The 547,389-nt window shown below is 39.5% G+C and overlaps 3 protein-coding genes across 6 annotated transcripts; 2 read left to right on the top strand and 1 right to left on the bottom strand.

The window, feature by feature from the left end:
* The first annotated feature begins 90,868 nt into the window (after nt 1–90,868).
* STK3 (serine/threonine kinase 3) lies at nt 90,869–323,676 on the top strand. Of its 2 annotated transcripts, XR_012064120.1 has the most exons (12): nt 90,869–91,085; nt 115,821–115,901; nt 124,667–124,795; nt 136,309–136,423; nt 158,114–158,278; nt 158,799–158,966; nt 223,075–223,212; nt 229,081–229,206; nt 255,039–255,231; nt 266,192–266,367; nt 322,118–322,425; nt 323,554–323,676. XR_012064120.1 is itself a non-coding variant. In XM_072949503.1 (11 exons), the coding sequence occupies exons 1-11, from the start codon at nt 91,060–91,062 to the stop codon at nt 322,274–322,276; spliced, it is 1,476 nt and encodes a 491-aa protein (XP_072805604.1). In that variant the 5' UTR covers nt 90,869–91,059; the 3' UTR covers nt 322,277–323,494. The 2 variants fall into 2 exon arrangements, 1 of the variants encoding a protein (XP_072805604.1); XM_072949503.1 differs by lacking the exon at nt 323,554–323,676 and having other exon boundaries at nt 322,118–323,494.
* A 17,913-nt stretch (nt 323,677–341,589) lies between these two features.
* KCNS2 (potassium voltage-gated channel modifier subfamily S member 2) lies at nt 341,590–344,360 on the bottom strand. Its single transcript, XM_031691191.2, has 2 exons — nt 344,070–344,360; nt 341,590–343,427 (listed from the first exon to the last, which is right to left on the bottom strand). The coding sequence occupies exon 2, from the start codon at nt 343,382–343,384 to the stop codon at nt 341,951–341,953; it is 1,434 nt and encodes a 477-aa protein (XP_031547051.1). The 5' UTR covers nt 343,385–343,427; nt 344,070–344,360; the 3' UTR covers nt 341,590–341,950.
* Nucleotides 344,361–452,447: 108,087 nt separating this feature from the next.
* On the top strand, nt 452,448–529,156 carry NIPAL2 (NIPA like domain containing 2). 3 transcript variants are annotated; one of them, XM_072949505.1, is made up of 11 exons: nt 452,448–452,867; nt 474,434–474,502; nt 475,532–475,703; nt 490,150–490,209; nt 502,268–502,389; nt 509,669–509,765; nt 514,730–514,841; nt 520,468–520,556; nt 524,952–525,015; nt 526,116–526,210; nt 527,507–529,156. In XM_072949505.1, the coding sequence occupies exons 1-11, from the start codon at nt 452,742–452,744 to the stop codon at nt 527,617–527,619; spliced, it is 1,119 nt and encodes a 372-aa protein (XP_072805606.1). In that variant the 5' UTR covers nt 452,448–452,741; the 3' UTR covers nt 527,620–529,156. The 3 variants fall into 3 exon arrangements, with proteins under 3 accessions (XP_072805606.1, XP_072805607.1, XP_072805605.1); XM_072949504.1 differs by lacking the exon at nt 514,730–514,841 and adding an exon at nt 518,389–518,524 and having other exon boundaries at nt 452,498–452,867; XM_072949506.1 differs by lacking the exons at nt 474,434–474,502; nt 475,532–475,703; nt 514,730–514,841 and adding an exon at nt 518,389–518,524 and having other exon boundaries at nt 452,489–452,867.
* Nucleotides 529,157–547,389: the final 18,233 nt, after the last annotated feature.

Here is a 547,389-nt window from a genome sequence, read left to right as displayed (position 1 = left end):
CCCTCTTTCCGCAAACCTCCTGAGCCCGGGTTTTTCCGTAAACCTATTTATCTCGCCCACCCCAGCTTCTGAACTTCCACAATGGAGTCTGGGCCACGCCGGCCCGAGCGCGGCAGCCGTTTGAAAGGTAGGGAAGGGTCGGCGAGCTCCCGGTTTGGGGGGAAGCCTCGTGGCGGGGCAATGCCTCGCCAGCCTCCAGGCCGCGCCACCGCAACCGGCAGGTGCGCGCCCCACGCGGAGAGCGAGCTGGAGGCTGAACGCGGCGCCGCACGACTCGCAGGACTCTCTCGGGCCACCTCCGCGACGGGATCCTTGAGTTTCTCCACGCTCTGCCCCGGCAAGCCCCCCTGCCCCCGCCGGCGTCTAGAGCGCACGCTCTGTGAGGGCCCACCCAGGAGCAGCCTCCTCGGCCCGACTCTCGGGTGACAACGCCCGGCAAGGAGCATAGGCCACTGAGCCCGCGGGGAGTTGTGGGGTCCTGGTGTGCGGAGCTGGAAGTCCCAGAGCCTACAGCCGCCCAGCTGCGCTCCAGGAGCTGAGTCTCTACGCAGCCCTCCCACTCCCCCTGCGCCCAGCAGGAGCTGCGCTGCGGGTTCACTCCGACGTTTCTGCCGACTGGTCATCTGCTGTCCTCCCGGCTCTGGGCTTTCGACGCTAAGGAAGCTTCCAGGGAAAGAGCTAGCAGACTGACGGAGGGAGCGCGACCAGTTGCTGCCCAAACCCAAACTGCCCCTAGAGGACTGGACGCAGGCGGGGAAAGGACAGCGGAGTGGGAGGAGGAAGGGGCCCGCAGAGTAGATCCCTCCCCACCCCCACCGGCCCACCCAGGTGGCTCGGCCAGTTAAACGGCGAACAGGTGTCAGACACACGCTTCCCTGGGGTTGACTCCGAGCCTCTCCCACTCTGACCCACACGCTGAGGACATCGTAAAAACTTTCGCCCTTTAGAATACACATTATGGAAACCCCATCTTTTTTCAGGAATCTCAGCTGCCATTACCTCTGAGGACTGAGGACTCGCCTCCCTTCTCCCCAGACTTCCCGTGCCTCTTCAGGGCGGGGACCTTTTGCATTTGAACTTCCCGCACTGTTTGCCGCTTCTCGCTGGAGCCCGGAGGTAGTTCTTCTCTTCTCCAGTCCCGGAGTAGTGAGGAGGCCCGCGGAAACCTAGAGAAGGATCTCGGGCACTGGGCTTAGAACTGAGGGTGCGGAGCCAGAGTCCAAAACACTAAGAATTTTACCTTTAAAAAAGTAGGTTCGAGACGGAGCTCTACAAAAGGATGGGGTGGGAAAGCGCAGCCGCAGGCGGGACCTCGGCCGCTCGCGGGAAGAGCCTCAGCGCCCCCTGGAGGCACGGGCCGAGCACTACGTGGCGCGGGCGCCAGGGGAGGTCACTCAGACTCCTGGGTGTGAATGCCTGGCTGCCAGCGACCCTGCCGGCCGCTGGTTCCCTTTCACCTCGACCCGGGCCCCTTGGCTGCAGTGGTAGAGTCAAGTGCGCGGCAGGGGTGCTGAGGAGAGGACCTGGCTTGTCACTGCCAGTAAGCCGCTCTATCCCCACCGCTGGGGCCTTTGTGAGAGTCCCGCTCGGTGACCTCCTCGCGACTCCTTTCCTGGGAGGTTTTTCTAAGACAGATTTTCGGACTCACGCCGCCGCCGAGGGTGGCCCTGACTTCCTCAGGGCTGGGGAAAGACACTAGTTATGACCCCAGCCCAGGGAGTTCGCGGCGATCCGGAGCTGATCAGCTCAGATTCTGGCAGATTCTAAAGCCTCTTGAATGGTCTCTGCGGGAGAGGCAAGAGGTTTCTCAGGAGACTGCATTTGGAAAGGCTCTCCCACTCCCCACACTTGCCCCTCATCTCACCCAGCATTTGAAGCCCTATCGAGACTGGATCCCTGGACGGGTTGCGCCGTCCTTGAGCCTGAGCCGGAAGACGCGCGTCTCGAGGCGCGCGAATTGCGCGGGAGCCTCTCCTGGCCTGGGAGTCAGAGGACCACCCGCCGCCTCCAGCCGTCCAATCCCCGGGCCTCCACCTCCAGAACTGGGCCGGGCGGGAAGCCCCCGAGGCCGGCCTAGCCCCTTTGGCTCTTCCCCCGGGGCGGCGGCAGGGGGAGAGGGGCGTGTTGGGCCCAATGGCGCCCTCCTGGTGCGTGCGCCCCCGCTCCGTTTCATTCCGCCAGAGGCCTCGGCGGGCGCCCTTTCAGCCACCAGCTTGCAGGGCACCGAGTCGCCGGGAAAGGGGAGCTACCTGTGGAGGCTGAAGAGCGGGTCGGAGGGTTAGCTGTGTGGCCAAAGCCAGGGTGGTCACGCCTGGGGGCAGACCCTCGGGTGAGCCGGGTCCCGTCGGAGTTTGGCTTTCCCGGGGGAAGTCGCCTGCAGCGCAGCCGCAGCAAGGCCAGCTCGAGGCCGCCCAGCGATCCGTCAGCCCCCTCGAGAGCCCAAGAGCGGCCCCGCGCCTTCACGCCGCCAAGAGTCCCGAGAAGTCTCGGGGAGGGAGCGGGCAGCAGCGACCGTCTGGCTTCGGCACGTGCTGGTCGCGAACGCGGGCTCCCAGAGTGCGCGGGGCCACGACGCTCTTGCACTTTCAGTGCCGCTAGGGAAGCGGATCTACTGCGGTTTGCCCCGCCAGAGAGCGAGCCAGGTCAATCCCTACGTTCCCGCGTCGAAGGACAGCTTCCATATCAAAGTGATTTTCTAACGGGGCCCATTGGTATCCATGACCAGGAAGACCGGTTTACAGAAGATAACCGCAGCCAGGGACAAGGCCCAAGCGCCTCCCAGGAGGGAGAGCCCTGTGGATGGTGTCCCTTTGCGTGGGACTGCCTAGCCCTTGCGCTCCGAAAGACTGTCCTCGGAAAAGACTGGGACAGAGCCTGCAAACCTAATTTTATTAGGTTTTCACTTAAAAAGAATTTACTTGCGAACGCTTACCCATTGGGAAAATTCTAACGAAAATCTTGATTTCCAATGAGCTCCCTTTCCTACGCGGCAGTGAGCTGGCCGGAGCTGAGCTGCTCTGCTCCCTGTTCTCTGAGGTCTGTTTTTTAAATGCTGGGCCTTGGATTGCCCTGGAGTTTCCATTTCTAGCTGCAGGGGTCGTTTCTCTAAGACTCTAAGATCAGTCCAGAGTTACTGTCATAAGGTGTGGTCCAGTAGCATCAGTAGCGTCTGGAACTTGTTAGAAATGCAGCTTCTCTGGCCTCACCTACTAAGTCAGATTCTCTAGTATTGGGACCCGGCGATCTGTGTTTGAACAAGCTCTCCAGGTGATTCTGATGCACGCTAAAGAAAGCGAACTACTGACCTAGATTCAAGTGACTTTTGGGGGCAATCGCCGGTGTGCGCTGTTTGTCTTCCTGTCTCTCTTCCTTCCTCATTTCTTCCCTTTTCTCCCTCCTCCCTTTTTTCCCCCTTCTCAAGGGAGAATATCCCGGTAAAAGTCTAGCCTAGGGCAGCTAATTCATTCATTCGCTCATTCATTCATTCCCTCACTCTCATTTATCTGACTTTTCCAAGGCACCTCCCAAGTCCTTGCAGACGTGCTGAGGACCCCCAGGTGAATTAGGCGCGACCCTCTTTTCAAGGAGTCGGGTAGGAATGTATGCAGAAGAACAAGGGAGAGAAAGCAGTACGGATGCCTGCCCCTTTCATGGTCAATTGGGGGGGTATTATTATAATCTAATTCTAAATTTGACCTGACTTCAATAAATGTCCCTGCTAAGGACCGAACAGGAGCAACGCACCCCATTTGAAAGTTCCTGACCTTTGGGGACCCTCCACTCCTTCCTCACCAAGATTGATGTTATTCTTTTCCTAGTTTCATCACATCCTGGAAATCCTGTGTATCTGCTCCATATACTTCCACACACACCTTGACATACACTGCCCACACCTTACCTGCCTTCCCTGTACTGGGTTAGCGTGCGTGGCGCCTGGGGTGTGAGAGTGTTACAGTCGGCGGTCAGGAACGTGTTTGGACCCGTGCTCCAAGCCTCTGTGCCCTTGGAGTTCCCTCAGCTGCATAGGAGGACCTTAGGACAGCTGAAACTGACACGCACGCTTGCTCACCCACTCTGTGCGCGCTGGCTCGCACTTTGGGTCCTTCCACCCCGAACTGACCAGCTTCCCGAGGTCGTATGTACCGGTCGTTAACGTCCTATCCTCAACATGCGGATTTGTCACCTTAAGATTGGGTCAAATCCCCTTAACCTTTCGCTTAGTAGTACAAAATCTGTTTCCCTCTCACAGAGTATCTAAAATTCCGAATGAAACTCGCACTTTCTAGTTTTCTTACACCAAATCAATCTCCCTTAAGCTTTCACTTTGCAATTTCTCTCTAAAACCTTGACTGAACTTCTGTCCTCAGCCAGGCAAGGAGCCGCCCTCCACTGGACCTTTTGCTTCCCACGGAGATTTTCTGGTTGTAGAACAGCGAGAACGCGGAAGGCACTTTGCCCCGCAGTCAGTGTCGAGCCCTCAAAAATCGGGGAAGCCTCGAGCTAGAAGCCTCTCGTCGTCTATTTTAAGAGTCAGAAAAAAAGTTTTCATTTTAGTGAGCCAGTGCAGGGAAGCCATTGAAAACACACACACAAACATGAATTTTCATATTGCCCTAGTCATAAATTGTACCAAAAGTACTCAGCTCCATTTTGACAAAGTTGCTATTTTAATATGACCTTTTCTTATGGGGATTTTCAAAATATAAAATGTATAATGGTCAGGAACATGATAATCTCTTTACAACCTGTGATCATATTTCCTAACAGGATTTTGCTTTCCAGTGCAGATGGTTTGACATAGGAACATTCAAAGCGGCCAGCGCTTACTTAGGAAATGCCAAGGCCAGTATTTGAGTGCAGACACAAGGTTTAACAGAGGAAAATGCATATCCCTGTAGCTGTTTGCTTGTGAATATTTCCCAGAAGATTAATACACTATTCTTGAATCTAATTCAAGTCAGCAAACACTCTAAAAAGTCTGAGAGGTGCCAACTCATAAGGCACTTGGAATTCCTTGTCACCAAATATTTTTGAGTGTCTACTATGTACCAGGTACTAGACAATTGTGTTATTGTTTGAGACCCTGAACTTTCATCCTGACTTGGGGTGGGGGCAAGGGCAAGGAAGGTGGGATTTTAAGGTTGGTTTCCTCTGATTTTGTTAAATTGTTAAAGTATTCGTACTTAATAGCAATCTTTAAAACATTTATTGAACTCTCTCTTACATTTTTAGGTCATTTTTACAAGTCAAGGAGAGAAAGTCAGTGTTTGAGCCAGCTCATTTATTGGAAAATGAATGCCAGCACAGCCTTAACTTTTAGCTTTCCAACTGGAAGAACTTAATATCATGACAACATTTTACAATAATGTTATTTCCATCATGCCAGGTGATAATTTAGCTGTAGATTCCTTATGATTGGTGACCATAGCTCACTCAAGCCTGTTTTCACCTCCTGACTCTGTAAGGAGTCACAGAAAGAAAAACACCCTTCTTCCTCTGGCACCCTTGCTGGAAGGAGGGGTAAAAGAAGTGGCAGACAGCTAGAGTGGCCCCATCATTATTCCCTGGGAGAACTTGGAACAGTACCAGCTCAGGTCCAGTTTGCTTCAGAGTATCCAGGTCTTACCAGAAGTGATGAGCTCTTTTATCTCTGCCTCTAAGTGTAAAACACAGCAAGTTTCCATGGCTCTGGAGACAAACCAGCATAAGAAGCTGAGAGGTCCCATTCTACTCTTACCCCATGCATTGTGTCACCATGGCTGCTCACACTGCATGTCTTAGCCACATACTCCATTTTACAGTGCTTAACCCCTCTTCCCACATCATCTCCCTCGACACCCTCCCCAGCCCATGACTGGCAAGTGGGCCTGCCTCCAGGAATCAGAGTGGGTGGATGCTATGATGTCAAGACACCAGGCAGCAGTGTTTTTAACATGTTAAACCATGGTTGCCTTTTCCTTTCCCTGGAAAAGTACACAAAGTGCAAGTTGTCTCCCAGGCTGTGAGGCACACGTCCAAATGCCCTACGTGGTGGGCCCGCCCAGGCCCAGGAGAGCGTGGAGGAGAACACGAGTGTGTCATATGGGTGTGTTCACCAGTCCTGCTCCCCTCTGTCTCATCCTTGACCACATTCTCCTGACAGGCCATATGGCCTGGGAGTGATCTGAAATAGATTAAGAACATTGGCTTGTAGAACCCTTGCAGAGTAAGGGAGCAATGTCAAAGTGGGATTTTAGACCTGTTAATTCACTTAACATGTATTTATTGAGGATGTTTAGTATAGTCGGCCCTACAGTAGATGCTGGGGATACAACAATGTATAAGGTGAGACAGACAAGTAAATAGGCAGTTATGATATAATATGAATCAGAAAGCCTGGATCCAAGGTCCCTAGTTAATAGTTTATTATCCTGGACAAGTCATGCCACTGGTTGGAACCTCAGTTTCTGAATCTGCAAATTAAGAATATTCTGAGGGATAAATGACATGAGTGCACATCAGTGCTGTAAGTAGTTATGATTCTTTCTTACCCGTTAACATAAACTGACATTGTCAGCACAAAATCATTCCTCTCACTCCTCCAAGGAGTTGGAAAGAAAACCAAGGGGAAGAAATTTGACCCAGTGTCTAGTATCTGGTGGTCAAGAGTGTAAAAATTAAGTCACTGCAACAAGTATTTCTAGAGAAAAAGTCGTCTAATTTGACAGTAAGGCTTTTATCAAGACTTTTATTTTTACCATTGATACTACAAAATAGGAATACTGTACTGTGCGTTACACTTTTGGGTACTCTGTGGTTTTATTTTATTGCAGTTAGAGAAAACATGGAGTAGATCTATGATGATTAGATTTTTTAGGCTTCAAAGTTGTTATTTTGGATGTTACTCTTTAATGAAACAACAATGCAATTAATTTTGGGGTGTCATTGCCATCCCATAAGGTCTTCAGTGGAAGGAAATTGTTTCAGAATACAATTGAGCTGTGAGTATCAGAAAACCCAAAATAACATGGGTTGAAACCACAGAGAAGTTATTTTAACTCTTACATAAACATAGGCAAACCAGAATCAATATGGTGGCTGTCTCCTTGATTATTAGGTCCCTGGGCTCCCCCTATCTTGTTGTTCTACCAACTTCCACCTTACAGTCCAAGATGGCTGCATTCCAGCTAGCGCCGAGGAAGGCATGCCCCCTTTCTTTAAGGAGGCTCCACAGAAACCAGAACCTAGTCACCTAGCCAGAACCAGCTGCAAGGGAGGCTGGGAAATGTAGTCTTTACTCTGAGTGGCTACATGCCCAGCTAAAATTCAGGCTTCTGTTGCTAAAGAAGAAAGGGAGAATGGGTACTGGGGGCTGACCAGGAGTCTCTACCACAGGATGTCTAGATCTAGTGCTTGGTTCTTTATGTAAGTTATCTTATATGTGTTGGCACCATAATCACTGTCTTTGGTTCTGAATAGTAGTCACTGTCTCCTTTGTCGCTTTTATGGTTTTGAGCACCATATGCAATGGCAGGATTCTGTTTTGGAATGCCTCAGCATATTGCCACTACTTACTTCCTCTTAGTTGTGGCTGCTGGTATATGATTTTCTGCTTAGAGTGGGGAGGTGGGAACAAAGAAGGTGGGTGAGGGTGGGAGACAAGAGGTGTGAGAAGCTTGCCCAGGGAAGGTCTTGTTGCAGAGTGTGGGGAATACCACTGATCCCACAGGGCAGCATTCCCTTTGTGGAATGGGCCTTGGGTGTCAGGCGGGCATTCTACAGGAGTACTTCATTTTTCCCTTGGAACATGGGATGAGAAATGAGACAGAACATACTAGAGGAAGTGGAAGCCCTGGATTCTTCCTGGCCCTGTCACTGTGTAAAGCAGGCGTGGGGGGCAACTGTAGAAGCCAGGATCTGCCTTTTTACGGCCTTGGCAGCCTGCGGCTACAGCAAAAATGTGCAGCTCAGGTTGCCCTAAGGGGCAGAATCAAAACTGCAAGCAGACCCCCCACATAGCCAAGAAGGCCCTACTTAGCTAGAGTCCAAGGACAATCTCCAGAGATAAGTGTGGAGAGACTTAATTACCATTTAAAGTTGTCCTAGCCTGACCTCTCTGCCTGGCTAACTTTGCTTCTGGGTCTTCCTTATGCTCTGCTAATACTTACAGGCTCTCATCTCCCCTCCAAGCCTAGGAGGATACTTAGCAACAAACATGACCTTCTAGGTGTAGAGAGAGACAAGTGGGAAGGGCCTGTGGATCCCCAGCCTCACCCAGGGTCCCCCTTCAGGATGCTGCTTGGCTTGGGGCAAGTCTGATCATGGAGGTTGCATGCACAGTGTCAAAGGGGGAAGGATTCTTTCCCTGCAGAAACATCTGGAGTGACACTGAGGACATACTTATACACATTTACATGAGCCCCAGGGGATTCCCATGCCTGAGAGAACTGGCTAGATAGTTCCTATTACACATTTATTTCCTTGAAGGAGGTATTTTATATTCTACCCTGTAATTCAATTCCTTTGGCTCCCCATCCTGCTAAAAAGGAAAAGAACATACAGTCCAAACAATTTTTAAAACCAAGGTTTTTTTTCCCCCCTCCAAATACTAAATGTGCACGATTCGTGCAGCTTTTATACACATCTGTAAGCTATGACTTGTTTATGCCAGCCCTTACAATATTTTAAAAATAAAGTATAATGTTTTTCAGTCTGTATACAATAGCATTTTCTTTTATCAACCCCCCACATACAATTGTATTTCCCCCCCTTAGGGTGTAACTACATGTCTAAATAGTAATGTATACAATTGATGTATAGGAAGGACATGCATGTTTTACAGCACACACACCAAAAGGATGTATGATACTCATGTTGATTCTTTAAAATACAGTGACTAATAACCTGCAGAGTTAGAAAAGGCCACCTAAGTTGGTTTGACCCTATTCTATGCTCTGGGGTTAAAGGATTTGGGATCATGGAATGAGAAAGTATTCTAGAGACAACATAATTCAGTCCTGTCATTTTACCTGTGTGGTCACAGAGGCTCAGGAGGAAAGTAATTTTCTCAAGCGCTGACTTTTCCACAGCCCCGAGCTGAGCTGGGATTCCTGACTTCAGAAGGGGCTCTTTCTGTTATACCCCACAATCTCATTTAGGTTGAAGCTGGAATTTTCCTCCAGGAAAAGAAGTCGATTTGATTTCAGCAGCCTGTGGGTGCTGCTGAGAGCCTTTGAGTACCCCAACTCCAGCGGCAGCTGGCCTCCAGGACTTAGCTTTTCAAAGTGTGGTTGGAGGACCAGCAGCTTTGGCCTCATCTGGGGACTGGTTAGAAGTACAGCCAGACCTACCGAATAAGAATCTGCATTTTAACAAGATCCCCAGGTACTTTGCCTGCAGATTAAATTTGGGAAGAACTGCTCCAGGCCAGCGCCTCTACCGCCAGATCGTTTCCTTAAAGACCAATTTAATCATTTTCCTCTAATGCATTAAGAACCCTGCTCATATACTAGACTTTCTTTATAGGTGGGCCTGGGAATCGAGATATTTAAAGCTGTCCCTGGTGACTAACCTTCATGGGTCCTTAAATTGGCTGTTTGAGAACAACTGATCTAAAATGTTGCTTTGGAATAATTTAGAATAGGTAAACCATGGAAACCAGCAAGCATTTCTCCCTGCTATCTTGTTTTTCTCAGAAAAACACAAAAGCTGTTTTTCTACTGACTACATTTTCTCTCTTCTTTCTTTCCCTTTTATTGGCTTCTCACTTGCTCCCAATTTGAGAAGATAAATTCTGCTGGAGTCTCAAATTTCCTCTTCCTCTTCCCTCTGTTAATCAGGAGCTAACTATCCTGGACGCCTGTTCAAACCATTCTGAGAGCCAGTCATCAGGGTTCACCTGGCTGCCTTATCTGATAACCCAGCGATCAGCAGGATTGATTTGGCTAATCTGGTTTGCTACCTGCAGGTCTCCACCAATCTCATCATTCCACTAAAATCGCTCCTGAAGTTGTGCTTTGGTCCAAGGGAACAACATTCCCAGAGCAGTCAAGGCTAAGTCAATTAATGAACTCCATTTTCTAGAGCAAAAGAAAGCACTTAATTATGATTCCCAGCTCTGAATTTGTACCGATTCCAGGAAAGGGGATTGTTGTGTGTACTAGAATGTCATCTAGTTCACGGTTATTGTTTTGTTCTGGAGGGCTCCCCCTTACAGAGGCAATGATTTAGGGTGGGGCCAGTCAACAGAGTTTTTTGTACTCATAAAAGGCTGTTTACCAAAACCCAGTGCGTCTCCTGGCCGTTCACTGTTACCTCATTACTAGTGATGTTATCTGCTGAGCATCAGGGCTTACCGCTGACCACAGGAGAGCCCTGGGCATTATTTGTCCACATAATTTACTTCTTCTTCTCCTCCTCCTCCTCTTTTTTTTTAAAGTTAAATATGTGCAAGATAGATCAGGCTTGGGCAGGGTGGCGTGGGGATGATTATTCCACCGGGTGCAATGTGTGCTTCTTCAGCATCGTACTTCTTCCATAAAGTAGACTTTATAAGCTGTATGCCAGCATTTTTGTTTTCTGACTTACTGTTCTCTATCCTACAATTGTTCTATTAATTTGATAGTATATGGTTTCAGCCAAACATTTGTTCCAAATTCTGCCAGATTAAAGGGAAGTTTCCAGACCAAGCCCTTCCCGGGAACCTTCCTAAGTAAGCAGACCTTCATCAACCCACCTGCCCCTGCTGGCCACTGCACTGTCTCCTCAGGGGCCTTCTGAAGCTGAATGGGGGCCGCTCATTGGACCCCAGTTTGGCTCATTTCAAGACACCTGGTCTCTCTGTGACTAGATCAGCAGCAGAAACGTGGGTCAGACAGAAGCAGTGGATTAGATACCAGATCTGAGTGCTGAGAAATGAGTACAAAACCTGTGGGGTCAACTCCTTCCCTCTTGGGCTGAGCAGGCCGATTCACCCCGAAGTGGCATTCCCAGTCCCCTCAACTAGTCGGCTTTTGCAATGCCCTGGGGATTTGCATGACTACAGAGGTCACTGTCTCTGACAATTAAGCTTTAAAGTTAATTCCCAAGATAAATAGAGCAAATTGACACCACTTTGGTTGCAATTTTTCTTGTTTCAAACTCTAAAAGACAACAGCGAACCAGCTGCCAGACTCAGTTCCCGGAAACTCTAGAAACACAGGCATTTTATTTTCTACCTTTCTAAATGAGGCAATTTAGGGCCGTCAGAAACAACAAAATCCATGTTAAAGTCTTAATTTTACCATTTTGCTGGCATTTCTGAGAGGACAGAGAATCTTTGTTTTATTTTTTTTAAACTCTATAAGTGGTGGTTTCTTTTTAAACGGGGATGATACAGGGTTGTAATCTTTTTAATTCAGACCTTGCAGCAGGAAAGCTGGGCTTCCTTGTGAGCTGTATGACTCAGTAACACACTCTGCATGGAACCGGGAAAGTAAATAACTGAACACATACTTTATAATTACACATGGAGGGAATTCAAAGCTGCAGGGTGGGGAGTGGAGTTTGGGGGCCGGGGGCGGCAGCTGTAGTTTCTGGCTTCTCCCTCACACACTGAAGGCATGGGAGGGACCTAGAAGTCCCAGCAGAAGCCCCAGTGGTGAGGGGAGTTGAGGTGTACTGAGAGAAAATGAAAGATCTGTCACTTGGGGTCTCAGCTAGCAGGAAAATAATTAGGAGTTATAGAATAAAACGTGAACCTATGCAGGGACTCAACCATTTCCTAGATGGTGTTCAGGACACCTCAAGATTTTTTAATAACTTTGCTGAGGAAAAAATTCCATTGTCAAATAAGTTTGAGAAAGATACATACCATATTCCCTACTGGACAACCAAAAGTGAAGTTAGCACAGGCTCTGAGAAGTCCTGCAGCAGAGACCTCTGTTGAATCACGTCTTCCCATCCCTGTTTGATTCCTAAAGTTCCTTTCGGCTACAAAACTCTATACGTTCTTGCCGACCGAGCACTTTCAGCTTTTGAACTAGTTCATTTGCTGACTGAGCAAACTGTGATAATTAATTCAGATTTTAAAGATTGGATTATATCACACTCAAAAAGTATAAGGATTTCTCATTGTCAGTATAAACTGAGAGGCTGGCATAATTTAACTGTAGTAACCTGATCTTTTCATTACCTCACTGTTACTCACCAGCTATGTGACCTGCCCATTCAGTTAACCTCGGTTTCTCTAGTTTTGACCTTTGAATTAAAATTTTTTTCCAGCTCAAAAACTTGTCCATGTGTGGGAGTATTGATTAGAGACTTTCTTCCAATAGTTCACCCAGCTGTTAGACCCTTCCCTACTCATTCCACCACAGAATCTGTTCATTAGAAAAGTAATAGCAGATATTGAAGTCATTGGAAAAAAAGATTAATGAGCACTTACTACGTGCCAGACACTGTTTTACTTGCGTGAGCCCCCAGGCCAAATCACACGGAGGCCCACTTCTCTGTAAGCCCAGGAACCCGGAAAGGTGGAACTAGTCAAAAGTGGAACCAGTATAAAAGCTACTAGCTTCTCCTGAGGGGCCAGGAATACCAACCAGCCAACCCCTCAACCCCCCAGCCTTTTAGAAGGGGGCATGGAGGTGTCTTTCAAATCACAAGGATTGCAATTACCTTGCTTTTTATAGTTTCACAGGTGTGGCTCTTTTGTGTTCAACTAGCTTTTCTACAGGTTATTTGCAGTGTGCTATAAACCCAGGCATTGATAAGGCAGACCAAACATTTTCTCCTCGTGAGGTGGTGGTCGATAGCCCCGTATTGCTGTAACTTTAGCGTCTCTCCGGGGGCCAGTGGACTGTTATCCACGGAGGGATAGTCGGTGTGTTTACAGACCATCACTGAAGCAGGGCACGCTGGTGAGGTGAGGACAGCCAGAGCCATGGAATGCCACAGCAATTGTCCGAATGTCATAGGGTGCCAACCTGTTTTTAACATCCTGACTCATCTCGGCAGCTCTCAGCTTCCCCAGTCCTCCCAGTGCATACAGGAGAACACCACAGACAAGCCTGCATTAGTCAGGACTCTTATTGACAAATGACAAAAAACCAACTCTAACTGGCTTAAACTAGTTAAGCTAGCTTAAACGGTAAAGGGTGTTCCTGGTCCATGTAACTGAAAAGTCCATGGGTTGAAGAGCTTCTGGCACAAAAGATCCAGGAGCTCAAGCCGTAGCATGAGGGCCTGTCTTCGACCTCTCTCTCTTTCTCTTTTTCTCTCTCCTATTTGTAATAGAAGGCCCCATTCTCTTCTGCTGAGGCCTGGGAAGATGGTCATTCCTATCTCCAGTCGACAGAATCCTTAGAGTTGGGAGGAGTAGAAAGTTCCAGATTCACTATGGAGGCATCAGCAGACAACCCGTTCTGTAGCTGGCTGATAAATTACATTTCCATGTCAGTGAGTAGGTATTTATTTTACAATTAATGATTCCCCAAATACAAGAACTTCTAAAGAGCAGATAAAAGCAGCTGCAAATGTGATGTTGGAATAAATATCGGGAAAGGAAACACAAGAAGCCCGTGGAGTTCCAGCTGCTCTCCCGCAAGTGCTTATCAGCACTCTTATGGTCAGGCACAGTTTGAAGTTGGAAGGCACATTTCCAACAGCTCTTACCCTTATGCATGATTCTTAAAATATTACAGACATTCTGGTTCCTATCAAAATAGTAGTCACTGTCACCAAAATTATTCATTTCCTTCTCATCCTCTGTTCTCCCTCTGGCCCCTCTTTGGCATCTGCATCCTCCATCCTGATGCTCAAGATGACAAATCCTAATTATGGGGCATCTGTGACACTACATACTTTAATACGAGCTGAGTGGAGCCAAGGTTAGCCTGTGATTTATGTGATCATTCTATTCACTGGGGCAAGCAAGGCTTTCTTAATCCCTTACCTTTAATCCTCGCCTCCCCCAGACTAGTCACATTTTCATCTTATTGTTGCAGCTGCAGTGAGTTCCTTGAAAAGAAACGAAACTGCAGTTTTCCAGGGATGGTAATTCCATCTTCCTGAGCTGATTCAAAGATTAAACAGAGTGCTTGAGAGACTGCATTCTCAGCAAGCAGCAAGGGCAATCAAAAAGTGGTGTTTGGGCCAACAAAAATACAAGTTTCAGATGGAAAGGGGGACTGAAAAAAATCCTTAAAATTAGAGGCATTTGAATGAGTTTAGATTTTTGACATTGAAGGCTCTGGGGGCTGCCTTCTATAGCATAAAATGCTAAGGATTTTATATAACTATTTTCTCAAAACCTGGATCCCTCAGGTAAATGAATGAGTGAAGCATACAGTACAGAAAACAGTTTTCTCTCCAGTTCTGCTATCAATCTGCTCAATGATCTTGTGAGAGCCAATGAGTGTTGGTTTTTTTTCCCAGAATATTCATGTATCTCTCCTTAAATTTTCAGTGTCTATTCATGCCTTGTACAAGTTTGGATGCTTTATTTTGTAGTTTTTAACTGAAAGACGAATAACTACTTATGGCTAAACCTGCTAGAAAAATCAGGATTATTGGGCCAAAAGATGGATAAAAACTTTGTCCTTGGGATTGCCAGGAGAGCTTTGTCAGCCTAGTGGGCAGAGGGAGGTGGCAATCAGAATTGCTTCTTGGCGAGCACCTACTCTGTCCAGCCAATCTGATCTTCTTGTGCCTACCTTGGAGAAGGTTTGGACTTTGTTAATACCGTTCTCATTGCAGGACAACCCACCACAGGGGAATCTGGCTTTGAAAACCTGGTAGGGGTAGTTTCTGTCCTGGTCTCCTCCCTTGTCCCCCTCCACTGGATGAAAACCAGAGGATTTTTGTCCTCTTCTTTCTGATTGGCATCACACTGTGTCACCCACCAGCAGTAATCCTGAGGCATTTTTTGGCCACAGGGCCCATCCTCTGGGGGAACTGAGCCCAGACTCCACTCCCCCATGGGAGAAGAAAGCTGGGTTCATCCCCATTCCCCTGAACTCTCATATCCTCCCATTGCACCTACTGCTTTCTACAGACCTGACTTCTCATCCTGACTTCCCCTCTTTTTAGTCATTTAAATTAAATTAAGACTCTTTGTTCCTCAGTTCTGGCCTTTACAAAGACAGTTGCCTACGTGGTATGATTTATTTCCATTATATGGTATCATTCCCAAATATAAACCTTACCTCCATGCCCAAAATTAAGTTTATAGTGATTCATTCCTTTGTCTATGGCTTTTCTCATGGTCTTTCTGTTTGTTTGTTTGTTTAAGAATCCTGGGAAAAAATCCATTATTGGTTCCTGAATAGGTTGATGAAAGATGAAAATAGTGGCTTCATGAGCCATCTGGGCTTTTGGAAGGGGGAAAAGTATGCATAAAAGAAGCAAGGATTCCCATGAAATAAACTGTACTGACTTCTCAACTCTACCCAAGGCTGCCTGCTTACACAACCTTGTCATTTCTTTTTCCTGTATACATAAAGCCTTTATATAACCAGGTAGGGTAAGCAGAAATTCAATTTAGCAGAGAAACAGAAGCAGATAATGTTTATTGACAAGGGAAGCAATCAGTCTTTGTTCACAAACTTCTTAGACAAGGGTTCTCCCTGCTGTCCAAACTGCAGTCTGAAGAAGCAAGAGGTGGGAGACCTGCCAAGGGAGGGAAACACTGTCCTCGAAGTTTTCAGGGGCAACAAAAGCATCCTTGTCTTCATGATTCCCTGCTTTCTTGACATGAGCTCTCTGTGCTCTCCAACCTCCATGAGCCCCTTAAGAAGGCCTGACAAATCTTTCAGGGTGCCATGGATGGTTCTAGTGTTAGGGTTTTTCTTTTTTCTTGTATTATAAATCTAAAAAACTTTCAGCAGGGAAAAAAAAGAAAAGGAACTGGCTGGCTCAACATAAAACTGTTGACATGCCTCCAAATTCTCTCCCATCACTGTCAACATATGTAGACTTGTGTTTTTGCAAAGTTGTAATCCGTGCATACACACAGCTTCATGTTCTGCTTTTTTCACTTAACTTTATTCCACATACGCATTTCCACGACTTGGCTACTATTCCATACTTAAAATTTTTGACGGCTGTAGAGTATTCCATCTTGTTCATAGACCTAGGACTGCATGACCATCCATCCTCCTACCATGGGACCCTAGGTAGTTTCAGCCCACAGAGAATCAATCTCTCTTTGAGGTAATGTTCCTGGGAATTCTTGGGCCATTTTTGCAAGTAGTGCTAGGTTTTAGGCTTGTTTATTTGTTTTTATGATTTCTTCTGTTATAGTTCTCATTTTATGTTTGCATGAGGATATTATTTCTGGATGTAGTTGCTTTAAAAAACATATTAGTCTTCACCGGCTATCAGTCCATTTGTCCTGAAGTGCAATTAAGGCCCACTCTAAAAAGCAAACAAGTACAAGCATTGCCACCTGTTGATGGAAAACTTTTTACACTTGTTTCCCTTGGGCCCTGCTGAAAATCAGCATGAATGGAAAAGAGAAATTTTATTATAATTCCCACAAACTTAGTCCTCAGATTCATTAACATAATATTTGCATTTTTCCCCTGTTCTTTTTGTTATTTTAGACCTTCTTCTAACATGGGTCATTGACTGTGAGCTAGTATAAATTTTGCTTCATTACAATTTGCGTTGGATATATTTAAAGCTTTTCCATTTGATCAAGGCTCCACATTTCTTTTTAATTTAAAAGTTCCAAACATCAAACATTTTGAAAAGCCATGGATAGTACGTACCCTAGTGCTCTAAATGATGTCAGCAAACAGCCAGTTTGTCAATCCTCAGCGGAACCAATTTTGGCTAATTTCAAAGAAGAAAAATAGTTTCCATATTTCATAGAAAGAGTTGCATTAATAAACATAATAGAGGAACAGTTACTTTTGTTCAAGATTGAAGAATTAATGAGTATGTGTGCACTAAGAAAATAGGTGAACAGCGTGCATGCTGATAAACTATAATTTATATAAATCAAAGAGCAAGAACCAAGAATCATAATAGTTTGTAATCAATACTTCATAAATACCATACGTCTAAAATATTCAACTAAATAATAAATTATAACCACAGCCCTCACTCAGCAACCAGCAATGCCTTGTGTGTAGTAGAAGCTGAATACATGAATTCCTGAATCACTTCTTGTTCGTTTCCTGATTTGCTGGTTCGCTCATTCATTCAATAATTATTGAGCTCTGTGTACCAGATTCTGAACTACGTGCTTGGGAATAGCAAGATGAATAAAACGCAAGCTCTGTCCTAACTAAGGTGGAAATTAAGAAGAATACAAGTTATGAAGTATGTAGATACTTCTGAATGTAGGTAATAGAAAACAGACTAATTGTGGTGCAAACATTACAAATGTTGATATCATCTCACTTAACAAGAAGGCTAGCTACCTCCAGCCTCATCTCTGGTTCCAGGGATGATTTGGTGACGATGCAGGCAAAGGACCTGGGTTATTGTCCAGTTTCTGCTCTACAATCCTTAGAAGGTGCATTTTCCTCCCCAGGCTTGTCACTATTGGTTGCAAGATGACTGTCACAGTGTCTGGCTTTCAGTCTATGTTCAGAGGAAAAAGAAGGGAGACAGAGCAACACTAGCAGGTTCTCCTCTTTTGTCTGACTTTTTTTTTTAATCAGGAAGCAAATTCTGTCCCAGAAGTACCCCAGCTGTCTCCCTTTTATGCCTTATTGGCCAGACCCTTAGCTGCAAGGGAGACTTTCCAACCTCTATCGTGGGAGGGAGAAAGGGAGAAGGCGGTGAGGAATGAGTCCTGGATGCCCAGCTAACATCTCTAACACCTGCCACCACAGGAACCCAGTGTAGCAGGAAATGCCCCAGGCCCTCCATGGCTGCGGTGACTTGAAGAATCACAGTTCAACACACTCCCTCATTCAGTAAAGATTCATTTGATGGTTTTCTCTGGGCTGGATCCTGAGGATAGAGCTGTGAACAAGCCGACACAACTCCTTGAAGAACTTAAAGTCTGGAAGGAAAAATGGACAGTAAACAAACAAGTGCAATAAATATGATGAGTTTATCATCATCAGATACTAATGACCCTATTAGGATTTAACCCCAAATCTAACCTCACCAAGCCCCACCGATCCAGGGAGGACCTTACTAACTTGACATAGGTGGGACTCTTAATTTGCAACATCCACCCATCCACTCCAGCCACTGACCCCATTTCAAGGGTGTATTTCAAACACATGAGTACTACAATTACGCTTTTTTTTTTTTTCGCAATTCCACTAGTATCCTTTTTGGATTCAACGGGCACCTCCCAGCTGTTTGCATTGTGTTAGGAACCCAGGCACTGATGAGGCAGATCAGTCGGTGGAGCGAAGTTGTAGCCCTTTGCTGTTCTGACTTCAGCCCCTTGCCCCTTCTCTCCAGTGACCCGGGGATGCGGGCTGGCAGTGAGCGTGGCTGTGCGCCAGCACAGGAGTCCGGGGGGCTCACTCAGTGTACACTGGTGACATTTGGACAAACTGGAGCTGCTGGAAAAATCAGAGAGCAGAGCCTCGGCCCTGGGAAAAACCGTCAATGGACTTCGCCAGGCCCAAACAACGGCTGGGCCACTTGTGGCAACATAAAAGGCCGACATCCCGGCCATGAGTAATGTGCTCTTGGCAGCTGTTAAAAGGGTCCTAAAACCCCACTGGCTCCCAGACCCAGCCGGACGGACCAGGTGCAGGCTGACAGGAGAGCTGTGTTGATTCTAAAGGCCAGAGATGTTATTTTGAGGTTTGACTGTTTATGTCTCATTACTGCTAATTTCCATGAGTTTGCAGGCCTCGGTCTGTCAGCCCATCTCTGGTGGAGAAAGCTGTGGACACAGGAAAGCTAGTCATTGACCTATCCTCGCCCCCCAGTTTTTTGTTTAATAATAATAATTTCTGGGAATACGATCTTCGCGTGGAGTTTTCTCAAGCAGTTTGGGTGTGTGGGCCCCTCTCCCCTGAAGTCTCTTACTGGGTCGGAGCAGGGCTGGCCTAGGACATGGTTACACATTGACCTCCCCTCCCCTTGGAGTGCTTGCGACTATGAAGACAGTGGCCTGTGCAAATGCATAAAAGGTATTAGCTTTCTCTCCTAAAGTTAAAAAATTCGATGGAAAGGGATCAGACTAATAAGACAAAAAATATGCATCACGTAGGATTAAATTTGACAGGACATGTGGAGGAGACAAAGGGCCACCCTTCCCCTGGGCACTTCCGGTCCGTTCTCCATGCTGCCCATTAACCAGGTGAACCCTCATCCCACGTAGCCCCTTCCTGGCCCTCAGTTGTAACTCTTCTGACAAAGACATGTTTCAGTTTTTATTACAGAAAATCCTAAACATACACAAAGGAAATCAAATAGCATAATGAACGCCCCTGTACCCATTAGGTGCTGCCCTATCTATATCGTGTGTACCTCTGCTCTCCCCGCTCCGTTCTGATTTTTCTCAGAGCTTTTTAAGGTAAACTTTGTATACTTTGAAATGCACAGCTCATAGCTGTACAAGTCTGACAGATGGATACGCCACCACATAACTTATACCCCATCACAATATAGAATTTCCACATCCCCAGAAAGTTCCTTCATGAACTTTCCCAGTCAAACCCCTAGGCAACCATTATTCTGATTTTTGCCCCTTAAACCTCTTTTTTTTTTTTTTTTGGTCTGCTTTAGAACTGACAAAGATTTTTCTGATCTGTGTCCCATCTCTGAACTCTACTCTCAGTTTCCTAAGACAGGAGCCAGGTTATCTGCTGAAACAATATGGCCTCATTGACTGGTAGGGGCTAATGGGTGGATGTGTCTCAAGTCAAATATTGTCATTTCCCAGAGGTCTTTTGGGATATAGATATTAGAGCCAAAGGGTCCTTGTTCCAAGGTGAGGTCTCGTGGCCAGCTGGGGCAGAGGAGACATCTGAAGGGCCTGTTGGATGTGGTGCTAGCCAGGGGAGAGTATAGGATTTTGCACTGATACACAGCACAGCTTGCTTGAGAGACTTTTGCTTACGAACACTCTCTACTTCCTTCCATCATTACCAGGGCGTGCTCTCACTGTTTTGGGCCCATCTGCCTGAGCCAGGCTCCCCTGACCCCTTCCTCTGCTTGGCTGTCACGCTGCTATTCCCGCTCACTCTGAGGCGGGCCCTGACGTGCTGGGCAGGCCCCAGGCCCTCTCCTCATGTTCCAAGTGTAACCCCTCTGCTGAGGCCTGGGTTTGAACCTTGGGGAATGCCACCCAAAATAAAGATTTAGATTTTTTTTCAACAGCTGATGTTAAGTTGTTTTCTCTGAGGTAAGCTAGCTACCTTTTAGTGTAGTTCCTGGTCTGATAGTGAAAATGTGCCTCAGCAGAGAGGAAGGAATATTTGCTGAGTATCTTGTTATGTGCCAGGCTCTCAATCAGCTCCTAGGATAAGTTAGCAGCAAAAGGTACCTCAAACAGCTGGCTTCCATAAGTCACTCACAGGGCTTTGGCCCTCCAGGTGAACTAGGGCTTGCTTCGCTGGGGACAATTGATAACACTGCTGTCATTAGAGCTAGGAAAGCACCCACTACGTGCCAGGTGCTTTACATACTCTATCTCTACTAGTGCCTTTTTTTCTTTCTTTTGACATTTAGTTTAGTATTTCTTTTTCTTTTTCGGCTTATTATTTCTTTTTTTATTTTTAATTGAAGTTGATTTACAGTGTTTCAGGTATAAGGCAAAGCGATTCAGTTACACATGTATGTATTCTTTTTCAGATTATTTTCTGCTGTAAGTTATTACAAGGTATCAAATATAGTTCCCTGCGCTATACACTAGGCCTTGTGGTTTATCTAGTTTATATATGGTCCTGTGTATCTGTTAACCCCCAATTCCTAATTTATCCCTCCCCTGACCCCCACTAGTGCCTTTGAAGGCAACAATTTCAGTCTTTGGAGGAAAAAAAGGAAACACTATTTATCATATTTCAATGTTACACCTGGCATCTCGCCTATGAACTAAGTACTGATAGTATCTTCTCTTTACAGTTGGTGAAACAGAAGATTAAATGAATTAATACAGTAAGGTCCTTAGAACAGTGTCTGGCCCCTAGAAAACACCACATAAGAGTTTCTTATATTATCCTTAGGTAACTAACTCACTCAAGGTTGCATAGCTAGCAAGAAGCAAAGGAGGGGCCTTGAGCAGGTGGTCCTTCCCCTACCACAGTCCTCCAGGGATGGTTTCTGAGTCCTTAGACCTAGAAGACAGGGTCCCAGACTTGAGCTCCGTTCCTGGTATTGCGCAGGGGGTTGTTGGGATCTGGGATCTAAACGGGACACGGGAGGTTTCTGCCAAGATGAATGAGAAGCCCACTTCTGGATTCTGCTCCTTGGAAAGCAGTCTGCATTGCTGTCCTCTTTAAAAGCGCTTTGCTGGTACATCTGCCAGTTGCTCTGTCTGAATCCTGGTCATTTCTATGGCTGTTAAATCACAGATATATCCAAGGCATTAGCTGTAGGAAATCCAATTAATATAAATATTTATTAAGTGCCTTTTATGCATTGAGGCAATTAAGCAGGTTCTCAGAAATGTGCGCATTTTGGCAGGCCTCTGAAATAATCCCTACCATGACCTCAATGCCCTGGCATCCATCTGTTTCCTGACTCATCGTCGGTCCCTCTCCGGTTTGCTCACCATGTCCCAGCTACACTGGCCACCTTCCTACCCACTGACACATTGAGCTCACGTCCATCACAGGACCTGCGCAGACATGCTCCTCTGAGCCTGGGGTGCTCCTCTCCCAGACCTCCCTTCCAGTCACTCAGGTCTCAGCTCCAAAATCCCCACCCTCAGAGAAGCCTAACTATCCTAGAACCACTCCCATTTCTCCTCTGCTTTTTTTAAAAATTACATTGCCCTGTTTATCTCTCCCTAGTACTAATCCCAAACTGAAATTACTTTACAATTACTTAGGAAGCTGGCCGAGGGGCAGATTTAATGCACCCAAGCCTCCTTCCTTTCCAGCCTGACCCTGCTCAGCAAGGGCCTGAGAAAAACCCTTTAAATCATTATACAGTTAAGCAGTTACAAACACCATTACAGATATCAGATGGTCACCAATGACAACAGGGTCTTGCTTGGTTACATTTTCCCTTTTAAATTTTTTGCATCCCTCCCTGCATGTCCAGCTCTAGACTGGAAACTGGAGTTTTAACATTTCTTTTATTTGGAGGAAGCTTGCCCTCTGGAGCTTGTGCAGGCTTGTATCACAGCAGGAGACAAAACGTACATTTGAAACGGTGAATGAAGACTCTGCAGAGCTGATGAATCTGCTGCTCCTTTGTGGGTCTTAGAAACAGGAAGAATTTTCTTCTACCTTTAATGGTTTCTGAAAAAGCTATCCCAAAATAGACTCTTTAATCCTTGGTTTCTGTCCTTGGAAAAGGCAGTATGAGATACCATGTTGGCATTGGAAGTGGGTTGGGGGGACTGCTCCTTGGAGGAGAACTGAGTGTTGTTTTGGGGTGGGGGGGTCGGGGGGTGTGTTCTCTCTCATAGGGGTGGGTGCCTTGTATGACAGAATGATAAATATCTTCTCCCTGGGGGCATTTTTTTTACAAGACCCAGTTTGAAAAATCACACATACTCAGTGATGATTATTATTTGCATTTTGAAAGAATTCCTCCAATGATGAAATAATTAGTTTAATATCCAGATAACTTTGCATATATTTGATACTATGTTGGGCACTTTCATATACAGTCTCTTATTCAACCCTCACAACCACTCTTTGGGGTGAGTGTTTTATCTACACTATTCAGAAGGGAAACTGAAACTCAGAGAGAGGGTTTAAGGACCTGGCCGAAAGTTACACAGAAAGCGGCAGAAATAAATTGGGACGTAAATCCAATGTTCTTTTAAAAACATGGTCCTAAATAGGGAATTGCCCTACAACACACAAAACGTAATTCCATTGACTCCATTTAATGAAAGATGCATTCGCCTTCAGTTTTTCAGGACTTTTTCTTTCAGTCAACCACTATTTATTTGCTTGCGTCATGCAGCCATCTTTCAGGCACATAGTCGGCGTGGCGTATCAGTATGCTCAGCTCTTACATGCCCCCGAGCCTGCGGTGCTGGCTCAGACATCTTGTTTTGAGGACCCATGTTTAGAAAACTATTCCACTTAAATAGAGATGAGGACAGTTTGAAGGAACTAAAAACAACTTGCTACCATTAACATGTCAATAGCAGTAACAGGAAGTACAAGGTTGAGTAATGTGGGCCTGTGTGAACAAATGATTGAAATAATTCCAGCTCCTTGCTTTGTGAGTGGGGTGTACAAACATTTTTTTGAATTGGCACTCATGGAGCAATCACCAAAATAATTTTCACCTTACTTGACTGGAGTTCCATAAGAATATTTGGAGAGAAAGAAACTGAAGAATCATAGAATCTCAACACAGTTCCAGCCTGATGAATCCAGCCTCAGTATTTTTGAGCTCAGGTCCTAGGGGCTGAAAGAGACTCCAGGTCTCTCAAGGAAGAGAGGCCCCCGCTGCCAGCCTGTGGCTGCCACCGCCATTACCGTGGAGGACCCTTGTTCTCATTCCTGGACTTCTGTTTGCTCCTAAGCAGAGATTTTCATTTGTGGTTGATGGGGAAGATTCTTTTCCTCCTGGGCAGTCGCACTGTGGTGTGGAAAGGGATTGAGTTTAATGTCCGAGTGGGCAAACGAGGGGCAGGCTGCTCGCACGCTGACATACCTGTGTGAAAACCTTCCCCAGCATCTCCTTGGTGGCACTCAGATGTGTGTGGACACCTCGTCCCAAGGAGTCTGGATCAAGGCCAGAAGTCTTGCACAGCAAGTGTGTGTGTTGAATCAACATACCTGGTTATGACTCTCTAGGGACTCTTCTCTGAAGATTATGCAACTCCAGCTAAAAGGAGGGGCTTTCCTTACGAGCTTTACACACTGGATTAACTTTTTAAAAACAAACTACAGTTTCTCCACTCTCTTTGCAAGACGGTTTTCTGTCTTTGTTTCTGGCTAAGTTATGTTTAGGAAAGGGAGAGGGAATTCTGTGAGGCATGACAGTGTTTCTCTAATTTTAGATTTCATGGGCAGGACACAATTTGTGGAATATGAAAGAAGCATAAATCAAGTAAACATATTGTTGCATATTTTAAAAAGAAAGCTCTTACTGTTTTGTAAGTTACAAGAGCTGCTTCCATTCAATGACTTCTTCGCATCGACTTGACACCAAAAGTTTTATTAATTTAGTTTAATAGTCAAAATTATTTCTTAGGATCACGTAGCCTGAGTTATCTGGATGAAGTTTTTACGATCATTATGTTGCTGGTGGGTTGGGATTTTTCTTTTCTCCTGGTCTCATAGTTCCATGCTGGAGGCTGTCCTTAAAGTAGCATTCCCGGTCTCTCTCTGGATGGTTGCCTTCTGCCTCTGGATGGTTTGGGCATAAGAACTGGGCGTGCATGGCTCAGCTCTTTGGGACTTCACTTTTCGCTTGGCCCAGACGCCTGCAGAGAGCTTGTCGTCCACGTAGCATTGTTAGAAGGGCCCAGTCCATCCTGGTCAGGAAAACCCTTGTTTTTCCAGCTCCTCCTGTGAGCAGGCAGATGAGTTTAATTTGGGGGCAATGTGTGAATGAGTCCACTGTGGTTACAGATCTAAAGCCACATTCCCTAAACCAGCCTAATAGTGATCAAGACAAAAAGTTTTGATCTTCAACTAACTCTTGTGTCTATTTCTCAGTTGATTTTAAACTCAGGAAGAGAAAAAGGGGGCTTAGTTCTCTAAAACCTCAACAGATACGATGTTGTATAAGCAAATTCTTAACTAATGTTTTTCTACAACCCATCTTTTTGGACTAGGAGTGATTTTTTGGTCACTATTTCAAGGTTAGAGAGCACAACTATAAACTATAAGCAATATGAGTCATTTAGGATTAAACTTTGTTTTCATGTTTTATTTGATTAGTTTTCATTTCAAAATACATGCCCTAGAAAAAAAATACACGCCCTTTAAACGTAATTTGAAAAATCAAAAAAAAGTAGGATAAATACTCTTGTAAGACCAACACTCATAATATACTGAAACCATTGCTTCAGTGTATTTTCTTTAAGAATATTTTCTATAAGTAACATACCATTGTAGCTGCCTTAGTCATTTTGTAAGGGAGGCTGCTGAGGTATTATTCATCTCTCCAAGGCAGAATCTTGACTTGATTTGTTGTGGTCCACCTAATTTGCCTATACCTAGAGAGCATCTTTAACTTAGAATTTCATCATGGCAACAAAGTAATTTGTTGAGAACGACCAAACCCACTTTTTGTAAAGAGCTGGAGTTTACTTAAAAGATTATATGCAACAGACTACAAAAAATGCCCCCAAAACAACCCCAAAACAGTGTCATCTAACTCCAGTCCATAGTTCTTCCTCACAAAGAACGAGTAGTAACTTTATCTAGTGTGTGCTCCCTCCAGCAATCCACAAAATTGCTTACTATTTGCTGCCTTGCTGTGTGCGTGCATCACCAGGTGATGCTTCAGCTCTGTTTCCCCGGCTGAGCACACTGGCTGCCACTAAGCTCTCTCCAGCGAGCTATGCACGCATGCTCTCCTGGCTGCAATCTCTCTGTCCAGTTAGTTTTCTCTTGGGCACTGTAACCATGGGAAGGACATCTTAAAGATGTGGAAAGACTCATTCTTGCTGGAGTCTGAGTTGAAGAAGGATACCCACACCGGCAGAACGTAGACTTAAGGAACATATTCCTGTGTAATATCATTTAATATTGCTATCTCCCACCACCCAGCAGCAACCGAGAGGCACTAATGATTAATCATCCAATAATGCTCACTGCATGGGTTAGGGCATCATTTAAAAACACGGTTGTAAATTATGTGCTACATATAGCCAATAAAAGGCAAGATTTCCTGAAAAGTATTCCTCAGAAAAGAGAGAGTCATTATATGTTCAAGTCCTAACAGTCTATCATATTATAGGATTTCAATAATTTTGTTTTGAATAACAATGTATTATTCAGGAAGACATTTTAGCTTAAAAAAAACTTTAGTCAGTGCTAGTTTTCCCTTTTTTCCATGTTTATTGAGGTCACCTGCTCGAATCTTTCAAAGTTAGTAAAAAACTTAATATGAAGTCAATAATTCATTCTTGAGTGTGATGGTTAATTTTATGTTAACTTGACTGGCCATGGGGGTGCTGGGACTAAGCATTGTTTCTGGGTGTGTCTGTGAGGGTGTTCCAATGAGATTAACATTGGAATCAGTGGACTCAGAAAAGTAGATGGCCCTCCCCAATGTGATGGGCCTGAATAGAACAAAAGGTGGAGGAAGGAGGAATTTGTGCCATCCCGTCTCCCACCCCCGACCTCCCCAACCCTCTGCTGAGCTGGGACATCTCCTCTCATTTCCTCCTACCCTCAGATTGGGGTTGAGCTCCCCTGGTGCTCAGACCTTCAAATCCTTAAATTGATTAATTATCAGCTTTCCTGGGTCTCCAGCTTTTAGACTGTGGGATTTTTCAGCCTCCATAGTCACGTGAGCCAATTCTTTATAATAAACCTCCTCTTACATCCTACTGGTTCCGTTTCTCTAGAGAACCCTTGACTAACACACTGAGGTCAGAACCACACGATTGTGAGTGCTGGTTATATTTATAAGTAAGGCTTTTAGAGATTACTTTTTAAAAACATAAGTGGTTATATTAATGGGTATTGCAAATGTGTATCTATTGGCAAATTTTAAAAGTCAACTATCAGGGAGGGTAATAATTTAGTGGTAGAGCGCATGCTTAGCGTGCATGAGGTCCTGGGTTCAATCCCCAGTACCTCCATTAGAAAAAATCAGCTATCCTACAACTTAATAAACAATAACCCAATTAAAAATTGGCAAAAGAGCTGAATAGACATTTTTCTAAGGCAGATATACAAGTGGCCAATAAGCACTTAAAAAAACGCTCACCATGATCAGTTACCAGGGGAAATGCAAATCAAAGCCATAGTGAGATACCACTTCCCCCTCTCTAGGATGGTTAAAATAAAAAAATCAGATAACAACAAATGTTGGTGAGTACATGGAGAAGTTGGAAGCCTCATACACTGCTAACAGAGTGTGAAACTGTGCGGCTGCTTTGTGAAACAGTCCAGCAGTTCCTCAAATGGTTAAACACAGAGTTTCCATAGGATCCAGCAATTCTACAGTTGGGCATATACCCAAGTGAAATGAAAACATACATCCACACAGAAAGTTGTATGTGAATGTCTATATAGACATAATTCATAATAGCCAAAAGGTGGAAATAAACCAAATGTCCATCAATTGATGAATGGGTAAATGAGATGTTGTACAACCACCCTGGCAGTATATTATTCAACCAGAGAGAGAAACGAAGTACCAATATATGCTATAGCATGGATGAGCTTTGAAATTCTTAGGCTAAGGGAACGATGCCAATCACAAAGGACCATATATTATATGGTTCCATTCGTATGAAAGTCCAGAACACAAAAAACTATAGAACAGAAAGTAGATAAATGGTTGCTTAGAGTTGGGGAAAGGCATGGGGCCATAGTGAGTAACAGCTAAATGTTATGGGGTTTCTTTTTGACGTGATGAAAATGTTCTAAAATTGTGAATATACTAAAAACCATTGGATTGCACACCTTAAATTAATGAATTGCATGGTACAAAAAAATCTGTTTAAAAAAGAAGCAAATAAACAAAAGAAAGTCAACATCATCTACCAATAAATAAAATACACTTATCTACTGAAAAAAAAGTCCACTGTCCTAATATTTTACAACTGGTTTTATCTTGGAATAAAATTTCCAGGGCCAGAAGCCTATGTGGAATAAAAAATACTAGTATGTCGCAAATAGGACAAACATAACTAAGAGGCACATACATACAAACCTTGTGGGTCACTGGTAATGGATGCTAGGAAACCAGTTCATTATTCTGAAAACGAACAAATAAAGAGTAAGAATCAAGCATTTATCCTGCTTTTCCTGCATATTGCAACTTAGGGTTATCAAAAGTTGATGAGAGAGTTTCTTCCTATAGAAGTATGCCAGCTAGTAAATGAGGAAGGAATGACAGACTATCACATTTTGCACCCCTAATGCAACAGTGGATCCAGGCAACGGCTCTGTTATCACAAAAAGACAGACAGCACAGCGTCATGCCTCCCAGTGAAAATATTCAGTGCCACTTATGAATTATTCTTGCCACTGAACAAATAGAATGTGAATGTGATAAAGTCTCTCAAGCTAACTGTGAGTTCCCGGAAATAAAGGAAACTAGAGCAACATGTCATGTGATAGCACAGGGATGGAATGAGCAGAATTCCAGATGTAGGAAACTCTAAAGGACCAGCTGACGAATGCATTGTATGGAAAGGAAAAAAGAGCAAGAGGAAGGAATTAACAGTTCCTAGATTCTTTAGATTAACAGAGAATTAAAAACACCTATTGACCAAATGAAATATCTGCATCTAGTCTGGAGCCTGTATTTAAACAACTTTACGAGACAACTGGGGAAATTCGAATACTTATTAAGTATTCGATGATGTGAAGGAATAAGTGACTTTTTAATGTGCTATAATGGTGCTGCAGTTATATTTTTAAAAGGATCTTTATTATAGGGACACATATTGATATATTTTTGCATAAAATGATGTGATGTCTGGGATTTGCTTAGAAATAATCCATGAAGGAGGGCATGGGGGAGTATAAAGAAAACGTTGGCCATGAGTTGATAATTGTTGAGATTTCTACACACTTATGTTTATGTTTGAAAATTTCTGTAATGAAAATTTTTTTTAAAAAGTAGAAAGTACTATGTTGCAAACAATTTAGACAGAAGTGAAGAGGAGGTGGCCTGGAAAGTTGGTAGATCTCTTTAGAGATGATGAAGACACTGATGTCAAACATGACCCTGAAGAGTTTGAATAAAATTTTTTTGTGAAATGTGAGTGTGGAAAAAAATTTTTAACAGTGTATTTTCTATACATGTGGTTTTGGATGTGTATTTTAAACTAAATCAATAAATCATATATTGTAAGAAGATAATTGAATAGTTCATCTTCACTGCTAAAGCTTTACATACTCTAGTTTCCTGCCCCTGAAAACTCAACTGTTTAAATTTTTCAATAGGATATTTTGGGATTGTGTAATATTCAAAATTGCCTCATATCCATTCATGTATAATATAAAAGCAATTATGCATTTTCATTCAGTGCCTTCAGTGTCACAGCCTTGCCATTTCCCCATGCTATTATGAAGTTGTAGTAAAAATAATTTTAGTGGCTGTGACTAATGCAGTGGATATACTAAAGTTTATTGTTTGACATTTGATCTACCTTGTTTTTCACCATTATGAATAATGATGAAATAAAGTATTTTTATATATAAGCAATTTCTGTATTAATATTATTTTATTCCAGTAGAGTTCCTGCAGTAGAATTATAAGATAAAGAATATAAATATTTTAAGGTTCTTTATAATTTGATACTTGTCCAGTTGTTTTTTGGTAAGATTTTCCTTTTTTTTTTCCAAACCAATTAACACTTTCACCAACAAAACATTAAAGGACCAGTTTCACCATCAGCATTAAGAAGTTCTATATATTTATTTTTTCATGTTGGCTATGAAATAGATGAAAAAGTGTATCTCACTTCTGTTTCAGTTTAGCTGATTACTCAATAAGGTAGACCATCCCCCTGTTTATTTATTTGATTTCAATTTTGTTAATTGTTGGTATAATTTACTATTTATCTACAGGGGAATGTGAATTTTCTTTTATTGATGTGCATGAATTCTTTATCCTATAAAGATAAATAAATTTATTTACTTAACTAATGTTAATTAAGCATCTTCTACTATGCTAAGCTCAGGGGATATAGTGATAGAAAAAAATGGTCTTGGTTTCTACTTACATGGAACTTATATTTATGGAAGAAGTAAGCATTAAACAATTTTATATATACACAAATAATTAATTTTGGTAAATTATATGAAGAAAAAAGACAGGATGCAATAAGAAACTGCAACATAAAATAATTTAGATAAGGAATTAGGTAAAGTTCTCTCGGTAAGAAAGTGACAATAAAGCTGAGTCCTGAAGGATGAGAAGGAGTTAGTCTATATATAGGGAAAAGTGTTACAGATGGGGTAAACATATGTGCAAAGGCCCTGAGGCAGAAAAGAGTTTAGGGTCCTAGAGTCACTGAAAGAAGAATCGTTATGACTGGAACACAAGGAATAACGAAGGTGAAGGAGATGATAGAGATAAAGTGGATAGAGTCCTGGTCCCACGGGGCCTGTTAGGTGTGTTAGAGTTTGGATTAAGTGAAAGGAAGGATAGCAATGAAAGAGCCTGGATTTGGGGGTCAGACTGAGTTCAAATCCTAATTCTACCTCATTCTAGTTCCTTTAATTTGAGCAAATTAATCTCTGCAAGCCTCAGTTTCCTTATTTGTAAAACAGGATGGTAATTACAGGGCTGTGAGGATTACTGAGATAACATGTGTAGGGTTCTTTGCACAATGCCCAATACATTGACTATTATTAAGTGCGACGGGAAGCCACTGAAGTGTTTTGTGTAGGATGGTGACACGATCCCGTTTATCATGTTTTTAAATGATCGCGGGCTGGCTCATGGAGGGCTCAGGGGATTAGCTGGCTGGTGATCAGAACAGAAGGAGTGGACCAGGGTGGTGATAGTGGGAGGATGCAAGAAATACTGAGGAACTAAGAGGGTTTGTGATAAATTGGATGAGGGTGGTGAGGGAAGAGGCAGGAGTCAGGGATGACTCCTAGGTCTCAAGTAAGTACGAACTACTGGGCAGATGGGAGTGACGGAGATTTACTGAGACAAGAATGCTGGGTGAAGGGACAATCTGAGGGAGTTATGTTTTGGACTTGTTCAGTCATAGAAGATTTCTGAGACATCCTAGTATATATATTATGTCCAGGGTATCGCTGGATATATAGGTGTAGCACTCAGACGAGAGATCGGAACTGGAGAAAGAAATGTAGGAGTCACCAGGATGTAGATGACACTTCATATCACTAAAATGAATGATTTTCCTTCTTCCTAGGGGAAGAAGGAAAGTGCACAAAGCGAGCAGGACTTAGAGCCATACCCTAAGGAACTGTGACATTCAGAGGTCAGGCAGAGGAGAAACTGCTGACAAAGGAGGGTGAGATGGAGAAGGAGGAGGAAGCCCACGAGAGGCTGACGTCAGGGAAGCCAAGAGAATAGAATTTCAAGAACCAGGGAGGGCTGGGCTGGGTGGAATGCTACAGGAGTTTTCCTGGCATGGCCCCAGGGGCTCCCTCGGAGGAGCCAAGGAGCCGAAATCTTCCGAGCTGGAGGGTGACTGGAATAAGGAAGTGGCGCGCACAAGTGAAGTCAATCCTTTTGAGAAGGCCCAAGGTTGACCCTTTGTCCTCTTTATTGCCCATTCTTTCCCAGCTTGCCTATTAATGATTTATTTGGCTCACAGCAGTTTCACATTTCTCTGCAGAGATCAGCCCTCCTTTGAAAAAGCTGAGGATTTCAGACAACTGAGAAGCTCTCTGAGAACACGTAAAGCTGCCCTGCTCGCCCAGCTGCCTCCATCCCCGGCCGCGGCGGCCTCTGCATCCCGAGGGAGCCGACGTGGAATGAGGCTGCCGTGAGGCAGCAGGTGGGCACAGCCCACACGGGCCGCGGTGGCCAGATCTGCCCTGTGAGCTACCTGGGAATGGAATTTCAGCCTGGGAACCCCTGCTGCTCCCGCTGCGCCGGCCGGATAGGCGGAGGCAGGAGGCAGGCGGGACGTGCCCGCAGGCAGCGCCGGGCAGGGCTTCCCAGCGACCGCCTCGCTCCTCTCGCCTTTTCTCTCCCCTTTCTCCTCTCCCTTTCTCGAACCCGTGTAATCGCAAAGCATATTTCTGTAAAGCCATTGATTAACTGAAAATGTGAAGTAATGCTGTCGGGATGGAGAAGGAGAAGAAGCTTAGAGTTATACATGCAATAAACGCTAAGAGTGAATAATAAAAGCATAGGGGTTTTATATATATATATAATATATATATATATATATATAATCTCCCTTAATCCTCGCAATAATACTATGATGTAGGAATCGTTATCCCCATTTTACAGGTAAATAAACAGAGGTTTAGAGAGTTAAGAAACTGCCCTAACGTTACATGGTGATAAAATGGTGGGGCTGACGATTCAATTCTAGGTTTCTAGAACTTTTCATCCATTCATCATTCACGGAGTCCAAACTTTTCATCACCACCCTACTCAACCTCACGACGGTGAGGTCAAGAGAGAAATGTTTCGTCTATTTGTGAATAGCATACATTGTGTGTAGCATAGTATTCCTATTACTCATGACATATTTGTAGTACTTACGACAAAATGAAAAAAGCAGACTATAAAACTCTTAACAATGTAAAAGCAACACATGGGGAAGGAGCAGAATGGAATATACAAGAAGCTGTGAATATGTAATGGGATTTGGGATGATTTTCTATTCTCTTTATGTGTTTTGCACTTTGGGGAATGTAAATTTGACATTTTTTTTTTAAATACAAAAAAAAAAAGGAAAAGAATTCCCCACTGGAAATCAAGGATAAGCAATTCTTGGCCAGCAGGTCTCCTTGTGACTTAGATCCTCCCTGGACTCCAGTTTTTCATGTGTAAACATGTTACCAGTCAACAGTTATTGAACAATGACTATATTCCAGGCACATTTGCAAACAGAACAAAATCGAAGTCTCACTACAATTGTCTAAGGGAGCTCATTCTACTGATGAGGAGTGTCAGAGAAGATAAATAGGACGGTGGTAGAGAGACTTGGATCCAGCTTTGCATCTCCGCCTCCCTCTTATGAGCTGGCTGGCTGCGGGACAGCTATTCTCTCAGAGCCTCAGCAATTTCTGTCCTCCAGGGTTCTTGTGGGGAGTAAACAAGATTATGCATATCATGTCCTCGGCACAGAATAAAGCACTTGATGGACACTTATTAATATAAAGCTCCTTGCTAAAGGTCTAGCAAATAGGTAAAAGGTAAAATCAGCATTCAATCCTAGGGCTGCCTGAGAGCAATGTCCAGGCTCCTTCCCCCAGGACGTGCTCCCTAGATGATCCTACAGCATCCTCTAGCCTACCATCCAGGCCTAACAGTTTATGATCTTAACATTTTGAGCTCAGCTTTTCCCCCCTCCCAGGCTTTAAAACTTTTAATTTGCATGTTTAAAAAAATTGTGCATTCCAATAAGTAAAAGCATTTGAACAAAAAAAAGGCACTCTGATTAAACTCCATTTTATAGCCTTTTTAAAAAAATAATAAGTTGAGAAACAAAGTCACAGGTTTGTGTGTTTTTTTTTCTTATTTATACAAATGTGTCCATTGACAAAGGCCTTGGGCTCGCAGGCCAGCCCCCCATCTCTCTGTGAGTGCGATGCCTGAGTAAGCGCACCCCAGCCCCTTGTGGAAACACTCGTGTGTGTCTGGGGGGACTCCAGGACAAGGGGCTGGGGGAGTCCACAGGCAGGAGGTTTTGTCACTGGCTGTGGCTGAGCATGTACCAGACAGCTGTGTTTGAATTAGCTCCACATTAGAAGTTTATAAAACACTTTTATCCTCGGTGTCCTCTTAAAAAAAAACCTTAAAAAAATGCTGAAGGAAGTACACTTAGTATATACGAAATATGTATGTATGTATACATAAAGTATACATAATAATACTGTATTATGTTTGAGGCCTTTGGGTCCCAGAAAGTCTTTAAGGGAGTTAGTTTTTTGCAATTGTGTGGTTTCTGTCTTTCTTAGGTCTACTCCCTGTGTCTTTTTCTACTGGGCAGAAAGATTAAGTTACTGCTACATGAATATAGAATGTAATCTTTCACTTGTAACGTATATTTCTTAATGCTTTTGTGAAGATTAGGAGTATTTAGTTAAGTAAAACAAAACATTTTAGATAAGGAGAGAGAAGTGTTTATGAAGCACTAGGTTTGTGCCTTTCCTGCAGCCCACTCTTCTGAAAAGATTGGCCCAAACCAGTTTTTCCCACATAAAGTTGCTAGAGTGGTCCCTGAGCGAAACCATCCCTGACACGCTGGCCCCAGCTGACTAGACCAGGAGTGGGTATCCAAGCCAAAGACTAGCATCTTTGAGCTGGATGTGCAGGAGGCTAACCACTTTTGAGAGTTTTCTGTGAAACTCTGCCTGACCGGCAGAGTCTGCTGGATAGGGGTAAACTGATGCTGAGTTCACACGAAGAAAGGGATCAGTCACGCTCTGTGTCAGGAACCGTTATTCTAGCTCTCCATGTGGCCTGGCATTTGCTGTGACTTGGACGTCAGGGGACGAGGAATACAGCCAGGGACGTGGAGGATGCCCTATGTCCTCCCAACGGACCCCACTCCCACAAGGCAAACTGGTAACCTGTGCACTGCTTCTCCCGGCAAACTCAAAGAGCACTCCTGGTATCAACCCTCAGAAATAATTTAATCAAGTCCCTTCTTAGAGATGAGGAACACTGAGGCCCAGAAGACAAAGTAGCCACACAGTTCGCTAGTGGTGCTGGTGGGTGAGGAGCTCAGGTCTCTCAATTCCAGCTGTGGTCCTGCCTCACACTGGGATTCTCTGCAGTGATCACATAAGCACACTTTGGAAGAGACAAATTAATATTACCTGCACATTCATTCATCCAGTATATTTATTTAGTACCTGCTAAGCGGCCAGAACTGAGCTAGAAATTGAGGAGAAAGAAAGAGAAAATATAGGCCTCATCCTCTAATCATTTATAATCTAAGGAAACAGGCAGATCAAACAATTTTATAATTAAGTGATAATGTGAGTTTACAAAACAACAGAATGAGAGCTCTATTTACTACAAGGGATTTAAAAAAGATTTAAACTTTTTTTTTTGCTTTTTTTGGGTTGATAGTGGTTGACTATGTGATGCATAGAAAACCCATTATGAGCTCAAAGGCAAAGACTCAAAGACTCAAAGGAAATTATGTCTGATGGATGGGGATTGATTGGTAATGCCTGCTCTGGGGGTGCTGGGAGCGTAGTATCCTGTTGTCAGATTTCTCGTGAAGGGGATCAGTTTTACATAGAGGTGGACACACAACATTCCTGATGCAAGAAACAGTGTGAGCAAAGACTTGAGAATAAATATGTGTGTGTGTGTGTGAAGGGTGTGGGAAGACTGACCTAAGGGAATCAAGAATGGGGGCAGAAAATAGAAGCAGGTAATCCGATGACAAGTGGCAGTGTTTGATTCTGTGACACAGTGTGAAATGAAGGCATCGCAACTCAGGCGCGGAATGTGTTGGGAGGATGAAGTGGGGGTGGGGAGAAGACCGGGGGAGGGCCAGTGAGATGCTGCCTGCCTCTCCCCCTTCTCTACTTCCACAACACACCACTGGTTTATCTATTTTATACACTGGGACTTTGTGAAAAAAAAAAATCTTGTCTTTGAAGATACTGTTTCTCGCTTCCATAAAACAAGCTTAAAAATCACTGCTATGAGCAAGAAGTGTCTCTGAAGGTTTTTGCTCTGTGAATTGGATGCTTTGGGAAGATTAATGGGGTACTAGTTCAGAGACTGGATGTGAGAAGGGTATTAGGGCACTGTTGCAGTTATCAAGGGTGAAGGGGCAGAGCTCTGATTTAGGATTAGGGCAGTTGTACCAGGGTAACAGGTGATTGATATGAACCATTTCAGAGGCAGAGCCAGGGAGGGAGAAATAGTCTCCATCCCAGAAAATAAATAATAAATGAAATGAAATTTTGTTTATCTCACTAATTTGGACTCAATCAAATTAATTTACCTTACAGACTATAAACTTTATGAGGGTAGGAATAATTTCTGTCTAGTTTCCTTAGGATGGTGCCTGGGACATAGTAGGTGTTCAATAAACAATTATTCCCTAAAAAAAAATTGTATGTAACCATTAGGATGATTTCTGCTGCAAATAAGAGGTCTTGACCTCAAATTGGCTTAAACAACAAGGATATTTATTAGATCAGCCCAGAGGCAGATTAACTTCCAGGCTCAGCACAATCAGAAGCCAAGTGTTGTCATTAAGGACCCAGGTTCTCTCCCTCTCTTCACTCAGCACCCCTGGCATTGGCTTCATCTTATGGTGAAGCTGCTCGGGTTAAAGGATGGCCACCTGTAGTGACCAAGCCACATGCTTCTTTGTTGAAGGATAGTAGAAGGGAAAGAGGAACTTTTCCCCTAAGCACAGTTTAAAAATTCTTAGTTCTCAGCTGCATTCGTATCCAGTAATTAGCCAGAAGAACACCTTACACCGATTGGCTTTGAGCTCCATCCCAGTCTAACCTTGGGGCTGCAGTCACATCCTTCGAGTACTGGGGACAGGAGGGTTAGATTCATGAACAAAACTGGAGTTTACTAAGGGACAATAAAGAGAGCATGGGTGCTGAGTTGAGTACACTTGTAACTCAGTGCACAGTTTGGGGACCAGCAGATGCAGCATCCCCTGGGAACTTGTTAGAAATATACAACCCTAGGGCTCACTTCAGGTCCCCCAAACCACTGTCTGTATGATAACAAGATTCCCCAGATGGTTCATGTAGAAGTAATATTTGAGAAGTATTGCCCCACACTGTCTACTTTAATGCTTTCTAGGGCCTTTGTCTGGCATATAAAGCAGATGAACATCTACATTATCTTCAAGACCCAGGGGTGAAGAATTAATGCCCATGCTGTCACTCCTGAGCTTTCATGGTATCTTGTTCCTACCTCTGTCATATATCCTTATCCTATTGTATTATAGTTTTCTAAATTGTCTTAGAATCCCCGAGCATCTAGGTTAGTACTTGGTACTAAAAGCTACTCAATGAGTTCCTGTCCATTCATTCATTTATTCAACAGACTTGTATTGAATACAATCCCTGGCACTATTCTAGATTCTGGGGGGCACAGTGATGAACAAAACAAAGTCCCCTACTTCAATGGGGCTCAAGTTCCAGCTAGAGGACTAGTTAAAATATATTCTTTGTTATATCTATTTGTGGAGTGAGTTAATTAATTCAACAACTATTTATTGAGCACTGCTCTGTGTTAGGAGGTGCTGTCGGCACTAGTATGACACCAGTGAATAAAAACAGATACAAATCCCTGTCTTCAGTGGTACCTACATTCTAGTGGGGTTGGCGGAGAGACTGATACATAGTAAGCAGATAAGTAAACTAGGATGTAAGACAGCAATAAATGCTATGAAACAAATGAAGCAAATGAGAGGGGAAACGGAGACGGCTGGCGCCGTGGCATTGCAGTTTTAAATGGAGTAGTGGAGGTGGGCCTCATTGAGCAGGTGGCAGTTTATGTTCTGGTGGGAGGAGTGGAGTATTCTGACATGTGGCTGAGAGAATGATGGTACCACTGGCAAAAGTAAGGACATTGCAACTGTGGGTCAGTTTTGTGGGGAGGAGGCAAGATTACGAGTTAGCTTGGACTTGCTGAATTGGAGTTCTTGGTGAGCTAGTCAAAGGAAAACGTCCGACAGACAATGAAAAATGTGGGCCTGGAGTCCGCTTGTAATATCAGGATGGATGTTTTAGATTTAGGCCTCGTTAGAATGGTGCCTAAGTCTAAAAGTGAGAGCCATCATATAGAACTGGTTCACCAAGGAAAGAATCCAGATGGGAAAAAAAATCAGGAGCTCATAGCTGAGCCTTGGTGAATGCCCCAATCATGGGGTGGAAGGAAGGATTTTTCCCCTTGCCCAGAAACATCATTGAGTCATTGATTGAGGTCAGTAGTGAAATAAATAACCAAACTATATTCCATATTATCCTGCCTCTCTACTGATCGTAGATGAAAGAGCATACTTGGGGAGGGAAATACATGAAGTATGGGCTGGTGAAATTTTTAAAATGTTTTTAAAAAACGTTTATTATTTTTTTTTAATGTTTGCTGAGCCCTGCTCTATTTTTATTTTTAATTTTTTTGGAGATGGGAGGTAATTAGGTTTATTTATTTAATTCTTTTTTAAATGGAGGTGCTGGGAATTGAACCCAGGATCTCACACATGCTAAGCATGTGCTCTACCACTTGAGCTTATACCCTCTTGCCATGGGCTGGTGAAATTTTTGTACTTCTCTGAAAGGCTATGACATGCAAAAAGTCATAGCTGTCTATGTCTGGACAAGTTTGGGCAAACTGGCCAGGATGAAACAGTCTGTCTGTCCAGTCAGCTCTGCCCTGTCCTTGCAGCTTCTCCATAGTATAGGCCTGACACTAGGACACAGCCATCAGGCCAGACCTCAGTGCAGCCACTGGGCCAAGCGCAGGTACCGAGACCCTCCACCTGTGCAGTGGAACTGACCTTTCATGGGTGGTGGCCTCAGGGGTGCGATCGGGGATGAAACTCAAGTTTTGGTTGCTATTTTCTTTACATCCATGAAGGGCCATTCTAACCCCTCCGACAGCCGCTGTTCTTCCCTTCCTTCACAGGGCCTTCCTGAGCTGGCTGATCGACGCCGTTAGACTTCACCCCGATTCGCCAGAGCCAATTCTGCCTTCGTTTCGTTAACCCTCTCATGCATATTCTCAGACAGCTGTAGTGTGAATTCCCAACATTAGTAAGTTTATAGAACATAAGACCTTTATTAGAACTCATTTGTTTATCTAGTCAACAAATATTTATTAACTGCTACGTGACAAGCATCGTGCTAGGCCCTGGAAATACAGTAGTGAATAGGTGACAGTTCTGTGTTCATGACATACATAGCCTTTTGGGAAACAATTAGACAGCCAAATGGGTAAAGCTTACATAGTAAGAAAGTGCTAAAGTTGGGATCATTTTAGGCGTTATGCAGTCTTTGAGGGGAAGGGTAGAAAGTGGGAGGGGGTTTTCTAAGCAAAGGGGATGATGTGTTCGGAGCGCTGGGAGCAAGACTGAGGAACCAAATAAAGGGGAATGTGCTGATAGGAGGCAGCGACGAGATGGGCTGAGCAGTCAGCAGTGGCTGGACCACGAGGGACATGTGAACCCTGTTAAGGAACCTGGACTTCATCCCTTCATCCTGCGGGGATGAGGAACCAACTAATGGTTTTAAGCTGGGGATTGTCATAATCAGATTTGCATCTTAGAAAGATCACATTAGTTGCGGTGTGGAGCACAGACTGAAGGCACAGAGGTAAGTCAGGGGGATCTGCCGTTGCCCTGGCGAGAGCTGGCAGGGGCCTGAACCATGGTACTGTCAGAGGGAATGAAGATAAAGGGGCAGAGTCAAGAGTCCTGCAGGAGGAACTTGTGATGGATTAGATGGGGTCAGAGAAGGAGAGAGAGGAGTCAAGGATGATTCCTAAGTTTCTGACTGGGATGGAAATACTCCTTGAGGGCAGAATTGCAGGCATCCGTGACCCGGGTCTGCAGCACAGCTATTTTTCTGGGTGGGGTGCATGCTTGTCACACTTAAAATCACATTATGCAAACAGCTGCCTATCCCAAATATTTACCTTTAAGGATGGCGCTGGCACTCATTTTTACTTACTGGCATAGGGAGGTCTTTTGTCGGGCTAGGACGGGACAGTCTGTGGCCTGAGTGCTTTCAAAGTGTAGTGAAGGACCACGGGGAGTATTTCCTAGAATTATTCAGATTATTGGCAATTTTCGCCTAAGCGATGACTTGAGTCCAACCACTACCCTGTCTCTCACATTATGAAGTTTCATCTTTATGCAATCTCCTTCCCCTCTGGATCCCATTTTTCCCATCTCCTGTTTATAGTGGAAGCAGTTGACAGCTGGAAGTCTTTTAACAGCATGACATATTGAATTGAATCAGCTTTCTTTTACTACTGTTTATATCTGAGCAGGGTGTACACACACACACACGGTTTTATTTTTTTTAAATATGCGGGGCTCACAAAGCCTTTAACATCATTCCAGGCAACCTAAATAGCAACTCACGCTGTATGTCTGTCTCAGGCACTGTGACACAGACATTTAGATATTAGATGTTTAGAGGAATCTACCTAGAAGTCATTATCATTAAATAGGTTTTAAAAGTTCTTATTATAATCTATAATGCAACAAAGGGTGGTTAATGCTGTCTATAAAGAGTATTAAAACCATAAATGAGAAGATCTGACAGAGCGATGAGATTTAAAAAGAAAATAAGTGCACCTGGTCTCCCTTAAATGCTTTTTAAAAGACTCTTTCAGGAAAGTTCCTGTAAGTGAATTAAGTCTCTGTTTCTCCTGGGGCTGCCGGGGCTTTTTTGGCCAATGCAGCAGCTGCACCACGCGGAGCCGCGCCGCGAAGGCTCAGCGCGCAGCCGCGGTTGCGGCCCCAGCCCTGGCCGACCGGGCTGCAGCGGCCCCTTCCAAGCCGGCACCTTGAAGAACTGTTACGAAGTCAGTTTTCACTTGTGCAACAGTGTGTAAGCTTTCAGCAGCCCCTCTGTTGGCAGAATAAAAGGCACTTGCCGGTTGGCCAGCATGGCCATCTTTCAAACTATGCCTCTGAGTTTCTGGCACTGATAACCATGCTCAAGGCTAAGACCATAAAATGTGATCATTTTTCAATTCAAGGACAAACACAAAGCCCAGAGGAGTGGTATTCAGAAGATGTATCTTTACCAAAATAATGGTTTATCTGTATATCTGTGTTTTTAGGTAATGGATTGTTGTGAACCCTGGCCTAGACTCCTAGAGGGTTTCATGTCAATGGAATTATAAAGACTAGTTTTATAGGTGATGTTGTTTTTTTTTTTCCAAGGAACATTTGTTGCTGAATTATGTGTTGTACCAAGGCCTGTGGAGGAAGAGGGCAGATTTGTGTGTTAGAAAGTTCTAGAAGAAATTTCTATTTATGTGACCCCTGGTGGCTGGTGGGAATGATTGGTGCACAGAAACAATTTTTCTTAAAGGCTAATTTCTTCAGGATAACAGAGTAGCTGATTGATGCACAAGGTCTGGTTGCTTGTTCTGGAAGATTCTATCATTACTTGCTGTCACATAGACAAAGTAGATAGAAAAGTAAATTTATTAATTCATCTCCCAAATATTGTAACTAAAGGCTGCTGTGACAAATTGGCTGCCCTGTCTTAGGCTACAGAGGAGCTAAATGAAAAAGGAAGGGAGGAAAGGAGTTCCTGGGTTGCGGATTTGAGCAGAGGAATTTTACCTCTCCCAGCGCAGAGACAACGATGAGGTAGGAGCCAAGGGAAAAAATCGGTGTGAGTCAGAGTCAGGTTGGCTTCCCTGTTCTGTGCCAGTTCCTCTTGTCCCATTTTACTCCAGTGCTGGCAAGAGCAGTGGAGTGGGAGCCACGACATCTGGGTTTTTGGTCCCAGCACAACCACGGGCTCACCGGGAGACTGCACAAATTGATTCTTTCCAAGCCGTAATTTCCTCACTGGGAAAATGAAAGTGTTGGACCAGTTTCTGGAACCTCCTGAACTAGTTGCTTTGCCTTTTACCTTTCCTGACGCTGCAATGAAAGGCTAAAGTCTTCATTTCCACAGACACTGCTAGTGCAAAGCCCATAGAAATCAGTAGCCGTGTGCCTACTTTTTGCATAGATTTGGAACAGGCCATGGAGATCATCTAAGTCAGTGGCTCTTAAGATGTAATCTGGGACCAACAATATTGGCAGCACCTGGGAACCTGTTAGAACTGGCCATTCTTTTTTTTTTTTAATTGAAGTATAGTCAGTTTACAATGTTGTGTCAATTTCTGGTATACAGCATAGTGTTTCAGTCATACATATACATATATTTGTTTTCATATTCTTTTTCATTGTAGGTTACTGCAAGATATTGAATATAGTTCCCTATGCTATACAGAAGAAACTTGTTCTTTATCTGTTTTATATGTAGTAGCTAGTATCAGCAAATCTTGAACTCCCAATTTATCCCTTCTCCTTTCCCCCATCCCTGGTAACCATAAGTTTCTTTCCTTTGTCTGAGAGTCTTGTTTCTGGTTTGTAAATAAGTGCAGAAATGGCCATTCTTGTGACCCTCTCCAGACCTGCTGAATCAGGGATTGTGGGGGTGGGGTCCAGCAACCTGTAGCTTAACAAGCCCTTCAGGTGATTCTGATACATGCTAATGTTGGAATAAAGTGTAATGTTACATTAAGTGTAACAAGCATTGAACTGTTGTTCTGTTATGCTTTGCTGGCCATGGCATAGTGTAAGAGTTTGGTATTTTTATCTTTAAAAACATGCCCAAGGGCACCAGCGATAAGATGTGATTTGAAAAGATCTGAGTCAACTCTGTATGTCAAAGCATTGTCACATTTAAACATTTCTACTTTTGGGGGGGAGGGGAGGTAATTAGGTTTATTTACTTTTTTTGCTGGTGGTATGAATCCAGGACCTCGTGCATGCTAGGCACAGACTCTACCACTGAGCTCCCCCCAAATATTTCTACTTATTTTAACTTTTTCCCTCTTTTTAGACAGTTACAGAGTGGTTCAAAATGTAACCCCATGCCTGAGCAAAGAGAATTTTGGGAAATGTAGTTTATTTATTTATTACCAGATTGCTTTGTAAAGAGGGAGGAGGGCAGTTTGGGAACTGGCTCCCTGGAGAGGTATGAAGTTTTCCAGGGCACCCCAGACTTGGTGAAAGAGGCCATTTCTGCTGTCACTGGCAGCAGCCCTCGGGTAAAAGCCCACTGCATTTTATCTTTGCGTGTTTGTTTGTTCTGCTTGTTAAACACTGGCTTTCATACCATCTTGTTCTGTAATTCAAAACTGACTTTATAATTAGGTCTGAAAAGGAATGGTTCCCAGGCAATTCTTTTGTGAAACTGGTAAAGACAGTTGCGTTCACTTTGGCTTGTTTTGGTGTAATTTGTCTGAGGGGCTGCAGGGCCGCTCTGTTTGAAGTTATATTGGGTTGGCCTCTCCGTGTATTTGCAGTGGGTGCGGGGAGGGGAGGGTAAGGACTGAGTCCTGCTCTTGGGAACCTTATGTGGATGAGCCCAGGATGCTGGCCGACTTTTCTCTTTCATCTTTGGACAGTAAACTCTGAATTGGTTCATGCGTTTAAGCCCACCTGGCTCAAGTTTAGCTGTTTGGCCCCGAGGGAAAGGATCAACCAGCTAAATTACAGGGGCTGTTGGGGGCTGCCTAGAGAGCAGGCTGAAAATGATTATTGGTGTGCTAATTCAAAGTTTTTCTTTTTGAATTTCATCCAACAGAGACCCAGACATTCTAGTTAATTTGCATACTTAGAAACTGGGGTTCAAATCTAACTTCCCAATAGAGAAAATTATGCATTTGTGAATCCTCTTTGCTTCAACATCTGGCTGTAGGACCATCAAGAGACCTGGAAAGGGGAAAGCGGGTCCAACCTGGTGGGACTGTGGATCCCCACCACTGGTTTCCACCAGAGTAAATCCGCTTTATTTTGATTATTTATACTGCCGCTTAAGATTTCCTTTGGAGAAAATGTTTCACTGCTTTAAAAAGCTTGAAAACTACTGGTTTAGACTACAAGTGTCCAGCCCAACCCTTGCCCTGTAAATCAAAGTAGTCCACCTGCTAGCCCACAGAGCAAGCCTCAAACACTGGAGGCACCGGGGAGCACCCTTCGTCAGCCCCCTGCTCTCTGCTTGCCCAGCAGCTCAGACTTCAGACCTACCTCTACTTCCAGATTCAGCCATAGCTCTGATCCACTCCCAGGAGGTAGGTCCTCAATTTTCTTGCCCTGGTAGGGGCTACTCCTGCCCGCCTCCTACTGGCTGACATCTAGTCAGGAAGGCCTCTTGAGCCATAAATTCTCCGTAACTGCTTGGCATTGTAGTTTGTCCAGACCTACATAATACAGTGTTCCTCTTAGTGCCCTTGTCCTGAAGGGAGTCACCCCTGCTGCCGGCACCTTGCCCTGGATTCATCTCCACTACTACTACATTTTTAAAGAAGCCAATTCCAGCCTTCTACCAGAATCGAGTCCTTGGGTCCTTAGAATGCTGTCTTCCCATTGGTTCTGTGGTTGTCCCGTTTAAAATAATGAAATGGCATCCACTTGGGGTCCTGCTTTTGTTTGTTATTGCCCACCATGCCTAGGGGAAAACAGTACAGCGGGGAGCACTGCTTCAGTGTGCAGAGGCTTATTTGTCACCTTTGTCCTGGATGCCATTAAGGATGGTTTCTCAGTGCTGCTGATGGATTGCCTAAGAAACTGGAAGTCTGAGAAGGGTCTGGGTTTACCATTCACAGCAAAAAAGTTAGGCTTTGAAATCAGGAGGACTAGAGTTTGAGTTCTCATCCTGTCTCCTTCACCTCCTAGCTGGTGACACAGAACACTCCCCCGGAGCCTCTGACTACGCCTCTGTAACCTGGACGTGCTAATACCTATTTCATGGGAAGTCACTGTAAAAATTAAACGGGAATGTGTGTGTAAATGTGTGCACGTATGTATCCTGGTATCACAGCCTATGAGAGCATTAAAGAAATTTTTCTTCTCTCTTCCTTGAGCCCCTTCCACAGCACATAGTAGGTGCTCAAAAGTGTTATAACCACTGTTGCAGAGGCCTTCAGTTCGATCTGAAGAATCGTGTCCTGTGGTTCCCACTCTGTCTATTTGCCAGTTTGATTTGGTTTCCCACTATGGTGATCAGTGGGCTTACTGGAGCTTTGTTTTTCTTACCCGTCTTCAGTGTTCATAACATTTTCCTATTCATAGTATATAGCCTCAGTTCTGCAGAATAGCTAATAATTATTCTTTTCTCCTTTTTCAGTTTTATTAGGTAGAATTATTACAGTTCGACTGCACATACACATTATAATAATTGTTTTTTTTACTTCAAGTACAGTTGTCAGTTACAATGACCACTTGCTTAAAACTTGCTTAAATCCACTTGCTTTATTGGCATCTTATTGCTTTTCCATTAAAGTCCAAAATTTAACATGGCCTGCTGTACCTGCATGGTCTGGCCCTGCCTCCCCTCAGCTTCATCTTGCTCTCTGTCTTCTGTCATGTTCCTCAACTGTGCAGTGTCTCCCCTAGCCATTGGGCCTCTGACATGTCACCCCTCTGCCTAGAATGTTAGCCCCTGCCTGCCTCTCCCTCTTTATCCCCCACTGCCTTTACCCCAGTTATTTGCTCAGATCTATTTCCCACCTCTCTTCTACTCTCTGTAGTAGGGGGCTAATGCATGCAAACCCCATTTTCTTATTTTCTAGCTCTATTTGGCCAATGGAAAGCACTGGCAAGAAATTAGAGGACAGAACGAAAATGGAAACTCAGGTAACTGCCCCTTCCCCACTTCCACAGCATCTCTTAGCAGTGCCTGTATCACCTCTATGGTGCCAGCCATCTACAGATAGCCCCTTCCTCGGGGTTCCCAGCTCTCACCATTAGCTGGCAGTTCCTGGGCTCTGTACTGTGGCACCCCAAGCCCTGAGGTGGCTGCAGCTTCCTGCGGTTGATAATCTCTGAGCTACCTCACTTTCCCCTTTGTTCTTCATATCCTAGTAACTCATAACTCGTCTCCTAAATTAAATCCCTTCTAGTGAACGCCTGGTGTGAGCTGTGTTTTCTTATCTGAACCCTGATTGACAAAGACCCATTCATCCTTTGAATCTCAGCTCAACTTTCACTTTCTTGTGGAAGCTTCCCTGACCTCCCCATTCACTTCCACAACTAACGGCAACTAGATCAAACCTCTACCTCTCCTGTGTGGAAATTACCCTAGTTATAATTTCACATTTATCTGTGATTATTTGATTAATTTGTCTCTGCCATTAGAATATAATCTCCATGAGGGCAGTAACCATGTCCTTTTTTGGAGGGTTACCGTTACTTTCCAAGTTCCTAAAATAGTATCTAATGCCTATTATGTGCTCAATGAATGAATGAATCCTTTTGAAAAGTTTTGTAATGCTGGGGACAATTGTTAAAAAAAAATTGCCTAAAACTGCAGAGAATACTGCAATACCATCTACCAAGTTCCCTGTGTGGTTCGGCATGGGTTTGTGAATGAGATTAAATCAATCTCAAACAATTGAACTGCCCTATTAACAATGGGAAATGTGTGAGACCAATCACTCATAACTCAGTTGTAACTGACCACATCATTATGGAGAATGGCCTTAGGGACTTTCACAAACTGCTCATAATATACCAGAGCCTGATCTTGCCAAGGGTGTAAAATCACTGGCTAATTAACTGAACCAATACCAGATCCACCTCCTTGCCCCAGCACAGATGTGCTCTGATTTCAGGAGGACCCAGCTCATGTTTAATGGTGAGTATAAAGGGGTTTCAGAACAAGAACTTACTGGTGACAAGTGACAGTGAAACCAGACTTTCCCCTCTTTTACAAGAGTAAAGATGATGTCTTCTTCAGCATTTGGGATACTTCTTTGAATTTTGTTTCAGTTTCTTTCATTTATTAGAAAAGCAATGCATTTGTTTGTAATAGCCCCAAGTTGGAGACAATTTAAATGTCCTTTAGTTGGGTGAAGTGTCAGACAAACTGTTGACATCTATACCATGGAATACAACTCAGCAATAAAAAGGAACAAACTGTCAACATGGCTGGATCTCAAAGGAATTCTATCAAAAGGTTACATACTGTATGCTTCCATCTATATAACATTCTCAAAATGATAAAATTATAGAGATGGAGAACAGATTAGTGATTTCCAGGGATTGGGAGTGAGAAGAGGGTGGTTGGCATGATTATAAAGTGGTAGCATGAAGGCTTTGTGGTGATAGGACAGTTCTGTATCTTGACTATGGTGGTAGTTACAGGAATCTATACATGTGATAAAATTGCACAGAACTATACGCACATACGTGCTTGTGACTGCATAGAAAACTGGTGAAATCTGAATAAAGTTTGTGGATGGTACCAACATGAATTTCCTGATTTTGATACTGCAGTATAGTCAAGTAAGATTTTACCTTTAGGGGAAGCTGGGTGAAGTGTATTTGAAACCTCTACTGTTTTTACAACTTCTTGTGTGTCTATAATTACTTCAAAATAAAAAAGGTTTTCTTTTTTTTTTATGAGGGTTTTCTAATAAAACAACATACATTCAAGATACATGTTTGCCTTCACTTCTGAAATCTCACAAAATGGTTAGTAAAGGAATAAAAAAGCGAAATCTAAAAGTACACACATGTATACATATACATGTAATAGTATAAGAGACCTTAAAGCAAGAAATAACTATAACAGTTTGGAAACTGGAAAACAGATGAACAAGAGAGAACCTAGGTGGCTGCAAGGAAGAAAGCCAATAAGGAGCAAGCAGATCCATTCCACTGAACCTCTGAAAATGTCAGCAATAGAGATGCCAGGAATCTGAAGGCAAGAGGCAAGGAGAACCTGAAAAACAGTGGGGTTGAAAATCTATAGAAGAGGCATTAGACCTGCAGGTGGTCTCCCTCACCCACAAAAGCCAGAGCTCAGCCTCTTCCTCCCACCTTCCAGCAGAAGGTAGGAGGTTCACCTGATGGAGGGGCTGATTCACAGAGGCATTAGTCCCAGGGATGTCAAGCCCAGAGGAGGTGGGATGGAGCGCATGCTGAAAACTAGAGTCCAAAGTGGTAACTACATATTAGGCAGTAAGCTAGCTCTCCGAACACCTGCTGCTGAATTTACACATCCCAGATGGGAGATTGGAGAGTTTTTCTCTCTGGGGAAATTCAGTAGCTCAATAGAAAAGTCCTAGAGCAACTGACATTTGAGGGTCCCTTAACACAAAAGGCTAGGTTTTCACCAACTCACCATACAGTGAGCATGCCCTGCCCATGCATAATCCGCTTTTGAGAGTCTCATTCCTAAGTAGAAAAGACAGATAGTCAAGGGTCACCAGATATTTAAGGAAAGCTTCTAACAAGAAAGACTAACACTAAAGCAAATAAACAGAAAAAACAAAACAAAACAAAAACAAAAACAAAAACAAAAACAAAAACAGAGGAAGTAGGGATACTGCAGAAGGGCATAAAAATAGTTAAACAAAAAGATGAATAATACTTTTGGAGAGATAAGATAGTGTATCATGAAAAAAAGAACATTTTGCTACAATGAATAAATATTAATAAAACGTGAAATTTAAATTTATTTATCAAAAAATATTCAATAGAAAGTTTGGAAGATGAGGAAATCTAGCAAGTGGAATAAAAGATACAAAGAACTATATTTAGTAATACTGTGTTGTCTATTTGAAAGTTGCTAAGAGAGTTGATCTTAAAAGTTTTCATCACACACAAAAAATTGTAACAATGTAGGGTGATGGATGTTAACCAGACTTACTGTGGTGATCATTTTCCTACATAATGTATACAAACATGGAATCACTATATAGTACACCTGAAACGACTATAGTTGTATGTTCATTATATCTAAATAAAAATGAGAAATAATTAATTTATAGAAAAAAGAGACACAGGGATAGAAATTGGAGAGAGAGAAGAAAACTGGAGGGTCGCAGTTTCTTTAGCTGATAAATGATATAGACAGAAAGGGGTGAGTGGTGGAGGAAATGTTCTAAGTTAAGAGACCTAATAACCAAATGCAATGTGGGCCTTGATGTAATCCTGCCTTGAATTAGAAGCTAGTTGTGGAAAGACATTTCAAAAAATAACCAGAGAAATATGAATGTGGACTGCATATTACATTATATTAAGAAATTAGGGTAGTATTGTTAATATGATGGTGGTGGTTATGTTTTAGAAGCTCCTATATATCTGAGATGTACACTGAAGTATTTCCGGGTGAAAAGTGATATAATATCTGGGATTGTTTTGAAATATATTTTTTAAAGAAGGTAAATGTTAATCGTTCTAACTGGATGATGGACATATGGGGTTTTGCTTTACTGTTCTCTCTACTATTTTTTTTTAACAGTTTTATAATTTCTATCACAAGAATTTTAAAGAGAAAGGAAAATTACAGGATCAGATGAAAGCCAAGCATCTGACTAGTAGGAATTTAAGAAGTGAGAGCAGAAAAAATAGAAGAAAAAAAATGATCAAATAAATAATTCAAGACAACTTGTCAGAACTGAAGAACATATACTTACAAATACTTTCTTGATTCGGAGTTGAGAGAAGGAACATGTTGAGACAGAGAGCAAGGAGGCCCCTACAAAAGATTGGGACGTGTCAAAGGAACTTGAAGGGAACCCCAGTGATCATCAGAATAAATAATGATAGAAATGGATTATAACCCATAGAATAAAATGAGAATTCAAGATTCTATACTGATATAACTAAATAATTGAATAAGTAAATAGGGAGAAGAGAAAGCTCTTCTATAGCAGGATCAAAATTATTAGTAATAATTATAGAAGAAAAGATAAAAATGGAAAATCATTTCTCTTTTTTTTTTTAACTGATGAATCATTTATTTGGACAAGACGAAAACATCTCCACATTGTTTTCTTCTATAGAGAAAATGGAACATTTCCTATGTGTTGGTTTTATTCTTTTCAACAGAAGTCATTTCAGTCTGGTCCCAGGAACCGCTTCTCATTTTAGGATTCACATTTTAGTAACACATGTTCACCCAGTGCAGCCAAAAGATCATACTTGAATTTTTTGGATGGTCATTTATTATTATGGTGATGATACCAACATATGATTAACACCCTTTCCATCTTCCCACCGTATCTTTTTGAGCCAGCTCTGGCCTTCTTTGTAGAAACTTCTATCATTGACTTCGTTATTGTCTCCTGTAGTCAGAAATTTGATGTCTTCATTATCTTTTTCATGAACTTTGATCACTCTGTGAACTATTGGAATGTCTAGTCCCAGCTCTAAAAACAACTGTCACCAGCTCTAACAGAAGCTTCCTGAAACTTGTTAGAAACGCGTCTTCTCTACTGACTCGTCCTCATTAGGCTTGTTTCACTTCACAAACTCAGGAAGCAGACTCTTTAGTTTGCCTGTTGTAGGTTCAAAATGACTTAATTCCTTAATTATATTATGTAGACCCTATGGCAATGAACCCATCCACAGTAAGAGAAGGGGGGTGCTTGCACAAATATACTCATTTATAACACCCATCTTTTTAAAAGAATTATCCATCAAAGGCGTTTTTGCAGCAAGTTTGGCTGTGATTTAGTAACACCATTTGGGACAGGTCAGTTCCCCCAGACCTCTGAGCCCAGTATCCTCATTGGTAAAATTAGAGAATCAACTGTTCTCTTAGGTCCCCTCAAATTCTATAATTCTTTTGTTTTATTATTGTGCCTTAGAAGTGTGTTGAAAACATTTAAAAAATAGTACATAGTCATCATTCCAATATCTTTTCAAGTTATTTTTCCATAAAATGTGGAATGGCTGGATTTATTAATGTAGCATTATTGCTAGATTTTTTTAAAATGTGAGCCTAAGGATGAAAAGTCTATAGAACAGCTGAAAGCTTTGTTCTCACATCTTCAGCTCCAGAATTTGAAAAGTAGGCGGTAGAGTCTCTTGAGCTAGAACAGAGACAGGATAGGGGATCTCAGACCCACCATTGATAGAATTATAATTGCACTGTAAGTGCTGACCTAACCCTGCTTTGTTATCAAAATGCCCTTTTGTATTTAACTATGGGCAGCATGGTCATTACATAGCCTAGATAAACTTTAAAAGGACTCATTACTTTGAACCTCTAGTTATAATATATGATAATACATGTTGTTTCAAAAACCTTTTGGAATAAATGTCACAATCCTAAATCACAGTTATCTATCTAATCAGAGTCATCCTAGCTAACAACGTTTACAAAAAATGTGTAACAAATTCTTAGATAACACTGCAAGGCTATGTTAGAGTTTTCACGGAATAGCCAGGATCTTTCTGTTCCGGGCAGAATAAAAGTTCCTTTCTCTTTTCTGTGAGGAGTTGACAGTTTACTCCAGGGCATTTCTAACTTTTCAAAATGCAAATTTTCAAGCCCATAGCCTACATTTTAAAATGCACGTGTTTTTCTCTATTGATCTGCACAACAGTTCTCTGCAAAGGACACGGTTGCTGACGTTAGTCCCATTTAGAGAAGAAGTTGAAACAGAGAGACTGACGGTGCCTTTCAGTCACACATCTTCTTAGAGACAATCGAGCGATGAAATTGACTGAGCCCTACTGGGAGGCAGTCATTGTCCCAGGCCTGGAAGCTGTACATCCTGGCCCCAAGGGACTTTCCTCTAGGCCCAGGAGACCACAATTTTAAGGAGCCCAGCATGGTGAGAGTGTTCCTGCAGTCCTGCCCGATGTAAATGTCTCTCTGTTTCTCTTGCCTGTCTCTTGGGTCTATTGTTGACCTTCCTGGGCGCTATTTGCCTTGTCAGCTTTGCTAAGGCAGCCAGCTATCAGTGATTTCTGATTCCTGTGCAGACTCCAAAGTCTGGATTTTAGGGGCATGTCTCCATAATATGAGATATGGTTGCTTGATTCATCAAGATTAATTTCTGTTTCTTGCAATAAGGAAACAAAACAAAACCAAAAAATGAGAGGAATTTCTCTCTCTGGGTCCTTGACCCACTCCTCCAAGCAGCCTGAGTGATGGTCCTGCCTTTGTTCGTGGGAGATTAAAAGCCTTTTCCTCACCCAAACCCCCAAACCTTAGGCTCTTAGGGGTATTGGAGCTGAGCTGTCTAAGAGACGGAGGGGCCCCAAGTGCTGAAGGGGGCCACGTGGACCAGCTGCTCCCAAGTTGTGCTCCAGAAGAGACAGGACTTTGGTTGGGGATGGGGAGCAGCAGTGCTAGGGACCAGAGTGAACACTAAAAGCTGTTGCCTTTGGTGCCACAAGGGAAGTTTCCTATGGCTCTGCTTGGCGCTGAGGGTAATGGAGTGAATAGGGCCACTTGCCTTTGAACAGATCTTGCAGGTTTGGTCCATAAGTATCCATCACTGTGGGGCCTGAGGAATAGATGCTCTTCCACCATTTTCTGGGTACCACTTACCCTATCTCATCCCTATTCTTGAGTGGAAGGGAAGAAAATTCTTCTCCAAAGGAGGAGGGGAAATTCATGTCCATCAAGGTGATAGCTGCTATTCATTGCACATTTACTATACGCCTGGCACACTGCTTACTTAGCAGAGCAACTTATGAAAAACTTCATGTGACAAATAATCTGATTACAAAATTAACTGTATCTGTGTTCAAGGCTGTGGGCTGATCAGCAAAGAATGAGAGGAATTTTTCCATATCTCGTCCAATGAAGGAAACCAGGTGTTGTGTTCTGAGGCCTGTATTTCTTTATCCTCTGGGAAGAGCCAGATGACCTTTATTTATAAAGGTCTAAGCCACAAGTGGGAGTCTAGAGGTCAGAATTTCTGTTTTATTTGGCCTAAAAATGTTTCAGGAAAATACGAATTAGAAGCCCACCTTTAAAAATAGGAGATTTTGTATAAAAATTCTGAATTTCCAGTATCTCTTGGAAAATCAGAAGATGTAGGGACATTCAACATGACTTCCTTTATTTTATTTTTTTGCTTTATTTTATTTTATTTTTTAATATATTTTTATTGAAGTACAGTTTACAATGTGTCAGTTTCTGGTGTACAGCACAATACTTCAGTCGTTTAGGAACATACATATATTTGTTTTCATATTCTTTTTCACCGTAGGTTACTACAAGATATGGAATACAGTTCCCTGTGCTATACAGTATAAACTTGTTATTCATCTGTTTTATGTACATTAGTTAGTATCTACAAATCTAAAACTCCCAATTTGTCCCTTCCTATCCCCTTCCCTCTCTGGTAACTGTAAGTTTGTTTTCTATGTCTGTGAGTCTGTTTCTGTTTTGTAAATAAGTTCGTTGGTCTTTTTTTTTTTAATTCCACATATAAGTGATATCATATGGTATTTTTCTTTCTCTTTCTGGCTTACTCACTTAGAATGACAATCTCCAGGTCCATCCATGTTGCTGCAAATGGCTTTATTTTATTCTTTTTTATGGCTGAATAGTATTCCATTGTATAAAAGTACCACAACTTTGTTATCCAGTCATCTGTTGACGAACATTTAGGTTGTTTCCATGTCTTGGCTGACTTCCTTTATGACAAGCAGTTGGGCCTGAGTTGAAGCTCCAATGTGAGACAAAGATGCCCTTCTCATCTTGCCCAGTCCCCAAAATGCCTGAATATCTTCTGTGGGGCCCACTTCATTGAAGAATGTTCCTGCCTCTCTCCTATGAATGTTTGATCTCTGGTCTGGGCCTCTTGAGGGGAGAAGAACTAGGTATTTCCAGATCATGGAGGGAGATTGCCCCAATCCCAGAAGTGATTTCCTCAAATATAGACAAGAGAATGGGACCTGGAGCCTATGCACAAGTGCATGGATGGGTATAAAGCTAAAGCTTTCAAAGTCTTTTTTAATTTTTTTCCCAAACAATATGTCTATGTAGACCAAACACTCATTGAGCAATGGGTAGTTGTCATGCAATGCTTAAAAATAAAATCTAGATCATATTACTTTAAACTAGTATTTAAAATTTATTGAATATATAAAAAAATTATAAACATTTTTATGGATGGTACAGATATACTTGTGGGTTACATGGGAAACAATTGATGTGTTAGTTTCCTGTGGCTGCTGTACTAAGTTACTACCAATTTGGTGGCTTAGAACAACAGAATTTTATTCTTTAATAGTTCTGAAGGCCAGAAGTCCAAAATCAAGGTATTGGCAGGGCTGCACTCCTTCTAAGTCTCCAGGGGACAATCCTCCCTTGCCTCTTCCAGCTGCTGGTGGCCGCAGGCGTTCCTTAGCTGTGGCTGCACAACTCCCATCTCTACATCTACTTTCACGTGACCTCTGTGTGTCTCAAATCTCCCACCACCATTCTCTTGTAAGGACACCTGTCATTGGATTTAAGGCCCACCCAGATAATTCAGGATGATCTCATCTTAACTTCAATACATCTGCCAAGACCCTATTTCCACATAAAGTCCCATTTACAGCTTCCAGGTGGACCTATCATTTGGTGGGTGGGCAAGCGGCACCGTTTAACCTACTACACTTGGATAAATACTTTTCTCCCTAAAAATGATTTTTTAAAAAGAGTGATTGATTTAAGTTTCTGGGTCCTTTTTAATTTGGCTACATGGTGGGCAGAACTGAGCTGAGGGCAGGACTCACTTGGAGTCACTGAGTGGCTTCAGGGGGTATGTGGTAATACAACTATGGCCACACACCTAAGAAACACCCACTGAAGGTTTAGCTCCCTATTCTTTGCTATCAGGAGAAAGTAGGGGTAATACTGCAGCAGTGAAGTTAAGGGTCTCTCTCCCCAGGGCATGGATTACAAAACTCAAGCGAGGTTTCTTTGCAAGTTGAACAGCCTCTGCTCATGCACTGCCTAAGATTTCTAAAAAGCTGACTTCAATAAAAGGTATTTTGTCTGGAAGCAAGAAAGAACTATTTTAACAGTTCTCCTTTATTTACGCTGCCTCCAGAATTATGCATTGAAGGGTTAGGTGTGCTTGGCATTTTTTTCCCTTTCTGGTTTCTGAAGTTAGCCTGACCATTGAAAAACTGGATTTTAAAATATCCAGGTCCATGGAATAATCTAGAGCTTTCATTAGTGATGAGGCTGTGAGTGTGGTGCCTGGAGAGAGTTTATCATTCTTTGGATATGGTAGTAAGATTCAGCAGAACCCTAAAGAAAACATTTCCTGCACTATCAGAGAAGTTCCCATCAATGAGAACGTTATAACAGTTTACCAGGTGCTTAGTACAGGCCTGGTGCAGCATTGGGCTCTTGGCATGTACTACATTTACTCTTTCATTTAAACTTTACCATGTACCCTCAATGTTCTTAGTATCAGTATTGACAATAGCCAAGAAATGGAAACAACCTAAATGCCCATAGACAGATAACTGGATAAAGATGCTGTGGTGTATATATGCAATGGAATACTACTCAGACATACAAAAGAATGAAATAATGCCATTTACAGCAATATGGATGGACCAAGAGGTAATCATTCTAAGTGAAGTAATCCAGAAAGAGAAAGAAAAATACAGTATGATATCACTTATGTGTGGAACCTGAAAAAAAGACACAAATGAACTTATTTACAAAACAGAAACAGATTCACAGACAGAAAAAAAAAACTTATGGTTACCAGAGGGAAAGGGAGTAGGAAGGGATAAACTGAGAGTTCAAGATTTTCAGACACTAACTACTATATATAAAACAGATAAACAACAAGTCTCTACTGTATAGAATAGGGAAATATATTCATATCTTATAGAAACCTATAGTGAAAAAGAATATGAAAAAGAATATATGTTCGTACATGTATGACTGAAACAGTATGCTGTACACTAGAAATTTATACAACACTGTAAACTGACTATACTTTCATAAAAAAAACTTTGTAATAACTCTTGAGGCATGTATTGTTATTATCTCCATTTTACACATGGGGAAACTGAGGCACAGAGAAGTTAAGTACTTGCCCAAGATCGGTAAGGAGCACGGATGAGATGCAAAGCCATCCAGAAGAGCTCCAGAGCCTATGCCCTTAATTTGCATCTCCTAATCGTTTCTGAGAAATTTGTGAAGCGGGTGGGGTTGCCTCCAACGTTCCTTCACCCCCTCTCTCCTTTTCCCTTTGCTTCCTTTCTGAGGCTGGGTGGTGTGGTAGAAAGCACACGGGTTTTTCAGTCAGCCTGACCTGGAATCAGATCCCAGCTATGTGCACCTGGACAGGTTAGACAACCTCTCTGAGCCTCAGTTTCCTCATTTTAAAGTGCTCATTATAATAACTAGTTCAAAGAATTGTCATGTGAATTAAATAATACAATGTAGTGGATGCTGTGAAGTGCGGACCAGATCACTCTTTCGGGACCAAGGTATTGGTCACCTCCCTCCCTTGCTGCCCGGACAATCCCTGTTGACTGTTCTGCCCTGAGCCTCTTCCAGAAATTGCCATTAGCTGAAGGGAGTCAATCACCCCAAATTCCGTCCCATCCTCAGGGTCAGTCAGCATCCAATAACTTATCAACGGAACGTAGGGGGAGGGCATGAAGCCCCGCCCCTTTACCTCAATTTAGGACAACTCTGAAGGACCATCCCAGCTGCAGAAGCTTCCCATAGGAGGACTGGTTGATGTCTCGATTGCAACTGCATCATTGCTCCACTTCTGCCTCTGCCCAATCCTGCTGCCTTCATCCCTCTCAGGTGTTGGTGCTGACAGCACTTCCCAACGAAACTCCATTCCTGAGTCTGTTTCCTGGGGAACTGATCTACAGTAGTTCATGCTTGCATGATACCTCACACACAGTGCACATTCAGTACATTCACCTCATGTACATCCTGCAGCAATGCCGCACCACTTGGGAGCATGTTGTGCCTCTGACTTCCTCTGTTTCACCAGAATTTGGCAACCCTATGTCTTCCTGCCACAGAGGAGCACCTTGTCAAAGGCTGGCTAGTCATGGTCAGTGTGTCTTTTCACTTGGGCAGGGGGCATGAAACCTCTTGATTGCATTAAGTGGTCACAGGGTGAGCATGATTCTAGAGAAGACCCAATTACACCATGTCGGTAGCTGCCCACGGCCCCGGACATAAAAGGCTTTCAGTGAATGTTTGCTGTTGATGATACAGGGCTTCTACTGACCCTGAAGAATGGACACTCAGTTTTCAGAATTCAAAATAGATGGAATTCAAAAACTAGACACAGACACTCTTTCAACAGTAAGCGCTTTGAGAACTTGACAACATTTGGAATTTCTGCACCATCAGCAACATGCCTGAGAAATCTGTGCAGCGTGGCTAAAAGCTTCAGGGTATAGATGGAGCGGGAAGCAGCAGCAACACACAGCCAGTTGGCACACGGTTTTGCACCCTACGAACATTGCTTGCAGAGCCTCCCATCACCCTAGGCTGGGGAATTGTGTGGCCGGGAGGGAGAAACAGTCTGGGGCAACTCTGTGGCTTGCTCTACGGGGAGACTGTGGGTCTTGCAGAAAAGCTAGTGAACTGCTTTACATGACGGGCATTGCAGGGCAGTAACAGGGCCACATGGGCCTTGATATTCCATTGCATTGCAAAGTAATATGAAATTGAACTTTGATGTATAGGAAGATACTCTCTAGCCAATGCTACTGGCCTGCTGCTATTTTAAAGGCTTATGGGTATACCTTTATTGGGGAATATCCCTAAGCAATGGTCTATGCTTTAAAAATAGCTAATAAAAATAGACCTAATATGACCTAGAAAGTCCACTCAGAACTGCTCATGTTGGGAGGCTGAGAGGTATGAGGTATGGCGAAAAGAAACACAAGCTCTGGTGCAAGACTGACCTGGTTTCAAACTGGGTCTACTTAATAAATTTAACCTTAAACTTTATAAGTTATTAACCTCAAACTATAAGTTACTAACCTCGTGGACCTGTTCCTTCATCTGTGAAATGAGCATAATTTTTCCTCCCAGTGTTTGTTGGAAGAATTCAATGAGAACATTTGTTTCAAAGCTCTTTGACATGAAATTGCTAACCAAATAAAAGATTTTCATATATTGCATAGAAATAGTGATATTTAAGCATCCACTAGTCAATAAATTTTTAGGTTCTCAGGAAATCTTCCTTAGGCATTGCAGTGGGATTCTGTTAAGTTTGTCTGATCTTTGGGTAACAGAACCCCTCTTCCCTGTGGGAAATTAATTTCATGTGATTTGCTGGCAAATGAACTTATTTCCTCTAGCCACAAAGGGTGAGAACATGATTATTCTTCTCCCTGACCACATCCATTGGTACACAGATAAATATACAACCCTACTTGGGTTGATCAGAGTCTTTTCCAGACTTTTGTGCCAGAGATAATGGGAAAGACTATGGGTTTTTGCTCGAGTGCCAGATTTGTAGGATGTAAAGCTGGAGCTGCTGGAGACCATCTTGCACATGGAGTAGGCTTATCTGAGAGGTGGTGAGAGCCAGTCTCAAAAGAACATGAGACCCTGGATCCAGCCATGCTAGAAACTAGCTCCCCCTCTACATTTCCCAGATGTGGGAACCAAATACATTCCCCGTTCTCTTAAGCTGGTTTGAGTTGAGTGGTTGTCACTTGCAACCAACAGAGCCCTGAACAATACAAGACAATAATAATTTAGGGACTGGCATCGATAATATCAATTTCCAGGGTGTCTACTATGTGTTAGAGTCTCCATTTCCTCACCTGTAAAATGAAGGGCAGGATATTTACTTCTCAAAGCTGTCATGAAGATTCAGTGAGATAACATATGTCAAACTCCTTCTTTGGAGTTCATGAAATGTTAGCTCCCCTGCACTGGGCATCATGACTACTGGATTTCTATGGCTGCTTGATTTCATATAGATGTTTCCCACTTTGGGGAAAAATATCTACTGTTATCTTGAGTTGGTTACCCTCTGAAGCAAATCCTCAGGACTGCTACATAAATTAGTCTCAGCCTTGTTAAATACCAGACCAACCTCATCCCTAGGTGAGGCAGCAACACTTAAATATTTCTTTAATTGCCATTCCGCCAATCCTTCTACTGGCTGATGCTTGGAATTTTACCATTAGAGCTTCATAATTAAAAAAAAAGATTGAAATACAATGTACATGCAGAAGTATACACGTCATGGGTATGGGCTTCAGTGAATTTCCACAAACCATAGTCATCATCCAAAGTAAGAAACAGAAATTACTAGCATCCCAGAAGCCTCTTCCATGTCTCCTGCCCTCAATCATTATCCTTCCAAAAGTAACCACTGTCCTGATTTCTAACAGCATAGATTATTTTGCCTGTTTTTTTTGCTCTTTATATAAATGGAATTGTTAGAGTGTTTGTCTTTTTTTGCTCAACATTATATTTGCGAGATTCATCCCTGTTTTTGAGTTATAGTTTGTCCATTTCCACTACTGCTTAGAATTCCATCCCATGGTTTATTTACCCATTCAGCTGTTAATGGGCATTTAGGTCGTTTTCATTTGGAGGCTATTAAGCATAAGTGTTGCTATAAACATGACTTTTAGCTGAACGTATTTATGCATTTCTGTTGAATATATGCCTAAGAGAGGGACTGAGTTGTGAAGTATGCTTTTATTCAGCTCTAATACATATCACTTAACGTTTTCCAAGATGCTCCACATCTTTTACCCTAAGATTTTCTTATTGTTGGAACTGATTATGAGAGGAGTCAGGAAGAAAATGCAAGCTGCACATAATGACACTATGCTTTCAAAATTGTGAGGGAAAATTATTTTCAACCCATGTTTTAACACCAGAAAAACTCTCATTCAAATGTGAATATAGAATCTGTACATTTCCAGACATGTAAAGAACCTTGTACTTCCTACCCAAAATGTTTAGATTGTCTGTGAAGAGTGGGAATAATGGGTGGTTTTCATTTTTAAAAAGTTTTGTGTGCTAATTGTCTTGTAGTAAGCATGTTTTATTGTTTTAATCACCCACAGAGGAACAGAATAATAGCTAACTTTATTGATGACTTTTTACTAATTGATTATATTTAGAGCTAGGCCTGCTCTAAACAGTCTGTATTTTATGAATTCCTCAGAGCAAATCTTTGAGGTAGGTGCTACTGTTTTCTCCATTGTATATGTGGGGAAACTGAGGCACAGGGTGGTTAGGTGACTTGCCCAGTGTCACCTATTTAGGAAGTGGTAGAGCCAGGGTTCAAATCCAGGGAATCTAGCTGAGAGTCTGCCCTTCACCTCAATGTGGTACAGCCCCTCCTAAAAGGAAATTCAACAAAAAGAATAAAAAGAGAAGGCAAATGCTGCTACCACTGGTACCATTTCCTTAATTTTGCAAAGACAAGAGCTCCAACTCCAGCATCCTTGGCATCATCTTGACATGCCCTGTGCGGGGTGAGAGCCTTCACTGGGGACCTTCTGAGCACAGCACCAGAAGGAACACGCCCTCCTGGAATCAACTGTGTCCCCACCCAGCGGGCAGTGGGCCTGGGCTCTGCTTACTTTTAAACGCATTTGACACCCTCAGCAGCTTGGGCCATCATCAATACCACTTAACATAGTTCCAAGGAGTCTGGTATGTGTGGGAGTGCCTCCTTGCCTCAAACTAAATTGGCCAATCCACAAGGTGTGTACCTGAATCTGTGCTAGGCTGGTCTGAACCTGTTTCTTGTACACAAGAATGAAAAATATTAGACATCTGTCACTTCATCCAATTAAGTCCTACTTTTAGTTTAATAATAGAACTAAGAGCCTGACATAGGTCACCTGATTCGTTCTTTAGTAGATGCCATTTCAGTGAATTTTGCAGTCCCTCTGATACCAGTATCCTTATTTCAGCCTTCTTGTTTCTTTAAATAATTGCATTAAGTAAAATCTCGTGAGTTGAAATTGCACTGACTGTATGGGTGATACCTGAGCGTTCCAACGCCTCCAAAAAGCCCTGTTCAGTCTGGCATTGAGCCATATCCAAATGGAAACCCATCAAAAAACCCATTTTCCGGGCAAGAAACAATTGATGTGAACCTAGACTGATGTGGTATTAAAGAGGCCTAGGAATTTGCACAGTTAACGTGCATTTGCTAGAGTCCCGTGTCAGGCAGTATAAATGTTTTCCCCCTGTGGATGTGCTGTGGACTGATTTGAGGTTAACCCAGTTTAAATTCTGGCAAGTGGAGTTAGTGGTTCTTATGTTTGGATTTTGGTATCAAAATCCTGGCAATAAATGATTTTAGCTCTATTATATTTTAACACCCTTGAAACCAATGTCTGTGCTTGCTTCCTGCTTTCAGAAGGGAGAAAATCTTTACTCCAGGAATTCCACAGTTTTTCTACTCTGAATCCTTTTCGGCATAAAGTTAAATTTCATTTTTCACATATCTTCTCTCATTTGCCTAGTAAGAAGTTCTAGATTCTCCTAGTGACCCCCCCCCCTTTGATCCCCTCTTTCTCCTCAGGGTCTATGGACTCCCTGTGTCCCACCTAGACTGGGTGCCCCCAGAACCCCCAGCCACACCCCTGAATTTGGGCCACAGTGGATTAGACCATTAAACATCTGAGTCCCACAGACACTTTCACTAAACTTATCCAATTAAATCTCTTAGGCTGGCATTCTTTTGGATAAGGCAACTGAGACTCTAAATAATTAAGTAATTTTCCTCAGGCCCCACAGGGAAGCCAGTCCACAGACTTTGAACCTGGGTTCACATGGCCCTCTCTGCTGTCTCCCTCAAACTAGCAATTTGTTTTGATCCAAGAGAGGCAAGTGCCTCATTACTGTCTCCTCCCTCATTATAAAGGTGGCAGAGCTGTAATCATCTACACAAATTCATCCACGGTGCTGCCACGCCTTCTCCAACCTCTTGAAGGGGTGCTTCAACTTCTTGAAGATTAAGTGCCCGAATAAACGAAGGAGTAATAATGCCCTGCAAGATAATGAACTATAAAGTGTCTTTGCATTTTAATTGGACAAAAGCTTAAGTGAATTGTAACTCTGAGACCTCAGAGTCCTGAGAGGTTTCTGGTGGAAGCGAGGGTGGCTTGATTGATGTTTTGGGGAGTCACTCAAATCTTCCTGGGTAAGAAGCTTAGCCTTCCAGCCCTGGACAGAACCTCCACTGCCCATCCGTGCTGCTTCTCCCCCTGCAGTGTAGCCTGACCGTAGCCCAAGCTCTGGACTTGGGTGTTTTTATCTCCTTGTCCCTCTTCCTCAGCTCTGTGTTACTGGCTCTTCCTGAAAATATAATTCATAACCTGTCATCTTGAATTCCTGTTTCACATTTAAAATCAAATGAGCATCTCTCACCTATCTGTGCACGCCTCACATTACCATGTAATTGCCTGCGTATTCTCTTTCTTCCACTGGGCTTAAGGGATCCTCAGAGGAAAGACCCAGGTCTCCCCCCAGTCTTGTCTGTCGAACTTCTCCAGGCTCACTGAGATCTAGCTGGTCTTTTTCCTGTTGCTCAAACACACCAAGCTCCTGCTGACCTCTGGGCCTTTGCACTTGCTGTTCCCTCTGCCTAGAAAGCTGTTCCTGTACATTTTCACGTGGTAGACTCCTTCTCAACAGATCTCACGTCGCATGTCAGATGCGACTTCTCTGGGAGACTCCTTTTTACATCCATATAAAGAAGCCACCAACCTCCAGCCACACCACCACATTCATTATTTTTTTTCTTAGGGGGGAGGTAATTAAGTTTATTTATTAATTGATAATTTTTTAAAAATGTAAGTACTGGGGATTGAAGCCAGGACCTTGTGCATGCTAAGCACATACTCTACCACTGAGCTATACCCCACCTCTCTCGTTTATTTTGTTTTCTTCATAGCACTTATCTATCTGATGTTATCAGGTTTATTTTAATCCTTTAAAAACAAAAAAATCCATCTTAACTCTGTGAGAACAGGGACCTTGTCTTGTTCACTGCTGTGTCTCTAGCACATAGAATGGAAGTAAACAGGAAACAAATATTGATGTAATACTTGAATGAAGAGTAGTACTCCGTAAACGTTAGTCGAATGAATGAATAAGTGAATGTGTTTGGTTTCTCCTCCTGAACACCTACTTCCATACTTTTCATATAGGATAATTACTGTCTCCTTCATATTGCAATTGTCTTATGCCTCTGGGTAGACTTGGAGCTCAAACAGGCAGGGACCCTGTCGAGTTTATCTGGGTGTCTTCCCCAGCACCAAGGAGAGTGCTTTTCACATTGTAGTTTCTCCGCGAATGTCTGAGTCATTTCTTGCACTTTTTGATGTTGGAGTCCAAGAAATGCCATTTGGGTTCTTACTTATGTAGCAAACAACCTGACATTCTGCCTTTTTTTCCCTTTTAATTGAAGTGTAGTTGACTTACAGTGTCAGTTCCAGTGTACAGCAAAGTGATTCCGTTATACATATACATATGTATATATATATTTTCTTTTTGTATTCTTTTCCTTTATATGTTATTATACGAAATTGAATATAGTTCCCTGTGCTCTACAGTAGGTCCTTACATTCTGTCTTTGTGGGTAAGCATGCATGTTCATGCCATGTGATAGCCATTGCACAGGGTTCTAGAAAAGCACGTCCTGCATGGCCAGTCCCTTCTATTCATTCTTCTGGGTCTCAGAACCAAATGTGCTGAGAACAGTCATGACAGCAGTTTGCTCATGGGTAGAATAATCAACAATGTCAATTGTCTTGTTTCCAATAACCTTGTATTGAACTTTTGAACCTCAACAGCACATCAGGATATCTTTGAAGAACAACCTCAGTGATGCCTAGTTCCCTGTGCCCCCTGAACAGTCAAATCCATCTATAACTACAGCTTGGGTTCTTTTCCCACTGATGTGTTGTTTAACTTATACTTAGGCCAAAATTCATCTGTCATTTTTACTTTGCATAGTTTATTCCTGTCATTTTGGCATATCACTCTCCATAAAAATTGAGTCTCATTTTCAAATTTAGAGATTTTTACTGTGCACTCATTTTTCCAAAACATAATAAACCATTAAATTAGATTGGCCTAGGATTGATTCCTTGGGAAATGCCACAATTTACATTTTTCCATTTAGTAATATTTCTAACCTATTACCTTGATATTAAGTCTTTATTCACAATAAAACCCTCTGCCTAGTCCTAAGGTAACACAATTGAAAAACAGCCATTGGTGTGAAAAATTTCAAAGATTTTTCCAAGAACGAAATACATTCGTGATTTCTCCTTTCCCCACATGTTTATTTTATTTTTCCTGAAAGAACTTTATAGATTAGTCAAGCATGATTTCTCCTTACAGAAACCAAGCTGGCTTCTCTCTAATTGACGAACATTCGGTAATCCTATTTTTCATTCTCGTTTCCACTAATGTGTAGATATTTTCCTTTTATAGTCTTCATTCCCTCCCATTATTACTTCAGACTGTGCAAATAATGAGTAAGTCTAGAACTTCAGTTTTCAGGCTTTCTTTGCCAACAGAGGAATCAGGCTCAAGAAAGCACTTCTAAAAAATCACTCGGTCTATCCACCTTCTCGTCCTTCTCCTTCTTCTTCTTTTTCTTGTTTTTAATGGTAGCAGACTCTTTTTTGTTGTTGCTGTTTTGGGGATTAGGCAAATAGATTGATTTATTTATTAAAAAAAATTTTTTAATGGTGATGCTGGGGATTGAACCCAGGACCTTGTGCATGCTAAGTGTGCACTCTGCCACTGAACTGTATCCTAGCCCCACCTTACTATTTTTTAAAATTATTTTATTATACAATAAAAAATTGTAGTCCATGTGCACATTCAGCCATTGGTAAACATGTGAGAAAGTTAGTAAAAATGATCTGACCAAGGGGAGGATATAGCTTAGGTGGTAGAGTGTGTGCTTAGCATGCACAAGGTCCTGGGTTCAATCCCAAGTACCTCCATCAAATGAATAAATAGACGTAATTACCGCCCCCCCAAAAGTAAAACAAATTTTAAAAAATAATCTGACCAAAAGAATCATATTTCCTAGCACCCATCTAAATATTTCACACCTTTTTCTGTTCCTTTTCTCTTCTCTCTAACTTTGCCTCCTACTTCATTCTATCACCCACCCATCTAGATATTGTCACATGTTGTCCTTTCTCAGGCTTTATTTTTTTCCTTTTAGCTCTAACTCTTTAACTCTGTATTTTAGTTTCATTGCTTATAGCCAGTAGTTGGTCTAGTGATGAATTTTAACTTGAAATAGTCATTCAGCCTCTACTTTATGGTTATTGATGTCACTCTTACAAGTTTTAAATGGACTTTAAGGCATTATTCCTTTCTGAAGGACTTGAAATGCTAGTAACTCTTAAAGAAGTTTAAAACCATCTATTATTCTCTAGCATACTTCTCTAAACAATCTGAGCAAATAAAACATTTAATCTTTTTTCTTTATTCTGCTCTCTTTGATAGAAACTCAGTACTCTTAGAAGTTCTAAGCTCCCAAGTAATAATTTTTGAGAATGGTCCTTTAACCTTCATTAATTGCAAAATAAACAGATACACGAAGCTAAACCTGCAGGAATCTGTACTAAATGTTTAAAGCTTTTTAATGTTTTAAAAAGTCATCAAATACAACCCTTGAGTGGATTTGGTTATTTGTTTGTTTTTCTTTAACAGCTTTATTGAGATATAATTTACACACCATGCAATTCACCCTTTAAAGCATGCAATTCTGTGGTTTTTAGTTCACAGATATGTGCAGCCATCACCATAATTTTAGAACATTTTCATCTCCTCAGGAAGAAACCACCTGTTCTTTAGCTATCACCTCCCTCACTCTCCATTCCCACCCCACTTCCTGTCCTACCCCCACCTCACAACTTAAGCAACCACTACTCTACTTTTTGTTTCTACAGATTTCTCTATTCTGGACTTTCATATAAAGTCACATAGTATGTGGTCTTTTGTGATTGATTTTTCATTTAGCATAATGTTTTCAAGGTTCAGCTATGTTACAGCAGAGTATCAGGACTTTGTTACTATTTATGGCCAAAAAATACTCCATAGCATGGATATACCACATTTTATTTATCTACTTATCAGTTTATGAACATTTGGGTTATTTCCACCTTTTGCCTATTATGAATAATGCTGCTACAAACATTTGTGGATGAGTTTCTGTTCTGACATATGTTTTCATTTATCTTGGCCATATACTTAGGAGTGGAGTTATTGTTGGGTCATTTTATCATTTGAAGAACTGCCAGGATGTTTTCCAATGTGGCTGTACCATTTTATATTCCCACTAGCAGTGTATAAGTGTTCTCACTTTCCCATGTCCTCGCCAAAACTTTTTGTTATCTGACTTTTTGATTCTAGACATTCTAGTGGGTGTGAAGTGGTATCTCACTGTGGCTTTGATTTGTATTTCCTTGATAACTAATGCTGTTGAGTTCATGTGCTTATTGGCACTTGTATCTCATCTTTGTATAAGTATATATTCAGATCCTTTGCCCAATTTTAACTGAGTTATTTTTTAAATTATTTAGTTGTAAGAGTTCTTTATATATTCTAGATAAGTCCTTTAGCACAAAATTTTAATTTTGATAATGTACAACTTATCAATTTTTTTCTTTTGTTGCTCTTGCTTTTGGTGTCATATCTAAGAATTCATGGCCAAATTTAAGGTCATAAAGATATGCCCATATGTTTGTTTTAGGAAGTTATAGTTTTTGCTCTTACATTTATGCCTTTGATCTATATTGAGTTAATTTTTGTACGTGGTGTGAAAGGTCCAGCTTCATTCTTTTGCATGTGGCTATCCAGGTGTCCCAGCACCATTTGCTGAAAAGACTATTCTTTCCCCTTTGAATGGTCTTGGCACCCTCGTCAAAAATCGTTGACCATAGAGGGGAGAGTATAGCTCAATGGTAGAATGCATGCTTAGTATGCATGAGGTCTTGGGTTCAATCCCCAATACCACCATTAAAATAAATAACAATAAAAAATACACCTAATTACTTCCTCCCAAACAAACAAAAAATCAGTTGACCACAGATGTATGTATTTATTTCTAGACTCTCAACTTTATTACGTTGATATGTACATTTATCCTTGTGCCCATACCATGTGGCATTGTAATGTGGATTACTGTTGCTTTGTAGTAAGCTTGGATATAGAGAATGTGATCTCTTCTACTTTATCTTTCCTTTTCAGAATTATTTTGGCAATTCTGGGTCCCTTGCAATTCTGTGTGAATTTTAGAATCAGCTTGTCAATTTGTGTAAAACAGCCACCTGGAATTCTGATAAGAATTGTATCAAATCTATAGAACAGTTTAGGGATTATTGACATTTTAACAATGTTAACTTTTCCGATCCGTGAATGTGAGAATGTTCTTCCATTTATTTAGATCTTCTTTAATTTCTTTCAGGAGTACTTTTAATTTTCAGAGTGTTAGTTTTGTTAAATTTATTCCTAAGAATTTTTTTATGCTATCATAACTGGATTGTTTCTTAATTTCATTTTTGAATTGATCATTGCAAGTACAGAAATACAACTGATTTTTATATATTGCTCTTGTATCTGGATTTTTATTTCTTTTTATTACTTAGTTCCAACCGTATTCATAAGAGATATTGTTCTGTAGTTTTCTTGTAATGTGTTGTCTGCTTTTGGTATCAGGGTAAAACTGTCCTCATGGAATAATTTGGGAAGTGTTCTCTCCTCTTCTGTTTTTTGGAAGAGTTTGTGAAGAAGTGATCTTTCATCTTCATTGAATGCTTAGTAGAATTCTTTGCTGTTTCTCTAAGCATTGGCAGCAGATGTGATGAATCTGCACCAGGACTGTGGACCACAAATGAGTGTGGCTGGCTGCAAGACTTGGAAGAAATAAAAATCAGTCAAGGGTCAGCAACCTGTGAATCAATAGAAGCCAGAATGTGCATTAGCTAGGAAGTCAGAACCAGCCATGAAAAAGAGCTAGTAGGAGGCCAGATCCCAGAGGGAGGATAAGAACCAAGAAGTATGCACATCTGGGGAGGGAGAACAGCAAGAGAAGAAAAGATGGACTCAGGCAAAGGCAGAAAGATCAGAGACCAGCAGTGAGAGAGAGCCTAATGTGTGGTTCTGAATTAACCTGTGCTTCAATGCAGAAGATTTCCTGTACTGTGGTAAAGGCAGAAATCACTCCCTAAGCTTGGTGCCTTGGGATTCAAAGATGCAAGACATCTGATCACACTGGGGAAGGAGAGAAGAGAACTAAAATAGTAGGAGAATCCTAAAAGTTTCCATATAACCTGCTCAAGACGTCCCCTAAAACCCAATCCCTTAAGTACGACAGAGATTTCCCAAAGAGAACAATTAATTTAATTAAACATTAGTATGTACAATTTAAAATCCATTCTTGAACGACATATGACTATTCCAAACCATGAACAATTAGACTGACATTTTATAAGTCCCAGAAACAAGAAATTATTTTCTTATATTTTGGAATATAAAAGCTGAGCCTTTATTCTAAATTAATTCTCTTTGAAAAAGCATGGGTAACATGAGTCCATTAAACAAATAAAAGAAGTAAAATGGAAAATATTTTTGATCACATATTTGATTAAAATATTTAGTATTATGTATCTGGAAAAAGATTCTCCCTTGAGGAATACAAGTTCCAAGTAAGATGGGGTTTATTTTAAAGGGAGAAAGCCACAGCTATGTTAATAATCCCTTTTAAGATTCTGTGGATAACATGAGACCCACAGTAGTATCTAACATAAACATGTAAAGAGATTGGAGAGAAACACAACAAAAATAAACTGTGAGAATCACCCCTACAAAGTTTTTTCCACCCTCTGGCTCTTTTGAAATCTGAAGGGAAGGACGAGAACTCCTAGAAGAGCAGGAAAAGGTAGAGAAAAGAAACACACAAGTGAACTTGTGAAAGAGGTATAGAGATGGAGATTTGTTGTTAACTGAGTCAGGACTCTTTCAGTTGAAAGTCCAAAACATCGACGTAAGTGAGCTTATTTAGTTCCAAAGGTAACTTGTGGACTCACAGAATTGCAAAGTCTGAGGGATGAGCTATTGCTGGATGCCCGTTACGCTCTTGCTCTATCTCTTGGCTCTGCCTTTTTCTTCTTGCTTATTTTCCTCCTCCTCATCCTCTTCTTGTTTCTCCCCATGTGGCTGGGGAAGATAGCCTCTGACTGAAGGAAAAAAAAAAAACAACTTTTCATTCATACTCTTTAGCTAATTCTTTGTTGATTAAATTAAAGAACTGAGGAACACACTTGAGGCCAGTAGAGCTTAGAAAATGGAAGGTAAGATAAACGCCCCAGAGAAAGGTCATCCCTGGAGGTCTCTTGGACTGTGACTTCTGTCCTTTCAACCAAGACCTCAGCATAAGGTCCACTGGCTCAGGCCTAAGGGGCTTCTACACATTGCCTGAGGATGAGAATGGCTTTCATTCATCCAATGTTTATCTACTCAACACACGCTCAAGTTTCTACTACGTGCAGGGTACAGAGGTCGATAAGACAGATGAGGCCCTTGTCCTCGCAGAAGTTACATTTGAGTAGGTATGTGTGCTAGAGGTGTTGCATCCTTGGATAAGGTGGCCAGTGAGAGCTTCTTAACACCTGAGCCTCTACCTTAACGATGAGGAGGATTTAGCCACATGAAGATCACTACCCAGGTGGGCTGAGAAAAATCTCTGAGTAGGTACCAGCTGAGTTTCTGCCTCAGCCACAAGAAGGAGATGGGTATATGAAGGTCATACACCTGCCACGTGCTCATAACTGAGACTTGCCATCTTTCACTATTGTGACTGCAGGAACCTCTCGAACTGTCTTATATTCTGAAGGGTCTGCTCCACATTACCGTTAGAACTGCCTTTCTAAAATGCAGCTCTGCTCATGACGCTTTCCTGCTATACCCTTCTCTCAGGATAAAATCCAGGCACACAGCTGCAGTATTATTGATGACCTGGACCCTATGTAACTCATCAGCCTTGCTCTTGTCCCTCACCCCTTGCACTGCACGTACCAGTCACATTGAACTAATCAGTGTTCCTCTCTCATGTCATGCCTTTTACACCTTCATGCCTTTTGCACATAATGTGCCTTGACTGGAAATTGCCTTCCTTTTTTGGTCCCCTCTCCCTGTCCAGTGAGCACCCATTCTCATTTTATTTTTTCTTTTTATTACGTAATTAGTTATTAAAATTTAATTATAGTTGATTTACAATATTGCGTTAGTTTCAGGTGTACGCTTTTGGGTTTTTCCATTGTGGGCTATTACAAGATATTGAATATAGTTCCCTGCACTATACAGTAAATCTTTGCTGTTTATTTTATATATAGTGGTGTGTATCTGTTAATCCTACTCTCCTAACTTATCTCTTCCCCTCCCCTTTCCCCTTTCTATGTCTGTGAGTCTGTTTCTGCTTTGTAAATAAGTTCATTTGTATCATTTTTTAAGACTCCACACATAAGTGATATCTTCTGGTATTTGTCTTTCTCTCTCTGTCTTACTTCACTTAGTATGATAATCTCTAGGTCCATCCATGTTGCTGCAAGTGGAATATTTCATTCTGTTTATGGCTGAGTAATACTCTATTATACCACACCTTCTTTAGCCATTCATCTGTCGATGGACATTTAGGCTGCTTCCACGTCTTAGCTATTGTGAGTAGTGCTGCTATGAATATTGGAGTGGATGTATCTTCTTGAATCAAAGTTTTCATCTTTTCTGGATATATGCCCAGGAGTTGGATTGCTGGATCATATGGTAAGTCTGTTTTAAGTTTTTTAAGGAAGCCCCACACGGTTTTCCATAGTGGCTGCACCAATTTACATTGCCACTAACAGTGTAGAAGGGTTCTCTTTTCTCCACATCCTCTCCACATCTTTGCTATTTGTAGACTTTTTGATGATGGCCATTCTGACTGGTGTGAGGTGATACCTCATTATAGTTTTGATTTGTGTTTCGCCAGTAATTAGCACTGTGGAGCATCTTTTGATGTGCCTGTCAGCCATCTGTGTGTCTCCTTTGGAGAAATGTCTATTTAAGTTTTCTGTTCATTTTTGGATTTGGTTGTTTGTTTTTGATACTGAGTTGTATGAGCTGTCTGTATGTTTTTGTTTTCTTTTGTTTGGGGGTGTGTAATTAGGTTTGTTTGTTTGTTTGTTTGTTTAATGGTGGTGCTGAGGATTGTGCATGCTAAGAACACACTCTACCACCGAGCTGTATCTCGCCCCCTGCCGTGTATTTTATAAATTACGCCCTTGTCGGTCTCATTATTTGCAAATATTTTCTCCCAATCCTTAGGTTGTCTTTTCATTTTGTTTATGGTTTCCTTTGCAGTGAGCATTTATTCCTTAAAGATACTATCTCCTTTAGGAAACCTCTGAATTCTCCTGGGCTGGAGAATTCTCTTTTGGAATTTCGAATCATGAACTTCCAGGGGTATTTTGCTGTCATGTGGAGCAAGCCCACCTGAGAATTAAGCCAAAGTAGAAAAAGGATTGCTGAAAAGCGGAGAGATGGCACCCAATTTACAGTTCTGAACCACTGGATCCAGCTGTATCTGAAGTCAGAGCTCACAATCAAACCCCCAATTAGATGAGACCTAACTTTTTGTTCACTTGCGATCTTAAGATAAACATTGGTAACTGGAAGTGGAATATAGCAAGTGTCAGTCCCTAAAATATAGAATTGTCTGAATTGAAGTGTGGTAAGTGGTAATGAGAATTCTTCTGTTCCCACCTGAGAACTGAGCATCCAGGTTATAGGGTAGATACAAATTAGACTGTCACCTGTTGTATTTTGGAAAGCTGTCCAAATGTACCCTGAGGCTAGTGCTTTAGGGGCTTGTAGAAAATGTCAAGTCATTGGAGTTAATGACTTTTTGATGTTTTTAAAATAATATCAAAAAATAGTCTTCATCAAACAGTTAAACATAGTTAGCACATGCACCAGCAATTCCATTCCCAGATACTCTAAAGGAAATGAAAACACATGTTCACATAAAAACCTGTGCAAGGATGTTTAGAGCAACATTATTCATAATAGCCAAGAGGTGGAAACATCCCAAAAGTCCATGAACTGATGAATAGATAAACAAAATGTGGTATATGCATATAGTGGAATATTGTTCAGCAATAAAATGAAATTAAATACTAATACATGCTGCAATGTGAATGAACCTTCAAAATTTTATGCTCAGTGAAAGAAGGCAATCACAAAGGACAACAGAATGTATGATTCCATTTATATGAAATGTCCTATAGAGGGAAATCTGTAGAGGCAGGAAGTAGGCTAGTTGTTTCCGTGAACTTGGAGGGAGGGGAGGCCTGGGAGGTGAGGGAGTGGGGATTCTTTTTAGAGTAATGAAAATGTTCTGAAATTGATTATGGTGATGGATGTACAGCTAAGTGAATATACCAAAAGCTATTAATTTATACAGCTTAAGTGGGTGAATTGTATGGTATGGAAATTATATCTCAATAAAGCTCTTAAAAATGTAGACTCTAGTCTAAACAGCAAGCAGAAAGGGAATAGCATATAACTTTGCCGAGAGGCCCTTTCTGCCTGAAACCAGCAATCCAAGATACCCAAGAGTCAGCTAATCATGTGTATTTGGAGAAGTCTAGGAATGGTGTTCTGTACTTGAACCTGAAGCTAAAGTTAGTGAGAGTGAAGACAGGGAGGTGGGAAATACAGTGCAAGGTAAGACTGGCAAGGGTGGAAGGGGAACCCTGGGCCTCACCCAGGTACCTCCTGCTGTAACTTCTCTGCCCAGCAAAGGTAAGAGTAATTCCACTACTGAGAGATAGCCACTGGATGTAGCCCAGAAAAAGATTATGGGTCTTGGGGTGTTGGATCACATTTAGGGACAGAAGCTGGGGAAAATATATCCAAACCTAGTACTAGGTGGATGTGTGCACCATTAGAGTCTGTGGCAAGGAGAAAAAGCCACTGGGCTGGGAATCATGATCCTGCCAGATCTCCGGCTTTGGTTACTAATCCATGGAGTTGACAATGCAAAAGGATTCTTCTGCCAGGGCAGAATAGGAACCAGGGTGGGTCCAGCGATCCAGAAGGAACTAATTGACCATCTCAAGTCATTGCTGCGAGGACACCCTCTTATAACCACTAATGGCTTTTGTCAGGTGAAAGCAAAGTGCTTCTGGTTTACTCTGCTGGTTAGAGTGTAGAAAGGAGCATCCAGGTAGCAGGGCCCGGGCGGCAGTGCTTTGCCCCTTATGTAGACTGAAAAGCACTTGCAACTAGAATCACCACAGGATTATGATAGCTGTAATCCATTGTCATTCTTCAAGAATGCATTGAGAAAATTGACATAACATTGCAAACTAACTGTAACTCAAAAAAAAAAAAAAAGAATGTGTTGAGATGCTTTCAGCCCCCTAGCAGGCTTTCCCTCACATATCATTGGTCAGAATGGCATCATATTTCCATTCTTAAACCAATTAATGCAAAGAGAATGGAATTATTTCGATTTGGGCTTAGTCTAATTAGGATTCAGCCTCAGATACTTGGGAGGGGTTCAATCTCCTTGAGGCACACGGTTGCTTATGATTTTAAGATGAAAAGGGTGCAGTGCTGAGCAAGTAAAAACAGCTGTTGAGTAGGCCACGAACAGTGGCCTTAATATCTGAAATTCCTCCCAGGGATATAGCATTGCTTTTGATTTACTATTTTAATAGGGAGAGGGAACTCTAGTGTCTTCCATTTGGTTCTTCCAACCATGAGAGTCAGGGGGGAAAATCTGGGACTTTTTACCAGCTGTTAAGAGTATTCTATTCAACACAGGAACTGGAAAAAAATATTTACACAGAATGAATGGGTTTAGAGTTTGACCAGGTCAAAGTTCATTCATCTTACTTGATCCAGGCAAGTCCTTCCTCTGAGGCAGGTTTCAGTGGAATTCTGTGTGCCAGAAATTGCTATTATCTCAAAGCAAGTATCTAAAAGGTCCTTTAAAGTCTTAATTATTTCTCTCATCCTAGACACAGTTATCCTATTAAATGGCCATTAGAAATATCTAGAAGTAACAGTTAAAGAATGAACTTTGTAACCTGGCACCTAGTCTCCCCTTTAAAGCAAGATGCTGTGAATCTGTGGATTCAGTTCTGGAAATTGGGTGAGGAGTCATGCCTCTATTTTATTGGCTCAGGTCAGACAATCATTCAACACACCTAGGGTATTTCAGTTATACAAATCAAGTAAGACTTCAGTGGGAATCTTTGCTCCAACAGACATAGATATTCCTGAGAGTGAGATCCGTCTGATTGCCAAGCTGATGTTCCTGCCTATTGTAATCACGCACAATTGGCCTCTGACTGTTGAGGTGAGGCGGGAAGCCCCATAAAAAGACTGGCAGGACCCCTACGCAGGGCCCTGCTCTCCTCCCACTGGCGTCCGGTTCCCTGGCCCAGAGGCTTTATCTCACTTTTTGCCTCTAACGGGGCTAACTCACACCTGGAATTCTATTGGTTCCCTGAGCTCACTTCTGATTGGTTATTTCCTTCACTCCTGATTGGTTATTACTCTCACTTCTGATTGGTCCACTTCCCTAACTTCTGATTGGTCCATTTGTAGTACTTCATTTGCATGGAGCTCACTCCTGATTGGTCTATTTCTACAAAGCTTGTTCCTAGTTGGTCAACTTCTGTTGTACTTTATTTGCATATGATGTTGCAAAGTGTAAAACTGGCAGCCTATAAAAGGCCTGTGTAAACGTACATACAAGATCCAGAGCTTAAAGTGTTAACTTTTCTGGGCCGGGTAGTGTAATAAACCTGAGTTCTGCAACTGTCAGAGTGCTGCTTGGTCTCTTGACCGGGTCCAGGTTGCTGTCACAACTGAGCTGTAATACTGAGCTGTAACACTTTTTTCCACCAGAGAGAGAGGCTAGCTCACCTGTACAATCCCAAGATTCTCCTTTCCTGGTTGAAATTAGGGAACACATTTCAATTGCAACATTTTCCACCAGTAATTTCCAACACGCAGAAAATCATGAATTTTTTTTTTTAAGATGCTGGAATTTCCCTCAACAGTGCAGGCCTCAAGGCCTTGAGGAAGGGAATAGTCATTCCACTCCTTCTTGGGGCAACAGTTGTGGGTATGTAAGTAGGACACTCACAATGGATCTGTGCCAGCATTCCTATCTCAAGGAGCCTTTAATTTCCTTCCTGTATATATGCCAGTGGATTTTTGGCATCTTCACTTTCTTTAATGAGGGCCAGTGTTGGAGCCTGATTTGCCTTATCCAACCCAGTTAGACACCCAACTGCTTGAACCAGCACTTTGCATGTGGCACTTTGGGTAAGTGCTTCCACATTGACCAATTCAACCCATTCTAAAATTATGTTTCACTCTTCTTGGTTGAATGCTTTCAAAATATATTCCCACAGAAATTTTACTTGTAGTTTCTTTATTTAAAGTAGTAAATCCTCGTAACCCTTGGCAGAAGGAGAGTCCTGGGCAAATCTTTGAGGCAGATGTTATTGCTTGTTTGTGTCTGTTACGTGCTTGCTGCAACACAGAGGATTGGAGGACTCATTGTCTTTAAAGTGCTCGGAATGACATGGACAAAATCGGGTAAGAGAATTTCCCCCAAACTCCTTTTCCAGTGGTTCTCAAAAGCACTGTGAATAGGAATTATCAAAAATCACTTGAGGATCCTTGGCAAAATGGACAGATGTCTTTCTACCTCCAGGGACAAATCAGAATGGTGGTGGAGGTTAGGAATGGTGGTTGTTAGGTTAGGTGGAGGTTAGGTTAGGAGGTTGTGTACATCAGAAAAGCTCTTTAGATTTCTCTGTAGGCACCCTCCCATGCTCACAACTGATTACCTACAGAACCACTACCACACACCCGTCTTAGTGGTGAATGTAGGAAAGGGAAGGATAAATTGGCTGTTTACAATTAATTTTAGAGAGGTGACTCTTCTCACATTGTGATAGATTGTGTTAATGTTTCCAGCTAATTTCTTCTCTGCTAGAGAAGAGATGAAGTGTACTTTCCCACCCTATTTTTTGAGTTAGCCTTGTGACTTGGATCAATGGAAGATGAGAGGAAGTGATAATGTGTTAGTGCTAAACAGAAGCTCTTAAAAGGCAATGTGTTTCTGCCAACTTGATTGTTTTTCCCTCTCCCATGAGAATGGCATGTTCCTAACAGGGGCTGCTGCTTCAGCCCGGTTCCCACAATGAGAAGATCCAGAGATCAAACTTGCAGCCACTGACTGATACCATTGTTTTGGGAAGTTATAGAGATTTTGAGCTGTTTATTACTGCAGCTAATCTGACGAATGTACGTGAAATGACTTTGTTGGAAGGGTGAGTACCTAGGTAGGCTTGGTTAAATATTTAAAGTGACCCCAAAGCTTGAGTTTAGGGGTATGAACCAAAATGAGCTAAATTTCTTTGTATAAGAGAGAAGGAAAACTTTGTTTGATCTGGTAGAGGGGGGTTGCCCATGGAAATAAAATGGGGAAAGCAGAGATCTAAGCAATGAAGCAAGAGAATGGAGATCCAAAAATTGTAGAAGGACTTTTACACCAGGTATATCTAACTTGGAATTTGGTATTTTTTCCATTTTAGTTACATACACTACGTATACATGCCGTGTGGGAGTGTGCTTTTGGTGAAAATCTAAGAAAAGAGTCGAGTTCCACATTTGAGTTAACTGCTCAGAACAAAAGTAGCAAGAAATGGCATGCTGAGTCCATCCTTCAGCTGATCCAATTGAGTAAAAGCAGGAACTTGAAGTTTAAGGCAATAATACTTCCTGGGAATTTGTAGAAATTATGAGGGTTTTACTCCCACAAACCATGTATTTGGTGTTTGAAACAACATTTTCTAGATTTTTAAAGCCTAGATTTCAAAATTCTAAATTAATGTTAGAAGATCAATTCTAAGTACACAGTAAAATAATAATCCACATTGACCAAGTGGTGTTTGTCTCCGGAATCTAAGAGTGTTTCAGTATTAGGAAAGTTATTAGGATATTTTAAGAATAATAAGAAAGAAAATCACTTAATGATCACTTAGTGATAGTTGTATGATATCTGATAAATACCAATTTCTTTAAGAAAAAAAAACCCTTTAAAAAGTGTAGAAGAAGGACACTTCTTTACTGTGATTAAAAAAAATTTAACTGTCATCATCATAGTTTCTCATAAGAAAAATCCCCCAAAACTTTCTTCTGGAAATTTTATCCAATATAAAAAGGCAGAAAACAGAATTAAGAATTGTAACTGTGAGAAAGTGACATTATTAATGTTGCAGATAAAATGATTGAATAGCTAGGAGATCCAAAAGGATTGTGAATAACATTAACAAGTTAGGTCTCCTTGAATAAAGCTGATCTTGATGGATACACCATATTCCTTTTCAGGAAAACTAACCAGCACTTAAAAGATGTCAGCACTTCCTAAATTAACATATAGGTTTATTTGCAGTTTATTGTCTTATTTGCTGTTAGTTTCTTTTCTTTTTTTTTAATTGAAATGTAATTGGCATACATTATATTAGTTCAGATATGCAACATACTGATTCAGTATTTGTATCTATTGTGAAATGATCACCACAATAAGTCTAGTTAACATCCATCATCGCATATAGTTACAAAGTTTTTATTTCTTGTGATAAGAATTTTTAAGACTCATTTTCTTAGCAACTTTCAAATATACAGTATGCTGTTATCTACTATAGTCATCATGCTTTACATTATGTCCCCATGACTTATTTATTTTATAATTGGAAGTTTGTGCCTTTTGATACTCTTTACTCATTTTGCCCACCCTCTCCTGCCTGCCTCTGGCAACCACCAATCTGTTCTCTGTGTGTATGAGGGATTTTTTTTTTTTTTAGATATTGCATATAAGTGAGATCATATGGTATTTGTTTTACTCGGTCTAACTTATTTTCACTTAGCATAATGCCCTCGAGGTTCATCCATTTGTCACAAATGGCAATTTCCTTCTTTTTTTTCATGGCTAAATAATATTTCATCATATATATATGTACATATATATCTTTTTTATCCATTTACTCATTGATGAACACTTAGGTTGCTTCCATGTTTTGCAATTGTAAATAATGCTGCAATGAACATGGGGGTGCCTGTATCTTTTCGAGTTAGTGCTTTCATTTGCTCCCAGTTAAATGTCCAGAAGTGGGATTGCTGGATCATATGGTAATTCTATATTAATTTTTTGAGGGCCCTCCATGCTGTTTTCCAATTGGCTGCACCAATTCCCACCAACAGTGCACAAGGTTTCCCTTGTCACATCCTTGTCATTCCTTGGAGTTTTGATGATAGCCATTCTGACAAGGCTGAGGTGATATCTCATTGTGGTTTTGATCTGCATTTCTCTGAAGATTAGTGATGTTGAGCACCTTTGCACATACTTGTTGGCCATCTGCATGTCTTCCTTGAGAAAAATGTCTATTTGGATCTTCTAGCCATTTTTAAATTGAGTTTATTTTCTTATTTGTTTGATTTCTGGGATTTGACAAAATGATTATAAAGTTAATTTGGAATAATAAACACACTATAACAGCAAAGAAAAAAGATGAAAAAGTCAAGTAATGAGGGATAATTTATCCTATCAGAGTTAAAACAGAATGAAAGTACAAAAATCACAATGGTGAGAGGAAGAGAACATGGTCTTTGGATCTGGTAAACTTAGGTTTGAAGTCCTGGCTCTATTTTTTTTTTTTTTTATTGAAATGTAGTTAGTTACAAAGTGTCAATTTCTGGTATACAGCATAATGTTTCAGTCATTCATATGCATACATATATTTGCAATTAACTTACTATCTTTAAGTAAAATGTGTATTACAGACCCTAATTGTCTTACTCTCACACCCCACCTCTACATTCACAATCCTTGCCAAGGCTGCATCATGGACAGAGTGTACTTCCCTGCCTCTTGGCTTTGAGCTTGTCCTTGTGACTTAGTTTAGTCAGTGGCATGTAGGCAGAAGTAACAGTGTTTCAGTTCCAATCCTAGGACTTAAGATGCTTCCACAGCTCTGCTTAAGAGATTCCCTTGACCTGCTGCCCCTACATCCTGGACCCCAGGGTGACTGAATGCAGAGCACAGCTGCCCCAGCTGCTCCACAGATGCATGAGAATGAATCATTGTTGTTTTAAGCTACTGAAAATGAGATAATTAAATATCAGTTATTTCTCAAGGAAGATCTCAGGAGGTGCCACAAACACTTCATTTCATACTTTATTGGCCAGAATTTTGCCATATGGCCAATTCTAACTGCAAGGGAGGCTGGGAAATGTGCCCAGCTCAATTTGGCATTTTATTACTTTGGAAGAAAGAGAGAATGTGAACTAGCTTTCTCAGCTACAGATGTGTAATCCCTATTGATTTTTTTTTAGTATGGTAAAATACCCGTAACATAAAATTTACCATCTTAATGATTTTTAAACGTACAGTTCATTGATATGAAGTACATTCATAATGTTTTGCAACCATCAATCCCTATTGATTTTTGAATGTGTCTTCAAACATATAGTTACTTATTTTTAATAAATGAAGTCATTTTATTTGATTGTTCATCTATTGACTTTTGCTCCACCCAATTCTCTAAGAGCTCTTTCCATGTCAAAAATGTAGAGGCAATTAATTGTTCTCAACAGCTTTATATTTCTTATAATATGGCCATAACACAGTTTATCTGACCATTTCCCTTTAGGTTATTTCCAGTTTTCTTCCTAATTCAAACAGTTTTAAAACAAAATCCTTGTATGTCCATATTTGAATATGTATGTAACTATTTTTGTCGGAAAGATCCCTAAAAGTGAGATTGCTGGTTTGAAGCATATATGCATTTTTATTTCAAAAGATACTATAAAATTGCCCTCCAAAAAGTCTTTAATGATTTATACTTCCAAATGAGTATATCCAATGCTGTATATTTCCAATACCTTTTGGGAAGCAAATTTTAATGGTAATATGTTGAAAGCCTTAAACTGCTCATGCTCCTTATCCCATTGATTTTGTTTATGAACATTATCCCGGAAAATAATTCTAAAACACAGATTCTATACAGCCTACATTTCAAAAATTGAGCAAGTAAATTGTTATACAGCCTTGTGCACAATTACAATGACGATTATAGAGATTGTTTAATACTATGGAAAATGCTTATGATATAATGTTACTTGAACATCACAAGATTTAATTAAAAGTTTAATCAAAGTATCCAAATCAGTTGTGCTTTGGATGTACACTTGCTGATACTACTTTCTTTTACTAACTTTCCTACTTTCTATATTTCCCAGGTTTTCTTGTTTGAAGAGTATATTTTTCTAATTAAAAAATTTAATCACAGTGCTTAGAAAAGTGTTCTGTACTTGTCAGGTATTCAATTGCTTCTCTGCTGACCATCCTGGAGGCACTTTATTAAAAGGAGCCAGTTAAGAACACAATATAACAAACATCTTAGGTTGTCAGTGGCGTTATGCATGCATATAGTTCTCATTTTAAGCCAAATTGTGAAGAAAGGAAAATGCGTTCTTGATTTTCACCTTTCATGCCACCTTCCCTTCAGTTCTCAGGCTTTGTATTCTGTGTTCTATTCCCGAAGGAGCTTGCTTTAAGATCGCTGCTTCTGTGTAAACTGGTAATAAGTAGCATTCAGAGTTGCTTGAATTTCTAAAAGACCTCACACTTAAAAATAAGAAATTAATGTAAAGCTCTTAGCACAGAGTAAATGTTCAGTAAGTGCTGCTGCTGATGGTGGTGATGATAAGGATGATGGTAATGACCATGGGGAAGAAGTCTTCAGAGTAAAATGCCCCTTTGTGGGAAAAAGTGATTATTCTCCATTATGACACTTTAAAACTATTTAGGGTATGCCTGGAATTTCCTTTTCCTTAAAGAAAAAAAGCTTATAATGGATCCATAGCCTGTGATAATTCTAGAGATATCCTTAATGATAACAATATCCTTCTCAAATCTGTAGTTTCAACCTATATGGTTGCATGGATTAGTGAATTCCTATTATAAGTTCTGTTATAAAACATTAGCACTTTCTTTTAGTAATATTGCTTCTTGAAGCTTGAAGAGGCACCTTTTCCTGCTAATATTCTTACATTCATGGAATAAGTTTAATTAACCCTGTCCATATTTGATACTTGCCATGACTTTATAAGTTAAAACATATGAGGCTATTTATTTTCTCCTAGGCACCATGCCTGGAATTTGGTGCCCTCAGGTAAGTGGTTGAGCTTAGACACGGCAGCATGCCAAAAGCTGGGCTTCCTCTAGCTGTGGACCGCTAAGGCTTACAGCCTAAACTTTTCCACAACTATATTTTTTTTCTATAAAAAATAACCACTCACCAAACTTCGAGTAAATAATAACTAGCTATTTGTCACCAGCACTTAATTTTTTAAGGAAAGATGAGATTTAACACAAGTTTTTTAAAAAAAATGCCTAGCCTTAAGGCCGTTTAGTGTCTTCCTGAATATACTTTGACGGTATGGCAGTCAAATCTAATTCTGTTTCTATTTTTTGCTTCACTAAACCTCTTCCTGGAGTCCAAAGACATTTGAAACTTACATACATTTCCAATTCCGATTCCAGCTCTTTGTTTATATGTTACCTCGTTTTAGAGCAAGCCTTTGGGTGCCATCTTCCCAACCCAAAGGAGTGTATCAAGATGCTTTCCTAAACAAAGGGAGCAGTTGTTTTCATTCTACTTCAGTAAGTTTTATGTTAAGCCTTTCGGCACAGTTTACAGCTTGTCTGTTGTAGGCTTCTTGACGTCTTAAGCAGTTATGTAGTTTTTAATCTTACACTTTTAAAATTGATGAACACAAGTTGCTCTGAATACTAACCATGTGCTCTCCCTACTGCTGTCTTTCCACCCCCCCTTCCTTTCCCAATGACTTAAAAACGTTGGTGGTGCTTCATTTGCATTTTCCTGATTGTTGGTGATGTTGGGTGTCTTTCCATGTTTACTAATTGATTTCTTCTGTGATTTTATCACTTTAGGTGCTTTGCTCATTTGTCTGCTTAGACTCTCTTTTCCTAGCTAATTTCTTTCTTTCTCTTTGTATTCTAGATATGAATTCTTCATCTAATATATATGTTGCAAATGCCTTTATTTCATTGTTGGGTATCTATTAACTTTGGTTATTGTCTTTCTTCGCATGATAGTTTTCAGTTCTTATGTAGTTAAATCTGTTCAGCTTTTCCTTTCTGCTTTCTCAGTTTTGCTTTTTGCTTGTCAGATCTTCTGTCTCATGATTATAAAAATATTCCCTTATATTCTTTTCCAAGACTTACATCTTGGAGGCCTTTAATGTGTTTAAAACTTTTTTAAAACAAACTTTAAATTTTAGAATAGTTTTATTTTTAGTTTTTATTTTTTAAAATAGTTTTTTGGTGAGAGGAGGTAATTAGGTTTATTTATTATTTATTTATTCTTAGAGGAGGCACTGGAGATTGAACCCAGGACCTCATGCATGCTAAGCATGTGCTCTACCTTTGTAGAGCTATACCCTTCCCCCTAGAATAGTTTTAGATTTACAAAAAAGTAGTGAAGGTGGTATAGAGAATTCCCATATACCCCCAAACCCAATCTCCTCTATTATTAACATCTTATGTTTGCATGGTATGTGTGCACAATTAACGAGCCAAAAATGATATTATTAACTGAAGGTTGTACTTTATTCATATTTCCTTAAGTTTTTACCTAATGTCCCTTTCCTGTTCCAGGACTTACAATATATTTGGGATACCTCATTACACTTAACCCTTTTGTCTCCTTTGCCTTGTCTGGTTAGTAATATTTTCTCAGATTTTTTCTTGCTTTTGATGATTATCTTGACAGTTTTGAGAAACAATGTTCAGATATTTTGTAGAATGTCCCTCAGTTGGGAATCGTCTGATGTTTTTCTCATAATAAGACTGGGGTTTTTTGTTTTGGGAGGACGACCAAAGAGGTGAAATGCCCTTCTTATTACATCATATCAAGGGTACATACAACCAATATAACTGATCTCTGTTGTTGACGTTGGTCACCTGGCTGAGGTGTTTCTCTACTAAAAAGTTACTCTTTTTTTCCTCTTTTCGTACTGTACTCTTTGGAAGGAAGCCACTATGTGTAGCCCACACTTACGGTGTGAGGAGTTCTGCTCTACTTCTTTGAGGGTAGAGCATTCCATAGGTCTGTTTTTAACCAGTTGGATCTTTAATGCATTTGGAATTTATTCTGATATATGATCATAGTGGACCTTGAGCCTTTTCTTTCTCCCTTCTTTTATGTAATAGGCATTTCTTTTGTTTAGGGTGCTCATAGTGGAAATTGACACCATCCATAGCTCTAAAAGGGGGCCCTGATATTTTAGACCAAATAGGGAATTTCCATCCATCTTCCCACACTGATTTATTCAGATCAGCCAATCACTAGTTCAGGCATAAATCAAATCATTGCATGTTGGGAAACGGTGACACAGACAGCTTGAGCCAATAAGATAAGGAGAGGGGTTGAAAAAGCACTCTGGCGGAGGAGGTTTCTCCTTTTTAGGGAGCTACCAAAAAACAGTGCTTTTTCTCCTTTTGGGCAGTTTGGTATACAGATTTGAAGCTTGAAACTGTGGCAGCCATTTAGCCTTAGAATGAAGCTGACATTGCTGAAGTCAAAATCCAGAGATGAAAAAAGAAAATGAAAAACAAATAAATAAACAAAACCTCCCAGTGTCTTTCATGTCAGTATTGAGCCACTAAATCAAAGCAACCCTGCAGTCTGCTCTATCTCTGGGTCTTCCAGTTAAATGAACCTTTTGTTGTATAAGGCAGTTTGAGCTGGGTCTTCAGTTGCTTGCAATATAAAGAAGGCTGATTCAGGGCTATTTATTTATTTTTCCAAATAGTCAGTTGTGCCCACACAACTTATTGAGTGGTTTATTCTTTCCTCTGTGATGTGAAATGGGCACTTTATGATAAACATTGTCCCATGAAAAATGGTTCTGTTCTGGGCTCGGTGTTCATCACATATATTAATCTGTTTCTGAATTAATACCACACTATTTTAATTGCTATAATTTTATCCTGTTTTGCCATCTGGTAGGGCAAGTCTCTCTTCTTGTTGTACCTTTTATTTTTTTCCCCCTAAATTTATAAGCTCTTTTCATGTATTTTCTCTTCTATTGGAACTTGAGATTTAGTTTGTTCAATTCCATAAAAAATCCTCTTACTGAGGTCCTGGGTTCAATTCCCAGTACCTCCATTAACAACAACAACAACAAATCCTTTTAAGATTAGAAAAAATTGGAATTACTCTAAATTTACAGATTAGATCTGGCGGTGACTGTGGCCCTGGCCAACACCTTAACTACAGCCTTTTGAGGGACCCTGGGCTGGAGGGCTTTGCTAAGCAGCACCTGGATTCCTGACTTCAGAAACTATGAAATAATAATGGGGTAATTTGTAATGAAGCAATAGATAACCAACAGGGACAGAAATTAGTAAGTTATGTTTATGTTTTCAATGCACTTACTCTTAAATTACATTTTAAAACTTAATTTCAGTTTACCAAGTTTGGAAGCTTCTCTCTTACTCTTCGTCACTTCATTTGTGGCTAAATAGGAAGAGATAATCGACCTTTGTCAATGGTGATTTATTAGCAAGGTGCCTTGAAGACAACTTCTTCTAATGCCTTTGATTATTTGTTTCAAAAAAGATTATAAAAACCATGGTCATCTTAACCTCTTTCTCAGTGAACACTGAAATTGAAATCATAGTTTAAATGTTTGAGGGAAATTAGCCATGTAAAAGTATTCCATGGGTCATTTTTGTAAAATAATCACATCATTAAGCAAATCATTCTGTTTGGATTTACATTCAAAAGAAGGAGCAAGGGAGAACTTTTAATGGAAGCCCCTGTCGTTTCAGGGTAGGGGCCACAACTCGTTGTCTGCGCCTGGCAACTTAATAAGTAAATGTTGATGGAAAGAATGTTTGATAGAGACAAAACTATTAAAGTTTGGCTATTTACAGTCTTTCTCCCTCCTGCTCCCCCAGCCCCCTTAAGGAAGAGTCCTTCATTTCTTGTCTCCCAGAACTATTTTGTGTTGACGAAGGCTTGTAGAGCTAGAAGAGCTATAGAATTGAAGAGAAGGAGATCAAATTATTCTCTGCAGGGAAAGGGCTTGAAATAACAGCAAAAGGAGGGAGACTGCAGCAGGGAGGGAGAAGAAGTCTGAGTGGTTATGACAAAAGAGAAGCTTGTAAGAGTTTGGTGAACAAGGGAGAAGCGATCTGAATGGCTCTCGTGAAAAATTGAGGGAGAAAGATGGGTAAATATTTTTAGGAAATTGCGTGGAGTTAACATGCCATATGAGTCTTTCCTCAGAATGTCCATGAAACTGTTACTGAAAATCTGAATCTTTCCAAGCTTTGTGAGGTTGGATTTGAGCTTGATTTGAAGCTATCACTACTAAGACTGGCTTAAGGGTGACTCAGTTTTACCCCAACTTCTCTCTGTTAAATGTCTATCTCCCTGCCTTTTTTTTTCCTGTTGCTGTAAGTATGATTGTTCAGTTTTCGAACAGTGTTAACTGCTGTCACCACTGCGTATCTGTCCGGGAGTAGTCTTTTTTCCCTAGCTTTCCTGGCCTAAGAGTAAGTAAACAAGTTTTCTTTCTGCTTAATTTAGTCAAGACACATTAGAAATTATTCAGAGATCACAGGTAAGAATAAAAAGAAATTTAAAAAACCAAAAATATAAAAAGAGAAATCATGAAAGCATAGCATCGATTAGTTTATTAAGAATAAGTTCCCTATATTATTGTAACTGACGGTCGGCCATGGAAAGGCTTTAAATGGTGGAGTTTACCAGGTTTTTAGTATTGGTTTCTTTCTCTTCCTTGGCTCTTTTCCCACATTCAGTGTCTTAATCAATCATTTCTGTGTTTTGAGAGATCTTTACTTTGTTCTGCAACTTATATTTGTATATAACAAAAACTGGCTTTCTCCTTATAAAATATATAAAGAGGGTGGGTTTTGTAAAATGGAAGGTGATTTTGTTTTGCCTAGTGCCAGCCCATATTAATTTGAACTCTAACACTTCTCTGAATGATGGAACTTACCGATAGTCTGTTACATATAGGCTTGAGTCATTATTTCACTCTATATGAATATATATTCTATATTTTCAACCAAACCATATTCTTGAGCAAGAGCCATACCCTCTACATCTTTCCCTCCATGTGTCCTAGGTGTTGTGTTCACATAAAGTTTGTGTAGATTGGTGGTTCTCAAAGTGTGAGCTGCGTACCTCTGGGGGTACCTGAGAGTCTTTCAGAGGGTTGACAAAGTTGAACTATTTAAAAAATAATACTAAAGTATTATTTGCCTTTTTCACTCACATCCTCTCTTGAGTGTGTTATTGTGGAATTTTTGAGCTGTTACATGACATGTGAAGATGTCATTGCTTTGATGGTTAATGAAATGTGTACTTATGTACTCTTCTGTTTTAAAACTTTCTCAGTTTTAATTTCTTAATATCAATAGATGTAAGCCAAATAAACAAAAGCTCTTTAAGCTTCTCCATAACTTTTAAGAGTGTAAAATGGACCCAAGACCAAACAATTTGAGAACTGCTGGTGTAGATGATTATGTATTGAACTGAAAATCAGTCTGATCTTATCAATCTTTTTTCTGAGCTTACAGTGGGGGCTGAGTTTCTTTGCTATTATTCTCTATACTTAGCCAAGGTCCAATCTGATACAGAAACCACAAGAGACAGAGACCGCACAGTTATTTGAATAGAGAGAGCTTAATATAAAGAACTATTACCCATAACCGGGGATTGGAGTAACAAGGGATTGGCCAGTAAGAAGCAAAGAGAACTCTAAAGAATGTAGGAATAGCAGTAATTGGGAGCCATACTCTCCTGGGGCTGAGACAGAGCGTCCAAACAAGAAGCCCCTCAGGGCTGAGATGTTGGTTGTTGGAGAGAACACAGCTATGTCCTGCTGAATGGCAGAGAAGTCGCTGTGGTGACATGCTAGCAGAACTTGCTGGAAATGTGCCCTCTGGAACTTTCTGGAAATTTTGGTTTGCTGGGAAAAGCTGTTACTGGTAAGGCATCTCACTGGGGGCATTCTGCAGCAAAAAATGCCCAAGGGAGGGAGAAGTTATGGTGGGGAGGGAAACCGTTGGCCACTGAGTGCTGGAGGTGCTGCATGTGTTGCAGGATTCAGAGAAGCAGCTCCTGGTCCTACAGCCAAGGGAACACACAGCAACCAGGAAGGAAAGCTCTATTCTTTTGTAGTGTCTCTCCAGGGTCCTTCAGAGACAACATTTAACACCTTACCACCTGATAAAGAAAAATATTTAATGGACCTAGCAGCTCCATTTTAACAGAGCAGACAACAGAGGATGAATTTGAAACTGAGAGGAAATAAAAAGGACAAATGGCACATTCACTTTCACTTAATATGTTGTTTATATATGATTTATGTATCTTAAAATTCTTAATGTTTTCTTTGTATGGAAATCCATTCATTCACTCAACAAACATTTATTTAGTGATCGTATTGCTCTAGGTGTTTAATATTTACTAGAACTCATGGGCTGTTGCCTAATAACAATTCCTCCATTCTCTGTTAATAATAGCCCAATTTTGTTTTTCTCTCATGCTTCTCCTTCCCATAAGCTTCAGGGAAGGTGACTCCCAGTCTCAGCTCCAAGCCCAGCCTCATGGGGTGAATTGCAGTTGGTCTACACAGGTTTTTGTGGCACCATTTTCTTTCTCACAGGTAGGTCTGTGACATACTTCTGGCCAATAGGACATGAAGGGAAGTCCGCAGAAGGGCTTTTGGAATAGGCTTTCCCACCATCTTAAAAAGTGGTAATCAGAAAGAAATAATCTTCCTCTGTTGCTGTACATTGTCACGTCTCCATGTGACGCCTGGATTGTGGCGGCTACCATTTGACGGGAGGGAGACAGCCTAAGGACACCCTGCAGCGCACAGTAGGGCAGGAAACAGAAGTAAATCAAAGAATTGATCAAACCTAGAAATACCACATCTAAGCTTCTTGTTTTAAAAGTCATTTTGAATTGTTGCTTGTGGTTAACTGACATGCTAGACTTTTGATACAACAACTATGAATAAAATACTGTCCTTATTTGGGAATAAGTGAAACTAACAAATGAAATTTAAGTCTAAAATTGCTGTGATAAAATGCGATAGTGGTTGAAAACAAATGCAACATGCTAGTTCCAGGCTAACTATAAAATTAAGTTAGAAAAGAGAAAACAGATCAAGAGAAAATGCTTTGTAAAGCCACCTCTTGAGAGGAAACAGTTCTGAATTCCCCTGCACATAAAAAAATTATGTAATGTAATACATTTGACCAGAGCTTTCTCTTTGTCCTAAACTCTTTCTAGTAGAAAAGATAAACAGCTGTTAATATTTTTCAAATAAATATAAAGTTGAGAAAAAGGGTAACACAAATTTGAGTTTCAATAAACAGCACAACTAGTGTAACAAGGAAAAATTTTTTTTTTTAATTTTAATATTTTTCTACCTGTAAAACATGGTGGTGTATGTATTCAGGGACAATGAATGCACTTTTGTTATTCCAAGGAACTGGGTCCCAAATTGCAGGTTTCTCTCCCATTTCTCTTAGAGAACTCAGTTGAGAATTCTGGTGAGCTGTTTGCTAGTATAATTAAGGTGCATACTTAATTTCCACTCCAGTTGGAAGGTTGTAAGCAGAAACAGATTACGATGCTTTCACAGTTAAGTGAAGCTGAGTGACCCTTATCTGAATCTAATTTTCCAACAGCTTTCAATTGTTCATGAATGTTGCTGCCTCTTATTGGCAGATTGAATGCTGATTTCTGTGCTTTCCTTCTTGGAATCCTCAGGCTGGCTTTCTACAGACCAATTAAAACAGAGATTTGAGATCCCCCCCCCCCAGTAATTCAGAAGAAAACCCATTCCTTTTATTCTGTAACACAGAGCGCTCCAGGCACAATGGCCTCAGGCCTTAGCACTTACTGTTTCTTTGGGCTCACATGAGGGCAGGAAGTTTCATCTATTTGTCTGTTTTCTTTACTAATGAATTCCCAGTAACTAGAATAATGCCTGCATATATAAATGCTCTATAAATATTTACTGACTGGCTTGCTGTGGGATAAAGCATGGCTTTGGAGTTATAAAGGCATGGGTTAGAATGCAGATTTTCTGTTTGGTCTGGGGTAACTCCCTCCACCCATTTGAACCTTAGTTTCTTCACCTATAAGGCAGAAATAGCTACCTAATAAGGCAGGTTTAAGGGTGTAATGAGATAATATAGGCCAAGTGTCTGAATCCATTGGGATCATACAAAATTGTTAGCCTCCTTCCTTTCAAATTGAGGGGAGACATCAGAGATTTATTTTCTGATATTATTTCTCCTCCTTCCACAAACCTTCTGTATGGGTGTCTCAGTCATGGTTCCAATGGGAAACCCTTTTGAAGGTACATGCAAATTAGGGCAGTTTGAGGAGGGCTCAGCTTTGGGGGAATGTAGGGTCTAGAGGAGGAATCCAAGGAATTGCAAAGTGGTCCCCTTAGGTCCAAAGGGACTAGGAGAGTTGGGCCATAGGAGACCTCACAGGAAAGGAACCAGAGGAATAAATAGTCTGACCTTACATTCCTTTCTCTGCCAGATGATCTCCTGCTGGCTCTCCCTGTCATTAGATCCAAACAGAAGTCAGAGGGCTCGGGGCCCAATGACACTAGCCATACAGATCAGTCCCCAGGGCAGAGATCAGGTGGAGAAGGATGGAGGGAGAATCTAAGGGAGCAAAAGGGAGCCATCCAACCCAAAATCCGTAAAGCACTTGTTATGCAAGAGAGAGAATAAAGACACAGTACAATGCTCACCAGACTCACAGCTGGGTTGGGATGACAGTCAAATAAACAGAACTTCAATACAGTGTGATAAGCATCAGACACAAGTTAGCCTAGTGTGTTCTGGGCACGTGGAAGAGAGACATCTTTCACAGCTGAAATGTTGGAGGTAGTTGGCTGGTGGTGTGGATGGTTTTACTGGGAAAGGCTTCCTGGAGATTACTAACATAAGTCAGAGTCCATTTTAAAGTGTAATTTGAACCCATTAATAAATCTGAAAAATTTTTAAAAAGATGAAATGAGCTTCTCTGAAAGAGATTTTCCTGGTAAAATATAAAGAGATGGGAACAGGACATGGAAGTAGGGAACAGTGAGGGAGAGAATGAAGCACTTTCAAAGGTTCTTTCTAGCTTTGATGTCTTAATGGTTGTCTTGTTACTTCTGAATGATAGACTGTGGATCCTTAATAAGTGTAAATGAGTATAAATTCTGTCATTATCTCTCTTGTTCACAGAATTTGAGTTTAGGTTTCAACAACAAATGGTCTTATCTTTAAAATACCTAAATTTAGAGGGGGATATAATTGTTTGAAAGTAAATAATGTAAGTTCATTACATAGTGAAACGTAAAAGAAAAAGAAGAATATCTGTTAATAGGTAAGTTGAATTTGGATTAATGTTCACAAAGTTCCTTTATTCAGCATTCTCTTCATATTCTTTGTTCTAATCTTCAGAAAACTCTGACACTACATTTGACAATTTCTCACAAAAACATATTTACATAGCAGTGGTATGTGAAAGATAAGAAAGATATCTATAGATGAAATTTAAGGTTAAACAGTGTACACACTATGGTTGCCTGAAGGGACCAAATTACAATGGGGTAAGGGCCTTGGGGGTAAGTTGCGGGAGGGGGTGGCAAGTGGAAAGGAAACAATTTTCTTGAGTACTTTTCTATGCATCATGCTTTGTGATAGGTGCCAGGTTATCCAGTCGAAAAGCCATCAAGACCACAGTGCAGTGAATCTGGTGCAAGACAGATCTCATAGCAGTAATTATTGCCTTTGTAATTAGACGTAATTATTGGAGGAGCTTGTCTACAATCAAAATCAAACAAGAATTTCCAGAAGTATCCCTAGTATTGGGGGGATGGCTGGGGGAAAACATAACCAGTAATTATGAAAAGAACTAGAGACAGAAGCGTGGGCAGTTAGCAATACTTCAAACGGCTGCTCAAGATGTTTGGGAAGTATCTTTGGGAAATCCAGAGAAATGAGTCAAATCAGACTGGGGCAAAAGCAATGAAGGCAAGTGAGGAGCGGGAGCTTCGGGCCGCCTCAAAGGAACGTGCCCCAGGCCAGCAAAGAGAAGCCCCGGGTCCTCAGGCCTCACCCTCTCGCCCTTGCGGTCCCGGCTCCTTTTCTCGCCTCAAGGACCATGGCCTGCCCCTCCCTCCGCCCCGACTCCGCCCACCACCCGCCCTCCCCAGGGCCTGGACCCGCCCCCACGCCTGGGCCGCGGCCGGCTCCTCCCACCCCCCCGTGGAACGCTGCCGGCTCCGCCCACCCTCCGCGGACCGCGGCCGGCGGCCGAGGGGCGGGGCGGGGCGGGCCGGGAGGAGCGGCGCTCGCGAGCGGGAGGGGGATCCGCCGCGGAGTTACGGGAAAGTTGGTCCGAGTTCCTGGAGTTTCCCTCTGTGGTTCCCGGGGCTCGGCCGGCCGGTGCCCCGGCTCCTTGCCCGCCTCTGGCCTTCGCCGCCCGCCTGGTCCCTCCTTCTGTCCCCGGCCGCCATGGAGCAGCCGCCGGCGCCCAAGAGGTAACGAACGCGCGGATCCGGGAGAAGGAGGGAGGCGGCGCCGGCGGGGGCGGCTAGGCCGGGCGGGACCGCGACCTCCTCCCAGACTGCAGGGCCCGGAGCCGGGCGCGCCGGGGGTCGCGAGGCAGGTCCGGGGGCCGGGCCGCGTCTGTCCGTGGGGCGAGGGGCCCCGAGCGGACGCCGAGCCTCGCTTCCCCCGCAGCTGGCCCGGCCTGGTGCGCGAGGAAAGTCGGTGGGCAGCGCCGGGCGCCCCGCGGCCGGACTCCTGGGAGGGGCGGAGTTTTCCCTCGTGGCAAGTTCACGAAGCCTGGGAGACGTAAAACTAGGAAATTACTGGGCTTCTTACAACCATGTAGGCTTTCTTGTCAAGTGTTCTTAATAGTGTCCTTATTATAATTATTTTTTTGAGAAGGCAGGTTGTTTATTTACAGTTTAAGGAATTAATTATTAATAGCTACACAGTCTGTAAAACTTACTGTGGATATGCTGCATTGACAGGTGTTCCTCCCCCCTTCCTCTTCAAGTTCAAAAGTATTTATGGATGCAAGACAGTAGGAATCTTTAATTAGAACCCCTCCTCCGTATAGTTTTTTTTTGTTTCTGTTTTTCTTGTGGCATGTGAAAATAGTGATGCTTTGGTATTTACTTTTAGTTTATATTTATTCTTTGATAAATTGGGAGTGTAAGAGTACACAGTAGATACGTTTGAACTGATTTTTGAAATGATTTTGGAAAGCTAAATCAGGGCTGTCCATTGATATAAGTTCATAATGTGGATCTCCCCCCTCCCCCAGAATGAATCAATCAACCGACGTTGGATAAAACATTTAACTTCAGTCTTTCATTTTTAATTTATAAAATAAGGGTGCTAATCTCTCTCCCATACCGTGCTGTTGTGAAGATTAAAGAGTGTTTTGATACCTAGAGATCTTTAGATGAAAGGTGGTGTATTAAAGAACATGGAATAATTAAAAAGATAGGAACTTTGTGAGCTGTTGTGAATTGTGTGACTAGATATGTGAGCCTTGAGGCCTGGAAACCATCTGTTCAGGTGAAAAAGGGGGGGTTGTGGAGGGGTTTCCAAAAGAGACCTGCTGTCAGACAGAGCCCTTCATAGATTCTTTTCTAGCATTTTGTAAAATATCCTAATTCTAACATTGAGAGGGCACACAGTTTTAATACTATAGAAGAAATGGAAAAAAATTGTTTTGGAAGGACTGTAAGGGGCACCTCTGGGATAAGACCATACAGCGGAGTTGAACAACTCTGAATTGAAGTAGAAGCTCTTTTCATTGATCAGCTCTTATCAAAGTTATCAGAATTTCATTACCGTATAAGAGAACCCCTGCCCTTGCAGGGAGAGAACCTGGAGGGGTTGAGGGGAGGTGTGCGTGGTATGTATCACCGTTCCATGGTGACTTACACTTTTCAAAGTGGTGGTTGCACATTTAAGAGACTTATTTTTAGCCCTCTTTAGAGAGACTTATGTTGATCCAGGAAGGCATTTCTAAAGAGCAAAAGATACATGACAATCCCATGTATTTGAATGTCTCTTAAAATTTTTTTCACAGCATTTTCTTTTTCATAGTATCATTTAATCCTTATACCAGCTCTGCTGAGTAGGTTGGATTACAGACATTATTCCTATTTTATAGATGAGGACACTAAGAGAGTTTGCCACATGGAAGGCTGTGACAGGGATAACTGACCGTGAGTTTTTAAGTTGCCCCTATTAATCATTACATTCTGATAATGAAATATGGCTACATTTTTTTGAGGTCTTGCTGTTTGCCAGGAATTTTATATATACATTCCATTACTTTATTGTCCTAAGAAAAAGGGATCCTGGCTCTGCAACTTACTATGCTAGTTCTAAATTTAATTTCTTCATCTGTAAAATGTGTTGTGAGGAGTAAGTGAGGTCGTGTGTAAAGCACTTAGCACAGGGCTCTATAATATGTTCAATAATGTTAGTTGTTAGGTTGTACTTTTCTTATTAAATGAGGCTTGGAGAGGTTAGATAACTTGGTCAGGTGGAGCTGGTGCCAGAATCCTGGGTCTGATTGGCTACAAGGGCTGTACTCCCTCTCATTTGTGTACAGTGATGCCTCTTTGAAACTCTCGCTTGCTCTCTTAGTGTTCCATGATGTGCTGGTCATCTCTTTCTCCTAGTCCTGTTGCTTGTTCTTTTCTTAGTCCCCGTAAGAAGGCTACTTTGCTTTTTTGCCTTAAGTAGCACTTCCTTAGGGCTCAGACATTTTTACATGGTCACGTATATGGTGCTGTTGATCAAGTCTGTATGACCAATAGCTGTTGCACTGTTAGTATTTTTGATTTTTGTGTGTAGATCCACCCTTTCATTATCCTATTTGGTTTGTCACTGGAACCTGTCACATTTTCCATCAATAAGTCTGTGGATTCATTCCTCCCCTCCCCTTTTCATTCCCAGTACTACTACCCCATTCCAGGGTTTTAGGACCTTCACAGGTGATTTATAGTAGTGCCTTCCATTCGGGCACTGTAGTCCACTGGTTATCAAAAAATTTTAACAGCAGAAGGGATCTCTTTGGAGTAGGGGCAGGGCACCAGAACTTGGTTCCTCGCGCCTTACCTTCTTTTGGCGTCCTACAGAACCTCCTAATGACCCAAAGAACACTGTTTGCTTTAGTACATGCTGCATGTGGCTTTTGTTTGTTTTGCTAGATCACTTCAGTCATGCTACTCTGTTTGTGTTGTTGTTTTGTTTTGTTTTGGATTGGGGCACGCTACTTGACGTAGTACCCCAGGCCCCTGTCACTTGGTCTCAACATTAACCCCTAGCCTTTTGTTACTTCTCTGAGCTGAATCTGTCCTTCTAAAGTTTCCCTATTGTTTTTTTATTTAGATTTGAGGCTATGGGTACTCCAAACTTTGCCTTTGTTTGTGTTCTTCCTTTAGAAAGGTTTGTTATTTTTTGCTAGTAATCTATGTGTTTTTTTTTCCCTCAAGGCCTGTTTCATAAAATATTGCATTTGAGTACTTTCTAGCCTAAGATACTTCTCTGTATTCCTACTATGCTATCCATTTGAGTATCCATCTTCAAACTGTTCTTTTTTTTAATTACAGAATTTTAGACACCCAAAAGATAATGGGTACTAATTTAATAAATACTTACATATCACTACCCAGCTTTAGAAATAAAATATTACTAATACAGTTGAAGCCCCCTAAGTATATCTCTTCTCACTTGGATTTCCTGTCCATCCCCAAAAGGGTTGTTACTGTCCTGAACTGGGTATTTGTCCTCCCCATACATGTCTTTATACTTTTAGTGTGTTGTTCATGAGTATCTGACATATCATTAGGCCTGGGTGTTAGGCCTAGCTTTGTCACTGGCTTTGAAATTTACTTCTTTGGGTGTCGTTCTTCTCCTCTGGGAGTTGGAGATTCCAACGGGCAGCCAGATCTGAGAGTCTAGTGTCTAGACAGTCTGTAAGGCCCCTCTTACCCTCACATTATTGATTTGGTCTCCCCAACGAGGTTTGTGTTAAACATAGGCAATAGTTGTGGTCACCCATGTCAGTGACTTGAAGATCAAAATAGCTTTTAGATTCCTCAGATTTCCTTAACAGGCCTGTCACAGAGGTTCTCAGAAATTCTTATTAAAATGATGTCCCTTTGGTAAGGGAAATCCATTAAATGGCTATTAATTACTAGCATTTTGGTAGGTTGAGTTTATCAGATTTCTTTGTAGGGGAACCACTAGATGACAGAAAAATGACAGAATAGGTAAGTTTTGATAGTAGAAAGGAAGATCACCAAACATACACACTTCTACAAGTAGAACATTTGTAGAAGGGAGGTGGGTCTCTATGACAGACCGAGGGGCAGCATGAGGACTCTGGTTGCTGGAGGGTGGATAGTCATATACAGCACTCGTCAGAGATAGAACGGAGTATCACTGCTGCAGAGGGATGCTTTACCAGACAGGCCTTTTTCCTGTTACGTTATAGGATAAATAGTTATTTAAAGTTTAAAATTCATTGATTAAGTTATACTTAGAGGAAAAATTGGTGTGGAACAGTGAGAACACTGGAAGGACATTAAGAAAGTAAGCGACTCAAGCTTATTTACTCTCAAGATGGAGAGTGTTCTTTGATTTAAGCTATAGTTGGATCCTGTGGCAAATTGTTTTTTTTAATTAATTAATTTTTTAATAGTGTGAAAGGGTAGTTAGTTTGGAGGAAGTAAAAGTTGAAGACTGAAGTCAAAATGTTAGGGTTACAAAGTGCATCCATACAAGTGAAAAGGGAATGTAAAAAAACCCAGTCATTTCATAAAAGTAAGTGTTACTATGAGTGAATGGAGTACCAGCCAGAATATAGATTATTATGGAATGAGAACGCAAAGGTGAAAGGACAGGGATACGGGAGGGTAAAGTAGATGGTTCTCATAAGTTCCTCAGCATGAAGAGTCCAGGGGAATCCAGAGTGGTATCATCGTAACAACCTATACATAAAATAGAGGTATTCTTTAAGAGTTTAAAAGGGAAGAGGTGAAGGGCAGAGAGGAAACAATTATTTAAAAGCTGCTGTTTTTTGAACACTTTACATATGTCCCAGTTAAAGTATGAGAAGATGGAAAATGATTATCCATGATGTCTGATAGAGTTTACAAGGAAAAATGTAATACATGAAGGTTGCTTTGAGGCACAGGCTGCTTTGCCTTCTGGTGTAGAATGACCCCGTGCACTGGAAATATCCCACTATAATTATGATGACCTCGACTTCTGACTCTTTACCAGCTCCACCCTCCCCATCTACCAAAGGTCTTTAGATTTTTCTTCTAAAGAGAAAATTTATACTATCTGATAGAAATTTTCTTTGTCAGCCTTGAGTTCATTAATTTGCTCATTTATTTGTATATTCAGTAATTATTAATCGACTATCTTTCAAATGACAGATGCTGGGTACATTGTTGAACGAAACAGATGAGATAGAACATACACTATCATAGAAATCCGCTCTAGTTGGAGCTTGAGCTAGGAAGAATAGAACTAGTATGTATTGATGGAGAAAAATGGTGGAACCTGCTTTAATAGGGCAGTTGAAGGAGGCTTTCTTGAGAAGGTAGTACTTCAGCTGTGAAGGTAAGGTTGAGAAGTATTCCTTGTGAGTAACTGGAAAAGAGTATTCCAGACAAAGGGAAAAGCTATGAGAAGGCCTGGAGGTGGGAAAGAGTCAGTGTGTGGGAGGAATTGAAATGAGGTCACTGTGGCTGTGTTGTAGAATGGGAGAAAGTGGTTGGAGATGAAGTCAGAGGGATGGGCAGGGATTCAGTGATGCAAGCCGTGGAAAGGAATTTGGTATTCAATCAGTGGAGTGGGCTGTATTAAAGGATTTATGCAGTATTTTAAGCAGTTTATATTTTTAAAAGATCATTCTGGTTGCTTTGGGTGGAATAAATTGTAGGGGGTTAAGATTAAAAGCAGGGACCAAGTTAGGAGGCTGTTGCAGTAGTTCTTGGTGAGAGATGGTGGAGTCAGTGGAGATGGAGAGAAGTGGGCAGATTTTAGTTAGTTTTGCAGTTAGAAATGAAAGATTACTGATAAACGAGATGTGGGGAATGAGGAAGACGGAATCAGTTCTGGCTCCTGGGTTTTGGGTTTGAGCAACTTGGGAGATGGAGAAAGATTGGGTGAGGAACAGGTTGGGTTAGGAGAGGAACAGATTATCTATAGTCTTTTTCTTAGAATTCCAGATTCCCAGGAATGTGAATCTGTTTGGCCCAAAATATGATATTAGGTGGTTCCCTTAGAAGAGGAAGTGGGTAGGGAGGAAATGATGGGAACTGATTTCTTTTTTTAACCTCTTTTTTCCACCACTTTAGACTAGAGAATGGGAAACATAGCAAGCCTTTGTTCAGGTGACCTGCTATTAAAAAAAAAACCTTTTTATTAAAAAATGAAACATAGGTAAAAAAAACCAGTTGTATGGTTTGATGAATTAGTGTAATGCATACATCTTTATAATCACCAGTCGGTTAAGAAATAGAACTTTGCCACCCTCTTTGGAAGCACCTACCGAATGCTCCATCCCAATCACAGCCACCTTTCCCCATATGTAACCATAATTCTTACTTTTACAGTAATACCTTAAAGGTGCATTGCTAGACATCATAGGTTAGTCTTGCCGATTAAAAAATAGTTTTTATGTGAGTTGTGATTTTTAATCTTTAGGTTGCTCTCCATCTCTTTTCTTTTCCTTTTCCTGTTGCAAATGCAGACTGTTGGAATTGTAGTTTTCCACAGGCTGGATTTTCTTATTGCTTGCTCAAGGCGCAGTTCAGCATGTTCCTTTGTCCTCCTTATTTCCTGCAAAAGGGCAGCTGGATCCAGAGACTGGATCAGACTCAAGTTCAGTCCCTTAGGCATTATTATAGGTGGTGTTTGGCAAGACTATCTGAGTCACTTGGTTCTTTCCCTTTATTTACCTGTTTTCAAGATAATGAATCAGTTCCCTGTTTTCCTCTGAAGGTGATTAATTCTTTTTCTTTTTTTTTAAATGCTATTATAAGCTGATAGATATAAACATATTTGATAGATTTTAATCCATTGAAGTTACTTTTGCTGAAGCTTAAAGTGTCCCATCTTTGGTCAGTAGGAATCTCTTCAGGAGACAACATGACCTTAGTGGTCTTGTACAGCTTTTTTGCTGTTTGCTGTGATAAGATATTCAGGGTTCATCTTGCCCATTTCCTTTCCCAGATCTGGAATCAACCTTCTCCAGTAAGCCCTACTTTTATTGAGTGTTGATATTTTAAGACCCTAACCTGAACACTAATATAGAGGGTTTTTTTTTTTTAAATAGTATTTTATTTATAGGTAGGAGAACTGACTTAATCTTTCAGACCATAGGTTATTCTATCAAAAAATGATGGCATTGGCAATTTTGAACTTCTTTCCTTGGATAATATCTCTATGTTTATGTTTTTAAGTTTGAGCCAGAAATTGGACATCTATAGACAGTTCCGTGGTAGAGACTATTTAGAATGGACTTTTATCTTCATGTTCTCCCTGTCATACTCTGGTTACCCTTTGACCTACTGTTATTCTAAAATCCAGCCTCACTTCTTTCTCACCTCTAAATGTTTCAGGTGACCTAGTTTCTCCTTTTTTTTAAATGAAAAAGATAGGTAAAATGAACGAATCCAAGACAGATAGCACCACTAGTGATACGATCAGATTTCAAGCTTTATTTTTTAGGTTAGAACTTTTAGCCTGCATTGTTTTGCAAAAGTGAAAGTGTATCTGTGTACAAATAAACAAAATTCAAGGGCATCTTGAAGCTGCTTTATAAATCCAACCTTAACTGACTATAGTCTGATGAGTTGTAAAATGGAGCACATCCAGATAGTAAATGCCATTGTTACTCCCTTTCAGTTTTGATATTAGCCCCTCTTATTAAGTTTTATTGTGCTTTTGAATAAATGAGATGAGATATTTGTCCCAGTGACATAGTTGGTAAATTACATTTGTCACATAACTTTAGAAATAATTAGTTTTGGTGTAATAATTACTATATTAAAAGGCATCACATTGCACTTATAAGTTGATATGTGAATTAGTCTGTCATCTTGCTATCAAATAGCAGCCAGTAGCCATTTCCCAATGATGATATCTATTCAAATATTTTTAATAATTAGTGAGATTTCAATCATAGAAAGAGGTTGGAGAGAAATGATTGCTCTGAATAAAATTTATAGTTCATGTAATTCCTAAGAATTTAAAAAAAAAGACAAGGATGAAATTAAGCGATGGAATCCATAAAATTACAGTGGAAATTAAAAATGTATGTACTAATTAACTCTTGAGAAGAAAGTATTTTGATAATTTTCTTTTCCTGGTACATTGAGTTTTCCTTCATTGCACTTGATTCTCACTGTATACTTCCAAGGTGTTTTTTTCTTTTTTTCCCTAATAGAAGAGAATTCAAGTACTAGGCCAATGGTAAGAAAATGGGGTCTCCCCCTTATATACAGACTCTCAACAGTTGTTTAGTCACCTGTAATTAAAATTCATTAAAAAGTCATGTGATGTGAAACAGTCTCCCCAAATAGTGATATGGTGATAACTTTACAGACATTCAGCATTATTGGGAAGTATGGTGTACCACATAATGGATTTCCCAAATAAATGAAGTAAACCATTTCAAGCGTTATACTTCTAAAATATTTTAAGAAACACTTTTAAAATAACCAATTTTGATGGAAATTCATTCCACAGTGAGGACGCTTGACCCAGTCTTCTGAGACTGATCATTTGCTTTCTTGATTACTTAATTTAAAAAAATAAATAAATTTTAGATCATAGAAGCCATAAGAAAGTTCATGGAACTATTCATAGTTTTAATTTATAGAGACAGTCAAGTGTGTTCTTTTGGTGCATGAGAAGCTTTGTTGCTGTGTATAGGTGGGTTTTCCCCTGTAAGTCTGTCTAGCCTTGTGTTTTACTGTCCTCTGTTATCTCTCATTGCTGCGCTCTTGTCTAACCTGCGCTTATCTTAGGAATAGTGGTCTGACCTAACAGTAGCTCTGCCTTTCCCAAAGTAAAGCATGTGCTCTTTGTGTCAGTTTTTGCGTACCAGAGGCCTTTTTCTCTTCTGGGTTCATAGTACATCCTGAAATCATCTTTTGACTAAAAACATTATTGTACAGTGAGGAAGGAGAGAAAAAATTATTTAAACTTTCCTAAATTTCTAAAATTTAATATGAAAATAACAATTTTTTGCCCCAAAAAAAGAAGAGTATTTTACCTTAAAAAGCCCACACAATTCCCAAGTTAAAAAAATTTTGTCATTTTGGAGCATCAGTTAGATTTTGAAGACTCATGGTATTACCAAAGTGAATTGGAGTTTCAGAGGCTATTTATAGCTTTACAGATACAGTAATGTTACATTTATAGTAGATTATTTTTAATTTCTATGAGTGACATATTTAGGCTAGTTATCTTTCTTATAATAATTTTCCTATTAGATACAGCTGGAATTTTAAAATTTTGTTTTTATTTCTATTAAAAAACCAAACAGGTAAAAATATTCTAGATTAAAAAAAAGCAAAAATTATTTTCACAAAGCACCAAAATCATGAGCTATTTCTCAGTCTCCTTCCCTTAATTTATTTAGAAAGAACCAGAGAAATACTGAGAAGTGGCTTCCTGTGTGTTGTTGCTGTGTAAGTAATCAAACTGCGCTGAAAAATCAAGCTAAATAGAGTCTATCTCTTCAAGCAACTGAAACCAGCCACTGTCTCCACAGCCCCTCGCTTCTCTTTATAAAAACCTGTAGAAATTATAGAGAAGTCAGGGTACAGAACTCAGTGAATGATACAGGTGTTAATATTGTTAGAGGTTAAACTTTCCTTGAGCTTATACTTTTATTAATATAGTTATACCTTTAATTAATGTATTAATGTTTGGGATTGTTGCGGTTAATTCTAGAGATGGGAGTGAGGAATTGAGAATGTATAGAGACTAAATCCTCACATTTTATTTTCAAAATCTGAGGTGTAGGGGAATAAATGCAGAAGAAAACATATGAGTAAATCCAGTTTTTCAGTGGAGGTAGTCCCTTCAGCACAAATCATAGTGGATTTTTTTTTAGCAGGTTCATGGGTAAACCTTGGCAAGTTTCATGTGGAAGTATCCTCTTTTATTTTTAATCAGTTAAAGATTCTATTCCCTTTGTTAGTTCTTAAATATAGATATGGTTGTTGAGTATTTAAAAATCTTTATAATGGACTGGATTAAAAGTTATGAGACAGGTCTGCATATTTCTTATAAAATTATTTTTAATTTTTATTTTAATAAGATGTGACTATGTTGGAGCATTTTCAAATGTGCTATTTTACATTGTCTACATTTTCTGGATTTGTGTTTTTTGAAAAATGAGTTATTAAGAAAGTAAAAACGCAGTAACATGTCTTTAGGGCTGGGTAGTATATTGCAGCATGTGTTAACTTCATATAGGTATGTTACAAGAAATTAGAAGGAATCATGTCACTTTCCAGTTGAGGGTAAGTGAAAAAGTTCTTAGAAAATAAAAATGAAAGACTCCAAGGGTGAAGGAAAGAGCAAAATCTCAACTTCTTTTCCTATAAAGCTCTTTGCCAGGAAATTATAATTTTAGAGTACTTTTGGGCAGAGAGCCCAACCTGAGAGGAAATGGGATGATAGAGTTGAAAAATAAGACTTTCATTTAATTTTAAAAAGTTTTCCATTTATTACAGAGCATCTGTTTCTGAGATGAATTTCAGTTCATTCTAGTGCCACTAATTAACTAAACTCTCATAAACTTTAATGTAGTTTTATAAAGTAAATTCACTATGAGATCATCAGTTACATCTATTTTACTGTTAAAAAAGTGATAATTACTAGGGAAACAAGAGCCCAAGCTTTAGAGTCAAATTGGTTCTAACCTTAGCTCTGCCATTTCCTGCAATGCAATGGTAGGTAAGTTGCTTAACTTTCCGAAGTCTTGGTTCACTCATAAAATGGAAATGATAATAGTACCTTCTTTTTGGGTTTTGTGAAGATTAAACGAAGTCTCTAAACATTAAGCAGAAGTCAGAGTACAGAACTCACCGAATGATACAAATGTTAATATTGTCAGAGTTTAAACTTTCCTTGAAGTTACACTTTTATTAATGTAGTTACACTTTTAATCAATGTTTTGATTGTTTGTGATTGTTGCAGTTAAATCTAGTATTCTTCTTGGGATGGGAGTGAAGAGTTATGAGCATATAGAGACTGAATCCTCATATTTTATCTTCAGAATTTTAAGATGTAGGGGAATAAATGATTGTAAATAAGTGATTGGTGAAGCATTTATCTCTGAAGACAGTTTCCAAAATGTTTCAAAAATGTGTCTGACATTTTTTGAAGAAACTCGTAACTTCCCAAGGGAATAAAAGGACAGCTTTCACTTGGATGCATACATATATTCTAGTTGAGTTAAAAATAAAAAAGAAAGTCAGTTTTATTACTTTAGCGCTAAATATCTACTAAATATTTACACGTTTGGTCTTTAAAAAGCAAAAGGGAGCAGAAAAAAATGACCCTTAAATTTCATTAGTTTGAAGTAAAATGTACTTCCTATGGTTGAAGTAGAAAAGATGTTTGAATTTGTGGATTTATGATCAGGCTCATCTTTGTGTAATTTAGAAAATTTTCAGTATTTAAGACTAATTTTGAGACTTTTTTTTTGACATTGTTTAATAATGGAATGTTGAAGGACTAAAGGATAAAAACCTTTCATGTGTTTTATGTATTTTTTTCCTTTCATACATTTTAAAGATTTTTGGCTTTTCTAACAGTATTCAAGATGAAATTGCTAGGGTTGAAGACTAGATCTTAATTTTAAATGAGATATTGCATGTAAGATCAGGCATAGTGCTTAGCACATAGCAATAATAACAATATAACTGTTAATAACAGTTGACTTGTAAAATAGCTACTATTAATAGTAATAAAGCTATCAATAATATAATCAATACATATAGAGAAATTTGCCAGAAGAGAAAAAGACATTGAAAATTGCAGAGCTGAAATGAGGTGGAAGGTGCTATATGAAGGTGGCTCTGTTCTTGCAGAGCTGAAAGTTTTTTTCTCCTTTGCTGGATTTGTACTCTGGCCAGGTCCTCTTCTGATTAGTTTCCCAAGAGATCTAGAGGCCATATCCTAATTATTCTCAACTAGGAGTCTAGACCTAGCAGTGTACAAAGCCTTCCTTTGTGTTTGTGTTTACAAGTCTTTGGCCAAAACACCCCAGATAAAAATGAGCAGAAGACTTGAGTAGACATTTTTCCAAAGAAGATATACAAATGAACAATGAGCACATGAAAAGATACCCAGCATCACTAATCATTAGGGAAATGCAAGTCAAAATCACAACGAGATACCACTTCATACTCTTTAGGATGGCCACTAAAAAAACCCCCAGAAAATAATACTTGTTGTCTAGAATTTGTAGCAGTTGGTACTTTTGTACATTGCTTGTGGGAATGTAAAATCATGCAGTCACTGTGGAAAACAGTATGGTGGTTCCTCAAAAAAATTAAACATATACTTACCGTATGGTTCAGCAATTCCACTTCTAGGTAGATACCCAAAAGAATTGAAAGCAGGAACTCAAGAGATACTCGTACATCAGAGTTTATTATCATCATTATTCAAATAACTAAAAGGTGGAAGCAACCCAAGTGTCCACTGATGGATGAATGGATAAGCAAAATGTGGTATATACATACTGGTATATACTGGCAGACATAAAAGGACATATATGATTTCACTTAAATGAGATACTTAGAAGAGTCAAAATCATAGAGATAGAAAGTAGAATCATGGTGACTAGGGACTGGGAGGTGGGGGAAATGGGAATTTGTTTAATGGGTAAAAAGTTCAGTTTGGGATGATGAAAAGTTCTAGAGATGGATAGTGATGTGGTTGCACAACAGTGTGAAATTACTTTTTAAAAAAATATTTTTTAAATTTATTATTGTATTATTATTTATTTTATTTTGGCAGGTTAGGGGAGGTAATTAGGTTTATATATTTTTAGTGGAGGTACTGGGGCTTGAACCCAGGGCCTTCTGCATGCTAAGCATGCTCTCTCCCACTTGATTTGTAGCCTCTCCCAACAGTGTGAAATTACTTGATGCTGCTTACTTGTACACCTGAAGATAGTTAAGATAGTAAATTTTATGTTATGTATATTTTCCTACAAGTGAAAAAAACCCTCAAAACTTTACATCAATCATAAACAGCTTTACCTCCGTCTCTTCAGAACTGAAGAGACATCCTTAGCAAAAGTTACAGCCTGTCTACAAACTTGCAGACTGCTGCTCCAAAGCTGGAAACAGAAAAGACAGGAAGAGGACTAAATATAGTCCCTTCTTTTTTTCCCCCTTACGTCTTTTTTGATTGTGTTCTTATGTGGGGCTAATTTGCTTTTTGGTGTTAGCCGACTTTTCAGAGCTTCAGAGCTCCAGTCCCCTAAATTTGCAGTCTCTCTTCTTGGCCTACCATCATATTTTCACATAATTTTACACAGGTGATTTCATCTGCTTTGTAGAGAATGTTGAACTTCTATGACTGATAGGAAGAAGTACCTTATGGACTTTGATCCAAATCTCAGAAGGGGAATTTCTTCTCTTCCCCTATGACTTTAATGTGACCTTTGAGCCTGTCTCTTCTCACACTTTTTATGACTCTGCTCCTATAATCACATTTTTGTTCCCCAATTCTAGACTCTTCAAAATCTCTGTTTCTTAGGCTTCATTCCATTTTCATCTTCTGGCATGCTCAGGCCTTGTCTGTCTAATGAAACTGCTTTTAGGTTGCATCAGTCATTGCTTGGTAAGATTAGAAACCTTTTCCCAGTTTTTATCCCCCTTCTGTCTCTGTTTCTTGAAGCTTTCTCTTTTTCTGGCTTTTTGATTTTTCTATTGCTTCTATTCTTCTGACAGTTCTATGTGCTCTTCTCAGTTCATAATTGACAGTGACCTTGTATTTTCTGTTTTCTACATTCGTCCTCTTTTTTTTTTTTAGTATAGTCATTTTCTTAGTGAGTTTATCCACTCTCTTGGCTTCAACTTTGACCAAAATGACCCAAAAGTATACTCTTTTGAGACTTTGAATCTTTGTACTTAGTCTTTTATTCAGTATTTCTAATCTACTGAATAACATTTGACTACTTTACTGTCTTCTCAAAGATAATATATTCAAAATGGAATCCTTATCTTCTATCTGCTTCTATCTGACCTGTACTAATTAATGATGTCACCGTTTTTCCAGTTTGCATTTGATGTGAGTCTTTCCTCTGCTTGGTTTCCTATATTAGTTACTCTGTTACTGAGGTTTTTTTTTTTTTTTTTAAGACCGTAAGAAAGAGAAGGATACAGATGATCTTCAGTAGTAGAATTTTATTGTGAGGATACTCAGGAAATGTGCATAGGGTAGTGTGGGAAGGTGCCTAGTCAGCAGCTCATTACGTCTGAGCTTCCGTGACTCTAAATCTGGAATGTGAAATAGGCTCCTTTAATAGGGGGAATGGCACCTTAGAGTCCTTGGAATAATGACTTGAGCCCCAGTGACCCTTGTCATCTTTGTTCTGAAATCGAAGGTTAACTGGGTCATTTTGTAACTAGGAAGTTTGGAGCATCCCCCATTGGCTGTTTTAGCCCCTGGATCAGCTTCTAGCCATATGTACTTTTAATTGCTGGGATGGTGAAACTGATTTAATTTGAAGCAGCACACAATAAGCCATTACACCTTATATAGGAATATAGGTTTTCCCCTTAGCACTGCGTGACTGGCATTTTGAAGTTCCATTAGCTCTCCAGTAGTTAGCAAAATTGTTTTCTTTTTTTCATTTGTTTATTCATTTATTTATTGAATGAAAGTTTATTGAACAGTAATGTGTGAAGTTTTGTGTTAGGTAATTACTGGAATTATGAGGGTGGATAAGATGTGATCTGTAGTTTCATGGAATTCCCACTTTAGCTCTAGTGATGAAAGGAATAATGACTCAGTGTGCTAAGTGCCGTGGGACCATATTCGACAGTGAGATTAATTCTCTGTTTGGATGGGTGGGTAGGTAGGGATGGTGGATGAGGAGAGGAGGGTATCACAGCAAACTTCTCAGAGAAGATTATTGATTATATCTTTAAGGAAGTGGTTGATAGTCAGAGAAAAGGGGAAAGATCATGTAAGAGAGAATGAACATAATAGAGGTATGATGTGTATATCTTCTATTATGTACAAATCACTGTATAATATCTACTTTTTATACAGTACAGTAGCTGATTTTTTTCTTGTCTGAAAATTCAGGATCTTTAAGGAGTAGTCCATGGTAGCTAGAGTGTAGGTAATGGAAATAAGGTGATTGAGAGGCTCTTAAGGTCCCCAGTCAGGATTTGTCTCTTGTATGTATTGAGAAATTACTCTTTTCTCAAAGTATCTCTTGAATTTGTTCTTTCCTGTCATTTCCACTTTAACTTTTAAAACCCAGATCCTTGTCACCAGGTTTCTGGGTTGCGAGAAACAAAACCACTTTCTCCAATTATGTAATTTGCGTATAGGACAATCTTCAGGGTACCTTGGTTTGTCTTAATACAGTTAGCGGTGTTCCATCATTACCGTAGTCACTATAATGTCCTTCAGAATTTCATCTCTCTGGCTCCCCTATACCACATTTTTCTAAAACATAATCTAAATTGCTGTTTGCCTAGATCGCCTATCATCTCATATAATATGATACAATGATTTGGAATTTAAGAAGCATAAAATAAGTTAATAGTTCATCTGCTTAATCTCTTGAGTGCATAGGATAGCCCTGGAAGAAAAAAAGAAACTGCTAAATCCTGTTCTTGGAGCTAATAGTTCAGTGGCTGTAATAGAACATTTCAGAGTAAACTAACTGATTTGGAGATGAAAAACTCCTGGGAACACTTACAGAAGAATGTCCACCTTAAAAGATGTGGCTGATGTATGATACTTGATGTAGCAATTATTCAGTATCTTGGTATTTGCTAGCTTCCTAAGAGTAAGAAGCTTCTTTCAGTATCGTGGGCAGACCGTGGGTTGATTTTCTGTTTTGTTATTTATTACCCAAACGACTGGGGAAGTCAGTTAAGCCTTAGTTTTCTTAGCTAAAAACTGAGTGTTTTTTTAGTAACTACCAAAAAGTTGTTATAGAGGTTAAGTGAGAAAATGCTTGTTCAATGCTCTGCAGAAGGCCATGAAAAGCCCTAAAAAATGTTAACTACCTGTATTATTATGTTTCATTAGCTCTAATGTGTCTGTCTTTCCTGTTAGATTAGGGCTGTATCTTAATTTCCTTTGCCTTACCCTAGCAGGTAGCTTCTTTTCTACAAATTCAGTACGTGTATACTGAATGAACATAAATGGATGACTTTTAAATCTAGTTTTATCATTTTTTGTGCCCATGTTGAAGATTTGTTTTAGAAACATTAGTTTTCTTAAAGATAGTTATTCTCTGTAGTTGCAGAATTCACTCACAAGAATAAAATGATTAACAGATAGTGTTTTTACTATTTCTCGTTGCCTTGGTCTATTCATTAATTCCACCTAAAGAAGAGACCTTTATTTTCAGTGTATAAAATGATTTTTATGGAAGGCATTCCATGAAATAATTATTGAATCATGAAGAAAATTTTAATTTTGCTATGAGATGGGGTTACATAGAAAAAAATGAATGTTTATTGTAAAAACTTTATGAACTAAAGCAGAGAGGAAAGCCACTCCCAAATTCAAACCTTGTTGCCTGGAATCTTAAAATGTTTACAGGTAACAAATATTTGAGTTTCTGTTGTGTCCCAGGCAGTTTTTGGTGCTAAGGGTATAGCAGTGAACAAAATAAATCTACCATTAGTTTGGTGCCAGTGGTTGTATGCGCATGCACATTTGCAGATACACCCATCCTTAGAAGAAAAAAATGAAATGCTTTAGTTAGGTGCTCATTATTTAGTAACCTATCCTTTTTTCTTTTAGCAATGTATTGTTAATTTGTTTTAAATCAATGAGTTTTCTACATGACTTTTAGTAATATCTCCTTGAATGGATGTTCTATAGTTAATTAACCTATGTTTAGACATTTATTTACTTTTGTATTTTGTTATAAATAATTTGCATTGAATACATGCTTTTTTGTCTCCAATTATTTCTAAGAACAATTGAAGTTGATTTAAATCCTACCATTTACTCTTTAAAAAAACTTTTTTATTATGGAAAACTTCGAACAGTTTTGTAAAGAAGAGAGAATACCCAACTATGTATACCCATTACCCAGTTTAAACAATTACTAACTTCACCACCCTTTATTATTTTGAAGTAATCTCTGATATCATTATGGAGTTCTTAAATTTTTTTTTTAATTGAGGTATAGTTGATTTACAGTATTTTGTTAGTTTTAGGTATACAGCAAAGTGATTGAATTTTTTTTTTTGTCTCTCCATTTCTCTTTAATACTGAACAGTATTTATACAGTTGTAACATGATTTCCAGAATACATAAAACATTACTGATAGACTTCAGGGTGTAAAAATATCACTTTTAAGGATGATTAGTTGAGGCTTTTTAAAACAGGTTTTTTTTTTAAGTTTTCAATTTAAAGTGTTATCAAATTTTGTTAAATGTCAGGATTACAATCAAGGCCATGAAGGTGTTTTATTTTACAGGGGTGGTTCACTGTAGCCTAAATTCCACAATGCAGGAGCAGTGATTCTCAAACTTGAGTGCACATCAGAATCTCCTGGAGGGCTTGTTAAACACAGCCTGCTGGCTCCACTCCAGTCTGTGATTCGGCAGGTCTGGGGTGGAGCCTGAGAATCCCATTTCTAAGACATTCCCAGGGGCTACTGCCAATTGAATCACTTTGCTGTACATTTGAAACTATAAAGATTCTGAATATATATAGTGTATATATACACACTCTTTCAGGTTCTTTTCCATCATAGGTTATTACAAGATATTGAATATACTTCTCTGTGCCATACAGTAAATTATTGTTGCTTATCTATTTTATGTATTAGTAGTTTGTATCTGCTAATTCCATACTCCAAATTTATCCACCCTCTTCCCTTTCTACTTTGGTAACCATAACTTATGTTAACCATAAGTTTGTTTTCTATGTCTGTGAGTCTTTCTGTTTTGGATGTAGATTAATTTTGATAATTTTTTAAAATTTTATATATAAATGATATCATATAGTATTTGTCTTTCTCTGTCTTGACTTAACTAAGTATAATATTCTCTAGGTTCATTCATGTTGCTGCAGATGGCAGTATTTCATCCTTTTATGTGGCTGAGTAATATTCTGTTGCATATAAACCACATTTTCTTAAGCCAATCATCTGTTGAAGGGCACTTGGGTTGTTTCCACGTCTTGACTATGGTAAATAGTGTGTGGCATTCTTAATTATTTCAGTATGCATCTCTAAAAGATATAAATTTTAACAATGTATCACCATAATACATTATCTAAGGTATAATTCTACTTATGAATTATTTTTAAGATGATAAAATATAAAGGAGAATTTGGAGATAACTAAGACTAGTCTATGTAGAAGGTTGTTCTCTCCTGAGACCTTGGGAAAAATAACAGAAATTCTTTTCTTTTTAACACCTTTATTCTGGTATGATTCCTGTACAGTAGACTACACATATTTCATATGTATAATTTGATGAATTTTGATACATGTATATACCAGTGGAACCACCACCACAATCAAGAAAGCTTACATTTCAGAAATTCTTACATTGAGCTGGAAACACAAGAGCGAGATACCACAAGATGGGTATGAGGTTAAAGTAGGCATTTAAATCTTGAAGTATTAGAGAACTTGATTGTAGCTTTTAAAAAAACAAGAATAATGTTTAAAAACAATGTGGGAGAAGACTGCTTTTTCCCACTGTATTAGCAATGACAGTATAATAGATTATGTTTTTCCTTACTTTATGAGATAGAAAATCAAGTGACAGGAAAACCTGATTGTATTAGTTATTTAAGTATTTCAAAAAGATAATTCTAGGATATGTCTACTTAAGTATGTAATAAACTCTATCTTAATAGTTCTATGAGAGAGAGAGATCTTGAGGGTAACTTATTCTCCACAAAATTCCCTGGCACCTGGTAGAGTGCATGTTCTAAAGGGACTGTCAAGAATAATTTTTTTTTGGATTTTTGACTAAAAATATATCCTTTTGATGAAATTCTGAGGTGTTAAAAACTGCAGTATGTCAAGTACAGGTGAAATGATGCTCATTATATTGTGTTTGCCAAGGCAGGAAAGTGGGAAAATGTATTTTTGTGTGTGTGTTTATTTTAAATTGGCCTTTAATTATGAGTTTTTTTTAAGCTGTAAGAGCTTTAAAAGTAGACAGTGTAATGGGGGAGGGTATAGCTCAAGTGGTAGAGTGCGTGCTTAGCATGCTTGAGGTCCTGGGTTCAATCCCCAGTACCTCCTCTAAAAATAAATAAACCTAATTACCTCCCTTCACCAAGATAAAATAAAATAAAATGATACAATAGTAAATAAAAAAGTAGACAGTATAAAATTAATTAAAATTAAACCATAAGTGAAATGGTTGGTTTTCATTCAAAATACCAGAAAGGGAAAGAAGAAATAAAGACAAAAGGACATAAAACATGAATCGTTTACCAAAATAAATCATGTGTTTTCACTTGACAAATGCCCCAGAGACCATCTTTTTGCCTAAGTTAAATTAGTAACATTTCAATTGTTCCACATGTTCAGAAAATGAAACATGTGGACTAATAGAAAATTCTCATTGTTTACTGGATTCATTTGGGGGACCTATGACTTGCGTGTTTAAAGTGAGCCAGATTGTGCATCTATTTTAAGAAAACTTTTATAACTCCTGAAGAATTAAGAAGTGGTTAGAGTACCTTTTGGCTTGGCATTAAACAGATTTGTTAATATAATGTCTCCATCACTGTATCATGTGCATGGCTCATCTTGAGCTACTTTCCGCTTGCTTAGCCATGAAAGACATGAAGCACTTTTTCTTTCCAAGGCAAAATTGTGAATATGTTGGAAATTTAAGAGACTGGCTTCCTTTTCTGGTAGAGATACACTCTTTTTTAGTTCTTAGTATCTTTCTCCTTTGCTCATTAGCTGCTGCTTATATTTGTTTTTTTCTTAGCTGGTCCATGTCTTCAGCCATTCTTCTGCCAGTATCTTGAACTCCCTTGTCTCACTGTTCTTCCACGGCATCTGACTGGCAAAATGCCAAATTCTACTCTGCCTTTTTGCCTATCTTAAGCCTTCTGAGCAGTGCTGAAGAAGCTATGAAACCTCAAAGATTGCCGTTTTAAATTCATGGTCTCTGATCTCAACAAAGCCTCCAGTTTTAATCCTATTAAATTTCATGAGATTTTTTGTTTTGTTTTTGTTCTCTACTCTGGCTGTTTCTAATTCAGTTGTGTATCTTAAAATCGCAATTTTTAACTTCCTCACTTACAGCAGATGAATATCCCTCCTACTTCATAACGCAAATAGAAGCCAGTATTTGAGAACTTGCTCAACTTTCTGCCACCAGCCTACTGTCTCACCTAGAATTCTGCTTATCCTTTCTTCCTATTATAATGGGAGAGGTATCCCCAACCTGTCAGGTTAAGGCAGTACTATCCACATGGCTTTGGATATCATTTCTTCCACCCTTTTTCAGGGCCATGCTTTAGTAGTTATTTCTTCTTTTGTATTGTCAACTTTTTCTTATTTTACTAATTCATCCCAAACAGTGCTTATACTTATACAGGCATTTCTGATGAGTTTTTTGTTTGTTAGGCTTTATCTTCTTTCTCAAACTCATGTCTCTAGTCGCTTGTCCTTTGTCTCTAATCACTTGTCCTTTCCAGAAACTTCTGGTGGGGGGTAATCCATAGTTGTTGTCTCTGCTTCTTCACTTTATCCCGTTGTCTCAAACTGTTGCAGCCTGTCTTCTGACTCTACCATTCCACTAAGTCGCTCTTGCACCCAGTAGTCTTCATACCACAACATGTAGATCCTTTTTCTTGTAAACTAATTTTATTGAGGTGTAATTTAGATATAGTAAAATGTGCTCTTTTGGTTTGGCTTTTTTTTTTTTTGGCTTGGCAATAAAGATTCTGGGATTTGTTCAGGATCTTGAATGTATTAGTAGTTATATTTTATTGCTAAGTAGTATTCCATTGTATGGCTTTATGATAGTTTGTTTACTCAGCTACCAGTTGGTAGACATTTGAATATTTTTTTTCAGTTTTTGGTTGTTTTGAGTAAGGCTGCTATGAATATTTGTGTCTGTCTTTCGCAGACATGTGTTTTCATTTTTCTTGGATAAATACCTAGGAGTAGAATTGCTGGATTGTATAAGTTTGTGTCCATAAGTTTGTAAGAACTGCTAACCTTTTTTTCTAAACTGACTAATTTTTCTTCCAACATCAAATGTATGAGAAATCTTGTTCCACATCTTGTTATTGTAATCTTTTAAATTTTAGCTGTTTTTATGAGTATGTAATGGTATCTTACTGTAGTTTTACTTTTCATTTTACTGATTACTAACAATGTTGAACATCGTTTCTTGTGCCTGTTAGTCATCTGTTTATATTTTTGGTGAAGTGTCTGCTCAGATGTTTTGCATTTTTATTTTTGGGTTTTTGTCTTATTATTGAGTTCTAAGAATTCTTTATGTATTTTGGTTACAATCCCTGTTTCATAAATGTGGCTTTTGTTCTCCAGAGTCACTTAAACTTGATCATTCTGTGTCAGTGCGTATGTGTGTGTATGCATATGTGTGTGTATGTGTCTGGGATTCAAATGAAGATCGCTCCCCACAAAAGGAAGGAAATGATCCACTGTCAAAAGATAAAATAGTCAACAGAACCAGAATCAGAGATGATACAGATGTAGGAATTATACAAGGACTTTGATGTTATAATGATTACTGTGTTAAAAGTGTCTAGTGGAAGATGGACAGCACCTGTGAACAGTTAGGGCAATTTATCAAAACAATGAAAATTATTTTTTAAAAAAAGAGTCAAATAGAAATGCTAGGAATAGAAGAGATGAAATAGACAAAGAAGTTAAATTGATTGATAGTATTGTATGTCTTATATATTGTTACTGATTTTCTGTAAGGTTTCTATATCAATTACTAAGAGAGGAGTTTTTGAAATCTTCAACAATTATTTTGGATTTGTTCTTTTCTCCTTTTAATTATTTCAGTTTTTGTTTTGTGTTTTATAAGCTTTGTTTTAGGGTGCTTACACATGTAGGGTTGTTATGTCTTCTTGATAAATTAACCCTTTTATCATTATGAAATATCCCTCTTATCCTGGCAATATTAATTTCTCTGCAGTTTTCTTTGCCTGATATTAATACAGCCACTTTGGCTTTGCTTTGATTAGTTTCTTTTACTTTTAACCTCTTTTTGTCTTTATATTTAAGGTGATTTCCGCATGTAGTTGTCTTGTTTTTTATCCAGTCTCATAATCTTCCTCTTTTAATTGGGTAGTTTGACTGTATATATTTAATGTAATTAACCTATAGTTTTTTTTTTAACTTTTAAAGATATTTGTATTTTGAAATCTTATAATCAGATATAGCATCCAAATACTTTGTTAATTACATTTTTTCCCCAGTTTTTTCTCGATAGTTGCTCTAAGGATTACAGTATGCATCTTTATTATAGTCAAATTCAGATTAACCTAATCCCAGTAAAATACAGTAAATTTGCTTCAGTATAGGTCCATTTCCTTTTCCCTCCTTTGTTCTGCTATTTTATATATATTTTACCTAAATATGTTATAATTTCAATAGTTCAATATGAAATTATTGATATAAATAATCTTATATTTAAAAATAAGTATATATAATGTTTCTGTAAATATTTGCCATTTCTTTTCTTCCAGAAGTACTTCCTTTAATATCTCTTATAGAGAAATTCTGCTGGCAACAACTTTTCTCAGTTTTTGTTTATCTGGAAATGTTCTTATTTCCCCTTCATTTTTAAAAGATAAATTTGCTGGATTTAGGATTCTTGGGTGATACTATTCTTTCAGCACTTTGAGTATTTCCTTTCACTACCTTCTGACTGCCTTGGTTTCTGATAAGAAGTCAGCTTTTAATCATATTCTTGTTCTGTTAATGATGCATCTTTTGTTGCTTTCAAGACTTTCTTTTTGTCTTTCAGCACTTTGACTACAGTGTGTCTAGATGTGGATCTTTGTGTATTTATCTTACTTGATATTCACTTAGCTTCTTGTTTAAGAAATTTGGGAAGTTTTCAGCCATTATTTTTTAAAATTTTTTTTCTGCCCTTTACTCTCAGTTTTCTCCTGAGACTCCCATTATGTTTGTGTTGGTAAGTTGATGTCTCACCAGTCTCTGAGACTCTGTTGATTTTTCTTCACTCTTTTCCTGTTTTCAAAGGGAAGATATTTTATTTAGCTATCTTCAGGTTTACTGATTCTTTCGTCTGATACCTCAGATATGCTGTTGAGCCCTTCTAGTGTATTTTCATTAAAGATATATTTTTCATATCTGAATTTTACATTTTTATTAGTTTCTCTGTCTCTATGGAGATTCTTTATTTGTTGAATCATTTTTTGGGTATTTTCCTTTAATTTCTTGAGCAGAACTTCAATTTTTTAAATGTATTTAAAATAGCCACTCTGAAGCCTTTGTCTGATATATCCAGTATATGGACCCACTCTGAATCATTGTTTATTGATGGTTTTCTTTTCTGCTGATTGCTTCTATTCTGTTTTATTGACTGCTTTCCTGAGTATGGGTCATACTTTCCTTTTTCTTTGCATGTTTCATAATTTTTTTTTTTTACTTAAAACTGGGCATGTGAAATAATACATTGTAGGAACTCTGACTTTTCCCTTTTTCCCTCCCAGGCTTTTTTTTTTTTTAAACCTTCCTGGACTTAAACTGTGATACCTATCTCCCTGCATTGTTTGGCTGCTAATGCCTCTGCCCAGTTGTTTTATGTTTATTTTCTAGCCCGAATTCCTTGGGATTGCCTTGTCAGCCAATGATTTGTGAAGAGGTTGTGCTCAAACATTTGAGATCATATGACCTCTACTCTCTGCTGCTGTGTCTGTGTGTGGGCTGGGGAGCACATTGAAAACTGTAGATAGTTTTCAAATCTCTTTTGGTTTTTACTTTTCACTAGGTCTTTTAGATTTTTTGAGATAGACAACATTTTTATTCCAGAACAAATTCATATACATGATTTCTGTAGATTAGAAATCCAGATATTTGGTTAAATACTCAGTAGGTGGAACTGTGGGAAAAGAGATTCTCTCATACATTACTGGTAGATAACTGATAGGAGATTAAATTCGTACAAGCCCCCTGTGGGCAGTTTGCTAATATCTATCAACATACATATGTATTACTATACACATAATTATAGTAGATAAAATATACCATATTGTAATCAATCAAGAATTTTAATAATTACAGTATAGTGAATACAATATAGTAATTTTGTTATTCATATTATTAAATTACATATTAAATTTATATTATGACATGTTTATACTTACAGTCAATATACTTATTTATCAATTTATACATCTACATTTGCATGTATGTGTATTCTGTTGACCTCACTGTTTTGCTTCTGGGAATTTATCCTACAGATACACTACTAACACATGTGTGAATTGACTTATGTATAAGCTTATTTATTGCAGTGTTGTTTATAATAGCAAAAGGGAACCTGGATATCCATAAATAAGGGATTGGTGAGTAAGAGATACTACATCTTTGCAATAGAATAGGATGTAGATGTAAAAAGGAAAAGAATGGGAATGCTTTCTACAGACATATAGTGTAGAGATCTCCAATATAGATTATATGTTGTTAGGTAAAAACATCAAAGTATATAACAGTGTGGATAAAAAAGAGTGTGCATAAGTGCTGTATTGTATGTTAAAAAAGAGAAATAAAATATATATTCATATCTGTATAAAGGTTTCACATGAAGCTAATAAAAGTATTCTTTGAGGTGTTTCTGGAAAGATTAATCACAGGGGTTGGAAGGAGACTATATACTGTATACTTTTTCATGGTGTTTGGTTTTTGAACCATCTGAATATATTGCTTTTTAAAAATAAAATTAAAACATTTATAAAAATCTTAAGGAAAATTTTTTTTTTTTATCAGTAAGCTAAAAAAGCTGAGTGAAGACAGTTTGACTAAGCAGCCTGAAGAAGTTTTTGATGTATTAGAGAAACTGGGAGAAGGGTAAGTACAAGAAATATGAAACTAACATTTAAATAATGATGGAACAGTTATAAAATACTATATAATACTAGTCTGTCACTAGAGTGTATTTGGTTGAATTGAATAGTATTAGAATAGAGAGAATGTACCTGAACATAATAAAGACCAATATGACAAGCCCTCAGCTAACAGTATACTCCTTGGTGAAAAGCTGAAAACTTTTCCTTTAAGATCAGAAACAAGACATGGATGTCCATTCTCTCTACTTTTATTCAACGTACTGAAAGTCCTAGCCAGAGCAGTTAGGCAAGAAAATGAAGTAAGTATCCAAATCAGAAAGGAAGAAGTAAAGCTGTGTCTATTTTGGATGACATAATTATTACATATAGAGGACTCCAAAGAGTCTACCAAAAAACTGTTGGAATTAAGAAATTCAGTGAGGGTGCAGGATATAAAATTAGTATACAAAAATCAGTTGTGTTTTTATACACTAATAACAAATTATTGGAAAGAAAAATTAAGAAAATAGTTACATTTACAGTTGATTCAAAAAGAATAAAATACTTAGGGATAAATTTAACCAAGGAGAGAAAGACTTATATCCTGAAAACTATAAGACATTGTAGAAAAAAATTGAAGAAGACACAAATAAATGGAAAGATAATCCATGCTCATGGATTGGGAGAACTAATATTGTTAAAATTACCCAAAGCAATATATAGATTCGGTGTAATCCCTATCAAAATTCCAATGGCATTTTTCATAGAAGTAGAACAAACAATTCTAAAAATTATACAGAACCTCAGATAGCCAAAGCAATTTTGAGAAAAAAAGAACAAAACTGGCAGCATCATGCTCCCTGATTTCAAACTATATTGCAAAGTTAGAGTAATCAAAACAATATGGTATGGACATAAAAATAGATACATAGATCAATAGAATAGAATAGAGAGCCCAGAAATAAACCCACACATTAATTTAGTCACTTAAATCAATCAATCAATTTATGACAAAGGAGCTAAAAATATACAATGGGGAAAGGATAGTCTCTTCAATAAACGATGTTGGAAAAATTGGACAACCACATGCAAAAGAATGAAAAGTAGACTGGACCCCTACCTTACACGATATACAAAATCAACTCACAGTGATTAAAGACTTGAATGTAAGACCTGAAACTGTAAAACTCCTGGGAAGAAACAGGGGATAAGTTCCTTGAAATTGGTCTTGGCAGTGAATTTTTGGATTTGGCATTAGAAGCAAAAGCACCAAAAGCAAAAATAAACAGGTGGGCTACATCAAACTAAAGAGCTTTTGCACAGCAAAGGAAACCATCAGTAAAATGAAAGGACAATTTGTGGAATGGGAGAAAATATTTTTAAATCAAATATCTGAGAACAGGTTAATCTCCAAAATATATAAAGAACTCATACAATTCAATAGCAGAAAACCCCTAAACATTTCAGTTAAAACATGGGGAGAGGAACACACATTTTTCCAGAGATACCAAATGGTCAATAGGCACATGAAAAGGTACTCAACATCACTAATCATTAGGGAAATGCAAATGAAAACCAAAATGGTATATCAACTTATACCTGTCAGAATTACTATCATCAAAAAGACAAGAGATGACAAACACTGGCGAGATTGTGGAGAAAAGGGAACTGCTGTGGGATATATAAAGGGATATATAAGTTGGTGCAGCCACTATGGAGAACAGTATGGAGGATCTTCATAAAATAAAAAAATAGAACTACCATATGATTTAGTAGTTACACTTCTGGGTAAATATATGTGGAGGAAATGAAATCACTATCTCAAAGATAATCTGCAGCTCCACCTTCATTGTAGTATTATTCACAGTAACCAAGACATGGAAGCAACCTAAATGTTCGTTGATGGTTGAGTGGATAAAGAATGTGTGGTATATATATAAAATGGAATATTATTGTCATAAAGTAGAAAGAAACCTTGCCATTTGTGACAACGTGGATGGACCTTGAGGGTGTTATGCTAAGTGAAGTAAGTCAGAGAAAGACGAATACTGTATGATATCACTTATAATGTGGAAGATAAAAAATTAAACTCATAGAATTAAAAATGGTGGTTGCCAGAGGTTGGGGATGAGGCTGGGGGAGGCGGGGAATGGGTGAAGGTGCTTAAAAGGTATAGACTTCCAGTTATAAGGTAAGTAAGTTCTGGAGATAACATGTACAACATGGTGATAACAGTTAACAGTACTGTATTCTGTATTTGAAAGTTGCTAAGACAGTAGACCTTGAAAATTCTTATCACAAGAAAAATTTTTCAAACTCTGAGGTGATGATGTATGTAATTGGTGATATATACATGTATCAGATCATAATGTTGTATACCTTAAGCTAATACAGTGTTATGTGTTAATTATACCTCAATAAAACTGGAAAGGAAAACGAAAAATAGTAATAGTAATTAAAATCAATATACTTTGTGGCAGTCAAATACATTTGTAAAGCCTAGGTTGTGCTAGATCTGGTAATAGTGCTTTTCAGAGAAGGAGGACATGTATATAAGAGAAAAACAAGAAATGTGCTATAAAATGATTCCCAAGAAGTTTGTTAGGTCATTCTTTACGACATTCTGATTAATAAGCTTGAAAAATTTTGACTTTGTTAGGCAAGTGAACATAAGGCCACCTTTTAGGATGTTTGGACTCATATATTTTTGCTTGGGGAAAAATGAGTAATAGATGTAAATAAAGTGTCTCAGTGAGGAAAACAGAATGTATTGGCAGAGGAATGGTTGATATGATTTAAAAATGGTAGGAAAGAAACATGTTTCTTTTAAGCACATAGGGGCATTTAATGAAGTGGTGAATGGAGAACTTCCAAAATAATAAAAGACACAAAACACAGTTAAAATGGCTTAAATCAGCAAGAATAAGGAGAAGGAAATAAAGAAAAACACAAAATAGTAAGCTAAATGTAAGTTGGAAAAATAAAATGAAATATATTTTTCACTAAATGGCAGTTCTCCCATAGACAACCTAATAGGGTCAGTTAAAATGCAAAACATAGCCGTATGCTGTTTGTAAGAGGCACATGTAATACAAAGGGTAGATATATAGTGGTATTTCCTATTAGAGATAATCGGATAAGAAAGAGATAATCACACCAGAAAACAAAGAAAGCAGAGTAGCAATATTTATATCAGGGATATTAGTTAAAGTTAAAAGATCTTAAGTGAGTAAAGAGGGGATAATATTCAAATAAAGAATAAAGAGGGGTAGTATGTAATAATATAAAAGACAACTTATAACAAAACATGTATTTGTCAGTCACCATGACAATTAAATTTGTAAAAGAAGGCTATTACAAATGTCAGTGGAGTCTAATAAAAATGTATTCACATTGGAGATTTTGCTGTATCTTCTTCTGAATTAGGCCAAATAATAGGAAAAGAGAGAAAGGACATAGTGGGATTAAATATAGCAATCAATAAACTTGATTTTTATATATTTATAAATATACATTTATACTTACATAACCATTCTTTCATTCCTCTTTTTTTTTTTTTTGCTTATGTTCATGGACCATTGATTTAAAAAAACTAATTCTAAAAATGAGATCTTTTGCAGGTTACATTTCTAATTATATTCTGCTAAAATTAGAAATAAATAAGGGGGAGTGTATAGCTCAAGAATGCGTACTTAGCATACTTGAGGTTCTGGGTTCAATCCTCAGTACCTCCTTTAAAAATAAATAAATAAACCTAATTACCTTCCCCAACCAAAAAAATTATAATAAAAATTTAAAAAAGAAATAGATAATTACAATATGCTAAAACCCACACTTACTAGAAATTAGGAAATGTAATCTGAAGTAACCTATGGTTTAAAGAGGAAGTTACAGATTATTTAGAAAAGAGTGAAAAGGAGAACAAATTATACTTATTTCTATGGAATCCAGCAAAGCTGTACTTAGGTGACAATATTTAATTTTAAATTCCTTCATCATTAAAGAAGAAGGACAAAAAAAAAAAAGAACTTAGTGTTTATTTAAAGAAACTAGGAAGAGAGACTTTATAAAATAAAAAGCTGAAATTAATGAAATAGAAACTAAAAATAGTTAAAAATGATAAATATAGTAAAGAAACTTTTTTTGAGCAGACCAGTAAAATAGTTAAACCTAGTTCTGACTTTGACTAAAGGAAAAAGTGCAAAATCAAAGATTTGGAATAAGAAAGAAGATACAACCAATGATAGAGAAATAATTTGAAAAATTAAGAAGCTACTACTAGATGCTGCTCTTTGAAAACTCATTTGAAAATCTAGAAGTAGATGATTTCATAACAAAATATGAATTGTGTGAATTGACCCCCAAAAGAAGTTTAAACTTAAATAGATCTGTTACCATAGACAAGATGGAAAGGTAGTTAAATATATGTTAATTAAAGAGATAGCAGCTCATAGCAGCAATATTCACAATAGCCAGATATGGAAATGTCCATCAGCTGATGAATGGGTAAAGAAAGTGTGCTGCATCTGGGCAGTGGAATATTATATAGCCATTAAAAGGAATGAAGTACTGATAACATAATACAGTATGGATGAACTTTGAAATGTATATTGAGTGAAAGAAGCTAGATACAAAAAGCCACATATTGTATGATTCCATTTGTTTAAGATATGCAGAATAGATAAATCCTTAGAGACAGAAAGCAGATTCCAAATAATTTGTAACTAGATAGAGATAAAGGTTACACAACTTTAAAATCTTTCAAATGGTGAACTTATGTGCATTTTACTAAAAAAAAGTACTAGCTAAGTTTTATCTAGTCATTAAAGGACAAATAATTGCAGTTATTTTTATGAAGCCAGCATAACTTTGATATCAAAACCTAGATGTATGTGAAACAAACCTGTATATAATTCAGCCCTCCTTTGCTACCCATTATGATTATTACCATGCCCACCTTTATCTCAGATGGAAAGATGTTACCACTTTCTTCTTAATGGGTCTAATTATCCATTAAATTTAGGAAGCTCATTTCATTGTTGGCATCTGTCTTATCTCTGACCTGCACTAAAAGCTTTCAGTGATGCTAGTAAAGGGAGTAACTTCTGGACTCTCAGTGACCATAGGGGTGGGCAGGCAAGTCACATGTCAGATATCCATTCCATTATTCCATCTACTTGAGCCTTTGATCTGCTTCCTCTAATGTATGAGGATCCCTGACATCTCACTTAATGTCGGCCGCTGTTGAGTCCAGTTTCAGTTAACTAGGTGAGCAAACTGTTAGGGCTCACCAACAATTTAAGATAACAGACTCCCAACTGTTTAAGATAACAGTAGATTTCTTTCTCCCTGGAAATCTTGGAATCCTTTCCCACACATTCTTTAGGGTTCTGCTGATAAAAACTGACAAAATCATACAATTTTTTTTGTTGTGAATAGTAGATGATCTTGGGTCAGATTTTATATTCATCCCTCTGGTGTGTGAATTTGAGTGTAATTATAAGGTCTAGAACAATGAGAGGTGGTGGTAAGTTGGTCTGGAGGAGGATCTGCATTTCCCTGAAAAGTGCCTGCCTCAGAGAAGGTCTTATAGAGTCTTCAGGCATCATGATGCTAATTTTCTTAGACTAGGGGATAGGTTTGCTTTTGCTGACAAAGGAGCTTGGTAGGGTTTGGGGGTTTGAGGTATTCAAATTAATAATAATCTACCTTAATGTACCAATGCCAGTTCTCTAGGTACCTTAGAGAGGTAAAGACCTCTCTTTACAGTTAAAAGCCTAACTTTAACATAAGACCTGGTGATGTGAATTCAGTTTGCAATGTAATTCACCTTGCAGGAAAATTAGACTTTGAGTTTGGGTTTCAGAAGTCTCAGCTCTGGGCCAAGAAGAGTTAAGAAATTCTCTTGGGGCATTTGGAAGGTTTCTGACTCTCTCAGTCTTGAGCTGGGAATTTAAGCCCTGAGCTTGTTTGTTTTATGACTTTTCCGGTGTAGGCAGTGGCAGCCAGCCCATTCTACAGTCTTTATACTCTTATTTTCACTCTAACATTCAATTGATACAGGTATTTGGTCTTCTTGCCTAGTCTTGCCTAGACTCCAGGCAACAAAGGGTAAAAATTGAAATAATTATTTTTCCACCAAATACTGTTGGATTTCAATGTTCTATTTGTCACTTGTGTTGAAGTCATTACTATCTTCAAATCTAAGAAAGAACTAATACAAGATTCCCATCTTTAAGATTCTTTCCCTGGGAACCAGCTCCTTCCCCAAAACTGTTGGTATCAGGGCCTGGTTAGGAAAAGAAAGGCTACTCTATGTACTCTGGGTATAAAGAGTTTATTATGAAATTAGGGGTTCAAATGACTTGTGGAAGAGCCAGAGATGCAGAGGTCATGTAATCTGCTGCTGAAGATCAGAGAAGCCAACATTGAAGATCTCAGTCTGAAGCACTGAAGTGGGTATTTCTGAAAAGCTCACTTGGGATCTGCTGGAATCCTTAAATTGGAAACTCAGAATTTGTAGGTACTAACTACTATATCTAAAATAGATAAACAACAAGCTCTTACTGTATAGCATGGGGAATTATATTCAATACCTTGTAATGGCCTATAATGAAAAAGAATATGAAAAGGAATATATATGTGTAAATGAATTACTATGCTGTACACCAGAAATTAACACAACATTGTAAACTGACTCTACTTCAATTAAAAAAAAACTTAAAAAAGAAGAGTCTTTGAGAAGCTCCCACCAACTGTCTCAGTGTGCAACAGCAGTGTGATGGTTATCAAGAAGCTCAGCCAGAAGCCACCGTATCCCATATAGCATCTACTACAGCTGCATCTGGAGTTTGATGGTTTCTCCTCAACTTTACCATTCACATTTCATGCATGTTCTTCTCATTGTCAAACTCTTAACTGGGATCCATTCAGGGAAGGGAATTCTGGGAAATGTGGCTTCCAGCTTTCTTTTGCAGACAAGAAGACCTTAGAGGAAAGTGGTCCTGTTGCTTAATTGACAATAGATAATCTAGCACTGAATTCTGTATTAGCTTTTGAGGGAATACACACGTACACACACACACACATTTGTATACATATACATTTGTGTGTGTGTGTGTGTGTGTGTGTGTGTTTATAAAACTTCTAAGGGAGATACAGATTCAGATTTCTCCTGCTGTCTGAAAGTAGAGCATTCCTATGAAACTTCGTAAGTTGAAATGGCGTAAAGCAAAGAAGCAGTTACCTTATGACACAGCTTGCTAACAGATGCACAAAATAAATTGAGATAAAATGTAGACCCTCACAGACACAGTTTAAAGCTGTGGTGGCTGGGTGCTGAGCTGCTGAGTGTAGTTCCTGGGAGAGGAGCTTCTCTGTGCCATTCTTGCTGCTCCTGATATTTTCTGCCTCTGTAACTGAATGCTATTTTTCCTTTTTGTCTTTTTTCATAAAAGTGAAAATCCTCTTCAGATTTCTTTCTGTTAGCAAAACAGGTCCTGATCTAGGTCTTTTGTAAAAGCGAAGTGGTGTAAAGTGAACTTTTGAAAAGTGGGGTTTATCTGTGTGTGTGTGTAAGTTAGGACTGTACACACAGACACACACACATACACACAGACACTCAAAGGTGACTGGGTATCAAACTAAATTAAATTATTTCAGAAAGTCCAAAGAAACAGAGGGTAGGATTTATTTTGTTAAAGTAGCTGCTTTTATTACTTATTTTTCACTTTTTCACATATTTTAAAAGACTGTAGGTTTGGAAGTGATTCTGCACAGCTTCCTAATATTAGGAAACATTCCATGTCTCTAATGCCTTTCTCTTCTTTCTCTTCTGTAGAAGTAATGTAGTGAAAAAAACATGATCTTTGGAGTCAATATGTTTGAATTCTGGCCTTGCTGGTTACTAGTATCTGAGTCTTTTAAAATGGCTATAATAGTATTTTATTTTACAGTTGAGAGGATTGAATTTGATAATGCATGTAAAACGCCAAGCATAGTACTTGACTTGCGATAAGAACTTAGTAAGTGCTAGCAGTTTTTATCTTGCCTTCTAATTTATACCAAAATACAAATGACTTCCCTCTCTCATTGTTTTTGCTTTTTAAAACACATAAATGTGTAACTGGCAGTGTTTCAAGAGTTTTAGCAGGGATAGTTTTTGGGCAAGTGGCCATTAGATCCTGTTACTCATTTTATTTATCTGTGAGGATGTGGTCTCGCTCTTGAGGAGAAGAGGATAGTGAAAGGAGCATTTGAAAAATCTTGGATCCATGACTCAGGGGGTCCAGGATTCCCTGCTTCTGTAACTTCTGTATCATGTGGTTCCCAGCTGAAGGTTTCAGTTCGTCCTAAGCAATCTGAACAGGCCTGGGACTTTGATATTCTGGGGATGACTTTGCTTAAGATGAGATTAGCCTTTTCTCCTAACATGCGACTTTGGCTGTTACTATTCTGTATTCCATTCTTTTAACTTCCACTTATATATCTTCTTAATGCTGCATTTGTTTGAGTTGACAAGCCGTAAGTCTGTTTCTTTCATTCATAAGAAAAATAGCAGATCTTTTTCTATTAACTTGATGATTTTAATACATTTTAAGTCTATAATGTAAGCATTAAAACTAAGGTATAATTCACTTTTTAAATTTGTTTACTTTGACTTGTCACCATTAAATAGTATTTTAAACTAGAAAAGACTACATGCAAAAACTTGTCATAGACTGTTTTTCTCTAATAGTTATGTTTGAAAGGAAAAAGAAAATAAAGAAATGTCTTGGTTTCTTTTAGGTCTTACGGAAGTGTATTTAAAGCAATACATAAGGAATCTGGTCAAGTTGTGGCAATTAAACAAGTACCTGTTGAGTCAGATCTTCAGGAAATAATCAAAGAAATTTCCATAATGCAGCAATGTGACAGGTATGAAGAGATTTTATTTCTTTATTTACCTTAATTTTGATGAGTTTTGCTAATAATGAATGATAAAATACGTTCTTTGGTCATCTGTTTAGTTTCTTTTTTTACTTCCCATTGTAAGTGAGACTAATCTTTACAGACAGATGAGAATAGCTTTGTAGGGTTTTCTTCAAGACTTACAGCCCCCAAGCAGAAATGATGTCATAGAGCAGTATGTGGTGATAGGAAATAATCAGTTATCTCACTTTCAGGGAAGATTTATCGGTAAAAATTATTTTTTGATATTAAGGAGAAGTCATTTAATAGTCCCTTTAATTTAATTGGTTTTACTAATTAAAAACAGTCATGTTTTATGTAACTTTAATTTATTTAACAAACATTTACTGAGCATCTTCAGTGGGCTAGATACTTTGCCAGGATCTAGGAATACCATGGGAACTAAGATATTGTTTTTCTTCTTGAGGGGCTGGTAATCTAGTTGAGAAGACAGATACTTAAACAAATAGCTATAATACAGCACAGTCGTTATACTTACTGACTGGTGTATGAGATCATGTGAGAACAAGGAGGCAGGGCACCTGCCTCCGCCAGGACTCAGGAAGTCTGGAATGCTGAGGAAGAGTTAATTTGGAGAAGAAATGGAGGGATGAGAGACAGTAGAGAAAATAAAAGGTAGAGGGGTGGAAAACAGCTCACTGTTATGTGCTGTTTTGAAGAGGTTTAGAATTACTAGAGTGGAAAGTAAGAGAGATTGGTATGAAATGAGGTTGGATAGGTAAGTGGAGCTGATTATGAAAGGTCTTAAGTACCCTACTGAGTAGCCTGGGCTTTATAAGGGATGCAGAGTATTTAAATTAGGACTGTGTTTAGCCTATAATTACTTAATCAAAGAGGGATTCATTATTCTCCCTTTAGGAAAGATCTAGAGGTAGGGCTGGTATAGCAGCAATGAAGTGACAGCTATGTCAGACTCCTTTCCTTACACGCTGCCGTCCTTAGCAGGTGACCTTTGTTTTCTGCATATTCTCTCATGGTTATAGCAGGCTGCTCCAGCTCCAGCCTGATGTCTGCATTCCAATCAAGAAGAAACAGGAAAGGGCTTTCTCAGAAACCCACAGCTCATGCTTTATTCATCAGAAGTCAGTCACATGGAGACTTAGGGGAATCTGGACACATTGTGCACCCTAATCAAATCAGAGCCCTATTAGTAAGAGAGCTATGGAAGAGTTTCTCTTCCAACAGTATATAAGTCCATATATTATAAGCTCTTTGGCCAATGAAGTGACTGAATAATCCTAGAGGTTCTTTGTTGGTTGGGTCTGTTCAATTTTGCTTTTCTTTATTGTTTGGTATATATTTAGATTATATTACATATTTTCCATAACAGCCATATAACTGGACATTGAAGTAGTTATAGAAAAAAACAATACATTCCTCAGCTCTCAGATCAAAATATGTAATTGCAAAGTTTTCCCAGACTTTGTTCTTAATTTGGTAACTTGATAAAAATGTGGTTCCTGTAGTTTGATGTAGAAAAGGTAAGATTTGAGCATAGTGTATTGCTGGGTCTATCAGGTGCTTAATACTTCCATGTTGCCTTATTATTTTCTTTTTATGGTTAACAGTAGTTCAGGGACCAGAGTTGTGCTTTAGAGATTTTAATTGAGTGTAATCTAGGAAAAGCAGTGTCTCAGTATTACCTATTATACACCTCTTCCCCTAACCTTTGTGCATCTTAGTACCTATCAGCTCTTGCTCAGATTTCTGCAGCAGCTTCCTGTGTTTTCACTTTGTCTTTCATTTTTGCCTCTTCCAACCCATTTTCTTTTCTGAATCTAGAGTGTTCTTTCTAAAATGCAAACCTAATCAAGCTGTTCCCTGTTTAAAACCTTTAGTGGCTCCCCATTGCCTAGATAGATTGAGTTTCCTAAGGATGCATAGAAGGTCCTTCATGATCTGGGTAGTGTTTATGCTTCCAGTCTTTTCTCTTACATGAGTTTTTCTTTTAAGAACCTATTTACATGCATTCTCTGTGATGTGACTCTTAAATTTGGGATTATATCTTACTCATTGCCCTTGGATCCTGCTACATAGTAGTTACTCAAGTATGGACGAGTATTACTGATTCCTATCTGGGTGACTCAACTGGAATATCCAGGAGCAACTTCACATTTAACATTTTGAAACCAAATTTTTAATTGTTGCAGACAAGCCTTTCAAATTCCTGTTTTGTTAATGGCATCATTATCTACCTAGTCTTTCAACAAAACTGAGAGTCATCTATTTCTTTTTCTAATACTTTTGATGACACCAAGTCTTGTAGAGTCTCCTTCTGAAATGTCTTCACTATCTTTATCCTTTCTTCATTCCTTAAGAGAAGGAATCTCATTTCTTAGCGTGTATTACAGTGCCTAGCGGTGTACTTTTTGTTGAATGAATGTAAATGGATATGGTATGTATATATGGTATATATATGTATGTATATATGGCATGTGTATATATATATATATATATATATATATATATATATGCATATATGGTACGTGTGTGTGTGTGTATGTATGTATGTGTGGAAGAGCATTTATAGGTTAAGGGAACCCTAGGGAAATCTGGTCCTTGTTCTTGTAAGCTACTAAGGGGAAAGAAAAGTAATGAATGGAAGAGGAAGAAAATGTGAATAAATTCTAGAAATTTTGTACCACCTTATAGCAGAATGTCTTGTATATAATAAGTATGTTTCAAATATTTGTTGAATGAAATAGATGGAGAAACAAATATCGATAAAAAATGGCTCCTGTCTTGATTTCACTTTTACATTGATACTGGACATGTGAAATAGTGAAAGATCAAAAAATTAGTTGGTTAAAAGATCTGGAAAATGCTAAAAGATAGGGCAGGTGAAAAACTAGGAAATGACAGGAGCACCCATTACACTTAACTACTAATTACTAGTGTTAGTGTAAATGTGTTACTGAGAATTGGTATAAAAATGGCTAGGAAGAAAGCAGTACAAATTGAAAAATTCCCACGTAAGACATTGGAATTTTGGTTAGAGAAAAATGAGATTTATATTTCTGAAACTGAAATATTTTCTTAATTCTGTTCAGTTGTTTGACCATTTGGCAAATTGTCTTGCTTTCTACACTCTAAAAAGAAACCAGAGAGTGTTTTAATTTTTTTTGTTCATTTTAGTGAATACTAAACATGAGTTCAGTATTGCATTTTGGCATAGATATTTGCGGGAGCCCATCTGCATTGTTTATTGCTGAGTCTTATGTGTCTAGTCCAGTGCTTAGCACAGAGTAGGCATTTAATAACTATTTGTGGAATGTATAAATCATAGAATGTTAGTGCTACACTAGACCTCTGTAGGTCTACTAATTTAGAGTTTTTCAAATGTACTCAGCTCTAAGGAATATTTCTTCTAGGGATATTTTACCTTAAACAGTAAAGAATTGAGCAGAAGGAGAAACTTAGCTCTTGGTTTTTTTAATCTTTTCTCTATATTGGAGCTCATTCAAAAATTTTATTTGAGGGAAAGACTTCTAATGCTAAAGGATAATTAAGAACTATTTTATAGTTACAGAAAATGAGACCTAGGGATTTTATGGGAATTGTCCTAGATCACACAGCTGGTTAATGACTAGGTTGCTCTAAGAACCCACATTTGCTGACAGGTGGGCCAGTGCTGAAGAAAGCAGCATCTATACAAAAATTCTGACAGTTCAAAGTAAAGCACTGTCAAGGCCATGGTGTAGGGGTGGAGGCAAGAGCTGATCAGCGATACTTGTGAGTACTGTCTGCCAGGTAGTGTGGATACAAGGGACCCAAAACTGACCCAGCTCCTACATTCCTGGTGCTTATATTCAGAGAAGGAACTTCTCATATCTAAACGAAGAGAAATGTGTTGTTAACACATGCATCAGGGCACACGGTTATTCATCTAATTTATTCAATTTCTGTATGTATATACTATATAAATTCAACTTATATATGTTATTACATAAATAAATGTATTCAACTAATATATGTTGAGTACCTACTGAAGGTAGCCCTTATGTGCTGTGCGTAAGAATGTAAAAATGAATGAGTCTCAGACTTTAGAGGGACTTTCAGTCAGATAGACCAGACAGTTGGATGGACAGGCTGTTTCAGTACAGTGTGATAAGAGCTCTGGTGGGGTAGATATGGGGAACTGTGTAGGTTGAAAGATATATCTAACAGCTCACCACTGGGGATTCAGGTAAAGCTTCCTCAGGGAGATCATACCCAAGCTGAGTTCTGGAAGATGACTTAGATTTGCTGGGCAGAGAGGAGAGGCGATCCTTGTGGTGGGAATAGTGCGTTTCTAGCTTATCTGCTCAGTCTTCTACCAGAGCAGTTCCTCACCCATCTGTTCTGTTTGCTGATGTTTCTGGGTGAGATTCCATTTGAACACTGTTTCTGATGTCAAAAAAAAAAGTTTGAAACTCACCATGTTGAAGGAATTGTGGTGAACTCTGGCAGTTTATATCAGTTCATGTGTATGTATATTCATTTTTGGGTGGGCCAAGAAATAAAGTGCTGTGATTTAGATTTATATTGGAAACAATTCAGTTCTCATAGAATATTCACATTGCCTTTGTGAAAACACTGTATTAACCCTATGAAGTTTAGAACACTATTAAGATGGTAGAAGGATGTTAATGAAACTTATATAATGAAAAATAGTCATTTCTTTAGTATTTTAATTATCACGTGATCATAATGGGATCATTAAAAATATACCTTAGAAAATATTTGCAAAAGACCTATTTGATAAAGGAATGTTATCAAAAATATACAAAGAATTCTCAATCAGAATACAAACAACCCAATTAAAAAATAGGCCAAAGACTTTAACAGAAACCTCACCAGAAAAGGTATACAGATGGCAAATAAGCATATGAGAAGATGCTCCACATTATATGTCATCAGAGAAAAGCAAATTAAAACAACATTGAGATACCACTGCTCACTTATTAGAATGGCCAAAATCTGGAACACTGACAGCACCAAGTGCTGGCAAGGATGTGGAGCAACAGGAACTTCCATTCTTTGCTGGTGGCAATACAGCACAGTGTTGCCACTTCAGAAGTCAGTTTGGCAGTTTCTGACAAAACTAAACATACTTTTAACCATATGATCCAGCAGCCTTGCTCCTTGATATTTACCCAAGGAGTTAAAAACTTATGTCCATACAAAAACTTGCATATGTATGTTTATAGCAGCTTTATTCATAATTACCAAAAATGTAGAAGCAGACAAGATGTCCTTCGGTAGGTGGCTGGATAAACTATAGTACATCCAGACAATGGAGTATTATTTAGCACTAAAAAGAAATGGCCTATCAAGCCATTAAAAGACATAGAGGAAACTTAGATGAATATTGCTAATTGAAAGAAGACAGTCTAAAAAGGCTGCATACTGCGTGATTTTAACTATTTGATATTCTGGAAAAGGCAAAACTATGCAGGCAGTAAAAAGATCTGTGGTTGCCTGGGGTTGAGGGGTGGGAGGGATGAATAGATGGAACAGTGAAGTTCCTCCGTATGATACTGTAATGGCGGATACAGTCTCTGTACATTTGTCCAAACCCAAAGAATGTACAACACCAAGGGTGAATTCTAATGTAGAGTGTGGACTTTGGGTGATAATGATGTGTCAGTGTAGATTCTTCAGTTGTAACAGGTGTATCACTCCTGTGAGGAATGTTGACAATGGGGGAGGCTATGCGTGTATGGGGACAAGTGGCATATGATAAATCTCTGTACCTTTTATTTAGTTTTGTTGTGAACCTAAACCTGCTCTAAAAAAGTAAAAATTTATTTGAAGAATGCCTTTAGCAATATGTGGTTTTCTTCAATGAAGATGAAATTCAAGTTAATATAAAAATGTTATTTTTAAACAGTTAAAAATTAACATTTGAATGTCTATAAGAGGCTTAAACATAATGATTCAATCCAAATTACTTAAATCACGTGTAGTGTCTATAAAAGGTGCAAATAGCTAAGAAAAGTCTGTAATGCTTTTTCTATTTTTCCTCTGTGGTTTCTGTTTTTTTCCTCACTTCTCTTTTCATACTACTATTTTGAGTTGATACTAGAGGAAGACTGTGAGGATAAGGGTTTATGGATGCTAGGAAATGGAGACAGAAGAATGGCAGGAATATGATACATTAGGCATGAGATGAGAGGAAGCCAAAAAAATAAAAAGAGAAAAAGACAAAAAAGGGAAACATGCTGTATAGTTTCATTAGGCTGAAGGTGCTAAGTAGGGAAAGGAAAGAAATGAATGGGACAGGAGAATGAAACGGTAGGGGGATGGCACAGGAGACAGGAGTAGACCATGCCTAATGCGTTTCACCTGTTATCACGGCATCCTGTTTCACCTTTGCTTTCTGGTATATCTTGTAATTTGCCTTGTGTCTTTCTTGTCCCTCCATACAATGGAATTTTCAAAGTCATGTTTAACTATCTTACTTTGCCAACAATACGCAGAGTTGCTGGGTTCTTGTGTGTCCTGTAAGTCCATATGGTGGCTTAGTCAAGATTCTTAGGTATTATGGCTGAATTAAAACTTTGGGTGTTGCTTAAAGTTAAAATAACACCGAACTGGTGTTTTGAAGAAAATGCTTTCTGCCTCCTCTGCAGCCTTTGATAATCAATGTGTGGTTAAAAAACAGATGTTAGTATACCTAAATAATTGTACAGTTAGCTAACTTCTGTGCTAGAATGAACAGTCACCTTTGGCCCTGACAATCCTGAACAGGATAATCCTTTTTAAATGATACTTGATTGTCTTATTTTCTTGCATAAACTCCATCATTGGAGTTCCCTTGCCTAGACTGCCTTTTCTTTGTCACTAGTCTGAAGTTTACCCACTTTTCTCCCTAGCATCTGCCACTAGGGTATATATGTTGTTCAGTTAATATTTGTTGATTATTTTTAAAATGATATGTGAATGAGTGATGAGGGAATGGTATCTATGTCACTGGAAACAGACTGAGTTAGAACTCCCAGGTCTTGAACTCTCTGAGCTTATTTGTATCTGGGTTTGTAATTTTTCAAAGTGAGGGCTCTAAATTTTAATCTTTAATTTGCCAGTTTTAAATTTATATTCAGTGTGCAACTGAAGGGAGGAACAGTGGATAAAACACAGTAGAAACATTGCTTACTGTCTCCCAACTTGCCAGTCTGCATCATTATCAAATTACATTGGGTGTGCCTTGAAAATATCTCTTGAATTTGTTCTCTTTTCTATTTCTTCTACTCCCACTCTAAGCCACCATCTCTTTTTTAAAATGTAGGTTTTATTATTATTCAGGTATGGTGAGGCCAGCAGATCAGGAGATAGATTGTTATACTTGCAGATCCCAAAAGAGGGAGAGAAAGGGAAGGAGGACTCATACAGGGAAGCACCAGGGTTAGGAGGCAGAGGAGAGAAGGGGAAATGTGGGTAAGAGTCTTTATTGTGGTTTCTGTGGGAAGGAATGGGTGAGAGTGGGTAAACAGGTTTAGGATTGGCTAGTTTAAATAATTTCTGGGCTCTGGGGCTGTTCCTAGTTGTTTGGTACATGGCCCAGGGGTGATTAGGGCTGGGAAGCAGTGACTGTGGAGGTGTTTGGGAGTATAGACTCAAGATTGGCTTGTTTGCGTGTGAAAGGTATGCTCACAGATGCTAGGAATTAGCTAACCCAGAGAGGGGCAGTGGAGGTATTGTCAGTCATTCCCAGATGTCCAAGTATCACAAGTACAGAAAATAAAAAGGATGTACTTAATACAATTTCTTGCATGCCTAGACCAACAAAACCTGCTGACTGGTCTACCTGTATCCATATTTGCTTTCCTACAATCCAGCTTTGAATCAACAGCCAGAGATATCTTAAAAGTATAAATTAGATTATGTTATTCTTCTGCTTAAAATTCTTTATTGATCTTCTCTTGCATATCTATTAAAGCCTGGTTTTCTTACTTTGATTTTGAGGCCCTTCATTACCAGGCTCCTGCCTCCATCTGCTGTGTTCTACCTTATTTTTTACTCACTTTATTCCATCCCGCTGATCTTTTGATTCCTTGAAGGTGGTTTACTCTTTCTTTCCTTAGGGCCTTCGCGTAGTCAATTCTTGGTATCTGGATTCTCTTTATAACTGGTTAACTTCTAGCCAACCCTTGACTCTTAGCTTAAACGTTACTCCTTTGGGGAGGCTTGAATTAGGTCCCTTCTGTTATTTCTTCTGTGATTGTTCTTTTGTTTGCTTATTCATTGCTTTTGTTTGTGCATATAAGAAGGGAGGTACTGAGGCAAAAATGGAGGAAAGCAGATTGGCACCTGTCCTCATGGAGCTTCTTTTCTGGGGGAGAAAGATGAAAGTCAATGAAAAGTAATTACAAGATGTTGTAAGTTCTTTAAAATAAAGTATTGATACAGAAGATATCAGAAGATGACCAGTAATAGGCCACTATTACATATAAACTTTGGGGTTTAAACATTTCTTTCTTTTCCAAATGTAATTTGGAATCCACAGCCACTCAATGGAGGGAGCATATGTTACTGTTTTTTTTTTGAACATTTTTTATTGATTTATAATAATTTTACAATGTTGTGCCAAATTCCAGTGTAGAGCACAATTTTTCAGTTATACATGAGCATATATATATATTCATTGTCACATTTTTTTCTCTGTGAGCTACCATAAGATCTTGTATGTATTTCTCTGCGCTATACAGTATAATCTTGTTTATCTATTCTACATTTTGAAATCCCAGTCTATGCCTTCCCACCCCCGATATGTTACTGTTAAAGCTCACTCATGTCTACTTTTGAAGTTTTTTCATATACTCCAGTGCTTCCCAAGTCAGGGGCTACCATAGAATATGGGTATTATTCCATTCTTTATGAACTAGGAACAGTTTTATTTGTAGAAATGATGAGTGCAAAGTAAAATCTCAGCCAGTTTATCTCGGCACTCCTTCTTACCACAGTTAGTAATTATATTTATTTGTGGGTTTACTTCTCTAATACTTCTCATGCTGGTGTGTGCCGTATGAGAGTCAGAATTGTGTCTGTCTGCTTTATCACTGCAGATCGAACATCTGGTCTAATGCCTGACTTGAATATAGGGTCAATGAATGAATGATAGAAGCTGTATTTGGGGGTGTGTGACTGCTTAGGCCTATCTGCTTAAATATTTTTCTAGCTTAAAATTATTGAGGCCATCTTTTATGATATAGGACTGTTGGACCTTGATTCATCTACTTGATTGTATATTAGAAAGGACCACAAAATGTTTTTTGAAGACAATTTTACTTTTCCCTGAAGTTGTTGGCTCATCTCTAAAGATAGAGAGCAAGCTGCCTTTTTAGGCAGCTGCCCAGATTAGAATCCCTAATTTTCATAGGAGCTGTCAATCCTACCCTTAGAATTACTGATTACTTAGTGTAGATTGTAAGATTAAAATATGCATTTTCTGTGTGCTTGTCAGTGAACATAATCTCTAACTCATTGCTGACTTAACACCTTTGAAAATCTTGAATAAGAAAGTTAATATTTAAAGAATTTTTGTAAAGGACATGCAGTCTGTCTTCTGGAGTGAAGCTTAATTGTGGGTGTATATCAAAGTCACCTGTAAAGGTTTTGAAAGACCTACTGAGTTAGAACCTCTAAGGTGTGGGTGCCTGGGTCACAGGTGTTTCTGATGTACGGTTGGGTGCCGGTGTAAGAGCAGTACTTCCTATAATGGTTTCTACACAGGCACTCATACCCCAAAGAAGTGTATGTACTGAAAGCTTTTTTATATTTCCCATGAGTTGAAGTTCTGGCTCTGTAGTTTAGATTCATTTGTAAACACTTTTAAATGTTTCAGTGAATATTTATGAACTCTTAAAATGTGTACTTTCTATTCCCAACACCTAGGAAAGTTGTCTGCAAATTTAAGGTGTGAGATGGAGAATAATGAGGGATGTGGGTAGAGAGGAAAAAACTTTGAAAGGTCATGTATGTAATATGAAGCAGTTATGTTTTTTCCCTTCTGGTAATGGAGAGCCATTGGAGAGTTTTGTTTTTGTATTGTTTGTTTGTTTTTACATCAGGAGAGCAATATGATCAGCTTATTTTACTTTTGTTTTGAAGGAAAGTTACCTTGTCAACTATGTGGAGCGTAGATTAAATGGAGAAAACCATGACAAGGAGACTGAAGCAGGTCTGTGCAAGAAGTAATGAGGAGCAGCAGGGATAAAACAGGATTGAATTCTAGCCCTGTGGCTACCTGTTGTAGTTCAGGCCCTAAAGCTCCAACCAGTCTCCTCTACCCTTGACTTCAAGACTTGGCTGAAATTGTAAAGACTTTACTGAGAAGTCTTTCCCTGACCATTTTTTATTAACCTCTTCTTTCAGTTGTATCTTTATGTGGTCTTTTATAATATTTTCTATTTTAAAAAATTCTCTTTCACTTACTTGATTCCTATGTCTTATTTTATCTTACACTGATGCCACTTTTCATGACGGCTACTTCTAGATAGAAATATCGTTTGAACAAGTTATTCCCTAAACATACCATTCTTGGTTCTTCCCCTTCTATTTTTGTGCCTTTGCTCATGGCCTTTCTCTTCTCTGAATTCTCTTCTCCACCTACATTTTGAAGTTTTAATCCCTTTTTCATAATTTAAATGCCATCTTTTCTACGAAGTTCTCTCCAATGGCTCCACCATGGTCACTTCCTTCTTCTAGCTCTTACAGCATTTAAGCTGTGTACTACTTAGTTTATGCTACCTTGTATTTTTCATCTTTCTATGTACTCTGTGAGTGTGGATATTCTGCCTTGTTGAGTTGGGCAAGATGTTTTACATATCGATGTATAAAGCATATCTTTAATAAATATTAATGGTGATGGTCATCTGTCCCTTTCTCAGCCTTTCTAAAAACAAATTGGCTATAAAATAGTTTATTCTGCTCTGAAAGACATAAAGCCTCAGCTCAGAAGTATTTTAAATTGTTAATAGTTATAATTATCTGAATTTAAAGCAAAAAAAATAATTATCTCTCTCCAGAATTTTAAAGGTCAAAATAAAAGAGAATTAAAAAATTTTGTTTTGTCCTCATTGAAATATAAAGTATTTTAAAGTTGAGTGTTAATAGTTGGCTGGATGCAAAGTCTTTTAGAAGATTTGTATTTAAAATGCTTTAGATTTTCATTTGTTCCTTATATTAAATAGCATATCCTTTGCCAAACAAAGCTTTATTTTCTTGGGAATCACTCAGAACATTTGGACCTCCTCTAGTTTGTAATCCTCTTAAATTTCATCCGTGAATTAAAGCCTGATTATACACAATTGGTGAGCCCTACATAGAGACAATTCGATATACCGTAGTAGTTTACTTAGTAAGTTTATTATTGGAACATTATGAAATGTTGAAAATACTTTGCATTGGGATTAAGACATAATTTTCTTTGGGAATTAACTAACTTTAATTATCTTTTTAATTATATTTTTCTTTAGCCCATATGTTGTAAAGTATTATGGCAGTTACTTTAAGAATACAGACCTCTGGATTGTTATGGAGTACTGTGGAGCTGGCTCTGTCTCAGACATAATTAGATTACGAAACAAAACAGTAAGTATTTTTAAATTGTTTTGCTAATCTCATTTCTAAAGATTCATATTTGAGAATCTGACTAGGTAGTGTTTTGTTACAAAGAAAATATTAGTGTGAAAATAAAAGATTTTACAATGTAAAGAGAACTAGTATGAGATGTCAGAATCAGCCACATATCTTTGTATGGCAAATACAGGAGTCATACGGTTGTTCAATTTATTAATTAGGGTAATTTTTGGTTAGTCACTGAGAAACTACCATGACACTCCTCTTCTTCACTTGGAATCAATGTGCGTGTCTGCATTACTGTTTTTTTTTTTTAACAAATTTATTATAGTATGATTCCTATACAGTAAACTACACGTATTTCAGATGTTCAATTTGATGAATTTTGACAGATGTGTATTAGCAGTGAAACCACCACTACAACATAGTTAAACATTTTCATCACTCTCCAAGAGATGCAAATTTCGAATTCCCAGTTTATCCCTTCCCACCCCTGGTAACCATAAGTTTGTTCTCTATGTCTGTGCATGTCTGCATTATTAATGTGAGTTCAGTGAGGTAGGCTAGAATTTTATTTAAAATTTGTAATATTTGTGGTGTTTCTTTCTCTTAAGTTTTCAACCTATGGCTGGTAAAAAGTTGGAAGTTTTATGTTTATGAATCTTAAAAGGGCTAGATTTTTTTTTTCTGGTAAATTGAGGTTAGTAAAATGTGTTATTTAATAACTTTTTATGGCTATGATTTAACCCTAAGTAAAAGAGCTGTTTACAGAATTGTTTACTTTATGTTAGCAATGTACCTAATTTATTTGGATAATTTATAAGGACAAAAATGCCCCCCCACCTTTAAAATCTTAGAATGACTAAGAATAAATTACTGAACTAATTTGTAATTCTGTAAAGCAGTAACCCAATTACTATATGTCATTATTATATGTTGTCAGACAAGTTTTAGTAAAATACATTCAGAAAGATACTTAACTACTTGAGTCAATTTGTGGTTAACCAGAATCGTTTTAAAGTTTGATTGGGGAAGTATATTGTAAATTTATCCTACTAATTTTTCTTTCTGTTAGAGAAAATAAAGTAAATAGGATTTCTTTGGAAGGAAGTGAAACAGAAGTTAAAATAATCCCTGTTTTGACAGAATGGATTAAATGATTTGTGACATTATAATTATATATTTTAGAATTGCTGTGCTGCTTAACTAACATTTATGTAAATCAGATGACTCTTGAGTGGGAGAACAATGCTTTAATTGAAAATAATTATACTCCAGTTAGAGAAGTGTTTTAAAACCATTTCAGGGCTAAACTCAGTGCATTTGGTATTAAAATTATCAAGCAGAAATGGGAAGTAAAACTATGTGAAATGGAAAATCCATTTTCTTTATTTTAAATGCTAATTTTACCATTTTGAGTAGATAGGAGTATTTGATCCAAGTACTTTATTTCTTGTTGCTAATAAATACAAACCGTAGAGGTATACTGTAGTTCTAAAAGATAGATATGGATGAGATCATTATCCTCAGGAATCTCCTTTACCAGTTATCAAAGGAAAAATTTTACCCTATTTGCATTATTCTTTAGAAGACAGACTCCACCTAACATGTTTGGGGCCACACATTTGGAATAGTCTAATTATTCTCACGGAACAGTTATCCTTGGGACTGGGGTGGCAGAGAAGAGTTTGATTCCCAGATATGGAAAAGATCCCAGAGCTGCATGAGAGGGCTCAGGAGCTGTAGGTGTATTATGTCTGGGTGTTGCCTTGATAACAGCTCCTGTTAAATCTCAAGAATATTTGTATGCTACTCATGTTACTTTTCTTTGATTTATGTATTCCCTAAAAAGAGTACCATTGTTACGAAGGTTGGCAGTATAAGGGGATATGGATCACCCTCTTTCTAATTTTTTTAAACACTTGGACATTGTAAATATTGGGTCATTTTATGGGAGTGTTCACTGGCGTGATAATCTTTGTTGTCTGAATTTCAGAGGCATGGCTGTTACTGATTGGCTAGCTTTCAAAAATGTGACCAGTGAAACAGTTGTCCTTGATATGTTAAAACCTACTACTCCAGCAGTTAATTGTTTTTATCATCACAGAACAATCAGTCTTTTCCTAAGAGTATGAGAACTTTTTTTTTAGGGTTTATGTGCTCTTTCCTTATATGCTTTATTGTCTCTTTTCATTCTATATATGTTTTAAACAGCACAAGGCGTTCTTATTATTGTTTTCTATTACCAGTGCTTACAGTTACGCTTTTTAATCTCTATTCTTTTCTGCATTTCTTAGTTGTTTGAGGAACAGTGTCCTTTAGTGTTCCCTTATGTATGGGTATGATGATGATAACATCTCATTTTTTTTTTAAATGAAAATGTTATTTCATTTCATTTTTGAATGACATATTTCCTGGGTAAAGAATTCTAGATTGGCAGTTTCTTTTACATTTTTGATTTGTTTTAAGAGGAATGACTCTTGGAAAACCACCTAAGTAATGCACTTTTTGTAGACTTATGCTTGTCTTTGATTTTAATTCAGTTGCTATCTGTTTTTTTATCAAATGTTTCCTTGAAAATTAAAGGCAAAGGAAAATACAAATCTGATTACACACTTAAAAAAATTTAAGTTCAACCTTTTTAGCCTGAAGTATATAACACTTTATATTTTACCTCCCTTTTATCGGTACAGTTTCATAACTTGTCACTTTTTTTGTGCTATTCAGACTCCAGCTTCACAATAAGAACTGGCTCCTAGAATAAAAACTGGATGCATATTTTGGTGTTTTGGTATATACTATTGCCTCATCCTCTCCCCCTCCGAGTGTTTCCCCTATCCCCAGTCTTTGCCTAGTGAATTTGTACCCATGAAGGACCAACTCCTCTTTGAAACTTTCCCTATTTTCATAGGTAGCTTTTTATCTGTTCTATAGTTTGTTGATTAATTAATTAGGTAAATCTTTATTGCATATTCATTTTTACATAAAGAGCAGAATAAATTCCAGCTACTATCATTACAGTTTTTACTGTTATTAGTTTACATATTTTGACTGCTAGTAGATAGCATCTTTTCATATGTGTACTGCCTCTTTTATTTCCTTTTTGTGCCTGTAGTTTGCCTTGTATTGATGTTGGTGGTGGTCTTTTTCTTATTAGATTTCAGGATTGCTTGACAGTTTGCTAGTAGTTACATGAGTACATCACATACCATTTTAAAAGTCAAAGAGCCAGTTATTTGATTGTCACCATAGATATTAAAGAAGGAATTTTAAAATATCTCTTTCAGAGGTTTTATGCTCTTTTTTGAGAGGAAAACATCTAGGGAAAGATAGAGGCATAAAATTGAGTTTAATTAATTAGGCATATTCCAATGATTGAAACTGGGGCTGAATCCCAAAGGGTTGGGTTTGTGTTGTGTCTGTTAAAGTGCTGCTGCTTAACAGTTGGCACTTGAGCTGATAATGAATGGTAATTGTGGTAATTAATGGTAGTGATACTGGAGGTAAAATGAAGGTGAAACTCTCCTATATTCCAGTGGGTCATAAAAGTTTCTTTGAGTCTCCTGATTGCATTTAGAGTAAAATTCACTATTTAGTTAGTATTCATTGAATCTTTCAGTTTATAAGTAGTGGAGGATCTATAAATAAGTATATGTGAATTAAATTCCTAATTTCTGTGATCAGACTCACAAACACAGCTCAAGTCTTGATCTCATATATCTTTAGTAACTCACTTTTTTTTTTACATTATTTAAAACCGTCTTTTAAGTTTGGTGAACCCTATGTGTAGATAACCTTCCTGTGATATCTTGTACTTGGAAATCACACTTAACTAGTCAGCTTTTAGTCTTTAGGAGAAGAGTAACTGCAATTGGCTTCCTGTACTATAAACCACTCAAGGGCAGGAATTTTTATATATTAATTTTGGAAATATTACAAGTGCCTGGAGTAGCAACTGGCATCTAGCAAGCTTTGATAAATGTTTGTTGAACTGAAATAGGATTGATTCGTTGGCTGCTTATTATGTGAATATTAAAAAATCCTACTCATCTATTCAGTGGTTACATTTTTTAGATAAATTGTAATTTGCATGGCTACTACTATTTAATATTAATGTTCTAGGTTATTGAACAGATATCATATACCCCAGAAAGGATGCAAAAAGTGTGCTTACCAGTAACCTTGGAAGATGTGAAATAACAGGATCTGTTGCATCAGTTCTCTGATATTTACAGAAATTTTATATATATATATATTACATATATATATATGTAAATTTAATTTTTTGCTTATTTTTACAAATGTATATCTTGATAACTTTAACCATAGGCCTCCTTTGGCTGATGAAAATGAAATCTGCCTTTTTGTTGTTATTGGAAGTTAATGTAAGCATTACTTTTTTTTTCTATTTCAGTGTTTTTGAGTTTAGAAAGAATAAAAAGTCCAGTACTTATGGGAATAAATACATAGAATATTTATGGCAGTGATTTTGAAGGCTACCTTGTGAGGAAATATTTTAAAAACCAATATATTTTATGTTAAATGCCATTTAACAGCTAAATAAACATGTATTTCAAGTATATACTGCAAAATAGAAATACACAACTTTGTGAAATGGAAACTTTTAAAAGATAGATTATATTTTTGATTAGAGGCTTTCAAAATGATCTTTACATAATTGTTAAACTGTGCCTTGACATATGGAAGAAATAGAATCTATGTCTTAGATGTTTATTGTCTATTTGGGAATGTTCTCAGAAAATGCCTAAGGTTTGTCTCTCCCATTTTGGCCCATTTTTTGATTTGACCACTTATTTTAATTCAACCTACCACTATGGATTTTAGTTTTGGCTCTTCCACAAACTAGTTTTATAATCTGGGAACTTCAGCTTCCTCATTTGTTAAATAATAAGTAACATTAGCTCAGTGCTTTACATTTTATTCGGTGCTTTTATTTACATTTTGGTTGAATGGAAAGTTTCAAAGCACATTTATTGTTCTAGGCCCAGTGCTCTGCTGTAGAGGTACAAATAACTAATAAATGTTGCTGTTGTTGCATTGTTTACTAGTTGAGGTAATACGTATGTAAAAAGCTAAATTTGATTCTGTAAAGAGTTAAGAGTTAGTTAGGGGCAGTAAAGGAGAGGCACTTAGCCTAAGATGGAAGTTCAGTGAAAACTTCATAGAAGAGAGAACTCCTTAGCAAGATACTGGAAGAGGAGGAGTCTTGCGTCTTTAGAATGCAAGTTCCACAAGGCAGTGCTTTATCTTCTCTGTTCATTGTTTTATCTCCGCTCCTCTTAACAGTGCCTGATGTGTAGGATGCTCAGTAAATATTTGTTGCATGCATGAGTGAATGAATAAATGAATGAATGGATGGATGACTCAGAGAAGAGAGGGTAAAGGACATCTTGGAAGAGGAAGCAAAGATATGCTAAAATTATATTTCCATCTCTAAAAGTCCAGTGTCATACTCCTAGGTCACCTGAAGGAAAATGTTCCCAGCATCTCATTTAAATGGGTTTACTGTTCTCACACTAAATTTCTCAAAATCATTGCCATATATTAGTTTGATGGATTTATGTTAGGATCATGATGTTTCATATATATTTTTTGTTTTTCCGTTTTTTTTTCATGTTGAAAGAAGCAGCATATGCCATCTTTATCATTTCACTGATATCTTCTAGCTTCTCACTCATTTTATCTATTTCTTGGAATTTATGTTATTCTTTGAGAAAACATTCTTTGGAGCTTCCTGATTTCCTGTTCTAATGTGGACTCATTGCTTTTTAGGTCTGCTGTACAGCTGCATCCTTGGAATTTCTTTTCCCTGGACTCTTGGGTTAGTGCCACCATTTTCTTGTGTATTTCCTATTTCTTTGGCTTTTCATTCTTATTTGTATTCTTCCCAAACTGTCTTCTTTAAGGTACAAGAGTAAGAGGTCAACTATCTGGATGCTTGCCTATCTGAAAATACCTTTATTTTGCTTTCACACTTGGTTTATAGTAGCCTGTGAAGAATTTTACATTGCAAGTAAGTTTCTCTCAGAGCTTTGATAGCTTTCCTCCATTATCTTCTAGTGGCCAGTGTTGCTTATGTTATAGCTGATACTTGTCAGAGTCTTATTTATTTGTAGATCCTCCCCAGCCCCTGTGGAACTTTTTAGACTTTTCTCTTTATTCTGATGTTTCTGATGTTGCATAAGGGAGAAGATGTTTCACAAGGGTGTGCCTGGTTGTGAGTCCTTTTTATTAGTTATGCTTAGAACTCAGTAGTTCCTTTCAAATAAACACTTGTGTCTTTCTTCACCTTTGGAAAAATTTCTTTGATAATTTTCCTCTCTATTTTCTACATTGGTTAGTGACATCTCCTGAATTTTATTCTTGTTTTTCTTCTAAATTTTCTGTCCTTTTTTGGGGGGTGGGGCAAGGGATAGTTTCTTCTGTTTATTTCTGACTCTTCTAACTGAACTTTTTATTTCAGCAGTTATATTTTAATTTGCAGGAACTCTTTTGTTTTTGATTATTCCATTTTTGTAGTCTCTTGATGCTGAGATTTGGATGCAAAAGCTTTTCTAATCACTCTATGAAAAAATAAATTTTTGAAAAATTTATTTTCTGTTTCCTGAATCATCTCTATTTCCACTGGAGTTATTGTTCCGCTTATCTGATTCTAGTCTTGCCAGTTTGATAATCCATTGTAAAATTGACTATGTAAGCAAAGTAGGATCCGCCCAGTGGTTCTCCTCTTCCATCTTGCTCTTAGAGAAATCCTTGCGCAATTGTATAGTGAGACATATCCCAGACTTTTCTCACAAGAGAAAATTAGGAGCAAACTTAAATGTTGGTTGGCACTAGACCCTGGACTAGAGGATTGCTTTTGTTCCTTTAGTCTCCATCATTTGTATCTCTTTGGTGAGGGCAAACTCTTGAGAGCAGTATTCTGGTTGAAACCTTTCAAAGTACCCAGTACCCAGCTGTGTAGATGAGAATGACATTAAAATACCAAGTCGAATTTGTGTCTGAAAACTTATATAAATGTCCAGTTTGGTATATAAGAGAAATTTTTAATGTCTACTTTTACCAGAATGAGATGTATTTCTGTGATTGGTGGGGGATGGAGGAAGGGGCATTGAGGGAACACAAAATAATGGAGTGGATATTCTAGACTGAAGAGAGCAATTCCTAAGGCTGGTGATGGACTTGTTATTATATAATGGAAATAATTGGGAAAGTCAAGTTTTATTTAGGCATCACTTTAGAAGTGTGAAGAACACATTGAGACCATTCTGCTTAGTAAATTCTTCCTGATGGTTAGTTTTATAACAGTGATTCTCAACTCAAGTGACAGATGTTTGGTAGACATTGTGAGAACCGTTACTGTAGTATTGGTATGTGCCAGGCACTATTCTAAACACATAATATGGATTATTGCATTTAATCTTCATGTAAGGACTGAACAACAGTGTGAGATGAAACTATTATTGATGCATTTTCCAGATGAGAAGCTGAATCAGAATGGTAAAGTAGATTAGAGGGAAGAAAAGGTTGAAATGATAGCTAACTGCTGGAATTGAACTGCAGTAGTTAGGAGCATAGACTCTAGGGCCAGACTGTCTTGAATTCTGGCTCTGCTATATACTGGTTGTGTGAACATGGTCAAGCTTCTTAGCTTTTCTGTGAGTCATTTTCTTCATCAGCTAAATGGGATCAGAACACTGCTGTACTTCATTGAGTTGTTTTGAAGATTATGCCAATGTAAAGTGCTAGGAACAGCACCTGGTACATAAAAAGCCTGATAGGTATTTGCTGTTGATATTGTCATTGTCATCCTGTCTTCCCACTTGGATGGGAATGTCTTTGTGTTGTGAACATTATCAGATGATATGTTTGAGTAGAATATTCAGAGGACTATGGAACCAAGGACAGAATCCTGGCATTCACAGTTGGTACTTTGAATTATCATTGCTCATGAGGGAGGTATATATTCCATGAGAAGGAGCTTACATTTTCAGGTACAGTGAGGGTTTCTTTAATAGAATCAGGCAGTGGCTATTCAAAATATACTAGGATATTTTATCTTAATACCCTTAGAATTGATGCCTTGTACATAATAGCCTTTTTAGTAAATGCTTGATTTGTCGTATTTTAAAAATATGTATTTTGCCTTGATGTTAATTATGTACTTCTTCAAACAGATTTTTTTTCCCTTGGTGAAGGCGTACCAGTTTCTTACTGATTTAAGATTTATTTGGTGCTTCAGAGTTTGATACTATTATTTCATTGTTAATTATAGACATCTTTTTGATATGTGTGGATTTCTATTCCCTAAAGTGCTTTTTAGGGTTTATATTTGCCTCTTGGTTATTGGACTAATTCATGTTTGACTTCCCTAATCACTGTGTTGCATGTTCCTCCTTTGTGTAATAGATACGAGTTCATACGGGCTTTACAACTCCATATATATTGAGTGCTTTTCTGTTGTCTTCTGATCTCTTTTTCAGGAATCTTTTCATGTGGGAAAGGATTTTAAAATGTCTGCCCACTGACCATTTTCACAGTAGAGTATCAGTTCTCTTTCTCCTCAGATCAAGGGATTATAAGCAACGTGTATATATGTATATTTACATATGGTGTAAGTAGTGAAAGCTTTCATTTTGAATCACTAGTTGTGGGACTTTGTGATAGAGTATTAATTTTTTTTTTTGTCAGACATCTGCAATCCAGATTTCGTGAAAGACAACCTCTCTCTGCCCTTTTGTATATAATAATGGCTGAAATATTCTAGTTATGTTTCCTAATGTATGTACTGTCTGTTGAGCAGATTTGTGTTTTTCTGAAAGAATCCTGTACATTTTTTATTGTTTAAAACCATGGCTATTTTATACCTTCAACCATCCTGTTTTTGGATGGGGTAAGATAGAGTGGTGAAGGGTGGAAGGGAATTACTGAGTTGCTCTGTTGTTTTTTTCCAGTGTTTTCCTCATGTTGAATACCTAAGGGCCCCATTAAATATATGTATTGTTTTTCCCAAGAGAGAAAGAGTAAGAGGGGGAGAAATTTTGATTGTAAAGAAGTTGAAATCTGAAGCTTGATGAATGTTCAGATAAAGTCTTATATGTAAACTTAAGTATTTCTTATGAGATTTAGTTATTTCAGAGATTGCTACTTAACTCCTCAAGTTTATCTAAACCATTGATTTTTAGCAGGGGGTTTTAGTTATCATTGTGTATTGATTTTATCATGTATGTCATAAAAACTAATGAACCCTGAAAGGAGTTCTGTAAATGAGATATCTAAATGCAATATGAATACAATTTAGAGTAAACATTTGTTGTCTGGGATAGGTGGTGCTAGGAAAATGAAGGCAAAAAGGAGACTTTTTTGCATGCTACTTTTAAAAGACACATTTATTCTATTTTTCTTGTCCCCAGTTATTGTAACCCTTTAGTTTGGGAGCAGAAAATAGAAATCAACTTCAGAGATCTCATGCTGTTAAATACCTGAAATGACCTCTAGCATTTCTAGAGTTGGTCAATGGTTTGTGCTCTTTTACAAACCTCTTTTCCAAGAACTTCCCTGCTTTTTGGCATCTACCTGAAATTTACTACATTAGTTTTAACTCTTGGTTATAAAGTACAGAAAACTCAGCCTAAACAGACTTAAGCCAAAAAGGGAATTTGTTTGCTCTCATAACTACAAATCTTTTCAGAGCCAGTTTCATACATGGCTTGATTTAGGGTGAAAGGAACTACGTGAATTCATCTCTTTGTTCTGATCCTTGTGTATTGATTTCACTCTCAGACTCTTGCTTCATAGTTACAAGATGGCTGCCAGCAGCCACCTGGATTATACCTTTCTAGTTGAAATCCACCAGTCTTGTACCTCACTACTTCTGAATGGATCATGTACCTTTCTACTTCTGAATGGATCATGTACCTTTCATGTAACTCTTGTGGCCATTGGAATGTGATGTGATAATTGGATGAGATCTAGGACATGTGTCTAACCTGGAGCTAGGATGGAGCTGATGGCTAGAAATACATTGTATGAGGATGAGAAAGTAGTGATTTCCTAAAGAGAAATCAGAATATGTTAGCAGGAGAAGGGTGAATGGTTGTTAGAATGACAAAAAATAACAGATAAAAATGGCATTTCTATGTACCTCATCTAAAATTTAAACAAGATGTATCAAAAATAAAACACACACACACACCCCTCCAAAATAATTCACAAAATGAATGTTAAATGTTAGAAGAGGTATCTGGGGACCTTGGGAGTTAAAACTCTGTGGTCCTTAACCCTTCCCCCCTTTTGTCACAATAAAGTATATTTAGGGACAGCCAGGTTGATGTATCTCAAGGATCCTGTTTCTGCTGTGTCAGCAGTAAATGTTTGCTGTAATAATTCTCCTGGAAAGTCTGTTTATCAAGATTAAAGACCCATTGTTCCATTTAGACCAGTGTCACGTAACCCTATATTAGTTCTGGTGTCCATGGCCCCTTCTCATACAAGGATTTTCTCACCCTGAGCAGGTACTGCTGTTCAGTGCTGTACTAGAATCTTAGGAGAGTGAGTCCTTTTTGTGTGGAAAATAATTCTTGATCCTTATTTGGTATCTCCCATAGAGTGAGATTGAGTTCTAAGTATATTTCACGTACCTCTTAAAGTTCTAAGCCACAGCATTAACATGACCATGCACTGTAGGATTAGACCCTTCGCATATTTCATAGCAATCATGTGTCACATCTTAATCTCTGACTAAATACATCATATACATCACGCTCCATTACATCTTTTCTAAATCTTTTGATTAGATTATAAACACTTTTCTTTATGATCTTTCCATACTGCAATATTGTCCCTCCAGTAGACTTTCTCTTCTACCTTAACTAAGTAAATTAAGCTTACAAAGGTATTTACTTGGCTTCCCTTATTGGTAAGTTGCCCAGTCTTCACCTTTGTTGCTATTCTCCTTGGCATTTCTCCCAGTTCTATTTCCCTTTCGTAAGTCAGACCCACCTTCATGCACTTTATTTTTATATCGTACATTCCTGTCCTGGCCAACTGCCTGTCCCTGCCAGATCTATGATGAGCCCTCCCTCCCTGTCATAAGCCTGACCCTTAGCACAGGTTATTTGGAATGATGTGGTTTAGAGGAAGGACTCCTGGATGTTGAATCAGAAGACCAAACGTCAGTCGGTTCCTGGGTTGTTAGTTGTTAGCTCTGTGACCCTGGGTACATTGTATAACTCCTTTAAACTTCAGATGCCTAATCCTGAAATGGATCTAATATCATATTACTTGCGTTACCTCCCTCAGTGTTTTCTTGTGAGAAAAAAGATGATGTATGTCAGAGCATTTTGTAACCTATAAAGTTCTGTACAAATGTAAATTGTGTTTTACTACTGTTAAGGCAAAAACTTGAAAAATGATACTTAATTTTTAATTACTAGTAATTTAAGAATTTTATGATATTTGTTGAAATAGTGGATATTATCCATTATTAGAAAAGTGTATTAAAAGATCATTGTGTCTTATGCAGTGAAGTCTTGTTTAATCTTAGGAAATCAAGAAATATATCTAAGTTAATTTTGGAAAGTTGAAATTTAGGTCCTTAGATATAAAATCTCTTAATTTTAACAATTTTAAATGGAAATCTTTTTTTCTTTTAAGATGGAGCTCGTTAAAAATTGTATTGCGTAATTCTTTATACTTCTAGCCAGAATGTGTAAACCTCTCCCATTTTAATTATATAAGTTAAGGAAAAAATTAAAGTAATATAAACACATTGTAAAAATTCCAAGTAGTACAGAAGAGGAACTTAGTGTCTCCTCCTCACCTCTCAGTTATAGTTCCTTGACATGATGTCAGTTAAGTTTCTCGTGGGCTCTTTGAGCATATATGTATACATACCTTGTTTTACACAAGGGATTCATACTGTCTCATGTGGTGTTCCATACCTTGGCTTTTTCTGTTTTTTGAGTTCTGCTATATCTTAAAGAGATTTTCCCATAGCAGTGCGTATAGGTCTGTGTGTAGGTAACACAATTTTTTTTTTAGTATTTGGATAAAATAAGTGTCAACTTACCAGTTTTTGTTGTTTTAATCTAGTAGGAAACTTTTGTAGGTATATATTGACTTACCTGTGTGCTTATGGCCATTGGGTATGTTCTGAGAAATGGAATAACTGTGTTAGAGGGCATGTTTATTTTTAAGGACAGTTTTTTTTTCTTTCTTTCTTTATTTTTTTTTTCGGTGCAGAGTGTGCTAAGCCCTGTGTTATTTTTTTTAGTACTGAGGTGATTTCAGTTTGAATTATGACAGAACTTTGGGTTTTGCTTTCACTACATTGCTTCACTGCATGCTGTGACATCTCTCCATCGCAACATTAGAAAATTTGACTAAAAACTCGTTTGGGATTTTTCAGTGAGTTTACATACCTGTTAGCTAGCACTGCTGTTGCCGCAGCTGCTCTTGCTCCTGCTCCTGCTGCTGCTGCTCCTGCTGCTGCTGCAAGTCATTTTATTGTTACAACCTCTGCACTAGCTTCCCTACTTCTAGTCTTTGCTGGGAGTCTGACATCAGAATTTCCTTCCTAAAAGTTCAAGTACAATCATATCACGTTTCCATTTAAAAACGTGTAGGCACATAAAGCGGCGTTTGGCCCTAACCTGCCTGCACATTTTGCACTGCTTTCCTGGACACGCCACATTCAAACACAGAGAGCCATTCCCTGGCACAGGGCTTGGTGTATTTTTATGCCCATTGCCTTTACCTATACCTAGTGTTTCAGTCCCTCTTTGATCTCCTGACAAACTTTGTTCATTCTTCACAAGTCACCCCCTCTGTGAAGAATTCTGTAGTGAGGAGAGCAGTGTGAGATTGTCAAGGCTGGCAGGATGTGTATCTGTTCAAAGCCTTGAGTGTTGAAGTGTATCATTGGGTTTTATTTTAAGAGTCTTGGTTCTGTTGCATAATTAGCTTAGGGACTGCTGTTCTGGAGTGTTCTATGGCTAATCTTACTGTAGCAGGCATTGCTTAAAATGGTAATTATTTGTTCCTGTTCCCTTCCCTTCCCACTGAATTATGAGCACCGTGAAGGCAAGGACAGTGTAACAGGCTTTCAGTAAATTTTTGTCACTGCCTACCTTTTGTTGTTGTGTTTGAAGTGAAATGACACCTACGATGTGGCTGATACTGTAAGAACTCGGTAAGTGTAATCTGTTGTTGGCATTATCATTATCATCACTGCATAGGTAAATCCTGACTTGGGGAATTAGGGTGATTTCTTGAAAGAGGCAAGATTTGATCCAGGCCTTAGAACACTTTATTTGGATTATATTGGTGAGTTTTGCTCAAATGGTTTTCAAGAGTTTGTGAAAAGTCACTGTGAAAGTTGAAACTTAAAAATTTTATAATAAAGTATCTATAGTTGTCAGTCTATGGCTCTTGAAAGGAGAAACTATGTCTCATTTTTTGGTTTGTTTCCTTAATAGATAATAAGTATGAGATACAGAATTAATGTATTATTTTCTGTGCATAAATATGTTAAAAAGGTAGGATTTATCCAAGGTTGTCAAAGATTCATTTTCAGAACATTGAAATTCTTAATTTTGTATGAACTTACAAAACCTCATTTGAATTTGTTTTTACTGATGTAAAAACATTAAGGCAATATGTGTATTTTAAAACAGCTTGTGCGTGTGCCTTTGAGACAAGTTGGTGGGTGCATTTTTATCAAAACCATATACACAGTAACATATTAAATGTATCATATTATTATACTAATCATATGACTCTAGAAACAAAAGTAACCAGAGGACTAAAGCCTATCAAAACCATCTTTTTGTTTTGTACAATGAGATTCTTTTAAAATTTGCCAATGAATTCATACCAGTATTGAAACCAGATGTAGACTTCTGTCTTTTAATGTATTAGCTCATCTATAAAGTCTTATTTCCATCTCTGATTACTGAGCATTTCATTCATGTTTTATTATCCTCTTCCACTCTCCTTTTTTTCTTTCTTTCTTTTTAAAATTTAGGCTATAAAATGTGATTCACATGATTTTAAAATGACATTGTCCCATGTGTATAGTGACGGAAATAAAATTAAACCTGTAATGTATTGAAGATAACCTAACTAGATCCACAAATGAAATACTCTGTTGATAAAAATCTTTCAGTGGAAAGGATTCTTGACAGATACTACTAAAAGAAGGGTTAGCTGTAGTTTGAGAATGGATCTGAGATTTTCCATCTTAGAACTGAAATCTGTTACCTCTTTGTGTGTAAGGCAGATCCTCTCTCTTGAGTCTTTTCTTTTCTTCCTAATTTTTTTGATGTAAATATCATGATTTTGAAATATTGGCTATGGGTCTGTCTGAATCGATGAAAAGTCTTAATTATAGAAATGAAAAAGGTACTACTTAAAATTTTTACAGTAATGGGAAGACATAGTTCTCTCTGTTGCCAAATAGAAATCTAGCCACTTTTGGTAACTGGCTGTGTTTGTATGTGAATGAAATTTGTTAGAAGCGTTTAAAGATTCTTTGAAAACAATGTCAATGAACCCACTTTCTTCTTTCTTCTTTTCCTTTCCTCCCCTCTCCCCTCTCTCTTTTCCCTGTCCTTTTCCCTTTCATCTTTCCTTCTTTTTCTTTCTCTTTCCTTTATGAAAATAATCAGTGTGTGTCTAAAGGACGTGAAATGCACATCTAGATCAAGGCCTTCTGTATAGTGTCCATTAAATATATACAGCTTCCTGTCTCCTCCTTATTCTCCATTAGTGACACAAAATACTTGTACAATGGTTTAAATGTTGATATAAATATTGCTCTTTTCCAAAGTTCATTTGCTGCTATTGATATTTTAAAAAGACCAGTAAACACTTATTCCTCTAAATTCGCTAAGATTTACCTGCATTTTGGCATTTTCAAGGCTGAAATCTGACCCACCACTTTTTGCCGTTTTTTGCATCTTAGTGGAAGTAAAGAAAATGGGCCTCACTTGATATCTGAGTGTCACTTTATAAGTATTATATTTCTGTTCTTCAATTAATTATTTGAGTTATTCTTTCAACAGCCTTTCCTTTCTCTGGACAGTGAACTGCTTTTCTTATTCAAAGCCTAATTTTAATGCCAGTTCCTCTTTCCTTCCCTAATTAGTTGCTCTCCATTGTGGTTCCATTTCACTTGGAAAGTGCTTTTATAATAGTTTATGAGTTTCTAAGTCTGTCTTTCATGCTAGATTGGAACTCTGTGAGGCTAGGTTAGAGAATTTCCAGATTCAAATTCAACATAGAGCAGGTGCTCAGTAAATGTTTTTTCAGTGAAATAATGTTATCTAGGTCTTTTTGAAAAATACTTATGCATTCTTAGATCACTTTTACACATGGTTTATACTCTTGTAGGTGACACACATGTTACTTTTATTCTCAGCAACATTGTGAACCATATGGGATAATTTTATAATCGATACTTCATTGTTTCAGTTTGCTTTTCTTTGATAATTACTGCAATTTAATATGTTCCATGTATATTAACTAGCTTTATTTTAACTTTGTGAATTCAAAGAATATTCATGTCTTTGCCTATTTATTTATTGGGATTTTATTGTTTTTTCTGAGGGTTTATGTAAGTGAGCTCTTTACGTTCTAAAAATTCTATACACTAAATATTTTACTATATTTGTTGTGAATATTTTTCTAAGTGTTCTAAACTTACAGTTTTTATGTAGACAAAGCTAATAAATTCTCATAATTATCCATTTGCTTTTTTTGATTAAAAACTCTTCTTACTATTTGATACTTTGAGTTTTGTCTGTTTTTATTTAAGTGTTTTAAAATGTTTAAATAATTGATCTATGTGTTCATTTTGGTGGTCCGGTGATCTGTTTTCAATAAAACACTCATAAAAACTACCTATAATGTCTTTAGTTAGGGTTATTTTTCAGTCCTGGTGAGTCTGCTTATTTGCAGAATTCATTTACAGGTATACTTGCTTTGTTTGGCTGAAACACCAATGAAAATAATTTAAATTTTAATATTGAGATGGGGCAGAGATAACTCTGCCTGTTATGCAGGGCTGCTATTCAGTTTTAGCCTTTGTTGATGCCTGGTATCTATTCTTACTGTTGTTAACTACCAGTAGCTGTTCTGATTGGTTGGTATTATGGCTGATGACTGTTCTGGTTAGACATTGCCTTTACTGATTGTTGAATATGTATTCTGAATATCACCTTTGGAACAAGTCTTGAAATTCCCTATTTTCTTATATTGAGACTAATTCATACATTCATGTTTGTGACATCTGGCAGTGGTGTAATAGTCTGTAGACTGTAGATTCTTATATTGAGACTAATTCATACATTCATGTTTGTGACATCTGGCAGTGGTGTAATAGTCTGTAGACTGTAGATTCATAAGGCACGTGGGTTTGCCACTTAATATGTGTGACATTTGACAGATCACTTAATTTCTCTGAATTTGTTTCCTCATCTATAAGAAGGGGCAATAATACATTTCTGTCTACTTAATTGTGTGAAACTCATAAAATACTCTGTAACTGTAAAGTAATGTAAAAATTTAAGTCAATATTGTATCCCTGTGTTCTAGGAAATATTTCTTGTTTATTGTTTAAAATGATTTTATTGAGGAATAGAGAGCTTTCATTTCTTAATTGAAGTTAAAAGTCTTAAAGTGCAGATACCACATTTGAGCCTTAATATTCAAGTGGATTGTTGAATAATACTGTACCACAAATAATTTTAAATTAAAACATATCCATGTGCTAGTATGAATGATTGGATATTGAATCATTTTTTGATTAGGGAAACGTGTAAAATGACCCCCTGAAGTAGGGAGAGGGGTTCATTACCAAACGGAGAAAAGCATAATGAAAGAGGGACTTTAGAAACTTTACACATGTGCTTCAGATCTGTCCTTTCCATCTTTAATAATTCAGGGGCAAATACAAGGAATGGCCTCAAGTACTCCTGTAAGCTTCATAAAAACTAGGACTGTCAGTTTGTTCACCACTGTATACCCAGCACCTTCAACAGGATCTATATGAGAGGGCCAGTGAAGTAGGTATTTGTTGAAAGAGTAAAAATGGATGTCCAAATTCATGTGGATTTATTATTTGTTAGGAAAAGACTATGAAGATCTTTTATTAATGTATTATAGAATCATAGAGTTGGAATGAACCTTTGAAATCTTCTAGCAAAGCCAAACAGTTCATGAATCAGTGTAATATCTCTGGCTAGTCTTCCTTTGGTCTCACTGGATTTGTCCAATGGCAAATGCTTTACAGCACTGAAGTCAGATAGATTCCTGAGACCTTGAAGTATAGTGTGTCTATTTAATTCTGAACTTTCTCTAGTATAGCTCTGTAATACAGGGTACAGGAACAGAGATAACAAATCAATGAGTTAATAAAGGATAGTGACTTATTGGTTGGAATTAGTGGAATGCTTAGAGGATAAAAATTGAAATCCAGGTATCTGAAAAGGTCAATGTTAAAGTAACTGTACACAACAGAATTTTATGGACTGGTACTGCCTTTTTAACACTCCAAGCTCTTTAATCCTTATGGGGACTGGTGAATAGGGAGAGGGGCGAAAGCCCAGGCGCGGAGGACAGCACCACCATCTCGCATTCCTGCTGCGGTGGTGTGGTGTGGCAGCCCTAAACAGCACACCTGCCTCCCACTCTCCCACCTTGGCTGCAAACCACGAATTTAAAAAGGCTGGGAACATCAGATGTGGGTATCTCCTTTCTTTTTTGTAACTACAAGTCTGTACCCATTCATTCATTACCGAGTGCTAACTATATGCCAGGCATGATTCCAAGCATTGCAGATACATCAGTGAACCAAACAAAGATCTCTGCTCTTGTGGACCCTTGTCTTAGTGTAGTACTGTTCAGTAGAAACATCACATGAGCTACATATATAATTTTAAACTTTCTAGTACTCACATTTAAAAAGAAAAAGTAATAGGTGAAATTAATTTTAATAATGCATTAAGTATATTAATATGTAACATTAATGTTATATAATGTAGTATCTAGTATTAATATCAACTTACATTAAGCATACTTCTTTCTAAAATAATTAATATATAAATCTCATTTAAAAGTTATTAATGAGACACCTTGCATTCTCTTTTTGGTACTAAGCCTTTGATGTATATTTTACGTTTATAGAGTATCTCAATTTGGGTTAGCCACATTTCAAATTCTTACGAGCTACTGTATTGGATAGTGCAGCTTGAGAGCATAGTGGTTGGTTTCTGTGGATAATCAAGTCAGACCATCTGGTCTGAGCCAGAGAATGATTTCTTAGAAGTGTGAGAATTTTCAAGTTATCTGGGCTCCTTACCCATGGCCTGTAAAACTATGTGATCTGGTCATGGCCTTCAACATCTCATCTTGAAGTAGTCTCCTCCTCGTTCACTGAACTTCAGCTTTCTGTTTTGAATTCAGTTGTGGGAGGCTTTTTCTTGAATCAGTGGCATTTTTGTCTTTTTCATTTGTGTGGAATGTCAAGTTCCCAGTTAGCCAGTCACACAGTTGGCTCTTCCCTGTCATTTAGACCTCAGCAAAAATATCTATCAGGCCTTCTTTGGTGTCTACTGCAGGTAGCTTCTTAGTCATTCTCTGTTCTCAATCGTCACTGATGTTTTCCTGTGTTACCTTGTTTCCTATCAAATTATCATCATATTATTCCTTCCCCTGTAGAATATAAGCTCCATGAGAGCAAGGATACTTCTTGTTTTATTCACTGCTTATTCTCAGCCACCATAGTAATTCTTAGCCTGTAGTTGGTGCTTGATAAATACTTACTGAGTGAATAAATGGCATTCTAGGTCGGGTATCTTGCACTGGAGTGCATTTATCAAGTGGGTAAGATTCTTAGATTACCACTGAAGTGTAGAGTTGAGAGATGGTTTAGAGTAGCCTTAGGGTTTTTTAATCTGGAAAGTGTTATGGGTAATTGGTACTTTAGAGCTTGGGGGAAGAAGGTCCAAGTTGTTTGTTTTGATGAAGAAAGCAAATTGATCCTAAGCTAACACGTTAAGATTACTACATACAGATAAACATATATGTTTATGACATATATTGGTGTTGTCTGTAAATGTAAACCACCTTCCAATTTGCTTAGAAATTTTAATATAAGGTTTTTTTTTTCATGGAGGTGAAATTCGTGTAACATAAGATTTACTATGTTAAAGTGAAAAATTTAGTGGCATTCACAATATTGCACAGTTACTACCTCTATCTAGTTCCAAAATGTCTTTATCACCCCCTATCTATTAAGCAGTTGCTCCCCATTCTCCCTCCTCTCCAAACCCCTGGCAACCATCAGTCTACTTTCTCTGTGGATTTACCTATTCTGAATATTTCATATAAATGGAATCATACAATATGTGCCTTGTTGTGTCTGGCTTCTTTCACTTACATAATGTTTTCGAGGTCCATGCACATTGTGGCACATGTCAGTACTTTATTCCTTTTTATAACTGAATAATATTCCAGTGTGTGTATATACCATAATTTGTTTATCCATTCATCTGTTGATTGACATTTGGGTTGTTCCTACCTTTTGGCCATTGTGAATAATAGTGCTATGAGCATTCATGTGCATATATTTGTTTGAATACCAGTTTTCAGTTGAGTATATACCTAGGAATGAAATTGGTAATTCTGTGTTTAACTTTAAAAAAAAATACTTTTGAGGATCTTAAATACTGTTTTCCACAGCAGCTGTACCATTTTATATTTCCACTAGAAATGCACAGGAGTTCCAATTTTTTCACATCTTCCCAGCACTTGTTGTTTTCTATTTTTTTGATTATAGCCATCCTAGTGGGTGTGAAGTAGTACCTCATTGTGGCTTTGATTTGCATTCCTTACTGAGTAATGATGATGATGTTGAACGTCTGTCTTTTCATGTGTGGCCATTTGTATATCTTTAGAGAAATATCTGCTCAAGTCTTTGCCCAAGGGATTGTTTTTGGTTGAGTTGGAAGAGTTTTTATATATTCTGTATCCTAGACCATTATCAGATATATGATTTGTAAATATTTTTCCCATTCTTTGGGTTGTCTTTTTACTTTCTTAATAATGTCCTTTAATTCACAGAAGTTTTAAATTTTGATAAAGTTTAGTTTACCTGTTTTTTCTTGTTGCTTGTGCTTTTGATGCCATATCTAATGATACATTGCTCAACACGAGGTCATGAAGATTTACTCTTACGTCTTCTTCTAAGAGTTTTATGGTTTTAATTCATATTTAGATTGTTGATTCATTTTGAGTAAATTTTTGTATATGATCTGATTTAGGAGTTCAACTTCATTTTTTTTTTGCATGTGAATATCTAGTTGTCCCCCAAGTTAATTCTTTATGAGACAGACACCAACTGTAGGGTTGGTGGTGGTGACAGAAGCAAGCTTGTTCAAGCAGTTATTTTCACATTCTCAAGAGTCTTTATATTTTCTTCCTATTATCCCATTGTGGGGCCAACACTTGTTTTCTATTTTTTTGGTTATAGCCATTGGAACTGTTTCTGATTTTCTTGTTTTGTGTTTTTTCCTCCTCTTTCTCTTTCTCTTGTATAGACTGAGACTCTCTCCCTTCCCTCAACTTATTTCTTTGGTTTATGCTTATAGTGATTGTGCTTTCAGTGAGAAGTAGGTTTCATTATCCTGAGCAACTGATATCACTTGGATGTATTAAAAAAATAAGATGCTTTCAATAAAAATAGAGACTTTCACAGATTGCACTTGAGTAAGGTTTATCGAGAGGCACTACAATGTAGTGGTTCCAAGCATAGATTATGACCAGAGAGGACTCACATCTTGGTTCTGTCTTACTTGTGTGTGATCAGAAGGAAGTTACCAAACCCCTATGAAATAACTTGCTCGTTTGTCAAGTGGTGCTAACAGTATTTACCTTATAGGCTTGTTATAATGATAGGTAGGATAGTGCGTGCGAAACTCTAGCACAGTGCCTAGTACAGATAGCACTGGCTGTACTGCTGCAACTGCTGAGAATATCCCCTTTCCCTCCCCTCTCCTCCTTGGCCTTCTTTTTCCCTCCCTCCCCACCTTTTCCTTCTCTGAGAGCCTGTGTTTGTGTTTCCACTTTCCTGGTCTTTCTCTGACGTTTCCAGTTCTGAGTTCTCATTATTAGGGTCAGAATCCAGGACCTGGGTGGATTAGGACTGACCCGGCTGGAAGTGGGAGGAGTGCTGTTGGTGTGAACACTTCATCAGGACACCCTTGGCAAGCCGCCACCTTTTTTCATTTCCTCTCCTTTATGTAACATTGTTGGTTTCTATTTTCATCAAGAATTGGAGGTATCACAGGGAGGAGTGTCTGAATTTACTTTTTCAGGACGGATAATGGCAATATTGCCATCTCAGAGATAGACGATGTAGGAGACAGTGGTTTCTTAGGGTCACGTTGATTCTTGGGATATGTTATGTGCTTTAGGAGTGACATTGATAAATTCGAAAAAAGGAGAAATTTAATGATGAAATTTTCTTTCATCAGAGAAAGAGATTCTTGGTTCTTTACCTTTTAGTCTTTTCCTGGAGGTTTAATGATCATGAGAAAGAAGTCCTTGTTAACAGTACGCTCTTGTAAGAGTTTATCTAATGTGGTATTTCAATTAAGTCTTTAAACTATTTCTTTCCAGTTAACAGAAGATGAAATTGCAACTATTCTTAAATCGACTTTGAAAGGACTAGAATACTTACACTTTATGAGAAAAATACACAGAGATATAAAAGCTGGAAATATTCTCCTCAATACAGAAGGACATGCGAAATTGGCAGATTTTGGAGTTGCTGGTCAGTTAACAGTAAGTGAATAATTTTTTGGAAACATTTTTTTTGGTTTATATGTGGTTTGATTGTGGCTAAACTTTGATAACTTCTTTTGCGGTTATGGAAAGAAACGCATAACATCATTATTCTTGGGGAGAAGGAGCCATAATTTAGGTATTATTTATTATTTTTATTTATAATTAAAGAGATGTTGAATAAATATGAAAATATATGTTATCATCAAGAAATGCTTAAATGTTCAGAAAGGAAAGCTACATCGATTCATTTCTGTAGATTTTATTGTTATAGTGCTATCTTTAATGACTGTCTTTAATGAAGGTGGTGGAGATAAGACATTTATAGATTCTTGGTTATTTCAGAATTCAAAATTTCTAAATATGTCATGTCACAAATAGTTGAAATTTTAGGCAAATAGTTTCAGAGATTATCTGTAGTATCTGAGGGTTTCATGCATGTTGTGTAAAGACTATATTAACAACCAAATTTCCTTAGGTTTTTGTAGTAGTATTTATTGTCTGTGTAATGGTTTTGCAGGATACAATGGCAAAACGCAATACTGTGATAGGAACTCCATTTTGGATGGCTCCTGAGGTAATTCAAGAAATAGGCTACAACTGTGTGGCTGACATCTGGTCCCTTGGCATTACTTCTATAGAAATGGCGGAAGGAAAACCTCCTTATGCTGATATACATCCAATGAGGGTAAGAAAATGATGGAAAATGTCAATGTTAAAACTGTTGCAGTTTTGCAATATCAGTGTAAATAAATACGAAGAAGGTCATTTGAATTTGAGGTCTGTGCGAAAAGATAGTAAAATTTTCTGTCAGAGATTAGTGACTGTTACTTTCTCTCCCCCCACATCCTTAATTGTGAGAGAAGTGAAGCCTGTATTTCTCTCTCCAATCACCGTTAAATTTCCCCATACTTTGAATAGAAGAAAGGGTTGGTAAATCGATTACATTCTTCAGTTCATTGTATTTTGAATGTAGCATTGGAAGAAATTGATTCTTTTCTACCCACCCTGTAAATTCTATCTTTTTGTATTTTTGTTTTTCCCTTTTTTTCTTCTCTGGACTGGCTATATTAAAAAAATTCCTAATATTAATATTAAAAAATTAAAAAATCTAACATTGCTACGTATCTGTAAATGAATTAATCTTATTTTTTTAGTTAGTGCTTAGTGAGAAAATGGAATTCCTTTTTTGAACATTATTATATGCTTCTATGAACTCTTTTTCCAGGATAATTTTTGAGTTTGAAGTACATACCTTGTGTATTCACGTCTTATTGCCAGTACTTTAGGATTTGTGATGATATAATTTTAAAATTTATTAGTATGTGAATCTCAATTCATTATTGATAAGTACATTTATCTTTGTAAACTTATTGCCCTCTAGTGGCTGTAGTCACCTCAAGAAGAAAGGATATAGGAATGAAGGGAGAGAGGGAGAGAGAAAGTGAGTGTGTGGGTGTGTATAGAAAAGAGAAGAGATGATGGTTTCAGGGTGACTGGAGAAGTGTGTGAAGTAAACAGGGGAGGAAAAAGAATGCAGTGTTTGGAATATCTGAAGCATATAAAAATTGGATTTGTATCTGATACTACAGTGCTATTGTGGATTGAATTTCAACAATGTAGGTAATACTGTACTAGACTGGAAATATTTAAAAATCTACCTGCCACTTTCAAGAAAATTCCTTGAGTAATATAATTATATATAATATGTATCATCTTCTTTGTGCATATAACTTCCTTTTGCTAGAGTGAAACATAAAAATAACATGAATTGTTTGTTTGAAAATTCTAACATGAAAAATAACAAGGTCAGCATAAAATCAGCAGGACACATTCTCCTTTCTTTTCTGATTGTTAGATATCTTTGGTAACATATCAAATTTGACCGTGAGGTACTCTCTCTAGTAGAAAGCAAAGAATTAAAGTATCTGCCCCTTGTCTTTCAGAATCTTGAAATATCACTTGACAGTTTAAATTAACACATATAACACATAGTGAAAATACACTTTACAGTTTTTTTAAATTGAGGTGTAGCTGATACACAGTATGTAAGTTTCAGGTGTACAACACAGTGATTCTCAATTTTTGGAGGTTATGCTCCATTTATAATTATTATAAGAAGGTCACTACAGCAGATGGAGGCAAAGAATGCAAGTTATTTTAGTGTACTGCATATAGTGGGTATCTAAAATAAGAGACAAAGTTAGGAGGTGACGGGCCAGGTCCGGGGTGGGGGTGGGCGGGTGTCCAGCCACTGTTGATAGTGTGTGATTGGAGTGAGGATTCTATTCAGTCTTCTGAAATTCCCTTTGGCCCTTCTCCTAAGGGTGTAGCCCTTTCCACTATGCCTGCTCTCTGGATGCCTGTGATAGGAACAACCCCAGAACAGCTGTGCTAATTCCTAGACTGAGTGAAGTGTGATTTGGTTTCCTGGTCATTTTTCCAGGCGTGCCATTGTTTTAGTAGCCCAGGCTCCCGATGTGCTTGAGACCCGTTCTTGGTTAGACCGGCAAGAGTTACGGGCAACAAGTGATACATCAACTTTGGATAATTTATAATGGAGTTGCTCTTGCCTAAAGAATCACAGATTAATATGGTGCTTTTTCACTGATTAGCTGTTCTGTAGGAGATGTGTTTTGAGTGTCATAACCTAAGGGATGTGAAGGACTTAAAGTTGGCACTGAATTAGAAAATAGAAGTGATTAAGTTAAATTGGAACTTGGCAGTTAATTGAGAATGGGTCTAATGAAGGTTTTAAAGACAAGGTCATTTGTTTTATAGGGTTTAGTTTATCAGAGATTGATACTTAATCATTCCTGAGAGAATAAACAGTATTTGGAATGTAGATACTCATGGAAGAATTTCCTACTAAAAAGGGTGATTAAAAACACTGGATTTATTTGATGGCAAGGGATAAACTAAATTAATTTTGATACAGCTCTCTCTTTTTTTGAAGAAAGACTTGTATGTAAAGCAAATCTTCACTGTGGTACATAGTGATAATTATCTGTCTAGTAAAGGGCAGCAGTGGTGTACACATTAAAACCTGTAAAGCTTCTGTAGTCATCTTAATGAAAAAGAATATGTATATATTTATATATAACTGAATCACTATGCTATGCACTAGAAACTAATACAGTATTGTAAATCAAATATATAAACAATAAAACAATAAACAACAAAAACAAATATAAAAACAATAAAAAAGGGGGAAAAACATGTAAAGCTTTGTAAACAGGAGAGGAATAAAAATATGTGTTATCCAGATATTAGCTTAAAATTAGTGAGTAATGGCAAATGGAAGTAAATCTGCTCAAGATGTTAAGGGGGACAGATTTCATGAAAACTCAGTGTATTTTGAAAAGTTAAATATGAAGCCACTAAGTTAATTTTGGTCAGTTAAATAAATAAAAGATTTAAAAAATGAAGTTTGAACTCAGTTAATCATGTAGTTCTGTTAAGATCAATCTTTTATCTGTCTCAGTCCTTTAGGAAGTACAGTTTTCAAAAACAGGAAACGAGTGATAGTATCATTTTTCTAAATGTCGATTACTGTCCCCCTCCACCAAACCTAAGCACTTAGACATCGTTAAGACCATATTGATTATTTTTTTAACATAGTTTGCTGTGTTTTCTTTTACAAGCTTTTATGTTTCAGCTACTCATTGCTCAGCCGTAGAGAAAGGGGCAAAGAAAGTACAGTTAGAGTCAGACTGAGGACCTAGGCAAAGTGACTGATGTTTTCTTGACATCAACTGAAGGACAGAAAATCAAACTAAGACTTTTACTCAATACTGAATGTCTATTACCTTTAAAAAATAAGATGTACAAATATATGGCATGTTTTAGGGAGATTTATGTCGAATGTGACTTAAGGAGACGAAGCCATTTAAATGGCAAATTTCTGGAAATTCAGCTTATATGCAATTTGACAATCTCTGTTTAAGAGTAAATTAGAAGCTACTTTAGACTAAAAACAGACGTGTCTGTGTATGTGTTTGTCTTCACACCACTTACGAAGAAAGGAACCCTGTAGATGTTTTCAAAATGGAAAAGTAATTTTTGATGAATGATATTTTTGAAAATGGTGTTATCTTTCTTTTCTGAAAACTCTTTACCTTAACCTCATTATTTTTTCCAACTGGTGTCTCCACCCCCCCCCTTTTTTGAGAAACATAGCATTTTAGTAAGTAAAATAATTGCTCCAGTATACACAAGGTAAAAAACAGACAATACGAGATTAAAAAATCACTCTTTATGGTGCATATTAAAAAAATAGAACACTGGGTGGGGAATAGTGTAGCTCAGTGGTAGCGTGAGTGCTTAGAATGAATGAGGTCCTGGGTTCAATCCCCAGTATGAATGAATACATACATACATACATACATATATACATACATATCTAATTACCTCCCCCCACCAAAAAAAAATTTTTAAAAATTTGTTTAAAAAAAAGAGAACACATTCACAGTAGCTTTCTCCATCGAAAATTATATGACACTGCTCTTTTCACAACCAAGTATACTCCTAATCCAACATGGTTTCTTTAGGGGAAAAAAAAAGGACATACAAAAAAGGTAATTATATCTCTATTTAAGAAGTGAAAACTGAGTTAACTATCTGTTAATTTAAAAAAATGAATCCATGACCTCTTTCCTGCCCAATTAATAATAAAATTAAGTTGAGAAATTCTGGAAGACTGGGCTTGGTTAGGGGGTGTGAATTAAGTAATACCACACCCAACACACTTACACATCTTCCTGTCTCCCAGTTCCTGCTGTGTATGACTGGGTGGATACCTGGGCCATCTTAGTGTGTGTGCATGGCACTGCCTCTTGGAAGATTACTTAACATGGGGGTGCAGAGGACAAGTATCTTAATTTTGGGAGTGGACGGAGGAATATGGGGGTGTTAATCACAGAATTAAATTGACTTGATGGGAATGTCCTGGATCAAGACCTCTCTCTTAAAGCTTGAGACAGCAGAGTGCACCCTTCCCCTGTGGTCTGACATCTTGGTGCCCCTGCTGGGGTGCTGTGCCAGATCCTGGAAACATGGGGCCAGGAGTGTGTGCCAACAATACTTCTACCACATCCTGAATAGGGGACTTCAGCACTTTGCCCTCTGACATCATTGTAGCCAGGGACTATGACTTAGTGGCGAAGCCCAAGATCCCCCTCTTCTTTTGCTTTTTATAGTTAAATTTTGGCTTGAATGACATGTTCTGTGCTCATGAGGTCTACTCCCTCACTTTTTATTTTATCTTTTTACCCTCTGTGATAGTTCCCTGGGCTGTCGTAACAGATTACTACAAATTTGGTAGCTTAAAACAATAGAAATTTATTCTTTCGCAATTCTGGAGGCCACAAGTTTGAACCAAAGTGTTGACAGAGTTGTACTCCCTCCAGAGGCTCTAAACAAGACTCCATTTTATTTATTTATTTATTTATTTATTTATTTATTTATTTATTTATTTATTTATTTATTTATTTATTTATTTATTTTACGTCTTCCGGCTTTTGGTGGTTGGCTGCCAAAAGTCCTTGGCATTCCTTGGATTGTAGCTACATCACTCCAGTCTGTGCCTATATATTCACATTACTTTCTCCTCTGTGTTTCTGTGTCTTTTTCTCTTCTGTCCATCTCAAATTTCCCTCTGCCTTTCTCTTAAAAGGACACTTGTCATTGAATTTGGGATCCACTCCAATGATCCAGGATGACCACCTCTTACAAAGATTTTTTTCCCTTTCAGATTAGGTTACATTTAGAGGTTCTGGAAATTAGGATGTACACATATCTTTTTGGGGCCACTGTTCAACCCACTATGTCCCCATAATATATTGTTTTTTCAAATTATGTATAGTTTAAGTTTAATAATGACTAATTTCAGGACATATCTCCTTGTGTTTTGGCTTTTTTTTTTTTTTACTGTGGTAAAATATACATAACAGAAAATTTACCATTTTGACCATTTTTAAGTATACAATTCAGTGGCACTAAGTACATTCATATCACACTATCTACTACAGAAATTTTCATCATTGCAAATTAAAACTCTGTACCCTTTAAATAATAACTTCATTATCCCTCAGCCCTGAATACCTCAAAACCAGTTTCTCTTTCTGACTCATGAATTTGACTATTGTAAGCATCTCATATAAGTGGAATCATACAATGTTTGTCTTTTTGTGTCTGGCTTCTTTCACTTAGCATAGTGTTTTCAAGGTTCATCCACTGTTGTAACATACATCAGAATTCATTCTTTTTTTAAAAGCTGAATAATATTCCATGGTATATATGTATACCGCATTTTGTTTAACCATTCATCCATATATGGATACTAGAGTTGCTTCATCTTTTGATTGCTGTGGATAGTGCTACTATGAACATGGATGTACAATTATCTCTGTGAGACTCTGCTTTCAATTTAATGGGTATGTACCCAAAACTGGGATTGCTAGATCTTATGGTAATTTTATGTTTAAGTTTTTGAGGAACCTGCATACTATTTTTCACAGCACTGTGCCATTTTACATTCCCACCAGCTGTGCACAAGGATTCCAGTTTCTCCATATTCCTGTCAACACTTATTTTCTATCTTCAGATAATAGCCATCCTAACAGGAGCGAAGTGTTATCTTGTGGTTTTGATTTGCATTTCCCTAATAACTAGTGATGTTGAGCATCTTTTCACGTATTTATTGCCCATTTGTGTATCTTTTTTGGGAAAAAGTCCATTCAAATCATTTGCCCATTTTTTAATTGGGTTGTTTTTGATTGTTGTTGAATTTCGGATCTCATTTTTATTAATCTGCCTTTTTCTATTTGCTGACTGAAGTCTTCTAGTCTTTTGACTTTTTTTTTTTTTGGCAGACAGGTAGTCTCTGTTTATTGCCCTTCCAGCTGTCCCCTTATCATTTTTTGTACTCCAATTCTAATACTCAGTCCAAGAGCCTTTATAATTCTTCCTTTGTAATCCATCCACTGCGAGACTTTGAGTCAAAATGGTTCTAACTTCCTGTTTATATGTGCAAATACTTGCTAGTCTATAAGCATAGGGTAGGTTATATGTATTACTTTGCTTTGTGCCATAGATGTGTTCTGGAGAATTTGTGTAAATATTTAATAGTTGTAAATTAGCATTTAAAATTTTTGAATTTAAAAAAAATAATTTTAATGATTCCTTTAGTGATGAGAATAACACTTTTGAAACTTATCTGCCATGTAATTGTATATTTTTATGATAGGACATAACCATTTTAGCAAAAAATACAAAATTTAATCATTAATATTAAAATATTTTTGATTCAGTGTTATTGTTAAAATAGAAGAAATGTGTATTCTGATGTGGAGGTGAGGAAGTTAATCTTTGGGCCAGTTGGAGAATATATCATTTGTTCTACATTGGTTGTTTTGTGTAAGAGAAACTAAATGTCATTTAAGTATGGATGTTTGATTTTTGAAGACAAATACCCCATGATTTTCTTCTTGTATTCCTTTACTTTTGTTCCCCTTTTCTTTATTTCCTTCTACAAATATTTAGTGCACGTTTGTCATGTCATAGTTGGACTTTGAGGATGCAGTGGTAAACAGAACAGGTATGTTTCCTGTTCTCTTGGAACTTACAGTCCAGCGATAATTAGCATTCTCACGTTAGAATTAGTTAGCTTTCTCTATGTGTATGTGTGTGTAGGGAGTGTACATATATACTCAGTTTAGAATATAGGACTATACACTAAAACAACTTTTACTCAATTATATATGTATCTATATTACAAATTGTATAGGATGATATGACTATATGATATTTATTATTTTGTCATTACATACATTACTGGTTTTTCTCATCTTTCTTTTTTTCCCCCTCTCTTCCCACTGCTGCCTTTATTTCCTTTAGCTCCTGTCCCTTGACGGTGTGGGTACGTGAATGTTCACGTAATCCCTTGCACACCTTACTTTTGTTTCTTTTCCTATTGCTTTTCTTCCTCCCTATCTGTTCCCTACATTTTTTGCCTAATTATTTTAAGTGATACCTTGATTATATTAACCATACTTTCAGATCAGAAATAGCCAAGGATCTGCAAGAGTGGGGCAAATTGGATCATTGGAGAATTGTAGTACTACTTTCAGGACATATGTTTTTTCACTCTATTTCAGTGGTAGGGTTGTTCTGCCCCATGGTCCTAATACATGTGGGAGCACTAGGCATTCCAGCCCCAAAACTGAGGATTAAGGTTTATTACAGTGACAGTTTCAATGTATTTTTGTCCAAAGTTGGAGTTATTATTCTTGAATAGATGAATAAGCAAAGAGAACAGAATAAACAAATTTCAGCTTCTCTTGGTTGAGTTGCTGGGGTCACCCCTGAGGGTTTCACAAGGAAGACAAATTCCCACTGTTAATTTATAGTCAAACCTTGCTGCTGGTGTTGCCAAGTCCTCTGTAAACATGATTAGTTTGTTAACTACTGAGGAAGCAGTCATCCTTTTCTCACTGACATATAATATGAATTACATGAATATTAATTGTATGTTGAAGGCATATTTCCATTAAGTATTGCTTAGAGAAAGAATTATTGAGAAGGAGTTACACTAGAAACCCTCTTTTTAAGATTTTAATGTGGGATACTGACAAAGGCAATGCTTCTCTGTTTTTGTGTGGGAGCATTTACCGGAGACAGTTTAAATTGATTTACTAATGATGGAAAGATTTCATACTTTTTTGACTGTAATCCATAGTAGGAAATGTATCTCACATTGTGACCTATTATGTGCATGTGTGCATGCATGTACGTGCACACACAACTGAACCGAAATATACATAAAACAGTACTTACTATGCATGTGCATAATGGGTCACAATGTGAAATACATTTCATACTGTGAATCACTATTTGTGATCCACTCTGATTTCTGTTCTATCACAGTCTTCTCTTTTCTTCTTCTGTTTCATCTTTTCATTAAAAAAAAATAGGTGATTCAAATCCATTCAGTTGATTTTATGACCTGGTATTAATTTGTAACTTACATTTGAAGAGCAGGAATTGCTGTACCAGCCTTTGGAAATCTGAATTCTTCTAATGCCACAGTGCTTTCATTGTTGCCACATAGTAGTGATGTGACCTGGTATTTGAAACTTGTGAGTCCTGAGTCAATTTTGTTATCTGTGAGTTAGTTATAATGGACTCTCATCTGTCCTCTTCACTGAATTGTTGTGAAGATCATATACACAAGATAATATAAGTGAGAAACACATGTAAAATACTAAATTCTATAGAAATATTAGGTAGCATTATTAAGTTTTCATGTCTCAAATTGAGATTGTAAATTAGTGCCAGTTCTTGCAGTGGGTGCCTATTTAATAATATTTATCATTGTTACTTAGGAAGTTTTTGGATATGGGATGGATCAGGCAGTTGCTTTATCATCACTTGATTTTGTTTTGGGTTATCAAGATGGGTGGGAGGTGTTGGGACCTTATACACTACCCATGGAAATTTATTGCCAGCTAGGAGAGATTGCTGTAAGCTTTTAAGCCCTTGCTATGGCTGCTGAGATGACTTCTGCAGCCTCTACTGGAAATTCTATGGAAATAATGAGTCCATGAGGACAGATACATGTGGACTCTCTCTTTTCTAACATCAGACTATGATATACAGATGTTTTCTACTCCATTTCCACTATATACTAGCTCCGTGATGGGAACTGTGAGTCACAAGAGAGTGGGATGAGTTTTTTCTGGGGCAGAAAATTCAGAGTCAATAGACCCCCTAATTGCTTTTAATATTGCTGTTTGTGCAGATGTACATTTTTTCTGATGAGAGAGTTTACAATTTTCATCAAATAAAAATAAGGCTTTCTTCAAAATAAGAAATGAAAGAGGAGAAATTACAACCAACACCACAGAAATACAAAAAAGCATAAGAGAATACTATGAACAGTTATATGCCAACAAATTGGACAACCTAGAGGAAATGGACAGGTTTCTAGAAACATACAGTCCACAAAAACTGAATCAAGAAGAAATAGATAATTTGAACAGACCGATCATTAGAAGTGAAATAGAATCTGTAGTTAAAAAACTCCCTGCAAACAAAAGCCCAGGACTGGATGCCTTCAGTGGAGAATTCTACCAAACATACAAAGAAGAACTTATACCAGTCCTTCTCAAACTCTTCCAAAAGATTGAACAGGAGGAAACACTCCCAAACTCATTCTATATAGCCACTATTACCCTGATAGCATAATCAGACAAATGCACTAGCAAAAAAGAAAATTACAGACAAATATTTTTGAAGAATATAGGTGCAAAAATTCTCAACAAAATATTAGCAAACTGAATCTAACAACACATAAAAGATTATACACTAAAGTCAAGTTGGATTCATCCCAGGGTCACAAGGATAATTCAACATGCACAAATCAATCAATATTATGTACTGCATCAACCAAAGAAAGGACAAAAACTACATGATCATCTCAACAGATGCAGAATAAACATGTGATAAAATTTAACATCCATTCATGATAGAAAAAAAACTCTTACTAAAGTGAGTATAGATAATAAAACTATACTCAACATAATAAAACTATTTATGACATAATAAAACTATTTATGACAGACCCACCGCCAACATAATATTCAGAAGTGAAAAGTTGAAAACCTTCCTGCTAAAATCTGGAACAAGAAGACAAGGATACCCTCTCTCACTACTTCTATTCAACTTAGTATTAGAAGTCCTAGCCATAGCAGTCAGACAAGAAAAATAAAAGGGATCCAAATTAGAAGGGGAGAGGTAAAACTGTCACTATGTGCAGATGACATGATGCTATATATAGAAAATCCTGAAGACACCACTCAAAACTACTACAGCTGATAAACAAATTTATCAAGGTAGCAGATTACAAGACTAACATACAGAAATCTGTTGCATTTCTTTACACTAATGATGAAATATCAGAAAAGGAAAGTAAAAAACCAATTCATTTTAAAATTACATTAAAAAAAAAAGCTTAATAATAAAACTGACCTAGGAGGTGAAAGACTTACACGCTGAAAACTATAAAACACTGATAAAGGAAATCAAAGAAGATTTGAAGAAATGGAAAGATATCCCATGCTCTTGCTTTGAAAGAATTAATATTGTTAAAGTGGCCATACTACTAAAAGCAGTCTACAGATTTAATGAGATCCCTAGCATATTACCTAGGACATTTTTCACAGAATTAGAACAAATAATCCTCAAATTTATATGGAATCACAAAAGACCCAGAATTACAAAAACCATACTGAGGAAAAAGAATGAAGCAGGAAGAATAACCCTCCCAGACTTCACACAATACTACAGAGCTACAGTAGTCAAAGCAGCATGGTATTGGCACAAAAACAGACATATGGATCAGTGGAACAGAATAAAGAGCCCAGAAATAAACCCACACACCTATGGTCAATTAATCTTCAACAAAAGAGGCAAGAATATACAATGGAGTAAAGACAGTCTCTTTAGCAAGTGGTGTTGGGCAAGCTGGACAGCCACATGTAAATCAATGAAGTTAGAACACTCCCCCACACAATACACAAAAATAAACTCAAAATGGCTTACAGACTTAAACATAAGACAGGGCGCCGTAAATTTAGAAGAGAACGTAGGCAATACATTGTCTGACATAAATTGTAGCAATGTTTTCCTAGGTCAGCCTCCCAAGGCAATAGAAAGAAAATCAAAAATAAACAAATGCGACCTAATTAAACCTATACGCTTTTGCACAGCAAAGGAAACCATAAACAAAATAAAAAGACAACCTATGGACTTGGAGAATATATTTGCAAAAGATGTGACTGACAAGGGCTTAACTTCTAGAATATACAAATAGCTCCTACAACTCAAAAATAAAGAACAACAAAAAACAAGCAACCTAATTAAAAAAAAATGGGTAGAAGACCTAAACAGGCATTTCTTCAATGAAGGCGTACAGGTGGCCAATACACATATGGAAAGATGCTCAATTTCGCTAATTATAAGAGAAATGCAAATCAAAACTTCAGTTAGATACCACCTCACATTGATCAGAATAGCCATCATTAAAAAGTCCACAAAAGATCAATACTGGAAAGGGTTTGGAGAAAATGGGACCCTCTTACACTGTTGGTGGGAATGCAGTTTGGTGCAGCCACTATTTAAAACAGTATGGAGATTCCTTAAAAAACTAAAAATAGACTTACCATATGATCCAGCAATCCCACTCCTGGGCATATATCCAGAGAACATTCCAGTTTGCAAAGATACATGCACCCCAGTGTTCATAGCAGCACTATTTACAATAGCCAAGACATGGAAGCAACTTAAATGTCCATCGACAGATGATTGGATAAATAACTTGTGGTATATATACACAATGGAATATTATTTAGCCATTAAAAAGAATAAAATAATGCCATTTGCAGCAACATGGATGGACCTGGAGATTGTCATACTAAGTGAGATAAGCCAGAAAGAGAAAGAAAAATACCATATATCACTCATATGTGGAATCTAAAAAAAAATTACACAAAGGAACTTATTTACAAAACAGAAACAGACTCACAAACATAGAAAACAAACTTATGGTTACCAAAGGGGAAAAGGTGGGGGAGGAATACATTGGGAATTCGGGATTAGCAAATACAAACTACTATATATAAAATAGATAAACAACAAGGTCCTCTTGTAGCACAGGGAACTAAATTTAATAGCTTGTATTAACCTGCAATGAAAAAGAATATGAAAAAGAGTATATTTATGTATAACTGAAACACCGTGTTATATACCAGAAACTAACACAACATTGTAAATCAACTGTACTTCAATAAAAAGTTTTAAAAAGTGAAGATAAGGATTTCTTGACCTCAAAAGACTGAGATCTATGGCTGTTAGTCATGTTATCAGTGACCTTGAAGAGAGTTTCTTGGGGTTTTTTTGTTTTATTTTATTTTACTTTATTTTTTTCTTATAAATTCATTTAATTAATTTTTTTAACTTTTTTTATTGAGTTTTAGTCATTTTACAATGTTGTGTCAAATTCCGGTGTAGAGCACAATTTTTCAGTTACATATGAACATACTTATATTCATTGTCATATTTTTTTCACTGTGAGCTACCATAAGATCTTGTATATATTTCCCTATTTCCCTGTGCTGTACAGTATAATCTTGTTTATCTATTCTACATTTTGAAGAGAGTTTCTTGTTATATTGTATATTTTTAGGATATGGTTTTATTTATTATTTACTTTATTGCAGCATGTCACTATTCTTAGTATTTTCATCTAGAACCAGTAAATACATATGCATATGACATCTATGGTTCCCACCCCCTCAACTACCCCAACACCTTGGAAAGGTTAGTTTTAGGTATATCTAATTACTGTTCAAAGTTTCTTATTTCACTGATTAAAAACATTTTTTTCTCTGAATTCTCATATCATCTTTTCTATGTATTTTTTATGGCTCTTTTTAACTTACTATGTATTATAGTGATTATATAGTTTTCTTATTTCACCTACTAGATCTGCATTTTAAATGCAAATGTATTTCATCTTTGTGTGTCTACCTGAACCTAGCAGAGTGACTTACATAACAGCATCCAATAAATGGTTTTGTTGAATATGTGCTCAGTTCCCTTTCCTATCTCAGGTATACTTTGTCATGTTAATATTGAAATCTAGCAAGTTCAGATTCTTCTTTCTTAAAATAATAATGTTGTACTTATAACTTAGAATAAGAATCAGTGAAATAAACTAAAAAATGAAAGTAAATGCTAATTAAATACAACTTCAAAGCCCTGTCATTGCTCATGCTTGACTTGCAGACTTTTACTAAGTGTAGTTTATTTGTTTAAAATTTCAATTTTAAATTGATATAATTTATATTAATTTTTTTTTGGTACTTTAGATCCTGTTTACTTGCTGAAGGAGATCAGAAAGACTAGTGTGCATGCTTAGTGTTGGCCTCTGGACAGTAGCTTTGGTTTGCTAATGGGGATATTATCATTAACTCTTTTGAAGGCCTTGAAAGCAGTTGTATAGACTTACTATATTGATCATAGTAAGTTTTGTTGTATTTTGTTTTGTTTTTAAACCAGTCATAGAGACTGTTTTGGGTAAAGACATAAGCTAGCATTTATTTTAGAAGACATAAATATTTAGGTGTATTTGTGTTAGGGAGTTGGGAGGTATCTGAGGGCAAGTGTTGACTCTTTAATTTCAAGTGTATAACACTTAAAAATTCATAATAATTTTGGAGGAAGTGCCATCTATAGCAAAGTTGACTTTTCAAATCATGGCTGGTCAGATATATTTTGAAAAAATGAAGATAGGATGTATCTGACTTAAGCAAAAACTATATATTTTAGTTAAATTCCTGCAGAATAGAATTCTTCAGCTGTCCTAGGGACTATATTAATTACAAATTATTTGTTTGATTAGGCTAACTTAGTTTTCAGTATAACTTTTACATAAGTAAAATCATCTTCATTACATCTGGGATCATTTAAATAGTATAATTAGATGTAGTTGTGCTGTGTAATGAAAGGTAAGGGGTAAGTGATCAGAGGTGACTATAAGCATTGTAGTAAGTGACTTATAAACAGAAGGTCACCAGTTTTTGTGAATCTCTTAAATTCTGTAATCAAATGAGTGATATCAAAGGAAGAAGTAATTTAACATAACAATTGTGGCTTACACTGAACATGTGTTCCTGTTAATAAGTTGCATTACAGTCTTTAAGGACTTGTATGTAGTTAGTACATTTAGGTTCATTTGATACCCACAGTTTTTCTTAATTTTTATTAGTGAGTTGTTACAGTGGTTAACAAGAAATACACAGATTTAAGTTGCAATAGTTTTCCCAGGGTTATATGATCTAACTTCACAAGCTTCTTGGACATATGTAGATGCTTTTCTATTTTGCTTTAGTTATGACATACAATTGATATAGGCAAGCATGAAAGCTTGGGCAAATTTTCATTGCTTTTTCTGGATCTTGCTCAGATTCTGTGGTATTTATGTAAAGCACAATTTTGTTTCTTGGGAATGCATGTTGAAATTATCATGTGCACTATTTTGCTGTAGGCCCGTTGGCACTGCCACAAAGGTAATACACTGCCAGTAGGCCATTTCCTTGTCGGCTGCATTTACAATTTAATAGAAATATTACATGACTTTTTAAACAAGTGTTTTGGCAGGGAGGAAATGGCAGATTCCTTACAAACAAGCATAGCTTCCTTTCCTTAACCACACTCCAGCTACTCGAGAAATTGTACTTGGTTTCAAGTTTGGGGGTTTGAGGGTAGAATGGGAAGTCAGGTTGAAACAAGAATGACATTGATATTTACTATAGAATAGTTATGTATTTTTAACTGTTGGATTTTATTACTATGTAGTTTCTGTGAATGACAATCAATATATTTCTGAATTAGAGCTGAGGTTATTTTTATGCAGTTCACCTGGCTGGGAATATCTGGTTTTGATTGGTTGAAAAGGTCAGGACCACCAGATAGGCTGGCTCTAAGATGTTAGTTTACTTTTTATAAGTTTCTTATAGTTTTGGCTTTGCTGTATAAATTGTGCTTCATGACATTTGCATAAGCACAACTTCTTTCTTACCAACTATGATTTTATCTTGAATCACTTTGGGGCTTAGAGAATATGGAAAGAAAATTTGGTAGACTTGTTAGCACTGACATACAACATAATGGATTCCCAGCACATCTTCCCGTCAGTTTGTTTCAGTTCTCTGTTATGTGTTTCAGACTTGAAAGGTCACATTTACACGTGTTTTTTTTTTTTCTTGGATTTTATTCCACTCTATTCCATTCTTATTTTACTTAGTTCTTTGGATCTTAAATCATTTGTAGATTTGGATAAAATGCTGACCTCTTTAATTCTAAAGTATTTTATACTTTTGGAAACTGTCTACAGAAAAAAAAATTGCACTTTTCAGCCTTTAATGTGGCCACATTTTACTTGTAGTGTAGATCCTGGCTTTTTCTTATGTGCGGAAAAAAGAACAGTTTATTGTTAGGTCTTTCTCTTTTTCTTTTCTTATTACTTCTGACTTCTTAGCCAACTTACCTGGCAGCTGTAGTAAGTTATGCTGCTGTGATGTGGTAGAGACTGGCATTGGGTGTGTTCTTACAGCCATCACAGCATTGGCTTTTGTTATTTTCCATGTTTCAGTTTGTTGGTAATGGACATATGGACATCATATGTTCCACAGAATACTGTACGAAGCCAATTTGAACTGTTTCCATTTGCCTCAAGTCCAATCATGATATTTATTTTTCCATGGCACTTACCCAGATTATCCATACCTCCTGCTTAGCTTGTGTCACTGCCACCATGGACCGTATTTCTTCTGATTGCCTCCAGTTTTTCACAGTATCTAATTGCCTTTTCCCCCTTAGCTTTCTTTGCACAGCATTGATTGATGTTTATAAAATACCCCAAGATCTTTTAGATAACAGATACTCAGGTGCATAGTAGTATGATATTCAGCTTGTTTTTTGTTTACACATAAGGAAAGTTTTATATCCAGCCTCATAGACTGGAATTGAATATTCCAGTGGGAAACGTAGAAGAGTAACTGTACGGTTTTAGCCATATTGCTTACTTTTTAGTATAAACAATAATGTATCACAGCAGTGTGATCTCCCAGAGAACCTTTGATAAATCAAATCAGGTCATAATAAATTTATTGCTAAATTTTGAAGGGAAGATCCTAGATGCTCCCTTCTAGGCTCAAAAAAATATGACCGTATTATTGTCTACTAGAGCTGTCCTTAAGCTCCTAGCCCTCTGTAGAGTCATTTTAGGTACTGACTTTTAGAATATGAATAAATGAGTTGCAGTCATTTATGACATTCGCTGAGCCAGCTTGTCCTTTGACCTGGAAACTCTGGTTTTACACAGGATGCATTTGTTCATTTATTCAGCAGATACTTACTTAGCATTCACTGTGTGCTAGGGACTGTTCTAGATACTGAGGATACAGCAGCAAAAAAAAAAATTTCCTTTATTGAGCTTATAAGTCTAATGAGGGAGAGAGATGATAAAGAAGAGAAATAAATATAAAATATAGTATATTACATAGTAATAGGTCCTAAAGTAGAAAAAATAAAACAAGCAAGTGAAGATAGGAAATTTCAGCAGTGGGTAGAGTGGTTGATGTATAGTATTGGATTGCTAGTGAAGGACTCACTGAGAAGATGACACTTGAATAAAAACTTAATGAAAATGAAGTACAGGATATACTAGGCAGAGGCAGCTCACTGCAAGCTCAGTGGTCCTGAAGTGGGGGTGTACCTGGTGACTCCAGGTACATATCATAGAGACTTTAAGGTTACAGTGAATACTTGGGCTTTTATTCTGAATGGGATGAGAAGTCACTGAGGATTTCTGAGTAGAGGGATGACTTGAGAATAGCCTGAAGAGTTATAAGGGCGGAATCACATAAACTAATTTAGGAGAATTGTATAAAGCAGGCAAGAAATGATTGGATGAGGCTGGTAAAAGCAGTGAAGATAGTAAGAAGTATTAGTTTCTGGTATATCTTGAAAGAGGATTAACAGGATTTGTTGATGGCTCAGGTGCATGAAAACATTGAAAATACTATAAAGCCATTCTGCACAACTTTGAAAGATGGTCTCTTTTCCACTCTGTCAAAATATAAGGCAGGAAATTGAATGGAATGTAGAGTTTATTCTCCCAGGAAGCCCAACTACAAATGTAATGCATGTATATTATAGAACGGAAGGAAGGAGTAAAGGAAGAAAGCAAAATGTAAAGAAGAAAATAAAAATCACTTATACTTGTTCTGCCTATAGGTTCATATTTAACATTTTGATATATGGTACTCTTGTTTGCTTTGCATATAAATCATGCCCATGAGAACACACTGTTTTTTAACCAAAATTGGAATCATGAGATTTTTGTATTGTTTTGTAATTTTCATTTCTTGCTAACACTATATCTTGATAACTTTACCATATTCTTAAGTCTTTTAAGCCTTAAAATGTTTAGAAAATTGCTTAAATGAAATAATTTCATATATATTTTACTTTTGTGATAAAACTTTTAAGTAAGTAGTTTCTTTTTTTAAGGCAAAAGGGAACAACTTAGGTAAAGAAGCCATTGCTAGTCAACAATCCTTAAGTATTGTAAAAATGTTTTGGTTTTAATATTTAATACTGAGAAATTAGTATCTGTTAATTACAAATTTTTATTTTTAAAGAATATAAGTATTGTGACAATTTTAAAATTAAGATATAGTATATTATTCTCTGTGGACTTCATTTTTTATTTCTGTGTGTTATTTTTAAAACTCTTTCAGAAGAAATTATTTTTGAGTCTTAAGAAGCTAATATTTACATTGCAATTTATACATTCTGTCTTTACCTTTGTATCAAGTTAGCAGTCTTAACCAGCTGAATGATTGCATCAAGCCTAAATAATTAACCATATCAGAAAACATGCAATTAATAATGAACAGATTGTTAGATACTTCCTTCAAGCAGTACAATCATTTAAAAAAGAAAACATTCTAAATGTTTTTTTCATTTAAAATGTGTTTTACCTGCCAAAAAACACAAATGTGGTTTTCTTAACCTTGAACACTAGTTATGCATATGCAGCAGGGAAGCATTCCTCTTACTGCTAGCTAATTAGTTTTTGGCGTAAGTGTAATTGTTCTCTAGCTACCTGACTCCTAGTATGCCTTGTCCTGATGGTACTCTGCATTTATAAAGTATTTTGCAAAGTTTCAAAAAGAAAAGTTCCTAATAGAGAGGGAAAAAAGAAGGACAGAATAACAAGTGCTCATGTTTGGGATTTGGGGGGAGAGAGATAAAAGAGAAGTCAGAGTAAGAGAAAAATTAGAAGAATGTGGCGTTTCAGGCAAGGCAGAAATGAGTTTTAAGAAGGAGGTGATTGATGACTTTTTAACCAATGTTTGTCTTCTTTTTTGCCTTTAGATTGGGTGGTTTGAAGAGGTTATCAGAGTGGAGGCCATGGTTAACTTTCAGTTGAGTGATAGGGCAGAAGTCTATTCCTGCGGGATAAAGGATTGAAGGGGAAGTAGGGAAATAGAATCAGCACTGGTAGAATCTATTTGAGGTATTTGGCAACCAGGAAGAGGAGAGAAGTTGGGGAAATAGTTTAAAGGCATCAGGGTTGAGGAAAGATTTTAATAGGATGAGGAGACTTAATCTGATTTTAGAATGAGTTGAAGAATTCAGGAAGAGGATTAAAGATATAAGGAGGGGGAGCCAAGGATGACAAACAGTGGAACAAGGCCCTGGTCAAAGTAGAAAGGAATGTGATTGTGAGTGAAAGTGCAGTCATTTGCCATGGGGGAAAATAGACTTAAAGTGTATTCTGTTTATAACATGCTCATGCTTTCAACATCATGTACTGTATTTTAAGAGCCCAACATTTGCTGCTGCAAAAGCAGTGCATACAGCATTCTGTATGGTTACCAGGCTTAGACAAGGCCAGTAGGTTGAAGGGCAGCAATACTGTTGCTGGGCAGTTCTTGGTTTTGAAGTGCTGGTTAGCTGTAGTGGTGGTTCAGTTGCTAAGAAGTATTCAGAAACGTCTTAGCAACTATATTCTGACTTGCTGTAAAATAATTAATTCAGAGTGAAACTAATTGCTGAAAGACTTCACTCAACTTCTTAAAAAACAATTGTTGAAAAATCTACATAACATAAAATTTACCATTTTAACCACTTTTAAGTGTACAATTCAATGATATATACAGTATTTATGGAAAAAAAACCCCTGCGTATAAGTGGGCCCACACAGTTAAAGCCTGTGTTGTTCAAGGGTCAGCTATACCTTTACATTGTTGTACAACCATCATTACCATTCATTTCCAGAATTTTATTTTAAAGTTTTTTTCTTTTTATATTGTGGTTAAAATATGCACAGCATAAAATTTGCCATTTTAACCATTTTTAAGTAACATTAAATACATTTACATTATTCTGTAACTATCACCACTATCTGCCTCTAGAACTTTTCGTCTCCTGTAGTTAGTACATTTTGGTTCATTTGCTCTGTACTCATTAAACAGTAGCTCTGTGTTACTCCATCTCCCCAGACCTGAGTGACCACCATTCTGTTTTCTGTTTCTATGAATTTGACTATTCTAAGCACCTCAGTCATACAAGCAGAATCATGCAATATCGTCCTTCTGTGCCTAACTTCTTCCACTTAGCATAATGTCTTCAAGGTTCATCCATGTTGTGGCTTGTGTCAAAATTTCAGTCTTTTTAAAACCTGAATAGCATTACATTATGTGTATATATACCACATTCCGTTTATCTATTTATCCATTGATGGTGAATTGGGTTATTTCTACCTTTTGGCTATTGTAAATAATGCTACTATGAACCTTGAACAGTGGCGTACAAATACCTGTTTGAGTTCTTGCTTTTAATTGCAGATATGATAATTAATTCAGTGTTTAATTTTTGGAGGAACTACCATATTGTTTTCCACAGCTCACCCAACTCTTCTGATATTAGACATAGAGATCAGAGGGCATACAGAATGTATAATATTTTCATTAAAATATTTATGGACTTCATGGGATGCAAGAAAATTACATCTCTGTATTAAGTGTGAAGCATATTTAAAAAATTTCAGGAAGTTAGCTGCCTCATTGAAGATCTTCAGAAAAAAGGTAACATTTTTAAAATGATCATCTTTATAGTTATAAAGTTCTTTCTCATAGCACATGTAATGCTATTAACAGTGTTGATATGTGATATAGAATGTGGAGTGCTTTATTTCCCACAAACCTTGTATCCTTTTTCCTAAGCATTTAATGAGTGTTTTTCTTCAATTGTTAAACATTTGGCTGTTTTAAAAAGCTTGACCTAAACTCTGTGCTTTTGAACCAGTTAAGGTTACATGCTTCATGCCCCAGTTCTTTGATATCAACATATAATATTTGAAAGTTTATTCTAACAATTTAATTTCATATTAAAATTATTAATGACAGTTTCCTTTTCTGTTATTTATGAATGTGTATTTGAAATATAGTTTTCAGTCCCAACAGGAATCTTTTGTAACACATTTAATGGAAATTTACAAGATAAACATTAGGCATGACAATGAAAACAAAAAGACAGCCTTCTAATAGTAAAACAAATATGTGAGGCAAAGAAATGGAGAGTATGAACTATTCTCTTACTTTTGCAATAGTTCATGGTTTTTCTTTTGAGATGTTAGTAGAAAATGTCTCATAGTTTCTTCTAGTAGCTTTTTATTTGAGGTGAAGTGTTTTCAGACTTGATCTCTTGGCTGCTATAATCGATAGTTTGGGAGCTGTGATGTCCTCTTTTTTTTTGACATATTATCCCTGTGCTGTAGGATAAAGGCTTCAAGTTTGGAATATGGAATACTTTTTTCTACTTATATCTTTTTTTCACCTTAAAACAGGAAGATGAATTTGTGATCTTTGATAGCCATAAATATAGCCTTATGATTTTGTATTCTTTTTTTTAAATTTTAATTTCCTTTCTCTGGCTGACCCAGTTCTTGATTCCCACTTTGTCTTCCATTATGAAGAATTTTTCAGATTCATCACAAATTGAACCTTCCATTAAGTTTATAGATATATATGTAAATCTTTTAGTGGTAGTTTCCATATTACATTATTTTAACATCTAAGTATAACAATATAATAGTTGTAATTTGTGGGGTTAAACTTAGAAAATGGTCCCTTTGGTTGCCATTTTCTATGTATTTTCTTAATAATTTAGCTCCTTTTTCCCCAGATAAACACCATATGTGCACCATATGTCAGAATTAATGTTTACAACTTGGATAACCTGAACAGTAAACATACAAAGTAGTTTTCTAGTTGCCATTTTTCAAATGTATTTTTTGTATGAATTTATTTTTTTTTGAGAAAATGAGTTCCTGGTAGATAAATTACAAAATACCCATTGTGAATTTAAGGGAAATAAATTATAAAATGCATACATAAGAGTAAACATAAAACTCTAAGCTTTAGTATGTATTTGAATTTTCGGAATATAACATAGTATCCTATGTATTTAATAGTTTTTTGGTAGCATGAATAATAATTAACTAATAACATTCATTGAACTTTTTTTACATGTCTGCCACTATTTAAACATTTTTTAGTGTCAAATAGTTTATTACTTCTTTCATTTTTAACTTAAACTTACTGAGAAGAAGTTCATGTAATATAAAATTACTATTCTAAAGTGAACAATTTAATGGCATTTAGTACCACACAGGGTTGTGCAAATACCACCTCTATCTAGTTCTAAAATGTTTCCATCACTCCAACATAAAATTTAGTACTCATTAATCACTTCATCTTCATTTCCGGCTTCCTCTAGATCTTGGCAACCACCAGTCCACATTCTGTCTCTGTGGATTTATTATCTATTCTGTACACTTCATGTGCGGAATCATGCAGTATGTGGTCTTTGGTGTCTTGCTTCTTTCACTTGGCATGATGTTTTTTTTATCCACGTATCAGTACTTTGTATCTTTTTCTGGTTGTGTTCTAGTGTTCTGTGTGTACTAATATTTACTCCTAATGTTAGGCAGTTAAATAGAACTGAACACTGAGCAGGGGGAGAGTCCCAGTAACACTCTCAACAACCCTGTAAAGTAGGTCTTATTACTATTATCTACAGTTTACAGATGATAAAAATAAGGCATAGAGAGATTAAATAACTAGTAATTGGAAGAACAAGGATTAGAAGCCAGGCAGTGGACTCCAGGTTCTAGTCTGTTAACCTAGATGTGAGATAGTATTGTATTCATCCTTGTATGAAGTAGATCCTAAGTATATACTGAACCAAATTGAAAAGGGAATTCTGTGACAGCTGGAAAATTTAAGTGGTTTAGCTGAATGTTTGAGTAATTTGAGAAAGTTTGAGAAAGTTTAGAGGCCATACATAAAACATGTAAGACCAAATGTTAATTAGAGACATTATCTTTCTGATACTTTGGTATTTTTGGAGCTAATAAACCACCTAAAGTCAATATGTATATAAGTATATTTTTAAAGAAACACAGCAAAGTGTGGTAGCTGCTTCTTGGAGCTCTGAAGCATCACAACAATTATATGGCTTCTCTTTATGTAGAATTAAAGCCTGCATCAAAAGTTCTTCAAGAATGTCCCCCTCCTTGCAGTAGTAATAGTTTGATGATCAGAATGTGCCAGAATTTGACAGTTTCCCAGAATTTTGATAACTAACCTTATTACCACCTAACTTTCCACGTCTTTGTTTGAGAAAAGTTAAATGATCTTAAATAACTACCTTTACTCTAAATTATATGGTTTGGCCAATAGAGAGAAATCATCTTTTTGATTTACTGAAGCAATTACTTTGAAATTTTTGGGAGAAATAAGGATTTCTTTTTAGAGGCCTTTACTTTTAGCTGAACTTTGAGTACAAGAAAACCAAACACTAAACTCTCTTCTGAATCTGTTAGAACTAATGGAAGAGATAATGATGGTGTCTTAGTAATTAGCTTGATGACATGCAGTTGAGAGGTTTTATGTAAAACATAATTTTGAGCCCTGATTTCATTATAATTTTAGATATATAACATTATAAAAAATGTCTCCCCATAGGCAGTAAAGAATCTATATCCAGATATCACTTACCTCAGAGAAGTTGATCAGTCTGTCCTTAAGCATTTGTTTTACATAATTTTAAAAAATTTTACTTGTTGCTGTCTTCGTATGTATATAAGTAACCATGTTGCTAATTTCTTTTTCATATGGACTCTTCATTGACTTTATGATATTTTCATTTGCATGTAGTTATAATTAACTATATCTTTACTTTGCTTCTAGCAGAAAGTGGGTTTTTTCCTCAGATGGGTTTAGACAATAATTCTAGGTGCAAACTTCCCATGTAAGAAGTTAGCCCTTCTAGTCCTACAGGCTGGTTTCTAACTTCCTAGGTAATGTTTCTGAAAGACAGTTGATAAAAATGTTACGAGAATGTTCTCATCCCAGACTACTTTATTATACATTCTCTGATTTCGTTTGCCTCGTCAGTAATACATTTCTAGCTCTTCCTTTTCTTTAGTGTTGACTGTTTCTTTTGTATTAAACACAGTGTTGTGTTGATCTGCTTAGATTGAGTAAGCTTCTGAGGCTAAGAATTTGATATAAAATTAATTATTTCTATTTGCCTCTTGATTATTACTCCTTATTGTGAGTCAGTACTTTCTTTTTTCCATATGAATTCATTTTTTATACATTGTAGTAAGTACGGATTTTCATATATTTGTGAACATGAAACCCTTGAAGAGTTCAGGTTATTTACAATAAATCCAGTTATTTAGTAGAGGTATAGATGGAACAGCTTATGGTTGAAGGATGCTGGGAGCTTGAGCCCTCTCTGAACATCTCTCCATGTCGTCAGTGAGTTATCTCTTCTCTCATGTGAAAGGTATCCTGAATCTTTCCTACTTTCAGATGCCTTTGAAGGACTAGGCCATAAATTGAACAGTATAGGAGAAAGAAAAGGAGGTAAATGAAGGAAAGGGAAGAGCAGGAGATTGTTTGACTCATGTGTTGTAGGGAGTTGGTGTTGTGTTACCTTTGGTTATGCAGTGTGTTGCTTGATTTCATTGTAGGCTCTGTGTTCCCTTACTTATTCATTGATTCCCTGCCTATCTGTGTGGAGCCCTCTAGGAAGACATAATAGAAAGTGTTTTTTGTTCTAAAATTTCCACTTTTAATTTTTGGATGATTGCTGCTTTTTAGCAAAGCAAGTATTTTAGGTGAATCTGTTTCCCCAACCCTCTTATCTTTTGAAAACATGTCACTAAAGATGTTAGGATGTACAAAGGACAAATCTTCTTGCATTTGAAGCAACCAAATACATGTACCTAAAACTTAGCTAAGGATATTTTGTGGGTTTGACATTATGATCATTTAGTGTTAAAGGAATCTTTCCTGGTTCACAAAATTGTAGGGTATTTTATGATTAGGTTGCTATAACAAACAGATCCTAGTTCTAGAAGGAAGAATTACTTTTAACTCTTCTGGGAAAGCAATACAGAATAAGAAATTTAGGCCAATAAATTTGTTGTGCTCTAATGAGATGGTGGAGAATGTAAGAAAAAAATTGAGATTTCTAAAATTTGAAAGATAACATTTAAGTATTCTTAAATATGCACTGCTTATAATAAACAGTCATTAATGAACTGAGGTTAATTTGTTTATAGTTTGTTTTTTGTTGAGCTGTCTGATTTAGAATAAGATGTAAAATACTATATACTTATTTGATAATCAAATATCTAAGTCTTTTGATTTTAAGTCTTTTTACATGAATCCATAAGAAAAGATTAGTTTGGCACGTGTAATCAAGTAGCAGAGGCAGTTTGAAACCTGGACACAATTGAAATATAATTGGAATTAAACAGAAAACATTTATTTTTGTATTTTTAGATGAGGTTTTAATTAAAGTAAAATTAGCTCATCTTTTTTAGACATTTCCCTGAGAAGGAAATTTGAAACATACTTCAGTTGATGGTTGGCTTTCTCTGACTTTGATTAATCACTTTCAAAGTAAGCAGTAGACCAGTACAGCAATTTCATAATTATACACAAGTGAGATTATTTGAAACTTTAACATAACTGTAAAGGAAGTTTTACATTGGTCAACTTCATATAATACTGTGTATTTTTTCTCTTGTGATTCAAATTCTTACAAGTGTTAATCTGAAAAAAAGATTCTATTGTTTTTGCAAATATAATTTAATGGGGGAAAATTTAAAACTAGAAATATTAGTTTCAAAGATATTTCTCTGTTAATACTGAAAACTTTAAGTTGATGAAACCTTCAGCATGATGAAGTATTGGAAAGAACTGAATGAGTGGAGCTGACTGAAAGTTATGATTCCACACTAATAAACCAACTTGTGTTTCCTCAGAGCATTGCTAAAAATAGAACTTTGCACTATATGAAAGATTTGAAATGACAATAGAATTTGATTATTTATGATCAGAATGAAAGCATTCTCATCTGTGCAAGATGAAATGCTTCTATCAGTTTAAAAATTTTAAGTATCGAAGCTGATACAAAGAGAAATTATTTTCTAATTAATAATACTGCAGAATGTACACCTCATCTTACCTGTCTATCTAGGATCTTCATTGGGAGCAAAGTACTTAACTCTTTCTTAAGGACTCTTCTATAGTAGCTATTTAAAAATTTCGTATAAGTTCATTTCTTAGAAGAAAACTTTTTAACAAAGTAAAACGTTTTGTCACTGATGCCATGTGAAACAAGTAAGAAAATGTCTAATAGTGTAGTGTACTTTTAGAAACATTGATTAACTTTAATATTGAGGCACTTGCTTCATCTCTTTTAGGAGTTTAAAAAAAAAAGATGCTGTTTAATGATAGAAGCCAGCTGTTTATATTCTCTTCAATATTAAAATAAAACAAAAGTTACTGGAATTTTTGGTAGAGAAGACATCATTTGATTTTTAATAATAAAGCTTATACCACAATTAAGTTTATGAGGAAGAGTTAAGCTTTTCATCATGTTATTAATTATATAACTTTCCCTTTATGTGTTGTGAATTTAAATTTTTTTAGTGTTTGATTTTTGAGTTTTAAAACTGTGTAGATTCGAATCAAGGTAGAATCTTTCTGAAAAGACTATCAAAATTTATACTTGCTCTGATTCCCTATTTTGACTTGCCGTTTATTATATAGTCATTCCATTTTTTAAATGATGCTGCATATTTAACGAAAGAAAGTTTTTTAAAAGGAAGTGTTGCCAATCAGTCTAAATTTGTTACAGTTAAAATTTGATGGTCTACAGACAATTTATAATCCTTTTCTTGTTATAAAATATTGTCAAATTTATAGTAGTATCAGTTAGAAAGTTTATGGAAACATTGTTTAAGGTGGTTTAAAATAGAACTAAATCTTTAATTTGAATTTGATGGCACCTGTTTTCATTTTGTTCCCCCGGCAACACCACTGGTACCAAAATTGCCCATAGACCACCCTGGTTTTTGAGAAGAATGAAATCATTCTGAGTTTTTTTTTTATTTCATCCTTTTACTGACTAAATATTTAAACAGAGTTATAAAACATCTGTCAGAGTTTGTGAACTCACTTTGGAGTAAAAGAGTTTAGGACACAAAATTGGAAGTTTTGCATAAAAGTCCCTGAGTAATTTTAGTTTGTCTTTCTTAGTTATGCTAAAATTTTTATTAGAATTAGAATTAGAAATTTAAAAAGTAACTGACAGCAACAAGAAAAAAAGGACTTGGAAAGTCACCTTGGAAAGCTATACTTACTTTCATTCATTTACTAACAGTTGAGATTTTTTTAAAAGCCAGCATGATCTTTTTTTAAATGAAAGTTCTGAGGAGTAAAGGTATATGAATAAAAATTTTCACTGTTGAGACTCCTGTGGGAAAGAGGTAAAGCCGACAACAATATTATCTTTTCTATTAGGGTCTGCCTTATTTTTTTCCTTGTTGAATTGTTGATTAATGTTGTTGGGATACCATGAAATGACATTATGCTATCTGTTTTAGTTGTGGGTAATTGAGACTTACATACAGTAAAACAAGTGGCTGAAAATGATTAGTTTTCCATGTCCAGAGACCAGATTTGACTGTCTTATAGTAGGCAAACTAAGCCAGCCATGTTAGATTAACGTGTATTTTTTTGACAATTTCCTTGGTCAAGTGGGATTTATTCCTGTGTTTTCCAAAGAAAAATTCATATGGGAAAATACTGATTTACTTTGAAAGAATTGGGTGTATAGACCAACGAATCTTTGTTTTATTTAAATTTGTCTTGTGTTTTTTAATATAGGTTCCATCTTGCCATGGAAATATTTATAGGAGGCTGAATCCCTAAACCTGATTAGGTTAGGTAGAGCTTTATATAGAACCAACAAAACCCCTAAGTATTTGGCATCTATTAAAAGTTATATTCTGCTGTTCTTTTTCATTGTAAGACTACTTTTTCTTATATAAATAATTTAAAAATTTTTGTTGATGAGAAACATGTGACTGAATAATCACTCCTCTGCCCCAAGTTTTCTTATGTATCATTTTACTTATAAGTTACTAGGCCACTATGGAAAATGTCTTCGCATGAGCTGGAGTTTCTCAGTATGATTTTTTGACATTTGCCAAAACCATTGTGTCAAGGTAAGGAGATCATTCTGGTTTAATAGAATGCTGTTTGAAAGAAGGGTAAATTTTCTTCATGTTTAAACCAGTTATTAGGAGATGTTTATTTTATGTTGTTCATTCATTTAGAAGGGACTGGAAGAACTTGTGTTAACGTTCCCTATAAATCTTAGCGGCTTATTTAACCAACTGCTTAAATGAGATACAAGTTCCTGGTTGCATTGACAAATTTTGGCTGTTTCATTGGGTAATAGTGTGGTGAAATGGAAAAAACTGGCTTTGAAGTCAGATCTTTAAGTATAGCTTTCTAATCTCTCTAAGCTATGTACTATCTCTGTGACATACCGTTAACCTCTTAGACTTCAGTTTTATCATCTGATAAAAAGCAGATTTAACTCCTTTTAAGGTAGTTGTGTGAATTAAATGAGAAACTAAATAAAAGTGCCTTGCATCGTGTCTGATGCACAGCAGAAAGTTAACGTTTAGTGCACACTCATCGTTACACTCTTCATTCTTTCCATGAATTTGCCTTTTAGTGCTGAGTGCCCCAGCAAGAGAATAGAGTATGTGAAAATATAAGAATATTTTGTCTTAGATGGATTAAAGGTAGGACTTGGGGTCCATGTATTTAATTATGCTATCTACTTTACCTAAGCACTTCTGAGAGAAATCCCCAAAGCCAGAGATTATTTTCTCTCACCCCTTAATCACTTATGCTTTCACTGAATTTGTTAGTCCCTTTCATGTCTTTTCAATTAATATGTAAAGCATTTCTATGCGTGGAAATAGGAAGTGTCTTTGAGGGGAACACCTTATGAGGCATCAGTGTATGCAGCCAAACCAAGTAAAGCTGGGCTTTGAAGTCCAGACCTGGTTCCGAAAAGGCAAGGACAGTCTGTGCTTACAATTTGGAACATATACTATCTGACCTTTTTATAGCAAGACTATTATTAACTAATATTTATGAAGTGTTTTCATAAATATTAAAATTTATGTCTGTTGAGCAGACAGTTCTACATAAAGTATTATCTTTAGTCCTCACAATTAACCCGGTAAGATTGGGTAGATACTATGATTGCCATGGGACAGGTGAAGAAATGGAGACCCAGACTATGCGAGCATTGAATCAGTTCCACTGGAGTCCAGGATTGTAGCGAAGTGCCGACCCCACTCCCACCCGCCCATTTTTTTTTTTTTTTGGTGTTTGTTGTAGTTTCATAGTACTTTATTTGTGGAGTGCCTTAGGGGTGACTCTTCATCAGAATGCTAGTGAAATCTTCGGTCAGCTCAATGGGAGTCAGCAGAAAGAAGCGGGAATAGGTGTTGGCAGAATAGTGCCGCCAGTGGCAGCAATGCAGGAAATGGATTGGGGGGAGCAGGACTGAAGTTAGGAAGGCCCATTAGGGAACTCGCAGTAATCCAAGTGTGAAATGGTGACAGCCTGGATTAAGGTATTAGCTGTGGTGATAGAGAGGAAGGGACAGATTGAAGAGATATACAGGAGATAAATGAACAAAGTAAGGTTAGTGTTTTAAAGCCACATGAACCAAACTATTAAGTTACAAATGTAACTGTATGTCTGTGACATGTATAGGTCATCCACCACATGTTTGTTTTGAAGCATTTTCTTCTTTTCAAAGATCCCTCTATTATGTTTTCTATATGTCTTCACTGTCTCTGTTCCAGAAATAGAAAAGCCACTTCTGGAAATGGGTCCACTGTTTACCTATTATAATGTTACTTCTTCTTTTTGTTTTTTTGGTTGTAATTTAAATTCACTGGAAATGCCGTAATAGAGTTAAAAAAATAAGTTTATACTGTTGCTTAGATTTACCTACATAGTTACCTTTACTGGTGCTGTTTATTTTGTGAATTCAAGTTACTGTCCAGTGTTCTTTCATTTCAGCCTAAAGATCTCTCTTTAGTATTTTTTGTAGGCAGGTCTGCTGGCAGTGAGTTCTTTCTGTTTTCATATGTCTGGGAATGTCTTAGTTTTTTCTTCATTTTTGAGGAGAGAGGGGGAGTCCCAAGCAGCAGTGGCTTCTTCAGTGAGCATAAGAAGAGAAGAGAGGAGGGAAAGAGAAGCCTAATGTGAAGGGGGTGAGAAGGGATATACTGGGAATTTGGGATGTGCAAACACTAACTACTGTATATAAAATGGATAAAAAAAACAAATTTCTTCTGTATAGCACAGGGGTCTATATTCAATATTTTATAATAACCTATAATGAAAAAGAATATGAAAACAAATAAATACATGTATATATGACTGGAACATTTATGCTGAACACCAGAAGTTGACACATTGTAACTGACTATACTTCTATTAAAAAAAAAAAAGAAGAAACCTAATGTGGTGTCTTGGCTGACCATTCCTGGATGGCAAGTTGTATGTTGGAGACTAATTACGTTGGTAAAGGGCTTCAAGGCAAAAGATCTTTGTTTGGAACCATAGAACTCTGGTGGAAGGAAGGTGATGAGTATGGCTCAGGGATTGGTTCTAAGAAATCAATTTGGTATTGCTTGTCAGATACAGAGAGAGCCACTATATTACATGCATTGAATATTGGATATTAAAACCTTTAGTTTTCTTAAAGTTGTAACAGATAACAAATGTGTTTTATCTGCAGGAATTCCTTTGCCTGTGAGAAAAAATTTGCTACAATTTTTTTTCATCCTCCATTAGTGAAAAACACATAGCATAAAATTTACCATCTTAACACTACTGAACCGTACATATGAAAATAGTTAAGTATATTCATTTTGTTGTGCAACAGATCTCCAGAACTTTTTAAATTTTGCATATCTGAAACTCTATACCTATTAAATAACTATCCATTTCCCCCACCCCTCCAGTCCCCACCCCCCTATTCTGCTTTCTGTTTCTATGATTTTGACTGTGTTGGATACTTCATATAAGTTGATTCATAGAGTATTTATTTATCTTTTTGTGACTGGCTTATTTCACTCAGCATGCTGTCCTCAAGGTGCATCCATAATGTAGCATATAACAAGATCCCCCTTCTTTTTATGGCTGAGTAATATTCCATTGTTGTATTATACCACATTTTATTTGTCCATCCATCCTCTTCATTTATTTATTTATTTGTCTTTTCCCCTCATTTATTTAAAATTTTTAAGTGTAGATTATCTTTCCTACTCACCCACTAAGTTTCTTTATTTCTAAATTTTAACTTATTAAGGGACATAAACCATTTGCCTGACTTGTTCTTTTCAAGTCGTATCAATGGTTATTTTTTTCCACCTGTTTTACTGCTATATTGCTGATTTATCTATTGCCAAATTAATTATTTGGTTAGAGATCTTGAATTTTTTTTTTTAGTTTCCTTAGATATTTAACTGATTGGAAGTTTTAAAAGAACCTGGGAGTTTACCAGTAAAATAATGATCAGTAACGAAGCTAACAAGTTCTTTTCCAATAGCATACAAACTCTTGCACTGCACAGGTTTAAATTATAGCACCTAATGCTGCCTCAAGGCTTGTGACGTTAAAACTTTTCAACTGAGCAATGCTTAATTTGTTATGAAAGTGAAAGAAAAGTTAACTAATTCCATCAAAATTGTGCTGCTGACATCTGTTTCTGATAAAATTTTAGTAATATGATAAGAATTAAAAGCATTGTGTGATTACCGGTTTCTGATTCCCATGATAGCAAACTGTCAATGACTTGTCACTCTTTTGTGAATCATTTATATATGTGTGGTGTTATTAAGTCCAAATGGAAAAGAAATGTAGTGCTGAGGGACGCTAAAGTAATAACTGAGTTTCTTTCTGACACTAATCTTCTTAGAGTATCTGTTAAATAAGTTATATTTTACTCCTTGAATTTTGCAAAATAATTAAAAATTGTATGTAATGATTTTTAATATATGTTTAGGGCATACTTTTTTCGAACGCCACATAATATTTTAACATAACACAGGTCAGTGTTTTCAATCCACTTTTCACTCTATAATGTATGATGAGTTGTTTAAATTTTCCTTAAATTACTAGTAGTGGAAGAAGAGATATAGCCTTTGGGGTCAAAATATATTTGGTGGCAATGAAGGTATATATATATATGTATGTGCTCTTGAAATCAAACTCTGTTGGTAAGAGAGAAGAAAGCAATTCTTCAAATGGAGATTCTTGATTAAGTTAATGGAAAAGAGAAGAGAGGGAAAAATCAGAAAGAAAGAGTCAAATAGAGAGCAGGAGAAAAGAAGAGTGAGGTAGTTAACAGAGGGCGAAGGTAGTTTTTATTGAGAAAAGGTGGAGAGAATAGGGCTCAGGGGGAGTTAAGATTTTAACTCCTTACGCAGTTGAGGTGGTTGCCTTTGCTTTTTAAGAGCCTGGCATAGAGTTGCTTGATCAGGCATTTTAGGTTTGCTTTAAATTGTTGCTGAGCACCTTTGTCTCTGGTGCATCCCCTCGAGTTACTGCAAAAATAACCCCACAGACCTGTCTCAGCAACACGTGCTTCTGAGTTTGCTCTCCAGGCTAGTCTGCTTGACTGGTACCAAGCATATGTGACTCAGTAGCCCGTTTCCTTTCCGCGGCACAATCCAGCATGGATAGGGAAGCACTTACCTGGGTTTATCCTGTACCCTACGACTTTGCTGAACTCATTGCCTTTGGTAAGTAGATGTTCTGGGATATGTAATAGTCTATGATCATGCCTTCTTTACAAAGTAATCTTTTTATTTCTTCCCCCTTTTTCCTGTTGTGACTTTAGGTAGGATATTAATTCTCTTAAACTTCACTTTTCTCATATAGAAAATGAATATGATAGACTTACTGGAATCAAAGACTTACTGGAAGAATTATATGAGAGGTTTTGTGGAAGCAATCCAGTAAGATGTTCTTACAACAGGATAGTATACAGACATCCTAGTTTTATTTCCATTTTTATTGAAACTGTATCTGTTTCTTCATTTGTTTCATTCTAGTACTTAGTTTCAGAAAGAAATCTTTTAAAATCACATTAACATACTCTCAAATGCCAATTTTCCTAGCATTTTAATTCTGAATACTTTATTTGATCAATTCTTGATAATGGGATGATAAAATATTGTAATTAAAACATTTTTCTATAGATGTGAGGAATTATTGTCTCAGTCACTTATTCTAAAGTTGAATCTAAGGATATAATACAGTTTCTATTTTAATGCCAGCTCCCTCATAGAGTTGTTTAGTATTATATGAGTTAGTGTGTGTTCAGTACTTAGTAAAGTACCTGGCACTTAGGAGGCACTATATGCAGGGTCACTCCTATCACTGTCATCATTACTGTCATTGTCCTCATTATCGATGCTGTCATCAGACAGCTCTTTTCTGATTACTCTATATGTGTACATATAATAGCACTTCTGCTCCAGCATCATTCTCCTTTCCCTGCCTTACTTTTTTTCTTAGCTCTTAATAACTACTTTATATTTTATTTATTTATTCATTTATGAGCTGACTATCTGCCTCCCTCAACTTTAGTATACATTCTTTAAAGGCAAAGACTATTTTCTTCATGATTTATCTCCAGTACCTAAAACAGGATATATTACATAGTGTAAAATTTTGACAAATGTGTGAATGAATAAATGACTCAACCAGTATTCCATTTATCTCTTAGAGTCAAAGATATTTCAGAGATTCACAGAATATATCTCTCATGTATCCCATTTGAGGAAAATATTTGAACAGGTTCTATCAAACAGCAAATGAAACAGAATCAAGACATCAAAAGAAGATTATGAAGAGAAGAGGGAATAGTTAAGAGCAATGATTCTTTCAATATATATTTCCAAATCTAAATGACTAATGATACAGTGACTGAAAGTATGACAAGAATTTTTGAAATATGGGAGACATTCTAACCAATAGCCTTTAACCAAAAATAATTAACTCTGAACTAATTAGAAGAACAATGTATATAGGGTTCATCAGATTGAAGGAAGAAACTTAGATGCTGAAAAAAATTTGATAAAATTTAACAGCTTTCCTAAGTACATAAATGTAATAAAGTATATAAAAAACAAGGAAAAAAGCAAATGCTATTTTTTTAAATTTAGTGAAATGCTAAATCTATTTCTAATTATAGATCTACCCCGCATTATCATTATTATTCAGTATTTTGTTTCATATGTTGTGGCATGTTCAGTAAGGTAAAATAATGGAATAATCAGTATAATACTAGTAAAGAAGAGTATTTTATTGTATTGATATGATTGATTATATGCCTGGGAAATGTAAAAAATACCAGTAAAAGATTACCAGAATTAATAAAAGAATTTAGTAAGTGAATGTATGTAAGCTAAAATCCACAGGAATCAGTAGCTTTTCTTGATGCTGATAATAATCTTATAAAAGAAAAATTGGAAAAAAGTAACCAATTCAAAGTAGTTTTAAAAAGAAAATATCTTAGGAATGAATTTAGTAAGAGGAGTATAGTATAGTTCTATATTAAGAAAGCTGTAAAATTTCATTGAATGACATACTAGAATTGAAATGAAGAAAAATGTATGTTTTATAAAACAGATTTTCAATTCTTATGATAGTGTTGTCATCTAAGAACTATGTCATAATTCCTTTTTATCCAAAGTTAATAAAAAATTTATTGTACTTCTAATCAAAATTCCATCAGAGTTTATCTTGCAATTGGATAAAATGAGATTAATGATTCTTGACTTAGAAAATTTTTAAAACAGAGTAAATAGCCATATCAGATATGAAAATACACTGTGAAGCCACTGTCATAAAATAGGAAGGCACTGACGTGTATCTATGAATAGAAAGGTTAGGAATAGATTCTAGTATAAATGGAAATTTAATTGATAAAGGTGAAAATTTTAATTCAGTGGGAAAAATGATGTACTGTCAAGACAGCGTATATATCCAAAATAAAATGGAATCTTTGGTCTCTTGTAATACCCCAAGTAAATTCTAGATGAATGAAATACTTAAACAGATAAAAAATTAAAATTCTGCACTATGTATGTGATTTAGAAGTTGGAGAGAAATTTCTAATCAGCTCTGAAAAACCAGAAAGTACGAAAGAAAAATCTAATTACATAATAATCAAATTTTGTATAGGAGCCAACAAACTCAGTAGACAAACAATAGGTTGGGGGAAAATATTTATACTTAGTGACAGATGAATGGTTGATATCTAAGATATAAGAAAATTTACAAATTAACAACAAAAAGACAATCTAGCGTAGAAAAAAAATACAAGAGATATAAATAGATAACTCACAGAAGAGCAAATCCAAATAGCCAAAAAATACATGATCAAAAATAGTTTGGGAAATGCAGATTGAAGTTAACAATGGGACAGTCATTTTATATCCAAAGTTAAAAAGAGTTACGACACTCAGTGTTGGTGAGAAGTTGGGAAAAGGGGCATTGTGGTGGAAATGTGAAGTTTACATTGTTGGACAATGACAAAGATAAAGAGGGGGGGACCATTGTTGCTGTTGATGGAGGTTGTCCCAAGTTAAAATATTGCTGAAATTTTATGGAATTCCTAACATATGTCGGGTGCCTTAAGGAAAGAGAAAATTTTCCAATTTACCTTCTGGGAAAACTCCAGGAGTTAATTCTGTGAATTTTCTGTTAATGAAATGTCATAGACTGATATTTAAGTTTTGGGAGACATTACCAGTTGGGAAAGCAAGAAAGCTGGTTCTTCCTTTCAGTATTTTGGTACAGTGCTTGCTGGAGCAAGCCATTTGCCAGGTAAGTTGTATGATCCATAGAAAGAAATTGGAGCTAGAAAGATGATGAAATTGGAGCTAGAAAGCTAGAAATTGGAGCTTGAAAATCTGCTTTCCTTGTTTTAAATATCTATTAGGGTCATTTCTATTCAAAGTGAAAGGTTGTGTTCTGTGTAGCTTAATATTCTTTAATTTTTATTGATTATTATCAATAATATTGACTATGTCTAGATCTGTTAATTAAAGGATAAATACAATTATTCAGGAATAAACTTAATTTGGCATTTATTAGCCTTCATTTAGTACCTCTGTTTCTAGACTGAATTAGATAGGTGAGTGTTCTTTAGGAAGCGGTAGCCCCGTTTTCTAATTATAAAATTACAGATGCATGGTTTTTTGAAATTTCAGACTGACTTTGGGAGAAGGCTCCTGCTTGTAGGAATAGGGGATAGAATAGGAAGGATGGAATGAACAGGATTAACTCTAGGTAATTTTTGACATTTTTCAAGCTGACCTCTTACCTCCTTCCCTCCCCACTGTTTTACATGGGGAGGGGTTGATGTTGTGGACTTGAGACTGCACAGATAACTGCGGGAGGAGAGGAGGCTAGTGGCATCATTAGATTTTACACAGTGTGGTGGGATGCTGTTCTTTCATTTTACATTTAAGACTTTTAGCTTTCAGAATCGAGATCAGGCAGAGTCTGGTGATGGCAGGGACTGCTGCTTTCATTGCTGTTGTCCTGGTGCTGGAGTTGACATGTTGTTACCTGAAAGGTGGATTGCAGTTCACTCTAGAAAATTTGAGGCAGTCTAGGAACTAGGGATTTGTAGAACAGGCGAGGCAGTAGGAGCCAGGCTGGCCAGGAGGTACAGAAAGAAATTATCCTGAGAAAAGTAAGTTATTATGTTCACTGTGAAAAACTCATGAAGTCATGAGTGCCTGTTTGGTTTTAAGGGGATCTTGTCTCTGAAGTGTAACGGGGCCTTGCAGCTACACTTCCTACTGAAAATAGTTTAACTTTTTTTTTTGATGTATTTACTTTTTTTTCAACTTTTTAAAATTGAGTTATAGTCATTTTACAATGTTGTGTCAAATTCCAGTGTAGAGCGCAATTTTTCAGTTATACACGAACATACGTATATTCATTGTCACATTTTTTTTTGCTGTGTTGACTTTTTCTTTAACAGTTGTCACTAGAAGGAATACGGAAAGACAGACAATCAAGAGGTAGCTCATCACAGTGATGAATTTGGAGAGTAATAACACTGAAGAGTATTGAGTAATAGCATTCTGAGATTAGACTAATATCCAGCTCACAGACTTTTTGTATTTCATGTATTGTGCCATCTATCGTCGTTGTAGTACTGATCCTTAGGAGTTTAGGGTAGATTTAAACTTTGTTGGAGAGTTACTGTTTTCTTTTTCTTCAAGTTGACATTGAAAAGTAGTGAGAAAGATTTTTTCCCCTAGAAATGTCATTACATAATTATCTTTATGTTATGTTCATTCATGTATTCAGTCAGTAAGTATTTAATGAATATCAACCCTTTATTTAAGCACTGGTAATTCAAGGATGAATGAATCCAGCCCACTTTCTGTCTTAAATTAGTTCACAGTTTATGAGTATGACATCATATGGGTATATGCAAATATTCATTTAAATTTTTCTAATGTGTTCATTTATGTTTGTTTGATGTATTATTTAGTGTTCAGTGGGAAAATACTTCTAATGTACTGTGTATGTGTCATTTAGCCTAAAACAGCTTTATGATTATACTTATTTACTTCTTGGTGTCTGAAATACACAGTTATTTCTTGGACTTTACATGTTGCTTTAAGCTGAAAGTCCAGGTTTGACATCTTTTTGTTTATTCTGAAAATGTTTCCAATACCATCTTGCTTCCAGGGTCCTTGCACCTTTAAAGAACTGTTTAATGAGCAAGAGAATGGCCACCCTGCTAAGACATTAGTGGTGATTTTTGATTAGAAGTCGAAATCTCTGCATCTGGTTCTTTTGTTTAAATGAGGCTGTTTGGTTCAGTAGAGCAAAACAAAAATTGAAATGTTTTAAATAATCTCAGTACCTGTAATTGTCCATAAACAATGAATTCCAGTTTTATGAACTCCCAAATCTTTGGTACACCAAGGATTGTCCTGATAACTCTTGTAATTGGTCTTTGTGGCTGTGTTTAAATGTTGGAAATGGGACTTTAATATGAATGTGCAGTAAATCTTCACCACAGCAGCACACACAGGCTCCAGTACAACATACAGCAGGAAAGAGACACATGTAAACAGACATATTCCTCATCTTAATACGTGGAGCCATACTTCCATAGAATTGCGTTCAGTGTTTATAGAGAGAGAACTGGCGATGAAAAACTGCTGTTCCAACGGTTTTACTGTGTATTTTGATCTCTAGGTTATTTACTTTTTCTAAATGTGTAGGGATGGTATTAAAAGATGCTGGTATCAGTTAATTATTTAATTGAAATAATAAGAAGTTGTATAATGGGATGCAATGTTCATTTACCTTAGGAGAGAAGGGTTAGCATTGTTGAGGAAAAAAGATTTTTAAATAATAGTTTTGGATACGAGATTCTTTGTTAAACATAAAGAGACATAGATAGTTTGGTTTTTTTTTTTAATTCTTATTTTTTATTGAAGAGTAGTCGATTCACAATGTCAGTTTCAGGTGTACAGCAAAGCGATTCAGTTATGTATGTACATACATATGTATTTTTTTTTCAGATTCTTTTCCATTACAACTCATTACAAGAAATTGAATATAGTCCCCTGTGCTATATCGTAGGTCCTTGTTGTTTATCTATTTTATATATAGTAGTGTGTATCTGTTAATCGTAAACTTCTAATCTATCCCATCCCCCTTCCCCCCTCTGGTAACCACAGTTTGTTTTCTGTGTCTGTGAATCTATTTCTGCTTTGTAAATAAAATTTGTATCTTTTTTATAAGATTCCACATACAAGTGATATGATATGACATTTGTCCTTCTCTGTCTGACTTACTTCACTTAATATGATAATCTCTAGTTTATCCAAGGACATGGATAATTTAAAGCTTAAATATGATATGGCATTTTAATTTCTCTTACATTGGGACACTTTATTCATGTGAATGTCTTCTAATAAAATATTTGGTCACTGAATGTCTCTATACAACATAAGGAGCACAATTTTCTCAGAAGCTTTTCTAATGAAAACTTATAATTTAGAAATATTAAACAAATGCATTCAATATAATGAGTGTTGATACCCCTTTAAGATAAAGAGTACCATAAAGCATCAAAGAAAATATTAACTTTAGTTCTTAATCTATTAATTTCTATTTCAAAATGCTATATGTTTATTAATAAGTTTATAGAAATGAGAGCTAATAGATATGTCTGTACAAGTTTAGTTTCATTCAGATTTTGACTTTTAAAAATGAAAATTTTTGATTTCTCTTATGTTAAACTTCTGGAAGGCAATGAAAAGATTGTTGACCAGAATAAAGAGGTAAATATTTCACAAGACAGGGAGGTTCAGTTGTACTGAATAATATAGAACTATACTTTTGAAGAAGCCTTAATTGAATTTTTTAGCAGTGATAAAGTCTAACTCAATTTCTGTTTAGGTTCTAGATAATGAAGTTGATTTATTCAGTCAATAAATTTATTGAGTGCCAGGCACTGTTTTATGAAGGAGTTACAGTATTGAATAAAACAAAAATTTCTGCCTAAATGGTGTTTACATTCCAGTTGCATTAGACAAATAATAAGTGAAACAAATAAGTACAGTATATAGTGTTAGATTTGAAAATTGCTAGAGGGGAATGTGAAGGTCTGGTTGCACTTTTAAATGTGATAGAGGTGGTTGTGTAAGAAGAAGACATTTAAGCAAATCCCTGAAGAATATGAAGGAGTGAGCCAGGTGGATATCTGGAGTAAGACCACTTTGGTTAGAGGGAAAAGAGCACAAAGACTGTGAGGTAGGGGAGATGTCTGGCTCTTTGAGGCTCAAATAAGAGCCCAGTGTGGCTGGAGTGAGCCAGAGGGGCAGTAATATGAGGTATTTGAGGTAATTAAGTTATTACAAAGATCTTGAGATGTGCTTATTTTTTCTTTTTTTGTGCTTTTTGAAATAATGTCAGCCAGGTAGATTATGTACTTGCCACTGGAGACTTGGAAGTTTACCACGGAGTAGATTTAAACAATTTTAGATAGCATCATACTTGAAATTTTGTTCTTTCATTCATCTGTCTCTCTCTGGTTAGCTAATCTTATGTGATTCTATTTTCAACAAGAACATTAACTGTTTAGATAGTCACATATGTATCTATTTGTAGGATACTTCAAAATAACTATGGAAGAAGAATGAATATCCCTCAATATTAGACTCTCTGTGAGAGTGAGAGGCTATGAAATATAGTGAAAATATCTCTGTTCCCTGTTTAGATCCCTGACTTTATGTTCAGGTAGATTTGGTTTATATTCCAGCCCAACTCTGGACCATCTTGGGAAAATTACATAATCCCTCTGACCCTCAATTTTTTTAATCTGAAAAATAGGGGAATAAAATTACCTACCTTCCTTATGTAGACCTTAGAAATAATGTATATAAAGGGTCTACACAGTACCTCTCCTGCTGGAGGCCCCTAGTAAATGGAAGCGGGTATCTTCATGTATATAAGAGATAAGGATGATAGGAATTATTGAGGCCCAATGTTAATCTAGAAACTGAAATTTTTACAGAAGTTAATTATTCCGGTTGTCATCCTCAGAGAACCTTTTTCTTGGCTACTAGCAATTGGCAGATGGAAATAATTGAATTTTCCCACCTTCTACACTTACTGTTGAAGATGCTAATGGACGCTGTTTAACTATAACTTTCTTCTTTTACAAAACTTTGTTGTTGTCCTGGGGATTCCTGTACTCAAGGTGGAATGCCTATATTTGATTGACATCAGAGGGACTTGTTGTCTGCGTAGCAATGTACTCAGTAACATCTGCACAGAAGTGCCTTTCTCTCTACTCCCACAGCACTTTGTGTATGCTTTTGCTCCTATATACATATGCATATTTTACCATTGTATGATAAATTATATTGAGGATTTCTTGCTGTTGCCATAATTAGAGTAAATATTCTTTAAGGAAGGCATATTCCTTAAATATTCCTTAAATGTTCTTTGTAGTCTTGGAGAAAAGCCCAGGCATGGTAAATTGGTACCACTAGTGTGAGCTCCACGAGGGCAAGATACTTTATTTCTTTCATCCACTAGTGTATGTTAAGCATGAGAACAGTACTTAGCATGTGGTTAAGTAATCAATAAATATTTGTTGAATGAATGAATCTTGTCTACCAAAGATAAACCTTTAATATTTAAGAGTATTAAAGCTTCTGGTATTAGATTAGGGTCAGATTCAACAGTCTAGAATTGATGCTTAAATTAGCAGATAAGCTCTGCAAAATTTGCAGTCAGCTGATACCTTTGCTTTAGAATTGCTCCTGGTTTAGAGAGCAGGAACTTATCCAGTTTGGATCTTTAATTGAATTAACAGTGAAATGGTCTAAAATCAGTTAGCAGTAGATAGAAATAAAAGATTAAATATTTTAGAAATTCAATAACCAATCTGTGATTAAGTAGTACTTAAACATTTTGTGTTAGTGGTCACTGGTATGGCAAATCCTCCTATGGGAAGGTGGGATAGTGCTGGGAAATTTGTGAATTGTAAGCTACTGAGTTAAAGTAGTAAGTGAAGGAAATCAGGAAATGTATTTGAAATGTCATGAGATTAAGTTTATAATATTACTCTTAAATATTTAAGATTGATAAATAGTTTAATCATATTTTTTATTTTATATTTTTTTCAATGAGCTAGAAAATAGATTTTTATACTTAAACTTTATTTGAGCATATGTGTTTTCTTGCTGAGAATAAAAAAAATAAAAGCTTGATAATATTTAATGCATAGTAATTTGTTAGGATAATGTATATAGAGAGAAATATGAGCAATTGACCAAGAATGATTAACTGAAATAAATCATACTGGCATATTTCTTTTAAGGAAGTGATTTGGGATTTTACATCTAATACTTTGATAATAAGTACAGACTGTTAATTATTTTAATATTGTTTATTGACAACAATGAAAATGTTGAAGAGAAATATTTTCATAAGAAAAATGGTATAAAATAGATTGAGAATAAATCAGTATTTGTGGAAGAGAATACTAGGAACCCTTCATTAGTACATCATTAAATATTGTATTTTTTATTTCACCTTTTTTCAGTAGATTACCGAACTATAAAGGAATATCTTCCTTGAAACCTTGCCACAATTTTAAATAAAAAGAATATGAAATTATATAGGCTAGCTTAAAAGAGGAAAGATTGTAAAGAATGTTTGAAGGTTTAAAAGCCTTTGGCTGGAGGCATCTTTTCTCATCTAAATGAGAAAACAAAATTTGGAAATTGAATAAAAATGTATTTTACTTTATTCGTTACTTTGTAAGGTCAATAAGTCTTTAATTAACATGGAAAAACCCTTAAAAGATATCAAAGGTAACAGTGACCTCTGATCAAACCTAGTTATAGAAGCATAAAGGAGCATAATATCCTGTGATTGTGAAAAGCAAATGAAGAAATAAAAAAGCAAATTTCCTCCAAAACATTAGCAGTTATGCAGCTGATTTAAAGTAGTAAACATTATGAAAATTTATTAAGTGAACATCAAAAAATCCTGTGTTAAAGTATTTACAGTATCATGTCATTTTCAACAATGGAAGAGCAAATTTTAACTCGAAAACTGAAACAATTACAGTATTGCATTTTAAAACCTCATCTGTTTTAGGAGGATTAATATCTGTATTGGGATTTTTAGAATATTATTTCTACAGACTAGTGTAACTGTTATAGCTTTTTAAAAAGCTGTATGGATAGATGCATAATGGTAAACCTTTCCTATAACATATAGTATTATATTTTGGGCCATAGGCCCATTTTACCTGTTGTCAATTTTTAATTTAATGTTTAAAACATTTGTTCTTTTCTAAGAATATAATTACTACTTTAAATAAGATTTTTACATAAGCAGCATTTCATTGTACATTCTTTCCAAGTTTTTTGGAATAGCACGTATTGATTTAATGACGGGTAAGGACTCTCCTATAAATATTTGAGTGAAAATGACATTTTTTAAACCCCTTCTGTGCTCCATGTTCAGCTCCTTTGGCTATCTGATAAAGCTTAAAATGTTTTTAAAAATTGTTTAGTTTGATAGTGCAGGTATGTCTTGCCTAATTTATTCATTCTGATTTTCTAGTCAGAAGTATTTCTTTACTCCTTTGCCTCTTGATTACCTCAATCCCTTCTTCTTCTTCTTTTGAATAGCCCTAATAGATGCCTGCTGCTACTGTGTTGTTCCAGCCACTACTCTTACCCCATTGCCAGCAAATAACCAGTTTCCCGATGAAGCAATAGATTGAATCCAAGAAGATAAAATTAAACATATATCAGGCTTGAATATTCCCCTACCCTCAATTCCAATGCAGGAGGATAGGAAGGTTGGGCCTGGGTAGAGACATGGATTAATAGCAGATATAAAAAGAATTTAGGAGTTTTGATTGACAGTAAATTCCATATGCAGAAAAGGTAATGTGATTGAGGGTCGCTTGTGGATGTATTGTGTGTGTGTGTTTAATATGTAGAGTTGACTTACTGACTTAAAATAAATGAATAAACATTGTAGGCCTATTTTGTGTTAGTGTTAATGTTCCAGGGCACTTAAAATGTCATTTCTTGAGAATTGAAAGTACTTATGGATGAAGAAATTTCTGATAGCATCCTCTATTGTCAAGAGTAGAAAAAAGATGGGAACTTCTGAGATGTGTTCCAGGATATAAATAATTCTTCATTGTAGTTCAGTTCAGGATATTTCCTTCCTCATGCTTTTCGAGGTAGGATAGGATGGACTTCCTGATCCTCCTCAGTTGTGCTGAATGGCCGCCACTCCGCTAACCCGTGCACAGTGCCACACACACCTCCTTCACCACCAGGGCGCTGCTCCCCTGGCTGAGCTCTTCCCTGGGAGTGGGCTTGCTCCCTTGCCCGCCTTTGGTAGTTTGGCAAGAGGGATGGTGCTGCTGTTCCTTTCTCCTTGATCACTAGCTAATCTCTGTAGAGAAGACCAGCTTTGTTAAAGAAACTTTATTATTAGGGGGTTTGTTATTACTGAATTATTTTATACATATTGGCTTTTTTCTGTATTATTCTATGTGTTGAATATAATGTAGATACTGCCCAAAGTGTCTACATTACTGAACACCAGAAAGAGTAGAAAATATTCTTTAATCTGTAGTTGTTGAGTACTTTTTAACATGAGATGGTGATAAGTCTATTTTCCATTTTGTTTAGAGAAGTCACCTTTACTCACCAAGTGCCTTCTATCCCCATTCTCTTTCAGTAATGACTTGATTAATTGTGTCACCTGTGCAGTAGTTGAAAATGGATACAGTACACAATTTCAGGACCTCCCTGCTTCCTTGTAGATCTTTCAGCCGTATGTAAGTGATTTAACAGTCATGCAGTCAGGATTTTCAGAGTAAATAATTTCCATCTCCATTACTGTATCTTTGTATTCATGAACACTTGCAGGAACATAATATTCTAAAGTTAAATTTATGCAAGTTTTAAAAATCAAGCTAAAAATAAATAACAAAATTTTAAAAATCAGGCTAATTTAAACATTTGGGGACTTTTACTTTTGTAATAATGTGAGTGAATAGTTTTTAATTTAAATTACCAGCAATTAATAAAGTGTAAATGTAGTGAGGAATTAATTAATGTAGTTTTTTGTAGAAGGGCAGTCATATGTGTGTTTTAACCTATGGTTATGTTATGACTTTTTAAAGCTTTTAATTTTTTAACCAAAGTAGTTATTAGTGAGCAGAGTTTAAAAGGAATAGTAAACCAAATTTCTTTACAAAATAGACTATAAGGAAATGTTGATTGACAACTCCTGATAAGGTATTAAAAATTATTGCTTCTTTAGTTATGAATATTTCTTCCTATTAGCCAGTTTGTTATATATCTAATTACATGGTGGTTTAGGTTGATTTAAGATTACAGTTATTGATGTTGAAAGTTTATAGCCTTAGAGCATCCTTTTTTGTGTGTTTGTGTCAGCTAAATCAACAATTTTATTTACTCATTTAAAACTGTGATAAGTAAAAAACAATTGATTTTTAAAGAATCATTATACAGTTTTAGGGAGTATGCAGATTCCAACTTAGTAGCTCCAGAGTAAGATATTTGAGTTGAAGGAGGGGAAAACCAATATTGTGCAGGAATGCTGTCCTCACTTCCACCAGAAAATGTATTTAAATTAGAATTTCCAAATGTGAGAAATCTGAAAGGAATGAAAACTGCTAGTCCTTAATGTTAGCGTATGGTTGCTGTTAGCCAAAATGAAGTTCAGGCCATGATGCTCTGTAGCCACCGTATGACCTACCCAAAGGCAATCAGAATGCACTTCTTTCTTTTTCCTTTTCTTTTTTTTATTCCTTTTTTTTTTTTAAACTAATTGGCCCATGTTTAGTTTACTGAATGTCATCTGGACTCAGTAAAAATCAAGTGACCTGCATTGAATTAGTGTAATTGTAATACAAACAGAATATCGCATAGTTTTGGTCTTATACAGGAAAGGAGAATGTTGGAAAGATTTTTCTGTTTGATAAATAGAAACTGAAGATACGGGGATCCAGACCTGGTTCATACTTGATTTTACCTTTCATGTCTTTCTGTAAGATCAGTATTTGGACTTTTAGGCATTTTTCCCCTATAAAAAATACTGATTTTCCTCTACGAAACTTACTGTGGAAGATTTTTTTGAAAATCTTACAAATGAAGTATATTAAGTCATAGATCTAATTCCTCCTTAATAATCTTAAGAAAGTTAGCATTGACCAAAACGGAAGTACTTTTCTGCACTACCAGGACTTTCAGGAATTTGGCATATTATTTTACCTTTGTCACGACTAATGTTGTGGCCTCTTCAAATGCTATTTTATTCGTTTTTTATAGTTTATATTTGTTACATTCTGTTTCAGAGAGGCAGCAGCTACATTTGCCAAGGGAACAAAGAACTGAAGAATTTAAATGTCATTTTTAATAATATGTTTAAATTTTTAACTGTGTGACTTGGATCTTTTAATTAAATGATGTAATTTGGTTTTGAAAGTGTCATTTTAAAAGGAGTTATTTGGCATTCTGAAAGTCACATATATTCTGCATAACTCATACCCTTTTATTAGGACACTGACAGTAGCCATAGATTTTCCTATTATAATTTCAGAGAACCTTGTATTTTGTCTCTAATTTATTTGTTAAAAATTTTGTGTGTTTTTTGTTCATTTGTTTAATAGGTGTCTTCCCCACAAGATTGCATGTCTCAAGGTAGCAGGCATGGCTTTTCCTTTTTTTATCTGATCCTCCTCAGTGCCAACACAATGCCTGGCATATAATAGGCAGTAAAATTAGTTAAATAATGTAAAAATGAATTAGGACATTATTTGATAAGTGTTTAAAAGAAAATCTATTACCTAAACTGTCTAGTAATTGTTAGTATAGTGTAATTGCAATGGTAGAACCCTGGCTGTTCTGCTTTCTGATTTTATCACCTAGGGCAAATTTAACTGCTCCATATCTCATTTTTTTCCATATGTAAAATGAGAATAATCATAGTCTTTATTCTGAGTTGTTATGAGCATTAAATGAAGTAATTCATATAAAATTCTTGGGAAGTGTCCTACAAATGTAGATTGATACTACTAATGTTCTCTTACTATCTTAGAGGAGCTTTGGACTCATGGAAGGAATGTATAGCTTTATTAGGGAGAGTTGTATTAGGGAAACCTTCAAAGAATAGGTAATATTCTAATTGGATATTGAAAGATGAGTAATTAGAAAGTGGCTCGTGGGCAAAGAGTTGTATCTATAAACCATGCCAAAAGGTTTGTACTTTATTTTCTAAGTGTTGGGGAAAGACTGGTTTGAAGTGGTAGCTGATAGGCAGATTTACATGTTAGAAAGGCTGTTCTGCAAGCACTATGGAGATACCAGAGGCAGATAGAGCTGGCAGGCAGATTATTGTGATCTTAAAATGGTATGTCGATTTTATATTGTCTGTGAGTAAAAATTGATACAAAAATCTAAGAAATGATACGGATAATGGTAATGGTCATCCTTATTATTTATTATTATTATTATTATTATTAATGTTAATTGCAGATGCCACTTATTGGCTGCTTACCATATAGCAGTGTGTTTATGTTCATCTCACCTAATCCTTATAGAATTACTATTCTCAAAAGGGTGGTCACGTTAAAAATGCAAATTCTTGAGCTGTACCCCAGGCCTGTTGAATCTGAATCTCTCTGGATGGGGTTTAGCAATCTGCATTTCAGCATGACCTCCAAGGAATTCTCATCTGTGGTAAAATTTAAAAGACCATCGTTGTATATATTTGTTTTCACAGATGAAAAAGTGGTTAGTGATGTTAAGTAAAGAGTTAGATATTTTAAATTATATGCTATTTATTCTGTAGGTTTTCTTATTTAATATACTAAATATAGTTTAGCAAGTTTCTGATTAGTAAACTCTAGTTTTCTCTTCTATTCTGAAATTAGAGATTTTTTTTCTGGTAGGAACTATGTTGTCTTCAGATTAATTTAGTCAGCTAAAAATATTCTGTATTATCTACAGAGAGGCAGTATAGCTTGATGGTTAAGAACATCAGCTTTGGAGCTACACTCTCTGGGTTTAATTTCTAACTGTTCTTTATTTGCTGAGTATTTCAGGGCAAGTCATTTAACCTTCCTGTGCCTTAGTTTTCTGTTATATAAAGTGGAGTAATAATCTCTCATTAGGTTTTTGTGAGGATTAAAAGAATTTTTGTAAAACTATTTAGCCATGCGCATTGTCTATATACAGAAGCTATGACACTAAAAACAATTACTATCTTAAAAAATTGGTTAAATGGCTATCGTGTGCTTGAACTTTAAGGGGTCTTTCTCTCTTTTTCTGGATTTAATGGAAGGGCATGCTCCTTTCCTCCTTGTCTTCCATTCTCTACCCATCACTGATCTCTCTGTTAGGGAACTTTACAGGCTCAGGGTCTTCTCATTTTTTTTTAAATTTTTTTTTTATTTTCAAATTTTTGAGGGGGAGGTAGGTAATTAAATTTATTTATTTATTTATATTTGGCTTTTAGTGGAGGTACTGGGGATTGAACCCAGGACTTTGTGCACGCTAAGCATGCACTCTAACATGAGCTATACCCACTCCCCAGGGTCTTCTCATTTTAAGAAACAAATAAACAAGTTTTCTTTGGGTTTCTTGCTGCCCTGTCTTACACCTTCCTTTCAAAGCCATGTAGAAAACAACTAATGGATACTTGCTGCCTCAGTTTCCTCACTTCCCTCCCATTTACTGCTAAACAAACTTCGGCTGTTTTTCCCCCACCATTCTACTGAAATTGTTCACAGTTTTACTTCTGTTTGGTGTTGGCAACCATTTTCTTCTCCTTAAATCTCTTTCCTCTTTTCTTTAGACTCCTAATTATCTACTTAGATAATTATCTTTTCTATACTGTCATGAGACCCTTTAAATCTAAATCTCCAAATCTATTTTCACTGTTTTCTCAACAGACTTGTTTTGGCTTTGTATTGTCTATCTTGGTTAATAGTGCTAGCAGTCTCCCACCATTAATCAACCACCGAGTCCTACTGATGCTGTCTCCTAATTTCTTGAATTTTCTTTCCCTCCTGTCTAGCCCTTCTGCCACTGAGCTAACCCCAGTTCTCATTATTCACAAATTCCCATCCATGTTACTTCCTTAATATCTCTTAAATATATCCCCTTCTTTCCATCTACATCTTTATTTCCGTATTTCAGGCCTCAAAATTTATCTTCTGGATTCCTACAAGTCTTCTAACTGTTCCAGTAGTGTTTGGTTTCACCCCTCTTTCCAGAGTATCCTTCATGATACTGCTAGTTTGATCGTTCTAAAATGAAACACAGATCATATTACTCCCTTACTTAAAATCCTGCCTTTAAAATGCATGGGGTTGTTTTTTTTTTTTTCCATTTGATTAAGAGCCTAACTCTTAGGGTGTTACAAAAAGCCTTGGACTCTGCCTATCTCTTTATTCATATGATATCCCCTTTCCTTTAGCCATACTCTAATTTGTAGATATTTTAGGCTCTTATTGCTGCTGTCTGTTCAGTGTTACTTTTCTGTGCCTGCATTTTCTCCCATCTGTCTTCTACACAGGCTAGCCTGGGAACCTTTCCTCTGGACTTTCTTACACCTTGTGTACCCCAAGGTCATAGAATTTATCACACTCTATTATAGTTTGTCTGACTTTTTTTTTTTTTACCAGATTATACACTTACTGAAAGCAGCATGGGTAGCTTCTATCTTATGTCTTCAGTGTCTAATGTAATACTTTGTGACATAATAGATATAAAATAATTGGTTAATGCATATATATAAATTTGAAGTACATAATTTTTATTTGCATTTTTTTAATAACTAGGGTGGACTTGTCTATTTTATGTATCACTAAATCTGGATAAACCTTGAAAGGAAAGATGAACATTATTTCTTTCTTATCAGTTAACAGCTTGAGTGCTACCATGTGTTCAGCTCTGGGTGAGACATTGCATGAAAGAAATCAAAAGAAATAAGAGGGAAAGACTGGTGTTATAATTTGCTTTTTCTCTGACTAATAGTTTCTTTAAATAATCCACTTTATGCTCATAATTCATCATATGTTATTTTTAGTCCACATTAGTTTTAGGGAAACAAAATAGAACTCTTTTAGGTTAGCATCTAAAATGCTAATTTTGAACTTTACTGAATATAGTATGGCACTAGTCCAACACAATCTGTTAAAAATTTTCCTCTGGGTCAGATCTAAGTTGAGAAGAATGAGGTAACTTTAATGTGAACCCAGATTGTACTTCAGTCTCTCTCTCCAGTGAGTTGCCAAATTCACAATTCCACTTGTATTTGGAATTGGGGAAGCTGAGTTTAATATGGATTTTTGCCAATGATAGCAAATCTTGGCAAGATAGTCTTGTTCTCTGTGCTTAATTATATAGTTTTATTATAAAGTTTTTCGCATGTTTATTTGGAAGAACCTCTCATAAACTTTATTCTTTTGGTAGTTAATCATTTGCTGTCAAGTCTTCCTTCTTTTCTGAGAAGGCCAGCTTACACTTCTATATATTACCATCAGTTATCGAGTTCTGTCTCTGCTAGATTTATAGATTTTAAGGCTGTCATTACATCTTAAATCCTTCTATTTTGGAAATTGAAAATTTTAGTGAAGCTTAAAGAGACTGTTATATATTAGTTCATCCAGCATTTATCGAGTGCCAGCTATGACAGTGTTTTAGGCCCTGGGATGTTTCAGCAAATGAAACAAAGTTCCTACCTTTTAGGTTCTTATGGTGAGGAGAGACAACAAATTAGATACAGAAAATGATAGCTTTAGTTACATAATTACTATAGTATAACTAAAATATTGAGTGCTCTAATTACTATGTAGGAAAAATAAAGCAGGGTAAGAGGGATACAGAATGACAAGGGTGTTTATGATAATGTATATAGGATGGTCAAGAAACATCTGTCTGATAAGGTGACTTTTAGTAGAGATCTAAAGGAGGTAAGTAAATTTCTGGCAAAAGAGTATCTAGTCAGAGGAAAGTGATGTGGCAGTGTGGTGTTTAAGGAAGATATGGGGATTTATATGGCTGGAGGCTGGGTCAGAAGAAGAGAGAAGCAGGAGATGAGTTCAGAGACATAGCAGAGGACCAGATCACTTAGAGACTTAATAAACCATGATGAGCTCTTTAGCTTTTACTGTGACTGAGACAGGAAGCCACCAGAAGATTTTGAGCAGAGGACTGATATGGTCTAACATATGGTTTAAAAGGTGTATTTTTCTTTCTTGAGAAGGAATTATAGCAGGGCAAGGATGGAAGCAAAATGAACAGTGAGGAGGTTACTTCTTTGATAGTCCAGGTATGAGGTGATGGTGGCTTATATCAGGGTGGTAAAGGTAGAGGTTTTGAGAAGTAGTCAGATTCTAGGTATATGCTATACTTTATATGGTATGCAAATTATGTCTCAATGGAGCTGTTATGTCATAACAAGTAAATGAAATGGGATGGATTTTAAAAATAACGAAATGACACTCCTGTCATCTCTACTTTACGATGAAGACTCTTAAAACTTGAGTCTAAGCCACATAGCCATTTAAGGGTATAGCAGGGACAGAACTTTTTTCTTTCTTCTCAATCTTTCCTCTCTATATTTTATATTCTTACTTTTTTATTCAGCAGACATTTATCAAGCATTTGCTGTATGCTAAACATTGTACCTAGAACTGAGGATACAAAAGACACTTGGAGTTAGATCACCTGGATTTGGTGGCCAAAATGATTGAAGTTTCCAGTGTGGGAGGCTGTTTGGGTGGTGGTGAAAGAGAAACAGGGATTCCTTGAGGAGCAGGTTAGTGAGAGCCAGAAAATCTCTTTTCCCCTGTAGGCTCCCATGTGGTCTTTGTCTTTTCCTAGTGGCTTAACTGCTTGAAAGAATAGCTTATACTCATTGTCTCTTGGGTTTTTTTTTTTGATTGTAGTATAGTCAGTTCACAATGTTGTATCAGTTTCTGGTGTACAGCATGTTTCAGTCATACATAAACACACATATGTTCGTTTTCATATTCTTTTTCATTGTAGATTACTACAAGATATTGAATATAGTTCCCTGTGCTATACAGAGGAAACTTGTTTATTTTATATATAGTAGTTAATATGTGCAAATCTTGAACTCCCAATTTATCCCTTCCCACCTCCTTTTTCCCTTCGTAACCATAAGTTTGTTTTCTATGTCTGTGAGTCTGTTTCTATTTTGTAAATAAGTTCATTTGCCTTTTTTTTTAAAGATTCCACACATGAGTGATGTCACGTGGTATTTTTTTTTCTCTTTCTAGCTTACTTAGAATGATGACCTCCACGTCCATTCATGTTGCTGCAAATGGCATTCTTATATTCTTTTTTATGGCTAAGTAGTATTCCATTGTATAAATATACTACAACTTCTTTATCCAGTTATCTGTTGATGGATATTTAGGTTGTTTCCGTGTTTTGGCTGTTGTGAATAGTGCTTCTGTGAACATTGGGTTGCATGTATCTTTTCAAATTAGACTTCCCTCCAGATACATGTCCATGAGTGGGATTGCTGGATCATATGGTAAGTCTATTTTTAGTTTTTTGAGGAATCTCCATGCTGTTTTCCATAATGGCTGCACCAAACTACATTCCCACCCACAGTGTAGGAGGGTTCCCTTTTCTCCACAGCCTCTCCAGAATTTGTCATTTGTGGCCTTTTGAATGATGGCCATTCTGACTGGTGTGAGGTGGTACCTCATTGACCACATTGTAGCTTTGATTTGCATTTCTCTGATAATTAGTGATATTGAGCATTTTTTCATATGCCTGTTTGGCCATTTGTATGCCTTCATTGGGGAATTGCTAGGGCTTCAGCATGAATTTTGAGGGGACACAGTTCAGTCTGTAACAGTAAATATCTGTAACTTACTTTCCTTTCCTCCTTCCTTCTATATTTTCCCCTCCTCTTCTCCACCTTTTTTCTCTCATTTCTTCTCTACTGGTTCCTTTTTATTAGCATGTAAACATATTGTTACTCATCACTGCTGCTGCTGCTACTGTGTTAGATTGTTACTATAACAGGTTCACAATCTAGCTGCTATAGAAGTAACCCATTTGACTTCCAAAGAGGGACTAGCACAGGTTCTTGCAATTTGGGGGTAGATTAATATTGGCTGCTAAGGTGCCGGCGGTTTTACCCACTGTTACTTTTGCACTTTTAGTGCAAATGTCAATAGAAAGAAAAAGGAAAATGTCTTAGTATTTTTATGAAAATAGGTTTGACCTGCTAGGCCCTATGACTTCATGAAGAGGTTCATGAACCACACTATGAGAACCACAACTGTAGAGAAAAACTGTAGAGAAACATTTTCCTTCACCTTTGCCTAAGGGCTGCTTCTCATATAAACTTGTGTATCAGTTTCAATATTTTGCCATATTTGAATATTACCTGTATTTTGGTATTCTGTGTTAGCCCCAGCTGGGCATCGTGCAGGTCAGTCCTGGCACTAATGACCCACAGTTAGTGTAGACCCCACAAGGTAGAGGCCACAGTCCCTGGCACGACTGCTGGTACTTCAGATGCCAGCAGTTCTTAGCCATCTCCAGGTCACTTGTACTTCTGACTGGTTACAAATTTGGCAGTTCCTTTGACCTCCTCAGGTTTGATAATTTGCTAGAATGACTCTCAGAACTCAGGAAAGCACTGTACTTTTTGTTTTATTACAAAGGATACAAATCAGGAGAACGAGCCCAATGAAGAGACTCATAGGGTGATGTCTGGGAGGGAGCACAGAACGTTTGTGAGTTCTGGTCCAGTCAGGACAGTGAGGATGTGGTGGCGTGTGTCTGAGCAGCCATCTTAGACCGTGTGGCACCCTGGAAGGTAGACGCAGCCAACTGATGGCAGCGTATATAGCACCGCCACACCAGCCTGCCTGCTGCCTGTCTCTGGGGGACAGCTTCTCTTTCCTTTTTTTTTTTTTCTCTCTCCTCATCCTCTTCTCTCCCTCCCCTTATTCTTCCCCCTCCCTACTCCTTTCCCTCCCTCCTCCCCCCACCCCCAACAATCTATCTGTAGTAGTTTTCTATTTCTGCTCTAACAGTTTACCACCAGCTTCGTGGCTTACACAAGTCCACTGTAACTCTGTAGGTTGAAAGTCCAGCAGGGGCTTACTGGGCCAGGGCTGAAGTGTTGGCAGGGCTGTCTTTCTTTCCAGGGGCCCCTGAGGAGAATTTGTTTCCTTGCCCCTTCCAGTTTCTAAAGACTGCACACGTTTCTTGATTTGTGGCTCCTTTCTCCGTCTTCCAAGCAGCAGCACTGCACCTCTCTGACCATTCTTCCCAAGTCTCATCTCCCTCTCACTCTCTTCTTCTGCCTTTCTCTTCCACTTTTAAGGACCCTTGTTGATTACATTGGGCCTGCCCAGATAATTCAAAAATAATCTTCCTATGTCAAAATCCTTAATTTATTGCTATCTGCCAAATTGTTTTCCACGTGAGGAAAGATATCCACAAGTTCCAGGGACTTAGGATGTGAACGTGGACCTTTGGTGTGTGCTGAGGGCGCCGTTATTCTCCCTGGTGTCTGGCTCCCTGTCCTTCTCCCTTTCTTCCTTTCCTGTCTGCTAGATAGCTCTCATCTGTCTGTCTGTCTGCCTGCCTGTATATCTCTTATTTTTGAACTGTTTGATACTTTATCCCTGAACATTTACTTCTGTGTGCATCCTTGAAGAATAAGAACATAGTCTTGCAAGGTCACAGTTCCATGAGTACATCTAAGGAAATTAACAGTGATTTTCTAATATAATCTGCTATCTAGTACTTACCTTTCTTTGGTTGACACATTGTATTTGGCCTCTTTTAATCTAGTTCAGGCACCGTACCCTCCACCCCACCAACAAGCACATACTTTTTTCCCTGTGACATTGACTTTTGAAAGGATAGGGCAAGGATTTTTTGGTAGAATTTCCTGTAATCTAGATTTGCCTTAATGTTTGCTCATTAGTGTTTTTTAGCTTCCCCCTCTATTCCCTATATTTTGTATAACCTGGAAGTTAGATCTACAGCAGGAAAATCCAGTAGAATGTTTTCTAAGATGGAAATTTTCTATATCTGCACTGTTCAATAGCCACGAATCACATGCAACAATTTAAATTTAAATTTAATAAAATTGAAAATTCAGTTTCGTAGTTACACTAACTGCATTTCCAGTGTAGGCATGCCTCAGAGATGTTGCAGGTTCAGTTCCAGACCACCCCAATAAAGTAAATATTGCAGTAAAGTGAGTCACATGAATTTCTTTGGTTTCCCAGTGCATATAAAAGTTATGTTTACACTATACTGTAGTCTATTAAGTGTGCAATATTATATTTAAAAATGTACATATCTTAATTTAAAAATACTTTATTGCTAAAAAATGCTAACCTTCATCTGAACCTTCAGTGCGTTGTAGTAGTAACATCAAAGATCAGTGGTGAAAGATCTCCATAACAAATAAAATAATATAATGAAAACATTGGAAATATTGCAAGAATTACCAGACTGACACAGAGATATGAAATGAACAAATGCTGTTGGGAATATGGCGCCAGTAGACTTGCTTGATGTAGGGTTGCTACAGATCTTAAATTTGTTAAAAAAAAAAAAAACAACCCCAAAACCCCCCACAATACCTGCATAAGACAATAAGGCAAAGCACAATAAAATGAGATATCCCTGTACTCAGTAGATTAGTTTCAGGTTATGTATTTTGGGGAAGGAGGTCTTGGGTGGTGGTGTATACTTTGTACTGTATCACATCAAATATCACGTACTGTCAGGTTGTCTCACTCAGCAGTGTTTAGATTGATCACTTAGTTAAGGCAATGAGCAGCTCTCTCTGTTGTAAAGGTACATCTTCTCTTTTGTAATTATTAAGTAATCTGTAGGGGTAGTACTTTTGTATCTTACAAGTATCCTTTCTCCAGTAACTTATCACTGGCAGGGGTGATCCTTGCACGAACTGATCATTACAGTACATTAAGGTTGACAAATGTTGATCTTCTAATTAATTCAACATTTTGAATCTGTGAGTTGGTATTTTTCCATAAAGAACAGCCTTTCTTAAATTCTCTTCCTTTTAAAAATATCACTGTAGACTAATTGATTTTCATGTTTTCAGTATGGTATAATCAATTATAGCCATTATTACTACCATTTTGATGTTAAATTATCCTAAGTTTGGCTTTTTGACATGTGCCTTTTGACATGATTTCATTAATCTTTGAGAGCTTCCTTGTAAGAATAAGGCTGAACAAGATGCCCCAGGCTCACCTTGTAATTTCCTTATCCAGGCCTTGAAATATGTTGTTTTTTCAAGGCACCCAAGTTTCTTTTAATGGGAATGGCATTTTAGAAACTAAGATTTGGGTGCCAGGTGTGCTCATTGTTACAGATTATCTCCTATCTTTAGATATATCTGTGCTTCTAATTTCTTAGCCTTTTTGTTTGTTTCCTGGTGGGAACTGATTGCTTCTCATTGATTTCTCAGATCTTTTGAGCTGGTTATGAGTTACTTACCCATCTACTTTTCTGGAAGTTGCTGAAGTTCAGGTATACGATGTGATAATGCTTCACCATATATTTTATGTTCTACCCCAGTGGTCCTCAGTGTTGGCTGCACTTTAGAATTACTTGAGAGACATGAAAAGTACTGTGCCTGGTCCTTAACCTCAGATCAATTAATTCAGAACCTTTTATGGGCGGAGCTAAGTTTTATAAGATCTCAAATTCTTTTGACATGGCTTGATTAGTTCAAGTGAGTTCCCCACCCAGCCACCCCCACTTAAGGGCCAATAAGATGCTTGTCTCACTCTATAATTTTCCTGCCACATACCTGAAACAAGTCAGTTTCCCTCCTAGACCCCATGGTCTTTCCGAACTCACATGTTTGAATGTGCTGTTCCCTTTTCTGTGCCTCACTAACTCATTCTTTAGGACTCAGTGGTTTTTTTTTTTAAACATCAATTTGGGCTAAGTCATCTTCTAATACCCATTGTTCACATCTATTTTAGCACATATACTATTTTACTGAAATGATTTAGTATGTGTTTTCTTATCCCATTAGAATCTAAGCTTCTTGAAAATTCTAATATTGTAGGTTTGGGTACATTTTAAGTGCTCAGAAAGTTAGTTGAACTGATCACACACCGGTTCTAATTTGAGAGATCTGAGAGTGGAATGTAAAGATCCTTAAGTGTTGGCTGTTGTTCACTTTTGATAGCCATGTTTTATGAATATTTTTGAATTATATTAAAGGGATATTATATTTCAGCCTTGAAAGATGGTTAAGATATAACTGGAAGCAATCAAAGGTATTGGGATTTAAATTGTGCTTGTGTGAGAGGTGGTCGTAGAGGCAGACTGAAGTAGGTGATAACTTAAGCAGTGGTATTAAATGAAGCTTTTTTTCAATTGCAAATATAATTTTTAAAAGTTGAATATATAGTGGCCTTTATAATAAAAAGTTTAAGAGGAATCTTATGCAATCTTGTAAACAGTGTATTGATATTTTGAATTTTTGAGACTGTACCATCTTTCAGTCTCTGTTCCTGCATACTTGTCATTTTATTGTGAAGGTAATTATTCTTTACTGTTTTATTTTCTCATTTTCACTTTTCTTTTAATAAAACATTTCCTTGTGATTTTGTAATTCAGACATTTGTCATTTTTATGGCCATATGTTACTCCATTTTGTTGATATATAGTAGTTTACTTTTAGCCATTCCTTAATTTTTTTCTGTTTTTTTGTTTGCTTTTTGCCACTATTACGGTAAGTGAACTATAGTCATCTTTGTACAAATAGCTTTGCATTTTCTTTTCTGGAGACTGAATATGTGTCACAGAGCCTTTACCTTATAATAGAATTATCTGTGGAAAAAAGTTTGATAGAAACATGAAGATAGTGTGATATAGTTAAGGAGCCAGATTAGACCTGATTTCTAGTTCTGACAGCCACTCTACTAGCTGTGTGAGCTTGAAAAAGCTAGTTAAGTGAGCCTCAGTGGTAAAATTGGGTTAATAATAACTTAACGTTATTGTGCCTTTCCAGTGTGGCAGGTGCTTTTCTAAGTATTTTCCATGTGTTAACCCATGTACACTTCAGAACAGCTCTGTGAAATAGCCCTGTTATCATTCTGTTATTTCCATTTTTAAAATGCAGGCATAGAGAAGTAAAATGTGTCAGATAAGCTTCCTTCACTGGTGGTGTTACGGTGCCCAGTGCCATCTAGAGCTGGCTCAGACCTCTAGGGCTGATCACCCTGCACTGCCAGGGCACCAGCTGTGCCCTTCCCTTCATTTGGCTCCTAGGCAGGCAGATGGGCTTTTATGAGCTAGATCAATGATTACTGAAATTTCTGCAGTTGGAGCTGGAGTGAGTTATGAGGTCATGCTTGCAATGCCTTAACCCTGGGCGTAGTGTAGAAAGTGCACCTCAAGATCACCCAAGGGCGACTCTAGATTTTAGTATTCTCTTCAGACCTCTGTCTCTTTTTGCTTTTGAGGGAGTGGTGATAAAGCTTAGACTTGTGTTTTTACATTAGCATCGTGCAGGCTTTTTGTTATCCTTTCCTCCTCTACCTCCATCTTCTTTCAAAGCAGCAGTTTAATACTTGTCTAGCTTTTATTTAATCCATAGATTGCTAGGAAGTTAGAGTGCCAGAGTCTTTTAGACCCCAAAAAGAATGAAAAATACCTAGTCCAACCATCTCACTTATATGAAAAAACTGAGGCCACACAATCAGAGGATATTTTAGAACTTCAGCCTGTTTTTCTGACCTAAGTCCAGAGTTGGCTTCAATCCGTTGTGCTGTTTACTCTTATTCCTAGTACTCTTTTTTTTTTATGTGTCTCTGTTGGTCTATTTATTTTTTTAACACTTTTTATTGATTTATAATCATTTTACAATGTTGTGTCAAATTCCAGTGTTCAGCACAACCTAGTACTCTTTTAAAAATATTTTTACTATATATTTTTAGGAATTGTATATTTTTATTTGACTTCGCTTTCTACCTCTGTATTACGCTTACTATCAAGAAACAGTTATGTTTGTTTTTAGTTCTTTGAAGTTTTATAAAATGCTTTCTCATCCTTTATCTCATTTATTTGCTGTGAAGATAACCTTTTTGCTCATGGGCCTGAGGTTCTTGAATAGTGGCACAGATTTCTTTGTTGTTCCAGCCTGTCCTTCTGTACGCTGATAAATCCAGCTACCTTAGTTTCAGACTCATGTGTTGACTCACTCTGCTGAGATTGTAAAGTTCAGGCATTGTGGTTTCTCTGCTCCAGCTCTTTCCACATCCTCTGGGTGCTCCTGGAGTCCAAGGCATGAAGTTCCAGGCATGAAGATAGTTGTTTTGAGGTGATTATATTTCTTAGCCTCTTAAGACTACTTGTGATCAGGGAAGTTCTTTTAAAAACTTAATCGCAGGTTCAATATGTAGTTAAGCAACACATCGTGTAGAAACAAACACAGGGATAATCATGTCATTTATTGTACTAACATTCTTCAATCAAAATGGTGTTAGAGATAAGATAAATTATATGGCTGTAATGTGTGTTCATGCGATTTGGTTGGTGGCAAGGAAGGGAGTAAATTGTTAGTGTATGACGAGCCACTGATTGTCAAAACTTTCTACTACGGGGGCCTGTTACCTAATCAGCTTGCACAAAACCTGGAGATCCTCAAGAGGATTCTCTCTGATTGATGATTAGGTTAAATTAGCTGTACAAGGTGAAGTCTGTGAGAGAATCTGTCAGTTTGTTGTTGATTATCTAACCTAAAAAATGAAAATAAAAGGTATAGTTGTTTTCCTGGAGACTTGTCAAGTCTCTATATTTCAGTAGATCATATGTTAAGACTTATTTGTTTGAACTGTATGCAGTTTAATGCTTGTTTGAGAATAGGAATGTGAACATTTTAGGATCACTTTATGATAGTACTGGGTAAATAAGCGTTAGAGTTAAGCTTTTTATCCTAGGGTTTCTAATAGCTACTGCTAAGGTGAGCTTTATATGTTAAGATTATCTGAGATAAGACTGCAACTCATTGGCTCAAAGTTCAAACGAGAGCATTGGCTTCAAGAACATAAATCACTGAGTTGTTATCCATCAATTTGTAACAGAAGTGCAGATGAACAACATTTATCTAGACAATCTAGTATCATTTACCTGCAGTTTGAGGTCAGTCTGTATAGGGGCTTAGGTAGGTACTTTGAACTATTTTGCAGAGATGAGAGTTCAAATTTATTTTGTTCTTTAATTTGAAGTAGCAGGTGGTTTTGTGTGTGTTTTTGCAGCAGCTGATATCAACCCCATTTTGCCCATCCTTAAAGCCAGATTACATTCTCCTTCAACTATAGAGCTGAGGTTAATTAGGTTATTTACAGAATAATTTTATTTTCTAGCATTCCACTGTTTGCTGTTTCGTATGTGTTAGTTCCCCACCCCCAACAATTTGTGAGCTCTGTGGATCTGAGATATGCGTCTTGTTTTAAAATCTGTAATGGCAGGGCTTACAAAGTTAGATACATAAAGGGGGGCCATCAGGTAAAGTAAGTAATTGAGCCAGGCCAGATGGTCTGGCCCATACAAAAGGGAGAACATGAATCTTGGGTAAAATCAGCCTAATTCCAGCCGACTTTTACCTTGTGGGACTATGGGCTCAGTGTTGCCTGAACAAAGTGTATCTACTGATGCTGTTTGACCTGTGACCTATCAGTTTGCTTCTTCTTTAGTGGAACATAGCTTGGAGCACACAGACAATACTTGGTACATACTTGTCATTTGGTAGATGCTTATTGTGTCATAAAACAGGCAACACTGCTTTTGAAGGACTATCTTAGCTGTAATACATGTAATATGATGTAAGATGTATAAGAATGTTCTCTTCTCTTAAAGGATTTTCTCTTTTTCAAAGAAGATGAATACACTAATAAAGAGATTAACTCTTACCTAGAATCAACAGACTTGGACATTGAATCTTCACTGCTTTGTCCACAGAAAGTCCTTTGGATCACTTTCCAAGTTAGAAACCAGCGATAACACATGGTGGTAAACCGCTGTATATTTTGGGGGCTTTCAAAAGAATAATATAGTAAATTGTTAGAATACCTGAGTGCCTTGCAATTAAGATGTCTCTTTTTTAATTTTTGAATTCTGCAATAGTCTTCTGATTTTCCTTTTTTCTAGCCCCCAAATGAGGTTAGGATGTGCTCTTGTTCTTTTGTAATATCTCATACCTAATTTCTTCCATTTCATTCCTGTAGATACCATCCTAGTTTGAACTTTATATTACTCATCCTGGGACATCTACACTAGCCCCTAGCTGCCTTTTCTATTCCATATTTAGAGTGTCTCCAGGTTTGTTTGTTTTTTTTTTCCTTAATCCTTTTCCAGAGCCATAAACAAACTCTGATTAAAAGCAAAAATATAAACACACACACACCCCTCAGGAAAAAACCTTCTCTCAGTTGTGCACTTTTTTGCTGACCAAACTCTATATCCTCCATTCCACCTTCTAATCTTATCATTTCTTAGTCGCTTACAGGGTAATCAGCTTGTTCTCTGCTCCTCTCAACAATCTTATTTCATGCTCTCAATTTTCCTTATGCTATTTCTTCTAAGGGGAATGACCTCTTCATAATGCCTTATATCATTTGTTTTATTGTATTATTCTATAAATCTTTTACTGTTCTTTCTTTACTGGACTAGGTTAGAAGTTTCCTAAGGGTAGTGACTGTATTTCCTGCTGCATCTTTGAACTCCATATAATGTCTAACACCATGCTTTGTGTGTAGCAGGCATTTAACAGATATTCCTGAACTTGATTAGTACTTTACGTTTTTCCTCAGCCATATTTTATTATGTATTTTAATACATACAACATAAAATTAATCTTTTTAACCATTTTAAGTGTACAGTTTTGTGCTGTCATGAACATTCACATTGCTATACAACCGTCACCAACCATCCCTCTCCAGAACATTTTTTTATCTTCCCCAGCTGAAACTCTGTGCCCATTAAACACTATCTCCCTTCTCCTCCATTTCCCGCAACTCCTGGCAACCACCATTCTGCCCTCTGTCTCCATGAATTTGACTACTCTAGGAACCTTATAATAAGAGGAATCAGGCAGTATATTTGCCCACATACAACTGACTTATTTTACCCAGCACAGTGTCTTCAAGGTTTATCTCTGCTGTAGCATGTGTCAAATTTTTCTTCCTTTTTAAGGTTGAATAATATTACATTGTATATGCATATACAGTATAAATACCATATTCTGTTCATTCATCTGTCATGGGTTGCCTTTTCACTCTGTTGATAGTATACTTGATGCATGGAAGTTTTAAATTTTGATTAAGTCCAGTTTATCTGTTTGTTTCTTTTGTAGCCTTGATTTTTAGTGTCATATCTAAGAAATCATTGCCATGTTCAGTGTCATGAAGCTTTTCCCCTATGTTTGCTCTTACTGTTTTTAAATTTATTTTGAGTTAATTTTTGTATATGGTGTAAGAGTCCAAATTCATTTTTATTGCATGTGGATGTATGTAGTTTTCCCAGCACCATTTGTTGAAGACTATATTTTCACCACTGAATAGTCTTTCCCTCATTTTTATTTCATTGAATGATCTTCAACTTTACTATTAGAGTTGTGACTATAGTAAGTTTTAAGACCTTTCTTTCACTGTCTTGTCTTAAAGGCTACTTGCTTGTGCTTTTTTCCCCACTTGGAAATAAAAGAGGGAGGACCAGGGAGGATGTATACATTGAAAACACAACCATCATTTATCATCTATCTTCTTATTAGCTGCTTGTTTAGACTTAGTAACCCTCCTTGCTCCTCCTTCTTCAAACATTGTAGAAACGTTAGAATACTTTGTTAATCTTTTTAAAGACCCCTTTGTAGGTCTGAAATTTTGTTTTTAAGTCACTTAAACATTCTGGACTTTTCCTTTTCTGTTAAATGAGAATATTGAGCTAAATGATCTCTCATGTATCTTTTACTATGGAAATCTTGTGACTTTAAGATACTTGTGAATGGCTTTTTAACAGTAAAAATCAAGTGGAAAGTGGAATGGTTTTATTATATCAAAGGAATACATTAAAATTGATAACCCCAAGAATATATTTATCACTTTGTCTACAGTTTTGATATTTTCTCCATAGATGAACAGAAGTTTTAAACATAACTATGATGAGTTTTTCCCAGTGGTTTAAAAAAAAAACTTAGTTTCTAAGTATTATTGTAGTTTGTAGTATAACCATTTTTACTTTCTTTATGTATTAAGAAGAAAGGACATAAATGTTCATGTACATGAAATTTGCACATGAAGAGAGACGACCACCAAAAACCAGGTGAAAAAAATAAGCTAGAACAGAGACAGAAAGTCAGAGAATTCTGAAGCCTAGAAAGGGAGTTTTTTTTGATACTTCACCCCTGAATATATCGTTGAGAGGTCCATGTTTGTATATTCTGCATATGTATATATTAATTGATTGCCAAAAAGCCATTTTTTCCTCATTTCACCTGTTGTGTTGATTGTATAATTATATATAAACTTACCTGTTAAACTACAATTGGTTATAATATGGTTGAGTTAATTTTACTTTGTAAAATTTTTGTCATTGCCATATTTGCCTCTTATCTTTTTAAATAACATTTTATGTGGCAACAACCTGGAGGGATCTCCAGGGAGCTCTGCTGGGTGAAAAAACAAACAAACAAACAAATCCCTAAAGGTTGCATAGTGCCTGATCCCATTTATAGAACATTCTTGAGTGGCAAAATTACAGAAGTGAAGAACAGACTGGTAGTTGCCAGGGTTAAGGACTATAAAAGGACAACCAGGGGATGCCTGTGGAGATGGAAACATTCTGGATCTTAGCTGTACCAATGTCAGCATACTGGTTGTGATATTTTACATGTTACCAATGGATGGAACTGGGTAAAGGACACAAAGGATCTCTGTATTATTTCAGGTCCATGCAGTGATCTCAGAATAAAAGGTTTAATGATAGCTAGCTAACTCACTAACTAACTGAGTAACTAACATGTGGGAATGAAAATGATAATAGCGAGTATCTGTCAAGTGCTTGGTACATTTAATTAAACTGGATTATTGTTTTCATATCTTTTCAAAGAAAATGTTTTAGTGATGTTGTTTTATCAGGAACTATTCTAGAGCCCAGGAGAGAAGTTAATTCATTATATACAGTGATTTCCTAAGAATACTAGGGATTTATTCTCTCAGTCAAAAAAAGGATGACAGGGAAGACTTTTAAGAGTTTTTGCATTTTGAACTATCTATATATATTATCATTTGTACTAAGTTATTAATACTTAATCAAATCATTAGTGATATATTAAAGTGGTATATTACCTTCAAAACTTTTAATTTGGAATTCTGACTCATATTTAGAAAGAGAAATTAACATCTTGGCTGTGTCAAGTGTTATTTCAAATCACAGCAGTAATTCTATATATACTTAAATATTCTGGATTGCAGAAGCAAATTGGACTTCTGCTAGCCATTCTGAAAAGCAATGCCTATATAAAACTGAAATTGGGAGTAAATCTGGCATGCAGTAGCAAAATTTGATGGACTAATTTTTTGTTTGTTTTGGTGGGGAGGTTAGTTATTTTATCAATGGAGACACTGGGGATTGAAGCCAGGACCTTGTGCATGCTAAGCATACACTCTACCTCTGAGGCATACCCTCCCCCCCTTGCAATAGCAAAACTTGAGGATATATCTGTTGATATATCTGTTTAACCAGGGAATGTCCTTAGTTTAGTAAAAGGGTTAGAAATGCAGTCTTCTTTGGAGACTGATTTAAAATAATAGATAAAATAAAGAATGATGTGCTCAATGAGCTACAATTCAAATAGAGGAAATTTAATGGGAAATGATTACATTAGTAGCAGATGGACTTCCTTCCTGAATTGCAATCTTACCGGGAAATCCTAGAATAGCTTAAATTTGTTTTTCAGATTTAGAGTCTGATAAAGAGAAAGATAAAGAGATTTGTTTACTTGGTGTGTTATTATGGTTCTTACTGTGTCTTTTGGATATTTCATTTTTACTAGGCTATTTTTATGATTCCCACAAACCCACCGCCAACATTCAGAAAGCCAGAACTTTGGTCTGATGATTTCACCGATTTTGTTAAAAAATGCCTAGTGAAGAATCCTGAGCAGAGAGCTACTGCAACACAACTTTTACAGGTCAGTGTGTATGTCTCTAAGGGTAGGATATTTTCTTCATACCTTTTAGTTTTCTGACATTGACCAGAATTTCTGTGAGTTTCATTAACTGATTTCTAAAGATGTAAACCTCCCAGGAAATGTGGATTAATTTTGAAACACACGCACACACATGTGCGAGCGCACACACGCGCGCACACACACATGCACACCCCATTCTTCTCCTGTATGTTCTTTCCTCATTTTTTTCTTTCTGTTGCCAAGTTCAGTCTTCTGCCTCCCCTGCTCCCTTCTTTTTTTATTTTTGTTGTCAACTGTTTCCTCCTGAAGTTGTTTTAAAATAAAACTTCCAAAGGATTCTCATTTCTCTTGTCTTCATTGGTACTGCTTCTTATGTTTTTTTCCTGATGTATTATTCCTTGACCCAGAATTTCTTCTTTGATTTTTTACTCTGTAAGATACATAACTACAAGATCCCTGAACTCCTTAAAAAGATCACCTGTTATAAATACTGGTTACAAGATTACTTAAATGAAGAGGTTCAGTGTGCCTGTGCGATTAGACTTTGTATCCAGAGTTATCAGGAGGTTTTTTGTTTTTATTTTAATCTGCTTTGACATTAAATGCAAATACAAATAAGTTAATACTTTTAATGAGTATTTGTGAGTCTTTATTTCCCCAGCAGAATTGAGTCAGACCTCTAAGCTAAGCTAAGTGTACATGGTAACAAAACTTAATATTTGTTAAGTGACAAAAGAATTAGAAACATAGTTCTTATAAAAAGTGATTTCTCCAAGGTACTATTTTTTAAAAAGGGGTATGGGAAATAGGCCATTAAATATAAGGTTTATTACTATGAAAATTTAACTTAATCTCCACAAAAGGCAATTTAGCAATATCTGTCTAGAATAAAATACCATATATTCTTTGACCCAGAAATTATATGTCTAGAAATTTATTCTATGGAAAAATTTAACCATGTGTGAAATAATGTGTAAAATTCTTCATAGAACATTGTAATAGCAAATGATTAAAAAAAACATAAATATCTGTTAAAAAATTGGAAGCAATTTGAGGTCCATTGAGAGGAATGATTGGCCAAATACACACATCTACACACACATATGCATATGTACATATGTCAATGCTCATAGTAGAGTAGCTCTAGAAAAATAAGGAAGAAACTTTCCTCTGGAGAAAGTCACTGTATGGCTGAGAAGCAAGAGTGAGATGGAGACTTACTTTTTGCCTTTTGAATTCTGTGTTATGTGCAAATATTACCTTTCAAAACTCAGTTAATTGAAACATTCATTTTGAAGATCACCAGCATTTCAAAGGAATTTTGAGCACATAAATCAAGGGCCTATTAGTGCTTTTGTGAGTATCTAAATTATTCAGCCCTAAAGAAGTCAAGGCAGGAGAGAGGGAAACAGAATAAGTGGAACAAATACTACAAAACATGACAATGAAAATAAATCCAAATATATCTGGTAACTGATTTTTGGTTAATGTAACCAGTATTTCTTTTTTGTCTTTCTTCCTAATCTTTTGTAGTCTTTCTTAAGAAATTTTGTTTTTAACCTAAAGTTTTTAGGGTGAAAAAAAGCATTTAAGAAATACTCAAGTAAAATTCCTCTTAAAGGAGTTTTGCGTGTGTCTTAAGTATTATATGAGTTAAATTATATTTTAATTTTCAGAATACAGTCTTATTGCCAAGTTTTCGTGGACACTTTTCTGTAATCTACATGTATAGATTATACCATATTGACTTCTAGATTTTGATAAAGTTTCTAAAAAGGAATTCATGCAGAATTTTTTATAGTGGTTTATTTTCTGACACAAAGTTGATAATTGTGTAAGTTTAAAAGAATCATAGACTGAAGGGATCCTTTGAGATTGTTGAATTGAACTCAGTAGTTTTAAAAATATGAGGATATTAAAACCCCAGGGACAAGGTTCAGGTTCAGCGTAGTGGCACTAGAGTTCTTTGATCTGAAGATGATCCTTACACCTGCATGTGGGCAGCCTAGAACCTAAAAGTCAGCTCTTGCCATAGGCTGGGCTTCTGCAAGAATATTAGCTTGACTGAGATCTGCCATTATTCAAGCTGATTCATGGGCTTGGCTAGCACAGGTGGTCATCGGTCACTCTTTGAACTCCCATGACCTGTGACTTATTCTTCATTTTACCAGTTCAGGTGAGGAGTAGAAACTCTGCCTACCTTGCCGTCCCTTCCATTTCTAATATAATTATCTTAAATAGTTCCTCTTTATATATTGAGATTCATATCAAACAGTGTTATGATGTTTGTTTTTTTTTAATTTTCAAACAATTGCAAAAACTCAAGAGAATAAGGGAAATCTATTATATTTAACCTATTTTTGCTCTTTCCATTGTTCTTTCTCCTAACGTTCCAGAGTTCTTTCTTTTATTACTTCCTTTCTGTTTAGAAGACTTCCTTTTGCCATTCTCTTTTTTTAAAATTTTTAAATCTTTAATTTGTTTTCTTATTTTTTTAGTTGATGTATCATCAGTTACAGTGTGTCGGTTTCTGGTGCACAGCACAATGTCCCAATCATGCATATATACACACATACTCATTTTCATATCCTTTAGTCATTCTTTTTGGGTAACACATTCTCTTCATTCTCTTAGTTTTCCTTCATCTGAGAACATCTTGTTTATTCTTCACCCCTGAAGGAAATTTTCACTGCCTATAGAATTCTTGGTTGACAGTTCTTTCAACATTTGGAAAATGTTGTCCCACCTCCTCCTGACATCCATGGTTTCCTGTGAGAACCCTGCAGTCATCTAAATTGTTCTACCCTTGATCTTTTTAAGATTTCTTATTTGTCTTAATTCTCAGAAGTTTAATTATGATGTGTCTTGGTATGGATTTCTTTGGGTTTATACTGTTTGGGATTTATTCAACTACTTGAATCTCTGGGTTTGTACCTTTTGCCAGTTTGAGGAATTTTCCAGCCATTATTTTTTCAAACACTTTTTGAGCCCTACCCTCTTCTTTCTAGGACTCTCTGTTGACACAAATGTTAGATTTTTTTGTTTGTTTGTTTGTTTTAGTCCCATAGGTTCTTGACGTTTTGCTCATTTTTATTTCATTCTAGTTCTCTCTGTTGTTCATATTGTGTAGTTTTTACTGTTCCACATTCTGATGCACTGATTCTTCCCTCTGTCCTCATTCTGCTATTGAGCCAGCCCGTCCATCAAGTTTTTATTTTTCTTATATTTTTATTTCTAAGTTTTCATTCGTTTCTTTCTTATACTCTAATTTGTTACTGAGACTTTCTAGTTTTTTTTGTTTGTTTGTTTACAAGCATGTTTGTAATTGCTCACTGAAGCATTTTTATGATGTTGGCTTTAGAATCTTCTTTGGATAATTCTCATATCCAGATTGTCTTGATGTTGATGTCTGTTTATATTTTCCTGCCTAAGTTGAGATTTTCCTGCTTCTTGTTATGATAAGTGATTTTCGTTTGAAACCTGGTCATTTGGGGTGTTATGTTATGAGACTCTGGATCTTATATTTTCTGTGGTAAGAGGAGTCCTCTGACACTGCTTCAGTGGAGTAAGGGGAGTTGTCTTATTTCTGCCAGGTAGCGTTAGAAGTCTGGGTCTCCTTTGGGTTCCTTTGACATTTAGGGTGGAGGAGTGGTTTCTTACTACCATGGGACAGGGTATATTATGTCCCTTATCAAAATTATATGACTTTTTCTTCATTTATGATTTTTTGCCTTCAATTCTACTTTTTTGGATCATGTTATTCTTGATAATTGTTTTATATTTGACTAATATTTCATTGCCAATCTTTGACTTTTAACCCAAGTTCTTTTCAGTATTCTCCTATAGACACATAATTTGCATTTATTTAATTAAGTATATGTCATGTAGAAAGCATGTAGCTGAATTTATCTTATGAACTAAGTGGCTTTTAGTACTTGACTAAAATACTGTTTAATAAATTGTAATTCAACCCATTTATTCACATTGGTTTATGCTAATAACATTTTAGTCACAGTTACTGTGTTTTATTTTCGCCATCTCATTTTCCCTGTTTTTTGCAGTTGTTGTTCTGTTCTTTTCTGTGTTGCTTTGCATTTTAGAATTTTATCACCTGCTACTTTTTAAAAGCCTTTAAAAATACTCTTTAAAAATCTGCCAGTCTATCTGATAAAACTTCTCTTCTGGTTATTGAGAATGCTCAAATAATATGGCCTTGTTCTCTAAGTACCCTTTTAACTTTATTAATCAGTTCCTCTTTGTTGGTCAAAATCATGTCTGTAGCAGTTTGGTCGAGAAAACATTAGTACAGATGAAGTCAGACATGCCGAGATTTTGAGATTAGGAACGTTGAGCTCCATAGACTAATGGTAGCAGCACATTGTGTAGTCAGTTCATAAATGCACTGCATGAAAGTAGGTTTGCTGTAGACTGGATGTACCATATGTATATTTTGGCATTTCTTAAAGACAAAATTGTGGCTTGGAGGATTGACTCATAATTTTTCCTGAGAAGATAAAAGTACACTACAATTTGAGATGTCTGTCCTTTTTTTAGAGAAATAAAATTCTATTGGTTCCCACTTTTTGGAGCATTGGTCTTCTTTCACTTCTATTAGAATATAGTCAGTAAATCCTTCTTAAGAGTTCTTCCATCAGATTCTGTATTGATTCCTCTTGATTGTGGCAGCTGTGTTTTTAACCCAGGTTCTTAATTCACATCTGTATTACTACAGTTTCTCCCATCCTATTTCATTTCCAGACTCTCCTGCAAGATTGTGCTATCATAGACATTCTTTTACTAACACTGTGCTCTTGCTTATGTAATGGAAGTGGCTGTCAGACAAAATTCAGGTATCTCATCCTAAGCATTTATCCCTCTTGTCCTACTGTTACCTATATTTAAACTCACAGGACACCATTTCTTAAACAGGGTTTCTGTTTTGACTAGACACATCTTCCTGTGGTGTTTTAATATACATCCCCTATCTTTGTGTGTGTGTTCATGCTGCTCATGCTTTCCCTTCTCCCTAAAACGGTCTGTTTCTTCTTTATGAGGGATCTGAGATTACCTCACCTTTTCTTTTACATCATTCATGCTGTGCTGAGTCATCATGAATATGACTTATATGTCACATTGTAATTTTTTTATGTTTGCCTCTTATTCCTTATTCTACATAATAAGTTCCCTAAGGGTAAAGAACATGTCTTCAATTATTATTAATTTTTATGACCTTTCCACCAATGTTTCTTAGAATTTTTCAGACTAGGACTGGGGTTTCTTCCTACTTGTTCCTCCACCGTCCTCCAGGCACTGTCTTTGTCTGTTTCCCAGCTTAGCAGAAAGAGAAGTCGTGGAAGAGTGCACACTCACAGGGGTTTAAGGCCCAGATCAGGAAGTAGAACACAACGCTGACACTCACATGTCACTGGTGAGAACTTAGTCTCATAATCACAACCAGCTGAAAGGGAGGCTGAGAGATGTAGGACCTACCTGGGCAGCCGTAGTTCCCAGCCACAGCTCTATTTGGATAGGTGACTAGGAGTCTCCACCGCAGGTATCTTGATAGAACTTAATTTATCTAGTGATCAGTCTAAAACTGCTATAAAAGAATTTATTGGTTCTTTGCCATCAATCCTAGAAATTTTTATAATCTGGTAAAATTCTTACCCATAGTTTTCCCAAATGATATTTTCACCATTTTAAAGCCTCTTCCAAATGTCAGTAATTTCTTCTTTAGCACTAACATTTTTTTAAATCTTTAATCATCGAAGCTAATGACTGGTTCACATTTCCATGTTGTTTTAATGTTTCTTAGCTATAATTCAGGGAAACTATTTGAAGTTATACCATTGAATTTTACTTTTCTAGCATCCTTTTATCAAGAATGCAAAACCTGTATCGATTTTAAGAGACTTGATCACAGAAGCTATGGAGATAAAAGCGAAAAGACATGAAGAACAGCAGCGAGAACTGGAAGAAGAGGAAGAAAATTCGGTTCGTAATTACCCTCAAAAAGCTGATTTTTTTCTTTTGAGTCATTTTCCTTTAATTTTGTTTTTTTTCTTTAAGTATATCAAAAGCACTTCCTGTTTTATGGTACGACTGAGTATGCTTATTCAATAAATCTCAAAATATATTTTGTTTTCATTAAAATGTTTGCCATCCTTTTCTGATGTCTTAAGAATTAGTAATTAATGGGAGTGTAAAGTTGATACAATAGGCTTGTACAGTAGTATCTAGTATCTAATTGACACTCTTTTTTTGTTGGATAAATATTGTCTTGAATTTGGTCAATTTTGTGTCATATCTTCTAGAACTTAACTCTTTAACTGGTCATCAGCTGTGCTGTAGGTAGAGTACCACAACAGAAAAAAGCTTGAGTGACATGTAAGGACCAGTTCATTCCATTTACTTTATATTAGTGCATCAGTGCATTTTAATCAAATAAAAGTTGTATCTGTAGATCACATTTTATAATGTTTAATGTTTCTGTGCTTCATTAATGATTTTTCCCTTGTTCAAATTACAAATGTTTTTTCTGGTTAGTTAAAGATGAGATGTAGAGATAAATACGTCTTGGTATCCAGTGAGCCATTAAATCTGATAACACAAATATTTTATTTTTATATTGATTAAAAATGTCTTTGATAACATCGTCTATATTTTCCCCTAGACGTCTTTTTTTTTTGATCTTACAGTTTATGCATACAAATAGTATTATTTTGTTAATGCAAATTTACTTTTAATTTCAGAGACTGGTTACTCAGTTGGGATTTCTTTTGAAATTTTTTCACCCTTTTCAACAGTTTTTTTTTTTCAATTTTTTTCTTTTTTTGCAGAGGAGGTAACTAGGTTTGCTTGTTTGTTTGTTTGTTTGTTTATTTGTTGATGGAGGTACTGGGACTTAAACCCAGGACCTTGTGCATGCATAGCATGCACTTTACCACTGAGCAATACTCTCCCCACCTCTTCACCAGTTATTAAACCTTGTGTCCTATGGTAGCCTAGGACAAATACAAGTGTGCATCTTTGCAGAGCTGATTTATAATCATTTTCTTCAGATATTCATCTACATCAGTTATTCATTTGGCAGTGACTATGGACTGCCTGGTGAGGCAGATGCTTTAAGCATAAAATGTTTTGGCAATAAATTCACCATTCAGAATTTTAAATAACATCCTCATAAAGGTTTGGGTTTTTTTTTTTTCCATAAGTGATGTGGGATGATGTAAAGACCTTGGTTCTTGCTTTCAAAGGGTTTTATAGTTCCCACTCTGGGTTCCTGTGTGATAATAGATAAGTTATTTTTTTATTTCTTGCTACAAATGATTCACATCTGTAAAGGATAATTTTTTAGTGGGTTTTTCTGTAGTTTCAGAAGCACTTTTGTCATATTATTTCATTTGATCTTTAAAAGAAGTAAGATTGGATATGTGTATATTATTACCCATTTTGCAGTTGATTGAAATAAGATTAGGAGTCATTTACCAAAGTTCACAAAGCTGGTGAGGATCTAAGAATAAAACTACTTTTTTTTTACTTTTAAACTCCCATTCTCCTTCATTAAGACTTTATGCCAACTTTTCAATCAAATATTTATTAGTACTTCTAAAAACAAATAACATTGGCTTATCAGAGTTATATAATTTTTAATAAGATTATGTTCTCAAAAAGTCTCTTCTTTGCCCTTCTTGGGTGGTACCCGTTGGCTTTCCTTCACCTGATGCAAGCTTCTTATCAGTGCTGGACTAGATACCTGCCTTTAATTAGCTGTTGTTGGACAGATGACTATTTTGCTTTTCTCTCGTCTTCCTATGCTTAATTATAGGCTGATTTCCATTTCTGGTGGGTAGGGAACCATTGAATGCTCCAGTTGTTACTAGTTTTTGTTTTTTTTTTTTATTGAAGTATAGTTGATTTACAATGTTTGTTAGCTTCAGGTGTGCAGCAAAGTGATTCAGTTAGACACATATATATACATATATATAAAAATATGTATATGTATTTCCACATTCTTTTCCATTATATGTTACTACAAGATACTGAATACAGCTTCCTGTGCTGCACCATAGGTCCTTACGTTACTCGTTTTTAAGACCTTACTGTAGTCACTTTGGTTACTTTCTGCCACTTTGGTGATTTCTTTCTTCATTCTTTTCCTCTGTTTCACTGTTTTCCTTTCCACTAAGCTCCAGTTACATTGATCTTCTTTCAGATTTTTAAATTATTTAAACATGCCAATGACCTTTCCTAACTCAGGGCCTGTGCATGTCCCATTCCCACTGCTTGAAACACTCTTCTTCCCTGAGAAATCATTGAATATGAAGGTTCTCATATTTTGAGCCTCTGCTTTAAGTATCATAAGCTTGGCAGCTTAAAACAACACACATTTATTATTTCATGGTTTCTGTAGATCAGTATTTCAGGAGTGGCTGAGTTGAATGATTCTGGCTCAGTCTCTCCTGAGGTTACAGTTTAAATGTTGTTTAGAGGTGCAGTCATCTGAAGGCTTTTCAAGGACTGGAGTTCCCAGAGAACTCACTCATCTGGCTCTTGGCAGGCTGCCTCAGCTTCCTACCACATTGGACTCTACATAGGGGTATTTGAAAGTCATCACAGTCTAGCAACCGACTGCTACCAAGAGAGAGAACAAAGAGGACATCTCAGTGCCTTTTGACATAGTCTCAGGAGTTGCACACTGTCAATTCCACCACACTGTATTTGCTACAAGAAGTTACTCGTCATGGAAAATGATGGAGTAGTGAAATCTAAGAATCAGTGGCTCCTCAGAAGTAACTATTAAGTTGGCGGAAACTGAAAAATCAACCTTTTCAAAACACTAGAATCTGGGGAAAAAAGCAGCCAGGGGGAGTGTTTAATGAAGATAGGCAGTTAAGTTTTGGTAAGAAAGTGTTGTGGCATTTTTGCTTTACAATCCTGCCATCCCTAGTTTTTTAGCTCAGTGGCAGCCATGGGAACAGTGGTGGAGGTTGGGGTGGGAGAGGAGGAAGAACCTTGTTTTCAAAACATTGTGCTTTTGCATTTTGAGCTATCTGGTAGTTCCCTGAGGGACTGGCACAGAGGCTTGCCTTTGTTTTGGTCCCCTTGAACTGGAGCAGCTTCCTGGATGATGTCTGTCAGAAACCTCTAAATCTTCTAGAGTTAATAAACACTTTCAGCAAAGTTGCAGGGTATAAGATTAACACACAAAAATCAATTATTTTTTTATGCACCAGTGATGAACAATGCAAAAAGGAACTTAAGAGAACAATTCCATTTACAATAGCATCCAAAAGAATGGAATGCCTAAGAATATATGTGGTTGAGGAGGTGAAAGAATTAGACAGTGAAAACTACAACACATTGCTGAAAGAAATTTTAAAATACCTAAATTAATGGAAAGATATCCCATTTTCATGGATTAGAAGACTTACTGTTGTTTAAATGACAGTACTCCCCAAAGAGCCTCACATATTTATCCAGTCCCTATCAAAATCCCAGTGGTCTTTTTTTGCAAGAAGGAAAAGCCAGTCTTCAAGTTCATATGAAACAAGTGGCCTCAAGTAGCTAAAACAATATTAGAAAAGAAGAACAAAGTTGGAGGATTCACTTTCCAATTTCAAAATGTAATACAAAGCTATAGTAATTAAATTGATGTGTTACTGACATAAAGATTGACATATACACCAATGGAATAGAACTGAGAGTCCATAAACCTAGGTATCTCTGGCCAGTTAATTTTTAGTGGAAGTATGAAGATCATTCAGTGGAAAAAGAGCAGTCTCTAACTGTTGGTGCTGGGGCAGCTGGATTAGCCACATGTAAGTGATGTTGGACCCCTACCTCTTATCGTATACACTGACTTTTTAATATAAGGTCTAATAGGATGAATCAGTGACCAAAATGTAAGAGCTAAAAGTTTATCACTTTTTAGGCTGTTATTAAGACTGTCTTCCAAGTGCTTGAAGCTTCTGCCCATTGCCCTGTTCCAAAGCCATTCCATTGTTTTCAGTACGTGTTCCTTAGTCAAGTGCACATTCCAGGTGTGGGGAATTAGGCTCTACCTTCTGAAGAGGGGACTGTCAAAATATTGTGGGCAGATGTAAAAAATCACGTTAGGTTTTTATGATTTCTTTTTTTTTCGAATAAGCATTTATTCTCTGGAACCAAACTAATGTTTCTGGTGAAAGTATTATGTTATATTTTGTTGTTTAAATTGAAATCATAAAAAATTAAAAGTCTTGGCAGAGTTACACTTTGAGCAGTATTCATATGCTATGCTTTAGATTATGTTTTCAGGCAGTAGTTTCCATCTTGAGATCATTTTGTCAGTTGTGCCCTGAATATAAATAAGTATACACACACCCAGACACACTGTGCAGAGGGGATCTGAAGTCTCCCTACGTCAGAGTGTATTTCCTCATTGCCATTCATTTTTACCAAATTTTTAAACGTTCTCTCAGAATCATTTATTCACACTGAAGGCTCAAAATTTTACATAGAATTTGTCTTTATATTTTTCGTTACTTTGAAATTCTCTTGCAAATTGGCAAAAAGTTGGATTACATATATAGTTTAAAGTAAAATAGCTAAATTCTCATAAAGCTACATATCCTTTGATGTTCATGACCAAATTGTCATTAAAGTGATACTCTATTTTTCATAATAGTCAAACATTTTCATAAAATTTGCCTTCACTTCTGACCAGGTCAACACAAAATTTGACATAGGCCATCTATATAAATTGTAGACATACTGGACCTTTTCTTGTTTTCATTCAGATTATACTAATATATCTGTGGCATTCAAGATGTGAGCATGCATTCTGGTAACTTACTAATTATACATTAAACTATACATTCCCTTAAACTCTAATTCATTAATCATTGATTTTTAAAAGATTAGTTTTAAGTTAGCTGATATGGCTTATTAAATATTATATAGGCACTTAAGTTTAAATAATCACACAACAAAAGTTAGTGCTTGCTGTTTTAAAATAAAATAAGGCAAACACTTCACACATGGTACATTGGAGGATTATTTAAAAGTGGAATGAATGGTTTTAATAAATTGAATTTATAAGATATCACATAAAATGCATCTTTGACAAGTGGTCATTTTTAAAGTAGATTAAATGATAAGGAGTTTACAAGGATTGCTTTGTCACTGCAGCTCAGATATTTCCCGTGTGGATCACAGTGTTAACTTAAGTAAAATATAAGGATCTAAGCAGATGCAAACGAATTAAATGAAGTAAGTGTTGAGCAGGAAGTAGGATACTTCTTGGTAGGCTTGCATGAGAGCTTTTCACTTTTATGCATGTAATGGGTCTTTTATTTTCACTTTCATTTAAAGAAAGGTGTTATTTTATTTCATATTAATTTAGTAATGATTCAAAGAAAAAGGTTTTGTCTTTTAACTGGCTTTAGATGATGTTTTAGAGCTTCTGTCTTTGGAAAAGAAATGAGGACTTTCTGGTGATTTCTTTATGGTCTGAACTGTAAACTTGTCAGGCTGTGGTCCTTAATGTCTGAGAGAAGACATAGTCCCTTTAAATACGATTCACTGAAGCAGTAATCTCAGCACGGGTGTGGGGAGAAATGCCAGGGTGCTTGGGAAAATCCAGTCCCCTAGAAATGGTGATACAGCCTCCAGGTGAGCATTCTCAGAACCTTCTGTCTTCCTCCTATTCCTTTTTAATAAAGGAACTTCCGGTCAGTCTATCTCTTGAGAGTCTCTTAAACTGGTAGAGAATAGTACAGCGTCAGAATCAGCCCACGCCAGTCCAGAAGCTTTTACGGTACCTAATTGGTTAAATGGGAGGGCAAGGGGTAGAATTTATCTAAGAACAGGACAGGCTGCTTGGACTAAAGTCCCGATGCTGTTCCCAAGTAACTATGTCATTGGCCAAGTTACTTATCCTCCCTGCTTCAATTTTGCCGTCTGTGAAAAGGGGATAGTGATAGATCATACGTCACAGAGCTGTTACGGGAATGTAATAAAAATAGATATACATATATATATTTATCTTTATTACCAGTTTATCACACATAATATGCTCAATAAAGTTTAGCTTCATTTTTATTAATGCTACTACTTATAGCACCACTACTGCTATTATTATAACATTTTGGCTGGGTTTTCTGTTTTTGTTATTATTTTGTTGGTTTAGTTTTTGGTTTCTTTCGTGGTAGTTGCTGCTGCTGATGGTTTTGCTTCTCTAAGGACCACCAAAATAACACCGCTGATCAGACTTAAACCAGTGTATTTTGAAAACTTCTTTTTATGTTCTTTAAAACAAATTTTATTTTTACTTATGTGTTTTAAAATCTATTTTATTTTAGTTATTTGGGGGGGTTAGGTTTGTTTGTTTGTTTGTTTAATTTAATTTATTTTTAGAGGAGGTACTAGGGATTGAACCCAGGACCTCGTGCATGCTAAGCATGTGCTCTAGTGCTTGAGCTATATACCCTTCCCCCTAAAACAAGTTTGAAATAGCCAAATATGTTTGAAAGAATCGGTGGAGATTTTTATAAACCTACTTTAAGCGTATAAAAATAGGCTTAAAGAAAACCAGTAAAGAAAATTTTAAAATTTATTTTCATTCCTTTACTTCTTGAAAACTTAGATTTTAAGGAACATTTATATTTAAGATGAAATTATTGATCACAAATTGAAACTCTTTAAAAGAACTGATTACTTGTTATCCTTCATTTTTCCATATTCTAGCATATTTCTAAATAATGCATAATTGTAAAAAAAAATCCCTGCTCAGTGTTTAGATATTATGACTATGTAAACATCATAATATGATTACATATTTTTTATTTTTGTGATTTCTGGAGCTAGTAATTGTCACAGTTTTTGTTACTTTTGTTTATCATTAATTTTTCTATGTACCTAGCACTAATTTTAGTCTCAAATGCTACATTCCCACACTTCACAGGAGCTGTAAAGGCTTTCTGTGTATGTTCAAACACAAATAATTTATTAGTGTCATACTTTTTTCTTGACCCATTCTTTCTCTAGCCCTCTATCTTCCTCTCATCTGAGCAGTTATTTTCTAGAGTTTTGAACAGCTGTAGTCCAAAGACCTCTCTTCAACGGCATCCTGGAAATTTCCTTTTCCTCTCTTCTTAATGGATCCCCTGTTTCCTGGATCTTGTCTTTCTTGTTTTACTTCCTTATTTTGATGGACCGTATCTCCCAGGAGCTTTCAGACATTAGCAGGTATTTTTAGACCTCATGTATCTGACCATGTCTTTATTCTACCTTTACCACTGATTGAGTATAAAATTCTGGGTATAAAACTGTGGATTGCAAATAATGTTCTCTTAAAATTTTGAAAGCCTTGCTTTATTTCTTGACTCAGTAGTAAGGATGATGAGAAGACAGATGTCATTTGGATGCTTAATCCTTTGAACGTTTTATAGAAGTTTTATAGATCTTCACTTTTCCTGTTATTTAAAACTTCATGGAATGTACCCCAGTGTAGGTCTTTTTCCATTCTTTTTGTGGAGTGTCTTTTGGCCCTTTCAATTTGGAAATGTCCTTAAGTTCTGTGTAATTTTATATATGCTACTTCTTATAAGTTTCCTCTCTTTTCTCTCTCTCCCCCCTTTTTGCCCCCTCCCTGCCCCTCCCACCCTCTCTCTTTCTCCCTCAACCCCTCGATCTTTCTCTCTCTCACTCTCCATTTATTTGCTTGTTAAACCTCGTGTATTTATCTTTCAATGACCTTATCTTTTCTGGTTTTTTTTTTCCTCTTTATCTTTTTGTTCTTTATTGGAGGGCTCTTCAAGTTTATCTTCTAACCCTTCTATATTTTTCCATATCAAATATATAATTTCCAAGATATCCTCCTCTTCCTCATTGTTATTATATTATCATTATCACTTTGAGTTTTCTTTTGCTTTCTTCCTTGTCTGTCTCCTTTGTGTTTGTTCTGATATCTGACTTTTCACTTTATGGGTTTTCCTCAAGCATCTAATCATCATATTTAGGAGAAACACTAAAATTGCCTCCTGGAAAGTTTCTGTGTAAGTATAGAACTAGTTGACTTGTGAACCTTACTGTAAAAGATGTTAGGACCCACTGCTCTGGGACCCGAATTTGCTTGCCTCTTGTGATTGCTCTCCTTGCAAGCTAAAGTTTGGGGTTTCTTTGGTCTGCTGAGTGAGCTACTACTTAACTATTTGTCTGCTTTATAGCTTCCAGATTTTTTTTTCTACCTTCCAAATTTTTTGACATCTATTTGCTGTTGTCTCCTCCTCTGTGCTCTTTGTCCTTATGAGTTTATCTTTTTCCTGTGCCTTTATTGTAATTTTATACAGTAAAAATTTTTGAGGGTTTTGAGTGGAGTAAGCATAAAACCCTGTGTTCAGTCCTCCATTTTAATGGAAATTCCTATTGTGTGTCATTTCTTGGGTGTTCTGAAATGATAAATATTCAGTTTTCAATGTGATGGCATCTAATGTATCTATAAATAAATCTATAAAATGATTTAAAACTTTGAGTACTCAGATTATCACAATTCAAAGAAAAATTTTGGTCTGTTCAGTTCTAGTTTATTCTGGATGATTTGTAAATTAAAATGATCCAAGAAGGGAAGAGAAAACTTCTAAAAGATAACATTACAATATATCAGGGCACTTTAAGGCAGGTCATACCAAATTAGTTAATAAGAATAGAAATAAAGATATACCTGAAACTAACATAGAATTTTAAATCAGCTATACTTCAGTTAAAAAAGGAAAGAAGTAAATGGCTATTTCTTTTTTTCTGAACCACTGAGTCTTTTACGAAATAATTTTCTGTACCTCGGGGAACAGAGGTGTAATCTTGGTCTCTCCAGTCATATGAGAACAACTGTAGAATAATGAGCCATTATTTGATTGATTCTGTGCTTGCTTTAACATCTGTATTTGTGAAGTCAAGGTTGTTGCTTTGTAACCTGTCTGTATATTCATTTGTAACTCATCTTGGTACCTTTGGCTCATGAAACTTGGCTGATTCTTTTTTGAAATTTGCTCCAATTTGATGGGTTCGTTTGGCCAGTACCTGCTATTTATGGTGCTGGGGACTGGCTAGCTTTTAGGATATAGCAGAAGATTTTGAACGTGTATTTTCATATACTAGTTGTGTTCATTTGAGATTTTCTCCATTCTTTTTTCCCTCCTTTTTATTATTTCAAAAATGAGTGGTCATTTCGGCATCATGGGAGATCTGCGTTGCCAAGTTTTTCTTCTGCATTTAGTTTCAGCTTAAGAATACAGAGGACCTGTATTCTTTGGTGGCCTTTATGGTAGCTGTCTTTAGTCCTGACCCTGGATTGGTTCTTTTCCAGTGACTGGGCTAACATTACACAGAGCCAGTTTGGCACTAGACCATTGAAAAATTTCATAATGGTAAATTTTGAGATAATATAAATTAAGTTCTTTCCCTGATTTCAAAATCCTAGCACTGTGAAATTGACCATGTTGAGTTGCTGCATTATAAAGAGATATTTATATTTGATATTCAGTATTAATACTTGAACCCATTATAGAGCCTGCTTATTCCCTTTTGTGTAAGTGCAGTTTTCAGAGAATTTATGGGTTATAACAATATCAACTTATGATTTTTCCAAATTTCATTTACTTCTATGTAGTTCAGCTTACTACAGTGGCCTAAAATTAAATCGACATTTCCATCAATTCTCAGTGTGACTTTTGAAAAGGAAATATTATATGAGAACCATTAAGATATGTTGTTTTAAAATCTTTTAGTGCTATACACCTGTGCCCTGTAACCATTATAAACAAATCTCTTTAAATATTTTTTATTCAAGAAAGGTGTGGGGCATGAATGGAAATAGTGCCTTATGAATTTGATTTTTATACCTATTATAAAAAAGCTTGTCTGATGGGAATATAGCTTGACAAATTGACATGTTTTGATCAGTGCTGAGGCAATTGTACAGATTTTTAAAATTAAAGAAATTGCAAACAGATTTCTGCAGCAGGTTAATCCCAATATCAAGGTTTTTGTGCTAGTTTAAACACTGTTAAACCCAACAAAGAGCCTCTTTTTCTTTATCTTTTTGGCATTTCTAAGGAAGTGATATAAATTTGATGCTGAGGTGAGTCAACTATATTGTATAGTAAGAATTTTTTTTTTAAGAATTTCTTTTCTTGATGTTAGTGGTAGATGTTCCCAAATCTTTAGTGTGAGTTGATTAAAAAACATAACTATATTTGTTCATATATATTATAAATACCTGAATTGCTTATAGAAAGTCTGCTTTTTTAAATGTATCTACTAACAGTTGCTCTCTCTACTCAATACAACTTTAAAATGCAACATTTTGTTGTTACCAAGGAGCATTCATAGTAAGTCTGTACTCCATCTAGATTGACTTAGGTTTTCACCTAGTGTCCTTTTTCCGTTTCAGGACCCGTCCTGGACACCACGTTAACATTTAGTCGTCATGCCTCCTTAGGTTCCTCTTGGTGTCACAGTTTATAGGAGTGCCCTTGTTTTTGACTGCGTTGAGAACTTTGAGGAATGCTGGTTAGATATTTTGTAGAATGTCCCTCGGTTGGAATTTGTTTGATATATTTTCTTACGATGACACTGGGGTTATTGGTTTTTGGGAGAAAGATCTCAGAAGTCAAAGCTAGTCTCATCACATTTATATCAAGAATACTAAAGGAAAAACTCATTTCTCCTACTTACAACACTTCTGCCACCAAATGTGTGGGTTTTCCATACCAAACAATTATCCAGTTCACTAACTGGGTGTCTCACAATTTAATTCTTTCTGACACTGACTACCCGGAGTTAGCACAGCCTCCACAGGTTAAGGCCCACAGTCCCACAAAACATTCTCCCCATCTCTGATACTCATCATGAGTGTGGGCCTCCCGCACTTCTGACCAACGGGCTGTGAGTTAGGCGTTCCAAGTGCCCCTCCTCTGGTTCATTAATTTTACAGAATAGCTCACAACACTGAGGAAAACACTTCATTTACCATTACCAATGCAGGACATAACGCAGGAACAGCCAAATGGAAGAGGAGACACATAGGACAAGACCTGGGGAAGGGGTGTGGGGCTTCCGTGCCCTCCCTGGGCCTGCCATCCTCCTAGCCCCTTAATGTACTCACCAACCTGGGGGTTCTCCAAAACCCTTCTCGTACGGCTTTTTTTTAATAGAGGCTTCATTGTATAGATATGATTGATTAAATTATTGGCCACTGGTGATTAACTCAATCCCTAGCTCTCTTCCCCTTCCAGGAGGTCAGGGAGTAGGTAGGCGTAAAAGTTCCAACCCTCTAATCACAGGGCTGGTTCCTCTGGCAACTAGGGCCCATCCTCCGAGAGTCACTTTATTAGCATAAACTCAGGTATGGGTGACCAGGGCTTATTATGAATGACAAAGCATGCTCGTCCCATACATATCACTCAGGAAACTGTAAGGGTTTTAGAAGCCTTGCACTAGGAACTGGGGACAAAGATCAAATACATATCTCTTCTTATATCACAGTATCACAGTACATTCTGTTAACATGACTCGTCAGTGTCCACGATCACCTGGCTGAGGTAGCATTTATCAAGTTTGTTCACAATAAAATTACTCTTTCCTTCTTTCCATACTTCACTCTCTGGGAGGAAATCGCAATACATGGCCCACGTTGAAGAGTAGGGAGTTGTGCTCCCTCTCCTTGAGGGGAGTTTCCACATAAATTATTTGGAATTCTTCTACTCCGATTTGCCAATTTTCCCCATTTATTTATTGGTTCAATCATATGTCTTATTTACTCATAGTTATTTAGTTTACACTTTGTGTTATAATCCAATACTATCTTATTTTCCTGTTTACATTGTTCCAGCTTTGGTCATTGGGAGCCTCTTTTAATTGGCTCATTTGTCCCTTTGACATAACCCCATCATTATGGGGTTTGCTTTTATATTACACACTTCCTTATTCTCTAATGTTGTGAGATACTTCAGACTTAACTTATGTATTTCCTGCCACAGTCCTAGAGTCCTAGGAGACTAGTTCCTTTTATTAGAGAATAGTGTTAGAAACCGAGATCTGAACTGTACTTGTTGTTACTGTGGGGTCTTGTCAGTTATAGACCCTCTCAGCTGACAAAGCAAGGAAATGTGTGTGTGTGTGTGTGTGTGTGTACCAACTTGTGTATACAAACGTATCTATATGTATGTATACGTACGTGTGTGTATGTATATCTCCATGTCTATATTAAGCTAAACATGAGTTCGTACTGGTATCTCTGACTTGAATCCATTACCACACGAATCATTCTGTCTGCCTCTTCTTGGTTGTTTATAACTCCCATTGTAGTGATGAGAAACCTGGCTCCCACCATCCACCATCCTTTTGGTAAATATTTTAGATCTCTATATACGTGTGTAGTGGTTTCAGAATTATTAACCCGTATCTCCATGGGGAACAACTGTATCAACTAGAGGACAGTGGACAGTGCTTTTTGTTGTAAGTCTTAAAGACTCTATTCACGTCCAAGGTTACTTAGATTAGCACCATTTCTCCCCTTTTCTCCCTGCCTCCCTCAGTGAAGTTTTTTATGCAGTTGTAATACAGTTAGATTTGTGTGTGTGTGTGTGTCACATTCTGCAGTCCATCCTGGCTGGGGTCCCCTGACCCACTAAGTGATTTTTTTTAATTTGCATACATTTAGGTTCACTCTTTATGATGTGAAGTTCCATGAGTTTTAACAAATGTGTGTTCATGTAGTATCATGCAGAATATTTTCGCCACCCCCAGACCCCCATATTACAACTATTCCACCCTCCCTCTAGCCCTGAATCCTTTACAGTTGCTCATCTGTTTACCATCTATACATTTCCCTTTTCCATGTCATATAATTAGAATCATATAGTATGTAGCCTTTTCAGATTGGCTTTTCTCACTTAACAATATGCATTTAAGATTCATCCTTATCTTCTTATGGCTAAACAGCTCATTTTATTTTTGACTAAATACTATCCCATTGCATGGATGTACCATTATTTGTTTATCCATTCACCTACTGAAGGACATCTTGGTCACTTCTAGTTTGGGGCAGTTAGGAATAAAGTGGCTATGAACATTTTCATGCTAGCTTTTGTATGGATGTAAGTTTTCAAATCATTTGGGGTAAATACCAAGGATCATAATTGTTATATCTTATGATATGTTTAGCTTTATAGGAAACTGCCAAAATCTCTTTCAGCATTACCACATCATTTTGCATTCCCACCAACGATATCTGAGAGTTTGTTACTGAGCATCTTCACCAGCACTTAGTATTGTCAGGTTTTTGGTTTTTTTGGTTGTTGTTTTGTTTTGTTTTGTTTTTGCATTTTAGCCATTCTAACAAAAATGTTCAGTGGTATCTCATTGTTGGTTTAGCTTCCAGTTCCTAATGACAAAAGATGTTGGGCATCTTTTTATATGCTAATTTGTCATTTATGTATCTTAGACAAAGTGTCTATTCAGTACTTTTCCCCATTTTTAAATTGTTTTTGTCTTGTTTGTTTCTTATTGTTGATTTTTAAGAGTTGTTTGTGTATTTTGCTCACAAGTCCTCTATAAGATACGTGTTTTGCAATTATTTTCTCAGTCTATGGCTTGTTTCTTCATTTCTTAATGGTGTCTTTCACAGAGCGGAACTTTTAGTTTTAATGTCACCTGTTCATTTTCTCATGGCTCTTGCTTTTTGGTGTTTTATTTATAAACTCACACAAGCTCGAGGTAACATAGATTTACCCTATGATTTCTTCTAAAAGTGTTCTGGCTTTGCATGTTACATATTAAGGGCTATGATCTATTTTGAGTTAATTATTGTGAAAGCCGCGGCGTCTCTGTCTAGGTTCCTTTTTTTTTCTCTTCATGTGGACGTCCAGTTGTTCCAGCACCCTTTGTTTAAAAGATTATCCTTTTTCCATTGAGTTGTTGTTGTACCTTTTTTGAAGATCAGTGGACTATTTTTGTATCAGTTTGTTTCTGGGCTCTGTTCTGTTCCATTGAAATGCCACTGATAGATTTGTCTGTTCTTTTGCCAGTGCTATACTGTCTTAATGACTGTAGTTTTATAGAAGTCTTTAAATTGGATGCTTTGAATCTTCAGGATTTATTTTTCTTATCCATTATTGTGTTGGCTGTTCTAGGCCTTTTGGGATTGAATTGAATGTATACATTAAGTAAGAAGAAATGATATCTTAACCATATTTCGAATCTTTTAGTCCATGAACGTGGAATGTCTCCCAGTTTATTTAGATCTTTGCTTCCTTTTCATTAGGGCCACACAGATTCCATACATATTTTGTCAGACCTAAATAAGTGTTTCTTTTTCTTTTTTGATGTCTTAAAGACGCTTTTTTAAAAATTCCAAGGTTCAATTATTTATTGCTGATATATAGAAAGCAAATGCATTTTTTATATTGCCCTTGCATCCTGTGACTTTGCTATACTCATTTCTACTTGCTTAGTTCCAGGAATCTTTGTCAGTTGTTCGATATTTTCTACAAGGTCAGCCGTGTCTCTGCAGCCTCTTCAATCCGTCACATTATCCTTTTCTTCTAGGGCCTTTCTCCTCAGCGTAAAAATGTAGTTGCATTTTGACAACTAAAAAGATAATGCAAAAACAACAACAACAAATTATTCATAACCAAACTTCTTGATAGAATAGTCAGAGCCTGTGTTTCTTCACTTCATTATGTTCTGTCCTCACCTCTTTTTGTACTGTGGCTGAAATACTCTCCAGCAGTACGCTTTCCAGGGCAACTTCCTGGGTAAGATGAGATCACTTTAGAATTTGCTTGATTTGAAGTGTGCATGGGCCAGCCAGGTCATTTTGTGGCAGGCAGTTGGGTATGCAGGTTTGAACCCCAAGGGAGAACTCAGGCAGTTAGGGAATTAGGCTTTCCGTAGCTGGTAAACCATGAGCCAAAATGGGATTGCTCAAGAAGTGTTAAAAGAAAAACATAGGTTGCTGCTTCTGCCCAGACAACGTCTTACTTCACTCTGTTTTGCCTGATTAACTCCTCATCCTTCCGGAGTCATTTAAGCCATTGGTGCCTCTGGAAAGGGGGAACTTCCTGTGATGCTCCTCAGTGAGGCAGGTGTTCCTCTGTGCTCCCGTGGTGTCCTGTGTTTAGCTCTGTGAGAATGCTCGTCTCACTGAACTTATTTGTCTCCTTTTCTGACTCTCCACTAACCTGTACATTTCTCGAAGACAAAGACTGTATCTAGCACACTGCCTGGCACACAGTAAGTACTTATAAATATTTAATCAATATTTATCAAATCAACAAATGTGTGCATAAAGTTGCTTTATAATGGATTTTACCTGACTTTGCCCCTTATTATTTAGCCTAGTGCCTCAAGGTTATCATCAACACAGAATGTATCTGCATCTAAAAATAATAAGTATTTCCTCAGCAGCACTTAAGTCAAACACGTAATAAATTTTTGGTTTTGGGGGGAATCACTTGTTTTTCCGCGGCCCTGATTGACACCCCACCGCCCCAGATTTCCCTTTTGTATCAGGAATTTCAATAATGTAAACTGCATGTTAAAATTAATATTGTTATTTTATTGTGCTCCAAGAAGTCTTCTTCTGAACTGTATGTTTTGGAAGCTGATTTCTTACACTCATTTCATAATGTTATCACTTCTAAGTTTATGCAAGTGATATTTCTTTGGTTACATATATATTAAAGTGTCTATTTGCTATTAAACACTATCATAATGGAACAAAACAGGAGTAAGAGAAAGAAAGGATGAGGAAAATCAATTATTTTCAAAGACACGAGTTAACTCTTAGTTCTATTTGTTCTAAGAACATAAGATGTACGATCTTAAATCTTTTTATTTGAAAGCAATTTAGAATTCAATAATAAAAGTAAGAGGAATGTTTGATGTTTCCTGTTGCATGTTTCTGTCAATTTTGTGGAATCAGCAACTGTTCACTGCACTCCTGCTATCATATGCAAGTCATTGGGGAGATTACTGAACGTAGATGAAATGTCCCTTAAGAAATGTAAATGTTGCTTATTTTAAAAGGTATTATAAAATAGCAGTGGCTATGATATTTTAAAAATGTATTAGTTTTTTTGAAAATTGGCATCCAGTAGTCTGTTTCGGAAAGGTATTGCTAGTATGTTAGTAAATGTAATAACCTATCTTATGAACCTGTTTTATCTGTATAAATATCCAGTTAATGAAATTTGTTCTAGTCTTTTGTCTTTGGCGCCCTCTTGTGGATTTTTTATAAACTGCTTGTAACAACAATTTTTAAAGGTGTTATTTTTATTTTAAAATATTTGATTTTATAATCTACATATTTTGTTAATCCTTTAACATGCTTTGGGCTGTGAGAGAAAAAAGAAAAGGCATGGTGAAGGTTGCTTTTACTCTTTAATTTACTCTATTGTCTATCAGTATTGTGTACCGGAGATGTAAGGTAATCTTTTGTTTGGAAGCTTTTAATATAATGCCAAGAACTTGTGCAGTCTTGCATCATGGAGCCTCTGAAGTCCTGCCCACACGCTTCTCACCATTTAGGCTTACTGTACTGATGAACAAGTCTTTTATGACTTTTGGAGATCCTTAAAGCTTTGATGTAACTTTGAAACGTGCCTGTGAACATGTGAAAAGCTAGAATCCATGAAGGCAGACGTTTCTGTTTGTTAAAGACAGGTATGTCAGAGACAGCAGCTGTATAAGCTCTTATGCTGCCTCTGCAGTGAGACAGAAGGACCACCTACTTACAGCAACGGGAAGAAAGTTCACTGTACAGATTTTCAGATACCACAAATCTTAGAAATTTATAACTTACTACTTTTTTCACCCTGTCAGACATTGGAGCAGTGCTTAAGGGCAGCTCTTTGAAGGGGAGTATTTCTGAGTTTTCTCAGTAGTTCTTAGCTCAGTTGGGTTATATGGTAGTGAAGGAGACCAGAGTTAACCAGCTGATCCTACTCGGGGCTATTTCACTTGTAACACAGACACAGTAGACACTGCAGGTGTGTTGATAACAGAGACAGTGGGTAAGTGCTATCCTTTACTGTGCTTGGGAGTGGAATTTAAAGATAGTGAACGCCCTGTTGGGTCACATCAGTAGTTTCACCTTGCTGTAGTAGGGAGTGGTTTTAGTTTACAAGAAAACGTACAGTAGTTCCCCTTGATCTTTGCCTTTTCTAACTCAGGTAATGATTAAAATGTATTTACTGACATGGGTTAGCATGAAAGCACACCACCATCCCCTGATTTAGTTCTGCATGGGGAGGCAAGTAAAAGATTCCTGCCACAGTTTTCCCCAGTTTTGTGCTCATTTCCTTGAGACTGCAGTACACATGCCTCGTTGATTTCTAGTTCACTCTTTCACCGTAAGTTAATCATTATATTTCAGTGCCTTTATCATGTGCTGAAGTGACAAGTCATTTTTGGGTTACAAATAACTGATATTATCTATTTTGTTTTCTGTCTTCATATATTCAAATTAGAATCTTTTGCAATTTTCTCTCTAGAGTCAGTTTGACCTCTTTTAGGTCCAGAATATTGTAGTTATTTTTGATCTGTTGTATTTGATATCCAGAAAGGTTCCAGGATATGTCAGTTCTTTTTTATTTTTTCAGATTCAACTTGTCGTTTCTATTTCTGTAGGACCTTTTCAGTGCAGGCTCTAATTACCTCAAATCTAGATTTCAGTAATAACCTTGTGATTCCAGTCTCTCTTTCTCCAGTCTCCTTCTTCTCCAGGATTTTTCAGGATCCCTGTCACTCCTCTACCCAGCAGCTTATGCTGGCTCCCGGTGTTTAAAGCACTCTAACCTGTAGCCATCCCTTAATGCAGTCAGATTCACTTAATGCTGTCCCTTCTAGCCTAGTATTTCTACCTTTGTGCTTGCTTTTTCCAACCTAGAATGCTCCTGTCTACTCTTTCCTAATTTTTGTCCTAGAAATTTTTATCTTAGAAAGATCCAGCTTTCTAAGAAAACTAACTTAATTCAGAGGAGCAAATCAGTCTTAATTCTTTTTTTTTCCCCACCCATCTCAGCAACTTGTTTATTCATTGTTTGTCTCTTGGATTGTAAGCTCAAGTTTAACTGAATTTTATCTGTGAGAATGATGTGAGTTCTGGGTTGAAAGTTGAGCATAAGTCCCTTTAGGGTGGATTTTTATTTGTTTTTATCAGACATCAGAGCACTTCTGTACTGAGACTACATTCAGTTAATTTCTTAGCATGGGGTTCCCTAGACCACATGGGTAATGTTAGAAAGCCCAAACCGTGTCTGTACATTCTAAAGGGAAAACCCCTCACCATCCACTCCCCATCTTTACCCACAGGCCAGGTGAAGCAGACAAGTCTGTGTGTGATCTCCTTTAGCTGTATGTTTTTTCTTGTGTGTCCTTTTGCTGAGGATGTAGATCGTCAAGATTCTCATGATGTAGGGTTTTCAGTTCTACTTTGGAGAGAATACAAAGACTGTTTATCCATGAAAATTAATACCCCCATAATCATCCCACCCCCGTCATCACATGCCCCTAAGGCAGCAAAAAGTCAGATTTATCTTACTCTCACTGTGGTTCCTAGCTGTCTTTGGGGGTCTTAGAGATTTCCCTTGAAAGTTCGGTGTTGTATTTGTCATATGTTTGCTAAATTACTGTTTGCTGTCAGTGATGCTCCTGCTTAGCACCTCTAAAAGCTTTCACAGATATCTAGACCACTATAATATTGCAACTTTTTGTATAATTGGTTCACTTATGTCTTACACATTTATTTTTTTCCTGAAAAATAAATTTTTTCAGTGCTGTAGCAGAATGCACACTCAACAGAAAGGTCTAGTTGAATCGGTACCATTAAGATCACTGCTCTCTACTGATAATGTACTGTTGTATAATTGTATAGGCAATAAAGAAGTGCTTAATATCATTTCAAGAAGAGAAATTAAATAATTAGGATATTTCCAATCAGAAAAACACCTGTTTATATAAGAATAGTCTATCTCCTGCATGTTACAAATGACAAATGGTTTCTAAAATCGTTTGTGTAAATATCATTAAAGTCAATCAAATAGTAGCTGAGTATTTAGAAAATCCTTTAAGGTAGCAGATATTGCAAATGTAAAGATACCTAGAGCAAAGACTGATTATTTCTCAGACTGCTATAGCATAAATCTGTCTTAGCGGTGGAGTAGGATTTCCTAATAATGTTTTCAAATATTTGTATTCCATGTGGATCTTATGATTCATAACCTGGATTATCATCAGTACTCTGTTTTGCATTCCTGGCACATGATGACCACTGATTGAAAATGCTGTTGTATTCCTTACTGGGATTGGCTGCTTTCTGCAGTGGGGAAGCATCTGCTCTGCAGAGCTCTTTCTATAAAGTATCAACATGTTTTTCTTGTGCTTTTCTTTCGTAAGGAATAACAGAGTACATATAAATAAAGTATAACTTTGGAAGAACATTATAAATAACTATTTCATTATGAAAATGTTAAAAGTATCAAATGAAATTTAACAGTAATCTAAAATATCAAGAATAATTTGAATTAATGATTTTAAAACGCAAAATGTGTTGCTGAAAAGTTTTTAACACCATCACCAAGTTATTAGTGTTTGAGTTTTCTAATTTCTTATAAACTATTTCTCATTCCATCTGTACTTTATTAGTTACTGTTTGGGTGCCTCCCTCTCATTAGTGAATTGAGTGCTCTCTGTATTTTTCATGACTGTTTTTTTTTTCTACTGTCCTTTTGTAAATCAGTTTAGCATTCTTTAGCAAAGTAACTATGGAAGTGAAAATAATATGCAGTAAAAGTGATCCCTTCCAAAATTGATTCAGTGTTTTTATAATTTTATAGATTATCTAAGCCAATTGTGTGAATCCAGCCATGCAACCTTCATTATCTCTTCATAGATTCAACTCTAATAAAGAGAATAGGAAGATTAAAAGTGTTATTTTAGACCAGCCAGATGCTGTGTTTCTTGTTAAGTTAAATGGTCACAGCATTAGCTCTTAGAAGGATAAGAGATAAATGACTCACACATATAAAAATAGATTTAGTGTTTTGGGAATTAACTGGTTGCAACCACAATAAAATACTAAACTAGCAGTAGGTTTTTAAAGAGAACTGATAGAAAATCAACTTTTTTCTTTTCTCTTCAGGGGTTTACTGGGGTTTACTACTGGAAAGAGTAAATGCCAACTTTTTTTTTTTTTTTAGCCTTTTGATCAAGTGAAAATTAGTTCACTTACGGGTATGTCATTTTTTTCCATCTTTTCATTTAGCAAAATGAAACATTCTCTAGCTAACCTGTAATACAAATTAAGGTAGACTTGATAAATGCTGTAAATAATTTAAAAGCCTTACACAATTGGAAGTTAGATTATTGGACTTTAGAATCAGAACAACCTGGTTAGAATCCTTGCTCCTCCACATATTTGTTGTATGACAATAGACAAATTATTAACCCATTTGAACTTCAGGTTTGTCATTTATACAATGAGGACAATAATTTCTCACAGGATTAATAAAAGCATTAAATAGGAGTGGCCTACAAAAAGTCCTGAGTCCTGAGTGCTTCTAACTCATTGATAATAACTGTTCTCATCATTATTTGATAAATGAGCAACTGAATAATTCTAGGTAATAACATTATTTTCCCTCCCTAAGCTTCTCAATAACCATTCTATGTTTTAAATAATTATGATGGTTTAGATAAAGTTCTGCCCTAGAACCTTACACAACATAACGTTTTGTGCTTTGGCACTACCTCATAATGAGAATTTTAACATTAACTTAATAGATTATGTAATGAGAACAAGGTTTTGTACTGCATGTCAGGAATATAACTGCTAATGAGATTTGGTTACTGCCCTTACAGAATTTAGAATGTAATGGAAGATTTGGACAGGTGTGCAGTTTCAGTGTTCTGTAATAAGTGTATGATCAGTATAATAAGCACAGTATAAGCTGTGGCAGTCTCGGGGTGTCTGAGCTGAGAGAGGATGTCTAAGTGTACTTATGTTCCCAAAAAAAAGTTGTAAAGCACCCCCCACATTTATGTCTATATACTAAATATGTAGTCTTCTCATCCTTGAAGACCTGATTTAAGGACAGTGTCCTCTGTGAGGCTTCCATTTGAGAGAGGTAGAGTTAGAGGCTCTACTTTTGGTACTCCCATTGTACTTTGCCAACACCTTTCTTATAACACTTAGCAAATTGCCTCTATTTGTTTGTTTGTTTGTTTGTTCATTGGTCACATGTCAGACAATTTCTCTTAGACCTCAGACTCCTTAAAAAAAAACAAAAATGGAGCAAAACCGTTTCTTACTCATCTGTGTGTTTTTACTGCCTGGTCCACTCCTTGACATATAAATTTACAATAAATATTGAATGAGTTAATAAGTAAAAATAGAAGTTGCTTCATTCATTAAATAAGTTTTTATCAAGTACCTACTTTATTCAGGTTCTAAGCATTGGGGACTCATCTGTGAAAAAGAAGTCGTCTTTACTTTCATCAAACTTGTATTCTAATGATAGAAAAGCCAGATACAGACTATGAAGAGTACAGAAGAATAAAAGATTGATGGGGACTTTGATTTTAGATTGGTGGTCAGAAAAACTCTAAGGCGGTAACATCTAAGTGAAGACCTAAGTTAAGCAAAGAATAAAGCTGTCTTAGGGCGAAGCATTCCAGGCTGAGAGATCAGCCAATTTAAAGGCTCGAGGAGGATGCTTAGAATGCTCAAGAAACAGCAGAGGAGGCCAGCATGGCTGGAACTTGGTGAGTGAGAAGGAATGTGATACGAGATGGGGTTGGCAGATATAACTGGGCCAGATCACATTTGGCCACGATAAAGATTTTGGATTTTATTGCAAGTGTGATGGGAGGCCAAATGCAGGATTTTGAGCAGGAGAGTAACATAATGTGATTTGTCTTTTGAAAGAATCAATCTGCCTGTTGTGTGGGAGACTAAAAGGGCCAAGAGTGGAAACAGTGAAAACTGTTAGGAGGCTGTTTAGTAGTCGGAGAGAAGATAGTGGCTTTGTCTAGGATGGACCAAATAATTCATATGGGACTCTTTGAGCATAGGAGCTGGTGACATAAGCTGTTAAAATTGTAAACCTCTAACTTAAGCATTCGTAGATCAGAAATTAAATGTGAGCAAGGTGCATGTATTTGGTAGAATAATGGATTAAGAAATAAAGGAACTACTTTCTGAGTCCCAGCTTTACTTTTGAGTAGGTGTGTGACCTTTGGGAAGGCTCTTACTATCTGAAGACCTCAATTTTTTCTATAAAATTTAAGAAGTTGAATTATTAAAGGTCCGTGGTTTTATAATTATTTGAAAGTGTAAATATATATTGAGTGCTTACTGTGTGTGGAATACTCAGTGAAACACTTGAGTAGATTCAGATGTGCTATGTGGCATTCTTATCCATAGGTACTTACATTTATGAAAGATTTTACAAAATAGTTACAATGTGATTCATGAATTTAAATTCAAAAGCGTGTAATGCAGATTGTAAATTCTAGAAGTTGGGAAGAGCCTTAATAAAGACTGAACTAGCCATAAAGTTAGTAGATAACTTAATCTGGGACTAGGTAGGGTTTAGTCCAAATGGATTGGAGAGGAAAGAGCTTGCTGGGTAGAGAATAAGATGTGAGCAAAGATGACGTCTTAATGAGCATAGCTGGAGACTCAGTCAAGATCAGCTTGACTATAGTGGAGGATATGTGAACAATGGGAAGATAGGGCTGGCCATATAAAATAAGATAGCGGACATTAAAATTTAGGCAGCTTTGTTTGGCTTTTAATGCAGACAAGAACTGGGAGCCATTGTAGATTGTTCAGCAGGAGTATTATGATACAAATAGTATTCAGGAAAGATCAGTGTAGTATGTGCACTTTGAAGAAGGCGTGAAACTGCCTTGTTCCTAGTAGCTTGTAGGCATTTTACATAACTTTTCTCATTTAATCATTGTAACACTGATGAAAGAACCTTAGGTTCAGAGAGTTTAAATAGCTTCCCTAAAGGACTTAAGTCTAATAAGTGATTTGAACCAGGATTTGAACTAATATCTGTTTAAGTGTAGAAGATCAGGGTGCTCCTTCTGCAGTAACCCAGACATGAGGTAAGGAGGAATTTACTCGGTAGCAGTGGAAATGGAAAGGAAGAATTGAGCCGAGAGAGACTTTTTTGAAGAAGAACTTGTTGACTGATTGCATACAGGAAATGAAAGAGAGGAAAAACCTGGGAAGACACTGAAGCTTTACTCTTGGGTAGCTAGTGGAGGTGCCCGTGCTTTGTAGTGGTGGTTGTTGATGACCAGACAGACAGGAGGAGCCAAGGAGGTGGATGAAATGATACCTGGTTTGAGAATGTTGAATTTTAAACATCATTAAGTGTTTCAGTAGTAAGTAAAATCATGAAGATTTTAGGATTTGGGAGTCCTCAACATATTAGATAGTTGAAGGCATAAGAATGAAGAAATCTTCTAAAGAAAAGAAGAGAAGCTCATGAAAGAAGAGCAGAGGACTTCGGGATCTAATGCTGAGTTTATCATGTGGGTTTAGGAAGAGGAGGGCAGTCAGACAGCTCAGAACAACATGGATGCTCCTCTTCTCCATAGCTGCATTTTGACCTCTGTCAGAACTTAGGTTTTGTTTGTTTTTACTTAAAGTGGAATAGATATAAATGAATTTCAGTGCATGATGAAATTTTTCCAAATAGCAGATTGTTTGGTTTCTCAAACAGAATTTGTTAGTTTATTTTTATGGCCCTGTTCCAGTTTCTCTCTTGGTGAACATTCTAAAAAGCATTTTTTTTTTGGTTCGTACTTACATTACTGACTTGATTCTGCTATAAATTTACATTTAAAAGCTAATAGCTAGGCTATGACAACAAAAGCACAGGCAACAAAAGGAAAAATACATAAATTAGACTTCATCAAAATGAAAACCTTTTGTACATCAAAGGAACTATCAAAAGAGTGAAAAGACAACTTACAGAATGGGGGGAAATATTTGAAGATCATATACCTGTAGGGGATCAATATCCAGAATATATAATGAACTTCTACAACTCAACAACAACAAAAAACAACCTACAAGAAAAATGAGCAAAGAACTTGAGTAGACATTTCTCCAAGGAAGGTATACAAATGGCCAATAAACACATGAAAAGATGGTCAACATTACTAGTTATTAGGGAAATGCAAATCAAACCACAGTAAGATACCACATATCCATTAGGATGTCTGTTATCAAAAAAAAATAGCAAGTGTCAGTGAGGATGTGAAGAAATCGGAACCTTATGCACTGCTGGTGGGAATATAAAGTGGTGTAGCCAACGTGGAAACCAATTTGGTGGTTTCTCAAGAAATTAGGAATAGAACTGCCGTATGATGCAGAATTGTACCTCTGAGTATAATTGAAAGCAGGACATCAAATACAGATCTTCCTCAACTTATGATGGGATTATGTCCTGATAAACTCATTGTTAGTTGAAAATATTGGAAGTCAAAAATGCATTTAATACACCTAACTTATCAAACAACATAACTCAGTCTAGCCTACCTTAAGTGTGTTCAGAACACTTGAATTAGCCTGCAGTTTGGCAAAATAACTTAACACAAAGCATACTTTATAATAAAGTGTGAAATCTCACATTATGCATTGGATACTGTACTGAAAGTGAAACACAGGGTGGCTATATAGGTACAGAATGGTTGTAAATGTACTGATTGTTTACCTCCCTGATCACGTGGCTGACTGGGAGCTGCAGCTTGCTCCAGTGCCCAGCATCACAGGAGTACCGTACCACATAGTGCTAGTCTGGGGATGGTTCAAAATTGTACCGCTGTAACGTCGGAAGATCCTGTCAAACCGTTGCACGTCAGGGACCACCTAACTGTAGATACTTGTACGTCAGTGCTCAGAGTATTATTCTTAATAACCAAAAGGTATACTCACCTTAGTGTCCATCAGCAAATGATTGGGTAAACATACAATGAGATGCACACCATATTATTCAGTCTTAAAAAGGAATGAAATTCTAACATTGGGTACAACTTGGATGAACCTTGAAAACATTATGCTTAGTGAAATAAGCCAGACACAGAAAGGCAGATATTGCATGATTCTACTTATATGAGGGACCTAGAATAGAATTCGTAGTGACAGAAAGTAGAATAGAGGTTACCAGGAATTCTGGGAAGAGAGGAATGAGGAGTTATTTTTTAAAGGGTATAGAACTTCTGTTTGAGATAATGAAAAAGTTCTGGAAATGGATGTTGGTGATGATTGTACAATACTGTGAATGCCCTTAATGCTAAAGAATTATGCACTGAATAATTATTAAAACAGTAAATTTTATATTCTGTATATTTTTCACAATTTTTAAAAAGCTAATGACTTTTGCACAAAATTATAAACATTATTAAGGTGGTTATAGTAGTACCGACATGTTCTACCTTTAATGTACTGTCTTTTGTTTATTTTGTCACTGTATTCTTGTGGATAATCTACCAACCTTAATCCTTATTTTAAAAACAACTAGAAGCCTTCTGTTTCATCAAACAATTCCTGTTGCTTGAGCTTTAATTACCTAAATCTTTAGGTTATTTTGGATGACTTTGGCTCTTATGATAACATTTGTATGTGTGTCCTTATATTAAAATTAGTAGTAACAGTAGTATTTTTCATTATTAAAAGTATAATATGCTTGTACTGTTGTTAAGAAGGTAGGTATCCAGCTGTATTAGAAAAGCCTCCCTTCATTGCAGTGTTTTGCTTGCAGGATGAAGATGAGCTGGATTCCCACACCATGGTGAAGACTAGCTCAGAAAGTGTGGGCACAATGAGGGCCACCAGCACAATGAGTGAAGGAGCCCAGACCATGATTGAACATAATAGCACAATGTTAGAATCTGACCTGGGGACCATGGTTATAAACAGTGAGGACGAGGAAGAAGAAGATGGAACTATGAAAAGTATGTGGCTTTTTCCCATTGAATATTAATTTTCCATTTTGAAAGTATACTTCTGTAGCAGCCAGGATAGTCATGTGTTACTTTTTGTAGCCAGTTGAATTGTGGAAATTTTTGTTTCTTGGCTTTACTTGACAGTGAAAGGAATATGGCAGAAATAATTTTTTAAAAATCCTTTTAACATTGCAGAAAGCAACATATCTTTATCTTAGGATTATGGAATTTTTTTTCCTGTTCAAGGATGCTAACCCATAATTTAATTTGTGAAGCATTTTTGAGATTAAAAGATGGTGTTCCTAACATTTGCTTTTCCAATTAAAAAAGTGAACCTAAAATTCTATTGCAATAAATACAACATCGGTTAAGCTACAGTGACAGAGGGGAACAAGCTAAGAAGAGAAATAAGGGTTAAAGTGGGAAAAGAAGAAACATCAGAAAGAAGAACTGAGACACAGAGATACTCATGCAGAAAAATCAGTTCAGTGAATAATTACTGCTGCTCGTCATGTGCGAGGCACAGTGCCAGGGGCGCTGCAGGACTAAAACAAAGATTAAGACATTCTGATCTCCGCTGCTTACAAAGTGATGAAGATAGAGATACTCTCACAGGCTAGCATTTCTTTTTTTACTTTACTTTTCTTTTTTATAAATATGGCTTTTAAGATTGCAGTTAACAGTGTAGGACATTGTGATTTCTTGGTTATAGGCAAAAGCAGATTAATTACCTCTTGATACCTACTGACCCTTTTCTTCCCCCTCCACCCTAGTCCTGTATGGTTAATGTCAAAGTCTACGCACTAGGCTGTTTTCCACTTCACGGGACTTCTAAACGTCACAAAAGCAGTAAGACGCGACTTATTGCATTGTGGAGCCTAGAAAATTATAAATATTCAAGCAATTTGCTGATATTGTAAAATGGATATCGGTAGGAACTTCCTCTCTGACGTTTCTGCTTTCTTTTTGCCTGCCTTTTCTTTTCTGCTGCTCCCTCTGTGAGGCTGCTTGGTAAGTCGTTTGGCTCACTGCCGTTGCTTTCTTCACCTTTCTTAGTACACATCGCCCGTTCTGCCTGTAGACTTTGAAAGAGGGGGTCATGAGGCACAAAGTGAAAACAGATTGCCATATAGCTGATCCTGGGTGGGAAGAGGGAGAGTGATGTGAATTTTTTTTTAATCTCCCAGGACTGATGTGGGTCCTGAGCCTTTGCCCTGGAAGGCAGCCTAAGATGTGGATTCCTAGCTGGGCATCTTACTAGAACAGGGCTTCTGTGTCCATAACATGCTTATCCAACTGCATTGGATGGTCCTGTGGCCTCCAAAGCCCATAGCGTTAGGGTACAAGTCATATGCCCTATAGATTGAAAAGACAGGTAAGACAGTTTACAACACACTTCCCATCAGCAGATAGGATCATTTTTCCGCAGCTGGTAAAATTCTTGTAGTCAAACTTTATGATTCTTGACAGACCAATTAGAAGATCACTGAGGGCTTTGTTCTATTGTTAGAACTTCTGAACTTCCTACATAAACTTTAGTCAGATAGTTGAACATCAGCCTTATAAATGGTGCTTAAAAAAATAAGTATGGAATCAAATTAGTGTTACACTGTTACATTTCAAGGAAGAGATACGTGATAACGGATTGCCACGTATTTTGTGTAATGACTTTTAGCTTTGACAGCCACAGAAATCATTCAGTATATGTCATAATTTTTTTGTCCTAAGTATGACTTTTTTTGGTCACAGAGATTTTATTGAAAGTTTATTTTTAAATTGAGCAGATAGTGGTTTGTGTAGTTAGTTGTTTTGTATGCTTCAGCAAGTTTTAAATCCCATGAGCCAACTTCCTTTATATTTTAAGCTTCCACAATTTATATGTCATTTTATAATGTGGAACTTCCATGCCACACAATCCAATCAGGTATAGCTCCCAGGTTTTGTCATACTGTATTAGCAACAGTATAGAGTGTAAGGAAGTTACTGAGGCAGAACTTACCTTCCCTGAAACCACGTCCTTTTAGTTTTAGTTCTGTATTTCTTCATGATCTAAATCTTCTTTAGAACTTCTTAGATTAGTTGGTATGAGCTCTCAAGTTACGTCACATTAGTGAAAGCCTCATTTGCTAATGTGTCTTTAGCATTTTTGTTCCCTTAAAGGATTATAGCAGTATATTTAATTTTCTAAAATCTCTAGGATGTTACAGTAAGTGCTGAAGATTCTGATTTCCATCATCTTTTCTATTTGAGTTTCAAAAAAATTTGCCTGATTTCATATTCTTGTCAGTTTAAATTATGTTTACATACTTTTTTATTCCTTTACCATGAAGCTAGAAATTACAGACCTGTTTTCCTACTTCTTAAAAGTGTGGTGATCTGACTCTAAGAAACAAAATTATCAAAAGATCTTTTGAAGGGAAGTGGAAAAAAATGACAAGAAATGTTTTAATTTTTAAAATAAGACATGGACCCTCAGGGCATGTCCCAAGAACTCTCCAAACCTGTTTTCAGCAGTGATGACATTGTTTTTATCACCGCACTCCCACTCCTCCCATTCTCATCTCCCTGGGGACTCGATACGCATGTGATGCCCAGGCTTCAGCTGGTCACCCACCTCTTCCACACCCTGGCATTAGCCAATATCACACATGGCTGTCTACTTCCCTACAAAGCATGCTTTATCCAGACTGGTCCATACCAGTTGGAATTATGAATAGTTAATAGTAGGTATAAGCACGTTGGTTGTCATTCAGGAGGTCAACATTTAGGACTTTTTAATCCTGAAGAAATAGATTTGGACCAAGTCAAGAATCCATTGTGATCAAATTGATGAAGTAGTAGAGATTATTTCTTTGTGGGTGACTCTGGAAGTGTAATTTTTTCAGCAAGGGACCTTTTACCTTGTTCAGATCTCCTCAGCTCTATTCTGTGGTGGACTGTTCTGGTCTTGCAGAGCTGGAGCTGAATTGGTGGGTCTGGTTGCCCTGAGGGGAAGCTCTCATGAGTGTCTGAGGAGAAGCCACACTCTTCAGTTAGGTGAGAGGCTACATTTCATGGCTTTAGCTGCTTTCTTACTTACATGCTTAACTCCTCTGCCCTTCTGTTTCTTTTCTGCCCCTCCTGGCAAAATGTGACTATGAATCAGTCTGTTTGTCTTCTCTGCATCTTCACCGTGGCTGCTGATGCTGAAGGAGACAGTCCACAGCTGTACAGATGAGGATCACCAGTCCATGGCCTTCAGGCCCGTGTGGGCTCTCAGAACCTTCCTGTAGGCCTGTGTTTCTCTGCTCAGCTCTTTCCCATTCTACAAAGTGGCTGTTTAATACCTTCACTAATCTCTTCCTGACACCTCTTGCCTCAGTTTCAGTAGATGACCTGACATGGCTTCCTACTTCACTATATATATAATATATATGTGTGTATATATATATATGTATATATATTATATATATAATGTGTATGTATATGTATATGTATATGTATATGTATATGTGTATATATATATATATATAATGTGAGAATGTAGAGAAGCTATATAGGTATTTTAAACATGGACTTTGAAATAAGATAGGGAAATGAGAAGCATCCTTAACTTCTCTTTCTTCACCCCTCACTGAGTTAATATCAGTTCTGCCATCTGGGTATCTGTGTCCTCCCATTGTCATCTCTGCTTGCATTTCTCTAGTGTTAGGTTCCCAGAGTCTCTCACTTGGAAGGTTACCTAGTTGATCCCCTGTCTCTATTCTTGGTCCCTACCTTCCATTCAGATCCTATCATCTCTCTGTTCTGCTTGTGACCCCCTAGTGACTCTCCATTGCTCTTAGTTTAAAGCCCAATATGGGTTACAAGGCAGTTTATGATCTGGCCTCTGCTTACTTTTCTGTTTTTGTGTCTCACTCTCCCCTCTTCATACTTCTTCCTTCATCCTTCATCTCTTAAAATGCCCTTCCGTTCCTTTGAGCTTTTGCACAGCCCTGGTCCCCCTGTTTTGTACTGCTCAGTCCCTCTGTTTGGATTCCTCATCCCTTGGCTCATTCATATTCATACTTTAAGTCTCAGTTAAGGAGTTGCTGTCTCTGTTGGGCCAGGTTGGGCATAGGTGCTCCCATCAGCTCCCGTCTCACTTAATACTTTTACACTGTATAGCAGTTGTCACACTGTATTGTATTTGCCTGCTTATTCCCCACTGTATTGAGTGCTTAATACAACACCTAGGATGATAGTAAGAGTTCGTCAGATATCTTCTGACCAAATGATGTTGTGTACCAGAAGGAGCATGGGATTTAAAGTCAGACCACTTTTAGTTGTGTGTTACTTAATCTTCTCTGAGCTTCAGGGATGTATGTTTGTCTCTCTTGCATATGTATGTTTGTATGTGTGTGAATGTGGATTAATTTAGATAAATACATAAGGTACCTAGCAGAGTGCTTTAAACAAAGTAGGTAATCAATAAAGAATAATGTCCATGTGCCCATGATGTCAGTTTGTCCTTCCAACAACTTGGGAAGCTGGAGCATCTGGCGGGCCCACCCCTGCTTCCAGTGTGTAGTGAGGGAGACTGGTCTTCCCAGGACTGGGAATGGGGATGTTGAGCCGTCAGACAGCTCTGTTCTTTTCATTCCTGGGGAATACTCTTGCTTACACCTTTCTCTGCCTCCTCCAAGACCTTGCTGCATCTCTCTCTATCCAGTAAGATAGCCAGAGGGGTTATATAGAGAATAATGATCTCCAAAATGAAGAGAATAGCACAAATATGAATACAAGACACTTGAATGGCAAGATGAGGAAGTAGTAAGAGAGCACTCGGCTGATCTGATGTCTTCCAGTTGGGAGTATGATCAGCAACGTGTGAGATAACTTGCAGGGGAGAGAACTGTCATCCACTGTGAAATTTGATGTCTCTGAGAAAATGAGGGAAGTGCCATGGAAGCATGAAAGAGTTCATTTAATTTTTTTTTTATTTTATTTTATTTTATTTTATTTTAATTTTATTTTATTTATTTTACTTTCAGAAAAGAGAGGAAAAAGGTAAATTTGCTCAGGTTACAGCTATCATTAATTGAGGGTCTAGAATGGACCAAACATTGTGCTTGGGAGCTTGCATGCATTATCTCATTGACTCCTACAAGGATTCTGTAAAAGTAGCGTTGTCATTACCATTTGCCACTGAAGAAACTGAGACCTGAGAATGTGAAGTGACTTGTCCGAGATCTCGAAGCAAGTAAGTGGTGGACCCAGTATGCAGTTGCAGGTTTGACCCCAGCACCACAGCAGCAGCCCTGGTGGAACTACTCCTGCTACCACTACGACAGTCAGGAGGGTGTGAATCCCGAGGCTGCCACTGGCAGTCCTGAGTTCTGTGCGAGTTTGAGATTAGTCCTGCTGCTATCCAGGGATTAGAAAGCCACCACTGTGACCACAGCCATCTTCTAACACCTGTGCAGCTGGTGACTGGTCACCGGGATGCTGCTGTAAAACCACGTCTCTGTGACCATGCTGCCCGCAGGAAGTAGCGGAGGTTTCAGGCTCCTGGTCTCTGCCTCATTTCTCGCGTTCCCAGTTGTGAGAAAGCGCATCATCTAGGACTCAGCGTTTGGGTGTTATGGGCAATGCGGTGTTGAGCTTTCCAGCCTGTACAGTAAGAGAGTCACCAGAGGCAGTGGAAATGGTTGCTGAATTTCAGCCAACGACAGTGTTAAATAATAAACTGCTGTCAATGAGAAGAGGTCTCATGTATGCCGTAGGGCTGGCCTCAGCTGGCCTCGCTAGCTCAACATTTTTTTACAGAAGTTTGGATGAAACAGTAGAGAATTGTAAATGACAAAAAGTGGAGCAAAAGGGAAATATATTCTAAGGCAGAATCAGGATTTTAAGAGACCCGACAGGCTGGAGAAGTAGTCTTGATTTACAAGATAAACCCTGCTCTTGGGTCCACTTAACTCACCTCACAAGCATACATCGTAACAGTAGCCCCTTAGAGATGCAGGTTCTGCAGACCAGCGTGGGGCCTGGGCATCTCTGTTTGACAAGTAAAGTAAAATTTAGTAAATTAAAATATCAAAACAATAAACTCTTCAGGTGCTTATGAGGTGCAGCTAGATCTGGTAATCACTTTTTATAACAAGGGAATAAGCAGCTTCGCTGTGATCTCAGTGCCTAGAACTCACCTGTTGCGTGTAGGGAGGGTGGAGACACAGCGGAGCACACTCATCAGACAGCGGGCCAGCAGCAACGTGGGTGGAGACCATGCTGTATGAAGCGTGGGCAGAGGAACAACCCATTTCTGAATATTTTGCTTTTATTTTCTCTATGTATATCAACTTTTTATAATTCTGTTTATCAATTATTAAATACTGCGTTAAGTAATTTTAGTTGACTATGTATTTTTTAGATTCCTTCTTTGTATATGCCTGTGTTACATAGTGATTTTTAAAATTTATCATAGTTTATCATTTCATTTTGGGCCACACTGGTATGTAGTTTCACTTAATCAGTAAAGGAAAGCAAATTAGGTTCTCTTTTAAGTTTTTAGGATTCATCCTAGAAATAGGTACTAGATTGATTTAGAAAGCATTTAGGAGAGAGATCAAGAAAGGAAGACTGACCATTAGGTTTTCCCCTCTCTAGTTCATCTAATGGCCCTGGACACAGCTGTAAGCATGAGACCATTTGCTCCAACAGCTTCCATGTTGCATTCTTTGCTTAGTAATATCTTCTCTCCCAGTTCTGGTTCAGATCCTTTCCTTCCTCCTTTGTCCATGTTGCATTCTTTGCTTAGTAATATCTTCTCTCCCAGTTCTGGTTCAGATCCTTTCCTTCCTCCTTTGTCCCAAAACCTCATTCAGAAGAGTATCTGATAATGCAGGTGTAAAAATGCTTAATGGTGTCTTATGTTCTTGAAATATTTATATTTTCCCCCAGAACTACAAAGCTTTGAGCCAAAGGAGTAAATAAAGAAGGATGGAATTGCAGGTGCCAAGAAACAATTAACCAGGTTAGGAGAACATATAGATGGATCACTTTTCCACTTCTCTAGAGAGCTTACCATTCTTTTGTGAAAAATTGTTATATATCTCTTTAACTGTGCAATTAATTTTGCCAGCGACATAGCAATAAAGGTGACAGCAGTAAACTGCAGGTCTCACTTGCAGCTGGGCACAAATACCGAGCATCTTACTAGGCAATTAGAAACACTTTGTTTTCCTCTGCAGAGGTGTTCGCTGTCCAGCCAAGGTGTGGCTGCAATGGTTTGGAGTTATCTGTGTGGGCTGAATATGGTCTGTTCTTTAGTGTGCCTGTGCTCTGTGGAATGTTTGATGCATGACCCAGCTCAGGCCTGTTAGCGTAGGTATTTTGGTTGTAGGATACCTCTTTTATCAGCACAGAGCAGGGACAAGCATGTAAATATTCGTCTTCCTTGTACACATGAAAATCAGTCTTTCTTGTAAAAGCCTCTGAAGAAAGGGCTTCCGTAGACACACAGTGGCTGTTGCAATGCTCATTATTCACACAGGAAATGATTTCTTTTATTTAGCTAAAATCCTTGGGCTTCAATTGCACTGTTTCCTTTTATTCTGCCCTCACTGGAGATAGAAAACAGCTGGTCACTATTTTCTGTGGAAGAATCCTTCATTTATACTCAGATACTTATTAAATTGTATCCTCAGACTTTTCCTGGCTGAACAATTTCATTCCCTTTAACCTCTGTGCAGGTATTATTTTCTAAGCTTCTAATCTCTTTTATGAGTAGCCTTTGGATCTTCTGCATGTTGTCTGTATCTTCCTTTGTTTCAAAGTACAGTCTGATGAAGTTAAGAAAAAGCTTATGTCAATTAGCTTCTGTTTTAACATCCTAGTTTTTATATGTATTCACTATACTCTTGGCAACAAATTAAAGGACAGATTTCCAAGATCATTAATCAGGTGGAACACCCACATCTTAAAATGTTTTTAGAAGAACAAATTAGGTAATATTCATAAATCCTTTGATGTTGAAATACATTATGCTAAAGTTATGATTAATTTCATTTCTACATTTGACTTTCTTTGTCATAATCATGCTAAGAAATTAAAAATTAAGCAAATTACAATTTGTTAAAGTATTACAAAAACTCCTTTACATATTTAAATTTTCGTGATGACTTTTCACCTCTTTAGAAGACATGTGCAAAGTAGAAAAGTTAGTGAGTAATTGTGGACTGGCATATTTTCCAAAAGGTATCATATACCATACAACTTATTTTCCTTCTATATGTTTTGGGGAATGTATGAGGGAGAAAAAAAACAATTTGTTTTTTAATTTCACATACACAAAAGGATTGAGTGGTGATTATTTTATTCTCTAATGCTAATGGGTTTTTAGTTCTGCAGCAAATAGTTGAAGGAATTGGGACCAAAATTGAGGAATGAGGTAATTTTGAACATTAAATTTATTATTAAAATTTAAAAAAATTTTATAAGGGTCAGAATTCAGCTACAAGTAGAGAAATTGATGTCAATTTTATGTGATTATTTTCTGTTTGTTTTTAAAAAACAGTATTTGCCATAGCAACCACAATCACATATGACAGTGGTTACTATATTAAGATTTCCTGCTTCACTCTCCTGTTGAAAGGCCTACTACTTCTTTTTTAAAAAATAAATTGTAAGTCAGAAACATCCTCTTTGTCCCTTCTGTGAGCATGCATCTCCCTAGATACTCAGCTGCACACCGTGGGCAAGTGTTTTATATAGTGCCGTTACACATTTCTGTCCAATTGTGGCTGCTCCCTCCCATTAACTTTTAAAACAAGCCTAACCTATTGTCCTCCTTTGAAATTTATTTTAATTGTTTTTTAAAATTTTCTTTGTATGTAAAAAAGATATACTCAATGTTAATAGTAAGTTTTAAATTAAACAATGGAAACTAGAAGTATAAGCACATACATTTGAATAAGAAACTATGAGTAAGTATATCTTGGTTAATGATATCCTGTTATAGTCATACAAACAGAAAAATTGAATGGAATAGACCACCTTCTTTTTTTTTTTCAGTTGATTTTTAGAGTTTTGTTAACTCTCTGTGAGAATGTTTATGTCTAATATGGAAATGAGTTATTTTCCAAATTTTGAGTGTGGAGCCAAATAGGCATTTTACCATAGGCTTTTTCACCTGTAAAAGACCCTTAAAACTGTAATATATCTGAAATGTTAGTGAAAATTAAACCACTATATAATAGTGGATTTCAAGTTTCAAATGGAAGTGTGCATAGTAAAACTGAAGGTTGCTGCTCCTACCTCTTTCTACATCCTCTGCTTGAGAATGAAAATGTAAAAATAAGTATTTTAGCATTGTATTCATTTGACTAAAATTACCTTATAATTCATCCCAAGCCAGTGGTGTTACTTGGTTGTCATAATATTTATAGTTTTAAGCTGCACTGGTACTATTACAAATGCATTCTGGATTGGCCAGGTCACTATTAGTAGTATTATGTCTGATTTTAGAGGCTCGTGGAGAGACTGGAATGTCTTCACAGGCAAGTAAACTAGATGATGATGAGTCTGAAAAACATGTTCTATGAAAGGAGCTGGTAATGTTTTCACCTGATGAAGATTACCAAAACAGAAGCCATAGCTGTCTTCAGATGTTTGAGGGGCTGACACATGAAAGAGGAATTTATTTGGAACATGAGTGTAAATTACAGTAGGACAGATTTCAAGTTCACATTTAAAAAATAATTTTTGTAACTAAGAGTTGCCCAACAGACTTTGTTGTGGGGACTTATATTTCTATCACAGGATATTTTTAAGAAAGTAGGTAACTTACTGTCTGGAGAACTATATAGGGATATGTCTTTGTGGTGGTCTCTTGGGACCTTTTTTTTTTTTTTTTTGAAACTCTAGGGTTTAAGGAATCCACTGTGAAAATCATGGGAAAAATCTAGTTGTTCCAAATGTTTATTTTCTACTTTAATCATTCAGTATAGAAAATCAGAAGCCATCAAAAGATTCTAAATAGAAGAAAAACATGGTTTGATTTGCAGTTAGGTCACTATGTTGTCAGTATGATGAAAATAAAAAATTGAGATGAAGCAGGGAGATACGTTGGAGGGTGCTGCCGAGGCCCAGACAAGAAATGGTAAGAAGCTAAATTAAGGCAGTAGCAGTGATGGATAGAAAAATAGCATTAAAAAGACCTAACCATCAGTTTGGTTTGATGGGAAAAGACAGTCTGGGTTAATTCTCAACTTGACCACTTTGGGGATTGAGTAAATAATGTTGACTTTAGCAGTCAAAAAGCAACTGGAGAAGCAGAAGGCTTGAAGAGAAGGATCTTGAATTTCGCTTTAGAACTGGTGAGTTCAGAGTAACTCCAACTCACCTTAGGTGCAGTAGTTAGCAATGGGAAAGTCAGAACCCAGGAGCAAGGTCTGTTCTAGAGAAATAGAGTTAGGAGTGACAGATATAGATATGACAGGCAAAACCATGGGAGTCGAGGAGGAGGTAGAATCAGCTGGAAAGACTGTGAGGAAGCAGTCAAAGAGATACAGAGGAACCTGGGTAAGTTCTTAACTTCTTACAGCTGACAGTGGTGCACAGTAACAGTAACAATGTAGGCTTAAATGTTTAAAAAAAAACACTTAGGTCTAAATTTTTTACTTTCTCTGACAGATTTCAAATACACTTGAAATGATTTTTAATCAAATTATGATAAAGATTCTGCCAAAGTTCTGGAATGTTTTTACATCTAAGACTGTTATGGATCTTTGCCTAGTCATTCGTTGAGTTTTCATACAGCTTGGATATTTTTGTTTTTTCATTCTTATTTTACTTTACTTTATTCTTCATTAAATTGACTGTGTTGGCCTTCAATCTGACCAGTGCAAATTTATCATACTGATTAATTAAAAAAATCATACTTCGACAAAAATCGTAGTTCTTTAAGTGTAACAACTTACGTCCTCCTTATGTTCTTTGTTTACCTAAGGAAATGCAACTTCACCACAAGTACAAAGACCATCTTTCATGGACTACTTTGATAAACAGGACTTCAAGAATAAGAGCCATGAAAACTGTAATCAGAACATGCACGAACCCTTCCCTATGTCTAAAAATGTTTTTCCTGATAACTGGAAAGTTCCTCAAGATGGAGACTTTGACTTTGTAAGTACATTTTAATTCTCCCCTTTTATTTTCTCCTTTATTTTGTCATCACATTGAGAAGCATAGGTTGTGTGTATATATGTGTGTACGTATAAAAGTATAGACTGTATATTAATATTCAGTATGTTGTCATATGTATGGGTAGGGGAATACTGAAATTGTAGTTTGCTTGTAGAAATGTACTTGCAGAGAAATATAAAATAATTGCTTTTGTTTAAATAAATTATAGCCCAAATTTAGAGAAATACTTAGGACTCTTTAAAACTAAAGTGACAAACTATTTCCAAAGATGTTTTTAATAATGTAAATATGAGATACTTTTTACAGTGAGTAAATTCAGTTTCCTAAACAAATGATGCAAAGTTATTTATGACATAGACTTTGAGAAATTTGCTTCAGCTTTGAAAGTTAACTGTAATAATTTCTACTTAAGTATTAATTTCCCTTGGTTGTCAGAAATAATTGTCCTATTCTATGTCTAGTTAGGAATACAAACTTTAGTATAAAACTGTGCCTTATCACCTCTTGTTAACATTTTCTCTTTATTTCTTTTGCTCTGCTCCTTATTATTTATTTCTTTAAAAGAATGTATACAGTACAGATAATTCTAAAACAACTATTTCCATAACTTCAGAGAAAAATGAGTTCTTTAATGGAGTAGAAATCTTATGGAGTAAATTTTTGCTTTAATAGGTAATGAATAGCATTTACTTTTGCATATTATTCTGTAAGACTTTTTGCATAAAATAACTATAATCCTATATAGCTGTATTTTTTACTAAATATATTTATGTATAAGTAAATAAAATTTCAGATATATCTATATCTTTAAAAATTTTAGGTAATATTAAGCCATTTTGCTTAGTCACCATGCCTCTAAATGATTTGGTGTTATGAATGTTTTTAATGTTAAATACTTTTCTCCTAAATATTGTGATTAAGTTTTTAATAATTAGGTAATAAAGTTTCAAATCTATTCTCAATACATATAGTACTTACTGCTAGCAAATATTAGCAATGGCTCAGGTTAGTCTGAAAACATTAATTGTACTATCGCCTGACTATTTTTTCAGTTTTGAAATTAGAAATTAGAAAAATAGAATCTGTAATTCTTTAGTTCTAGTAAGATTTCGTTTTATACTATCTCCTTTTTAAAAAATAGAAATTATTTAGAATGCTGACATTGACGCTTTAAATCATTCATGAACGTGATGAATAATGTTGAGTACTTGGCATCAAAGAACCCTGTCTTCTCTCAGTTGGAATAAATCCTAATAGGAAACAGCTTGAAATGAGCTACAAAGTAATGAATAAATTACCATAGTTAAGAAATAACAAATAAAATGATTTAATTCTGTTTCAGTTAGTCTTTGCTACCACCCCGAAAATTTCGAGGCTTAAAATAACTTTTATTTGCTCACAATTTTGTGGGTAAGCAGTGTAACTAGGTTCAGCTGGGTGGTTCTTCTGCTGGTCTGGCGTGGAAGTCTCGCAAGTGGCTATAATCATCTAGCAGCTTGACTGGAGCTGAATAATCTCTCCAAAATTACTTATGTGTCTGGCAGTTGTGCTAACAGTTGGCTAGACCATATGAGCCTAACAGGCAAGCCTGGAGTTTTTTTGTCGTGGTAGCCGCCTTCCAAGAAATTGCAAGGTCCAAGAAATTGCAAGGTCTTTTGAGACCTATGCTTAGAATCCATTAACAATAGCATCAGAAAGATTGGATGCTTAGGAATGATTTTAACTAAGGGGGTAGAAGAGTTGTACACTGAAAACTATAAAACATTGCTGAAAGAAATGAAAGACACCAATATGTGGAAAGACATCTCATGTTCGTTGATTGGAAGACAATATTGTTAAGATGTCAGTATTGTCCAAAGCAATCTACAGATTCAGTGTAATCTCTGTCAGAATCCCAATAGTGTTTTTTGCAGAAATAGAAAAATCCATCTAAAATTCATGTGGAATTTCGAGGGACTGGAATAGTGAAAACAACCCTGGAAAAGAGAAACAAAATTAGAGGTCTCATATTTCCTGATTTCAAAACTTACTATAAAGCTACAGTAATCAAAACAGACAGACAGATGGTGTAGAATAGGAAGCCCAGATAGAAGCCATCACATAACACAGTCAGATAACTTTCAGCAAGGGCACTAAGACCATTCAGTGAGGAAAGGATAGTCTTGTCAACAAATGATGCTGGAAAAACTGGATAGCTACAGGCGAAAGGATGAAGTTGGGCCCTTACCTTATCCCATATACAAAAGTTAACTCATGAATCAAGGATCCAGATAAACATAAGAACTATAACTATAAAACTTCTAGAAAAAACATAGGGGAAAAGCTTTATGATGTTGGATTTGGCGGTTATTTCTTAGATACGACACCAAAAGAAAAGGCAACAAAAGAAAAGATAGATAAATTGTACAGTATAAAAATTAAATTTTTGTGCATCAAAGTACATTGTCAGCAGAGTGAAAGTCTACCCACAGAATGGGAGAAAACCTTTTAAAATCATATGTCTGATAAGGGTTTAACACCTGGGATATATAAAGAACTCCTGTAACTTAACAAAAAACTGATCAACTCAGTTTTGGTTCCTTTTTTTTTTTTCTTTTTCTTTTTCAAAGGGAGGTACTGGAAATTGAACCAAGTGCCTTGTGCATGCTCAATGTACGCTCTACCAACCGAGCTGTATCCCCCACCCCTAAGCAACTCAATTTTAAAATGCTCAAAGTACTCAGATAAATATTTCTCCAGATGGTTAATAAACAAGTGAGAAGATATTCAATATCACTGATCATTAGGGAAACACAAATCAAAACCACGAGATACCACTTTACACCCATCCTATAAACACACACATACATACACACAGAGGAAATAACAAGTGTTCATGAGGACGTGGAGAAATTGGAACCTTTTCTTGTGCACTGCAGGTGGGAATATAAAATGGTACACCTATGGAGAATAGTATGGCGTTCTTCAAGTAAAATTAAACATACATTACCATGTGATCAGCAGTTCCATTTTTGGGTGTATACTCAAAAGAAATGAGTGAAGGCAGAGACTTTAACAGATGTTTATACATCCGTGTTTATAACAACATTATTCATAGTTGCCACAAGGCAGAAAAAATTCCAAGTGTCCATTGATGGATGAATAGATATGCATACGATGGAATATTATTCACCCTAAAAAGGAAGGAAATTTTGACATAAGCCATAACATGGATAAACTTTGAAGGTAATATGCTAAGTAAACTAGCCAATCACAAAAGGACAAATACTGTGTGATTCCACTTATATGCAGTTCCTAGAGTAGTCAAATTCATAGAAACAGAAAGTCGAATGGTAGTTGCCCAGTACTGGGGAAGGGAAAGAGAGGGGGTTATTGTCTATTTGGTTCAGAACTTCAGTTTTGTAAGATGAAAAAAGTCTTGGGGATGGATGGTCGTGATGGTTGCCTAACAGTATAAATGTACTTGTCCTACTGAACTGTACACTTAAAAATGGTTAAAATGGTGAATTTTAAGTTGTGTATAATACTGCAATAAAAAAAAACAGTAAGAGGGAAAAAAATTCACATAGTGTCATTTTTACCATATTGTTAGTCAAAATATGTCACAAGGCCAGTCCAAATTCAAAGAGTATGAAAGGAGATTTTACCTCATGATGGGAAGAACAGCAAGGTCACATTGCAGAGGGTCCTTTGGGATGAACAGAATTGTTGCAGTCATCTTTGCAAATAATATACTAGAGATTGTCGTAATTAAAATTTAAGAGATTTAGAATGATGAATTTAGGAAATTGGAGGTCATTAGTGATTTTGATAAGGGCCATTTCAGTACCCTAGTTTTAAAATACTTTCACACACACACCTTTTGACAGGTAGCCTTCTACTGTCCCTTTTAAGCTTATTCTAGTTTTGTAAGTCAGAGCATCAATTTTTCTAGTGGCTAGCTCTTATAAGTAAACTTTTGGTAATATTTTCAGCCCATCATAGATTTTGGAGTCCCTCTATCTGGAAATTCCAAAATTTGTTAGAAAACATTAAACTAATTTAACAGACGTTATATTATTCTGCTTTGGTTTGTGTTAGGCCCTGTGGGTAAATATATATACACACACACACACACACACACACTAGAAAAGGTTAATTAACAAAAATAGCTTACTTACTAGATCTTACCATTCAAGTTATGATGAGGAGCTAAATAATAGAAGGTGAAGTTTAAAAAGATACAGGAAAATGTCCTCACAGTTGGAAAAAGGCTCCAAGAGATCATATGACTGGATTTAATTTTTGCAGAATTATTTCTCTTCTGACTTATACAGGGTATGTAGCCTTAAAAGGGAAGAGAGATGGAGTGACTAGAGCAGGAGTTCTTCCTTCCCCAACACTACTGCACCTGTCATCTGCAACTGCTCAACCCTCTGATCACTTTGAGGAAAGGGGGAAATGTTTGTAATAGCTCCTGAGGGAACGTAAATGGGAATAAATAAGAGATGAATAAAGGAAGGATTGCCAGGAGGTGAATTGCTAAGAGTAGTACTGAGTGTCCTAAAAGACAAAGAAAAGTATGTAAGGGACTGAACGAGAGTAGGAAAAGAGGAAGCAGAGGTGGGGCAAAGTGTAAGGGATTTGATGGAATACTTTGCTTACAAAGTAAGGAAATGGACTAAAAGCAGAGACAGATTTCCACTTAAGACACCAGCTGGTAGTGATAAGGGAAATCTGGTCTTATTCGTTCCATCATACATTAGATAGAGAATGTTAAAAATGTGACTCATCAAAGTAGAAAGTGTGCTAAGGCTTACGTGTTTATCGTCCCTCTTTATGACGTATCTCAAGGATACCTTCCGAAAGAACTGAACTTTATGTGATTCCTGTGTCTATTAAATAGAAGTTGCTTAAAACAACCCGAAGTCGCTTTGACCACATTTCCAGGACATAGAAGGCTTTTCTTTCTGCCTTGAGGAAAAGAGGTTTCAAGGAAGAAAAATGAAAGAGACTACTTCGTTGTCCTTTGTAGTATTCAGAGCAGATTCCTAACGGACAAAACTTACTCAGAGGACACCTGCTAGACAGATGTGCTGAGGAGGAAGCATTCTTTGTCTTAAGATTGTCTTAATGCAACGTAATTTGTGTATTTTCTTTAGCGTTTGTCTTTTGGATTTTCTATGAACTGGTTGTTTCATGTTATGTTCCTGGATGCAGTGAGATGATAAGAGAATTAATTTGTGATTTCACCATCTTGGGGGTTGTATAAAGATAGGGTAAAATATTTTTGGGCTAACTGAACCAATTATTTTAATCCTACTAAAAAAGTTCCGTTTGGGGTGTGCCTGTGGTTTCTAAAACAAATGTAAAAGGCAAGTCTGTTTATTATAGCACTAGTCTAATGTTTCAGTTTTTGTTAGAATTATTTCCAAACAGCCTTAGCATCCAGATTGTTTAGTGTTATGTGGAGAGCATGTAGATCATGTTTTGCAGAAATTACAGTATCATTCATACTTAAATAGATATATTTTGGGTAACATAAAGATTTTGGAATAAGAACAAAAATGTTAAAAGCCATCTGTTAATGCACCATATTGGTTCAAAATTTAAAAAAAGAAAGTGGATTGACAATAATTACTAGTATAAGAGGAATTAGGTAAATCAATTTTTTTTTGTTTTTGACTCAAACTGAATTATAAGTTAACATTTTTGATTGCTATGATTCTTAAATGTTTATTCAATTTGTGTTGTTCTCTTGAGCTAAGGGACACAGAAATCCTCCAGGGCAGCACTGGAGACACAGTCTCAGTAATTGTGGCAGAGGGGAAAAATGTCCTCTCCTTCAAGTGTCTATTTGCCTTGGACTTTCCTGAGTTTTTTACAATTCTACCTCTGACTCTGGATTGGCAAATCAGTGTAGTTATAGGGGAAAAAAACCCACAAGAAAACAAAAAACCTCACTGCTGCAAAATGCAGAAAGCAGTAAACCTGGAGAAAGTACCAGCCCTGCTGCTGGCGCCACAGGGGGCGTTTGAGGAATCGTTGCTTGTTCTGGAGAACTGTTTCTTTCTCAGGATCTTTTCACCCTCTTAGATAAGGCAGCCAGCGGCTGTGGAGGGTGATAAAGTGGAGACGGTGGTGGAGCTTAGAGCCCACGCCAACGCTGGCAGCAACGCCAGCCCTTTGCAAAGCCCTCAGCAGCGGTGGCCCTGTACGAAGCCTGGAGGTAAAAACTTAAGGCGGCAGCATCTGCTGGTTTTCACCGGCGTGGCAGTATGCTGCCATCTGCTCTATTTAAGTATAGGTAATACTTTTTGCTCTTTAAGGAGATGTTGGCTAAAAGTTTCCCATGTAGGTATTCCTTAGTCAAAGAACTTCTTGTTCTCTTCAGTCTCTAGTTGTGTGCACTGAGGAAACCACTTCAGTTGAGTGAAGTATTTAAGCATATTGTCATCGATTAACTTTGCATTAATTAAATGATTGTTGTCAAGTATTTCCAGATGTTTGCAAGAGCATTAACAAAGTATGAAAAGATAACTGTAGATATTTCAGATTTATTTCTTCTAGGGTAAAGAAGAAATAAACACAAAATCTTAAATCTCAAATGCTCTAGTGGAGAGCCCTGGATCAGAGTTTATGATTACAGGTGTACATGTGGCATGAACTCGAGCGTATGTGGCACATTGTGCTTCCACTACTCACTCTTTCCTTATAGAGCCAACAGGAAATTAAAGTTAATGAGAACCCTGCACTTTGAAATGCTTGCAGAATTCTTGACACTTGCCGTCCTTTGCCAGCTCACGAAATCTGTGCTGGCAGTTGTGTCCAACAGATGGTGTGGCGTATGCACAGTTGTAGCAAGTGATTGTCTAGGGCCACGTAGATTTTTGTAAGATTTTGACCATCAGTCTACTAAGGCATTTAAGACAGTCATAACCTTTGTTTTGAAAGGAGAGTGACCTTCTTCAAAGATAAATGTTTATATGCAAGTAGAAGAAGTTAATAGTCACTAGGCAACTAAACTGCATTTAATTGATTCTATAATAGTTAAAGACAGCAAAAGCTTTAGTGTCTCCAAACTGCCGCACTGTTTTTTTCTCAGTATAATTTAATTCATTTGGCCACCTAATGTAGAATGAGCATTTTGCTTTCTTGTTCCTAAATATGCTGTTAAAGCCTTCCATAATTTCAGAAATTTTTATTTGGTGGTTGTATTTAGACAGGGTCTACTGAAACATTAAGCTAATTCTGCTTATTTATGTAATTAATGCCTTAAGTTAAAACTCACTACATCATCATTTCCTTTACAAATTATAGTGTACAGGCCTGTGCTTATTGGATTAATTAAGATAGAAAGCACAGGTGCAGCTTGTGGGTTCTTGTCACTGTGTTGGAATTTATTAAGATGTTTAAAGCACATGGCAAGAAGAAAAATGGCTTACCAAAAAGAGTCCTAAAAAGCATAAACTGTCGTCACAGCAATTTATTCTTTTTAAAATGTCATTTATCTAGAAGATTGTGTTGAAAAATTGGCTGCTTTACATTTTAAAACAAAGGTATTATACTCCAGGCATAATTTACGGCTAATGTTGATGTCTGAGGAAGTTATTTTGACTATATGCAGTTTTTGTTCATAACCTCATTTTGAATGTATAGTCAGTAAGCAATGTATAACTCTCACAGTTAGAAGTACACAGTTCTTTTGGCCTGTTTAAACTAGTGTACCTTTCTCTCCTGTCCTGACGTTCGGTTGGCAACCTTTTCCCATTCTACCTCTCGCTTTCATTGGGATGGAAGACATTCCAGTAAATGACAGCTTTTTAAAATTTATTTTTAAAGTGTAGTCAGTTTACAATGTTGTGTCAATTTCTGGTGTACCGCATAATGTTTCAGTCATACATATACAGACATACATTCCTTTTCATGTTGTTTTTCATTATAGGTTACTACAAGATATTGAATAGAGTTCCCTGTGCTATACAGAAGAAACTAGTTGTTTATCTATTTTATATATAGTAGTTAGTATCTGAAAATTTTGAACTCCCAGTTTATCCCTTCCCACCCCCGTCCCCCCGGTAACCATTAGTTTGTTTTCTATGTCTGTGAGTCTGTTTCTGTTTTGTAAATAAGTTCATTTGTGTTTTCTTTTTTAGATTCCACATATAAGTGATATCATATGGTATTTTTCTTTCTCCTTCTGGCTTACTTCACTTAGAATGACAATCTCCAGGTCCATCGATGTTGCTGCAAATGGCATTATTGTATTCTTTTTATGGCTGAGTAGTATTCCATTGTGTGTGTGTATATGTACACAACTTCTTTATCCAGTCATTTGTTGATGGACATTTAGGTTGTTTCTATGTCTTGGCTGTTGTAAATAGTGCTGCTATGAACATTGGGGTGCATATATCTTTTCAAATTAGAGTTCCCTCCAGATATATGCATAGGAGTGGAATTGCTGGATCATATGGTAAGTCTATTTTCAGGAATCTCCATACTGTTTTCCATAATGGCTGCACCAAACTCCATTCCCACCAACAGTATAGGAGGGTTCCCTTTTCTCCACACCCTCTCCAGCATTTATTGTTTGTGGACATTTTAATGATGACCATTCTTACTGGTATGGAGTGATACTTCATTGTTTTGATTTGCATTTCTCTGACACTTAGGATATTTGAGCATTTTTTCTTGTGCCTATTGGCCACTTGCATGTCTTTATTGGAAAATTGCTGAATAACAGCTTTTTAAAAATCAAAAACCTAGTTATGTTGGTTCAAAACCAAACTAATTTTGTTTTGTAATTTTGTCCTTCAATAGAAATATCTTCAGAAATATAGACAGATCTTACAGAGATAAGTGAAAGAGGGTGTCAAACTAACATATAGTGGCAGATAAAAGAATTTTGGAACAGAGATATCTTAATTATATTGCTTTAAGACATATTTTCATGGTACTTAACAAAAGAATTTTTTTCCTTCATGAATTAAATAATGGTGGGTGTTAAATTTGATTCTCAGTATACTGATGTAATTAAAGCTGTTCTTTACAAAGGTGTCTTATAAAGGACTCAGTAACCTGGATTAGAGTATCAAGTTCTAATTCCACAGGACTTCAATTTAGTTTTTAGCTCTGTCTTACTATGAGAATGCAAATTAAGTTATCTAAAGTCAAGATTACAAATATATAAATATTTAAAACGCTAATAACCATGCATAGTCTTTTACTAACTAGTCACATGAAATGAGTAGTCAGTTGTGGGTTATCATTGCTAATGGAAGAAAGATCTAAACCAGATAGTCATTTTCGTGATTATATTTGATGAAAATAATTTACTGTTTTTAACTCATTAGAACTTCAGTGATGGCACAAGACTCCTTACTTTGATTTTAAACATTTAGTCATTCTTACCCAGACTATGAACATTGAGAGACTTTTCCTTAGCAAATCTTGAGGCACAATAGAAACAAGATACAGTTAAGTTCCCCCTTGATTTGCAGAAATCAGTGAATTACAACTAATATTTGCAAACAAATTCTACTTTTCCATTTTCCTTTATAGAATTATAGGTATAGTCTTCCAGAAAAATAATCTTTAAATAGCTGAAATTAATAAATTATCCAACCCTTACCAGTTTAGTAGTCATCATTTAACAGCAGCTTTTTACATATGCTAACATGTCACCTTCTTTGTTGTCATTTTTTTAAGTATTTTTCAGAACTTAGACCTTAGAATCTTTGAGCTTCTTTCTGTATTTGACACCAGTTGCCCTCACCTGTAAGAATTTCTTCCTTATCTATAATCACTTATACTTTTTTTTCTCTTGACTCCACATCAGAGCTCTCAGGCTTCCATTCATGTGGGTGCTATGCCACATTTTGCTGTGACTCATGGTAGGGTGCTGCATTAAGTGTAAAGTCTGAGCATCTGAAATTGTTTTTCTAACTAACCAGTTCTTTAAGTTCAAAGTGGTATGTGCAGCTTTGTCTACATGTATAATTTTGCTGCTCAGAGTTTTCCCTGTTCTTTTGCTTCTGGCTAATGATTAGTAGAAATAATAGCTAATAAATACTGAGAGTTTATTGTGTGCTGAGTAAGTTTCAAAGCACTCTCCTGAAAATGATCCTTTGTGGAAAATACTGTTGTTATCCCTCCCCCACTCTTTTTTTTTTTTAAACAACTGAGGAAGATTAGAGTCACATAGCTTCTAGGTGACAGAACCAAAATATGAACCCAGGAAGTATGACTTTAGAGTTTTCCCTGTGCTACTTAACAATTACAGTATTATTAAGCCTTTAGTAAAGAGATTAGCTTGAGCCTGAAATCAAGAAAAATATGAGATGGGTCAATCATGGTACTGAACCCATACTGGGGGGTGGAGGCAAAACTGATGAAGACCAGTGAATAAAGTAGGGTTTCACACATGGTGCAGGCAAAGGTGCAGTGAGTAAGCCAAAAGTGAGCTGGCTTAGCCAGCAACACAGAAGGCTTTTCTGCACACTTCAGCTGGGCCAGAGAACAGGTCCTAAAGCAGACAGTGCCTACTGAACAGAGTATAACTGGGTATGATTTGGGAGTGACCTTAAAGGCCTTAACTGCCAAGCTCGGGCTTCTAGCATGTATTTAGCCTTAATCCTGTGGGCAGTGTAGAGTTCTTATCAAGAAAGTTAACTCTTATCAGATTTCTTTTTTAGTGTCAGGGTGAAGCACAGACAGGAACTGGGTAGACTGAAGTCCTCCTAGGGTTAAAGGCTGTTGAAATTGTCGAAGTGGATTAAGACAAAGATCATGAAATTAAAGAAGAGAGAGTAGATTTAAGAAATAATCTAAGAATCTAATCTAATCTAATCTAATCTAAGAAATAATCTAAGAATCATCTGGATTTGGTAACCAGTTGTGTGTAGGTGATTAGAATAAAGAAGTTTTCTGATTGATGGTGTTACCATTGTTTGAGATACAGAACAGAAAAGGAGGGAAGAACAGGTTTTGGAGGTTTGGTGTGGAGGGTGAGCTAATTAGATGTATTAAGTTTGTCATGTCTGGAAGACATGCAAATCTACTAGGTAGTTGAAAATACAGAATGAAGTTGTGGATTTGGGAATATTTGGTTTAGAAAAAATACATGAGATCACCCAGAAAGAGCTTTGAAATAAGGAGAGAGAGTTATCAAACATGGATTTAAAATAAGTATCAAATGAAACCATCTTCTAACAGCAGAGCAAGTACTTTCAAAACAATTGGTCTTTTCTATTAGATTCTGTGTTCAGATTGATAATACATTTCCAGTAGAAAGTAGATTGTATTTATATACCTATATATTTCCCTGAATCATGTTAAGGAAGGTATTATTTTAATTCATTATAAACTCTTAAAGAGTTACAGTATAAGAGAAGGCATTCAAGAAACATACCAGTTCAATCTTTTACTCAATTTCATACTGATGTAATATAACAATATATTTGGCTTCTTATATTTAGGGTGGCATCGATTTGCTTTCCTTTAAGAGAAAATGTTCTAAAATACTTAAGCATGATTATGTATGTATTTATGTTGCTTTTTGATCTTTAGAATAAAAAGAAATTCAGTTTAATTTTTTGCATCGCTGATAAAAATAATCACAGGTGTACAAAATATACAATAGCTAATTCATATTGTTAAAAGTATCTTTACATTGTTATATTTTGAAAGTTGTGAGATGTGTAATTATTAAATTACTAGATACTACATTTGAAGTGATTCAGATTCAACCCATATGAACAGACAGTTGTCTCACTAGATTTTATTCATTTATTTTTATTTTAATTAGTATTTAATTAGTACTAATTAGTATTTCTAGTCCTCTACTTTCAAGACATCTATTTTGAAATTTTACAGGGCTCAATATGAAGGTATTTTATTAAATGATAACTTAGAATAAATTCAAAAGAAAAGTTTAAAAAAGAAAAGTACTAGGCTTTGAAATGAATCCTGTCATTAATGGTGTTCAGTTACACACAAATATAAAAACATCAGAGACAAAACTGACAAAATGAAAGAATAATCCGGACGCTCATCATTCTAATACATGATGAATCTCTGAAATGAGCAAAGGGTGACGAGGGACACTAGATGCCATCTTCTTACGCTGCTATGAAGTATTACTCAGCAGTCAAGTTCAGTTTGCTACCTAATCCAGAGGCACACCACAAATATGCAAGTCTAAGTTTTGTCTGTATCAGAAGACAGTTATATGTGCTGGTTTTCTCCTTCCAGTTTCTTAATCAGCTTGCAAATAATTAGAAATTTCTTACCAGGCCAGAGGGCCCCATGCTCCCCACCTCCACCCACAGATTTTCCTCTTTTTTTTTTTTTTTAGCCCCTGTAACATCAGGAATTTTTAAAAGCTGTTAATAAATTCAAACTAGTTGTAAGACTTATTCATACTTCCTCTCGATGATAATATGAACTAGTATCCTTTTGAACTAGTAATAATTTATACAAGATATTTAAATCCAGTATTTTACAGACAGCATTTACATTTGAATAAACAAGAAAATGTAAAACAGACTGACAGTAAAAATACATAAAATTTATCATTTGTAAGTATTTAATTCTTTAAGTTTAATAAAGTTGTTGGCAGTTGAGGGTGGGTAAAATGCTGTTTGCTTCAATTTTGCAAGCATCTGACTTCACTGGGTGGCAAAGCAGCTGACTGTGTTAGACTCTAAAGCATAACAGCTGCATAATAGATAAAATAGGACGCTCTTTATTCTGAATAAGGTGGGAAGAAGAGATCACAATACAGGGATGTGTTACATGTGGATCCCTTGACTGAGTTAGTTTCTAAAGAGAGGTGAAAAGGTGCACAGAGGGTACTTAAAATACTTTTGCTGAGTAAATGAAACATTAAAAACTTAAAAGGAGATTTAATTGTTATGTTACTCTAGAAAAAATTAAAACTAAAACATTAAATATTAATTTATATGTAAACCATATAATCTCAACTAGTCTCAAAAAATACGAAGAATAACATAACCTCAATGTTAACCTGATACTTTCCCATGTTCTAGAAATACTATTAATAACCTATTAACAACCTCCGTAATAGTCTAAGTGGCACAAGATTCACAACATAGCTTGTATAAAACAGCCTAAGTATTTTAATGCTATGAATCTAATCTAGATTTTTCATGAATATACGTTTTACATACACACATACCTCTGTTTGAAATTATTTTGAGCATGAATTACATGTGTTTTTTTAAAAGATTTAAAAGTAAAATAAAATTCGCATTGATGTGTTAATCTTAAGAGTGCTTAGGAAAATCTTAGAGAACAGCCTAAGAAATTGCCATTTAATCCTGTCCAAATGTATTTCGTTCAAGGGGAGAGAAGGAAAGGCATTTTGTTCCTGTAATTATTTTACTTTCTGAGAGTTCCCTTTCATCATATGCTGAATCTCTAACAGGTTAGATCATTAAACAAACATCTTAGATTTAAAAAAAAGCCTAAGATAGATGATTAGGGAAAGACTTCATTGGACAAATTTGGGATGAGTTTTGGAAAGCTTTTAATTTTTTTAGATCAGTTTCCCTGAGCTTTTGTTTACTTATTTTATAAGGCATGTAAGAATGCATCATTAGTTTTTAACTTGACCTTTCCGGGTTTTTTGTTTTGTTTTGTTTTTTTGGTTTTTTTTTGCATCTTAAAAGAGATCAAGACCGTATGGCTAAAATGTTTATTGGGAAAGCTTTTTAGAATATATGTACCAATAATTCTGCTTACTTTAATTAATTTCTATCAAATTATGGTAGTAATTCTTAGTCCTGAGTGTTAGAATTTTAAATTAATTTTCCCATAATATTGTCCCTAATTTGTCTTGTTTTTAATTAATATAAAACTTAATCAGCCACAACTGTTTTTTAAAATTTTATAACCACTTTATTAAGATATAATTTGCATACTATACAGTTTGCCCATTTGAACTATACAACTGATTGGGTTTGGGTATTTTTAGTATATAGACAGTTGTGCAACTATCACCACAATCAATTTTAGAATATTTTCATCACCCCAAAAAGAAACCCTGTACTTGTTATGAGTCATCCCTCATTTTCCCGCAGTGTCCGCCTCCCCTCTATACCTACCTAGCAACCACCAATCTACTTTCTGTCTCTATGGGTTTTCCTATCTTGACATTTTATATAAATGGAATCACACAGTATGAGCCATGTTTCTACAAAATAGGTGATTACAGTAGCAGAATGACTAGCATATCTCTGTGGCTTAGGAATCTGCCAACTATATTAATAGATAATATAAAGTATTTCTTAAAGCAGCGTGATTATAATTTGAAGTCTGAACTATAACAAATTTAAGTGAATTTTTCAGGACCTTACATACTAGGGCAGGGAAATCTATTTACTATATGTATAGGAAATCAGTTGCCATACTTGTATAGTTATGCCTCAAGAGCCTAGTCCCTCTTGCATGGGGCTTCAGTTTTCACACTTATTTTTCCTGGTTCCAGCTCAGGAAGACAGCTTCCTTACACGGTCTCTTTTAAACCTACTTTGTAACAGAACCACTCTGATCTCTTTGTTGTCTGTTTACAGTGACCACACAGCCTAAGTTATCCTGGATAGTTCTCATTTCCTGTGTTCCATTCTAATGTCAAACCACATGTGATTTTTTTATTGAAAAAATTTGCTAGTTGTATAGGTTGTTGGGAAATTTGGCTCCACCATTCTTGGCCTTGTTAAACTTAATCCTTAAACTTATATTTAAAGGTGGTGAACTTAGTGAGTTTTTAAAGCAAATAAATATTTATTTTCTAAGAATATTCAGTGAATTTATTATGGGAAATCTTTCAATTAGGTTTATTATTGTATGTGTTTCTCAGATTTTCTGTTCTTCAAAAAATATATGGTCCCTGATATTAGGTGATTTTATAGACTTATCATCCATTTTCTTGGGCACAATAGTAGCATGTGATAATGTAAGAAAACGTCCATATTCTCAGGAGATGCATGCTGAAGTATTTAGACGTGAAGTGCTATGACATTCTGCATATACTTTCCAGTGGTTCCAAATACAAAGTGTGTGTATGTGTGTAGAAAGCGAGTAAGCAGATACAGTAAACTGTTACCAATTATTGAACCTAAGCAGAGGGTATATGGATGTACTCATTGTACTTCTATTTTAACTTTTCTGTGGATATTTGAAAATTTTTATCGTAAAGAGTTAGGGAAAATATATACACTCCCTTTCTGTAAATTATGCTCCTTTTTGTCAAGGTGTGTTAACATTTTAAAATATTTGACCTAAGACAACATACATAAATTATATTCATATTTCTGTAGTTGCTTTTATTTGTATTTGTTTCTGCCTTTACCTTTTATAATTCTTACATTTGTATTTATATTCTTTAATTTTGTGCATCAAACATTCTGTGTATAGTTTAAAGAATAGTTATACACATGCCCAAGTGCCCACCACCTAGGTTAAGCAGTATAAATTAGAGTTTCTTAGAAGCTCCCCGTGTATCCTCTCCCTTTCCCATAGCAGTATCCAGTGTTCTTGCTTTTGTGGTAAATGTTAAAAGACTGAGAAGAGGAAGAACCAGCAAAAGACTGAGAAGGAATAATCAGGATGGTAGGAAGACAGCCAGGAATATGATGTCCTGCAAGTCAAGTGAGGAGGGACTGATCAGCTGGTTCAGTCTCTGCTAAAGCTCAAGACAGATGAGGACTGATGGTTTAGCACTGAGCAGTTAGCAGCAAAGGAGGTCATCGGTGATCTTGACAAGCAGTTTATGTTCATAAACTTTTTTAAAATTTAATTTTATTTGGGGGGACATAAATGCTTTAAGTGCAAAAGATCCTTCCTAGTCCTCCAGAAATGATAAAGAAAAATTATTATAGTAACATGGAATAATGATTTATTTTATAAAGAAAATCTCTTGAAGGGCAAGGCCGTGTCATGCTTTGTGTAGTACCCGCCACAGCGGGGGTTTGCACCTCTACTCCTGTTTATCACGCACAATAGAGACACATGTGACTCCAGAGTGGGACGCGGGAGTTAGTTCCTGGATCTCTTCTCGTTAGCAGGTTATTTAAGAGTCATGTCCCACCCCACCCCCCTGCACCCCCCGCCCTGTCCACACTAGAAGAACTTGATAACAGGCATTTTCTCTACTCCTGCTTCTATTTGATTTTCACATGGAGATTTGAAAACAAAAAGGTTTAGGAGGATTTTTTTCCCATATATTTTAAAAAATTCCATTCTAAGCTGGTAGCTCTCTCTCACTGCTATGACTTGCTGCACCTTAGCTCTAAACTCTGTTCCTTCCCATCTTTGGCGAACTTATAGGCTTCCTCTTTTATGAGTTCTCTCTTGGTTCCCCAGCTCTCACTTAACTGAACCTACGTCTAGTTTTTCGTTTTACTAGGCTGAAATCACCCTTAAGATAGTCTTTTCTTCTTCAATAGCTACTTTTCTGTGGTTACTGCCATCATTTTCTATATGAGCATTTCTTAATATTCAGTTGTTACAGTTTTTTCCCTTCTAATGTTGCCTAAATACTTTTTTTAAGAAAAATTTACTCTGAAAATTTAACTACTGCTTCCTTAATAGGTTACTTATTATCACTGTACTACTAACGACACATTTTTATCTGAAAAGGAGAACATTTAGGAGTCTGTGGTGTAATGTATCTAAAGTGTAAGCAAATCGCTTCTATTTTCAGTAATTTTTCCCATTATTCTTAATAGAACAGTTTAGGTGTGAAGGCATTGTGTCAGTCATTGCAGCTTTGTACAGTTGACCCTTGAAAAACACGGGCTTGAACTGCGTGGGTCCACTTATACCAAGTATTTTTCAATAGCAAATACATCATCTGCCATTGGTTGAACCCCCAGATGTGGAACAACACTTACAGAGGAACCCCGGATACAGAGAGCCTACTCTAAGTGATATACCGGTTTCTGCTGCGTGGAGTGTTGGCACCCCTAGCCCTGTGTTGTTCAAGGGTCAACTGTACTTTCACATTATCATTTGCTGCTTCCCCAGAAATATACTTTGGTCATTTAATATTCTAAGTTGTCTCTGTGTGTGTGTGTGTGTGTGGCAGCTTTATTGATATATAATTCACAGTTCACTCATTTGAAGTATAAAATTTGTTTAGCATATTTGTTTAGTATACTCACAGAGTTGGGTATCCATCATCACAATCAATCTCAGAACATTTCCCAAAAAAAGTAATAAAATTAAATTTTATTTTAATAAAATAAAAATAGAACATCTAACAACCACAAAAGAAAACCTAGCACCCCTAACCATCACTATCCTGCCTCCACCCGTAAGCAATTATTAATTTACTTTCTGTCTTCTAAATCTATAGGTTTGCCTCTTCTGGGCATTTCATCTGAACGGAATCATGTAACACGAGGCTTTTCGTGTCTGGTTTCTTTTACTTAGCGTAATGTTTTCAAGGTTTATCCATGTTACAGTGTGTATCGGCGCTTCATTCCTGTTTATAGCTGAATAATATTCCATTGTTTGAATATACCACATTTTATTTATCCATATATCAACTGATGGTTGTTTAGATTGTTTCCACCTTTTAGTTATTATGAATAATGCCGCTATGAACAATTTTGTGCAAGTTTTTGCATGGACGTATGTTTTCATTTCTCTTGGGAATGGAATTGCTGAATCATGTGATAGTGTTAAGTTTAATCTTTTGAGGAATGGTCAGACTATTTTTCAATGTGGGTGCACAATTTTTCATTCCCATCAGCAGTGTATCAGGGTTCCAGTTTCTCCACATCTTCACCAGCACTTGCTATTATCTATATTTTGGGTGACTATGGCCATCCTAGTGGGTATGAAGTGGAATCTCACTGTGTTTTTGATTGGTATTTCTGTAATGACTAATGATGTATCTTTTCATAATCTTCTTTCCCATTTGTGTATATTCTTTGGAAAAATATAATAATATTCAGATTCTTTGCCGGTTTTTTAATTGGGTGATTGGTATTCTTATTGAGCTGTAAAGGTTTTTTATATATTCTATATCAAGTTGCTTATTAGATACATGATTTGCAGAATTTTCTCCCATTCTGTGGGTTGTCTTTTCACTGTCTTATGGGGTCCTTTGAAGCACAAAAATGTTTTATTTTGATGAAATTCAATTTGTTTGTTTGTTTGCTTGTTTGTGCTTTTTATGCTACATCTAAGAAACTATTGCCTAAATTAAGGTCATGGGGATTTACACTTACATTTTATTCTAGGAGTCTTATAGTTGTAGCTCTTACATTTAGATCTTTGACCCATTTTGAGTTAATTTTTGTATATTGCTTGAGATAGGAGTCAACTTCATTCTGTCACTTGTCAATATCCAGTTGTCCCAGCATCATTTGTTGAAAAGACTACTTTCCCCCCATTAAATTGTCTTGGCACCCTTCTAAAAATCAGTTGACCGTAAATGTGGGGATTTATTTTTGGACTCTCAATTCTATTCCACTTATAGGGATATGCCTACCCTCCTGCCACTACCACACTATCTTGATTACTATAGCTCTGTAGTACATTTTGAAATCAGGAAGTGTGTCTTCCAACTTTGTTGCTCTTTTTCAAGATTGTTTTGGCTATTAAAAAAAAAGCTTTCTTGGTCAAAAACATTAAGTATAGCATCTTAGCCATTTTTATCTGTACAGTTTCACAGTGTTAAGTACATTCACATTGTTATGCAACCATTCTCCAGAACTCTTTTCATCTTGCAAAACTGAAATCCTATGCCCATTAAACAACTCACATTTTCCCCTCTTCTCAGCACCTGGTAACCAAAGCCCCTACTTTGTTGTGTTTCTATGAATTTGACTACTTTAGATACCTCATATAAGTATAGCCTAGAAGACAGTCTGCACTTATTTGGAAAACAGTTTGACAATTCCTCAATCATACAGTATTTATCTTTTATAACTCGCTTATCCATTAAACATGATGTCCTCAAGGTTCATCTGTGTTGAAGCTTGTGACAGGATTTCCTTCCTCTCTAAGGCTGAATAATATTCCATTGTATGTTTTGGATGTTTTGAATTCCATAAATTTTCATATGGATTTTAGGATTAGCTTGTCATTTTCTGCAAAGAAGTCAGCTGAGATTTGGTAGGGATTGCATCAAATCTGTAGATTCTGTAGATCAATTTGAGTATTTCAACCTTAACAAAATTGTCTTCCAACCCACAAACATGGACTGTCTTTCCATTTATTTGGGTCTTCTTTAATTTCTTTCAGAAATGTTTTGTAGTTTTCATAGTATAAGTTTTGCACTTGTTAAATTCTTAAATATTTTATTCTGTTTGTGCTGTTTTAAATGAAATTATTTTTCTTAATTTCATTTTTGTTTTGCTGATTGCTAATTTGCAATTGATTTTTGTATATTGATCTTATATCCTGCAACCTTGTGGAACTTATTCATTAGTTCTCTTGGCTTTTTGATGGATTCCTTAGAATTTTCTGTATAGAAGATCATGTCATCCCCAAATTGAGATAGTTTTACAGTGTTGTATGTAAATACATTAATTCAACAAACGTGTATTGAGGACTTGCTCTGTGTCAGGCACTGTGCTCCATGTTGGGAGATAAAAGACATAAACTTTGCTTTCATAAAGTTTGCAATCTAAGTAGGGGACAGATACTTAAACCAGTAATCACAATTCACGGTTGTAAATACTCTGAGAGTTTTGTAAGATGCAATGGTAGCACACAGGAGAAGGGTTCTTTCTATACTGGAGGGAGTTGGGAAAAATTCCACAGATGAGCTTATACAGAATCCTGGACCATTTTGTAAATAAGTAGCCATAATTATGATAACTTGTCATTCCAAGGCCAAAATGATCTTGGATAATTAAAAATTATTGTGTAATACTTTGGCTTTAAGATTTTTTTAGATCTCAAAATTTAAGTAGATTTGCATTAATAGTGAGACAACACATCAAGTTTTGAAAGTATGTTACAGATGTTTGATTATGTAGTAAATCTGTTGCTATAAAAGCATATGATCACATTTGGAAAATTGCTATTGCATGTCTTGGCAGTTTATTAAGAACTGAAAACTTTTAAAACTAACTGGTGTTTTGATAGATTAAGTTCAAGGCCACCTTTTGTTTAAATGATGTTTTGTTTTCTGTAATTAGACCATGCTAGGTGAATTAAGTGTGTAATTAAAAACAGAAGGTTTGGCAAATTCAGAGTAAATGAGTACAAAATACAAGGTCATTATCCATCTCTAGTGAAACTCCAGATGAAGAGTGCACATGGAACTATTTATAAAACATTTGCATGGTCAGAGCTCCTCTAGTTTGCTGTCCATGGCTTTTAAATTAAAGTATTCACAGACCTTCAGAAACATGTCCCTGTAATAAAGAAGCATGATCCCATTTACTGCTCATCTGAATGGGAAACCAAAAAAGATTAGAATCTTATCTTCTATCCCAGATAGAAAAGTAAAATATACTCCTCTTATTTCAAAAGGGAGCATTTAATATGTTGCTTTGCACACCCAAGTTCATGGTTAGAACTCTGATAACTCTTCAGAGTTCTGAGTCTCAGTTGTTTTCATTTTCACACATCCTGCAGATGGCAAGTAAAACATCTCTAGTTTAATCTGTTTCCTCAGTGCTTAGTCACAGTGGGTGCCACAGGATGGGAAATTCAAGAAGAGTTTTATTTAGAAGATTTTTTCTCTTTATGGTTAAGGAATGTGGTACTTTTAGAAAACAGGTGTTTAATTTAGTGGTTTGATTCATGGAGAAAATTTGAATTGGTTACTAGAAGTGCAAAGCTTAAACTTCTCTTAGAAATCCCTTCACAATTTGGCTCCTGGTCCCCTCCAGCTCTTTTCTCACAGTTCTCTCTTCTGCAGTATCTGTGCTGTGGTTCCCTGGACTTCTCTAGCATCATGACCCCTGTCTTTATCCACCTGTCTTTCTACACACTGTTTAAGGTTGATATCCTCAAGGAAAAAGATAGTTTAGATCTCCAAATAAATGTTTCTGTAGACTCTTGTCAAGCTATCATTATACACTTGGAGAATTATTTTTTAACCATCTGTCTTCTCCATATTTTAAATTCCTCCAGGGTAGAGGTTATGACTGTCGGCACTGTATCCCAGCACCAGCTATTATTCTGGCTAATAATAGTTGCTAAAAACAATATTTGTTCAGTGAAATACTTGTTGGGTAAATGCTACAGATCTTTAACTAGATTTAAATCAAGAGCAATATATGTTATCAGAAATCTGCTTTCTGCTAACACTGTTCTAAGCAACGGCAAAACAGAACTAATAAGTGATCTCTTGTTCTTCAATATCAAATCACTTAAAATTAATTAAAAGACTTTCCTCTCTGGGCATATGTTATTATAAAACTTTTTCAGTTGGGGAATAGTTTGATAATTGTTGACCTGGGATATAAGACCTATTTTAATTTTCTAACCTAAACCAGTTAATTAAGTAAGATGCCCATGCAAACAATTCTAATGTAATAAGGTCGTTGTTTAATGGAAGAATCTTGAAAACTACAGTTGAGAATATACAAAGAACACCAAAATCTACCTACGAGAGGAAAGGGATGTTGTTTAAGAAATTAGCATTTAAACAGATGCCTAAGAATGAGTAAGCATGTACTAGGCAGACAAAAGGGAAAATTGTGTTACAACATGTACAGAAGAATTAGTCAGAGGAAGACACGTTCAGTGTTGCTGGAGCATAAAGTTGATGAGAAGTGGTGGAAATGAGGAAGGAGAGTAGGCAGGTACATCTATACCATACAGAGAAGTTTAGAATTTAGCTTATAGAAAAATGAGAGCCACTGAAAAATTACAATGAACTAATCTCCAGAAACTAGATTGCAAGGCATTGAGGTTGGAGCTAGAGAAATCATTAAGGAGAATGTTGCAGTATGACATGCTCTGAATGAGAAATGAGTGCAGGCAATGAAATGGATGGAAATGGACAGTTTTGAGAGAATCTCTAGCCATTAGTGATTCGATCTAGGAAGTAAAGGAGAGGAAAGGATCTCAGATGTTGTACTTGAACTACTGGGTGTGCGGATGGCTCTGTTCACTAAGTTAAGGAATGGTGACTTTTTAGGGGGAACATGATGAATTAGTTTTAGACATATAAATACTGTCAAACATTCAGAAAGAGCTGTTTTTTAGACATATCCAGAATTAGAGCTCCACAGAAATATCTGTCTGGGCTAGAGATTCAGAATTGTGGGTTACGTTTGAGCTGGTGTAACTGAAGTCATGACTACAGAGGGAGAATAATGATAGACGGACTGAGATGGGTCCCTTTGGAGCATGAGCAGCAGAAGGAATGTGATGTCTTAGACTGAGGGAGGAGAGCTTTTCAAGAAAGAGGAGATAAATGTGTAAAAGTCTTCAGAAAGATTAAATCAATATGAGAGCTAAAAACTGGAGAGTGGATTTGACACTTGAAAGGTCAATGTTGCTTTTAAGTGAGGCAGCCTCAGTGAGAAGGTGAGGTCCAAAGCCAGATTGCTTCAGAGTCAAGGGGAAGAAGTGGACTTCTTTCCAGGAGCAGCTTGTGAAAAGAGGAGCTAGAGCATGATAGTTAAAGGGGAAACTTTTGATTTTATTTTGGTTTGGTTTTAGATATGAAAAACCGGAAGATTTTTACATGCTGAAAAGAAAGAGCTAAGGTAGGAGTTTGAGGATTGACTAAAAATAATCAGTGAGATGAAGTCCCTAAGGAAGGAGGGTGGGTGGGACCCAGTGGGTGGGACCCAGAGCAGTGATAGATAAACCAAGTCTAGGTGGGAAGAAGTGTTATTCTGGGTCAGGGCAGTTAGGGAATAAGGGTCCGTGCCGGCTTGGGGTTGAGGAGAGGAGTGGCAGTTGGAGATGACACCTAAGAATTACTTCCCTTTACATTTGTCAGTTGTTCTGCCAAGTATCTAGCAGTTTCAAACCTGGGCTACCATTGGGTCTCCGTGATCTTCCCACCCATAAAATCCATCCCATTCCCACTAAAAAGATAACAAAACACTTACTGTTAGGACAGTTTCTTTTAGTCACAACACTATTGTTTTTCCCTTTCTCAGAATCCTTTCCCTTTGTAAATAATAATAATAATTATTATTATTATTATCATTATTATTATTATTTTACACGTCTTCTGGATTAACTTAGTTCTCCACTACGTTCTCTCCTCCTTTCCTATTTTACAGAATCAAATATTCTAACAAGCTCATGACAGCCAGGAAGATATCATTTTCCTAAAACTCTCTTTAAGTCCTGCTTGGATAGAAAGATCCCTGCAGAATGAATCAGAAATTACAGTTTAATTCGTTTTTGATAGAGGAAGACACCTTTCTTATTTTGTTTGTTGCTTTTTTTTTTTATAACTCTTCTCTCATTATTTTCTGCAACTCCCATACTGTCTTCTCATTTTCAGTTTTGGAAATTTAGAAATATTTGTTTGTACTATTTAGTAATCAATATAATAGTGTGTTTTACTGAGCTTTATGGAAAAGAAACTTTATGAAAATTTAGTAGTAACAAATGAATAATGTAGTGATTTCATCAATCATGACCTGGTCTTTTAGGATATGTTCTTTTCTCTTAGGTAGTAATTTAGACTCTTTCCCCTTACTAGCAGTTCTATTTTAGATTTTATTTCTGGCATACATTTGTTAAAGTATGTTAAATGGAGGTCAGTTGAGCCTTAACTTTGCTTGTGTATTAAAAATAGCCTTTATCTAAAGGATGAGTAAGAACAAAGCATAAGTAACACCTATAATAGGATTTTTTGTAGTTTTTAATTATGTTATTATTTGTGTAGAAAAGAAAGCTTATATGCTATGTTTATTAGCCTTCTTATATTAGCACTGTCCTCATGGTTTTTAAGGTGCTGTTTTGATTTATGATCCCATATCCTTGGTGTAGTAACTTCTAGTTTTTGAACTTCCTAGCTGAGTTTTCCAAAATTGTTCCCATACTTGCTAAAGAATTAAGAATGAAATGAAAATAGTTTTATACTCACTGCTATTTTTAACTCTGTAATAAGTGAGAAAGTAGATATTGGTTTTCATTTTATTACTAAGTATGCTAAATGGTCCTGAGAGCATTCATAATCATTTATTCACAGTAACGAATAATAATGCCAACGGAATACAATGCCAAATAATGGAATATAATGCCAAATTACAAAATAATGGGTTTGTTATTATTTTGTTTTGGTAAAAACAAACAAATAAAAACCACCCACCCACACACACACACACACAGACCATTGTGTTTTGTGTAAGCAAGGAAAAGGTCTGGAAGGATACCAGCAGGCAATTATCAACAGTTATTTCAAGGAGGTAGAGCTTTTTCTTTATATATCTTGCTATTTTTTCCACTATACTTGTATATGAAAAATATAAAATACAGAAAACATAAAGAAAAAAAACTTCTGATCTCTTCTCAGAATTACTGTCTAAATTGGTGATTTTCAAACCCACCTCTGAATCATCCAGGAAGATTTGTTAAAAATCAGATCCTTGACTCTGAAACAGAATCTCTAGAAGTGATAAAAATATTATACTAGTGATTCAATTTTATAAAATAGTTGGGGGCAGTATAAAAAGGGGTGGAGAAAACTGATACATATAATAAGTGTTACACAGGGCAAAAGAGAAAAAAGGCCTAAGATGTAAAGTCGGTGGAAATAAGGCGTCAGCTGTTACCTCTGTTGACTCTGTTATTGAATATTGAATTGAAGTTCTGTCTAATGCAATACGACAAGAAAATGAAATGAAGTAAAATATTGCAAAATGAGAAATACCATCATTATTTAAAACCGAAAATTAATCTAACTAGAAAGCCCAAGATAATCAACATTTATGAAAATTTAATTTAAAAACATACCAGTAAAATAGTTACAAAATAAATGCAGAAATTAATGTTTCCTCTGTACCAGCATATGTAGAAATACGTTTTTAAAGATCCTACTCATAATAACAAAATACATGAAAAAGATCTACAACCATACTTAAGAAATTTGCCCTATGAAGTAAACTGTGGGACTTAAGTACTATAGAACTGACTATGTGAAATAAACTATAGAACCTAACTAAGAGGCATAAAAACAATTTAATAAATGGAGAAACATTCCATATTTTTGGATAGGAAGTTTATGTTTTAAAATTATACATTTTCCACCTACCTCAAAAGAAAATTGCTCTCCATCATTTAATACAATTCCAATTAAAATTTCAGGTTTTTTTTTCATTGCCAAACCTGACAATGTATTTCTAAAGTTCACTTGAAGGAATAAACCAGACTCTTGCAAAAAAAATATATTTTTAAGTCATAATGTGAATTATTTGCATGATCAGGTTTTAAAACATTTCCAAAGCCACAGTAATTAAAACAGTCTAGTACCAACTTTTAGAAACCAGAATATAATAAAATGAATTTTTAATTACATACTTAATATGTATTATTGAATATGTTAAATCTAGGTTTGGTACAATCATCTAATGTGTAGGGGAAATCCATGTGGATTAAAGAGTAAATGAAAGTAACAGGAAAATGTAGATGGATGTGTACATAATCTTAGTATAGGAAAAGACTTTTTAAATGTATGATAGTAAAGGCAGGAATCACTTTTTTGAAGGGTTTGATTTGACTACATAAAGATTTTAGGTTTCTGGGCAACAAAATACTCAACTAAATTGAAAGACAAATAAATTGAGAAGTATGTAAAATATGATGCACACACTTTTGATCTAAAAAAGCTCTTACCAAATAATGACAAAAAGATTAACTCCTAATACTGGCGTGGGAAGAAGGAGAGCACGTGTAAATTTAAACTTTGAGAAGAGCAATTTGGTCATATGTGTCAAAACCTTCAGAATTTTTTTTAATCCTTTTACCCACTTCCAGGAACATAATCTAAGGAAATAGATATGTGCAAAAGATAATTTTAAGGATACTTTAACGGCCTTGTTTAGTGAAAATTGAAAATGTATGTCTAGAGACCCACTCCTTGAAACTGTCCACTCACTGTTCCTAGGGTGATGCTCTCATTGTCATGGTTGAAAGTGGAGGCATCTCCATTTCAGGCAGCATTTCAGGGTGGAGAAGAGGATGAAAAACGACATGCCCCAGTCATCTTTTGAGGAAGATGTCCAGAAACTGCCATATAATACTGGCCAGTACTTAGTCTCATGGTTACACCTATGTGCAAGAAAGACTGGAGAATATTGTCTTTATTCTGAGTGGCTATGTGCCCGGCTAAAAATATTATTACTGTAGAAGAAAGAACAGTTATTGGGAGACAGCTGCCAGTCTGCCACTCCACCCACCTTTGCATTTTCATCCATTTCAGCCCATTTCATCTCATTTCTTGGCTTAGCCCTTACTTTAAGGACACTGACTCGTTCTGTCTCTACCTCTGCTAACTGTGTGTCCAATCCATAGATCATCTAGGTGCATCTTGACTACTCATACCCAGGAGCTACGTGTCTTCCTTTAGTGTCAGTCACTCTACTCCCTGTCATTATGTCATTCTTGAGACATGACGTACTTTTCCTGCCCAAATATGGGAAATTAGTTGCAGTGCCTAGAAGATGAGGTTATTGCTACTAAACATTACCAGCTGGTTTGTAACATTTGGAAGTAGGAACAGAATCAACTCTAAATCTTCTGTTCTTCCTTTCCACTCCCTTCCTATCCTCCCCAGATAACTAGGAAACACTGTCGGCTTGCTACTGCATTGTTCAGGAGAACTTATGAACATAAAGGGAGCAGTCCTTGTACCATTTTCTGTCTTTTAATACATTTAAGATGGCACAAGTTATAAAACTATCTGAATCCCACCCTCAAGGATCTTTCTTTCTAATTAAAAAAGGAAAAAAAGCAACATGTATGTGCCTTATATGATAAGGGAATATTTTTCAATATTATATCTCAATAAAACTGCTACATCTTTGCCACATCTCTGTCTGCATAGTCCGTCTGGTGAAGCCATGACAGTTACCTAGATTTTCCTCAGTATTTCACAGCCAGCAGTCATTGACTGATCTGTGCCTGAGTAGGAGAGGAATGAGAGAGAATTGGGGAGGTGGGGAAAGAGAGGGAAGGAAACAAACACTGCCCATCTTTTTCAGTTTTATAACATGTCCCCTCAAATGATTCAGTGCTCGATTTAATGTATGTAGAGAAACTCTAGTATTCAGACAGCTATACCAAAAGTTGTACCAATTCTCCATGATAGCTATTAGCTGTTACATTCAGTGGGAGGCAAGAAGGGTACAGAAATCCCGTTACCTGAATAAGCACACAGATTATATAAATTTAATAACTTTGCTCATGATCACATATTTACTGAATATCGAAGCTGGGATTCAAATCCAGCTCTTCCTAATTCCAATGCCTGTTCCCCAACCATGGGAATATACTGAATCCCTAATGATAGAATGGAGACATGAGGACTGTTTTCATATATGTGAATGATGGCCATACGACTACAGGATTATATGTTCTGTGTATCTCCAGGGTGGGCCACTGGTTAGAAATGAGGGTAGTTTTTAACTAAATGCTAGAGGAGACATTTTACAACAAATTTGACGTAATTCAGAAATAGAATGGGTTGTGTTTTAAAATAGTGACTGTGTATCACAAAATACTCACATTGAGGGTTCTGAAGGAGACATAGTAACGTAGTTTCCTGGACTTGTAGCCTGGAGATACCGCTTCTAATTTTACCTCATATGATGTGGTTGAGTTAACTAGTCGAGTCTCTGAGCTTTTGTTTCCTAGTGAATTAAGTGAAGGAATTGACTAAATCACCTCAAAGTCTCATTGTCAGTTAGCTGAATGGCTTGCATATTGTATGTTCTCATTAAATGTTTGTCAGATGAATATCACAGCATAGTCCCCTCTGTCCTAATGCCAGTGGCACATCCTTAATCTTCCCAGTTCAGAGTGATCTCCCCCTTTCACGCTGTGTAGTATTTTACCTCTTGTTGAATTGATCACTTTCTACCTTATAGTGAACTTATTTATGAGACTCTTGGTAGCACGATCTGTATGATACCCATCCTTGTATTCCCCCACTGTGCCTTACACAGAGCAGGCACTCAATAAATATTTGTTGAATAAGTTAGATAAAATTACCTGATGCATGTGAAAGAATTGAGGACAACATCTTTGCAACCAGGCTTTTCTCTCACTTTCTCGAGAAAGAGGTTATTTTGAGTCTTATCAGCAGTAGATGAATACACGCAGTCTAAACAAAAGTGTGTGTGTGTGTGTGTGTGTGCGTGTGTGTATTTGTTGCTTGAAGTTAAATTGAAACTTGTTCAGACAGAGCATTGACACTGACAGTAGCCACCTGAACTCAGCTTCACCTAATGAAAAACATTTACTAAACTACCGCCTGGAACTCGTTAGATTCTTTCGAGTTTTGCTGCTTTGACATTGAATCACACTGTGAATCTAAATATTATCTGGCTTTCTTTCAAGTATTGTTTCCTGAGAAGGTATTTGCCTAAAATTCATTCATATTTCTCTAATCTTTCTTCCTTTCTCTTTCCTCCCCTTGCCCCAACTTCTTTGTACTACTTACTCTTGACTTTCCTTTCACCTCTGCAGTCAGACGGCACAATGTCCTGGGCGTTGTGCACTGACTGTAGATGGTGAAGTGGAGACCCTGGTAAGTCAAGGGAAATATAAAACACCTCAAAGCTGTGAGTAGCCTGGTTCAAACACCTCTGTGAAAACTGCCTTGAATCCCTTCACCATTTTTTCTTTTTACGCAATCCTTAATGCCTTTACACACTCTCTCTGTGTGTTTATATAGTTGTTCTCCCAACCAGTTAGGAACTACATTTTATTCTTCTTCGGATCATTATATGGTGTTGAATTAATAAGTGTGTGGGCATGATTTATCTAGACAACTTCCTATGTTTTCGTTACAGTTTTTTCCACACAGGCAAATTACATAATTTGTATTTTATAGATGAAAAATTTATAGCTTAAAGGAGGTAAACTTGCCCAATGCCAGGAAAGTATTTGGAAGAGCCAGAATTGAAATCCAGGACTACCTGGAGCCCAAGTTCTTTGCCTTTTTCATTCTGCCTCCAGAATCTGTCTTTCGATCTATTCCCTTCTTCCAGTTTCTGCTGGACAGTCTTTAATCAGCTCTCATTACCTCTTCCTTAGAGCTTTGTCGTAGTGCCCTCTCTGTCTTTCTATTTGTGTCTTTTCCATTCCTACTCATGCGTCATCGTTCTGTCATATCATCTCCTTGGAAAAATCTTTGATGACTCCTCATTTCCTATAATGAAGGCTGAACTTCTTGGAATGTAACTGCTCTGCTCCATAATCTGTCCCCATTACCCCAACCTTATTCCCCACTCCTGCTTTCTCTGTGTCCACTTCGCTATCCTCTGCATGTACATGGCAGCATCCAACTTCTTTGTCTTTACTTGTGCCTTGCTCCTTGTTTTGCTAGTTAAAATTCCACCCAGCTTAACCTGTCCCTTCCATTAAACACGCAGTTCCCCAGGTTGGAATTAATCTTTCTCTGTGTGCTGCTTTTGTATTATAATTATTTGTGACTATATATGTCCCTGATGATAATTGGAAGTCATTTGAGAGTAAGGATTGTGTCTTCAGCTGACTATATTCCAGAGCTTCATATAATAATTTGTCTGTAAAACATAGTTCATAAGATTTTGGATGACTAAAATGAATCTGCCTTCTAAGGCAACAGTAAAAGTTCTACATAAAATTTAAATTGACTAGTTGAATATGTGTTTTCTCCTGGCCTACCACTAAAACACTGGATTTATAAATAAAATTATTCTAGATAAATTAACTGACTAAGTTTGCTATTGTCAAGAATACCAAAAAAGATCAGATTTTTATTCTGCAATATCTAGTATGCTGTAGTATATAGTTTGTATATATGAGGGTATGTGTATATTCACATGCACATATATATGTATTATAAACATGCACATGTACAAAAAGGAGAGTCTTAAAATTTTGAATCTTATATTTTCCATTATGTAGAATATTTTTAGATTGATCATTATTAATTACACTCTTGAAAATTTAGTTCCAGTGTTATTTATATTTACTTTGGGAAAAAAAGCAAACAGTAAAATATGATGAAATAGTTCTTTCACATAGAAGTACAAATACTGTATTATAAGTCTATAAACTTGCACAACTATATTCGAATTTAACATGGACTCCTTTACCTTGCTAACTCTTACCTACTTTTCGAGACTAACCGTAAGTGTACCTCTTCTAGGAAAGATTCCCTAAGGACCACCCATCCTACATTAGCAACACCTGCAGTTGCTTTTTTCCCCTCAGGCAGTTGGCATGCCCACTGGCAGCACCACACCTGAAATATAGCAGACATTCAGTAAAGCTTGTAGAATGAATGAATGAACAGACAAATGAAAGAACTTAATAGTTAAAGGGTGTGTTCCTATCCGTGCTTGTGGATCTGCCTTTATTCAAAGCAGAGTGGCAGATCTGTATGTACAGCTATAAAGGGCTGCCTATGATACACTCTGTAGAGAAATAAAAATGAGTTATAGGACAGAAAAATGATTCCATTTTTTTAAAAAAATATTTTGTGTGTGTGTGTTGGGAAAAGTTCTGATACAATAAATCTGTTTTCCTTGGTGAGTTAGGGGGTTGGGAGTGGAGAGTCAAAAGTAGTTTTTCACCATTTCATACATTTTTGTATTAGTATTATTTGCATTTTTTATTAAATGTGCTCTACTTTTGTAATTTTTAAGTGAACAATAAAATACGTTGATACTTCTGTTTAAAGTGTTAATGATACATTAGTATCAAACTGAGACTATTTTTAAAGACAAAGTTTGGCATTTCCCCCAATTTTTGTATGAAGGAAATTATTTTCTTTGTTTAAATATCTCTTGTTCCTTTTTAGAAACTGTAGGACTTAGAATAAAGTGGCCTGTATTAAGTCTTTAAACTGTGGTGGCACTTGTGTTAGGAAACTGAATCTTCTCGTTCAGTCTGCTAATGTTCAAGGCCAGATTAGTCGACACAGCTTTTAAAAGGTAATAAGAAACTGACTAATTTTCACTGAATGGAGGTAGCAATCTTAGTTTTTATGGACTGTCTTTCCCCTTGTTTTCAAACACACCCCTGGGTTCTTTTGGATAACTTAATACCGTTCCACTGAGCAGCTGGTCTTAATGATGATGGTAAACCACTTCTTCTGAGCCAGACCCAAATGAAAGTACCACTGAAAGATACCAAGATAATTCACCACCTCCTAAATTAAATTGGTTATCCCACCCCTTACTTCCTTATCTTTTTTGTATGAACCAGGAAAATGGTCTTACTAAACGAGGTTTTTTGAGGCTTCAGAATCTTGGTTATTTTAAGACCGTTCCTAAAATTTTTTCACATGGTCCAGCTGCCAGACAGATTGTACATCAATTTCCTGCAGCATTTGGCAGGCCTGTGTATTCACTGCCTTAAAAACAATTTGAATTGATTGATTTTGAAATTCATGATTACTTTCTGAAGTTTTTTCCCCATCTAAATTTACTTTGGAAAAAAATATCCACAACAGAACACATTGGCGCATTCTTGTGCCAAGACTTTCAGGGAAATATTTTATATGATTAATATTGTGTAGCTAATCTGGTGTAAAAAATCAATTTTATCCATGTTAACTTATGAGAGCATGACCATCCTGTGTGAACTATTTAAAGAGCCTATGACTTCAATAATCCAAATTCAAGTGTTTGTTACTGCCTTTATATGTGTTCTGTTAATCATGTCAATTAATATTGGGCCACTTTTCTTTTTAGGAATTGAATCATGTTTCATTGGCAGATCCATATCTTTTCTTTCTGGGGTGGTATCCTTACCTTGTCTTGGGCAAGGTGAAATTAGTGGACTTTGGATTTGACTCAATGAAATACATAGTTCATTGTACCAGGCCATTTTAATAGGTCTGGATTCAGTTAGAACACTTCCTCCTTATCTGTGTTCCTTTTATCCCATTTGTCCTGAAAGATGGGTGTTGTCTTCCTTATTAATAGTCAGAAGAGAAACAACTTTATAAAATCTGTATGATGATTTCATTCCATCAAACTCAAACTGTTTTATAAAACATTGGATTATTTGTTACTTACTGTGAGTACATTATTCTGAAAGCTTTAATGTAAACACTTTTGGGAATCAAGAAATAGCTGTTCATGTTGCTTGTACAATACTCTGTTATCCTTAGAGTTACAGCACCTCACAAATAATGTGACTTCCTCCCGGGGAATAATTGACTCACCGTGGAGGTCTGGCTCCCTTGTCTCATTAAATCTTCTAGAATTGCTGAGAGGTGGCTAGCAATTATTCTTCTCTCTGTTTGACATATGTGGAGAGTGGAGCACCCAGCAGCGAGAGGTCATGCAGAGTCTCTAAGGGGGTACTGTTTGAATATTGGTTGTTGAATTGCTGCTGAGCAAATGTTAAGAGTGAACTCCTGAGGGCCATTTCTTAAGGGGATATGTTATCCTAGACACCAGCATTGCCAATTCCTGCTCTCCTTTACAAATTACGGTATTTTTTAGGTATGTTTCATTTTAATCTTTATGTAATTTCTTCTCAGGATTTATAAAAACGTATCTCCTGTGTGTCATTCTTATTTAAAGTTTTATAAAGAATAATTTAAAGGAGCTATGTAAAACTGTTTTGAGAACATTTACTTTTTATCTTAATTGCTCTTAGGATTCAGGCTCTGGTTTATTTTTATTGAAGGAGAAATAATGTTTTAAAAGTATATAAGTGATCGGTAAGAATGCTATGTTATTTTATCTGCAAAATCTGAACGTCAAAAATCCACTCACATGGTATTTTCTTTTAGAGCTCCTTGGAAAGTTGAATGCTACAGACAAAGTGACATTAGTATATGTTTACATTTATTTTAAAGTGTCTGAGATAGGGTAGGCAGGAAAAACCTTGAATTTGAATTCCTTCATGATCTTTTAAGTTAATTTTTGATGCTAACTTAAGTGTGAGATATGTGTGGAAATAGCTTCAGTTGAATAAATATTGCTTCAGTGACTAATTTTTTTTAGTATGGAAGGATGAGGTGACAAGTCCAGGAGAAACTTGTTTAGCAAAACTTCATTCCATTTTTTAAAAAATACCAAGTGTATTCTGGCCAACAATTCTTCCAGGTGATGCTTCCCTTCTTACTTACACAAGCTGACAGAGACTGGTAGTTAAACCTTAGTAACTGATGAGTGAACAGTATTTTTACTCCCTACCTAATATATGCTCCTACTTCGAGTGGGTGGGATGGTTTTTAAAAATTCTTTATGTATTTTCCACTCATGGTGGGCTGTACTTGGTAATAACCAGTTGATCTCCTGACTATTCTCTCTGGTTCCATTCTGGAGCCAGGTTGATTCGTTTTAAATGTAGATCAAATTCTGTCATTCCCCTGCTTAAAACACACCAGAACCTTTCCATCAGAGAGAAAAATCTGAAGTCTTTGCTATGATCTGTTGGTGCCATTCCTGTCTGGCGCCCAGCCTTCTCTCCGACCTCATTTCTACCACTCTTTTTGCTCACTTTGCTTCAGCTGTGCTGGTCGTCTTGTTGGTCTCCAAGTAAGTCAGGTTTGCTCCCTCGCGGTGGCCTGTGCTGTGTCTGACACAGCCAGGGATGCCCTGCCCATAGATCCCTCACTTCATTCAGCTCACTTTCTAGTCACTCTGTCCCCTTACCCTACTTTGTTTTCTTCCTTAGTAGCACTTGTCACTACCCAATGACATGTATTTTTGCTTATTGTCTCTCCTTCCCTAGAATGGAGGCTAGGACTTCTAGCCACTACTGTGTAGTCACACAGTAAGTTTTCAAGGAATATTGGCTGAATGAGTGAAAAACGGCTATTCTGGAATTTTAAGAACTTAATAGGATTCGTAGACTTTGTAATCTCAAAATAGAATTTTTTAACATAATTCTGACAGTGTTTATCCATGTGGGTTTTCTTACAGTGGCTGAAATGAAATAAAATTATATAAGGTTCTTTTCCCAAATATATAGCTGGTACCCTGACATCCCCCTCTCGCCCACAAGAGATATCAAAATAATGGAGAAAAGAGAGGAAAGAGTATTTTGAATAAAGTTCTTCCAGCTCATTTTCATCCAACTTTTTTTCATTGTGGAAATTTTTTAAAAGCTGGAAGTAGTGCAGTAAACACATATTCACCACCTAGATTCAACAAACATTAACATTTTGCCATCTTTGCTTTATTTGTGTGTGTTTGTGTGTGTTTTTCCTCAGCCAGCTGTGACGTAAGAGCATAGTCTGACTCTTCCCCCCAAACAGAGAACCTCTGACTTAGTAGGTTATGATTCTTTCTGCTGGGTTTCCTGGTGTGGGTGGGGAGAGAGTAGTGGAGAGCATGCCGAGGCTGGGTTTCTTTCGTGGTGGCCTCTGCAGTAGTTGTGATGTATGCCGGTCAAGATTGTTACAGAGAGACACTGTCATCTAGATGATGTGATAGTTTGAATTCAGTGCCACAGTGCATTTGAAGAAGCTTTTTTGTTTGTTCATGGTGAGTGGGGTTTTTTGTTTAAACGTTTTGTTTTGTTTTTTGAAATTGTATTGTGTCAGCTCGGCAAGTGATAGGCTTTTCTTCCCTCCTGATATTAATATAGTCACTCCTTGTGTTACTGTTTGCATGCTGTGTCTTCTTATGTTTATTTACTTTAACCTAGCTGTGCCTTCATGTTCAAAATGAAGTGTACTTTTTCCCCCAGAACATTTAAAATGTTGTTCCCCTGGACTTCTGTTCTCCATGTTTTCTAAAAAGTCTGTGATGTTACATACAGGAGATTTACATGCACCCCCTGTGTATGTCATTTTTCTCTGTCTACTTTCAAGATTTTTTTTCTTCATTTTTGGTTTTCAGCAAAACTAGGCATAGATTTTTGGGATTAATGTTGTTTTAAATTTTCTTTACAGTTCATGAGCTTCTTGAATCTATACATTTACATCTTTTACCAAATTTATGGATGTATTGTGTTTCTTTGGATTTTTTTTCCCTCTGTCTCTCATTCCCCACCTTCTGGGACTCCACAAATAACCTGTTAGACTTTTTGATGTTATCCCAAAGTTCCTTGAACCTCTGTTCATTTTTTCCTCAATCTTTTCTCTCTCTTCTTCAAGTTGGATAACTTGTATTTATCTTTTTCCAATAGATCTTTTGTCATCTCCATTCTACTCTTGTCATCACTCTTCTGCTATTAAGCATATCCAGCAAACTTTTATTCCAGACACTGATTTTTTCAGTTCTAAAATTTCCATTTGGTTTTTTTGTTATACTTCCTATTTCTCTGCTGAGATTTACCATTTTTTCATTCATTATGAGCATATTTTCCCTTACCTCACTGAGTGTAATTACAGCTGCTTTAAAGTCCTGTCAGTTTCTATATCTGGGCCATATAAAGGTTGATCTCTGTTGATTTTCTTTTTCCTTTGAGAGTGGATCACATTTTCCTGATTCCTCTTATGTCAAGTAACTTTGGATGACATCCCAGACATTGTAAATGTTTTGTTGTGGAGGGGGAAATATGGTTTTGTTTACTCTCCAGAGATTTCAGTAATTCTTTTTGTTGTTGTTGTCATTTTGGTTTTGTTTCTTTGTTTATCCACAGTTTAAGGTTGTTCTCTGTAAAACAGTCTATTAGGAGCTAACTCTGACATACCAAAAAGCTGAACTCCTGTTATGCTTTTTAATCCTTAACTGCCTCTCAAGTTTCCTACTAATCTGCATGCCTGCACTGTCACACAGGAAGGAAGGCCTTCATGCCCTCAACCAGATGGAGTTGGTCAGAGCTCCCGAGGGTGAAACAGTGATGATGGAGTTTGTCATCCTCGCAACAGGCATCCTTTTTTCTGCATTCTGCCCACTGCCACCCATGCACTCTTTTGTCACCAGAGATGAATGGTATGAGTTTAGATGCATTTATCAACAAGTACCACAGCACCTCATGAGGAACATGGGGGTAGAGGAAAATCTCAGAATGAGATGGTGACTGGAGCTAGGAAATAAAGTGTCTGAGAGCAGATGGAAGAAAGCTTAGTTAATGGAGTTGGGCATAGGTGTGGGCATGTGTACATGAGCTACAAGAGAGTTTAAAAAGAAGGGGAGACGAGAGGGCAGGGAACCAGCTGTGCGCACCTTTGTGCTGGGCCTTTAATGTCTGTGGTCTCATGTTAGCTTCAGAACAGCCCTGTGAAATGAGCTGTAGTGTTTCTGTTTTGAGAGTCTCAGAAACTGATAGAACTCAGATGATTTTTCTCCAAGTCACACAACTTAATAAACGACTGGGCAGAAAATAAAATGTCCCTTTGCTTTCCTAAGGTTGGTTTTAGTCATCTGAAGTCCCTCTGGAAACACTGGTAGGGGTCTTTCTAGGTTCTGCCAGCTTCCTCAGTGAGAATTCCGGCATCTGTCCTGGACAAGCTGGCCAAGAAGTGGCACTGCAACCCTCTGATGAGTGTCAGTTCTTAGCTCACTGCTCAGAATGCAAACTTGATCTCCCTTTATATGCCTGTGTCTATGGTGAGCCCTTCTCCACATCTTAACTCCCTGTCCCCTCCCGTACCCTACCCACAGATCTCAGTCTCATTCTGCTTCCTGAGGGGCTTTACAGGTCAGAGCCTTAAGAAAAAGACCAGAGTGCTCTTCAGAAGACAACATGGCAATCCCCTTGCCAGTGAGAGGAGGATTGTTTGAGGTTGGAATTCTTCCCTACAGATTGCTCTCACTTCTGACCTTCGGTGTCCTGGTCCTCATGTCCACTGCAGAATTTCTGATATGTTGAGTAATGTCCAAACAGAGAAAAGCAGGTTACCAAGAGGCATTTGGTTCTTCCACACATAGCCCAAGAGTCCTGTGGGTCCTTTTGTCTCTTTAATTTTCTCCCTTTACCTCTCTATGGCCAAGACCCTCAGTGTAGATCATTGATTCTCCACCAAGGATGATTTTGGCTCAGAGGACCATTTGATAATGTGTGGAAGCATTTTTGATTCTCACAACTGCTCCTGGTGTCTGGTGAGTAGGAGCCAGTGATGCTCTCAATCTCCTGCAACACACTGGACAGCCTTCCCTAGCAAAGAACTGCCCAACCCCAAATACCCATATTGCCGAGGTCCAGAAACCCTGGAGGAGATTCCTAGGGCCTTTCTCTGTGTCCTTTCTCTTCCCTGTCCCTTCCTTTCCTTCATTAAGGCCACTCCCCCTGGTGTAATGATTGTGCCAGGCCAGCCATTACAGTTCACACCTCACAATTTCAGCCTTCGCAAGCCTGTCCTGCAGTCAGAACCGCAGGGGTGCCCCTTCTGGTGAAGAGCAGGGGTGGGCGAAGCACTGACTGAGCTGCTAATGGACTCTAGGGAGAAACCCATGAGTGGGATTTGTGGAGAGGAGGAATATGGGAACCATCAGTCCTATGTCATGGGCGCTGACAGTGCACCTTGCCAGTAGGGAGCTGCAATTAGGACATGCCTGATGAAGGATATATACGTGGTAGTAGGGGAAGTCAACAACAGTGATTGACTTACAGATGTTAGGGGACTTGAAACGTTCAGGGGTTGACTATAAAAATGATTTTGGCCATGATTACTTTTGAAATGAAATCAATTATGAATAATTATCACTCACTCAATATCTATTATTCATGTCATTTAAAATGCCACATTGTTTTTTTTGAAAGTTTTGTTTTATTGCAACACCAAACTCTGTTCCTGCATTTATATTTTCTTTATTCATCTGCCAGTAACATGATTGCCAGTTCTCAACTTAAAAAGAGCTATAGAGGCAACATTGTTCCTACCTGGAATCAATTTTTTTCTCCCCTTTTCTATTGCAATGAAAATCTCAGTTGCAAGGGGGCCACACAATCAGAACATTTACCCATAGCCATTTAAGACGGCAGATAAATATAATATACTTCTGTTGCAGTGACCTCGTGTCAGTGCCCTTTGCAGTTCTGATAGTCCCGATAATTATCTTGGACCTCTTATCGCCTAACCCGTATAGTCTCAGGTCTGCTCAGTATTAGAGCTATGAGGCAGTAAAGCTCTCCGCACTGGACTAGGGTGTTCCCAAGTCTTCATGTCAGTAAGAAACTTATGGTTCTCACCTTCCCCCCATACCTCTGGTTTTGACAAATTATCTGGAAAAAACGGAGGGCATTATTATGTTGAATACATGTGGAACATGAAGCTTTTCTTTCCCTCTGGTTTAAATAAAAACTTTCGTGTTAAGTACATGTTGAGTTAAATGTTAAATCTTGATGTTTTCTCTGCCCAGTGTACCTACTTTTGCCTTGAAATGTATCTAAGGTGTAGATGGTTCACTTTGAAATGAACCAGAACATCACACTACATCAGGCTTTGAGGTGAGCTAAGAGGAGCCATCTCTGCTATCACAGTCTCTTCTGCGTTCTGCCTCTTCATCTGGCCCCTGCTCTTGGGGCTTTTGACTAAGGTTATACTCACATCTGAGCACAGGCCTTTCAGGTGTGTGAACCTGAGATTCCACTAACCTTCTGTTCTCTACCCAGCTAGTTAAGATGTCAGCCATTTCAATTGAGGCTCCTAATAAGGCTTAAGAATTGTGCTGATACGTTAAGATATCTTAGCTTGTTGAATGTGAATATACAGATGAACTCTGACTTCAGGAAATTTCATCACAGTAACATCTTTAATGATTAGTATTGAATTGTTTTCATATTTATCTTTAAAAATTCCACAATGGTGATAAACCCTGATAGATTGATAAATAGAATCTTCCATGGTGGTTTTTGAAATGGAAGATGGCTCTTATTATTAATATATTGATGATGATTCACAGATTGGATGGTGACGAGTTATCTCTTGTTAATATCTACTATTACCAGATATTACTAAAATAGTTATATTTATTATTTTGTCCTTGATAGCCAGATCTTTAAAAAAATTACACATTGATTCTTAAGAATTTAAGCTCTTTCAGTGTCCAGCCAAGACAAAATTCCACCTCAAAATTAAACATCTCAAAATGAATTATAGACCCAAAAAGCATAAAAGTTTTAGAGACTTATGAGGCTAGGATAGCTTTTAGACTGTGGGAATATGCCTCTGCTTTTTTCTGGCCGTTAGTTTATGTGATAAACATTTGTTAGGCACCTGCTAAATGTTCGGATCTGGAGAATAACAAGGACGCAGTGAACAAAGTGTCAAGTGCACTTGAGGGGTCAAACAGGATAGAAATGAAAAGAATTCATTTGAGTTTGGTGACCTAACAAGAGTGGCTTGGAGAATGTGATGGGGGCCCAGGAGCAGTGTGGAGTGAGCTGAAATGTGATTACCAGTTCAGAAGGTAGAGACGGCTTTCTCCACACTTCTGAGAACTATGACTTTGAAGAGAAGAAGGGTGAAATCGTAACAGCTGGAGGGGTAGGTAGAATTGAAGGCAGGTCTGTTTATCTTTGTTTAAGATAGGATAGTTTTAGAAAGTACTTCAGTTTTGATAGTAAAGACTGAAAGAGAGTTGAAGGTGCACAAGAGAAGGAAGATAGCCATGGAGTTTGGCTTCTGAGACCACTCCAGGGCTGTCTGGCCTTGGATCAGAGGGAGGCACGTGTCTTCCATTAAAACCGGGAGTGTGGAAGATGGGTGAGCAGGAATGTCTCTAAACTGCATTGCTTTATATTCAGAAAGAATCTGGGGCTTTGTCTTGTAATTAGAATCACAAGCTATTTCTTTTAAACAAAAGTAATAGCTTACTTTCATAGTGCTGTGAAATGTTCTTGATCTGCCATGTAAAGGCTGTTATGCCTTCCAATGATCTCTTAGGGGTTATTAAAAAAAAGGATCAAATTTTTGAAGGCACTGTACAAAATTAAAGAACTTTAAAATCTTAAGTACTTTATGTAATCGTTCATCTTAACCTCATAATTTTTGGGCCATTTTGGTCCCAACTCAGTGGGGATTTTATGATTCATACCTGTTATTTTTTTCCTATGGCGTTTTACTTTCTGGTTTTTATTTCCTCCTCCTGTGGATTTTTGCTAGTTCAGCAATAATAATTGCTATTGAAATATTTATTGTAGATAAAGCAGAAATCGAGTGAAATCAAATTATCTAGGATAAGTAAAATTTTCTTTTGGTTTATTGAGAAAATTCTCATTTTTATTTTCTGTGTAACAAGATAAAAATTACAGACTTAGGGCTAATTCACTGTCCATTCAATCTTACATTTTGAGGAAATTGTGTTACTTAAGGAAGTTACTTAATCATTCTAAACCTCATTAATCTTATTTGTAAAGTAGGAATAATGCCTATTTACAGAATTATCTGTCCCATTTCACAGAATTATCATAAGATCCATTTGATAATAATACATGTAAACATACATTGTAAGTTATAAAATATTTTAAAATATATTATGATTTGGAAAATATTAGATCTCAGGCTCTCCATGGCCAATTACAGCCTCTCTTCAGTTGTTAAGTGCATGTGAATAAATATTGTAGGAAATGAACACTTGGTTGGCAGAAGGATTTTAGTTTAACTTTTAAGCATCATTGACCTGCAGGTCTCTATACTAATCTAATTCAAAAGCTTTACGAAATTCTCCCTTTGTCAGGATGAAGAAGGATTATTATGGTCGATAAGCTATGTATCTCTGTGTGTGTAGTATAATGTTTAAAAGTGCCAGCTCCAACATAAGGTTACCTTGGATTGAAATCCTGGTCACACCTTTTAGTAGCTAAATGTCTTGCTTAAGTTTAAGCTCTTGGTGCCTCTGAAAGTTTGAACCCTGAAAAATGGTGGTACTAACTTCGGTGGTATTACTTTGTCACAGGAATTTTCCTGGTTAAGTAACATTGAGCATAGTCTTCCAGTGATAAGTGTTCAAAACAACATTGTGGCTATTATGTGCATGAAATTTTCAACAATATAAATCCATATATAAAAGTAAATACCTGCAAATAAATTTTAAATAGTTAAGGACTGGCCACATCTTTCCATTTAAGTAGCTTCACTCATGGGATTTTAAATATATTCAGAGGAACATTTTCTCTTTGAATCATTATAATGGTTTACTTTTTTGAATGCTAAATTTATACCTAATTAAAAAAATAAAAGCAGGTTTCTCCTCTTAAAAGGCAGAAATTGTGATACCAAGTCTGGCCACTAGAGGGTGGTGGATAGCCAGCGACCTAGCCGTTTCTTAGCGCCTGAGATCTTGCCCTTGTGAGAGGAGTTCAGGAGCTACCACTAATCCTATCTGGGGAGCCAGGTGCCATCATGTTTTCTCAGTTCCAAATACCATTGATCTGTTAGTGATGCACCTTCCTTACCTCTCAGGGACCAGGAATCAAGCTGGAAGCCTGTCCCCATCTTTCATAAATGTTTAGACTCCTGAAACCAGTCAAGCCTTTCACTTCACTTGCTGCCCTTTTCAGAAGAGGCCTGCCTATTCACAAGTCACTTTGGTTTCAATTCCGTTGATTTAGGAGAATTTAACTTTATCCCATCCTCCTGCTTCCACTTTTGCAGCTATCCCTCCAGTATTCTGTATGTTAATTTCTTAGTGGACTTTAAGAGGTTTTGCAAAATAATTACCAATTATTTCAATACTTGGGCACTCCACAAGGTTAAAACCACACAACATCTTAAGAATCAATAAACAACATCTTTTCTTATAGTCAGTGTAGAGATTGGCAGGGGATGGGGAAACTTCTACTGCTGTCAGTCCAGGAAATCTGCCCTCTGTGTTATTAGTTGGTGTAATTCAGGATGATGCTCATTAAAGGCTAATGAAAAACAAAATTTCTGGTGATTGAAAAATTAGGATATGGCTGACAGACTCTCCAGCTGTCTCAATATTTGAGTCCTCTCTCCTTTCACAGCATGGTTCAGCATAGCTCTCTGTTCTGAGGATCAGGCAGGCTGAGGGAATGAGGGTGTTCTGCTTAAAAGGCCTGGTAGTGAGTCCAGGTGTGATGAGGCCGTGAACACAACTGGGAGAGGATAGCAAGGCTCAGGTCCATGCCTGTTTCTCACAGGGTGAGCAGAAGAGTTGGAGGGGGTGCGGAGGGGGAAGGTGCAGCGGGACTAGAGGTGGGCCTGACAGTTACAAGATCATGCACTTTGGTTAAAAGAAGTATGGCAGGAGGAAGTTCGTTCAAATGGATGTTCCCAACTGAAAACAGGCTGGATATCATGGGAACCCAGAAACTGGCAGTGTAGCATGGAAGAGACTGCAGTATTTGAGTTAGGTTGAAGGTAATTCCTTTCTGTGCAGTGTTTTTCAGAATCACTTCATCCTTTCCAACATTGCACCTCTAGTCTGAATCTAACAAGGCAGAGAAAATTTCGCTCACAATGTTCTTGTGTAAGAATGCTTTGGAGGATTCTGACATCTGTTGTTACCAAAACTAGTCACTTAATCTGTTAGGTCATTGATTCAGATTTCGGAGTTACATGATATTGTATGTTAACATAAAATACTTTCAGAATAATGGTCCAAGAGGGTTAGCGGCACTCTGAGTAACAAGCGTCTGTGAGTCGTATAGAAGTTTCCTCAAGAGCACGTAGAATTTAATAGCCACGTAGCTTTTTTGTTACTCTTCCACAGGAGTAGACAACGGTGTGTCTTCTATTTGATCAGTAATTAAAGATGCATTTTCTTTTTATCCTGATTAAAGTTGGACTTTTTAAGACTCAGCTGAAATTTCATCCTGAAGAATAAAATATCAAGATTTACTAGCAAAACTACTCTACATTGATGTATATTATTCAGACCAGAGCCCAAATTCTGACCCCCAAGTTTCCACTAATGACCACAGTTTCCTGGTTTCCCAGTAGATGCAGAGTGGGGTTAGCTGCACTTTATGAAGTGCCCTCAGTCGCAGTCCTCTGCCTCTGCTTCCATGTCCGCCTTAGTGGTGAGTCCACTCAGAAGGAGGTGTTTGGCTCAAGGGACGACCAAGACTTACTGCCTCTAAGAGAGGTGACAGCTTGGTCCAGCCCAGCGCTGAAAGGCTCTGGAAACATTTGGGAACACATTCATTTTGCAAAGTGGTATTAGAGATAAAATTTTGATACTGTGTTCTCTATTAAATCAGTTGATGACAAAAATAATTTTTAAAGATCTAATTCGGTGCCATTCTCAGATAAAAAAAGTCTTTATGAAAAATTCACTTACTAAAATTTTAGTTTGTAATAAACTTTTACTCTAAGCTATTTTGTTTACAAATGACACTGGCCCATTACTTTCTCATCTTTATTTTCAGTGATTTGTACATATTAGTTGTTCAGTCTAAGATAATAACTCACAAACACTATTGTTCTCTCCCCAAACCAGAAAGTTGAAAGTTTGAAACATTTACTTTTAAAAGTTGATGCCTCCCCAATAAGATACATTTAGGTTAATACTCAGCCAATTTTATATTCACTTAGTCTCATTTTCTATTTTCTTTTACTTTAATAGCATTTACAAACATATTTTAAAGCCATGATTAATGAAAGGACAAGGGCCAAAGCTGTCAGCTTCAGTTTTGTTCATTTGATGGTTTTGCTTTTAAATTTGCACAAGACTGATTGCTATTAAAGCAGGCAAGGGTTTTACGTTTTTAACGTTTTCATAGGAGCCCTCCTATTCTTTTTTCCGCCATCTTTTTACATTCCCAAATCTGTTCATAGGAGCTTAATTGAATTTGTACATTTGTCTGGTAATATCTGGGAAATTAAAAATACTGTTTTAGGCACAAATCATGCCATTCTAAAATTAATGACTATGTTAAAATGTTTCCTTTTTGGTAAATTGTATTTTCTAAGGCTCATGTGGCAAGTAAGGTTGAAGAACTATAATCAAAATTTATTGTTGCTCTTTATGCTTTTAAAAAACATTTTACCATATTTTGAGTTCATATTTTTTATAGGTAACTATCAGACCATGATTCTTATTCTATGATGTTTTAAAAGAACGACAAATTTAAGTGCCTCACAACCAAAGCATTAGGAATCCTGTTTATTTGTTAAGTGTTGCTTTGCTATTTAAAAAAAATATATCATGTATTACAATCTGAGTTTCATGATTTGTGGTTTTCAGCTGACCTCTATTTTACTTTAAAACCCTTGGTATAGATAGGCAAAGTAATTTTTGCATCTCTATGACATGAAGATAGACTTAGTATAAATAGTCAGTGTAAGTATTATGGTATTACTGCAGCAGAAAATTGCATAAATCGTTGCATGTACTCAGTGATTTCATAAGAATTATGACCTCCCTGAACACTTCATTCCATGCATGTTTGCCAAAGGAGTATTTATTATCATTTTGAAGAATATTTTGACAGAAGCCATTTTTCTGAGAAAATGAGTCAAGGTCAAAATTAAATGTAGTATCAGACATGCAGAATAAACATGTAATGGAGCATGGGACTGTACTGTAGTGAAGTAAATGAAATATGCTGGATAATACTGATTTCCCCAGATATTCTTTTTGCTTTATTTCAGTTGTAAATGTGCCTACTTGGTACCTCGCACACACACCTCTTTTTTTTTTTAAGAGGTAACAGACACGTACCACAATGTTGAAAGGGACTTTTCCTGTTACCGCACATGAGTGCTTGAGTTCACAACTGAAAACAGCAAGCTCCAAGCATCCCATATTCTAGAGACGGCCATGAACATTCAAGGCCAGACACCTCCCTCCAGGGTTTACTAAGAGCCCACCATTTTTCATTCATTCAGTATATCTTTATTAGGTACCTACTCTGTTCCAGGCAGTGTTCTAGGCTATTTGCAGAAGTTCCTATCCTAATATAATTCACAGTCTACAGTCTGGTGGTCTCATGGAAGAAGAAAGTAGCTCTCTCGTTGCTTAGACTAAAGTTGAAGGTGGGGGCAGGGACCCCTCCCACCATTCGTAGACTATCAGTGGTGCCCACAGGCAAGGGAGACTGGCATCTGGTGTCCCAGCCAGCTGCTTGTTCAAGTGGTTGAACCTGCAGACCCGCTGATGTGTCACTAGAGCAAACCCAGCGAGCAAGTTCCTGGGAGTCTGGAGGGTTAACATAGATGTGGAGAGAAGATGTCTGCTTATCTCCCAGAGACGTCTGCTGTTGGGGCCAAGGCCCGCTGGATAGCTAAGGGCTGTGATGCAGTATTCTAGGGAAGAAGAGAATGGGGGCTCTCTCCCCTTTCGTAGCTCCTGGTGGCCCCTGGCGAATGTAGAAAAGAACCTCTGTAATCTCTGTGGCTCTAAAACAGCGGTCAGAAGTCATAATACTGCCGAGGGGGCTTTCAGACCAGAGGAGACCATGCTCCGCTCAAAGAGCTGCCCCCTCCAAGAGGGGTGAGCACCAGGATAACACTGACCACCGCATCAGGACATCCACACACCCGTTCTGAGCGCAAACCACTAAGCCAGAGCAAGACCTGGAAACCTCCCCTCAACTGACAAGTAACTGTTTATATCAAAAGATCCCTCTCTTTCTCCCAACTCCCAGCACCAGAGGGGCTAGACCTTGAAGAGATGTGAGGAGACGCTTCTGGATGCAGACCTCATCCCTCCCCAGAGGCCTCTTGGTTTCTGTGTGCAAGCCCATGCGGAGGGGAGGGATGGGATTTATATTTAATGCGAGACTGAACTTTTAATAATAGAAAGTGACCAAAAGTCAGTGAGAGCTGCCTGAGATTCCTTAAGGGATGTGTCAGGGAAATTTGGCATAGCACAGCTGAGAAAGTGTGAGGAAAAATGAAACAATTTTAAGTTTAAATAATAGTTACACAAAGCTTTGACTGCCCGATGAGCTAGTCACAGGTATACTTTAAGGACTATTGTGTGTTTTTTTAATGTTTATGATCTTCCATAACTAGATGTATAGTTAATTTTTAAAGAAACAAAGAAGAAATATAAAGAAAATTAATCACTTAATTTATCTCTCAAATGTGGTTTTATTAGTGTTTTTAAAAATATTCAAAATGTTCATCAGAATCACTGAGATCAGGCATCAAAGCTAATAGCACTTTTTCACCTGCCCCTTAATAGGTCTAGGAAGATTTCATTAGTAGTTGGTTTCAAGTTACTCAGATTTTGTTGTTCTGGGCCTAGGATTTTTGAGCTGCTTACCATACAGCAGAGTTATGCATACATGAACTTTTTTCCTGATATTTTAGTAGGCAGAGCTACTTACTAGAAGCTGAAAAGCATAAAAGAAATGGGTGTCCAGCTGCCATTGAGAAATGCAATTTCTAAAATTTGATCCTGTTTTCTATAGGAGTGGCTCAGATTTCTTTAGGACGGGGTGACTGTAGTAACGCACATCAGCTTGGACCTCATTGCTGGATCTAAGTTAAACACAACGTCAAACCAACTATGGGACGGTCTGAATAGACACAGGCAGTCTTGCTTCTGTGTCGAGGGACGTGTCTTGTTGGTTTTATCACAGCGTATCTCTTTTTATTGATAAAGTTATGGCATCTATCCCAAAGGACTACGTAGAAATTTGTTTTTCTAGACAGCCGATTAAATAGAAAAATGTTATTAGTAAACATACACTTATTTTTCATAAGGTCAATTATAGCTAAAATACATTAATCTTGTAAGTAAAATACTTCACTAGGTACAAACTGGGAGGAAAGGCAGGATTTTTTTTAAAGTAAGGTTTCTCTATTCTTAATCTATAAAAAATCTGTTAAAAACAGTTTTACGTGACAGTTGGCCTTCGAAATACTTTTGGGCAAACTTACGTGGGTGGATTTGCTATTTGAGTGCCTGCGTAAGTACAGCTAGCTGTGTGACCTAGGGTGGGTCACTTGGTCTCTCTGTCCTCACCTATAAAATGGGGTTGGTGACATCTACCTGATAAGGTGATCGTTAGGATTAAAGGACTTACTCACAGGACCTGGAATAGTCTGACACACTGTGAATGATGGATTCCTGGCACTTTCCCCTTCCCCTCCACTGATGTTCTCCCTTTTCTTTGGGAGTGAAAAATCTAAATGTCTTAAATTTACTCTAAATGCTCCGAGGTTAAACAGACGCTTCATGACAGTTTCCAGTTATAATCCCAGAATATTTGTAGTCATTCCGTCAGTCAGCCGTAGACAGGGGCTGCTTGGCTCAGAACAGGGTTACATGTACAATGCTCCATCCAGATGGGTAAATAGTGTCTATTTTGGGAAGAAGGCTTTGCCAGTAGATATAATGTTAATGTAGATTTTTAAAGCATGTACAGCAAGGAGTTCAGCTTTCCTTCTGTAATGTGTCAGGAGTGTGGAATTACCACTGTCCTCATTATTTTTGTAAATGTGTGTTTTAAATGTATATCTAGGATTTTCTTTAAGCAGGCTTCATAGTGGTTTGGATTGACTTGAGAACTCTTTTATTGTACTCTCCTCAGTGCTAGAAATTAAATCAGGAAATTCCTTAATATATTGATTTTTAAATTTTTTTAAGTGCTACCTGTTATCCAAATTGCTTAGCAGAAGGCCCCTCACCTGTTTATAGACATCTGACTAGTCGGTGGACTTGACTGGGTTTTTGCAGGTACTTTGTTAGTAAAATGAGTGCGGCAGCCTCCATGAAAAGTGTGCTGTAACACCAAACCAGATTCTGTTCAACACACTAAAAATTTGAACTTAAATGGAATACTAGGGGGAAAAGGAGTATTTTGCTCCAGGCCACAAACAAGTGAAAACAGTCTGAGGCAGGCACTGGTAAATCTTACAAAATGTTATAGGCAATTCAGCATCAAAATTGCCATAGAAAATTATCGTTGTTAGCCATTCTGTTGATAGTCCGTATTGTTAGAATTGCTAGCAGATGGGAAAATAGATGAGTCAGGATACAGTATTAGCAATCCATATTTTTATAATCACAGGCCACTAATAAGGTCTGTAGCATCTGTGAGATTTATTTAAACAGTTGCTAGGAAGAGTTTGTTTTCCCAGTAAACACAGCAAAACTTGTACAAGGTTTTTTTGAGCGACTGACTAAATGTGTTAACATTAAAATGTGACTGTTTGCTTCACTGTGGTGGTGTCTCATTTGACAGACTGATTATACCAGAAACTTGTAGACCTGTTAAGCCTTCAAATGTTATCACATTAAGCATAAAAAACTTCATACTCCTGTTTCTGCTATTTTTTGAGATCAAGACTTTCAAAAAAAACTCTCATGTAATTAGGGCTATTTCTGACAAAACAAAATAATGTAAAAATCTAAATGTTTTTCTTCATATATAGCTCTTAAGACAAAATGATTTTAGAAAGTAATTCCTTCTTATCATCAGAATAAGATACTTTAGGTTTTATGGTATACCAGATATATAAACTTAAACTTCTGATTTTACTGATGCTATTCTTGAACAATAGTAAGCAGCTTTTTAATACTTCTTATAGAGTTCAGAAATAGTTCTAATTATTAAAAGTTTGAACTGTCAGAATTATTGGTGGATTGGTTTGATCTTATTTTGCATCTTCTCACATCCCTGAGTTGTTTATGCTGTCACTGAGTCTAGACCTGTTCTGCTAACCGCACAACAGTCCACTAAATAGGGAGACAAGGTGCTGGGGCAAGGAATAGTGACTTTATTCAGAAAGCCGGCAGACCGAGAAGATGGCAGGCTAATGTCTTAGAGAACCATCTTACTTAAGTCAGAATTCAGGCTCTTTTTTTACTAAAAAGGGGTGGCAGTATGGTTTGTTCTTGTAGCTGTCCATGTGGGTCAGGTCATGTTGCCCCTATAAAACCTCTAACAAAACAAATGTTATTTTCTATTCTGCAACTTGTCATCTTTATATAAGTGCAAAAGTGTTACTATCCTTAAAGGTCAGAGCTTTGGGAAGAGGCTCTCCTGTATATTTCAGGCCAAAGGCAATGTTCTTTTACAAAAGGTACAGAGCTGGCAAGACTAAGCCTAGAAAACAGGGCGCAGGGTTAAAGCCAAAGGAACAGATCTAATACGATGTCAGAATTGCTCTTTTCTGTTATAGTGCAGCAGTTTTATGCAAGAGCTAGTAAATGAGTTAATTAGTTTGCATAACTATCTTAGATTTTTTTAAGGGACACTGAAAAACGTAATATTTTTGGATATTGATCTATAATCTTCTAACCTCCAGGATTAAAATGTGATAATCCAGGGCTGTTGTTAATGAAATGAGCTGCTTATTCAAGCTTTCACTCATGTACCAAACTCTACCAATTTTCAAACAAAATGTTGACTCCTATCGAAGAGTATTTTTGACTTTTTCATTTAATTTATAAACAAGTATCCATCCGCTCATCTAATTATTATCATTTAAAAGTTTAGGGTTTTTCTTAAAGTTTTTCTTAGAGTCTTTCACTTGTTTTGAACTTTTGGTAAGTGCTGGGAGGTCCTAGTCTACCAGGTGGCCTGAAGCTAAAGGAAGACGCCGTGCTGCCTTTCCCTGAACTTGGGCAGCGTACTCCGTTTTAGATGACTGCTCTACAGAAATGTCACCTGCAGTGTTTTCTATTCACTGTGGCCTTCATAGCTGTTGCTTAAAAACCTGTATTTTCTTTCAGTTCAGGTTGAAGACCCTAGAAATTTCTCAGCAGCACACCCTAGATTTTGTGGTAACATTTTGAACTCTCTGGTCATGCTAGATTAAGAATATCAAACTTGGTAGAATAAAAAACAGCATGGACCTAAGAGTCAGGGCGTGTCTCTGCCATTAGCCAGGCGTGTAACTTTGAACAAGCTAGCCCTCATTTCCTCCCCTAAAGTAGGGAAGTTAGAGTAGATCATGTCTGAGGTTCTCTTTTGCAGTGGGGTTCTGTGAGGCTTAACTCCTAACCCAGCTTTTACAGTTCATGCTTCTTTTAAACAAATGACTTAGTCATATGCAGTGACTTTTAATAATCCTGGATCTCAAACTGTTTCTCTCAGGCCTATACAATTAAATTTACCAAATTTCAGTTTAAACTCTTTTATGGAAATTGATTTTATATGGAAATTGATTTCATTCTCTGCTTTTATTAATATGTCTTACCCCCTGATATTTGTCATTTCAAATGTCCAAGAAGAGCAAACATTATTGTGAATAGAAAAAAATGCCTCGGATGGTAAAGCAATATTGTTCTGAAACTCATCTCTTTTTCTGTAACTCTTGTGTTTTAAGCATTTGTGGGTTCTGTTTTTGCATTAGAATTCTTCCTCTTACTTCATAGCAGCTCATTTGGTCACTTCATCAAGTTATGTGTCTTTAATGTTTGTAAAGATTGTCAAACTACAATATTCTTTAACAGTATTAAGGCCTGAAGATTTAGGAGTCATTGTTAGTTGTGCAAATTCTATTTTATCGTGAAGTTCAAAACTAAATTTTGTTAAATAGAATTAGCCTAAAAGAGGTAAAAGTCATTTTCAGATGAGTTAATAATTTTTGTGCATTTTTCACATACAATAAAAACCATAATGTATGTATGTTCTAAAATTCTTCTCTGACTTGGCTTACCAAGTTCTCAACTCTGACAAATGTAGAACAAAGACTTGATACTTCAATTCTGGTTTACTCGGCATTTATTTTGGAATTAGTCACCTGCCAATACAGTTACAGTAATATAGCCACTGTGTTCCCTGTAGAACGAGGGTTCATAAGTAACATTTCTTTTCTATATTAAAAAAAAGTCAACTCAGGTTGATATGCCACAAGCTCTGTTAATCTAGAAACATAATTCTGAAGTGATTTTCATCTTCCTTTTTATAAATATTTTCAAGAAACTTGATTTTAGTAAAGGAAACTTTTGTCACATAATATTGATATTAACTCAGGAAGCTCAACTTTTCCTTTTAATATTATCCTTATTAGTCCCGAAAATTGTTTTAATTTGGATTAACATTTTAAGAGAGTGATAGTGGATTGTATGATGTTATGGGGTCATTTTTATCATTAATGAGTCTCCATAAATTTTTATCTGGCTTGTGCATCTTTTAACTACCAAGGTGTTGAGCAGTACTGTTTTCCAAGAGCTTGAAAAAGCTGCTTCTGCCACGTTTCCCACCCTAAACCGTGTTCACGCCTGTGGGAGGTTCAATAGCTACAGAAACACAGAGTGCTAAATATATGGTATTAGGGCTTAATCAGAAGTCAAAACCCCGCCACAAGTTCATGTCTATTAGTCATCATACCCACTGTATAAAAAGTGAAAAATTCTACTACTTAACCTCACTTTTTTTTTTTTGGTCTAGACGACATCATAATCTAGAATTACTTAGAAATACATGGATATTTCTGTTCTATTAACAAAATGAGAAGACCCTCTGACCACAAATGTTGAGGTTTGGGGGTTATTTTCTGTTGGATATCATAGATCGTAAGATCAGTGAGGAAATCTTATTTCCTGGGTAATCTTACCCTCATCAGAAGCTTCAGCTGTAACCTGAATGCTGATGATTCCCTGAGTCTGTTTTTAGCTTGAATCTTTCTCCTAAGGTCCAAAACCCCAAACTGTAATCCATATCTGATATTTCCACCTTGATGCCAATCTCATTTACTCCCCTCCCTTATTGATGGTATCAGTCTGTACCCCATCACTCCAGCTTAAAGCCAGAATCATCCTCAACCCTGCCTTCTTCCTGACCCTTCATAATCGGTCGGTGAACAAAGAATTTCATTTTGTATTTGTATTTTCAAGTCTCTCAAATCCCTCTCTTCTTCACAGTCTCCACTTCCATTTTCCTGGTTCAAGCCTCATCCTCTCACGAGACCACTGAAGTGACCTGCCGTCGGGATGGCAGCCTGTTTTCCCTACCTGCTACTGGAGATGCTTTTCTAAAGCTCATTCATTTATGATCATGTCACCAATTACGCTCACAATTATCTAGCATTTCTTTCTTGTCTACAGAAAGTTTGTAGCAACACACTTTTGGGCCTTAGCAGTCTGGCCTCTCCTCTCCTTCCGTGTCATCTCCTGATCCCCATCCCCCATGGGTCCTGACGTCTCGGAATGCCAGGTGTTTGTGTGCCTCACACGTCTCTGCTCATGCTGTCACCCTTCTCCCCTGTCCTGTTTCCCACCTTCTCGGCTTATTCATCCTTTAGTGAATTAACTGTGCATGGACCTACCTGTCTTGCCAACTAGATCTCAAGCTCTTTGATGAAGGTAGTGTTCTGTTCATCTCTGCATCTACAATACTTGGTCCATAGCAAAAAAAAATCAATAAATGTTTTAGTAAATGAGTCCTCTTAAGTTCTCTTATGGCCCACCTGAAAGCATAGCTCAGATTGTAAACACACACACACCCCCAGACCCACACCCACACCCACACCACCCCCACACCCCCCACACCAGGTGTAACAAGCTTCAGCACTAAAGCCGTGCTCTGTCTTTCCTGAAAGCGTCTGAGGCTTTGACTAAGAACCTATTTATTCTTCTTTAGTATAGTGCGTTACAGAATTGTTTACTTGCTTTTCTGGTTCCTGGTAAATGAACTGACTTGCAGTAGAGAGAGAAGGATATACCTGCCTGATGATGGCCATGAAAAAGAGCTGATAGCTTTCCTTCAAATGAAGATAAAAAGCCAAAAAGGAGAGAAAATTCACACGTGGCACAGATTAGTAATAGATATTAATAATGATGGTTCATCACCAAGGAGAGGTTGTTAAGGTCTGCGTCTTCTGCTTTAGGAGACGGCATATTCTGTAAAGTACTTTGTAAAGGTTTTCTGTTAAAAACGAAACAGTTTTATCACTTAAAGGACTAAGATTTCGATATTTCAAGAATTTGCTTATATGGAACACCTAATTCCCGAACGATGCCAGGTAATAGTCCTGCCGCATCACAGGTTTGTTTTTCACCAGTTCTACATAGTGAAAATATGAAAGTCTATTAAAGAAGGACATTTTTTCTTCCAAGTAGCTTCTTTCCTAGAATTCAGTCCATCATTACTATAGTATAATATTTACAAACGATTGGCAGTTTGCCCCAGTAAGGTAGTGTAAGATGTTTAGAGGAATATCTTAATGTAAAAATTGTTTGTTTTGTATGGTGTTATTTCTCCTAATTCTAGAGTAACTCATTTCTTTGAGTCGTGTATTCTGTGTTCCTGTTTATCTCCCCACCTTTCTTTCATGATATTTAGCAGTAGATTTTAATCGTTCCTAGGTGTGTACAAGCTCTGAAGTTTAAATACTTTTGTAATACCTGGAGTAGACATGAAGCCCAGGCGTCAAAATCAATTCTAAAATGATACATGACTCTGGAATCAAATATTAACTTGTGGTGTCTAAATTATTAATGTTATGTAGAAATTCAGACACAAGAAAGATAAAATAGACTGAAACAGGGACGAAGTGAAAGGTGATCTTATGCAGACCACACCCAGGTGTGTCTCGGGGAAACGTGGCTGCGTGTGGTCTCTGTGGGCCTTCATCTCACTGTCACCTGTTTATATAGTTCCAGAAGTTTCAGGGTTCCCCATTGGCTTGTTCTTTATCCCCACAGTGATTTGAACAGTGGTGACCATGTAACAGATTAATACTTGGAGTAAATTAATAAAAAAAATGTAACGTAATACTGTGCCTAACCTATAAATGAAGGTAATAGTATAATACAATAAGCTGGGTTCTCTCAGTGATGTTTGACTGAACATAACAGGGCATGTGTTATACACGTACCAGAACTTGCACACCGGAGCAGGTGGCTGTCACCTTCAGGGCCATCATCCTGGGAGCCAGCCACTCTTTCCCGTAACACAGTCATTCTTATATTTTGGGAACTCCTCTTTCGAATTTCTTTCCAAGTCAGTGACTCATTCTTTTTAGTATCCTCAGTGGTGACAAATCTTTTTCAATTGAGAATGGATTTGATTTTTGGAACCAAGAGCACTTAGGGCCAGGTATGATGAGTAAGGTGGAGGAGCAAGCTGAAAAATGCTGTTTTGGGTTAAAGTTGACATGTGATTATAATGAGAGTGTTTTCTGAGTTGGTTCAGAAAATAAGCAAAGATATAAGCTACAGATTTTATCAAATTAAGACCAAGTCTGGATTACTGTCCTGTAGTTTCCAGCTCCAGAGTTGATTGTGGCTCCCCGAAGTCCAAACCCCACTTTGCCTGGCTTCCGGGGCCCCACCAGCCCCTTGTTCTCTGTCCTCAGTCCTTCTTTCTTGGCATGGCAGCACCTGCTAAAGAGCCTTGCTCCCTGCTCTGAGGCGTCCCCTTTTCCAGGGACCAGCACAGTCCTGCTCCCTGAAGGGGGTCTTCTCTCTGTTAAATTTATAGTGAGGCTCCTCTCTCTTTCTTTGTTGGGAATCTGTTTTTTTTAAAAAAAACAAACAAACAGCGGGTACTCTGCCCAGGAAAATATACACATGAACATGCAGAGTTTTGCACATGAGAAGCTTTTTCATGGATTTGAGTTAAGAACCTCGCACTATAATCTGTACCACATCCAGTAGGGTTTTGCATGAATGAGTAGGGTATTGCATCTGTCCCTAAATGTTTATAGTTGCTAATCTTACCCTTCAAATTAATTTGTAAGTTTCTTAAGACAAGGAAATCATTTTGTACCTCTTTGCTTTCCTTACAGTACCTACCAAGATGCTAAGTATGTAACAGGAGATAGCAAATCATTGTGTGTTAACAGATATTTTAAACCACCTGTCTGCTATTGGTTTAATGGTCAGTTTCTGAAGGAGAAAGAGATTTGGATTTTTTTTTTAATGTTAATAAGATAAAGGCCCAAGTGTTAGGTTACATATTTCGGGGCATCCTATAAGCCCTGAGAAAACATCCCTGAAATATGTTTCTCTGGAGATAATCCATATCTTGCTGTTTTGACACATAAATAAGTACAATAAAGCTCAGATGCCTTGGATCCTATTATATAGAACAGATTTTATCCCCCATACACACAGACACGAGGCCTGTCTCCTTGTGTTACACAGAGACCAGTAAAGGATGTGCTAGTGGTGTCCCCAGTAGCCAGCATGATCCAACTAAATCATTACAGTCAGACTATATCATTTAGTCAAATCATATCATTACTGTCAAACTATAGTGGATATAGTGAAAATTTGACAACTCTGGCCAAGACCAGGTCAGACTTACACAGCACTGTTTGTATCAGGCTTGGGATATTTGAGTCATAAATTTAAAATCCTGTTTTTATCAAAATGCTCCAGATAAAAGTATTCAAGATGGTTTAATTTTCTAATTAACCAAGTGCTTAAATTTAAGCATTTGGTAAAATGCAGAATTCAACAGTTAATTTAACCTGTATTCAATCGTGTCACATTCTTGGGTGATGTCTGCAAGTGTTCATGATCATCACAGCACTCCGTCACTGGAAAGGATGCCAGCGATTAGAGCAAATGTATCCAGAACATATCCCAAAAGTCTGCTTGTTGATGATGCTGGATTTGTCTTTCTGCCTTTTTTAAAAAACAGATACATTTCATTAGCTTATTTTTCTTATTTGTTCTTTCCTAAAAGCAGAGGGCTTTTTTTCATTGTTTCATTGCAAATTACTTGAGGTTCTTGCAAGATGTGGCTTCTTGGTTCTTCAGAGAAACAATTCCTGTTTTAATTGTTGAGCCATATTTCAAAGATGATGTAAAGAGTTGAAATATTCATACTGAAACTCATTAGACTTTAACCTATTGTAGATAATTCTTCTATATTAATATCTTCATTTTTATATGTCCAGTTGAAAAATCTAAGTTTAGAAGAACTACAGATGCGGTTAAAAGCGCTGGACCCCATGATGGAACGAGAAATAGAAGAGCTTCGTCAAAGATACACTGCGAAAAGGCAGCCCATTCTGGATGCAATGGATGCAAAGAAAAGAAGGCAGCAAAACTTTTGAGTCTAATTCCTTTCTGTTTGTTTTGTTGACTATTCTGGAGACCAAGAAACCACTAAGAATTGAAGGAATATTAAGTTTTTTTTTTAATCTCTAAGATTTGTGCTCTACAACCAGGCAACAATCAAAAACTGATGATGGTACAAACCCAGGTAAATTCCCAAAAGACAGAGCTTAATACTGTATCCACTGTGTTTTCATTTTTAAATGATGAAAACAGTAGAAATGCATTCTTCTCTGTATCTATCAGCTGCATACCAGCACTAAAACTGTGTTATAAAATGAAGGCTGTGTTTAGAAACCTTGAAAATCCAAAGCTATTGTTTAATTGTACAGCACCGAAGGGCTTTATGTTACAATATTCTTTATTCTCTTCTAGTAGCCTATTTATTGTATCCCTTTAGGTAAACTTATTTATTTATGTTATTTCACTTTGTTTTGTGTTTTAAGGACAAAATCAGGATAGCTTTGGTGAAGGGAGAAACATGTTAATAGGTAATAATATACAACCAAATTGTACTATAAGCAGGGACCTATGGGGGACATTCCTTGATTTCCAGGATGGTTTTCCAATAGAAGCAAAGCAATAATAGCAATAGTACCCAAATGGGCCAGACGTTTTTTATACTGAAGCAATAATTCCATTTTTACCATCTGAAATTTTAATTTTTTTTATTTTTGATGTTTGGTACAAATAGAACTATATATATTTAGGTCAGACAGAGCTATGTTTAAAACCAAAGAAATCCATGGAACCCTTGCACAAAAAAGTATGGTAAATATTTTAAAAGAAAGAAATCCTTAAGACAAATGTAATTATTAATATTGTTTCATGTTTCCTGTGTAGGTCTGATAGCTAAACTGCATCAAATTGTAATAAGCTCATCACATTCATTTCTGTGAAAATGTGCTCACTGGACTTTTTTTGTTGATTTCATTTATTTCCTGGGAATTGGTAAACATCATGTGCCTGATGATAACAAAGTAGCAAAAACATTTGTACTGAACTGTGCAAGCCTTGGGGACTACAGGGGAAAAAAAAAAGATTAAAACCATTAAAAAGAAACTGCTTTCTAAACTGAGTAAACATTTGCATGATTGAACTGGGACCAGTCATTTTCTAAGCTACATATGGCCATCTTGACAGCATTTGTTCTTTTGTGTGTTTAATTATTATGTGCAAATCATAAAGACAAATAAATTTTACTGTGCCACCCAGCACATTTTCATCTCTGTATCTTTTTTTTAAAAACTCATGACCTGGATTCTATCTTTTCCAGGCAAGGAAGGTATATTAGTCAGGACAGTTAGACTATGCAGTGATAACAACTCTGAACCTTCAGTGGCGTAACGTAACCCCGGTTATTTGTCACTCGTGCACCCTGCTCCTGTCCTTCACAACCAGGGACCCTGCTGACAGAGCCTCCACCATCTGCAACGTTGGTGGTCACCACAGCAAGGGAAGGAGCCCTGACAAGTCTCACAGCAGCTCCAGCCACAGTCACACGTCGGGTCAGCCATGAGCAGTATTGAGAACTATTCCCATGGCCGCACCTGATTTCGGGGAGCAGGAAAAGGCAACCTTTCCATGCTTGGAGGGGAGAGAAGGCACATGGTGGCAGGTTCATTAATGACTGCCACAGAAGGTATGTCATCTCTGGAAATTTCTATTCCTTTTTAAAATGGCATTTGTGCCCCAGGTAATGCCTGGAGCAACATTTGTCTTTGCTGTGTTGGGTCCTTACAAATAGTAAATTGTGTAATTAGATACAAATTATAAGATTGTTTAAATAGTGGTGAATATTGAGCATTTTACAAAGGTTATGTATGCTACATTTATTTGGGACAGTCAGATGAGTCAATCAGCTCAAACACCCTTTTTTTTCCTTTCTTAATTGGTTTTTTTTTTTTTCAGTGAAACAGCCTAATACCTCGCCTGATTTGATGGAACCAAATGACTGATTTGCTGTCATCTAAGTAAAACCACCTACAGGAAATGACAAGAAACCTATGAAGATGATTCCTCTCAGTTTGCTAAACTAGAATATTTATACAAACTAATTCAGTGAGATCTGTTAACCATTCTTATTAATAACATAGTCTCAACAAGTGTTCTCCTTTTAATAAGTAATAGCCCATGTTCCAATCATATTGTAATTTTTATGTAAATGGACTTGATATACTGCTGTTATATTTGTCTTTTTAAATATATGGAAACATACATATTTAAGAGAGTTAAGAACAATGGGCATTGCTTAGTTGTAGAACCTTAGGAAGCTGCAGAACATTTGAGGATAATCTGTTTTAAAATATTCCAGTCTTCTCACTCCCTGCTTGCCACCAATCAAAAAAAGGAACTTAAAGTTTTGAAGAACCAAAAGCCATGATAAAAACCTTCAAGTCTAGGTCAGCCTTGATTAATCATTATTCTTAGGAAAGAGTTTTCTAGTTATTTTAGTGAGTTTAAGAAGAAGCCTCTTACTATTTTAACCTTGGTTGCTGAGAACATTCCAAAAATAGATAAGTGTACTTTCTGTACACCCCCGTCCTTTAATGGATACAGTATTGTAAATGTAATTGAAGCTAGTGAGTCAGAATTTCATCTTGCTGAAAAGCCAACATCATTGTATATGTTGTCCTGTAGATGAGAAAATTTTTTCTTTGATTAAATGAACTTAGATGACTCATTTCTATAGATTTGCAATATACTTAGCTTATTGTAACATAGATAGTTTTATGTTCAAAATATGAGCTAATTTGGCCAGTATAAATTGGACAAAGAAAATGTATTTATTTAGATGAATTTCAAAATAACAATACCTACCGTTTGGGACACTTACTAAGTGTCAAATAGTATGCTAAACAACCTTACACATATTACTTGCATGCTTTTGTATTTCTTTCTTCTGCTTATTTACTGAATCACATGCCCAAGGTGTAAAATCACTCTCTACTCACTGAAGAATATATACCTTCTCCAGTGGAAATTATATAATATATTAATAAGATGTTTATAACTTAGTCACAGGAAATCTTTTCAAATTACTGACAAGTTAGCATTTAATAGGAATGCTGTTTTCATTTCCTATCCTGTACGTTAAAGATTAATGATTAAAATAAATCCTGAAACTATTGATAAGAGCATTCTAAATAGAACCTTTTTTAAAAAAATAATCGGAGTTGCATTACATTAGTTAACATAACTAAATTGTTATTAAATACAGGCATTTAATTAGATATTTCACCAAAATGCAATTTTGGAATACTAGATTTTTTTTTTTTTTCATTTTGGCCAAAAGCCCAAGAATCTAGGGGGGGGGTCTAATGAGAGAACTACTTTCCTTGCTGTTTGAGCAGTCTGATAAGATCTATACCCAAGGGTGTTTGCACACCTTCGTTGGGTGGTCTGATGCACTGAATAGTGGCTCATCCTCCAAGGAGTCAGCTTCTCCCTGTTGCACATCCACACTGAACATCTTCAACCTCAGCCAAGTCTTCCCTGAGTCATAAAAAGACCCCAAGAGAGAAAGCAAATGACCAGCTCAGTTCTTCCACCAGCCTTGGAAAAATAGCTCAAAGTCTATGCTCTCCTCACACTGATCATATCATTAGCACACATGATCATATCACTGCCACCATTTTTTTCACTTGATTATAAGCTCCTTAAATTAAAATTCTCATTTTCTGGGTCTCCCCAGTTCACAGAATTTTGCCTATTAAGTTTAAGAATGAACTCTACCTCCTGCCATTCATGGCCTACAACATGCCCCAACCGACATGACCTCATCTCACTATACTGCTTTCTTTGAGCCCTTTCTTCCAGCAAACTAAACTGCTTCCAAACTCTAATTACTTGATTTATCTTATCTTACTGGATTGTAAGGCACCTGAAAGCAGAAACTTGGTGTTTATCCATCTTGTTTCCCCACATTGCTTACCAGGATAGTAGATGTAATTGGTAGTAAATAAATTTTCATTGAATACAATTAGCTCAAATAAAAAAATCGTCATCATTAATCATATAAGCTATTCCCTTTCCTTACATCCAGGTAGTCATGGTAACAGCAACAGTAATATCAATTTTGAGCATCTGCCAGGCCGTGAACTTGATATATTATCTCAAACCTTCACAACAAGATGCATGATCTTTTTTCTCAGAAAAGAAAGGATTGGAGAGATTAAATGAGATCACAGAGCTAGTCAGTGCCAGCATGAGCTTTAAACTCCCGACTGTCTGTCTCCAAAATCTTTGCTTTTTCCACTAGACCACAATGCCTAATAAACACAGCAGGTCTGGCTTTAGAATTGTTGGACCGGGTTGCTAAGCCCTCCTGCTGGTCTATCTTAGAAGGAGAAGCTTTCAATTAAAACTTACTTAGGAGAGGGCCATTGTTAGCTGACTTGAACCTTTTCTCCATTTCAGTGGAACCTTTCCGAAATGGCTTTCTACTAGCAGGGGTAGAAAGCGGGTGCATTTACTTAAGTTTCCAAGATGACTTGTCCAAAAAGATTTTTCCCCTCATTAGGGTATATTTGGAGTTCTTGTGCCATAAAAACTATGTTTTTTTATAAACTAAAATGTATCGTTTTCTCTCCCTTACCAAAGTCTGTCTTTGATAATGAGTACTTTAGAGAAACATGAATCAGCAGTGTAAGGTACCTTACCAGAGGCTGAATTACCTGGGTTTAAATCCTAGCTCTTCCCTTTTGTTGCCCTGGGCAAGAATAACCATTCAGCCAGTCTGTTTCCATGTGTTCATCTGTAATAATGCAGCAATTGTGAAAATCAAGTGTTCTAGTACATGCAAAATATTTAGTAAAGTGCCTAGCACATAGATATTAGCTTAAAAAATAAACTTTTAAAACTTTTATGTATTGTTCTTAAAAGAACAAAGAAAAGGGCTCTGTTCTTCACTGATAAACAAGTTTATTGTAACTTCTACTAAAGTGCATTAGAGACTTCTAGAACCCAGATGTGTCCTCCATCAAGGGCCTGGCCTTCTCTCAGGTAGTGATTTGCACTGAGGAAAATCATATTCAATTTTTTAAAGTATTTTCTTTCTTCCTAGAGCAAAATAAGTTGTTAGGTTAAGCTAAACTCTCCCCCAAGTCTTTTAAGACTATCCTTTTCATTTTAGGGATATTACTAAGGCCAACATTCTATGGCCCTACTTGTGAAGAACCATCAGGAAATTTCAAATTTATGTTTCGAAAGTTTTGTTTCACTAAAGCTTTAGCATTCTTGGTCCTTAAAAATATGAATCATGTAATTGACTGGGTTTTCCAATTTGCTTTGGTCCCAGGAAGTTCTAAATCAAATTTATAGAGTTCATACGTTTATAGGATTCTATGATCTGCATACTTCCATTTCCCTGATCTTATATTTATAAAAACTGAAAAGATTTTTTTAAAAGGAAAGGAAAGGAAATACCTGAAGGTATGAGTCCTTCAACTGTACTTAGAAGGATCTGGTTCCTTATCATGTGTTATTTTTATATTTTCTCATAGGGTTCTTGTGGGTGTCAAATACGGTCGTGTGTGACAAGGGGATTTGTTGCTCAGGTCCTGGACATAGAACCCTGCTGGAATCTTTCACCTGTGAGTATTACCACCTGAGGAGAAAGAAATCTCTAGGGTACAAGGCTTCTGGAGACAGAGATATCCCCTGCCCTCCTGTTTGGGAAGAAGCCAACACAGAGAACACCATATGCCCTGGTCCTCACATCCCCTGCCCTCAACAACCTGTTCAAATCACATTTACACAAAAACTGGCTTAGAAGAGCAGGCAAGCTCCATACCTCCAGCCCTGGGTCAGCCAACAGATCAGAATCCCTAAAGAAGCCGCTCTGTCTCAGTATTTTCCCATTTTTATTCTTCTACCTACAAGCCACTTTATATTCTCAATGAGGAGAGAAGGATATGAAGAAAAAAAGAAATAGAGCAAAGAGAAATTAGGGTTTTTTAAGCATAATAGAAATGATGCTTGTAATCAAAAATTACAAAACAGTGTCATACCCTACATTGCACAATTGAAAAACAAGTATTTCATTTTATGAGAAAGCACTAAAAGCTAATGAGCTTTAAAATTTTTCTAGGAGAAAATTCAGTTTCTGCCCATGTTTAAACCAAGCAACTAGTTGTCTTAAATTTTTATAGAATTTTCCAAGGTGAACTATAATTAGTTGAGTGGAAGCTAAATAAAACCTGATACTAAAGCTCTCAGTTTTTAAATATTCTCTTTCTAATGTTCCAGTGTATCCAGGGCACGCTGGATGGGGGCAGTTCTGCAGCTGTGTTTTTTTTTCCCCAGCCTTCCCATTTATTCCATGACAGCTTTCTTTCCTATTTAAAAACAAAATATTATTAGCAAAAATATTCAAATGAGAAGACATAATAGCACTTGGAACCAAAGTCTTTGATGTTAAAAAAAAAAAAACCAAGCACTGAGGAATCTGAAATGTAGAACTGTTTCATTATTAACAAATCAATGTGCAGATGCATGAATTCATTCTCTGTTGACCTTTCGTAGACCATATAGAACTTGATTCTAAAAGCACACCAAGCTGATGACCAGAATCAGTTTCCATGCTTAGAATCTGGTCTTTGAAAATTATGCGTGATATTAATGGACTAATGAACCTGGGCCTTAACAAGTTTCAGCAAGGCTTTTCGATTTTGAAGGTAAATTAATTGCTTTAGCAAGTGAGGAATGATTTGGGATATGATTCAGAATTTGAATATGGTGGACAATCACAGAAGTCCAAGTATGTTTTTAAAGTTCTTAAAGCCACATTATTTCAATGTCACACAAATCTAGTGGGTTGCTAGTTTTTTATGCTTGTTCAATGAATTCTGATGTCTTTGCCAGCTCGCCTGACATTTACCCAAAGCAGTGATAGCAAGAATATACAGTATATACAAATACATACAATATTAGTCTAAGGTAACCATTTCTGACTTGGCTGAAAGGAAGAGACACCTTCTAGCAGAAAAGACCTATTCTTACACTGTCCAATTTGAAGCAAATTCATTTCTTTAGTTCTTGAGGTTGTTATAAAAAGACATGAAAGCTTATCTCTTCTGCAGATTGGAATGCCTCAAAGGTCCAAAATGGTAGCCACTAGCACTTGAAATGTGGATAGTTCAAATTGAGATGAACTGTGAGTATAAAAGACACATTGCATTTCGAATGCTTAATGCAAAATAAAATGTAGACTATCTCATTAACAACTTTTAATATTTATTACATATCGAAGTAATATTTTGGATATGTTGGGTTAAAAATATCTTATTTAAATTGATTTCACCTGTTTCTCTTTACTTTCTTTTAAATCATAGCTACAAGAAAACTTAAAATTACATTCGTGGCTCACATTATAAATCTGTTGGACCATGCTGATCTGTAAGATACAAGCTTTCAACTGATGGGTGGATGAAGTGTGATATACCCACACCAGGGAAAATGACTTAGCAATTAAAAGGAATAAAATAATGGACACAGGGGTTTTTTTGAGGAGGTGACAAAAATGTTCTAAAATTGATTGGGGTGATGATTGCATAACTCTGTGAATGTATTAACTAATCAACTGTAAACTTTTTTTAAAAATGAATACATTATATTTAGTAACATTGTAATCATAAAACAAAAGTTTCTGAATTTCAGGGGGTAAAAGATAAAAGCATACTCTGTCGCTCAGAAGAAACCCAGTATTCTTAGTGCCTAAATAAGAAGTATCTCTGAGGCCACACCATTTTATACAATTTAATACGGTTTTCATTATCAGTATTCTCAGAGTAAACACAAGGGTGACTTCTGCAGGTCTGTGTGGTGTCAGTGGCATCACACACAATTCAGTAAATACCGACAAGCCAGTAGCTCCCAAATCCCTGCCCTCAATCCAGACTTCTCCTTGAAACCACGTGTGTGCACCTCAAGTTCAGCATGACCAAACACTGTTGCCTCTGTATTTTCTGTCCACTTGGTGCCACATCTACCATCCAGTCCCCGATGCTAGAAACCTGGGAGTCCTTGAATCACCTTTGTCTTTCACCCCATACCACCCCCTGCCCATTCAGGCTCCATCATCTCCTGCCCAGATGATTGCAGCCGCCCCTTCACTGGTCTCTGCCCCAGGTCTGTAGCCCTCAAATCACTCTCCTCCCATCTGCTGACACCATCGATCCGGGATGCAGTGGATTTCCATCACCTGCAGGATAACCTTCATTAAAGTGAACCTGTCCTCTAAGACCAGGGCCCTGCCTCCGGCTCCCTTCTCAGCTCTGAATACTTCACATGACCTGCATCTGCTGCTGCCCATCCCTCCTGAAGATGAAGTGGCCTGTGTCTACTCCTCCTGTCAGCTCAGCTCAGGGATGCCCCACCATGCACCCAGATAGATCACAATCACTGCATTTCCCAAGCTGTATTATAGTGTCCACTCATTCTTCTGTGTCTCCCACCAACTAAGCTGCTTCGGGGCCGGGACTGTGCCCTTGTTCTCCTCATCTCTAGCACCAGCAAGGCCCAGCATAGTAATGCTTAATATACGATTGTCGAATAAGGGTGAGCCCCAGGTAAAAGCACTGTGATTTAAATTCTGCATCTAAGCAGATGGCTAAGAAATCTTACAAGCCCAGTTTTTAGCTGTTAAATACCCTTGCTTGTCTCCATGAGGACATGGGTTATGTCTGTTTTGCTCATCACTGTGTCTTCAGTGTCATTCATATTTGTTGGATGGGTGGAGGGGAAGATAAATGAATGAACAAAGATGCAGGCAAGAAGTGAACTAAAAACAACCTGCTTTCATGAGACTAGGCCTGATAGTCACAAATTTGTATCTGTGTCATCCCCCGAACCTGAGTCAGATTACTCAGCATCCAACACTTGGGCACCTGGGGAAGCATTGATTTTGCGCTTGAGCAAACAGCTATCCGATTAAATGTGAGAATGCAGGTGACAAATACTGCTGAATTCCCTGCACTCGGCTACACTGTAAGGCCTAAAAGATAGTTTGTACCAGGGGAGACATAAGCTTCTTTATTGTCCTTTTGTAGCAAAAATGGTCGCATCTCTGTAGTTCTAGACACTTTGATTTATACAAAACAGACCGATGCATCATATCTGCTTCACAAAAGTATGGAAAAGGGAACAGTCTTTTTTTTTTTTTTCGGTCCCTATAATCCTGTTGTCAGTGGTACAGAAATCTGTATGGAAAGTAAAAGACGTCTGTGTTTCTCAGAATAGTCTCACAGAGGCTCTCGCCATGGCCTCCCACGTGTAGATCTGGATTTTTTTCCCCAACTCCCCACCATCCATCCATCTCTGCAGGGACCCCGCAGTGGCCTCCCGTCCTCTCCCCTCAGCCCGCTTCCTTCTCTCCCGGCCCAGCAGAGAGGGTTTGATGTTGGACACGGCTGTACCTTCTGGGTCCTGCCCTCCAGGAACCTGGGTACATACTCCCCTCTGACGCCTCTCCTCCGCTGTACGTCCTAGCTCAGGTGTCACCTCCTCTCTGGTCTTCACTGTGCCCAACAGCTCCCAGTGAGTGCCCGGCAGACACTCCCCAGGGCTCCCCTTCCCACAGCAGCACGCTCCCCACCAGCCTCGCTAGGCCTCCAGTCAGCGTGCAGGCCGTGTTTTGCTTCTCTAGTCACGAGGAAGATACAGTTAAACGAAGGGCTCAGATTCAGTTTTTGGTTTGTGCTGGAGGATCAGCAGTGAAACAATGTCAAGAGGGCTCCTCCAACCAGGACAAGGTGACCCCTGCCCTCCTGACAGCGGGCACATTCGGTGCCCTCTGCTCCCAAGCCTGGCAGGGTGGGGGGTGTCTGCAGACCCTGCCCCAGGGGAATGCGGTGCCGATGTGTCCATCCACGTCCACATGACACCCCTGCTCACTGGTTCGTGCAGTAGTCATTACCCAATGGGAATGTCTTGCAGCCCTTCCTTGGTTCTGAAGCTCATTCAGAAATGCACATCACAGGGAAGCTGACCCTTCCAATCTTGTTGGTGGCACTGCCTGACCAGCATGTCGCAGGTGTCCAGCCTGGGGGGCTTCGCAGGATGGCCACGCAATGAAACCACTTTACTGAGGCCTCCCCACCCTCAAGCATGCAGCAGTTCAACCCGACTCCCCCGGGACCTGTGATTTCTCCAGCATCACTCCCGGTGGGAGGGCCTAACCCCCCGCGCAGTAGCTGGCCCCTCTGCCCTGGGTTCATTTACTACTCGTCAGCATTTACTTTGTGCCATGCGCCGTGCTGAGCACTGGAGATAAATATCCTCACACCCTGGAGCTTCCAGTTAGTCGGGGGGTGACAGACAGCACCCCATAAACAAAAATGACAAACACAAGAAGAGCTAAGGAGGAAAAGTACTGGATGCTGTGGGACATAAGGCAGAGACACTGGGTGGGAGAAAAACGTCATTTAAATTGGGGCGAGTGCAGAGAAATCCTCTCTATGGAAGTAGCTCCTGGTGGGAGCCCTGGGTTGCTGCCTCTTTCTCTTAAAGGATAAGGCTGCCCCCCGTCATTTCACTCCCACATTCCCAGACACAAAGAGGCACAAACACACCCACAGACATATACACACACACACACAAACAGATTTACACAGAGACATGCACACAAAGACCAACATACACAGATCCTGAGACCCACGTCTGTACACACACATACACAGACACATACGCACATGTACACCTCTCTGTGCTGCTGACAGGCCATCTGAGGTCCCTTTTCACCCGATGGTGCATGTGAAAGTTTGGGGCACTGAGGACACACAGAGAAGTTCCCATTGCACTCAGCACAGGGCATGGCTAGTGGCGCGGCACCAAGCTCAGTGATGGCTCATGGTTGACTTCATTCTGCCTCTCGATTCCCCTCCTAGCATTGTTTGCTGAGGCCAGCTCCGCTGTCTCTCTGAACATGTGACATCTGCATATTCCAGTTTCCAGGTGTCAGGCTCATCCCTGAGATATGAGCACAAATGAGTCCCTGAACCTGAGGACTGGAGCATCCTGCTGGTTCTACAGCTGTGACACCAATTTACATATTCCTGCTGGCAGCATGGGGAGAGGGGAGCTCAGGCCGAGGTGAAGTCAGTGGGATTTGGGTTTGGCTGGAATTTACTTTTTTATCTTTTTAACTTGAGAGACTTTTAAAAAAATCAGTGAGCTCATGCAGATTACATCGTGATCGATCACCTCTCGGCTCGCAGGTGCCAGGGCGCAGTGAAGGGCAGAGTGGAAGAGGGTGGCTTCGCCTGCTGTAGGTTAGAGCCCAGAATGACTTGCGGGGGTCCCCGGGCCCCAGCCCCGGAGAGGCGTAAAGAAAGCTGGCTGGCTTCGCGTCCGCACAGTGCGGAAAAGCCCGGGACACCCCCGGTGTTAGTGTGGTGGTTTCCCTCCTCTCCTCCCACGTGCTCCACAGAAAGAAGTGCCAGCTTCCACCCCGTGACGGCGGTCTTTGTAGTAACTGAGCCTGAACGCAGTGGGTTACAATTCAGCCAGCCGCCCCCAGTAGTCAGCCCCGGCAGACCCACAAAATTTGCCAGAAAAATCGATCCGAAGCTGACAGATCAAAAGTGAGTCATGCCAGCTCTCCTCTTAGGAGATGGTTAGATGGATGTCTGACTGATAACACCTCAGTTCTTTTCATAGTAGGTCTGAAAATAGCTCAGAAGTCTTTAAATGTCTGGCGATGTAGGCGACAGAAAGAGTTCGAACCCCAGTTCTGTTTCTACCGTATTCACCCCGTCTGCCTTCCTCATAGCACATCCCTGCACGTCCAGGGGTGGCTCTGTGCTGGGCAGACCCACAGCCTCTTTAGGAGACCTTTAGTCTAGGCCTCAGGACTGGCCATCCCTGGACAGGTGAACCTGGTCATCTAACACTCAGTCCCTTCATGCAGTCAACTTTGGTGTCCCTATCGCCTGCCCCTGGTTGCCCCATTGAAAGGCAGTTCCTTCCTAAATGGGCCCTTTTCTCTGTCTTAGAGCCTTAATGGGCCAGTGCAGATCTTCCACCTCCACAGCTGTGACCTTTTATGTCTGTGGCGCTTACTTTGAACATAAGCAACAGCAGTAGCCAGAGGAGTCACCGGTAGGTCTAAGACACAGGAAGAGGAAAGATGAGCCTGGCAGGGGGGTTGCAGAAAAGGATGGATGGGAGGGGGAGAGCCTGGGCATGAGTCTGTTGGAAGTTAACAAAACAAGAGTTAACACAGACTGAAGTGGGTTGGGAGCCTTTAGAATGGAGACAAAGGGACCAACGTGGGGGATCCTGTGAAGAAAGTATTGACAAATCTAGTGTCCCGGTGGGTGTGGAAATGAATGAGGGTCTGAGAGAAGACAGCAAGGGGTATCCCTGAGACCCTGCACGGGTGTTTCTCCATGGGGGGTCGGAAAAGCACGTGCATCAGAACCACCTGGGAACTTCTAAAGAGTGAAAGTGCCTGGGGCCCACCCCCAAGAGTCTGATTTTGTAGATGGAGTGATGCCCAGGAATCTACAGCGTTAAAAGCTCCCCAGATGGTTCCAGTGCACAACAAAGTGGCTGTAAAGTCTACACTGCTTAAGGGCTGGGAACAATATATGTATTTCCCTCACATCTAATATGGTACTTGGCAATTAGTCAACTGTCAAGAAATGATTGCTGTGGTGAGTGAATGGCTACATAAATGGATGACAGAAATATCAACCTGAGTGGCCGAGAGCACTGAGGTTCCAATAACAGACGTAAGGGAGAAGGCGGGAGGAAGAGCAGGCTTCGGGTGGATATATGGAGTTGGGATGGAGTTGGACATGGTGACTGCCAGATGCACACGGGTAACATGCACGGGGTCCGGAAGTGACGCAGAGTCAGGCAAATTAACCCGTGGGTCATCTGCACACTGGTTGAGCTTGCAGCTTTCAGGACAGAAGTTTGGGGGCACATGCATGATGAAGAGAGTCAGGAGGAGGATGAAGACCCCATGAGGATATGACAGGTAGAGGCAGAGCCCAGAGAACCAGCAATGTGCGGGGCCCAAAAATCTGAGAGGAGGGAGTGCAAGAAACTGTTATTCTCTAGGGGTCAAAGAATTTGGAGCAGCTGAGGAAGGGCCACTGGATTTAGAGATTGGGAAAGCACCTGGTGGTCAGCAAGAGCGCAGTTTGAAAATAGGAACAGAAGCTGACCAGGGAGTTTAAAATAAGGAAGTGGATGAAGAGGAAAGCTGAGGCCACCAGAAGAGTTCACCCACCGTGGGTTTCTCCGGGCAAAGGAGAGAAATAGGATGATAGCTACAATGGGCCAGCAGAGAAAGGCAAGACCTCGAACCACATCATCCCTCGGGCTGCCCCTCAAATGCTAGTATTTTGCAGGGACCTTTCCTTTCTTCTGTTCCTCTCTGTACACTTCCCGGATAATCTCACCCATGGCCTCAACATCTGTCTCTCCACTGGGGTGTCCCGTCCCAGGTTTCCTCCTGCCCCCCGCATATCTCCATCTGTGTGTCCCCCAGGCACTTGGGCATCAGGAATCAACCTCAGGGATAGATCCAAGTATTCCCTGCCTCTCTTGGTGGCACCACCATCCACTCGTCCACTCAGAGGCCCTCTCAGCCCCCCATCTCTCTTCCCCACATCCAGTCATTGACAGAGTCCTGTAGGGCTGAGCTCCTCGGTGACCCACTCTGCCCCTTCCTCCCCAGCTCATGCCCTTCGTAGCTGGCCTGCACGATGGCAGTGACCTCGAATAGGTCTCCAGGCCCCTCCCATTGTGAAAAGCATTAATCTGGTCAGGGTTCCCCACCCCAGTGACAAAAGAATGACACCCAAGCTCTTCTGATGCCTTCTCTGTGGACTGTTTTTGCACCATGTTTCTTTTCAGCTGCACTGACTCACACGTGTTTCACACATGCTGGCCCACGGGCACTCCTTGTCTTTGCTGGTGCAGGTCCCTGTTCATGGAGGTCTCCTCCCTCCCCCTTCCCTCCATCTCCCCTTCCTGACTCGCACCACCATGTCTGTGTGGCCAACCTCTGTCCTCTTTCTGTTTGCAACCTGGAAGTCCTATCTTCATGAGGCAATATTTGCTCCTCCTTTCCCTGTGTTCTCACTGCCTTCTTCATCCAAAAGGCTTTTAATAGTTTTCATATCTCTGTTCTACCAGACTGTGAGCCCTTTTGGTGGGGAGGGCAGTGGAGGTCCCAGCAAGTGAGGGGTGGGAGTTGACTCCAACAATAGTTACTTCCTGGGAGGCCACTGGTGGACTAAGAGCATGTTATGTTGACTGGAAACAAAATGAATTCAACAGAAGGCCTGGAATAACTCCACTGAGCATCTCCTAGTCTCCCTGCCTGCTCTTTCCCTTTGTTCTTCTCTGCCTTCTCTTTTATTCACTCTCTCCTTCTGTGCCCTCTTTTGTTTATCCTCTTTTTCCTGGCTTCTTCCTATCCCTTTTCCCTTCTGCAGGAACTTGCACCAGCTCCTAGGCAAACCTGCCCTCTTTTCCTCCCCTGTTGTATCTCCTTCCCCTTGGCCACGTCTTTACGACCTTGTTTGTATCTGCGTTCTTCTGAAAGCATCAGCTTGTCACTTGCCGACAAAGTCATTACCTTGGAGAATTTCACCATGAGGGTGGTGATATGGACAAACGAGCTCACAGAAGGAGGAACATGCTGCAGGTTTGCAGACCTGCAGTCTCAACTGAATCTAACACCCAGAGAGAAACTGGTTAAAAGTTCTCCTAAAAATAAGATAATAACCATGTGAGCGCAGTATTTAAGTTCTTCCCTCAAGAGGAGGTGTTTGTTTTTCCTTTTAAGATGCAAGGGATCCTGGCCCCAAAATACCCCTGAACACCCATTTATACCCCTGCTGGAGGGAGGAGGCGCATGTGCCTGGCGTGATGAGAACTCTGGGTCTGGGGTAGTGGTGACTGGCTCCTCGTGCTGCCTGTCAGTCCCCTTCCTCAGCCACCATGAGACGGGGAACAGGGTGACACCGGTTGCCACATCCTTCTGAAGGTTACACAGAAGAGGACACTGCAGAGGCCATGGCCCCTCAGGGAGAACTAAGCGTGGGATGCCGGCAACCCACCGGTCCTTGTCCACTTAGGGGCCTGATAACCTCATGGAAATGGGGTGGGGGATCTGGCGGGCTTCACAGAGGGGACAAACCTAGGTGGGCAAAGAGTGAGCCCCGAAGTCAAATGAGATTGATGGCATTTTCCTCTCTAATGATTTTTAATAGCAGGAATTTGGATTAGGTGTAAATAGCTTAAAGCCCAAAGGAGATGATTGATTATTCTTAATAATTCATTGATTATTTTAAAACTCTATTTACCTGACACAGACACCAGTCCAAGCATTTCTCTGGTGCCATTGTCCCTGAAACTCATCTGCTGTGGCTGGCTTTTGAGGAGGGAAATGAAAGTAAATAGAAGGCTGTTTGTGAGCAGTCCCTCTGCTCTGCTTAAAAATAAATTAAGGATAGCAGGTTCTGCTCGCTCCTGGAATGAGCACATGGAGGGGCATGCAGAAATTCTGTTTTTACCTCAAGATGAAGAACTGGGCAGGGCTTTAAGGATGATCGAATCCAACCTTCTCATCTTGCAGCAGGGGAATGTGAGGCTCAGAGAGACCAGTTAACACTCCCAAGACTACAGAGTTGAAGGCAAGACCAGGAGCAGAGAGCCCCGTTAGCCCAGGGACCTTCCTACAGATTCACCGGGGCCTTCGGAATGGCTCATAGTCTAGGTCACTACTGGGTTAAGTAGGTTCTGAGGGCCAGTTCTCCCAGCAGTATTCACACCAAATTAGCCAGAACACTCGGGTTACCCAGGACCCAACTCACTGGCAGGGAGGCACTGGAGAAGCAGGGAGACTGGCGGCCAGGCAGGGAGGGGTTGGCACCGGCAGACCCATCAGGGATGCTGAACAGCGTGGGTGCTCCTGCCTGGGGTGTCTGTTTCACGAGGGCTCCAAGAATTCATGACCATCTCTTCTATAGAGCAGGCTGGTGGCTCTAGAACCTGGCAAAAAAGGGGCCCCACCTCTCCATGCCTATGAAGAGTAACTAACAGGTCTTCTTTCCCAGCAAATGCTCAAAAAGCCCAGCCTTTCCCGGGAAATCCGGTTCCAGTGTCGAACGCCCTTGTTGTATTTGCCGCTCCACAAGAAATTGAAGTGACTTCAGGGAGCATAAATCTTTTTTTGTTGTTTTGTTTTCTATTTAATCCTCATGCTGTTTAAGGCTGGAGTCCTGAGCATGTCGGTGTTTCTCCTCCTTGCCCAGCTGAGGCCAGGAGACTCAAGTGTAGCCATTAGACATAACGGTTCAGCGGGGCTGCGTCCTTGCCCGCACAGTAGCGTGTTAATGAGTGTTGAAACTGACAGCGCAAATACAGCGTTCTCAATTTTTAAAATTACAACTCGGTAACAAGTCATGCTGTTAAAACATACAAGAAATACCAGTTAAGCCTTCGAGTAGATAACACACAGCCTGTACAGATCACTGCTATCCCAAAGTGCAGAATAGATCATGTTCTTTGAAAGGAAGCAAGAATTAGCAAGTAGTTGAATTATTTGAATGCTAAGATAAGTAGAAATAACAAATCCAAGTATTAAATACCAATTACTACCTTAGGAGCTACAAATCAGCTCGGCATTACAACATGCCCCTTCTCGGTAGCAAACGCAGGAAATGCGGGTGTTTGGCAGAAAACACAAACCTATAACCAATATGCATCTATGCAGTAAAGACACAGTGTCACTGCCCAGCCAGCACTTTCAAAATGCTCATCACATGTAGTTCAAGAAAAGCCTGACCCATATATTTGTCCCAATGGCATTGAAAAGAACAACCTTCAAAATGAAGGGACTGAGGCTTCTTTCAAGCCCTCAGCTGAGAATAGGTGATCTGAAGCTTTTACTCTGTCCCCTGAAAGGAAGTTTATGGGGTCAGTCTGACAGCCTGGTGGTCAAAGATGTCACCTCATAATTGTTTTCTTAACTTCAGAAACAGAGCAGAAAATTCATCTGACCTTCCCCGCCCCAGATTAGTTTCAGGGCCCAGAAGAAACTGCTACATAAGAGAGAGGAATGTTCTTTCTCCCCGGATCACAGTTGTGTCTCCATCTTTTGTGGGAATAACTCCAGGGTTCAAGCCAGCTGGGTGCTCTCTCCCTCTTATCTGAAACCACTGCTTGGAGTACATGGTGCTATTAGGACATTCTCATGCTCAGAAGTGACTGAAGTTCCAGGATGGGCAAAATAATATTTTATACAAGTGTCTTTATGTACAAGAGATATGAAAAGGCAGTCTCTAAAGCACTTTGGGATTCCCCCAGTGAAGGCACCAGATAAATGCAAGTCATCACCAAAATGGAAAGTCAAGTTTCCCAGCTTTCACATCTGCAAAGAGTAACCACGAAGGATATCTCTGCTTTGGTGGTAAAACCTGCCTGTTTAAAAAGAACACTCATGGCAGTGACTGAGTTATTCAGCCTCCTTCCTTGTTTCCACTTTTCACAGGCTTTATGGTCAGTGACCATGGATACCATGCTCAGTGACCCAATCCAGTCAGCCTTGGCAAACTGAACAGTCCTCACTAGTTTATACCATCACCTGCCGCAAGGCAGCTGGAGATTACTTCATAACCTCTCTGCCTTCCAGAGCTGCAAACATCAGCCAGAGCCGAGTGCTGCATGTGCAAATTCTGAGAAATAACCCTGCTCTTCTGATGTGGCTGGTGGCCTCTAAGTCATCTTACCTTTCCTGATGCTTCTGAGAAACAGATGTAGATGATAGACTATCAGGCACTAGGAGGTGGCTGCCTCCCTGCCCCCTTCTGAGGCTCCAGTCTGATGGAAGGATTTGAACTGGGGACCCAAAGGCATAAGTGATTAGTGCATTTGTCCAACAAATGGCCCCCTCTGTAGTAGCCATGGCAACTACAAATCCACAAAGCCTCTGACAAGATCCTCACCCACCCCCCATGAATTACGCACTACCTTCAACCAGCTAAGACACAACAGACTTTCTTAGGTAAGGTCCAAGCCATGAATAAAAAGCCTGCCTAACCCCATGTTTAGACCCCTGGATTCTGCAGTCTTTGCAAAGACTGAATGATAACAGAAGCCAACTGCAAAACCATCTGATTACCTAGAATATAACAAAGGACTATCTTACAAAGGGACCCAGGTTAACCCTTCAAAATGCTTTGTGCTGGTTAACTGAAGAAGAGGAAGGAGGGCATTTTGGAGAAGGAAAGAGTTCTCAACCTTCAACACAAGTTGCAAAGTTTAAATCGCATTAAGCTTTTCAAGAAGTTTACAATTATTTACGACACTTTATTAAGTAACGATGCCATTTTGCTGTATAACTCTTTCCTTTCTTCTGGCCTCCCCTGACCCTCTTCTAACAAAAGGACTTGAAATGGAAATAAGAACTACAGTATTTCCATCCTGGATAAGCCATATATCTATATTCGAGTACACACTTCCACACCACCAGGTTTCCATGTCACACCAGGAACTCTGGGGCAATTAGAGCATTGTGTGTAACATACTGTATCCTAGAAGCAAAATTACCTAAGTAAATTCTGCTTGGAAATCAAAGGGCTCGCATTTTATAAGCTTTCAGAGCAGGCAAGGAAATTTTCTAAGCTACTGCCCTTGCTAGCAACCCGACCATATTTGCCTCAGAAAGACAATACAACAGTAAACCTCTTTTCAGTTGAGAAAGACAATACGATCTTATTTCTAAACATCTTTTTAAAAAGAAATATTTCAAAAACATGCTAATATCTAAGACACAGCAAAGTTTGGTCAAAGGACCTAGACCAGGAACCTCAGCCAGAAAGAAATGTCTCCACAACCACCCTAGGAAAGATGGAAGTCTAACTTGAAAGCATCCTGTGATCTGGCCTATTTTTAGCTGAAGCCCCTGTCCCTAATGCATTTGTTCTTGGGAAAAAATGTCAATCTTCACTACATGTTTAACAGGGTAACATTCTCTAGAAAGAGCAACATTTAAGAGATGAACATCAGTGTACATCATTCTAAAAGTGAGCAGGGTATCCGTGCAAGTCACAGAGCTACAGGTCGCTTATAAAAACAACTCACAGACTTGTATCAGTCATGTGTGCTTACCTTCACATACTCTGTCTTGGTAGTAAAACAGAATGAAAGCCATGGATAGAGAATGGGGATTTTTTTTTCACATGACTGTGAGCAAAACCTCATCACATTCTTGCTGACCTCAGAGATGTGTTTCCACTGGACAGACTTGTGGGGGCTTTTTGTAAGGAACTCACACGACAGCCTCAGAAACAGGAGCACAAACAACTCAGAGACAGTACCGGCCACAAGCACGAGAGTAGAGTACACAAAGAACAGAAAAGTTAGCATTCTGGGTGGTACTCATCTGGCAGAAAAGTGAACATTTTATGCCCACAATGCAAAGACCAGTGAGTGTCATTCCATTGAAAGGTGCAAAGGCATGGTGTCAGACACACCACCCTCTAAAAATGATCCTAAATACTGTGAAAGTAACCTGGGGTGCATATCCCATGCATCTCTCCCCTTTGGGGCTGGGCATACTCCTTACGCCATAACCCTAAGGTGCCTGGACTGCGCCCGAGGCACAAGAGACAGCTCAGCAATGTGGGTTTGAGGCCAAGTCCTCCTGGCTAATGTAGGGAATCATTTAAACTTAGTTCACTTGGTGAGCTCCTGCTCATGTTTGTCAGGCTCGCCATGAGGGATTTAACTTTATGGGCATAGTAATCCCTTAAATTGACGGAAGGGACCTCCTTCATTCCATCCCCAAAGTCACAGCTGCGCATGGCACTCTCAAGCTGCTTTTGGCGCCGATAAAAGTGGGAGAACTTATTGAAGATCAAGGTGATGGGCAGCACCACCACTAGGATACCAGCCAGGATGCAGGCAGAGGCAGTCAGCTTCCCTGCCGTGGTCCCTGGGACCACATCCCCGTACCCTACAGTGGTCATACTGACAGTGGCCCACCACCAGCAGGCAGGGATGGTGGCCAGACCCTCGTTCTCCTCCTTTTCAATGGTGTAGGCCACGACAGAGAAGATGGAGATCCCCACAGAGAGGTAGAGCAGGAGCAGCCCTACTTCTTTGTAGCTGTATTTCAGGGTGGCCCCCAGGGAGCGGAGGCCAGTGGAGTGTCTGGCCAACTTTAAGATGCGGAAAATCCGCATCAGCCTCAGAACCTGGGCCACCCTGCCCAAATTGGCCAAGGTAGGTGTGCTCTCCACAACCAGGTTCACCACCAGGGTGATGTAGAAAGGGACAATGGACATGAGGTCGATAAGGTTTAGGGCATTCTTGAAAAACTTGAGGAAGTCAGGGGCCACAGCAAACCTGGCCACCAGCTCAAACGTGAACCAGGCGATGCCAAAGTGTTCCACGATTTCGAACCTGGGGTCCTCACCAGGGTTTCCCTGGCTGTCCGGGATTTGGAAGTCCGGCAGGCTGTTGAGGCACATGGTGATGATGGACCCTAACACTACCAGAATGGACAGGACGCTGAAGACCCTGCTCAGGACCGAGTAGCCAGGGTTGTCCAGCGCCAGCCACAACTGCCTGCGGAAGTTGCCCAGGGGCTGCCCGTCGAACTTGGAGGCGTCGTTGTAGAAGGCCAGGATCTCATCGAAGGAGGACGTGGTGCTTTCCTGGTCGCTTTGCTCATCCCACTTCTCCTGCTCGGGCTCCACTTTGCGGCCGTGGTAGCTGTAGCTGCAGCAGGAGTCGATGAAGAACTCGTTGATGCCCCAGTACTCGATTTCCTGGCTGAAGGAGAAGACGCACAGCTCCGCCATGACGTGAAGCTTGCCGGTATGGTAGAAATGCAGCACGTAGGGGAAGAGCTCCGGGTTGCGGTCAAAGTAGAACTCACGCTGGACATCGTCGTAGTCATCGCAGAGCTCCAGAATGGCCTCACGCGAGTGGCAGAGCAGCAGGCGGCCCAGGCGCGTCTCCGGGAAGCGCAGCAGCGTGTGCGAGCGCAGCCGCCTCTTGAAGCCGCCTACGTTGATGCGGATCTCTCCATCCTCGACGTTGGCCTCCGACACGTCCCACAGGCTCTGGCCAGTCATGCTGGAGACGCCCAGCCGCCCGCGCCGCGCGGGGGCGCTACACCTGGAAGCCAAGGGAACCGTGTCGGGTGAGCGCGGGGTGCTCAGGGCTCAGGCTTCCCTTTCTTTCTCCCCACCCGTCTTTGGCGCTCCCAGTCCTCTCTAGCAGGTCTCTTGAGTGCTGAAGGACACTGGGATGACGGGGAAGGTTCTATGGGGTTTGGTCCCTTCCCAAAGAAAGGCTTAGGGTGGGGATTATGTTTCCATTAGCATGGCCGCGCTGCCACCCCCACCCCGGGGGTTCTGCCGGTCGCTTCACGCTGGCGGGGATCGCGCCCCCGCAGCCCTGAGAGCCGAGGGAGCCGCGAGCTGACCTTGCCCGTGGGCTGGCCGAGGAGACGCCCCCGCCCGCTCGCCGCAGACAGGCGGGACCAGAGCTGGGTTGCGCACGGGCAGGGCTGGGCCGAGATGGGGGGCGCGTAGCTTCGGGAGGGGGGCGAGAAAATTCACCGCTCTAGTCAGTAAACCCGGGCAGGGGAAGGGGGCCGGCCTGGCATCCCCTGCGTCAAACCCCCACGACTGGAGCCCCCTGCCCCCCTGCCCCAGGCTTCCCCGCCTGCCTGGCGCCGTGCCCCGGAGCCGCGTGCGCCGCGCCTTACCCCGTGGAGCTACCCGGGCTCTCCCTGCGCGTTCTGGAAGCGCTTACCTGCGAGCACGGGGGCCCGCGGCCGAGGCCGGCGGGAAACTTCCCCGACCTGCCGGCGAGCATCTCTGTGGCCGCCGCTGCCGGCTGGATGCGCGTGTGCGCGCGGTTGCGAGTGTGTGTGCGCCTGTGTCTGCGCCCGGCGGGCGGGCGGGGTCCGCCGAGCGTCTCCTGTCTCCGGCCGGAGATACCACGGCTGCCTGCAGTTGCGGGAGGCTCACAGGTGGCCGCGTGGCCCCGATGCTCGCAGAGCCCTCCTCTGTCAATCAGCTTGCCCCTCAGCACCGAAGAGAGACAGCAGCGCGCGCCACAGGCGCCCACGGGAGCCGGAGCGGGAGCTGAGCCGGTGCGCCTGGGCGCGGGCCCTGCGCTGGGGCGCGGCGCGGTGGTGCTGAACGGACAGCTCCGCGCGCCCCGGCTCCAGGCGCGGCCACCCCCCGGACTCCGGAGGTGCCACCAACCACCTTGGCGTCTCTGCTCTCCACCCGCGCGTCACAGCGACTCCTTTGCGCCCCTGGCTCGACACAGGGCCAACACCTTTCCCAACCCCTCACCTATCCCCTGGTGACAGCTGTTGTTGCCACCCTCTCTCCTTCCGGGACGCAGGCAGGGGGCTGCCTACGGTGACCTTTCCCCAGTTGGATCTTGGGTGGGAACCCAGCTAGGGAATGAGAGGCGGCTTGAGTTGGGGGGAAGGGCAGGACAGGAGGAACTCCAGGTTTCCCTCTTTAGGGCCCTGCAGAAAAGTTTCCTGAAGCTTTGGGAAGAGGGGCGTTGGGAAAAGGAATTGGGAGGGAGGAAGAGGGGGCAGGGAAGCCCGAGGTCGAGCTCAGCTTAGCTTGCTGGGGCGGGAGCGCAGGCCCCACCCGCGTGGGAGGGAGTCACGGAGTTCTGTTTGGGAGCTCCGCGTGGGCACTCTGTGTGTATAGGCCGGTGTGGTGTGCTGGCTTTGGAGGATTGCAGGGAGGTGTGTGTGTGTGTGTGTGTGTGTGAGACCCTGTGTGTGACCCTGTGTGTGTGTGTGTGTGTGTTCTGAAGAAAATAGGACTCTTCAGTGTCTATGCAACGTTGACCAAAAAAGGACCTCTGAGGGGTGGGGGAGTGTACAGTGTGTCAGAACGGGGAACCTAGGGTATGTTGGTGTGAAGTGTAGTATTCAGTGGGACTGGGACAGGGTCTGTGTGTGTAATGGAATGAGAACTGTGAGGATGCAGACACAGTGGGGTCTGTGGGGTGTGGGTCCAGTGTAGATGTGCTCAGTACTTGTGTCCCCGTTCCCCGGGAGACTCGTGGCCAGATTTGAGCTCTTGGTCTCCTAAGGTTGTTCCTTAAAGCATTGCTGGCTGGGCTGGAGCTAAGAAATGGGCCCACAGTCATTGGGGAGCCCCCTCCCCTTTGTCTCTCAACCCTTTTGCATGATCCTCATTCACAAAGACTGGAGCATGATGTGAGCCTGGCTGGGAGCTTGTGGACTACAGGTCATGGTCAGAAGTCCTGGGAAAGACCTTATGGCTCTGGATTCACAGGGCAGCCACCCCAACCACAGTGAGCAGCGGCTCTTTTATTTATGCGGCCCTGGCAGTGCCATCCCAGCTAGATAGGTACTCTGCAGAGCTTGAGTGCTCTGGGGCTCCTTGGAGAACCTGGGGCGGACCCTTGAGCTGGCTTCATGTGGGGCTTCCTGGAACCAAGCCTGGTTTCATGCAGAGGAGACCCATCCCTGTTCCAGCCACCTGCCTCTGGATGTGTGTGTGTGCGTGCGTGCGCGCGTGTGTGTGCTGCCTGCTGAGAGGGCTCCACACCCATGTTCCTGCAGGCTTCTGCAAGCCCAGGGGATTTCAGGGAGGCAAGCCATGTGGGAGGGAGAATAGGGTGCTGAGGGCCACATGAGCTTCCTTTCTCTTTTGTCTGATGCTCTTAGTTGTGTGTGTGTGTCTGTATGAGAAAGACAGAGACAGAGAGGGAGACAGTGAGAGGAGAGAGAATCGTGTATTGCTGTTTTTGTCTCCATCTGTTTCTTTCAAGGTCTGTGTTTGGAATAAGCTCACCTCGCCCCCTGTCTAGGTCTGCTGCGTCTATCATCCGAAGTCTGTGGCTCTCCCCGTACCTGGCTGGGTTGCAGTCTAGAGGCCCCTGGGTCTCTTTTATCCCCTTGGGGGTGCTGCGGGGAGTGTACCAGTATTTGCTGGGGTGGGGGGTGAGTGAGTGCATGCATGATCACTGTGTTGTCACTCTTTCAACCCCCTCCCTCACCTTGGGGGGCGGGGGTGGTGGCTGTGAGAGCTCTCTGCTGCAGGTGCCCTTAGCAGTAGTGCCTGGAGACAGGCTTTGAGGGCCCCAGGGCTCTCTCTGCCCTTTGCCCCAATCCTCTCCCTGTACTCTGCCTGGCTTCTGGCCACCACGAAGCTCCCAGCCCCACTTCTGCTTTGCCACCACATCATGTGGCTTCTGCCACGTGGCCACCATTCCCAGCCACTCTCAATGCCTTGGCCTCACTCCTGACTCTTCTCCTGGTTGAGCTTAATACATAAATCACCTTTTCCTGCTGCATTTGGGGGTCCCTTACCCCCAGGAGCACTTGGGTTTGATAACTGTGGGGTTCTCCTCCCTCCCCTGCTTTATTTATCTGCCTGCCTCCTTCTGTTCCTGTCTGTTTTTGTTCTTGCTCATTCCTTCTTCCTTTGTGGTTGTGGGAGATTTCACCCTTGGAGAGAGAGAGCACCCCCCTGCCGCTGCTGCCTCACCTCCTGCTTCTCTTTGTTTCTCCCACACCCACAGCTGCTCCCCCACAGACACCAGGGCTCTGCCAGGTCCCTGGAGCTCTCACCATCTCATAGGGGTGGCTCCATGCCCCTCTCAGCTCTGCCTCTTGCTCTCACCAGCTCCCCTCCCTTACATTCCCCTCCCCCTTCCCCCTCCTCCCTCTCTCCCTCTCTCTGATCCCTTTCCACAGCTGACTGACTGTGCCAGCATGCCCCCAGCCCCTCAGGGGAGGGGGATGGAGCCCAGGATCCATACCTGCTCTTTGTTAGCCTTTCCTAGGGTCAAGGACAACCCCCTCCCCCCCAGCACCTGCCTTTCCTGGAACAGGAAGTGAACTTGGAGCCACAAGGAGAAGCCAGCGTCTGGGGCATATCTTATTTCTTGGAAAGGCTAAGGCAGAAGCTCTGGGGTCTGACAGATGCCTTTGCAGAGGGTTAAGTGTATGTGACAGGCAGAGCCACTGGTTTGTTTCCCAGTGACTGCGCTGAAGAGAAATAATGGAGACATCTCCCTCCTTCTGTACCCGGGAAGCTGGCTGTGTTTATGGTTTATTTAGAGGCCTGAGCCCTGATCTTAAAATACAGCTGCCTGCTCCAGGCACACGACAAGGCCTGCCCCTGGGCTGGCCTGCCACGGAGATCCTGAAGGGGTGGAGGGGTGGGGGGAAGGGGACAAAAGGACCCCAGGCAGTGGCCAAGATCCCTGCACCTGGGCGACTATCATCTCTGCCTCCTCTGCCAGCACTGATCGCTCAGTTGAGCCCACACATCTCAGTCAGCTTTTTTCTCTGACAGCGGAGGGGGCTACACTGGCGGCCTGGCTGAGGCAGCGAGGCTGCCTGACCTACATTCCCCCTGTGGAGTAGCTGAGCGCTCATCCTCTCCCGGGGGTGAGCACAGGCGGGCCCCACCCCACTGGACTAGACTGTTCACCAGTGTTCAGCCTACTGCCCGCCAGCCACCCTCCCCATCACAGCCAGAGGGTCTCTTAAAACCACAAACCAGGTCATGCCATTCCCTCCAGAAAACCTCCCAGGGGCTTCCTGTGGAGCTGAGAATGAAAGGCACTTCCTCCCACAGATCTCCCGTGATGCACCCTTCTCTGCCTGCAGGCTCCAGCCCATTGGTCTCCTCTCTATCGGATATGCTCCATCCCCATGCCCCTTGGCTCCTTCCACAGGGCCTTTGCACCTACTGTTCTCGCTGCTTCTCATGGCAGCTTCCCAGGGCAGGGGCCTTCTTGTCACTCAGGTCTCGATTTAAATGTCACTCCCTCAGAGAGACCCGACTGCCCAATCTAAACTGGATCCCTCAATCAGTTTCTAGCACTTTTTCACAGCACTTACATTAAGGAGTTATTGAATTTGTGGTTGAATGATGAATAAATGATCCTCTGACTTCTGTCTTACTTTAGTCTGTGCCAGCCAGAGTCTTGGCCCCACCTCTTCTTCCTCCTGGTGGACCAAGGAGGCACCCAGAGAGGGAAGGATTGCTGTGCCTAGGGTTGCGGCCTGGACCCCATGGGCCCCAGGGTGCTCTCCCAGGCAATTGATTACCCTAATGGATCTCATCTCTGGCTGCACAGTGGAATCACCTGTGCAGATTTTAAAATAACCGATGCCCCTGCGTGCCTTGGGCCTCAACTCAGACCAATTAAATCAGAATTTCTGGTGTAGGGCATATGGAATCAGTGTTTTCTTAACACCCCCTAAGTGATTGCAAAGTGGAGCCTAGAGCCAAGGCTGAGAGCCTGAGCAACTTGTCTTTAGGGACGCTGGCACAGAGCTGTGTGCCCGAGCGCAGCCCAGTGATCAGCACCAAGGAGAGGGGCCATAACTTAGCTCAGTAACACCCTGCCACCACATCACCCTGACTCTAGGATCAGTGCCTGCCTGGAGCAGGGGCGTTATAAAGGCTGGGTGCCTTTTTCACCTCTTCTTCTCAGTCCCTGACTCCTACAGGTCTCCCCCAAGACGGTGCCTCTCAGAGTCATTTACCTTGGCTTCTTCCCCTCCTTGGAACAGGATTCATTCTGAGCCTTTATGATGGCACTGGTAATGGGTACAGGAACATGGGATCTAGCAGGACTGTCCAGGTGGATTTATGATGGAAAGGGCACAGAGAAGCTGCTGGGGGCAGAGGCAGACTGGAAGAGAAGAGGGAAGCAAGTGGGGAGGCCTGAGCTGGGGATGTGGGGCTGAGCCTTCTGAAGGAGGGTCTCGGGGAGGGAGGAACAAGACTGCTGGGGGAGATTGACAGAACAGTTGGGGAACAAAGGGTTTTAAGGAGTTTTGCTGCATTATGAATGCAATTCCGCCTTAAGTGTTTCCTCAAGAGGAAACATCTGTATTGCCTTTGCATTGTTTTTGGATGGCAGACTGAATTCATTATATGTGAGTCCTTGCCTAGGCTGTTTGGCTTTATCCCCAGAGGCCACCCTCCTCTTCCCCTGTAGCCCCCATCCCTAGGTGCCCCTGGAGGTAGACAAGGGAGAGAAGCTTGTTTCTGAAGCACCTCTCTGAGTCCCTTACTAAAAATGGGGCCAGATGCCCCACAGCTGACATGCACAAGGCTTGCTCCTGAGGAGCTGAGGCCTCTTTGGGAACATGGGGGATGTCTCTCAGGGAAAGGTTCCCTTTCAGCCCTGGCCATGGCCAACTGTCTATCCTAGGACACATTCCCAGATCCCCAAACCTTCCCCCAGCTCAGCGGTGCTCACAGCTGCTGCCCACAGGCCTTCACTCTTCCATGAAAGTGACACCCACCCAACTACCCATCCGTCGCCCATTGATGGCTTCATCCGTCCACCTACTTACCCATCCCTCTGTGGGCTCCTGTTTCCATGGTTACTCCAGGGCCTGAGTCTGCTGTGAGTTTCCTGAAAGATTCTTCACTCTAGGCTGTTCCCACATCTTTTCTGCTGAACTCAAACCCTGGATAGCTTGTAGGGTCCCACCCTCTCCCTACCTGCAAACCACACATTGCTGGCATATTGGTCCTTCAAGGTGATCAGCTTCCTGGATTTAAAATGAAATCAACAGCTCTCCAGTATTAGAACAGAGAGGTGCTCTCAAATTGCAATGTCTGGGAGGCTGCCGCAGGGAGCCAAGCGGGAATCCGCAGAGGTAGGTAGCACCCCTTTTCTGTAATAACAGAAGCTAACATTTATTGTCACTTACTGTAAGCCAGGCACTCTTCTAAGGGTTTCACGTCTCTGAACTAGGTAAATACTCACCATGACCCTCTGGGGTGTGTGTTACGATTTTCTGAGGATAAACAGGCACAGAAAGGTTGAGTAACATGTCAGGGTTACAGAGCTAACCAGTAACAGAGCTGGGATTCAGAGCAAGACAGACTGGCTGCAGAGATCTGTTCTTACACACTTCATGGCTTCTCTGCAGCTATTCCTCCCCACCCAGGGATTCTGGAACTGTCCCTGCTGCGTTTTTTCAAGACAAGGAGTAGGTTTCTGAACACCTCCCCAGTGCTCAGCTTAGCTCTAGGGGTGACAAATGCCTGTAAGCGAGCCACTTGGCATCAGTTTTCAGTTGCTCAGAGGCCCGGGGTGGGGGGTGGGGTACAGCTGTTCTCAGGAGGTGCCCCCCGACCCTGCTCACCCTGAGCTGGTCTGTCTGTGGGCTCTAGAGTTTTCTTCAGCAGCTTGTCCTTAGAGGCCTTCAGGAGGGTGGGAAGAAGCAATCCCATCAGAGAAACCCAGCTGAGGGAAGACACAAGATGTTCCCCACAAGTGACAGAAAACCAATTCACACTCTTCCCGCAGCCAAAAAATTAAGCTAATTTTTCATTTCTTTGCTTACGTGCAATTCAACTAAACATAGGCATCTAGGAATGAAAACAATGACTAGATTTCCTTAATTTAGTGCAGCTTTAATTAAATCTTGCTAAGATGACGGAGGCGCTGGGTATTTTTATCACGGTAGGAAGCTATGTGATTTGGGAATAGGAGAGGTGGGGAACTCGATGCTGGAAAGGCCTCCTCCCCTGACCACCTCCCACGCGGACTGGCCTCCCCAGCCTGCCCTAGTCAGCACGTCTCCTGAGAAAGGGTGCAGTCCCCTTGGGATTCTTGTTTCCTTTGCTCTTGTTTTTATTAAGGGAAACTGGTCTCCTTACACCACACTCATTCTAACTGGAGTCAGGAAATTCAAATGACTTAGTGAAAAAAATTTTTAATTACTGGATTAGTTTTGAGAAAAATTTGGACTTACCTGAAGTTCATAGCATAAATATTAAGAAACCAAAATCAAAAGTTTCAAAGGTTGAGCTTTCTAATACATATCCAATTCTCCTCTCCCTCTGGACATATGGAAGGATGGTTTTCCCCACCCTCTCCAAGTTTGGAGGGACCACGTGCCTTGTTCTGGCCAACGTGCTGTCTGGAGGTGATGTGTCATTTGTGGGCCAGAACATTTAACCTCTCTGCCAGTGTGAGAAGCTGCGGTGTTCTCTTCCCCTCCTGGGGAGTGCGTGGTGAGATCATGGGCTGCCAGATCAGAGCAGCCTGGATCCTTGAGCCACGCCATGGAGCAAAGCTGCCCGTGGGTCTCCTGGATCTGATGCAGACTTTGTGTGTTGGAGAGATACAGTTTGGCTGAGTTATATCACTGAGGTTTGAGGGGAGTTGGTTATTTCCTACACACAGAGTCTCTCCTATCTTGATTAATAAAAAAAAAACTAATGCTTTTCTGATAATCATTGTACAATAACAGCACATTATTATTTTCTGTTAGATTATTTTGGAATTTCAAAAATCATTTGTGCTGTTTAGTCTGGAATGGGATGAAGTTTACTTTTGCCAGGTCTAAATAAGATTGTTGGAGAACATATTTAACTTATTTAAGCAAAACTTATGTGTCAGCAGGAAGGCTTTTAAATTTACCAAAATTCCACGGTAAGTTTAAAAGCAACCCTTTGAAATAAAAGTAGTCAGAACAGGAGGTAGATTTATTTCTTAGAGAATTGTGGGTGTGGGCAGGTCCTTTTAGAAGGGTGATTAAGTGGTTGGGAAGGAGGTAAGAAGATATTTGAAGAAGTTTTTCTGTGTGATGTGCTATTAGTTAAGGTGATGCCAACCAGTATACTAAATAAGTGTCTTATGGCTCAAACATGATAGAAATTCACTTCTTATTTACATAAAGTCTAAAATAGTTGTTGTAAATTGGTGGGCAGCTCTCCTAACAAGTGGTGATTCAGGGAATTGGGCTCCTTCCCAGATTCAACACGTCCTTACAATGTTGCAGAGTTTACCTACATTCAGCCCGGAGAAGGGGTAAGAGGGTGGAGATAGACGTGCAATGTTTTTGGAGCCTAAGCCTAGATGTGGTTAGACGTCACACCCACTGGCATTCCATTGGTCAGAACCCAGTCACATGACTACTTCTAATGACCAGGACGGTTGGGAAATATTCTCTAGTTGTGTGGCCAGGAAGAAGAGGAATCACATTTGGTGAAGAGCTGGCCAGTTTATATCATGGAAGTTTTCCATCCTTTCAAAGCTTTTGGACTGTAACTCCATGTAGAAAGAGCTATGAGTAGACCCAACTTTGTGTGGGTTATATTTAAGGGGCCTGAGGGGGATTTTGTCTTAAGAAACAGTGTTCTGTTTCTTAAATTAAAAGAGGAGTGATAGACTTGAGCCTCAGATACACTATCTGAAGTTGTCAAAGTGTTGGAATTACAATATAAACAAATGTTGGTGAATGAGGTGTAAGCACTATAGCCCAGGAAAGCCTGAGAGAAAGGGTGGAAACTGCTCCAACGTGACAGTTACAATTTTAGAGGAAAACAGGTTTTACCACTCAGAATTAGACAAACGCAGGGTTTTGTGAGTTGGATACACGGAGGATGCCTATAAGAACTCTCTCTAGATTGCAAATTGGTCATTAGCCTTGAATCCAATCCTCCTAGACACCCAACTCTGTTTTAAGAAATAAGAGACTTTTAAGCAAGAAGTGAGGAAGCCAATGATAATACACCTGGACTGGTTCAAAGTTGTTGCCCTGCTCTAGCTTGGACCAGCTCCCCTGGAGCTCGGCTACTACAATGAGGTTTGCAAGCAAGTTGCTTTGAACTGTTTATACAAGCCGATTGCTACTAGAAGCATAAGACATTCGCAGGAAGTTCCATGCAAGGAACCAGAGAAGAGGTTAGTGGTTCTTGGAAGGTTTCTGGCATGGCAAGCCCTGGAGGCGGGGAAGAGGTGTTAGATGAAGTACTGAACAGCAGAGATTATTTCAAGCAGCTCTCAAGCCACCAGACATCTGATTTAATGGCTGACCACCTCACTGCCCTAATGGGAGTAAAGGGTAAAATGGGGCGGGGGGAGCTAGGATTATATATGGAGTTCATAATTAGGAACGTACCACCAGCACAAATGATTTCCTGTGCTGCCATCGGAGGAGCTGCTGCAGCAAGGCATCCCCAAGGGAGCCACAGAAGCAGGCTTGGATAATGAGAAGCACTTGGATCAGTCCTTGGGGGAGAAAGATCAGCAACTTTTAGCAAAGAGTGGCTGAGCAATTTGAGATCTTAAACTTGGAGAAGCTTCCTGAATTCCCTCTGTTGGTATGGCTAATAAAGCCTGAGGAACAAAATAAAAGGCAATGGGGTATTTTCCGGGAGCAAGATGGAATAATGGAATTCAAACGAGGGCAGCCAGAGTGGTTTAGGTGGTGGGGGAGCAGTGTGCCTCATCGTGAGAAGCAAGATGGATGGGAGAGCATCTCCCTAGTCCTGGTTAAGAGATATTCCAGATCCAGCTGGGGACTTAGGTTGAAGACAATACCCCTGATTTGCTCCCAGAGGGATACTGTTGCTCCCATAGGAAGCATTTCTCAAGCCTTGGCATGAGTGAGACGGGGTCACCCCCAGGCTGCCCTGAACACTGGAGTAAGTGATGTGTGTTTTATTTGTGGCAAGAAGTAACATTTGAGCTTGTAACTACGTGGGGACTGCCAAGGGGCAGAGACTCTGGTGGGAGAGGCTGGATAAATGGCCTCAGATGTTAATGATGTGGTAAGTAGGGGTGGGGGCAGGCTGCAGGGGCAGCATGCCCATCACCTTAAATTCCCATGTCTGCAAACTGCACCAGGAAGAAGAGAGGAGAATCGCAGTTGAATGAGGGAATAGGTTGAGCGTGGGGAGTGGACTCACTGACCACAGTCTATATTACATTTTGACTGTGATTGTGTGCTTCTGAAAGAGAGTCGTGCAATCGGTTTGTTGGCTCTGGAAAAGTTGTAACAAGATGAAGGATTTTATTGAGTTGCATTCAAGGGGAGTGGAGCAGACATTGGTGGCTTCCCATAAAAGAACAGCTAGAATAATGCAAAATCCTTGTGCCACTTGGTCCAGAAAATCCATCCCCAAATCTCCATTAAATCCTCAAGAATTTAAGAGTTGAATGTTTATTTCTTTTGACTTCAAAAGAGTTAAAAGGACCATGAAGACACTCAAATTTATGTGGATTACATTTAAAAGGCACATAAAAATGCATGTGGCTGATTGAAAATAAGCCTTATCTAAGTACTAAAACCAATTGGCTAAACTTTTGATGGGGGCTAGATGGCTGCTACTTTATTAGTACATAATTCATTATAATAATGAAATGTTATGTTATGCTACTGGAAATTATGTTTCCTTAAATCTGAGAGTAAATTATTAAGGGAAAAGAAGCACTTGGAATCTGTTTCCCACCTTCCTTCTTTTTCCTTTTATTGAAGTATAGTCAATTTACAATGCTGTGTAATTTCTGGTGAACGGCATAGTGATACATATATATATATATGGAAGGTATATATATAGATATAGATATAGATATAGATATAGGTACATATATATACCTTTTCATATTCTTTTCCATTGTAGACCATTGCAAGGATTGAATACAGTTCCCTGTGCTATACAGTAAGAGCTTGTTGTTTATCTATTTTATATATAGTAGTTAGTATCTACAAATCCTGAACTCCCAATTCATCCCTCCCTACCCACTTTCCCCTCTGGTAACCATAAGTTTGTTTTCTATGTCTGTGAATCTGTCCCTGTTTTGTAAATAAGTTCATTTGTGTCCCTTTTTTTTAAGATTCTACATATGTGATATCATACAATATTTCTTAACATTTTTATTTCTCTTTCTGGCTTAGTTCACTTAGTATAATGATCTCCAAGTCCATCCATGTTGGGGCAAATGGCATTATTTTATTTTTTATGACTGAGTAGTATTCCACTGTGTATATATACCACGACTTCTTTATCTAGTCATCTGTCGATGGATCTTTAGGTTGCTTCCATGTCTTGGCTACTGTAGATAGTGCTGCTATGAACATGTATCTTTTGACTTAGCATTTTCTCTGGATGAATGCCCAGGAATAGGATTGCTGGATCATAGGGTAAGTCTATTTTCAGTTTTCTAAGGAATCTTCCCATCTTTCTTCTTCCCAGCACCTGTACCATTTGTTAATGGTTTTTTTCTTAGTAAACATGTGAGGTAGGTGTGTGTACATGGAGGAGGAACTTTCTGGAGGTAAAATGTAAGAAGAATGGTAGAAAACACAATGGGGTCATATCATAGACACATTTAGTACTATTAGTTAAGTTATACATTCTCAACAAAGAGAAGAAGAAAGAGATGTAAATGGTGTGGCTATTTTCATCGACCCCATCATTCAGTGAGTGACAATTGGATTGTTCATTTATTTATTTATCCGTATACACGCCCGTTCATACCTTATACCTAATTCTCCAGAAAAGCATTTGAGGCAGCCACAATACATTTTATCCCAGTCCTCTTTCCTTCTTTTATTTACCAAATTTTCATTAATGCTCACGAGCAAGACAGGCAGGCAAAGGGTGACAGGGCCACATGTTAGGGACGCCTGGGGAATCCCTGATCCAAAGGGCAACGCCCATCTCTCTATTCCCATTATTTCTAGAAGGAGGTGGAGATGAGAGCATGGCTCTCACATGTCCCCACATGTGTTTTCACTAGGGAGGGAGGCAGCTCCTTTAGCATTACAGCTGCTCCTTGGCCTGTAGACTCTCCCAGCTTTGACTTGTATGGAGTTTGAGTCAGAGATTGCCTTCTAAGATATTCCAAACCCATTTTAGCTGGCTGATTTTGAATGCAATAACCACAAAGATATTCCATTATCTCTAGATCAGTGGTTTTTAATTTTTCCCCTTTCCTAACAGCCCAAATTAGAAATAATGTGGAAAAACTTAGGAAGCACCAGTACAGAGAAAATAAGTAAGACTGACTCAATGGCCTTCCGTCCTAACCCAGAGCTGGCTGTTGGGCCTCTGGCTTGGGTCAGCTCTTTCCTCCCGGGTGTGTGGCGTCCCTGGCCAAGGAAGGGACTGCTGAGGGTGTTTGAGAGACACAGGCTTTCCCTCCATCACCCAGCCTGACCTAGAAGGCATTTGGCAGAGAAGGTGTAGGAGATTGTCCTGAGCTTGAAGACAGCTGTGAATGAGTCAGAAGGGACTTAAGGCCAGCACAAGGCCCCAGAGCCATGTGGACCATATTTTTCAAGCCTTAATATTGAAACACATGGTTTGCCACATGGGTTACAATGGGACAGAAAACCTGGAATTAGAAGTTTCACATTGCAGGGTGTTGTAGCTGAATCCAAAATGGGATTTGGAGATTCGCTGTTGGTTGAACTGAGGTCTGTTCATCAAACTCCGAGCACCTTACATGAACTGACATGCACAGGGCCTTTTTTGGCTGGAGAACATGGGGAAAGTTGGTGGCAGAGTTGCCTTGGGAAGAAAGGGAGGGAGAGACTGACGGATGGAGGGAAAGGCAGAGTGATTAGTACCTTGTGGGCTCCCCTTCCCCATGCAGACAAGGGGCTTAGAAAGAAAGCCAAAGGGGCTATTTCCCTGAGGAAGTTGAAGACTCTCTGGGTGCACACCGAACTGCTCCGGGGCTCACCCACAGAACATGAGAGCGGCCACGATTCTCACTTTGTGTGGAACCCAGCACTGCTCTTGCATCTCATGGGATGATGACTTTAGTTGCTCCAAGAGATGGTGCCTCCGTCTCACCCAAAATAGCCTTCTCCACGGGGGCACCATTAGCAGTGGATGCCCAGAAAGATTCAGCCGAGTGGATGGAGGCAGGGGGCTTTGTTGACAATTTAGGAATGAGAGGTTCCGAGTGAGAAAGCAGGGGCAAGTCGAGGAATTTCAGGTCCTTGGTGTTTATGAGGCTTAGAGAAGGCCAGCCGAGTTATAGAAACAATAGACCACAGAACCACAGGGCACATTTTCTTCCAAACTCAAAATTGGGTCATATGGTGGGAGTCACAGTTGGATAATAGGACAGATGATCTGAATTCTGGACTGATCCAGAAAAATTGCCAAAACAATATCAGATTAAGTTGATTGAAGATTTCACTTGATTAGATCCCTGAACTCTGATTGTGAGGGCTCATTTATGCAGCCGGTTGTCTCAGCAGGATGGGAACCCTCGGTCGACTTTATAAAACCAGCAGAAGCATTGCCAGGCAGCCTCTGGCTTTGGATTTTTTTGGCGATCTAACATTTTAAAGAGCTTGTGTCAGTGAGACCCATTTAGAATACAAATGATCACTTCAAGTCTCTGAGAGGCTTTAAGAATATATTTTAATCATTGAATCTTCCCCTAAGCCCAGCAGAGTTATTCATGAATAAATTGTCGTGCCTTTGAGTCAACAGGAATTGGGCAGACTCACTGAATTAATGAACCTTTCCCTTTTTCTGGTCTTTCTCATGGCTCTGGTGACGTGCATGTCCACTCGCTCTGTGAAATGCAGATGGAGCATAATTTTCCCCAAATTGATCTGTTCTACATCATTGAGTTTCAGCTATTGCATTTTTATGCCAGAATCAAATTTAGCTTATTATTATTGTTGTGGAAAATAATTATAATCCTTTAATTGTTATGGCACTTGACAATCTAAAAAAAAAAACCGCAAATGTTATTTATTTCCATCCTCACTATAACATAGAGGACTGAGCAGAGCAGGAATTTATCAAAGAGTCTCCAACTCCCAACTGCTCCTCTTTTCCAGATGGTAAATTGAGGTTCTTAAGGGTTCAGGGACATGCCCACGGTCATGCAAATATAAGTTATGGAAGCAGGAATAGAACCCAGAGTGACAGAGTCCTGAGCTCTGTCTCATCAAACCCTGTTTTCAAAGTCTGTCTAGTGGGCGTGATCAGTTTTGCCTTGTGGGCTCACTGTAAGTGTGATGCATGTGAGGTGCCCACACAGCGCCTGACAGCAGATAAGTCTTTTGTCGCTCCCTCTTCCCGTCTAAGCAATTGCAGGTGCCATTTGGGATCTGAAAACTCCCCAGGGCTGAGATGTGACAACATAAAGGCTTCCTCTCAACCAGCCTAGAGGCTAAGAGGCCAGTAGCCACACCACCCGTGCATGAACACACACACATACACATGCACACGTGTGCACATGCACCTGCCAGCATGCACACACATATACATATGCATGTGCCAGCAGAAGAGCACGTCTCTGAATTTCAAATCTCCAGCAGGTTAGGAAGAAAAAGATGGAACTTCCCCTTCTATAAAAGAAAGAAGTTGGACCAGGTGATGGCAAAGGTTGGTTTCAGCCCTGGAGTCCAGCATGGGAGAGGAGGCCACAGTGGGGACATCCTGTGAGCTCTAACCTGCTCCTTCACTCCAGCTGAGCTTGCTAAGGGGTCCAGAGGCCCAAACAGAGACTATCCCAGCTAGTGTTATGTCTTTCACCAAACTTCTGGGCAGAAGGACCACTGGACAGGAAGGGAGTGAGGACGCACCTAGCAGAGGCTTCAGACCTGGAGGAGGCCAGAGCTGTGCATAAGTCAGTAAACAAGTGTAAGAACCGACTGGCAATGAAAGTCGAGGATGTGGAGGGGTTGGACAGTTTAGAGCAGGAGAATGGGTTGCCATGAATGCATGTGTGCTGGGAGAGCATTTGTGGAGCTGGTTTTAGAGACCAGAACAGTAGCAGATGAGGAACCGCGTTCAGATGCAAGTAACAGAAGACTCAGTTAGAGCCATTTGAACAAACAGCCTGAGGGCAGCTGTCTAGAGGCCCTGTTCATGGCCAAGGACCCCAGGGCTCCTTCCAGGGCTGGCTTCTGTGTGACGGTCTCAGTCTTTTCCTCTTGCTGTTACTTCGGGGTCTCAAGAGGATGGGTGCACCTCCAGACATGTGTCTGTACGTCAGCTGGGAAGAAGGAAAGGAAGAAGGAACGTTGCTACAACCTTCTCCTTGCACCTCATCTGCCTGTGTTATGATCGCTGAGGGGCTTCTCTGGCCGTGGGGCCTGGGCCTGGGGCAGGCCAGAGGGACCCTCCCCAGGGCAGCCCTCAGCGAATCAGTAACTGATGGGAATTGGTGGGTCAGCACCGCAGCTTCCTTGCCCTTGGGGGTGATGGTGGACAACCTCAGGACCTTGGTTCTACACTGTCTCCAAGAGTCCCTGGCGGGATCAAGCTTCAGTTTTGCCCACTTGCTTGATCCTGCATCTCCCATTGGTTCACTTTCCCTCCTTGCCCTCTCACCTGCTGGTGCTTGTTGGGATTGCCTCCCAGTCAGACTCCTTGCACTAGAATTGCTCTTTCCGGGTCAGCTTCTGCAGAGGAAGCCAAACTAAGATGATGGGGAACCCCAGCAGGAGAGAAGTTAAGCAAATTGTCCAGGGCTGCCAGTTAATAAGTGGGTAGCCAGGATTCACATCTGGGGCTTACGGATTCCGAGCCTGACTTAACCCCTACCCTGAACTGTGAGTGTCTGACAGCCCCTGCGCCAAAGGCGGACTCCAGTAAGGCAGGGCCCACCTTCAGGTTGGGGCTGTGAGGAAGATTTGGCTGCCCTTGGCCTCCCTCAAGTGTTGGCAGCTGCGGGAACAGCTGGGGGGCAGACTGATAACTCCGTTTTGAATCGTCCTTCACAGTTAGCTTGAGGCTCATAAAAGCTGTCAAAGGAAAGGTCAGGCCTTCCTGCAGCCTGTCCCTCTCCTCCGGGGCCACAGTACACTCAGCATGCCTTCTGCTACCTCAGCCTCCCACCCAGAGCCCCTCTGGAAGGGGACAGAGCAGATGTGACTCCCCGGGGCTCTGCTTGGAAAATGTGCTCATCAGGGAAGGATGACAGAGAACACGCTGCATGTTCCTCCCCAGGGTAGAGCAAGTCCCACCTGGCAGCCTCTCTCAGGGCGAGGGAGCCAGCACACTCTCCCCACGGGCACGTCGCTCATACAGCTGGCTGCCACAGAGGCTGCCCTCACAACTGAGGACAAACACCCTGGGGGGGCAGAGGCAGATGACACAGGCTGAACTGACAGGAGGCCACGCCCACACTCTCAGCACAGCTGAGCCCTCTCCATCCGGCAGACCTGGAGATAGAAGGGGCTCTGCTCTGGCTCCGTCCTGTCCCTTCTGCCGGCTCAGACCCTCCCTTCTCTCAGAGACTCAGCCCCACCAGACAGAGGAGCCAACCACAGACCCCAGGGAGCTCTGAACCCTTTAAAAGAGAGACGGGACTTTGTCAGGGCACTAGGTCTGGTTCAAGACAAGCAGGCCAGGGTAGTCTCCACAGTGGTGTGTAGGCTTGGGAAAACAATTCAATTAGGAGACTATGCTTCAGTGGAATAAGCAGAGGACCCCAGGCCAGGTGGGCTTGGCTTTAAATCCCAGCTATGCCTCTCACCAAGGTTGCTTAGGAAAAAGAAGGTAATGGTGAGCGTGTATCTCAGGGTTGTGGTCAGGAGTAGGCGGTGTCTTGTTTATGCAACTACCAAGTACATATCAGGTGCTAAATAAATGGCAAAGCTGGTGTTACTACTAATCATGTCTGGGGCAAATACAGAACAGCAAGAGGAGTGCAATCCCATTTGTGTAAAAATTGTGGTGTGTTAATAGGATATTTATCATAAAGGTTAGTAGTAGTTACCTCTGAGTAATGGGAGTTGGGGGCAATTTTTACTTTTTCTTATCTGTGTGCTCTTAATTTTTTTTTTACAAAGCATGTGCACATAAGAAAAATTGCTCATCTGTGACCTCAACAGTTTCCAGTAAAGGCTGGATTCTTGATGTGCTTGAGCGTGGACGTTTGGATTAGGAGCTTGAGGGGAGCTGAATTACTCTCCATAGCAAAGAAGAATGCGGATTCCCAGAGCAACCTGAGAGGCAGGGTGAGAATGGGAAGAGGTGTCAGGTGAGGCTAGGGGGCAGTGGGGGCGGGGAAGAGGCAGCAAGTTGACAGAAGCCTGTGTGGTGGCAATGTGACCTTGAATTTTCAGTGAAGTCTGCTACTCGCTCAAATGCTTGGTGTGAGTGATTTTTGTTTGGGGAACTGAAACCGGGGCTAGAAGTCATGTCAGAGTTGATGTGGGGTAGGACAGAGGCTGCATCTGATGACTCTTAACCCACAATGAACAATCCATTCTATTCCAGCAGGACCCAGCAGAAATCTCCGGAAGCTTCTTGGGTTCCAGGGAGCATGGAATTGCCCAATCTTGAGCGAACTGCCCTGGTTGTCAGTTGCTGCATAACGAACCATCCCAAGCTTCGTGGCATAAAGCAACAGTAGTCGTTTATTTTTCTCTCTCACGGTTCTGAGGGTTGATTGGGCTCAGTTGAGTGGTTCTCGCTTGGGGTCTCCCCTGCAGTTGCATTCAGATGGTGCTGGAGCTACAGTCATGGTGAAACCTTCCCCACTTGTGTGTCTGGTGCCTGCGCTGGAGATGCTCAGTCCACCAAGGCTCCCCAGGGATGTCTCTCTATCTCTACGTGGTCTCTACACGTGGTTCTCCAGCGAGGCTTCTGTAGCGAGGCTGGGCTTCTTAGGTTCATGGTTTCAAAGGCATGTGTCCTGAGAGAGAGCAAGCCAGGAGGAAGCTGTATGGCCTTTCTGACCCAGCTTTGAAAGTCCCATCAGATCTCTTCCACTGTGTTCTATTAGTCAAAACTGTTGAAAGGCCCACACAGGATCAAGAGGCATGGCACAGGCTCCATGTCTTGATGCTCGAGTCACAAGAGGCAGGGGCAGGAGTCTGGAATGAGCTCGCAGAACTGAAAATATTGTTGTGGACATTTTGGGGAAAGACATTTCACAGATGTCGAGGGGCAGGGCTGTCCCCAGCGGATAGCTGAGTTCTAATCTGGAAAAACCAAAACTCCTCTTTCTTTCTTTTTTTTAAAGGCAAAATATTAACAGAAGTAGACTTCAACTCAAATCTAGGATTACTTAGGAGAACAAGGATGATGAATAGGGACTTTTGATGCAGCAGATTTACTGGAATTGGCTGTGAAAGTCATAATAAAAATGAACAAGCCAGAAAGAAAAAGGTTGGTCTCTGATTTAAAATTCTGGATGGGGCTCGCAGTGCTGGGATTTGAATGGCAACAGCCTGGAAGAGGGCCTGAGGGTCAGAAGGGCCAGACCCAGGCTGTTGGCAGGGAAGGCCTGGATGAGCATGAGCTTGGTGAGCTGAAATGTCTGGGAATGAGCCCGGGGTGGGTGCAGGGAAGGAGGAGGGAGGGATCCAACCTCAGCACAGCAGGCACCTGCTTTTTCTACACGTGGGTTCCATTAGTGAGGACACCTGCATGGCACAGCCTTTGGGGCCTGGAATCCCCTGCCCCACTCTGTGCTCCAGCAGATGAGTGGAGCTCAGCCTCTTCTCATTATTAGAGCCCCTGAACTTTGACCTCAATGACCATCTCCCACAGGTGAGGGCCCTTCACTGCCGGGAAACCACTCCCTCCCTCGTGCTCTGCTCCTCGCTGACTACGTTCTGAGTCACTACAGTCAGACCTGGAATCTCTTATCCTGGACCTGGAGGAGCCTCGGAGTCATTTGGGTTGGAAAGCAGCTCTCTTTAACCAGCAGATCTGACGGGTGAACTTCGGCTTTTGTATTGAGAAGGATCCTGAGGTTGCATTTAGGCTCAGAGGAAAGAAGGCCCTAGATCAATTGGCAGTAGAAGGTGGAGTGGTGGTGCAAATTCAGAAGATGTTTCTTAACTGTTTTAGCTTTGGGCAGCAAACGCCTGTCAGAGCAGTCGGCTGTCTACCTTTTCCTCCCAGATTGTCAGGGCCAGCTTCCCAGAGCCTCCTGTGGCCCTCCCTGCCTTCAGAAAGCCAGACCCACATCTCCTGCACCCCTGTGCTCTACTAATCTCACTTGAGGGAATTTTGGTCCTGATTTTTCTTTGAATAAGCTGTCCCCTTGATCTTTCACAGACCCCAAGAACGTAAGTATTGAAAAGACCTTAGAGATCATCTAATTCTACCACCTTCTTTTACTAGTGAGGAAACCATGGCCTAGAGAGGGGAAAGAAAACTTGCCCACCAGTCTCCCCAGCAGCATTTCAACCAGAACTTGCAAAGGGGCCTGCTTGGGGCACGGTGTAAGCCTCCTTCCCCATTGCCAATATCCCCGCTCTGGTCCCCTTCCCTGCAGCGGCCCGGCCATGCCGCAGAGCATGCCAAAGAGTGTCAACCAGGAACGTGTCTTCTTTCTGAAATACATCGTGGATCATCAGGCAGGCCCCTCAAGACCCCAGCGACGCAGCTTACGCGGAGCTGAGCACACAGTAACCCAGAAACATATGTGGTGAGCAATAACAGTCATAAATTTTATGAGATTATGTGTTCCTAATGTGAGATTGCAGGCTGATCTGTTTGTTGAGCTATGCCAAGCTTCAGTGTGATTCAATCAAGTTGTGCTTAATCTTCCCTTATTTACTCTGGGTGAGGGTGAGTCACGGCGTATGTCTCTCGGCCAGTCTGCTGAACTAATTTACCCCAAGGATTTTGATGGACTAGTGATTTGTTTTCGCTAAATGTCCAGAGTTTATTTACTTATATCATTAGATGGGGTCTGGGTTATATACAGTGAATATCTGTAGCTGTGCTGAGTGAGGACCTAGACCTCTCGGGAGAAGCCACTAGGGACAGAGGGCACCTTGGAGCTGGTCATGGCTTCTTGTGCCAAATTCATGCCAACTGGTTTGTCACCTGAACAGTAACTCACTGATTTAAATCTGTGGTGTCTTTATCACAGAAAAAGACATTCTGGGCAAGTCCTCATGGCTCTGACTCTGGGCCATGTGGCTCTGAAATGAAGGGGGAGTGTTGCCATCTCATCCAAAGATGTAAAAGCCTGGAAAATTTGCCCAAAGCCGGGAGTGACTCCAGCCCCAAGCATCTACATCTCCCAGTGTCCAATTTTTTGTACCCTCTGGGGAGATGGGAACATGCGGATGGAATTTGGAGCCTGTGTCCTCAGTGCCTTTTTCTCAGTGCTTCGAGGGGCATGTCACGTCCCCTTGTACAGAGAGCAATGAGGACTGGTCTGTAGCCTGATGGTGACAGCTTGGGGGAAAATCTGCAGGCTTGAGGCTATGGTGAAGAGTTTCTCTTAATTTCTACTTTAGGGTGCCAACTGTCCAGGTATGCTGGGGCCCTGGCGTGCAGGTCCCAGGATGTGGGACTTTCAGTGTTAAAACCAGGAAAGTTCTGGTTAAACTGGGACAAGTTGGTCACCCTACCTTTTGTGTCCCATGACTTTGGCAAGTCAGACCCTAAGGTGTAGCCAGAGCTTTGGTCGGGATGGGAGGGTAGCTCCTTTCCAGGCAGCTCCTGTGGGGCCTCAGGCTCTGGAAGGCAGTACTCCCCACCCCGCTGCACCATCATGGGAGTGTAAGTCTGCCCAGGTGCCCAGGCACGCGATGCCTTTTCCCTGGGCGGCAGCTGGTTTTCCTGCCAGTCGTGGGACACTGACAGGCTCTTAGCCCACCTGAAGAGGGAGAAACGGCCATGTAGGTGTGGGGAGCAGCTGTCACTGGGAAGACGGTGTGACCGTGACCCTGCTGAGGGGGGCAGATTCTGAGGCTGGATGTCAACATTCCTGAAACCCACATGGTCTGAAGTTGTTTGAAGGTAGTTTCAAGCTGGTGGCAGCTTTTGGATTTGTCTCTTGGGGGAAAAATTGTGTGTGTGCATATATGTGGATTTAGGGGTAAAAACTCACAACACTGTGGTAAGCCCTTTGCTGATGACAGTGATACCCAGATTCTATCACACCCTGATTAAGTGTGTGGACCCTGGAGCCAGACTGCCAGGGTTAAGGTCCCAGCAGTCTGCTGTTTAATTTGACTTAAGGTAAGTAGTAGAACCTCCCTGGGTCTCAGTTTCCTCCTCTGTAAAATGGATGCACTGATAAGGCGGCTGTGAGGATTCAATTAATTAATACACACAAAGAACTTAGAATAGGGCCTGCCACATGGTAATTACTCATAAAATGTTTTCTATGGAACTGGACTGAAACGGCTGAGTCATACACCTTCCAACACTTTGTGCGGTAGTGTACAGCGTGGTCTTGGTGGTCATCAGAACTGGGCACCAATGGTCAGCTCTGCTCTAGGAACCGTGCTGGCTTGTCACCTCTGCCAGCTGTTCTCACAGCATTTTCCTGCATCCCTTGTCCTCTCCTTCTGCCTGGCCACTGTCTCCCAGGCTGCTGTGGACACACTGCACTTCCTACTTTGAGTTGAGAGCGAAGTTGAGGCTGTGGAGTTTCACAGAGTTCTACCAAAGACCTGGGCTGATGGGAGGTCCGTGCAGGAAAGATCATGGACCACTGGTGGGCAGACAAAGGCCCTTCCACAGGGGCTGGTCTGCTGCCTACCTGCAAGGCAGCTCACCTCCTCCCAGAGCAGGGCTTCGACCACACCCTCTCACCCTGAGTCCTGACTCCAACAACCTTCTTCTCTAGGCTCCAGCAGGAGGAAACCCCCATCTCCTGGTCACCACAAAAAGCATCTGCAGATACACAACCTCTTTGGATGCTTCCTTGGGCATTATGTTGAATTTCAGCTCCTGTATTATTTTGGATGTAGCACTAATTTTACTTACAACTTCTTGCCAAATTAACCCAGAGCAAATAAATTTACTAGTGGATGTTTTTGAAAGCAGAACTTTGGCTTGAATTCTACAGTCTATGTCTTTATTAATACAGCAAACATTTTCTTTAAAAAAAATTGCTTGGAGTCTCTAATTGAGTTTTTAGTGCCATTATGGCATAAACTCAGCTCTCCCATCATGCATTTGACAGTGTTTTAAATTTATGTTTGGTGAATGTGTTTTTAATACACAAGATTCCAGTGAAGCTAGAAAGCAGTTGTATATAGACTATGGATGGTATGAAAAATCAGTCGTGTCAGAAGAGAGTTTTACTGCACCATTTACTACCAAGATTAAAATACCCAGTCAAGGAACAGAATATGCCCTAGAATTATTTTGCAGAATCATCTGTTTCAATCTGTTGTGTTTTCCACGCATATTTGCAGTATTGTGATATCCATGGCCCCTCAAATTATTTTATTTTCATCGTTTTTGTAAGTCGTCTCCTAACACTGTTTGTAATGCTTCTTCAGTTGTATCATCTACTGGGAAAAAAAATCAAACATGTTTATATATAGAAATATTTGCATTTTGGGGATTCACAAATTTAACCAAATTGTTATCTATTCTGTATTTATCAGGGGTTGTGTCTCAAGTACAACATCAGATTTGCAGCCAAAATAATGAGTGATATTTAGCTCTTCTTACCTTATTCAGACTGATTTCATTCATTGCATCTGCCACAATTTTAATTATTTAGTTTTGTATTTCGTCCCCTAAGTAGCTACAATATTATTTGGTGTCGATATTTATATTATGCATAAGTGTTCTACCATAATATTATCAAATTTTCCTCTGACTTCTGCCGAATGGATAAAATTCCCATTATCATGTTCATGCTCATAAAGTTTCTTGAATGCTCCTCTGAACACTAGACCTTGCCAAAAATTAAACCATGTATAATCTGCATTCAGCAACAGCACAAGTTTTTTTCCCCTACTTTTGTAATTTACTTGCAGCATCAGTAGTTCTTTTTATTTTAATCAGATTTTTAAAATTTCAGCCCTTCAATATAATTAGGCAGACTGGATCAGAGAATGCTTTGGGAACAAGCAATGCCCAGACTTCGGTGGTTTGACACAACCAAAGTTGATTTCGCATTCATGCAGTACCTACTGCAGGTCTGGGTGGCTTCTAAGACAGCTGCCCTCCACGTTGTGACTCAGTGATCCAGGCGGACAGAGACATAACCATCCTGCAGCCTTACCATCAGTGTGCAGGTGAGAATGCTAGAAGGTCTTAGACCAACGATCAAATGCTACAGCTCAGAAATGACAGGATCACTGCTGTTCACCACCCACTGGCCTGTCACGTGGCCTGTCCTGTTGGAAGGGGAGCAGAGATGTGTAATCCTGCTTGCCTGGAAGAAGAGAGCCCAAAATGAACAAGCATCAGACTTCTCTGCCCCAATAACTTAATATTTATTGCTGTGCATTTTATTTTTCGGATGTTTGCAAAGAATGTGTGACACATGCCATCAGTCTCGCACCTGTTTCTCATATTTCTTTTTTTTAACATTTTTTATTGACTTATAATCATTTTACAATGTTGTGTCAAATTCCAGTGTTCAGCACAATTTTTCAGTCATACATGGACATATACACACTCATTGTCACATTTTGTTTCTCATTTTTCATTCTTAACAATCCCTAAGGAATTGGCAATATAGACAATATACAGAAGTCTGATTTTTTTAACTCTTTGGAAGAATTCATGTGCAATAAGTTTATGAAAATCTCTTATTTCTAATGTCTTTAAACAATTTCTTATTTGAGGTAAAAAAAAGTTCAACAAGCGAATCCTCATATGTAATATTCAAATTATGTGGTCTCTCTGGCTGCAATCATATTTACTCTGTAAGACTGCCAGTCCTTTCATATTTCTCCCTACTACTTCTGGGTGTCCCTGGAGATGGTTTTAAGACTGCATCTCCAGTGGATCCCATAGGGTCCTGTTTATTCCATGCTCTTCCTGCCCTGGCAACTCCTGTCACTGCTGAGTATGGAACAGCAGCAGTGCCCCCAAGGACACAACCTTGAACTGCTGCTAACAGCCATTTCCTGTCTCTGTTGACTGTTTAGGTACCACTAAAACCTTGTGCTTCCCATATCCCAAGAAATGGTAGAAAAATAGCTCTTTCAGTGCTCAGCTCCTGCACTGGTTAGCAGTACTATGTAATAAACTACCCCCAAATTCAGTGACCTAAAACAGTACGTATCTCTTATTGCTTGTGATTTTGTATCTAAGTTGACAACTGAGGCTGGAGTTAAATGGGCAACTCTTCCGGTCTTGGCTGGGCTTCCTCTTGCGTGTATGGCCAGCCGTGGGTCAACTTTGCTGACCTTGGCTGGGCTCTTTTGTGTGTCTGGGGTCTCGACTGGAACAACTGGGTTGACTAACTCTGGTGCACGTGGTCTCTGATCCTCCAGCGGGCTAGCTCAGGCTTCTTCATGTGGATGAGGCAGAAGTCCGAAGAGAAAGAGCAGAAGTGTAAGGCCTCTTAAAACCTGGGCCCAGGAATAGTGAATGTCTTTTACACTGATTTTATTGGCCACAGAAAATGATGAGATCAGCTGCGAATCAAGGAGATGGGAAGTAGACTCTAGCTCTTGATGGGAGGACCTACAAAGTCACATTGCCAAGGTTAAGGGCACAGGGAGGAGGAAAGGGCTGCTGCCATGTTTGGAACACTCCATAGTCTCCCCTTGGACTTGAGGTGGAAGTCCATGGAAAAGGACTACAAGACATTAGTGACAGGCTTAGGGTCACTCGGAATACCCTTGCTCCCCGTACCAGTCTTTTGACATTGACCATATTCAGACATGTCCATACCTTGTCTGTGGATATAGCCAAAGCTCAAGCTGAGCCCAAGGAATGTGAGGGGGCCCTGGCTATGGCTGCTAAAGCCCCAGGACCTGGGGGAAGGGGCTTATCAAGAATCTCCCTGAGTAGTCCTCTCCTGCTAGCCTCCTGCTTGTCAGTGTCACTTCCCTAGACCACCAAAGGCAAGAAAGTCAATGTTGAATGGACTCCCTGTCAGAGGGAGATGCTGCAATCTTTGCCCCGAGTGTAACTCAGGGAGGGAGAGAAGGAAGAAGAGAGGCATTGGGTTCGGACTGGCCTTTCTGTGATCAAGGCTCATTCTGCCCCTCCTTTGGAACTAAAAAAGGGAGCCCCAGGATGTAAATGAATAATATAGTAAAGAGTCGCAATGATCACCTTTCACATAGCCAGTGGAGGTCAGCTTCTGGGCCTCACCTCTCCAGAAGAGATACTTAGCTTCTTGGACAGGAATAGGAGTGGAGAGCCCACCGAGTAGACAGGTCTACTCTGTTCAGGAGGTGTCTGTATTCTAAGTCTGATTGGAAGGCGGAGAAACCATTATTATGCTCCCTCAAGGAACATCAAACCTCCAGCAGCTCTAGGGGTCCCTGGATCCCAAGGTATGTATAAATCAATTATGGGTCTGGGGCAACCTGAGAAAAAAAGGCTTAATGGTAAGTCCTGTCCTTGTCTTGGGGTTCCTGAGGCATGGGGTCCCAGAAGACACCTGAAGCTCTCTAGTGTGGCTTCCCAACTGCTTTTGGCTTTGGTACAACATTCAACAGAAGACAGAAATGTAAAACAGCTCATCTCTGGCTGAGCAGGGTGGGTGCCCAAAGGCTCTTCGAGCTAGCCTGTCTTGGCGGGGCGCCAGTGTTCTCTTCTGTACTACCTTTTCTTCCTCACTCACGTGGGGATTTTTTTTTTTAGGATGAAATATGGAAACAGGTGTGAAAGCAGCCTTAGAAATATGAGGCATTCAACAAATACAATATTTTTTTCATTTATTTCTTCACTTACGTAGCTCAATTACTTCCAAACAGAATTTGAGGCAGCTCACGAGATTAATATGGTAAAAATAAGTCCCCAAACTGCTATCATAGAACTGCAAGAAAAGCCAAGTTATAAAAGACATGGGAACGAGGGAAATTATATCCAAAAGCCAGAAGAATTATGTCCAATAAAAAATCTGCATAAACTCATCACCACCTTTTTCAGAGCTTACGTTCTGGGATGAATCTAAACAAGTATATTGTGTTCAGGATCCAGATGTGATGAAATAAGCACACGACACCCTATCTCTCCCAGTGAAATGCAGATATAAAACCAAGGGAGAATTCATGGGACACTATTTGAGAAGTCTGAAGAGCAAATAGTAGCAGGCAAATTGGGGAAGAAGACCAGAATTCGATGCACCATCCAACCGGCGGAGCCCACCACTTTCCCTCCGGTCCTCTCGCGGCTTGGCTTGACTTGAAGGCCAGTGCAGCTGTGGGAGGTGCACAGCCGAGTGGGGTGAGCGAAGCCCAGATCGCCATGGTCTGAACTGATTAGAAAAGTTTTCATGGAGAAGGTGAAACTTGAGCTAGGGATAGAAAGAAGAGTGAAACATCCTTGAGCAGACAAAAGAGAGGGGCATATGCTGGGTAAGGGGAAATTACATGAATAAAGGAAACGAATCATGTTGGTTAGTCATTAGAGATGGCTTATGTATGTGGTTTATAAAGTGCTGTCACATTCATCATCTCATATTTTTGCAACAATCCGGTAAGGTGGTATTTTATGATGTACCCATTTCACAGGTGGTTCTAAGCTATTCAATGACTTCCTCAAGAATGCATAACCTAGTAAGTGGCACATCTAGAATTTAAACTGAATCTTTTGGTTTAAGTGGAAGGCTGTAAACACCAGGTTAGAGGGTGAATTTTTATTATAATGGCAAAAGACACCAGCTAATATTCAATAACAATTTCCTAATATTGTCAATTAGTCACTAAGTTTTCTCAATTGTCTTTTTAAAAAGATGTGATGTGTTTAAATCAAGATTCAAACAGGGTTCACAACTATTCACAAGTTGAATTTAGTCAACTAGCTCTTATAGGTCTCTTAAAATTTATAGATTACCTTCCCTCTTTTTTTCCTTGTAATTTATTTGCAATATTCTGATATTGCAGTCTTCACCCCAGTTGTGTCAAGTAAATGTTCTTTTGTCCCCTTTGTACCTTGGAAACTGTGGTTAGATCTTGAGGCTTGATTAGATTCTAGTTCATTTTTGGAGGAATGCTTCATAAGTCGTAGTGTGTGCTTCAAAATGCATCACACAGAAGGCATGATACTTCATGAGTGGTGGCGTGTGCTTCTAAATGCATCACACAGAAAGCATGCAATGTTTAGTCATTTCTCTTCTTGTCATCCTAAGATTGATTATTGGTTTCAGATATTACTAGCCTGATTTAGTCATTATGAAGTTCCCCATCAGTTGTTCATCTAAGGGTTTTAGCGGCCATTGGTACGGAGATAGTATACTGGGAGAGCAGCCATTGGTGTGTCCTAATCCATTGTACCACTGGGGCTGCAAAATGGTGATATGCTGATTCTATAATTCATTCTTCATTTATTGGCTAGAATTATTCTATAAAGACCTTTCCCACATTAACTATCTGGCTACGTGAAAAAGTGGAATAAATGTTCTTTCTATTTATATGTTTTCAGAATAATGAGTTAGTTCCCTAGCATACTCTGCAGGTCACCAATTAGTTTATTATCCTGTGACCTCATGGAGTTCAAGATTTTTGATACATTTCAATCCATTGCAAGTACTCTTCATTTTGATGCTCAGATTGTCCCATCTTTGATCAATGGGAGCCCCTCCAAATTGGCTCCTGGGTCTTTTTTGTATGATCTCAACAGCCTTTAATATCTTCCTTGGTTTCCAAGCTCATCTTAAACATTTCCTGCTCCAAACCTGAAATCAGACACTTCACAAAGAGCTCTGATTCCTTTTAGTGGAAAATGGTATTTAGAGACAGAAGTCTGGTCCCTAGCATTGTTCCTAGGTAGGTCATCGTCTCTAGGTCTTTTCAACAGACCAAGAAAGAAAATAAGCATCTTTTTTCTTTTAAAGAGAAAATATATCCTGAACTCATGCTGAGATTTCCGATTCAAATTTAAAACCACATGATTTTTCTTCAACTTCTTAAATTTTATATTTGTATCTCTCTTCTCTTCTGAAAATCTTGAATCCTGAAGTGAACTACTTATTTGCTTTATCTTATTATAGGTATATTTCAGAATAACAGTAGAAATATTGTTAACAATATAATTACTAAAAACAGTCTAATATTTCTTTTCAGTACTTTTGAAAATCCTTAGGCTATATCTCACCAGAATTATGTAATCAAACTACTGAGTTTTAATGTCATTTGAAAAATTCTTCCCTATGTGTTTGAGTCACCAAATTGATAACACAGGTTTAATTGTTTTATTTACTTTCCATTTTTACGTGATTTTCCATTTTCTACTTGATTTTGTTTCATAATTATGTGAAGTATTTCCATTGTTCCAAGGTAAAAATCTATGAAACAAGGTGCCTTCAGAGACGTCTTGCTCTCATCTCTTTCTCCATTTTATTTCCTCCCTCATCTGTAAGCAACCATTAGTTTTTGTTATTTTGCATTTTAAAAATATATAAGCGTTGTGTATATATCATCAAATAATCTCCCCTTTCTCAGATAAAAGGTAGCATGCTATACGTATGTAGTATTCTGCACCTTTTTTTTTTCCATTTAATATGTTCTGGAGATCACTCCACAGTAGAATTTAGAAATATTTTTCATTCCTTTTTATAGCTACATGGTAATCTATTGTGTATTTTAATAAAAATAAACTCCATAACTTGGTTAACCAATTCCCTATTGATAGGCATTTGGGTTGCTTCCAATTCTTTGCTAATATAGTGTTGCAATTAATAGTCTTGTGCATACGTTCCTTCATACTTTTGCCAATGTTTCTTTGGTGTAGATTCTTACAAGTGGAATAGGTTGTTCAAAGCACAAATGCATATATAATTTTGCTAAATTTTGCCAAATTCCTTTCCACTGTGGTTGTACCATTTTGCATTTCCAATTGCAATGTATTGAGTGCTTGCTTCTTCCCAGCCTCTCTAGAGTGTGTTGTCAAACTTTTAGATTTTTTGCTTGAAAAATGGCATCTCAGTGTAATGTTGTTTGCATATTTCTTATTACACTCCATTTATGGTTTTTAATCCCCTAACACAGCTCCTGGCTCATTGTAGCTGTTCAATAATTACTCTCTGAATCCATAAACGTATGAAGTGGTATTTTAGGAAGATTGATCTAACTGCAGAATACAGATTAGTTTGGAATATGGAGAGAACAGAGACAAAGAGGACTCGTGAATCACAGGAAACAAGATCAAGTTGTAAGAAAGACAACTTTTAAAAAGTAAAAAGAAGACACTAATGAATTCATCTACAAAACAGAAACAGACTTGCAGACATAGTAAACAGTCTTATGGTTACCAGGGGGAAGGGGGTGGGAAGGGATAAATTTGGGAGTTCGAGATTTGCAAATATTAATTACTATATATAAAAATAGATTTTAAAAATCCAAAATTTCTTCTGTATAGCACAGGGGACTATATTCATTATCTTATAATAACCTTGAATGAAAATGAATATATGTATATACATGTATGACTGGGACATTATGCTGTATACCAGAGACTGACACACTGTAACTGACTAAAATTTTTTTAAAAATTAGTAGATGGTTGCTGTAAGAGAAACAAAGAGACAACTTTATTTTTCTACAATTCCTCTTTGGAGTGGGGGCATAGATTCAATAACCTGTTGATTCAGACTTGCCCTATTCCCTTATCCCAGAGATTATGTCTGAATTCCAGGGTTTTAGGACAGTGCTCCAATAGTGGGTTGGGGCGCTGGGAAGGGGAGCCAGGTTCTTGGTCATCATTTGCCCACCAGGGCACCTACAGAGACTTCCCTACTCAAGGCAGTTCCTCAGTCATCAGCCAAGGAGGTTGCAGTTGGATATGGCTTCCTTCACTTTCATCCAGAGCACCTTTTTCAGTTGGCCCTTGGCTCTTTCATTCTTCTCTCGGGAACCTAAGGACATCTGGCTGTTTTCCCAAACCTCCTGGGGACCACAGAAGACTCTAGGAGGACAACTGAAGTCTTATGTTCCAGACATCCTATGTAACCAGTTCTGCTGCTCCACACCTAGGCTGTGCTGAGTTCCTTCCTGGAAAATGAGCCATCTGTTTCGTCTCTTCTGAAACATGCCCCAGATCTATCTAGGGCTCAGCTTGGGTGTGGAGTGAAGGCACAGATTTTCTTCTCAGAAACCCATCAGTTTCTCCCCTTCCACACTTTCCCCAAACCCTGCATAGGGAATATTTATCTCCTGGGGAAGAGAGAATTTTCTCTGACTGGGCCCCAGTCCTCAAGCCTGATCACTGGCTTTTGAAATTCAAAAGCCAAGAGTTTGACTGTTTTGTTAAGGTCTAACAACTGTCTCTTGAAGCGAAGGATGGATGTCCCACAGTCTAGTTTGAATGAGGGAGGGCCACAGGGAAAAAAGGAATGGCGGTGATGGTGGGGCCTTAGTTACCATCTCCAAATATTATCCCCGTTATATCAGTTAAGAGCATATATCATTGGCCAGGTATGACATGATGAGAGCTGGAATGAGATACTGGCTGAGGGTTTGGGGCTGATTGATGAAGGATTGGGAGGGAGAAAAGATTTAAGAATGAGACTGGGATTTGGAGCTGCTGAAGCAGAAGAATGATGGTGCAAGTGACTGAAATAAGGTCGGGGAGGGTGGTTCTGGGAGAAAGATAGTGAACTTGGCTTTAGACTTGGGTGAGGTGGAGAGGTGACAGTCAAGTCTGTAAGAGGGGCTGAGATCCCTGGTTTCTGGAAGACAAGACAGAGAGAGAAGGAGTTCCTGATGTCCCAGGGCTGAGATGGGGAGACACAGAGGACAGTTCGGAGAGGCCAAGTCTTCGCGGAGCCAAGCACTGTGTAACCATGACCTTCTTCCCAGGACAGGGTCTTAGTTTGGATACTTGAGAAGAGGATTCATTTCAGAGTGTCTGATAACCATACCAGCCCGGTCTATATTGTGTATCAGACTGTCCATCTGCTGCTCCGACAGACAACATCAGAGCCGTGTCATTTAAAGTTATACATCCTTAGGAATATTTGCGGCTGTACCTCCTCCCCACCCCACCCCTGCAGACACAGCTTCTCCAGAATTAGGGCTGGCTTACCTTCCATTAAATGAAGCAAACATTCCCAGTCTCCCTAAGATATGCAGAGCACGGTGTGATGGTGCGATTGCATCAAACAAAAGTTGCAAACTGCGAGCTTATGGGCTATACCTACTGTTTAGCCAGCATGATGTTGTTGTTTGTTTGTTTGTTTTGCTTTTATTTTTAACTAGTTTCCAAAATTTAACAATTAGGATGTTTCACCTAAAAATGTGGATTTCAAGCTCTTGAAAAATCCATTTGGCTGCCGTGGGCCTGCATTCCTACATGGCAAAGTCAGCTGGAGGGGCAGAGTGCCTGCTCCCTCAGACGGTGCACCTTCTGTCCTATGATGATAGATTTCGCCTTATCTCATACTTCTGGTCTGATTCCTTGGTGTCTGAAATCCTTGGCTTCTTGGATCAGCGCACCGGCTTTGGGTAATAAAGAGACACAGATTCAATTGTTAACTCGACCACCTGCCAGTGACTTTGGGTAAATTACTTTCCCCCTGAATCCTCAGTCTTCCCATCTGCAGAATGGTGTGATATTAGTACCTGTGCCTACCTCTCAGGGTGAGGAGCAAATAAGCTAACAGGTGTAGAAATTGTTTAGCAAGTGGCAGCTATTATTCTTAGAGATGAGGGAGACAGGGTCTCTGCTGACCAGATACTGCCCCTCGAGGCAAGTGAGAGGGTGTGATCCAAGGCGGATCATACCCTGAGGGAGGGGAGGCCCCTGCAACAGAGGTTAGGAGCCAGCAGAGCCCCTCAGGCTGGGATGAGGAGGGCTCCCTGGATGAGGAGGGGGCCTTGGGGCCCAGAGTTCTTTGTCTGCTGCGGGAGGCAGGCAGCCCAGCTGGGGCCTGCATGGACTTTGAAACCCCGCCATGCAGGACGGCGCCCAAGCCCTGGGAAGGCTGGCCCCCACCCCGCCGGCCCCCTCTCAGCTGCGATTCCAGGAACTGGGCTCTATCAGTTGGGCCCAGTTTCAGGAGCTGAGTTTCTTGCCATTTCCCCTGTCATGTGGCTGCTGGTGTGGACAAAGTGGGCGGGAATGGGATTAGCTGTCAGGCGACCTTCCAGGCAGAAGGATGGGACTGTTTCTCAGAGGGGAGAATGGTGAGAATGTGGATGGGGAATGTGGGAGCCCCGGGTGAGCTGGGCAGACCCCCCTCAAAAGCAGCCTGGGCCGATCTCTCGGGTCGGAGAGCTGAAAAGAGGCCTTCCTTCAGTCCCCCACACAGACCCCTCTCCCGCGCATCACAGAAGCACAGACCACTCCTGGGAAGGCTTATTTCTGGCAGGAGGAGGCAGCCTGAACGCTGAGGCCTTTTCCCCTACCACCTCGGGCCTGCAAATGTCTGGTTAGGTTAAGTGACTGGAACTCTTTGAGCCTCCATATCCCCATCTGTAAAATGGGAGCAAGTGGTCAAGGTTCTCCAGAGAATCATAGAACTTACATAGTCACATGTAAGTACACGTTTCACATATATAAATATACGTACATACGCAAATAAATAGAGTTGTTGTAAGGAACTGGCTATGTGATTATGGAAGCTGAGAAATCCAGACTCAGGAAGGCAATAGGATAGTTTCCATCAAAATCTAATGGCCTGAGAACCAGGAAAGTCAATGGTGTTAAGTTCCAATCTGAGTCCATGTCTAAAGACAATAGAAGATCACAGTCCCAGCTCAAAGTTCAGCAGAGAGAATTCTTTGTTTGTTATTTATTTATTCATTCATTCATCCATTCGTTCATATTTTTTTGTTGAAGTAGAGTCAGTTTACAATGTTTGTCAATTTCTGGTGTACAGCATAATTATTCAGTCATACATATACATACATATATTCCTTTTCATATTCTTTTTCACTATAGGTTACTTTAAGATATTGAATAATAGTTCCCTGCACTGTACAGAAGAAACTTGTTGTTTATCTATTTCATATGTAGTAGTATCTGCAAATCTCAAACACTCAATTTATCCCTTACCACTCTCTTTCCCCACCGGTAACTGATAATTTGTTTTCTGTCTGTGAGTCTGTTTCTGTTTCGTAAATAATTTCATTTGTGTCTTTCTGTTTTTAGGTTCCACATATGAGTGATATCATGTGGTATTTTTCTTCCTCTTTCTGGCTTACTTCACTTAGAATGACAATCTCCAGGTCCATCCATATTGCTGCAAATGGTGTTATTTTATTCTTCTTTATGGATGAGTAGTATTCCATTGTATAAATATACCACAACTTCTTTATCCAGTCATCTGTTGATGGACATTTGGGTTGCTTCCATGTCTCGGCTATTGTAATTGTGCTGTTATGAACATTAGGGTGCATGTGTCTTTTCAAATTAGAGTTCCCTCCAGATATATGCCCAGAATTGGGATTTCTGGATTATATGGTAAATCTATTTTCAGTTCTTTAAGGACTCTCCATACTGCTTTCCATAATGGCCGCACCAAACTGCATTCCCACCAGCAGTGTAGGAGGGTTCCCTTTTCTCCACAGCCTCTCCAGCATTTGTCATTTGTGGACTTTTGAATAATGGCCATTCTGACTGGTGTGAGGTGATACCTCACTGTAGTTTTGATTCACATTTCTCTGGTAAATAGCCATGAGAATTCTTTCATACTCAGCTTTTTATTCTATTCAGGCCTTCAGTGCATTACCTGAGTCTATCCACATTAGGGAGGGTAATCTGCTTCAGCCAGTCTACTGATTCAAATGCTAATCTCACCCATCCTCAAAGACACATCCAGAAATAATGTTTAACCAAATGTCTGGGCATCCCATGACTAAGCCAAGTTGACATAAAATTCACTGTCACAAATACTACTGCAAGTTCTTGTGAGGGTTCAACAGAGGACAGAGGACAAAATGCCCAGCACAGAGCCTTGCACATAGCAGGGGTTCAAGAATCCTGCTTCTCCCCCTGTGATTTCCCACCAGATTCTTCTCTCCTTAGCCTCACAGGACACATTGTAAACTGGAAATAATCCACGTGAGTGCCTGGCCCAATGCCTGCTCGTGGCAGATGAGCCACGTATGTTTGTTAAATACCGAGATTGATGTGGAAAGGAAATCAATCCAGAGGTATTTATGAAGCGATGAGTGAAGCAGACCTACAGATGGGATTGGAAAAGTGACAGGAGCCCAGACAGAGGCCAGAGAAGCAGCTCTCAGGGCTCCTAGGGTAGAAATGTGGGCCAGACAAGATGGTAAAGTTAAAAATACAGACCACAACCTGAAGGAAGTATTTGCAGCTGACACAACAGACAAAAGATTGATTTCCTTGTTATATGTTTTTTTATAAATCTACACGGAAAAGTTGAAGAGTACTCAATAGGAAAATGAACAATAGACAGACAAGTATTTCACCGTAAAGAAATGCAAAAGACCAAGAATCCCATGACAGTGCACCCGACCCTACCAACAATCAAAGGAGTGCAAACTTTTTATGTATCAAACTATGACTTTAAAAATAGGTACAAGTCCTGGTGCTAGTAAGGGATGGAGGAAACAGGCAATCTCATTCATGACTGAAAGGAGAGTAAATAGATATGATTTTTCCAGGAGGTCAATTTGAATAAAAAGCTTTAAAAATGTGTAAACTCTTTGACTCAATGACATTCCTTGAAATGACATCTATCCTAAGGTAGTAAACAGCAGGTGTGAGCAAAAATGTTAGCAGGCATTCTTCAGCAGGACATAGAGCAAGGAAGTGTGTCCATTAATAGGGGATTTTTAAAAAGTATATAGAAAGATAGAGAGATGGTATCAAAGTATTAATGGTGGTTTTTACTGGGCGATTGGATTGTGAGCTGTATTTTCTGCTTGTTGCTTTTCTGTATATTTCAAATTTTCTACAATGAACATGTGTTACTTTTCATAATATTTTTGTTTTAAGAATGAAAGAACTTGGTCTGACTATCTTGGGGAGTAGGGCAGTGCGGTGTGGGTGACCTTGCACCTGTGACCTTTGGAAATGTTGTGTCCAGTTCTGCAGTCTCCAGGACACCTGAAGGAGGAATGAGGGTGGAGGCAGATTCCCAGCTGTACCAGCAGGTCATGGCTAACCGAGGTGGCCAGAGCAATGTGGGAGGAATTCACAAGGCCTGATATAGGTTACTGCAGCATTTGCTGTACTTGAGGTAATACTCATGAGGAAGAAAGTTTTTGAGCAGAACGATTGCATTATCTAACACTCCAGGAGCTGAGAAGAAACCTGCTAATAGTTATTTTAAGCTGATTATCCCCTAAAGGTCAAATAGTGCTTATGTATCTTAGTGGCCACATTTAGGGAAGTTATGCAAACAGGTCAAGTCCATTGTTGTGGGAATATCAGGAACCCCAAGTCAGCTTTTGAGCTTACCTTTTTTTATGAAGGTTATTTTTCCTTGTAAGAGCTGTTCAGCCACTGAGAATCCAGACTTTCTAATGATCCTGGAGGCCCCACACTTGTTAACCCCTGAGCTGCTTGGCTTACCCAAACCATGCTTCCCCCCATGCCCAGACCTGAGCAAAGTGAGGAGCAGACTGGCTGAGTGAACAAGACCCAGTGAACCCACAGATCTGGGCCCGGTGTTGCCTCCAGCAGCCAAGGTTTAGAGCCTGGTTATGCACCAACTTCCTCTTCCTGTCTGCCCCACCTCCAGATACCCCAGGGCTCTGTGTGGGGCTTTCATGCCAATCTCTGAGCTGTGAAAGGATCACTAAGGTCAAGGAACCCAAAGCCCACCTGTTGGAGATGCCCCACCCTGAGGAGAGGGGCTGTGACGGGGCATTGTCTTTTATAGGTAGATATTTGCAGGTGATTTTCAATCCGTGGTTTTTTTCAGCCTGGGCCCTCCCGATACTAAATAGGCCAGGGAAGGAAGTGGAGGCTTCATAATCATAATCATAATCGTAATAGGAGGAGGAGGATGTTGATAAAGATGACTACCATCCACTGAGCACATACTCACACTCTGTCAGGCCATAGGTTAAGTGCTTCACATGCATTAACTCGTATTATTCTCACAATCTGAACACTAGTCCTATATCCATCCTAGAGTTGAGGAGACCAAGGCTTAGAAAATGTAAATAACATGCCTGAGTCACAGCTAGTCAGTGACAGAATTAAAATACGAACCGACGTCTGTCTGACTCTGGGACCCCAGCTCTTAACCGCCTGATGATATTGATCCTGAAACATACAGGCGAAGGCCAGTAGCAAGAGGGGACAAGCAGAGAGTGCTGTGACACATTGATAAAAATGACAAAGTAACTCTTCAGGAAGCCAAATGCTGGAGGTCTCTGTTCAGCTCTTGACTGCAGAGGAAAGAGGACCCTTTTGCCAGCCGACATACTGCTCAGAGTAGACGTCTTGCCTGAGTGTTACTAGGGCTGTGGGGTTGGCTCCTCTGTCCTGCCACATCCCCCTGCCCCCTAAATGCATCCTGCTTCCTTTCCTGGAGTGGCGCTGCCCAGTGAAGCCCAGCTCTCCTTGCGGCTGTTCTGGAGCAGTTCTGCTGCTTCTCCTCATCTCTCCTCTGGACCTGATGGAGGTGTGTGGCCTTCTGCAGTCCTGCTATGGAAGATTTCTCTTAGGAAACGAGCTGGGAACCTGGCAGATATATTCACTAGCTTGACCCTTATGTCCCTGAATTAACAACTTCCCCACAAGAGGCAGGAGACAGTCAGTGGAACTTCAACCTTACTAGCTTCTAAAGAATCACACTCCCCTCCCTGAGGCCTGCAGTGTCCACATTCTGAAAAACCTCAACTGTGGGGAAGTGGCGGAGGCTGGGAGAACCCTGAGGCCCAAACCTGCTCAGTGTCCCTACTGAACACCCATGGTTGACAGGCTGGAAGTGCTTTCAACCCATGAAGGGAAGAAGGAACTCTCTCAAGATAGTAGGGCTGGATGTGGCCTTTAAATCTCTTGGCGAAGAGGGGAGTGCCACAGATCACCTGTGTTCAGTGCTCACAATGCCTGTTGGTATAACACCATGCCTGAGTTGTGCACAAAGTAGTTTTTATTTTTAAAATGGTCTGACTAGTTTTGAGATTTATATTTTGAGTAGGCAATACATTCTTACGGTATGTAAGGGTAAATATGTTGGGATCCAGTTCCATGTGAGACGGAGTAATATGCTTCATCCTTTCTCTTGCACTGACTGCAGCTATGTAGGCTGAACAGAACACGTGAAGCACGATTTGAAAACTGTGAAAAGTAAATAGCAGCAGGCAGATTGGGGAAGAACACCAGAATTCAGAATACCATCAAATCGTGCCATGTTTCTTGACCTGAACTCAAAGCATCCAGAAACCCAGAAGTAGGCACTGTTGAGCAGAGATTGCTCCAGGAGAAGCCCTCTAGTTCTGGCTCAAGGACCAGACAGAGAAACGTCTGATGCTCCAAAGAGTAAGAAAATATCCCATTTTATTTTCTCTCATCTCTCTTGTCTTGTGCTCCAGCCTCCAGGCAGTCTGGTGGTTGCAGTAGCAGTAGCAACCCACGAGAACCCATGAGATCCAAAACTCTAAGGGAAGGGAAACTTCCTCTCTGGCAGAGCTAGAGTTTCAAAAGGATGGGACAAGCTCCTGTTGCTTTTTATCCTTCCTTCTATTCTCCCTCCATGTGAGCCAGGATAGGGCCAAGTGAGGAAGTATATGACAAAGTGCAACAGAGTAGAGTAACTAGAGATCCAGGTTCTGGCCAGAGAACCAAAAAGAATAGCCCAGGGGTATCTAGAAAGGGTCCGTGAGATCATGGAGTAGAAGGAGCTTGGGGAAGTGATTCAGTAAAGGTGTTTATGAACTCCAGAGCTCACCCTTGAGCTGAACAGTGTGGATCTGATCCTTGTTAGCATACCAAAGATTTTGAGAACTGAACTGATTAACCACTGCGTAGGTCCCAGAGTGACCACTGGGTGGTTCATATCCGGGACAGATCCATAGAGCAGTACAAAGGCTTTTGAGGGGTGAACTTATATTGGAATCATAGCCTATAGAAGATGAGTTGTAAACTGCATCAGAAATTAACCAGAATAATTATATACTAAATTATATACTAGAATTATATACTAAAAACATCAACATTCTCCATAGAATTTAAACAAGACCCAGAGCCTCATAACACAGTGTTCAAAAGTCTAACATTCATGTCATGAGAATCCCAGAAGGATAAGGGAAAAAGTATAGTGCTGAAAAACACATGAAGAAATACTGGCTGAAAACTTTCTAAATTAGGTAAAAGACATAAACATACAGATTCAAGAAGTCAAGCAAATCCTAAACAGGCTAAATCTAAAGAAGACCATACCCAAACACTTGATAATCAAGCTGCTAAAAACTAAAGACAAAAAAAAAAAAATCTTGAAAACAACCAGAGAAAAATGATGTATTACTCATACAGAAAACAGCAATTTGAATGACTGCAGATTTCTCATAAGGAACCATAGAAGCCAAAAGGAATTCTCACAACATTTTTAAATGCTGAAAGAAAAGAAGTGTTAACCCTGAATTCTGTATTCAGCAAAAATATTCTTCAGAAATGTGGGCAAGATAACTTTAAGGCATTCAGAGATGAAGGAAAACTAAGAATTTATTGCCAGCAAACATACTCTAAAATAATTGTTAAAAGAAGTTCTTTAGACAGAAGGAAAGTGATACCTGAAGGAATTTTAAAATATTAAGAATAAAGAAGGAACAGAAATGGTAAATATCTAGGTAAATATAAAATATTAGTCTTCCCTTGTGTTCTTTAAAATATATTTGAAAATTGAAAGAAAAGTTATAACATTGCCTGATGGAATTTTCAATATATGTGGATGTAGGCATAATAAGTCAACTCTAGCATAAAGCGAGGCAGGTAAAAGGACTTATGAGGTGTTAAGGCTTCTACATTCCAACTGAAATAGTAAAATACCAATTCTATATAGACTGTAAAAAATTATATGTGTTCTTTGCAATCCCTACTGTAACCACTAAAACAGTTATACAAAGAGATATAATCAAATCAAATAGATAAATTAAAATAGAACAATAAAAAAGATTCAAATAACCTAAAAGGAAGCAGAAAGGAGAAACAGATGAAAAAGAAAGGAAGGAAGGAAGGGAGGAAGGAACGGAGTGACTAGCAAACTGAATTCAATAGCATAGTAAAAGGATTATGTGCCATGACCAAGTGGGATTTATTCCTAGAATGCAAGGATGGTTCAACATATGAAAATCTATCAATGTAATACACCACACTGATAGAATGAAGGGGAAAAAACCCACATCTCAGTTGATGCAGAAAAAGCATTTGAAAAAATTCTGCACCCTTTCATGATAAAAAAAAAAACATACTCAAAAAACTTGGAATAGAAGGAAACTACCCCAATGTAATAAGAGCAACATATGAAAACCCCACAGCAAAAGGTGAAGGACTGAAAGCTTTTCTTCTAAGATAAGGAACAAACCAAGGATGTCTGCATTTGCTACCCCTATGTAACATAGTATGGGCATTCTAGTGGTACTCTAGGAGAGCAATTAGTCAGGAAAAAGAAATGAAAGGCATCCAAATTGGAAAGAAAGAAGTACAATTATCTGCAGATCATGTGATCATATATGTAAAAAACTCTAAATATTCCATACCAAAAAATTGTTAGAATAACTGAATTTAGCAAAGAAGCATGATAGAAAGTCAACACATAAAAATCAATTGCATTTCTATACACTAACAATGAAAAATATGAAAAGGAAACTGAGAAATCAGTTCCAGTTGTAAATCAACTATAATTCAAGAAAAAATGCAAAGAAGAAAAAATCGGTTTCATTTATGACAGCATCAAAAAGAATAAAATACTTAGGAATTAACCAAGGAAATGGAATGTTACTCAGCCAAAAAAGAATGAAATTCTGCCATTTGTTGACAACATGGGTGAACATAGAGGAATATTATTCTTAGTTAAATAACTCATACAGAGAAAAACAAATATTCTATGTTATCACTTATATGTGAAATCTAAAAAAAAATTTTGAAAAGGGTACATAAAATTGGGGAAATTTCACTACTTGATTTTAAGACTTACTATTACAATAATTAAGACAATGCGGTATTGGCAAAGAGATAGATACATAGATCAATGTAATGAATAGAACATCTAGAAATAGGCCCACAAAGATCAGGCCAGGTGGTTTTTAATGAAGGTATAAAAAATAATTCAATGGTGAAAGGATAGTCTTTTCAAAAAAATGATATTGGAACAACTGGACCCATGTGCAAAAAACAAACCTCAGAACTTAAAAATTAACACAAAATGTTTCATAAATCTAAATATAATAAATAAATTTATAAAACTTTTAGAAGAAAACATAGGAGAGCTCTATCTGACCTTGGATTTGGCAAGGAGCCCTTAGAAATAGCATTAAAAACACAATCCTTTTTTTAAAATGATGAGTGAGACTTCATCAAAATTAAAAACAGTGTCTGAAAAAGAAACTAGTAAGAGTATGAAGAGACAAACTCAGGCTTGGAAAGAGTATTTGCAAATCACCCATCAGACAAAGGTCTTATAGACAGTATATATCAAGAATTGTCAAAACTCAACAGCAAGAAAACAAGCAATCCAGTTTTTAAATTTCACCTAAGTGGATGGAAGAATGGCAGAGAAGCTCCTGGAAAGATGTTGAACATCATTAGTCATCATGGAAATGCAAATTAAAACCACTACAAGATACCACTACATACCTGTTAGAATGTTTTTTAAAATATATACTGACAGCACCAATTGCTGAGAAATATTTGGAACAACTTAAACTCTCATACATTGCTGGCAGGAGTGCAAAACAGTATAGCCCCAATGGAAAATGTTTCACAGTTTTTCGTTTAGGGAAACAACATATACTTATGACCCAATAATCACACACCTGTATATCTACCCTAGAGAAATGAAAATGTACATCCACATAGAAACCTGTACACAAATATTTATAGCAGGTCTATTTATAATTGACCCAAGCTGGAAATAAACCAAATGTCCTTCAATGGGTGATGGGAAGGGAGGGTTTTGCATTCATACATAGACCATGCTAAGCAATAAAAATGATTGGACTTTTGATCCACACAACGAATGGAGGAATCCCAAAGATATCTGTAGAGTGAAAAGGTTATATACTGCATGATTGTATTGACATGACATTCTTGAAAAGACAAAATTATTAAGGTGCAGAATAGATGAGTGGTTGCCAGGAGTTAAAGGTAGTGAGAGGCAGTGCTATTAAAGGGATAGCATAGGAAGTTTTTTGGGGGTAATGGCATCGTTCAGAATCCTGATTATAGTGGTATTTGGTATGAATCTACAGATGTGTTAAAATTGATAGAACTCTACAAAAAACTTTCAAGAAAAGGTCAATTTCACTGTATAATCATTTTCAAAATAAAAATTTTTAAGTATGTAATGAAGTCTTCCTCCCACCTCTACTTCCATTCACCCCATTCCTACCCAGTCTGGCCCCCATTGATAGATATCCATTGCATCATTCTTCTTCATGGCTGAGTAATATTCCTGTGTGTGTGTGTGTGTGTGTGTGTGTGTGTGTGTGTGTGTGTGTGTACCACATCTTTATCCAATCATCTATCAATGGACATTTAGGTTGCTTCCATGACATTGTAAATCAACAATACTTCAAAAAAAAAAAAGAGCGAGAGAAGAAATATCCATTGTTACGAGTGCTCGTGCATCCTTCCAGAGTTTCTTTACAATATACAAGCAAATATGAATATTATTTTCATTTTCCTCACTTTCTCACAAGAGTGACGCAGTTTACACTGTAGTTATTTAATAATGTGTCCTGGGGTTCTCCCTACATCAGCAGCAGAGTGTTATTCTTTGGCTTCTAAATTCTGAGAGACGGTTTAATTGTAGTCTTGGATTGAGTTTAGCTAAAGGTTTTCAAATATTGTACGCAAAATCCTTAAATGAAGAAGGATCTGTCTCTAGGACTGACTGCACCGAAGGGACAGGGAGGGTCTATTTACTGAAGCATTCAGCCAGGTACATGGTACACACAGGCCTGCTGCAATGTGCCAAGGCTAAGTTACTGCCAGAAATAAATGCTCAGATTCAAAGTGTTATTGTCTCAGACTGCCTGGCTTGTCTGATAAGTATTTGTAGAACAAATGGCTTCATTTAAGTGTGTGTTGGGAGGGAACTCAGGCATCCCCGTTCAATTCCAGGGCCCTGACTGTCCATTTTATAAACCCACCAGACACCAGAGGCTGGTTCCTGGAACATTGTCTTAAACAAATTAGCCCTTCCTATGGTCAGGACGCCTTGACCTCCCAGTACCTGCCCCATTATCCGTCAGATTACAAGATCTCCATCTCCCCAGCATGCTTCCGCTGGATGCTTTATAATTCCAGTGTTTGACCTTTATTGATTACAACCTTCTGCTCTTTCTAAGACCTGTAAAATTCTCTTTCATAACACTCTCCAGAAAAATTTATCCATGTATTCAAAAAAACAATACAAATTTTTGGTTAACATAAACTCTTGATCAAGCATAGACATGATTGCTACTGTTCTCAGCACACCTCTCTGATGAGGGTAAAAGATCTAAATTCTCGATTCTCAGTTCTCGTCTCTAGACTAATTATTTTTATATCCAGAGAAACAGAGGCCCCCATAATTTAGGAAAATGCAGAGGGAGGAGACTGTGGTATAGTGAGTAGGTAAAAAGAGTACAGGTTTTGGGGTCGGACAGTCAAGATCTGAGGTCAAATTCTAGCTCTTCTCACCAGCTGTGTGACATTGGCAGGTCAGTCAGATTTCTAAGCTTCAGTTTCCTCATCATAAAACCCATGGAGCAGCTTCAGGGGCAGAGTAACAGGATCTATAAAACTATGGCATGGTGTCTGGCTCATTGCTGGTGTTCAAAAATAAAAAAAAAGCAGATATTACCTTTTTGTGTCTTTGGACAGAGGAATTTCTCCCAATGTCTGTGAGGTGGCACAGCAAAGTGTGGTGGGCAAGCACACAGGACTGTCTGGGGTGTCATGGGTCCATAATGGGGTAACTTTGCGTAAGCTACTTAGTCACTCTCAGCCTCCGTTTTCTTATCTGTGAAAACTGACATGAAAACAGTACCCACCTTAGCACGTTATGACAATCCAATAAAACAATGCACAGTAGCACATACAAAGTGTCCACCAGGTACTATCAGGAACGCGAGAAAAGACGCTAGACCACCAGCGTCCGCTGGTGTCACGTCTGCTGACATCCCATTGGCCAAATCAAGTCTTGCAGAAAGCACACTCTGCTCCCAGGAAATGCACGTTGCATAGAAAAGCATGTAGCTATATAATCCTGTTACACGGAGTGGAGTCACCTGGGTGACTGGAACTTTGACCCTGGCATCGGGCAGAGAAGGAACGGTTACTGGCGCTGATCTGATTTGGACACAAGACCTCATAAACAGCAATAATAAAAAAGTAATAACATCTGCCATTAATGGCGCACCGACGGTGGTGGGAGGGGCTGTGCTCAGAAAACAGGTGTATGAGCTGGGCAGACAATGCAGTGAATTTCCTCCCCCTCATTTCTCACCCTCTCTGTGCCTTTCCCCTCACATAACACTAATTCATGGTGTGGGCTGTCCCATTTCAGGGAGGTGAATTGTAAAGATGAAACAGTAACAACAACAGTGATAAAAGTAACAGTAATGATATTTATCAGTTACTTTCTAAGGCAGGCACTTCATGGGCACTATCGCATTTAATCGTCGTAATTCCACGGGGCGGGTGTTATTTTTCCTATATTGTAGGTGAGGATGCCAAGGCTTTGAGACCAGGTGGCTCTCCCAAAGTCATACAGGCGGTAGGGAGCAGAGCTAGATTTTGCACTGAGTCCCAAATCTGTGTTCTTATTTTCCCACCTTCCTCCTCCCTGTGCACTACACAAAGTCTCACGTGCCTCTATCCTCCAGACCTAGAGTGGAGCACGTGTCCTAGACCCTGTGCTTCACAAGGAGCGTATAATCATAGCAAGGGTATTGGTGCTTATGTTAACAGAAAATCATGTTTCTCAAATTCATAAAGGTTGTCCTGAGCTAAAAGCTGAATGAAAAGCCCACCGGGGAGATGTATGTCTGGGAGCGGAAGTCTGTCTCATCTGGTGGGGACCGGTAGGGGTAGGGATGGGGAGCGGTGGCATCCTGGCTGATGGAAGTTGTGGGCCTACCCAGGATGGCTGAGATGCCAGGCTCTGGACCCTGGAGGCTGCCCACAGGAGCCCTCTGGATCTGTGTTTCCTGGGGCTGCCTTCACAAAGTACCACAGACTGGTTTAAAACATCAGAGATGTATTTGCTCACAATTCGGGAGCCTAGAAGCCTGAAATCAAGGTGTTGGGGGGCTGTGCTCTCTCTCAGACCAGGTGGTATCCTCCCTGGCTGCTTCCTGGCCTCTGGTGGGAGCTGGCAATCCTCAGTCTTCCCTGGCTTGTGGCTGCCTCACTCCAGTCTCTGCTCTGGCTTCACACAGCGCTCTCCCCTGTGTTGGGGTCTGTATCCACATTCCCCTTCTCTTCTAAGGACATCAGTTCCATTGGATGAAGGGAGTATGACCTCATCTTGGTGACATAAGCAAAGACCCAATTTCCAAATACGGTCACATTCACAGATACTAGGAGTTAAGACTTAAGTGTGTCTTTCTGGGGGACACAGTCCAACCCCTGACACCTGCCATGACCTAGGATCCAGAGTGGGTGGACCTATTGCCTCACAATGACCATTGCCTTGGAGCCCCAGCCCAGCTGACACAAGGCTTCTGCCAGGTGGTCCTTGGACAAATTAAAAAGCATAACCCAGGGAGGTCAAGCTCTTGAGTTCTGTTCTCCTGCAGGTGTGGGACCATCCCTTTCTTTTCAACTGAAGACTTGCCAGGTCCTGGAAACATCTGGGAAGTGTTTTTGTTGAGGAGAGGTGAACAGTTGAAGAAAACATCAGCACAACATTCCTGCCTGGTGGCTCCCCGCTGATGCACTGCCCGTGCAGTGCACTGCCGCCTCCTGCGCCCGCAGGAATGTGGGCTAGAAAGTACGTGGGTTTTCAAGGAAAAGCCTGGTTCCCCCCCTCACTGGCTGTTTAACCTTAGGAGAAGCCTCATTTTTCTTTAATCTGTCAAAATGGGAACATCTGTACTTGCTTGGAGTTGTTTTGAGAATAAGATGGTATAATGTACATGAAAGCAGACATAAGTATACATAGTGAGTGTTCAGTGATGTGTTCATTTCCTTCTCCGTCTTTGGTAAATGGGACCAAAAGTGTGGCTATACCAGATATCACTTCACTGGTCCAGTTCAACAAATGTTAATTGAGCATCTACTAAATACCTGGCTGTGCACTGAGCCCTGGTGATAAGATAATGATAAAACATGATAAGATCAATTCTTATCCTCCAGTAACACACAACCAAGTGAAAATAAGTATTAAGTGCTTACTCTCTGCAAAGTCTTTCATATATAACTCCCCTAATTTTTTACAACATTCTGTAAGAGTCTTAGCACCCCCATATCACAGGTGAGGAAACTGAGGCTCAGATGGGAAGAAAATTACCTAAGATCATGCATCTGGGATTTGAACTGACCTGACTGAGCCCAAAGACCTTGTCTCCTGATGGATACGGCTTGCAATTTAAAAACTGTGGCCCTAGGGGAACAAGATTATATTTCACCTGGCTTTAAAGTCTTACCCAAAGGGGAGCTGGTTCCAAGAAGAAGACAGGCAGTGTCAGAATTTGCAGATAGTGTCTGGCCCCCTCAAGACCAACTTGGAAGGCTGGTACACATTTGAGTTTGCATGCTGATGTGTCTTCTTGGTTTTATTCCTACTCGTTCTCTGGATGATACGTGTTTGATGAGTAGCTGGGAGAGGATCAACTTTACCTTTGGAGCGGCCATCCTGTTCTCTTTAGTATATTTCAATTTCTCAGGCACAAAATGAGCCACTTCTGATTAAGAGGCCCAGTCATTTCATTATACGAGTCTCTGAAGCTTGGGGTCAATGTTAAAACCAGTGTCCTTTAAAGACACACACGCGCACACACACACACAGGCCAGGAGGTCTGTGGGTTCAGAAAATATTTTAACAGGCTTCCCTAGATCTTAAAAAGAATAAAAGTTCCTGGCCCACTAACCTGAGAATAGTGAAGTCATTTCGGCTCCAGTGTCCCTGGGAGTGACGGTGTTAGGGAGGGTCTTGATGGGCCATGGAAGCAAACAGGATATATTGCTACTTCTTGGCCCATAAAAAAATCCTATTTTTGATTTTTGACTACTGACAGCTTTCAAGCCCCATCGCTCTCTTTCCCATTCTGTCCCACATCTGGGCAAGCCGATAAGAAAGCCCAGGTGCACCTTCCTTTAATACCAGCAGGAACTTCAAGCCATACAAGCCTTTGCCAGCAGGCAGGAGCCCTCTCCCCAGCCCCACCCGCTAACCACCATAAAATCCCCACCATTTTTAGGTCTTCTTGGGAGCCTGCCCTGCTCTCTCTAGAAAGACTTATTATGTGAATAACAATCTTCTTAATATCGTCTTGGTGCATGTGTGATGTCGTCGGACTCGACATCTGAACCAAATTTAGGATGGGGGTACATCCCGTCTCTATGGAGTGACTCAACACAGGTTCTTTTGTTTTATCTCTAAGGCCCACGCTGCTCTAACCTGTCTGGAATGACTTCTTCTGATTCCTTCGTTGGGCCCTCCACCTCCTCCCTGCAGCGAGGTTCCCAGTGTGGGCAGGCCCTCACTGAAATTGTGCAGTATTTGAAGTTTCCTATCTGGGGTCCCAAACCTGCCCTTTGGTTTTTCCCTTCAGGGCATTCCTCTCACATCCCTCAGTGGCTAAGCCCCCCAGCCTTCTGCCCCACCTCCACATTCTCCTCTCCTCATCCTTATTAAAAAGCACTGAAAAAATGATCTGAATAAATCCTTCCCACCAAGGCCTAAATGACTTCTGAATTTTCAATACATTACTTTTGTGGGGAGGAAACCCTCAATAGTTTCAGCAAAAGGACTCACTTTCTAATGGTGAAATTTTAGGCATCAACAATAGACTAAGCCTCGGTGTAGTTAGGGTCCTCATTCCAAACATCTTCCCCTTCAACTCTCCAGCAAAAATTTCACAATGAGGGCTTCATTCCTTTGGTTCAAAGCTCCATTCTTCTGTTCAAAGGCAGCTCCTCCTCCCTCATTAGTAATTGATACCCAGTGTGCACAATTATCACATCCTTTACTGAGAGCAGAATTTTAGGAAGAATGGATGGATACCAGGAGAATGTGTGGTAGCCAAGGGGATAGGAAATAAACAGAAACTTCCACAGGGGAAAGGTTACAGGGCCCAGCAACAGTGGTCAGAGGCCTGGTATAGCCTGATTCTGGTATGGCCTGGTTTCCAGGGACCTCAGATGTGTAGTGACTCAAAGCACAAAAGGACTTTGACCTGGAGAACGGTAGTGCTGCCAGGGCCCTCAGAGGTCACCAGCCCAGCCTCATTTTCACAGATACAGAAACCAATGTTCAGAGATGTACCCTACCCAAGGTCACTGAGCTAGTGCCAGGACCAGGACTAGAAATCTGATCTCCTGCCGCCAAGATGATACCATGAGTATCGACATGCATCACAATGAATCTGTTACAAGCAATCAAGAATGATCTTTGTGAGTGAATTCTTTGTCTAACCCACTACTGGAGCTAATTGTGTTCTGATACGCTTTTGGGAATTGAAGAAATGGGTTTACCACTCCATGGAACTGGCCTGGCTCTGGACATGTACACAGAACTGTGGGGTACAAATAAACACTGCATATGTTTAGGGGGGTTAGGAGGGTGTATGTGACAGCAGATACAAGGTGGGAACCTGCATGCTATCACGGCGGCATAACAAGAAGTGGGGTCATTTTGTCCCCGTATAATGGACAGCTTTTCCTTCAGACCTCTGCAATTTTAAACACAGGTTGAGTGTTCCTTTCCTCACATATAGAAAGGTTCTGGGGGCCTAACGTCCCCGCTTGGTTTGGGAGAACAGCAGGCACTGTTTAAGGGAAAACTTCTGCCCTTCCTGAATCGCTCATGTTCAGAGGAACCCCATGGCAGTGGGCAGCTGCCTCAACACCCCAAGCCTGACCCCCAGCAAAGGGAAATAGGCTGGAGCCCTTTCGGTTTTCTCTCTCAGGAACCTGATGCCGCTTTCTCCTCTTTTAGAGCCCAACAAATTGCTTCTCGTAAGACTGAGGCAGGATTTCCAAGTTAAACAAGGGAGAGAGGGCACTGTCCTCCCCCACTGTTGTTTTCCTGTTATTCTGACCCCTGCAGAGTGTCCTGGGGCCATGGCAGGAGCTGCCAATGACACAGCACAGATGTGAGCGGTGAAGTCAAAGAAAGACAGTAACCAAAGTGTAGAGACCACCGCTTCTGAAATAGAATCACCGTGGAAATACAGCATATATGTGTGTATGTGTGTTTGCTTTTCCTATGAAAACTTCAATTAGCAAGAAAATTGCAAGTGACCATAATCCTCCAGCATTAAAGGGAGCCTGTGTGCTAGTGCCGGATTTTTCAAGTCAATCAGCTTCCTTTGTCAATGTGGTTCCCATTAGCCAGAGAGCTGCCCGGAAAGGCTGTCTTGTTTCACCTGCTTCCTCTGAGGGGGGCCTAGAGTTGCCTTGTTGCCGTGGGAGTCACTAAAGGGATGGCTGGTCATAGCGCAACGCCAGACAGCCCAGAGAGGGAGGGAGATGCCCCCTCCCAGCTCTCGGTGCCTGGAGATGTGAAACCTGGGTCATGATGGCCATCCAGTAGCCAAGCTTGTGGTTCAAGTCCGGAGATACAGAACAGCTGCTGACCTTCAGCCCTGAGGTTCCACAGGAATAAGTAAGATGCCTAATGGTTTCCCATCCTTGTCAGTTTCCGCTGGTCAATCTCCCTGTTGTTCCTGGGAGCCCCTAACCAGAGGAAGCAGCATGGAAGAGGTAGCTATGCAAAGATGATTTCTACCCCTCCTTACTCACTCCCACTCACTCTTTCCTGACTCTCACTGGGGTTCTAAAGCAGGGAGAAGTGGGCTGGGGTAAACTAATTTCCTTCCTTCCTTCCTTCTTTCCTTCTTTTTAACTTTGGCAACTGCTGTCTACTTCTTATTCAAATTTAGCTAATGTTTATTGAGTACCTATTATGTGCCAGGCTCTGTCCTAAGTGCTCTCACATTTACAATCTCACACAATCTTTATGACAACCTTGCAAGGGAGGATTTTAATACCTGATCTTACAGATGGAAGGGTTCCGAGATCAGATGGGGACCAAATTGTGGACATCTTGAAGGCTAGAAATGGAAATGAACTGCCATCAACACTCTGGGGACAAATGGACAAAAACATACGGGTTCCAACCCCAGATTTGTCATTTACTGGCTGTGTGACTCAATTTCTGAGCCTCAGTGTCCTGACTGGCAAAATAAGGATCGCCTCCTAGGACTATGAGGAATAAATGAATAACAATGTGTAGTTAGCACACTGCCTAGCACACAGTAGGCACTCACTAAATTAGGTGATGATGACTTAGAAAGATAGGTCTGGTGATGAGTGCAGCATGCAGGGCAAGATTGAGGAGGGAGATGTTGGAGATGGACAGTGAAGATAGGAGGTTATGGAGTTTATCTAACATTTTCAACAGGAGTGAGTGCTGGTGGGGTGTGGGCTGGGGTAGACAAATTTGTCAATAAAACAAAACAGAAGGCCCAGAAATAGATCCAACATAAACTGGACTTTATGATACAGGGAGCACTATAAATTAGTGGAGAAATCATGAGCCATTGAGTAAATACATTAGGATAATAGGCTTCCTGTATAGAAAAAGTTACATTAGATCTCTACCTCACACCACACCCCAAAATAAATTCCAGATGCCTTAAAGACTTCAATGCTTCACAGAATGTTTTTATGACATGGAGAGAGAAGGATTTATTTTATAAGACATGAAAATCAAAAAGGAAAATGTCAAAATTTTAAACTTCTAAAGAAAACCTTAAATTAAAGGCAAGTCATAAGGATTAATATTTGAAATATATAAAGAAATTCTTCAAGTCAATTTTTAAAAGGGACAAAGAGCCCAACCAAAATATGAGTAAAGACTATAAAGAGTCAATTTACAGAAGAGCCCAAATATCCAATATGTATACAAAAGATGTCTGGATCTCACCAGTTACCAGGGGTATTCAACTGAAACAAAGAAATTCGATTCCACACTTTTAGCTTGGCAAAAATGGAAAATTATGACAATACAAAGTATTGGTGAAAATGCAGGGAAACAGGAATCCGGCAGGCCTTAAAATAATGATTTTGGAGAATGGTTTTGGCAAATTCTAATAAAATCGCAAATATATATACCCAATGACTGAGCATTCCACTTCCAAGATTATACCCTAGAGAAGTTATTGTACGTGGTTTATAACATTGCTTATAGAAACCACAAACTTTGAAAACCGCAGAATGCCCACCATGGAGAGTATGGATAAAATGACTAACCTGTGGAGCATCTGTATGGTGGAATGCTAACTGGCATGCACGGGGCAATCTGTATGTGGCAGCAGAGCCGGATCTAGACAGCACAATGTTGAGTGGTAAAAGCAAGTTGCAGAATCATATATAGGAGAGACTATCTTTCATGTAAGTTTTAAAACATGGAACAATATTATATATTGTTTATCAAGACATGCATGTATAGTGAAAATATAAAGACAAGGACCAGGGACACATGGAATTCATCAGAGTGGTTACTTCTGTAAAGGAGGGAAGGGAGCAGATCTGGGGCAAGGACATGGGGCGTTTTAACTCTGTAACGTTTTCTTTCTTTTTAAAAAGATCTGAAGTACAGTTTTAAAAGTAAGCATTTGTTCCTTTCGGGTGACAGGCACATGGATTCTTTCAAGGTGGTTTTTTTTGTTTCTGTTTTTGTTTTTTCATTCTTAAAAATAAGCAGATCTGGGATCACTCTGTCTCACTCTCTTCCAGGGCCTGGCTCTCCCGCCAGGAGTCCCATCAATCATGGGAGAAACGTCTTATCCGGGGGCCTTTTTATCTTGTCTCTGAGACTGCCTTTTCTTCTCATGGCTCATGGTTTTATCAAGGAATTTCACCTGTCTAGAGTTCTTCTAGAGCTTCTAGTAGGCGTGATATTAAAAGCAAAGCGTTCACTCTAGGGGTGATCTTGGTGGCAAAATTATATAATTTTAAAAGGGCAGTGAGTCAAGCTCTGAAATAAAAACAAGAGGACTGTTGCATCAGCACGGTCACAACAGGAAACAGAACTCACCCCAGAAGGCTCAGAGACTATTACAGAAGTGTGGGCAGGGATCTGGGAACACTCTGGACTGGTGAAGTACCCACGGATCAGTGACAGTGGGACGTCATTGCCACTCGAAGGCAACGGGAGGAGGAGGAAGAATGTGTAACTGTGGCCCAGGGAAAACTGAAACTACAGAGGAGGGGCTGGCAGGTGGAAAATAAGTCATGGAAAGCCAGAGGCAGCACCAAAGCAGAGAAGATAGCAAATAGGTAAGAAGAAATACCAGACCAACCTTTCCTCCCAGCCTCTAACCTCTTCTAGGTACCTCCCATTGGCTAAACCTGATGGGAGGCCGGTAACAAGGAATTCTGGGAGATGTAGTCCACAGGGCCAGTCCCCCAGGGGCTCAGAGTAGGGAAGAGTTGGGTAGGGGTACAAGCAAATGGTGAGTAACCAGCCTAAGAGCTGCAGGATCCCAGTCATGGAGTTAGTGGTAGTCACACAGTTTAGTTTGGAAGAATAGAACAAAAGACCCAGGCTGCCTTTGGAGAGGTCAGTGTTAAAGTGGAAACCAGAGCGGAAAAAGGAATAGGGCTTGGGATTTGGGCCTTTACTGAGCCTCTGGGCAAAGAGGCTGGCAGACCTCACTGCTCCCAGAGTGAGGGGCAAACAGAGTGCGGCAGGGGCTTCAAGGGGGGACCAGAGGGAGTTGGCAGCCAATGGCCATAAGGCCCCATCTGTTTCCTCCGAGTGGGAATTCATCAGTAGCCATGGTTGCTGAGTATGCAGATGTGGAAGGAGGCAGGCAGTTGGTGGAAAGCAGGTGAGTGGGAGGAAGAAGCGCCTTGTGTGGGACCAGCATCTGCAGTAGGAACTGCCAAGACCTCCCTTCAGACTGAGGCTGCCTGGGGCTCCATGGGGAGCAGTGCTTGTCCCACTAACCAGGCACCAGGCACCAGGCAGGCTGGAGATACCTCCAGGAACCCTAGGCTGGCTGCCTGTCCCGGTGGCCCTTTAGCTGACAAAGAGACCCACAAACTCATTAAGAAGGTTTCTCTTAGCTTCAGGCTTCTTGGCTAAGGTTTGCCTGGCTTGCCTGAGACACAGAGAGGAGAGCGCTGGGGGACAGCTCAGGCCAGGACCCTTTTTGTACTCCTCTCCTGTCCCCATCAGCACTTGGCCAGTGTCTGGTGGAGAGTGCCAGCTTAGAGGCTCCATAGTTTAGCAATGGCCAGTAGTGGAAGGGGAGAAGGCGTCCACGGGCTGTGACATTTCTGTGGTGACATCACTCCCACTTACCCCAAGCTGAGGCAGCTCTAGTCAGGGAGACACAGGGAGACTCAGCCCCTAAATCTGGGAGGGGGGGCCCTCAGCCTTGTTGGGGTCCCACATCCTAACCATGCAGTGCCACAGTTATCCATCATGAGACACCATGCTCCTTGAGGACCGGGGCTGAATTTTGGCTTTCTAAATATATGTTCAAGTCCCCAGCACTTATCCGGCCCTCTGTGACTATTGAATTAAACTGGTTCAGCCGCTTTCTTTCAGAGACAAGGAAACAAAGGTTCAGTGATGGGAGGCATATTTCCTAGGGGACCTCTGTGAGGACAGAGCCTGCCCTGGGGCCCGAGCCCCCGATCCTTGTCTGCGCTCCTCCTGCTCCGCCAATGTGACTCTCCAACCTGTTCCGCTCAGTGACTTCCTCGGGGAGTGTTTCCACCAGGTGGAGGACATAGCATTTGGCCTCACAGGTTTCCCGACCACTGGCCTCCCCACCAGACACAGAAGGGCTCTTCCTGGCACCGAGCTGGCTGCCCTGGGAAGCTCTGAAGTCCGTTTTTTATAGGAAAATGTGTGCTGCCAAGTCGGGCTTCCCGGGGGACATTTTCGCTGCATGACTCACGGGGTGTTCAGAGATCCTGCTCCACTTAAGGGCGATCTATTTACAAGCATGTGTAGGTTTTTAGAACTTTACAGTGGTCTGTGGAGAGGGTGGAGTATATATTCAGAATGTATGGGCCTTTCCTGGACTGTAAATAAAACAGTGTGTGTGTGTGTGAGAGAGAGAAAGAGAGAGAGGGAAGAGCCGCTGATAATGATGGTGTAGGAGCTTTCTAGAAATAGCTAGCTCACTCTTTTCAGATCTGGAAGGATTTTCCACAAATGAGACCTGCAGAGCAACCTTGGTTGCTGCAGCAGACACGGGGAAGAGACGCGGCTGAGGCTGTGAGGGGAGAAGCCTCTTTGGGCAGCCCTGGGCTGAGCCATGATTCTGTGGTCACAATTCAGGTTGAAACACCACACGCTTTTCGCTTTTTCCTCTTAACTGCAGTGTGGAGAATGGCACAGCGAGACACTTGGTGGGAGGCAGAAGGAGCTGATGTTCCCCCTTAGCAGCAGCCTTTGCCCTTGACCTGGGAGGAGAGAAATGTCGTCCCGGCAACCCACCTGTGGAATCAGTGAGATGCCCAGAGATTTTGCTGGAGGGATGTAGTCTTGACCTCAGGAAAAGATGCCCCAAAGTGCCCCCATCACCATGGATCCTCTAAAGGACAGTGGGTCTGTCTTGACCTCTGAGGAGGGAGCTTTGATGAGTCAGATGATGGAGGAGGTGGCTGTCACAGCCTCCCTAGCTCAGCCTCGGAAAGGAGGGTGCAGACAGAGGCACCACCAGCCACCTAGTTGTTCTAGCAAAAACCTCGGAGCCACTCTCTCCCTCACCTGACCCGATCCATCAACAAGTCCTGTCAGGCCTGGCTCCAACAAAGATCCCAAACCTGCCCATCTCCCCCCATCCTCCCACTGAGCAGCCTTGATCATTTCAGTGTCCTCCCAAAAGAGGCCATTTGATTGTTAAAGGGCTCTGAATTCCCTTCAAGCCACCCTCCTTCACTCTCTTCTAAGTACATCTCTCCCCAGGTCAGTCGACCTTCAAACACCCTGTAGGAAGGAACACTTTAGCCCAAGCCTCCCGCAGAGGCATAGGCACCACCCGGAATCCAACCTCAGTGGCTCCACCAGGGAGGCTGTGCAGCATCTACAGTGTCAACTCCAGTTTACAGAGGACTCGAGCTGCTAGCCAGGACTGAGCTGAGATCACCAAACCCTTGGGACTGGCTTGAGTTCAAACGCTGTATTGCCTGAGCTGAGAAGCAACAGCACTCGCCCGTGACATCCTTGTCCCAAAACTGCAGGGCCACATTCTGAAAGCCCATTCCCACAGCTCACGCCAGCCTGACCAGACCCGCAGAGTCACTACGTTTCCAGGGCCCTTCTAAACCCCAGACTGCCGGGGGTCAAAACATCCAACGTCCCAATGAAATATGCACCATTTACACAGGACATGCTGCTCTGCTCGTCACTGTCAGCACAGCAGGGGAGCTGGAGGGGACCTTTTGAACTTTCCTGACCTTTTTTTAAAGGGCAACCAAAGAGATATTAAAATCTGTCCAGTCCTCTCGTTAATCTCATAATTATAGTTCACATTTATTGTGACGCTTACCTTGTGTCAGACACTGTTCTAAGCACCTCTTTACCTAATTTAACCCTCTCAGTAACCCTGAGAGCCACTGTCCCTAGCACTGTGGGCAGGAGGCAGGACCTGGCCTGCAGGATGTCTGGGCCTTGGACTCCCAGTAAGCAGCTCTTCAGCCCCCGGGGGCATTAGCCGTCTCTGAGAGCTCTGAGTCAAACATCTAACTGCCCTGTCGTCTGCTCTGGTTGAGAAGCGGGTGTCCAGTGTAATCTCATCCTACAGGTTTCTGAGTCTCCAGGAGTCTGACAAGAGCAGATTATCAGGCTAATGAGATCAGATGTTGACCCTGTGATTTGATATTCTGCAGAGCTTGGCCCTTTCAATGGGGAAGGTGCAAGAGAGTGAACGGATAGTTTTTTTTCGTGACCCTCTGATCCCCCGGGAAAATGCTTTAGCAGTCCCTGATCTCTATTTGTGTACATGTCGTCTTGCATAAAAGTGGACTTGAGAACATGTAATCGCATAGCCTCAGCCCACCTGGCCGGTTAACAAAGCTTTCTGATTGCCGAGTGAACCACTAGCCCTGACTACTTTATTCTGATGTTTGGTTAAATAGAGATGATGACCTTATACTCCGAAAAATGGCTGTGTAATAAAATATTAAGGTAATGGAAGTGCCTGCAGAGAGGGCTCTCGAGGAAGGAGGGATATTCCTTACAGCGTAAACAGAGCAGCCAGAACCATCTGTCAGTGGATGTACTGTTCACAGGCCAAACCGTGGCATCATTAATAATAGATCTTACTTGATCAGGAAAAAAAAAAGAAGCTGGCCTCAAATGCCAAGGTGGCCTTTTGATAGTCTTGGAGAAAGGAATATTTTCCTTCAGAAAGTTTTATTTGAGCTCCTACAGTATAACAGGTGTTGGCCTGGACATGGGGACACAGCAGGGAAAAGTCCCACCTCTGTGGGGCTCACAGTCTTGAGGGGTCGATCAGCGGGTCAGCAGGTGATTACACACCGTGTGTGAAAGGTACGACAGGGAACCGGTCAGGGCGATGGGAGGGAGAACCCGGGGGGGGGTCCCCCCCAACCTTGGCGAGTCAGGGAAGGCTTCAGTAATGAATGATGTCGAATTCCACATTCACACAATAAAACACAAGTGAGGGGGTGAAAGGAAAGTCCCAGGTATGTGCAAGGATCCAGGGGGAGAGGGAAAGCTTTCCAGACGAACAGCAAAGGGGGAGCAGGAGAAGGCATGTGTCCCTGTTGATGGGGGTCCCTCAAAGATGTGAGTCTGGACAACTTCCAGCCAACGGAGGGACAAAGGACCCAGTACATCACAGTGCCCCCAGCACTGCATACCTTTCATATGGCCCTGAAAAGATTTTCCAAACAGCCAGAGCAGAAAGGGCAAGAGATGAGACTTGGAGATATCTCGACAAGAATGTGGAGGGCCTCATAACTTGTATCAAAGAATTGGAACTTTATCGGGAGAGCTTTGGGAGCCACTACAGGATTCTAAGCAGATCAGATTTAGAAAGATCTTCCTGGCAGCACTGTGGAGAGTAAATGGGGGAGGTGATTAAGATCTGAGGTGGGAAAGCCTTCCTCCTGGAAGGAGATTGCAGTGGCCTAATTCCGGTGTAAAGTCTTCAAGAGAACACTCATTTCTCATTTTCATCCCTTCCCCTTGGGTTCCTCCATCTGAGGAGAGGTCTCTGAAGTGAAGACATTTTCTTTTACTATCGATATTCAGTGGGACCAAAGGGATGGTGCCCAGTCCTTGCCCTCTGGAGCTCACTCGTGTCTTTTTCAGAAGATACTGTGACTTTGTTCCCCAGCACAGGAGGGAAATACCATTTTCCCAACTCTTTTTCAAAAAAAGTCACTCTTCATTTGCTTCTGTGAGCCATTTGTCTCTGGACAGTGTTTGGATTCCATGAGGGTTTGCGTGTGTGCACTGTGGTCCAGCTAATGGGTAGCTTTGCTTTTCTTGGTTTCCTGGATGCAGGCGAACTTCAAAAAATGCAGTTTCCTCCCGATGCTTATCTCCACAACCCATTTCTCAGAATGTCGTGCCCATTAACTCTCAAACAGCCCCGTTTCAGTGCCAAGCTGCTTGCGTCAAGGTTTGGAGCTCCACTGAAGCACACAGTGATAGTGTTTCTGCCACCTCCTCCCTCCCTAAAATATGCCTGTCTTTTCCCCAGATCCCAACAAAACAAGGCTGTACACTTCCTGAGAAACACCCTTAAGCTTGAACCTACTCTTGGTCCCTGGAAAGTATTTGGTTCATGGATCATCACTGTAACGTGTTTTAAGAGGAGCTGAAAGTGCATGAAACACCATTCCTGAAAATGGGTTCCCCCAAAGGCATCAGAGACACTGTGAAAAAAACCCGGATGACTCAACAACCTCACGTGTCACTGAGAATCCTTCAGTGGCTCCTCATTGCCCTTAACATAAAGCACAAATCCCCTGGGTATCTGTGATCTTTTGGACAGTGGGCCTCACCCCCGACTCCTCACCCTTTAAGCTCCAGCATGTTTTTCATTGGGTAAAGGGTGGGTACTTTGGAGACCTGTGACGGCCGCCTGAGCCAGGGGAAGAGCTCCCCCTACTGGCGGGAAGCTCTGCCGCGCCTTAGCCCTAACAGCCCATGAGTGAGTGTACCTTGTTCTATATGTTGGGTGTGTTCCAGGAGATTTGTGTATTTAAATTGAATCGCATGGTGAGTGTTCCTGGGGTGTGCACTTTTAAAAGGAAATCCGTGTCAAATCCTTCTTGTGCGGCGAGAAATTCTTTTGTGATAGGGAATAATCACTACCCTTTTCCAGACCTTCATTTGTTGATGCTGTGAATTTGGGGGTTTATTGAAGGGGTTCTCTTGATGCTGGTGTACCTGCTGAAGACTCTGAGCATGCTTCCTGGGCAAAGGTCATGGCAGCTGAAGCTAAGTTCAAAACGGTTGCACACCTGACATTTCCGTGGTTTGCTCAAGCTTCTTGTGGCCCAAAGCTTGTCTCTGGGACTTCTCAGAGCCTGATGGGGGAATGTTGTCAGCAGCCTCAAGCTGATCCAGCTGGACCAATGCACACATTTGGAAATGGGTCAACTCCTCCTGTGGCCTTGGCTATAGAATAATCAGGAGGGAGCAGGAAGGAGATGGCAGGGAAAAACAGCCCCTCCATCGGAAGGGTACCAACCCTCACCCAAAGGGATTGTGTCTGTCACAAGTAGGGCTGTTTTTCCTCCCTCCAGATGTTGTGTGTTACAGACTCCGTTGTTGGTAAGCACACACATGCAGCCTTAGCAGCATCCAGTGCCAGCCTGAAGGCTTCAACAATGGGGGCTGCAGATGGGCATGAAGGACTATGTGCCTTGCGCTGAGGTATGGATGTGTGCTTCTGTGTTCTCGAGAGCACAGACCTGGTTTTGCTTTGTGACCTCTTTGTCACCAGACATAATGAGGCCCCTAACTGAGCTTGGAGACTTGGCCCAAAGGAATGATTAAGGGATTAAGCTTCAAGGCTCGCTGTCTTTTGTGATTTGAATCCTTGCCATGAAAACCCACCTTCAAGACCTTCATCATGGTTTCAGCTGGAGGCCCAGAAGGTAGACCCCAGGTAGTTCCCAGGCAAGACTCTGTGGGAGTCAGGGTCTAGAAAGGCCAGGCTGCTTCCTATAGTTGGTGGGTGTGCTGGAAATCACCAAGGAGACCGTCTGTGGGATCCCTGCTAACTCAGCCATCAAAGGGGGCCAGAAACCACTGGACTTGAAAATTATGTTCACGGCACCTTGAGCTCAGAGCATGAAGGGAAACTCAGAATAAAAAGCACAAAAGACTCCTTCCTTCTTCAGTTGAGAGGGCAGACAGGCTACACACATTTGAAAGCAGTTATAAACACCAGACCCACCAACTACAATTTAGGAGGTCTTATATGTAATCTGCCCCGTCCCAGATATTTTAATTCTATGTTGCAGGGAAGGAAGTGCCAGCTGGCTGCTGACCGACCATGCTCAGGGTTCAGTTCTAAACAGCACTGTTTGGGAAAAGCTCAATCTAAAACAGACAGCTCTGGATGTGTTTAGGTTTTGCTCTCTTTCCACTTTTAAATATTAAAAATTGACTCCAGCTGTGGGGTAGAAAGTAACGCCTAACCTATAAAAACATTGACAAATAAATCACAATGCAATTTGCTGCGCATTTTTGTGAGGTCTAAACACCAGTTCTTGAAAGGAATTTTCCATTATTGCATCTTGGGAAGATAACTTCTTCATGAAAAATTCATTTGACTTTTATATTTCATAAAATCTTCACATCGCATTCCCACATTTGGGATCTGCACGTGCCCTGGAGCACCCATGACTTTCAGTTTGTCTTCCCAGATTCCTAAGCCTCTCTTCCTGACTTTTGCAGGAAGGAGGGCAGCATCAGGACAGCTACCTGGTAGCCTGGGCACCCCCTGCCCAGGACCCTGTCCTTCTGAGTCTCAGCAAAGGGACAGCTCTCACTGAGTCTGCACTGAGCACCAAATTCCCCTAACCCAGTTCTGTTCCTGTATGCACCCCCCTTGGAGTCACTTCCATCCAAGTGAGAGAGAAGCTTTCAATCACATTATTTTTGGGTGGCATTGCTCCTAGGCAGTAGTGCTTTTCTTTCTGAGACAAGGATAAAGGAATCGTGGGAGACAGAACAGAGGAGGGGGGAGGTGTCTGTGTGACAGACTTGGTGCTGTGAGTTGGCGTCTTCAAATGCCTCTCTACATACATGATGCTGATCCCAGTTCACCTGGTATCAGCTGTGGTAGGCTAGGCGTGCTGCACTAACAGCCCACATCTCAGTAACTTACTACGTGTCCATCACAAGTCCACTGCACTGTAGTAGTTACTCTAGGATCCAACTGATAGAACAACCACTATCTGAGACATTGTCAGTGCTCGTGGCCGAGGAAAAGGACATCTTGGAAGGCCTTTCACAAGTAATTAAGTGTTCACAACTCATTGGCCAGAACTGGTCATGTGGTGCCACCCAACCTCAGAGCGTACTCAGAAATGAAATCCTACTTGCCCAGAAGACAGAGAGCAGAAAAGACTTGGAGAGTGGCATTGATGCACATTACATCCAACATGTCTGCCCAACCATGGATGTCCTTCTGCAGTATCTATACTCGTCAGCAACCCCTCTGCGCCCTGGCTTCAACGAGATCACAGCCCTGGAAGCGTGTTCCTAGGGAGCCAGACTGGATCAACTGCAGCCAGGCTTGTAGTGGATACCTTGGGGTGTCTTCCTCATCCCTGCGCCTCTTCTCTGAGTGCCACACCCAAACTACCTTTGCAGTGGGGTGGCTCCAGCATTGCTGTCATGTCAGTCCTACACCAGTTCTCCCTAGACCCAGTTGACTGGATCAAAGGGATGCACCTAACGAGAGCAGAGCTAATAGGATTCTAGGTTCCAGAAGTTTAGGATTGTGGTTCAGAAACAGCTAGTGTGTGATGCATGTCAACTTGGGAACTCTGGCAAAGGCATTTTCGGCCTTGTGCATGGAGAAACTAAGAAAGTTGAACAGCAGAAGAATAAGTCAGACATACGGAGAGTCAAGTGACCACAAGAAACCACATAGGGGTGGGGGGAGAGGGCGAGCATACAAGCACAAGTGTGTGGAAGGGAGACACAGAATCCCAGCCTCACCCTTGCATGTAGACACTTGATTCTAGCACAAAATCTGCACTTGGTTGGCAAAGAAGAATGAAAATTGTACGGGCAAACTCAAGCATCCACCACAGAAGGTAATTACTTAGGTCAAGAGCATTGAGTGTCTGGAAGATTCCCGTTAAAATATGGACATATGTGGAAGAGGTAACACCCAGTACTGTTACCAGCCACAGCCACCTTATGGTGGATGAGTGTAGCAGGTTAGGCTGCCATTTGGCAATAGCTTTAGTGAAAAGAGCCCAGGATTAGTCAATTTTGATAGATTTGAGTATATGTGCTTATAATAATGAAGGAAATGTTTAATTGCATGTAACAGGAAACCCCCAAATAACAGTAGCTTGTTTCTCTCACACACAAAGAGGGAAGCAGTCTGGGGCCAGAACAGCAATGCAACAAAATCGTCACTGATGTGGTTTGTTCTTCAGTCCCCTGCTCTGCCTGCCCTTGGAAACCTCATCTTTGTGTTCTAAGAGGACTGGATGTGGGAGCTCCTCCATATTCTTGTCCCTGCCACGTAGATGAAGAGGAGAAAGTTGTGTTCCCTTAAGACTTCCCAGAAGTCTCAGTGGCCAGAGCTTAGTCACTTAGATGAGAACGGTGGGAAAAACAGCTCCAAGAAGCTCTTCCTACATGGAGGTACCTGGGCTCCAACAGGTGCCTGGAGTAAGATGAGTTCTGTTACCCTGGATCCAACTAATTGGGATGGGAATCAGGGCCCAGATCAAGGCAATCTGGGTACACCAGACGTAAGGAAAGCCAGCCTTGATGGGGAGTTGGTTTGAAACTGTTGAGTTGGAACTTTCTGGCCCTATGTGATGAGTGGTGGCATATAGACCAGATCAGATCCTCCCTCCACACAGAGGGAAGGGAGTCGCACAGGCTCAGGCTGTGTCCCAAATGATGCTCCCCCATTGCTCCATATCTTCATGAGTTCTGTCGCGCATCCTTGACTTGGAAGTCCTGGGGTCATCACGGGGGCGCCATCCGGACGCCATGCCTGTCTCGTGTATCCTTGTAGTAAACCTCCTTACCGAACATTACCTGAGAGAATTTCTTTATCAAACCTTAAAGAGCGTGACTAATATAGGAATTACTGTTGTGATTATAACTATTGTAACTAATATCAGAGAGTTTCTAGGAGAGGGAAGGGAAGGAAGATGATCTCAAGGTCCTACCTGGATAACTTCATCAATTTACCCCTAACCGATCTAGACTTGGAGAGGCCCGTGGTCACTGTAATTTCTGTCTGCACAGAACAGCAAAGGGACGTCTTCCCCACACCTCTCCTCCTGGCTCCTGTGGCCTCGATACCTGTATTCAGCTTGATTTGTTATTTCATTAGGAGTTGCGAGTTGGTGATATGCTAATTGTGATCATTTATTTTTATTTACCAGTTGGGATACTATTATAAGGAAACTCTTGCCTTCATCTACTATTTGGTTCCCCAAAGGCACAGTTCATATGGGCAAAGCAGGATAAAGAGCCTGCCTCCTCCGTAGATGGCCAATTCCTTTTTTATTTTAATTTAAATATCATTATGAAATCGTGGGTTTAAGTATATGTAATGGATTTCAATATATTAAAATTATCATCATATTGTCCTGTCACTGGTGGGGTTCTCTTCAGGTGGGCTCCTGAGTCCTTTCGACATAAGTCTTTGCTTCCTGCTTCCTGACAAGTTGTTCATCTTGTACGTTTCCTGTCTCTTATTTGGAGTCAATCATTTCTCTAAATAGCACTGTTTCTTTTGAGTAAGAAATAGCATTTCAAAAAGCAGCCTGAGCGCTAAAAATGTCCATTGCTGCTGGGTTGATCATTGTTTCTAGGCCTTTTCAGTGGATAGAGTGCTGGGGGGGTGTATATGAATTATATATATATGTAATTACAGAGCTTCTATTAGCCTCTTAAATCTTCATCTCCTTTATTCCATGCCAAGAGTCCTGGTTCTCGAGCACACAGGGGATGATGGAATTTATAGAATCCCACAACTTCCTACTGGTTTTACCCCACATTGCACGCACAGCCATCTCAGAATAATAATACCAATCCTATCATCACTCTGATGACCAAAAATGGTTTTTAAAATGTGTATGATCTCTCATCTGCACCCTCCCCCATTAAAAAATAGTTACACTATATCTACATTATCAGAGCATGGAGCTACTGTATACTTTACTCTCCCTCTTGGCTCTCATTTAGTCTTAGGGGGCCAAGTAGTTACATATTTAATGCTCCCTCAAGTGTCTCTCTAGTCATTTTGATTGTACAAAGTTTGTTCTCCATAGGGAAGTCTTAAGGGGCCAGTTTCTCTAAATTGTTACATGTTGATAACAGTATGTCTGTACCGTTTACACCAGAAAGTCAGTTTCGCTGAATATAATCCTTGGCTCACATTTTCTTTCCTTGAGTAGCTTAAGCATCTTATTCAATTTTCTTCTGGCATAAAGTGTCACTATCATCACTTTTGATAATTTAATTTTTTCTCTATTATATCATGTGTTCTTCTTTTCTAGATGCCCAAAGTTATTTTTTCTATTTCTTTAAAGTCCTATGACCTTGTTAAAATACATTGTGGAGTTGGTCGTTGGAGTCAATATTCCCATATACATGGTGTGCTTTTCCCTCCTGGTGAATTGGCCACTTTGTTATTATAAAATAGACTTGCTTATTTCTGGTAATATTATTTGCTCTGAAATCTACTTTGTGTGATATCAATATATCAACTCTAGCTTTATTTTTTAGATTTTTTTTTATTGTGGTAAAATAGACATGACATGAGATTTACTATCTTAACTATTTTTTTTAACATTTTTTATTGATTTATAATCATTTTACAGTGTTGTGTCAAATTCCAGTGTTCAGCACAATTTTTCAGTCATTCATGGACATATACACACTCATTGTCACTATCTTAACTATTTTTAAGTGTACAGTTCAGTAGTGTTAAGTACATTAACCAACCTCCAGATCTCTTTTCATCTTGCAAAATTTTATTCCCATTAAATGACTTCCCATTCTCCTGTCCCACTAGCCCCTAGCAACTATTATTCTGCTTTCTGTTCCTGTGAATTTGATTCTAGGTACCTCACATAAGTGGAATCATATAGTATCTGTCTTTTTGTGATTGGTTTATTTCATTTATCATAATGTCCTCACAGTTCATCCATACTGTAGCAGGTGTCGGAATTTCCTTCCTTTTTAAAGCTAAATAATATTCTATTGTATGTATATGCCAAGAATTTGTTTATCCATTCATCTTGTCAATGGACACTTCCACCTTTTGGCTGTCATCAATAACGCTGCTATGAAAATGGATGTACAAATGTCTCTTTGAGACCTTGTTTCCAATTCTTTTGAATATATACCCAGAAGTAGAATTGCTGGATCATGTGGTAGTTCCATGTGTAATTTTTTGAGGAACCACCATACTGTTTTCCATAGTGGCTACACCATTTTATATTCCCATCAGCAGTGCACAAAGGATTCTAATTTCTCCACATCTTCACCAACACTTGTTATTTCCTGTGGTTTGGTTGGGTTTTGTTTTATGGATAGTAGCCATCCTAATGTGTATAAGGTGGTATACCACTGTGATTTTTGATTTGCATTTCCCTAATGATTAGTGATGGTGAGCATCTTTTCATGTGCTTATTGGCCATTCATAGGTCTTCTCTGGAGGAACGTCTATTCAAGCCCTTTGCTCATTTTTTAATTAGGTTGTGGTGTTGTTGTTCTTGAGTTGCAGGAGTTCTTTATATATTCTGGATATTAGCCCCTTATGAGATTTACGATTTGCAGATATTTTCTCCTTTTCCATAGGTTGCCTTTTCACTCTGCTATCGTGTTCTCTGATGCACAGAAGTCCAGTTTTCTTATGAATACTATTACGATGATACATCATTTTTCCATCCTTTTAACTTTTAATCTATTTGCTTTTTTGTCCATTCTGACAATCTGCCTTTTAATGGAAGATATTTAGACCATTTACATTTAAAGTGACTATGAATATGAGTAGGTTTAAATCTATCATTTTGTTATTTGTTTTCTATTTGTCTCACCTGTATTCTGTTCCATTTTTCTCTATTTTTACCTTCTTTTGGATTGAGTATTTTTTGTGATTTTATCTCCCTTGTTGGCTTATTAGCTATAACTCTGCTTTATTATTTAGTTGTTACTTTAGGGTTTATAACATGTATCTTTAACATACTGTAGTCACACATATTGTAAGAACCTTACTTGTGTTTCTCCCTTTCTGGCCTTTGTGTTATTGTTGATGTACATTTTACTTTTATATACGTTAAGAATCCTAAAATACATTGCTATCATTTTTGTTTAAACAGACAGTTACTTTTTAAAGAGATTTAAATAATAAGAAAAATTTTATACCTATGCACATGTTCTTACCATTTCAGTGTTCTTTATTCCTCCGTGTAGAGCCATACTTTTACCTGGCGTCATTTTCTTCTGCCTGAGATTTCCTATAATATTTCTTATAATGCAGGTCTGCTGGTTATTAATTCATTAAACTTTTTAGTCTGAAAAAACCCCTGTATTTCACACTTTCTGGGAAAGATCTTTTTGGTAGATATAGAGTTTGAGATTGATGTAACCTCTCTTGCGGTCAGGCTCCCCAAGGGAAATCTACTATCATTCTTACCATGTTCCTTTGTGTATTAAATGTCTTTTACCGCTGGCTGATTCTATGATTTTATCAGTGTTTCTGAGCAATTTGATTTTGATGTGACTTCATGTAGTTTTCTTCACATTTCTTGTACTTGGGGTTCAGTAAGCTTCTTGGATCAGTGAGTTTAGAGTTTTCATCAAATTCAGCAACAATTTGTACCTTATTTTTTCAAATGTTTTTCTAGGCCCCCTCACCCTCCTCTCCTTCAGGAACTCTAATTACATTTCTATTAGGCTAAAGAAGTTGTCCCAGAGATCACTGATGCTCTCTTAACTTTTTAAAACTATTTTTTCTCCCTATGTTTCATTTTAGACAGTCTGTATAGTTGTATCTTCAAGTTCAACTAATCTTTTTTTCTTTTTTTTCGAATGCCTTGTCTGCATTGCCAGTCATCTCATCCAGGGTATTTTAAATCTTAAACAGTGTAGTTTTCATCTCCAAAAGTCCAATTTGGATCTCTTGTATTTTCCATTTTCTATTTAACTTTTCGAACATAGTTATGAAAACTGTTTTATTGTTCTTGACTGTGAATTTTAACATCTGTGTCACTCTGGGCTGCTTTCAATAATGATTGATTATTCTCCTCATTATGTGCTTTCCTGCCCCTTTGCCTGCCTGGCCAGAATAGGCCTTGTTCCAAGCCTTGTGTAGCTATCAGGTACTGTTCCCTCTAATCTTTTCAGGTAGTTCTTTCCCCAGCTTTGGGTAGCAATGATCAGTACTTGGCTGAATACTCTAAGGGGACCCTCTTCAGACTCCTAGAGTTCTTGCTTACTTCTCAGTGTTCTGTTCGGTTAACTACAGCTCTGTTTGGTCTCCCTAGACTCATAGGTTTGTCTCCTCAACTTGAGGAATCTACCAGCCTCCCCGTGGGTTTTCCCATCCCTGCACCAAAACCAGGAGACGCTCACAGGGCCTCGAGTTAGAGCAATCATAGGGCTCTCTTTGATTGTTTCCCGTGTCTCAGGGATCCCTGTCCTTCATTGCCTGACGTCCAGTGTCGTGACACCATTGTTTCATATATTTTGTCCAGTCTTGAAACCACCGTGTCATGTATTTTCTCCAGTTTTGTTTTCTCCATATTGGAGAGTAAATCCAGTGCCTGTTACTCCATCTTGGCCTGAAGCAGAAGAGTGATGTGCTTTTTCCATACGAGATAGCAACTTTTTCTTTAGGGACTATTTTCTTGAATTATACATGTTAGTACTTTTTCTGTTCCTTTGTTTTCATTTTCATCTTCAGGAACTTCTGTTATCTATATGTTGGATTTCCTTTGCCTGTCTTCAATATTTGTCCTTTTTTCTCAAATTCTTTTAATCTCATTCTTCTCTTCTTTTTGATTTTTAATTTTTCCTCTCTTGCTACTTCTCTTAAGGCATTATCTGTTAAGTTTTTTGCTCTCAGGTTTATAGTCTTCATTTCTAAAATAATGCTTTTCTTTCTGTCTCTTTTTTTACATCTTTCTTAGGTTCTGTTAGCTCATTTCTGAGTTTTTCTATTTCTGACTTCTGTTGCTCTTTCAAGTCTTAAATTATCTTTTTAATGTCTTTTGGTTCATTTTGAAGTAGTAAGTTGCAGTTTTGGTATGTTTTGGGAACACTTCTTTCTGGTGTGTTTTTATTATTTGTAGGGATGTTATTCTCTTTGGCTTCTATTTTTAAACAGCACCTTTGTATGGGTTTTGACTGCTACTCATTTTTATGTGACGTTAGTTTTCCTAGGCATGTAGAACGAGGTAGGAAATGAGGTTCAGGAAAGCTTTTCTAACCGCTCAGAGCTCCCTCCTCTGTTGCTGTTGTGCAGAGTTAATAAATACACGAGCTTCTTTTCTGACACTTTCAGGCTCTGTTCCTTCCCTCTGTGTCAGATTGCACTTTTTCTTTCACCCTTTCTTATTACCTATGTGCATTTTGATTCCATTCCCATAAGTTTCTCCTAACTGTGTGGCCCCCTCCTGGAAGGGAGCTCTGGGTTAGTTTTGAGAGTTCAAAGTGCTAGACGGATCCAGCTTCTCCAGTCATTCCTACCAGGGCTCCTTTCACTCACTTGGCAGCGCTCTCCCAGTTTCAGCTGCCCTTCTCAAACTGGCTCATCCTGCTTTCCAGCGTGCACCTGTTGGCTTTTTGTTCTCAGGTCCATCAAACCCTGCCAAATTGCTTCTTTCCTCTTCCTCTTGTGTTTAAAAAAAAAAAACATATACCATGTGGGTTTTGTGGCAAGGGTTGGTTTGTCTCTATCTGTATTTTGAGTTGTCACCTAGTTTTGTTTAAATGTTGTCCACGTGTTTCCAGTTTTGCTATCTAGTTGCACTATTTTTATGAGGGAATTCAGACAGATTGAAAACTCTGCTGCCACCATCACCATTTCCCAAAGATTCTGTACCTGGTGTCCAATATTTTGAAAGAGCTTCTTCCCCATTGGAAGAGCCCTAGACAGACCAAAGCCAGGAAAGTGGAGTGAAAGGTAGGATTTCTACTGAGGTGAACTGGAGGAGAGCTGTAGGCAGTTATCCAAGGTCTTCGGTGCAGGTGCTGAGGGCAAGGGAACGGTGCTGGCATTTAGAGAGCTGCTTTATTTACTCCTGTTCAATAAATATGAGCTAATTTTTCCATTATGAGGGTCAAGAGGACCTGCAGGAGTCTGGGTACATGTTGTTAGCTCTAGTGTACGTACATCTCTCACTGTAGGCTCAGTAACTTGCAATATTTTGTTCTGTTTTATATCAAAATGGCCTACTTCCACATTTTCACTGGTACCTAGGACTTTCAGTCCTAACATTCTGTGCTTCTAAGAGTCTCAAAATATTTGATAGGCCTTTTATGGTATGCCTCCTTTCATGACCTTGGAGATGGAGTTCAGAATTTCAGCTAGCCTATATTTCATCTATAGTGATGGGATTAGCAGCACAGGGTAAGAAATTGTTAAGTCCCAAACTTCCCACTCATGCTCTCCTGCACTGGCCATGTTGCCTTTTCTGATTGAGTTTGTCTATCCCGCTTCTGAAAACAAACCCAGGCCATTTGCCAAGGGGAAACGGGTACTGGGCAGTGAGGATGCCTGAACTCTGCTGAGCGTGATGCCCAGTCCTTCTGCTTCCAGGATGTCGCACTTCCCTGGCAGCCTGACTTTGTGGGGATTCTCAGACTGTCTGCCGTAGGTAACTGTCCGTGTCTCATTTGAACCAGAGCTATAGGGAGCCAAAGAAGGAAGTGGGCTGGATTCCCAGATGAAGGGGAATGTGGCATTGGAAAATATGGTGGAATTAAGGCAAACTTTATCTCCAGATGGAAACAGTCCTTTCTAAGGACTTGCCAGATGATTTGCAAAACAACTGTGTTTTCTTCAGTGGTCTGAAACAACGTCCAAATGGGGTTTTTATGGTTCTAGGGTCCCACATGGCCCAGTCTCTTTTCAAAGTCACATTCGAAGAAAATGCACTTCAGAAACTAAAAACAATTTTTAAAGCACACTAGTCTTTATTGTATCTCTCAAAGGTGGGGGTCCAATTTCTCATCCTAGGCAACACAGTGTGCCATAACATTTTCACTCATCCCCAGTCCTCTCACTCCACAGCTACTCCACAGCCTCTAACTCCCTCCTTTTCTCCAAAACTTTCCCTGCCACCTGTCCTGCAGGTCTTCATACACGATCCTCTCCGCTGTCCTTATTCTCTGCCCTACTGCCTTACCAGAAATTGCCGCAGGGGTCACCACCCTGCCGGGCTGCTCTAGGAAGGCTGCAAGACTTCACCTCCATGCTCCCTGGTCTTCTCTTGCTGCTCGAGGGAAGCTGGCAGGACCCCAGGGAATTGAATCCTTTGCTTGCTCTGAATGCTTTTCTTGCAAGTAAGTCCAGGGGAGAATTACTGATGAATAAAGCTCTCTTACTTTAGATAGTTCATCAATAATGGAAAGTGCACTTGAGAAAGTTTCCAAATGAGCCCCTGTGGTCAGTGGTAGCAGTGAGAAGGGAACTAAGGCTGGGCAAAAATCATTAATTGCCAATCCATTGACTGGGCAGATCTTCCAAAGGGCAGGCCTCCAAGGGAATACTGGGGAGTAACCCTGCCTGTTGCAGAAGCAGAATGTGTGGTCCAGGTTTCCTGGCACCCCTTTTGGAAAATCCAGTTTTGCTTGTAGTCCTCCTACAAATGCTTCGGTGTCATCTGGGGTGGTTTATAACTAGGGGACAGATGGGAAAACTTGATAAGGTATTAGCAGTGACTAGAGAGGATCAAAAGCTTGCAAATGGGCCTAGATGGAGGTCAGAGAGACACAGTGTGGTTCCACCACAGGCTGGTCCACTAGGAGCAACAAGACAGTGATAGTGATCTCTGAATCTAGAAGGTACCTGGGGACCCACATGGTAAGCTGGGGTTCGTGGACTGTACTGGAAATATCAAGGCAAATATTTTGTTCTAGAAAAATGGACAGCCTGGGTATGACAGGCACTTGATGCAGGGGAATTGCATAAGGATGCAGTGACCAGGAATGGGGCCTAAAGTAAGGATGCTGGTCACAGGGAACAAGACAGAGCCTCATTTTTAGAATCAAGGGACAAGATCAAAGCTGGGTCCTAGGAAAACTGAGTGAAGCTGGGCCCACAAAGTACAAAGTGTAAGTGCCCAGGTATTTGGTAGGCTATGCTGGTTAAGAGTATGGGCTAGTTTAGAATCCTCGCTCTTCGACCTGCTGCCTTTGAGACTTCGGGAGTTAAATACCCCAAGCCTAGTCTCCTTATCTCTAACAGGGGGTTAGGAATTCCTACCTCACAGAACAGTCACAGGCACTACACAGCGTGATTGTTTTCAAGCAGTGGTTTTCCAGAGGAGGACTGTGACACGTGTTAGCTCTTCTCCTCCCACGATCATCATTATCATCGTCATATCTCACCCACTCACTCGGAGCAGGACTGGCCCCAGAGCCTGGGCTGCTGACTCTGCAGATGAGTGCTGGGGAGAAGTAGGCACAAAACACATACACGTGTACAAACAAGATAGCCCCAGCTTACTCAGGTTTGCTTGCACAGCAGTCGTTTGGCACTTGGAATCCCTGTTCGTAAAGCTATACTGTAAACAATGGTTGGGGTGTCGGACTGGCCCACTCATGCCTTTTTGTTCAGGGGGAAGAGGCTAAGCATTGAGTTGCCTTGAGGTGGGGCTACAATCTTCACTCCTGACCTTCAGAGGAGAGGACTTGAGGGCAGAGAAGCGGTGGGAATCCGCCTTGAGATGAAATCAGCTCTTAAACGCCACATGAGGGCTCTCCCAGACCCATGTGTCTCTTAGAGCCTTGCTATGACCCAGCTCCTGGAGAGCCGTGCCGAGCCCCTCACCATGGAAGCCCAGATGTCCCGGGGCTGACAGCTGGGGAGCAGGGGGAAGACTGGACTTTCTTCTCTGGTGCCCATCATCCTCGTCCTTCTCCCTTCTCCTGCTGAAGCCTCTCCAGTTGAGTGGGCGCATCTCTTCCTGCCATTTGCCAGCTGTTGTAAGAGAATTAAAAGTCCCACCTGAGGCTGTGATGAACAATTTAATGATGTGGCTGTGAATTAGGGCGTCACAGCAGAACTGTCACTCCATTTTCAGGCTTAGATGAGTCGAGCTGACTTTCTGCTGCCTGACCAGGAAATGGGCCCTGTGGTGCGGCTCTGCATGGAATTCTCCAGGAGGGAGGAGAGGAGGAGGAGGAGCAACAAGACTTGCTCAGGCCACTTCAAGCCAGAGGAGAGGCAGCAGGAAGCCCCAGGTTAAGCGGGAACTGCAGCAATGCCCAACTTACTTGTCCTGAACTGTGGGCAAATACGAGCTCTAAATTAATGTGTTTTTTTTTTTAAAGACAACTGAAAGCAAATGCTTCTTCCCCTCAAATGGAAACTTCTAAAAGCACATTCATCATTGTTCCAGGCTGTAATGGAGTTGTGTCCCGAGGAGCTTTTGAGGCACTAGGGCCGTTTCCTCTGGCACTAAATGACCCCCAACTAATGGGTTTTTCTATCTGGGGACTCTTTTGTCTCTTGTTTATTGCTAGCTACCACTTCTCAGTGTGTCCTCTCTTCGCATCTCCCACTCTGCTTGCTTGGCTTTGAACTCTGCAGGAACTAAAGGTCACCAGGGACAACCAGAAAATCAGTCTGCTAGGACAGTATCCTTATATTGCATTTGATCATTTGATTCTAAGGCAATAGAACTGGAGGAAGGGTAAGTTCTTCTTCGTCACCCTCTATTTGTCGTCACTGCCACCTACCCCCCCACACACACACAGAAGCACACACACACTCACCGAAGACCAAGGCCCTGACTTACAGTCTTTTCCTCCATCGCAGTCCCTGCCATTACTGCCCAGAGACACAGCCCACCAGGCTTCCCACCCTGGGCACCCCCTTTTAGAGGACACTGTTGTGGCCCTCCTATAGCCATCTCCCTTTCCGATGGGCAAAGAATCCAAGGAGCCAAGAGAAGAATCCCATAGGGAGTCCATGCTCCCTCTTTTGAGATCATATTCTGGGTACCTAAGGCCCTGGGAATGACTACACAAATGGCCTTGAACCCATTTCTAAAGGCTCTTCCCTCTAGAGGGCGGACAGTGCTGCTGTGGTTGAAGGGGTGTGGGTGGAGCTTGGGTGTGCAGGCTGAGGTCTCATAGCCGTGAGAGCAAGCTCCCTGCAGCCCCATCTGGGACTGGAGCAGGGCTCGGTTTGGGAAGAGAAGGGAGGCGCCACCATTTGCACTCTTGCCAAAGCTGCACAAATCTTAAGGGTAGGCTGAATCCCTGCTTTATTCTAGGACATTTCAATGGTTTTGTGAGTGGCCCGTCCAATACACTATTAACCTTTTGGGTTTTGGGCCTCCTCGATTCCAAGTGCCTTCACCTGTGCGCCAGATTTCAGCATTGCCCTGAATTTCCCAAGTACACCTGAATTTGTGGGTACTAATCACATCAAATATTATTTGCCCACTCGGGCTGGTCTCTTCCTGCCCTCTGTTGTCCAGAGGCACTGAGCCTAGGAAATCCAGGCCTCCATTCCTTTCAAAATCTGAATCCCCTTTTCCTTCTCATTGTTGTGACACCACCCTTTGGGGAAACCAGCTGCTCCCTCTTTGACATCCAACTTTATTTCTTTGATGAGCCTAAAGAACTTTAAAAACACAAAGGCCTCTGTTAGGAAAATCTGCAAGACAGCTGATCCTCTCTGCCTGAAAAAACACGAAAATCTGAGAGAGAGTAGCAGAGGTGAGGGAGAAGCACATTTTACATCTCAACAGCTCAGATGCATCTCTGAAAGGCCACCCAACCACTGGAATGCTCCCTTGCTCAGAGGATTGCCACTTCTATTTCCGCCTATTCTGGGACACTCTGTTCCACTTCTTGACTCTGTATCTCCCCTCCTTCCATTACCCAGAGAAGATCCTAAACCACCTCTTCCCTTGAGTGTCATGTTATTCTCTCAGGTGGCCTCTGTTCTTTAAATCCGTGCTTCATGCTGAAGCAAAATACAAATCAGGCTGCCTCACCCTTTGCTGAAAACCTCTCACTGCTCCCCATGCGGAAGGCTCCCACTCCATGGCCTGCCTCTCCATCTCTCCAGACTCATCTCCCATCATTCCCGGTTTCAGTGACATCAGATCACTTGCTTCCGTGTGCTGATCTGTGCTACTCCGCTGCCTGGAAGCCCTTGCCGCCACCAACTCTGGTTGTCCCTTGACACTCAGCTCAGCTGTCACATCTCCTGACCCTGCTCCTATCTGGAGAGGAGGCCAGGTTGGTGCCCCTCTACTGGGTACCTGCTGGTTAAGCCCCTATATCTTTGAATGTACAACATTGTGTTAAATTTATCCACTGATGTGTCTTTAAGTGACTTTAAATTCCTTTAAAGTGGAGACTGCATTTTTTTACCTCTGCGTCCCAGCCCCACTGCCCCAAGCCCTCGATAAATATTTACTGAGCAGATTTAGACTGAGAAGAGGATGTGAATTGGAGGGACACTTATTTTCTCACTAGTGACACATTCAAAGGTCTGTTTCTGGGTCCCCAATGATTGAGGCTAGTGGAAGTCGAGCTCCTCGTAGATCAATCTTAATCAATCAGTTAATTATTATATATTTATTGAGTATCTTCTATGTGTCAAGCATTTTGACCAATTCCACAGTTATACTCACAGGTTCCTGTCTTCAAGGAGATGAAAACCTTGATAATTTTTCTGGAAATTGAAAATAATATAATTTTACAACACAGCATTTTTAATAGAAGGGACATCAAAAAAAAAATCCTTTTTTCCCCTTGTAGCGTGAGAAATGTTTGATTATGAGCTTGCTAAGGTTCCCAAGCCCCAGGGTTCTGGATTTTGTTTGGCAGCCACAGTCTGCTTGAGACAACTGAGAAAATCAAATAAAGACAAAGTGTTAGAGCAGAATATTATTTTCAGGCAATAAAGAGACCAGAACTAGAAAAGAAGCAACCACAGACCAAAGGGGAGAAAGGGGAAAACCTGTTTCCTTTATTCTTTTCAGAAAAAAAAAAAGAACCTCTGAATGACCCACTTAGATTTTGTGGAATATTTGCTTCCACAGCAATGATTTTGTGACCCGGTGTCATTGGTTCTCAAACGGGGTGAGGGGAGGGTGGCCCTCCAGAGGACATTCCGCACAGGCTGGAGACATTTTCGGTTGTCACATCTTCGGAGAGCGATAGTCTTTTGGCATCTATCTATCAGACGGAGGCCAGGGATGCTGTTAAACATCCTGCCAGGCAAGGACAGGCCCCACGGCAAAAAAAAAAAAAAAAAAAAAAAAATTATCCAGCCCCAAATGTCAATAGTGCCGAGACTGAGAAACTCTGCCTTATGTTACAGAGTGGGATCAGTGCTAACTACATTCCAGAATTCCCAAAAACAACCAAATGCAGTTATGGTATTTGGTAGTCACACACTTGACCCCCGGGCAGCTCTGACTCATGCATGAAGACAAATGTGGGACGTTCACAGAGGCCAGAGCAGAGCTCTTGGATGATTTTTATGCTATAATTAGCTTTTAAATATTCTCACCCTCCTTTCCCTTCTCTGGCCCCCAGCTGTCTTTTTTTTTTTTTAAGGAAATCAAATAAACAAGGACAACCCCAAAATATCTTTTGTTTATGTCACTGGCTTTTTTTTTTCTTTTTTCCTTTGCTGATGGAATAAAACACAATATTCAAGAGAAAGAGTTATCATCAAAGGCTGTTGCTAAGGCTTAGCGGGGGCTCAGGCAGCAGAGCAAAAGCTCGACAGTCACACACCTCGGACGGAGATGAAATGCGAAGGTGGAACATGATCATCATAATTTGCTAAATGTGCTTTCCTCGTGGTTATTTGTTTATTTAAACACAGTGGTGTATGTTTGAAGTAAGACTATCCCAATCCATATTGTTCTATTTTCCCCCGAGAGGGTCTTATTTCTTCTGTCAATAACACAGGCTCAGCTCGCCTTTAGCCCCAAATTACACTTCCTCATAAGAGATGAAAATGCCACATTTTCCATGAGATCTTTATTCCACATGACTTTGCTAATGACTAGAGTAAAACTGAGAAGTTCAGGAAGAGGAAATCCCTCCTTCCATCAAGGTGAGTAAACAAACCAAAGGAAAACAAGACGCCAGAAGCGAAAACATACTTGTAGGGGATTTAAAATATGTTCCACAAATCTGGAGGGCAGCCTGGATCTAGGCTCAGAACGTCTTGCCTGTTCCCCCAGCTCTCCCTGCCACCTACAACCAAGCCGACGAACCAATGCTGACAAAATCTTCTCACTATTTTGTTGTGGGAACAGGAATAAAGGAGAAGGAAGTTACATACAGGAACTGAGTTGTGAGGAAAAATCAGAGTAACTAGTGATGACTGAAGAACTCCCAGTAACAATAATTAGAAAATGTATCTACGGAGGGAGATTCTCAAGAGGACAGAAGTGGCACTATAAATGTGTAGAAGAGGGGTCCTGGGTGGGGAGAGTATCCATTTTGGTGGCTGAGGAGAGGGGATTTCTGGCTGAATGGAAGGTGTAGACTGGACTGAACACAAAGCCAAGATGAAGGGGTGATCTGGCTCTCTTTGAGGAGAGATCTCCTTGAATGGTCGAGCCCCCAGACTGAAGTGTCAGATGACATCAAGGTTTAGCCCTCTGAGCACTTGCCACCTGCTTGCCTGTAGTTTTGTCTCAGCAATAAATGTTAATGTGGTGGAAAAAACAAGATTTGCTTTCCAAGTGGCTAAGCACATCTGGGCTGCAGACCCATTGCGGAATGGGTGGAGAGAAGGTGGAGGAGAAAGGCAATGCTCTTGAGACAAGGGGCCCCAGGTGCCCAGGCAGAGGGAGCAGGGAGCCCCAGGAGCAGAGCTGGGTGTTTATGTGGCTGGGGGCGTGAGGGGGGCATGCATCGTTTCATCACAATGCTGCATCTTCCCTTAATTTTCTTCTGTTGGTATCCTCTATAATTTTTTCACTTTTCATGATGCAATTCTTTTTGTTTGTTTATCTATTTTATTTATTTTTTAGGACGTTGTTGTTTATCTATTTTATATATAATAGTATCTACAAATCCTGAATTCCCAATTTATCCCTCCCTACCCACTTTCACACCTGGTTACCATAAGTTTGTTTTCTATGTCTTTGAGTCTGTCTCTATTCTATAAATAAGTTCATTTGTATCTTTTGTGTTTTTTTTTTAGATTCCACATATAAGTGATATCATGTGGTATTTTTCTTTCTCTTTCGGGCTTACTTCACTTAATGTGATGATCTCCAGGTCCATCCATGTTGCTGGAAATGGCATTATTTCATTCCTTTTCATGGCTGGGTGTATTCCATTTTATATATATATACACATACACACACACACATACATACACTAGAACTTCTTTATCCAGTCATCTGTCCATGGACATTTAGGTTGCGTCCACATGATGTAATCCTAATGAAAACTCTCAACTGTTGTGAATGGAGAGGCAATGAATGAATACAGGATTCAATCTGATACACATTTGCTGACAGTTCGCTAAGTGCCAGGCCCTGTGCTGGAGACTAAGCTTGAAGGGGGCAAAAATATAATCCCTACCCTCAAGGAGCTAACAGTTCAGCAGGAGCATATTTGCAGCACATTTTTGGGAGAGCACAGAGAAAGGCAGGCTAATTCCACAGTGAGGTGGGCAGAGGCCGGCGGCAGGATCAGCTTTAGGGAAGAACTGGAGTTAGAGCCAAAGAAGGAAGGCAGGGATTTCATCAGGGAGTGAAGGCAGGGCAGGCGTCCAGATGGCCATTCATTTGTTCATTTGCTCATCATCTTTACTGGACGTGTACTGAGTTCCTGTAAGTGGCAGACACTGGGGCGATGATAGTGACTAAGATGGCAGTCCTGCCAGGTAGGGAATACAGCGTCTAGTGCCAGAAGCTGATGAGAACCAGGCCATGACCATACAGGGGGACAAGAGCAAACGTGAGTAATTAGCACAGGATGCTGGGGCACACTGGTGGCACGGTGTGCTTCCAACCTGGGGGACCTTGGGTAGAGGCAAGAGTCAAGGATGGTGTGCTAGAGGAGATGACATCCCAGCTGAGACCTGAGGGTTGAGGCATCGGCCGAGTGATGCATTGACCATGTGAGGATGAAACAGAATACTTTGACAAAGGGGCCGTTCTGTGCAAATGTCTAGGAGCAAAAGGGTCCATTTAGGAGGATATTGATTGATGAGGCTGGAGAGATAAGCTGGGACAAGGTCTTGAAGGACACTTGGAAGGAATCTGGACTTTATTCCTCTGGAAATGGGAAATTATTGAGAGGCCTTAAGCATGTGTGTGCCATGTTCATCTTTGCATTTTAGAAAGATTAGTCTGGCTACCAAGTAGAGAATGAATTGGGGTGGGGGAGGAATAGTGGCAGGAAGACCTGTTGGGAGCTGGCTGCATTCATTCAAATGAAAAATGGGCACCTAAGAATGGGTGGTAATGGCAGGTAGAGATGGGGAGAAGTGACCCAAGGAGTACATGTGTATGCAAGTAGGCCCCAGAGATCACAGTGGTGCTGAGAGCTGCCACACAAGGTGGTTTCAGCCCAGAGAATGGTAAAACTGATGGGAATGTCAGTTGGGTAGAAACTACCCAAATGTTGGTAGACCTCTGGTACCGCACCAAGAAATTTGGAATTCATACTAAAGGCAGTGGTAAGGAGAGGCATTGAAAGGAGATTTTTAACCCTGATATCTCTGAAGGATAGACTGGCAAGAGAGGAAACTGGCACCATTTTGCAAATTAATGTCATAGTCCAGATGCGAGATTGGGCCAAGCTATTGAATCATTCTGAGCCTGGCAGATGGTATCTGTACTCAACTACAGAGTAAGTACAGTAGTCTTTCAATAAGGTAAAATGGATAAAAATCTACCATAGACAGCTACTGAGGATTAAAGAGTTAATATATGTAAATGGTTAGAAAAAAGTGTGATCCATAGTGGGTTCATCACGGTTCTTCCGAGAAACAGAAAAGACCACTCCACAGGACTAGAAAGAGATTTATTAAAGATATTGGCTCATTTGATTATGGAGGCTGAGAAGTCCCACCACCTGTGGGCTGTAAGCTGGGGACCAGGAGAGCCAACGATCTAGTTGGAAGGCCTGACAGCCAGAGAGACAATGGTGTAGATTCTAGTCTGGACCTGGAGGCCTAAGAACCAGGAGTCCTGAGGGCAGAAAAGATTGATGTCTGGCTCAGTTAAGCAGAGAGCAAGTTCAACTTTCCTCTGCCTTTTTGTTTTATTCGAGCCCTTGAGGGATTAGATAACGCCCTCCTACACTGGGGGAGGCATCTGCATTACCCTGTCCACCAATTCCTGTGCTAGTCTCTCCCAGAAACACTCTCACAGACACACCCAGACATAATGTCTAACCAGAGAGCTGGGCCTCCCATGGCCCAGGCAAATTGACACATAAAATTATCCATCACACACAGTAAGCCTTTGGAGTCAAACTTCTTTATTCACTTACTGTTGTGAGGATTAAATTAAATAATGTATATGAGATTTTCAACAGAGTAATGGTCCATGCAAATTAATCAATAAGTAATAGCTATTACTACTAGTTCTATTATTTTATTATTAATGTTGAGATCACAAACTAGTGCTATGACAGTGGAGAGCCAGAGGGAGGAATCTTGTCAGCAACGTCAAGCTGAATCCAGACTTTGATAAAAACACTTTCTAGGGGGAGGGTGTAGCTCAGTGGCAGAGTGCATGCCTAGCATGAGGTCCTGGGTTCAAGCTCCACGACCTCCGTTTTAAAAAAATAAGTAAATAAACCTCATTACCTACCCCACCCAAAAAAGAAAAAAAAAACAGTTTCTAAAAATAAAAAAAGAGAAAGAGGCTCTTTTTTCATTGTATCAGAACAGTTGGAGGTAAGAAAGCCAGCCAATTGACTTTGAAATATTATGACATGATTACGGAAAACAGGCAGATGGTGAGAGTGATTTGATAGGTTCCTAACTCCCCAAACTCCTATATTGAGGATCTTAAAAAAATTTTTAATTTTTTTTAAGCATGGACTCTATTGTCAGTGCAGATCTTTGCAAAAGTCACTCATTTCTTTCTAACCTAGATTCTTTTTGTCTCATAGAGGTTTCAGAACTTACCCTTTTTGGGTCAAATGAAACGTCAATTGGTTATTTTTTCCTTTATCTGCACGTAGAAGTACGTTTACCCTAAAAATGAAGCAGAAGATGTGCAGTATTTGAAATCTCTGGCTCTACTCAGGGTGCCCTCTGACAGCAGCTCTTGGGAAAGGCCACTTTGCTATGGAAAGGCCATCCAGAGCAATACAAAGACGGTGACCAGGCTTTGGGTCATTCATAACCAAAGGACCTGCAGAGGGGTGAACCAAAGGAAAGCCTCATCTCCTGCACAGAATATGCAGACACCCAGGAGTGAGAGTTTCCCTTCCATTGTGTCAGGACAGCTGGAGTTTTTATGAGATGACCTTCAAGGCTGTGGCTGGACGACGTGTGGAACACCGCCCGCCCAGCCAGGACCAGTTAGTGAGTGAGCACCAAGTGAGGTGGCTTCTTAAACTCTGTCAACTTCCCCAGCGGAAAGTTAAAAGTAATCCTTGCACAATCTTGTGAAATTATGTTCCTTTTCACTCCCCTTGGTTACACATGTTTCCATGTACCCACGAGCAAAATGGCAGCCATTAGACCATGAGTGTTTACTCAGCAAGGGCTGGTGTCCTTAGGAGCCTCTCTGGCCCAATACTTTGTGATCTTTTGAGGGCTGGCTCCAAACTGGCCCCAGGAAGGATCTTATTGCTTTTCCAAAACACTGGGGATCATCAGTTAGACACCAGAGTATACACTGCTTCAGTCATCCAGTTAAAAACAAACAGAGCTATCAGGTTAGGAAACAGGTTTATTTCTCATTGCTCCCTTGGTATTGACGTCTGTTTAAGAACTTTATACCCCCTACATCTATTGAGACCCATGTTGAATAAACAAGACTGAATTTTAAAACATATCCATTTGTGGACCCTACACTTGTCAATGTAGTATCAACCTCATATAACTTGATAACAAAATCATCAGGGTATATCAACTCTTGTTTTTCTTCTTTCTCTCTCATCTGTTTTGGAAATGATGTTTCAAATTAGAGGTGAGAAATAGGGGAAAGATGAACTACAAAGTGAGAACAGGACACGTGGAGCCTTGAGCCAGCTTGAGAGTTGTGATTCCATGTTCCCTTTTCCTGCCCCATTTGAACAAATTCATGAGCATGCAGGAGCCTGCTGGCCATATTCATGGAGTACATCTGCTTTTAAAACCACTTTTGAATACTATTCCTTGCTGGGATTTCCTTAACATTTGATTTCCTTGGTGATCTGTGGACTATCCTTCTCAAGGAGTTACAGATTTCGAGAGAAAAGCAAACCTGTAATTTAGTTAAGATATTGAGTATGTGGAATAAATCAGGACTAGAAATAAAAGAGAGGAAAAAAATTAGAATGTTGTTGGTTAGTGCTAAGAGTTGTCCTGTTGGATTTTATTGTAAGGATCCTGTTCAAACATAGTCCAGTGCATTGGCAGTGAGTTTCGTGTCCAATTCCATTATCCTTCATCATGTAATTTTTGGAAAGTAACTTAATTGGAAACATCTTGGACTGGACAGAGCATGGTGTCTGGAATCAGAAAGATCTGGGTTTCAATCCTGGCTCTACTGTTTAAGTAGATAGTGACCTTGGATATGTTAATTAACTTCTCTGAACCAGTTTCCTTGTTTGTCGAATGAAGAGGATTGCCTTCCCTCATATAGTTTTGTGAAGAATAAATAAGGTGGTGTATATAAAATGTCTTCCACTTCCTCTAGTTTTCTTTTTCCAGCTTTAAAAGATGAATTATACTTGCTATTGACTTGTCTAATGATCTGTTGGGAAGATTAGTTAAGATTAGTTAATGCCTAGAAACCAGTTTTAGTGAGTAAAACCGTTTACAGTAAGACTATGATAATGAATTAAGCAGTGCAAGTGCCCAGGTGTCAGAGAGTGGCTGGGATTCAGATGCCACTGCTGACCTACGGGACCCTAGCAAGTTACTCCTCTGAGCATCAATGTCCCCCCAGAAACCCTCTGGGGGAAGCAGAGGGTTTTACTATCACTGCATGAAAACTGAAGTTCTCCCCCAGCTGGCATGGTTTTGATTCAGCCAATGACTAACTCTGTAGTTTGTGAAAAGTATTTTCACAAGGAAACATTCTAGGTCAAGTAGGATTTGTCTCAGAGTGACTTCTGCAGCATCTTCTTTTTCCTAGGTAAAATGTTCTGATTTCTAAGGCTTTATGATGGTATGTGAGTCCAGATATCAAAACACCATGACTTCTATTTCATGAACCATACGTGTTACCAAGCTAAAACTCCTGACCTGACATTGTCCAACAGAGAATCCTAATTCTTTGGTTCAGCAATCTCTACGTGCTAAAGAAATAATATGTGTGCATGTGTGTTTGGGGAGTGGGGGAGTTTTGTTTGCAGTGAATTTCACAAACATTTTGAAGTCAGTAAATCTTTTTAAAAAATTCAAAGTTATCTTTTCCCAAACATGATTGCAGGTGTAGCAATATTTTTGTAGGTAGAGTCTAAAGAATTCTGTCAAGCTTTTCTTCCTCTTGTCCTAAAGGAATAAGACTGTAATATTTTTCACACAATGGAGATCAATATTTCAAAGGGTTTCTCCAGTACCTCCTCTAAAAATAAATAATAAACCTAATTACCACCCCCTCAAAGAAGATAAATAAAAAGGAAAGAAAAGAAATAGTCAAAGGATTTCTCTTCAAGGGCAAAGCCTACAGCAAGATCAACTCCTTGGATCAAGGAGGACCCTTCTATTCCTAATTAAAACGTGCATTCTTAATTATGCAGCAAAAAGCCTGGAGCTACCTTGCAATGCTGTCCTAGGGACCATGCCCAGGACGATCCCACACTGAGACTTCATAATGTGAAGTTCCACCATGGACCTTGTATATCCAAAATTCTTTTTTTTTTCCTAAAAACATAGCAAAGTGCCAGAGACTTTGAGTATTTCTCAAGCTTACAGTTATCAGAATGCACATATATCTCACAATTAAAGGCACACTGTTAAACAGCATTTAAAATTTTACCCTTACTAGTTCTTTAACCCTCCCCCCCCCAGATTTATCCTGTGAAAGAATGGACCAGTGTTTGTTTCATGATAACCTATAAAGGCAAAAGGTTGCCAGTTTTACCAAGACCCCTTAGTAAACTGAAGTGAACACTCTGAAAGGCTTGAGAACTCACTGTAAGTCCTTCGTATTGTCAAAAAGAGACACACGGTAAGCTTTCAGGGTGTTTTAAACTTTCTTTCTCAACTTCTTGTTTCAATAAGATAACACAGGTAAAAGTCCTAGCACATAGCTAGGAATTCAGTAAAAGTTATCTTGTCCATTAATAAAAATGCCCCTTATCTCGCTGATAGCCCCTTTGGTTTAAACACCAAATGCCAATGAGACATTTCCCAAAATGGAAAAGGCAGATCACTAGGCTAGAAAAAACACAAAAGTGGAGGTGTAGAGCTGGCCCAGCCAAAGTGGTCCTTAAGTTTATGTTCTTCCACGTCCTGTTTGAGCTCAAAGACCATGCATCACTTTCAGAGAACGGCATTCATACTTTCAAGAACCTCAGTGCCAAGATTTATTGGGAAGTTGGGAATTTGTATCTAAACCGAGGGGCCTCTATCATAACATAACCAACGCTGAGGAGTAGGATTTATAATCCTCTGGAGAGCCTTAATTATTTGGCCACTCCATCATTTTCATTAACTGGAATGAAAACTGGATGGTTTGGAGAACTCAGCGGTAATCAGACAGAATATACTGACACCTGGTGGCATTAATTAAGCAAACACTTCTGAATTAATAAGCAGCCTTGTAATTGAAAGTATTGACTGAATTCTTTTTAAATATTCAGAATTCCTTTAGAGATTTTATAAACTCTATTTTAAAAGGCTTTGCTTTTCCTCTGTAATATTTGTCATCTGGCTTAGTCCATTCATTTAAGCCACTCAGTAAAACATTATGTTTTAACTCAAGGTTAATTAATCCTAGATTAATAATGATGGGTGTGAACTGTTGACTAATTTTGGACTCCAATTTCAGTAATAAGATCTCAACAGTAATCAATTTTTATGGATTTTTTTTTATTTCAAGGAATGCTTTAACATGGAATAAATGTGATTCTTCTAGTTTCCTGCTTAGAAGCCAAGAGTGGAGAGCTGCCCACAGTAAAAATGGGGTGTGGCATGTATAATTTCATGCTACTAAATTATTTGACCTTTCGAAAATGCATCTAATCAAATCTAGGAGAGAATTACCACTGTCTCCTTATTAGCGTGACTCTCTCCAGAGTTGTCCATCAAGAGAAGTAAAACAATCGTTTTCACCCTAATTTCCAGAGTGAAAAAGGAAGACAGATTTTTGACATGTCCAAAGTCAGTATCAAGTCCATGAATAGAATCCGGGAGTTGCTAAGTTTGGTTCTTGCCACCTTTTGATGTGTGTTTCCATTTAAGATGAGTGACGTCTAGTCAATTGTCATGGTTTTTAAAAGATCTCCGTAAGGTCTGGCTTTTGCATCAGATTCTGGAATAAAATCATGTTTAAATTTTGTTTCCTCTCATCTTTTCCTGGTTTTGATTATTTTTTAAGAGTAGTTGATGGTCTCGTGACACGGGCCCTCTATTTTGTGTTTTGTATCTTGTGTTTTGAATTTTATGTGAAATTGTGGGTTTGATCTTTGACCTCTGTTTACTATAATACTGATTTGCCACTAATTTGATAGCAAGCCATAGGGATCTAGTGTAAACATGCTGCTCACTTTACACGGCTCTGTTTTACTCTTAAGTGAAGAAATATGTGTGTAGAATATAATTGAGAGGCTCTTGCAGAAGTAATAAAAACCACATAAATTTTCGACTTCCCAGGTAGCACTTAGATTAATATAATCACTTTCTGTGACAGGAAGACCTAGTAAATCGAGAGGAAGTCATCAATGTAAAGAGGTATAACCTCGAATTGAATTGTAACTTGGTCAGTATCCTCATCTGGCAAGAGGGGGAACAGTATAGACCACATGGCCCTGCCCAGCTGGCTGGGACTCTGAACCCAGAGGATGCTGATCGCAGGTGTGGTCAATGCAGGAGGTGAGATGAGCCCTCTATCATGCACTAATCCTCGGGTTGGGGGGTGGAGTGGGATCAGTGCAGCGGGGCAGAGAATGCACAACACGGAGATGTGGGGGGGAGGGGGGGACGTGCGGCCTACGAGCGAGGGTGGCAGGAAGTGGGCAGCGTGAAGGCTTAGCCCAGCCTGCCCCGGGGCAAGCACCAAACCTGAGGGGTGACACTTCCACGAATTGTATTTCCCATGTATCAGACTTTCCGAAGGGACTACGTTTAGTTCTTAACCACAACCACAGAGAGACGAGAGGACCTTGGCGAAGCTCCAAGGAAGGTTTGCCTTGTTGCAGCTGCGCCCCTGGTTTCAGGCCAGGAAAGCACAGAGCTGGACTAACCTCGAAGCGGGGGGCGGGGGGTGGCAACACCAGCCTTTTGAAAGGAAAACACTCTTTGTCTTTCTTCCTGTTGTGCCAACTGCCTGTGAGTTTCTGGCCTAAAGAAGCGAAAGCCCTGAAAGGATTGTCTTCTCAGTGTATATTCCAAATCTTGGTTCCCTGTGGGCTAGTTTACCTTATGCCCAGTTTAGGATCACTCAGCCCTTATGACTCCAGGCCTCAGCTAAATATGGAGTGTCAGTGGCTGTTCTTGGAATACTTCGATTCATTAGAAAAGAATTTGCTGTTAAAAAGACGACCTGGTCTCCATTTTTCAGTTTCATCTCGCTTCTCTTAATCATATTCTGAGATAGCATGAGAATAAAATCATTTGTTTACCCAACAAATATTTATTGGGCCCCCACCTTCTTTATGCCCTATGCAAGACATCGTGGCGGAGAAAGTACTTGCTACCGAGACACTCCCTCCAGGAGCACGCAGAGCATACAGCGGAGACACGGGGCATCCCCGTGAGCAAAGTCGAAGAGCACTTTAAGTCTCCCTGCACAAGACAAACACCCAGCAAGGTAGAGGTGCCACAAAGATAGTAGGATTCCGAGGAAAAGGAACAGTGTTAACAAAAAGTATGTGAGCACAGAGGAGGAGCTCAGGAAAGGTTTGCCAACAGACAGAGAGTGGACCAGAACTCAAAAGGTGGCATTGTACACGGAGAAGGGAGAGCATTCCATGGGGCAAACAAAGACCAGGAAGGCAAAGCATCAGGTGTGTTTCAGGAATAAGTCTAACCTAGAGGAAAAGATCCATGAATATGTCTCATCCTGCAGGTGACACGAGTTCCAGCCCCGACTCAGCCCCTTACTGCTGGGTGACCTTCAGCCGGTCTATTAAACCAGCTATACCTCAGTTTATTTATCTGTAAAATGGGAATGCAAACCGCCCCCACCCCCTGACTTGCATTGACCTGTAAAGATCAAATGAGGTAGTAGGCATGAAAATGCTTTGTGATACCACATAAGGGACAGATCAGAGAACGCCCGAAATGCCAGCTAGGATTTGACTTTAATCCTTTAAGTAATAAGAAGTCATTGAGGATCTTTGAACAAGACGGGAGTGAATGACATGATGAACAAGGTGTAAGGAACCTAATTCCCTTCTCCAACAACCTCCTACAGCCCGGCAATCAGTCTCTGTTCTCTGCTGACAATTTTCTGTGATGTCAATTCAACATCTCCTGCAGGCGCTGGGAGGAAAATCCACCACAGCTCTTGGGAAGGGCTGTGTGCGCCTTGAAACAATCATGCTATGTAAATCAAAAGCCTAGCTGCCGCTCTGTCCTCCCATTCACTTGAGCCTATCTATTGTTTTTGGAACTTCATCCAATTTATTCACATTTCAAGATGCTTCATACTGTGTACAGAGCATTCTTGTACTGTATCACCAGAAAGCATCTTTGTTTTATGATCGCTATCTTTGGCTTAGGCAGCCCTAAAGATCATTAGCCTTTTTCCCTGTTTCACTGCCTTGCTGAATCCAAACACACTTCTAAGACCCTTTAATCTTTTAACATTATCCTCCTTTTGAGATGAAAAGGTTTACTCTTTTCTTACATTTGAATTTTCTTTTCATCACTGCTCAAATTCATGATATTGCAGAGTTTAACTTGGTGATGAGTCATTTTGCAAGAAGTTGGAAAAATCATTAAATATCCAAAATCTTAATCAAATACAGTTAATTAAAAAAATACTATTCAGCTTAGTTTTTCATTTCGTTTGAAACAACTGAAAGGTTGGAAGAAATTTAAAAGGCAATTATCTAAAGTCATTTTTAACCCCCTGAGTGATTCTGTGATTTTTAGTTCCTGTTTGTCTAGGTAAATGAATGAATGAATGAATGGGTGCATTGAAATAACTAGTTCTGGAAAAACGTTATTTCTTTTTATATCATTCATCTCGTTGAGGAGTTGGCAGACTTTTTCCATAAAGGGACAGATAGTAAATAGTTTTAGGTTTGTGGGCCATATGGTCTTTGTCACAACTACTCAAATCTGTCATTGTATCGGGAAAGCAGCCATGGACAATACAAAAATGATGGCTGTGGCCATCTTCCAATAAAATGTTATTTACAAAAACAGGCAATGGGTGGATTTGGCCTTCGGGCTAATCTTGTTCTCAACTTCACTTGTTCTCAAACTTTGGTGTGCATCAGAATGACCTGAGCAACTTGTGACAGAAAAGGCTGTCCAGACCCCAGATTCTGATCCCTTGAGTTTGGGCTGGGCCTGGGGCACCCCCAGTTATTCTGAGGCACCAGAATTAGAGAGCCTCTGCTCTTTTTCCTTAAGAAATGCAGTTCCAACGTCTTATGTTAATGACCAAAATTTTAATGAGAGACTCAAAAAAGGGAAGTTTAGACAAGAGAATCAAAGTTGGCCCAATGAAGATTAGCATACTTTAAACTGAAGAAAGAACACAATTTTTGCATTTCTGGACATTTTAGGGCCCAATTGTTTTGATCCATAATTCTAGCTAGCATCAGTTTCTATGAATCATCTACATGGTGATAGTCAACCAAATTCTATGACTATAGCTATAGCCAAATCATATGTAGGATTCAGTTATTAAAGCATAAATTGAGTTTAAACAATCTCAACTGATTTTAAAAGGTTCATCAGCCTCTAAAATAGTTTACTACTATTATTATTAAAATTACTACAACCAAAAATTACTTAATAATAAGAGCTTTGCAGTCCATAAAATACCCCATTGTTTTAGCATAGCATCAGTTGATACTTTATAAATCTGGATCCAGACTTTTTCCAAAAGCTTGTTGAAAGCTACTCAGCAAAGCAATGAAAAGATAGAAAATATTTTTTTCCATATAGAAATTGAGAGGCGCATGGGTCGCACCCTGTACAAAAGCATTTCTCATACAAAGAAAAGACACTCAAATTATAAACAGATGGCCAATCACATGGCAATCAATTAAAATATATCAGGTGAGGTCTAGTTCCAAATTTGAATTCCATTTTTGTTGGCTAACCCCAAGAGTTTCCTTCACAGCGGGATGTACTGCTACGTGGAACTGTGGACTCCAGCCACTCCCTGTCCCACCTCCCTGGATGGCAAGGACAAAGGCTGCTGCATAAGCAGAGAACTTGGCATCTGAGGAGGCTTGCAGTGCTCTTGAGCCCATCTGCCAGCTGGTGGTGATGGATGGGGGAGAGAACTATAGCCCTTCTTGGCTAATGGATGAGTTTCCATTTGGTCCTTCTTTGTTATTCAACTCAAAGTTAATAATTTTAAAAATTTTATTATTTTCCTTCTTTTCTCTTAACAGTATGCTGCTTGCCTGGTATACTGTACAAACACAGACCAGGTTGAAAAATATCAGAGTTGAATTCTTGGATTTTAACACTAGATTGATGAATATATATATGCACCAATTGCCTCATTTCCCTGCACTTCAATTTTTGATAAATGAGAGAGTAACACTTTTTAATGTATTTAATTATAACGCAATAAACAGATTAATCTTGGCTGTAAGGCACTTGGACATTAGAACAGAGGAAATTCAATAATCTGATATTTTAGATTGTTTTTGTAACTGATACAAAGCTGTTTTAAATATGTGGTTAATGATGCAAGACTTTAATGCCTGTATAATTAAGAAATGATTTTTATATTTGCATTTGGCAAGTATAAACTAACTTATAAGTGCCTAATAACATAATAATGATCCCTGTATGTGTCCAAATCCTCTTAAACCCAGAGCACCCCCTCCCAACGATGACACATTTAGTACTCGCTGGTTTTTATTTTGAAAAGCTGCTAATCCTCAGCTTGTCCTCAGCTGAAGTGAGTGCTGGTGATCTCGCTGGTTTCCCTCAAAGCAAGGTGAACCACGCCGAGACCGTTTCTGTAGCCTCTGGTAGTGCCTCACAAATGGGTCTCAGCCAGGACAGGGTGTCTGCCACACACACGAACTGTCCTGTCCCACTGCATGGTCCATAAAGCCCAGTGTCTCCTGGAAAGGATTCTTAGAGGTCAAACATGGAACTGTGTTTTCCCCAAAGATAGTGGAATAAAATGCCTTTATGTTTGCTTGTTCAATTTTTCCCCCCAAAGAACCGGCATCATGGCCCAAGAATGTTGGTTTACTACCAAACTGATATTTTATCTTAAAGTCACAATACTCTTAAACAGTTTATTCCTCTGGAGTGTGTTCCCTCTGTGTCTCTCTTCAGTTTGAAATCAAGTCCTGTTTTTCTCTATGATTGTGATCCAAGAGCACGCACTCTCATTTCACATCTAATATGCATCTCCCAGACCTCTGCTGTAGGTATGATTTTCCCTTTTGATCTCGAAGTTAAGCAGTAAGTTGCTTATTTGTACCTCCTACTTGTAAAGTGAAGGGATCTTCAAGTAGATGCTTAACTGTCTACATAAAGCACTACTAACCTCCTTGAGAATATCATAAGAAGTGTCTCATTGAAACCTTTTGGGGGACATTTCTCAAATGAAAGTGAATAAAGTAACATAAAAAGCAACCCGTCCATCCTAAAGGAAGGCTATTCATTTAAGTATATACTTTGCCCCCTTCTTTTTCTATCAAGCATCAAACTATAGATTATCAACATCTCAAACAAGCAAGGACCCTAAGTTCCAAGGAAAGGGAAAGCACAAAGATTCTCTTTGGGGTGAATTTATGACTTCAATTCTCTCTTCTCCAGATAATGAACCATCATTTTTTTAAGTCATGTATTCTCCCTTCACTTTATTTTTTACTCTTTGTTTACTGAAGTATAGTCAGTTTCAATGTATCAATTTCTGGTGTATAGCATAATGTCCCAGTCGTGTATATACATATATACATAAAAAGTTATTACAAGATAGTCAGTGTAGTTCCCTGTGCTATACAGAAGAAATTTCTTTTTACCTATTTTTATATACAGAGGTTAACATTTGCAAATCTCAAACTCCCAAATATATCCCTTCCCACTCCTTTTCCTCCCATAACCATAAGATTGTTTACTATGTCTGTGAGTCTGTTTCTATTTTGTAGATGAGTTCATTAGTGGCATTTTTTTTCTTTTTTTTTTACATTCCACATATGAGGGATATCATATGGTATTTTTCTCTTTCTGGGTTACTTCACTTAGAATGACGATCTCCAGGTCCATCCATGTTGCTGCAAATGGCATTATTTTATTCTTTTTTTTATCGCTAAGTAGTGTTCCATTGTATAAATATACCACCATTGTACCTGCTGAAATCCTTTTCATCTCCTGACGCTTTACTCACATGCGACATACTCAGTGATGTTCTCTGCCTTCCTCCAACCAGGTGGCTACACTCCTTCCGATCGGATACACATCTAACAATATACGGCATGCAGATTAGCTTTCAGCTGTCCCCTGTGGTTGTGCATCTGTGTTTTGTGGCTTGCCCAAAGTCACATGACGAGTAAGCACTTATGAGAAAATGTAAAATCCCTGGCTGCTGGTTCCAAATTCTAGAGTATTTCTCTCCACAACACACGTCTCCTTGAACCGGGTTCTGTGTCACTCTTTGCTCAGAAAGAGAAAGAAGCCGCCCTTTCTCTCAAAGGACTGTAACTTAGTATTTCAACGTGCTGTCAAACTACCTTGTCTCTATAAGCTACATTCTTCTAACTGGTTCTCTGCTCCTTGGATTTGTCCTCTGTCTCCTTCAGGAGGGGAAATCCTCATCTCTTATTGTTTTTTCCACTTTCAAATTTTCCCAAAGTTTATCTTCAGTCACCTTCTTTTGAGTTCTCTACATCATCGACTTCATTTATACCCATGAGTTCAACAACTGCCCAATTTAGCTCAAGTCTCTGGCCCTGCCCTCTGTCTAGTTCCACTATTATATTTTTCGGTGTCTATTGAATGTCTGCAATATGGTTTTTAAATAATCTAATCATTTTCCTGTATCAGCTCCTCCACCTACTTTATCAAGTTCTCCCAAGTGAGAATCTCAAAATGATCTTTTTTTTCTCCTGAATCCCTACTCCCATCACCAGACAAATCTTATGGGTCTGTTCCTTCTTCTCCATTCCCAGAGGCAGCTCCCTAATTCAGAATCTGTTCATCTCTTTTCTGAACAATTGCAGTAGATAGCTAATGCTTTTTCTCACTTGCTGTCTCCCTGCCCCAGTCCTTCCCACACATCACTTGAAGCCGGGAAGTCAATGATGCCAAAGCAGAGGAGGCAAAGTTAGGCAAGTACCTTGGCCTTGAACAGAGGGAAAATTGACTTTAAAGGACTGAGGGAGAATAGATCTATAGGTCAATATTTTAAAACTATTGAAAAATATAGGGAGAGGGAGAGGGAGAGAGAGATCCTGAAAGACAAGGAGGAAAAGCAGGGAGGAGAAAAACACTGAAGAGGTCAAAGAAGTTACTTCTTTATCTCTGATACACTCTACTTTCTTAACATCTATATTCTTATATCACCAACAAGAAGTAATACTTACCATTAAAGCAAAAAACCCCAAATTGACAGTCACTTCATTTTGGTTTTTACAATTAGTTGCACCTGTCAAAGTAATGCTTCTCCAAAAATTGGCAGAGTAGAAAGAGAAGAATTAAATAAGATAAACCTGCATCCCGGGGATGTACTAAAGTGTTCTTTCTATGAGAGCAGTCATTACTACTGTGCCAGTCTCAGCCCAATCTCCTTTATAAGTTTGTATTGTGAAAAAAAAAAAAGTAAGTTTGTATTGTGTATATTTATCCACCAACGCTGGAGGAAAAGTGTTAGGTTTTATTAACCCCAAGTAAACATTTAGACTTTATCAGAGAAAACAAAATCAAACAGGTATTTCATGTAATATATACATTGCATTCTTGAAGCAAAGTGGTTCTCATTTGACTGCACGTTAAAATCATTTGCAACTGAATCAAGAATAAGCAATCATTAAAACCTCCTGGGTACATCTGGTCTCCAACCAAGGTAATCAACCCTTAGGAGGATTTGCACATTAAAAAAATGAAAGCTGCTTTATTTAAAAAAGATTTTTGCCAACTGTGGTTTCCCACTCATTAGTGAGCTGCAAAATCACTTTAGTGGATCATGATCAACATTTTTTTTTAAAAATGAAATAGAATAAAATAAAAATGTTAGAGTGCATCACAAATTGTAAGGACATCTCGTGAAACTTTTATTTCAGTAAATATATCTGTATGTCCCTGTGCACTGTGTTACAACGCAGAAAGTAAATCTCTTTGTGTGTTACAGTCAAAACGTTTGCAAAACTGATTTAGGGGCAGAATGTTATGCTTCCTGCTGCTTAAAAAACAGGCAAACAATAACAGCAGCAAATTCCATCCAATTATACTGCTTTGCATCATCCTACCTATACCTAAAGTAGCTGCTTTAAAAAGATACCCTGCCTCTCTCCTCTGCTTCACCTTCAGTGCATTTCTTATACCAGTGATTCTCAGGTGCTGACGACAGACCCTTGGGGTCTCTGAAAAGCGTCTACAAGTTCAAAACAATTTCATTGTAAGATGAGGACATTATTTGTATTTTCACTGTGCTGACAATGGCATTGGTGGAGCAAAGGCAAAATGGGTAAAACAGCTGGGGCCCTAGCTCCAGGCAGCGTGGCACCAAATTGTAACAGCCGGTGTATATATACATACGGCACTGCCATGCACTCCTGGATTTTTCTTAAAGTGCCAGTTTCACTTCACAGTGACCTTGATAAAGCAGTAAAAAAGTATTCATTTTATGCAATGATGACCCTTGAGCACATCTCATTTTAACGTTCTGTGTGTGAGATGGAAGTTCTCACGTGACCTCGGTGCACACCAGTTAGGATGGTTGTGAGCTGGGCTAGCTGCTTTTTAATGGGATACCATTTTCACTTAAACAATGCTTTTTCAGGGATGGGTATTTGGCAGACATTTTTTCTAAAATGAACAAAGTGAGACTATCACTTCAAGGAAAAACAACTGAAAGTATTTATTGCCAATAATAAAATTCCAGCTTTATAACAAAAATGACAATTTTAGAAAACTTGGCAGTGTACCAATACTTACAGAATTTTAGGATGAAATCGGTGGTGATATTGACAAAAGGGATTGTTTGAAACTGTATAATGAAATGTGTCAACATCTGGAAGATCTGCATAACTCAGTGAATCAATATGTTCCAAATGGCCAACGCATGACACCAGTACAAGACAGACCAATAGATTTTTAAAGCAATGGGGTACAAAGTCAGTGATATGGTTTCAGAATCCACCAACTTTTAAGAAACCAGCCTTTAAAAACCTATCACTTGTTGCATTCCAGTGTCAAGTCAAAAAGCAATATCCACAATTATTCAAAAAGGCTGTTAAAATGCTCCTCCCTTTCCAGTTACATATTTGTGTGAGGCCAAAGTTTCTTCATCTATTGCAACCAGAACGATGTATCACATCAGACTGGTTGCAGAAGCAGATATGAAATTAAAGCTGTTTTCAATTAAGCCAGCCATTTAAAAGATTTATAAAAACGTAAAACAATGCCACACTTCTCACCTTTTCTCTTTAAAAGTCTCTTATTTATGTTATTATGTAATGGGCTTATTATTTCCCATGAATAAATAAATTTAAAAATCTTTTCTTAGCTTTAATTTCTAATATAGTAAACATTGATAGATATACATAAATAAAAGCTCTTTGGGTTCCTCAATGATTTTTAAGGGTGTGAAGAACCCTGAGGCCAAAATGTTTGAGAAACACTGTCCTAGACCTTCTTTGATTCCTCTCTCAAACCCAAAAATACGAATACACATTTAAGCTTTAATCAACAACCAATTATACTATTTAAGAAGTGCTTACCAACAGGTATGAATGGGAGAATGTTTAAAGCCATTTCTGGGTTTAAAAAAATGAATTTCCCGGGGTAGGGTGTAGCTTAGTGGTAGAGCGTGTGCTTAGTGTGCACAAGGTCCTGGGTTCAGCCCCCAGTACCTCCATTAAAATCAACAAATAAACAAAATAAACCTAATTACCCCCCCAAAAAAGTGAATTTCCTAACTGAAGAATATTTAATGTACACATCATATAATAGGCAAGGAATACATAGGTAACCAACTGAGACCCATATTTTTTTTTCCTGCTGATTTTGATATTAAAGTATTTGCTTTTAAATACTATACTGTCAAATTGGGTATCATTACAAACATAACCTTTATTCATCAGTAGAAGCCACAGTTCTAATCTAACACTTTAAATGCCTCATCTCGCCTGAGATACGTATCACACACGATGCAAAATGCCTGCCATGGGGCTCCCAGCATCAGACCTCTTCTTGATGAACTGCCAGTACCCGTGAGCCCATGCCCCCAGAACACTCCAGAATCGACGTTATCCTGCCATGAAAGTTCATATGAAATCAGCATGACTTGATTATATTCATCACACTGAAAATCAGATTCTATGCCAATGATACATGGCACTTGAAGCTTATTTTACAAACATCAACTAATTAATCTGCAAAACATCCCTGAGAGGCAAGACATAATGATATATGAGCTGACAACCTAGTTATGTCTAGTTACTTATAAGATTCCCCCCTTCTAAGTGTTCCCTGTTGCCAGTTCAGAGAAGTGGGCTTGCTACGTGCTCAAATCAGATGGGGAAATCAACTATCACTTATTCCATCCAAAATTCTCTTGCTGCGAAGCACCCACATTTCCTTTTAGAACAGATCAACCTGTATCATTTTCCACTGGAACAGCTCACAGAAACCCCAAGGCCCCCAAACATTAATCGAGTGTTAAACTCATAGTTCTAGATCTTAAATGACATTCTTTGCTCATTTTTCCTCTGCAAACAATCTTGATTATTATCCCGATTGCTTTGACCAGTTTCATTCTCCTGTCCTTGTTTTTCCCACAGTATCTTTTTCCACTATGAATCTTCACAGACACAGGCCTTGTCATCCAGACTCTTTCTTGCCTCCAAATTCTGTCATCAGAAAGCTGCCTTCTCTGTACTTTGGTTCCTGTTGCCTCTCTGATTTGAGCACTCTCGGGTTTCCTCAAGCTTATGAATTCCCTCATTTCCACTCCATTTGAAATTAGGCAACTTTGTTCCATCTGATAATTACACATCAGCTTCTAAATGTTCTCTTCAGCAGGAAGTTGGGTCTTGAAAGTGAATGCCATATGTTTAAAAACATTGCTAGAAGACATATTGCGATGTAGGAGGTTACTGTTTGGGGAGGAATGATATTATATAAGTATGCTTAATAATGCATTTCAGGAATGGGAAATAAATAACAATTCTTATGAGACCTGTATTAGACTTCTCCAGCAAGGGGGGAAGGGTATAGCTTAAGTGGTAGAGCGCATGCTTAGCATGCACAAAGGCCTGGGTTCAATCCTCAGTACCTCCATCAAATAAATAAATAAATCTAATTACCTCCCCCCTCCAAAAAAAAAAATCCAGAATTCTCCAGCAAGAGAGAGAGAGATTTATTAATTTTTAAGGAACTGGCTAACACAGTTGTGGGGAATGGGAAATCCAAAATCTGCAGGATAGGCTGGCAGGCTGGAAATTTCCCCAATTTTGTAGTTTTGAGACAGAAGGCGGAATTCCCTGTCTTTGGGGAGAACCTCAGTCTTTGCTCTTAAGGCCTTCAAATCATTGGATGAGGCCCATGCACATTATGGAGGATAATCTGCTTTCCTCAAGTCTACTTATTTAAATGTTAATCACATCTAAATACCTTCACAGCAATATCTAGACTGGTGTTCGACCAAACAACTGGGCACCCTAGCCTAGCCAAGCTGACACCTAAAAGGAGACAGCATTTAAGGTGACTATCTGTACTTTTCATCTCTGTAATCTTACTGGCTACCTCCTATACTAGGTGTTCACGAACTCTTTATTCAGTGGTCAAGTAAAGGAATTGTGTTAGACTTGTGTTTCCAATAAAATTGTAATAGCACAGGGAACTATATTCAATATCTTGTAATAACCTTTAATGAAGAATATGAAAATGAATATATGTATGTATGTGCATGACTGGGACATTGTGCTGTACACCAGAAAGTGACACATTGTAACTGACTGTACTTCAATTATAAAAAATTATAAATTGAGGGACAATATTTCTCTTGCATTTCCTGTAACTATGGCAATCATAGAACCCCCATTGTCCAGGGTGGTGTTGATTTCCAGCGCTCTGTCCCATTGTCACACCATGTGTCCTGTAGAAAACATGGTTCCCAGTCCTCTAACAAGTAGTTTCATGCTGAACACAGTCCTTAAATCTCACTAAATACTTAACTGATTGAAATGGAATTTCCAGCCAGTGGACATTTTGTTTAAAATATGACAAAATACAACTGGGGGAAATTATCATTTCTCTTCTCATTTATTCCTGAGACACAAAATGCAATCTGGTTCTTGTGTTTTAAATTTTCCATGTCCAGTTTTCAGGGTGCGGTTATAATGAATTGTCGAGCCAATATGAAGTAAGATACTTGGTAATCACGGCAAGTTTAAACAATGTTGAACATTTTTTTAGGGTGAGTGAGCATTCAGGTAATGCATCCAGGAAAAGGCTTGAATAGAAAAGGAGGGACACAATTAGACAAATAAAAATCCCTGTTTCTGGATTCTCTCTGCAGGTTGTAAAACCTTAAGATTTCAGGAGGAAGGAGGATGATGTTTTTTAAGATAGAATACAGTGGATTCAAAAAGAAATAAAGCATTAAAAATTGTCTTTTTTCCAAAAAAAATTACTTGAGGCTTTTCTGGACTGCAGAACTATATTCCTACTTTATAATCTGATGTGATCTTTAAAACTGCTGGTTTGTTCCCAAATGATATCTCAGAGGAGTGCAAGTTATACCACTTGGAGTTTAGATAGCCTTGGTGAAAATTTAAAGCTATTATAGAAAGATGAGTGATAAATTATCCTCAAGGAAGCCAGAAAGTGCTTGAACCAAAAGCCTTCACCTACTCAATCAAAAAATTAGTGAGATTTAGTGACAGCTTGGGTACAGGGGTGAAGATATGGAAGGGATGAAAGATGTCTTAGCTGGGGTAGGGGACTAGAATGACACTGATCTCATTATGAGAGACAGAAATTAGGGCAGAGAGCCAGTTGGAAATATTTAGTAGAGGAGTGAAGGTGATGAGTGGCTTTGAGCATGTTGATTTTAAGTGAAATATGGAGATACCCTGTAAACAGCTAGAAATACGGATTAAGAAGGTAGGTGAGAAATCAGAACCAGAGCTGAAGTTTCCAAGATCTTTACTATAGAATTTAAATAAAGTCCACACTATTGACGATGCCGCCCCTCTGTCCACCCAAGCCAGACTTACTCTTCCTGGATTCCAACCGGGAGGGGTGATTTGCAGGCCCCCTACTTGGTCTTTGCACCTTCTGGGACACAGGACTGCTCTTTCCTCACCTACCTGGAATGCTCTCCTCCTTCCCCCAGCCCCACACCCCCTCAACAAGTCACGCTCCAACTTCAACTCAGCCTTCAGGTTTTACATTAGATGTTTCTTCCCTGATTGCCCCTTAAACACACACACACACACACACACACACACACACACTCCTGTGAGCTTCCAGAGTATGTAGTACTTTTTCCACCATTACTCTGTTATAAGATCCTGCTTACTTGTCTGCCTATCCATTACACATAGGAGGCACTAATGAATTATCAGAGAGGGTTGAATGTAGGCAAGATCACAGTAGATAAAGCTGCCCAGAAGCGTGTCTGAAAAAGAGGATGGTGGTTGAGCCTTGATGATGGCTGACACTTCAAATGACATGCTTGAGTGCCCAGAAAAATTAACTCCCCGTGGCAGGTGTGTATCTTGCTGAATGGATGGTGAGGTTATGGTGTCGTCTTCTGATGCGGTTTTCCTGGTAAGACATGTAAGGCTAAAGCACATCCATGTGGGTGGTGGGCGTGTCCTCTAAGAAGCCTGAAGCCTTTCTGCAGGGCAGCCACCCAGGAAAGAACTGGGTCCTCAGACAGGAAGTGAAGCTGAGGGGCGGGCTTGAGGGTGGGTGAAAGGGGAGATGTCATCTTGCTTGGTCTGGGCTGCACCTTCCAGTACAGCAGCCACTAGACATATATATGGCGTGCTGTCTGTAAAAAGATGTGCTGTGAGTGTGAAATACAAACCAGTTTTCAAACTGAGTACCAAAAACAGTAAATATTTAATTAATATTTTTATATTGACTGCGTTGATAATATTTTGGATGTGGTGGGTTAAATCAAATAGGTTATTAGAATTAATTTCACCTGTTTCTTTTACCTCTTAAACATGGCTACTAAGATTTTTTAAATTCCACATGTGGCTCGCCTTACAGTTCTTTTGGACACTCTGGGCTTGACTTAAGAGGAGGTCTAGACATCCCTGAATGTTCTTCTGGGTGGAGCTGTTAAGGCCGTGGATGAAATAGGACCAAAAGCTTGGCAGCTAAGCCACGTCTTGTAAAAGGAGGATGATTTATGAGCATCTCTGTCTTGTTTCCACTGTTAGTAAAGGCTTTCTTCCCAGTGCCTGCTAGGTGCTGGGCCCTGGGCTGGGTATTGCGGCCACAGGTCAACCAGGCAGAGACGGTCCTGCACTCATGAAGCATATTATCTAGCACCAGGATTCAGTCCTTTCCCGAATCAGGAGATTTTCCTTCCATGACTACCGTCCTTGGAAGGAAGCCTGTGGGGGAAGGAAGCACGGCATTTGTTATTGTTATTTGTGTTTATTATAGTGATTAAATTTATTGAATGTTTACTCTGTAAGTGGCTTGAACACTTTTGATGCCTGTCTCGCTGAATCTTCACTAATAATCTTACAAAGCAGGAACTATAATTATCCCCACAAAGGGGAGGAAACTGAGACTTGAGGAAGTAAAATAACTTGCCTAAGGCCACACAGCTGATTCGAGACAAAGCCCAGAGTGAGACTCAGATCTGCCTGGAGCCAGGGCCCCTGCGAACCACCATGCACTACACCTCACTCCTCACCTATACACAGGTAACCGTCGCACTAGTGATTCCAGTTTGTGGAAGTCTGCTAAGAGCAGGCGTGTCCTCAGGATGTGGTGCTCACAAATTTAACTCACAATCACACTAGGGAGTGTGGTTCTTCTTGTTATACAAAAGAGGAAACAGGGTCCCAGAAAAGTGAAGAAACCTGCCCCAGATCACACAGCCACTAAACTGTGGCATTATTTGAATCTTAGTCCGCCTACATTTAACGTCCTTTAAATATACCATCTCTCTAAAATACCCATTAAAGATGTTTTTTAAAATGTGACTAGTAAGGAAAAGCCAGCCCCCTTTGATTAGAGACATCAGACACCCCGAGACGTGTGAGGGAGAGGGATTAACCCCTTCTAGGGCTGCTCTCTCTTCCCCTAAGTAGCCAGGGGGAAATAACTGTTTGCTATACTCCAAGGAAGATAAAATTCTCCTAGACTCATCCTTCACGGGTAGAAATGCTCTGCGTGACCATCTAGTTTGAACCTCTCATTTCACACACGAGAAAATGAGGCCCGTGAACGTAAAACGACTTGCCCAAGGTCATGCAGCTGGTTGGGAGTGAGGCACCTGTGGTTTCCCACAGAACATGGCTTTCTCCACAACCCACACTGAGGACCAAGGAAGCGGGGTGGGGGGGGAATTCAGGGACAGTGGGGGTCCAGGATGTGGGGCGTGCTGCCCTATTGGTGTCAGGAGGCGAAGTTTACACTGTCTCTTAGCACACCCAGCTTCTGTCGTGTCCCCAAAGCACTCATGAAGACCCCGCAGTGCTGTGGACCCAGATCAACAGTGCAAACAGTATAAGACCAGCATTAACTGCACACGTGAAAACAAGGAGTGGCTTTTTCTTCTGTGGCTTTTCTTTTGATGACCTGCAAATCCGGAAGGAGGGCTTTTCAGAGGATTAAGATGTAACTGGCAGTAAAGCAGCGGTGATGCTTGGTTGTCTGGGCAGGTTTACGGAGGCGTATTTGGGAGGAGACGCCTCCAGGAGACACAGATGACACTCCATGCTGATCCTGGAAATTTTCACACACAGTTAAACAATTTTAATTAGCAAGCTGCATCTAAAGCTGTTCCTGGACGCTGCTCTCCAGGCATCGAGCTGTTCAGTGGTGCAGGTGCCCACCCAGCCACAGCTCACCATCTCTCCCTGCACAGACCTCCACCCTCCACTTTTGTCCAGGCTTCTGTGTCCCTGTCATAGTCTTTCTCCTCCTGACACTTGTTTTGGTCACACTCTTCCCAAGGATCATGATCTCTTTGAAGCTATTCCAGACCATGATCAGCCTGCTAAGCACTCCTTTTTCTGGAATCTAAGATTAATATCCTCCTACATTTAGCACTTAGTTATCTAGTTCATACATGGTTTCTACTTGCTTCTTTGTGTACATGTTCTGTCTCCTAAACTGGAATTCAGCCACTCAAAGCAAGGGACAGATCTAGTCTCCCCTGTGAATTCCAAATTCCTTCCTGGTCCAGAGCCATGTAAGCAGCAGATAGTCAGTAAACCTTGGATGTTGATGTTGATGATGACAGTGATGATGACTGTGGTGATGGAGGAGATGGAGAGGAGAAGAAAGATAGAAAATAAATTCTGTTCACGTAGGATGGTCATGGAAACCTGCAGAACAAAATTGGATTTCTCTAGAGATCCAACTCCAGGAAAATGGTAGAACAAAAATAAGATTTATGTCTGTGAAACTTCTGCCTGCCACATTCATGACATTTAGTTTCATAGACCATTTTATCAGTATTTAAAGCAAAATGAGACTGTCTCATTCTCTTCCTTGAAGAGCCCACTATGATGGTTAATTGCATGTGTCAACTTGATGGGCCACAGGGTGCCCAAGCATTTGGTCAAACATTATTTTGAGTGTTTCTGGGTGAGATTAGCATTTGAACTGGTAGACTGAGTAGAGTAGACTGTCCTTCCTAATGTAGGTGGGCCTCATCCAATCAGTAGAACAAAAGGCAAAGTAAGAGGGAATTTCTACTGCCTGACTGCTGAGCTAGGACATCAGTCTTTTCTTGTCTTCAGACTTGAACTACAAAGTCGACTCTCTTTGTGGGACAATTTTGGACGCCCCACTTCCACAGGCCCAGATTCTTACTCTTTTGACAGAAATACTCCTTTGGATTAAGACATCATGGTACCAGGAGACTATCTAGAAAGCAAATAACCACAAAAGAAGAAGAACTTGGCATGGATTTATTCCCAGATGCCTCTTTGAAAATAGAAAACAAAGGAATGAGACATGAGATAGTATGATTTAAGATGAGGCAGAGGAAGAGATGTTGGGATACTGTCTGGGGAGGACCTGACCGGGTGCGACACAGCCTTAGGAAGTTGTACACAATCAGTAAAAGCAGGAAGGATAGGGTGAGGATGGAGGACAGGGGATGGGGAGGGGTCAGGAAAGAGGACTTGAAAGAAGTCAAGAAAAGGTCAGGCTCTGACAAGGGGATGGACACTGGATTAACATTTTGTCAATCAGATACTTGTGTTACAACGGCTGGCTCTGTTCCTGTTTCTCCAGGCCTGAGACCAGAGACTCTCATCAGCTCTCTCCTCCCTTGGCCTCTCCCACCTCCTCGTGATCTCTCACTAGACTCTTCTGTTTCAAATTTCATGTTGCTTGGATCTTGTCTTCATGTCTGGTTCCCAAAGGTGTAATTCTGCCATAGCCTCTGAGGGTCACACCAGGACTGTGCTCCGCCTCTCAGCCTGATTCCACCCTCGGGGAACATCTCCCACTTTGCGAATCATGTCCCTCTCATGTGGATGATCCCAACACTCTCTCTCCCAAGCCTCCTGTGGCTTCATAGTGATGTGCAAGTAAACAAAACTCCTGGCTCTACCTTAACAGACTTCTAACCTGCTCCTATCTAAGGCCCTTTTTAGTTATAAGTAACATTCCCACAGTAAATTAGAGTTTATTGAAATATCATTGTTAACTATAATCTGGCTGTCATCCCAGCATTCAACTGGAACTACTCAGGCAAAAGTCACCAATAACTTTTATTGGCGATTATGGCCAAAACCAAGAAACAGATGTCGTTTATCGTCTTGGTGTCCTCCTTGCTGCTGATGGCATTATTCAGCATACTCTCATTTTTTTTACTCTCTCCTTCCTGAGTTTCCATGGCACTACTCTATGTTGGTTCTCCACAACATGCTTTTGTCTGCTCAGCATCTCTTCTCCTCACCTTGGGAACTGCCCCGCCTCCCTGAATAGAGTGGACATATGACCCAGGTGAGCCAATCATAATACCAAATCTCTCTGTCCTCAGTCATTGGTCCAGAGATGGGTCTCATATCCCAAATCAGGCGACACAGAATTTTCCCCCAGGATTTTTGAAGTTGGTTTGGAATATCCTTAATCAATCAGTTTTGCTGTGTAACAAACACTCTCAAAAACCTCAGTGGCTTATAACAACCAGCATTTATTTTCCTGCCCTTGCGTCTATAGGTCAGATTGAGGTGGGAAGCCCCATAAAAAAGGACCAGCAGAACCCCCAGGCAGGGCCACTACTCTCCTGCCAGCACCATCTGGTTCCCTGGCTTACTTGTAAGAAAGTGGAACTTACCCCTAAAATTCTATTGGTTCCCTGAGTTAACTCCTGATTGGTCACTTGTAGTGCTTCATTTGCATGGAGCTCACTCCTGATTGCTTATTTCTCTCACTCCTGATTGGTCCATTTCTACAAAGCTTGTTCCTAAATAGTCAACTTCTGTTATACTTTATTTGCATACCATGTTGAAAAGTGTAAACTGGCAGCCTATAAAAGCCTGTGTAAACCTACAGACGGGGTCTAGAGCTTGGAGTTTTAACTCCTCTGGGCCCGCTGGCGTAATAAACCTGAGTTCTCCAACCCTCCGAATGCTGCTTGGTCTCTCGCCGGATCCAGGTTGCTGTCACAACTGAGCTGTAACACAGTTTGCTGCAGCAAGATATGGCAAGGATTGGCTTCAGGTATGCCTCACAGGTTTCTTTATTCTCTCTGGACCAGTGGCTACTTGGGACATACTCTTCTCAGGATGGCACTGGAGCATACAGCAAGCAGCAACATGTGATACCTCTTAAAGTCTTGGCCCAGAACTGTCACATTGTCCCTCTGCCCACATTTCCAAAGCAAGTCATGTGGCCACACCCATCATCACTGGGAAGACGCCTCTGGCAGGAGGAATTGCAGCCCTTTGGCAACGGGAGGGATTGTGTAATGCAAATATTTCTGCATGTAGGGGCAGGAAGAACTGGGAACAGTCTCCAATCTGCCACATTCCCTTTACCTTTCTGATCCCAGGCTCTAAAGATAGACACAGGGAGCTGCAGTGGCCATGCCCCCACCAGGTGAAGCTGATCTGAGGATGAAGCCCACACCCAGAATCTAGTTTCTGGATCCACGGGTTTGGCTCCATTCCTGTCTTCCCAGATTTTAGTTATGAGTTAATTGAATTTCCCTCTGAATTGGGATCCTATCATTCAGATGCCAAGAGGCCTAGCAAATATAGTCTCTTCCCTCTCAAGTGATCCTTTTTGGCCTTGTCGTCTACACTCAGCTGTTCTCTCTCTAGGATAGGGGTCAGCAAACTATGGCTCATGGGCCAGATCTGGTGGGCCAACTGTTTTTGTAAATAGTTTTATTGGAACACATCCACATACACTTATTTATCTATTGTCTGTGGCTGCTTTCATACTACAGAGTTGAATAGTTCGGACAGAGACCATATGGTCCACACAAACCTAAAATATTTACTACCTACCCCTTTACAGAAGAAGTGTTCTGAGCCCCACTCTAAAAGATGGAGGCCATGTCCTCTCCCTGGCCAATCTCACCCACCTGCAAGCTGATGATTCTTCAGTCTATTTCCCTGGCCCTGACCTCACCCCTGCATCTTGGGCTAATTCTGCACAGCCTTTTCTGCTTGGATGCCCCGCAAGCACCTCAAATTCAATGAGTCTCAACCTAAAACTGAACTCATCCTTTCCCCCTAGACCAGATCCTTTTTCCACTTGTCATCAGTAATGGTGCTGGCTTTGCACCATGAGCTCAAGATAGATTCTTCCTTCTGCCTTCCTCCCCTGTCCCATCAACAAACAGGTTGGACTGGTTTTACTTCTAAACTTCTCTTAAACTCTCCCTCTCTCCAGCCTTTCTCAAATATCCTTACTTGAGCCATTACGGTCTTTTCACTTAACTCTTCATCTCTGGGGTTTTCCACCTGTCCTTCCAGCAAGGGGTCTTTTACAGCACCAATCTTGTCCCACAGCTCCTCTGAGTAAAGTCACTCAGTGTCTCCCATTACGAGTCAAGTCCAACTCTGATAATCCAACACACAAAATCCTCAGTTTCCTGGCCCTGCCAGTCTCTCTATCCTTATTTTAGGGTCTATCTCATCATGTGGAAACATACACGCCCTACCTCCCTCATCCTTCAGGATTCGCAACAGACATCGCCCCTGAGCCTTCTCAGGCGCCCACCTTCCCAAGCTGAGCTGAGTACACCCTTTTTTTTCCTTACCTAGTTTTTCATCATTCGTTTATCATGTTTTTTAATATTTATTTATTTATTTAACATTGTCTTTTGGGGGGAGGTAATTAGGTTTCTTTTAATTTTATTTTTTTAACGGAGGTGTTAGGGATTGAACCCAGGACTTCATACATGCTAAACCTGCGCTCTGCCACTGAGCTACACCCTCCCCACCTTGAGTGCATCTTCTTTGCTCTCTCCCAGCTCTCATGCTGAAGTTAACTTGAGTTTACCCATCTGCATGCCTGTCCACTCACTACAACGCAAGCTCCCAGGAGCAGAGCCCATGTTTCATTCATCCCTGTGTCTTTGGCTCCTGCGCAAAGTACTTGGTGAACTGAACTAGAAGATGATTTACATTCGCATTACCTATCACTGAAAGTTTGCAACAGGCCTGGAGATAAACATCATTATTACCACTTTATGAATTAGGAAACTGAATCTCAGAGAATTTGCCCAAAGCCATACAGCTGATGAGGAGAAGACTAAACATAAATCCAGGTCTGCTGACCTTGAAGTTTTGGAAACTAGGACCACAAAACCTTGTGTTTTTAACTGAATTAAGCTTTTGTATTAGTTAGAAAATACATAATAATACAAAAGTTATGTCATATTACACATAGATGTGTATCTTTAAGAATAATAATAAAATGAAGCCCATGTAGTCCATCACCCAGTTTAGGGAATGGAGCATCCCCAGTACCTTTGAACCACTGCCCAAATTTTGTGTTTATCCTCCCTTTGCTTTTCTTTAGATTTTCCCACACACAGATGTTCTCTTAAACTATGTATTGTCTAATTTTGCATGCTCTTGAAATGTACTGTGTATAATCATCTTGGACTTGCTTTTTTAACTCAACACTATGTTTGTTGGTTCATCCATGTCAATGTGGGTACCGGATAGCCGTAGACAAGGCAACTTCATTGCTGTGTAGTATTTCATTGTATAAATACATCAAAGTTCATTTGCCCACTATTCCTATTGATGGACACTTGAGTTGTTTCCAGCTTTTGTTTTATTTTGTTCTGTTTTTTGCTATTAAAAGGATGTTGTTATCCTTGTGCACTTCTCCTGCTACCCCTGTACAGAAGTGTCTCTGAGGTCTATGCCCTCAGAGTAAAATTCATCTGTGCGTCTTCATTTTCACCAAATAATGCCAGGCTGTTTCCAACGTCAATAGCATCAGCAACGAATAAGAGTTTTTGTGGCTCCACATTATTACCAGCATTTGATATGTGCTATGATCTGAATGTTTGTGTCTCCCCAGAAGTTATCTGTTAAAATCCAAACTGATGAGACCTTTAGGAGGTAGACCCTCATGAGTGGGATCAGTGCCTTATAAAAGAAGGCTCCAGAGAGATCTCGAGCCCCTCCCACCATGTGAGGGCACAGAAAGGAGGTGCCAGCTCTGAACCAGGAAGGGGGCCTCCCTGAATGGGACCAAGTCAGCACCTTGATCTTGCACGTCCCAGCCTCTAAAACTGTGAGCAATGTATTTGTTGTTTATAAGCTACCCAATCAATGGTGCTTTATTAAAGCAGTCCAAACAAACTAAGATGAAAATTTAAAAAAAAATTTTTTGCCAACCAGGAAGGTGTAAAATGGTTCTCATTGGGTTTTAATTTGCATTTTTCTGATTCCTAGTGAGATGGAAGCATTTCATGTGTTTATTAGCTGTTTATATTTTCTCTTGTGAAAAATGCCTCTTTATGTTTTTGCTAATTTTTCCATTTGTTGTCTGACTTTTTCTTATTGACCTGTAGGAGTTATTTATATATTCCGTAAGGGAATCCTTCCTTGATCACATGTGTGACAAATAAACGTTCAGTTTGTGACTTGTCTTTTCATACTTTATGGGCTTTTGATGTATAAAAGTTCTTAATTTTATTGTGATTGCATGTATCAATCTTTTCCTCTGTGGTCTGTATTTTTTTCTGTTTGTTGAAGGAAGCCTTCCCTATCCTAAGGTCATGAACAGCAAACGCCAGCCCTTACTACTTTCTGTGTTTCAGGGCTCTCATCTCCCTTTCGGAGATCATGAATGCAAGTCACAGAGAAATCAAGCAACTTGATCAATGTCACACAGCAAATAAAAGCAGTGGAATCACGATTTGAATCCAGACAGTCTGCCTTTAGTATCTGCACTTTAAAGACTGTTCAAACTGTCGGCTGTAGAGATCATCTGGTTAGCCTAAAAGATTTAAAGTTTTGCCTCTTTCATTAAAGTACCTAATCTGAAGTTGGCTTTTTTATATGATGTGAAATATCTGAATTAATCTTTACCCTAGTTAACTACCTTAGCCCCTTAGACACTCATCATTAGTGAAACTAGTGTTGACTGATTCATGCTAAAGACGAATTTAAAAAAACAGAAAACAAAACACTATTCTGTGAATACTACATGCAAGTGATCCCAGGCAAGGTGGGCAAAATGTGACTCTGCTAAATTCACAGTGAAGTCCAGCTTCAAAGGATGTGGCACCAGAATAGAATTCTTTGAATTAACTGACCTCCACTGTTTCAGCCCTGAGGACAGGAGGCTGATCAAAGGCTTTTGGTGTTTTGTGAAGAGAACAGCATATGCCCTGAAGAAACCCTGCAAAAGGCAGAGGCCATCACAAAGCCGGGAACAGCCTCCAGCTCTGCCTACACTGCCTGGACCAAAATAGCTCACACGGCATTCTTGCCTCCTCCTTGTGAACTGTGTGGGAAGGAACACTGGTCACGAATTCTTTGTTTCAACCACCCCCACGTGCTAGGACAGGCACAGCAACTGCAGTGACATCTTGGGAACATGGAGAATAGCACATCCCAGGCTGCACATCGGACCTATTCCACACCAAGTGCCGTCTTCCTCCTAAGTTAAAGGTTTTTAAACAAATGCCAAGAAATTGAAAATTAGTTTTTTCATGATTCTTTTTTTTTTTTTTTGGTAGGGGGAGGTATTTAGGTTTATTCATTGATTTGTTCTTAGAAGAGGTACTGGGGATTGAATCCAGGACCTCATGCATGCTAAGCATGCACTCTACCACTTAAACTGTACCCTCCCTCCTGAAAATGATTTTTTAATTAAAAAATAAAATGGGAGTGAGCTGAATGTAGCAGAGTATGGGGGCCAGATCATAAAGGATCTCAAATGACAGGTTTAAGAAGTGTGAACTTTATTGTGTCAATGGGGAGGTTTGGAAGTCTTTTAAACAGGAAAGTAACACGATCCATTTATTTTGCTTGTATGACTAGTTACAATCTGGCTGATAGAATACACTGAAGAATGGTTGTGCCAAGCCCTGCCGGTGGTGCCCTCCCACCCCATCCCTGTTCTTCCTTGCCAGCAGAGCTCACTTCCCACTCCGAAGGCTGTAAATGCCCAAGGATCACTTTCCTAGCCTCCCATGGACATGTGACCCAGTCCTGGCTAATGGGATCTGTGGGGGGAAGCTGTGAGGGGGGTTCTGGAAAAGGTTTGCCTCTCTAGTAACAAGATGCATGAGAAGAAAAGCCCACTTCTTTTCTAAATGTGATCATGCTTGCATGTAATGACTGAAGCCACCACCACGAATAGGGACGAGGTGCATGCCTCAGGGATGGCAGAGCAGAAAGATGAAAGTGATGGCATCATAGAACCACACAAAGCCACATTCCGTCTAGAGATAACATGATTATTGTTTAAGCCACTTTTACGTGGATATTCTGTTACTTGTACCCTAAACCATCTCAACCGAAAGAAGCTTTAATAAAGTCACCAATACAAATCAATGTAATGTAACATAAAATATTGAAAGTAGACACTTTTTCCTTCAGCTATTTATTTGAAATAAATCAACCTCATAAAGTTTTCCATAGCTACCATATTAACCATTCACTGAACATTTTGGGTGCTCAAGCAAGAGACTATACAGCTCAGGAGATGTTTCTTCTCTATCTGAAATGATTTTTTCCCATCTTCACCTCTCATTCACATTTCCCTAAGGAACACTGAAAACTTTCTCCCTGTTGCCAGCTGGGTAACAATTGTCTCTTCTTGAAGGTTTCTATTTCATGTAGTCAAGGCAGTCAAAGCACATCATATAAGAAGAATCTCAGCATTGTGTAAACAAAAGAATGGCGAGTTCCAGGGCTTCGGGCAACAATACAGAACAGTGGAATTCTCAAAGTGAGAGAGATCTAATTGATCGTTGGTGGTAACACGGTAGAATTTGAATACAGATCAAACCAGAACATCTGATTAGAGTTTAAGACCATTAACAATTATCTCCCAACCTAAATTCTTATTTCCAGTGGCTGGCGACTTTTGAGCAAGTCCTTCTGGTTCCATCTGAAGGAAATCCCATCCAGCCTTAGATACACGTCAGGGCCCTCCATCTACCACTGGAGAGTCCTTCCTTCACTCCAGGACTATTTGCTAAGGCTCTGTCAGGTGTTGGCACTGAGATTTATTTTATCCAAGCTTCATTCTCATGTTGCTTACAAAATTTTCCGGGAATTCGTAACTTTTCCATATACAGTTTTAAAAATACAAGTGAGAAACACTGCATCCGTGATAGAGGCCTGGAATTGCCAGGTACAGAGAGAAGGTGGCTGCTTTGGGTGAGCCCATGCCTCCTTTCACTCCCATTCATTTCAACAAACTGACTCCGCGCGGCTGCAGCTGAAAGGGCTTTAGCCCTGAGCGCATCCCGGCCCGACAGGTGCGGGCCCCGGGCGCATATCAGAGCGGCGCTTCGCCCCCGGGCGGTCCGGCCCTCGAGGCCTCGGCGCGCGCAGGCCGGCGGCGGCTCCCCGCGGGAGGGCGCAGAGCGCGGGGGGAGGCGGGAGCCAGGAGCCAGGTGGCCCCGGCGCGCCCGCCTCGCCCGGGCACCGAGCAGGAAGTGGCCCGGGCGCGGCCTCCGCAGGGCGCGCCTCCTCCGCGGCGCCTGGCGGTGCGGCCGGGCCGGGACGCGGCCGGAGCCCCAGCCCCAGCGCGGGGAGCCAGAGCTAATGGCGTCGCCCGAGCCCGGGGGCCCCGGGGCCGCCGCCCTGGACGAGCTGTCCCGGAACTTCACGTACGGGGCGCCGGGCGCCGGCAACGGCTCTCTGTCGGGCGCATGGTACCGCCGGAACCAGGTAAGGGCCGGCCGCCCCGCCGCCCGGTGGGGCCCGGGGCGCGGCCGCGGCGCCTCCCGCTCCGCCGCCCTCCCGCCGACTCTCAGGACACCGGGCTGCCCAGGTGGGCAGAGCTGACATGGTTTCCAGACGCTGACCTAACCGCCCCTCGTTTGGAAGAGCGGGGAACCCCTGGTCTGCCTCTCCTGGGCATCAGTCCCCACGAGCGGGTCACAGGTCTGAGGTTCTGGGCCTCCGGGTCCCGACCCATCCCGCCTCTCCAGCCTGAATCCGCCTCCTTCTCCCGGAAGGATTCTAGGAGTGTGGGGCGGCTCTCCTCCAACCGGTGCCCCTCCCGCCCCCCAGGAGCATTTTACGGTTAAAAAAAATAAGTGACACTGGGTTCTCAGAAGCAGGGAACTCATTAAGGGCCACCAGATGTCACCTCGGTACTGATGCTGTGCGTGTGTGAGCCCCCAGGGTGCCAGCGCAGCTCTTCATTTCCCAGCGAGGAACCCTGATAGTCTCAGGTTGCAGGTGTCTCTCCTTTTTCATGGGCCCTTTGGGAAAGTGTCGTCAGCCTCGACAACGCCAATTTAAGCTGAAAGTACACATTTAACAGTATCAAGGGGGATTGGAGCTGCCTGTCTGGGGCTTGGTTTAAGATCAGAAAAAAAGCCCTTCCTCTAGGCTTTTATATTTCAAGTGGGGCAAGGTTGATCTTGATATGGTAAATTCCAGGCTTCCTTCTGTTTTCATAAGTGTTACTTTGTTTTTGTTCTTTAACACGTCAATGGGTGGTTTTATTTTACAGCAATATAGTCATAAAATATTACTATTGGTCTAGATCGGGCGTTTTAACCAATAATCAAAGGTCTAGAATCCTTTTATGCTAGATGTTAGTTTCTAAAATGTTATAATTTTGTTTTTGAACATTTAACGCAAGATTAATTTATATAAAGGCAAAACAAGCATGTTCACTTTGTTAAGTTTGTAACAGAGGGGAGAGAATCGTTTTGGATCTGTTTTACCAGAAAACATGCTAAAATAGGAAAAATGCGGGAACTCAGAGTAATTTATTCCATGTCTCCTTCCACTCAAGAGGTACAAAGACAAGAGTTGCTTTTTATGGGAAGTTCTTTGAGTACATTTATTATGCTACACTCTTGCTGGCATAGGTTATAAAGCACGTTACAATACTTATGCTAGAAGCACTCACAATACCAAAATTTAAGTATGATATTTTTTTTTTTGGTCTTTTGTTAAAGGAATTAGAACGTTAGTAGGTGTGACCTACCATGGCATCATTGTTTTTCTTTCACGTTTCCAGGAATTCAAGATTGTCTTGGCTCTCTGACACCAAACACAGCTTATCATGTGACATAAATGTGAGAACTTAACTTTGTGTTTGCAAGGTGTAACTGGCCTTTGACAGTATGTATTTGTACAGGTTGTATCTGGAATGTGCTAACTGAAACTGCTCAGCTGACATCTAAGCCACAGCTACAGCGAAGGCTGTATCAGCTTTTCCCACTATTGTACAAGTTTAGGCCATCTTACAAGATTGTGGTGTTTAATCCTTTCAGTGATCACTTTTGTTTTTAAGCAAAAGTGAACATTGATTTTTAAAACTTCATTCAGCAAAGATTTATTGAGTGTCTCTAGTGCTTACCAGGCCAGTAAAAATAAAAGAGGGTCTAATTTTTTTCTTTTTGTACACTAACTGAATATAGATGGCTGAATATAGATGGGGGTGGCTCTAGAAGAACAAAGTGTGAGATATGAGTTTAGGACTCCCACACTCAAAATTAGCCTTGATTGCTAGAAAGCTGGGATTAATCAGTTTTATCACCACTGAAATGTTTGGATAGTGTCTGCTTCCTGATACCCTAGCTCTCTGTGTCTTTTCAAGTGATAAACACCAGATCTGATAAATGAGCCTTACTCATAGAAAAAGAACAACTCCCTTGAAACACATTCAGGTAGCAGATGAATATTTATCAGTGGCCTTTTAGATCAATGTTGTTAAGGAAAGATGTGAATGCTGCTAGAGGAAGGAATCCTGAAGCAAGTAGGAAGTAGCAGTTCAGTGGGGAAAAAATTTTAGGGAACCAGGGAAGTGAGGCCTTTGCTTTGCCTCATGTGCATCACTTAGGAGTCCACCTATAAAAGTATAGATGCGGTAGAGTTCTGCAAAGGTATTTTCTTTATGTTTGATCCACAAGTTTTCAGTATAAAAGGATAACGTTTCTAAGTTGGTTATGGAGCGCCCTGCTTTGTACAAAGCACTGTGGGATATTCATAGTCTTCAGACTCAAACCTTTCCTCCCTTCCTAATGTTATTAGGTGCTTGGAGAAACGAGCTATGCAGGTAACTCCAAAACGAGGCAGTAGATTTTAAGTGTCATGTGAGTGATATAAAGTCCTATGGAAATTCAGAGGAAGGTGGCTTTTAGCAGGGGCCACCAGGGATGTTTTGTAGACAGGTAGGTGGTGTCTGAGCTGGATACTTGAAGACAGAGTTCCATCGATGGGAGTGCACAGGTGGAGAGCGTTCCAAGAAGGGGAGAAGTCTGGAGACCAGGGAGCAGCCCACGTGGCCTGGGCAGGTGTCCTTCTGAACATTTTTGTACCTAGAGTAGAAATCAATGGCCATTCTGGTTGCAGTAGAAGACTGACACTGACTGTAAGGTAGAAATAATAGTTTTTTAAAATTTTTAATTGAAATATAGTTGATTTATAAAGTTGTGTTAGTTTCAGGTGTATAGCAAAGTGATTTACTTATATATATTCTTTTTTCAGATTCTTTTCCATTATAGGTTATTACAAGATATTGAATAAGGTTCACTGTGCTCTACAGTAGGTCTTTGTTGCTTATCTATTTTATATATAGTAGTGTGTATCTGTTAATCCCACACTCTTGATTTATCCCTCGCTCACTTTCTCCTTTGGGAACTGTAAGTTTGTTTGCTATGTCTGTGAGTCTATGTCTGGTTTGGGGTCTTAGGTACCGTCAAGACCAAGATACCATAGATTGCCTTGAAGGATGGGTTAAGAAGTTTGTACTTTAGCATGAGGACAATGGGCAGCCATTGAAGGTGTTTTGAATAGGGAGTGAACAAATCAAAGCAAATTGAAGAAACTTATTAAGGTTAATAGGATACAGAGGCCCCAAACTGGCCAGCTCTGGACCGAATCCAGCCTGTAGATGGGTCTTGTGTAAAACTGCCAGAGGTTTCAAAAATGTTTACTACATTGCCAAAGTTTAAAAATGAGTCGATTACACATAAAGTTTCAAGTTTCCATGATCTTTTTAAATATTAGAAGTTCTAGCAATTTGGCCCTCTTTCCCACGTGATAACTGTGAGGAGACGTTCACAGTTTAGAACAGCTGTGCTCCCCACTTAATCCCTTCTTTTTGCTCTTATCTCTTTTACCTGCTGGCCCCTGTAGGTACTTAATTTGCAATCAGTGTTGGAGGCTGTTGTCTAGTCTCTGCTGTCAACTAGCTGAGTGCAATTGGGCAGGTCACCCTGGGCTTCAGTTCTCCTTAACCAGTTAAATTAGGCTTAGACTAGAAGATCCCCAGACTCCTTCTTGCTGTCTGATGAGTAAATAAATACCAACCCAGCAAGGCTGTGGAAAGAATGGGCAAGAAAGGATGAATGTGGGAAATACTGTGAAGGAAGGGTTTTGTGGCTGCTTCTTTATGTATGTTACTAAATATCTAAATTCACAAGGAGATTGTCAGAAAGGTTTATTCTGCACAGAGTGAAATGAAAATTCAGAAATTTTTTGTCCTTTATTTGAACTTTTGATTTTCAATGGCTTGAATTTTTAAAGTCAACATAAAGGAAAATTGATACAACTTGGCAGGGAAGAGGCGAATCGAAGAGACTGACATTTGTTATGCATTTACTATGTGACACTTTATAGCTATTATCTCATTGGGGCCCCCCAACAACCTCGTAAGGTACATATTATCCTCACTGTTCATGTAAGGAAACTTGTGTTAAATAACTTGCCCCAAGATCTTACAGCAAGTAGGTTTAACTGCAAAGCTATTTTTATACTATGCCTGAAGGCTTAGAAACTAAGGCTTGAAAAAAACGTGGTGGGGGAAAATGAATGCGGCTTGTCTCACTGTACCAAAGAAAAATCGCACTGAGTTTTATATTGCCCTTTTGATTGATTTTGCTTTGCCACCATCTATCTCTTTTTTGCCAGTAGCTGCATCTGACTGTCTTTTTAAAGAAAGAAAAATGCCAAAACTTACAAATAACCAAAGGGCCAGGTAGAGGTCGCTGGTCCTTTCTATTTCCTTCCCAAGAAAAATCACTTTTTAAAAATATACGTAAACATACACATACATTTTCTTCAGATTCTTTTCCATTATATGTTGTAGTAAGACACTGAATTTAGTTCCCTGTGCTATACAGTAGATCCTTGAAAAAAGTCCTTTTTTTTGTTTTGTTTATGCTTACTTTTTTTTTCTTTTGCCTTTTTTATATATCCAACAAGGCATTCCTTTTACCAGATTATCTATGAGATGTATGTTTAAGGCAGCAAAAAGGAGGAAGAAACATATTACCTCAAAGCAACTGCATCAAAGCTTTTGTAATCATCATTATCATCCTCCCATGGTCCTTATTAGAGGGCAGACTCAATTCTCTTGTGAAAACACGTGCTTACATTTAAATCCACCTAATATCTTCTTTATGGCTTGCTTCACACTAATTATAACATTTGCATTAATGCAGTCAGCTAAGTTCAGGCTGTGGGAAACATCACCAGTTTACAGGTGCACGGGGGTCAGTTTCCTCAAAAATCATTTTTACAAGAGGAAAAAAGGGAGCACATGGATAGAGGGAGAACCTGTAGGTTAAAATACACCTGAAAGACCTATCAGAAAAAAGACAACCTTCAACCACAGTGTTTAGGGATGCACGCTTGGGTGATCAGACTATATAAGGAAAAGCAAGGAAGTGATTGCCGTGAAGTCAGGCCGGTGTTTCCTTGGGGGAGGGGAGAAGGTGTGATGGACGAGGCAGAGAGAGGGTTTTTGGTGGGCGTAAATGTCTGTTTCTTGATCTGGATGGTATTATAAGAGTGTTTGCCTTATAATAATTCATTCTAGTCATTTGTTCATCCATATCATTTTCTTTGCAGTTGCCTGTATCTGTTATATTCTACAATTTTAAAATGTTTTGAAGATAATATTAGCATTGCTATGACTGTTCAACTTGCATGTTTTATCCACATAATGTCGAAAATGGTATACCATGTTCTTTTTTTTTTATTAGGAGAATTAAATAATTTCTTTTTTAAATGTTGGTAATTGCTCAGATTGGCATTTGAGAGTGTACCATGGAAAGGATGCCATTTCCCTAAGCTATCCTTTTTCTTCTTGGACAGTGCAGTTTTAAAAGCTCAGCTTCTTTACTAGATGTGTTGGCAAGTTTCTTAATTTCTTCAAATCTTGGCTTTCTCTGTTGAAATGATAATAACACTACATACTGTATAGTGTTGATGCAGAAATGAGATAAGATAACATATATCTAATGTAGCAGTGCCAGACATATAGAAAGCACTCAAACACTAGCTATTATTACAAGTATTACAGTCAACCTATATTATAGGAAATGTCATAAAATATATATTTCTAATAATTAGAAATTATTGTACAAATGGAAATAAGAGAAATCATGTCAGTTATTTGATGTGACTTTGCTTTCTTAATAATCTACACTGATTTCTCTACATCTAGTGCCTCCCCTTCACTCTCCAAACATACATTCCAGAACACTTCCTAATTGCAGTAATTTCCTAATCAGAACACTTGTTATCTTGGCGTACTAAGGAAAGGTTTCTTCCCCGTCTTCCACCACTTTCCAGACTTCTGGGTTGGGGAGGATGGGTGTGCAGCACTGGGAACAGCTGACAGGTGTTTGGTGGCCACAGTGGGACCACGTCTCCAGACACTGACTGTAGTTTAACCAACTAGTAGGACCAGCACCCCAACCTGGGAAGGCTCCTGCAGTGATAATGTTAAGACTTCAGTGCTATTTAGCTTGGGGTTTTGTTTGTTTTTGTCTTGTTCCTGAAGGTCTAATATTCCTCTCTTCAGTTTACACCTTTTACAACCTGTCCCACGTGTTCCATCCAACAGAATTACACTTCACATAAAGTCAGAGCCCTTCACTGGTCTATCCTGGTCCACCAGGGTGTCCCACTTGCCTGAGGGCTGGTAGGTAACACCTCACTTCCCCTCCACATAGATCTCAGCATGTGCACACCTCTACCTTTGCTTCACCTTGTCATTTGCCCTGCCCTTCCCCACTCCCAGCATGGTCTTCTGTCATCTTTGGCACACATCAGGAGACACACTCATCCCTTATGTAAACACGGGCTAACATACGTTTCATCATGAGCTGTACACCTCCCTAAAGATTGTGTTTGTCATGGCGTGACTCCTTCAGAGACCCACCTTGGCCTCGGCAGGTCGGACTGAGGTCTGCCTGCAGCCTCAGTGCTGGATTCCTAAGTCACCCCCTCACCTCTCAGCACCTCTCAGATTTTCTCCTTTCAGTAACTTGGGCCACAGGCCTGACTTCTTTAGCTTGCAATAGGAGTCCGTCTCTCTTCTGGCTTTTGAACTTGGCTTTCCTACCAGGAACACTTTGTAAGTTAAGAGGCTTTGATTTGCAAATCACAGAAAAGCAAGCATTACCTGACTTAAGTCATAAAGGGAATTAATCAGTCTGGATGACGTGAGAGGACAGAATTCTGGATCCACACACCAGCCTTGATCCAGAGGCTCTAACAACATGGCAGACGCTCTCACTCCCCTCTTCAGCTTTTGCTTCTTGGCGTCGTTGGTCCACTTTTTGCAGGCTCACCCCTCCGGCCTGCATTCTCCCTTTCTCTTCTGGGCAGGAAGGCTTGACATACTCAGCCAATGAAAATACACCGGCTTTTGTCTGACTGGACGAGATGAGGTCCATGTCCCTTCCTGTACCAGTAGCCAAGTCTGGAAGAACATGAGCCCTTGGGAAGGGCTGGATGAAGGAGGATCCTGTAGCCAGGAGGAGGGGCACTGTGTGGCCCTAACAGCAGTGCCCCCTGGGCAGGCTTGCGCCCTCCTGCTGTAGATGGCTGTCTCCTTGGACAGCTCTCAGGCCAGCTCCTCGAGGACCTTCACTTTCTGCGTCCTGCCTCACATGAGCAGTCCTTGAAAATCGCCCCTATTTAGCCTGCCTTGTCTTTGTGGGTGGATCCCTTAAAAGCTTAGATTATAGGATCAGTTTCTGAAATATTTTTATTAACATCAGCTCTAAGCAGTGACTTATTTCTAAATTGTAGACTTACCCACCTCTTCCCACTCCCTTCCCCAAAAGGGAATTCTAGAAAGGCCTCTTGTCTTTCCTACTGATGGAAAAGTCAGAGGGTATCCCCTGGCATAGGCAGTGTCCCTTGCTTAATCTCTGTCTTGCCTCTACCTGCTTAGTGATTTCTGTGCCATCAACAACCACCTCTTCAGTAGGGACGAATCTCCTAAAAGTTTAGTGGATACAGGTGAAATAGGTATGGTATGTGAGTGTGATGCTATAAGGCATTCTGGAAGCCCTATTAGCATTGCCAATACATCATTCAAGCTTGAGGTGGACCCGGTGAGTTCTGGGGGGGTCTTCATTTCTTCAGCCGCTCGACTTGCAGAGCTCTGATTGTTCCAGGGCTGTCTGGGGGATAGCTACATTCTGTTCCCTCTTGTCACAGCCCACATTAAGCTTGATCAGCTAATCAACAGTGAGGACCCGAATGCAACCCACGTTCCACTCGATAAAGATCACAGAGAGCCCTTCTCAACAGTTTGGCAGTGATATCAAGGAAATCAGAAAACATGGACTGTGTCCTCAAGTTGTAGCTATGTATATGTGTAGTATACATAAATTATACCACGTATACACTATACGTTATAGAACATGCAATGTTTGTGTGTGTGTGAGAGAGAGAGAGACAAAAAAGGGAGAGAATGCTTTCGAAATACTTGAAAAACAACACCTGACGTGCTGGTGTGAAGCTCCCCTTGCTTATTACCTGATGGATGGACTGCTTACATGGAGCTCCTAGGACTAACACAGTACAGTTACATAACTGTAGGTAAAGAGAGCCGAAGCAGAAGAGGAAAGACTGCAATGTACCTTTGGAAACAGCTGCCTGAGTCACAGCAGCGGAGAAGTGAGCGGTTCTTTGTGAGCGAGGTACAAGCAAACAAGCAGCTGCCACAGCCGTAAGGGAGGGAACAAGTGTAAGTTACATGCAGAACATTTTCTTAGTCTTTGGAACTATCCTTGCAGTTCCAAATCACAGTCACCAGCGACGAGTCTGTGGGTGTCACATATGGGTTGACCAAGAGGTGTCTGGGGACCTGGCTGCTGGGCCAGTGGGATGTGAGAACTTTGCCGGGAATGAGGGGCTTGGGGAATGGGGGAGATTATCTTGGCTATGAGGACTGGTCCTTTAGTGGCAATGAAGAGTCCAGTCACAGTGCCCTAGAGTAGAAAATCTGAACTTGATTCCTGCCTTGATGTCAGAAAGATCTGTTCTCGTGGGTGGCAGGGGCTGCAGGAGTCTCTGGCAGATGTGCGTCAGTGATGGTGATGTCAAGGTCCCACCCCCTTATGGAGGCAGAAACTCAGCCAGTGGCTGAGGTCTGCCAAAGACAATAGAGTTTAGTCTCCAGGGGGATGGAACTGGCAAAATACACCTAAGAGCTCAAGGCAGGCATTGCTCTCAAAGCGGGGATGTACTCTGAAAACCCAAGCAGGTGTTGGGGAAAGAGTTGTAAGTCAGCGAGCTCACAAGTTTCCAGCTTTAAGGTAGGAAGCCTCTTGCTGACCCTGGGGTGACCCTGCAAAAGGCAGCCTGCAATCCTGCTTCTTTGACAACAAAGGATGACAGATTTTTCTTAATTCTTATGGTGAATATGTGCTTGCAAAATTTGAAAGTTATGGGACCTCCTATTGATCTGGATGCAAACAATGGCATTCTTTATGTTCAACATGTCTGTCCTTGTTTCAGAGATTCCCTTCCCAACATTAGACAGGGTTGCTGTGTTTTGTAATAGAGCCAAATTTAAGATTTCTTTAAGTGATATCTCACCTTTCTTGCCTGTTGTTGCTTCTCCTTTGAATGAAGTGTTAGAAGCCCCCAAAGGATGTCTTATTAAACTTTCCCCATAACTTTGTTCTGCTAAAACTCAAACTTCTCAAAAGCAAAAAACATGGTGGTGTCTTAGTAAGCTTAGTAGGGCTTATCCTTAATGAAGTTCAGTTTTTAAAAATAATGAATGTACAATTATGTGAGTAAATGTGTTCCTCAATAAAAGACAAAAATGTAATAGTACTTAGTTGTATGGGAAGGCAGTATGTTGGGCTTTTCTGCCTAAGTTTTAAGGTTGATTAAAAATTGGCATGGAACGGCTCATAGAAGAGCAAAGATACACTGTGTTATGTAACCCTGACCTTTTCTGTTGGCTTTAAAGCATCAGATTTGGATTCAATGTCATGAGACTTTTTCAGGATAGAAAGGCAATAACCTTATAGCATACAAAAACCAAGATAACAAATTAAAAGTCTGTTCTTGACTGAAAATTTTTCTCTCTTCTTTTTCACATAGGGGATTATAGTTTTAACTCAGTTTGGGTTAGTATTGCAGACAACTTAATTATCTACAAGGGCAAAGGAGATTAGTGGTAAGAATAGTCCAACCCATTCGGTAATCTAAAAAGCATTTCATGTGTCAGGTTGTCTCCAACATTTGCTGCGATGAATACGAATATTGTTTCTCTCTGGCCCTGTTGTAATGAACTCTCCTCATTACCTCTGCTTATTCTGTGAATCCTGAAGTGGTCTCCTAATTGGTTTTCCTATTCCCTGGTCTGGTTCCCTGCTGGTCCGTCCTGCACACTGCAGCAAGGATGAGTCTTCTAAAAGTCACATCTGGGGCTATCCTCCTTAGTTCAGAGCCTTTCATGCCATAGCACCACCGGCAGATCCACGGCACAGAAAGGCTCCTGCTTGCCTCTCTGGTCCAGCTATATTGGAGTCCTGCAGATGTGATTAAGTTAAAGATCCTGAGATAGGGAGATTATCCTGGATTATCTGGGTGGACCCTAAATGCCATCACATGTGTTTTCTTATAAGGAGATGCAGGGAGATTTCAGAATCCACAGAAGAGGAAGGCAACATGGCCACAGAGATTAGAATGATATAACCATAAACCAAGGATATGCCAACAGCCACCAGACACTGGGAGAGGCAAGGAATGCATTCTCCCCTAGAACCTTGTGAGGGAGTGTGGCCCTGCCATCTTGATTTCAGCCCAATGAAATTGATTTGGGGCTTCTGGGCTCCAAAACTGAGAATAAATTTCTGTTGTTTTACGCCACCAGGTTTGTGGTTGTTTGTGACAGCAGCCACAGGAAACTAGCATACCGTCCAGCCTTAGCAGGCTTGTATCTCTGTCCCTTCTGTTCCCGCGGGTTCTACAGAACATAGCTCGATTATAGATCCCACAGGTGGTAATCTGTGTTACTGGTTGCTTTTTCTTCTACTTCTGAGTTTCTAGAGGGTACTTTGCATCCTTAGTTCCTGCCACAGGACCTAATATTTAGCAGTTGCTAAGTAAATACCAAATGGATGCATGACTGTGTGAATAGCATCGGAAGAGAGCTTCCTCCAGTTGTCTGTCTCCCATGTCCACCATCTCCTCTCTCATCACTTTCACTTCATGTCCTTTTCTTCCACCTTGTGTGTTTTTCCCAGGCAGTGTCTACATGTGGTTTGAAGTTGGACAGTGGTTTTATTTTTCCTCTTAATATTCTTTGATTCATCCAGCTTCCTTTTTATTTCATGCTTTTATTTCTTTTCTTGTTATCATCTCCTCTTTCAACTCTTAAAATGAATCCATATTCTCTTTCATTTCATCGAGTCTATAAAGCAGATTTTAAAAAACTTTTTAGTTTGAAAATTTTCCAACCTATAGAAAATTAAGAATAATGCAACAAACACCATATATCCTTCACCTGGAGATTGAATTGTTATTAACAATTGACACAATTGTTAACATTGTGAAATATTTTTTGTTTGCTCTCTATGTTTATTTTATTTTGTCACGTACTATTTGAAAGTAGGTTGCACCCATTATGAGTCTTCACTCCTGGATACTTAAGGATGTATCACGAAGAGTTTGAATGTCCTCCTGACCCCTCCCAGCTGTTCTGGAGGTGAGATGTGTCTGCCCGTTTACTAGGTGCAAATGCAAAAGAACCCCAGCTCATTCCTACGAGTTTCCTGTCAGATGAGGTGAACTGAATGCCCGTTTCACAGACCTATCATCCCCTTTCAGGATTAGGCTCTTAAGCTCATTGCTACAGTGATTAGTTGACCTAAATCACTCAACCTGTGGTATTTCCAGTGCTGGAAACTGAATCCGTTTCATTTCCATGTTCAGGCACATTTTACTGCCTGAAACAGGAGACAGCCTTATTCTAGTTCTGAGTTGAATATGACTATTACAGTGTTCAGAACTAACTCTGAATCTAGGGTTCTTTTGAACCATGTGCTAGCTCCACTGGGGTCTGATTCCAAATTTATGTGTTGAAGGCAGAGCCAGGAATATGGCTGAGTTCAAAGCCAGAGCTGGGACAGACAAGTACCAGCGCCACACATTCTTGTTATCATATGCCATCTCCATCCGGCCAAACTGCCCCACCAAGGATTCTAGGTCAATAACTTTATGTGAAATATCTAAAGAACATTCTGGCACCAAATGTAGGATAGAAGATTGTTACTCCAAATTAAACAAAAACATCCTTAAGTTCTCATCAGTGCTGATATTTTGAACCTCATTCTCAGTAAATTGTTTGCTGTGGCCCCTACCATCTATTTGCCAAGATGTCCTGGAAGAGCCAGAAATTAAGCTACAGTGGTGACAAGAGTGAGCAATGCAAAAATTAAGGACATCTTTCTGTGCTTCTGGCCTATACTTCTGACTGCATTGTTAAGATGTGAAGCAACCTTTCCTTCTGTTATCTTTGCTTTATTTTATTTGTGCTGAGAAAAACAGATTCTGCTCATTTTAAAACTGTGGTAAATTGACGTTGACTAGCCAGGCGGTTACCTATTGCCGTCTAAGAATAAATGGTGATTCAGACATGAGCTGGGTGCCCTGGGGCCAAAATCTGCCTGCTGTCTGCCTGCCTGGGTGACTTCGCCCAAGTCACTTTTCTTTTCTGGCCCTCTGGTCTCTTTCCTGACCAGCAGTCTCCAGATCAGTAAGGAGGGAGGAAAAGGGAATGGGGGAGACGAGAAGGGCTCTAAGCTTCCACTAGTTCTAAAATGCTAGAAAACAGGTAACACTCTGAATAAAGTAATGAAGTAAACAGATATCTTTGATTTAAATGGCAGGTTTATAAGGGCCTGCTCACTGTATGCAAATGATACTTCTGAAGGCAGAGGAGGATTTTGTAGTCAAAACACACTTACCAGAGCCTCTAATTGGAAACAGCATTCAGTAGTGGTTACCGCAAGTTACTGTCTGTCCTTGAAGGTAATTAAACCACCTTTTTTAGAAACTTTGCAAACTTGAAGTTCCCCTCGCCAACAATTAGGGTCAGGAATGAGGATTTATTGAATCCCTACTATTTGCAGGTGTGTTTCAAATGAATTTAATGAACATGTAATTAACCTTGAATAATTAGGTAAAATTTCAGAAAAACAAAGAGTAAGATATACCAGTTTATACCGTGTACAGGCATACCTCCGAGATATTGCAGGTTTGGTTCTGGACCGCTATGATAAAACGAGTATTGCAACAAAGCGAGTCCCGAACATTTTGGTTTCCCCATCAGTACATGTAAAAGTTATGTTTACACTTACTGTAGTCTATTAAATGTGCATTTATCACAGCATATTGCATTATGTCTAAAAAACCATTTAAAAATACTTCATTGCTAATAAATGCTAACCATCATCTGACCCTTCAGTGAGTTATAATCTTTCTGCAATAGTAACACTAAAGATCACTGATCACAGATCACCCTAACAAATGTTAAAATAGTGAAAATGTTTGAAATATCGTGAGAATTGCCAAAATGTGACACAGAGACACGAAGTGAGCAACTTCTCCTGGAAAAAATGGCACCGATAGACTTGCTCAATGTAGGATTGCAACAAACCTTCAATTCATATAAAATACCGTTTTTGGAAAAAGTCTTTTCAGGTTTTTTGACCATTTCTCAGTTGGGTTATTTGTTTTTGTTGTTGAGTTGTAGTTCTTTATATATTTTGGATATTAATCTTTATCAGATATACAATTTGCAAATATTTTCTTCTGTTGTGTGGGTTGCCTTTCACTCTGCTAATCGTGTCCTTTGATGCACAAAAAAGCTTTTAATCTTGATGAAGTCCAACTTGACCTATTTTATCTTCTGTTGCCTGTGCTTTCCATGTTATATCCAAGAAATCACTGCCAAATCCTGCTGACCAATTTCTTTTTTAATTGAAGTATAGTTGGTTTACAATGTTGTGTTAATTTCTGGTGTACAGCATAATGGTTCAGTTATGTGTGTGTATATATTCCTTTTCATATTCTTTTTTATTATCGGCTATTACAAGATATTGACTATAGTTCCCTGTGCTAAACAGTAGGACCTTGTTGTTATATCTATTTTATATGTACTAGTTAGTATCTGCATATCCCAGACTTTCAGTTTATCCCTCCACGCCCCATTCACCCCTGGTAACAATGAGTTTGTTTTCTATGTCTGTGACTCTGTTTCTGTTTTGTAAATAAGTTCATTTGTATCATTTTTTAGACTCCACATAAAAGTGATAACATGCAGTGTTTTTCTTTCTCTTTCTGGCTTACTTAGTATGACAATCTCCAGGTCCATCCATGTTGCTGCAAATGGCATTATTTTATTCTTTTTTATGGCTGAGTGGTATTCCATTGTATACATATTTCACAACTTCTTTATCCAGTCATTTGTCAATGGACATTTAGTTTGCTTCCATGTCTTGGCTACTGTAAGTAGTGCTGCTGTGAACATTGGGATGCATGCATTGTTTCGAATTAGAGTTTTCTCTGGATGTATGCCCAGGGGTGGGATTGCTGGATCATATGGTAAGTCTACTTTTAGTTTTTTAAGGAATCTTTTTACTGTTTTCCATAATGGCTACATTCCCACCAACAATGTAGGAGGGTTCCCTTTTCTCAACAGCCTCTCTAGCATTTATCGTTTGTGGACTTTTGAATGATAGCCATTCTGACTGGTGTAAGGTGATATCTCATTGTGGTTTTGATTTCCATTTCTCTGATAATTAGAGATATTGAGCATTTTTCATGTACCTATTGGACATTTGTATGTTTTCATTGGAGAAATGTTTGTTTAGGTCTCTTGCCTGTTTTGGGGCTAGGTTATTTATTTTTTTGTTATTGAGTCATATGAGCTGTTTGTATATTCTAGAAATTAAGCCCTTGTCAATCACATCATTTGCAAATATTTTCTCCCAGTCTTTTCATTTTGCTTCCTTTTCTGTGCAAAAGCTTATAAGTTTGATTAGGTGTCATTTGTTTATTTTTGCTGTTATTTCTATTGCCTTGGGAGACTGACCTAGGAGAACATTGCTATGATTTATATCAGAGAATGTTTTGCTTATGTTTTCTTCTAGGCAATTTATAGTGTCATGTCTTATGTTCGTCTTTCAGCCATTTGGAGTTTACTTTTGTGTATGGTGTGAGGGGGTGTCCTAACTTCATTGATTTACATGTACCTGTCCAGCTTTCCCAGTACCACTTACCAAAGAGACTAATTAATTTGCATATGTTGAACCATCCTTGTGTCCCTGGCATTAATCCAACTTCATAGTGTATAATCTTTTTTATGTGTTGTTGGATTCTGTTTGCTAATATCTTGTTGAGAATTTCTGCATCTATGTTCATCAAAGATACTGGCCTATAATTTTCTTTTTTTGGTTGTGTCTTTTTCTGGCTTTGGTATAAGGGTGATGGTTACTTCATAGAATGAGTTTGGGAGTAGTCCCTCCTCTTCAATCTCTTGAAAGAGTCTGAGAAGGATTGGTGTAAGTTCTTCCAAGTATGTTTTGTAGAATTCCACAGTGAAGGTATGCAGTCCTGGATTTTTGTTTGAAGGGAGATTTTTTTTAAATTACAAATTCTATTTCACTTCTGTGATTGGTCTGTTCAAATTATCTGTTTCTTTTTTATTCAGTTTTGGTTAACTGTATGTTTCTAGTTATTTGTCCATTTCTTATACATTGTCCAATTTGTTGCCATATAGTATTCTCTTATGATTTTTTTTATATTTCTGTGGGGTTGGTTGTAATTTCTCCTCTTCTATTTCTTATTTTGTTTATTTGTGTCCTCTCTTTTCTTCTTGGTGAGCCTGGCCAAAGGTTTGTCGATTTTGTTTACTCTTTCAAAAAACCAGCTCTTAGTTTGACTGACTTTTTTTAAAAATCTCTATCTTATTTATTTTCTCCCTGATCTTTATTATTTCTTTCCTTCTGATAACCTTAGGTTTTGTTTGTTCTTCTTTTTCTAATGCTTTTAGGTGGTAGGTTAGGTTGTTTATTTGAGATTGTTCTTGTTTTTTGAGGAAGGCCTGTACTGCTGTGAACTTCCACTCTTAGGACTCCTTTTGCTGCATCTCATAGATTTTGTATGGTTGTGTTTTCATTTTCATTTGTCTCAAGGTACTTTTTAATTTCCTCTTTGAGTTCATCATTGACCCATTGGTTTTTTAGTAACATGTTGTTTAGTCTCCATGCAGCCATTTTTGCCTTGTTTTTCTGTGATTGATTTCTAGTTCCATGCCATTGTGTTCAGCAAAGATGCTTGAAATAATTTCTAGCCTCTTAAATTTGTTGAGGCTTCTTTTGTGTCCAAGTCTGTGGTCTATCCTAGAGAATGTTCAGTGCATGCTTGAAAAGAATGTATATTCTGTATTTTGGGGATGTAATGTCCTGAAAATATTGATTAAGTCTAACTGTTTTATTGTGTCACTTAGTATCTCCATTGCCTTATTGATCTTCTTTCTGAAAGAGCTGTCCAATGATGTTAGTGGGATGTTAAAGTCTCCTACTATTATTGTATTCCCATCAAGTTTTCCCTTTATATCTGTTAGTATTTGTTTTATATATTTAAGTGCTCCCATATCAGGTGCATATATGTTAATGAGTGTAATATCCTCTTCTTATATTGCTCCTTTTATCATTATGTAGTGTCGTTTATCTTTATGGCCTTTGTTTTAAAGTCCATTTTGTCTGATATGAGTATTGCTACCCCCACTTTCTTGTCATTTCCATTTGCATGAAATATCCTCTCACTTTTAATCTATGTGTGTCCTTTATCCTAAAATGGATCTCTTGTAGGCAGCATATTGTAGACCCTTCTTTTATTATTCAGTCTGCCACTCTGTTGATTGGAGCATTTGCTCCATTGACATTTATGGTAATTATTGATAGATATGTGTTTATTGCCATTTTAAACTTTGTTTTCCGGTTGATTTTATATTTCCTCTTTGTTCCTTTCTTCTTGTTTTTGTCGTTCCTTTTGTGGTTTGATAATTTTCTTTTGTATTAGCTTGATTCCTTTTCTTTTTGGTTTTTATGACTCTATTGCATGTTTTTTACTTGTGGTTACCCTGTTTTTCGAGTATGTTAACCTGTTACTGTGTTTGCTTTAGACTGGTAATCATATAGGCTCAAACACATCCTAAGGAAAAAAAAAAATCTTCCCATCCTTGCTCTCCTCTCTCACATTTTATGATTTTGATGTCCTCTTTTACATTTCCATGTTTATTCTTTTGCTGTTCATTGTAGTTACCCCATTTCCAACTGTGATTTTATCTTTTCTATAGATTCCTCCTTTTCTATTTAGAGAAGACCTTTCAATATTTCTTTTAGTATAGTTTAGTTTTGCTGTATTATTTTAGTTTTGGCTTGTCTGAGAAATTCTGTATCTCTCCTTCTGTTCTAAATGGTAATCTTTCTGGGTATAGTATCCTAGGTTCAGGTTTTTCTCTTTTAGGAGTTTGAATTTATCTTGCCACTCTCTTCTGGCCAGTAACATTTCTGTAGAGAATCAGCTGATAGCCTTATGGGCTAACTAACTTGTAACTAACTCTTTGTTTTTTTCTTGCTGCCTTTAGATTCATTTCTTTATCTTTAACTTTGGCCATCTTAATTATAATATCTCTTAGTGTTGGTCTGTTTGGGTTCTTCTTGTTTGGGGCCTTCTTTGCTTCCTGTACTTGGACATTTGTTTCTTCCTTTAGGTTTGGAAAGTTTTCTGTTATAATTTCTTCAAATACTTTTCATTCCCCTTTTCTCTTTCTTCTCCTTTTGGGATCCCTATTATTAGTAGATTGGCATGCTTTATATTATCCCATAGGTCCCTTATATTGCTTTCATTTTTTAAATTTGTTTTTCTTTCTGCTGTTCTGATTGGGTGATTTCCATTATTCTATCTTCTAAATCACTTATTCATTCTTCTTCATTATTCCATCTGCTATTGATTGCCTTTAGCTTGGCTTTTATCTCAGCAGTTGAGTTTCCTGATTTTTAATTGGCTCCTCTTTATAGTTTGTTTCCTTTTTATAGTATTTTGCATTTCTATCTATAGCCTCTCTTATTTCCTTCACTGCTTTTATCATTGCCTTTTTAAACTCAGGTTCAGGTAGACTATAGAGGTCTGTTTCATTGTTTTTTCAGGAGGGGTTCCTCACCTTTTTCTCAGCGACTTTACTTACATTTCTCTGACTCTATAAATTTAGAAGTAACGGTTGTCTACTGTGGTCTTGAAGGACTGTTTTATGCGGGAGCATCTCTGTATAGACTCTGTGCATCTAATATTTTTGTTGCAAGGGCCGTTTTTAGTATGGATGGCTGCTACATCTTTCCTCCATGTGTGCTGGCTGTAAGCCCCTTGATTGGGGGTGTGATTGGTGTTGTGACCAGAGCCTGCACTGGATGTTGAGTTGGGCCTCCTATTTGCTCTGTGGTTATCACAGCCCTGTCAGAGGCCGGATCTGCTCCATGTTGTTAGAATAGTGGCTGCCAGATCCATTTCTGAGCTGCAGTGTATGGTAGGCGGGACTGGAGTACTTCCACTGGGAGAGGAAACACTGAGTATTCCTCCATAGGAGCTGTCCACTAGAGGTGCCCTCTGCAGTGTCACCTGTCACTCATTGTACAGGTTTACAAAGTACAGTTTGTTGATGCTGCCCTTGTCCCCACTTCAGCCATGGGAACACCAGCAACCCACCCTTGGTGTTCCCCCAGGCTCCACACCCTCAAAGGTGTCATTGCAGATCCACTGATGTCAGGCATCGGGATCCACTGTAGTGCATATGCAGTCACGCATCAAGATCCATCATAAGCCACAGGGTCAACCCAGGCCCCAGCCCCACCTTCACACACGCACACCTGCTGTTAATGCCAGACCTGCCCTCACTGTGCACCAGTACTCTGCTTGGTTGTCCACAAAGGCATGAGCAGAGCAAATCTGCTACAGCTACCAGGGGCTCAACTCAAATCTCAGTTCCACCTGCCAAGTTATGCAAACGTTGGGAATAGGTTGAATTTTCAGCCCTGCCTCTACCTGAGAGCTGCACACCAGCAATTGTGCCCCTCCAGAACGAGCTGAGAAGACTATTTCTGGATCCTACCCCTCCCTTTGTGAGAATGCATTCACAGTGGTGCTGAGCAATGCCCTCTGGGATAGCAGAGAAGGCTGCTATGGCCAGCCACTGTGTGCTGGCAGTGGAGATTTCTATGCTGGATCCAGGGTCTTTTGCACATACTCCCAGCCTCAGCCTGCACCACACTCCAACTCCTGAGGCTGCCTCTCCACAGTCAACCCCAGTCCTCTCCCCAGGTCCATCTTCTAAAGCCTGAGCTCCAGCAACCAGTCCCGGCCAGTGCCAGCCAGGTCACATATTGAGCCAGTGATCTCACAACCCCTGTGCCAGCCTCTCTCCATTCTGTCTGCCACAGTGCAGCTTCTGTGCTCTCCTCCAGTCCTCTGAAGCTCTGCTGTGTCCCAGCTAAACTCCCTGCTGGAGGGGGTTCTCAGGGTGAGGACACTTACCCTCTTTCACCACTCCCTCCCAATTTCCTTTTTCTTTTTTTCCCTACTACTCGGTTTGGTAATGATTTTCCTTGTAGTTCCACTCATACAAGGTCTTCTGCCAGAGTTCAGTAGGTATTCTATGAGAATTGTTCCACACGTAGATGTATTTTTGATGTGTTTGTGGGAGAGAGTGAGCTCCACATCCTTCTATTCTGCCATCTTAAAGCTGCTCTCAGCTAGCCAGTTTCTAAACACTTGGCCTGGTGGTGTTTAACTACTAGTGAATGATTTAAAGAATTTTGAATTAAGTTATTTCTGTTCAACAATTTGCTTTTATAATTACAGAAGATTTTCATAATTATCCATTCAACCCAAAATGTCTTTTGAATTTTTTCTGATTACTGCCAAATGTACTCAATTGTAAATCACAAGCATGGAAATAGCACATTATATTATGATAGACTTGTTCCGCATGAGGAATAGTGATCAAAATTATTGCCAACTGCCTTTATTAGGAAAAGAAAATTCTTAACTGATTAAAGACTATGGATATTATATATCAACTATTAAATGGGTTTTCAAGTTTTCTGCTTCATTTTTTAAAAATACTGAATTTCACTTCAGCACATATAATAAAGTTCCAAAACTTCAAAGACAGTTTGCATACTGAAAAGGGTTCTTTGTGGATGTAATGTTCATTTGAAATTCAAATAACTGCCTGGAATTTGAAACTAGCTAAAGTTATGTATTGTAGGAGAAGGGGGACGATCTCGTCTATCACTGCTAATTTATACTGCTAGAAGATAGTATACCTTTGTACCTAGATAGGAGCAGCATGTGTGTCTTTTGAAGTCATTGGATAGTACATGTGCTATCTTAGTAACCATCTTGGGCAATGTGTGAGAACTTCTTTTTTAACCTGTAGTTCTTTTTTAAATGTTTTTAAAATTATTTTACTTATTTTAAAATTTTATTTATTTTTTAAAAAAATTTTAGGGGGGTAATTAGGTTTATTTAGTTTTAGTGGAAGTACTGGAGACTGAACTCAGGACCTCGTGCATGCTAAGCATGCGCTCTACCACTGAGCTATATCCTTCCCCTCGCCTCTACAGTTATTGTTTTAAACCATTATATACTTTTTCAAGCAAGTTATTTTTTAAGCCCCTAATTTTGTATAGTAGAAGACCCAATGGAAGTCTAAGACATGAATCTCTTCCCTCCGAGAATTTACCATCTATTTGTAGAGCATAATGATATAATGATGAAATAAAAGAATAAATAAGGGATGTTCACCATTTAGAGTCTGAGAAAGTGAAGATGGGCTATGGTGTTTGAGAGGGTCACAAGAAGGCAGAGCTCAGATGGCCGGGATGGTGCGCTATGATTTGAATGGGCTGAGGGAAGGAGATGCTCTGTTGAGGTGGGAGGTATGACATGAGCAAGAGTATGACATCTGCCTGGAGAATGTGATGGGCCAGGTGCCTGAGGTAGAGGGAGCAGTGTGTCATGGACAGGGGGAAGGATAGATGAGGGGTTTGGGATTAACAGATACACATTACTATATGTAAAATAGATAAACAACAGAACCTACTGTATACAGGGAACTGTATTCAGTTTCTTGTAATGAGCTATAATGGAAAAGAATTTGAAAATATATATGTTTATGTATGTATATGTAAAAAAAAAGTGTGCTGGGGACAAATGGATAGTTAGAATGAGGACCAATTATGCGGAGCTGGTATAGTAGTTTTCTATTTGATGTAGTTGACTGTAGACAGGCATTGTGGGCTCTTGAGTGGTGGGAAAATTTAGCCTGTCTCCAGTGGGACTCATAGGACTTTAGAGAGAAAGGGATTTCTGGAAATATCTTATCCAACATCCCCTGTTTACTGAGGCCAGGGAGCTGAAATAACTTGCTCAAGGTCACCCATTAGACAACTGCAGATTTGAATTACAGATTCATCCTTTAACCCCAAGGCCAGTGATCTTTCTTTAATACCACAGTCTTCCAGAAAACATTAAGAGAAAGAAAAGAGGGAGAACAGATGGAGAGAGATTATATAGTCCATGTTTGAGGCAATGAACATTCCAATCAGAGGAGCTGCTGAGGAAAATTGACAGAAAGGGTAAACAAGAGGTATCTTAGTGGGAAAAAGTTACAACCCGATAACTATTTTCTTATTTTAATGAATGAGGCAAATATCTAGAGAATTCAGTAAAGAACTGAGCTAATTCTAAAAAATATGTCATTAAAGTTCAAATTAATCCTAATAAAACCATTATTCATATTCCAAATGACCCTGGCAGATGGGTACTAAGTAAATATTTGCTGTATGAATGTATCAACTTAAATTTTTTGTAGTTTTTTTGGTAAATATCTTATAAATGTTATTTAAAGTACCATTTAAAGAAAACATTTTCTTTTATAGATTCACCTTTTTGGAGTTTTGCTGGCCATTTTAGGAAACTTGGTAATCAGCATTTCCCTAAATATTCAGGTAAGAAGAATCTTGTTTTTCAAACTCTGTAGTTATATCCAGGGACACATTATGACTTTAATGAGCCTCAGGCACATTTGCCTTCTTGGACTCCCTCTTCCATAAAAAATATATTTTATGATCTTGTTGATATAAAGACAAGAATAATCCAGGCTGGATTGTATCCATGTTTTTATTCTTCTGATTTTTAAAGAATTAAATGTTTTATAGTCCACTTAATAGTATTGTGTACTTAGACAAAATGCCTGTGAGTTTGTACTACATTTAGATAGATATTCATAATCTTGGCAGAAGCCAAGATTTTTTTAAATGTTCTACATTGGCTTCTCATGCTTTTATTATTTCCTAAATAACTTCTAAAATTTTTAAGGGAAATTTTTAATCTATAATGGTACCTGCTTCTTATAAGGAAATAAGTTCAGTTACCATAAAATCAATAGGGAAATAGGGTTTTATTTAATGGCTAGTTTTTCAGGTATTTATATGTTTCAAATACAAAGAAATAATCAAACCAGATATAAATAAGAGTTCTCCCATCCTGACTCCCTGCTGTCAAAGCATTCTGCCCTGTTACGTTTATTGTGGTAGCTACTTTGACTCATAAGTTCGAATCCCTTTCCCAAAAGTGTGTTTTTACTAATTTATTATCTTTATTTCAATAATGTTTATTTTGGCACCTGGACTCTTTTTGACAGTCTAAAAGAAGTGTTTTGGTTTGATGGACTAAAAAGTCACTTAACTCCTTAACATACACCTCATCTTTAGATAGTAATGATATTTATTTCACAGAGTTGTGATGAGCATTAAATAACATTTATATGTGAGAAGGCCCTCTAAACTGTAAGATGCTATATCATTATGAGTCACTTCTGTTAATGTGTTTGGAACAAACAAAACCATAATAATTGCTCTATAGTAATCTGCAAATAAATTTTAAAACCATGAAGCAATTTTATAGTACCAAAAATTTCAAGGCAGATTTTAGTCGGGTGGAAATATTTTCTTATTTACATTCTGATATACTTACAGAAATATTCTCATCTTCGATTGGCACACCAAGAACACCCACAGCCGTGCTTCAAGAGCGTGCTGTGGTGGGGTGGGGTCGTACTGATGGCTGTGGGAGAGACAGGAAACTTTGCAGCCTATGGATTTGCCCCCATCACTCTGATCGCTCCGTTAGGCTGTATGTCTGTTACAGGTGAGCCATTTTTCTGTGCTTTGTCAAATAGACATTTTAAGAGCTCAGAACACATGCACGAAAGAAGGTCTGTTTCCTGTTTTCTTAGCACGTTAACTTGGAACAATTGTACTACTAACCTCAGTTATTCACTGTCATGGAGCCACATTTACCATGAAGAAACTTGCGTTTTGTAGCTATAACATTTGTGATTAAAAGCCTGATTCCAAGGGTCTGAATCCTCATAAATTAACAGTAACAGCAAATATTACACCATGCTTTTTAATCATTAATGAATTATCTAAAAGTGTTTGTAATAGAATGTTATATTTTATTCATATGTTAAGCTGACATTATGTGTAGTTAGGGTCTTTGATATCTGATCTTGACTTTACTGTTTAGCATCTCTTTTACATTAAGAATTAAATATCAGGTATTCTACATTACTGTAAGAATGTGTAACTTTACAATAATGTCACAATTATCTTACTTTCAAAATTTATATGACTTACCAAATACATTTAGAAAAGAGAATATGAGATGTTGCTAAAGACTGAAAAAAAAAGAGCAAAAATCACTGCTAAAAATAAGAACAAATTTTTTAAGCCTTGTTAAAATCAATAAAATCTTGTTCGTTTTACCCTTTATCTGATGCTATGGAAACAGCATGTTTCTAAGTTTCTGTGAATTTAGAACCTTCACTGAAATAGAAACAAGGCAATGATTTTTGTCTGGTAACAACTAGATCAAGCATAATATGGGCTCACATATCCCAATTTCATATTTCCCCTAACAATTATATAATATTCTTTTTAAAAGCATAGTTTAAATTGAAATAATTTATACTCAAAGAGGAGTTTATTTTATTTTGGAAGTAGTTTCCCTTTCTTAATCATTTAAACTATTTTATTTAAAATACTTTCATGGGAGAGGAGAGGGATAAATTAGGAGTTTGGGGTTAACAGATACATACTACTGTATATAAAATAGATAAACAACAAGGTCCTACAGTAGAGCACAGGGAACTATATTCAATATCTTGTAATAGCCTACAATGCAGAAGATTCTGAAAAAGAATATATATATGTGTATAGACACATGTATAAACATATATATATCTCTGAATTATTTTGCTGTATACCTGAAACTAACACAACATTATAAATCAACTACAACAAAAAATAAATTAAAAAAATAGAATACTTTCATGATGTACAATAGTAGAATAGTAAGGAACACGTTTTTGGCTTTCTAGAAATTGTTGAGTTTAGAATCACCCTACTGTTGCTACTCTAAATAGGCACACAATTTATGTAATTATTTGACTTTTTTAACATTCGGATAAAATGAGCAATTTGAGTACATCTGGTCTCTGTTTACTACTGCACATACCACGTACATGGACATTCTGGATATTTTTTTCTTCTCAAACTCTGAGAAATAATAAATAAAAGGTATAGTTATATTGTCACCTTGGGACCTCTACAGGCCCCAGTTGTTCTGAAAATGTTAGTGACTATATACTTAGAGCTGATCTTTAGTTTCGTTTCTTATTCTGTTTCATGCTCAGTTTCCATGCATCGACTGAAAAAAATGCACAGTGTAAAAGTTGAGAATTATGTTTTATTTGGCGGATTTACTGAGGATTTCAAGCCCAGAATGTGACCTCTCAGATCGCTCTAAGAGACTGTGCCCAAGAGGTGGGCGGTGGAGGGGCGCCAGGATAGATGAGTTTTTGTAGCAAAGACCAAGTAGTCAGAACTTCAAAAGATTACTATTAATTAAGAAAACCAGGTATCTCAGGTTAATGATTCTAGTGCTTTTCTGTGTATGAGGAGATGCAAAAGTCTGGGCTCATTGAAATCATTCCTTTGATACCCATCTAGCCATCTTGGGCCAGTCTCCTGTGCTTCCTGTCCTGAGTGTCCTCGGGGTGCACTTTGGGGATGGCTGCCGAGGCCAGGCAGCCCACTTGTCTCCATCCTGAGTTCCCTCTGGTTCACTGTCGACTGAGGGGGCGGGGGGATGGTAGTGGCTGATGCCTTGATGGCTGCAGCATCCTTTGTTTACTGGTATGGCAGACAAAATTATTCATTCACACATGTGGAGTAGCCAAGGAGAAAAGTGTCCGGGCACATCAAACAGATGCCTGCGGGACAGTTGAGTGCACCACACTGTACTGAAATTCTCTATTTATCTCGAGTCCCCCAGTCCTGGGAAACTTTTTCTGGGCACGAGAAAAAAGAGCCTTTCCAGCTAGCTCAGAGAAAGGGAGATGTGGCTGGATTTATTGTAAAGATCGGAGATTTCATAGGCATGGAATATCAGCCAGGCCTCTTGGGATCTGAAGTGAGGGTTCGGAGATGGCCAGGGACGAAGGGCTAGCCTCGATCCCCTCAGACCTTCCGGGAAGCTGCCTGTGGAGCTGCTCGTCTTGGCCTGACTTACTCGAAGCTCTCATTCATGACAGGAAGCTTTCAGTTTAACCACCTTGCCCTTGGACAGTTCCCGGGGGGTGCTGGTCCCCCCACCTTCAAACTTGGAGATGGACTTCACTCAGTGCCACAGATCATTTTTCTTGGTCTGCTCCTCGCCCCAACTCATATTTCAGCTTTAGAACATTTTTAGCAGCCTCCCTCTCTGCCCATTTAAAATAATTCCAAGAAGTAAACTTCTAGCCTCAAACACAAATCATTTCCTGCTTTACAGTCTTTGCAGGCAGCAGTGTATGCTCATAAATCATAATCCCGCAGCACTCCTGAGCTGAATTGAGGTCAACGTGAAGTGTTGTGGGTGGGTAAGGGGTCCTGGGGATTGAGGATATTCCCCAGAACAACCCCCTACTACCTTGAGATTCTTTATAAAGATTTTAGAAACTCTAAAAACATTAAGGCAAAGGGGGAAAGTATTTTTTTAAAACAGACGTTATCTTACGGCTATGTCCACAGGTAAGGCAGAAGATTGTCTACACTTAACTGTGCTAGAACTTTCCTTTTCCCTATTCTTTCTTGGGGGCATTAAGGAATAAATCAAATCTCCCTTTGAATTAAAAAAGAGATTGCATATTCTTCTCTGGCTTCTGTCTTTTATGGTTTTCAACATTTAAAAAGAAAGGGAGGGAGGGAGGAAGGAAGGAACATGGAAGGAAAGAAGGAGGGAACATGGAAAGAAAATTAAAATCTAGTGAAGGTACTTTCTTCCATCTTCCTCCTTCTTAGGTAGGAATACAGGGTTCATACCAACCCTGTGTTCCTTTTCTCGTCTCCAGAAGTAAGGAGATACTGTGTGGATTATCATCTCACTATACCCAGACTGCTAACATGTCAGAGCCACTGTTTTGTCTGACATAATCAAAATTCCTGCTCCCTTTGTACACTTCAATCAAACAGTTGGGGTTTTTTTTTTAAGGACTAGCAGGTAAGAAGCACTACAGCAAGCCCCAGGGATATGTCAGTTTGTACTTGACCCACATTCTCGCCTCGAGCCACCTTCCTCTCTGTTCCTTCTTTCCTACTCTCTGTGTCCTGCCACCTTACACTGACATACCTACCCGGAGGCAGCATTTCTCAAGCACTCGTTTTACTGGTGGTTACATAGGTGTTCTAAGAAACAAAGAATTCCAAGCAGGTTTCTGCAGATTTCGTTAGCAGCAGAGGACTTCTTGGGGCCCTGGGATGGGTCCCTGCACTCGGTCAGTCTGTCAGAGGCAGATGCAATAAGCCAGCTTTCCCAAACCTATTGACCACAAGATGCCTTTATAAAGAAGCATCTCAAGGGACAGCAGCCAGGCCTGGGTCCAGCTTTTGGAAGGAGAGGGTCACAGCCCTCATATACTGTGTCACCTTGTACTTTTACCCTACTTTTCTCCCTGAAGGGCCTTCCTGGTGAATCATAGGTGCAAAAGCTTATTCTGACTAAAATGCAGGTTGTATACTGGCAGTATGGTTATTTCTAGATGTTGACTTGTGTTTGTCTTTCCATTAATTAAGAAAGCTCAAGGAATGGTTTTCCAATTTCATCTACAGCCTCCACTGGATAGTTTTGCCAATAAAACAGGGCAGTAGAGTGGTCAGGAGCTGAAGCCCTGGGACCACATGCCAGGGTTCAGATCTTAGTTCTGCCCCTAGAAAGCACTATGGCCTCGGGCAAGTTATTTAAATGGGTTTATGCCTCAGTTCCCTAGTCTGTAAAATGGGAATAAAAATAGCTCTTATCTCAGAAGTTGTCATGGGGAAAAATTGAGTAAGCACAAACACTTAAGAACAGTGTTGGATACATAGGGCAGTGTTTGACACAGTGACAAAACTCCCCACTGTCACTGTGATTTATAATTATTACATAGAAACAAAGTGCATGATTTTTTATAAGGGTGTGTACTTGCACGCCCCCGAAGATGGCTGACGGTTAAATTCTCTAAAATGGATGAACCACTTCAAGAAATGCTTTTTATTGTTCTTATCCATGCAATAATTAATTCTCAGGGAGCAGAAAAGTAGACTTCGCACAGCCATTTGTTCAGCCATTAAGCAGCAATTACCCTTTAACTCCTCCACATACCCGCCCCCACCAAAAAAACATGTTGGAAAATACCAGAATTGCCAAATAACCTACCAAGACAAAATACATTTGAAACACAGACACACAAGTTTGTCAGAGGGAAAACACAGCAGTCTGAGACATGCGTGCAACTTTCTGTCTTCTTGCTCTGGCTTCATAGCACTTTTGTTCACTGGCTAATTAACTTCAGAGAGGCCTTCAGATCTAACTGCAATTTGAGAATGTGTTTTCTGAGAAACTATTATTATACCAGAAATCCAGTAAAAAGAAGTAAGTTGGATGTTCTGTGGAGTTTGTAATAAAATTTTAAACTACTGCTAATCTTTCCTGTCCCTCTCCTCAGGAGGCCTTTCTTGGCTTTCGCACTAAATTAAACAGGCGTATCCTCCGCTCCCTTAGCGCCTGACGTCGGCCCTCCTCTTCCATGTGGTGCCTTTTTTGTCTATTAGAAAAAGGCAGCCTGTCTCATGATGCTTTATTTCTGTCTGTCTGCAGACTATTGTAATACAGTGATTTGATTAGAACAGGACACTCTGGTGCCATCTGTCAGAAAACTGTCCCGAGAAATACACGAATCAGCAAGCTCTGAGATGTGGGTGGTGCCTCCTCAGCTGTAGTGTCTTTGTGCAGTGCACAACCTGCTCGACTGCATGCAGCAGCCTTGACCTTACACGTCCCCTTTGGCAACTCTCATCAGGCTTGCAATGACCTGTTTAATGTCCATCCTGGCAAGTTAACTGAGACCCAGGAGACTGAGGACTGTGCGTGTCTTGTTTGCTGTCTGCTCTTCCCAGGAGAGCATGGCACAGGAAATCACACAATACAGCCTTGTAGAATTGGTTTGAATTTGAATTGTGATAAAATGAGGATTGGATGTTCCAGGATGTTTTGTTATAGGATGTTGGAAGAGAAGGGTTCTGTTCTGTTCTAAGGTGTTGCTTAAAAGATTTCGATTCCTGATGAAGCACAATGGTTAAACATTTCATTGTAAAAGACTCATGAATATTCACTCGTGTTAATTCTTAGAAGAATTATAAGCTCATCTTTTGGGGTTTGAGTTAGATTATTTGTGCATCTGCAGAGTGTGACCTCACTTTTAATATTTTCTTTTTCCTGTTCATCCCCATGACTGTGGTCTATGCTGTGCCTGAGCATTGAGAGATGATTAAAAATAATATTGTCAACAGTCCAAAGAGTTAAAGCCACAAAGAATTAAGGAGATTCATGGTAGACTTTACCCAGTATAGAATTAACTTATCTAGGGGTGGCAAGTGAGTGGGACAGGAAAGAAGATAGTTGTAGGGGCAGGGAGGGGGGAGAAAGAGAACCTGATGGACATTTTTCAGTTCTGTACCTCTGAGTATATTGATTGAAATTAATTAGAAAAGAATTCAGAGAACACATCTCCTTTTTCCATGTTGAATTCCAGCAATAATTCAGAAATAGTTAAAGGCAACTAACTAATGCTAAATGAGGATCCACTATGCCGGGTACTATATGAGACACACAACCTTGTTATTTTACATAATTATTGCCCAGATGAATAGAAGTGAGTAATAAGTAGACTAAACTCAAGACGAATTACCTGAGATCAAACACTTGGAATGATAAAATTAATAGCAGGGAGGGCTCCTTGGCCCTGGAATAATTTCCTAAGAGAAGTAGTCACCCTGTGCCTGGGCTAATTTGGATTAAGGCTGGAGAGCTGACTGCACTGAGGAAGTGGGGAGAGAATGAGACAGATGACTGGCAAGTCTTTCCCATCTCTAGTTTTCCCTAACATGCTGGCGTTTGCTCAAATTGAAATTCGCGACGTGGAATATATGTTGTCTCGTGTATTTCTGTTGTGCTGTTACGAAGCTGTAAACTGAAATGTGTCTGTATTCCATTAAACAATGGTCATAGCGTAGCCAGAAAGCCCTGGTGAGGCCTTTTGGAATTCCAAAGAAGTCATCTCAAGCAGAAACTTGGGTCTCCAAGATTTTTATTAGAAACAAATGAAAGGAAACATAAACAGACCAATGAGCAAATGACCTGCAGTGTTCCACAAACCTAGATGCTGTGAATTCTCTCAGTCCTGTAGGGCCCGGTGCTTGGTGCCAGCCTGGGATGAGGTCAGCACACCTCCTGGGCTGCCTGTGATAGTGGCACTTCATGTGGACATTTATTCGAATTTTGGGAATATGCAGAAAATACACCTTTTTTCAGTGGCTTGCTGGGTTGCCTGCTTTAGCACATTTGTCCCAAAACCAGCCTAAACAAAATGTGTGGAATAAAACTCTGAAGTTCCCCTTTTATGTCTGCTCATGCATTCTCAGCTGAAAGCATTCCTAAAACCTAAAAAACTTTATTTGAAACATCTTCTCCACCCATCCTTATTTTTTGAGAACGCCAGAGTACTTCTAGAGAAATTGCTAATGGTGGTGTAATGCGTTATTGCATTTATAACACAGAGTTAATCCTGTCCATGACAGTTTTTTTACTTTTTTGGAGTCTTTTCAATTTTAATCACTAATGTCTGTCAAGAAAAGTGTAGAAAAGAAAGGATGGTTGTCCTTAATCCAGGTAAATTTCCTCATTTGGAATTATGCACATTACCTACAATTTCATTACCTTCAATAAATGACAATAGCAGTTTTTTTTTTAATTAAGATGAATTACTAGACACTTTCACTCCTGCCGATAAGCTGGTGGGACTTTTCTCTCTGTAAAGAAACATTTTCTAAGTACCACATCCTCAGAATTTCAAATCCTAATTCCATGGAATATATTGTAGTTGACATGCTTCCCCACCTCCAGTTATACAACTAACGAGGAATGATCATTACGGAGGAGTCAGTACCTCCAACGGTTAGTTGATTGAGCCCGTGAGCACGCTCGGCATGTCCACGTGTTTTAAGCTTGATTGTGACCGACATGAAAGTGCTTTTGTGGTTTGCATTCTAGCAGTACAATAAAGTCGCCATTAAAAGTGGTCAGAAACCACAAGCCAGATATTTACATGTGAGGATCTGTTTGTAGCATTATTATATAAATATGTTCTTTTCATGTCATGGGTCCCTTCTTTATAAAAGAGTTTTCTTTGCTACTCTGTCTTCTACTTTCCTGTATTATAAACATAGACGCTGGTTTCTCTTCAGATCATAGAGGTTAAACAATAAAGTGAATGTCTAGGAAGGAAAATTGATGACATTTCCATTTGCAGACTAGATCAGAGTTCACAAACTGGTGGCCTGTACACCAGATCTGGCCACTGCTGTATTTTGTTTGGCTCAAACAACCCTTTTAAAAAAATACGAATCAGTTTCCCATATTTAAAAATTGGACCATGATACACAAAAACTGGATTTTTGTCTTAAGTAATCAGCTTTGGTAACACTGGCCTTGCAGTTGGCCAGGGCTGAATTCTGGCTGCCACTTTTCGCTGATCTAATGCACTCCAGGCCACCACGCCTGAGACCCCTCATCGCCACAGCCCACCACCCTCATTGTTCTTTCTTCTCCCATCTGACTGGCCCCTGTAGGCATTTGAGTTTGTGACCTGAGGACCAAAGTTTGTTTCCCTTTCAGCTGAATCAGGTAAGAATATCATATCCATAATCACATTTAGGTGAAGTGTAATTGATTTTTTTTTTAACTTTGGGCTCAATTTGTCTTTTAAGAAGTGGTCATAAAAGGATGAAAAAAACGGAGGGAAGTAAATAAATGAGCAAAGTCATTTTAAAATAGCCATCCCATAACACATTTAAATGGTTATCAAGCTCTCTTCTGTGTTCGTAAATCTTTGATAAAAAGTTATTATTTGAGGGGGAAAGAGAATTTTAAATATGCATATGTATCTTAATGTTGCAGATTGAAACGGGGAATGCCAATTTACCTATTATTCTACAGACACAAAAATCTAAACTCATATGTAAAAGTCTGCCCTTGAGTTTAATTGCTAACATATAGGAAGCTGATTCTTTTTTTTTTTTAAGGCAAATCAGAAAAAAGAGCAGTGAGGGTGAGTCAACTTCTCTCAGTCTTCCTTATCTGTAAAATGGGAATATAATAGGATCCAGGTCAAAGGGTGGCTTAAGGATTAAATGAAGAATACCTGGTTTTCAAGAAATATTAACTATTTTTTATCATTGCTCTTTTTTTAAATTGAAGTACAGTCTATTACAATATGTCTATTTCTGGTGTACAGCACAGTGTCCCAGTCATGCCTATAAACACCTATATTCGTTTTCATATTACAAGATATTGAACATAGTTCCCTGTGTTATACAAAAGAAACCTTTTCTAAAAATCTATTTTTATATACAGTGGCTAACATTTGTAAATCTCAAACTCCCAAATTTATCCCCTCTGACCCCCTTTTCCCCGTAACCATTGTTTACTAAGTCTGTGAGTCTTTTTCTGTTTTGTAGATGAGTTCATAGTGTCTTTTTTTTTTTCTTTCAGATTCCACATATGAGTGATATCATATGGTATTTTTATTTCTCTTTCTGGCTTACTTCACTTAGAATGATGATCTCTAGGTCCATCCATGTTGCTGCAAATGGCATTATTTTATTCTTTTTTATGGCAGAGTAGTATTCCATTGTATAAATATACCACAACTTCTTTATCCAGTGATCTGTCGTTGGACACTTAGATTGGTCCCATGTCTTGGGTATTGTATATAGTTCTGCTATGAACATTGGGGTGCATGTATCTTTTCACATTAGAGTTCCCTCCAAATATATGCCCAGGAGTGGGATTGCTGGATCATACAGGAAGTTGATTCTTAACTTCTGATTTGCTAATCCCAGTTAGTAGCTCTTACAGAAGAAAATCCAAATCAAGTTGGTACAACCTATGTGAATTCTCATGTACCAACTCTTGACCACAGGAAGCTATGTAATTCTTCCATAATAACAGCCAGGTTTTGTGATGTCAGAGTCAAGGTGAATAAAGAGCAAACTCAGGATTTATTACTGCGTAAATCAGGAAGCATTAGGAAGCTCCACACCTGGGCACATGTCTACACTTGGGATTGGTAACCTCTCCCATATTTAGACCTGGTTCAGCTGAAGCCAGTGGGGTCTTGCTTGACTTCTGTTTTCATCTGGAAATCCAGATCAGAATGCTCATGTGTAAGTTTCCTTAGATCAACCTTGACTGGAAAGCATCTCCATTCTGATTGCTAAGCTGAAAAGAGTGTAGATGACTCACCTGTAGGAGTCAGTCTGTTAACAATTGTTGTTGAGATTCTCCTGACTGTACAGTACTATGATCAAGGCCAAGTGAATACCTTAATAAACTGACCTATGGGAACACTATTTTGCACCAAATACTGGAAGAAAGTTTTTTGTCCTGTCCTTTTACAATAGTATTCTTGCTCTGTTTTTACCCCATGACTCCCACATAACCACTGTTTGAATTTTGGCATGTTACCTTTCATATGCTAACTTTTACCTTTTGTTTAATTTTTTAACATTTTTTATTGATTTATAATACTTTTACAATGTTGGTGTCAAATTCCAGTGTAGAGCACAATTTTTCAGTTATACATGAACATATATATATTCATTGTCACATTTTTTTCTCTGTGAGCTACCATAAGATCTTGTATATATTTCCCTGTGCTTTACAGTATAATCTTGTTTATCTATTCTACAATTTTAAAATTCCGTCTATCCCTTCCGACCCTCCACCCCCTTGGCAACCACAAGTTTGTATTCTATGTCTATGAGTCTATTTCTGTTTTGTATTTATGCTGGTTTTGTTTTTGTTTTTTAGACTCCACATATGAGTGATCTCATATGGTATTTTTCTTTCTCTTTCTGGCTTACTTCACTTAGAATGACAAACTCCAGGTCCATCCATATTGCTGCAAATGGCGTTATGTTGTCGGTTTTTATGGCTGAATGGTATTCCATTGTATAAATATACCACATCTTTATCCAGTCATCTGTTGATGGACATTTAGGCTGTTTCCATGTCTTGGCTATTGTAAATAGTGCTGCTGTGAACATTGGGGTGCAGGTGTCTTTTTGAAGTAGGGTTCCTTCTGGATATATGCCCAGGAGTGGGATTCCTGGGTCATATGGTAAGTCTATTCCTAGTCTTTTGAGGAATCTCCACACTGTTTTCCATAGTGGCTGCACCAAACTGCATTCCCACCAGCAGTGTAGGAGGGTTCCCTTTTCTCCACAGCCTCTCCAGCATTTGTCATTTGTGGATTTTTGAATGACGGCCATTCTGGCTGGTGTGAGGTGATACCTCATTATAGTTTTGATTTGCATTTCTCTGATAATTAGTGATATTGAGCATTTTTTCATGTGCCTATTGGTCATTTGTATGTCTTCCTTGGAGAATTGCTTGTTTAGGTCTACTGCCCATTTTTGGATTGGGTTGTTTGTTTTTTTCTTATTAAGTCGTATGAGCTGCTTATATATTCTGGAGATCAAGCCCTTGTCAGTTTCATCTTTTGCAAACATTTTCTCCCATTCTGTAGGTTGTCGTTTTGTTTTGCTTATGGTTTCCTTTGCTGTGCAAAAGCTTGTAATTTTAATTAGGTCCCATTTGTTTATTCTTGCTTTTATTTCTATTGCTTGCGTAGACTGCCCTAGGAGAACATTTTTGAGGTGTATGTGAGATAATGTTTTGCCTATGTTTTCATCTAGGAGGTTTTGAAATGTTCCATTTTTAAATATTAAATTTTACTATAGGGGTAAAGTGTAATAATAGTTTTCCCCCTTTGTACATGTTTATCAGACAATGGTTGTTATAGCAACAGCTAGACAGGGTTGAGTTTGACAGATCTCTGATTGCAAATATATGTGAGAGCACTTCAGTTTGTTTATTTTTTTCTCATTTTAAAAATTTACTGCTCTACTTAGGAGTCATGTTATTAGCTTTTCACAGAAACTGTCTTTGCTCATCACAGCTCTCATTTTAACCATTTTGCAAGATAAATGAGTTATAAGTAGTTGTATCTGAATAGAATGTTCTTTTTTTATTACTTTGCTAGATAAATAAAACTTAAAATCTTCTCATTCTCTTATCTAAAAGTTTTCTAGAAAATCTCATGTACTCTTAAAATTAAAAAAAAATGAGTATAGAAATGCATCAGGTACATAAATTCTTTCAGAAAGTAAAAGCATATTTATGTTTCATAAATCTCTGATAACTACTTTACAGCAATTGATATAATTTGATACATATAGTATACTTCAAGTTTATTGTTACCAATTGTGTTCTTTTTACTTTTAGCAATGAAATTGTGCCCTACATAACATTCTTCCCTCTTCCTTCTGAAAGTGAAATTATTTATGAAACTGCGGCTGAGCAACAAGAAGAGAAGGAAAATGATGCCTTTCTTTCTCCAAGGGAGGAAATGGAGTGTAGTGAACTAGAGAGCTCTAGATGGGAGCAAGGAGATCTGGGTGCTGGTTCTAGCTGTGCTGTAAAATCAGTGTTTGTTAGATGAAAGGATCAATGAATATACAATCTATTTGGACCTCAGTTTCCCAATTATAAAGTTTAGAACCTAGGGTAGATTATTTTTGTGTCTCCTACTAGCCCTAAAATTTCCTTATTCCATGTAAGCAATGTCTCCCTTCCTACTGGAATCCTTTGCTGTGAAATAGTCATCTCAGGGATTGTTACACTGGAATGCATTTGGTATGTGTTAGTGTCACAATGCTTCACCTCCTGTTGTTAATCTATCTCCCTCTTCTTGGAAACATTCCTTACCTAATTACACAGGAAGACAGTAATAGGGGTGGAGGTGGGGGGTCCTGGTTTTTATACTTTTTCTAATGAGAAATGTTTCCCTGAATTATTTTGGTCCAAATCTGAAATAGAAATGTTTTTATACCTGTCCCAATCTCAGTTCTTAATGTAATGGGCTACATGTCTATACATTAATTTATCTACAGAAAACATCGCTTTAATGTTTTAAAGCCACACCACACAATTAAATTCATGCTTGGTGGACATTTCCCATGCTCTGTTTATTTTGTGTGAAACATCTATCCCTATAAATAACCTACCCAGGAAAAACGTGCAAGGATACAGATCAAATTGAATGAGAAAGAGCTAGGCTGAGAAAAAGATGGAGAAAACATATGAGGATCCCACCTTATCTTGAATGAGGATTTCTGGTATGGATTTGTTATTTTGCTTTACATCAATTACTAGAATACCAGATAAAGGTACATTCAAATTTAACTGACTTAATGAATTATAATACAGACTCGTTAAAATTGTATCTATGAGAATTTGCAGTGACATGGCAAATTTATTTGTAATACAGTAACTGAGGAAACAGAAAAGAAATTTTGCACTATAGTTTGATCTCAACCAAAGGGAAATAAACACAGACGTATTAACTGTTGTTTTTGCCAGATGATGAAGTTATTTGATGACGATTTTTCTTTCTGTATTTTTGCTTTGAAAAACAAATAAAAATTTACATAATAGTTTTTGTTAAAAATTTAAAATACAAATTGTTGTGGGGTTTTAGTTTTTGGGTTTTTTTTTTTTTGTATTATTGCAAATTTGGATTTTCCCTTCCCTCTACCCATGAATCTGTAAGAGGAACAACTCAGATTCAACTTACCCCACATACCTGAGGCTGTAGCAGCAGGTCATGGCTCGGTTGTGAGGCTGAGAGTTCAGTAGCATCAGTAATGGGAGAGGAGGTCTTAAACATCATGCAGTCAGCAAATGCAGAAGGTCCCACACACACTTTTATTTATGTGCTGGGTACTAACTACACACTGGAGATCTTCAAAGAATAAGATAGATCTCAGAGTAAAAGGGGCTGATGATCTTTTTCAGGAGACAGGCAAAAAAATCTCAGGTCTAATGAAAAAGCTATATATTATAAAAGGTAATCACTACATATGGGTGGTGTGGGCAACTCTGGGGGAATCCAGAGGTGAAGCTTGAGTCTGTAGTTGGATGAGAGGGTGGAGGCGGAGTTGCATAGGGAACAGCGTGTACAAAAGTCCTTCAGCATGAAACTCAGTGGTGGTCCTGGGAATTATGATTATTTTAGTAAGGGGAGACGTGGAAAAGAGATCATGGGCAAATGTGGCAAGGAAAGTGTCAGGAGTAAATCATGGCTGTCTTTGAACGTCATGCTCAGTAGTTTGGCCCTTGTCCTCTGGATTAATGGCTTCTGACAAGAGATTTTAAAGCTGTGGATTTACATCAGATTTGCAATTTAGAAAGATTACTCTGGTGGTGCTATGGGGCAGGGGTAGTGAAATGGGGGGCCCCAGAGGGAAGCTGTTACAATGGTCTAAGCCTGAGGTGAAGCTGGCCTGAGCTGAGCCAGTGACAACGGAATGAAGTGGAGGGGGTGGACTTGTGAGATAGTGAAATTCAGACTTAGCAGACCCAGCAGTCTGTGAAGGGGAGGGGACACTAGGAGCAGCCCGGGATGCTGGTGCCCCATAGAGGTGTCACTGGAATAGGGATCCTAGGAGGAGATGATGGGAAATGATGAATTTTCAGTTTGGGATATAGTTTCTCTTCTTTCCTCCTTTCTTGTCTCTTTCTGCCTTTCCATCCCTTCCTCCTCTCCCTTCCTTCCTTCTTTCTTTCTCTTTCTTTTTTCTCTTTCTCTCTTCCTTTCCTCTCTTTCTCTCCATTCATTCATTTAGTCCTGTAGTAAACTTTTATTAAGCCCTCACTGTATACCGTACTATCCCAGTCGCTGCCTTAGGTCCACTGTAAACCAAGCCAGCTTCTGCAAACACTCAGCCATGCAGGGAAAGAAGCCATTCCCCACAGCCACAGCTGCCAGGTGTTTCTGACCAGGACACACACAGTCAGGCCCAGGACACAAACTGCTTAATTCCTTTCAAATGACATTGCATAATATGTTTTTTATATATGGAAACATCACTAATGGCCATTTTCTTTCTAGGTAGTGCCATTATTTCTGTTATGTTCCTGAAAGAAAATTTGAGAGCCTCAGATTTGCTAGGTAAGTTATTATTTTATTCATGTAATTATGGCACTGCTTGATCAGGAAATGAGTAACCCTACCGACGAAAAATATGTGCTTTAAAAATTGGGGCATAAATTACTGAAATGAATATATTCTCATTTAGAGGTGTACATTATTGTCTCTCGGAGCTGCCATCTGCTCTTTGACATGAGACACTTGCATCTTCATTGTATCTGCTGCCCATGCTACTGACCACAACAGAATTGTATTTTATATTATTACTATTATGAATGTTACAAAATTTTTATGAACATAATAAAATCTAAGAAAACATCTGTTACCTAACAGAGTATTCCACTTCAAAGGACATTTTTGTTAAGATTGTTGCATGAAAGCACTACATAAAAATGAAAACCATGTACAGAAATTAGATGCACCAATTAACTACCTAAATTGTATTTGGCTCTTTCCAAAAGTCACACAGAATGTTGACCTTCAAAATTTTATTTAGAAATACAGCTATTAATGGAAAATAACAGTGGCCTTCCTGGCTGTAAGAAAGATTTCTGTTACATGGCAAAGCTCTCATTTGTTGACTGCATCTTCTATCTCTTATTGGAAGTATCACTGGTGAGCAGAATTATGGAGATTCATATTTTCTTCCTTGGCAAAATCCGGTCTGAACTGCTGCTGACATATGATAATGAATATGATACTTCAGGCACTTTATATAAAGCAAAGTCTACTTGCTTCTAAGGAGATCTTTTTTTTTTTTTCAATTTGAGCTTTAACTGTGACACTAGTCTTGGTATGCTGAAATTTGTTTCCCTGATCAGGTTTCCCTTGAGCCTAGTGTCTTGAAAGTGTTTTCACTTTTTCCTTTTCCTCCTTGGTTTGATTCTGCTAGTAGAGTTTTTAGTCACCATTGTCAAATTTTCATGGTTAAAATGTTTTCTAAAATGCATTCATATGTGAATTGTGGCTTTTCAAATATATTATTTTACTATACTTTTTGTATATTATGGTTTATGGAATCATTGGGGGAAGTTGTGTGGGATCAGATATAAGAATGAACAATGCCTCAGTTTTATAAATTAAAACAATTAGGTTCTACATTATGTTTCTAATTTATCAAATGTCTTAAGGAAACTTTAAATCATTTAATCTAACGTATGTCATCTTTTGTAGTTAATGGTTGATTAATGTTTAAATCAATGTAAGGTATTTAATGAGGTAATACAGATGGATATAAAGGAAGACTTGCCAGTTATCGTGAACCCTTGAGATTAAAAGATGATTAAGACAGAATCCTTGCCTTCAAATAATACAGTCAATGATAAAATACATGCATACTTAAGTTTTTTTCAAAAGCCAAAAATAATATGTATCATAATGCCTTGAGCCTTTAGTTTAGAACAGGGTTTCTCAGCCTTAGCACTGCTGACATTTTAGGCTGGGTAACCCTTCATTGTGGGGGCTGTCCCGTGCATTGTACAGTGGCAGCAGCCCTTCTGGTCTTTACCCATGGATGCCAGTAGCAACTTCTGCCCCGGTTATGACAACTAAAAATGACTTCAGACATTGTCAGATGTCCCCTGAGAGTCAAAATCACCTCCAGTTGAGAACCACTTATTTAGAATAAAGAGAGATTACTCTAGCCTGGAAGCCGAGAGAGAATTTTTTACAGCAGAGGTACCATTTGAATCAGTTCTGACAGCTGAATAGGACAAGCATGGGCCACATCCAGGCATTTGGAAAAGGGCGTACGGAAGGAATAACATGAGAACTGTTGACAGAGGTGCAGAAAGGTAAGGCGGTTTCCTGTGATACTGAGCTACAACCACTGCCAGTGAGGATTAGGGGGAAATTAGTGAAAGTCATAACTATGGAAAGGGAAGAAACAAAAGTATCAATACGTGCCACTGGTTTGATTATATACTTAGAAAACCAAGGTCAGCTAAGCATTACTAAAATCAATAAACTAGCCCAGCATCAGAGGATATAAATTAAAGTCACTCGCATGGGTTCAAATCTGGATTCAACTTCTCCTATTAACTGTGTGGCCAACATAATACTTAACTTCTCTAAGCTGCAGTTTGCTGACAAATGTAGAAGACTGTTTTAAGGGTTAGATCGCATAACTGATATGAGCACTTTGAGAAATGTAAAGCCCTGTTAGTATAACTGCTGTCGTTTCTGTACAACTTCATTCCCAAGAGGTAATAAATACTAAAACCGCAGCATAAGAAATAGGAAACACACACATACACACATAACAACAACAACAAAAACCTCTATTAATTATTTGATTCTTTGCTAATTTCCCTTTAATACGAGCCCACATTTGTTAAATATTTACTCTTTCCGGGTACTGTTAAGTGTTTTACTTGAACTGTCTCGTTCGAATTATAGGAACGATCCGTTCATAGAACTGACTTGCCCAAGGTCACATAACTAGCAAAATTATGGACCACTATTCTAATAATGGCAGCTTGATATAACCATCAAGTGATGGGTGAGGGTGAGTCTCTAGCATCAGAGAGCTGTGTGACCTTGGTAAAATGACTTCATCTTTTTTTTTTTAACATTTTTTATTGATTTATAATCATTTTACAATGTGTCAAATTCCAGTGTTCAGCACAATTTTTTCAGTCATTCATGGACATATACACACTCATTGTCACATTTTTTTCTCTGTGATTTATCATAACATTTTGTGTATATTTCCCTGTGCTATACAGTGTAATCTTGTTTATCTATTCTACAATTTTGAAATCCCAGTCTATCCCTTCCCACCCTCTACCCCCCGGTAACCACAAGTCTGTATTCTCTGTCTATGAGTCTATTTCTGTCCTGTATTTATGCTTTGTTTTTGTTTGTTTGTTTGTTTTTGTTTTTTAGATTCCACATATGAGCGATCTCATATGGTATTTTTCTTTCTCTTTCTGGCTTACTTCACTTAGAATGACATTCTCCAGGAGCATCCATGTTGCTGCAAATGGCATTATGTTGTCAGTTTTTATGGCTGAGTAGTATTCCATTGTATAAATATACCACCTCTTCTTTATCCAGTCCCCTGTTGATGGACATTTAGGCTGTTTCCATGTTTTGGCTATTGTAAATAGTGCTGCTATGAACATTGGAGTGCAGGTGTCATCCTGAAGTAGATTTCCTTCTGGATACAAGCCCAGGAGTGGGATTCCTGGGTCATATGGTAAGTCTATTCCTAGTCTTTTGAGGAATCTCCACACTGTTTTCCATAGTGGCTGCACCAAACTGCATTCCCACCAGCAGTGTAGGAGTGTTCCCCTTTCTCCACAGCCTCTCCAGCATTTGTCATTTTTGGATTTTTGAATGACGGCCATTCTGGCTGGTGTGAGGTGATACCTCATTGTAGTTTTGATTTGCATTTCTCTGATAATTAGTGATATTGAGCATTTTTTCATGTGCTTTTTGATCATTTGTATGTCTTCCTTGGAGAATTGCTTGTTTAGGTCTTCTGCCCATTTTTGGATTGGGTTGTTTATTTTTTTCTTATTGAGTCGTATGAGCTGCTTATATATTTTGGAGATCAAGCCTTTGTCGGTTTCACTTGCAAAATTTTTTTCCCATTCCGTAGGTTGTCATTTTGTTTTACTTACGGTTTCCTTTGCTCTGCAGAAGCTTGTAAGTTTCATTAGGTCCCATTTGTTTATTCTTGCTTTTATTTCTTCTAGGAGAAAATTTTTGAAATGTATGTCAGATAATGTTTTGCCTATGTTTTCCTCTAGGAGGTTTATTGTATCTTGTCTTATGTTTAAGTCTTTAATCCATTTTGAGTTGATTTTTGTATATGGTGTAAGGGTGTGTTCTAGCTTCATTGTTTTACATGCTGCTGTCCAGTTTTCCCAACACCATTTGCTGAAGAGACTGTCTTTATTCCATTGTATATTCTTGCCTCCTTTGTCGAAGATGAGTTGACCAAAAGTTTGTGGGTTCGTTTCTGGGCTCTCTATTCTGTTCCATTGGTCTATATGTCTGTTTTGGTACCAATACCATGCTGTCTTGATGACTGTAGCTCTATAGTATTGTCTGAAGTCTGGGAGAGTTATTCCTCCAGCCTCTTTCTTTCTCTTCAGTAATGCTTTAGCAATTCTAGGTCTTTGATGGTTCCATATAAATTTTATTATGATTTGTTCTAGTTCTGTGAAATATGTCCTGGGTAATTGGATAGGGATTGCATTAAATCTGTAGATTGCCTTGGGCAGTGTGACCATTTTAACAATATTGATTCTTCCAATCCAAGAGCATGGGATATCTTTCCATTTTTTAAAGTCTTCTTTAATTTCCTTCATCAATGGTTTATAGTTTTCTGTGTATAATTCTTTCACCTCCTTGGTTAGATTTATTCCCAGATATTTTATTACTTTGGGTGCTATTTTAAAGGGGATTGTTTCTTTACTTTCTTTTTCTGTTGATTTATCGTTAGTGTAAAGAAATGCAACTGATTTTTGAACATTAATTTTGTAACCTGCTACCTTGCTGAATTCTTCAATCAGCTCTAGTAACTTTTGTGTGGACCTTTTAGGGTTTTCTATATATAGCAACATGTCGTCAGCATATAATGACACTTTTACCTCTTCTTTTCCAATTTGGATCCCTTTTATTTCTTTCTCTTGCCTGATTGCTGTGGCTAGGACTTCCAGGACTATGTTGAATAGGAGTGGTGATAGTGGGCATCCTTGTCTTGTCCCAGATTTTAGTGGGAAGCTTTTGAGTTTTTCACCGTTGAGAACTATGCTGGCTGTAGGTTTGTCATATATAGCTTTTATTATGTTGAGATATGTTCCCTCTATACCCACTTTGGCGAGAGTTTTTATCATAAATGGGTGTTGAATTTTATCAAATGTTTTTTCTGCATCGATTGAGATGATCATGTGGTTTTTGTCCTTTCTCTTGTTGATGTGATGTATTACGTTGATTGATTTGCGTATGTTGAAGCAGCCTTGTGTCCCTGGGATGAACCCCACTTGGTCATGATGTATAATCTTTTTTATGTGTTGTTGGATTCTATTTGCTAAAATTTTGGTGAGGATTTTGGCGTCTATGTTCATCAGTGATATTGGCCTATAATTCTCTTTTTTAGTAGTGTCTTTGCCTGGTTTTGGTATCAGGGTGATGGTGGCTTCATAGAATGAGTTTGGGAGTATTCCCTCCTTTTCAATCATCTGGAAGAGTTTGAAAAGGACTGGTATGAGTTCTTCTTTGTATGTTTAGTAGAATTCCCTGGTGAAGCCATCCGGTCCTGGACTTTTATTTGTAGGGAAGTTTTTAATTGCTATTTCTATTTCCTTTCTAGTGATCGGATTGTTCAAGTGTTCAGTTTCTTCTTGATTCAGTTTTGGTGGACAGTATGTTTCCAGAAACTTGTCCATCTCCTCTAGGTTATCCAGTTTGGTTCCATATAGTTTTTCATAATATTCTCGTATGATATTCTGTATTTCTATTTTGTTTGTTGTAATTTCTCCATTTTCCTTTCTTATTTTGCTAATTTGTGCTGTCTCTTTTTTCTTCTTTGTGAGTTTGGCCAGAGGTTTGTCGATTTTATTTACTTTTTCAAAAAACCAGCTTTTGGTTTGGTTGATTTTTTCTATGGTCTTGTTAATCTCTATTGTATTTAATTCCTCTCTGATCTTTATTATTTCCTTCCTTCTGCTGCTTTTTGGGGCTTTTTGTTGTTCTTTTTCTAATTGATTCAGGTGGTGGGTTAACTTGTTTATTTGAGATTGTTCTTTTTTGAGGAAGGCCTGTATCGCTATAAACTTCCCTCTTAGCACTGCCTTTGCTGTCCCATAGGTTTTGAGTGGTTGTGCTTTCATTATCATTTGTCTCAAGGTATTTTTTAATTTCAGCTTTGATTTCCTCATTGATCCATTGTTTTTTCAATAACATATTGTTTAATCTCCATGCTTTTCTTTTTTTCTCCTTTGTTTCTGTGTTGTTGATTTCCAGTTTCATGGCATTGTGGTCAGTAAAGATGCTTGAGATAATTTCTATCTTCTTAAATTTGTTGAGGTTTCTTTTGTGTCCAAGTGCATGATCGATCCTGGAAAATGTTCCATGTGCACTTGAAAAGAATGTATATTCTATTTTTTGGGGGTGTAATGCTCTGAAAATATCCACCAAATCTAGTTTTTCTATTGTAGTATTTAATTTCTCTGTTGCCTTGTTTATTTTCTGTCTGGAAGATCTGTCTAGTGATGTTAATGCAGTATTAAAATCTCCAACTATGATTGTATTCCCATCAATATCCCCCTTTATCTCTGTTAGTAATTCTTGTATGTACTTAGGTGCTCCTATATTGGGTGCATATATATTAACGAGTGTAATATCTTCATCTTGTATCACTCCTTTAATCATTATAAAATGTCCCTCTTTATCTTTCTTTATGGCCTTTGTTTTAAAGTCTATTTTGTCTGAAATCAGTACTGCAACACCTGCTTTTTTGGCTTTTCCATTTGCATGGAATATCCTTTTCCATCCTTTCACTCTCAATCTATATGTGTCCTTCTCCCTAAAGTGGGTCTCTTGTATGCAGCATATTGAAGGTTCTTGCTTTATTATCCAGTCTGCCACCCTATGTCTTTTGACTGGAGCATTTAGTCCATTAACATTTACAGTAATTAATGATAGATGTGTGTTTATTGCCATTTTGAACTTATCTTTGCAGTTGAATTGGTATATACTCTTTGTTCCTTTCTTCTTCCTTCTGTGGTTTGGTAATTTTCCTTTGTATTATCATGGATTTTATTTAATTTTTGTGACTCCCTTGTAAATTTTTGACTTGTGGTTACCCTTTTTTGTAAATCTATTAACCTATACCCGTTTTTATTAAACTGATAATAACATGATCTCAAACCCATCCTACTGTTAAAAAAATTTTAAAAAGAAAGAAAAAAAAACTCATGAATTACAAATAAAGAAAACACGAAATTATAAAAGAAGACATACAAATCACTGAGAGTGGGAGAGGGAGGCAGGGAAATATAGAATTTTTTTTTCTTTCTTTTTAAAATTTTTTTTTTTACTTCATCTTTTTAAGCCTCAATTTCCTCATCCTTAAAATGAAGATGGTATTACCTACCTCATAGGAGTAAATGAGTTCCTGTGCGTAAAACTCTTAGAACAGGGCCTGCCATGTAGTAAGTGCCCGTAACGTTAGCTATTGCTGTTATAACTACTAGCACCACAACGCGGCTGGTTCATGAGAGGAAAGCTTGATTAGATATTTTTGCAAACGTTAGTAAGGTTAGTAATCCAGGTAACAGTTCCCACAGCTCTGGTTGGGTTTGTTTGCCCTTTAACTTGATGCTTTTTGAGCAGGGATCTATGTAATGTCACATTTGTCTCATACTATAGCTAAAAGTGACCACTTCTTGACTTTAATCTAGCGTCACAGGAAAAAGAAAGGATTTAGTCACCTATTCTACACCCATGCCCCCAACAGCAATATCCTGATTGTCATGAACTGAGATGTAATAACCCATTTCACGCTTAGGGACAGAATTTTCCCCAGCTGTACACAGTACTGTGGTAAGTCGCATGTACTTCCTTTGGGCCTGTGTTGCTGCGGCCTTGAGAAAATTTGACTTTTTCTATTAAAAGCTAAAAATGCTTTTTTTTTTCCTTACAGAGACTAAAACCAAACTGAAACAAGAGTAGTTAGTGGCATTTTTTAAAAGATTAACATATAAGCATGCTAAAAATTTAACTGTCAAAATGTACGAAAGAAAATCATTTATTTTTCCCTGCTTCAAGCAAATGAAAGTTTGTTTTTCATGATGGAACAAATGAAGATTTTTTGGACCATGTGGAAACAAGCTGAACTAATTTATTGCCAAATGCTGCTCTGTGGCTATGAAGCTTTTCACCACGAGCCTCTAAAAAATGACCTCACAAAAGCTATGTCTGAAAGGAATCGCCAAGTATTATTAACTCAATGACAAGCTCTGGACTGTGCTCTGATTCTTAGTGGATTAATAACTTCGTATTATTTTAATGATTATTTTTCCTCTGGAAAGCACCAAATTTCTCTCCCCTTCAATCAGCCAAAACTATAGTATTTTCCCCTCTTCTCCCTTAGTCATCAAAATACTGAGCCTAACAGTCTGTGAGATCCTAGTTGATTTAAGTCCAGATAGTGTCATCATAAAAATAAAGATTACAGTCAATTCATCAGCACTCCCCAGAGACCAGTAACTTGATTATTTCAAGTCACCTATAAATGGTTTCCCCAGATTGAATGTCAGGAGATAAACAGTGAGATAAAGACCATCGCCTTCCTTCCTTCTCCCGCACCAGAGGTCAGCTTGGTTTGAAGCCAGTGTCTAGAATACTAACCTAGCCAAACAAACTGTCATTTCTAGTTGAGAGGACAGATTGGCTATTTGGTTGTAAAGTTGCCTGAACAACGGGAGACTTCCTGATGTCGGTTCAGAACTATTTGGATTCTGTGTGACCGAGACTTCTCAATCCGGGGCTCTTTCAGGATTGAGCTGCCATAAACCTGAGGAATCTGGAGAGACCTACCACGAGGAAGGTACCCCAAATGGTCTGGTGCTAAGGAGTCCAGTTTATTCTGTGACGCCTGGTATCCCACAAAAGCGAGAGCTGGACCCCAACTGAGTAGGAGACATATTGCAGACACCAGGAGAACCAGACAGTAGTGTAGGCTGGAGTCAGGTTAGCTGAGTATTTAAAAATTCTTAAGGCTACCAGGAGTCAAGTCAAGCCAGATTACAGAAGCTAGACAGGAGGCAGTTAATACTAACTGGCATTGAGCTGGTGAGTGGGGACAACTAAAGGAGATTTCAGATTTTACTTAATAGGAAGGGTAGGCAAGGACACCAGATATCAGTTGAGGAAGAACAGTGCAGGTGGATTCTGGAATCCAAGGCTTGCACAGGTGAGGAACTGAGCAGGTTAGACATGCCAGTGAACAGAAGCATCAGAAGGAGCCTGATTCTAGGCTGTTTTCCCTTCAACCACTTCTATGCGTCAGCCTCAGTCCGCAAGTATCTATAAGGGACTTTCGCAACAGAACTTCAGTAGCCTCTTGAAACAGAGGCTGTGTTCTCACAGCTGGATCCAGTTAAGTGTCAGGCATTTATCAAAGTATAAAATATTCCTCAAAATATTACTTCAGGATGATAAAAATGGTCAAGTATGTTTAGAAAATATTGCAACCATAACCTCCCCTAAGAGATTCACAATAAACACTAACACATTGATGATCTCAAGGGTCTTCCAGGAAAAGAACTATTTCAGTTTGTTTAACTTACCCCTTCCCAGATAGATTTGACTTGAGACCTTTTTTGGTGGAGCATACATCCTATGAAACTAGTCCTAGGGAGCAGTTTGGAGATCCTCTTCTAAAGGAAGTTCAGGGCTAGTCAGGGACCCCAGGGACCACTGCCAGGAGAAATCAGTTCCTTTTGTCCCCAGTGGGGATGCTGCATCCAGCCTCAGGTTCTGCTCTGTACAGCTCCTGGGGAACCACTCACTGAGACTGCAATGTGACTGACAGCCTTGAGTTGTCCATTCATCATCCCTGGTCTGTCATGCATACGACAGGTGAGAGAGTGTAATCATTAAGAAAACAGACTACCTAGGTTCCAGTCCAAGCTCTTAACTAGAAAATTCCAGACAAGTTATTCCCTCTGTGACTCCATTTTCTCATAAGTCAAATGTGGGTAGAAATAGTTTAATAGTATACAATGTTATATATTTTATACTATGTAATATACATATAGTGTATGTTAGTATAGTAACAAGAGAGTATAGTTATTTTTTGCAGGTTTGTTGTAAGAGTTGTTATATATGTATAAAGCATTTAGGATTGCGCTTTTAAGTATTAGCTGTTACTTCTGTAGTTCTTATTTTCATCACATTTACTATGGTGGTGATCATAAGGTAACTCTCCTGTCAGCCCCAAGTGTCTATGAAATCTGTAGTTTTAAGAACATCACTTAAAAAGAATGATTACCTTTCCTTGGCACATGCCTTCCCAGTATACCTAGTCTCTCTACTATAAAGAGCAGGGATGAGCTTGTTTACCTGTTTACATATGACAAGTTTATAGGAAGAGATTTTATTAATACTTCTATATTGTATCAAGCTAAATCTGAAACGGTCCCAGATCAGGAACTAGTGGCAGTAGCTGACTTTGAAGAGGGGAACTAGGAGGTAGGACAGAGACTTAACTTTTCATGATCCCTCTTGTGTGGCTTTTGGATTTGTTACTGTATGCATGTGTTAACTCATTCAAAACTAAATGTAAAAACAAGAAATTTAATTGACACTAGATACAGTTAGATGAGATAAAGAAATAATATGCAGAAGAATTCATTATAAATAAGAAATTTGGATTTCATGAAAGTTGGAACTCAGACTTTTAAATTGTATTCAATGCATTTATTCTACTTTTACTATTAATTTTTCATTAAAGTATAGTCGGTTTACATTGTTGTGTTATTTTCTGGTGTACAGCATAGTGATTCAGTTATATATATATATATATATATATACATTCAGTTTTATATATATATATATTTATATATATATATCCCTTTTCATGTGCTTTTTCATTATAGGCTATTACAAGGTATTGAATGTAGTTCCCTGTGCTATACAGTAGGACCTTGTTGTTTATCTATTTTATATACAGTAGTTAGTATCTGCAAATCCTCAAATCCCAATTTATCTCTCCACTGCTCCCCTTTCCCCCACTGGTAACCATAAGTTTGAGAAAACTTTTTTTTTTAAGTCCCTTCCTCCCAGGAACATAATATTGAACTTATATTATCTTATAAGATCTTTTTTTCCCAAAGAAGGGACAAAACTGATCAATAATTTTCTCAAGTTCTTATATGTGGTTTTTACTCTTGTCCTTTCATTACAAGCTTAACAATGTGTATTGTTTTCATTTTAAAATTTCTCATTATTAGAAAATAGCTTTTAAAATTGTGTGTATAATTTCTGTCTTCACAAAGTATTACAGAACAAATTGTTACATTAGAGGAATCTTATTTTATAGCTTCTACAATACCATGAGTAGCTGTTGTCTAGCTTGTGTGAAAAATCAAATGCTGTTTATTCTCAGAAACTAGAGTTCAAAACTCAAAATCATTTGATTAAAAGCAACAGGAAATTGGTGTCTTCAAATTGTGAGATTTTATAGACAAACCAAACTGTTTCAGGTTGGAGTGAATGCTGGTTGTAAATTATATACACAACAATGCCAACCTCAGTGATGAATCAGGCCAAATTATGTTTTCCAGTGTGCTATTCAAAAAATGCTACATAAGTCAGTTTTTCTCAGGCTGCTAATTATTGATAAATAAGCAGTTCTCAGTGTGATTTGGAAAGGCAAGTCCCCTCCTTCCATGGTCACTCCTCCCACATACATTCCCTGCCTCCATTAGTATAAGTAATGCCAAAGTGATGACAGTAACACATTCCTACATAGGTTTATTATGTGATATTTTACCAAGCTATCCCTGAAATTCTAGATTTTAAATTGAGTCAAATAAATCTTACAGCAAAGTAAGCATTCACCTTCGTTATTTCTGCTAAAAGGACTCTAGTAAATGGCAATGATTAAGGTGTTCATTTACCAGAGTTTCAAAGGGTAAAATTATGGGTGGGTGTGTGTGTGTAAAGGCCCCAAAGGTGAAAAAGTGCAGAGCAGATCATCAGGTGATGCGCTTTCCCACTCTCCGGGCTCTGAGCCATCTAGATCTACCTGGATCTAGATTCATCATGCACTTACTGGTTCCCTTGGAAACACACAGCCAGGTTGGATGTGTTTCTCTGGAACAACAGAGAAAAATCAGAAGTTACATCCTACCCCATCCGTTCCCGGCCCCTGTCTGCCTTTAAAGGTAACGCCATTGGGTGAATGCACGATGCCGTCCAGGGAGGATTTGATGAGTCGTATTTTAATAGGCATGGACTTTTATAAATAATGCTCAGTCTATGGGTAATGTTTTTTCAGAAACAAAAAGGTTTAAATGTTCCTCTTTCAACTTGGTTTGTCTTTCAATTTTATTTAAAGGCATGACGTTGGCATTTGCAGGAACATATTTATTGGTGAACTTTGCTCCAAATATAACTCAGACTATCTCCGCAAGAACAGTGCAGTATTACTTTGTTGGCTGGCAGTTCCTCATCTACGTGGTAAGAATTCTAAAAATTTTACTGTCCTAGAAATGATGTTATATAGACCACTGGGACATGCAGATGTCAGAGAACTAATACAATCTTTTCTTCCCAGCATTAATATCTTACCAAAATGTAAATATATTTGACCAGTACCAAAGTATTTGAAACACTAAATCAGCAACAGAAGCACCCCCATTTCCCAAGTATCCTTTCCTTGGGGGTGACCTGTCACTAGAACAGTTTCCACAATTGAATGGAATTTTATCTGGCAAATTCCAGAGCAAAATGTTTTAGGACAACTCAAAGTAAAAACAAACAAAAAACCTCTCTTCCCAAGTCAAAGGAAAATGCCTGAAGACACATTTTACTCCTTTGATTTTATTCAAGATAAATATTCTCTTCAAAAAAAGCACTCACTGAGAATGCAGCAGACTTAGGAGAGGGAGGGCACTGAGACGTGTAAAAGAATGGAGTGGGCTGATGCAGGAATCGGAAGCCATTGATGGGGATATTTTGTTTGATGCAATGGCCGTATTCAGTGGTGATAATGAGGGACTGATTGAAATGGTTGGCATGTAACTTGTTATAGAAGTCAGTTTAGATTGGAGAGTAAGAATACTTTAGGAAGGGCAGGTAGTTACAGAGAAAACTGGGAGTCTAGACGAGCACTTAACCAAGAACTGAATTGGTTAAATAGTTATGAAGTCAGTAAAAAAAAAAAAAAAATCAAAGCACACCGAATTTGTATACTTTAAGTAAGTGTTAGAAGTGACCTTGAAAAGCCATCTGGTCCAGTCTCTGCCATTAAGACAGGTAAAGCAGTACGATCCTGCTTTATACACCTACTGTTTGAAAGTGTGGCACCGGCATTTGCAGGGACGTGTTTATTGGTGAACGTCTTTGCTCTAAGTGCAATGTAACCCAGGACATCCCGGCAGGAACTGTATGGTATTACACTGTCGTGCGGCAGCCCCTAGTCACGTGATAAGAACCCTCTCTGGCCGTCCCTGGCGTAGAATTCTGAGCGCTGGAACACACATGTTTATAGAGCTTTTCTCTTTATAGTCTCCCACTCTAGTCCCTTCTCTCATTCAACAAAGATACTCTGTTTAAAACAATTCCTCATAGTCCATCCTAGGCTCCTGGTGGGCACCTCCTTCTCATCTGACATTCACTCTTACTGTTCATGCTGCAGACTCTTCCAGGGTTTCCTAGGGTGATTGCCTTGCCCACCTCCACTGTCATCATCCTTTACAAACACTTCCAAATCCAGACCTGCTTCTCCTTCCCAGGTCTCTTCTGAGCTGCAAATCGATGTTCTCATCTGTCCGCTTATTGCTCATCCCTGCCTGGATGTCCCGTAGGTTCCTCAAATGTAACAACTCAAACACTGAACTCAGTATCTTCTCCCCTAAACTCCTTCCTCACTTAAAATGGACAGTTCCTCTGTCCCTGCCCTTCATCAAACTAGGATCAGGCTTCTAACTCAGACGGGCATTCTTCGGGTCTGTCATACTTTGTGCTGCCCCCCTTCCTCTTTTTATCTTCCTACTTGTCCACCGTACACAGTCCTCCAACTATTACAGCTTTCATCAATCACTTCTAAGCACTAGGACTCGTTGAATATTTCGTGATAGTCTAGACTTGAAGTCCTACCAACGCATTATTATTCTTTGCCTACAGGCAAAACAAATTCTTTATTCAGTATGAAAAGGGTCACATAGTCTGTGACCAGAAAATTAAAAGCTTGGGCTGAATCCTTTGGAGATTAAAGACACATCAAGATTTATTTCCTGGAATAAACAGCATTGTTTGATGATGATGTATCTTATATTAATACCAGAGAAAAAAATTTTAAAGAACAAAACTACTTTTTTAAACTTTAAATTTCCACCAAAAAAAAAGTATTCTGGAATTACTTGTATTTTCCCATTTTCCAAATTTAACTCTTAAATGTATTCATTCATTTATTCACTAATTCATTCAACTCGTTAGAAACTAGGATTTGAAAGAGAATTCCTGAAGCAGGAATTTTACAGTCCTGGGAGATACCCATATTCCTGTAAAATAATGAAAATATATTTAAAAGTAAATGTCACCGAAAATGTAAAGAATTCCAGATATTTATAAGATAGCATAAAATAAACATTTAGTAAAGTCACACTTGAGTAACACTGATGGCATTAGACTCTTGGGGAACAGATCTATATTACCTTAGTTTACCTTAGTTTGGAATTGACCCCTTTATATATCGTATCTCTGAAGACTCTAGAAATTATCAATTATATGTTAAGATCTTGAACTGAAGTTTGGTTTAAATCTGCTAAGCATCTAAGTAATATTTAATCCTTCGATGTAGCAGCCTCTGTGCTTTTTCTGCAAACCATGAGTGCAAAGCCTCATAATTGCAGTAATTAAGATGATTCTTTAAAGTATCATTCATCTGCCTGTTTCTGTATTACACCAAGTGTGAGTGCAGCACCTGACCTACCTTTCAGGACTGATCAAATAATTAATAGCATGAGTAAGTTTTACATATCTCAAAAGGGGACTGTAAGGTCACATTACAGACTAGCTAATAGCGTCTCCTTGTGTCCAGTGTTTGTCTGTACCAGGTCGATGCCCATTTTCCCTTGAAGGCTTACATGAAATGGAAGCTTGGAAACAAGGCCCAGGAGCCTCCCCTCTGAGCTGGGGCTCTTTCTGGCAGGAAGAGGATTTGAGAAGCCTGGTGTCTACTGGCCAGTAAAACAGCCTTTCCCAGCCTGTATTCACGGATGGGTAGTCCCACCTGGTGCTTGCCAAAAAAGCAAACAATTGGGTTTTCAAGGTCGTACTAGTTTGGAGAGATGCTATGAAACACGCACGGTCCCCTGAGAGATTCAGCACCTCTGCTGGCATGTTCGAAACGAGAAGTCCTTTAGGAAAGAGACAGGCATAACTCTGTTCATCCCACCCGCCCAGGCGTATCTGACCACGGGGCCCTTTTCCCGAGGGGCCTCTGGTTGAGGAGCACCTAGTAATGTCCCTGCAGAAGCCACAGGACGGCGCGTGGCCCTGAGCCCGGTTACTCTGTGTTCTTCGGCAGCCTTGACCAGGGCCGCCTTGCCCGCCCAGATTTCCCACAGACCATTGAGACGGAAACCTCTTCTGCGAACATAGAATCCTTCACAGACTAATCTGCACGGTGCTCGCTTTTTCTTCCCCCAGCAGACAAGTCAGATCAGCAGAAGCAGGGGTCCAGCCCGTGATTTGGTGTAATTCTCTACCCCAAAGCCGATTATTAAATCAGCCTTTCCGGCAAAAGCCACTTCAACACCCACCGCCAGATGTTAAATCCTGAAGGAAGGAAGCTGTGTAATATTTTTAAGGCCTCCAGGTCTACTGCATGCAGTTCATTTGCTTTGTTGTCTGAACGTAGGTAGCACTTGCAGGTCCGCGCCAGACGTGCCTCTGCAGTCGCGGTGGCCAGCACCCACCCAGCAGGCCGGGCCCTGTGCCTGCTCTCACTGCCATCTGTCTTTTACCCGCGGAGCAGCCCTAGACGGTGGCCGATGGGGAAACAGAGGTAGGGAGGTTCTGTCACTTGTCCAAGGTCACATAAATACTGAGTGGCAGAGCCAGAACTCAGAACCCAGTAGTCCACCTCCAGAGTGCACACACCAGCCCGATTCCCCACATAGCTCTCCATGTGGAATTAATCCAGGCTGACCTCGAAGGACCAGGTCTTTGCCCACACTTGACCTTAGAGAGAACCTTTGTGAGCTCGTTTCTTTTGGACAGGGAAGCCATATCAAAGGCTGTACTTTGAAGAAAGAACTTGGTGAGAGAAAATGAGGTGAATGTGGGGTCAGATTTTGGTACTGGAAGTGGGGCTTCCAGTGGTGAAGTTTTGTGTATCTCTGTTGTCACATCATCCCGTGAACTCTTTTTACCACTGAAAAAAAAAGGGGTGAGTGCCTTTACATCAAATCAGAGTAGAGAACGAATCCAGAAAACCCAGAATCAATTCAGAAAAACTCATCCTGAAGACTATTCCTCTGGAAAGACTGCAGGTACCAAAACCTGAATTAGTTTATCATTATTTCCATAACAAGTTGTCACAAGTAGTGGCTTAAAACAACACAAACTTATTTTCTGACAGTTTTGAAGGTCAGAAGTCCAACAATCGGTCTCACGGACTAAAATCAAGTTATTGGCAGGGCTGAATTCCTTGCTAGCACCCCTGGGGGAGTCTGTTTCCTTGTCTTTTCCAGCATCTAGAGGCGGCCAGCATTCCTTAACTCAGGTCTTTCTCACGTTACATTTCTCTCTGACCACAGCTGGGAAGCTTCTCTGCTTTTAAAGGACCCTTGTGACTACACCGGGCCCACCCAGATAATCTCCCCATCTCAGGTCCATAGCCTTAATCACGTCTGCAAAGCCTCTTTGCCATTAAAGTAACATAAGTTCCAGAGGTAGGATGTGGGCATCTTGAGCAGCCGAGGGGAGTGGGAAGGGCATTTTTATGCCTACCAGAGCTGTGCAACTTAACCCCTCTGAATCTTGGTTTCCTCATCTGTAAAGTGAAGATAATGATGGCGCCTGCCTCCTAAGATTGCTGTGAGGATGCAGTGAATGAGTTCAAGTAAATCATGTGGTGAGCGTGCGGTCCGTGCCCTTATTATTTCTGGCCTCTGAGACAGCACGCAGCAAAGCAGCCTCTTCCTGGGTGGCAGCAACCTGCAGAAATCACAGCTGCTTTAGTGCTGGTGTTTTCAGAGGAGGGGGTGGAATTAACATTAATCCATGCTGCTTGAATGTTTTGTTCCTAGGCGCTCCATGATCTCTGGCCACAGGACAGAACCCAAGGCCACTACAGTCATTATGTGAATAATAGGAACTCATGTTTTATTTATCTGAAGCCACAGAGATGGAATTTGCAAAAAAAAAAAATTCATACGTGATTTTTAGAGCAGATAACTACCCTCACCCCCCCCCACAAATTAATAATCGGCACGCTGACAGATTTAGCTAACGTGCTCGGAGCATCAGTGCAGGGAGAGCTTTCTTCTCTCCAGCCACAAATTCAGTGGTCCCAGGTGCTGCTGTGAGCTGTTTGTAACTGCATCTCGTGAGAAATGGTAACCCATGGTTGAGGGGAGACCAAGCCCAGAGAGAGAGCTCTGTTTTGATGGCAGCTTTTGGGAAGGCAGAGAGATAGGAGTTTAATAGCTTTTGTAGCACAGCTTGATTAAACGAAAGGTCTAGCAAATAAGTCCTATGAGGAGAAGTTAAAACAATTGGTTTAATTTACCAGGAAAAGAAAAGGCTAAGGGATGAGTTAATCTTCCATATTAGATGAAAAGGTTTTTAAATGAGAAGGATATGGTCCTGTTGTTTTCTGTGCCCACGGAGGACTACAGGGAAAAACAAGCCAACAAGCAAAACCTTGAGTTGGAACAGTAGAGACTTCTGTTTCTTTAGAGAGGATTCCATAAGTAAAATGCAGTCTTGAAAGTAGTGAAGTCCCTAACTCTGGTGAGTTTTAAGAAAAAATTTAGCGTTCATACTTTTATTTATCCAACATAAACATTCATACTGTATGATTTCAGTCCAGAGGTACTGTCTCTTTGAGGAAAAAAAAAAAACCCTTTGATTTAAGTTATCTTAGGGCTTCAAAAAAGAAAAACACTAAAAAATAAAACTGAGAACTCAAAATTACACTAGAGTTTCTTAAGGGGAGGAAAATTTTAGACATTCAAATACTTATTGAACACTCTGTTTATTAGACATTGGGTCTGTGTTGTTGGCAAGTTGTTCGTACTAAATTTGAGGTGTAATTTATTCATTAATTCCACAAATATTATACATTATTGAGTGACCAACTGTGTGCCGGGCCCTGGACGCAGATCAGTTCCCTGTTCTCACAGTGTGCTAGTGTGGAGACAGACAAGAGCCCATAAATGCGTGAACAGGAAACACGCCAGATGATAATAAAACGCTCCACAGGAGCCACCTGAGTTCAGGGCTGTGATAGGACGACTGGGTGGCTCTGTTAGATCAGAGTGATTCGAGAAGACCTCTCAGAGGAGGGGACGTTTAACCTGAATGCTGAGTGACTAGGAGGAGCCATTGTACAAACAGTAGCTCAGGGAAAGAGCCTTCCGGGCAGGGCAAACCATTAGTGCAAAGACCTAAAGGCAGGAGCGATCTGAGGCCTGCAAAGCACTGGTGGGAGAAAAAGGGCCATTTGTGGCTGGTGCAGGTTGGACCATCCAGGAGCCAACTGTACAACATGATGCGATCCTGGCAGTCTGCTGGGGCTTTGTAATGCAGGAGGGAGTTTGGATCTTATGCTTAATGTGATAGGAAACCATCGGAGGTTTAAGCAAAGGAATGACTAGAGCTAATTTATATGTTTACTACATGTACCGTCCTGAATGAGTCTCATGAACATAAAGCATAGTGAAAAAAAGCAAGTATGATTCCACTTGTATGAAGTCCAAACATGCAAAAATAAGCAGTGTCACATGGGGATACATAGAAATGCAATAAACCATAGAGAAAATGAATGGTAAGTGCAAAACGCAGTGCAGTGGTGCCCAGAGAGGTCGCAGGAGGAGGGGTGTGCAATTGGGGAGGGGAGACCTTGCAGGGACCGAGAGGTTCTGTTTCTCATGTTGGGCAGAGGGCCCATGAGCACCTGTCATATTACCGTAAATACCTTACATGTATCTCCTGTACATCCTCTACGAATGAAATATTTCATTATCCAGATTGTGTTTTTAAATGATTCTTCTTGCTGTGGAATGGCTGGGCTGTAAGATGGCAAGAGTCAAATCAGGGAAGAAGTAGCAGCTCCTGCAGCGGACAGAGAGGGTGGCAGGGAGTGAGGGAGAGGGAGCAGTTTTCACCCTGTGCAACAGGGCATGTGCTAACGCCATCTACCGAGTGGAGGCCCAGGAGGAACAGGTAAGAAAGGTGGGCAATCGGGGTAAGTGTCACCTGTAATCGTGTGATATGCCATTAAACACGCATGTGGAAGTGTCTGGTGGGCAGCTGGGTAAATGAGACTGGAGCTGCAGGGAGGTCAGAACTGGAGATCTTGATTTGGGCGTCATTGCCAAATAGGCCCTGGGTCTGGATGGCTGAAGCTTATCCTGTTCTCATGTACTTGAAATTGTCCTTAGGAACTCCAGTCACCCTCAAATCTCGTAGGAGAATTGTTGCAAAATCAAAAAGAGAAGTGTGACACTCTGAAAACTTTGCATAGAATAATGTATACTTTATTCGTCATCTTTTTCATTTCTAGATTTTAGAAATATTAATTTTCTGCATCCTCCTGTATTTCCATAAAAGAAAAGGAATGAAGCACATTGTGATTCTGCTAACCCTGGTGGCACTTCTAGGTAAGGATATGTTGTTTTCTCTTAAAAAAATTTTTTTTAATTGAAGTATAGTTGATTTATAATGTTGTTAGTTTCTGGTATACAGCCTAGTGATTCAATTATACATATATATATTCTTTTTCATTATAGGCTATTACAAGATTTGAGTGTAGTTCCCTGTGCTGTACAGTTGGACCTTGTTGTTTATCTGTTTTATATATAGTAGTTTGTATCTGCTAATCACAAACTCCCAATTTATCCCTCCCCCTTTTTTCTCTTTGGTAACCATGAGTTTGTTTTTTATGTCTGTGAGTCTCTGTTTTGTAAATAAGTTCATTTGTATCAATTTTTTTAAAGATTCCACATATAAGTGATATCATATGGTATTCTTCTTTCCCTCTCTGACTTACTTCACTTAGTATAATAATCTCTAGGTCCATCCATGTTGGTGCAAATGGCATTCATTCTTTTTTATGGCTGAGTAGTATTCCTGTGTGTGTGTGTGTGTGTGTGTATCACATCTTTTTTTATCCAATCATCTGTCAATAGACATTTAAGTTGCTTCCATGTATTGGCTGTTGTAAATAGTGCTTCTATGAACATTGGGGGTGCATGTATCTTCAAATTAGAGTTTTCTCCAGGTACATGCCAGGAATGGAATTGCTGGATCATATAAGTCTATTTTTAACTGTCTAAGGAATATCCATACTGTTTTCCTTAGTGGCCTCACCAATTTACATTCCCAACAACAGCATAGGGGAGCTCCCTTTTCTCCACTTCCTCTCTAGCTTTTATCATTTGTAGATTTTTGAATGATGTCTGTTCTGACAGATGTGAGGTGATATCTCATTGCAGTTTTGATTTGTATTTCTCTGAAAATTAGCAATATTGAGCATCTTTTCATGTGCTTATTGGCTGTGTGTCTTCTGTGGAGGAATGTCTGTTTGTGTCTTTTGCCAATTTTTTGATTGGGTTGCTTGGTTTTTTTTTTTTTATATTGAGTTATATGAGCTATTGGTATATTCTGGAAATTAACCCCTTGTCAGTCGCATCAGTTGCAAATATTTTCTCCTAGTCCATAGGTTGTCTTTTCATTTTGTTTCCTTTTCTGTGCAAAAGCTTATAAGTTTGATTAGGTGTCATTTGTTTATTTTTGCTGTTATTTCTGTTGCCTTGGGAAACTGACCTAGGAGAACATTGCTATCATTTATGTTAGAGAATGTTTTGCTTACATTTTCTTCTAGGGGCTTTAGAGTGCCATGTCTTATGTTGGTCTTTAAGCCATTTTGAGTTCATTTTTGTGTATGGTGTGAGGGAGTGTCCTCATTTCATTGATTTATATGCAGCTGTGCAGCTTTCCCAGAGAAAGAGATTGTCATTTCTCATCATATAGTCTTGTCTCCTTTGTCAAAGATAAGTTGACCATAGGTGTGTGGGTTTATTTCTGGCTGTCTATTCTGTTCCATTGATTCGTATGTCTGGTTTTTTGCAAATATCATACTGTTTGATTATGTAGCTCTGTAGTATTGTCTGAAGTCTGGGAAGGTTATGCCTCCAGTTTCTCTCTTTTTCCTCAGTATTGCTTTGGCAATTCTGGGTCTTTTGTGACTCCACATAAATTTTAGGATTATTTATTCTAGTTCTGTGAAAAATGTCCTAGGGAATTTGATAGGGTAAACTGTTTCTAATTCTCTAATCTAGCAATGCTAAATCATAGAAGAGTTTGAAGGAAAATATTTGAGCATCCTATTTTTTCTCATTGTTTCTACTTTTCAATTCTGATCTCTAGAAAGAAACTGAGTCTCAGTGAAGCAAACTACATTTTGTATGTCCATTGCTACAACTGATATTTAAAATTACCAAGAAATAAAAATTCTTAAATATCTATTTTTATTGGCTCTCTGGCAATTTGGAGATTTTTTTTACTTAGTAAATAAATGAAAAATATAAAAGAGGAACAAATGAATGAACCTGGCCAACTGAAACTTTTGTATCACAAATTGGTTACCAAGGCCTATCCTGTTTACATTTAAAAAAAGAACTTAAAATGTGTATAATATGAAACATAAATGTAAGCAGTATGATTTTCTTAAATACATTTCTTCTGTTCATTGTTTACATACCCATTTCCTTTTTTTCTGGAGGCACCCGTAAGATTTGAAAACTACTCAGATAAGCCCACAATACATTTGAAATCTGTTCTCCCTCCCCACTCCTCCTCCTCCACTGCTCCCCACCCACTCTGGTCTCACACACACACACACACAGTCATATCTATCAACACTAGGAGATCTCACTAATCATTTGGAAAATTCCCTTTTTAAAAATCTGTTTATAATTCTCCCTTTGCCCCTTCTTTGCCCAAGAGATGACCCGTCCATCAGGTGTTGTTCGCTCTGGCTTAATGGATAGGACTTAGACTGTTGGGGCAGCTGCAGCCCCTGTGTTCATGAGGTGCTGGAGCTTTCGTTTCTTCATTTCATCAGCTAGTTCTCTCCTTCAAATTGGAAGATTTGCATCAGGGATAGTTATTTACAGAAACAAATGTACTCTAGAACCTATTCACGTATGCTGTTGATCAAAAGAACAGGAAAGGAACTTTATATTTGTTATCTTCCAAACTGCCAGTGAAGGAGAAAAACTAAGGGAAAGCATATACATGATATAGAAAAATATCGAAAATAAAGGAAATTTCAAATAAGGTAATAGAATTAAGACCATACATACCAGCTATGATCACTAAATGTAAATCGGGTAAATTTACCAAGTAAAACAGGAAGATTCCCAGACTGGACCTCAGAAATATTCCCTTGTTGATTTTGAAAACGATTCTGAAATTGGATTCAGCCAGTTTGCCCTGGTTCAGCTCTATAAGGGTTTTTGAAATAGTAACCTTTCCAACTGACCCTTGGTTGTGAAATATTTTGACTTCAATACATAAATTTTATCTAAAACACGGTAACTCCAACTGAAAGTTAAAGAAGGTCACGGTATTACCATCTAAATTAAAATCAAGGCAGAAGCATTAAATGCAACAGAGGATCCTGGAAGGCGCCCCTCTTGGCATTTAGTTGCTAAATAGGGTAGGACTGGGGCTTGGAAGGAGCAGGAAGCTGGGGAAGGGGGCCTTCAGTAGACTGGGCTGCAGCGATTTCAGAAATTACATTAACAGAAATATAAGAGGAACAGGAGACTTCTCTAAGCTCTTGGAAATAAGTAGACAGAAAAATAGGTAAAATTTGAGAAACTGATTGCTTAATTTTGATCCGGCAGCTCTATGTTGAACGCCAAATCCAGAAAACAGAATACACCTTCTTTCAAGTGCCTGTGTAACATTTACAAAAGCTGATCTTATAGTTGGCCACAAAGAAATTTTTGATAAATTCCAGGAAGTTGAAATAGTACAGACCACATTCTCAGATCACAGTGAAATAAAAACAGAAAATAATAACAAAATAGAAACCAGTGAAACCATAGCACCTGCGAATGTCAGACGCTTAACTGCAGCTGGGCCGAAGTAGAAACCAAGATTTCACTACAGCATTATATTTCTTAAATTATTATGAAAACACTTAATATTAAATGTATAGTTTTTGACTACTGCTATATTCAGAAGGAAATTCATTGCTTTAAATTTAAGTAAGTCAGTTAAACACTCAAGAAGTTAGGGGGGAAAAAAGACACTGAAATAAAGCTGAGGCAGGCAGAAAGGAACAATTAGTAAAGGGAAAAATTAATGAACTAGAAAACAGAAAAGCAATAGGTTGATTTATCAACCCAAGCATCAGTTCTTAAAAGACAATAAAATAGATCCTCATGAGACAAAATATATGGAGTACTGAAAATTAGAAATAATACACAGATAATGAAAATAAATGTTAAAACTTGAATGAATCACTTATTCTTTTAAGGAAAATAACTGGAGAAAATAGAGGAGTTGTTAAAAGGCTACATCCTAAAAAGAACCAGGCCTAGAGTTTCATAGATGATGCCTTAAATTCTGTGAGGACCAGATTTATTCCGGTGTTGTTCAGAGTACCTGAGGACATAAGAAGAAAGCTTTTGCTCTTTTTTTTTTTTTTTACATAATCTGTATAAATACTCCTCTCAAATAGCACAAGAATACTATGAACTAATTTCACTAATGAATATTGAAGTAAAAATCCCAAATAAAAATTAACAAATGGAATGCAAGACACATCACACTTCATGACCAAGTGGTCTTAATGAAACCAGTTCTTTTTCACATTTATAATCACTTCTACTTAATGTGTTCTATTTATATATTTATAAATTGTTTTGAGCGCATCTTCCTTGACAGATTAGTTCCATGAGAACAAAGACCATGTCTGTTCTAGTTACACTATGTATACTTTACTAGAACTGAGCATAGTGAGATAAAGATTCAAATTCATTACCAACGAACTAATTGTGGAAATGAAAGGCTGACCCTTTAGGAAATCCATTAATATAATTCATCATGTTAATGACTCAAAAAGGAAATGTGTCATTATCTCAATAGATGCTGAAAAAGCATATTAAAGGTTTAATGTGCACTCCTAATAAGGAATTTGAAATACAAGAGGCATAGAGATACCTGTGTTTTAAAAACATTTTTTTTAAACTTTTATTGAGAAATGACAAGCGTAATTGTATATATTTAAAGGCTACAACGTGATGATTTGATACACATATTGTTATCATTGTAGAATGATTACAAGCTTAAGATAATTAACATATCCATTACCTGATAACTAATAGTTAACCCTTTTGTGTGTGTGTGTGTGTGTGTGTGTGTGTGTGTGTGTGTATGTGGTGAGATCGCTTAAGCTCTATTCTCAGGAATTTAAGTATTTTTTTTAACTCTACCATTTTTATTAGCTATATCCACCATGCTGTACATTAGATTCTCAGAACTTACTCCTCCTATAACTGAAAATTTGTACCCTTTGATCTACATCACCCTCTATTTCCCCTTCCCCTAGCCTTTGGCAACCACCATTCTACTGTTTCCATGAAATCGGAAAATCATTTTTCTCTTAAACCAAAAGCTGAAGCACATCTGATGGTGAAAATACCAGAAGTGTTCTCATTACAGTAAGTGAGGAAAAAAAAGATCTTTATACTCACCCATGCTGCTTGTGTCATTAATGACTTTTACAAGAAAAAATGGTTATGAAAATCATGTACCAGCTTTGAAAAATATTTCTAGTGTCATGTTAAATGGAAAAGGAACACACCACATTGTACCTACCTTCCTTGTGACTGAAAGCACACGTGATGTGGAAACAAAATGAATGAGAGGTACTGGTAGTAGAGAGGAGGCTGCTTTTTTTGTTTGTTTGTTTGCTTTATTGGTGTTACTGTTTGTGTGATATATAAAAAATGCAACTAAAAAAATGGAAAGTGAGGGCAACCAGGAAGAAAGAGATCGGGCTGCTAGTGAGTAGCTCTTCTTGCCTGTGGCCACAACCTCCTTTTATTTATTTATTTACTTTTTTTTTTTTTTTGGTAGGGGGAGGTAATTAGGTTTACTTACTTATTTATTCTTTGAGGAAGTATTGGGAATTGAACCCAGGACCTCATGCATGCTAAGTATGAGCTATATACCCTCCCCCACAACCTCCTTTCTTAAAGGCATCTGAACACTCACAGCAGAATCCTTTCAGTTGATCAGGAAGCTAGGAAAGCTAGGGTTCCTTCTCTGTGCTTACTTAGCACACTAAGATTGCCACAGCCAGATTAATAAATAAAATATTTATGGCTCTAATAAGGAGACATTGAGGGCCACTTGGGAAACTTCGGAAGGAGCAATTGGTGAAGAACTAGGAATATACTGCGAGGGCTGAATTTTCAACATGGGTCAGCATAAGGTTAGGCAAAAACAGTACAGTATATTTGTCTACTGCCAAGAATTAAGAAAACAGAGAAAGATACCAAGAAAATATAAAATATTTCAGTATAAAATATAAAGATCCATGTAATTGAGCACTGTAACATGATACGTTGGGAGTGTGTCTGGTCCTTTGCAGAAGACAGTTTGCCAGTAGATTTCAGAAGAATGGTGGCTGTCAACACAGTAGTTGCCCTTTAGGGGTGATTTTTCTACAGAAATTGGCAGGATGATATACAAAGATTATATTTAAGGATATTCATCACAGCTTCATTTTTGCTTTGGGGAGGGGGTAACTAGGTTTCTTTACGTATTTTTAAATGAATTATTTTATTTTTTTATTTTTTAGTGGAGGTCCTGGGGACTGAAACCAGGACCTCATGCATGCTGAGCACTCACTCTACTGCTGAGCTAGACCCTCCCCCTCACAGCTTCATTTTTAATACCAAAAAATGGATGCAATCTAAATACACAAATTCACAACAAGACATACTTTACAGCTGATAAAAATCATGCTTTAGAAGAATGCTTAACTGGCATAGAAAATACTTAATGGCAATGGAAAACAGGTTCCTAAGTAGTATATACTGTATGATTCACATGTTATGATTATTCATGCTTAGAGATAGAAAAATAACTGCAGAAATATTCTGAAGTGTTAAAAATGATTTGGGGATGAGTGTTGAGGTTACACGTGATTTTCTCTTTCCAGACTTCTCTGCATTTTCCAAATTTTCTTAAATGTACATGTATACTTTTACAGTTTAAAAAAAAGAGTTTAAAAGTTATTCATCATCCCAGTGCCTAGAGATAAGCACTGATAGTATCTTAATGTAGTTTCGTCAAGCCTTTTTTTTTTTTTGGTGCATTTGTAAGTACTTTCTATTTTTATATATATATATTAGAATGATACTGCATTACAATTTGGTATTTCCACCCGTGTCCTCATCAACCACCTTCCCCCACCCTCAGAAAAAAACTTAGATATACTCGACCAACGCCAGCCTAGAAATAACTTGCAGAGTTACCATAAATAGTGATTAATCAGATGGAGACTGTGTATGCTTTGAAAATACAATGATTAACTATAGCAACTGATAGTTCATTTAGAATTCTAGTTTTGTTCTCGTTTTGTATTTAAGTATAATTTCACATCAGATGGTGGTTGAATTAGGTGACCTATGTGATCCTGAGGTTCTGAGGCCAAAGGAACAGTGTGTTCAACTCCCTCTCTGTGACCGACCCCTTTTGGGAACCTGGCTGCTCAGACCACAAGCCAGTCACCACGCTGTGCTCTAACATCAAGCCAACTGTTGAGGAGGTCAAGGTCCCTCAGGAGCTAACCTTATAGACTTAAACCATCAAGTGACATACATGTCTATAAATATTTAAAACGTCTAGATCAGCTAAAAATATGACTATTTTCTTAATCTGTAGAAAATATGTAAAAGGATCAGATCAAAAACCATTTAAGGTGAAGGGGGCCCAGCTGTAAGGGCCTCTCTGCTCACAGCGGGAGGTTGTTGTTGGAATTATTTATCACCTGGTCTCCTCTGTTAATGCTGACTTTAAACAGAAAGAAAATGCCTGATTGGGAAGTGTGCCCTGGTACCCTTAAAGGATATTTTCAGTTTTGGGAAAGGGAGATTAGAGAAGGCTTTTCTAGTTGGCCAGCACCTGCTATCTTAAACATAATCTTTATACATACATATATATGTATATGTGTATATACACACATACACACAAAATACCTTTTTAAAAGCTAAAAGGAATAAAGCTCAGAAATACTATGCCCGGGTAGGTCAACAGCAACAAAGTGTATTTCTTCCCATTGCCTTTGACTTACAGTTATTTGATTTCATGTAAAAATTGTTTTTTTAACTTTCTGTAGGTTTCAGCTAAATTATGGAATCATATGCAGCAGTAATCTCAAGGGACCTAAGACAAAAAGAAAACACTCTCTTCTTCCTACAGAAACAAGGTGTTTCCAGAAAACACTTCATTGCTTTCATGTTGACATAACCTTATCAAGTCACTTTTTCCTCACTGCTGTTTGGAACCAATGAAAAATTTCTTCTCATAGGGAAAGGTTCCTCTTTAGCATAGAAGGAAAATGGACATTGCTTATGTAAATCTGAGATTTAAGGTTGACTCTGAGAAAAGAATACTCAGCTCTGTCCTGCTTCCTATTAATGTCTTTGTCAAAAAAAAAATTTTTTCTTTAATGAAACTCCTAGGTGTTTACTAACAACAGGGCTCATATGTATACTTAGTATAACCCTTAGTAAACTCAAGGGATGAGTCGCTTTTCACTTTCCAGTCTTCTCATCTGTTTGGCTTTCAACTTCTTCAGTAGAGTTTCATAGTTATTTTCCCATTAATGTCACACAGGCAATCTGCCTTTTCTTGTCTCCTCCCTTCATTGTTTTCTCCTTTCCCATCGACTAGTAATTGTAACCTCCGCCACAGCCTTTCAACAGTAAGGGATGGAAAATAAGCATCTTGCTCCCAAGATTATCAGAAGCACCCAGTCGCACAGATCTTTAACTGATTTAAGCAAACGGAAAGCCCAGCGCCACCGGGCCGCCGCTGCTCGGCCAGTGTCACGTCTTACCCTCCACCTCTCCCGGCAGTCTTCGTTCTTAAAGCATCGTAGGGGTATCTGCTACTCTACCGTGTAAAGTTAAGACCTTTATTTGTAGTTCTTACTCACATATGTATTCTATTTGTGTTTTGTGTTTTCTTTTTCAGCCTCATTGACTGTGATTTCAGTAAAAGCTGTCTCAGGCATGATCACTTTTTCTGTGACGGATAAAACGCAACTAACTTATCCCATCTTCTATATCATGTTTATCATCATGATCGCATCTTGTGTTTTCCAAGTCAAGTAAGTTAGCTCCTACGTACTCCCTACTCTTTCAACATTCCCGTGCTTCCCTGAGCATTCATCTTTCTTGGCTTCAGATGACAATTAGAATTAGATGCAACTGATTTCTAAGGGTGAGGGGTCTACAGCTTATCCTCAGCCCATATGCCTCACTTTATCCTTCACATCCAATAATAAGTTTTCGCTAATCATTGCCTTCACGTTTTGTGAGTTCTGAAGTGTGGCCATAATCCAGCCAAGCGCACTTTGATACATTCCTGATGCTCTTCTGCTTGTAATTAATATCCATCGTACACAGGTTGTCATTAGCAGTAAATCACAGGGGCAGGTCCACATCCAGGATTTCATTCTAAATATAGGAAATACATGAACCCTTCACCTTCATTTCTTAGCTCATGCTCATTAATTGCCCAGAGATGGACAAAACCGGACGTTTGGCCGGGAGGGAAATCCTTTCCCCAAAACTTTGCATCTTTCGCCAGAATTTTCTTTGTCCCCATGGGATTGCAAAATGATTGTTTTATGTTTCTCTTGGGGCCTAACAGTGGTGACATGGACCACTTTTAATTTCTCTTTTTCTCTCCCCTCCTCCCATCTGCTCCAGTCACTTCCCGTCCATTTCACATTGTGGTTTTGCCTTTGCCTGTTAGGTTCTCTGGAGTCCACAAAGTTTTCCGTTTACCCCTAAATACTGTGCCAAAAGCACCATCCCAGTGCCAGCCAGGAAATCAGAGCCCAAACTCTGGAAGAGAGTGGTTCCTTCCTTAGATGCTGGAAGTAAAGTCTAATTGTTATGGGTTGAATATGGACCCTGTTACAAGGAGTGTGTTGCTGGAGAAACCCAATGTTCTGTCACTGTTTCATTTGTTGTAAACAAACTTTCATTTGTTCATAAGACCACTTGTGTTTCTAATACTTGAATCTTACTGTTTCATCTCTCTCTCTCTCCTTCTGAATTAATCAGTACTGCTATAAGATTTTTTGGAATTTAGTGATTAGCATCATTATTTTTAAACAATGCTTCATGAATTTAAAAGCCAGATACAGTTGAAGGCAAACCGCATTTCCATCACCCTTGTTTCAGTCCTTGAATCTGTCAGAATGATGTGAAGACACCAGAACTGTGGAATGGTAGTTCTCAGCCCCGTCTGCCCATTACACTTACATGACCTGAGGATGTTTGTACATATATGTATACATGCACATATATACTAGCACACAAGTCCACATGCGTATGTGTTTGTATACACACAGCCACACGTGTGCCCACACACACACAGGCGAACCTGGGCTCTATACACAGATTTTTTTCCCCCAATTATTCTGGAATAGGACCTAAGCAATAGTGCTTTTGTAAGTGCCCAGGTGATGTCAGCGCAATGCACTGCTTCAGGAGAGGTCTGGTCCCTGACAGGGCAGCACAGCGCCGCTGTGGGAACCTGAGCCAGGCTGGCGGCCGGAGTGGGAAGCTGAGCTCCCACATGTGCTCTGCAGCTGGAGTGCTGAGCATTGTTTTTGAAACATTAAACATTCCTCTACTTCTCCATCTTCTTTCTTGGCACGTGGCATGTCGGTGGATAGCTATACCATTCCCCAGATATGATATTTAACAGATTCTAGAGTCTATCCTCATGAATCAGCCCCAGTGTGATACTGGTCCAGCAGCTTGAATCGCTTCCAACTCAAACTTCTGTGGCCTCGGAATATGATTAATTGCTTTTCATTGTTACTGTTGTTGGTTTAAACAGACCGTAAAACCTGACATCTGATCTCATACATCAGATGCATATAAGCTATGACTGCTGATTGGAAATGCCCTTTTACTGCACTTCCTTTCCCTTTGTAGTTGTAGCTAAAGAACATGCATTTCTTGATGTTATTGTTAACTTACTGCTGAGCGTCTCTCTTAAAGACAGACCTTCAGTAAGTGCCTTCTGCTCTAGGCTCCTGAATCAAGCCACGAAACTCTACAACACCGCGGCGGTGGTGCCGGTGAACCATGTTTTCTTCACAACCAGTGCCATCATTGCAGGTGAGTTCTGGCCCTCTACACTTAGGTGAGTTCACCCACACAACAGGCATAAGTGAAGTTTCTCCTAGAGTAACAAGAAAAATCCAGGCATCTTTAGGTGATAAGGAACTGTGTAGCCCACTCCATATCAGACACCACACCGTGCCTGAATTTCCTCCGTAACATTTCCTGGGACAGGTTATTCTACTTGATGTGAATGACCCCCAGTGCTCTCTGCCCCCGGAGACAGCTCAGTTGCATTTTGCATCACTCTAATGATTTGGAGAGCTCTAATTATTAGAAAGTATTTCCTTCTGTTAGAGCTGAAATGAGCCTCCCTGTGAATTCAAGATGCTCATCTTAGTTCTGCTTTCTGGAGTTTTCTGCTTGCCAGCCCTTCTGTAATCAAAGCAGCTGAAGGGTCCTCTTGTGTCCTGTCTCTGGACCGAGCATCCCCAGTTCCATTAACTCTTCCCTCCCTGTCCCTCGCCACCTGGTTCAGCAAGTGGGTCCAAAACTGAAGCCAGTTTTCCAGGGAAGGCCAGACAGATGAGAAAAGAAACTGCTACCTTTGCTCTTCTGGTCTCTATTTTTCTACTACAGCAGTTCTTTCCTTTTTATGAATAATGTTAAAATACGTCAGACACAATGTTGTTTAAAACGTGTAAATTTGAAACTTGTCCAAACCAAACTACAGTCGATTCAGGGACATCACTCCTACATTTGGTACTGGTATGCCCCAGATCGCCGGCTTACTAGATGTATTTTACTACCCTGTGATACGGGGACTTCATTTCCCAATGCAAAGTTTATGCACTTTGGAGATAATTAGGGATAGCTGTTGCCTAGTGGACACATTATTTTATTTCATGGCAAACAATGTGACTGCCAGTGGGCAATTTTTAAAGTAGTTAATGCATCTTCTGTTTCTCTTTAAAATTAAGTTTTACTTTTGGGAAAGATTACATCCCAAGACATCTAATTTCTTTTTTTTAGCATTTTATGCTTGTGGACAAAAGGAAGTAGCAAAAGATTGTACATCTGTGTGCTCTAGACTTAGTGGAAAAGAAAGAGCAAGGCAAAAACCAGTTATAGGTTTGACCTACAGAGTAAGAGTTAAGGTCACTGTGCTGAAGACGTGTAAATCATGTAGTTCCCCTGGAAAAAGGGTTTTGTAGGAGGCCCAACAGGGCTGATCTGAGTACTTAGCACATCAATTAAGTGATGAGCCAGGGAGGCTGGGACTTTCTGGGAGTGGTAACAGCTCATCTGGTGGTACTGCAGTGTTAAACAGACATGAAGCTTCTTGACTTACTTCTCTTTGCCCCCATCAAAAAGTATAGCTTAAAATTAAAATGAGATACCGTATTTTGCCTGCTAAATTAGTAAAGCCTTTGTTTTGTTCATTTGGTTGCAATAACCAGTGCTGACAAGGCTGAAGTGTTGTGGGCACTCTTGTGGAGCTGGGTACCGTGGTACTATACTTTAGAACTGAGTTTCACAGCTGTTATCAAGAGCCTTAAAAATGTTTCTACTCTTTGATCTTACAACTCGAAAACAAACAAATAGCCAAATTAAAAATGGGCAAAGGAGTTGATTAAGACATTTCTCCAAAGATGTACAAATGGCCAACAAGCACATGAAACGATCTCGGCATCACTCATCATTAGGGAACTGCAAATCAAAACCACAAGAAGATACCACTTCACACTTATCAGGATGACTGCGAGCAAAAGGGAAAAAAAACAAGGAGATAACGGGTATATGAAGAAATTGGAACAGTTGTACACCATTAGTGGGAATGCAAAATGCTGTAGCCACTATGGGAAATACTATGGCAGTTCCTCAAAAAATTAAGCATAGAATTAACATGTGATTCAGCAATTCTGCTTCCAGGTATATGTCCAAAAGAACTGAATAAGGACTCAAACAGATTTTGTACACCTAGCTTCATAGCAGCATTATTCACAAGAGCCAAATGGCAGAAGCAACCTTAATCAATAGATGGAGAAAGAAAATGTAGTGTACACATACAATGGAATATTCAGCCATCAAAAGCAATGAAAGTTTGATACACACTAACATGGTGAACCACAAGGATGTGCTAAGTGAAACAAGCCAGTCGCAAAAGGACAAACCCTGCATAACTCCACTTACATGAGGTATCCAGAGTGGTCACACTTACAGAAGTGGAAAGTAGCATGGTGAATGCCAGGGGCTGGGTGAGATTTATTTAATGAGTACAGTACAGTTCTACAAGATAAAAAGGTTCTGAAGATTGGTTGCACAGTAATGTGAATACACCCGGCCGTCTATAACCATGGTCCTGCATCTGCAGATACAGCCTGCAGTGGACAGAAAATACCTCCCCCCTCAAAATTCCAGAAATTCCAAAAAGCAGAAATTTAATTTACCACGTGATGGCAACTATTCACATAGCATTTACATTGTATTAGGTATTATAATCTAGAGGTGATGTGAAGTATTCCGGGAGGATGTGCGTAGGTTAAATTACACCATTTTATATGAGGAACTTGAGTATCTCAGATTGTGGTACCATGGAGGGTCCTGCACCCAGATCCTGCAGATACCGAGTGATGACTGTAGACTTAACAAAGCTGAACTGTACACTTTAAAGTGTTTAGGGTGGTAAAGTTTATGTGTATTTTACTACAATTCAAAAAAATGTTCTTACTCTTAATAACAGAAATTCCACTTCAAGTGAAAAATCCTAAAATACTGAGAAAAATATGTACAGAGAACCTTACTGATACTTTACTAAAGCAAAAAAAATTTTTGAAACAATTTAAAATGCCCTTAGAGAAATGAATATTATGGGGCACTAGCCTAGAATAACGTGAAAACATTAAAATGACTATAAGGAAGTGTGTAGTAACATGAAACAATGCTTCAGAAATGTTGATTCATTCAACAAATATTCATTAGAATGGGACATGGCTTGATCCAGTAAGAAGTTTATTCTCTAGATGGGATGGGCTTCAGACTGAGAAAGCTCCTGTCTAGTTCACCATGGTATCTGCAGCACCTAAGCAGCACTGGCACTTAGGACTTGTCGACAGGGTAGTGAGGCTGATATCGCACTTACAAAAATTTGATTCCAGGTAATAGATAAGTAAATGTTATCTTTAAATTAAAACCCTATGAAGGAAACTAATTCAAAAAGGTACTCCAGTGTTCACAGCAGCATTATTCACAACAGCCAAGCTATGGAAGCAACCTAAATGTCCATCAACAGTTGGCTGGATAAAGAAGTTGTGGTGTATATATACAATGGAATATTACTCAGCCATAAAAAGGAATAAAATAATGCCATTTGCAGCAACACTGATGGACCTGAGATTGTCATATTAAGTAAGCCAGAAAGGGAAAGAAAAATATATGATATCACTCATGTGGAATCTTAAAAAAATGACATAAATGAACTTATTTACAAAACAGAAACAGACTCATAGACATAGAAAGCAAACTTAACAGTTACCAGGAAGGAAAGGGGGTGGGAAGGGATAAATAGGGAGTTCAAGATTTGCAGATACAATCTACTTTATGTAAAATAGATAAACAACAAGGTGCTACTGTATAGCACAGGGAACTATATTTATTTAATGCCTTGTAACAGCCTTTAATAAAAAGGAATAATTTTATATATATATATAAAATCTGTGCAACTGAATCACTGTGCTGTACACCAGAAATCAACAACGTTGTAAACTGACTAAACTTCAATAAAAAAACAAACTCTATGAAGGCTTTGGGACCATAGACCAAGAAGAAATCATTGAGACCAACAAGGAGAGAAGAAAAGCTCCTCAGAGTAAATGACGCCTCCATGTGTTCCTCCGCCCAAAGCAGAAGGCCAGAAGAAGGTGATGGAGAGGGCCCTGACGATGACGTCGGTTGCTACAGCATCCTCCAGTGCCTGAGTGAGCATGTGGCCAGACCCACAGGCCACAGGGCGTTGCCAAGACTGATGGCATGAGCAGCAGCAGGCCTGAGGTGTAAGTGCTATGTGAGAAGCCCAGACGCTCAGGCCAGGCTTACTGACCCCTGGCTTAAAATGTGGGTGAGAAATGTCACTGGAGCTTTATTTTCTTGCATGTTCCAGCGGGACAGATCTTGGACTGGATAAGAAATTTCTATTGGCGAAAGTCTGTCAATGGTGGTGCTTTTATAATAATGATACTGATGTTGTATAAAGTCTACAAATCTATGTTCTTTTGGAATCACTGAAAATGTAAGTATGGCATGCAAATATTTTTAAACTAAGCTACTGGATATGCATTTTAAGGGTAACTATACTTAAAAAAAATAATATATTAACATAATTTGAAAACCAGTGCATAGCTATTGTAAATATTCTTACCCTAAAATTAATTTTATCTTCTGTTCCTATTATAGGTATCATATTTTATCAGGAATTCCTTGGTGCAGCTTTTCTCACTGTATTTATATATCTTTTTGGGTGAGTAAATGTCTCAGAGGTAAACTATGTGGAATCCTATTACTTTTATGTGGGATTTTTGGCATTATACCTGAGGCATGGAAAATTGGAAAATAATATCAGAAACATCAGTTTCCTGAGTTCCTAAAAGAAACATATTTTTCAGCTTAACACCCTACCCAGGGCTCAATGTCCTTGACTTTGTGATTTAAGTATCTCTCTTAAGAGGGTTCTGAAACACTGGGGATTTTCAGTTCCAGCCAAAGTCAAGGTAAACCCACTCACTGGCCCTCGTAGCAACTCCACCTCTTCGTACTCCATCAGACCTACCCCACCCTTGCGAACCCCTAGGTTAGGGAACCACAGACACCTCTAGGATCACCGAGAATACAAGGCCAAGACTGGAGCAGATCACTACCTGTGGACCTAATAACATAAGATTGGTCTCTCTTGTGTCTGGGTGCCTAGAGATTTGAGGGGCAGTTGCTGCTGGCATTCTTGTAAACAGAGAGCAGAGCTTGGACAGAATATCGCTAACGTATTGGCTTTTCCGTTGGCCCCAGCTGGCACTCCATTACTGCTTAGCTGCTGCTTCGTGTGGTATTCTGCATGACCATTGCTGTGCAAACTTGAGGCCAGACTATTTTCAACATAAAAACCCATCTATCTTGAAAATTCAATTTCATAAGATTTTTGGGTGAGGCTAAACTTCTGGGGTCTGGAAACTATGACTGTTCTTATGGCCAAGGACAACAAAATTTCTTAGAAAATTAAAGCATAAATTATTTTTTGCTCGTGTTGCATGCCAGTAATGGATCTGGGCATGCATGGATAGAAAATGAGACCTAGCATCTACCCAAAGGGTTTAGAGCCCAAATTAGCCTCCAGATGGTAAAAACCTGGGGCAGAGATTTATTGGAAGCTGCCCAGGTTGTGGTTCTGGGGACAAATATTACTGGCTGCAGTAATTAAGACAAGTTCTAGGCATCTTACCATGAGAAACAGGAAGGAAAAAAAAAAACGGTGGAATTTATGTCATCATGCAGAATATGGAGGTCAGTTATTTAATACCATGTGCTGTTTCAGTAATCTTGTGTTCTTTATTAACATTATTCTTACAGGTGTTTTCTGTCATTCCTTGGTGTATTTTTGGTCACAAGAAATCGAGAAAAGGAACATCTGCCACAGTCTTACATTGATTTTGGAAATGTTCCTGGTAAAGCTATACATTCCTTAATTTTATAACAGAAAATTTTATCTTTATAAATTAATTGTTGGTATGATGGGGGCTGTTAATATAAAACAATCCTTATTGTCAGAAATTGGACATTAATGATGAAACCAGAGGTGTAAGTGTTAATAATCATTGTCTGAATATCAGTTTTGCACAGAACACTGGGGACGTAAAAAAACTGCCCCTGTTTTCTTGATTTGCATGATGTGGTAAATATCCTTCTTAGGTTTCCTTACACTGGAAGAGGGTAGGGGAAGGAGTGGGAATAGCTACCAGCAGCAGACCCTGGAGGGGACAGCTAAGGACAGAAGGCGAGGCTGCGGAGGGACAGCATTCCTTGGGAAGACAGCTGGCCTGTGCACTGGGGCCACGGGTGACGTCTGCAGTCACCCGCACGTAGAGCCTCCTCCCCTACCTCATTCATCCTGAGCACTTCCACACGCATCATCTTCCCTGTTCTCCACTCTCTCTCAGAATGACCCGCTTCCGTCAGGTAGACAGCGGAAGCTGTGTCCTCACCTCCGCCCTGCTCACCATGCCAGCAATCTCCGGCTTTGCTAGGGCTTTGGGGGGCCCCACAGGTTTCTAGACAAGGAGTAGTGATGTTCTCTCAGCGTCTGCCACTGCTCTGTTAGGACCAAGCCTTTGAAGTAAAAACCATTAAAGCTTCATCCCAATGACTGAGAAAATATTGCCCTGTGAATTCTGTGTTCTCCTCCCCACTCGAGCCATCCAATCAGCCACAAGCGCTCAGTGCAGGAATGGGCCTTCGCAGCAAGGGTGTGCGTTAGAGATGCCTTGTGTGGTCAGGCTTTCTTTGATAGGAAATTAAGTTGACTTATCTTTAACTCTATTTTTCATTTCATAAAGCACCACACGTAGGATCAGTAACATCTGTAGAAGCCACTATGAAAGACCTTCTCTGTTGTTACATGCACTAGACTAAACATGGAAAAGGAGACGGAGTGCTGGGGAAAAGGGTTGGATGAGCGGATGCTTCATGTCAATCTCCTGACTGCTCCGACCTGGTTTCCATGCCCAGCATGGCAAACCTGGGTGGGGAGATGGCTCAGCCACGTGGAAGCTTGATTGCACACCAAGGGACATGGAGTTCCACTGGGCTTTCTTCCCCAGCATTGATCTCTTCTATTTAGAGGGTGGCCACATAGTATAAAAAAGAGAAAGAGAATAAAAATATGGCCTAGATAGAGGAGACATTATTAAGATTTATTCCACTGTAAGAGCACAAAAGATTTTTTGTGATTATTATCTCCACAGGGAAGCAAATGTTGGACAAAATACAACCAGATTCAAATGGCTTATCCTATGGAACTTTGCCTGATGGAAGTGACTCAACAAAGAACCCAAGTGGAGAGAAGAAAGAGGTCTGAAGTGCTGAGAGGGACGGCGGCTGGCCTGTTACTCGAGACCACCTTTTAAAAAACTGCACGTGTTAAGTCTGTGTCAGCAGCTATTTCGTGCTGACATGTGCTAGCATTGGTTTCAGTCCTTCACCCCCTCCCCCTGCCTGTGCACGGTCAGGGCCTTCCTAAGCTCTGACAGTCTAATGTTTTCGTGGAATGTAATCTCAAGTGTTCCCCGCACCCGGGACCTCTCCCTGGTGATCATCTAACGGGCTAGATCTTAATTGTAGAGCCTGGCTGCCCAAGCAGGAGTGTCACACAAAAATGTGCGTTCACGATGCGGCTTCAGAACACATGGGCTGCTTTTCCCACACAGCTTGTGACGTCAGATGCTTCGCTTTAAAGAGACACATTAGCCCTACGACCTCACTCCTAAGCCAGAGGTTCAAGAGCATTCATCCTTCCTAAGACATCTTTTATGAACCTCCCCATAAAGCTTTCACCTTTCTGTTCCCAACTTACAATGGTGATTCGCCTTTTCTGAAAACTAGCCCCTATCATGAACGTCCTTTGAAAATTAAGAGTGTCTTTAAAATTAGAATTTATAACTGGCATTCTGCTGGGGTATGCCAAAACCAGAAGACTTGGCTAGTGGGCTTCTTTCAGCTTAAGAAAGGAAAAATTTAACAACGGTAAAAAAAAAAAAAAAAAAAGGTAAATTTTTTGTCATAAAAATACAGAATGGTGACGTTTTCTTCAGCTATGTGATCCTATTATACTTGAAACTCAAGAGAAATCTCATGTCCTGTGCCTTTATTTTGTTTAGATCATATAATTTATCAGGTGGGTTTTTATGTTTTAACTTTGAACTTAAGTCTCAAAAATCATGTTGAAATTCTTAGTGATAGTTTCACTAACACACTGTTTCTTCCCTAAGTCATTACGTCAAGCTTTGTAACAAAATTCTTCTAAGTAAAAGTACAGTTACGCTTAGAGAGCTGGGCTTCAGCCAGTTAAATCTGCAGACGCAGAACGTGGCCAGGTGGTCCAGCCCGAGTCCAGGGAGGGAGCCCAGGTCCTCCCATACCCTGAATAGCTCTGCGGCAGCAGTCACGTGTCTGCTAAGCTGCACTTGGAGGTAGAGTTCATCATCATATCTGCATTATGAATAATCCCCTAATAGTTAGAAGAAAAGAGCTAGGCTTCATTGTAACCAACATCAAATAATCAGCCCCATCCGCAATGACATTCCAGAGCCCTCAGGTCACCACTGACGTGCCAGTCCAGCGGTACTCCAGCTAGTGGCCTTGCATTTGTTTGGTTGTTTAATCCAGGGCTATTCAAACTGTCATCTTAACTGCTTCAGGTCTTTTAGCTTTGTTCTCTGTCATGACCTACCCCCCTGACCAGACCCATCAAACCGGGGCACAAAGGTGAGACTTGAATCCATCACCAGTGTATGAATAGTAACCTAGACCCCAGGTCTGGCTTTTGAACTCCTGGTAACAATCCCTGCCATTGTGGAAAAGTGTCTCATTAATTCAAATAAAACAGTCATAATTTACAGCATGTTTTACTGAATTGGTCCAACATATTGGCACTGGAAGGCTCAGCTAAGAAGTATGTCTGGCGTCTTTAACTACAGATTCCTGGTGGCTCTTTAAAACTGGTTTCAAAGATTTGGAAAATAACTAGGCAGAAGGGTTTTACCTGAAGTAGGACTACATTTAAAGCTACAGCACGTGGTTTTGTGCACTGTAGAATTTTGCAGACATAAGCACAATGCCAAAACTTTAGTGGGTGCCAACATTTGCATCTCTTAAAAGTTTTGAGAAATGACATTGACTTATGCACATTTACATAATCGAACAGTGCTTTAGAAGTCCAGGTAACATCTAAAATACATTCAGACCTAACTTTACTTTCCATATTGCCTCTACAGAGTAAGGTGAATAGGAGTTTTACTTGTACCGGCTTGTAAAGATTTTTTAAATTACGCAGCACATGACAACAGCTAAAGCCAGCCCAGTACTTCTCTTGGCATTGTGAGTTGGGGACCTTTAGCCAACACTTGGCTCATCTGACTGTCTAGACGAGGGGTCTGCAAACTTTTCCTGTAACGACACAGAGAGTGAATCTTTGGAGGGTTGTTGGCCATACAGTGTCTGTCACAACCATTCAGCTCTGCCGTTGTAGCATGAAGGCAGCCAGAGACAACACGTAAACAAATGAGCATGGCTGGTGCCGGTAAAGCTTTGTTTACCAAAGCGGGTGGCCGGTCCATGGGCCATATAGTTTTCCAACCTTTGGTCTTGAATCCGCTGCCCTTGCTGTGTAAATTCCTTTTTGTTCCTTGGGCATTCAAGAGTTTACAAAACAATAAACAAATGGGACCTAATTAAACTTACAAGCTTTTGCACAGCAAAGGAAACCATAAGCAAAACAAAACAACAACCTACAGAATGGGAGAAAATTTTTGCAAAAGATGAAACTGACAAGGGCTTGATCTCCAGAATATATAAGCAGCTCATACGACTTAATAAGAAAAAAACAAACAACCCAATCCAAAAATGGGCAGTAGACCTAAACAAGCAATTCTCCAGTGAAGACAAACAAATGACCAATAGACACATGAAAAAATGCTCAATATCACTAATCATCAGAGAAATGCAAATCAAAACTATAATGAGGTGTCACCTCATACCAGTCAGAATGGCCATCATTCCACAAATGACAAATGCTGGAGAGGGTGTGGAGAAAAGGGAACCCTCCTACGCTGTTGGTTGGCAGTTTGGTGCAGCCACTGTGGAAAACAGGATGGAGATTCCTCAAAAGACTAGAAATAGACACCATATGACCCAGGAATCCCACTCCTGGGCATATATCCAGAGGGAACCCTACTTCAAAATGACACCTGCACCCCAGTGTTCATAGCAGCACTATTTACAATAGCCAAGACATGGAAACAGCCTAAATGTCCATCAACAGATGACTGGATAAAGATGTGGTATATTTATACAATGGAATACTATTCAGCCATAAAAACCAACAACATAACGCCATTTGCAGCAACATGGATGTCCCTGGAGAATGTCATTCTAAGTGAAGTAAGCCAGAAAGAGAAAGAAAAATACCATATGAGATCACTCATATGTGGAATCTAAAAAAACAAAACAAAACAAAAGAAGACAAATGAACTTAAATATGAAACAGAAACAGAGTCACAAACATAGAATACAAACTTGTAGTTGCCAGGGGGAGGGGAGAGGGAAGGGATAGACTGGGAGTTCGAGATTTGTAGATACTGACAGGTATACATAGAATAGATAAACAAGTTTACACTGTATAGCACAGGGAAGTGTATTTAAGGTCTTGTAGTAGCTCACGGTGAAAAACTATGAAAATGAATATATGTACATTCATGTATGACTGAAAAATTGTGCTCTACACCAGAAATTGACACAACGTTGTAAACTGACTATAACTCAATTAAAAAAAAAAGTTTAAGAAACAAACTGGATACGATGGGAATATGAGCCATGTCTTGATATTTACATTAGGATCTTGTTGCTTATGTAAGATGCAAGCGGAAGCAGTGAATTCACTCTTGGTGCCCCAGCTCCTCTCTCGAAGATGGGGGTTCTTTTGTGAGCACCACTAACTGCATTGGAAGAGCCTCTCCAATCCCACACTCCAAGTGGATAATTGCTTCAGAAAATAGTGGCTAACCTCTCATATAGCAGATTAAAGCACAGGTCTTTACCATCAGATTGTTTTCAGTTTAAATGTTGCTTGCCCTGTAACTGTCCTACTTTCACCGCCAGAATCACTTGAAAAGAAAACAACAACAATGAAAAGACTTCCCAAGCAGGGACTCAGAATGTAGTTCTCAAACATCCCCCATCCCGCCCCCACAGGCTCCTGGAGATTCTATTTTGTGGCAGAGAAAGAAGGGGAAATGGTAGATTTCATAGATGAGGGCAATTCCAGTGCTCTCGAAGAGTAATGGTGATAATGTGTCAGTCTGGCTCCAAAAGAAACAGGTGCAATGATGGGCACGGCTCACGTGGGTCGGAGCACTGAGCCAAATTCCTGAAGCCAGGAACCCTCTTCACACACCTTGTTTCGAAACACACGGCTCATCCAGGAGTGCTGACTGTACACGCTCAGCCACACCGAAGGCTGCCTCATGCTTGCCAATTTAATAGTGATATTATGGACATAAATATAACAGTTACTAAAACGAACATTTTCAACACCCTTCCAGACAGCTTGACTTCAATTCCAGGGTTGGTTATAGAGCAGCCCTTGAACTGGGCAACTGCAGATCTGATGCACGTGTCTGGCACCAGCCAATATGAATACTTCAGTGAGGTTGCCTGATAAACACCACACAGTTTGAACTTTTAGAACAAGATCTCAGAACTGAACCCAACAAGACTGTGTGGGGAATTTAGATGCTGCTTCTAATAGTTAGACCCATCACCAGTCTGGCTCTTATTATGGCCATCTCGAAGTAAAAAGATAAAATTCCACACATACACCATTTCCATGCAAATACAGACCAGTCGTGGGCTGTTAAATGCAGTGTTTTAGCAATTGTGGTGAAGGCAGGGAAGAGCCTTCCCACACAGGAATTCTTGATTCTGCCCCCTTTCTCACCAGCCTCAGGGTACTGCACATACCATCCCTTGCCAGGAGGACAAATCAGTTACAGGAGCTGTGGTCCGCCCAAGGAAACTTTTTTTTTTTTTTTTTTTTTTTTTTTTGCTAGAAAGGGAGGAAGCTCTGCCTTCAGTGTCGATCCTTACTGAGAGTTAATGAGTCCCAACCACAATGTAAAAGAGGACTATCAGTCCCAGTATCACATAAATGTGGTGTCTCAGGATGCGCCCATCTGGGCCAGATGCCGCCAAGAGTTTCACAGAGTTCCAGGCAAGATGCAAGATAGTCTCCGTGTTCCAGGAAAAGAATCTGCTTCCCAGGGAGCTGGCAAGCATGTAACGGAAAAGGAGCCCATCCGTTCTTGATGGGACCAGCACGCATGGACCAAAGCCACTTTGCACATTTGAGCTGCCGCTCTCCAGACGCGAGCTAATCCTTCCAGTGCGCATGCACCCCGAATTTGGAGCCTCTCCCTTCATGGTTCTAATTTGAAAACCAGCCTCAGCAATTTTCTGATGTTTGGGCTCTACTGCTGCTGTCCAAAGCACCTCACCTAAACCTTCCAAACATGAGCAGGGAAATGAACCAGTTCAAAAACTCTTGATCCGGGGACTTGAAGCTTCAGTTCATTGCCTGATTGTAGACACTGACCCAATTACCACATGCCTCAACCTTAGCAAATACGCAGTAATTCACTCAGACATAACTGAGCACATACTTTTTTCAGTGTACTATGTTTAAAGTTATTAGAAATATACAAACGAATTAGCCATGAAGACCAGCTCTTCAGGAACTTACTGCCTGGTCAGGGAACCCACAGCTTTCATCTGCCAAGCCCTTGCTGTGTCAGCCTTCTGCTATTCATTTAGTCCTTACAGTTTCTCTCTCAAAGAGAAAGCCCTGTTTTACAGATGAAAAAAAAAAAAACCCCAGGACAAGAGGCAGGGCAGGGACTGGCATAAGAGAAGAGGCACCCAGGGCACAAAATGTGAGGTAGCCCACGGAGAGCTCACCCGCAAGTGCAGAGAAAGGGCCAACCCCGCACCTGCAGGCCCTGGGAGGTAGGGCCACCTAAGTCGTGTGCCCCAGGCGCCTCCCTCCATTCTGGTCCTGGCAAGGGGACTTAGGTGATTTGACAAGTGCCATTCAGCTGGCAAGTGGCAGCATTGGGATTCAAACCCACAACTCTTCCACTAGCACCAAAACCTCTAAACTGCTCCAGAGGACGTCAGAGGGCTTTTAGAGCCTTGAATAAGAGCCGAGGAGCCCAAAAGGGTCATTTTTGGCCAGGTAGTCTTCAAGGGAACTGAGGATTGCAGTGGATCAAGTGGTGACCCCTCTACCAAAGAAAAGATACGTCCACTGCCCAACTCCCAAAACCGATGAGTGTGACCTTATTTAGAAAACGGGTCTCTGCAGATGTCATTAAGAATCTTGAGATGCTGTCATCCTGGGTTACCTGGATGGTCTTATAAGCATCCTTATAAGAAACAGAAGAGGAAAAGACACAAACACACAGAGGAGACGGCCACATGAAGCTGGAGACACGGAATAGTCTTGAAGCCAGAAGCCAAGGATCGCCTGGAGACACCAGAAACTGAAAGAGGCAAGGAAGGCTTCTCCACCGGAGCCTCTGGAGGGAGTGCAACCCTGTGGACACCTTGACTTCAGACTTCTGCCCTCCAAGTGTGCGAGAATAAATCTCTCTTGTCTTAAACCACCCAGTTTATGGTGATTTGTTGCAGCTGCCACAGAAAATGGTCACAGGTATTGAGCTGGCCTTTGAAGCACATGTAGACTTTGGACACAGGAGGAGGCCCATGAGCAAGACAGAGGCTGAGCAGCTCAAAGCAAGTGTGGTCAACATCTGGAACACGGGTCACGTGAAGAGGAAGACAACCTGATAGGACTAGAAAGGCAGCTGAGAAGGTCCTGAGTGGCCAGCTCTGATGGAGACTCAGGAATGGGCTTGATTTAGGGAGGTAAATGAGGACATTAACCTCTTTTCTGGGGGTGTGCGTGGACCTGAGGACATCAGCAGTGTCTTTTCAAAAACTCACCCATCAGGATTTAATGACATTTCCCCTGCATCTCTCTTAGTCATTCACTATCAATATCAGAAGGCATAATCAACATTCAAGAAATAGTGACTGAATTCAAGTGTTGAGTTTGTGGCACATCACGTGCTACGAGAAATGACTGAGTGAGGCAGGCCGTGGGCTGGACAGAGACCGCTGAGATGGCCTCGGGCAACAAAGCTGGGCCTCCATCCAGAGGAGGGTGAGCTGGGCCTCCTGGAGCCGCACATTCCAGAACCTGACTTGGGAGACATGGAGACAGGCAAGGGGTTAGGAGTGGGAGCTGAAGCTGGACGGCGCCCTAGAAAGGGGTGAAGGTAGAAGGACCGCTAAGGGCCAGGAGCAACCACGGTTATCAGCAACTTAAAGTTATAGGGGAGAAGGATTCATGAGAATAAAAGAGCTAAGAGCCAAGTCTGTTGGCAGAGAAACGGCAAGTAGGCAGATCCTCCACGGGAAGCAGAGTCTCCGAGGCCCGTGTATGTGGCTCACAGGTGTGCTCACACCACCAGCCAGGCCCTTCCCGGCTGGCTGCAGAGAATGTCTGTGCCTGGCCACCCACAGAGCCTGACTTTCCCAGGGCTCATGGGATTTCCAAAGGACACGTGTTAGCTCTGCCAGCACAGAAAGGGAAAGGATGAGCCCCTGGAGCAACACTTCATGAAAACCAAGAGGACATTCTTTTGAGTATTCAAATTATAGATAAACAATAAGGTCCTACTGTTAGCACAGGGAACAATATTCGATATCTTGCAATAATCTATAATGATAAAGTATATATATATGTATTACTGAATCACTATGCTATACACCAGAAACTAACATAACATTGTAAATCAACTACAATTTAAAAAAAAAAAAAGTATAGTGCAGAACCATTCACTGGGAGTTCATGATCGGTAGGGAACAGTCTTCAGACAAAGAGGCAGACGATCAGCCCAAGAAAATGACCTGAGACCCTGGCAGGTCCTGGGCTTGATGACATCATCACCTTGTTTATTTTAAAGGCACAGTAATCCTGACATGTGGGGATTTAAGGATGGCCAAGGCATCTGCTGAGTGAAAGAGGGGACGAAAAAAGGGGTGCCAAGGGGAGCAGGAGACACAAGGTGAAGCCTTCTCAACATGGAGAGAAAGATCAGTCACCCTGAGTCACAGACAGGAAAAAACCGGGGCGCTCAACCACGAAAGAGCCCCTTAAATGTCTCATTCCTCGACTCTGCCCCCCGGGCGCACATATCTGAGCAGGCGGGCCATAGGGCCAAACCGGGCAGTGCACCCCACCCCACCCCTGTCTCTCCCCACACCCCCAGGCCAAGATTGCTCGGCCTCCAGGAGCGGTTGGGGCATCCTTTCAGGCCTGGTGGCCACAGCCATCTTCTCCCCTTAGCGTGGATGTCGGAGACCAGCGTGGGGCCAGGAGCAGGGCTGACCCCCTCTCGGCGCTGTCGGGAAGCAGGAAGCAGGCATCTGCAGAGGGGGACAGAAATCTGTCACCCGGGGCACAGGCGCTCTCCCTCGCCTCTCCCGGGTCTTTTCTAAAGCAAACCACCTGCTTCCTGCCTGGCTGAGCCTTCCAAGGTCCGTGCAGAGGGGAGCCGGGGCCAAACCTCCGCGGAGGAACCGCTGCCTCGGCTTGCAGTCGCTGTTCACTCCGGGCTCTGTGGAATGCAGACTCGTTTTCCACTGAAACAAGGGAAAGAAAGGCAGCTCCAGATAAAAACAGGTTCCTGGCGTTTCCTGTTCACTCAGCACAGCCGGGGGCCTCACCCGACATCTGTACTGAGAGACCCCTCCCTCCAAAGACACCGAAAGTGAGGCTTTTTCCTTCCACATTTCTGCTTCTCTTCCTTCTATTGCATGTAGGTTTGTCTGGGGAGGGGGGTCTGCCTGGTTAATTTCCAAATCTCCCTTCTCTTTCCCTGTTTTGAGGGAGACCCATTGCTGGGTGCGTGTCTGCCTCTGACCACCCCGTTTTCCTGTTTGTAAAGCAAAGCTCGTTATTCCTGGCCTGCTGGGCCTTAAGGGAAGACGGAGGAGGAAATACAGATGACACACACGTGAAGGGACGGCGGCGGAGAGAGGGGACTGGGGCCTGGCACCACCAAGGCCTCATATCCTCCTGCAGAAGAACGCACACGAGAGGATGGACTCGACAGCAAAGATCCGGGTGACAAGACAGAGAAGGCTTGAAGGCTCGTGAGGCTGAGCAGAAGCGCCCAGACGTCAGGCCTAACGCGGGTGCGACTTAGCATCTTTTCTGAAAAACCACACGGACGTCAAATGTGTGGGGAGAAGGTCTCCCCAGTGAAGCAGCCATCCCTAGTGGGCCAGGGGCGACACGTCTCTGCTGCAAACTGGCATTCGGCCCCTCGTCACGGCCCGCGTGCTGAACATGTTCTCTGCCCAGAAGCAGTGAGAACAGCCACACTTTCCCGGCAACAGTAAAGTTAACGGAAAAAACATTTCTCCTGTGGCCCAGGACACTCCGCGAGCATCATGTCGCATCTACAACCTATCAAAAGACACTGCTGAGAGCAAACCGGAGCTTGTTAACTGATTTTTATGAATGACTGAAACAGCAAAGCAGATTGATTTCATTTCCATAATTTTACAATTTGACAATTACACAAATATCTTTCTAAAACCATCAGGATGAAAACCATCCTGTTCTTGCGAGGAAGAGAAGTGAATCGAAGTTACAAAAAGCCAAACCACAGGCTACTGGAGGGGACTGTCATGGGCTGAAGTGTGCCCCCCCCTCAAAAAAATACGTTCCAGTCCTCAGCCCCACTACCTCCGAATGGGACTTTCTTTGGCAATAGGCTCTTGACAGAGGTAGTCGAGTAAAAAAGGAGGTCATTAGGGTGGGCCCTGATCCAATATGACCGGTGTCCTTATGCAAACAGGAAATGTAGACACAGAGAGATGCACAGAGGGAAGACAACATGAATCCACAGGGAGGGACCATCCACAAGCCAGCCAATGCCTGAGGCCGCCGAGAGCCAGGAGCGAGGCTGCCTCACAGCCCTTGGAAGCAGCCGACTCTGCCCACACTGGACCTTGGATGTCTAGACTCCAGAACTGTGAGACAATACATTTCAGTCTGGATGCCCCCCGGCTCGTGGTCCTCGGTTACGACAGCCTTAGCAGACTCACACAGGGACCCCTGTCCCCGTCAGCTCCCAGCAGGTGCCCACGTGCTGTGTTTTGGGGAATCGACCATGACAAGAACCCTGCTGGGGAGCAGACCTTCCCACACGTCCACTGTGAAAGCTGAAAGACGAGACCCCCCGTCCCCAACCCTTGGCAGTTGACACTTCCTCCCAGAACATTGAGTCTGGAGCATGGACTGGTTGAAAATGTCTTCTTTTGCCACCAGCAGTGGTGGCATCCAACATTCAGTTGTAAAGGTGCCAGTGACGCCACCCAGCGTCTGCCGGAAGCCTGCTTCTGGCCGTAGGTCCAGCCATTTGGTTTCACTTGGCTCCTGTATTTTTCCCCAGCCTAACCCTGCAGTCTTCCCCCTGACCCTGTGAGCCTCCAGGAAACAGATCAGTGCAAATCAACAGAGCCAAGTGTGGCCACAACACCCTGACCAGCATTTCAACCCCTGCTTGACCACGGCCCCACAGACATCTCCGTGTGCTCAAAGGCAGAGTCACTGCCTCTCTCCTCTCCTTTTTTCCTCTCCATGCCTGCCACCAACTGCTCCTGTTAGTGGCATGCCTGTACCCCTATACGCGGCTGAGCCCCAGGGCCACCTCCGACTCCAACCTTGGCCGACAGCCAGTCACTTAACAGTCACATGGCCCATCTCCCCAGCATCCCACCTTCCCCTTCTTCCCACACTCCCAGTGCAGCCCTTGTTTTAGGTCCTCCTTCATCCCACCTGAAACACTGCCCCAGCTTCCCCACTGGCCTGGCCCATTGTCTCCACTCCCTCTGATGCACTGCATGCTCAGCTGGGGGCTGCGGGCCAGGGGAGGCAGGAGAGAGAGGACAGGTGCAAAAAGGCCTGATTCTATCCCTACCTTTCCCAACTTCACGCTCCGCTCAGATGCAGCCCCTGTCTTAATTGTCCTCCCTGCCCCTAGGTGGAATCTATCCATCCTTCAAAGCCCATCTCTAATGCTTGAAGACTTTTATGACTTCATGCTCCTTCCTCCTTAGATTCCCTTCTGCGTTTTGTTTTATTTTATTATTTTTTATTTTTGTGGGTGTCCAGCTCTTAGGTTATTCCACTTTGAGTCACAGTCATCTGCGTGCTCATCCGATTTCGGGTATTCAACTGCAACTCTTTGTGGAACAGGACTTGCCCTAGATTCCTCTCTACCTCCACTGCCACCATCACCATCCCCCACTGGATTATCGCCATAGGCTAACTGGTCATTCAACAGAAAAGCCCGAGTCAGATGACCTGAGTGGTTTCATGCCCACAACCCTCTTTGCCCTGAGCACCACCCCCTGCCTCCTCTCACTCCTCTCCAGCCTCACTGCCTCCCCTCTGCTCCTTGAACACACCATGCACACTCCTGCCTCAGGGCCTTTACACATGCTGTTCTCTCTGCCAGGCTAATCCCTGAAACTTCTCAAGTCTTTGCTCAAATGTTACTTCCTACTCTGACCACTTTACTGAATACTGCAACCCATCCCACTTCCACCCAGCACTCTTAGTCCCTGTTCCCTCTTTCTCTCCACACCATGGCTCGCCTCCTAAAATGCTGCGTATTTTATGTATTTAGCATGATCATTGTTCATTGTCTGCCTCTCTGCCCCCACTTGCCACAAGGTGAGCTCCCCAAGAACAAGGATCTCCGTCTGTTTTGCTCACTGACGTATCCCAGGTGGCCGGTCCATGGGAGATGCTCAATAAATATTTTTTACATAAATGAATCTCTGTATTCTGCATACCCAGAGCTATGACCGTCACTAGGTTCCCAAATCATGCTTTTTTTTTCTTCAAACATTAACTGCCTGGTTGCTTGGCTGCTCTTCCCTGTGCTGCCATGGAAACCAACAGCCCAAGGACAGGTTGCTTCTCATCAAGTCAGGCAACGTGCCTCACCCCCAATGGAACCCACAGGCGTGTGCCCACACTCTCCACCACCTGGGGCGCGAATACACTGACCGGTCAGCTGGAAATATCTCGGATGCCTGAGGGACTAGCACCCCTCCCAGCTCAGCGGGTGGCCCTGGGATTTCCTGGGAGCCCTGTGCTGTGAGCGGCAGAGCCCCCCACACACCGGGAGGATTCACTCCTGATGGAAGTGTGCCCACGCAGACCACACATTTCGTTCTTGGGAGATTCTCAAGTCCAGATGTTCTCACTGCCTCACCCAGGCACCGTTTTTCTCTATCCCCAATATTAGCAGATATTTTATGAAACTGCTTCTATGGCTGAGGCACTTTACGTATATTACTTTCAAGCCTCACACCGAGGCTCAGGGGTTCTAATCAGCCTCACCTTAGGTCTCAGAGCGAGGCAGTGGTGGGTGGAGCTGAATCCAGGCACCAAAGCTTGCAGCCTTTTTACACACCCAGCTGCTCCCACCTCCTCTGTTCTGTACACTCTGCTGCTGTGATTGCCCCAGACCCTGTGCCTGCAGAAGGGGACAGAGGGCACGTGGCGGGCGCAGGAACGGTCCCAGAAACCCTGGAGGGTGCACAGCACACGCACACGCACACACTGGGCTCAACCTGGCCTAGAAAACACTGTATCACCAGAGAGATTTTCCAAAGGAGGCTGAGCTCTCTCTGGAGGTCTTTAAAACATAACAACAAATAAAAGATAATTCCTTCTGTCTGGAATGACGTAGGTGTGGTCATGCCTTTTAAAAGCAGAGATTAGTTGACCCCTCATAGTCCCGTTTAGCTTTATGACTATGATGAACCATTACGGGACAGGGGGATTCACTGTTTGGAATATTATTAAATCTGTTTTCAATAACATCGCCAACCCAGGACCAAACCCTGACCCATCGTTACAGTTAAGGTCCACCATCGCTGGGGAGAGTGCCGGGTCATGGAGGGTGGAGGTGGGAGAGTGGGGACATCCTGTTTGTTCTCAAAGATGGGACTTTGTGAGTCACAGACCAGCTTGAGGCAGGGTGGAGAGCTTGAAGATTTATCTCAGATGAGGTCCAAGGAATAAAGATGGAAAAAACAATGGCAAGGAGACCAGAGCCGCAAGGACAACAGCCCAGCTTGAAAATTGCTTAGGAAAGGGACACAGCAACCGTGTGGTCATCGGCATCCACACAGTGTGTCACGTGTGCAAATCACAAGCACACAGAGAGAGCGCCCAGCGGGTCTGAGGTCAGCTGACGGATTTGTCTCAGGCTATATCCAGAAGCAACCAAGCACCTATTACGTGACTCCGGGATTAAGCATTAAGTTGAAGGTCCACCAGGGACCAACACTCTGGCAGGAGCTGAAGAAACAAGAGAGACCCACAGAGGAGAACAGGACCCAGTGGCCACCTCCCAGGAGCTGCAAACCAGTCGTGAGGACATGTGATGGGACAAGTGGAGAAGAGAATAGACAGGATCTCAGAGGGCAGTGATGCCAACGCCAAGTGTGAGCTCCTGGGGTGTCTGGCTAGCCCGCCCAGGCCTTCGGACAGCTCGCCACCACTTCCACCCCCAACAGACCCAGGTCTTTTTGTCTCAAAGAGAGGAGTGGAGTTCATATTGGGCAAACGAAAGATGAGGGTGAGGGGGGAAGGTCCTGGCTTCTGGCTGTGACACTCAGATAGGTGAGCGCCAACAAGCATGTGAGCTCCCTGAGGGCAGGGATTGTGATCTGTTTTGTTCCCCGACAGCACTCACCATGACGCCCTACAAGTCACTGTTGAATGAATAAAGGAACAAAAGAGAAAAAGGGAGAAATGTCACACGGTCCCCGCCCCTAATGCCCCACCTGTCCGGTTGAGCAGATCCTTATGCTTAGAACAACTGAGGAGCAACACAAGCTCATCTCGCTTGGAAGATGTTTAAAAATGTGTCAGCATTTGCAGCCCTGCCCTCCAGATCCCAAGCCAAAAATCCCACTGATCTCCGTCTTTTATTCCAAAACAGTCATGGCTCATGACCAAGACTCTGAGACACTCAGGAGGAAAACCCTCTGCTGCCTCGTGGTCCTCACACAAACCAGCCGGCCCATGGCCGAGGCAAGATGCTAACAGCAAGCAGAGCTCACGTGCTGGTGGTGCTGAATGCCAAGGCAGCCACCATGGAACACAGGCGACATCCAGGAGTGGGAACATGGAGCAACACTGAGGCTGTGAAGGGGAGGGTGGGCAGGAGGGCCACAATGTGGAGCACATGTGGCAGCAACATGATTTTAACATGCTCCCAGACCACACAGCATCAGCCTTGCTCCTGGAGTGGGCAGCTCAGTCCCAGAAAGGTCTTAAGATCTGAAATTCTACCATGAGTCATGTCTGTATTTGTTAGCTACTGCTGCATAACAAATCATTCTAAAACTTCGGGACTTAAACACCAATACCCATTGATTATCTCACATCATTTCTGTGAGTCAGGAATTTAGGCATAGCCTGGCTGGACAATTATGGCTCAGAGCCTCTCATGAAGTCCCATTAGAGCTGCATTTATCCAAAGGCTTGGCTGTGATAGGAGGATCCACTCCCAAAGGAGTTCACATACGACTGGCAAACTGTTAACCTGGGGCCTCTGTCCTGCCCACACAGGTCTCTCCATGGGACTGCGTGAATCTCCTCCTGGCTTGCTCCAGAGCAAATGATCCAAGGACCAAAGTAGAAGCTACAATGCCTTTTTGACACAGCCTTGGAAGTCATGCACTGTCACTTCTATTGTTGTTTATCCATCACACAGGCCATCCCTGACTCAATGTGGAGAAGGGCTACATGAGGTGTGCATACCCAGAGGTGAGGGTCATTGGGAGCTCTCTTGGAAGCCAATCTCTACACTATCTTTTGTGACATCAAGTCATCTCCCAGAGTTGGGGTGCAAGGGCCTCTGTTTCCATGTTTGAGTTAAAATTGGAGCTTGTGTAGCTGTGTTGTGCAGATCTCACTGCTTAAACCTCCTCTGCCTCAGTCTTTCATCTGGAATGTGGGTCTAATGATTACTGACATAGGGACCCAAGGATTGAGCTGGGTAACCATCTCAGTTGCGTTGGGCTGCTGTCACAAAATACCACAGACTGGGTGGCTAGAACAGATACTTCTTTCTCACAGTTCTGGAGGCTGGGAAGTCTGAGATGAGGATGTCAGTGAGGTAGGTTTCATTCTAAGGCCCCTTTCCTTGGCGTGTAGGTGGTCGCCATCTTGCTGTGTGCTCACGTGACCTCCTTCGTGTGAGAGTGGAGAGAGTGCAAGCAAGCTCTTGGGTGTCTCTCCTCAGAAGGGCACGAATCCCATCATAAGGGCCCCACCCTCATGACCTCATCTAACCCTAATTAACTTCCAAAGGCCCCATCTCCAAATCCATCATACTGAGGGGTTAGGGCTTCAATGCAGCAATTGGGGGGTAGCAGGAGAAGGGCCACAAACATTCAGTCCACAACAGTCATGGACACTGAGGAGTCCTGTGTGTGTGCCAGGTGCTAAATCTTTGACCTTCATTCTCTCCCTCAACCCTCCTCACACCCCAGCAGGGGGGCACGAGGCAGGACAGCTTCATGGTGAACAGCCCAGTTCAGAAACTACCTGCCTGACTTATGGGACATGCCCAACCAGTATTTGCCATCACTTGCTCTACTACACAGATACGGAAACTGAGACTGAAGAAGTCAAGAAACTTGCCAGAGAGGTGAGAAGGACTGTCAGTCCGGGCTCCCCGACCCTAGGCTCCACATGGAAAGCACCTGGGGTGATTCCTAGTGCAAGGCAGACACGGACAGTACAGTGAGCAGCAGTGCCGACCGCTGCTAGGGTCCTGGTTTCCTCCTCACCCAGGCAGCTGCCCTGGCTGCTGCTGCCTGGGTGCTGAGGGCAGACCCCGCGGGGACAAGCGCTTGTTCCTGAGCCATGCCCTCCTCTCCAAACTGCTGCGTCACCTCCGCCCCGCCCCGCTCCCATCAGCCAGGGCCCCGCTGTAAGACGCAGCTTTCTCAGCTGGCGCGGGGCTTCCGGAGGCCAAGGGAAGTCAGGGGTCACAGCCGCAGCGCGGCCTTGGCCGTGACGTGGCTCCAGCCCCCGCCCCAGCCTCCCCCTTCCCCGACACCCACCCCTGCACTCCTCAGCAGGGGTCCGCCACACACAAGCCCCTCTGTGCCTCGGTCTGTGCTCCTCCCACGCCAGGCAGCTAAGTGGTACCGAGATCCAAGGGCGAGTGTGAAGATTCCAGCAGCCATTCCCTATGCGCCCCCCTCACACACCCCCCTCCACAGGGTCACCCACCTTCCTCTGTCTTCCAGTTACTAGAGCGCGTGTGTTCTCATTTTCACCAGACTGCAAGCTCCCTGCAGGCAGAAACCAAGGGAACATTGTGTTCTGAGTGCCCAGGGCCGTGCCGGACACCCAGCTGTCACTCCAGGAATGTTTATCAAACTGGACTGAATTGTCGGTGTGAAACGCAAAGCTCTCAGGGACTCTCATTATCGCCGAGCGGGGCCAGGAATGCCAGAGTGAAGGAATGCCTTTGTGTCCCACACACTAACTTCAAGCCTCCCCCAAGAGCAGGGGAAAGAGATCAATCAACACTGAGGGCTTAAAATCTTCGCTTTTTTCTTCTTTCCCCCTTAAGGCATGTTTATTGTTATAATTGGCCCAAATATTTTAATTCCCACAAAGACATGTCACCTCCAGTCTCCAGTCATGTCAAAATGTCATCAGATAACCTCCCTGAAGTCGTTTTTTAACCTCCAAGTCAGCCATCAACACCCACAAGGCAGGCGCAGCACAAAGCCGCGGGGAGTAGGTGCAGTCGCCCCCTCCTGCCTCTCCTGATTCTATATTTATGCAAAAGAGTTATAAGAAATAAAACAATTGTCTCTGGGACTCAAGCTAAATCTCGTAGCAATGACGTCTTGCTGCTGCCTCAATAAACCGCCCGGAACGGCTTGTCTCCAGAACTCTATTATCCTCAGAAACAGAGAGAACATTATCATCTCTGTGTCATCCTTGCTTTCGCCTGCTGCTCTGCAAGATTTTCTCCCAGAACATTATTTTTCCCCCTAGTCCTAAGCATAACACTTTGCTAAATAATGGTGGGGAAAATAGCTTAAGAAGCACAGGCCTTTTTCATTTCCCAGCACGCAGATTCTTTTACACGTGCTCTCTGCGTCTCAGACTCGTGATGCTCTGCAGGCTCTGTGTCTGCTAGGGTGGGCTCACATTTAGTGCCTGTGTTGGAGCACGATTCATAGGTGTGCACACTCCTGTATGCGCACGTGGAGGTGCACACGCGTGCATATGTGCGAATGGCTGAGCACCCGTGTTGGTGGTTGCGCAACCGTTTGAGCGTGCGCACCATGTATGCATGTGCTCCGTGCTTTCCCAGCTCCCCCTGCCTCTGTGTTGGGGCCACATGCTGGCCCTGGCCAATGAACTGCAAACGAGAGTGACTTCTGGGCTAGGGCAGCCTGTGTGCCGGTGTAGTGGCAGCTGTTCCTAACTGAATGCTTGTGTTCCCCCCAGGTTCCTGTGTTGAAGCCCTAACCCTCAGTGTGATGGTATTTGGAGGTGGAGCCTTTAGTGGATATTTAGGCTCTCTCTCTCTCTCTTTCTCTCTCTCTCTCCCCCCCCCCCCACAAGTGACGACACAGCAAGAAGGCAGCAGCCATCTACAAGTCAGGAAATGAGTCCTCGCCAGGAACCAAATCTGGAACCCTGACCCTGGCCTTCCCACCCTTCAGAACTGTGAGAGACAACTGTCTTTCGTTAAAGCCACTCAGTCTGTGGCATTTTGTTACAGCAGCCAGAGCAGACTAAAACAGATTATTTCTAGATGAAACAGCCTGGAGGTGAATGTGAGCTCTGACTTCCGGTGCGTTAGGCATTGCGATCTCACAATTCCTGCTGCAGCCACTAGTACTGCCTCATCTAGAAAACAGCACAAATAACACCAAGTCCACGGGCTGTTGCGAGGCCTGAAGCAGGTAAAATTCCACGGGCACTCTCTCTCAAGTAACTCGGTTAAACTGAGCAAGTGCCTAAAGTGCACACTCTACTTGCTGGCACTGTGCTGGGGGCTGGGGAGTCAAGGACATTTCAGCCTAGCAGGAGAGCCCTGTAAACAGGCAGGTTATTACATAACGTGGCAAACGTCCAATGACTGGAGGGAACACAATACGCAGGAGGGAGTGGTTAATTCTGGAGGATTCAGGGAAGTTGACCCAAAAAGGGTAGATGGGTTAGATGAGGCCAAGGTTTGCCCCAGGTGAGATGGGGGGTCGGTACTGACTGCAGGAGTAGGGGCCCTTAGCGAGAGGGGCCCTTCACTGGTCTTTAGGACATTCATCTTAGCTCTACAACCCTCAGACTGCTTCATATGGGGGTGGGTCACTCCCAGTGAGCAGGCAGGGATAGGGGGCAGAGGGAGAGAGGAAAGCATGAAATTCTCATTTGTTTGTGGTAAAGAAAATACAGGTTAGTTTGTTTTTAAGGCCATGAAGAACTGTCCTGCTTTCTTCGTATTCATCTCGAAGGGAGCAGCAGTATCGGCATCTGCCTCCCCAGGTCCCCACGGGCCAGGGACAGACCTGGTCATACATGCCGCTGGGCTCCCCCAAGCCTAGGGCCTGCTCCGTGGCCAGAGCGCCTCCAAAGGAATCAAAGGGAACGTAAACCTCATCCAGTTCCCGGGCTGCAGCACTGAACAACAAGACTGAACAAACCCCCCAGGGGTCGCGTTCCTGAAATCTCTGAAACCCCTCCATCCGTCCAAGGGCGACGTCCCGGGGCTGAACTGAGGCTCCGCCTGCAGGAGCGCCTGTGGCGGTCCATGGCGCCACCCCGCGGCCAGGCTAGTGAACTGCACCTACTGGGAGCGCACGGAGCCCTCCCTCTTGCCAGTAGGATCCTCCTCTATTCCCAACTTTTGAGGGAAACAGGGTTCCCGCGCTGGTCATCCTCAGCGCCCCCTCTTCCCCTATGAAGTCTCTGCGAACGGACAGGCAATGCTTTGACCACGGTTATTTTGGCCCTTGATACCTTAAGCCCCTGTTTGCCAAGAATCTGTTAAAGGGGAGGTCACTGACAACCCAGTTAAAGACACGGGCAGATACGGGTTTGATCCCAACTAGCTCTGTGACGCGGGCACTGCCTCCCCTCACTGAGCCTCGGTTTCCCTGTCTATAAAACGCAGACTTCTATAACTCACAGAATCGCTGAGAGGATTAAAAAACAAGCCGCAGGAAAGAAGCCAAGACTCCCTGAGTGGCGCATGGCAAGTGCTCGACCATGTGAACCCGGAGCCCCTGTGCTTCCGTTCCTCCACTCGAGTCTCGCTTCAAGACGGGGAGGTGGACATTAGTATTACTTACATTTTGTTGACAAGAACACAGGATCAGATTTCTTAAGTGACCTGCCCAGGGCCTTTAAGCGCCCAACCTGTCACCCAACTGCCATGCAAAGGCCCTGCACGCGTCCACGGAGGGAAGGGGGGTATCCCCGCTGGTCCTCAGAGACCTCAGGTAGGAGGAAGACAGGACACAGAACTCTGGCCTGGGAGGGTGACATGGAAAGAAGAACTCTTAACTCAATCTCATGAACAGGAGATTAACATTTCATCCTCACTGGGCGTAAGAGCTGCACCTAAAGAGACCCATCCAACTGGCCGGGCTCAGAGTGATGCAGGCAGAGGGGGCCAGGCCCTTGGACTCGTGGGCAGGATGAAAAGAATTAAATGAGCCAAGGCTTTGAAGACTGGGCAGAGTGGGAGGAGTGGCAAGGGCTTCAAGCCGAGCGCTCTGGGTTCAGAAGGAGAATGCTGTGCGGGGCACCCACTCCCTTCTGGGTGGAAGGGTGGCTGTATTTTTTTATGGCTTTGCTTTTGGCTGATGTTTTAAACATGAGCGGCCAACTGGGAGACGAAATCAAGGGCATTTCAGAAATGCCTATCAACGG

Source organism: Vicugna pacos, chromosome 25 (genome assembly GCF_048564905.1).
Source record: "Vicugna pacos chromosome 25, VicPac4, whole genome shotgun sequence".
NCBI lineage: Eukaryota > Metazoa > Chordata > Mammalia > Artiodactyla > Camelidae > Vicugna > Vicugna pacos.
The sequence above is the reverse complement of the archived record's forward strand: the minus strand, read 5'-3'. Positions and strand labels throughout refer to the sequence as shown.

What these genes read in the sequence shown, in the direction of transcription:
- STK3 (XM_072949503.1), top strand. Translation starts at nt 91,060, where the DNA reads ATGGAGCAGCCGCCGGCGCCCAAGAG. An exon ending in CTGCAACACAACTTTTACAG is followed by an intron (nt 223,213 to 229,080) that starts GTCAGTGTGTAT and finishes TTACTTTTCTAG; the next exon opens with CATCCTTTTATCAAGAATGC. An exon ending in AGAAGATGGAACTATGAAAA is followed by an intron (nt 255,232 to 266,191) that starts GTATGTGGCTTT and finishes TGTTTACCTAAG; the next exon opens with GAAATGCAACTTCACCACAA.
- KCNS2 (XM_031691191.2), bottom strand. Translation starts at nt 343,384, where the DNA reads ATGACTGGCCAGAGCCTGTGGGACGTGTCGGAGGCCAACGTCGAGGAT.
- NIPAL2 (XM_072949504.1), top strand. Translation starts at nt 452,742, where the DNA reads ATGGCGTCGCCCGAGCCCGGGGGCCCCGGGGCCGCCGCCCTGGACGAG. An exon ending in GAGAGCCTCAGATTTGCTAG is followed by an intron (nt 490,210 to 502,267) that starts GTAAGTTATTAT and finishes TTTTATTTAAAG; the next exon opens with GCATGACGTTGGCATTTGCA. An exon ending in AACCCTGGTGGCACTTCTAG is followed by an intron (nt 509,766 to 518,388) that starts GTAAGGATATGT and finishes TTTCTTTTTCAG; the next exon opens with CCTCATTGACTGTGATTTCA.